Source organism: Mauremys mutica, chromosome 2, assembly GCF_020497125.1.
Source record: "Mauremys mutica isolate MM-2020 ecotype Southern chromosome 2, ASM2049712v1, whole genome shotgun sequence".
Taxonomy (NCBI): domain Eukaryota; kingdom Metazoa; phylum Chordata; order Testudines; family Geoemydidae; genus Mauremys; species Mauremys mutica.
Window position 1 is genome coordinate 240644454 of NC_059073.1, and position 487587 is coordinate 241132040.

Genomic DNA, 487587 nt, shown 5'->3' on the forward strand with positions numbered 1-487587 from the left:
CTCAATTGACCACAGAAAAATGGGTGAGAGAAATAGGGAGTCAGATACTCCTTCAAACTAAGGGCTCTGTTCTTCATCCAGTCCCTCATCTCAAGAGACCCCATCAAATTCATCCTAGTGTTAAATGTATCTTATGGATATTGGAGCAACAGAAAGGTTTCCCTCTGAAGAGTCTTGGGACTATACTCCATTTTCTTTCTTGCCCAGAAACACATGAGTGGGTCAGAGCTGTTCTGGATCTCAAGCAGCTCAACAAATGAATGAAGTAAACAAGATTCCAGATGGAGACCCTACTTTAAATGGTAACATTCATGGTTTAAGAGGACTTCCTTGCTTGTGTGGATCCAGCAGATGCATATCTCCACATTCCCATGTGACTATGCCACTGCATACCACTGAGATTTGCATACTGCACAGTCCACTACCAGTACCAAATGCTCTCTTTTTGGCCTTTTGTCAGCCCCCACGGCTTTACCAATATGCTAGTGGTAAGAAAAGGACTCAGGTCTCCACACACTCACCTATATTCCTTCTTAGATGAGCTCAGAGCTCCAACCCAAGCAGCAGCACACAGTGCCACAATCTGGACAGTGGATCTACTTCAAGCACATGGATTTGTGATAAACTCCAAAAAGAGTTCCTTGACACCCTCCACAAAGATAGTTTACCTGCGAGTGGAAATAGACACTTCTGTGGGAAAGGTCTACCATTACTGGATAGATTCCACACGATCCAGAACCTGATATCCATGCTAATAAAGTGTGCAAGGCCAACCATAGTTCAATGTCTTCTGGTTTTATGTATGGAATCACCCCAGGGGCAAGGTCCCATATCAGGTTCCTCCAGGTCTTTCTCTTGAAAATATGAAGCCAGAATGCATGCAAGATCAGGTATTGGTTCTGAACCAGGTTCTGAACTCTCTCAGATGGTGGACAATCTCACAGAATGTTTGCAAAGGTCTTCTCTTATGTTTTCCAAAAGCACAGGTACTCACAGCCCATGCCAGTTTGACAGGACAGGGAGCACAGGACAGTGTAAAGTGCTTGGAACCCCAGGGAAAGGAATCAAAGCATTAACTTATCGGAGCTTCACAGTTGTCAAGCTAACCCTACTGAGGTTCCAGAATTACCTAGAGGGTGAACATTTTCTGGTCCAGGCATACAATATGACTACTGTGGGATATATCAACAACCAAGGGGGAACAAGGAGTGTAACTTTTTATGAAGAATGAAGATAATGGAATGGGAGAGAGGACAACACATATAAAAGGGGAGTTGCACCAAAAGGCAGACTGGTTCAGCAGATGCACAGTCAACAATTCAGAATAATGCCTAAATCAGGGAGTCGTCACTCTGATTTTGCAGAAAATTTGCCTTCTGTCAGTCAAATGATTTGCCAATTGCAAGAACAAAAATCGAATGAAGACTCCACCAGGGAAGCAGACTCTTAAACTCTGACGATGGACGATTTTTCGCACAGATGACCACAAGGTTTGCTATACCCATTCCTGCCCTTTCCACTTCTAGGAAGGTGATCCAGAAGATAAGGTGACTCCACTGGTTATGGTTCTCTGATATGATAGAATTGAAATTGGAACCACCATTGCAGCTTCAAGTGAGACCAGACATCCTTTACCAAGGCCCATTCCTCCATCCAAACTGCGAACATCTACAGCTGACAGCCTAGCTATTGAGAAGGAAGTGTTAGCCATGCTATCGTCCAAAATGATTGAAACTCTCCTGTCCTCCCAGCAACCTGAGACTCGACTCTCCACCCTTCAATTCTAAAGGACTATGTCTTTGTCTAGGCTACGTTTAGATCATGATGTCAAGAACACAACAAAAATCCCAAGTTTCCTGGCATCCCAATTATCCTGGATTTTCTTGAGGAATGCATAGATGGGGACGTCAGCTCAGCACCATAGTGCATCAGGTATCAACTATAAGAGTGTCATATTTGCAGGATCCTCCATCTCCTTGACAGAGAACCATCAGGATCCAGATTTCTCAGAGTGAACAGACTGGCTAAACCTGTTTCCTAAGTAGGACCAACCACTGGTGTTGAAAACCCTAGCCACTACTCTTTTGAGCCATTGAAATCAATATTTCCATTCTACCTATCCATTAAAACCTGTTTTCTGGTTGCCATAATGTCTGCTAGATGAGTTTCTGAACTGGCTGCTTTATCCAGCAGGAATGCCACTGTGCGTTCCATGATGATAGGGTGGGGCTAAGAATCCCAAAATTGTTCATGCCTAAGTGAATTCATTTTTCCGTGTCTTAAAGGAGATCATCCTCTCTTCACTCTCTCCAAAGCCACAGGTCCCAACAGAAAAGCCATGGCACACTTTAGATGTTCAAAGAGCACTAAGATCTATATCAATCGCACCAGATTAACAAGAAGACTGGGCTTCTTGTTTCCTTTTCTTCTGAAGTGCCAAGCGATCAGGGTATCCAAACTATTGCTACCTATATGGATCAACTATGCATCACAGAGGCATCCAAGGCATCAAGTTCTCCTGTTCCAGACAGCATCAAGGCACATACCACAAGATCTGTGGTGACTTTGTGGGCAGAAGGAGCTTGTGCTTCCACAGCAGAGATCTGCAGGGCAGCCAGGGCTGGCTCTAGTGTTTTTGCCACCCCAAGCAGCGTGCCAAAAAATATATAATATTTTTATCTCATGCAGTAGAGCAGTGATGGGCAACCTGCGCCACCCCACAGCTCTCATTGGCCAGGAATAGTGAACCGCGGCCACTGGGAGCTGTGGGCAGTTTTGCCTGCGGATGGTCAATGTAAACAAACTGTCTCACGGTGCACCAGTGGATTACCCTGATAGGCTGTAGGTTACCCACCACTGCAGTAGAGGCTCATGCATTAAGCTTTAGAGGTCCTAGGTTCATTGCTGCCCGCTGATGACTGGGGTCTGTCAGTGTTTTTAGGCTGGGCTGGGGGGCTTGCTTGTCTGTCTTCTTTTCCCTTTTTTCCAAGGGGTGTTCTGTGACCTGTTGGGTCTTTAGTCAATCGCACTCTGACACCATGTAGCGATTACAGAGACCCAGCATACCATGGTTGGGGGCAAATGCAACTGATTTTATTTTTTGTTTACACAGACTCTTACCTCCTTGCTCCATGACCCCTAGTGATCACTCTAAACATTCACAACTAATACCACAAAAACAGCCTTTTATTTTGCTATGTAAAAACCATCCCTTCACACAGGACAAATGATTTGTTTCAAGATCACAAAAATCAGGTCTAACATTAATATAGAAGTAATGGCTTCTTTGCCTATGGTAGTATATTCTCTGAGTAGTTAGTGCATTGAACATGAGAAATGAGTTATTTTTAGAGAATTATGTGTCTGCAGACATGAGGATAATAAATAATCCTGATCAATTTTTGTTTACAGCTGTACATTCCTGCAGGTAGGGAACAGTTCTTGAGAAATCTCCTTGGTTCGTTCTCGGAGTTCATTCCCTCCAGTACAGCTCAGAATCTTCCTTTTAACCTTTCTTCTCAAACTTGGTTCATGTCTCTTTCCTTCAGAGATAAAAGGCAAAGCAAAAAAAAAATTGTCTCTCTGTCCCATCCATTTGATGGATAAGGATGTCCTCAAGAATGATCATTTCTTAATTTTTGTCTAATTTGGAAATAGCAGAATCCTGTCCCTTCTCTCTGTTTTTGTCCCTCTCTGAAGGCTCCGTATGGTAACATCACAGGTGTCCCTCAGATGCAGCTCTCTCAGCTCCAAACTGAGGGACAACTATTAAGTCGATGCTATTTGATTTTCTTTTTGCAGTTTACTTGGAAGGTTTTATGTCTCAGCTCAAGCTCTGTCTCTAACTCCACTCTTTTCCAATGCTTGGCCTAATGTTCTCAGGTGCAATGGCTTTCTTGCTTGTGAAGTTTTGAGAAATTAGCCCAGTTCATAGTCTTTTATAACACTGCAATCCCATTGCAATCAATAGTCCAGATTTTATCCCAAACTCCAATTGATGTTGTCTCTAATTTTCTAACTCTTGAAAGTCATCGGATGGGAAGGTTTAAGAACCTAAATAGGATATAATACAACCGCATTGCATTGCAATCACAATTCACTTATGCAGAGTGTGAGATCCTGAGGCAGCAAACACTTAACCCTGGGTTTTAACTTAAGCTAGTGCTTAAATGTATCCCTATTCAGAAAGCACTTATTTTTATTTTCATTTATTTTGATTTACTGTAAAATACACCCATCCATTATTCTGGGCAAGTATTGCTAAGTCGTATATAAAAGCATTTTACCACTGCTGCCTACAATCTGATTTTTTTAATACAGATGGAAATCTTGTTCTTTGAATATCCATCTTTAACTATTTTGGGAGATTCCATAGCTAATATGTTAAAAAAGGACCTCTTAAATAATCTTACTTCAGCGGTTCTCACACTTTGGGTCGGGACCCCAAAGTGGGTCGGGACCCCATTTTAATGGGCTCCCCAGGGATTGCTAAGACTTGCTGGGGCTAAAGCCAAACCCCGAGCCCCACCACCTGGGACCAAAGCTGAAGCCCAAGCCCTGCCCAGGACTGAAGCCAAAGCCCAAGGGCTTCAGCCCTGGGTGGTGGGCTCAGGTTACAGCCCCCTTCATGGAGCTGAAGCCCTTGGACTTTGGCTTTGGCCTCTCCACCCAGGATGGTGGGGCTCGGGCTTTGGCCCAGCCACTCAGGGCAGCTGGGTTCAGGCTTCAGTCCACTCTCCTGGGGTTGCGTAATAATTTTTGTTGTCAGAAGGGAGTCACGATGCAATGAAGTTTGAGAAACCCTGAGATTCTACTTTATTTCTCACACTCCTGAGGGATAGTATCAACTGGTTTCTAGTCTCCATTAGTTTTCTTCTTAGCCTCAGTAGGTGAAATTTATTTCTGTGCGTAGGGCCAGAAATAGGCTATGCATCTCTCAAATACCACTTGTGCCATATTTTGAGGATGTAAGTGGTAGATAGACTTCATGGTGGCCCTATAATTGGGGTGATGAATTTCAGTTACTGTGAATACACATCCCATATAGCTGCAGTGATGGTAGTTGCACGACTGTCTTTGCTAGCTTATTCTGCTATTGACTTGATCTTGTTGATATAAAGTACTTCCCACTGTGTTGCTCACTTTCCCCTATATTTTAGTCTATAATTATTCCTTGTATTAACTGATACAAATAATCAATCACCCTGTGCAACTTCTTTTTCACATAAACAGATGAAAATATTTTTCATCAATGGCACCCTCTGTTTTTTAATCCTTTGCAGACACATAGTACATAGTATTTTCTGTACTAGTGATATCAGCTAGTCATGGCTGATGCAGATGTAAATGCATATAAAGTAATATGAGAAACAGTGTAGGCTGTAACATTGTTAAATATATGGAAGATACTTAAGAGTGTCCAGTGGGTTGCCACATGGGAATGATCTCATAACTCCAGTTACAGACATTTTTTTAAAAATGTATGAAAAACTTTTTACTTTGGAATAATCATATTGGCCCACTGAACCTTTTAAAATGTAAAATTAATAAAACAAAGATATGAGTTTTCAGATTTTGCAAAACTGTATAGCAGTTAATATTGCTTCAGCAGTTTGGTTTCAGTGTTGGGAATCTGTGTTATATCCACAAACCCCTTAGGAGAAAAAGAATCTTTTATGAGATTAAGGGAGAAAAAGTCCTCCTCCTCCTCCTCCTCCTCCTCCTAGAGCTGTGCAAAACTCAGTGGTCTCAGCGTTTCAGACGGACCATTTATTTATTTTTGGATTTGGTTCATGTGGGTTTGGACCCCAGAGTTCCTTCAGGAAAATTACTGCTATGGTTTGTGAGCTATGTTTGTTTGAAATGCTAACTTTGAGCCTGATCCTGGAAAGAGCAGAGCATCTGCAACTCCCATTGAAACCAGGGGGATTCTCAGCAACTTTTAGGATCAGACTAATTATTTACTATGTCAGTCTTCATGCTACAGTTTGGTCTTAGTCAGATATCATTTGGGAATGTACAGTCTCTCTGGTCTGTCTGAGTTCCTGCTATGTTGCACCATTGTAAAGATTCATGTAGTTGTGCCTGTGGTATTGTCTGCTGACCAGTATAGTAGACTGTACTAATTAATAGTGTCCCTAACCTGTGGCTGCACACTTTGTCATGTGTATGGACTATGGCCCCAATTCAGCAAAGTCCTTGAACACATGCGTACCTTTAACATTGTAGACTATTCACTTGTTTAATGTTTGAGTTGGGGCATATGTGACTTGTATTGGTATACAGAATTAAGCTTTCATGAGACACAGACAACAGCTTTCCCAATTGGGTAAAAAAGTCAGAGGAACTGCAGCTGCCCTTCACTTTTCTCAAAGAAAAGCTGTTGCACTGGGTATGAGTTGATAGCAAATGCACAAAGCATTAAAATTAAATTAAAAGTCTTTCCTCAAATACACACACACACACACACACACACTATTAAATCTTGGCATAATGGAAACCTCTGTTAGCAGTGTCATCCAATTTTGTGAAATAAAAATGTCCTTTATAATACTGGATATCATTGTTAGCGTGTTCCATTTAAAATGTTAAACGATGCCAAGGCTATGCTTATTAAAAGGAGAAAAGTGGAGGGTGTGGGGAGAGCATGAAGTATTTTCATACTGTTTTCATTTTTTAATACAATGCCCTTGGAAAAAGAGGCAGATGGTGACATCATAAATTTGGAATTCTAAGGTCACAAACAGGAATTCAGACAACAAATGGGAGTGTTTAGGAATGTACGTTGTAAAAATAAATCTATCAAAGTCAAAAGAAGGAAAACTGTAGTATTGAAATGTGGTATTTTCATGTAGATATTTCTGCTGTAGATATTTCCTTCTCAGGTTTACTTTTCCTTGAAGTTTTTTTGTTAAGTCATTACAGTCCTCGGGGCTCAAAAGTTAAGAGCTTTTACATTTGTCCCTTTATCACTCCACTGGAATGCTTAATTCAGTTTTGAAGTTGCATATAATACAGTAGAGTTTACTTCATCTCTCTAGGGAATTATATGTAGCGGTGATAAAACTTTATTGAAAACTACATAACATGAAGTTTTTGTGAATTCTGAGACTTTGCTGGGAGGGGATGTATATTTATATTTTTTTCTCCTTTGTACCTGAGTGCTTCACGGGGTTAGTATTTAGATGATCTATAGCCGCAGCTAGAGCAGCCTCTTCTTTAATGAGGTTTTTTTTTTTCAATCTTATTTTATTGTATTAGACTAAATTTATATAAAAATACACTGCGCACCCTTGTTGCTTTTTTCTCTTTTTTTAAAGTGGACTTTTGCTTTGTAAGCTACTGTACCTATTTGTTCCTGTTTCCTTAATATTGTTTTATCCAGATGTTGGAAGTTAAAACACCCTTGTTTTTTTTCCCCCGGTGTCACTCTTTGCTACTTTCCATAGGCAACATTCACTAAAGCCAGGCAGTGGAGGAAATAACAGATGTCTTAGCCTCAAATGATAGGCATAAAAATAACTTTAATAAAATAGGTATTAAGTGACAGCACTTTACAAAAATCCAGATCTAATTTACTCTAGCCTAGAAAGCAATAACTTAAGGGAACCTCAGCACGCATCTATGGATTCCACATAGTTTGTTGCAGTGTGACAGTAGCTTGGATGATGACAATCCCAGCTTGCTGTCAGCACATTCCAGGAGGGGCTGTCAGGGTGTGTGTTTGCGCTAGCCACTTTGCTGCCTGTAACGCTATTGTTTTGTCACAATTAAAATTCCATTATATATCTGATAATCCATGCTGGAGGAACCCTCCCCTTTAATAATAATAATAAAGAAAGTCAGCCACTCTGACTTTGAATCCAGACAGAATTGTCACCCTGGCTTTGCTCTCCTTTTACCAGGCCTTTGGTTCCTGCTGTTCACAGAATGCTGCAGATGGCTGCCTCAGCAGGAAGCCCTTCCCCCTTCCTTAATGGAGCTCGTGGGAATGCAGGGATCCTGGAACCGAAGCCCTCCTTCCCTTCCAAACCTCCTCTCCAAACCCCTACTGACTAAAAGGAAAAAAATCCCCACATCCCTGGAAACATTTTTGCCAGCCTGTTTTTCAGTAAAAACTTAAATTAACCACTTCACTCCTGATTATAGTAAAGATTTGTTATTGAAACAGCTTCTCTTTAATGTCCTGAATCATTTCCACCCGCTTATTGAAGTCGCCCATTTGGGTTGAATTATAGCATCCCACTTCCATTATGTAATAATTTCAAATAAATGAAAACAGGTTTGAACTCTGCAACAATTAGCAAGTTTTAGCACATTCCCCTTCCCCCTCCCAGGCCTCTTTCCCCCCCACCCCCAATTTAAAAAAATGAATTTAAAATAACTTAGTTTAGTCATTTCATAATTTTATTTTCCTAGTCAAAACATTCTCCCACATTTGCTCTAATGCATCATATGGGTTAAGTTATGGTTTCCCATTTATTTTCAAGTGCAAAATAAAAACAGCTTACGCATTGTGATTTAACATTAGGTATGAAGGAGTTAAATGCCTGAACACAGCACTCCATTTATAATTTTTGTTAGGAGCTCCACACTGCACATTCAAGTGAGGTGTGTCTTATAAAGAGGGTGTTTATATTGGATTTGATATAGTTAAGAGATTCAGCTTACATATAATAGTCTCCTCTAAGAAGGAGCATAAAACAGAATGAGTTCAGTGGGATTTGCTCAAGTATAAAAGCCTAATCTTATAGACTAGTACCAATCACAGATGAAGTCATCTTTAGCTAAACATTCAGTACAGAGGTGAAAAAAAGAAATAGGGGTCAAATCTATACCCCTTACTCACTGGAGTAGTCCTGTTGCTTCCCACATGACCTTCATTGACATGTCTCAGGTGAGTAAGGGTTACTAGAGTAAGGGTTGCAGAATGGGGCCCATAGTTTAAAGAAAGAAATTGGAAAATTTTCTTTGAGAATGAAGGGCCTGATTCAAATGGGAATTTTTCCATCGACCTTAATGGGCTTTGGATCAGGCCCAAGTCTATTTGGGAAACATTACAAAATATAAACCACAGTAGTAGACGTCTCAGACATTACTTTAATCTATCAAGAATGTGGGTCTCTTCTTAAGGCTAGTATTTCATAATAAAGATTTTAAAAATACTTAGGTTCAAATCAGGACATACACAGAAGCTGCTCTGTATAATTGAGAAATAGCTGGAACATTAGAAGAGTCTCTAGACCTGAGCCAGAAGTAGCCAGACTCAAAAGTTTTTAATATGATTTCTATTAAATAAGTTAAAATTGGCTTCAGTAGTCCATCTAACCTTGGACTGCACCTGACCAAGGTGGAATTGGCTTCAGTTCCACTCTTAGCATTGCACTCTGATTTCTTTCACCACCCTTTGAAGAGGTGAAGCCTCTTGACCAAGAATATAATGAACACCACAGCAGAATAAAAAGGAAATAGTTAAAAATCTATGAGTCTATGGAAGCACACTAGAAAAATGGATTCAAATAGAAAGTGCCATATGATGCACACTGGTGGGGATTAAAGCAATGGCTTCATTAGCTTCACAGTAAGAACAGTTTAGAGAGGATTGTAAAGTGGAAAAATAAATATACATCTGCACTTAAACACAAGTTTTTAGAAAAGGAACATATGGTGCCAGTTTTTCTTAATGAAATTTGCAAAGTCTGTTACGCTGGATATAAAGTCTGAACTAAGACACAGTAATAGTACAGAGCTTCTTAGAACTGATGGCATCATACTCTGGAGTTGTTACTTTGAGTTTGTTTGCTGCCAATAGGGCTGTGATTCAAAATACCATCAAAGGTTGAAAGTTTCCAAAACTGCATCTGCCTATGTAATTTTTAAGGAATCTTTAGAAGTATATACTAGGAATGATAGGGTTTAACCAGAGTAATGGGCAACTCTGAAGACATTTGATACATTGTCTGTGTCAGCTGAACAAATTACACTCCTGCAAAGCAGGCACATGTTGTTCTGCGACAGATGACAGATGTCAAGAGGAAAGCAGGAATGAATAGAAAATTGCTAAAAATAGAAATATATTAAAAAGGAAAATAGTAGATATTTTGTTGCCAAATATGAAGCCTCTAATCTACCCAATAATGAGAAATAAGTGGTGAGTGATGTCATCATAGAGTATTCTTGTCAAATGGTCAATGTTTGGGCTTTGTGGTTTTTCAAAGACAGATTTATTGCACACGATGAGGGGAAAGTTCTACAAAATGCACCCCATAAAAAAACCATTTGTGTATGATCTCATTCATTATGACTTTTACTGTATAGCAGAATGAGAAGTGATCATAGCAGAGATACTTGAAAGGTGAAATGTGATTAAAAGTTACTTAAACATAATAGATAAAACATGAATTGCATTTCAAGTGCAGGGGAATAGTCACCCTGGAAATGCTTTAAATGTTTGCATGTGTAATGGTTCTGCAAGACCCAGCATGCTAATGATGGGCCATTGCACTGAGCTAAAAAGGAAATCCATTCCTGTACGCTACCCGTATCCATTAAGGAATAATGGTTATAAGATGAAAGTCGTCTTTCAATGAAAACGTTTGGCACGCTATGACGAAAAGTCAACAATCTGCTTTTAACGAGAGACACTGGAAAAACGTTGGTTAACATACCACTGAAAATATTAATTCTCCTTAATGGCAGGATGCAACACAGCTTTTTATAGTTTTTGATCCATGTCATAAATTTGGCCATGACAAAGGGATACTCCAGCTTTAGCTCACTGGCAGGAACATTAGCTGTTTCCCAGCAGTAAAAGGTTAGTTCTTTGGATTCTTTGTAATGCACTAAAGGGCCAAATTCTTAGCCTGGAAATCAAGTGGGATAGGCTAAAGAGTGAGAGGGGAAAATACTTGTTGTCAATGTGTGGGAGCTATAACTGATTTTGCTTAAGATTTCAGAGCAAGCAAACAGCAACTTTTTTGAATGCCAGTCTCATTGCCAGAGTATCTAAATATAACGCTAATGGGAAGATTTATTTTAGGATTAAATAATGAAGGATAGCAGCCTTAGAAACTTAGATATTCCAACCATTTCCGATTTGTTCTGTGTTGGTGTCTCTAATGAAACCAATGACTGTATGTATTGTTTTCTCTCTATAGTTGCACAAAGTGATACTCCTAGGAGGAAAGTATTGCTTCTATCAGTATGCAGCAATGAAATTTGGCTTCAGACCCCCTTCTATGGAACAATGTATCGTGTTCAAAAGCTTGAGATTGAGTTGCCTCTTTAGTAAAACTGATGTAAAAGTTTGATAATTTATTACTTCAATAGCAAAGGCATATGCCAGTTAATACATCTTCTGGGCCTGGTCCAGCATGATCTGTTTCCCTTACAATAAACAGAAGTGAAAGGTGGAAGTTACAGCACAAAAAGAATTCTTAATCCATCCACTCCTGCAAAGGCAGTATCGCTCGCTATGTCTTAAAATCATGGGGCTCACATCTTGATCCCGTTGGATTTGATACCCCTACTGTTTTTATCTAATAAAGAGAGTAATAATAACTACATATTATTTAGCACTTTTCATACATAGGTGTCAAAACTGTTTTCCAAGGAAGGAATCAGTATCGTTATCTCTGTTGTACAGATGGAGAAACTGAGGTAGCCAGAGGTGAACGTAGTTGGCTAAAATCACCCAGTAGGTTAGTGGCAGAGCCGGAAATAGAAGGTAGATCTCCTGAGTTCCAGTCTAGAGGCTGGTCCACTAGACCATAATAAATCTCACGCTCTAGGTTTGAATCCCAAGTTCTATGTCCTTGTAACAGAGAAGTTGTCCCCTAATGAAGTCAGATCCAGCTCTCCTGTTCTGGTCCAGTTACACCCTAATTTGGTGTAATGAGGAGCCGGGACTGCCCCTGGGAGTTATAAGTGAGAGTAGAAGAGTAGAGAGAACTCAGAGGAAGAGCAGAGGTGGGCTGAGAACTTCAGGCAGGGGGTGCTCCTGAAGGCGGGAGCATTAAGAGTTCCCTGGTTGAGCAGTGGAGCCAACTCAGGCTGGTGAAAATTGAAAGCAGGAAGACAGTTGGGGGGTCACCTACAAACTTTCCCAGACCAGACAGCCATGGCTAGGGAGGGCTGAAAGCGCAAAGCAGCAGAGGGCCTGCTGGCTTTCCGAGCCACAGAGCTGAATCTGGAGGGCCAGAGAGGGCTGAAAGCTGGGATATGATGGAGGAGTAGCCTGCTGGTGTCTCTGGGTCAGAGCTGAAACCATACCCGGGAAGGAAACGAGGCAGAAGTACCCCAGCTCGGGGGACTGGGGTGAGGCATGGTGAAGCCACTGGAGCCGTACCTGAGAGCCTGAGTGTGGTGAGAGAAGCAAGAACTGTGTTAGAAAGCTGGAGCATGGTGAGACCTGTGCTTGTGTTGATGGACTATTGGGGTTTGAAACAGTGAATGTGCTATTTGAACTGTTCTGGAGGTTGCTGGATTATTGTAATTTATTTGTTATAAATTAACCTCACAAAGGACTACATCTATGGCCTTGTCTACACTACAAGACTATTTCGAATCAACTTAGTTCGAATTTGTGGATTCGACCTTATGAAGTCGAATTTGTGTATCCATACTAAATACACTAATTCGAATTTCTGAGTCCACATTCACGGGGCCAGCGTCGACTTTGGAAGCGGTGCACTGTGGGAAGCTATCCCACAGTTCCCGCAGTCCCCGCTGCCCATTGGAATGCTGGGTAGAGCCCCCAATGCCTGCTGGGGGGAGAAATGTGTCGAGGGTGGTTTTGGGTAAGTGTCGTCATTGAACTGTCAATCACAACCTCCCTCCCTCCCTCCTTGAAAGCGCCTGCGGGCAATCTGTTCGTGCACTTTTCTGGTCAGTGACAGCGCGGACGCCACAGCACTGCAAGCATGGAGCCTGCTGCGATCATCGCCGTTTTCTCCTCCTCGCACTTTATCGTCCACGTCTTCCACAGTCAGCTGATGAGAAATTGGGCTACTTTTCAATGGTGCTGCAAGCACTGGGGGACCATAGGGGACGTTTTGCAAACATCAACGTCAGGTGGCCGGGCAAGGTTCATGATGCGTGTGTTTTCAGGAACTGTGGGCTGCTCAGACGCCTGCAGGAAGGTAGTTTCTTCCCGGACCACGAAATAACTGTTGTGGATGTGCAGATGCCTATAGTCATCCTCGGGGACCCAGCCTGCCCGCTAATGCACTTGCTCATGAAGCCCTATACAGGCGCCTGGGACAGCGACAAGGAACTCTTCAAATACCAGCGAGCAGCGTGACCTGTGACTGTTCAGTTTCTTTACAGAGAAGCTGAACCTGCCCCTGTTTCTTTACCCAGTTACTGTTGACTCTCCTCTTCGGTTACATACCCCGTTCACCCCGTTTCCCCCACTTCCAACACACGTGTAAAAATAAAATACATGTCCCATTGTTCCTTAAGAAAGGTTTCTTTATTCATGACTTTGCGTTAAAGGGTTGAAACTGGGAAGCAGACTGTGCTGGGTAGGGTGTGCGGTGATGTAAAGACCGCCTCTAAATTCAAGGAATGACAGGCTCCTGCTCCTAGAGCGGTCCGCAGTGCCGGAATGCTTCTTTCAACGGAGCCTGCCATCCCTCTTTATGGAATTCTGTGTGCGGGCGGATATGTGACCTTGTGGTGGAGGAGGACGGATACAGATTCCTCAGCTGCGTGACTCAGTGGTCCAGGACAAGGACTGCTGTATAAGATCTGTAACTGCCCTCCCCCGCTGCAAAGTCACATCTCCCCCGCCCACACAGATCCTGGAAACCACCTCCCATACCGACCAGGGTGCCTATTGACTGCACTGTGTGTGTGACCCGCTGCTGATCCTGCCCCCGTGTCTGTACCCTGGGAAAGGTGACTGTCCTATGCAATTAACCACCCCCTTCCCCACGCCCCCCATTCAAACACAGTCTTCTTTGAAAAAACATAACGGAAACAGTAATTAACAGCAAAGCATTTTTATTAATTAAGTAGACAGTTAGGGGATGGGACTGGGATTGGGACTACTGTGAGTCTGGAAGTGAAGGACTTCGGCAAATGTAGGGTATGAGAGCTTTTGGGTACTTGAGCACTGTGCTGTGGTGCAGTGACAGTATTCACGTCCCCGGCCGCCTCTCCTCCTGATTATTTTCGGTGAGGGGGGTATGGGACTTTGTGGCGGGGGAGTGCGGTTGCAGATACACTGCAGGGTGTCTCTGTCCTCCTGCGGTCCTGCAGAACATCCACAAGGCGCCTGAGCGTGTCCGTTTGCTCCCTCACTAGTCCAAGCATTGTTTCAGTCGCCTGCTTGTCTTCCTCACGCCACCTCTCCTCCCGTTCGCTGTGTGAGCGCTGCCACAGAGAGACGGTCTCCCTCCACTGGCTCTGCTGGTCCGCCCCTGCTAGGTAGCAGCCCATACATTCCTCGAACATCTTGTCCCTTGTCTTTTTCTTTCGCCGCCTAATCTTTGCAAGCCTCTGCGAGGGGGATGCTGTGGCAGGTCTGGAGACAGTGGAAGCTGTGAGATGGGAAACAGGGAGTGAATTCCTTGCAAATATTCTTTTTTGCGAACAATTAACTGAGTCTAGGCTGTCTGTGTGAATTCTGGGTTGAGACCCCTGTGCCTGCTAGGGCACAAATCATTTTCGCGGTGGATTCTGGGTAAATGTCGCCAGTCATTCCTTCCTCCGGGAAAGCAACAGCAGACAATCATTTTGAGCACGTTGAGCAACAACACCACCTGTTCATTCCGTTCTTACCCCAGCCTTCCTGGGCTACCATACCATTGTCCCCCCACTTGTGTGATGAAGTAATAAAGAATGCAGGAATAAGACACAGTGACTTGTTTGTGAGAAATGAGTGGAAGGAAGCCTCCAGCTGCAATGATAGTCCAGGCAGGACATTAAGGAGTGTGGATGAAGGAGCCCATCATCCCTCTGCTAGTCCAGGGGCAATTGAATCTTTTATTTACAATGAAGGGTGGGGGCTGATGGAGCTCAGCCACCTGTTGCAATGATGAGGACGGTTACCAGCCATATTGCACCATCTGCCATGAAAAATTAGGGACAGGCGCCCTTGATTGACCTTACTGATGCTAGTCGACATGGTTACCAGCCCTTTTGCACTGCCCCATGTGCCAATAGGCTGACGATGACGACGGGTATCAATCGTATTGTACCGTCAGCCACCCATGGCGGTGGGGGGGAGCAAGGATATTGGTGTTGAGTGCTGCAGCATCGCATCTATCTGCAGCATTCAGTAAAGATACGGTGACATGTAAACGAGTCAACAGAGGATTGATTTCCCTTTAACTTCTCGGGTTCGGGGGGGGGGTGCGTAAATTGCAGAGCTGTGCCCTGAACCAACGCGGACACGGTGTTTTACCATAGAAGCATTTGGAGCTCATCCAAGAATGCAAATGATTTTCGGAGACAGCAGGAACTGTGGGATACCTTGCGTCCTCATTCCCCCCTCCCTCCATGAGCGTCCATTTGATTCTTTGGCTTTCCGTTACGCTCGTCACGCAGCTGCGTGCTGAGTCTGTGCTATGCCGTCTGTCCGTGGATTTATTAAAAATACTTTGGACCAGGCGCACCATAACAGTAATTCCACTACTTACATGCATGAGTCTCCTAGCGAGATCACCGTGAGAACGGGCACTGAAGGAGATAGATTTCACGAAGCATGCGCTCTCTATCACGAACCACGGACCGATGCAGCCATGCTCGGGGAGGCAATGCTCCCTGAATACCGCATGAAAGCCTCGCGCGGAAAAGGGTGCTATCACGGAGCACCCAATAAGGCAGCTCTCCCCAGGAACCTCCTGCTGATGCTTATCGATTAACGGAAGGAGAGCTTCGTGGAGATCTCCCAGGAGGATTTCTGTTCTATCACCATATATAGAGAGACCTCCTTCTCACACACTTCAGATTCCTGTTATATTAAGAATAAAAGTTAACATGGTTAAAGCATTTACCGACTGCTCCTTCCCCTGATTCAGGCTCCGGGTTCATGGTCGGGGAAGGTTGGTAGGGGATCTCCGTGACGGTGATCAATAGATCCTGGCTGTCGGGGAAACCAGCGTTGTAAGCGCTCTCGCCTGCCTCGTCCTCCACAAACACTTCCTCATCTTCCTCGTCCGTGAACATCGTCGAGGAACTGTCCGTCGACACTGTCCCATCATCAGAGTCCATGGTCACTGGTGGGGCAGTGGTGGCAGGCTCCGTAGCGTCCGTTTGCCGCTTTGATTTTTTGGTAGCCTTGTCTGGGGTCCTTGGTTTTCACGCGGCGATGCGTTGCATGGCGGCTGTATCCTCTGTCTGGATCATGGCTTTGGAGACCTTCTCGTAGGTCTTTGCATTCCGTTTGTTGGAGCGCAGCTCTGAAAGCACAGACTCCTCGCCCCACACACCGATCAGATCCAAGAGTTCCCGGTCAGTCTATGCCGGGTCCCTCTTTCTATTCAGAGATTACATGAACTCCTCTGCTGGAGAGCTCTGCATTGCTGCCGGTGCTGCTGAGCTCGCCCCGATGTCCAACCACGAAATGAGATTCTAACTGTCCAGAAAGGAAAAGGAATTCAAATTTTCCCGGGTCGTTTCCTGTGTGGCTGCTCAGAGCATCGAAGCTCGGACTGCTGTCCAGAGCGTCAACAGAGTGGTGCAGTGTGGGATAGCTCCCGGAGCTACTAAGTTCGATTTGCATCCACACCTAGCCTAATTCGAGCTAGCCATGTCGAATTTAGCGTTACTCCACCTGTCGGGGTGGAGTACCAAATTCGAACTAAAGAGCCCTCTAGTTCGAATTAAATGGCTTCCTGGTGTGGACGGTTGAGCGGTTAGTTTGAATTAACGCTGCTAAATTCGAATTAAAGTCCTAGTGTAGACCAGGCCTATGTGTCAAGCATGTGTGAAGTTACTGGGGACTCTTTTTTTTTAAAGAGGAAACTGAGGCACTTGCACCTGTCATACCCCAGCCTTTCACTGGAGAGGATCCAGGCAGGGCTGCCTTGTCACAGTCCTCTTTCTTAGAAATTTACCCAAAATTGTTACTTTCTGAATTCTATCCTATTACTCCCACATAAAACCCTATGTACCTCACATAATTCCTCTCTCTAGGCTAGATCATCCCCTCAAGTGGTCACCACCACCACTCCCTCATCCTATAGATAAAGTCATAAAACTTGGCACATCCCTTTGAAGACCAGATCCATCTATGCAGACACCTTGGGAATGTGAATGGGCTCTACACCCAGCATGCCCCTCTCTGTCAGCCCTGGCCCCCTGAAGGAACATTGCCTCAAATTCCCATCACCATAACTGCTGCTGGGCAACCCTGTGGGTAATCCATAGAAAAGATATAATATTTGTGGGGATAAACTCCATGGAGCCTGAGGGGAATAATGTTCTTCCTCACCATAGCTATGACCCTGATTTACCCACTCCTTTCTCAGTCCTTCCACCTCTAACTTGGGATCTGCATGAGTGGGCAGGCAATGCGACGGAGGTGTTTGATCCCCCACTTCTACTCATGAAGTGGAGGTCAATCATTTAACCTGGGGGGGACAATCCGACCCTCAGTTAGTGTTTAGTCATTAAATCTTTGTAGACAGTAATCTTGATTTCCACACTTGTTTTGAATTAACATCTAATTAATTGTATTGTATGGGGATGGCCTCTGGGATTGTATCCCTAGTGTCAAAATATTTCCCTTATTTCCTGAAGTAATATTGTCTCTCAAAAGGTAAAAATCATGTAATACAAATATTGGTTACCTTTTGTTACAAATAACACCTTAGATTATTAGAATTGTTTATGCTGTCTGTTTCCTTTCAGTGTTTGAACTTGGATGATGAAACTGCTTGGCATAGACTGCTCTTAGCCATTTTTATTGCTAGTTAGTTTTCTAGTCGATTTTGCTATTTTGTGCTCATGCAGTACAAAGTTTCGTGTTGCAAACACTGCGAGTTTGTGTTCATGGGAGCGTTTCTAAAGGTTTTAGTTTCTGTAAAAGCCTGTTTGTTTATTTTGCTAAACCTGAGCTTATGTCCAAATCTGAGATCTGGTTGTGTAAAACATCCATGTTGGTCCAGATTTGGTGTCCCATTCAGAAAAACTTACTTTAAAGAAAGTGAGAGGAAAAGGAAAAATTGCAGGGAGTGAGACAAAGAGGTATCATTAAACTATGCCGTAGCTAAGACATCTATTAATGGAAATGTTATCCTGTGCTTTGAACAGAGTAGGGGAATTGACACCTGGTCTGGCTGGTGACCTCCTTCCTGGATGACCCTCTGAGCAGAAGGGTTTTCCAAGACATCCATGCTCCCGGTCTTAAGAGAGTGGGAAGGAGGCATTTAACTCTATGTGAGAAAACAGCATGCAAAATAAATGAATAAAGTGTGTGTGGGCAGTGGGGTGGCAAGAAGGGGAAGGGGCATAACAGGCACACTTCTGCATCTTTCTCAACAGCACTGCTTCTTATACACGTGTTTCCAGGTGTCAGCTCTTGGATCAAGGATTCCAAATTCTATGCCTTCCCATGACATACTGTGATTGTTGTCAAAGATCTATGGCTCATGGGAGTCTGTTACACCTCCATCGTGATTTTTTTCCTTTTAACATTTAAAGAAACAGGGAATTAGATGAGGGGGGAAAAAAACCTGTGTTAAAGTAACCTTAATATTTTCATTGTGGAACTCGCTTAATTTTGCCTAAGTAATACAGTCCATGTGGTATAGTACTTAATACCAAACACTGATTTCAAACCCCTGCAATGCCTAACGGGACCCCGCAGAAGGGTGCCAGTGATGGAAGAAGCCTTAACTCTCAATTTCCTTATTTTGTGGATTTAAGTTAGAACTATAGCATCACTTCCTCATGATTGTTTTGTTTTAATAGAAAATATTTGGAACAAAGGTATTTATGGAAGCATAAAACTGTTTGCTTGTGCCATTTACTATCTCAGAATATTATCATGCCCTCAGTTCTGTCCTGGGTTGGAATGAGAGCACTTGGGGGTCTGGTGTCTTTGGACAGAATCCAAACTATGGTCCAGATTTACTGGAACACTCCAGCAGTGCAAAGGGGCTGGAAGCTGGCTATATCACAACAGCTGAGAATTCCCCAGACTGGGTGGGGTCTGAGCTGGCATAGCCAGCTACTATACACCCCCCCAACTCCACCTCCTCAGCCCTCGCAGAGGACAGCAGTTCAGAGGGGACTAGTGTCAGCTGGTGCTTGGCCCCTAAGGGATAGCCTGGGGCTACTATAAATTAGCATAGCATGAACTTGAAAGTCAGGGAGCCACCACTGGCTTCAATACCAAGTGAAGACTAAACACAGCCTAGAGCCTACTGTTTCTGTGACATAACTTTCTTTCCTTTCAGTGTCCATTGGTTTGCTACTGCATGGACAAAGACATGGATGGTTGACTCAGTAGATCTTGCCATCTCCAGTTTCCATGAATGATGGACTATGTTTAGTGGTTGATGCTGTGGAGGAAACAGGGCTGAGGAGAGGCTGCACAGCGGAAAGAAATCTCAGAGGCATGCTGGCTTCAACCAGAATGACTCCAGGGCCCTGGGTGAGTCATGCTGCACCAGGAGTTTTGTACCACCCTTAAAAAGGAGGCAGCACTTGCTTTTCCCCACCTGGCCCTACTCTGCTGACCACTACAGAAGGATCTCATAGCACTGCCTTGCCTGTGCCTTCCTTCCCCCCATTGAGCAGCCTAGCAGTAGTGCTGCTTCCACACCTCCCGCACAGGGTACCTGAAATCCTTACTGTATTTTAACTCAGTCCTAACGCAGGCAAAACTTCCACTTATGCACTGGAAATTTTTCTTGAATAAAGATTGAGATAAACATGAGGGAAAGACTCAGGATTAGGCCCAGAGTGCACAAGGACTAAGAATGTGGCTGGCCCCCTGGGCAAGTTAGAAAAGATCTGGGGGTTGTAGACCATGGTTCTTTGTGCTGTCTCTCACCTTGTCCATCAATGCGTACTTACGCTATTGACCAGATTTTTCAAAAGAACTCAGTACTCACAGCTGGAGCTAAATGTTCAAAATTGTTCAGCAGATTCGGTGCATATTGGGTGCAGAGCTCTTTTGAAAAATCTGACCGTAAATGTGATACTGGCAGTTGCTGAGTGCAGAGCACTGCTGAAAATCTGGTCCTAATATAGATGCTTAAATGGAAAGAGGAGCTCTTCTGAAAACCAATTTGGATGCCAAGTCTAGTGTATTGACAACAGTGTAAAGATAAGCTATCATTTTAAATTCTTAGAGGTTTTCCAGATCCAGCTTGCAGGGTAGGGAAGCGTGTTATCTTGTCTTCCAACAGTCAATCTGCAAAGAGCCAGCCTAGAGCAAGGTGGAGTGGGTTTTGTCACTCTGCCCTTAGGGAGCAGCCTGCTTTCTCTTTCTCTGTTTTTGGTTCTTCAGTGTTAAGGGTCTGGATTTTAAGAAATAAATTAATGTTACATTGCTACCTTCCAGAAAGAATATTCTATGCTTTTATCTAACTTCTCTGTTTGTATTCTGTGAATGATCCCTTTGAAGTCTGGCCCCACAAGTATATATCCCTGCACCCTACACTGGTGTAGTTCTAAGTCTGCAAATACATATTATCTTATTACAGCAAGACTAATTTTTCTCATGGTAAATAACAGGCATCTATAATAATGCATATCTTATCTCTACCAAGTTTCCATCGTATTAGTGTTAATTAAGACTGTTAATGTAACTGTTTAAACCTCTGCCAGGGATGCCAGTAGTAAAATTTAGTTTTCGTGATTGACAGTATATATGAGGACAAATCAGGGTAAATTGAATATAAACATTTTCTAGAAACAACAATTGGGGTGCTATGTTCAAAATGCAGGAAGTGCTATGTTCAAAATGCTATGTTCTTCTGTGAACTCCAAGTGTGTTATGACCCCCACAGATTGCAAAACTGCTACCTAGGCAATAAAAAGGAAGAGGCTTTTTAGCTATTTTCTTTGATGACTTGGTGTGTTTCATTTGCATTTGTTTTAGGGTGAAAAGCTGGCCCCACTGACATGGGTGGCAAAACTTCCCATTGACTTCACTAGGGCCAGCATTTCATCCATGAAATAGAAGTGCAGTTCAAGACACAAGATTATACATATAGGGTCCCCCATTGCACTTGGGAATATGTTAAAGCTTCCTACATAGGACAGATAAAGCCTAATCTCATTAACAACCTGTGATTTTACTCTCCATCCTACACAGTTTAAAAAAAATCCAGAAAATGTAAAACTTATCTGTGCAACTGGCTATGTCAGACCTTCCCAAGTTGTATGTAGATGTGCAGTCCCTCACATGTGGTACATTTTGTACCAATTACTAGCCCAAGGCCTAGGGTTTGAAGCAATGGGGTTAGAGCAAGAATTTAGAGTTTTGGCAAAACGATGGCAAAACAGGAGGTAACTTAATTTGCTTTGGGTTGTTTTGTAATAAATACCTACTTATTTGTTTTATTTACAGAAGAAGTGATTCTTCAAGGAAGGCAGGGATCTGGTAGACATGAGGGAAGAGGTAAAACAAAAATAAAAATTTAAACTTAGGATAAAATATGCCACAGGGCTAGTTCAGACCAGAGGTGCTGGAACAATTTTAATAGTGTGAGTGCTGTGAACCATTGAACCAAATTGTAAATCCCATATGCAATGGAAACCACTTCAAGCCGGGGAGGGGGGCTGCAGCACCCCTTGCACCCCTAGTTCCAGCACCTATGGTTCAGACAGAAAGCCAAGTCCACAGCTGTCATATGCTTGTATACAAGCACAGAGGCCTGAGAACTGGCTTTGCCAAAGACTTCCTGAGAGCCCTCAATCAAGTCACTTAACCTCTCTGTGACTCAGTATCCTCATCTATAAAATGGAGATACTAATACCTAGCTCACAGAGGTGAGACTAAACTTTGTACTGTTTGTTTATTACCTAGAGATCCTGGACAGCACCTAGAAAGTGCAAGGTAATTGATATAGAATATCAGGGTTGGAAGGGACCTCAGGAGGTCATCTAGTCCAACCCCCTGCTCAAAGCAGGACCCATCCCCAACAGGGTTTTTTTTCCCCTCAGATCCCTAAATGGCCCCTGCAAGGATTGAGCTCATAACCCTAGGTTTAGCAGGCCAATGCTGAAACCAAGCTGCTCTTATGATATTATTCTGCTTTACCTAATTTTAGGCCCCTATCAAAGTAACAGCAGAAGAGAATTTATGCCTTGTCTGAAGGTCAAGTAACTCTAGACACATGACCATTTCTAGCATGCAAATTAAATGGTCTTGCACTGTGCTGCGCCCTCTCTGTACATTGTGTGCCCTCTTTTCCTGTGGCACATGTACAATACCAGCAAGCAGTGAATGTGTTGGGGCTGAAAGGCATGTAGGTAGCTAGATTATTTCCAAATGACCTGCTACAGGCAAAGTAGTTCTATTTATTTATTTATTTATTTAATAATTATGTATTTGTATTACTATATCATCTATGAGCCCTACTCATGAACCAGAATCCCATTGTGATAGGCACTTTAGAAACACGGAACAAAAAAACAGCCCTTGCCCCAAGGGAGCTTACTATGTAAATATAAAATGAAAAAATCCAGTTGGATATAGACAGAGGAATACAAGGAAATAATGTGACAATATTGGCCAGCATGGGAGGCAGTGGTCTCTGCACACTTGCAGCCACATCATTGTTATGTTTTTCGTAAGGTCATGGCAAAGGAGAGTTTTGAGGAGAGATATGAAGGTGGATAATGAGGGGAATGGCTATGGGGAGCTCCTACCCAAGTGTGTGAGACAGCATGGGAGAAAATATGAAGGTGTTTGTTCAAAAATTAGCAAGTGGGCACTGGAGGCTGGCATCATGGGCTGATCAGAGGCAAGTATCAATAGCTCAGTTAGATTAAGAGCTCTCTTTTAGCCATGCTTAGCCGGAGCTGGAGGCTAGATATCCATGAGATGTCAGAGAGACAGGATGAGATTTTAGTTTGGACAGAAGGAGACTCGTACAGAGGGGAGAGAGAGAGAGATCTGTTAGTAGGCCTAGATGTTCTGGGAAAGACTGAGCATTTCTTCAGGTTTGTATTTCATGAACTACAAATGTTCAAAGGTGGATAACCGCTATAGTGAGGAAATATGCAGCTCCACTACCTAGTTTACAGAAGAAGCCAATCCTGTAGTTCAGCTATAAATCTGAGACTGTGTACACATTTATTTTGAGGTTTTGGCAATTGGAGGAAGAAATATAGAATGGTCCTTGAAAATATTCCAGGAAGATCTTACAATCTATTCCACTAATATCTATATATCTTTTATTAAGGTCTGTTGTTATTTCCCAGGGCAACTTGGACTGTATATAATTTATATTATATGTTGCAGTTAGAGTTCCAAAATCATCCAACATGGGGCAGCAGTTGCCAAATCATGGCATAGGAGAGTCACTTATTTTGATCATTACAAAAACATCACATTTTGTATGTAGGTAGAGAGAAATTACTAAAACAGATCAGTGGGAATGTGGAGGGGGAGCTGGTGGGCGGACTTATTTTCCAGCTTGTATTTTATTCCTTGTTTTATTTGTTGGAAGAGTAGACTTGATGTGGAGCTGGAATGTTTTTACTTCCTTGATTATCTTGCAATCTAAATATTAATCTTTTTGGTAGGCTGCAATTTCTGATTATTGGAGGGGTTTTCAACACCTGTGGATTATTTTGTTGGTTGTTTTAATATCCAAATACCATACTGAAATTTCCTTCTAATGAAAACAGATTAAAACTCACTGAATTCATTTGTTTAATGAAAGAAAATGGTGTTTGGTTATATAACTCTCGCATGTTCTGTGTTTTAGTCCCCAAGTTACCTAGATTCCAGGCAAGCTTGGAGACCCCTTAATATTTATTAATAACAATTATTTACATCAGAAATACAAAAGTATATCACTGAGATTATAGGGAGAGTTATTTACACTAAAGGCATGAATCCCAATACATTTTGAATTTCCCGCATGTATACTTTTTTTCTCTCTCTTGTTTTGGACCTTTTCACACATTGTGTCCCACATTTGGGCCCTGGAAGGTCGATAGATATGCTCAAGGTGCACAAACTTTGGAGGTGACTAATACATTTCCTTGAGAGTAACATATAACACTGTTTTTGTACTTATTGGAATACAGTCGAACCCATTTATGTCGACCTCGGTTAACTTGCCAATCCTATTAAGTCGACGGTTTACAAGTGGAACCGCCAAACTCCCTCTTTGTCTTATGGGTTTCTCATCCGTTATGTCGATTCGCCGAACCCTAATATCTCGAGCCCGTCCCCGACCCACCGTGTCCCCAGCCGCCTGCTCCCCGGCTCTCCAGCGGCGCGGTTCCCCAGCCGCCCGCTTCCCGCGTCCCCAGCCGCCCGGCTCCCCGCGTCCCCGACCCACCGTGTCCCCAGCCGCCCGCTCCCCGGCTCCCCAGCCCCGCGGTTCCCCGCGTACCCGCCCGCCGGCTCCGCTTCGCCGCCCGCCCGTCCGCCCGGCTCCGCTTCCCCGCCCGCCCCCGCATACCCGGTCCCTGCCTGTCCCCGCCCGCCCGCCCGGCCCCGCATACCTGGTCCCTGCCCGTCCCCGCCCCACATACCTGGTCCCGGCTTCTCCTGCCGCCCGCCCGCCGGCTCCGCTTCGCCGCCCGCCCGGCTCCGCTTCCCCGCCCGCCCCCGCATACCCGGTCCCTGCCTGTCCCCGCCCGCCCGGCCCCGCATACCTGGTCCCTGCCCGTCCCCGCCCCACATACCTGGTCCCGGCTTCGCCTGCCGCCCGCCCGCCGGCTCCGCGTCCCCGCCCGCCCGTCCGCCCGGCTCCGCTTCCCCGCCCGCCCCCGCATACCCGGTCCCTGCCTGTCCCCGCCCGCCCGCCCGGCCCCGCATACCCGGTCCCTGCCTGTCCCCGCCCACCCGCCCGGCCCCGCATACCTGGTCCCTGCCCGTCCCCGCCCCACATACCTGGTCCCGGCTTCGCCTGCCGCCCGCCCGCCGGCTCCGCTTCGCCGCCCGCCCGTCCGCCCGGCTCCGCTTCCCCACCCGCCCGCCCCCGCATACCCGGTCCCTGCCTGTCCCCGCCCACCCGCCCAGCCCCGCATACCTGGTCCCTGCCCGTCCCTGCCCCACATACCTGGTCCCGGCTTCGCCTGCCGCCCGCCCGCCGGCTCCGCCCCGCCGCCCGCCGGCTCCGCTTCCCCGCCCGCCCGCCCCCGCATACCCGGTCCCTGCCTGTCCCCGCCCGCCCGCCCGGCCCCGCATACCTGGTCCCTGCCCGTCCCCGCCCCACATACCTGGTCCCGGCTTCGCCTGCCGCCCGCCCGGCTCCGCTTCGCCGCCCGCCCGTCCGCCCGGCTCCGCTTTGCCGGATCCAGCCACGTGCAGGCAGCGCGGTAAGGGGTCAGGGAGGGGGTGGGGGGGTGTATAGGGGTTTATCTCGATCATTGGTTATCTCGACGGCTTTTGGCAAACCCCTAGGCCGTCGAGATAACAGGGTTCAACTGTATTAATAAAACAGATAATTATGGCTCATCAAACTTTCTACAGTTTTGACTGGACTTTCTCTACTCTATCAATTGGCTGTTTGCTTCAACCCTCTCCAGCCCCCTCCTTTGCGGTCTATTCACCTCAGCCCCCCTTCCCTTCCCTATCCCCTTTCTCTTCTTTCTATTTAGCTAATCCCCTCCTGATTAAAACCTATTCCCTCAAAAAGAATTGTGGAATATGTTTAGCACCATGACATTGTGCTTGTGTGTTATAGCACTCTTTCCCCACCCTGTGTCTGAAAACATGTTCTTCTATTTTCCATATGCTCATCTTCTATTCTGCACCTATGAAATGCAGAAGATACACTTCCAACACCCAGTTCTGTCAGCCAGCAGTATGTTGCCTGTTACTGTTATTTGTCTACTGAGATCTTTACACTGTGCTCAGCATAGAAGTAAACTATGGCCAGGTTAGAAAGAAAAATGTTACTGAAATATAGTGAGTAACACATATTCAACTCACAACCACAAAGTTAAACTTTATTAAACTTCAGGTGCTTCAGTGTTGCATAAGGAACCTTCTAATATTGGTTTGGATGTGTACCCCTGTGTGTTGAGGGAAGAAGACTAATAAAGAGTTCTATGCCTTGTAAATACACCAACATTTTTTCATTTTGGGGAAGGAATCTGGTATCAACTAGCTCTAAGGGAATGATTCATAGCAAATAAATTAGCTGATTAATTGTTTGCCTATTTTTCTGCATTCAGAATATCCAAAGAGATATCGTGATTTTTTTAATCATTTCATGAAATTTTAAAATCAAATCTGTGTTTTTCTATGTAAAATTGAAGCTACGTGTTGCTTATTTGTGACTGGTAAAAGAGTCACAAAGCATTATAGAGGTGCAGGCATGCCACTATAATTAAGGTTGTATCATGACATATGTTTAAATATCAAAATTTGTAAGTTGTCTAAATTTGACATGCTTAGTTGGATTTCTCCAAAATTTGGTTCTGCCTCATAAGGTGTGCAGAGTAGAGTTAGGGACCCAAATCTGGAGTCATTTGAGTAAGGTTCCAGAGACAGATTCCCCAGAAAAAAAAAGTTTCTAAGGTTTTTTATTTGGTTGGTTGGTTTGGTTTTGCTGTAGTATGGTTTGGTGTTTTTGCTCAGATCTAGAGATCAAACTATTGATGAGTTATGGATCAAAACTGACTCACTCAAGTGTTACCCAAGGTACTAGAAGGGACTCACTAAATCTTTGTGTGATCCAAAGTGAGAACAGTATTTAAGACAAGTGTACATTTTTACACTGCATATGCAGAAAAACAGCTAGAAGGTTTCAATTCCTGCCCTTTTATATGCTTTAAAGCTCAATTTTTGTAAGTGCTCTAAAATCCAAATGGTTAATTGGATTGCTTTGATAAGTCGCGTGGGAGTGTGATCCAAATTTGGGGTCATCCCAATACCATTTCACTGTAACCTAGTTGTCCTTTGCTCCAGGCACCGCATATGAGTCAGATTATAGGAGGAGGAAGTAATGGCAACAGAAACATTTGTATACCAGGGAGTCAAGTCTTCAGGGAGGTGAGTTCCCTGCTTGTGATGGGGAAGCCTAGGTACAGTAATAGGGAGGGGGCTAGGTTTGAAGGGGGAATGCAGTTAATGGTCCAGGTGTTCCAAAGCAGGACTGGGGAGTCTGGTGTCGGGAATGGGCGGAGGGAATGGCTGATTCTGTATGCTAATTGCAGACTACCAAACTGACTACTAACACCTAAAAACATCATATACCTTCCTTTATAAAATTCAGTTGCAAAAAAACTGTTAATCTAGAGTAAAGTTTGTTTTATGGTAGGTCATCCCCTTGCAGAATGCTGAGTTAAGCAAAACTCAATATTCTGAACATCAGGAAATGCAACTTTAACTCTGCCCTCTTACAGCAGTGTCCCCAATACACTCCGTTAACATACACACCTTTAGTCTGCCAACTCCATAGTTGCTGAAATGCACAAGCTCTTTACCTCTTTTTGCGGCCCATTCACTTTCACTGAAAGGATTCCATCTAACACTGTGAAATAAACAAAAAGAGGAAATAAACAAACAAAAAAGATTCCCCAAACCACGTTCCCTCTTCTCCCCGGGAGCTGGCAGTAGCCAATGGGAATTATTTGCATACATTCCAGATGCAGTCAGTGAGAGAGGTTTTAGGTCGTCGGCGATCCCTTGAGGTCAAGGATGATCTCTTTCACGGGCTTTATTTTTCATGGGTCCTTTGGTGACTGAGGCTCATTGGCAGACTTTGCAGGTGGTGTTGGAAGACAAGGTTGGGCCACGATTGCTGCATGACAGTTGTTTTTCCTTTCTTTTCTGGTGTTTTTCTGTGATCAGGGCAAGGCAATTTTCCTCAAAAGTGGACGTTCCCTCTCTGACAAGTCTTTGCCAGTTATCACCATCCTGGGCTGCTGTTTCCCAGTATGTGGTGTCGATGCCACATCTCTTGATGTTTATCTTGAGGGTGTCTTTAAAGCATTTCTTTTGGCCCCCTTGTTTCCTTTCTCCTTTGGTGAGTTGGGCATCCAGCAGTTGTTTTGGTAAGCATACATCAAGCATGCACACACAGTGCCCTCTCCACCTCAGCTGGTGCTGGATCATCGGGGCCGCAACACTGAAGATGTTGGCCTCTGTGAGGACACTGACATCAGTGAGATGATCCTCCCACTCTGTGTTGAGGATCTTCTGAAGAAAGTGCTGGTGCTGGCATTCCAGGTTTTTCAGACGTTTTCTGTAGGTCACCCAAGTCTCACAGCTGTAAAGGAGAGTTGGGATTACCACCGCTTTATAAACTAAAAGTCCAGTATGTCTTCTGATGTTGTGATTGTTGAACAGTCCACCAAAAGCAAGGCTGGCAAAGCGAATTCTGTGCTGAATCTCGATGTCTATGTCTGCCCTCTGTGAGAGATGGTTGGCAAGATAGAGGTGTTAGGTGTAAATGATGGTGGCAGTAATTGGGCCTGCTTGATAAATGTGTGTGATATCAGGAGATATATAGATTACTTTGAAGTGTGTGACAGAATTGACTGATATGAGGAGATCTGTTTTCCACTCTTGTATGTTTTTGAGGAAAGAGAAGAGGTACATATGTGCCTTCAGGATGCAGTAGCCATCATTTTTAATCAGAATTGTGTAGGTTATGTCAACAGCAGGGCGTAGGGCTTTTATTATAAAGGGTATTGTCAGCAGTGAGGTGGAATATGAGAAGATCTAATGCTTTAATGTGGTTAAATGAAAGTGAGATGGTATCCTGTGAGTAAGTGTAAGGAAGCTGTAAAAGGCTGTGAAATGTTTCTTATATTGTACATATGTGGTATTCTTTCTGGAGAGTTGGCTGAGTAGGTGTGTACACCAAAATCTGGAATCTCATGAATCTTACACTGCCAAGGAACAGTGAGAGTATGTGCATGTGCATTGCTCAAAGATGATGGAGGGAAGGTGACACAGGCAATCTTTTTTTCCCCCTCTCTTTTTTGTGTTTTAATAGTGTTAGATTGAATCCTGTGATGGAACAGCAGTCCAGCAGCAGCAGAGGTGCCCCGGTCTGCCTCCCAGCCGAAGCAGCAGTGGGAGGGGCCTTGGGCCGCCCCCCTCCAGCATCAGTGGGGGTGCACTGGAGTTCCCCCTATCCAGAGCAGCTGCAGCAATGTACACTCCCCCCCACTCCAGAGCACTTGCAGCATCCTGCAGCATCTAAAATTTAGTTGGGGTATTTATAGTACAAGTCATGGACAGGTCACAGGTCCATACACTTTTGTGTATTGCTTGTGACCTGTCCATGACTTTTACTAAAAATACCCATGACTAAATCATAGCCTTAGTTAATAACATTTTGCAGATGGGGAAATTGAGGACCAGAGATATTCTGTAACAACTTGCCCAAGATCAGACAGTGAACTGGTAGCAGAGCCAAGAACTGAACACAGGACTCTTACTAATAACTGCACAAATCAGCTGCCATGATGCTAGGGCCAATGATCAGCAAAAGTCATGTCTGGAGACAAGTAAAATTCTTACAATGTTTCATTGTTAAATTAAGAATAAAGCATCGTTCTAGCAGGGAAAATAAAGGAATCAGTGTTTATTTAGGCAAAGTACAAAATATTACAATGCTACCGTAGAAACAGATCATTTGTAAAACTCCAGTGAAATGCTGTTTGCACAAGAATACATAATGAAGAGTGTTTAAACCTTCTATTTGGGTCAGTGCAAATTAACTTCTCCAAAACAATCTAAGTGCAGTAGCAAAACTTAAATACTCATTAAGAGCAATGATAATATTTAAGTAATTAAGTTGTTATTGTATTTAAATAATTAAATGCTTTTGTACAAATGGGGAGATCCAGGAAATATATTTAAAGCTGAAGTTCTGTTCTGAAATCTCAGGATTGTTCCTTTTATTTTTCTCAACAGTTTTAGTTCAGGATGGAGTTGTCAGTCTCAAGTTAGAATTTCCTGTCTTTTTAAAAAAAAATTGGTTTGTGTTTAAACATCAATATTATTTACACATAGTTTTACAAGCAAGTCAACCACATAAGCCCTTTTGTCAAAAGTTGTATTATGCATAATGAATCGTTTATCAGAAAGCGTAGAACAATTTGAAACAAGCCCTTCCAGGCTATTGGTTCCAGACTAACATAATGCAGTCTCTCTCACCAACAGAAGTTGGTTCAGTATAAGATATTACCTCACCCACCTTGTCTCTATAATGCTGTTTTAAGAAGCTCTTTTTCTATTGCCCTTCCAATATTCTTTATTTCCTGTTGATCAAACAGCATTGCCGCTCTGAAAGGGCTCAGAACTGCTTTCTCAGTGCACTCTGGGAGATTCAGCTCCAGGCTGAGAGTTGCAGATAATTTAAGTGAGAGTTAACGAGTTTCTCTTTCGCTGCTACCCATACTCTAACAGTGTGTTGTAGTGGGCCTCACTTTCAGTGACAGAAAGCAGCAACTGTCTCAGGCTATGTCTACACTACGTTTATGTCAATATAACTTATATCGCTCAGGACTGTGAATAACTGACTCCTGGAGCAACATAAGTTAACCGACCTAAGCACCAGTGTGAACAGTACTGTGTCATCGTGAGGGCTCGTTGGGGTGGAGTAATTAAGTAGACAGGAGAGCTGAGTGGCTCTTCCAGAGAGTTTACACCAGTGCAGCTGCAAGCTCCATAGTGTAGCCATAACCATAGTTTCTTTTTGGGTCTGATGTAATCAATAAAACGGGTCAAAAAGATTGTTTGAAACATTTTCCTGGTGGAAAACTGTGTTCTGTCAAAACTGGGAAAGGACTGATTCTGCCAGTATTTTCTATTGGGGAAAATCAAACTGAAATGTTTTTTTGAGAAAAGTTGACCTGACCCATATTAAACATTTGTTTCACCTGAGCCACTGTGCTGCATCATCAGAGCTATAGTTCCATGTCCTTCCTACCTCCAGGTCCACTATGGGCTATCTCCCATGATGTACTAAGTTTTCTCCAGGGCTTAATTTGTAATCACAGAGGTGCTGGTGCTCAAGCGATTTTTCTTAAATTTATTTTCATAACTGATGCAGCAAGCCCAGAGGTACCAGGGTTGTGAACTGCCATGCCTAGACAGGTCAGGGCTCAGCACTGACAAGCCCTGGCACAAATTAAGCACTAACTTTCTCTCTGTGATTGAACCACTATGGTTGCTCATTAGAGTTGTGGATTTTGAATCAACATCCTTGAGAATTTTTCATTCCATGGAAAGTGGCCATCTCAACTTTCCATTCCAAATCGGGACAAATATAAATGTCAAAATATCGGAATTTCCTGTGGAATGGAAATTCTGGGGGTTTTTTAATCGCTTTAGTAATCACCTACAATGACTCAAGATCCAGAAACAAAGCCTCCTTTCCTGGAATTTGGTTTGTTAACATACAAAATATATTCTAACACTTGTACCAGAATCCCCACCTGTCCATGCTTACTCCTTGGACTTCCACAGTCTTCTCCTTTAATCAGGGTTTCTCAACCCATAGGTTGCAGAGAATGTCTGAAGTTTTACAAATACACAGATTAAACAGAAAGGCTGAGATTATTCCCAATTCCCCTTAATTTAAAGAGAAGTAGACACCTACATCCTTTTGGCAGTTTGCAAATCTCAGCCAAAATGGGTCCGTGTTGTAATTTTTTTATGAATGAGAAGACCTGGGCAAGATCCTCATCTGGTATAATTTGGCACAGGTCCATTGACTTCCGTTATGCTGATTTATGCTGACTGATGATCACATCCAGTGCTTAAAGCATAATAAATATATCAAGCATATGATGAAAAAGATATTGGATCATGTGTTTCCTGGACAGCTCAAAATATGGAGGAGAGGGTACTTCAGCTTTGTGAGCAAGGTCAACATTTTAAGTGGTGATTGATGGCAATGGAGCTCTGCTGATTTACACCAGCTAAGCATCTGACCTTGTATAGTAATGAATGCTATTGAGATCATCTGGGTGATTGTTTACTTTTTTTATAACACAAGCAAAGGGACAACTAACAAAATGAAATAGCAGCAAATTTGTAATAGGTAAAAAGGAATACTCTTTTACAGAGCACATAATTAACCCGTGGAACATACTGCCACAAAATATTTTGGATGGAAAGGGAGTTGGATTCAAAAAAGGATTTGACATTTCTCTGGATATTAAAAATAACTTCAGTTATACAGTCTAGGACAGGTGGCCAATCTGAGCCTGAGAAGGAGCCAGAATTTACCAGTGTACATTGCCAAAGAGCCACAGTAATACGTCAGCAGCCCCCATCAGCTCCACACTCTTCCCCTCCCGTCCCACCCCCCCGCTCCCAGGCCTCCGGATCAGCTGTTTCATGGCATGCAAGAGGCTCTGAGGGTGTGGAGGAGGAGCGAGGGCATGGCAGGCTCAGAATAGGGCATGGGAAGGGGTGGAGTGGGGGCAGGGCCTATGGCAGAGCTAGAGGTTGAACAGCGAGCTCCCCCCCAGCACATTGGAAAGTTGGTGCCTGTAGCTCCAGCCCCGGAGTCAGTGCCTATACAAGGAGCCACATATTAACTTCTGAAGAGCCGCATGTGGCTACAGAACCACAGGTTGGCCACCCCTGACCTAGGATAAAAACATACAACTGGCATCATTCCTCATGCTTCAGGACATGAGTTCACACAAACTGCCCCAGGTTTTGTAGAAAGTTTCCTATAGGTTTAGTATTGTTTAATTACCCATTATGCAGCAGGGTGGGGGTGGGAGGAAGAAATTTCCTCTAAAGTATATGACACTGTCCACTGTCAGAGAAAGGATAACTGCCAGCAAGTTAAAGCAGTATGGGCTGGATGAATGGACTGTAAGGTGGATAGAAAGCTGGCTAGATCATCGGGCTCAACGGGTAGTGATCAATGGTTCCATGTCTAGTCGGCAGCCGGTATCAAGCAGAGTGCCCCAAGGGTCAGTCCTGGGGCTGGTTTTGTTCAATATCTTCATTAATGATCTGGAGGATGGCGTGGACTTCACCCTCAGCAAGTTTGCAGATGACACTAAACTGGGAGGAGTGGTAGATACGCTGGAGGGTAGGAATAGGATACAGAGGAACCTAGACAATTTAGAGGACTGGGACAAAAGAAATCTGATGAGGTTCAACAAGGACGAGTGCAGAGTCCTGCACATAGGATGGAAGAATCCCATGCACTGCTACAGACTAGGGGCTGAATGGCTAGGCAGCAGTTCTGAAGAAAAGGACCTAGGGGTTACAGTGGATGAGAAGCTGGATATGAGTCGACAGTGTGCCCTTGTTGCCAAGAAGGCTAATGGCATTTTGGGCTATATAAGTAGGGGCATTGCCAGCAGATCGAGGGATGTGATCATTCCCCTCTATTCGACATTGGTGAGGCCTCAACTGGAGTACTGTACAGTTTTCGGCCCCACACCACAAGAAGGATGTGAAAAAATTAGAAAGTCCAGCGGAGGGTAACAAAAATGATTAGGGGCTGGAGCACATGACTTATGAGGAGAGGCTGAGGGAACTGGGATTGATTAGTCTGCAGAAGAGAAGAATGAGGTGGGATTTGATAGCTGCTTTCAACTACCTGAAAGGGGGTTCCAAAGAGGATGGATCTAGACTGTTCTCAGTGGTACCAGATGACAGAACAAGGAGTAATGGTCTCAAGTTACTGCGGGGGAGGTTTAGTTGGATATTAGGAAAAACTTTTTCACTAGGAGGGTGGTGAAGCACTGAATGGGTTACCTAGGGAGGTGGTGGAATCTCCTTCCTTAGAGGTTTTTAAGGTGAGGCTTGACAAAGCCCTGGCTGAGCTGATTTAGTTGGGGATTGGTCCTGCTTTGAGCAGGGGGTTGGACTAGATGACCTCCTGAGGTCCCTTCCAACCCTGATATTCTATGATTAAATGGCCTATTGGTCTGATCTGAGATACTAGTTCTTAAACTATTATGCCAGATATCAATTCCTAGGCTTTTTAGGCAGTTTAAACAGAGATTTATTTCGATTATTTTCAAATCCTATGTTGTGCCTGAAATTTCAGCCTACAACCTTTCACTCCAGTTCACTGGAGTGCGCCCAGTGATCATTTGATGCTGATGTTTTACTTTGATATTGTGCTTACATGATGTGCTGAGGATGGAGAAAATGTCAGAGTGCAAAAAACTCTTCTGTTGTTTAAAAATATTTGAAACCAAATCTAAACTTTGCTGATAGCTGAATCCTTTCTTTTTGTGATTGTTGGATCAGATAGGCTTTATATCCAAACTATTTATCCTAATCAGCAGTTGAAGGAGAGGAATGTTAAATAAACTATTTTATTCTGATTCTTTCTCTGGATGTTTACCAGGCTGTTGACAAAGACCAGAGGATGTTTAATGACTTGGAGGGGAGAGCAGAAACAGAATTGGGGATCACATTGGATGCCTCTTATTTGCTTTCTTTCACAGTGCAACAAAAGGAAAATTATGACAGACCACCTCTTGATACCCACTTTGATTAAGAAAATTTATCCTGTTCCTTGTCAAGAGTTCAATCTCCCACATTGAATAGTATAAACAGTCTCAAATGAAGCAAAAAAAAAAAGCAGATAAGACTCAGATGTCTCTAACAGGGAATCTTATGCAGTCAAGAGAAGAAACTGACTGAGAAACTGACCTCAAAGTAACTCTCATGTAGATCTGGGAAAGATTTAAAACTTACTTGGAAGCCTTTTCTCTTGCACCAATTTCAAACTCCCCGTTTGGTGAAGGGAGCAGTGTTCTCCACATCTGACCTCTGGAAATGCCTTGAGCTGATGGCTATTAGACAACACAATCAACAGAAACACTTTCTTGGAGCTGTAAGTCTATTTAATTCTGCCAGCTATCAGACAGGAATTCATCACAAAAAGAAACCATAGAGCCAGATGAGATTTTTTTTGGAGAATAGTAAGTTTGCCAAAAAAAAAATCATTTTTCAGGACACAAACTATTTGCGAATTCCTGTCAAATTCAGCAACTAGTTTTAGCTGAAAAAACTTGAAAACACAATATTCAGAAATGTCAGAACACTTCTTTTAGAAAAAAATAGAAATGCATGTTTCAAAAATGTTGAGTTGAAATTAACCATTTTGAAGCAATTTTAATGTACAGTATTTAAATTACAGTATGTTCACTGTAACTTCTTTATCACATTTACACCAGCGATAGCATGGAACTTGCAGCCCAGGGCAAATGGTTAACAAGTATAAGCCACTTTATATCCTCTGAGCTTGGGCTTCCCTGGGGCCCCCAATGTAATTTAAACTGCCCCAGGGGCCTAAATTATGGCAGCCTGGCTGGCCTGACTATGGGCCACAGGGCATTCTGGAATCTCAGGAGGACTGTGTGCTACAGATCTGCCCCAAACTTGTCCTCACCCCCAGCATTACCCCTTCCCCGAAGTTTGTGAGTGAGTCCTCAGAGGACAACCTTATTGGTGTCTTCATCAGTTCCTTCACCAGAGGAATCTTCCCCCAGCTGGATTTGAGGCTTGTAGGTCCCCTAAAGGGCCAACGAACCATAATGCAGGTGTAAAGGGAAGCAGAATGAGTGTGGGGTCTCACCCACGGTCTGCTCATGGATAACTAGTGAAGAGAAAGAAGGGCTAAATACACTGAATAAATTGTTCATTGCAAATAGCTTCCCCTGCTCTAATATGATGGTTTAGTGCACTAGTCTGTTCACCAATTTCTTAGGACCTTAATGTGTTTCCTGAAATTTCAAAGAATGGACATGTTGAGTTTACAGTGAACCCCCCCAGACAGAATTTCCAGCACACTTTTGTTGCTGAGCAGTCTTTATTATAGATGGGTGGTGGAAAAATAACCATTAATTTTATGCAATACATGTGGTGGACATGTGGCTGAAAAATGACAGGGGATTTAAAACACCACAATAGAAAATCAAAGGAATAAGTCAAATGAAGCAGGTGGGCTTATGCTGCTAGTGAGAGAGATGAATCTTTAGGTGGTAGTGATATAATAATTTTGCCTGTTAAATCTGTTCCAAGTCAGGTGTAAGATTTTGTAAGTTCCAAGAAAGGGTGTGAGAGAGGCAAGGTAGGTGAGGTAATATCTTTTATTGGACCAACTTCTGTTATTACCTCACCTACCTCATCTCTCTCATATCCTGGGACCAACACAGCTACAACAATACTGCAAACAATAAAGGATTCCTCTCTTTTTTTTAAACTCCACATCCAGTAAGAAAAATATCAGGCAGTGATTATATAGGTAAAAGGGTAAGAAAGCTAATAGTCTCATCCTGGGAAATATGAATGGCTATTCATATGGGAATATGAATTGAATGAGAGTTATCAGTGCAAAAACTAAGGGGAATGTATTTCCATATGTGCAACAGGGAAGCTGGCTGATTAAATGAAATTGGGTTCAGCACTCCTGTTCCAGTCCAGGTGCTCCCACTTGAGCCAATTAAGAGGGTGAGGCAACATGTAGGGGGCTATCAGAAGCCTGCTACGAAAGGAAGGGTAGGCAGGAAAAGCAGATGATGAGAGATGCTACAGAGAGAAGATTGGTCCTGGGAGAAGACTGATGGCAGGAGAGAAACAAGAGGGGTTTGCTAAGCTAGACAGTGAGGGCTGAAGGTGGAAAGGGAGACACCTGCTGGGTCTGAGCTGCAGCCTAGGGCCAGACAGGGCTGAAAGAAGGCAGAGCAATGGAGGGGCTTACCTGCTAGCATCACCTTACTGGAGAGCTGAACCCTGAGGAACAGTGAGAGGACCAGGGGAAGTGAAGGAAGCTCCCCAGGCAAGGATGCTCCCAGCAGAGTTACTGGGGGAGCCCCTGCTGGGAAGAGCAGGGTTGCACCCCAGAAGCAAAGAGTGTTCTGGCAGAGGGATGGAGGAGGATTGACAAAGAGTTCAGGTGTGGTGGAAGATGCCACAACGTGGTATGTGGCCAAAAGGCGATGATGTTGGTTTTTTTAAGGACTGCTTGCACTGGGGTGATAGAGATTATGCTGAGGGACTTTTGCACTGTGTTTTGTTAACAAACTGTTGATAAACTGCAGGATGAGATTCCATAGAGTTACTGGGGACCTAAGAGGGAAACTGTGAGGTGAGGGGCCACTTGCAGGGCTGTCCTGAGACCATGAGGGGGCGCCCAGGAGGAGGCCACTTGTTTACAATATGTATTGTGGAATTGCTTTCTTTGGAAACTTGTAAAACAGACTATTCAGAACTTTGATCTAGAGGTGAAAGGTCAAACATTATAAATGTGGTTAAAGATAGGATCACTTCAGGCATACTAATAATTCCCATGGGGACACTCTTAATTACCCTATGAATACTATTGCTGAATCCAAGGTGTGTTTGAAATCATTGGGAATTTTGCATGAATCAAGACTTGTTCCATACCCAACAGGGTCTCCTATAGCGTCTCAAAGGCCCAGAATCTGATGACCTTATTTTTGGTGCCAAGATAGTACGCTCTTTGAGACAAGTATCTTGTTATGCTTTGAGACAATGTATCTTGTTATGCTTGTAAAGCAGTGAGCACATTTTTCTATATTCAGCACATAAATGTAATCATAAAAGCTAATTTTCAGGAAAAAAGATTAGGAGGTTTTTGAATTTAGAAAAGACAGATTTAAGGAAACATTACAAGTACTAAGAAATTTTTGATCACGATACAGCAGAAATTTTCCTCCAGAATCAGTTAAACTCATTCAAGAGTCTGTAATGGAAATTCATCCACATTAAATCTAAACATGGAAAAGGGCAATGGAGGCCAATTTAGTTTAGTGGGGATGTAAAGATTAGTGTAGACAACAAGCACAAAATGTTTTAAAAATACAAACAGCCTCTAATAGAGGTGGATTGGGCGACCTCTACAAATAAATAGAAGCAAGTTAGAAGGGTAAACAGAGGAGGAGAAAACCAATGGGACATTGAATTGCAGAGGACATTTCAATTGAAAACTTAGTCCATCCTCCCAAATACACTGTTTGCAACAATAAGTAAAAATGGAAATTAATCCACTTAAAGTAGCAGTGTTAAATAAGAGAGAAATTATGTGAAATGACAAATAGACATTAAACTAAAATGAATAACTTGAAAGAGTGGAAGGATCATAGCTTCTATGATAGTGACCAGAGGACAGTGTAATGGGTTGATTCAGGGTACCCGGTCCTGTGAACATTCATGTAGAGACAGAACAGACTAAATGTTTAAATTGGCGAGGTGGAGGTCTGTGCAATTTCATACAGATTTAGATAGTTGGGTAACTAACTGCCTGTCTGTGTGTGCACAACTACCAGATTTGCCACACAATTGTGACAAATGCATGTTGTACTTAAAAAATGGTGAGTGGGCGAATGCGGCCTTGTTTCTTTAACCATTTATGAAGGTTTAAGGTGTGGCTACAGTCAAGCACAAATCCAAGGCAGTGTTTCAAATTAAATAAAGGATCATGAGCGTGGGTTGTGTTGAGCAAGGTGATCTGAGCGGTTACAGGGTGTCTTACATCAACTGCTTGGGGCTTGTGAGGGGATAGTGAGGAAAAAGCTTTGAGGGAAATATTCAATGGCACAATGGACAATTAGTCCTCCAACTATATTAAAAGTGAATAGGACCTGAGTGCCTAACTACCATTTGTGCTTCCAAAAACTTCTTGCTTTATGCTGAATTGGCTAATTAAATATTATTATATAACTGGTAACAATGGTGTTAAAAGGCATTCCAGTGATATTGAAGTTTACAGTATGTCTTGGCAGATGTTCGCTCTTACAAACATAGCACATTAACCTTCTAATTAGTACAAAAAGTGGAACAGAGCTCCTTTCATTAAAGGCAGTTAATTAAATTTCATAACACCCCTGTGAGGCTCTCCTGTTAGGTAGGCTGTGCTTTGTTGTATCTATTTTAAAGATGAAGAAATTGAGGGCCAGAGAGATTAAATGACTTGTCCAAAGTGACATGGAGAGTCAGTTGCTGAGTAGCAGTAGCTGTGTCAGTCCCCGGATAGGAGAGACAAGGTAGGTGAAGGTAATATCTTTTACTGGACCAATTTATATTAGTGGAAGGTACAATCTTTTGAGCTTCAGAGTTCTTCAGGCCTGGGGAAGGAAACCAGTCAGTCATTATCAGAAGACAGATGTTCCATGGCCTACACAAAATGTCCAGTTCCTACAGACCAGGTGTTTACATCACAACATCCCCTTGAGCAACTTGTACTAATTTGCATTATTCTTGACAGTTTCACTAGAGGGGCCAAACACTGAATGAACGTTGAGCCTGACTCTCCTGCCAATACAGAGGCATTTTGAGGAAGCCTGTATTGTTCTGGTTGTTAGGGTTGTCAACTTCCTAATTGCACAAAGTCAAATACCCTTGCCCCACCCCCTGTCCCACCCCTTCTCTGAAGCCATACCCCCACTCACTTCAGCTCCTGTCCCTCTGTTGCTCACTTTCCCCTACCCTCACTCCAGCTGGGGGTGCAGGCTCCAGGGTGGGGCCAGAAATGAGAGGTTCAGGGTGCGGAAGGGGGCTCCAGACTGAAGCCAAGCGGTTTGGAGTGCAGGAGTGGGCTGAGGGCTGGGACAAGGGGTGAGGGGGTGGGAGGGGGTGTGAGCTCTGGGGTGGGGCCTGGGATGAGGGGTTTGGGGTGCAGGAGGGGACTCTGGGCTAGAGCTAAGATGTTTGGAATGCGGGAAGGGGCTCAGGTCTGGGGCAGGAGGTTGGGAGGGGTGGTGGGCCCCGGGAGGGAGTTTGGGTCCAGGAGGGAGCTCAGGGATTGGGGTATGAGAGGGAGTGTGGACTCTGGGATGGGGGCTCAGGGCTTGGGCAGGGAGCTGGGGTGCGGGCTCCAGGAGGGAGTTAGGGTGTGGGGTGGGGTTCCGACCTGGGGCAGCGGGTTGGAGTGTGGGCTCCAGGAGGGAGTTTGGTTGCAGGAGGCGGGGTCAGGGCTGGGGCAGGGGGTTGGGGTGCAGGCTCTGGGAGGGAGTTAGGGTACAGGAGGGGGTTCCAACCTGCGGCAGGGGGTTCGAGGTGTGGACTCTGGGAAGGAGTTAGGGTACAGGAGGGGGTTCCAACCTGGGGCAGGGGATTTGGAGTGCTTACCTCAGGCGACTCCCAATCGGCAGTGCAGCAGGGCTAAGGCAGACTCCCTGGCTCCGCACTGCTACCAGAAGCAGCCGGTGTGTCAAGCCTCTAGGTGAAGGCGTGGCCAGGCGGCTTTGCACAGTGTGCACTGCCGTGCTCAGAGGCGCCGCCCCCAGGGGAAGCACACGGAGCTTTCCTGACAGCCCCTCTGCGTAGGGGTCGGACATGCCAGCCATTTCCAGGAGCTGCACTGAGCCAGGGCAGGCAGGGAGCCTGCCTTAGCCCCGCTGTGCCGCTAACTGGACTTTTAATGGCCCGGTCAGCAGTGCTGACCGGAGCTGCCAGGGTCCCTTTTTTACTGGTCATTCCGGTTGAAAACCAGAGGTCTGGCAACCCTACTTGTTGTATGAAAAACTAGACGATTTTAACCTTCAGTCTTGTTTGATTAAGCTACATGCATAGTCATTAAATTCATTTTGAATACTAAATAATTTTTAAAAGAATCTGGTTTGATTCCACATCTGTTTAGCTGACTTTTTTTCCTTGACACCCTGGTATGCCTGGATTGGTGCCAATTCTCTGCATTTGATTTTTTGATTTTTTTTAAGCATTATGTCACGATGAAACCAGAGAGATTATGTAATAGATTCACCCCTCTGTTACCTGTGATCTTGCTAGTTCCATAGCTTGCAAATCCTCCAAATTAGATTCACATATCAACACTGCAGTAGTCTTCAAAGTCAGTTTGACACAATATAACAAGCCTTCTGAAACTAAAATTAATAGTGTTCTTCATAACAGCAATGGTACAAACTTTATTTCATTTCTTTAAGATCTGCATAACTTTCCTTCTGAATATTTTAAGGAATTATTCTACTTTTTTTTAAGAATTGGATTGACCTGTATATGGTATGTCAATTTATGGTATGGTATGTCACGCAGGAGAGAATGCATATCAATTTAAGTGTGCGATCAATTCCAGAGCCCCCTTTGAGCTTACTACAGCATATATACCACAGTTTATGTATTGTGTAATTAAAAACTGTATCACAATGTGTACACACAATGTTCTTTTAAAAGAACATTAAGGTTGAATAGGCAACTACTCAAAAGTTAGGAAATGCTAGAATTTAAGTTGCCCATGCAGTCTTGTTCTGCGTACACATTGTGACACCGTCTTTAATTACAATATCACATATTGCTTTTTCCATAGGAACGCAGGAGGGACAGTTCTCAGGGAATGAGGCAGCTGTTGAATATTTCTCTTCATCATTCAGGGTGTGGTCCCGTACTTTATTTACTGCACACCATTCAAACACTGCACTGAATATGGAATTATTAACTTCATTACAGGCTCTTCTACAGCGCTTGTTAGCATACTATATGAGCCTCATAAACAGGAATGAATGAGATTATCTTTTCAACACCTCTGAGGCAGGCAGGGATTTGTATGGATGAGGCGCTGAGGCCCCAAGAGATTAAAGCCAGAATTTCCAAAAATCACCACTAGTTTTGGGTGCCCAACTTGACACTTGTGGCCTGATTTTTCAGAACACTGAAAATGAGACCCAGAGGTCTCAAGTTGGGCACCCAGAAAATGAGAAACACAGTTAGGAGCCACCTGTAAAAATGTTGTGTTAAGTAATTTTCCCAGAATCACATAGGAATTCTGTGGAAGAGGCAAGGATAGATCCAATGCTCTAAGTACCATTTAACTGCCTAAACTATGTGACCACTCTTTCTTTTCTGGCAGTCCCCAGTCTAATTCACTAAGCCAACTGCGACTTCTGCAATGAGTGAGGGTGAGGTTATTCATTATGGAACACTGTTCCATTTCCAGAGCATCTTCCATCCTGAGTACTGAATAAAGCTAAGCATCCTGTGGAAAAAATCATAGGTGATCGAGGAATTAAATACGGTATCATAACACATGCACAGTGGGGTTAAAGTAAGGTTGACCTTAATACTGGCATTTCCTAAATTTTCAGTGCTTGACTTTGAATCCTTAATATTTTTAATGTACATGCATTTTATTGTAAGTTGTGTATGTATATATAAAAACATACATTTTGGGTGCTTATTATTTATATTGACATAGGGTAAACAGTGCTTTTAATTGATGGGTTGGCAGGGATAGTCTAACTTCAAACAAAACTTTCCCCCCCATTTTTTGGTTTTGTTGAAATAGAAATTTTCCATGGGGGGAGAGGAGGAGGAAACTCCACCAAAATAAATCTTTTGGTGTAGGGAAGGGGAAAAAATATTTTATTTCTTTGCATCTCCCCAAGCCACCACATTGCTTCCTGGGAGATGCAGTTATGGATCCTTCATGCCTCTGTTCTCTCCTATGGGCTTTGCTCCCTGTCTGAACTGTATCTCCCATAATGCATCATAGTCTGTCTCTGAAAGATGTAGTCCTCATGGTGCATCTTAGGAGATGGCCTTGCTTGGCAGGACTCCAACAGAATGTTTTCTTATTTCATTTCAAGTTGACAAACATGACACAACCTCTTGATTCAGGAATTCTGAAAATGTATCATTTGGAAATGTTTGTTCTAATTTTTAAACAAATTTTTTTGGTCCCAGTTTCTGATGAAGACAAATGTTGAAATAGCAGCATTTCCTATAAGATGAAAATTCCATTTTTTTTCATCAGCTCTGTCCTATAGAAATGGCAGAGCAACCAACTACATTGAAAGGTCTCCAGGCCACATGTAGACATACCATCTTTTTTTATCGTTATTACTTTTAATTTTTTAATGATTTGTTTTCTAATTCAAGCTCTGTGTGTGGGCTGGACTGGGTCTCAGTAGACAAAGATTTCAAGAGTTGTGCAACATTGTGGTGGTCTGATATGGATTGCTGCTATTCTCTACTTTAACAACTGTTTTCCCTTAGCATTTTAAAGCTGGCAGTTGTTAGTCTTTTTAATTGACCTGCCCATGAAGTGAGAATGCTAGGCACAGTTGATACAAAGGATGCAACAGAATGAACTCATAACATTAATTATATAACTGGAGTCTATTTCATCTACAGAAAATCCTTTCTCTGTGATTAGCCAATTCCCCCTAAATTTGTATGTGTTTTTCCATCCCACCACAAGCCTTGGTCTTTTCTATAGTCTGTTTCCCTTTAAATGCCATTTCAGGCTTGAGCTCACATGTCTTTCCATAGCTCATAGTGTTCTTGTAGTAGAGCCAATTGCCTGACAACACTTTTGAAAAGAATGAATGGGGTAAAGTATGAACAGTAATGGTACAAAATTCAGTTATCAGAGGGGTAGCCGTGTTAGTCTGGATCTGTAAAAGCAGCAAAGAATCCTGTGGCACCTTATAGACTAACAGACGTTTTAGAGCATGAGCTTTCGTGGGTGAATACCCACTTCGAAAGCTCATGCTCTAAAACGTCCGTTAGTCTATAAGGTGCCACAGGATTCTTTGCTGCTTTTACAAAATTCAGTGTTTTTATGGTTCCTCACAATAGGCTTGATTGCTGTGCATTCACCTACCAAAAATGCAGAATAAGCACCAAATGATTTTTTTAGTGTAATTATATTTTAAAACCATATCATTACAACTATACTAGCCTAACAGTTACATATTCTTGTACAATTCTATCATCATAATGTCCTTTTTAAGATGAAGACTCTTACAAGTGCATCCCCAAGAAATCTGAGTTCTCTGCTATGGCTTTGGCATTGCATCGCTGTCTTCCCTCAATGCATTATTTTACTTAGGTTAGACTTGTTTCAATCATACAAATGTGCATACTGAACTTTTCTGTGCATACTAGCATAGAAGCAGGTCTCTGGGTTGGCATGTATGGCAAGAGACTTGGAAACCTGGTCCAGAACAGGCTTTTGGCTCTCATTTTTCAGCCATTTAGAACCCAAATCATTGATGTCACATGTGCAGCAAAGACTGCTCCACAGATAACTATTATGAGATCAACTTTTCTTTAGTTTGGGATGCAGAGCTTGGAATTCAATCTCTTTCTTCATCCACAATAAATAAACATACAGCTCTGCGCACCCTTTACTGTATAACCCTTTTAACCTGCTACCCTTTTAACACCCTGTTTAGCTTCACTGCAATGTTTCTTTTAATCCTCTGTAACCCCATTACAATGTGCTTGATCTATATGAGGAAGGTTATTGGTTCCACTTCGATCTGCTATTGTCCATTCCTACTCACTAGCTCTGATGGTGTTTAGTGTCCCAGGAATATGCTTTCTTTCTCTGTCTTCTTTCTATATAGGTGCCATGATGGGGGTAACACTTGACAGCTCAAGAATGGAAAAGCAATTCTGTATGATCATATACGCAGATGCCTTTTAGGCTTTTATATTTATATTTTATATTAAAGGAAAAATGTTTATTAATAGCATGAAATGAGAAATGAAGCCTTTGAGCAAAAACATGTGACAAGCTAGGACAAGTGTATGAGTTCACGTGGAGCAATTATTTCTACAAACCAACACAAGGTCAGAAGAACCTTTTCTGGGGGGTTTGCAGGGCAGAAATGCTGTTCTTATATATTCTCTAAGCACAGGACCCCTCTTTGAACTTATATTGAAAGACAGGACTTCCAATGGAGGCAAGTTAATATATAAATAATACCCAATATTCATGGCTTGCTCCTGAACCCCAGCTCCACCTTTTGGGATGAGGGAGGAAAAGGTCATAATTTCTTTATTTCATTCCCAAAAACATTGCCACTTGCAAGTATAGATTTCTTAGTGGGCTCCACAGTATACCTACTAGTAAGTGTTTTGGTTGCCATGTGAAAGCAATCCATTACTCTGAGGAGAGTGAGTTTATTCGATAATTTTCATTATGTATAGGGTCATATGCCATGGGATTTATGGCATCCTGAAAGAGTCACTGGATCTGTTATTGAATCTCCTGTGTTTGGCCCCTAGTTTGTTCTCTAGAATAAACACCCTTTGCTGCTTGCAACAACACTTTCTCCCTGAAGGCTTTTTTTTACTGACTCATAACTCCTATTCTTTCTGAACCTGACTCTATGTCCTTTTGACTTTGCCATAAAACTTTTTCAGTTAATGTGTTCTAGGTAGCTTCTTGGACCCTATTTCATGCTGGTTCAATACTGATTGGTGTGGATTCCCTTTCTCTTCTGACCTGTTTACAACCTTCCTGTGCTGTCATGTAAGACTTAGTCCCTGTAGTCTCTGGGACAGGAATCATGTCTTTACTCATTAATTAGGTGCTTAGCACATTTCTGGGTGCTTGAACAATAATAATAATGTGACTCCCCCTGAGGTCAGTTAGCAGCAGTTCCTTTCTAACATTGCTAATTATCCTGCCTGGTGGGAGACTTCCATACCTGTTTCTACTTTTAGGTGTCAGTTGAGTGTTCAGATCCCTTACAGTCCCGTCTTCTCATGCAATGTTCAGAGTGTTTGTTTTTCCTGTGAACAACTCAGCAATTTCACATGGATCATCTCCAGGTCAGTCCCTAGGTCTTGCTGCTTTTCAGCCTCCATTTAACAAAGATTACAAAAAGAGGGTCATTGTTGCCTCTGTTCCCTCTTGTTCAGTTTGGAGGATGTTCTGGCAGGCAGTCAGCTTCAGTGAGTCCTGGTGATTTGGCACTGGTCTGAGTTCTGCTTACTTCCCCTCTGAGGCATACAGGCCAGGAAAATGTTGTAATGCAGTTTCTTCCCTCCAGTTAGTCCTTGGAGATTCCTCCTCTTCAGCTTCAAGTGCAGACATTCAAATATTGCCTTTCTTTGCTGTTTTTTAGCTCTGAGTTCTCGTAACTTCCTGCCTGACTAACAGGTCCATCTCCTCCTCTTCACTCCTTATATGAGCATGAGGTCATGATGAAGTTGTTTACTCATAAGTCTGCTTCCAGAAACCCTTGTCCTTTCAGTTTGTAACCTTTTAAACCCTTGCAGGGCTCTCAAAGTTTTCAGAACAGTTGTTTTTCTTTTGAGTTTTCAGTTTACATTATTAATCTTTTTATTTTTCTATCTGCATACTTGAGTGCTACAGGATTTTTATGCAAACACAAAAGACAGAGAAAACAAATATTATACAGGAGACAAATATACAGGAAAAAGGAGACTAATCTTAATTTAGTTTAACAAAAAATGTAAGTGGATAGGGGTGAGTGGGAAGCTTCCAAAGAGTAGCTATAGTGCCACAAGCTAGTTTTAAGGGCTAAATTTGTAAAAGAGCCTTCAAGTTTGCATGTGCAATTAATAAGTGGTACAAATGATGGCATTTGGAAGCCCATCTACCTTGTTTGCAGTTAGACATGCAAATACTCTCCTTTACATCTGTAAATCTGTGCTCACAACTAACTCTAGGTACAAAATAGCAATTATAAACGTGGAAGTTGTTACAGAATTTGACCCTAAAAATCTCTTTTTGCTCTTTTTTTATATGTTTACATAGATCTGGAACCAAAATGGAAAATCAAAACTCTCTGACTCTAGAAGAGTGGGAATGATGTTGGGACCACATAAACTGAGCTATTGTAATGATCCATGGGTATTTACCTGTGGGCTCTTTGAGAGTCTGCTGTGTGTAGTAGACTGTTCACTCCTCTTGTACTGGGAAGAGAGCAACCAGTATACAGTCCTAGCTTAGTTAGAACACAGAAACCTAGTCTCTCAAGGCATATCCACAGTTCAGAGAGAGCTAACAGTTGTTAGAAATGGAAACGAAATAAAGACAAAAGAGAGAGCTTTTGAATAATATAAGCCAAAACAAAAAGTAATTTCCCTGCGAGTAAACCTGAAGTTTCTTCCAAACCTGTGTGAGACTGAAAAACCTGATAAAGCAAACAGTTTGTTTAAGCTTAAAACCTATAATGAATTTTGCATCCTTTACAGCATGGCATCTGAGGCCTTATTGTCACTACAAAAACAGGTATGTCCCTAACTCAAGTTAGCTAATGCAAATTAACTAACTCCTGGTACAATCCTAATGAAGACAAAGTAGTTTGTACCTTTCATATGAGTTAACAAGTCAAGTTAAATTAGTGGGGGAGCCTTTGAGTTAGGAATGCAACTTTTTTTTTTTAAGTGAAGACAGGGCTTCAGAGCCAATCTGAAGGTCACTACACGTATATCAAAACTTTGGCTACATCTCCAGGCATAGGGTTGTGGAATTTGATTTTTCCCCCTTCAAATGCTACAGGAAAGAAATCAGCTGTGCAAAATTCTGCTCTCAATTTCCTCAGGCAAGTGCAATGAATTTTGATGGCCAAGAAAGATCGCTCTTCATTTTCATCAAACATCATGCTAAAGTCTGGGAGAGTAGGTTTTAGGCTGGCAAATTTTCATGGTAACTTTCACAGTTAAAACCTGTTTTAACTGAAGAATACGTTGAGTAGTTTCACAGACTCTATGAATCTATGGCTTTCCCCCTGCACAGACCTGGGGCATGAAGGGGAGCTGGAAGCGAAGTGTAGCCAGCAGGGCTATCACTGTTATCAGTTATGCCGCTTTCCTGCACCTCAAGTTTAACTTTTTGCTGTCTTTCTGTCTTTTCTGAAATTTTTGGAAAGCATTACACCATCAAAAAGGTGCAAACAAAAGTCCAGTGGCTCCTTACAGCTAACAGCATTCAGTCCTTCAGTTAATGAGTGACTGGCTTTTGTCAGCTTGTGATAAAACCCTATACTAGCAACAGTGACTATTCAAAAATCATGTAAGGCCCCCAAATATTCATGAAATAGTTTTTAAATCTCATGAGTTAAGGCAAATAAATAAGGAGTTCTTTTGATTTACCATCTGGTGTACGCACGTTTAGGGTTCATATTTTTAACCTTTTCCTCTGCAAGTATGAGAGCTTAAAACTTTAGAAAAAATGAAAGCTGAGATTCTCATGTATGCCTAGGACTCCAACAGGCTGGAGCTTTAACAGGACCACTGAGCTCCCAGGACTCAAAATAAAATGGCATGAGTTGGTAATATTGAAAAATACGTAGCCTATAGCCAAAAGTTACAGCTTTTGAGACCCAGTGACACCAACACCTTTCATGAGTTAGGTCTTATTATTCTTCTGTCAAGTCCACTGAGCTCACGATAACTCCTGTATTTGTGACTACAACTGAGGAGAGTACAGTAATACTATCAGAGGGGTAGCCGTGTTAGTCTGGATCTGTAAAAGCAGCAAAGAGTCCTGTGGCACCTTATAGACTAACAGACATATTGGAGCATGAGCTTTCGTGGGTGAATTCGTGCTGCATCCGATGAAGTGGGTATTCACCCACAAAAGCTCATGCTCCAATACATCTGTTAGTCTATAAGGTGCCACAGGACTCTTTGCTGCTTTTACAGATCCAGACTAACACAGCTACCCCTCTGATAGTATTACTGTACTCTCCTCAGTTGTAGTTTCACAGAGGATTTTGAGATTTCATAATATGGCTTTGTTCCGATTCGGAACAAAAATAAAAAAATTAGGCAATTCTCCATGAAATGGAATTACTGTAACCCTTCCAGCTCTGTTGGGAGCCCTGGCTCCAAGGCATCTGCCTAGGCTGCGGGCTTCCTGGAATGTAGACCTGGGCAAAACATGAGGGGACGTCACCTCAGGATGAGATGCAGAGATAAAGTTTCTTAACACCTTCAATAACTGCTTCTTGGAGCAGCTAGTGCTGGAACCCCCAAGGGGAGAGGCAGTTCTTGATTTAGTCCTAAGTGGAGCACAGGATCAGGTCCAAGAGATGAATATAGCTGAACTGCTTAGTAATACTGACCATAACATAATAAAATGTAACACCCTGTCGGGGGGATGGTTCCAAAGTAGCTCACCCCGGTAGCATTTAATTACAGAAAGGGGAACTACACAAATATGAGGATGTTAGTTAAAAGTTAGAAATGAAAAGATACAGTGCCAAAAGTGAAATCCCTCCAAGCTGCATAGAAACTTTTTAAAGACACCATAATAGAGGCTCAATTGAAATGTATACCCGCAAATTAAAACAAAACATAGAGGACCAAAAAAGTTCCGCCATGGCTAAACAACACAGTAAAAGAAGCAGGTAGAGGCAAAAAGGCATCCTTTAAAAAGTGAAAGTTAAATCCTATTTAGGAAAATAGAAAGGAGCACAAACTCTGTCAAGTGACATGTAAAAATATAATTAGGAAGGCCAAAAATGAATTTGAAGAACAGCTAGCCAAAGACTCAAAAAGTAACAGCAAAAACTATTTTAAGTTCATCAGAAGCAGGAAGCCTGCTTAAAAAAAAAAACCAGTGGGGCCACTTGACGATCGACATGTAAAGGAGCACTCAAGGATGATCACACCATTGAGGAGAAAGTAAATGAATTCTTTGCATCAATCGTCACAGGGTCCCAAACCTGAGCCATTCTTTTTAGGTGACAAATCTGAGGAACTGTCCCAGATTGAGGTGTCATTTGAGGAGGTTTTGGAACAAACTGATAGATTAAGCCATAATAAGTCACCAGGACCAGATGGTATTCACCCAAGAATTCTGAAGGAACTCAAATGTGAAATTGCAGAACTTCTAAGTGTGTTATGTAACCCATCACTTAAATCAGCTTCTCTACCAGATGACTGGAAGATAGCTAAGGTGACGCCAATTTGTTAAAAAAGGCTCCAGAGGCGATTGCAGCAATTACAGGCTGGGAAGTCTAACTTCAATACCGGGCAAATTGGTTGAAACTATAGTAAAGAACAGAATTATCCGACACATAAATTAACATGATTTGTTGGGGAAGAATCAACATGGCTTTTGTTAAGGGAAATCATGCTTCACCAGTCTATCAGCATACTTTGAAGTAGTTAAAAAGCATGTGGGCAAGGGTGATCCAGTGTACTTAAATTTTCAGAAAGGTCCCTCGCCAAAGGCTCTTAAGCAAAGTAAGCTGTTATGGGGTAAGAGACAAGGTCCTCTCTGGGGTCAGTAACTGGTTAAAAGATAGGAAACAAAGGGTAGGATAAATGGTCAGTTTTCAGAATGGAAAGATGTAAATATTGGTGTTCCCCCAAGGGTCTGTACTGGGACCACTGCTATTCAACATATTCATAAATGATCTGGGAAACGAGAGAAACAGTGGAAAAATTTGCAGACGATACAAAGCTACTCAAGATAGTTAAGTCCAAAGCAGACTGCAAAAAGTTACAAAGGGATCTCACAAAACTGGGTGACTGGGAACAAAATAGCAGGTTAAATTCAATGTTGATAAATGCAAAGTAATGCACATTGGAAAACATAATCCCAACTATACATATAAAATGATGGGGTCTAAACTAGCTGTTAGCACTCAAGAAAGAGATCTTGGAGTCATTGTGGATAGTTCTCTGGAAACAGCCACTCAATCTGCAGGAGCAGTCAAAAAAGCAAACCATGTTGGGAATCATTAGGAAAGGTATAGCTAATAAGACAGAAAATATCATATTGCCTCTATATAAATCCATGGTAAACCCGCATCTTGAATACTGTGTGCACACCTGGGCACCCTCTCTCAAAAAAGATATATTGGAAATTGAAAAGGTGCAGAAAAGGGCAACAAAGATGATTAGGGATATGGAACAGCTTCCATATGAGGAGAGATTAATAAGACTGGGTCTTTTCATCTTAGAAAAGAGATGACTAAGGTATAATATGATAGAGGTTTATAAAATCCTGACTGGTGTAGAGAAAGTAAATAAGGAAGTGTTATTTACTCCTCATAACACAAGAACTAGGGGTCACCTAATGAAATGCATAGCCATGAGGTTGAAAAGAAATGAAAAGAAGTATTTTTTCACACAATGCTCAGTCAACCTGTGGAACTCTTTGCCAGAGGATGTTGTGAAGGCCAAGACTATAACAGGGTTCAAAAAAGAACTAGATAAGTTCATGGAGGATAGGCTATTAGCCAAGATGGGCATGGATGGAAAACCATGCTCTGAAGTGTCCCTGTCCTCTGTTTCCCAGAAGCAGGGAATGGGTGACAGGAGATGGATCACTTGATGATTACCTCTTCTGTTCATTCCCTCTGGAGCACCATTGACCACTGTTGGAAGACAGGATACTGGGCTAGATGGACCATTGCTCTCACCCCGTATGGCGTTCCCATGTACCATCACAAACTCAGCATTTCCAAAATAAAATTTGTCTCCCTTTGCTGCACCCACCCCGCACTCTCACCTCTTCCCCATTTTCTGTTTCTGGCAACAGCACCAGCAGCCTTCCCGTCTCTGAGGTTTGCAACTGAGTCATCATATATAATGACTTCTCGCCACACATCCAGTAAATACTATTATTTCTCTCACTGCTCCATATCCAAAATGACCCCTGTCCTCTTTTTCCTCCACTGCCAAAATTCTGGTTCTCCTGCCTTGACTATTTGTAATCTCCTTTCCAGTCATCCTCTCAAGTCCATCTGCTGCAAAAATTATCTTGTCCTTTCTCTTGACCACATTTCTATGCTGGCTTCTACTGAGTTCAAGTGAAGTTCAAGTTTTTCTTTTTCCCCTACAGTTTTGCTATTTTTTCTTCTCCCATACCATATCCCAGGGCCTTTTCTCCACTAAAGCTTCTGCTGAGTACCTCTTTTTGGTACTTTGTTTCATTTCAGCATCTTTCATTCTTCCACATCATCCTATATTCACAGACCCACCTCCCTATCAACATACATCAGGCATCCTCTCCTTCCTCTTCACAAATATTCAAAAGATTCACCCATGTAGTCAACCTGAAAAGAGCACTACTTGTTGTTTATCCTGCATGGTATGGTACTGTTCTAACTCAAACCCGAAGGCTGTTAGATCTTCAAGGTGGAAGGTTTGAACTGTGTTTTGCACAGCCAATCCTATCTCTGCCACATATACAGAGTTTTAAATAAATATATAATAAAATGTGTAGTTTTAAAAATTTCAAATCATATCCGTCAAAGTAATGCAACAGAGCGTCATACAACATAAGCCCTTACTGAATAGGAAACAATAGCTCTCCCTCCTTTTACTAAAGGGGTAATAATGTATTAGCTATACTACCTAGGTTTTTTTTAATTGCAATAATATTGTTTTGTAAATATTATACCATCGGTAAAATGACATATTAGACTGTCATTTCATCTCTGCAAAGCGATAATGTTTGCATATGCTCAGATCTGTTATGCTTAGCAGCCCAAATTCCCAAACAGAGCTTCTGGAATCTGCTTACTGAGATTAGCAGTGCCCTCTCCCCTGATTTAAACAAAAATAATTGGAAAGGCACATGTACCAGCTTCCAGTTTATAAGAAATCCCCTGAGCTCCTCCAATTAGAAAACAACTTTTTGACTTAATATCCTTCAATTGTTAAAAACTTGCGTCACTGAGAGATCACAGTGAAACGTAAAGTCCCAGCACATTGGAATTTGATTGTGAGGGGATGTGATTGTTCCACATTTAGACTGGAAAGGGTTAGGAACTCCGCTTCCCAATGTGCTTAATGAATGAAAGGAAAATTGGACCCTTGAGCCAGAGTCAATGACCTAACTGAGTGAAAAATGTTTGCAGGTTAACAAGGGCAACTGTTCCTTGCTATAATTCCCACTGGAGGTGAATGACAAAAAAGACCAATAAACCTCAGACTTGATATTATTTATTAACCTGTTTTCTTCCTAGAAAAAGACCTTACTGTAGATCTTGGAAGACAGCAGAAAAAAGTGTTCTTTGGCAAAGGAAAAAATGACCAAACAAATGCTCACTGTGTAGAAAGATTAAACAATGTATGTAATATTTTGAACTCTTTGTGATTAGTTAGATTACAAGGGATCACCTTTACCAGCATTCTTAGGCTATCATATTAGAAATAAGGTTGTGGGAGAAGTACACTAATTTAAACAATATAAATACAAATGTAAGTGGGTGTGACAGGTTATATTGTTGATGCTCTAAGTCTGGGAAAATACAACCAAGTTGCATGTTTTCATGTTATGTCTTGTTAAAAGCATTGCTGCATGATGTGCTGATGCAGCACATCTGTAGCTTTCTTTCCAAGCACTCAGCTAGTAGAGTATGGTAGGCAGTAAAATGTACTCACATGGATTTGTGCCTATAAGGCATCAGATGATACAATTTGCTTCATGGACCTAAGGAAAAAAATATTATCTATATTTTGTTGTCTAAAAGGGAATAATCTTGACTTACTCTGAGGGCTTGATCATACTTCCATTAAAACCAATAGAAAGATTCCTATTGACTGCAGTGAGCACAGGCCTGGCTTGGGTTTAACAAAAAAAATGAGTTACAACAAAGTAGCAGGGCAAAAACAGAGGATCCAGAAGAAGCATTAATATAAAAGTTCAATAGTATAGCAGTGCTAAAGCTATCTTTTGAAAACTTTCTAGATAAAGTACTATTGCAGAGCTGGAGACAAGGTAGACCAATCAGGAGAGAGTTTAAGATCCTGACCCAAAGCCAATTGACTTCAGTGGGCTTTGCGTTGGGCCCTAGGAGAATAGACAAAGAACATATTACTTCCTGCATTTGAAGTGTCCAAACTGGAGCAGTTGCAGGCATTCTGCAAACCATATGTCAGTAACAGTTGAGGACCTGATATAGGAGAAAGGAAAAGATATTTGCACCCTGAACTCTATATAACATATAGACAAATATGACATGTAATGCACTACTAAGATTCTAGTGATAGTAGTTGCATTGGATTTGTGGTGAAAACACTGATCGATGCCTTCCCTAGCTTGCTGCATAACTAAGTATAAAAAAGAAGAAACACCATGAAGTCACTTTGCATTCTGGGTTAGAGAGTACCACCTTCCTGCTCAGACTCATTCAAGGAAAGGTATAATACCTTTCATGTGGCCAAATTTCTGTCCTTAGTTACATGTGTGCAATTCTCATTGAGTTCGTTGGGAACCAGGCATGTGTATATGAGGACAGAATTTGTCCTTTACCTCTTAGATCAAATAAATAATTGTGATAAAGGTAGAACTCTGCTTTCTAGCTCAGGGAGTATTAATAAATAGGGAACATGAGAATAAGGCAACTTCCTTTAGAATTCTTATCTTCTTTCCTTTTGCACAGTGTAAAAGTTAGAAAAATTATATTTTAAACATTGATGTTGGTGCGCATTATAGTTTAGAGGAATAGTTTAAAACACAGTGAACTGTGGTACTAAAGGTGCTTCAAATTGTTTTTTTGTTTGGTTGGTTTTTTAAACATAAATTGTTTCTCTTGAGCCAATTTTTAAAAGAACCTCAACTCACTCTTCAGTGTTGTTTGTGCAAAGGCTGGCAGTTGGAACCAACATTTTCAAAGGTGTCTGCTACTTATAGGTACCTCTGTTTTTGGCTGCTCACTTGAAACACCTTGAATCTTTGTTTGCACATGCTGAGCACTCCAGGTTTCAATGCCTTCAGCTGAAATCAAGTATGCTCAGCATCTGTGATAATCAAGCCTTAGGAATGTCAAATTGGGCAACCAAAATTAGTGGACACTGGAAAATGTGGCTGTAAATATCTAATTACCTGATCAGAGGGTGCAGAGATAGGCAGTACACCTGGAAAAATATGGAGGAATAAGGGCTGAAAAAATAAACAGGTAAGACTATAAGCATGTCCGGAAAACCAATATTCAGATAGTGGGCTGCAGCATCAGAAAAGGAGAGATGAGTTGGCAGCCATTTCAGGATCTTTGTGGCTATGTTTGGCCCTGAACACCAAAAACTAGTGATTCCACATCTGGTGATGCTTTCTGTCAGCAGACAAAATGAAGTGATGATTATAATAATTCTGTTCTGTCTTGCAAGATTTCACCTACAGCAAAGTGTTGTTTTATTTTCTCTTCTGCTGTATTTTTCTTGTTAGGGAGAATAGAAGTTAATAGCCTCTGTTATAAATACTACAACTTGTCTTAGTACAGTATCTAAGCTTTGTTATATTTAACCTTTAAAAATCAAACTACCAAAAAGTAGATTATAGCAGATTTTGTCATACGTGATAAACATTGTTTTCCTTGCAACATTTTGAGAATTTCTCAAATGATACCAGGTTTCATAGCTTTCCTTCCCACATTAACAGGAACAAATGTGATATACACAACCAAAAATAAAAACACCACCAAAAAAATAGTTTTCTTCATTTCTTCCCTTTATTTGTTTTCAACATCTGTCTGTGTGTCACAAGGTGACTGGTCCCTTTGAGAGGGAGTGGGGTCTAGCACACCACCTGTTTATTGAGTCTGCTGTAGTGTTTAGCTACTCAAACTCAACAATGGGCCAGATGCCCAGGTGCTGTAAGCAGAAATAGTTTCATTGGCCTAGAAGAGCTACACTGATTTACGCTGTGAATCTGGCCCAATATGGCTAGTGTCCAGCTCAGATGCATTTCTCACGTCAAGGGAAAATTAAAAGAAAATGCTCTTAATTCACTTTCACCTGTTTCACACAGAGTTACCATTACCGCTGGATACTAGGTCCCACCTTTACCTCTTCCTTCCATTTTCTTATTGGCAATTAAAATTGACTGTGAATGTATGTGCTCATTTTTGTTTGTTTCCAAATAAAATGAGTGTTAAGATGAACAAGCAATTTAGCAAGAGGATGATGGATAATATGGATAATATGTAAAAGCAGCAAAGAATCCTGTGGCACCTTATAGACTAACAGACGTTTTGGAGCATGAGCTTTCGTGGGTGAATACCCACTTCGTCGGATGATCTGAGGTAGAGAAACACCTCTTTGGGAAAGTATCCTAGTTACTAGCTGTAAAAGGATGGAAAGGATAACTTTTGCTGTGGAGAAAAAATCATAAATAAGTGGGAAGTCAGAGCATCAGCTATTTGTAATTTAGCTGAATTGTTATTAAATCTAATTCTGAATTTGACCTTCCACAGCATCTTTCTAATTTTTGAATGCTGAGAATTAATTACTCAGGGGAACTGACATTTTACCAGTTTTGCTCTGAGTATATAGTGCATGGACTATTGAGACTGCTATTCAGCTTGTTTGTTGATGTGAAAAGCCTGCTGATCTTCTACCGTATGGATTACCATTAGCCTACACAGAGGTTTGTTAACCTACTTGTGGAACACATTCTTTTAAGGTTGTGGTGTTATTATTTCAGAGTTCTAAATATACCCTGTTCTTGTTGGATGTAATTTTAAGGGATCATTGCAATTTTTTTCTTCCGTTAAATTTTGTACCAATACTTCTAGGAGAAAAAGTTAAAAAACAAAAAGTTAGAGAGACAAGGTGGGTGAGGTAATAACTTTTCTTCTGATGGTCAGAGAGAAATGCTTTTGAGCTATACAGAGCTCTTCCTTAGGTCTGGGAAAGTTACTCTGAGTGTCACAGCTTGTCAAAAGCTTGTCTCTTTCACCAACAAAAGTTGGTCCAATACAAGATATTACCTCACCCACCTTATCTAATATCCTGGGACTGACATGGCTTCAACAACACTGCATACAATAATTAAAAAGTTAGTGATTGTGGACATATTTCATTCCTCCATCAATTCAGTTCTGTTTTTAAACTGGATTGTTGTAGGCAACTATTCTATAATTTGAATAATGCCTTTGGATATTTTGGAGGAAAATTAAAATAAAACTGAACAGATAATATAGTTCTGAAACATAATCCATGTGCAGTAAGCATACTCTTTTGTCACGTTTTTTTCCAACAAACGTGCCATCTTACTTTCTAGGACCTGGACAGGGGACTTTTCCCAGGCAAATAGTGTGTAAACTGAAGAGTTCCTGAAAATTCATTGACACAATGTTCCATAAAGTGTTATAATGACTCTAAATATATATTTACACAATAATTGTTAGGTTTCCAAATATCATATGAAACAAATATCACTGCATATGTTTGCATTCATACTGCCATGGATTGTGATATTGTTTCATAAGGGTCTTGTCAGTTCTTGGATAGAAGGCCACTAAGGAAAACCCAAATGCTGTAGGAAAATGTAGTTATTCAGAAGTCAGTATGTGGTATTTTGGAAGGGGGTCTTACTATTATTGTAAGATTTAATCTTGACTACACTGGGTCATTAAAAAAAATCCTATGTCACTTGGCACAAAAATTGAGGTGGGAACCCTAGTTTTCTGGTCAAACTGGAATCAGGTACTTATTAGAGTCGGTCCGAAATATTTTGTTTCCCACTCAAATTTTCAACCAAAACTTTCATCTTGAGTTTTTGGTGTAAACTCGAAACTCACAGATTCTGGCCAGAAAACAAGCGATTTTGGCCGAATATGAGAGTTGCAGTTTGCACCTCGCGTTCCTGATCTCCTATGGGCCAGATCCCTCATTGGACTACATCTCCCATGAAGCACTATGGGTTCCCCTTTGATAAGACACGTTGTACAGTAGGGGGTCCACAGCCATGGTGCATTTTGGGAGAAGTAGTCCAGATCGCAGCCCATAGGGGAAAATGGGAACACAAGGAGCAAACTACAACATGAAACACCAAAACTCCCATATTTTGGTTGAAATCTTTCAGCTTTCATCTGAAATACTTTGACAAAAACTGAAATTTTCCATAGGAAGCAGACACTCATCAGACCTCAATTTCTCCTTGGAAAAACAGTTTTGATGGAAAATTTTCAGCCAGCCCTAGTACTTACCCTACCCCCCACCCCCCTAATTGCCCTTTGGATGGGCTCAAGACAGAAAGTGAAGAAAGCTTTGCATAGTAAAGCTGTGCACTGTGCCATCCACCTCAGGTAGGGTTCCTAGTAGAGTCGTAGACTTTAAGGCCAGAAAGGACCACTAGATCATCCAGTCTGAACTGCTGTACATCACAGTCCACCAACACCACCCAGCTTTCCCACACTAAACCCAGAAATGGAAATGAGACCAAAGTGAATGAGACCCACAGGAGACTAGACTATAAGGTGCCACAGGCAGAGGCTAGGAGAGACTGAGGTGCAGTAGTGCTTGAGGCCCCTGCAATGGCCGGGAAATGATTAAATGAGAAATACCCATTCAGGGATGGGTGAAGGGAGCTTTGTGTGTATGAATATTGCCACACTCTTCCATCCAACGGTATGCTGAACTCAGTGACATAAATGTGAATTTCACATGCAGTCTGACAAGGTATGAACTCTTAACAGTTTCAGAATAATTACCTTCAATATTCATGGGTTGTTTAGTATTCTCCAGTTCGTAGATACCAGAATCTTTCTAGAGGGCACTTGATACATAGGTGTGGCTGTTACAGGGAGTGATACAAACTGCCTCTTATCCTGTTAGCCAACAGTTACTAGCATGCCATGTCAGAGTATATTTTTCATTTTTAAGGATATGTGGGATGGTGCAGTATTTCCAATAGGTTATTTCTGAAATATTGATTGTCCTGAGTAATTTTTGCTGCTTGTAGCTCTTGTGTGTGCAACCTTAATTCAGCCCCCCCTGTGTGCAGGCATTATGATTAGAGCAGGTTGGAAATTTTCTGATGGGATGTTTTTCTGTTGGAAAATTCAGATTCATCAGAAGCAAAACCTTTAAATACAAACATGTAAATTGTGATGACATTTTGTTTTTTTGGGGGGGGGGGGATTTAAAAAGTGTCCAATTATGTCAAAATGAAACTATTTTATTTTTACTTTGAAAGTACTCTTTATTTAAAATTTTCTTTGTTTATTCCATATATTTTAATTACCAAAATTTAAACTAAATGTTTTGATTGTATCAAAACAAAACAGCTTGATTGACCTGAAATGAATGTTTTTCATGTTAAACAGAAAACCCAGTTCCTGCCCAGCTCCACGTACACTTGTGATCATGAAATTAAAGACTTTTTTTTTTCTTTGAAACCACGACCTCATTCAGTGCATAGAATGGACCTCTCTCGGAATGAATCAGCCTTATGAAGAAGATTGTCTCTAGGACTCATGTTTCATTTGTTGCAGAAGTTAGAAGGTGCATAACGAATGAGGCAGGGGACTAGAGGAAGAGAGGGCAGTCTCATAGTTCAGGCAGTTGAATATTGTCCTAGAGAATTTTGTTCTATCCCTGCCTCAGAATTCTTATGTGATCCTAGTCAAATTACTTAAACCAAGCTTTTTAGAGGTATATTCTTCATTTTCTGACTTGAGACCCTAGGGTCTGGTTGGCAGACATACTGAGCATTCACACAGCTACAATTAGAGTCAATGATATGTGCTTTGAGCACATAAAATGCTATATAGTGCTAAGTATTTTGAAAAATCAGGTCCTAGATGTCTAAAATTGGACATCCAAAACTAGTAGCTACTTTTTATCTTAATTTCTCTCTGTCTCAGATCCCCACAGTAAAATGGAGCTAAAACTGATCCCACAGGGGTGCTGAGAAGATAAATTAGTAATCTTTATGAAGCACTAAGACTTAGAGATAGAAAAGTCCATGAGGAAATTAACAATTCTGTCTTCAGAACACAGCTTGAATACAGCATCAAATACAGCACATAGCCACACATTGAACAACAAAGAGAAAACAAAATATTGAATTAAGTGAGCATTGTCCATTCATAGCACTCAATGAGGCAGCAGTCCTGTGGAAAAAATATCATGTGATTATCTAATTAAGGATTGTACCATATGCCCAAGGAGGCTGAATTAAAGTTGCACAGGCAGCTTTAATTCTGGTATTTCCTAACTTTTGAGTGCTTGACTTTACAACTTGAATATTTTTTTAACATAGGGTGCTTTATGTATAATATGTATTATAGGAAGTTATATTAAGAGTTATTTTCTGCATCTTCTGCTTGCTGCTCTTGGTACAACACTTTATTTAAGAATTGGTGCTGGAATATAGTTGGGTTTGGGTTTTTTTGTTTGTTTGTTTTTCCCTTTTGTAGCACTTCCCCCTTTTTCACTACTAGTAAGTTTGTATTTTATACCATAGTCATATAATCTTACTGTGATGGCATTTAAGGCCTGTTGGAGAGAATATTCCATTGCAGAAATTTTGGAATCTATAATCCTAGTAAAATCTTGAGTAATCCTTTGCATAATTTCACTGTCAGTTTCTTCTGTTGCACTGCACGGTGCAGGTGTGTTGCGGCGGGATGTCTTTGGTCCTGACCCAGTTGTGTCAGAGCGTTAGTTTTGATATCAAACCTGCTAGTTACTACATTTTGGGGATTCAAAAAAGGATATGAATGCTGCAGAGCCAGTAATTTCAGGAGAGGCCCTGAATTATTTTTAAATGAGTAATGATTGAGTATTGATTGGGATATGGCCAGAAGCTCTGCTGGATGTGTCTCATGCCTCCATCATGGGCTCCCCAAACCTCTTTCTGTCACCGGAACATAGATAGTGACCAAATTTTTCAAAACTGACTAGTGATTTTGAGTATATTAACTTTTGGGTGCCAATTTGAAATTCCATAAAGGGGCCTGGCTTCCAGAAAGTTCTCAGTGTCCACCCTCTGAAAATCAGGCCTCTCTGAGATGGCACCCCAAGTTACTCGTCAGTTCTGAAAATTCAGATCGGTTTGTTTCCTCTCACAGTAAGGGCCTGTCCACACAGCAAATTAATGTATGGCAAGCTGGTGTGCTGAAGATTCATACTCTGGCTTGCTGCACGCTAACTCGCTGTGTAGACAAGACCTGATTGAAGAAGTGCTGGACAGTATTGCTGTCACTCCTATGGTTTACTAGATGGAGCCTTGGGATTTGGCAAATTGGAGTATTCCCCCACCTCCATTGGACATATGCACATACACGGAGGTGAATGCTAGTGATTAAAACCATCTCAGTTTCCTCTTGCTGGTGAACATAGACATGATTTTAACTGTTCATTGTCAGCTGATTCAGACCAGGCTGAGCTGTACCTCTGAGCACATCCTTTCTTCTCAATTGAATGCTCCCTACTGGCTCCTGTGGTTTCCTTTTTGCAAAAGCACTAGTGCATACTACTGCTGCTATTGTGAACTTACTTGTAGACAGTGCACACCTCTATCATCTGAGGTAGCAGCTACATTGGTCCCCCGTTTATTAAGTTTTCAACTTGTAAAAGGTGAATGATTTCTGTTGCTATAAAAATAAGTGGTGAATATTTAAAGAGTAGGACATCAGGGGCGGCTCTAGACATTTCTCCGCCCCAAGCAGGGCGGCATGCCGTGGGGGGCGCTCTGCCAGTCGCCGGTCCCGCGGCTCCGGTGGACCTCCCGCAGGTGTGCCTGCGGAGGGCCTGCTGGTCCTATGGCTCCACCGGACCCTCCGCAGGCATGCCTGCGGGAGGTCCACCGGAGCCGCGGGACCAGCGGACCCTCCGCAGGCACGTCTGTGGGAGGTCCACCAGAGCCGCCTGCCGCCCTCCCGGTGACCGGCAAAGCGCCCCCCGTGGCATGCTGCCCCAAGCACACGCTTGGCATGCTGGGGTCTGGAGCCGCCCCTGTAGGACATGGATATGGTATTTGCATAAATCTCACTTCCGATCCCCACATCAGTCTTGCCGTACTTATGGGCGTACTAGCCTAACTATCAGTACGAGAAATACTACTTCCAGAAAGTATCAGAGGGGTAGCCGTATTAGTCTGGATCTGTAAAAGCAGCAAAGAGTCCTGTGGCACCTTATAGGCTAACAGATGTATTGGAGCATGCATCCGACGAAGTGGGTATTCACCCACGAAAGCTCATGCTCCAATACGTCTATTAGTCTATAAGGTGCCACAGGACTCTTTGCTACTTCCAGAAAGTAACTCATCGCTTCTGGCAATCACTGTTGTTTGACAGTGATGTGATGCTCAGGAACATACGTTTATTTGTAGGCAGGGTTCTGGGAAATGACACGAAGTTATTGGCCAAGTAGTTTTGAAAGGCACGAGTCGTTTTTTCCCCAGTGAAATACTGCCATGTTCCAGAAGTGTTGACCAGAATCCATTCCATTCTACACATACATGTTCAACTTTACACACAGTATCAAGGCCAAAGCATAGGCCCAGCTGCTGCAAAGACTGAAGCATGTATTTTCTTTAAGTGCATAAAGTTATGCCCAATGTGTGTGTCTTTGCAGGACTGTAGCTTTAGTTTCAGATCCTCATGTGTGTATCCCAGCACTTCAGTTTGTTGCTGCCTTTTTCTTTTCTTTTTTTTTTTGTTCAAAGTTTCATAGTTTTAAATCAATACTTGAAAATAGGTTTGTACACAAGGTTTGAGCTGTTCTTCTGACTTATTAAAAATACAGTAGTACCAGAAAGTATAATGTGACAATAAATACTTAATGTACATTTTTTCAAGTCCTAGAAGGAATAGAATTTAATATTGTTTTATAATGTAGATGGGAAGGAGGCTCAAAATCAAAGTGTTCTCATGGTACATAAATTGCTACTTTTTTGCCGTACATCAGGATGGACATTAAAAACAACTTTATGAGATTTTAATTTACCACAATTATTCTCTCTAGTTCTTAGAGTCTCTGAATAGTATCCTAATGCTAGATCATATTTTTGACAACAGAACACCAGATATACTGTAATGACTTGGCATTCAGCCTTTTGGAACGAAGGCCAAAATTGGCCAAATAAATCATTCCTCACTAGCAAGCAGCACTGATTGTATTGTAAACTTTTCAGAAAGCTGTGATATTACAGAAAGCAACTGTTTTTCAATAAACTGACTTTAAAAAATGTTAAAAATCTATTTTAAAATGTCCCATGCTGGAGAAACACCAGTATGGCCTAATGCTGCCAGACTCTTCTGTATTGTTACAGATTAATGTTTAACAAACTGAGATGACAAATTTTCTCTTCGTTATGATGATGAAGTTAGGGTGAGTATGCCTTATGGCAGGGGTCGGCACCCTCTGACATGTGACTTGCCATGGTAAGCACCCTGGCAGGCTGGGCCAGTTTCTTTACCTGCCATGTCCGCAGGTTCGGCCGATCGCAGCTCCCTCTGGCCGCGGTTCATCGTTCCAGGCCAATGGGGACAGCGGGAAGCTGCAGCCAGCACATCCCTCAGCCTGCCCTGGCGAGCTGCATGCCAGAGGTTGCCGACCCCTGCCTTATGGGTAACGTGTACAGATTTTAATAGGAAATGTTAACGTAAACATTTTAAACATCCAATAGAACATAGTAGGGAGTTCCTGCTGTAGAAATCGATAGGATGGTTCAAAAAAGACACATGCTTTAATAGGTAGCTACGGACGGCTTTGAATATCATGGCTAAACCCTTGAAGCTGGCTCTGTAGTCAACGGGAGACAATAGTTGAATACTAGCTGATATACTTAAATTATTATTTATTTATTTATTTATTTATTTATTTAGTGATCATTTGTATTACTATAGTGCCTAGAGGCCTCATCCAAGATCTGATTCCAATGTGCTAGAAACTGTACATAGATATAGTCTCTGCCCAGAAGAACTTATAGTTTAAATAGACTGCATTCAGTCTTGGGCCTCAAGCCTAAAAATCCAGCTGAGATGCAGTGCTCTCCTAGCGTGATAAACAGCTGCATGTGACAGAATGTGGAATTGTCAACCATCCCTCCACACATGTAGACTCATACTTTCATCTGTTCTTGTGGTGCCTTCAATGTCAATGCAGGAGACACCTGGACCACAGCTAATCTTATATCTTCTTCCCCTTCCTATGAAGTTTTCTCTTAAAGCATAGATGGTGTCCCTTCTAAGCACTATTCTGTGCTATGCTAAATATAAATTCATAAACAATAAACCATGCAACTTGTATGTATTATATTTAATTGAATGTTTGTAAACTCCTTTGAAAGTGAAAAGTGCCCTCTCAATGCTAGATATTTGTAGAGAAGCCATCCTGAAATAATAGCCATTGTTTGCCAGAGGAAAGTAATTACAGTTACTAGAAACTGGCCTTGTTTTGAAGCCTCCCTTGATTTAAAGCCACAATGGAAGTAATTAAATGCTGCAGTGACGGCTGCTGAATTAATGTATATGGTATAGAGCAGCACGGATGTTCTTCACGGAGTGTGTCAGAAAAGAAAAACACGACTTTAAGGGGTCCTAACTGTCCTATGTCAAGAACATACCTCCTCAGAGCACAGCAGATTGTTTTTAATTTTTAAAAACTGATTTTAAATTATTACAATGTAGAAAGATTAGTAAGAGTTGGTGTGGAGGAAGAAGCAGGACCAGAAAAATGCTGGTGGAAGAAACCATTGAGGCAAGAAGCCAACAGACCCCAAGACAATTAGTGACCAACTGATTGGAAACAACTTTGCAGGTGAATAGAAAATAAAGAATCCCTAATATTAGACATAGTAACACTTCCATGACTGGGCAGTTACTGTGCATATTAATTATAACTGGCCTCTGATCAAAACAAAAATAGACAGACTGATTGAATGATGTCACAGACAAAGGGGAATGAGCGAGGGATTTGGTTCCTGTTAAGGGCTGTCCCTTGTCATTTGGATCTTATCAACCACTTACGAAAGCAGTTGCTTTCCTTGTGGGTTTCCTGTCCTGGTACCGTGCATAAGCACGTTGGCATTATTAAGTTCAGAGAAGCTCACTTGCTCCTGTTGAAGGCAGGACATTGCTGTTCTATGCTGGTTGTGCTTGATGCTGTGACTATAGGCAGCGGCGGCTCCAGGCACCAGCGCTCTGTGCATGTGCCTGGGGCAGCAAGCCACGGGAGGTGGCCTGCCGGTCGCTGTGAGGGCAGCAGTCAGGCTGCCTTCGGTGACTTGCCTGCAAGAGGTCCGCTGGTCCTGCGGATTCAGCGGCAATTCAGCGGCGGGTACGCTGAATCCACGGGACCGAGGACCTCTCGCAGGCGCGCCACCGAAGGCAGCCTGCCTGCCGTGCTTCGGGCGGCAAAAAAGCTAGCGCCGCCCCTGACTATAGGATGGTCTAGGTTCAGGATAGAATCTGGAGATTCAGTGTAAGGATTAAAGGTGGGAAACAATGGTGCTGGGGTGGGTCATGGGCTAGTCACTTCGGGGTTGATGAAGGTGTTGATTCAACGAACAATTTGTGGGGGTGGTAGATTCTGGAGGAAAGTGTCATTCCAAACATTAGTGTCTACGGTGGTGTGGGGATGAGTGATGAGGACAGAGGGTTATTTCAATGATCTGGCCTAGCAATTGCCTGACAATGTCCATAAAGCAGAGGTGGGCAAACTATGGCCCGCGGGCCACATCCAGCCCGAGGGCCCATCCTGCCCAGCCCTTGAGCTCCCTTCCAGGGAGGCTAGCCCCCAGCTCCTCCCCTGCTGTCCCTCCTTCCCCGCAGCCTCAGCTCGCTGTGCCGCCAGCGCTCCACAGATGGAGCCCTCAAACCCCCCCCTCCACACCTCACCTTCCCTGCCCCAGCCCAGAGCTCCCTCTCTCACCCTGAACTCCTCATTTCTGGCCCCACCCCAGAGCCTGCATGCCCAGCCAGAGCCCTCACCCCATCCCGCACTACAACCCCAATTTCATGAGCATTCATGGCCCACCATATAATTTCCATACCCAGATGTGGCCCCTTGGGCCAAAAAGTTTGCCCACCCCTGTGTTAGAGGGAGCTAGTATGGACAGGGCACTGGACTAGGACTCAGGAGAGCTAGGTTCTATTTCTGTCTCTGCCACTAGCCTGCTGGGTGACCTTAGGCAAGTCAACACTTCCCCTGCCTCCATTTCCTTACCAGTACAATGGAGGTAATGATACTTGCCCTCCTTTGTAATGTTCTGTGAGGACTATAGTGAAAAATGCTACATAGTAGATATTTGTTATGCTTTGCGATGTTGCTCTGGAAGAGAGTGCATGAAGGAATCGCTCACATGGTCATGCTGCCAACCAAACACAAGCTGCGGCCAGCTTAGACCAGGGTTTGGTTGTGTGTTCCTGGGCCCATATAAAGTACTCCCCTCCCCTTAATATTCCCTTAACACTTCATAAGACAAACAATTCCCTCAATAAATTCACCAAGAGGAGTCTGGTATCCTATGTGCCCCTAAAAATCACCAGATGGAAACTATGCTACAGTAGTGAGGCCTGTGAAGAAGTTCAAGAGTTGTTTTGGCAGAATGGGACTAGGAGTGTGCTTGTACGTGCAGCGGACGGTGCAAGAAAAGAGACAGATTACAAATAAGGAAATGGGTGTCAGGGGGAAAGGAGGCTAACAGCCAAGACAGAGGTGGAGATCAGGTGAGAGATCTCACAGTTGTTGCCTGCAGTGAGGCACGAGGTGATTGGAAAGCTTTTCAGACCTTGCATTAAACACACTGCATTATGCAGCCACCTATTATAGTGGCCAGAAAACTGCAGGCCCTTTGCTAGTACTTAAAAAAACACACACGCCAAGCAGATTTCACTCTCTTTGCATATTCATAATGTGCAGTCTTATTCTCATGTAACATCCTTTCAACTGAATAAGCACACCAGGAACATCCAGCTACAGGATAATCATGTTTACTGGATGTTTCTAATTTGACAATGAGTAGTGAATTGGTTAACTATGTTGGCACTTAATTGTTCATATTTTATGCTTCAAAGCTGACACACTTTTAAGATGAATGGAGGAAGTTAATATCTCTTGATGCTATTGTTTTTAGCCGGTAAGGATGAGGACTCCACAAGATGAAAGTACATTGGTTTATATTGTCAAGGTTATCTTCCCAAACAGAAGCTAGAAACTTCCTTTATTATAAGAAAACAAAGGCATAAATTCTGGGAAATAGAATAGAACCCTTGACTATTCCTCATAAAGATCCTAAATCTTTGGGATTCATAAATTTGCTACCCCTGCAGTTTTTCAATTTCCCAGGTCTGAGATATTTTGACCAGACTACAGCATGATTTCCACTGATTGGCTGATAAAGACATCACATATCCTCCTACGAAAAGAAAAATAAAGTAGGCATTTTTCCTTCTAAGTGTAATCTTCAGAAAAAAGTAGCAGTGGTTATTATTAGTAGCGGTGCTTTTATTGCATGTTATCCTGGTCCAGTGAAGTTGGCACAGGATAGGAAGGAGAGGGCTTTGGTTCTGTTCTTGGATCTGCCTCTTACTTGCTATATAACATAGGATAAATCACTTAACTTAACTGTGCCTCAGTTTGGCCCCTGGAAATGAGGAGGATGAGGCTCACCCAGGGGTGAGCTGCAGCGGGTTCGCACGGGTTCGCGGGAACCCGTTGTTAAATTTAGCAGCCATTTTAGAACCGCTTGTTAAGGGCTGCTAAATTTAACAAAAGTTCCCGCCCACTCCTCTCCTGCTCCGCCCCCTTCTCCTCCCCCTCCCCTGCTTCCCGCGAATCAGATGTTCGCGGGAAGCCTGAACAAGCAACATGGAGGCAGCCAGCAGGTAAGCTGGGGCGCGGAGGGGGAGGGGAGGTGCGGCTGGCTCAGCAGCTCCCGGTCCCAGACCGCGGCTCCCTCCAGCCCAGCGCCGGCCCGGGGAGTCGGGCCCCGCGGCTGCCGCCGAGCGGCCGGGCCCCGGTGCCGGCCGGGGAGTCGGGCCGAGCGGCCGGGCCCCGGTGCCGGCCCGGCCCGGGGAGTCGGGCCGAGCGGCCGGGCCCCGGTGCCGGCCCGGCCCGGGGAGTCGGGCCGAGCGGCCGGGCCCCGGTGCCGGCCCGGCCCGGGGAGTTGGGCCGAGCGGCTCGGGGAGTCGGGCCCCGGTGCCGGCCCAGCCCGGGGAGTCGGGCCCCGCGGCGCCGGTCGTGGTCCTGGCAGAGTGGACCCGGTCCCCAGGCAGTGTGGTAAGGGGGCAGGGAGGGGGTGGGTTGTGGGGGGGTGGATAGGGGTCAGGGCAGTCAGAGGGCAGGGAACAGGGGGATTGAATGGGGGCAAGGGTCCCGGGGAGCAGTCAGGAAAGAGCAGGGTTGGATGAGGTGGTGGGGGCACTCAGGGACAGAGAGAAGGGGTAGTTGTATGGGGTAGGGGTTCTGGGGGGTCATTGAGAATGAGAGGAGGGGTTGGGTGGGGCGGCAAGGGGCAGTCAGGGGACAGGGAAGGGGGGGATGGGTCAGGGGTCTCGGAGTGTGTGTGTTAAGGAACATGAGGGGTTGGATGGGGCACGACCCCCCCCCACGGGGGGGGGGAAGGAGGGAACCCGTTGTTAAAATTTTGGAGGGAGGAGGGAACCCGTTGTTAAAAATTTGGCAGCTCATCACTGGGCTCACCCACTTTTTGTGAAGTGTTCTGAGAGCTAGGCATGAAGCATTGTAATATAATTGCTAACTAAGGACCAAATTCTGGTACCTTTACCCACACTGAATTGTATTGTATTCCCCAAGTTGTCCTATTGAGCTCAAACAAAAAACAAACGTGAACAAATTCCTACATTTCTAGCTTTTACTTTTTTAACAAGACTAAAGTGATCTGAGAATGAATGAACCTGCAGGATAGTAACTATGTCACTGTATTTTGAAGATATCCACAATCTATCTTAATCATCGTATACATCTCTACTTACCTGTATCTCATCTGTAATATTACCTCTGGGATTTCAGAAAAATAGCATGTAATGTCAGCTCTGTACTTAAACTGTAACCAAAAAACCCTGGGGAGCTATCAAGTCATCAGACTTTAGTACTGAAAACATAACACCAGTTTAAGTAGAGCTACTCAAACTAGGTCAAATTACAGTTGGGTAAGGTTTTAGCGAGCCAGAATTCAAAGAGATTTTTTCAGTCAAAATCTGGGTCTGACTTTACAGTCAGGGATGTTTGGATTTGGTGTTTTGAATTCTGTGCACTGTAGAGAGAGAGAGGTTTTGAGCAGCAGCTCTGACTTGTGCCTGGATCTGTGGTACTGGGTCAGATCCATCACCAGTAAAAATCTTTCCTTTCAAAACTGAAACACTCACATTTCAGATTTCAGAGTGGTAGCCGTGTTAGTCTGTATCAGCAAAAACAATGAGGAGTCCTTGTGGCACCTTAGAGACTAACAAATGTATTTGGGCATAAGCTTTCATCCACTTCTAGCCCACGAAAGCTTATGCCCAAATAAATTTGTTAGTCTCTAAGGTGCCACAAGGACTCCACATTGTTTTCACATTTCACAGGTCTCCACAGCTGCAAATTTTTATCCAAGGTACTAATATGGTTCCCATTACTGTAGTTTCTGAGCTGCTCATGGTTTTTAATATATTTATCTTTACAACAGCCCTGTAAAATAGGAAACTTTGATATATGTGGTGCTTTAAAAAAGGACAGTTTCCCAAAACTGTAAACAACTGTATAAAATTGAGTAGGAGGAAACATATAACATAAAAAATTGAATTATAATTGAGAATTGTTTAAGTATGCTTTATTAGATGCCCAAAAAGAAACAATTCCACAATCACAAAAGAAGTTGTCTTTTGGTTAAAAAATATATCCTGACTAAGAAAGTGAAGGCAGCAATAATAAATAACAAAAGGAAAAATGGGGAAGCAGCAGTTAGGAAATGCAGACAATTGATAAGGGAAGCTAAAAGGATCAATGAAAAAAATCTGTGGCCAGTAGGGTTAAGGAGAATAAGAAGGAATTCTCTAAATATACTAGGAATAATCAAAATCCTATCAATGTATAGGTCTGATACTAGACACGGATGGTGAAATTATCAGTCATGATTCAGAAAAGGCAAATATTCAATAAATATTTCTGTTCTGCATTCAGAAAGAAGGAGGAGGATGTATTCATATCTTATAGGGATAATAAAATAATTCCTTTTCATCACTAACTTGGAAGGATACTAAACTGCAACTCCTAAAGTTAAACACTTTCAAATCAGCAGGACCAGATAACTTGGATCCAAGCATGTTAAGAGAATTGTCTGGGGAGTTCCCCTGAACCATTAATGTTGATTTTTTGAATCTTGAAACACTGAAGAAGTTCCAGAGGAACCCTGAGGAAATTCTAGAGGACTGGGGGCGGGGGGGAGGAAAGCCAATGTACTGATATTTGAATAGGGTATATGGGACGGCAAAGGAAATTATAGGAGGATTAGCCTGACATACGTCTCAGGCAAAATCAGGAAAGGCTGCAGTGGTTACTTATTCTAATGTCAATCTGATTAAAAAAACAATCAGCACTATACAAAATCAATACAGTATATCAATGGGTTAAAAGCTAGTTAACTGGCAGATTGGAAAATTAAATCTGTAGATGTGGAATCATCATCCAATGAGGGTGTTTCTAGTGGGGTTCTGCAGGTATCTGTTCTCTGCCCAATGCTATAATGATCTGGAAGAAAATATAAAATTATTGCTAGTAAAATTTTCAGGTGACACAAACATTGGTGGAATGGTAAATAATGATGAAGGCAGGTCCATTATATAGGCTGACCTGGGCTTGGGCTAAAAGGTGCGCTCATTTGAACAACATGCATTTTAATACAGCCAAATGCAAGGCTATACATCTAGGAATACATGTGTAGGTCACATTTATTAGGAGAGGGACTCTATTCTGGAAAGCAGTGACTCTGAAAAGGATTTAACGGGCATAGCAAATAACAAACTTAACATGAATTGTCAATGCAATGCTGTAGCTAAGAGGGCAAATGTAGCTTGATTGTATAAGCAGGGGAATATCAAATGGGATTAGGGAAGTGGTATTACCTCTGTATACATAATTAGCCAGACTATTACTGGAGTACTGTACATGGCCAGTTCCGGCTGCCAAATTGGGAGGGGTTTAGAAAAGAACTAGAAGAATGATTTGAGGTCTGGAAAGCTTGCCTTATACTGAGAGACTGAAAAAGCTCAGACTGTTTTGTTCAGTTTAAAAGGTGACTTGATTATGGTCTACAAGTACCTATATGTGAAAGAATTCTGATAGTACACACCTCTTTAATCTAGCAGAAAAAGTATAGCAAGATCTAGTGGTTGGAAGCTAAACCTAGACATATTCAGACTAGAAATAAAACATAAATTTTAAGTGAGACAACTTACCTAGAGATGTGGTGGATTCTCCATACTAACCATCTGTAACTGGGTGTCTTTCTAAAAGATATGCTATAGCCCAAAGAGAAGTTATGGGCTGATGTCAAAGTTATTGGATGAGTTTCTGTAGCCGATATTGTACTGGCGATCAGATCAGATGATCATAATGACCCCATTTAGCTTTAAAACTGATAAATACTGTTTATGAAAGACATTGTAATGGTGGCCTTTACAGTATAAACTAACACAATCAGAAGGACTAGAATTTTTTTTGTAATGAAAGACAGAAGGAAGGATGGCACTGTGGTTAAGACACAGGACTGACAATGAAAAGATCTCATCTGCTACAGACTTCTTATGCTATCATAGGCCTGGTCTACATTGTGGGGGAGGATCGATCTAAGATACGCAACTTCAGCTACGAGAATAGCGTGGCCGAAGTCGACATATCTTAGATCGACTTAGATTGACTTACTTCATGTCCTCGTGGCGCAGGATCGACGGCCACCACTCCCCTGTCGACTCCGCTTCCGCCTCTCACCCTGGTTGAGTTCCAGAGTCGATGGGGAGCGCATTCAGGGATCGATTTATTGCATCTAGATGAGACACAATACATCGATCCTGATGGATCGCTCACTACCCGCCAATCTGGGTATTGAAAAAATCAGACATGTTTTCACAAAGGTCAAACACCTAACTGGCCACTTGTGTATTCAAATACAGGATTTGCATGTGCAATTGGATTAAATGTATGTGCAAATTAGGCACATATATTATTATAATTTTTCAAGAATCCTAAAATGTCCTGGACCCACTATAGAAACAAATTAATGAATGAACCCAGCTGAGAAGAGTGTCAGAAAATACTATGTAAGTGCAAAGAACATATTTATTCATTAAGAAAACTAAGACTATGTCTACACTGGGAACTGGGGGTGTGGTTCCCAACTTGAGTCGACATACTCATGCTACCTCTCATTGAACTAGTGTCCTAAAAATAGTAGCTTAGCCATGGCAGTAAAGGCAGATGAGAGTGGTGGCACAGGCTAGTCAGCCAAAGTACTTATCAGCTCATGCCACCACCCATGGTACCACAGCTACACTATTTTTAGCACAGTAGTTTGATGAGAACTAGCACAAGTAATGTCTACTCAAGTTGGGAATCACCCCCAGTTCCAAGTGTAAATGTCATGTTAGGTTGTCAGTATCATGTAATAATATTTGGGAATACCTGTTATGAAACTTAGTGTTAATAGTATTTTATGTTCTGTAGAAAGGGGTCAAAAATGCAAACATGAACCCAGACCCCATTACCAGAATGTCAGTGGAAAAACTAGAAACAGATGCAAAAACACATAGATTTGATCTACCTGCAATATAGTGCAGGACTCGCGTCCATCTATAATATAATCTAAAACACGGTTTTCTCATTATTGCAGCCACAGGCAGGCCTCTGCCTTTTTAGTTATAATAGATAGATAAATACATTTAGTTTTATCAGAAAAGAAACCTGTGGCACCTTATAGACTAACAGACGTTTTGACTTGCATCCGACGAAGTGGGTATTCACCCATGAAAGCTCATGCTCCAAAACATCTGTTAGTCTATAAGGTGCCACAGGATTCTTTGCTGCTTTTACAGATCCAGACTAACACGGCTACCCCTCTGATTTAGTTTTATGCTCATCTTTATTATAAGAATATGCCTCTGTTTATATTTCAACCCTTCTTATTAACACATTCTCACCCTCCTAGAGGTTTTTACTAAGAAACTGAACTCTTCAGCTCTCAGGTTACAGATACATAATGCCATCTATTTTTTTATGTCCTTAAGGCTGCTTCTGCAACTAGGTATACCATCTCTCAGGGCTGTTCCTGAAAGCTTTTATTATTTACATCTCTTGATCTCCTCTATGCTTCCTCCCCGTCCTCTCTTGCCAATGCTTGGTGCCTGTCAAATTTTTGCTGGATTTAGGATACTTCTGGAGCTTGGAACTTTTCAGGAAACAATTACTTTCTGTGATCATGGGTTGAACTACCTTTTTCTGCTATGTTAGTTTTATTAGCACGGAAACTGTTTGGTCATTCTAGTGCTTGGTTAGTTGGGAATATGGGGCATATAAACTGCTAATTTAATTGAGAGAATTTGGGTACTTACTTCCAAGTAAACTGCTCCACACTAACCGTGACTATTTCTGAACAGACTGGGCCTAGTGCACAAGGGTCTCTGTGCCCTGTATACCACAGTTTTGAGGGCATTGCAGTCTTGACAATAAATCATCCAAGCAGCTCTCTGTAGTACTGCTCCTCTCCTCCCAATGGGAGGCCTGTGGATGTTATGGAGTTGCCATGAGGGAGCATTTTGCTGGATCTGGATTCTGAACTGACTTCTCTTTCCCCACTCCCAGGGCAAATTTAGTACCTTTTGGGGATCTGGAAGGGGATTGTGGAGAGTGTTCCTGCTTCTCCTGTTCTACACTGGAGGATTCTTTTGTCTATTAGAGCCCTTAATTTTTCCTGGCAACTGGCTCTGTTTCAGAGCTGTCAGACAGCTGTGCAGTTCAAGGGACATGGCCCCCTTTATGGCTGTTACCTATCAAGCAGGAGGAACCTGCACCCTTGCCTCACCAGCAAGGGGATCAGGAAGGTAAGAAGTATCTTGTTCTCACCGACTTTCATATGGTAGATAACCATCTATGCTGAATAATTCATGTGTGTGGCAGGTTCGTGCATAGCTTAGTGAATGAAGATGGCTAGCGGACGCAGCCATATAAATCTTTCAAGTTGTATTCCTTCATTTTAATGGCATACCTCAGCCCATTGGTCCAGTCCAAAGTAAATCTATAACAAGTCAAACAATTGTTTCCTGAAAAGTTCCAAGCTCCAGAAATATCCAAACCTCTGAGATTCTGTTAGCAATCTGTGATGTCATGTTGTTCGAGGTCTCTGACACAGAAGTCCCTTGTTTAAATGACTGTGCTTTATTTGTCCCACGGTGTCAAGGCACAGGGGAGTGTGGCTTCTAACCCACAGATCATGAATATCATTCCAACATACCGTAAATGTTGTTAAACACTGGAATATTGCTTATTATAATGTAGTGAAGATAATTCTGCTCCCGTTTATAGTAATGTAATTAAAAATGAATGCAGGTTTAATTCATAATTTTATTGTGATGAAATTACTCTCTGTTAATGGGTCTTTACCTGTTATTTCCCAGTCCAAAAAGCTAGGATTTTGGGAAGGAATTTGGAAAAGGAGAGGGATGTTTGAAACACAGGGGCAATGTGAAAGAAGTTGCAAGAAAAAAAGATAAAGCCATGGGGTTAGATTCACCCGAAGTGGTAAGTGAAGTGCAAATTGTACTGGTGTCAACTTTCTATGGACAATAGAGTCCCCTCCCACACTACCTGAAATAGACTGGCATGTCCTGCAAATGTTCTAATATTGTATATGGTTATATAGTAGTAGAAAGAGTCCATTGCCTAGGAAGGAAGTAGAGGAGAGTAAGGGCATTTAAGTATTAACATGTGGTCTGAGTACTGTGCACACTTGTTACAGGGAGAGAAGGGATTTTGTTTTCTGGGAGTCCCTAATGAAAGTGGGGCTCATAGAGCAGGGTGGATGGGAACTCCCTCTTCGACTACTTTTCTGTCCCTAGCACTAGTTGGGCCAGTCAAGACTATGTCTCTTAGCATCCTAAACAGGTTGCATGTGACACTTTTCAGTTAAATTATCGTATTTTTCACAATCTAAACTAACCATTTAAGTTATAATTATTGCAATGCCCTCCAATAGCTTTTAGTAGGGTCTCTTGCTTGCAGTTTGTTTAGAATGCAGAGGCACAATTTTCACTGAGTTGGATACTATTTTGATCCAACTTTTATGACCATCATGTGGCCCTTAACCCTGGCTACATATTAAATAGTGAATTGGATTTAACTTGGCACCGCCTGGGCCGTCAGTTGCATCTGAAGCCAATTGTCATTTGGCATGGCATGGCATTAGGATGTGGAGGCTTACTGTACTGTGGAATCCATCTCATTTCCTCTCTTCCACCTTTTTGTAACACTGTAAACCCTTTGTTTTTCCCCAAAGGTGTAAAGTCAGGACTGGGAGAAGGAATTACAAAGCAGCGCACATAGTGAGAAGTGAGAGCAGAGAGGTAAGGGAGGGTGAATTATTGTAGTGTTTCAAAGGTGAGGAGAAGGAACTTCAAAGTAATGCAGTAGGAGAAAGACTAAGCCAATAATGGGACTCCAGGAAGCCGGGGATGGATTGGGACAACATAGAGCAGTGGGACAGAAGAATGCCACCGGTGTAGAGGGATTTTGGATAAACAAGAAGGGGTAGGGTTGACAAACAGGTGGTAAGGATACAGACTCCATTTACAGAAGATAATACATAAAAGTCAGGAATGTAGGCAGGTAGAAAGATTCTTAACCCTCTTTCCATTTATGCTGGTTTTAATGGCACTACTACAAAGTCAAGAAGAAAATTTTGGCTCCTGTTTATTCTTTACAAGAAAAATGGTTAATCAAACAATTTAATCAATGATCCCAGGCAACCTTTATTCACATTATGTACAGCTTCTGCAAAATATACCTTTGAACGTGATAATACAGAGCAAGCCCAGCAGACTTTGGATCTGTGCATCCACAAATGGCAGCCAGCACACTTGGAATACGGCAAAGGTCAGTTGAGCTATTGCTCCAACAATCCAGTATTTAACCATGTTCCCAGCACATTAAGAATTTCTATATGTCCATGTATTGTAGGGGTCAACTGAAGTTGGAGACCCATCCCCGTTGGGCTGGTGTCAGGTGTCTTGCAGCAAATATGGACTAAACTAATAATTTGAGTGTGTGTAAACTCACCATCAGGTATTAAAGCATCCATTTTGCTGACACCTCTTTGAAGACTGTTGATTCCCTTCTCTCCTACACCATTTTTTCATCAGTGTAACTCCATTAAATTAAATGGAGTGTGTCCTAATTTACAGCAATGTAAATAAAAGAAGACTCAGACCCTACTTGTGTCATGTTAATTCCCAACTGTGGATGGGGTTCTGTGTATTCTGCTGATGTAGAATAATTTTACAATGTAAAAGAAAACAGGGATTGTGCTGCAGAATCTTAGGCCTTGTCTACATGCAGGAGTTGCACTGGTTTAACTATAATCAGTTTTTAAACTGCTTTTGGTTAAACCAGTATAAACCCCTTGTCTTGGTAGACAGTTATTTCAGTTTCAGTGGTTTATTTTTGTTTAGCTTAATCTATTGCTGTTTAACTTGGCTTATACTGAAATAAACCTAGTTTGAACCCAAATAAGTGTGTCCAGACAGCCTTTTGCACCAGAGATATTTTGCTTGTTTTGTAAACAAGCCCACAGTTTTCATTTAGGAAAAAAATGTTTCTAGCTTTTATGGTTGTGGAAATAACCTTGAAAATGTGACCTGAGTTCAAATCAATGCAGGAATGTCTGCCTGAGTTTGTAGATAGAGCTATTGTATCTGGCTAAGAGAGATGAATTTATAGTAATTCCATCTAGTTCAGCCAACTTTGCAGCTGGAATGGTCTGCAGTGATTTTAACTTTGTTAGAAGATTCCTTGCCATCTCACAAAACTTATTAACTCTATACCCATATTTTTTCCACAGTAGCATATATTCCCAGGAATATGAGAACTGCCATACCTGATCAGACCAGTAGTCCATCTAGGCTGGGTATCCTGGCTCCAGATGCTTCAGAGGAAGGTGTGAGAAAACTCATCATATCCTGCTGGTAGGGGAAGTTTCATCTTAGTTTCATGCAGTTTTTTGGCTGGCTAATGCACTATGTGTTTATATCCTATCTGTCATCTATCATGTATACCTATTGTTTGAACTATTCTCTACAGGTTCAGCCGTAAAGGTCACAATAGGACATAGGTCATAAGTCAAAACAGATCAAAAGCTATAGTGTGCCAAATGTTGTAATATAATTCATGCTAGTGTAGATGAGTGATAGCTCATGTTAGGACATTGCCTCATATTGCTCTTATAGTGCTACAGCTCCCCTAAGAGTGTTACAATATCCTTTTAACTTTCTCCTGGATTCGCCTAGCTGAGAATTATTTCTGGCCAGTGGAATGTACAGAGTTACCTTTTGGGTATTATTTAAGCAGGCGTTTTGTGATTTTGCCAGAGATCTTTTTTGCAGGAGTCAAGGTGTATATTGTTTCCCTAGTTTAAAAAAGAGAGAGAGAGAGAAGGAAACTGAAGATTTACACTTTGGCGTAAAGACATATTGGGTATATGATCCCTTGGTCACAGCAAGGATATGCAGGAGAAGCCATATTCAATCAACTTTAGGTGCCACAATTTTTTTGTTATCCACCTTAAAACAAAAAATAGACTACTTGCAACCTAATACTTCTATTTCTGGTGTTGAGGGATGTTGGTTTTTATTTTATTTTCTAAATGCTGCCACTCACATTTTTGCTCATTGTTCTGTTACTCTTGGATCAGAAAGAGATAAAGAATGAAATAAAAAAACTCTGAAAATGATCCTTTTCCTATAGACTCTTCACCCCCTCTCGCTCTCTTGACTTTTCCCCCTTTGGGTGCATAGTGGAAAAGTCATTACTTGCGTGTGGAGGAAAAAGCATTTAATGAATCACAAAATCATTCAATTATTCTTAAAAACACTTCACATCACACATCTTTTTCCAAGTAAAGTGTGCATTTTTCACATTTAAATGGTGCATAACTAACTTACACAATGAGTCCCTAGAGTTAGAGACATTTTTACAGAAGGGTTCCAGAAATATACACAGCATTTTGATAGATGTCAGCATTAAAGACCCTATATTTAAGATGCAGAGTTTCCTTCTCTCTCTTCGCTGTCTTTCAACAATATTTACACAAAAGTGTTGTAGTGAAACTACCTAGCTTGTACCATAGTTGGATTCATGTGCTTTGCTTAGCTCAGAGTGCTGCATTACCATATGATAAATTTCTAGTGATCCTTAGCAGCTGATGTGGTAGCCATAGTATTTAGAATTTTTGTAATGAAATATCTATTTGTGGAAGACTGTAGGACTAGAAGTGAGAGACTTCCTCTACAAGTCAAATTATTCTCGGTTGTTTTTTGGTCTCATTCTATTCTCATATCAACTATTCACAAGTTTAATTCCACTGATTCTATAGGAATTACTCTGGGTTTATGCACAGTGTAACTGAGAACAAAATCCGTTCTAATCTGTTTTTATTTTCTGGTACTCTTCTGCCCTTTTTTCACTCTCTTCCCCCACCCTCGAGTTTTTGTATGGACTTCAGCTGAAAAATCTCACTTTCTGAATGTTACGAAAATGTGTGCTCTGTGCACAGCAGGGCCAGAATTTTGCAAAATTCTCAAACTATTGGGTTTGCAAAATTAGTATGAGGGCCAAATCCTCAGCTGGTATAACTGGGCAAAGCTCCATTCACTTCAATAGTGCTATGCTGATTTACACCAGCTGAGGATCTGGCCTTGCATTTGTAAACCTTTTTTCTCCCTGTGATTTAAACACACTTTTTTTTTTCTTGGAGATTCAGCTTTTAAACAATCCTTGTTTTATTAGCAGATTGGAATTATTGGACTATAATAGGGATAGCAGAAAACTGCTACCCTCAGAAAAGGTAGACTGCCATAGTGAGTGCTTTATGTATGGTATGTTTAGATGATACATTTTCTCTTTCCCTTGTACCATTTTTTTTTCAGTCTTTCCTATCCAAAATGTGATTTCAGAAACTTTCATGGTTGCAGTCAAGCTTTCAGACTCATGGTTTTCCTGAAGGTACAAAAATTGGGCAAAATAAATTACCTATCCCTATAATACTCTGTTTCAGTTAAACAGTACAGTGTGTATTAGTGCATAATTTTCTATTTCCTTTCATTTCTCTGGAGTCCAGAGGGTGTTTTAAATTTACTTAGCTGTAAAATTTATAATATTTCACATCACAAGACAAGTCTTTTAAATTCACTCGCATAACACTAGTCTATAATACTTACTAATGCTAGATGGCATGGTGAGACATACGTTCAAACTGTATTAGTTCCCATAGTATAGGAAAAATCCTGGTCATATGCAAGGTGACATTAAAGAGAGACCCCCTTTATGCAGCAAAACCAGGCCCCGCATGCAGTTGATTGATCCTGAACTGGTTGAGTCTGCCCTAGAAGGCAGAAAAGGAGGTCTGCAATTGAAGTCATCATGGATTAGAAGGCCAGAAGGGACCACTGTGATCCTCTAGTCTGTCCTCCTGTGTAACACAGGCCAAAGGACTTCCCTGAATTAGTTTCTCTCTGAACTAGTGAATATTTTAGAGAAAGCATCTAATCTCAATATAAAATGTTCCAGTGATGAAGACTCCACCACAGCTCTTAGTAAGACATTACAATGGTTAATTACCCTCACTTAAAAAAAAAAAGCACCTTATTTCTTTTCTAGTCTGAATTCTGAATGCATCTAGCTTCAACTTCCAGCCATTGCATCTTGTTATACTTTGTCTGCTACACTGAAGTGCCTTCTACCATCGCACATCTATTCCCTGTGTAGGTACTTCTAGAGAGTGATCAAATCACCCCTTAACCTTCTCTTTAATAAATTGAATGGATTGAACTCCTTGAGTCTATCACTATAAAGTATGTTTTCTAATCCTTTAGTCATTTCATCACTCTTCTCTGAACCCTCTCCAATTTACTTCAATTCTGGACACCAGAACTGGACATATTGTTCCAGTAGCAGCTATGCCAGTGCCAAGTAGAGAGGTAATACGATCTGCCTACTACTTGATATTCCCATTTATACATCCAAGGATCACATTAGCCCTTTTGGCTGTAGTGTCGCACTGGGCACTCATGTTCAGCTCACCATCCACCATGATCATTTAATTATTTTTTTTCTAATTTCCTGAGTTCCCGCTTCCCAGGATAGCATCTCCGTCCTGTAAGGATGTCTGGCCTACATTTTTGTTACTAGAGGCATGACTTTACATTTAGCCATATTGAAATGCATATTGTTTTGCATGTGCCCAGTTTACCAAGCAAACCAGATTGCTCTGTATCAGTGACCCGTCCTGTTAATTTTTTACCACTTTCCCCAATGTTTGTGTTATCTGTAATTATTTTATTTTCTTCCAGACCACTGATGAAAATGTTAAATGGAGCAGGGCAAGGACCTAGATCATTTGCTTCTGAGCTGTCAGTGACTCAGAAATTACTATAGCCATTTTAGAGTGTCCTACTTCCCCTCCTCCCCTTTTGCCTCCGTGATCCTTCCTAAATAGGTTCTAGCCATTGATTCTATATTCCAGTTATGCAAATCTTCACAACAGGTTTGAGTAATATCACCTACGTAGAATTTGTGCTCATAAATGGTTGATTCCTTGCCTCTTATTTATTACATTCCTAGCATAGGTGTAAAGACAATTAAATAATTTCTTTTTATGCTCCTTGGTGCTTTGGTTAATTTTGTTCTTTACCTTGACTTTGTTGTCAATGAGTGATAATTTGTTGCCCCTTTCATCCTCACGTTTTTTGTTGGTTTTAAGTCAGTGAAGCTAGGACAATTTACATTAGCTCAGGATCAGTCTTGGCATCTTTCTCTTGATTTTAATAGCAGCTGGATTAGGCCCTAGACATGCAAGTACGTCTTCTTATTGACCTTTAAAGTAAAATGTATAGATCCTTGGATTCATGTGTACAGCATGAGAATATTAAAATATATAAACAGTATTCAGATTTACTGTAATACATTAATGCATTTGCATTTACAGTAGTTAAAATATTTCACAGCAAAATCAGTGAAATCATTAGGGCCAGGATTTGACCTCAAGTATGTTCAAATCTTCAGACATCCAGCAGCTTCTCTGACAAAAGCAAGTCCAATATAGTGACTTTACTCCACACGAGACTCACTAAAAAATTCAGTTCCTGGGCCATGACTCCAAGTTATCCACCCCCTGCATTTAATCATGTCTTTGGAGAGACAGTGAACAGCTGAAAAACTGACTTGAACAAAGGTATTTCACTTAGTGTATTATTTTATATCAATTTTTGTTACAATACTTGACAGAAAATAATCCCTAAATATGGTTTGAAACAGAAAAATATTGAACAAATATTTATTTGCAAGCAAATGATTCCTGTCAAATGATTAAAAAATTAATCATGATTAATTGCACTGTTAGTAATAGAATACCATTTAAATATTTTTGGATGTTTTATACATTTTCAAATATTGATTTCAATTACAACACAGAACACAGTGCTCACTTTATATTTGTTTTATTACAAATATTTGTGCAGTAAAAAAATTAGTATTTTTCAATTCAACTCAGACAAGTACTGTCATGCAATTTCTTTAACATGAAAGTTGAACTTTGCAGGATATAATGCTGCCTGCTTCTTGTTTACAATGTCACCTGAACTTGAGAACAGGCATTCACATGGCACCATTGTAGCCGGCGTTGCAATATATTTACGTGACAGATGTGCTAAGGAGTCATATGTCCCTTCATGCATCAACTACCATTCCAGAGGACATATGTCCATGCTCATGATGGGGTCTGCTCAATAATGATCCAAAGCAGTGCAGACCAATGCATGTTCACTTTCATCACCTGAGTAGAAGTTTGGTTTTCTTTTTTGGTGGTTCGGGTTCTGTAGTTTCCGCATCGGAGTGTAGCTCTTTTAAGACTTCTGAAAGCATCCTCCACACCTCATCCCTCTCAGATTTTGGAAGACAGTTCAGATTCTTAAACCTTGGGTCGAGTGCTGTAGCTATCTTTAGAAATCTCACATTGGTACCTTCTTTGCGTTTTGTCAAATCTGCAGTGAAAGTGTTCTTAAAATGAAAAGCATGTGCTGGGTCATCATCCAAGACTGGTATAATATGAAATACATGACAGAATGTGGGTAAAATAGAGCCAGGGACATACAATTCTCCCCCAAGCAGTTCAGTCAAAATTTAACTAATGTGTTATTTTTTTTAACGAGCGTGTCCTCTGGAATTGTGACCGAAGCATGAAGGGGTATACAAATGTTTAGCATATCTGGCACATAAATACCTTGCAATGCCTGGTACAAAAGTGCCATATGAATACCTGTTCTCACTTTCAGGTGACATTGTAAATAAGAAGCAGGCAGCATTATCTGCTGCAAATGTAAACAAGCTTTTTTTGTCCTAGCGATTGGCTGAAAAAGAAGTAGGACTTAGTGGACTTATAGGCTCTAAAGTTTTTTTTGTTACATAACTACACAAAAACAAAACCATGTAAATCTGCATTTGTAAGTTGCACTTTCATGATAAAGAGAATGCATTACGGTACTTATACACGGTGAATTGAAAAATACGATTTCTTTTGTTTACCATTTTTACAATGCAAATATTTCTAATAAAAATAATATAAAGTGAGCACTGTACACTTTGTATTCTGTGTTGTAATTGAAACAATATATTAGAAAATATAGAAAAACATCCAAAATATTTAATAAATTTCAATTGGTATTATATTGTTTAACATTGTGATTAAAACTGTGATTAATTGCAATTAAATTTTTAATCACAATTCATTTTTTAGTTAATCGCGTGAGTTAACTGTGATTAATCGACAGCCCTATTCTTAATATAATCTGAACTGAATGTTTTGGGGTACGTGAGTATGTTTACCATCTTTATGTACAGTCACATTATAAAATGCATAATGAAAGAGAAAGGACTTTACAGGACAGAGGGTAAAAATATATTTTGACTAAAAGCTCATTGTGGTGGAACTGTCTTACTGTACACACACACAGCACAATTTCAATACTACTGAAATACTACAAATAATAAATATTAAATCTCTAACACTAAAATAAATTAATAAGAATACAGGTGTTAATCTTCCACTGCATGGTATATTGCCCACTTATACTGATCCTATGCCAACAACCTTATTTTTTTTTTTAGTAATAATCAATTGTGAATAAAGCCAGAGGTATGTGTGACACTTTTGAAAGGGAGTAAAGACATGTTGAGACATGAATGAATTATCAATATATTTGGCTTTAAAATGATAAAGTGAGAGGGAGCCTGAGTGAACAGGAACTAGTTGCATTTTGTAAGCAGAAACGTTTCCTACCATTTAATGTGCATGAAACACATTGGTTGCATTTCTTATCGGGTCCTGGGATTACTCAAACTGAAAGAGAGATGGAAAAATCAGCATAATGATGCCTAAATGTAAACAGCAAAAACACTTACAGAGAACATTCATACTACTAGGAACACTTTGAGAAACCCAGGATTGAATGGACATGGGCCCACATCCACAGAGGGATTTAGACACCTAAATCTGAAATTTAGGTGCCTGTGTTCCAGTTTTAGGCACCACTGTGATCCACAAAACCCCCACTAAGCTACCACCTAACCCTGTAGGTGCCTAAACTCACTCAGTGTTTAAATTTCAAAGGTAAGGGTTCCCAAAGCACCTAACTTTCTGCCTCTGGGCATGTGCACTAGTGCCTCACCCTAGGATGATCAGGGGAATGGAGGGTCTTATGAGAGGAGACTGGAAGATCTTGCTTTGTTTAGTCTAGATGAGAGGGGATATGATTGCTCTCTATAAATACATTAGGGGGTGAATACCAGGGAGGGTGAAGAGCTATTTAAGCTCAAGAATAGTGTTGACCCAAGAACAAATGAATATCAACTGGCCATGAACAAATTCAGGCTGGAAATTAGAAGGTTTCTAATCATCAGAGGGGTGTGGTTCTGGAATAGCCTCCCAGTGGGAGTTGTGGGGGTAAACAACTTAATTAGTTTTAAGAGCGCTGGAAAAAAATTGGAGTGCAATTGTATAATGGTTGTTTGTGATGGGAGGGCTCAGCAGCCGTGGGGCTCACTTCTGGCCTATATCCTGGGTTCCTAAAGCTCATGCTTCAGAGTTTCAGCCAGGTACCAGGAGGGATTTTTTTTTCACCCAGTGTATTCGGGAAGGGTTTTCTATCTCTTTCCTCTGATGTATCAGGACATGACTACAGTTGGAGATGGGATATTGGGGATGGAGTGGGCCACGGCTCTGAAGTGGCATTGAGTATTCTCTTGGCTGGCTAGTTCTTGCCAACATGTTTAGTGTCTAACTGATCGCCCTATGTGGAGTCAGGCAGGACTTTTCCCCCCAGGTCAGATTGGCAGTGACCCTGGGAGGGGTTCTTGCCTTCCTTTATAGAGTGTGGGTTTGAGTCACTTGCCAAGATTATCTGGGTGTGTCTCACTTAATCAATTCCCTGCCATTGCGGGGGCCTGGGGCACTGGTACACCTCACTCCCTCCTCTTCTGTGCCCGTGGCACATAATAGTCTAGTCTCCTGTAGATGGGAATACTTTGGTCTCATTTGGATTGTTAGGTTAGTGTACAGGTGCGAGGTGGCGTTGATAGCCTGTGCAATCTGGGAGGATGGAGACTGCCTGATGGGCAGAAAAGATTTGAACAGTGGTCTCCTACCTATCCTACCTAGGTGCCTAATGCCCATGCTATGAATCATTCTCTCTCTTGCTCAATGATTTAATTAAGTATTTATACAGAGTTAAACAGCTTAAACAAGAAAGACTGAGGGAAACCCATATCAGAATATCCCAATATCTCCTGAGAGATGTGAAGAAGGGATTTGAACAGAGGTCTCCTAGCCGGCAGTGGTGGGAACTGAACCCAGGTCTCCCATATTCAAGTGCTCTAGCCACTGGTCTTAATCATTATAAGGTAGGCACCACCTAGGGTGACCAGACAGCAAGTGTGAACAATCAGGACAAGGGGTGGGGGATAATAGGAGCCTATGTAAGAAAAAGACCCAAAAATCAGGACTGTCCCTATAAAATTGGGACATCTGGTCACCCTAGCACCACCACCAGCCTTCTCCCCCCCCCCCCTTTTTGTGTGAGCTGAGATGAGGCGAGGCAGGCACATAACACATTATTGCAAGAAACAGCTTAGGCATCTAAGCTGCCTGACTCCAGGAATAAGGTGCCTAACTCCATGAGAGGGATGGGGCTTAGGACCCATCCCGCTCGTTATTTGCCATTGGTTAGCCATAGGCAGGCAGCCACCTAGGATGCTGTCTTTTGTGGAGCCTATTCTCAGGCATCTATCTTTCTCCATGCATTATATAGGGAACCTAGGTGCCTAATTCAGGTTTTGTGGATCCCAATATTGTTCCAATGATTTTCTAGGGGCGTAAATTTAGCACTGCAGTGCCTAAGTCCCTTTGTGGTTCAGGGCCATGGCTAGTAAAATACCCTCTCACCAGTGAAGACGGTCCTTGAGACATTGACTGAGACATATTGGATCTGTGCTGAACAATTTGGGAATAAATCTTTGTTCTTTCTTTCCTCATGAGCAAACTGAAGGGAAGCAGACTAGGACCCAGAGCCAGCAAAGGACTGAACTACATAAGTTAAAAATGTTCTTAAGTCTTTTTCTGGCTCTAGGCCTTTATCACTACACATTAAGTAGAACAAATCGCAGGCCACAAATTACCTCTCTTGAGAATACTATAGAAAGACTCTTGGCCTGTTCCAATGGCTGACAGATGCAGGAGCGGTGCAGAATGAGGTTGTGGAGTGGCGTCTCTAGGTATACGAGATGAAGATCTCTTGTGATGTGTGTTGATAAGCACTATGACAATGGAGAATTTGGAGAAAAAAATCAGATGCAATCCTAAAAATTAACCTGATCATCTCCTAGCACTGAAAGGTGGACATAGTTGCTTTTGTTCCTAGAAACCTTGGTGATTAAAAAAAAAAAAGCTTTGTTTATTTTTGGAAAGGGGCTGTGGAATGTCTATATGGAGAGCAGTGAACAAAGCCAGTGCACATTTATAGAAGCCATGTCTGATATAAGGAGGGAGACTTTCTAAAAGCAGCAAGGAAAAAGCAAGATATTCAGTATCAGGAGAATAAAATCCTTCTTTTTTCGAGCCTCTCCCCTCTCATGCAAGCCAAGATCTAGTGTTTCCAAAAAAAATATTTTGATAATTCTCACCAAAGCTGCAATATCTAGCCAGAAAAAAAGTAAAGATCCTGCACCGGAAAATACCTTCTAGGACAGAGAATTCTTGGGGTCAGGGTGGAAACAAACAAATTAAAAACCCCAAATCTCCGAAAACGGTAAAGCTAATGGTGACTGAACCCTTTCAAGTCACTCTTTGAAACCTTGGCAACAATCCACACTTTTTGCTAACTCTTTGTTTTCAATCAGAAAGTCTGGAAAATGTTGCTGTAATGTGAATAATAATAATAATAATAATAATAATAATAATAATATTTACAGTACCTGTAATGGGGAAACTACTAGCTCACCATATGATATACTAACCCTTTCATGCAAGCTATTTGTGTTTTGAATGTGGCCACTTGATGAGAATTCTTCAAACTCAAATAGTTTGTATGATTTTTATTTAGTCTAAGATTTTTTTCCTCCAGTATACATCAACATACACACATTGCGAGAACTAGAGAGAAAATTCGACCCTCCAATAATCTTTATAGGTCAACTGTTCCCTTAATAATCCCTCATTCTATAAACACCTAAACAAGAGGACTAGAGAAAAATTACTGGAAATACTAACAGACCCAATACCTTTGAAGATGTTGCTGAGCTGGTTCAATAACAATGGTTAACTAGTTATATAGGAAACCTGGGAATCATGAATACAATTAGTTCCTCTAAAGTTGAAATTTTACCCTTTCCTTTCTTCCCCACCTTCAACCTAAGAGTAAAATGTCCCCCACAAATCTGCTTTGCATGGTAGATCTTGTTTCTGATATTCCATTCTCCCTTCTGTATGTGTGTGGAACTCCCTTTGATACCAAAGAGATATTGGTACATCATGCTCTCTTGGTAGACACTTCAGAAATATTGCTAGATTAAATAGCCAGAGACAGCAGCATTTGAGTTGTGATCCACCAAACAGATCTGAGAGAAGCATATTGCTCTAAGAGAGGATAGACTTTCAAGATACGTGGTGCTATAATGCAGGATGAGAACTTTTCAATTCTAATCCACCCATTCCGGATGAGAGAGACTGAGCTAATACCCTCGTGTATGGTGCATTGCATCTAGCTACGGAAGTAGTGTTAGGGTGGAATTTATGGACTCTAAATTGTTTGCCAGGAAATGTTTGCTAGCTTTACACAATAAATGACTATGAAAGCATATCCCTGAGTTTAATTTGATATGGCTATTTCCTTACATTTGGTATGAAGTATTATGAATACCAATAAAGGAAACTTTTAAAAACAAACAAACAATGCAGGTTCATATTTATGGGACCTAGTCTGGAAAGGTTTGGTTGACTACAGATTGTACAGGGTAAATTTATTGCACTCACCTCTGGATCCATGCCATGCCTCACATATCAGAAATGAGATGTATGACTTATTTTTAGAACCAAATACTCTCAACATCAAGGTATATTTTAAAAAAAGAATCTTGTTACCATAGCTGCAGTGTGTCATATACAATGAAGGACTCTACATGCATAAGAGAAGGCTAGATCTAAACCCCTGAAAACGAGTGCCAAACTCGACATTTAGCAGGTTAAAATGTCAAACAGTTTTGAACTTCTCTTTGTTACAGTCTGGAATCTTGGAAGTTTGTTGCACCTTATCTGTAATCTTTTATCTTCGACAGTTCAGTGCTATGCTAGGAACCAGTGTAGAGTTTTACAGGATGTTACATTAGATAATTTGGATAATGCTTCACAGAGTAAGTGAGAGTTGCTTTTCCTGGGTAACCTGTATACTTACTCTGTGCTTACTCTGACAGTTCCCATACATGAAGGTACAGAGTAACATTTTTAATTTCAGAAGGTTTGTTTTCTGCTGCACAGTGTGCCTATGTAACAACTCATTACTATTAAGAAGAGAATAGACCCAACATAGTTTGTTTTAATCATACAATAGGTTTTGAAGAGAGTGAGATGCTGGCATATTTTTTGTATGTGTGAACACTTGTGTGTGATTTTATATATACAATTTAACAATGTGATTTTCAAAGATTAATTAGGCATTTGCGTTTTCTATAAATAGAAATCAGTAGCATACATGGATACTCCCTTTCCGTAATGCTTTTCTCTATAGGGTCATAGAATTGAGTTGATTAATAAAGGTAAATTTAAAGAAAATGCCAAAATTAGAGATCTGATCCTGCAAACGTTTGCACGTCCATAAATCTGATATCAGCAATAAGACCTCACTGGGATTTTGTGGTGTGCAGGAAATTCAGGATCACTTCTTTAATGTATTAATAAAAGCAGCTTAGCTGCTGGACTTTTTATTAACATTTTCATGTTAAAATGCAGTTTTCAGTATGTGTCTTCAAATCACTCTGAAATAGTAATTATGTTTAATTGATTTTTTTTAAAATTTCTATTACACTTTAACTATGGGGCTGACGCTTTAAAGGGCTGAGGGTCTCCTGTGAAATGAATGTGAGTAGAAATGGCTCAGCACTTTGCAGGGTCAAGTTTAAGACATTTCAGGGCTGAATTATTTTAGATTTTACTCATAGTATACAGTAGGCTAGTAATGGAGATTTAGTAGAATTTTGAGAATAAGTAATTCTAGAACACTGTAGGATCCAAAGAACTTAACCCAATGAAGGATTAGCGAATATACAGCGCAAATTTTATCTGAAAAGTTTTGGTGACAGCAAAAATTATTTGTACACCTGGGAGTTTGTATAAGAATAATGCATCCAATTATTGGACATTTTAATTCAAATTCTTGTTTCAAATTAAAAGAGGTTAGATAAACAAGATTTTACTGTAAATAATAATTTACCACCATATTGCAGCCAGTTCCTGCTGCTTATAACAAGTTTGTTGGTGGGGAAATCCCAAATGCCCTCAAAGCAATTTACTTGACCAGTGTGCTATATTACTTTTATAGAAAGAGCTGCAGTATTTGGTGACATGAAGCAAATGCCACAGCATTCAGTACAACATAGCCAAAATGCTGGTGTTTCTCATGCCTTTTCCTTTCATTAGAGGCATGTTATGCACCACCAGATGCTGCAATCTAGATTTAGGGGCATATACTAATCTTGCACAAACAGGAGTTGCATATGTTATGAGTTAGTTCCTTTTTGTTGTTCTCTCTTGCACATGGCATTTTGAAACAGTTAAATACATGGAAAATATTTTTAGTTTGCTGTATTTTAGTAGCTTATATTGAAATATCCTCTGATTACTTATTAATGAGAAATTAAATCTGTTATATATGTGCTACAACAATATGTATGAATGACCCCATGGACACACAGTGCTCAAGGGAATTGCACAAATCTGGACAATGTCCCTAAGTGTCGGGTTTTGCATTTGAGTCCCAAAGTATCTGAAATTTGTGTAGAATCATGTTATTTGTATTACAGTTGTGCCTAAAGGCCCCAGATAGGATCATTATGCCCTGATGCTGGCACTGTACATATATGTACATCAGCATATATAAACAATGCCTGACCCAAATAGCTTACATAAACCAGAGTCATGCCTGTTGATGTTCCCTCTGAGGATGTCCAAGTGCACTGACTATTAAAGCAAAAGAAGTGATACAGATATCATAGTGTGTCCATTTCAGGTGCTAGTAGAGTATATGCATTACTATCTATTCAAAGTTTTGAGTGAACAATAGTCTATTTAGGGACAATGTGGGAATAATCTAAAAAATACATTTCTGGAGGATATAGGTACTCCTCCAAAGGATCAACAAATTTAGGACTCAAGTCAAGACACAAAAGCACATGCCTAACTTAAATATAAGAACGGCCATACTGGGTCACACCAAAGGTCCATCTAGCCCAGTATCCTGTCTTCTGACCGTGGCCAATGCCAGGTGCACCAGAGGGGATGAACAGAACAGGTAATCATCAAGTGATCCATTCCTTGTTGCCCATTCCCAGCTTCTAGCAAACAGAGGCTAGGGACACCATCCCTGCCCATCCTGGGCATTAATTTATCTGGGTTTTTTTTAAATGATTTATAGTATTGACCTTCACAACATCCTCTGGCAAGGTGTTCCATGGGTTGACTGTGCGTTGTGTGAAAAAAAAATCCTTCCTTTTGTTTTAAAACTGCTGCCTATTAATTTCATTTGGTGACTCCTAGTTCTTGTGTTATGAGAAGGATTAAATAACATGTCCTTATTTACTTTCTCCACACCAGTCATGATTTTATAGACCTCAATCTTATCCCCCCTTAGTCGTCTCTTTTCCTAGCTCAAATGTCCCAGTCTTATTAATCTCTCCTAATATGGCAGCCTTACCATACCACTAATCATTTTTGTTGACCTTTTCTGAACCTTTTCCAATTCCAATATATCTTTTTTTTTTAGATGGGACGACCACATCTGCACACAATGTTCAAGATGTGGGCATACCATGGATTTATACAGAAGCAATATGATATTTTCTATCTTTTTATCTATTTCTTTCTTAATGATTCCCAACATTCTGTTTGCTTTTTTGACTGTCGCTGCACATTGAGTGGATGTTTTCAGAGAACTATCCAAAATGACTCCAAGATTTCTTTCTTGAGTGGTAATAGCTAACTTAGACCCCATCATTTTATATGTATAGTTGGGATTACGTTTTCCAATGCGCATTACTTTACATTTATCAACACTGAATTTTATCTGCCATTTTGTTGCCCAGTCACCCAGTTTTGAGACATCCTTTTCTAGCTTTTTGCAGTCTGCCTGGGACTTAACTATCTTGAGTAGTTTTGTATCATCTGCAAATTTTGCCACCTCACTCTTTACCCCTTTTTCTAGCTCATTTATAAATATGTTTAACAGTACTGGTTCCAGTACAGACCCCAGGGGAAACCTGTATTTACCTCTCTCCATTCTGAAAACTGACCACTTATTCCTACCCTTTGTTTCCTATCTTTTAAACAGTTTCCAGTCCATAAGAAGACCTTCCCTCTTATCCATGACAGCTTACTTTGCTTAAGAGCCTTTGGTGAGGGACCTCCTCAAAGGCTTTCTGAAAATCTAAATACACTATATTCACTGGATCCTCCTTGTCCACATGCTTGTCCACCCCCTCAAAGAATTCTAGTAGATTGGTGAGGCATGATTTCCCTTTACAAAAACCATGTTGACTCTTCTCCAACAAATTACATTCATCCATGTGTCTGACAATTTTGTTCTTTACTATAGTTTCAACCAGTTTGCCCAGTACTGAAGTCAGAACTTACAAAGACTAGTAGTCTATTTGGTTCCAATGGGACACCTCATGTGCTTAAAGAGCTTTGCTGCATCAGAATTTCCAAAATGCAGAGATGATTTAGTATTCTGGCATTTGCAGATTGAGCTCTTTTTGCACACCTCATATTAGATGTCCTAGAAACAGAAGAAAGTTCTGCCATGCATTTCTTAGGGAAATGGCATCCAGCTCTATCTTTTTACCTTACTCTAGTGGTGGTTTGCTATCTAAAAATAACATTAAAAAAAGTAATGTAATGTAATTAAGCTCATATTATTGGTTCCCAAGTTAATGAGACTATGAACAATTAGTGCTCAAGGCAATAAGAATCTTGCATGCAGTTAGGCATAGGCTGTATCTTCAAAAGTTAATGTATATGCTATATGTTTAAACAAACTATTCTTCATAATGTGTTTCCCCCATCCAATGTCTGCAGCTAACATAGAGACATTGGTGTTGGAATAGATGAGGCAGGTATGTGTAAAAACACACATACCCTTGTTCGGAATTTATTCCCTGTAGTGATTATTAGTTAGGTTCCAATCCCACAATTGACTCCACTTAGTAAAAACTCCAGTGGAGCTCCAGGAGGCCCCAGGGATCTGCCCATGCAGAGCAGATTGCAGGATCAGAGCATAAGCTCTTATGGGCAAAAAGTCTTTGTCCTGTGCTTTTACAGCACCTCACACAGTGGGGTACTGGTCCATGACTAGGGCTCAGATGCTACAGTGATACGAATAATAAAATACCCCTGTGGAGCTAGTGATAATTGTATTTTAAGAGTTCACAATCTAACCAATAGCTGGTAACATTTAGGTATTTTACTTATTTATTCTTGGTCCATATTTCTCCTTTCTCAAACTCCTGCAATTAACAGTGTGAATGAACAGGAAGACACAAGGTAGGGGCTATAGTACTTCTCTTTAGCCTGTAAGCAATGTATGAGATTAGTGGCATAAGGTCACTCACACATTGCACTGCTAAATTCCCCTAACTGAGAGAAGCAAATTATGAAATGTGCCCCGGCCTTGGTCCCACAATGCCTGAAAAAAAATCAGCTGAACAACAGCACCAGAAACTTTTAAATACTGATAATGTTCCTCTGTAGTTAAGCTTATATATGTAACTTGGGTAAACTGCATATTTTATCCATTAAAGAGATATATATCTCATGTCAAAATATTTGACATACAAATATTTATCATAACAGCCATCTGTAATTTAGATTTTTGTTAATTTCTTGTGATACAAAATATACACTAAATGCACAATGTACTGGTTCACATACAATGTGTTCAAAATACATTGAGTTATCCACAATGATTCAATATTTTTTTTTAAATGAGGGCTCCAATAAAATGTCTTTTTCAAAAGCTGTAAAAACTGAAATCCCAAACCCAAGCAGACGAATAAAAAAACTGCATAATATACAAAATTACTTTGAGTTCCTCAGTAATATAGTTTCAGCAAAAGCATTAAATGTGTATATACTGTGTCAAAATATGCAGTTATCAAAAATATTGTTTTAATGAATCATTCACTTGCCTATACATGCATATTGAATACATGTCTAAATATTAACAAGGCTGTATAGTATTCAACAAACTAAAATACACAAAATTTACAGACCTGAGATGATGCTAAAGAGAAAATCAAGTAGTATTTAGTAGAAATTAAGTAGAAAATCAAGTAGTAGAAAATCAAGTATCAAGTAGCAAAATCAATTGCAATATAATGTATAGATCTGGAAATAAGAGGATATTGTACAAGACAATAATGTTGGCACCAATAAATTATTCACTTAAAAACCAAAAAAAAATAAAAATAAAATAAAACTCCCCATCCCTGTTTTTAAAAGAATTAGTTTTGAGGTTTGAACATCCGATGTGTGACAAAAGGTGACGATTTAAACTCCAAAGAAATGACAAACTTCAAAGTGAAGATGGGAAGCCTTATATATCATTAACATGTTTTTAAAAAATAGGAAATTTATTTTAAATAAAAATTTATTTTTAAATAAAAAATAAGACATTTTGCTTTACTGAATGGATTGTCCTGTAATAAACTTTAATGATTTAATACAAACTTGTAAATCACTTTCAGTGAGGGCCTTACAGTTTAGCAAAACTTTTATGAAAAATACTAAAGTATTGTCGTAGCGTAACAATTTTAATGCTTGGAGATCATGAAAATTAGAACAAAATTCAAGTCTATTTGGAAGATGGAGTAGTAAATACAGATCCATGCTCCATGGTTTTATAGATATTCTGTAGAGAGTTTTTGTTTGCTTCCCCAAAAAAAATTGTCTGACAAGCATTATACTATGGCACATGCAAATATTAATGGTAATACATCCCAATAATACTCCCCAAAAATACAATGTTTAGGTTGTGTGATATGGTTTATGGAGATGGCATTTTCTTACCAAAAATTGCTTTTACAATTAGCTACAATGAAAATTTTAAAGCATATTCTAGATTTATGAATGCTAAATGGGATCTTTATCCCCTTTTAACTCTACAAGGGGATTCATTGGTTCTCAGGTCAACAAATTATTCATTTTATGGGCAAAGTTTCAGTTATAGGCAACACAGCATCTTTATGTATTAATCAATGGCAATATTACTTCAACCATTATATCTGTTGCTCTTTGTTGCATGACAGGGATCAATATAAGCAAATAAATGTTGCTTCTGGGGGAGTTAAGCAGGACTTCCTCCCTACCCCCCGAAAATAAACATCTGTTGTGAAACATCTGTATTAGCTGCAATGTTAAAATAATGGTGCCTGGTTTGACCAAGCTACTGTGAAAAAATACATTGATGATCATTAAACATATACAGCACAATAAAAAGTCATTTCACTTTGATAACCCTTGGGTACAATGAAATCTATTACTAAAATAAACAAATAATTCTTAAGCTTTACATTTAGACATTAAGGGTCAGATCCTCAGCCGGTGAAAATTGTCATAGCTGCACTGACTTTAATGAAGCCAGGACAAGTTACACCAAGTGAGGATCTGGCCCTATAATGTTTCCATTTATCTGATTTTACTGTAATACAGATGTATGACTAGACTGCAGTCCCACACAATTGTGTAACTTTCCCAATTAACAGCAGAGCTATCATCATTAAAAAAGTTATCAGTGTAGCCTAAATATTCAGGGAGATAATGGATATAACCTCTGATATGAGAGGCTGAACTGCAGTTCAGAAGTTGATGCAAAAGAAATTTTACATTTACTCATTTGGGTCATTTTTCATATCCTCTCTCTTTTTTTTTTTTTTTTTTTTACAATAAATCAAACAAATTAAAAAAACAGATGCAACCATTAACCTACTTTAGAAGAGCATAAATGACATCTAAAATGGTGTTGGGTCCAACTGTTTTATGAGCTAGATGGTTTGCAGTTTTCATATCTCTAAAACATTCTATTTTTTTCCCTGGGCATTAGAAGCTTTGGGCAAATTTGGTTGCACTGACTTAACTCATGATTTTCTCAGATATGTAGATCAGCTAGGTATTATAGAAACTATAACATGGATCCAACCAATAATGTAGAAGTCCAATGACCATGCACATTTTTCTTTGCAGAATTACTTCAATAAAAAGTTTTGTATTAGAATTCTCTTCATTTAAAATGATTTTTTCTTAATTAACTGAAACTGGAAGATTGTGTGAGTGACTGTAATAAATCTATACATTATTTATCATATCTGGTAATGCCTTACTTCTTGTAAATTTCAGTAAATGTTGTAAATTACTAATTTGTTTTAAAGTTGGTTACATATGTTTGCGTTTGCTTTCATTGTTTAAAAGTGAAGCATAATGGCCTCGAAAATATTTTATATTTTCATATGGAGCAAGCACATTCTTGTTTGCTGCCATTAAAAACTTGAAAAAATTGCAACACTTTGTTTTAGAACTCATGTTTTGATTAGGAGAGGTAGAACCAACTAAAGTTTAGTCACCAGTAATCATAATTGATTCTGAAATACAGCAGGAGTAATTGCATGACAACTAAAGAGTGTTCAATTATTCCCTCTTCTTTTCACCTTTTGGATCCTCCTCTTCTTCCCCCCCCCCATGCTATTTGGCTCTGACTTGTGTTTCTTTTGGAAATTTAATCTTCCTTTTTTCCCCCCACTTCCTCTCATTGTGCTTCATTTATTTGCTTTTTATTGTCGAGAAATTGTACCAGTGTCCCTCAAACGTCTAGAATTAAAAAAAGCCATTTTTCTTATTGCATTTGATCTGGAACAATAATTTTTCTAACCCCTTTTCAACTGCTTGGCTATTTTATGGCTCAAACTGTGTCGGTCTCCCTCTCTGCATTTCTATTTTTTCCCCTCCAAGACTCCTTGTTCCACATTTCCAGAGACTGATTGACAGGAACAGGTTGGTAAGAAACTTCAGGATATGTTAACATCTGACACTGTGGAAGAGAACTCAGCCCAATCACTGGGCACTTAAAGGGAAGTTGCACCTATTAGAAATGAAAGGAACTGTGCTTAATCGTTATTTACAAGTTACCTGAAACAAAACTCATCTATCCTCAGCTGTTTATTTCAGGAGAGACCGTTTTAATGTAAAAAACAAAAACTGCCTCTGCGGTTTTTTGTTTTTATCAATAAAGTGCCTATTCTAGCAACTTGGATTTATCTCGCAAAACAACCTAAAACTCAAAGCACAGTACTTTGTAAATAGACTCATTAAATAATAACTGAGATATCTGAGGATATTCCTTATGGACAACACGTCTGTTTTCCCAGCACTGGGAACTAACAAAACAAATAATAGTGCAGCCATTGCATTTTCTTTGTACTCTTCCTTTAATATTAGCGCACACATTGAAACGATAAGCACAATGCAGAGCACAAAATCCTTCATCGGTGTGGTAACTGTGTATTTCTTTTTTTTTCTGAAGAAATAGCAAGTTTTGGATAGTCACAGCCACAGCAACGCTCACGTTCTGGACACCACACGTTTAAAACAGCTTTGTTACAGAGAAAACTGACTTAAGAACAATTTTTAAAACATCAGATTTTTAAAAAGGGGGAGGGGAAAATCTTACCGTTTAAAGACTGCTGCAGGTTCCAGCTCACTCTGAAACTGCAGGGAAAAGTGGAGCAGCTGCTGAACAAAAGTTTTAGGTTTTTTTTTAAAGAAAGTCTGCAAAACTAATTTCCCACAAAATAGGGCTCAATTTCCGTTTAAGAAACTAGGTCTTGCAAATCTCATTCAATTCCTGATTTTTTCCAATAGCAATTGACATTCATTTTATCTTTCACACATGGACCTAAGAATTTAGACTAAAATTGCAGGAACCAAATGGTCTCGGAATTTAGGGGGGGAGAAGAACGAGGGTTTAAGAAAGGGAAATATTTATGGTACTGATCATCACTTGATTGTTGATCAATAACACTTTAATTTAAACCAACTGACTGTCATGTTCGCTGTCACCATTAATTCCATGAGCCATTTCAAAAGCATATTTAAAATTTTCCAGACACCCGAGACAATGAAAACAACAACCAAGTGAAACAAAACAAACTTCCAGATGCAGAGACTAGAAAGTGGTTTGAGATCCTGTTTTGAAATGGCAGAAAGCAGGGAACTGTTGTCTTTCATTGACCTGTTTCTGCAGCTCATTAACTGCCGGTCATTTCATTTTAAAACAAACGCCCTAACCTTTCAGATCTCGTTGCACCAAGCGCAAGTGCAGAAGTATCTATGCTTAATACTTTTAATATTTTAAGACATCATATTTGCAGCTGAAGACGCGCCATGTGAGCGGAACAAGTGAGTGACACGTCTCTTGCTGTAATTTATTAATCAGAGGGAATTGAAGTGCCAGGAGCCAGTGTGGTTATTTGCAGCAGTTTCATTTTATCAATGATAACCCGGCTGCTATTCCCATCTGCGCTTAGTTCCTTGCGGGGGACTGATCATTGCTCTAGTGCCGAAACAAGATACTTTCTGGTCGTTTTAGGGGGGAAAAATCCCGTTTACAGAAGAACGTCCAAAGGAAATCAAGGGGGACGTTTGTTGACAGTACACCTGGGACTGCAGGTGAGGATGCCTGGAGGTTTGGATTTGAAGCTGCCTCCTCCTATACCCCTTGCCGTGCTCCTCTCCCCTCAAACAGCCCCTTCCCCCTGGGGAAAGGGGCCGCTTTATTGTGGAGAAGGACAATCCCCTGCAGGTCCTGAACTCCACCTGCCCTTCCCCATAAACACCACGGCTCGTAAGGAAACACTCATTAAAGAGAGCGCCAGCCCGTGATCAGGACCAGAGGGGGCCAAATCCGGCTGCGAAGTGCAATTGATGGGGAGGAGGAGCTGAGGAAGCATCGGGGCGCCAGCCCTGCATGGAGCCTACATCAGAGGGCGACCCCCTGCCCGTTTGAAACTGGGCCGCGTGTTCACAGATGTACGGAGAAAACAGTGGGGGTGGGGCCTGGGCCGTGCAATGAAGTGTCACTTTTACTTCTCCGGAGCTGCATCTTTTCATGTGCTGCGCGCCCCAGGCCCCGCCGGGAACATCTTCTCCCGCCGCCTGTGTCAGGCAGGGATGAGCTGCCCGTCAGGGCTGCAGCGTCTTGCTGCAAAGGGCTCGGCTCGCTGACTGTGCTGGAGTTTTGGAGGGAGTTTGTGCATGTGGGTCAGTCGCTGTGTTGCTAAGCCAGCCCCCAGCTCACATTACACACTACTGTATTTATAACCTCTCCGAGCCGCTTCCCCCTGCAAGCAGTTCTCTGGGACCACCTTCTATTGGCTTTAACCTCTCCCACTTCTTGACATCTGAGTCGCTCTGAGAAAGCTCATCGAGGTCGAGTGTGTGTGTGTGTGTGTGTGCGTGTGTATGTGTGTGTTTTTAATGCAACGGAGACTGGCCACTAGGGCTAAAGACCTGGATTATCTGAGCTCTGCTGCTGAAAAGTGTGTCGTTGCCGTTTTGGAAAAAAAAAATCCCCAACCAAGCTCTATCTGTTTACAGTGCAAGTTGACAAAGGGTGGTGGAGTTGGATCCTTCCTAAACTCTCCTGCCTGGAACCTGAGACTTGCATGCCATGGATCACACACTCTTTGGCTGCCTGCGCAGCCCTCATGCCACCGCACAGGGCTTGCACCCGTTCTCACAGTCTTCTCTCGCCCTGCATGGAAGAACTGACCATATGTCCTACCCCGAGCTGTCTACTTCTTCCTCCTCGTGCATCATAGCGGGATACCCCAATGAAGAGGGCATGTTTGCCAGCCAGCATCACAGAGGGCACCACCATCACCACCACCACCACCACCATCACCACCAGCAGCAGCAGCAGCACCACCAGGCTTTGCAGACGAACTGGCACATTCCTCAGATGTCTTCTCCCCCCGCCGCTGCCAGGCACAGCCTCTGCCTGCAGCCCGACTCAGGAGGTCCCCCGGAGCTGGGCAGTAGCCCCCCAGTCCTGTGTTCAAACTCCTCCAGCCTGGGCACGAATACCCCGGCGGGGGCTGCCTGTGCTCCCGGGGACTATGGCAGGCAGGCGCTGTCCCCAGTGGAAACAGAGAAGAGGTCCGGCAAAAGGAAAAGCGACAGCTCAGGTAAAGGCTCGTCCTTTGCTATTCGTGCGGGTGCGGGGCGCGCGCGGGTGGCTGCTCCGGGGGAGCGGGGGTCTGGAGAGAAACCCTGGGCTTGGTGGGGGGACTGCGCTTCCCCGCCTTAAGGCCCCTTTCTTCCAAGCCGGTCTCTGAGGACAGCAGGCTTCAGAGAGTCACTAAAGCCTGCGCTCGATGTCTCCATCATAACGCAAGTTTAGCGGGAGCATGGAACAGAGTGAGCACGTGATAGACCGTGAAATCAATTGTGAGCAGTTGCCTACGGTCAGGAGGGGAAACGTTTGTAGGTTTGATTAGTATTTAGCATCTGGTATTGTGGTTCCTCCCTCCTTCCCCTCTGTTTCAAGATAGCCCTGCTCTTTCCCACCCCCATTCCCCTTTTGAGCCAGTGAAACATACTTCTGAACGCTTGCACAATCCTTGGAAACTTTTTCTTAGAACTGGAACTTTTCTCATGAATGCTAAGTATGTGTTGCATTCTAGGGTGCGTGTCCTGTATAGAGCGTGTGTATAATATAGAATATAATTCATTATGGGACATGAGTTGGAATTTATAAATCACCATGCAGTGAATCCCATTTTTACAACGCTTAGTATTTCATTTCATGTGCTTGGGCTTTCAGGAAGATTTTGCTGGACTTTTGATACACTATTTTTGTTTTTTTAAGAAGGGGACCTGGGATATGCGTATATTCAGCCTATACAGAAAGGTGAAGCTTTATTATACTTTGAGTTTTATATCCCACAGCTGAACAGATTTGGGTTCTCAAAGTAGGGAAAGAAACTGTCACAAAATCCCATACTAACAAAAGACAATGATCAAGGGGCAATACGATAGTTGCAATTGATGACATTTTTATTGTACATTCAAAATATTGAAAATGCAAGAGCAGACATACCAACAAAGCTGTTTTCTACTAGTGAAGAGAAAATAAAAGGATTTTCCAGATATTTACTAAAGTTGACAATTGGAACCATGATCTTGATTCACTTGAAATGTCATTAATCAGATTTTTAAAAGTTATAGAAAGTTTGCTCATTTTTAAACTTCTTTTTGCAGTTACATTATATTTTCTTCTTTGCAGTTCTCCATGTCAGTTACACTAGGAAAGTTTTACAATAAATCAAGATAGGTTTGTAGCATTTTACTTATTGTTACTATATAGGCTGAAATAAGTTCTCCGAAATATAAAAATCTGTCATTCACAGACACTTGCAGTTTTATTTGCAATTATACCTTCACTGTGTTTTTAAAGCAAACTTGCATCTTGATCATGTGAGGTCTGAGGAATATTAGATTTTTTTTTTAACCTGAGTTTTTGAAGGGAAGTAATTTTATGCTGGGTTGTCAGGGGAATCAGTAAACTTGTCAGTCATTTACAAATGTAGAAAATTAGAAGAAAGCACATCTGTGCTTCACAATACTAGGAAATGTTGATTTTGCTTTCCGTATTTTGCAATGCAAACACACAAATCCATGGGCATTAGGTGAGACTCTGTTGAAGTCAATGGAATCTTTCCATTGACTTTAATGGGCATTAGGTTGAACCCTTAATCATGATCATGCTGATATAACAACATAGTCTGGAGTTAACTTTCTAAGACAATGTCTGTACACAGCCCCATAATCATAGTACAGCATACAACTTCCCCTCCCCGCCCCCGAAAAAATATCAACTATGTTCATGTATTCTGAATGGCTTGATCTAACAAGCCTCTTTAGACAATGACACAATAGTCACAATATTTTCATTATTTTAGAAGAATATTCAGACCACAATATTTTACAACCCCATTCTTTTGTTTTAATCTGAACTTTTGTGCTGAATATTTGATATCAGTGTAATTTATGGCAGCAAATCTCATTTTTTAGGGCAGTCAGTGTATTTCTGCCGTTACCGGCGGCAATTGCTGTTCGTTTTACTATATTTAACAAGGAATGTATGTCATGGATCATGCTTTTTGTTTCCTGAATCAAATTGCCATATGTTTTTAAAACATAACTGACTTTTTTATTTAATACTGATCATTTAGAGAACTTTTAGCCACCTTCCCCACTTTTAAACTTCTCTAGTAAATGTTTACAGTTAATTATAAATTTAGAGTAAATAGCTAATAAGTAAACAAAGAGGCTGTTCTGGTATAGCATCAGCAGTATCAGAAACTAGCTAATTAAGCACTAGTGCATATTTAGAGAGATACTTTCTTACCTCTATTTACCACTTAAGACAACAGAATATTTTGGAGCTATTCCTTTGCTCTGAACATGTCCCCAGTTTTTGAACTAAATAAGCCTTGGGGCTAATCCAGTTTTGTGGTATCCAGCTTTCATTAATATAAACTGTTGACATCAGAAATGTTAACTCATAAAGTTGAGTTTTGACAATTGTCTATTCTAAAGAAACCAACACATCAATTAAAGCTACATGCATTATTTTTATTTCCCAAAAATGCTATATTTATTCACCCTTATAAAATTGTCATGAAAGTTTCCCAGCGAAGACATGCATTTTTCATGTTTATCTTTACCATGACAATAATGGGGGAAAGAACACTAATGCTATTTTATTGTCCACCAAAAAAATTAGTCTTTAAAGTCTCATACTCTTGTACACAGGTGAATGGAGAGGGGGAATAACTTTTTTTATATATATACTTTGTCATAAGTTTGTTCCTTGCTTAGAAAACAAGGTTAAATGTGCCTTAGAAATTATTTAGGTAGAATGACTGATTTTGGATCACACACTGGGGCCTGAGCAGGCTAGGAAATAACTTCTGAAGATAATGTTCAGTAAACTGCTGCATAAACATGGAGAAACTGTCAACTCCGTATAAAAGATTTGTGAATTATATGATGAGTGGGAAATGCCTCTTAGTCATCTCTTCCTGGATGCAGCAGGTCAACCTGCCTGGGCCCAAATGTGGGACCGTAAACCAGCATGAGGGGATATACACCCAGACCTTTAAACATTGCGAGTTCATTTCTTTCAAATAAACATTTCTGATGTCAACAACAGTAATAAAAATAAGATGCCACGACATTATGATGTATTCTGCAAACAAATTTATTTATTTTAAAATGCAGTAACAGCCAAGATATTTGAGTGTTAATGAGAGAGAGATGAAACCATATTCAATGAATAAGAAAAATATCCCTAAAATGTGTTGTTGCTTTATATGGTATGAGTTCTTTCATGAGGTATAATTTGGATTTTTTTTCCTCTCATAAATTGCCTGTGACTTCTGAAGCCATTTAATTTCACCATTGTAAAATAACAGGTGTTGTTTACAGAGGATATAAAACAAGTAACAAATGCAAAGCTATTATAATGGTTGTCTAAGTCAGCTTAGTCCATGATTTTAGGAAAGATGTGAGCCCAGACGCACCTTGGAGAGACAAAGTGTAATCTGGATTTCATGTGAAAGCAATTAACTTTCTGAGTATTTTAGGAAGTCTGAATTTCAATGGGAAAAATCTGAAAAGCTCCTACTATTCGGGGGAGAACTTCACAGCATAACTATTAGATATGCAACAATCTAAATGGGTTGGGATATCTATTAGGCTAGATGAATATATATTAAAAGTGAATACATGAAGATATGCTACTGTGTATTGAATATAATGCCATTTAAAAATACTACTGCATTAAGTATGAAAAATATTTTTACATCTGACACATAAAGACTATATAGAGTGCAGAGATATGCAGAGAGGTTGATGTATGTAAATATAGCTATATGTCCATTTATATTTTTTAAAATGAACATAAAATGCCATCATACATGTAGTCTGTGATGTGCCTTAAAAGAAACTGCTTTTAAAACCTAAATACTATAAATGTACTGTCTAAAATGATCACTTCAAAGCAAGTCATTTTGATAAATGACTATAAATAGTGTGAATTCATTGGTTTCAATGACTTCTGATTGCTTTCTAAAACATTTCAGTAAGAAAAATGAGCTGCACCCGCATAATCAAAAAGACTGTGTAACTGATTCATCAATATGTCTATACTTTTCAGCGTGGCTATAATGGAAGCAAGAGAAATACATGTTATTGGCTGAAAACTTTCTCTGGAAAGAGTTAATTTGTTAATTATGTTTGGGATGTAATATCAAAACATCACTTATCATGAAGGGAAAATGTCAAAATATGTAGGTTATACAAATCAGAGAGGTATGTACCAAATGTGTTGAAGTCAAATTGAATGATCATGGTATTTTAAAGAGAAATACAATACAGATGATTCCTTATCAGAGACTAGTGTTGCATATTGCATTACTTAGTGGATTGTTTTATTGGACAAAATTTACAGTAATATGTTCATTTTGCTCACAGCAAGTATAATTAACAAAACAGAACTGTATCTTTCATAGATACTAAATTATATTTTAATTTGTACAATATAAAACTCCTTGCTCTTAGCAAAATGACAGGTTTGATATATTTTATCACATATCTTTGCATTAACTATGGATGGAAAATAGCATAGTCATACCATCTAATTTGACTTGCTATCTGTTTAGATGTAATGAGATTCATTTGTAGCTACAAACATTTACGCCCTCCTCAGTCCCCTATTAAAAAAACAAAGATATCAAGGCCTCAATCCAGAAAAACATTTAAGCGTGTGCTTAACTTTCTGAGTTGTTCCATTGCTGCATTGCTGGATCAAGCCCAGTTTTTCTATGATACACCAACAGAACTATGTAATTCTGTCCTACTTTATATTAGCCAGTACCCAGACTTTCAAGTAAAGTCACTGCAAATTTTGTCTACAGAAGGAGTGCAATATTAGGATCCATCGTAGAGGCAGAGAGAGATACACTTACACACAAAGAGATACAGGAAGTGTGAAAATATATGAAGAACTGGAAATTTTACAAAAACCAAACCACTGAAAATTCCATTTAAAAATCACGACAATACATTATTTTTAGGATTTTAAATTTATTGGAAAGTGGGGGAGGGGAGGAAGGGAAGAGTGCCAGTTGCATAACTGAAACACACATTCCAGCAATAGAGTGGCTATCAATTTAGGTATCACCTAATGGTTTGAACAGATGCTAATCTGAAATTACCTAAAATTGTATTTAATGTTGTGGTTTTTAGCACTAGAGAATAAGACCCAAACTAACAGATCCTATTTAGAGTGTAATTCTAATGTTCATAGTTCTTACAATAGCACCTGAGAAGCGAACATATGCCTTAGGATTTTTTCTTTCATATAGTTTTCCTTTTTAGACATAAAATAGCAACTAGTTTGTAATCTCCAGGGTGTTTTAAGTGCACTCGTTCATCTGAATTCAATTAGCCATTTTGGAATCTTCATTTTTTACATTTTTATAATTCATTGGTCTTCATGCACTTGATTCTCCCCCTTTGAAATCAATGGGAGTGGAATCAGGTCCTTCATCTTGAAATTCAAGGCAAGGTGATCACATTCACTTTTATACTGCCCTTTAAGAATCATGCATTTTATACTGTCCTTTATTACTCATGGAACATTCCTCCGTATTATCTCTTATAAACTTAGCAATGGGTCCCAAACAAATTTTTGCTGTGGCTCAAAAGTCATGGTGGCCAGACATAAAGTTCACGATGGTCTCACTTGAGAATCACTGGTTTTGTGTACAGTGTGAGTGTTTCCTATATCGTTTTTTTCTCCTTTGGTAAGATGTCCTGTACAAGCAGTTTTCCATGTCCAAATGTGGCGCTTTAACAGTATGCCTTAGTTTGCTAGAGTGAGCAAAGCTAAAAATTCATCAAAGAGTCATCAACTTAATGAGGGGTTTTTTTGCGGGAAGAGTTCTCCACAGGTCCGCATCTTTGTTCTACTCCTCTAAGTTTTTATTTATTTACGGAAATCAGTGGGACTGCTCCTTACCAGAAAGTTATTGTTGTGCATGTTTGTAGTATTGGGGACCAACACCTCTGATTATTCAAACTGGATGAATTTTTAAAAATCTAATTTATGTGTCTCTTTATATATTGTGGGTGAAATCCTGCCTCCACTAAAGTCAATGACAAAACTCTCATTGACTTCAGTAGGGGCAAGATTTCACCCTATGTGTTTACTTTATACACATGACTCAGGTCAGGCAAGGAAAATAGACTGATTATTCTCTCTTACGGTTATAGCTATGGTCATTTTCTGATTCTTGCATGCTAGCACTAGACACCTTTGACAAATGTTACAGAGGAATGTTTATTTGACAAAAGAAAAACTGGACTGTTTTAATTTTATAGAAACATTTATTTACTTAGAATTTATAAATACATATTACATAATCTACATTTTGGGACAAATTTGACATGATCATATCTCTTTAAAAATATTGCTTTCATAGCCAAGATGTGAATCATTTAGATACTTTTCATTCGTTGCTGGTTTTTTTACAAAACTTATCTACAATGTCACTGGTATTGTGTAGACAGCTGCATAATAGTATATTAAGATTCACAGAGTGATTCAGTAGAATCAAACAATTCAAAATACATACTTTATAATAATGGTGTAAATTACCGTGCTGTTTATCCTTTACTTTTATGAATATAGATTGCTTCTAAATAACTTTGACCATTATGTCAATGTACAAATGTCAAAGTCCTCTTAATTTTAAAGCCAGTACATTATCATAATACTCATTATAGATCAAAGAATAGGACCTGAGGGTAAAATGTTGGCCTCATTACAGTCAACAGCAAAACCCTCATTGACTTTAATAGTCAGGATTTTGCTCTGAGTTTTGGAAGGGCCTCAGACTTTCCACCAGAAAATAATTTTGGATGCATTTTATAGCACTTATACAACCTGATTTGAAGGTGCAAGTGGTATATAATATGCCTGCAATTATGTGCAGGTGCAAAAAACAGGCTGCTTCTGAAAATCAGAAGCTAAATGTTTTAGTTCTTAACAACTGAGTAAACTTAGTGATCCAATCCTACATGCATTGAAGTCAGTGGGACTTGCACTTCAATTCACAGGGAGTAAGTCCAGCTTCGATATCTTATTGATAACTACTTACACATAGGCCTTGGGGTATTGGAAAACGGGACCCTTAAGTATATGAAAAATAACAAGACGCTAAAGATATATTTAAACTCAGTTGAAAGAAAAGTTCGTTTGTAGATTGAACCTACATTACCGTTTACATTTCTCTTTAACTGATGAAACAAAATAGTTGGCCCAACAGAGGACGAAATAAGTCTCAGAGGAATGATTCAAATCATTCAATTACTATGGAAGAGCATCATTTTACTAAACCAATAAAATCCAGTGGATTATGAAACTCCAAAGGAGAGCCAAAGAAGCCTTTTTTTTTTTTTGAAAAGCTGCTTCTTGGACTGGAAGAAAAAATTGGTTCACTAATATTATTTATGGCAAGTAAAGTATGAAAAATTAGATTTGAAACAGATTACTGCAAGTTGTGCTGCAATCTAGGTGCGGTGTTCCTTTTTTCTGTCCCCACTCTCTCTGATCTACAATAGCTATTTTTTATTTTAGCAACTGAGCTTTAACAAATACTGCCATGCAGCATCTCCGTAACACACACTTGGAAATTTATCCATCACCACTGTAGGCCTTCATCCTACGAAGATTTAAGTAGATGCTTAACTTCACACATTGCAAGTGAAATCCTGGCCCCTTTGAATTAAATGGAAGTTTAGCTATTGACTTCAGTGGGACCAGGGTTTCTTCCTGTTAGCAGCTGCACTGACTTCGATAGCTCTACTTACCTGCCTGGAATTAAGCATGTGCTTAAATGTTTTGCTGAATTGGGGCTTTATCTCTGTCTTAAATTTCCAAAAAGAAACTGTTTTATTCTTTGGCCCTGAAAATAAAGTTGGACATGTGATCTGACTATACAGCTGAAAACCTAAAGAAAGTTGAAGAAAAAGTGGTGGGATTTTTGTCCTGCCTTTCAAGTGGGAACCAAAACCAAACCAATCCAAAACAACAACTCTGGAAAGGATCCCTATAGACAGGAAAATTCCATGCGGTTCCCTTAATGTAGATTCTCACAAATGTTTCTTTTGAGGATGGGACTCTAATGGATGCTGTTAGGGAATCCTGTACAACCAGCTGTCTCTTCCCTTAAAGGGGATTCCAGTTCCCTAGCACAGCGGGGCTCCATGCAGAAGACAACATAGCTTGGGGCTCTACTACATTTTCATGCATTCTTTGGGGTGTTTGTATGGAATGAAGCATATTCCCCACCCTCACAAGCGCCAATCCCATGCCCTGCCCACACGTGGATCCCAGATCTCTCAGAAATCTCTGCATAAGGTGTTGGGAGAGGGGACACTGTTGAGGAGGTGGCCGACGTCACTGCTCCTGCCACTTCCCTGTGGGCTAGGAGACTTTCAGTCATGGTGGTACCCCCTTTTCATACAGATCAGGGCGAATAATTGGGCCCGTTTTGTGCAGGCAAAATATCCAAGATGGATACATAATAATCTATGGTTTTGACCCAGCAAAACCCTTAAGCAGATATTTAGATGTGTTTAGACCTGATCCAGTCTGAGTAACTCCTTGTGTTGATTCCTAATTCTTCTGTAAGCTTTGAGCATTTCTCCTATCTGTCTACATAACTATTTGGCCCCATGACGCTAGTGACTGAAAATGTACACATCATTCCTTACACACGTATTAAACATAATTACATTTTTTCTTTTTCAGCTAACATATAGTGCATACTACAAAAATCAAGTTACAAGTGAAGAATTTTTTCTCTTGTCTTTTTCCTTCCTAATGAACAGGCGTTTTAAAAATAAAATTTAGGACAAACTGATTATATTTCTTTAGGTAAAATATATAAAGCTCAAAGTGACTGTTAAATAAGAGTTTGAGAACAACTATACTGAGCTAGCTTCTCAGCTGGTGTAAATTGGCACACCTCCATTGGACTCAGTATTGCTACACTGATTTACCCTAGCTGTGTGACAGTTTCTTAGTGATGAACTGTACAAAATGTTTTCCATTGAAAGAAAATAGCAGTACCACAACTTATAATTAAAATATGTCAGTATGAGCTAAGGGTCCTTAGCTCCTAACCCACTGAAACGTATGTTCTTGTAAATCAATCTTCAAAAAAACCGAATTGAAATTCTGCAAGGTGCTCCGAGCACTCCCCTCTTGCTGAAGTTAATGGGAAGCAAGAGCACTGCAAGCTCTAGTCTATAATTAGTAATAAAGTCTTGCTACTATTACAAAGTTGAAAGTAACATGCTGACGTAGTTATATTGACTATAGTCTTGTTTCAGAAAAAATTTGGATTTGTGCTGCAGCTAAGACCTAATCTTGCAGGAAGTTAATTTAGCCTTCTCAAGGACTTTAGGAATCAGGCCCTTACTGTGTGTTTTCTATTTTTTTTTGTTTGTTTTTAATGTTTGAGGGAGATTGTTTTGGTTTTTTATGCCTTAGAGAATTTAGCACCTTTTTCATCCACTCAGAGAGGGAACATTGCCTTTACATTACAGTTTCTCTTAAAGGGTAATGTTTATGTGATACTGACCTAAAATAAATAAAGAAATGGAGAGACCAAAGACTATGTAGGACTATGTAAATGTGTGTCAATGAATACAAGATGAAACAAAATTAGCTATGTATAGACAGCATAAGTGAGGAAAATAGGAGGATTAATTAGTGCACGCAAAGTTCTTTGAACTCTATAAATACAAAGTATTCTCTTAAAGTTAGCATTTTGTATGCTAGTGATAACGTGGAATTTAGTAATCACGTCTATAATTGGTTTTTAAAAAGACTATATTAAGTCATCCACATTTATGGAATTATTATTTTAAAATGTTGGTAGATCAAATATCTTTAAACGTAATTAAAATATTGGTGTGAAAAAACACAGAAGAAAAGCTGGAAATCATAATTTAAACCAAATCTGAATATTTAGGGATTGAAGGACTAATCTGCCAAACTCCCTTGTATGTTCTGTATTTTGAATTTTACTTCCCTTGTTCCCCCACCCCCAACTCTTTTTATATTTTAATATGTTATTACAGGTTTATAAGAACAAACATCCTTATTGCTTTAATATGTGGGAATGCAGAGAAATCTAATACTATGAAACCTCATATTTCATGGGTTCCAAACTGAAATTTAGACATAAGGAAGGTCTCATTTGAGATAGATATTTTCCATGCCAACAGACTTTGCAGGAATTTAACATTTTTGTTTTTTTGCAAACATATCACCAGGGCTTTGCCAGACATGACACCCAAACAAACACGTCTTTTTGGATGGAGCTAATATGTTTCAAGTACAGTGGCTAAATGTGTTCAACAGCTTGACTATGTTTAGTGAAATATCATTTATAGACAGGCCTGATCCTACACTTGGAGATGGTGGGGCCTTCAAGTCCTACTGAAATCACTCAGCCCCGTGTTGGATTGGGCCTTTTGTAAACTGAACTTCATTCCGGCTCCTGTAAAGCCCTAATCCTGAAAACATTTAACAGTGCCCTTAGCTTTACTGTCATGCATATGTAACCTACATAGAAGGGAGATAAGTCTAAGCTTGTATTGGATGTGATTTACTTACCAATTCTGTGCTATAGAAATCCTCTCTCTGACTTGCAGAGACCATGAATTCATATCCTTGAGAGAGGCTACAGTTGTTTTTTCTATAGGAACCATCTAAAAAGTTGATTCACTTTTTTCTTCTTCTTCTTAGGAATCCAATACCAGTCTTTATCATAAGACACACACACTCACAATTTGCAGTGTCAACTTTTTTCCCTTTTTCTTAATTGAATGACTCTCCAAAAATAAATCATTACTCACAGACTGCTAGATTAACATAATTAACTAGAGATTTGCTATTTTCCTTTAAAATGAAAAATCTGAAGCAGAGCCAACCCCTAAAATATATACATCTAAACCTCACAAAATAAGTAAATGGATTAGGACTTTTGCCAATTGGAGATCTTCTGCTTTCACGTAGGTCATGACAACTAGGTATAGACATTTATTTGTATCACAGAACCAGTTTTTTCAGCATGCATGATACTGAGCACAAACACAACATCAAATATCCACAGCTGCAGCTGTTCGGTTCAGTGGTGTGATATGACTCACAAAGACATTAAGCCTCCAGTCTATGATTTCTACTTTGTGGTGTTTTCCCAGTCTCAATCCCAATGACTTCTATAAAATTACCGGAAACTATATTGAGGTCCAACCTACAGATTCAGTCTGGGTTACCCCCCATAGCTGTATCTTTTCCATGTGCGGCTGGGCTGTATCTGTCTGACTGGTGCGCAAATCAAAATGGCTGCCAGTTATGTACCCCTGACAGAATTCACTACTGACTGGACAGGAGCTTCCAGCTTCTAACTAAGTGTGTAATGTGTGTACTGGAACGTCTGCCTTTATTGAAAACTTCCGTGCAAGTTTTGGAGCATGATTAGCTTCCTGCATTCCCTCTAGTGCTGAAATAGCAACTTTTTGTTTGAAATGACTCAAGCCTCTATACTGCCCTCTTGTCTGGGAATGTTTCCATCTCCACTCAGAGCAAATAGAAACAGCAGCTGTAATTATAGCAATAAGACTTTTGACTAAACACCAGAAAAAGGGTGGAGGCAAAAAGAGATAAGGGGGTTACACATAGACCCAGTGGGACTACTCACAGTAATAAAGTTAAGCACATGCGTAAGTGATTGCAGGATTTGAGCCTGTATCTGTGGCTGTTCTGTTGTTGACTTTAACTTTTTGGCCAAGAAACTTTTCCAATTATACTGCCTATGGGTGGATCTCAGACAAAAATATTCTTTATGCAGGACCTTATTTCATTTTGTGTTTTTCAAGTCTGCCTCAAAAACTAATTTGTAGTCTTAATTCACAAAATATATAAATATGGAGGCTGCATTCATGTTACCACTGAAACATGATTGACTTTCTTATGTACAGAGAAGTGAAAAGCATGCAGCTAAACATGCAATGGGATGTAGCAAGGGTGATAGTTTTAATGCTGCCCATCATGCCTGCCCTGTGCCCATATCTGACAATAGCACCTTGTTTATATACCAATAAGCACCTAAAATGGATTGGGGTGAAATTCATCTGGGTCCAAAAGGCACAGACCCTATGCAGGACTGTATGGGAGTCTGCTGGATGAGTAGTGTCCTGGGACACTTGTGCATTTCCTATGTTCTACAGGAGAGATCTCTCTGCAAAATCTGCATAAGCCCCCATGGATGACCACACTGGGACAGGCCGGGGAGAACCTGCAGTATCTTGTGTAACTGTCATTGGGGAATGCTGCCACTAGTCTGCCTTCGGCCTTGAGTATGAGAGTGTTGAATTTAACCTGCCCAATTTTTCCATCCTCTACGGAGCTCAAATAGTCAGGCTTTATCTGGGTAGAGTGTAATATGAAATGAATACAGCATTTCATCCTTTCCTGTGGAAAAACTTACAGAAGGAGGAAGAAGTACTCACAAAACAATACAAAATGGATGTGTGGGGAAACCTAAAGCATTCTCCTTACAGGGGAAGGAGGAATTAACTGTATGGCGAGGGCATGACTTCATGGTTAGAGGATCTATGCTGATACTGCAGACCTCCTGTCCTCTAGCTCTGTAGCAGCTTTGCCATTGGTTCCCTAGTCCAAGGCTATGTAATACCTCTTACTTTGAGCATGGTTGAAGCTGTGGATTGGAAGATATTATCTGCCACTCAAGTATGCAATGTGGGATCATCTTTGACTTCTCCTCTCCTTCTCCCACACACATCCAGGCTGTTTTGCTGCTTCTTCCTTCATGTGATATCAAAAATCCAACCCTTCTTTTCTGTCATCTTGTCCATGCTCTGGGCATCTCTGTCTTGATTACTATAATTTCCTCCCTGACTCCAGTGTTGCCACCTCCACATAGTAGGAAGTTATCTGAGAAACCCTGAAAAGTTGCTATTTAAGCTTTCAAAATGTGTCAAAAATGTCACTAACCAATTTCCACAAAATTCAACAGCAAATTATATGTATATACACGGGATGGTAAATTTTCATTACAAACACAATACTGAAATAATGCATTATAGAATTTCTATACACACTAATCCCTGAAAATGTTTTTAGACTGTAATTCGTATTCTAATAGGAGTTTGTCATAGAGTTTTTAAGTGCATAACTGGGCATGTCCTTGGAAGGAAGCGCATTCCAGGGCTTGGGCTGAGAGGCTGTGAATGAGAGGAAGGGTTTGATTTGAGCTCCTGGTGGCAGAATAAATGCTTAGCAAGTAACTGGGGTACAGCTTCAATTCCTTGCTGGTGGAGAGGGGGTAAAAAGCCAGAGCTAATGGGGAGGGGAGGTGGAGCAGGGGAGGAAAAGTTATGATCTTCTGCTTAGTAAAAACAGTTAGTGACCAGGGCGCCACTCCCTGGGCGAGGGTGATGCAGGAAAAAAATGTTGACAACAGATCTTTGAACCTTTGGCCACTGAAATGTTAACTGATTAAAATCTCCTCCAAGAAGTAGGGAGCTGGCTTGTCTATCTGGGCGATTCCTTGTGACTCTGCTGAACCTGCCCCCATTACTAGCTTCTGCGCTCACCCTGCCCGAGTGAGAGGACACTCCCAGCTGCTGAACAGAAAGCAGCAGCAATGCTGGGTGCTCCCTCTCCGGCTGGATAGTCTTGGCAGCTGAGTTTATTTTGTTATCGTTTACCAGCTCCATTGGTGTCTCTCAGTTGGTAGGGGGCTGGCAAGGGGTTTCATGGCTATCCTGGTTACATGGGGCAGGGCTGGGGTCCCCCCTACTTCTTTTAATCTGGCATTTGGCTGTACCTCCAGGCCTCCCTTTGCTTTTTGCACATTACTTTCCATAATTGCCACTGCTGCCTACAAGCAACTACAACAGTACACTGTCATCATCAGACGGGTGCCGCTCACGTCGCATCTGGTTAAGGTTGTGTAGATGTAATTACATTGACTTGGTGTACAACAGAATGTGGTAAGAAGAGCGTTGAATGGATTTTATTAACAGTACTGAGCTGCTCATGAATGATTTTGTGACCATACAAATTGGTGACTTCTTTCTCTGAATATCACTATAATTGTCAGTGAAAGTCACTAGTCGCTTTGACGCTTATTTGCTCACTAGGTAAACCAAAAAGTCACTAAATCTAGTGATAAAATTGCTAAGTTATCAACACAGCACTGAATTCCACATTGTTCCTGCTAAAATGATCCTATCCGTTGATCAGACCAGATTACGTCCCCCTTAGAATTCTACTGGCTCTCACTTGCTTAACTAATCAATGGTAAATGTCACATCCTCACCTGTAGGACTCTGCACAACTGCACCTCAGTCTACATCTCTGATATTGTTTCTCATCTAATCCTATCTCACCTTCTTTGCTCCATCTTGTATGCTCACTTCCTTTTCCCACTCCCATTCTTATGCCTTCTTCTGTACTGTCCATATGCGTGAAATGAACTCCCAATTCCAGTATACCATCCTCTCTCATTCAGCCCTTCCTAAATCCTCATATCTTTCATGGGATTTTACAATCCCAGGTTAGTCAAATGTCTCCTGCACCTCAACATTGTATAAGAAAGAGAAAGTAACACACAAAAAAAGTCAACATGTGTACATCTGCCATTTGTGTTGTCTTGTCTCTCTTCTATATTTCAAGCTCTTCATGGTAGAGACAGTTAATCTTGTATAACACTATGGAAGGTGGTGTTTGTGGAAGTAGCTACAGTAGGATTATGAGCTAGAGACAATGATGATGATTAATATTTAGTGTTGTTAATGTGCTTAGAGATGTACAATGTGCAGAAGAAAAATGTTTGCAACTTCTTTTTTCATTCTTCATGGAGCCAGTGGTGCAAACATGGGAGTTATAATCTCCCTGAAATTCAGCCTTTAACTCCAGCCTGTTAGGTGATAATTCCTGCATTCTAGGAGTAGGAAGGGGGAACCTGCATGGAGAAGAATGAAGCTTCACTATAGATGGAATGAGAATTTGTTTAACTAATGGTCTTCTACTCCATTACTCTGTAGGTGGAGTTTCACAACTTGAATAAAGTAAATAATTTCACAGCTCCACTTATGTACTGTGGGGATAGGCACATTACAAATGCACAGATAACTTTGATCAGTCTGTCCACTGTATCTAATTGGGCAATAATCAGGTTCCATTATAGTATTCCATTTTCGTATGCTTGCAGAGCAATTCAGTTTTGGAGAAACTTCCTCATGAAATTTGAATGCTTAGGGTTGTCAATTCAGCATTTGCATTAAATGTTCAGAAAGTTTCATTGCAATATCATAAGAACGGCCGTACTGGGTCACACCAAAGGTCCATCTAGCCCATTATCCTGTCTACCAACAGTGGTCAATGCCAGGTGCCCCAGAGGGAGTGAGAGCCTTTGGTGAGGGACCTTGTCAAAGGCTTTCTGGAAATCTAAGTACACTGGATCCCCCTTGTCCACATGTTTGTTGACCCCTTCAAAGAACTCTAATGGCTTAGTAAGACACAATTTCCCTTTACAGAAACCATGTTGACTTTTGCCCAACAATTTATGTTCTTCTATGTGTCTGACAATTTTATTCTTTACTATTGTTTTGACTAATTTGCCCGATACTGACGTTAGACTTACTGGTCTGTAATTGCTGGGATAACCTCTAGAGCCCCTTTTAAATATTGGCGTTACATTAGCTATCTTCCAGTCGTTGGGTACAGAGGCCGATTTAAAGGACAGGTTACAAACCTTAGTTAAAGCAGCAAAGAGTCCTGTGGCACCTTATAGACTAACAGACGTATTGGAGCATGAGGTTTCGTGGGTGAATACCCACTTCGTCAGATGCACGAAAGCTCAATCTCCAATACGTCTGTTAGTCTATAAGGTGCCACAGGACTCTTTGCTGCTTTTACAGATCCAGACTAACACAGCTACCCCTCTGATACTTGAAACCCTAGTTAGTAGTTCTGCAAACTTCACATTTGAGTTCCTTCAGAACTCTTGGGTGAATGCCATCCGGTCCCTGTGACTTGTTAATGTTAAGTTTATCAATTAATTCCAAAACCTCCTCTAGTGACACTTCAATCTGTGATAGTTCCTCAGATTTGTCACCTACAAAAGCCGGCTCAGGTTTGGGAATCTCCCTAACATCCTCAGCCGTGAAGACTGAAGCAAAGAATCCATTTAGTTTCTCTGCAATGACTTTATCGTCTTTAAGCACTCCTTTTGTATCTTGATCATTGAGGGGCCCCACTGGTTGTTTAGCAAGCTTCTTGCTTCTGATGTACTTAAAAACATTTTATTACCTTTTTGAGTTTTTGGCTAGCCGTTCTTCAAACTCCTCTTTGGCTTTTCTTATTAGATTTTTACACTTAATTTGGCAGCGTTTATGCTCCTTTCTATTTACCTCACTAGGATTTGACTTCCACTTTTTAAAGGAAGTCGTCTTATCTCTCACTGCTTCTTTTACATGCTTGTTAAGCCACGGTGGCTCTTTTTTAGTTATTTTACTCTGTTTCTTAATTTGGGGTATACATTTAAGTTGGGCCTCTATTATGGTGTCTTTAAAAAGCACCCATGCAGCTTGCAGGGATTTCACTTTAGTCACTGTACCTTTTAATTTCTGTTTAACTAACCCCTTATTTTTGCATAGTTCCCCTTTTTGAAATTAAATGCCACAGTGTTGGGCCATTGAGATGTTCTTTCCACCACAGGGATGTTAAATGTTATTATATTATGGTCACTATTTCCAAGCGGTCCTGTTATAGTTACCTCTTGGACCAGCTCCTGCGTTCCACTCAGGACCAAATCTAGAATTGCCTCTCCCCTTGTGGGTTCCTGTACCAGCTGCTCCAAGAAGCAGTCATTTAAAGTATCGAGAAATTTTGTCTCTGCATTTCGTCCTGAGGTGACGTGTTCCCAGTCAATATGGGGATAATTGGAATCCCCCACTATTATTGAGTTCTTAATTTTGATAGCCTCTCTAATTTCCCTTAGCATTTCATCATCACTATCACTGTCCTGGTCAGGTTGTTGATGATCCCTAATGTTATATTCTTATTAGAGCATGAAATTATTATCTATAGAGATTCTATGGAACATGTGGATTCACTTAAGATTTTTACTTCATTTGATTCTACATTTTCTTTCACATATAGTGCCACTCTCCCCCACCCCCGCATGACTTGTTCTGTCCTTCTGATATATTTTGTACCCTGGAATGATTGTGTCCCATTGATTGTCCTCAGTCCATCAGGTTTCTGTGATGCCTATTATATCAATATCCTCTTTTATCATGAGGCACTCTAGTTCACCCATCTTGTTATTTAGACTTCTAGCATTTGTGTACAAGCACTTTAAAAATTTGTCACTGTTTATTTGTCTGCCCATATCACTGAACTGGCTGTAAGGTGGGCTTGTAGATAAAATGTATTAGAATTGAAACTCTGGAGACCTAAATTCTCAGGGGAGTAGATCACAAGAACACAAAATTGGCTGTGGTCCAGCTAGTCCCCAGTGGGCTTTTTTCCAAGTCACAAAACCACCACACAATTTGGTACAACTTTTAGGCTCAGTCAAGAGGATTCTGTTCCAGGACTGAAATAGCTAGTTTGCTGCGTGCCAGGATTGAGATGCATTTGTAGAGCAGTGTGAAGACAGATTTACAGCTTTTGTCTGAACTTTACCTGCCTCTGGCTAATGATGCATGTCTTAATTTTGATGAGTAGTAATTTTAATCTATTTAAAAAGCATAGAAACCAACATCATTGCCTAATTTGATGTCAACACAGCTGCAAAATGAGGATGGAATTAAGCAACAGGTTGCAAGATTTATTAAACCTTAACACAAGGGAGGGGCGCTACCTGCCCATCACTCATACCAGGCATTTAATTGGTTCCAGTATGGCAGTTACAGGGCTCCTTACCATATAACTCACCATGTAGTGTATGATCTCCTCAGTTACCCCCTGGACTCAGCTCTCTCTGAGTCCTAGCACCCTCCCCACTGTAAGGGAGTGGGGACAGAGGGTGCAGCAGGGTGGGGAACTTAGCCTGCGAGGGCCACAAGGTCTGACCTCAGCCCATGAAGGCCACAATCCTATATGCTTAAGGCCCAACACCAAAATCCCAGGTCTTTTACCTCTGGAACTGTTCATTTTATTCTCTTAACCACATTGCAAACCATCCGCAAGTTGCAACAAATAAACAACTCAACCCCGGTACCTCTGTTGGGTACTAAGTGCATTCCTACTTAACCCAAGTGAAGGTTCTGTGAGGAAGGCAAAAAACTCCCTGATTCTCTGCCAATTGGCCTATGGGGGAAAAAATCCTTCCTGACTCCCTAAACAGGTGATTGGCTAGACCTGTAGCATCTGCTAGGCCAGGTTCCCATTCCTAGTTCAGGTGGATAGTGTGGACTGCTAGAATGGAGCCAAATGAGGCTCCACACAGCCCCTGAGCTGGGCTAAATTCTGGGAGCTGAGGAATGCTATCCAATCAGCATCCTCTCCCCCATCTGGCCATACCAGAATGATATCCAAACACCAACCTTCTTCCCCATTCTTTAACTGTAGTCCAAGCAAAGCTTTCTATAAACCAAAAAGGGAGAAGAGCCAGAGCCGCCATGAGGTCCACTAGGGATTTCATTATTTCCAGTCTAATTAACATGGAAGGTACTCAGATATTATAGTGATAGCGGGCAAGAGGACAAAACCTAAGATAGCTAAGTGAAAATAGAACAGGAGAAGAACTCTAGCTACTGTATAAATATGAAGGTCTGGTTTTCATAGTGGGTTTGAGTCAAGTGTCACTGATCAAGGAAAATAGAAAACATTTTAATGAGTACAAAATGGTTTGGAAAAGCCATGGCACCCATTTACACAAGGATTGTAATATTTAACAAACTTGAATAATTCATTTAAATAAGTGACAGGCAGGAATGAAGCAGTAGTTTTAAAGAACAGAGTTCAGGGTGGTTTTCAGTACAGTACTACAGAAAGGCTAATGTATCAGGTTAAACAGTATGGTTCTGATTATGAAATATTCATTTTGATTTTTAAAAATAGCTTGCATTGATGAATATCCATTGGAAACTGTTCCACAGTGTAATAGATCTCGCTTTCAGGAATTTTTTCCTTATGTTAATCTTAAAGTGTTCCTGATTTTATCCCATTGCTGCTAGTTTTATGCTCTAGGACTATCCTAAATAATTACTCCTCTATGTGCACCCTCTAGATATTTGCAGGCAGTTGATATGTGCTCCCTCCCCTAACCTCACTTAGTTAAGCGATGGGCTATTGATTTCTACATTTTTAGTTTTTCCTACTGCATCAGTCATCCAGCTGTCTAATAATTTTTGTTCCTTTTTAACCTAACACTGTCCAATTTATCTGAGCATGAAGCTAAGAAAGGACTTGGCACCAAGGCAATTCAGAAGAAAAAAAATCCTTTAAATAGGTTAATTTATATATGAAACAAAGACCAATAGAAGCTGAAACTGTGAATATTTAAAAAAAATAGACCTGCAACTAGAAGGGAAAAGTACTGCATGGTACAAATGCTAAAAGGATATATAAAGAGCTCTAGGTTGGCTATCTGCCTCTTTCCATCCCCAAAATGTCGCTAAATTACCATATGTGAATTAAAGAATGTTCTGCCAGTAATATTTATACATTTCTCAAAGCAGCTTTCTTTCATTCCAGTCTGAAAATCAGACTTCCACCAGTTGTCTGGGTTCTTGATTTTCACTGATTACTGAACTATAAATCATCTGCAGCTTTATTGGTCTTTAGGCTTTCTGAGATGAAAGTTACGTTATTTTCTTACAGGTTTCTCCAAATTAGTTTGATTTGTCGCTAACCTGCTAGAAGGTGCTTATCCTAGGAGACTTTAATATTCACTTGCATATTTTCCCTGCAGGAATTCTTAACAATTTTGAACTTGTTTCTCTTTCACTACTTGTCCTCTACCCACTTTAGGACACATTGTGCATGGCCCTTGCATAACTACACAAAGGGGTGGATAGCACAAGAAACCTCTATTCTTCTTTGCAGCCCCATGCTGGGTCTAGGCACAGTTACAATCCATGTGTTCTCTTGAGCTCAGGAACTGAGCTCTGTTACTGTCCGCAGGTGTCATAGTCCTGCAACTATACCCAGCTAGAAGGGACCTTCTGCAGCCTTCCAGGGGAAGGAAACACACAGTGCTATTCTATGCACCAGGGAACTCTGGGTCAGCACTGTGTTTCTTTTGGGCACAATGCCTCAAAAAACTCCTGTTAGGGTGGTGTGCCGTCACACCATACTCAACAGTGGTCTGTGTCCTAATGGCAGGATCTGGTTCTAAAGGTTCACATGTTCTTGGTTTCATTTATTCACTTGATGTGCAGTCTTCTTCTTTCTCTGCATTTTCACCGTATGTTGATTTTCAGTCTACTCACTTCATCCTATAATCTGTGAGTATTTGACTTCTTCTTCAGTGCCAAATAAGCTGGATTTATACTTCTTTATATGTTAGCCCAAACATGGTCTGAAAAATTAGTTATTGCTTTTCTTTTTATAATGACTAATTTGTCTTTGTCTGCTAATAATCAAGTGATAGAAAATGTTGTAAATAGTCCCTGAATGAACATTTTGTTTAATTAGTACTTGATTCGCCTTATCATTAGTAGTAGTAGTAGTATTGTTAGTATTTTTTTAAGGATTTGAAAAGCTAGAAAAAGCTGGCAGTAAACTGAAAGCAATGGAAAGTTGGTAGCTGAAATATCATTTAGATTCATATGGAAGGAAAGAATTTGGGCAGATGATCAAAAAAAGCACGACTTTGCAGCAACAGTTGTTCTTCTTTGCAGGTGCCTAAATGGGTACTTCTGGGTGTTGAGCTCTCATGTGCTAAGGCAGCTTTCAGACTCCAATCTTTCTGTTCATGATTATAAGTTTATGATCCATAAGTACTTTCTCATTGTCACAGACTTCTTTCCCAGTTGCCTCACTCCTATATCCTTTATGTATTTGCTCTTGTAATGGCCTGAAATTTTTAATAGACATTCAGTGCAATCCCAACAGCTTGCCTTTGAATTTAAAGCAAGAGCACCTCTTAGGCAGTTTAAAAACACTCCAGTTTGATGCCAGTCCTGGTTAATGAGGACCAACAATTCCATCCTCTAATGTGCCTTCAAAAAGTTACCTTAAGAGTGCAGTGTGGTCAAAAGATTTGACATAGAACATATTTTGCACTAACTACCACACCAAAACACATTAAAGAAAACACTTGCCTATTTATGTGATCTCTGGTATTGCTGATTTTTTTTCTTTGATTTATAAATGACTCCTTCCTATGTCAGTAATGGTTATACTGAGGCCCCTGTCCTCCAAAGACTAAGCACATGCTTAACTTTATGTTCTGTTCTTACTGAGGTCAATACATTGAACTCAATAGGACTACACATAGTGCATAAACCTTAGCATGTGTTAGTGTTTGTAAAATTGGGGTTAAATCAAGATCACATAAATATATAGTACACACTCAAATGACATCTGACTCTTAGTTTTCACATATACTGTTAGATGTGTTAGCATTGCAAACATTTATGTGACAGTAGTGCTAGAGGTCCCAATTGCGATTGGTGTTCCATTGTGCTAAAATGTTGTACAAACACATGGGAAAGCATGGTGCTTGGGCCAAAAAGCTTGCTTATAAGACTGTATTTTCCTTAGGGCTTCATTGTTAAACCACTTTTTAAAAGAAATTCTAATAGTATGGGCAAATTTTCAAGTCAAGTTAATCAAAGATGTAATAGGTGGATTGAAAAGTGACATACTTAAATGAATAAGACATATTGGTATTAAAGACAAAATTAGATGCTCCTGAGTTTAAGGCTGGGGTCTAGGATTCAGAAAATGTGAGTTCAATTCCCAGCTCTGACACAGACTTCTTAGCCAAGGTATTTAGTCACTCTGTGCCTTCCCTATCTGTACAAGGGGATAATACTCACTTACATCTCTTACTGTATGTAGATACAGCACCAAGCACAATAAGGCTCTGATCTGGGTTTGGTCAGCTAGGTGAGGCCATAATATAACTGATGTTAATCATGAAAGATAAATAGTTTCAATTTCTGAATTGTTAGCCACAGTAGTTTTGTGGGGGTGTGACTGTAAGAAATAAACTCTTTCCATTTATTATAAAATAGGCCTATAATTACCTACATATTATCCTTTTGATAATTTTGAGCCCATTATTGGCAGGCTTGGTCTAACCAACCATATGTATAGAGGTGATGCAGAGCTATATTTCTCTGCCTCTACAAATATTACAGTTTCTTTCCAAATGTCAGTTTGTTTGGCTGGTGCACAGTTCCAGCCACACATTTTTTCGAAAATTGAATCCAGATCAAGTAGCATTCCCCATTGATTGGATCTCATTGCCTGGCTTGATCAACATTCTTCACTCCTGTTGTAAGTGGGCAGTTGCCAGTTTGCGCAGGAGCCTGTTTTGAAAATCCCCGATGTTATCCTTAGCTCTTCATTGCCTTTTTCAAGTGATGTAAACATGACTGATCTGTGGTCATTAGAAGATTATAGCAAAATGATACCAGTAGTATCTGGATTTAGAACTGTGGACGTTTTGTCTGATTTTTTTTTTCCGATTTAGAATGTGCAGTTCTGTTTCAATGGGTCTTCATACGTTCAGAGCCTCCCAACTGTTGAAAACTCTGCTGCTTGCCTTCTCATTGGACTAAGTTTGATCAGCCATATTATACAATTTCCATTGGTTCCCACTGAAGTTTAATATTAATATTCATGTTTTATTGCTTCTACATAAAATTCTCCACTGTCTAGTTTCCTAGCTATGGGAACTATTGATGCTTATGCCATATTGTGAAATCTCTCTCCAGGAACTAAGAACCAATCTTGTATCCTGAGATTTAATTGGAAGGGATCAGACACCTAGGTGTCTTTTGTCTTTATCACTGACTGACCCTTTGCCAGGAGATATTCAGCAACTGATTTCTCTTGCTGTGATTTCAAGTCTAGATGTATTAATGTAGCTTGGTACAGTGGTTATTGGATTTCTGTATAGCACGTTGGGAAAATGTGTGAAGAGGCTATATCGGGGTGGCCAAACTATGACTCATGAGCTGCATGCAGCTCTTTTACAGTTAAAGTGTGGTCTCCAAGCTCCTCCCATAATCCCATTCTCTGCCTACCAGACTGAGGAGTGAGGAGCTTGGAGCTTCTGCCCTGCGGGGGGGTGTCGGGGCTAGGGGCTTTTGCGAGAAATGACTGATGCCTGCCGAGAGGGGGGGCACAATTTAAAGGTCCCCCCCATAGCTTGAGTCATCTCTCCCCAATCACACCCCTCCTCTTTCCCTCAGCTGCCCCTCCCTTCAGCTCCCAGGTGTTAGCTCTGCATGGAAAGGTAGCTTGAGCTCCTTGGGGAGAGGCAGCATAAAAAGTAGTGGATCTCCCTGCAGCTCCCAGCTGTTTGTAGCTGCCTCTACCCAAGGCACAGCCCCCATCTTGCTGGCTCCAGCAGCTGATGTGCAGGGAGGGGCCCAACAGCATCATGTGACTGAGTGGGGCCAGCAAACCCTGGCAAAAATCTGGGGGGGGGCATGTGACCCCACGTGTCCCCCTCACACATTGCCTCTGGCTTCAGCCCTGTGGGTCAGGAGGTGCCTGCTAGGGCTTCCAGACAATCTCTGGAACTTCTGGAGATTGTCGTATGCGGCTCGGAGGGTCGGTATGTGGCCACCCCCTGGGCTGTATAAATGTACAGATTAGAGGGGAGTGGATTAAATGGGATTGCATTTCTGGAATGCACAGCATCACCTCGTACTGTGAACTCCTGTACTGTGGTTAGAGCCCAGCCTGTATAGCATGAAAAAAATTTTGTGATGTCCATTTAACCAATAAATCTGTCATCACTGACTGGTCTCCATTTCCTCTGAAATAAACAAATCACTTTTAGGTTCTTTGAAGTAGGAGACTACCAGGAAACCCAAAAGTCACTTTTGCTTCGTCCAGTGAGATAAAGTAGTTAGTAAGTGGAAATGAACTGCAACTGAAGGAGCCTCAGTGTGCTCACACCTGCTACAATGTACAGTGGGTTTCCACACAGCAGGAATTCAAACAAACCTCAGATCATTGCATTCAGTGAAAGTGAGTTTGCCCAGCCAAAAAAGAATTGCTGGGCTCTTGGAAACTACTTTAAAGAGCTAATTTCATAGGAACATAGGAAATTTGAAAACGGAAAGAATCCAGGGAGCTCATCTAGGTCTGTCTCATCTATTGAGTCACCGTATTTCTGTCTTCCAAATATTTCTATGATTCCCATTTTAAACCAAATAGTTGCTCCTATTTCTTCTCTTGGTATTTCCTTCCAAATAGTACTTCTCTGTGTAATAATAATTTCCGTTAGTGGCAGGCACTTTCACATGTAAGTTTGTACAAGCTTTATGAAACTAGCTAAGATAGCTGTATTTCATTTGTATTCTGTGTTCATCAAAAATTTTGTGCAACTAAGGTTTCCTCTTTTTCTCTTCTCTAGTAAAGAATATTGATTTTTGAATGCCTCTTAAGTCCTTATGTCTGGTTTCTCTCTGCTGTACCTTCTTCATTTCTTATAATATCCTTTTGAAAATAAGCTAATCAGACCCTTTCACAATGTTCTCAGAAAGATTCTTATTGCGAGAACTGGGTGATGCATTTTGCAGATTAAGTGAACTTCACCTCTTTCCTGGTTTTGCATAAAAGTGAATGAACGTCTGTGTTGACGTTTCACAAGATTTTCCAATACATGATAGCCAGAGTTTTTTATTAGTGAAAGCTGATGTTTGATTTGTACAAATATCTGTGAACATGAAAAATGACTAGAAATTTCTCCTAGTAAAGGAGAATTTTAAAAACACACGTAAAAATCAGTACTACTAATAAAAGAAAACTAGACTTTCAGTGCAAATGACTTATGAGTGGCAATGAGGCCCAATGAAGTTTTAGCTTGCAAAGGGCCTCTCCCATGAAGCTCCTGACTGGGGGAGATGACCAGCCCCCACCTATTGGCTGGTAAGCTTCTTCTTAAACCAGAAAGAAGCACAGGAAGTTGTCTGAGGAGCTAGAGGAATTTTTGGTTGTTTGCTACCATGTACTCTGCCTACTTGCATGATTCCTGAGCCCCATCTTCCTGTCTGTTCCCAGTTCCTGCTTTCTTGCCTCACTCCAGGTCCCTGTTCTTATGCCCCACTGCTTACTCCTCCTTTCACCCCTGGCTTGGCACCTGTCTCTGGCTCTGGTTCCAGGCTCCTGACTCTAACTATTAGGTTGGACTCCCATGCTTCAGTCCCTAAACACACTTGCCTATTACATGTGCTCATTCCATGTTCTCTAGGTATAAAACTGATGTACTAGTGAAGGGGAAAAAACACATTAGAAGTACAAATAGATCCAGGGTAAGATGATAGAAAACCAACTCATAAGAGTGCTTCAAAAGCTGAGGAATGTTCTACAGTGCTCAGACCAAGCTTGGAAAACTCTTGTAAAAGCTTGAAATAACTTGGGGCTTCAGTCATCAATATATATTGCTTGGCTTTCATTTAACTATCTTTAATAGTGTTTTTCAATAAGAGAACAAAAATGAGAAAGAGCAAGGCATGGCATTTAGTACCTACAGAATATACCACTTGCCCACTGACCAATGAGAATGCTTGGACTACTTCCCAGTTGTAATATTCACCCAAGAATCCTTTCTCAAAATGAATACTCACATGCTTTGAATAAGTGGTGTCGAGGTAATTTTGGAAGTGCAGTGGCTCCAAGCCCACCTGCTGAAATATTTTTAAAAGGACAGTGAGGAGTGACATTGCTTGAGTGGAGGTTCAGGCTTGCGTGGGCCCTAATGGATCCAGAGCCATAACCTGGGCATCGAGTGGGACTAATAATTCAGTTTATACAGTCTGAAAGGGTGGGAGTAAGGAGAGAGAAGAAGACATGAAGATACGAAGCTGAATTTACAGATAGTCTTAAAATCCAGGTGGCTGGAATGTAAGTGGGAAGACTTGAGGAAACGAATGACAACTGGGACAATCTGGTACCACATGATGCCTTTCTCTTGCTGCTTTCTGTTTTGACATTTTATTTTTTATTCTTTTCTTTTTTTCCTACCTTAGGTCAAATGATTCAGCTCTTCTCTATCATATTTGCACTGTCACTGCCTAAACCAGCTCTTTCCATGTAAAACTTTAGCCAGCAATTAATAAATGATCACTGAGTAGTATACCTATGAGCAAGTATGTTTGCTCACTCATGTGAATTTTTCCACCATCTCATTACTTGGCATCTGTGTGGCCTTCTGAATCAATCAGTAGGGTTTTCAGAAGCTATTTTTACTACTTTTAAATGTGCTAAAAATGTGGAAGGAACAAAGAAATCTAAATAAGCACAGGTGTACCTTTCAGGAAGTACGAAAAAAATCTCTTCAGGGATCTTGAGGTATGTTCTTAGATGATTTATTTGTGTAACTGCTAAATCACCTCATTACAGGAAGGAAGAAAATTTGAGGGCTATTAAACACTTAGCCCTACCTTTTTATGAACTTTGTGGGGTTTTAGCCATATGATGACTGTTAGTATATAGGTCTGTTTGTTAGCCTGGGATAGAATTTTGGGTTTGACTTTTTGATACTTTTATATCTTATACTAATATGTGTAAACAAAGGACGAAGACTGTGTATGTTGCTTCTGCCTAGTCAGGTGGATTTATTAGTACAATGGGAACCTATAAGAGTGGTTAAATTGTTACTTTGTAAGATTGCCTCAACCCCTATCTCAAGGCAATGTCAAGCAACCAGTTGGGAGGGGCAAAGGGGGCGAGGAAGGTATAAAACACTAAAAGACCAAATAAATGCCTGTCCCTGACCACAGCACAACCTCACTCCTTACCCCTCCCAGGGGATACAAAAGAGGTGGAATGAAGACCCCAACTCATGACCTTCCCAAATGGAACATGACCGTAAGTTGTAAGGGGTGTGACTAGGGGCATGCATTGCAGGTATATCTGGGTCTGCTAAGAAGGAGGAGGGGGGAATGGGAAATGAGAATAGGGGAATGGGGAATGGAGACATAGGCAAGGCTCTGCAGCGTCAGAGCTGGGAAGGGGGACATGGGGTAAACACTCTGCAGCGTCAGAGCTGGGAAGCGAACACTGGGAAACAGACTCTGCCAGCATGTAGAGCTATGGATATGTTTGTTTCGAACTAACCCCAATAAACATTGCACTGCCTGCACTTGGGACTTCTGGTCTTCTGCTTTCTGTCTGCGTGATAAGAACCAGAGGAGGAGGTGAAGGGCCCTCTAACAATGACTATCAAGAAACTTTCACAGTTTTCAATCTTGCATAACATTGAACATCCAAGGGTTCGTTTTAACCACTGATCGACTTAGCTGAGTAGCTCTAAAGTTGTATGCGGTGTTGTAGCTGTGTTGGTCCCAGGATATTAGAGAGACAGGGTGGGTAAAGTGATATCTTTTATTGGACCAACTTTGGTTGGTGAGAGAGACAAGCTTTCCAGCTTACACTGAAGGAGAGCTTTGTGTAAGCTTGGAAGCTTGTCTTTATCACCAACCAAAGTTGGTCCAATAAAAGTTATTATCTCACCCACCTTGTCTCTGTAAAATTTCTGAATTTATAAACAGTGCACCAGGGGAAAATTCACTTAATTTTCAGATCAAACATCTATCTATGTAGTGTGGTGGACTAGTGCTGAGGAGGGATCAGCAAACCAGTTCAAATAATACTAGAACTTCCATCCTTGTACCTTGAACCGTATTTAGAACCAGTCTGTTTACACAGGTTGTCCAGCCTGGTCTGGAACTAGAGTCTGCAAATACTGTGAGAGAGAGGCTGATCTAACCATATATCCAACAGACAGCATAAATGCTGGAAATCTCATAAGAAAGATGTTTTTGGGGGTAAGGACTAGACCAGCCATGCAGACTTAACGGGCCTGGCTGAGTTAGATAAACTTCAGGTAAACATCTAAGCTTTTCAGATGCTATTTAAAGCAAACCTGGTATCCAGATTTTTTGAGTTTGATTAATTGTTTCTATTAATAGAACTGAACTGAACCGCCATGCACATGGTGGTGACAGTATAACTTCAAAGTTATCTTGTGTAAGCAGGGTTTGAACCGGGTCTCTCAGTGGGCAGGATTGAACCTGCGACCTCTGGAGCTTAGTGCATGAGCTAAAAGCCATATGGCTGTTAGCTAAGTCTCTCTCTCTCTTCTCCCCCCCCCGGGACAGAACACCACACCCAGAAGGTGTGTTGATTACACTTGGAATAAATCAAAAGATGTCATGATCCTTAGTTATATTAGGTATTTATATTGCACTGCTCCTGTACTATTTGAACACTAAGACTATAACAATAACAATCTCTTTCTCTGATTGTGTTCTTTCACAGCCTGCAGGAGAAATGGTTTGACTAGTTTATAAACTCTTTTCTTCTTGTTTGTGGTGTGTGTATAAAACTTACTGAGGGCAAGTTAAGTTGGAGAAATTAGTTTTGCATTTAGTTCGGAAACTGGTGAGCTCTGTGGTTGTCTAAATGCAGTTCTGTCTTCTGCATTCATGAGCCTCATGTGTTATTCAATAGTTTAATTGTTATAATGGAATAGTGTTGTTGTGGGAGGGTATGATCTTGGTGGGAGAGACTATTTGTCAGGTACATAGGGCTACGTCTGTGGAGGGTTTTAAGATACCAGAACAGAAACCTTGAATAGACACACCGGGGAGCCAATTCAGAGAGCAGAATGGTGATATGTTCATGGTGATCTTTGTTGCTAGATGGACTAATTCTGTGCATTGTTCTAGATAGTTTTTTGTGGCTTCATTCCTAGCTACGAGTTGCAGTAAGTCAAACCTAGAGGTCATGAGTATGTGGACTACTAATGCCAGGTCTGTGCCCAATAAAATGGGGAACAATATTCTGGCCAGTCATACATTAGAGTGAGAGTTTACTACCATGGATGTTTGGGCAACCAAGAATACCAAGGAGTCTAGAAGGATCCCAAGGGCTGTACTCTGACTTAACTATCTGAGGGCAGATGCCTTTGATAGTGGGGAAAGTTATAAGGGAGGCAAGTTTTTTAAAGTGCTTCCTTCTTCCTGCCAGCAACATTCACTTGTGCCTAGGCTCAGCTTTCACCAGCTGCTCTTCCTCCAGGTGCTGATTTCTGCTTGGCAGAAAAAGCTGGAAGATGGCACTGCTTGTTTCATGTTGATGAAAGCAGATGAAGAGCTCAGTATTATTTGTGGAGCTCCAGCCTATGTGGTCTCACCAGCTATCCCAATGGCTTCACAGAAATGTTAAATTATATGTGGGAGATGGAGTAGGTCTTGTGGGAATCAACAACTGAGGGATCTGGAGGTGGAGAAACACTTATTTTAAATGACCCACAAGGTTTGGTCTGAGCAGGGGAGGACCTGAGCCATTTCAGAGTGTTTCCCTTTACCCAGCAGCTTCTTGGAGACTGGTCAGGTAAATTTGATCAAGGGTATCAAATGTTACAGAGATGTCCAGCAGGATGAATGTGGATATTTTTTCCCTTGTCAATGGAAAAGAGATTGTTTGTCAGAATAACAAGTGAACTCCCAGTTTGCCCAGAACTGAATCCAGACTGAGAAGGATCCAGGACCCCTGGCAGATAACAGGAGACTGGAGATTGCTTCTTATTAGAAAAGGGAGGTTATGCACTGTGTGGGAGTTCTCTGAGCTCTCCTTGTCCCTCTGTTCTCTTCCTCCTCCCCCTACACAGAGCGAGCAAGTGCTGCAAGGCTGTGCAAGGGCTAGATACAATCTAGCCCAGTGTCTCTCAAACTTTTTTACTGGTGACCCCTTTCACATAGCAAGCCTCTGACTGCAACCCCCCTTATAAATTAAAAACTCTCTTTTATATATTTAACACCATTATAAATGCTGGAGGCAAAGCAGGATTTGGGGTGGAGGTTGACAGCTCGTGACCCCTCATGTAATAACCTTGCGATCCCCTGAGCGGTCCCGACACCCAGTTTGAGAACCCCTGATCTAGCCTATATACGTGGAAAGTATTATTCATTGTAACTAGGTTTTATAAATATGGTTCAAATATATAAAATCCCACTAAAAACAGAAAAATAAGAACATGTTTTAGAAAATACTCACTACAGTTCCTTTTCCACCTCAGTTTTTAAAATGGTTTACTTGCTAAATATCTCCTGTCCACACTGGAGGCTTCAAAAAGGGCCATTTTTTGTATCTACTCCAAGGAAAAGAGTCATCTAAACATTGATAAACAATTGTAATCGTAAAAAAAGAAACATTATTTGTCTAAAAATAAATCCCTAATAATAGCAATTAAATTAATGATCGGTTATAGCCCTGCACTTTCAATTATGCTTATATGATTTGAGAAAGTGTTTCCAGTCTAAGCACCAATTTTTGGTGACTTGGCACTTCCGCCCCTTCCCCCAGTAAATACACTTTTTTTGGTTAATCAAATTTTGAAGTAGGAAAAAGATCTTTTTCACCATTTTTGAATTATCTTTATTAAAATGAGCTGCTATAAATCAGTTCATCACCATTGAATTTAATAGATCTATGCTAATTTGTGCCAACTGAGAGTCTGGACCACTGTTTTCAGATTTTGAAAGAAATGTAAGAAATTTTGGATGATTTTTGCGCTTAATGGGCCTGATCCTCAATTGGTGTCAATTGGTGTTGCACTTCTAAAATCAATGTAGTATCACTGATTTACACCAGTTGAGGATCTGGCCCAATGTGTGTGTGTGTTTTTTTTTGGGGGGGGGGGTCTGTCTTGCCTTTTTCTTCCCCATCTTGTTCCAGCCTACAAATGAAAACACATCTTCTCTCCCCTGCTTATCACTCATACTGCACACAACAGTGACAAGGCAAATGGTAAGCAGTGAACCCAGCACATTTCACTTATTATTTTTGCACTGTCTGTCTCCAGCTCTTGCCTCTCATTTTATTCTTAGAGTGTAAGCTCTCTCAGGCAGGGACCGTCTTTTGTTGTATGTGTATATGTGCCCAGTATAACGGGCTGGGGGCTCTAGGCAATATTGCTATACAAATAAACAATACTGTATTACTAAGTAGCTCAACCACATTCGATTTAAGAAGAGCTGAGTCATTTCAATGGAAGCCTTTATTTTTTATTATTGGGTACAGGCACTAAATGTTGCCTAATTATATATTTTTGTACCCAAGAAGTCAAGCTACTTAGCTACGCAAGGCTGCTTGTCAATAGTCAGCCAATGTAGGTATTTTAGTCCCAGCCTATCTCTAGTTAATATCATGATATAATTATTATTCCTGTTTAGGATAAAAAGAGTATAAGGCCCAATCCTGCTTGCCTTACTCACAGGAGCACTGCCATTGAGTTTAATGGGCCTGTTTGCCTGAGAAGGATGATCAGAACTTGAGCTATAAATTGTATGCTGTATTATTTTATATTTTAGACTCAGTCCTTTCATATCCCTTGATATAGTGTCTTCTAATCTTACTTTATCAGATCAAATGCTTATCCCAGCATTTGTAAAAGGGCACTCTAGAAAACCCAACCATTAGTCCACTAATCTAAATGAACCATTCTGTCCTGAAGTGGGTTAGCACCAGATGTCTTTAAAATAAACAAACCTGCTCCCTCACACAAAAACGCTGCCAAATCCATGATAGTTTTTTATTTCCCTAAGCAATGTGGTGATACACCATGAAGTAAAAATCTTTGCAGATATGAGTGGATGCGGTGTTGGGAAATCTGCATCCTACATAAAGATTAGTGACAAACTGGGAGCAGCTTACAGAACAAGAAGGATTTGTTTCACTTGATATGACATGTTTGTTAAGGAAAAAAAAAATTACAATGTAAAATTTTAGTTTTCAGGAAGTTATGTTCACCAGTTGCATCATGATGAAACAAACGGTATTGGAAGTAAAACAGATGTGACAGAATTAGCTCCATACTAATTTAAATATCAGGGGGTAGCCATGTTAGTCTGTATCCACAAAAACAACAACGAGTCTGGTGGCACCTTAAAGACTGACAGATTTATTTGGGCATAAGCTTTCATGGGTAAAAAACCTCACTTCTTCAGATGCCCAAATAAATATACTAATTTAAAATCATTTTGTGTAAAATATGGTAATTAAATGTACAATAACAAATGTGGACCTTTTCAGTTCCTCAGTCACCTATTCTGATTGACCTGTGTACTCTTGTTGGTGAGCAGTTATTCACACAAATAGTCTTGTTATATTAATGTCTAGGATACAATACCCAGTCAGGTCTTTGGACCTACTTTTCAGCCTCACCTTCCTATTTTGCAAATTTTGCACCTGCAGTTGTTACATGTAGGTTTCTTAGAGCTTTAGATAACTGATTACACCCACAAATTGTCTACTGAGCTTTTTAAGGGCCTGATCTTGCATCATCAAAGTGAATAAGAATCAATCAATTTTTTATTATTTTCATATAAAACATAAGTTTAGAACATTTGCAATTATCAGTGCATAACCCTACAATAATTGTACTCTTTCACTCCAGAGCTAGACAACCAGTGGGCTCAGAGAGTATTGGTGTTTCAACCAATTTTAAGCCCAAAACAGTTCTGCCCACTGACTTGACCAATGACTTCATTCTCAGCATTGGTAGACATGCATCTACCTTGAAAAGAGACACGAGTTAATGTTTGTACACACACACTCACTCTCTTACTTTTTTTTTGTCAATGATGAGAAATAAACTGAGTTCAATATTTGTTTTAAATTGGAGATTTGAGGCTATGGAAAAATCTGTTCTTTCTTTTAAAAAAATGGGGAACACTTCCTTTAACTGATGTTCTCAGTCATAAATGCTATAATACCAGAATAGATTATGTGTTTACTCAGACGCATGTTTATATTTGAAAAAAGAGATGTTGCTACATATTTTCAGTCCCTCAGAGGCCTATAATTCCTGTGAAAAACTCTGTAACAATGTAAAACAACCCAGTACAATCTTTCAACAAGTACCATTTTTGTAGAAAGAGAAAGCTATATCAGAGTCAAACTATGTTCAATCCAAGGTCTAAAAGAAACCTAAACCCCAGTTGCTTTTGTTTTACTTCCTTGAGTGTCTCTGGGGATTGAACAAATGAAAGAAATACATACAGGTTTTGCTAGTTTTACAAATAATATGTCAGGCTTCTAGCATCAAGCAGCTGAATCTAAGGATAATTCTATATTGTTCTTAACTAACATTCCTAATTTTGATCAATACTGGGCACTAGCAGTAATTCATCATCATTTCCACCCTTATCTTTATGTCCATCTCAAGGTGCACTAATAACATTAATGAGGACCATTTCCAGCAGTAGCCTAATGTGATACCACCAGTTAGTCTCAGATTTGGTTTGCACTCATGACTGTTTCATCCTATACCAGTGCAATATGCAAATGTCGTAAGGCTGGACGACCAGGAGAGAGAGTGCACCATTCACAGGTTTATCCCTTAGTACAGCATGAAGGTACTGTAGATTAGAAAGTAGAAAGTACTAGGCCAATGAACTGCATTATTCTTTCATGTTAGCTTTGTTCTTCTGTAGATGAAAATTTTGGGGTGAAGATCTTAAACAGTTCCTAAATTACCACTAAGATAAATCAAAGCCACAAAGCTTAAAAGTAAATAAGACAGACATAAACAGGAAAATATTATATAATCAACTGTTTTAATTGGGTGGAAGCTTCTTTGCTGTGGTGATTTAAAAGTGGGCTGGAAAAAGCTCTATATTGTAAGAAACAATCCTATTAGATCTTTCATCTCTACATATGATTCATTGTGTTTCCAAGATGGTAAGTTGTATACCCCTACCTCCCCAACTACCATGCTGTGGTAGTATTTTCCCATAGTGCTGAATCCTCACGCTTTTGACTTTAAATCTTTAGTTTTGGAACAACTGTATTCTCTGTTTCAAAGCAGGATGCAACTTAAAAGCTAAAGGGCCATAGAGTTGCTGATAATATTTGGTACGTTTTCACAGCAGCCTCAGTGTTATGTCCTTTAGGGAACAATATCCTACATTGTCAACAGATGGGCTGGATGATCTTAGAGGTCTTTGTCTCTAACTTCTCGGATTCTATGTACTAAGGTAAAAAGTCTTCCTTTTTTGCAGAGCAGGGGGGGACCAGATTTTTAAAAAATAAATATAAGATTTTTTTTCCTATATGGAAGAAAGAGCAAAGAAATAAAATACTGTTATTATTTTCTCTCACAGAAAGTCACAAGAGGTGCTGAACTTCTGAGTCAAATTTGAATGCAGACTTGTTCCTAACTTGCCAGCCATCCTTGCAGGGAGCCTCTCAGAAATGAGAATTTTGGGGGTTGAACCGGATTGGTTTTAGTGAAGAATTAAATTCCCCTTGTACTTGTTTCCAATATTATATTAAAATCTAATATGGAGAGAAATCAAAGAATGCCTTCACAACTCATGTCTTACATAATGAAACCTTTCATTTCAGTGGTAGCAGGATATGTACAGAACATTATAGGCAGGAACAGTTTTCTTATACTAACTTCACAACTTACTTCCACTAGACTTCTGAATTTAAAGCAAACACATTTAAAGGAAGAATAGCAAATGCTGTCCAGGATTGTTAAATTATATAAGATTTACTATATTTGACATGTGCTGTCAGGATACATCACTAACACATTACATTACCAGGAAGATTGGCCTTCTTACTGCAGCCTAGATACTGTATGTATGTACTGTATGTAGTACAGAGGAAGTGTCAGACTCTATTACTTAACATTCACATGCCAAATGGAATCTAATGGATAAATAAATATCTTTGGGAAAAGAGAGTTAGATTTTACTTTCATATTAATACTGAGACCATGGAAAGACTTTCTGTTACTGAAAAAAAGCTGGAAATAAAGCTGTGGATGAAACAGCCTTTCAATTTGATTTAAAGACTTCAGATGTAGTCTAATTATTACACATTCTGAGGTTTTTGGTTCCCAAATATGTTCGATATCCAAGTGTCCTTTTGAGGCCTGATCCTGCAAAACTGTTACACAAGTGCCTTTGTGTGTAAAGAATCAGGTCCTTATTACTGTACTTTCTCTTTTATAAATATTTAAAATTAGGAACACATTAAATAGTAATAAAGGTGGAAGTCTGTCCTTCTACCTAGTGACCTATTTTAGATAACTGAAGACAATCTTGGCTCGAGTCAGTTCTTCTGTTAGATGACAGATACTGTGTAAATGCAAATACATATGGTATAAATACTGGACAGAGAGGTGAAATAATTATCAAATTATCACTAGATATACTGGAATTTTTAGTTAGCATGAGCCTTCCCTGTTTGAGATATATTGTGACCATTTTATTGTGTTATATTCTTAAAACAATAGGAAGTACTCTGAACAATTAAACTGTGGCTTTTACTCAGATCAGAGTTGAAAGGGTTTTTTTTAATTGCACGCTGCCGGTGATTTCAGTTATGACAAATTATGACCATTCCTTTTATTACTAATCAAGGAGAAAAATTCACATAAAAATGATCTTCTGATTGTGAAGGTAATAAAGTAGGCTTATTTTAGGAAAATAGAAAATTTAGTTTCTTTTGAATGAGCACTATTAGTTTGAGTTCTCATCTTCAGAATTTCTTTTACCCAAAGTTCTTTAAGAGAACTCCATTTTTTTTAATGCCATAAGCATTTTTTTTCCAACCTACATGTTGTATTTTTCAAACATCTGAAAACTTCTCTGGGTTTCTTTTCTAATGGATTCTGGCATTTAGACTAATCATTAAAGAAAAAGAAAATGTGACCAGTCTTAACGTATCAAGACATGCAACTTAGCGTCAAACAACTGATAATCAGGACACTCTGAAGTATTCATTTGATATCCATCAAATACTAACAGCTATTTTAGTAGTTTTAAGTGTCAAACAAATACCTTAATACTTAATAGTAAAATATTTTTCAGATGTTTAAACTATTGATATTTTATAATCCTTTTTATTTTGGGTTCCCCTAAAAGACGGGTAATTCCATTTATTTACATGTGGGAAAGTACTTTTGACTGTTCCTTTTTTTATTATTATTATTTTTATGGTTAGTGTTACACTTCAGCACGATGCTGTAAAAGTAAACTGTGAATGAAATAGTAGAATATACACATGCGGGCAACCCCCATTGATTTTGAAAAAGAAAAACAGATAACGTCTGGGCATTTACTGAAGTACATTTATGAGCACAGCTGGCCTTTTTGGCTACATTTTATGCCTTCTGAGAGGTAGTAAGATTTACAAAACATGTGAATAAAACACATACACGCACAGACACACATGTGCACAAATCTGGGGCATTCCATGATAAACCAGAGAGGGGTTTCATTTTTGTCTCATGCCAAAATATGCTATTCTAATAGGTAGCCCAAATCTAACAAATGAAATCAGCAAGGCAGAAGATTAACGTGTGCTATTCACAAAGGGGGAAACAAGAGACTCGAGTCTAGACGATGAAACAGAACATGATTTGTGAATGCAGGATTAAGTTAGATACCATATACACTTCTGAGGCAAGTTATGAGCCTTTTAAAAAATGCTTAAAAAAAACTCACTTCAGGCAAACTGCTTACAACAAGAAAGGGGAATGGGCAGGCTAATGTCAAGTAGAAAGGTTGGATTCTAGATTCACTACAACAGCCTTTTTATTCTGTCACATGCTTGGCATATATAAAATTTTCATTACATCATTAAGAAGTTTCAACAAAAATCTATTCCATGATAAGTGGAAAATTTCTTTTTAGCCAGTTTCACACATGGGGCAAATTATATTTAAAAATGTCACAGTGAAATGGTTTCCGGTTTCCTGTGGGTGCAAAGTAATTCTTGGAAAGAGTTAAACAAAGTAGAATTGTTGATACAAATTTTCTGTTGTCCTTTGTGTAATGATATCTCAAGGACAGGCTTTTGCAAGACAGCAAGTTAGGCAATATGGAGCCCTAACAAAACTCTAACCATGTTAAACTTTGTAAGTGTTTCAAATTTTATTGCTAAGTGTAGAAAAATTAAAGCCTGGATTCTTTGGCTTATGTACAAGTTATTTATTTTTTGATCAAATGGGAGCTAATGCATTTACAATAAAAAAATAATAAAAAAGCAAACTTGAAAGTCAACAAGATCTATGCCTGTTAGAAATATGCATTTTTGAGGAAAACGCTGTATAATAAGATTCTAAGAAAATACTTATTTTAATCAATTCAAGACCACACTCATAGTCCTACAGAAAGCAAACCAGGGTTTGTAACAAACAGAAGACCAAATTTTACCTCTTACACTGATGCAATTCAGGAATAGTTTCACTGAAGTTATTGGAGTTGCTCCAGATTTATATCAGTGCAACTGAGAGCGGAATTTGGTCCATTTGCTGGAATTAGCAAAATGATATTGTTTTACGTCTGCTTATTATAGTGTATATGCATTGTGCAGTACAATCTGGTATATGAATGTGATCTAAAATTATTACAACAGGTATTCGCTTTCTTACTATCTTGTTATAGAATGCCACCATACATTTATATACAGCATCTTCCAATAAGAAAGAGAGGACACTACACTTTCAGTCTTGTTCTAAAGCTACTGACAGTCAGCTTAGAATCAAGTTGTTAGAGACCAAACTTCCCCCACAGCTTCCAAAAATAGAAGTCCAATTGTATGTAGAAAAGTGCAACTATGGGTAAATTTGCCACTTTGGCATTTGGAAACTGAATACCGGGGTGAATGCATATATAAAGGATAAGTTACATGCACAGTTACCCAATTTGCACACACAATGGCACTGCAGATGCATGTGTTTTGCATCATGAAAATCCCGCCCATAATATCTGATATTTCCCAACTAACAGGGTTCAGCATGAGAGCTTTATGCCATTGGAAAGTGGATTTTATTATGCTTAAAGCTCCTTTATTTTTCAAGATACCGGAGTTTAAACTCTTGGCCACTTATGTACAGCAAGAGGATAGGTTAGGTAATTTTTAGAGGATTCTAAAGTGGATTGGTTATAACTTCTCCCTTTTTCCACTTGTACTTTGGACTCTTAATAGTAAGGCAACCTGACTTGACAGATAAAACAATATGAAAAATAGTTCCAATAAAACTTTAAAAATGTCAGATTTTTTTAATGTAAAATATATATGAAATACGTGATGGGATGGCAGTGTGTAAATTTTTACTGGCACTCATTTTGAATAACCTACATAATTCACTTATGGTTTCACCATTTATGAGCATAAAATGCCCATCCAAAGTGCATCCTGATAAAATCTTTTCATTTCACTGCACTATGTATTCTGTCTATACCTAATGTCATTCCTGTGCAGCATTTTTTCTTCTACTCCCTGTCTTAAATGCTGTAATTGTTGCTGGCAATATATTAACTAATTGAAGCTACAAGAGACATTCAGATTGCTAGAGTTTAAATAAAATTAAATTATCTGAACTGTGTTTTTGGCTAGAACACAGAAGCTAATCTACCTACTCTTGTGGAAAAAAAAAGTACATTATCGTATACTCACTCACTGAAGTTATAAAATTTATACAATATACTTTCTATTACATGAACAGTTTAGGTCCCTTCCCTATGAAAAGAAAAATATGTGGTCTTTTGTCAAACACAAGTCCCAGACCGTATGTTGCCTGCTCAGTAGGATTTTTATCAGGACAAAGGTCTGTCTGCTGTGTGAGCCCAAAATGGAAAAAAATAAAACCCAGCTTTCCATCAGGGAGATGTGGAATTGCTGAGAGGAAGGAGCGATCATGTAAACAAGTTCTATGCAGCGTACACTTTGTTCTCTTTCTAAACTGGGACCAGACCTCTCCCTAGGGGTCATAGTACCCTAGATTCTCCACGAGCCATGCTGGAGAAAAGTCTGATGCCCTCAATGTACAGAGAGTGAGGCAGGATCCTTAAAGTGCTGGTATGGCTCCTGCAAAAAGAGATCTCATCGGATTTTTTTCCTCTGAAGACTAAAGGAGGACACTCTTTCATCCATCATCATTTCTGCACCCGCAGAATTTGTCTAGTGAGGTGTGGATAATCTTTGGGGTCATTGTACCTCTCTTCATTTCCCATCTCCTTTCAAGGTGGAAGTATCCCCTTTGGATAGGAAACAGTCTCTTGTGTTTCTGCTCAAGTTAGAACAGTCTAATTGTTTCTGCTGTGTGGTGATGGGACTCAGGGGTGCTCCACACCCTCCTGCATGCCATGAAGTTCAGCTTCTTGTCAAAACTCTGCAGGAGCATAGGGTGTGGACAGGCCTGGAGACTAGTCAGTAGGACCATAAACTGGCCACAAACCCTGAGTAGATGGGTGCAGCAGGCTGCAGCCATTGCTATACCTATTCGCTGAAGCAGTAGGGTAGCTGCATGGGTAACCTGTATCCTGCCTCAAGCCCATTTACTAGATCCCAGCTGTCAAAGCGATGCACACACTAGAAGCTTCTGTAAGATATAGTTATTGTGTTTGTACAGTTTACATCTTCCTTTATTCCCTTATGTTTTGGTTCTTTAAATAATTGAAAATTCTATTTTAACTACCAATTTCTCCCTTTAGAAATCTTTTTTGTTTATTCAGAGGAAGCATCAGTAAAATACACCATAATTTTGTTTTTAAGTAGGAAGCTGTTCCTAATAGAAAACGGTAAAGGGTTTGAATACTTAGAATGATTTTTTAAATCTTTCTACTTCATACTGTCTGTATGTTTTGTAGAACTAGGTTATGTTATGTCATGTGTCTGTCTTGTGGAAGCCTTCCATGTGCAGCCTTTCATATGCACCTAAGCAAACCTTTCTAATTTCACATACACTGCTAGACCAATCTTTACTCATTAGGACTTCCTGGTTGTCGGTGGAGAGATGGTTGGTCACATAGTACTAGCTTTCCTTATTTCCAGCTGCTAAATTGACTTTAAAGACAACTAACAATAAAAATAAATATGATCTTAATATCAACAATCTCCACAGAGACTCAGATATTATACAATTGTCAATGGGAAGAATGTTGTCCCCACAATCCCAAATGGCAGTTAGAGGTTCCACTATACAATCTCCCTATTAAGATGCAGTCCACACAGTGTTTAAAAGAGAGGGAGAGAGCAAAGAGAACCTTTATAATCAAACTACATGTGTTTCCATTAATTTACAAGACTTTTCAAATATCAGCGCCAGTCCTCCAAACAGTTAAGCTTGTGTGTAACGTCACTCGTGTGAGTAATCCAATTGACTTCAATGGAGCTCCTCACATGAGTTAAGTCATGTGTAATGCTGACAGACCCTGGTCTTCAGTGGGCTGGATTGAATCTGGGACCTCCGGAGCTAAATGCATGAGCCACATGGCTCTTAGCCAAGGCTGTAGCAGCCTCATCAATCACTAGCTGGGCTAGATGCCACTGGAGGGGGACAGAGTGCCACATCAAGCAGACATGGGTTACACAAGCACAGGCTTCAGTGTTTGCAGGATTGAAGCAATAGATAAAACATATATGTCAGGGGTGGCCAAATTTACTATCCCTCCGATAATAATAATTTTCAGAAGTTCGAGAGACAAAAGACACACACAGTTTGCCCCATGGGTGCAGGGCTAAATCCCCAAGACTTCCCTTCTCCCCGCGTGGCAGAAGCCTCTAACTCCACCATCCTGTCGCAAGGCAGAAACCCCAAGTTCCCCCCGACATGTCTGGTAGGTGAAGAATGGGGAGAGGCGTGGGAGGCTCCACGAGCCACACTATAACTGTAAAAGAGCTGCATGTAGCTCACAAACCACAGTTTGGCCACACCTGATTTATGTGATATATGGATGTAGTTGGATGATAACTTGAACTCACAGAACCATTCCACATAGGTACTGCAGGTACTCCTAAAAGCCTAGACATCACAACAGTAATGAATCGGTGTTTCCAATATTTTAATGTAATTCCTGGACTGCCATTTTCAGGAGGCACTAATAATGAAAAATGTTGGCATCCTTGGAAGGTAGGTAAGGGCAAAGGACAGCTTATAGTATGTTTCCAAATATTCATGTTTTGCTGAGTCGATTTATGGTTTTATTGAGAGGGGATATGAGGCTGTCTTTTAAATTGTAAAGCTGGTTTAGAAAGCATTAGCTCAATAAGCCAATAAGTGTTTGCTTTCATTAGTATGAAAAGAAGATTACATGGAACTTTGATGTCCTACAAATGCTACTGAGCAGATCTGCCCATTTTCACATGCAGGGTTGTGAATTATGGTAATGGAGGAGAAGATGTTTATTCAAATATTTCAAAGAAGAATTCTGTGAACGTATGTGGCAAATTGCTGCTCCAGCAACGTCGTCAGTATTATTGACCAGTTTGAGACTTTATACTTTTTATGATGCTCTCGGATCAGCTAGTCTGTACTGCCTGTACACAGCAATATAAATCAGGGCAACTTCATTAACTTCAGTGAAGCCACACTGATTTACACCAGGTGAAAGTATGAGTTGTTATTTCTATAGAGTGGATGTATTCAAAAGGAATGCAAGTTGCTTGCTCGTTTTTAAATTAGCAAAGAATCCTGTGGCACCTTATAGACTAACAGACATTTTGCAGCATGAGCTTTCGTGGGTGAATGCCCACTTCGTCGGATGCCCGACGAAGATACTAATGTTTTTAAATTAGTATCTCAAGATTCAGAGATATAGTAGGGTTTGGTAAACCTGCTTGCAATAGGAAAGTGGGAAAGTTTGCTGGGAAACTAATGGTTTACCCACCAGCTTTTGCATAGTTTAGCCCTTTATTTAAAACTCATACAAGAACTCAGTCTGCCTCCTATACTTTCCATAAACCTTGTGCGTGGCATCCCATATGGTGTAAATAATGCAACCAGCAACAGTCAGTTTCAAACTGTGGGCCTAGTTCTGCTCCTGTTGTAGTCACTGGTAAATCAATAGGGTCTAAACTGGGACTATATGCCAATGTTTTGCTTGTATGCTGAAAAAATAGAGCATTTCATATTATCATGTAGACAGGAACTGTACAAAGCTAAAATATCAGAAGTGGTCAGGCCACGCAGAGTAAAAAAAAAAAAAGACCTGCCACTAAAATGTGCAGTCCTTTACATTTGTTAGGGGAAGAAAAATGTATTTCCATTTTATTATTTTTTGAATATATTTATCAAGGAGACAAACTAAATTTTCATTGTTTTATGCGGTTAATGTCTTAGAAAAAAGTAATAGGTGTTTGGCACTGCACGACATACCACTGTAGAGTCCTGTTGATGTTTAGAATCTATAAAGCTTTTGTTTACAATATAATGGTTTAAGCGACTGTGGAGGAATTAAGCTAGAAAGAAACACTCCTTCATGCAATGTTAAGTCACAAGATTGTCATGATAAGATATTTGTATAGATTGCTCCATTTTAAAGTAAACAGTGTGTAGTAGTTGCACTCTACAAGCACTTGAAGACCATTATAAGAAAGTATGCAATTAAGAGTATTTGGTTTATACAACATCACAATAAAGTTACAATGAAATATACATGTGAGAATAGATTGTGCAACTTTTGTGTTGGCAAGCGCTTTGTAACACCAGAGAGCCCACAAATTTCACTGAGACTAGTTGCCGGAGTAGATGTTCATCAATATGAGTAAAAGTTACACAATCCAGCCCTTTAAAAAGAAAATTTTAGGGGGAAAATTCTGATGGGCCTTTTTCCTGTTGAATAGTAAGTACATTTCTCCTTGAGTTGTCCCATTGAAATAACATACTACTCAGTGTGAGTATCGGTATCACAATCTGACCCTAGCTGGCCAGGCAACTATCTATGAAACCTCTAATGAAAAACCAGCAGTTTTATTTAGTTTTGATTATTCTTGCATGCAGAATTCTTTGTATTGCAAATACTAACTTCCATCCATAAAGCCAGGGTTTGGCCAGTTGCTGAAAAAAGCCAAGCAAAGGGTGCACACTTTTTAAGTTTTTACATATGATTTTGACTTTGTCCTCTTTAGAGCAGGATCTTTTTACATTACTGCTGGGTTGAGCATGCTGGTGGAGTGCAATAAATAAATAACATGGCACAAAGTAAATATTTGGTCTTTTGTTAGTAGCCTTCTTTCAGTTACGCCTCAAAAGCAAGGATATCAAGGTAGGTGCTATTCATGGAGAAGAAATTGCCAACAGGGAATTCATATGCTTTCTACATACTGTGGGGCAGATTTACCACGACATTACTCCATTTTTACCAAGGTCTAAAGTATATGTGGTATGAGTATTTATTTCACTGATGTAATGCAGCTGGGAAGAGAGACTGGAATTTTGGTAGTACAGTACGAATGAGGTTGACAATAATGTTTCTTTAGAGTAAAATAGAAAGCTAACTTTTGTGTCAGAGTAGCACAGATAGAGATGATCTTTCATAATCTTTTTTCCAGTCTTTGTTAAACAATATACCAATAATTTTAACCATGGTAACATCCCTACCCTCAAGCAAGCCACCGTACAATCAGTCATCCCTTAATGAGATTATTCCAGATAGCACATTCTGCCACCAGTGAACCAACACATCCTACTATACTGGGTGAAATTATAGACCTGGTGTTCTAAAAACCAGACAGGAACAATCCTTAGAGGGTGATTTGTATGTTTCACAATAGTATCAGTATTTGTATTAGCATAGTCCGAAAGAGCAAAAGTTTACAAAAGAAAGACTGTCAACCAACCAGTATCTGAATACTGGCCTACATTTTCTGAAAGTATGCCTGAGCTTGAGGGTGGGGTCGACACATAATATAGATTACTGTATTTTACGTAACGTGTTATGAACCAGATGTAAATATTTTGTGTTTTTAGAGGGAATTTAGGTTCCCACTCGACTTTGTTCTCTGCCTCTATACCTACCATTTGGCATAGGCTCTAGCCAGTAAAAGAAAAATGAGGGTGTTTTTTTTTTTGCCTCAATTGCAACAGCTGCAAAACAGATGGAAGCTGACATGAAATCTGCCAAAAATCATTTCCAAGTTTCCCACCCATTTTCCACCAAAGACAAACCAGTCAGGTGATATGAACATGGTCCTTAAGGTAACAAAAAAGATGGGATCTCCCAATCTTGCCTTTTTAGAGACTGTTAAAAAGAAGCATTCCAGAAAAAAAAACACCCCTAGATTTACTACTATGGAAATTAAAACAACCAAAGTTTATATTAGTAACAAGTCCAAAAAACATTATTCTGAGTAGCCTGAAATTAAAGGGAGAAAAAGAGAGATTTGTGCATAAACCACAATAAAAAGCACTGAAGCAGAGAGAAAATCAAATGTGTATAGGAGTTTATAATTGACATGACACCACCTAAATCCACCACATTTTCAATGCCTGAATTGTTGAGTATTTATTTTTTTGGATGCTTTAAAATGCTACGCAAAACCCCATTGACTGACTCTTTGCCAGCATAATTATTATGCTGTGTAATTATCTTAAACTACTTGTAAACAAACACACTGATATACACCTGGTGGGCGTTTAACTAACCAAATTTCAGAATCAAGCAATACAGTTAGTTGATGTTGGATTTGAAACTTGAGAGATATCCAAACCCTTGTTTCAACACAGTCCCTAGAAGTTTAATCATTCTGTTGTGTAAACGTAGTTACTAAGAGGAGCGTGCTTGGTGTCTAAAGTTTCTATGTACTTTTCCAATTTTAGCATTTAGTTGTATTTGTATTTATCATGTGTTTTTTCTCAAGGTTCTTTGAACATCACATGGTGCTACAGAAGACATAAATGTTTAAAATAAATTAAACACAATTTAACATTTTTCTCATGCCTATGTTTATGAAATCAGATTCATCAGGAAATATACAAAAGATGAAATACTTCAGTCAGATTATTAATAACAAATTATAATTTAGTCTGAGTTCTCTCAGCATTTCCAGTGACATGAAGAGGGTAAATGTTGGCACAATGAAAAGACTAGCAACTAGAAGTTCATGATGGGGTCCTTCCTTGTGTTCACTGAACATTCTTATGGCTACTAGCAATGAGTACAAAGAATTAATTAATCTCTCACCTCTAGAATGTATGATTGTAGCACCTAAAGATTACTGTGAAAAGCACCATAGAAAACCCCAAGCAGCCAAAGCCCTTAGTAACTGTAGTAACTGTGGCAAAAGTGATTTGAATTCTCCCTTAAGATGCAATGTTTTTGCTGCTGGTTCTGCAGCCAAGCAAATTTAATTTAAGCTGCCCTACTGGTAGATAATTATAACTGTCATTATATGTAAACAGGCTTGGCTGTGCTCTATCAATCAGTGTGTGCATGAAGAATCACCAAACAAGGCAGTCCAGACTCTAGAGTGCTGTGCCTAGCCAAAGAAAGAGGCGCATGACAAGCCATGGAAACATATTCATTGATTTGCACGCCATGTTGGATGCTTCCAGTGTGGAGGCCAGTTAAAGCATACCTTGCCAAACACTGAACCCTGATGACATCAGCACTCAGTGAGATGCCAAAAAAAAAAAAAACCCTCACAAAAATGCAGACTTTACCAGTGTGCCAATCTGCCAATGAAAACATACTACTGACAGAATGACTGCTGCCAAAAATGTACAGCGTGACATTTACTAGTATCCAGTAATGGTAGGAACGTCTAAATAACAAGTTGCCCCAGCAATTTTAGTTTCACACAGGCTAATGTTACTGGCTGTCTTAAATCCACCCGTTCAGGCTGCATGCTAGCAAGCATGATTAGGACAAATACTTCTTACATGCTTGTGTTACAGTTACATTTGTCTCTTTGTGCCCCAATATCCCAGGGGCTTGGGATTTAGATTCTGAATTCCTGACTTTCACAAGTTTAAAACCTACTGCTTTGACTTTACCTACAAATACCATTATCCAAAGGATGACTTGTCTCACTGAGATGTATTTTTTATCATTAAGGTTGTACTGCATTCTTAGTTCATTTACTGTTCTCTGTGATGATCCATATGCTTGCAGTGTCTTTCCCAATTGCCACGGCACCAAGAGTTGTTTTCTGCTTAACTATAGGTGGTACTACGAAGCATTCTTCTCGGATAAAAAAAGTCTTAGAGACTTTGGACACATTCTTCATTCTGTCAATCTTAGAGCTCATGCCCTGCAAAAGGGTAGGGATATTTTTTCACAGGAACTCAATGTTATTCAAAGGATTTTAATCAAAACGATTCTTCCTACTTATTAATATGTGTGCACACTAGGGGGTGCTCTTAGAGTTGCCTCCTTTCTCTAGACTCATAATATTCCTTTTACCATAACTGGAAGACATGCTGCATGTATCAAGATGAAAAGACACCTTGTTTATGGCCTTTATGTCCTGAGCATTACCCCTTCTGCAGGAGGTCACTATTAACTGCCTTGAATTAGGGCTTCTCTACATTGGAAATTTTGCCATTTAAACTATACTGGTAGAGTTAAAGTGCCAAAACCCACCTAAGGTGGACATAGTCATACCAGTGTAAAAGTGCATATACCAGTATAACTTATTCTGGTTTAGGTCTGAAATAAGCTATACTGGTATAAGCCCTAGTATCACCACAGTTATACGAATATAAAAGTGCCTTATAACTGCATCAGTAAAAACATGACACCCCACCACTGATATAGTTGTGTCAGTATACATTTTCTAGTGTAGACCAATCCTCAGTGTTTAATACTAAAGCATGAAGCAGTACTGAAATACTCCCCAATCAAACTACCATTGTGGTTATCAGCCTTATGAACAACATTGCTGCTGTTCATGTAGGGTCAATGTATATTCAGAGATATATAAGGAAAGAGTTCATGCTTGTGCAAGATGTCTTCAAGTCAGCAAGGCCTGATGAAATTCATCCTAGAATACTCAAGGAACTGACTGAGAAAGCATCTGAGCTATTAGCGATTATCTTATAAAAGTCATGGAAGATGCGAGAGATTCCAGAGGACTGGAAAAGAGCAAATACTGTGCCAATCTATAAAAAGGGAAATAAGGACAACCTGGTGAATTACAGACCAGTCACCTTAACTTCCATACCTGCAAAGATAATGGAGCAAATAATTAAGCAATCAATTTGCAAATACCTAGATGATGATAAGGTGATAAGTAACAGTCAGCATGGATTTGTCAAGAACAAATCATGTCAAACCAACCCAATAGCTTTCTTTGACAGGGTAACAAGCCTTCTGGATAGAGGGGAAGTGGTAGATGTTGCGTATCTTAACTTCAGTAAGGCTTTTGATACTGCCTCTCATGACTTTCTCATAAACAAACTAGGGAAATACAACCTTGATGGAGCTACTATAAGGTGGGTGCATAACTGGTTGTAAAACTGTTCTCAGAGAGTAGTTATCAGTGATTCAGAATCAAGCTGGAAGGGCATATCAAATGGGGTCTCTCAGGGATCAGTTCTGGGTCTGGTTCTGTTCAATATCTTCATCAATGATTTAGATAGTGGCACAGAGAATACACTTATAAAGTTTGTGGATGATATCAAGCTGGGAGGGGTTGCAAGTGCTTTGGAGGGTAGGATTAAAGTTCAAAGTGATCTGGACAAACTGGAGAAATGGTCTGAAGTAAATAGGATGAAATTCAATAAGGACAAATGAAAAGTACTCCACTTAGGAAGGAACAATCAGCTGCATACATACAAAATGGGAAATGACTACCTAGGAAGGAGCACTGCAGAAAGTGATCTGGGGGGCATAATCAATCACAAGCTAAATATGAGTCAACAGTGTAATTCTGTTGCCAAAAAAAGTGAACATCATTCTGGGATGCATTAGCAGAAGTGTTGTAAGCAAGATATGAGAAGTATCCTTCCACTCTACTCTGCGCTGATTAGGCCTCAACTGGAGTATTGTGTCCAGTTCTGGGTGCCACATTTCAGAAAATTGGAGAAAGTCAAGAGAAGAGCAACAAAAATGATTAAAGGTCTAGAAAATGTGACCTATGAGGGAAGATTGAAAAAAAAATGGGTTTGTTTAGCCTGAAGAAGAGAAGACTGAGAAGGACATAACAGTTTTCAAGTACATAAAAGGTTGTTACAAGGAGGAGGGAGAAAAATTGTTCTCCTTAACCTCTGAGGATAGGACAAGAAACAATGAGCTGAAATTGCAGCTAGAGCAGTTTAGGTTGGATATTAGGAAAAAAATCCTAACTGTCAGGGTGGTAAAGCACTGGAATAAATTGCCCAGGGAGATTGTGGAATCTCCATATTGGAGATTTTTAAGAGCAGGACTGGCAAACACCCGTCAGGGATCGTCTTGATAATACTTAGTCCTGCCATGAGTGCAAGGGACTGGACTAGATGACCTCTTGAGGTCCCTTCCAGTCCTACATTTCTATGATTCTAAGTGTAACTATCACTTATAATCCTCAAAAGATGGTTTAGGTTTCCATCTAAACTGATACATGGAGAATGCTCATATAAGGATTCAAACATATGGAATGAGATTTGTAAATTACACATGGACCTGAATTAGGGTGTGGCAGAGCTGCAGCAGTTGAGGAGCAACTCCAGGAAGGAAATGCAGTGTGTGTGCCAGCATGCTGAAAATTTTGGGGAGAATTATGCTTCCTGGTGGTGCCCCCAATTGGCTGATGCAACACACTCCGCGGGCTAGTACATAAGGAAGAGAGGAACATGACTCAGGTTCCTTCCTGCCATCTTTGAGGTAATTTGCACCCTGGGTAATCAGGAAGGAGCTGTGCTGCTCTGAGAACAGAGACTTAAGTTTTGTCCAGCTCTTTTGCTTGCAATGAAGCTGTGGGAGAAGGGTGTTTTTTACCTCTCTCCACTCTACTCTCACCTTCTCAACTGCACAGGGACAGGACACAGTCTCATCCATCATGATGTACTGGAAATTTATGTTTTGCATCAAATAAAAACATTTTCCCCTATTCAGTTTACATTCTTATATCCTGGCCTTCACCATGGTATCACTGATTTGGGGTTTTGTTTTGTTCTTTAAATTACTCCATTGGGATTTGAACCTATCACCTTTGGCAGCATAAACCTGTGACTGTAGCATTGAATCATTCATTAAGATTTCTCATTAATTTGCATAAAAGCCACTGTTTTTTTTTTCAAGCAACAGGGTAATAATGACCCCAAACCCACCTCATTCCACTCTTATAAACCTGCATAATTGTTAGTAGTTTTGTTATTGGGTTCAGTGGTCTGGTAGGCTATTTCAAGCATGCTGATGACTCATCTGACATAGAACATCATAGAGAGACTGCTTATGCGTCTGTCCATTTGGAAATTGATGCAGGTTTCTATTTAAATCAGCAGCTGAAGTGTGAATGTATCTGTGACATTTTTGAGATGGTTCATGAGGCCAGGAGTTGACCAATGATTCTCATGCTGCATGCCTACTAAAGTTGAACTTGCAGGTATTGTGACATGCCCAGATTTGAAAAAAATCTAGAGCAAAAGACATTTTATGGGACAAAACTTTAGGACTGTTGACAATCAGATCATAGTATTTATTCAAATAGGGCCTGGTCCAAAGCCCATTGATGACAATGGAAAGACTCATTGACTTAGTAGCTTTGCATCAGACCCCTGATACTTTGCTGTGAGAGTAACTGAAACTATGAGGGTTGTGAGAGGATTTTCACTGTTGTGATAATGGCAGAGATGATAATTTACCTGCATCTGCAGCAAGAATAGTTTAAGGTATAGGCTATGGTGGCAGCACTACTTTCTATTGCATATCTAAAAGTTTAGGGGTTCATGGAATGTCTACTTCTGGGCATGCTAGGGGGCAGCACCCTATGATTCTGCAGTCAGTGCTCATCCATTTCATCATCATGCTGTTGGCTGGATTTCACATGTTCTTCTCTTATTTATTTTATTTCTGTCAAGCTGTAATTGGATAAAATTGAAAATGTCCCCTCTGATAGGGATAGCTTTATTTGACATGTTAGTGAAATAATAGAATAGCAGAATAGAATAGCCTTGACATGCCATCCAGTAGGTGACTAGCCAGAAGATTCATCCTATTCAGTGCTAGTTCTTTAGTTACATTCAGGATTCTTGGGAAAACACCTGCTACTCTGCTCTGTGGCAGTGGGGGGTCCATTAGTATCAAAGCCAGCATGCTTCTGCTATTCCAGGGCAGGGCAGTTTTTGAGTTACTCATGTAGGGGATGAGCACAACCTTAATCTGTGGGGTTTAGTTCCTAATAAATCACACCCTTGTCATAACTTTCACTTGTATCTCTCCTTTGTTTCAGATTCCCAGGAAGGAAATTACAAATCAGAGGTCAACAGTAAGCCTAGGAAGGAAAGGACAGCCTTTACCAAGGAGCAAATCAGAGAGCTAGAAGCAGAATTTGCCCATCATAACTACCTGACCAGGCTGAGGAGATATGAGATAGCAGTAAATCTGGACCTCACTGAAAGACAGGTACTGATGGAAAGTAATGGATTTTAAAGTGTTTGTTTAATATTTAAAACTACCAGCAGCAGGCACTCACCCCAGCTGATTTGCCCATAGATATGCTAATGGGTAAAATTATACTGAATGACAGTGTTGCTGTGAAATAGATATTTATAAATTCAGTTAGCCCATTGAAACAGGCGTTTAATATCAATGAGTCAAGTAGTGTATCTGCCAGAATGGAATAAATGGGTTTTCAGGTTGCCCAATGCATCTCTACTTAAAATACATCCAGTCTTCTATTCTGTGGTTGTGGCTAAATATTTACAGGCATTGTGACAGCTGTCTACCAACTATCTGCTCTCTGAATTGTGAAAAACCACAGAACAATCTACTAGAGTGGGAAGGAAGACATCACAGAATGGCCAAACCATAACTAAGGCTTCCATTTGAAGCATAGTAAGCAGTGTGTGACTTTTCACACCGGCAATGTTTTGATGACAGCTCTGCTCTCTTCAAGCTATACACTTTTAACACAGTTATTCATGAAAAGAAAAAATGACATTTAAAAAAAAACCTTTAAAAAGTTGTTTAAAAGAGAGCAAAACCTCTTTATTGTCAGTCTCTGAGGCAGGGATGAGAGGTTTGAGAAGGAAACAGAATCAGTGGGAATTGCATCTTAACTCCCAGAAAAGGTGCTTTGATACTCCTGAAACACAAAGCTTCATTTATTCCCTTTTTGCTTAAAAGCTCAACTCCATCAACTCAACTGGAAGTTTACCCAACTATTCACCACATTCTGGCTGTATCTATGCTAAACTTCTGGGGGGAAATTTTCTATTCTCACATTACCAGTAGTGCAGTTCCAAATGTGACAGCACCCGTGGGCGCACCAGAATGGACAGAGTACAAACTTTTATCACCCTGTCATCTTACCCTGTTCTGTGAAGTAGGAGGAGACAGTGGAATTTCTCATCACTCTTCTCAGTTTCCTGCTCTCCAAGCCCTCATTCTGCAAATACCTAAGCACCTACTTAACTTTTTTGTCTGTAGCCACATTGACTTCAATGGAATTAGTCATGTGTTTTAGTTAAGCATGCACTTAAGTTTTTGCAGAATCCAGGCCCAACATATTAATGTTTAAATGTGTACATTTTCAGAAACATCCAGAAGTTCTGACACAACTAAATCTAATCTTCCATACAATAATATTGTTAGCTGAAAACCTTTTATCCTGGCCTGATTACATACCCGAGTTTGTAGTAATCTTCCTCTCCTGAGGAATAATTTAAATTATATCTGAAATTAAAATCAATAGGTACTCAGATAGCATGCTGATGTGTGCAGTATAAGAACTTAAAGCTATTAGCAGGCTGACCCAATCCTATGCAAAATGTCTGATCACTAGCTGGAATGCATTAGACAGTGGGTACAGGGATGTTATATAATTATATATATATACACATTTTACAATATGTAACATTCATGCTAACTAATTTTGGTGGTCTGCCCAGAAATAAGACCATGCTTCATGAAACTCTAAGCATGAGAGGCTAATAAAGACTGGTCAGTTATTCAAAACTTAATTTACATTTTCTATAAATAGTACCTCTCCATTTAAACTAGACCCATTTTATACATGCATGCGCATACATGCAAGTGAAACAGGATTTTCTTTGGGCACTTCAAAGACATGTACATAAAATAGCATTCTAAGTTAACCTCTCCGTCTTTATTATGCATACCTTTCCGTCTTTATTATGCATATGTATTTCATCACATCAGCTAGAAGTCAGTAATTTGTTTATAACATGAAGATAATAATGCCAGATAGCATTAATTTTGCTAAATATAATAGCATGCACTTAAAAAAAAACATTGTCATTCCAGTGGAGTTACTTTCTGTTATTTAAATATGTTTGTTAGATTTATAACTTGTGTCCTTTAGTATCAAATGCAAAGGGAAATTTATTATGGTGGGGAAAAATAAATAGGAATATTGATCTCTAAAGGCTCAATCTTACCATCCTTTCTCAAGCAAAACACCCATTGAACTCAATAGACTTGATTTCAATTATAGTCTTTAGTAAGAACTGTAGCAAAGTGTTCCCTACTTGTCTTCTGACAGATCCATAATTTGTGTTTGTTATGTAATGTGATCATCCAAAGATCCAGCATTATCCGCTTTCCTTAATTCCTTATCTCTTAGGAATTTAAAAGAATATACTTTACAAGAAATTGCCTTTCATCCAGCCAGGGACTGGACTAATTGAGACTAGGAATACTGAGTTGATTGCACAGAAAGAATCAGTGGAATCTAAATCTGAATTCTACTTGAATGTCTTAAAATTAAAAATCATAGCTGGATTCCATTGACTAGTATGAAACAAATGCCAGTGTATTTATTTTTGTTAGACTAATACAATACCAAGTACATGTTTATTACTTCCCCATGACACTTCCCTTTGTATTTAATCCTTTTTTTGTATTCACACCATAGTTTGGAGGTCTGGATGAAGGAGATGCAGGGTGTTTCCTGAGGATTAATGATCAGATGGGAGAAATCTCAACTAGTAACTAATCCCCAGGAAGTAGCCTGAGCTGAGTTCATAATTGCTATTATCAGCTGGAAAATGGAAACAAATAAATAAAATAATAGATGTATGTTTTTTCTTAATGGTTGATACAGTTTAAAATGCTATGTGCAGAGCATGGCTAGACATTTAACCACCTGTACAATAGCAAGTCAGATTGCTTCAATAATCTCAAGGTTCCATTTTGTTTACAGAATAAAATATTGTGCCAACTCCTCTCCCTCTTGCCCTCTGCTGCACACAGGTGCGGGTAAATGTCCTGAGGTTGGGAGCCTCAACCTATTCCTTTTCAGGGTCAGACTTGGATTTTTCACACCCATGAGTGACATAAGTTGGGTCGACCTAACTTTTTAGTGTAGACAGTTACAGTGGATTTTTCCTTGTAAGTAACAACAAATAAAATATTGAATAATAATAATTCATGATGACCTTTAACTGGTTTACCACTGGCAGGGTAAACCAACTGACTTCAATTAAGTTGTGCCTACGACAGCAGTGGAATTAGCCCAGCATTATAGGTTGGAGTGACACAACCATATGATGAGATGATTCTGTGTTCCAAAGGAAATTTAGTTTTTATTTCAACATACTGTACAGGGAAAGCTAGATCTGAACATATGTCTTTGGAAGTTCATTGGGAGAAAAAGCAGTCTTTCGAGACAGCTAGGTCAAAGAAAAACCTCAGACTTCCTTTGCTACACAGTCATGGAGGGGAATGTGAGGGGATACTTTGTAGCAGATGTGTAATGTCAGTACTAGGTATTGATATTTGTGATCACCTCTAGGTAATTATAATGAACCCATCCACATAACATCTGAGCATAACCCTTCTTGTTAATCACATGTGACACCTGGGCTGCTGGGAATGCTGGTGCTTCCCTAGCATTTTAGCACAAAGGCCTGGATAGTTTCAATCAGGAAGGGAAAGCTTTTAAAGATTCTGCATGAAGGAAATACACAGCAGCACCGTGACTTATAGCTTTATGCATTTCAGTCAGAAAGAAAGAGGGGGCCATATACTGCACTGAAGATGTCCTCTGTTGTCCACAACAAAAAGATGATTGGCAAGTGGATGAAAACCTAGCAGCACACTCCAGTATCCATTTGCTTTCTGAAAATTGCATATATTGGGGCAAATTTTGCTGTCACTGCCCCTGTTGTACATTGGGAACATCTTCATGGAAATCAGATGAATTACCCTGGTGTAAAACTGGTGTGAATAAGACCAGAATCAGGCCTTCTACTTCCAAATTGTATGAAAGCCTCCAAGAGTGGAATTCAGGGAGTCAACAGACCTGATTTTCCCATCATACCGACTTCAGTGAACGTACTCCAGGATTACACTGCTGTGAGATCAATATTCACTTCTTCCATGCAGAATCAGAATGTTTCTTAAATACATTCCATTGTTAACTGAATGAATGTTAACACCATACTAGCATCCACACACTAGCATATTATTGTTGTTATTATTACCTCAGTAGCACCTAGTAGTCCCAACTGAGATCCGGGGCCTATTGTGCTGAGTGCTTTACACACACACTAGGAAATAAGCTCTTCAGAGAAAGGGCTCCAATCTAAATAAAAAGCTAGACATTCTCATGTAGCCCAGCTCATTTGGCCTGGTTTCCAGAAGTAATCTTGGCATAGAGCAGTACTTCTGAGAATGATGTGACCGTGCTGGAGCATTGGCATTTGTGGCATAAACTATCATTTCCCAAAACTTCTGCCAAAGGCTGTTTTTACCAAGAATGGTGTTCAATGTCTGGTAGTCACTCTCTCTGACCAGGTTATAATATGGGTTATAAAATGTGGGTTATAATCCTATGCCAACCCCAGCTGTAGACTCATCTATATCTGAAAGGTCTTCAGACCTTGGAGGAATGACATTCTTTCTGCAAATAGAGAATCAAATGTTAATGTTGGATAATACAGCAAAGAAAAAAAGCAGAGGGTATTAGCTGTATTAAACATCTCCACCAAGAAGTTATGTTTGTGAACAGAATTAACCACTGATGGAATTAATTACTTTACATATGTTGTTTTTACTAAGATTCTGTAAAAAAGCAAACATCAAATTATTGTACTGCATCAGAGAGGCAAAAATAAACAGCGGAAAGATATTGTCAGTCATCCTAAAGTTACCTCTTTCAGTTAGTTCCCAATATGTGGCAGATGTGAGATAAATTATGGGACCCATTATCTTAGGAAAGCTCAATCTTCCTCTTGACCATGATGATAATTTCTACCATACGTTACAGCTTAAACAGGACATCACCACCCAACACTTCATAATTACCTTTCTGGCACTTAAAACAAACAATAGAAAAACATATGTTTTACCGTATTTAAGAGCCCACGTAAAAGTGGCCAAGTTTCCTACTAGCATCAAAGCGAGGCTCAAATTGAATTTCCAAACAACTTCTAAGGTCAGCACAAATATAAATTCCTGGTGGAAGGACATGTTCAGAAAAAAAATGTGTGAAGGAGCCAAGTCCTGATTTTTGTTGTTTGCATGTTAGGCTAGGTTATTCAGAATGTCAACATGGAACAGGAGTGAGCATGATTTATATGGCACCCTAACAAAAAAAAAAATCATTGAGGATTACAAGAGAGGAGTATCAAAGAAAATTACTTAGACATCTCAAAGTCCCAGATATTAAGAGTGCACTTCAAGAGCATTTCAAACACATATGGTGGCTCTATCATCACACTGTAAAAATTCCAGCAATATAGGTGCCTACAATTCCTGCTCCATCGCCTATAGAGTGCACTCCCAACCCCTACTCAGCCAGCAGCTAATAATTTTCAGCTGGCAGGACTCTAAGTATTCTGAAGAGCCTGTTAGTATAAAAATCTCTTAGGTCCCTAGATATTTGTAACCTTGACAAGCGCATTCTTGGCTTTTTTGTCCATCCAGATAAACTTGGAGAAGGCGCCATCCAAACTTTTAATATCTCACTGTGGGATGAGGAGAGGAAGCAGCTGCAGTGGGGTATAAGAGGTGTGGCAAAATGGACATTTTTATAGGGTTGATCCTGCCAAATGTAGAAAGAGTGGGAGATCTTTCCACCTCACAAGATCTTTTTTGCACAGAGCTAATCAAAGGAGCAACATTGCAATTCTTCAAGCTAGCTAAGGTTACCGGAATAAACAGTTCAAATATGTAATGCTTCTATTTGCCAATGTAAACAGAAAATCCCACCTAGTCAGATTAAATTCCACTGAGGAGGGCTTATTTTTTGCTAGTTAACCTTAAGTCCCAATATCTGCCCAAAATCCATCAATCACTTACAAAATACCCAGAATCAGTGTTTCTTGGTAGGTGATGAGGAAAATAGTTTGTTGTAATAAAGAAAGGTTTTATGCTCCCTTGTCTGAGTTCTACATAATGAAAGTCTCTAGTCTGTCAGTTTATGAAGTGGTGCCAGTAGTTCCATGAGTAGATAAATAGGAATGTCAAAAGAGGTGCCTTTTTAATGTTTAATTCTACAGGAAAGGTGGGTGAACAATGCATTATTATATAAATGGGGGCAGTATATGAACAGTATCTAGCATAGTGGGGCTGTCGTCCTGATTCATGCTTTTTTGGTGCTACTGCAATACAAATAATAAACAATAATAGAAAATCCCCATTACAGAGGTGTCCTCCAAACAAAGGTCACCTCACTCTGTAGTCACAAATGGCTGTTTATACTTGGTTAAAATTCTTTTCAGCATCTCAAGACTGAGTGATGAATCCTGCAGTCCTTACTCAGGCCAAACAACCTTTCCAAACAAAGTCAGTGGTTGATTTGCTGGAGTACGGACCACCTTAACATAGTTAATCAATATCAGTCTGATATACCGTATTGTCGAATCTTGTCTGGAAGTCAACTGCTCATTCCAAACTTCCACTTATTCAGCAATGTTCACATATGCTATAAAATTTAAGTCTATGGGTAAGTCTATGTGGTGAGCAGCAGCCCATGCCAGTGAGTCTCCGAGCCCAGGTCGACAGACTTGGGCTTGCAGGGCTCATGCTACGGCACTTACAAATAGCTGTATAGACATTATGACTTGGTTCTGGAGCCTGGGCTCTGAAGTTTAGGAACGGGGTTGGCCTGTATTCCTCTGGATTGTTCATTTTATTTAAAATAATACCCTTAAAATAAAATAAAATCTAGTGATACTGTTATGTTTGTCTAAAGTAAAATAATTACAGAAGAGCATTGCTACAGTAATTCCATAGTTTCTTTTTTTCTGTAGAAAGAAATGCTCCTGGAAACCTAAAATATATCTAATGGGTAATTTAATACATCATTTTGACTTGAGTAATTATTTACTTTTTAAACAAAAGTTGATGTTAAAACTTCAAATGATGAATCTACTTTTGCTTTATAAATTGGGAGTGGAGTTACTGGTTATAATTCATTCACAATGGGAGACCTTATGTTAAAAGATTCCAGTGCTTCAGTGGAGCTCAAAGGTTCCAACTGCTAGCCATGGACAGACTCTTACGTATGTGCGGCAACCAATTGAATTCAGTGGGGTTCTGGACAAGCAGAGTGATCTGCCTGTGCCAATCAGGTTATGATGGGATTTGGCCCAAAGTTCAAGGATTGTTCGGCCAATGTTTCTGTTAAAGCTAGCTTTAACAAAATTGTGCACACATGTTGGGGAAGAGGTAGGACCTTGGGAGTCCTCCCACCTAATCCCATGTCTCTCAGTAGAGTTGGCCAGGACCAAAAGGAAGGACAAACTGTACTTTTTTTTGAGGTTGGCATAGAAGCTACATTCCGTAGGAGTTCCAGCTGGAGAGGTGATTGCTCTGTATTGCACCTTTGGAAAGTGATGACTTAACATCACAGTTGAGTTCTAAGAAAAGTGACACATTTTGTCAGTCTAAAAATCAAACAGAACAAAAACTGAAACAACACATTTCTGAAACTTTGTTTTAAGTATCTTTGTAGATTCACTCATGGGTTCTTGTTATGCTAGGTACTTATAAAATGTAGCATCCATTTAGAGGGTCATTTGTATTCTTTGGACCTGGTCCAGTTGAAAATAGCTGCAGCTTTTTGAGCCACGCCAGCTGTAAAAGACCGGATGTTGGCTCTGCAGCCAATTTACTATCAAAGATACAAGATTGGCCTGCTTTGGAAGTCAAGAAAATTCTAGTTTTGAAGGCATGAGCTGAGCTGTGGAGATGGTTAAACTGAATGAAAATTAGGGTTCTTCTTTCGTGGCCTATGCGAAGGCTTCTGAAGCTATGGAGCCTAAGAGGTCTGCAAAGTTGTCAAGTTTCTTGGAGCTTCCCTCCTTTAGTACTAAACTGTCGTCATAGAGCGAAGTGAGCATATTCCTCCACTGAGTCCTAATTCCCCATTGCCTTGGATTTATGAGTCATTTGCACCTGTGCTAACTGGCTGTGAAATACTAGCAAACCGGAATTCTCCACTTACACCTGTAGAAGCGCTTTATTGTACACTTACTCCATTCAGGTGTAAATGTCTGCACAAGACAAATCAGTGCCATCTTGGCTAAAATGATTCTGTCCCACCAACACATTTTCCATATTATGTGTAAGCAATTTTGACATAGTATGAACAATAGTAACTTCAGAAAACCAAACTTGCAACTTCAACTAATGTAACAAATCCTGATATAGTGTAGTGACAGTACTGTACATACAGAAGTACAGTATACAGACTGCATTGTGACAGACCATGATGAAAATGCATGATGGCAGGGACAGCTGTCTTGTGGCAACACCTGCAGCCAACATCCCCAAGATTGCAAACAACAAAAAAGGAACTCAATGTAAAACCCACACCACAACGTCTGCATGTGAATGCAAACAATAGCGCATGAACTGCCCCATTCTGTTCAGTGTGGGTAATGCTGAAGTCTAACTAGGACATTTTAAAAAGTCAAGATTAACTATTTTGCTGATGATCATTTTAGCAAAGCTATGAAATTAATTGTTGCAGATCATTGCTGGATGAAGTGGCATTTATCAGGGTGGAGTGCAGTGGGGTAGATGGTTGCTGTCAAGGATTGCTGGCATTGGGAATGAAGTAGTCAAATCTCTGCTATCCTCTGAAATGTTAAGTCCCCTCCATCCCTGCCGAAACGTAGGAGGGAAGGATCAGAATGTGTCACCTTTCCAGTACCCAAAGCTGCCTTTGAGTAACAAAAACCAAAACCAACTCCCACACTTTCCTGGGAGCCAAAAGTCCCACCTGTCCATTATTCATCTGCCAAAACCTCCAACTTTTTCTCAACAGTTGCTGCTATGCACTTCTGAATATTCAGTACAAAAATCTAAAGTGTAAAATAAACTGAATTATCCATCAAAATAAATAAATTGAAGGGACACAGAGAGGGCTAATGACAAGAGAAAGGACTATACTGTGTAAGTCTGGGGTTCTTGCTATGTAAGTTAGGTATAATGCTTCGCACAGAATTTGGGGCTCTGAGAGATGTGCATTTGTGTTGTATGTGTACAAGAAATGATGAGGCAGTGTGGCATAATGGTTTTATTGGTATGTGTTTGGGATGGGTGCGTTATTCATGAGTCTCAAAGCCATTCACAAGTTATGCAGGTCATCTCAAACAAATGCCAGTAAAACCTTTAGCTCACTTATCATGTAGTTTGTATACATCACATATTTTGCAGAAACCTGTTTTTAAAATGTTTAACATTTTAATATTGTGACTACTTTCTATGTCTCTGCACCAGTAAAGCCTTAGCTACCATGAGTCTAACTGTGCAAGACTTTGAGGGAAAGGAAAAATCCTAACTAATATATTATAGACAGATTCAGAATTGCTTTTCTATACATAAAAATGTCCCAACTTTAAAATCCAATATTGTGGCACCTAGCAGGGTTGGGCATCCCAGTGAGAAGCTAGCATTTTTTTTAAAGAAAAAGTTGCTATGTGCTGGAGACATATGGGTGGGCTGAGTACAGGTAAGGCAGTCATACAGTTTAATCACAGGCAGAGTCACATACTATTTTTCAGAAACTAAGATAAAATATTATTTTTCTGCCAAGTTCATTTTTTAAAGGAAAGACCATCAGTTAGACTTCTCTGTGTCAACACAGAATGTTCAAGCCCCAGTTCAGCCATCCATCCTGATTAAGCAAAGCATTTAAGCATGTGCTTAAGACCTACTGATGTCAATAGAACTTAGGCACCTGCTTAAAGTAAGCATATACAAATGCTTTGCTGAATTGGGGTGGTCTTAAGCATATGTTCAAATGCTTTGCTGAACTAGGGCCTAAAAGCCATGCCAATTTCACATCACGTAATCCTATTGAAGTTGTGTGGGTGGAAGACAGCAGAGAATTTGGCCCTTGGTAGTAGGTAAAACTCTGGCCTGTCACAAGTATTTGCTATTAACAAATAGTGCCTACACCACTGAAACAATAAATCGATTTCCAGCCCCTCATATTGCATCCTGCCTCCTGATTACTGTAGAGTATTCCTTAAAATAAATCAGCCATAGCAAAACATTTCTCTTTGGTGTCTGCTCAGCACACGGTCATATGGTCCTCAACCTGTTTAAGCAACAGCTTAATCATCAGTCTGGGAGACGTAAATGCTAAACAACTTGTCGACTAATGGAAAGGCTTTCATGCCAATGAGCAGATGTGCCTAATAGACTGGCCCATAATTGCTGATTTAGAAATAGTTACTAATGCTATTACTAATCATAGAATTCATTTCCCTTCATATATACACACACACACTACACATGAAATTGTGCTATATACACTATATACTATTGTGGAAGCAGGGAAAGAATTAACAAGGATTTGAAGGGATCTTAATGTGTGTGTTGTATATTATATATGTTGTTTGCAGTTATGTTATATATAAAGAAAGATAGAGAGGGGAAAAGTACACACAAAATATCTTGTCTTATATTTTTAAGCACATGTTCCTGGGTGGTACTAATTACCCTCAACTCCCTCTAAAGTCACCAGGAGTCGAGGGCACCTCACAGGAATACTCAGCAACCTATAGGATCAAGCTTCACAATAGTAGGTATTAATAATTATATTTGGACACACTGCAGTTAATAGGCTATTTCAAACATACAGACTGAATGCTGTAGCTTTAAATTATTGCAGTTCTATCCAATTTCTCCCTTCCCCCCCACCAAGGTTTACTTCAGCTTGCTCTGACTGCCTGCATCCCCCTCCTTCCTTTTCAGTATACCCAGTATGACATTTCAAGCAAGACACTTAACACTTTCGAAGGTGCTGTATGTTTGAAAAGCATTGGCTTCCATGAATTACAATGAATTGACACTCAAAATTCTTCACACTTCCTGCCTAGTACTAAAATGTAGTTGGATCATGTATCAGTACCTATTTCCCTCCCATTATTTATTGTTCACAGAATCCAAAGGAAGTTCAGATTTCAGATATCTGAATTTGATCTCTAGAGGAAATAGCATGTGAAAAGCCCATCTCATATTATTATTAGCACATGAGCATTAAAGGGCTGATCTATAACCTGTTGAAGGACTATTTAGAAAAGCTCGATGAGCACAAGTCCATGGGGCCGGATGCGCTGCATCGAGGGTACTAAAGGAGCTGGCGGATGAGATTGCAGAGCCATTGACCATTATCTTTGAAAACTCATGGCGATCGGGGGAGGTCCCAGATGACTGGAAAAAGGCTAATGTAGTGCCCATCTTTAAAAAAGGGAAGGAGGAGGATCTGGGAAACTACAGGCCAGTCAGCCTCACCTCAGTCCCTGGAAAAATCATCTAGCAGGTCCTCAAGGAATCAATTCTGAAGCACTTAGAGGAAAGGAAAGTGATCAGGAACAGTCAGCATGGATTTACCAAGGGCAAGTCATGTCTGACTAACCTAATTGCCTTCTATGACGAGATAACTGGCCTTGTAGATGAGGGGAAAGCAGAGGATGTGTTATTCCTTGACTTTAGAAAAGCTTTTGATATGGTCTCCCATGGTATTCTTGCTGGCAAGTTGAAGTATGGGCTGGATAAATGGACTATAAGGTGGATAGAAAGCTGGCTAGATTAGTGGGCTCAACGGGTAGTGATCAAACGGGTAGCTCCATGTCTAGTTGGCAGTCGGGTATCAAGCAGAGTGCCCCAAGGGTCAGTCCTGGGGCCAGTTTTGTTCAATATCTTCATTAATGATCTGGAGGATGGTGTGGACTGCACCCTCAGCAAGTTTGCAGATGACACTAAATTAGGAGGTGTGGTAGATACGCTGGAGGGTAGGGATAGGATACAGAGGGACCTAGACAAATTAGGTGATTGGGCCAAAAGAAATCTGATGAGGTTCAAGAAGGACAAGTGCACTTCCTGCACTTAGGACGGAAGAATCCCATGCACTGCTACAGACTAGGGACCGAGCGGCTAGGCAGCAGTTCTGCAGAAAAGAACGAAGGAGGGATCGAGGGACGTAATCATTCCCCTCAATTCGACATTGGTGAGGTCTAATCTGGAGTACTGTGTCCAGTTTTGGGTCCCACATTACAAGAAGGATGTGGAAAAATTGGAAAGAGTCCAGCAGAGGGCAACAAAAATTATTAGGGGGCTGGAGCACATGACTTATGAGGAGAGGCTGAGGGAACTGGGATTGTTTAGTCTGCAGAAGAGAAGTAGGGGGATTTGATAGCTGCTTTCAACTGCCTGAAAGGGAGTTCCAAAGAGGATGGATCTAGACTTTTCTCAGTGGTGGCAGATGACAGAACAAGGAGCAATGGTCTCAAGTTGCAGTGAGGGAGGTTTAGGTTGGATATTAGGAAAAAACTTTTTCACTAGGAGGGTGGTGAAGCACTGGAATGGGTTACCTAGGGATGTGGTGGAATCTCCTTTCTTAGAGGTTTTTAAGGTCAGGCTTGACAAAGCCCTGGCTGGGCTGATTTAGTTGGGGTTTGGTCCTGCTTTGAGCAGGGGGTTGGACTAGATGACCTCCTGAGGTCCCTTCCAACCCTGATTTTCTATGATTCTGTGAAGTCAATGGAAAGACTCTCATTGTCCTCACTGGGCTTTGGATCAGGTCTTAAAGGCCTTTCAATAGTATATGTATTTTCTGTGTCTGAATGTCTTCAGTTATAAAGTGTTCTCTCATTTTGCAAAGCAAGTGAGATCAATGGAACTTTGTGTAGTAAATAGATTGAGAAAATCAAAATCAAAATGAATTGCAATTTTTTTTAGTTCTGTATCTCAATACACTTTGTTTTAGCATATATATATTACTATTTTTTACCAAATAAGAAAAATATTTCTACATTTGAAGTTATCTGGGTTAATCATTTAACAAGGTAAATTTGCCTCAGAGATGCAGATTATTTATTATCATCATTAATGAAACATTAACACAGTTATTGCAGTTTTAAATAGTTACAAATCTGTTGTTTTTTTAAAGCTGACTGCCTTTAATAGTAGAGATTTGGCACCAGATGTTAAACTCGGCCTGTAAAATGGAGCAAGTAATACATATTCACCTCACAGGAGCACTGGGGATTAAATTCACCCCTGTAAAGAGGACCAGCACCACTTAAACTGCATTTTGAGGGCTTACATAGGATAATAAGTGGTGAATAGACTTTTGCTGTACCACTTGCTAGTGTTCACTAGTTATTGGGCCTAGTGCTCTCCCATGGAAGTCAACAGTCCAGATCAGAATTGGGCCAGATCTCACTCAGTTGAGAAGCTTGAAGAAGAGGTGTAATTATACTGCCTCAATTGTACTTTAACTTCCACTTTCTTCCAGCTGCTTGGTGTTAAATTGCAGCTTCTTAGTCTCTTCTCACTGCTGGAACAGATATAAAGTAGGTCTAAGTGAACGTCCACACTACCCACCGGATCCGCGGGTAGTGATCGATCTATCTCGTCTAGTCGCGATAAATCGATCCCCGAACACTCTGCCATCGACTCCGGAACTCCACCAGAGCGAGAGGCGGAAGCGGAGTCGACAGGGGAGCCGCGGCCGTCAATCCCGTGCCGTGAGGACGGGAGGTAAGTCGATCTAAGATACGTCGACTTCAGCTACGCTATTCTCGTAGCTGAAGTTCCGTATCTTAGATCAATTCTCCCCTCCCCCGCCCCCCCAGTGTAGACCAGGCCTAAGGGAAATTAACTGAATAGACGGGGTAGGGGCAATTTACATGACTTTATATATCAACTCTGAATTTTTCCCTTAAGGCAGATAAAGAGGGCAGCCTCAATTGGTTTAATTTGCACTTTCTTCCAGTCCTCTGTATGTGTATGTTACACTCATGTAGACTCCCTCAGGAATATTTATTTCCTTAGTCTTACAGCCACTTACCAATTTACACCTCAACTTAAACACAACCTCCAAATTTGGTCCTAATATGTTTGAAGGTATTTGCCTTTCCATTGTTTGCCCTTCACTTTCAGAATAAAATTCTAACAAAAGAACGGCCGTACCGGGTCAGACCAAAGGTCCATCTAGCCCAGTATACTGTCTACCGACAGTAGCCAATGCCAGGTGCCCCAGAGGGAGTGAACCTAACAGGCAATGATCAAGTGATCTTTCTCCTGCAATCCATCTCCATCCTCTGACAAACAGAGGCTAGGGACACCATTCCTTTCCCATCCTGGCTAATAGCCATTTATGGACTTAACCACCATGAATTTATCCAGTTCTCTTTTAAATGCTGTTATAGTCCTAGCCTTCACAACCTCCTCAGGTAAGGAGTTCCACAAGTTGACTGTGCACTGTGTGAAGAAGAACTTCCTTTTATTTGCTTTAAACCTGCTGCCTATTAATTTCATTTGGTGACCCCTAGTTCTTGTATTATGGGAATAAGTAAATAACTTTTCCTTACCCACTTTCTCCACATCACTCATGATTTTATATACCTCTATCATATCCCCCCTTAGTCTCCTCTTTTCCAAGCTGAAGAGTCCTAGCCTCTTTAATCTCTCCTCATATGGGACCCTCTCCAAACCCTTAATCATTTTGGTTGCCCTTTTCTGAACCTTTTCTAGTGCCAGTATATCTTTTTTGAGATGTGGGCCTACCATGGATTTATATAAGGGCAATAATATATTCTCAGTCTTATTCTCTATCCCCTTTTTAATGATTCCTAACATCCTGTTTGCTTTTTTACCGCCTCTGCACACTGCGTGGACATCTTCAGAGAACTATCCACGATGACTCCAAGATCTTTTTCTTGACTCGTTGTAGCTAAATTAGCCCCCATCATATTGTATGTGGGTTATTTTTTCCCATGTGCATTACCTTACATTTATCCACATTAAATTTCATTTGCCATTTTGTTGCCCAATCACTTAGTTTTGTGAGATCTTTTTGAAGTTCTTCACAGTCTGCTTTGGTCTTACCTATCTTGTTTAGTATCATCTGCAAACTTTGCCACCTCACTGTTTACCCCTTTCTCCAGATCATTTATGAATAAGTTGCAGGATAGCTCCCTACAGTACATTTACTAACGGTTTGTCCAGTCAAATTTTCGTTTCCCACAAGACAGGGCTTTCCACCACTTAGCTTAGATGTCACAGCTATTTAGACTTTCTTAATTTCATCATCTTATTCCTAGTTATACTTCCTCAGACTCTCCTAAATAATTCTTCTCATATCTTGCTGTGAATAGGCTTCAGATATTTGTAGAATTGTATATGTATGTTTTCCCCTCTCTGCCTACTCCAAGACATTGTTTAGCCAAGCGTAGCTATTTGGCTTTTTTTTAATCTGTTTTCATAAATCAGTCTTTCCACACTCCTTATCACTGATTGGTGAACGTCTGTAAACAGCTTCAAATTTCTCTGTTTTTCTGGAAACAAAGTGCCCCAATATGAATGCATTATCTCAAAGTCTGACAGAACAGAGCTATAATTTCTCTACTTAGTGACATAGTTGCCTATCTATGCTTTTTTTTCCCTTAACTGCTACATCTTATGACAACCTCATCTCTAATTTGCTGTCCACTATCACTCCTAGGTCTCTTTCAGCATTACTTCTTCCCATGTTTCTGTGTTGTGAAGTGTTTTTCCCCAGAAGTTTTAGCTTGAGTTTTTCCAAGTTCAGTTTCATTTATTTATATCCTGCATTTATCTCCTTCTAAATCTGTTTGAATTTTTCTGTTATTAGTAGTTTTCCCAACACCTCCCACTCATCTTTGATTCTTGTTAATGTGGCATTCTCTTGCTCTGCAAGAACATTATTGAGAATATTAAAGAAGACAGGATCTAACACTTTGTGATACCCTATTAGACACCTGCTCCCAGCTTGATATATTGATGTTTATTAGTACTTTAGTTTATTTTATTCTGCTTCTGCTCATTTTAAGTTCATATGACTGTATTAATATCTGAATCTATTTGAATTAATTTTCACAGACTGATTTTTATTATACAAAATCTCTCTTGTATGTTTTCTTCTAAGTTGACAATGCTAAGTGTTCTTTCCTCTTAATATGTGTCCTGGGATGTTAGCAATGGAAGTTAGACTTGTGGAGTGGCAATTGCCAGGATCACTCTCAAGTGAAGATAGGTTTAGTTCTTTTCTGAAGATAGGTTTAGTTCTTCACTTGCTTTTCTTCAGTTTTCTGGTTCTTTCCAAGTTTTCAATCACTCTTCATTTAAAAAAAATTGTCAGTGACTCCAGAAATTGGTTAATTTTGTAAGTGCATATGATCTGGTATGGATCAAGTCATTCTAAGTATTCCTTTACCTGCTCTTTATCACTAGCTATGTTTACAATGTCTTCATTGGTCCTAAGAACCAAATCCTGGTTCCATACATACTACTAAAACTGCTACATGTAGAGGAACATCATGAGTGGTGGAAAGTTAGTGGCAATATGCTCCACACATTCAATGGGGAACAACTGAAAAGGAACAATCTGTCCACACACATTTTCCCCCTCCTTAATGACTGCTCCTGATCTCAGCATATTGCAAGAGTAGCTGGGGGTCTTGTCGAACCCTCAGCTTCACTGATTATTTTCCCCCTAGGACTTTGGGCCTCTCAAATTGCACTAGGATTTTCAAAAGGGCAATGGTCTACGTGCAACAATTTTTTACACACATACACCCTGAACTGTGCAGGATAGTAAATGATTTTGCCCAAAGCAGATAGATAAGATATTATGCAAAGAGTGGTTTCTGCAAAATAAGGTGACAAGTGATTACTGTGATACACTTTTGACACTATAGCATATTCCTTGATCTCTCCAAACTGCAAAAATACCCTGAGAGCCAGGGGCGGCTCTAGCTTTTTTGCCGCCCCAAGCACGGCAGTCAGGCAGCCTTTGGCGGCTTGCCTGCAGGAGGTCCTCCGGTCCCGCGGCTTTGGCATACTCGCCACCGAATTGCCACCGAATCCGCGGGACCGGCAGACCTCCCACAGGCAAGCCTCCAAAGGCTGCCTGACTGCTGCCCTCACAGGGACCGGCAGGGCACCTCCTGCAGCTTGCCGCCCTAGGCATGCGCTTGGAGTGCTGGTGCCTGGAACCACCGCTGCTGAGAGCATCTTTTTTTATATCTCAATGGGAAGATTCCCATTGACTTCAATGAGCTTTGGATCAGCTCCATAGCTCCAAACACTACAGGTTTATTACAGTGTTTGGCACCAGTGCTGTAGTGTCTTTTAAAAGGGGAACTTCACTGTAAAAAATTGACATCTGTAACTTCCCATAAAGAGCTGTAAGTATAGTACAAATATTGTGTTTTTATGAAGACACTGCTTTCATGGAAGTCTCTGATATATGGCCTAAGTATGATAATTCCCAACATCATAGCAGCCAGTCATAAATACCTTCCCTTTACGCTCATTTGATTTTACTAGCCAGATTCTTTTGGCTTTGATGAGTAGTCTAAAGGAAAGGATGTGCATAGATTTGAGGCTGTTAACCAACCTAGAATCATTTTGCTATATTCCCAAATGATTGGCTTTAAGAGCTCCGATTAGTTTTAACAGCAACTGTGAGTACAGTAAATAAATACCAAAAAAGTGACTTTAAACATCAATTCTGTTGCTGTAAAATTCTAACGTATCATTCAAAATAATGTTAAAGGTTAAAGCCTGTAAGATTTCCTGGACATACAACATAAATTCCTCAAAAGATCCATTTGTGGCTCTATTACTGATGTTGTACAATGAGTCCTGCTGTGACAACTCCTTGGCATTTCTTTTAAAGCTCTAAAATATATTCCACTTAGCACTGCAGAGGACACATCAGCATTCCAAGCTCTCAGTTCCTTTCCAAGTGAGAAGTTACCTCATGCTGTAGAATTTTCTGTAGAACTTTCATGTTAAAAGAGACACAAAGATACATTTGGGACACTCCATTACAGCAGTAACTCTGAGGGCGTTAAAATAACTATTTTTTCTCTTCTTCCATTTTGACAAAATAAATTTACTTTCAATGTCAACGGCATATGCTGATTTAGAATCAGCTGAGGATCTGGTATATGTATAAGAGTTCCAATGTCTCTTTTAGTATTTGGGCAATTGGAAAAGTAGCTTGCCTGCAGTTTGCAGTGCTTAGTAGCACACCAAATTTGCAGGAGACAAGAATTGTCTCGTACCAAAAAGGAGACCAACAACAGGAATTATAGTAATACATATTTGAGCCAAAAAGGGAAGTCATTATAAATATTTACTATAAAAAAATTTCTAACATGGCCTTGCATATATCAGGAAAAGGTTTGAGCGGGGGCATTTAAATTGGAATTGACCTGTAAAAAAATTGTACAATTGTTTCTTATTCTTATTCTTCCATTCTTGTTTTTGAATGAAAATTTTTTGTTTCATTGTACATTTTCCAAGTACTTAGCATATTCTGAAAAACTACTTAGAAAAAGACTAAAAAAAAAAAATAAGAAGGAGAAGCATGGTTCAGTGTTAAGGCACAAGACTGTAAATTAGATAGAAGAAAAAGGTTATTTTCTGAGCTCTCTATTAATGTGTGCATGTCATTGCCCTGACCAAATACCTCAGTTTCCTTATCTGCAAAATGGGGATAATACGTGTCTCACAAGAGTGTTAATTTATAAATGTTTCTAAGGATCTTTGAAATCCTCCACTGGAAGGCATTTTAGTAGTGCTAAGTATTTCATATAACCGTATTAACTTATTACTGTAACTCTTGCATTTCATCATCTTATTCCAGGGGTTCTCAAACTTCATTGCACCGCAACCCCCTTCTGACAACAAAAATTACTACATGACTCCAAGAAGGGGGACTGAAGCCTAAGTCCTCCTAATTCACTGCCCTGGGTAGGGGGAAGCTGGAGCCAAAGCCAAAGCCCAGGCCCCACTGCCCTGGGTGGGGAAGGGGTCAAAGCTGAAGCCCAGGGGCTTCAGCCCCAGGCAGGGGCCGGTAACCTGAGCCCTGCCGCCCAGGGCTGAATCCCTCAGGCTTTGGTTAGGCGGCGGGGCTTGGGCTTCAATCCGAGCCACAGCAAGTCTAAGCAAGCCCTGGCGACCCCATTAAAACCGCTGTCCTGTTCCTCCCCCTATTGTTCCTTACCCTCACATATTACTTCAAGTCTAAAATTAGACTGTCAGGTCATTGGTGAAGGCAAGTTGCCTTTGTATTTGTTCTGTAAAGAAACTAGCATCCTGTTGGGTGCTACACAAATAACACATGATGCTATTATTTATTAGTGTTACAGATAACATCATTCGCCCTCAGTCACCATGTCTTTGTTCTTATTTTTAAGGTAAAAGTTTGGTTCCAGAACAGACGAATGAAATGGAAGCGGGTAAAAGGGGGCCAGCAAGGGGCAGCAGCCCGGGAAAAGGAACTGGTGAACGTGAAAAAGGGCACACTGCTTCCCTCAGAGCTTTCTGGAATTGGTGCAGCTGGCCTCCAGCACACCGGGGACTCACTAGCAAACGATGACAGCCATGATAGTGATCACAGCTCTGAGCACGCACACTTATGATACACAAAGAGGATCCCAGCTCCGTTCTCAGGAAAGAAATGCTATGATGGCATGCCTTCCACGGGCATCGTTTACGTATGCAAATGACTCTGGCAGTGATTTTTTTTAAAATGGTTATTAAAAATTCAAGCTTATTGTGTCTGCTTTTCTTGATTTTTAGATGGTTTACAGTAAGTGCCATGTCTTAGAGGTGCCTCAAGAGTGGGAAGCGGAAGATGAACTTGCTTTGAACATTCCAGATTTGTTTGTCATGTTTATTGACAGCGGGCAGGTATTTTTGCTTTAGCTTGCACTGAAAATTACATTGCTTTCAACAGAGGTTATATTCTGAAAAAACCACAGTGCCACAAAATCACTGTCTAGTGGATAAGAAATGTATTTTAACTCTGTAAATATTTATCTTACAGCATTTTCCTGTCTTCACTAATTTTAGTAATGCATTAATATTAGCTGATGGCAATAATCACTCATGATGATAAACGGCTTCTTGTCTCTTTATTTTTGTTTTGTTGTCCCCAAAACAGACAATACATGTAGACAATTATGTTCAAGTAAAGAACAATACTGTAGTGTCTGATAGGGCACGTCCTTGTACCACAGACAAAACAAACATTATGTTGCATTTACTTTCAACTGCTGCTAATAGGGTATTATTAAACTTACCTTGCTCCTCAATTCTTCTTATCTTATAACTGCCAGAATGATTTTTAGGATCATAAGGATAGTCCGGTGACCTGCCAGAAATAACATCATGTTCCACTCGTGTTAGGAATTTATTTCCACCACCCCTACCCCTAAAAATGTACACGTTACTTCTACATCCTAGTTGAGTACATTGGGAAGCACTCAGCAGAAGTATTGTTTTTTCATCTTCTGATTTTAAAACCAGCGGATAAGTTGAGTTGGCTGCTTATGTTGGTAGAAATCAAAATTATGATGATAACTCTGATACTATGTCCCAAGTGTAAATTCAAGACACATTTTCTGTTACAGACTTGTGTGTAAATACAGGCAAACACCAAAAATCAAATTTACCAAAACACTGATTGTACTTTGTAAAGAAAAAATGTTTAATAAATGATCCTTTTTAAATAATTCTGCTCTGCCTATAGTGATTTAATGGGAAACTTGAAAGTGTTCCTTAAAAGTCCTAAGCAGCTCTAGCTTCACAAATCCTTCTAAACCTTTGTTTTGCATTGGGCAACATAAATCTATGATTTCAAACTTACACTTGATCTTGGATAAACCTTCTACCTTGATCCATTTGGGAAACTCCTTCCTTTAGCAGGAAAAAGCAACCCTCAGCTAATGATGGCTTCAGCCAAGAACAACAAGGGCAATTCAACCATTTTTCAAGATCTAAGGCAAATATTAAAGGGATATTTTGTCATGTGTTGTGGAAATGGAGAAAAAATGGTAACTGACCAGGAAGGTGATGTAAACTTGCCTTTATAAAATAAAGTTGTCCAAGACATAAAGTTATTGGCCAACATTCCTCTTCACCAAATGCAGAGCTTGATACCCTTGCACAGAAGGTACAAAAAGATAGGGAAGGTTCCTTGCACCCTCCTCCAGTCCAGGGCCGGCTCCAGACCCCAGCGCGCCAAGCGCGCGCTTGGGGCAGCATGCCGTGGGGGGCACTCTGCCTGTCTCCGGGAGGGCGGCAGGCGGCTCCGGTGGACCTCCCGCAAGCGTGCCTGCAGAGGGTCCGCTGGTCCCGCGGCTTGGGTGGACCTCCCTCAGGCATGCCTGCGGATGCTCCACTGGAGCCGCGGGACCGGCGACCGCCAGAGCGCCCCCCACGGCGTGCTGCCGTGCTTGGGGCGGCGAAATAGCTAGAGCCGCCCCTGCTCCAGTCACACCTGCCCAAGGGCCAGGCATATTCTGGCTAAAACCTCTGTAATAACCTATTTCCCAATTCACAGAGTTCACCACAATGACTGAAGCACATCACTGGCAACAACTGGAAAACCCACAGAAATGTACTTCTAGCCATGCTACATTTGTCCATACAACTTAGATTACTACAATGTCATAGCCGCCATTTCAAAACTGCGCCATGCCAGCTATCATTAATTATTGTGAATGATTCACCAGCGCTTCCAAGTATCCAATAATGACAACAGAAGGAGAAGAGTTGGGAAAAGAGAAGACTAAAAGGCACACTTCCCCATGATCATAGGGAGCAACAAACAAAAGAACCTGCATTGTATGTTTTAAAAACAATTGAACAGATACACTGCCATTACTCAGTACTTTCAATTCAAGGATTAAGGTACTCCTTGAGCCCCAGCATAGAAGGGGTTACAAGGAGAATCCAAACTTCCCTCCCTATCACATTGATCTGGAGTGGTGCTGTAAAAACACAAGGCTTGTGGTTGTGACAACTCCCAGGAAAGGGGTTGCTGAAGGTCGGCAAGGCCTCTGCTGGCTGCGAACAAGTGTACTGAGTTGCTTTGCTCTTTCTTTGAATCCCCTGGTTTTGCAAAGATGTGGTCATTGAAGTGAGTGGGGTTACAAACAGTATGTAAAGTTAACTATGTATGTAAATCTTAGCAGGAATGGAGCTCTTTTGTGTTAATTAAGCCAGCCCTGAGACCAGGGCTTTGGTTTGAACTTAATTTGAGGTTTTATTTTACCTTCCCTAGCTGGAGTATCTGCCCACTGGTTTACAGGTGGGGAATAAGTACATTTAGCATTTTAACCATGTATGTGCAGGGGTGAAAGTAAGTTAAAGGACTTACCAGTACGACAGAGTCCTGAGCAGGGGCGTGGCCTCAACCGGAAGAGGCGGGGCCTTTAAATCAAGATTTAAAGGCCCCGGGGCTCTGGCTGTGGCTGGGATCCCCAGGGCCTTTAAATCACCCCCAGAACTACCCAAGGGCTCAGGGGTGATTTAAAGGGCCCAGGGCTCTGGCCACTGCTACCTTTAAATCGCCAATGGAGCCCTGTTGCCACTACCCTGGGGCTCAAGCAGAGGGACTCGGGAGGCTATTTAAAGGGCCCTGGGCTCCAGCTGCTGTGTGAGAGGTAAGTCTTTATTTTACAGATGGACAAGATGAAGCACATAGAGATTGTGACTTTTCCAAGATCACACAGCCATTCAATGGCAGAATCAGGAATGGAACCCAGCAGAACTGGCTTTCTGTCCCTGGCTCTACCCACTAACTAATCAGCTTTCCTGAATCTGAAGACATTGCACTCTTATAGTTTGTGGGAGATGCCATGATATGAGTTAAGGTCAAAATGTCAGCTTGAGCCTCCTTTCAAATTTCTTGGCTTTAGGCAACTTGTGTCTCTTGAGTGAACATGTATTTAAGCTGGCATAAATAGAGTACATGCAGTGTTTAAGATATAAGATTCAGGAAATTTTTAAGAGTGATATTTAACCAGGTATGTGCTATATGGCTTGAAAGGAAGAATTTTGTACACATTTGGTATATGTGCTATTGTGTGTGTATAGATAGATATATACACACACACACTGTACTAGCTTGTGTAGGGCTTTAGTGATGATGCATATTATTAGCTCAGAGAAATAAGAGATTGCTCAATATCTTGGTTAGCATTCATTTGCTTTATGGTATATTTATTTAAATTCACTTTGTGTTTAGGCCACATAGGGTTTTTTCATGCTTTGAGGGCATTTACTGGTGAAGGCTGCACAGTGGGGGATAGATATAATAGTAATTTGAATCTTCTGGCTGTTAATCGGGGTTATTGGACAGCACAATGAGACCTTATCAGCATCACCTGTACAACAAAAATATTCAAGGAATGTTAGTCTCCTATTACATTATTTTAAAAAACCCACATCAATGTATTAAGGAAAATAATGGTATCTTCTCCCATCAAATTTATACCACACTACTAACTCGCCATTCCTTCTCAGAATATTGGTAAATGCCCAAAAATACTCAGAAATAATCTGTGCTACATTCAGGGTGGATGAAAATTGATTATTCTAAGTATGTGTGTATGTATGTGTGTGTATATATATAAAACTTTTTTTTAATTTAAATTAAATTTGAAATGTACAGGTTATGTTAAGGTGTACATTTATTAGTTATTAAAATCACTTAAATTAAATGCAAAATATATGAAGTGGTACATGTTTGCTGCCAAGTTTAAAAAAAAATCAGACCACTGAACTGGAGCAAGTCACTTGCTAAGCATCTGGAACTGACATGCTAAACCAGCTTTTGAGCAGTAGCCTCTTCAGCAGTTGCAAGGAGATTTTTTCTTCTTTTTAATTTATTCAACTAGCTCTGTTCAATGGATAGTTCATTCAAAGTTGAAAAAACAGCTGGGAGTTGAAAAAAAAGGAAAGCCTGGTATTACTCTTCCAATCTGTGAATTAGGTATGAGAGGACCAGATCTACTAATTCTAAAATCGTGAAGGACATGGTGACCAGAAACTATAGATAACATTTCCTTTGTTTAATAAATCAGTTAGTTTTAAATGCAAAAGATGTTTTGGAAACTTTTTTTCTCTTATGCATCCAGCACATTTAAGGTAGTTATATTTAATAATCATTTAAAACAATTAGAACACTGGTTTTATGCATTTTAATTGACTGTGGATTTCTGTCCAAATAGAGTTTCACACAAATGACAAGTAAAAAATTAATCACCTAGTAAATAAGAAGTGCATCATTCACTATTTTCTAACATAGTAAAAAAATGTTAAAATTAAGACTATGAATGCAAATTAAACTACATGTGTGTTTAAATAAATATAGTATACCCCCCTGGTAAGCAAAAAGAAGTACCAAATGTAGTGTGAAGGCTATATTTAGTTGCAAATCAACAAGTTTTAATGGTTACTAACCAATAAGAATCACCCTTTTTTAAGGAAAATAGCTAAAAAGTACACATTTCAAAACACAATTAAAATTGAAGATTTAAATCAAATTTCCTGCTGGCTGATTTAAATCATGATTAAAATCAGTGATTTAAATTATTTTGATGTAAATCAATCCACTCTGGTCACATTTATTCCAGAAATCTGCAACCCACTTTGACACAATTGTCTGTCTGTGTCGAGAGACCCAGTATTAAATTAATCAGGGGTATTGCAAGTGAGAATGTAAGTGTGCTGGCAGGGTTATGCTGTGACACACACACACACACACACACACCCTATTCAGTTTTTCCTCAGAAGGGTCCAAAACAGTATCTAAAAGTTTAGATCCAGATTTTCAAACACACCTATCAACTCTGCTGATTCTCCGTGGGAGAGTTTTAGGATGTGTGCAATTTTATAAAGCTTGCCCCGATGTGACAGAAAAACACAGAATTTTTCCTAATGTCACAGAATAAATTACTAATTATTATTTCTATTCCAGTAGCACCCCCAATGCATTAAGCACTGTCTACATCAGTAAGAAGACATCCCTGCCCTGATATCTGAAATACCATAACATAATTTTCATCTTTGGAAATTTTATGAAACGGTTGCTTTTTTTAAAAATGATATTGCACATGTTTTGTTTAATAGCTACATGTATGGAAAGTCCAATTGAATGACCCAAGTAAAGAACTTATGTTGTACAGGGAAATAATAATCATTAGCTTTTGTACAGTGCTTTTCTTCTACAGATCCCAAAGTACTTTTAAAAAGAAAGGTAAGTATCATTAGCCTCCTTTTACAGATGGGGAATTGAGGGTTAGAGAGGTAAATTGATTTGCCGAAGGCAACAGAGGTAGTACCTGGCAACAGAGGCAGTACTCTCCTGGCTCTCAGTCTAGTGCCCTATTAACTGGCCCACACTGACTCGGTTTTGATGTACCATTTGCAGAGATTATTGAGACCCAGCACACCATGGCTGAGGTGAATGCAAGACTCTCTTTATTTTCAATTTACACAGATGCTTACCTCCTTACTATATGCGTCCTGGTGGCTACCATCGATAGTGGCTCTAAACATTCTCATACCCACACCACACCCATGAACACCCTTGGACCTTGATGATAGCCTGCTTAGGTCACATCTTTCTGGGCAGCATCCATCCTTCCCTTGGAGAGCACTTGGGATTCACACAAGAGCAGAGTGAGGGAAATGAGTGGAGTGCACGGGAGGATGCACATCACCCCCACTCTCATACATGCTATGGCCCTGCAGGCTCAGGGTGTAAGATAGTAATGCTGAGCTGTGCAATCTTTCCACCAGATTACTTGAGTGATGGGGTTCATCCTGTAAAGATAGGTCCTCAGGTTAGCCACTGCTTATAGAGCCCTTACAGCAAGATTCAAATGGGAACCAAGCTGTGAGGGAGAAATGGGGAGGGGGAGAGGAGGAGTGTTCTGGGGCCCGGAGCCTGTGCATGCATGGCCTGACCCTGCCACTGATTCCTCAATATTCATATGGCTCTTAGGGCTTGTCTACCCAGGAAAACTATACCAGTCTAAGATTGGGAGTCAATTTAAAGTGTGGTAGTTATACCAGTATAGCTCACTGTGGAGACAGTCTTGTTTTGGGATAAGGCGGCCTTTTGCCAGTTTAGATTAGAGTGCTTTGGAAACAGTTTAAGCTAAGCCAAAAGAAAGCCACTCTTATCCAAGAATAGGAGTGTCCACAAAGGAAAGTTATAATGACATAACAATAGTGGTTTAACTATACCTGTATAACTGGAAATGTCACCTGTGTAGACAAGTCCATATGCATCCACTGCATTTGTGGACAAACACCACATATCCGATGAAAATATTAGTGATAAGCCTCCACAAGGAGAACCTCATGGTGAAACTCATTCCAGCAGGTTTACCCATGAAGGAAGGTGATGAGGCCCTTTTTAATTTACAGGAAATCCCACCTGGTGAAAAAATTACTGGCCTGTTGGCATGTTAGAAAGTGATTTATGATCACTCCTTGCTTGTCATTATATTAGAGATTAAGCAACCCAGCAATGTTTTTCCTTATTCTTAAACAAATACAACATGATCTTATGTTAAAAATAAAGTATTTGCTTTACTAACAATATAGAAATGTATTAGCCACAGAAGTTTCACTAATATAAATGTTGTGTTGTAAAAGTGAATTATAAAATGGTATTTTAATATCCTTTGCTGCTAAACAGTAGAAAATGGTATTTCTTTTAAAAAAATGAAGGCTAATTATAGAGACTATTTTGATATTATATTGCACCATACCTGCTTATCTTGTTCAATTATGGTAGCATCGCATGCAACATAATTATTTTCATATATAATGTATTGTATATTATAGGTTTGCATTTTTTAAAATATAAAAGTATACAGTATTATGGCTAACAAAATAAAAGGGCATTCTTAGCCATGATATAAGCAGGCATGACACCATACATTTACACCTGGGCTAGAGTTTGGCCCTAAGTATTTTTATAACAGTTTTTTCAAGAGCAAAATTTGCAGATCCAATAGAAGATATTTAAGTTCTATTTTTACATTGTAGTGTGATATATTGTTAGCGAGTTGTCTAAGTGATTTCAAATGCTATGAACTCAATTCTCCAGTCCTCTAGCAGGCCTGATTGATTACTATGGGAGTTTTGCCTGCCTTGTGACTGCCTGACTGGTTTCTGTGTCTTTTTTGTGTTCACTGTATAAACTCATTCACATGGTAGCTATCAGATCAAAAAATGTTTTGAGTAATATGCAGGGCAAATATCCATTAACCATAGGTAATTTTTAATATCTGTAGACATTTAATTTCTCTGGATATTTTTATACCTACCCATGTCCAATATTGATTTTTTTTTGGTATTGCCAGAAAATATAGTTGAACATACAGACACAATTTACTACAGTATACACTATTTTTGTTTGCTTATGGATAGCAGTTTTTTAAAAGTGTGCCTGTTATGAACATTTACCAAATTATTTGCCAAGCAAGTCACACATGCAGCTGAAAAAATATCTAAATGTGTACTTGCCAAGGTAAAAGTTTATCTTGAATAGTACCCTTACAAAAAATTGCATATCACTACCATAGAAATATATAATCCATCAAGAAGAAAAAATGCCAAATATAACTATGACCCATAAAGAATAATTTTTTATGTGTATTTCTGTGATTCTTATACATGCTTGCACATAAACATTGTGGAGAGAAAATGTTTGCACACTCTTTTAGCTCATAAAGCATGCCAACTGCAATTTAGAGTTGCTTCTCCATATAGTATATTCGCTTAAAATGTTTGATTTCTGATGGTTGAATACTGACAACAGTATTAAAGACTCCTTTTATAAGTAACGCTTTTGCAATAAGCAAGGAAGAACTATTTCTTCTAAGAAAAAAGTGGGCCTGATGCAAAGCCTATTGAAGTCAATGGAAAGATTCACAAAATACATAACCAGTTTCTACTCAGTGAACAGTACAGAATTAAGAACACAGACAAAGAGTTTCAGAAGTGCCTCCTGCCTTCGGGTGCCTTAATTGAGGGTCCTGGTTTTCAGAACGTTCTGAGCACCCATCCTCTGAAAAATCAGAGCCCCTTTATGGCACCTTAAAATGGGCACCCAATATCACTAGTCATGTTTGAAAAAACTTGCTCAGAAGCTATTTTATTGCTCTTGGTTATGATGAGAGTCTTATAATATTAGGTTCCTATAGCTGGCAAGTCATCCTTTATTATTGAAATTTTGATGTCAAAATCAAAATAAAATAAATGTGCTATGGTGCTTAGAGTTTCCTTCAGCAATAATCTAGTGTATTATTAGATAAGAAATAGTAAAGCACATTATATAGGGGCAGTTTTAACAGATGTTCATATATGGGTAGGAAAAAAAACTTTCCTTCCACTCAGATGTCTGTCTTGAATTTCTCACAGTTTTTGCAGACAGTTTGGCTGGCTTCCAACATACAGCGTTGCCTGTCTGGTATGAAAAATGCCATCTGTGGTGTATGAAGGTCCTTCCTTTAAAAGTGGACAGCTAATTATGTTCTGGGCAGGTGGTACCAAAGTGAAGTGAGGTGTCAAGCATGGTATAACCTTGGAATTGTCTAAAATTACCATATTCTGTTGGGAAAATACAGCATACCAGAAATTGAAAGGAATTTAAATGTAGGTCAGCATAGCGCTTTCATGGGATTCAGATGACAGTATACACTGTGGTGACATTCAAAAACCTGTAATAAGGTTAAAGTATGTGAGTTGAATCACACGTAAATTTCCTAAAACAAATGTTCTCCGTGGCTCTTATATCCTCGATTGCAGTTCTGTTAAGTGTACACTGTAACCTTAAGAAAATTCCTGATGTTCTCACATTTTTCAGACAGGGCAAAAGATGGGGGTGGGGGGAGAATTTCTGTCTGAGCTTTAATGGCCTGGGAAAACTGTTTGTTGAAGAAGGAAGAGAAGATGCAAACGTATAATTGTGTGAATTATGTGCATTGTGTGAATGACCTCTGTAAATTCAGCCTCACAAATGCTCACCCTGCAAACACCCACACTTTAAAGCATTTTTGAGGATGAATAAGATTTTTGGTGGGCCAGAATCAACACCCCCCCCCATACTCGCTTCAGGGAGGAGATGAAGCTCGCTGCTTCCCCACTCAGCTGATCTACAAGAGCCCCAACACCCAGGACAACCAACCTTGCTGCCTCTGAAATTACAACAGCTAGTCCGGTTCCTCCGACTCCCTCGCTTAGCATCAGCCCTTCCTACAGGAGATGAGGCCTCGTTACCCAGATGTTACAACACTTGCTCCTCCCCAGAGGATGAGTGTTATATCAAGGGTTAAATGTTTACCGGCATAAGCACAAAGTCTCAGAGCTTACAGTTAATGGTGGTGGTATACATTTTAAAATAATTAAACTAGGTGGAGTTTGGGGCCCATTCACCAAATGTTTATCCTGATGTTTGGTAGTGAGATTTCAGGTTGTTTTGTCTTCCTTCAATAATTTGATTCACTTTCTGCACAATCTCTTATGGAACACTCAACGTGATACTTACAATAGCCTGGTACAGTGGTATGGTAAGGAAGCAGTGATGGTGAACTACTGTACAAACAGTACTGTTCAGTTTTTGCCTAGTCTTAATCCATATGGAGGATTTTGAATTACCAACCTTCAACACTGAAGAGCAGTTTTACTTTGATAAAGGACTGCCCCTGGTGTTTTCAATATCATGCTTAGCCTCTGACTTTCTTTGCATCTTGCGATAATGAGCTGTACACTGGTATGCTGCGTTATTATAGGTTTCCTTTCTGGCTGAGCCAAACTCCTGTTAAATGTTACTGTGGAATCTTGAAAGACTAGCAAAAGAAGAATTAAAGACCCAACAACTGCACTAAGACAACCTTGATGAGGCTGGAGCCAGGATCTACTAGAATTAAAACCAGACTTCTCAAGGCAAAATTTGTCAAAATACCTCAGTGATGTTACATTAAACAAACCAAAAAAAAAAAAAAGTCCAGAAACATCACTTTGCTTCCAAGTTTTATACCTATTGAAGGCCCTAATCCTGCAAACACTTGAACATGTGAATTAGACGATAGCGTTCAATAGAGCAATTCTTATGAGTAAAGTTAGGCTACATCTACACTACGCACTTTTAACAACAGAGCTGTGCTGCTACAGTCATGCCACTAAAAGACGTGCAGTGTAGCTCTCCTGACAACAAAAAACTCCCACCCTGAACGAGCGGGGTTGGTCTCTGACAAAACACGGTTCACGCCGGTGCTTTTCATCAGCAAAAATTTTTGTCGTTTGGGGGGGTAAGTGTGTGTGTGTTTTTTTCATACCCCTGAACGTCAAAAGTTTTCCCGACAAAAGTCCAGTGTAGCCTTTGTCACTCATAACATAATTGTTAAGCAGACGTGGAAACAAGGGGTGGGGAAATGAATTTAAATCAAAACTATTATGATGTTGGAAGGTGTTAATGTCTTCCATCAATCACAGATTTGGGTGCAGTCAATGGGTATACTCAGCACACTTCACTCAGGCTAAATGAATGGACGGTAAGGTGGATAGAAAACTGGCTAGATGGTCGGGCTCAACGGGTAGTGATCAATGGTTCCATGTCTAGTTGGCAGCCGGTATCAAGTGGGGTGCCCCAAGGGTCGGTGCTGGGGCCAGTTTTATTCAATATCTTCATTAACGATCTGGAGGATGGTGTGGACTGCACCCTTAGCAAGTTTGCAGATGACACTAAACTGGGAGGAGTGGTTGATACGTAGGAGGGTAGGGATAGGATACAGAGGGACCTAGACAAATTAGAGGATTGGGCCAAAAGAAATATGATGAGGTTCAACAAGGACAAGTGCAGAGTCCTGCACTTAGGACGGAAGAATCCCATGCACTGCTACAGACTAGGGACCGAATGGCTGGGCAGCAGTTCTGCAGAAAAGGACCTAGGGGTTACGGTGGACGAAAAGCTGAATATGAGTCAACAGTGTGCCCTTGTTGCCAAGAAGGCTAATGGCATTTTGGGTTGTATAAGTAGGGGGCATTTCCAGCAGATCGAGGGATGTGATCATTCCCCTCTATTCAGCACTGGTGAGGCCTCATCTGGAGTACTGTGTCCAGTTTTGGGCCCCACACTACAAGAAGGATGTGGTTAAATTGGAAAGAGTCCAGCGGAGGGCAACAAAAATTATTAGGGGGCTGGAACACATGACTTATGAGGAGAGGCTGAGGGAACTGGGATTGTTTAGCCTGCAGAAGAGAAGAATGAGGGGGGATTTGATAGCTGCTTTCAACTACCTGAAAGGGGGTTCCAAAGAAGATGGATCTAGACTGTTCTCAGTGGTAGAAGATGACAGAACAAGGAGTAATGGTCTCAAGTTGCAGAGGGGGAGGTTTAGGTTGGATATTAGGAAAAACTTTTTCACTAGTAGGGTGGTGAAGAACTGGAATGGGTTACCTAGGGAGGTGGTGGAATCTCCTTCCTTAGAGGTTTTTAAGGTCAGGCTTGACAAAGCCCTGGCTGGGATGATTTAGTTGGGTTTGGTCCTGCTTTGAGCAGGGGGTTGGACTAGATGACCTCCTGAGGTCCCTTCTAACCCTGAGATTCTACGATTCTAAGGAGCAATTTAATGCCCTTTTGTTAAGTGAGAGCTGAAACAATATATACCTCTGCCCAAGACACTGGCCAACATGACCAGGCCTAAGCAAAAACTAAGCTATGGGTGCTGCGGGATTTCCCTGAGGCCTAATTGCTAATGTAGAAACTGGGGCATTGATTTGTTGCATGTGTGTATTTTTGTGTGTGTCAGATGCAGAAAGAGGTGCAAAGGCAGAGAAGCAGTGGTGAGTATGAATGATCCTGAGAAGGGGCAAAGACAGAGCTCGTTGGGATACAGAACTGGTTGGAAAGGCAGGCTTGGCGATTGTGAACAAGGAAACTACCTCCTGTTGTTTGTTCCTACAGTGTTCAGGTAAATACACAGGATTGCACCAAATAAATACCTGACTCCTGTAATCAATTTCTCATCCTAAGAGAAACAACCTGGCAAGGCCAGGAATATTGGCTAGCCATTTGGGTCAAGGGGCAAGACTACTATAACATGAACAATACAAATATTTATACTATACTGTTATAAAAAGTATCCTTCCATCAACTGTATTTTTAGGAGATATCTTGAGCTACAAATACTGTTAAGTCTGTTTAAAAGAAAAGCTTCTGTTAGGCTTTGTCTATATACAATGGTTGTGCTGGTTTAGCTAGTACAACTGTGTCTGTTCTTAAATGGGTTTAAACATAAACTAATACAAACCAGTTTAAATTGGAGATTATGCACCGAGTTTTGAAACCAGTTTAGTGAAACCAATGCAACTTCAATGTTCCTTAGTGACACTGATTGTGCCCAGAAAGTAGCAAAATGGAAGACCACAGATTTTATGGAAAATAAGTCACTATAAAGAAAATAGCTTTAAATTGTCCACCAAATTTGGAATAAACCAAGTGAGCAACTCAGCAGATTACACTGATATGGCTGAATTGTGCTGTTATATATTTACATCTCTGGGAAAGGATAGAGGACGTTAAGTTCATTTTTTGTTTTTCCCCATTTGTTTTTTTTTTATTTAGGGCATATTGTTTCCATTTTGTAATAGATCCTGCATGATTTTATCAGGCTTGAGGTAGTGCATGTTTTAATTTTGGTGTTCCTTTTAAAGTTTCCAGTGCTTTGCTGTATATATATTCTCTTATATGAATTACTGTATTGAACCTTGAAAATTTAATTTAAAAAAAAAAGAAAAGAAAAGACAGAATTTAATTATGATCAGGATATATTTTTAGAGTCAGACATGCAATGATAGGACCAATAATTCTGTGACTATTGCTGGTTTTCCCATGCAGATATTTTTCTTAACTGCACCAGTTTATAGTGGGCTGAAGCCTGATTAGTTAAATGTGTAGAATGTGGGCAGGGATCTAGAAATTCGATTGCTTCCCATTGTAAACAGCACCCTAGAAACATCAGGGAAATCACATGCTACAGTTCAAAGAGTAAAATTTAAAACAGTCATAAACAAAATAGTCACTCTAGAGACAATTTAAGAAAAATGTTGATAACTTGGAGAAGGTTCAGAGAAGAGCCTTGAGAATGATTGAAAGGATTAGAAAACAAGCCTTAGAGTGAAAGACTCAATCTGTTTAGCTTAACAAAGATGAGGGTAAGGGGAGACTTGGTAAATCTAAGTAGGGAACAGAAATTTGGGGAATAGCTATCTTATCATAAGGGCTCTTCAATCTAGCAAACAAAGGTATGGCAAGATCCACTGGCTAGAAATTGAATCTAGACAAATTCAGTCTAGAAATAAGGAGACATTTTTTAAAGAGAGGATAATTAATCATTGTAACACTTTATCAAGGGTAATAATGGATTCTCCATTGTTAGAATCTTTTGAAAATCAAGATGGATATTTAACAGGAAATAATTCTGGGAAATTCTATCACCTGTGTTATACAGGAAGTCAGATTAGATGATCACAATGATCCCTTCTGGCCTAATCTATCAATCAATGACATCCTCTTCTTTAGGAGATTTAGGAAATTTGGTGGGCTGTGATTGGTTAATTGAGCAGCTATACAAAACAAGTTCTGTCTATAATTGTAGGTGATGGTATCATCCCAAATGTGTAAATCAGCATTTAAGAAATAGTTTTGTATGACATATGTTAACATCCTTTGAGAAATTCCCGGAACTTTAGCAACTAGCATAGGCAAGACATTCAGCGGATATCAGAAGGTCACCACATATGGTATGAAAGGATAGTGTCAGTTCTTAAAAATTGACCCAGGAATAGAGTTACAATAAACAGCAGTAAAAAATCAGTGAGAAGTGCAGTAATGTTTTTGATACTTTTTATATAACTTAAATCTAAATTAATCCCAAATTCTTATAAAAATGATTACACAAATATTCTATAAATAACATTGCCCAATACTGAAGTGCAGTCATCTCAAGGATGAAACACAGTAACTGTTCAACAGTTCGCAGAGTAAGTTCAAATGTGTTTAGGACAGTGGTCCCCAACCTTTTTGTGGCCAGTAGCACATTCATGTTTTCAGAAGAGTGTGGCGGGTGCCAACAATTTTTCAAGGCTTATTTTGTATTTGTACATTAAATAATAATTAAAAAATCATATTTACTATTACATAATATATGAATCCATAAGATAAAAAGGGTAATTTTACATGTAAAAAGGTATTAATTAAATTATTTGGCAATTACTTTCACCTTACCATGTGAATTTGCTCTTTTTTATCTACCTGTAAGAAAAATTAAGGAGTTTTTACAAAATAAATATCATAAACAGTTTTCATCTTATTTATTTTAAAAAAGTAAAACATTGTTGAAATGCTGGTCCAAATATATTTATTATTCTTACTTTAACATAGAATGAAGCCTGCAGCCCTGGAGTTCTCTGTCCCCGGCAGGCGCGGGGCCACGGCTTCGCGCCGGAGAGAAGCCGCGGCCCGGCGCCTGCCGGGGACAGAGAACGCCGGCGCCCACAGCCTGCAGCCCCGGGGAAGCCAGAGAGAAACTGCAACCACGCGCCTGCCAGGGACAGAGAACACCGGCGCCCGCAGTCTGCAGCCCCAGAGTTCTCTGTCCCCGGCAGGCGCGGGGCCACGGCTTCTCTCCTCTGCTGGGCACTAGGCAGGTGCACATAAATGCCCCAGCGGGTGCCATGGCGCCCATGGGCACTGCGTTGAGGACCACTGGTTTAGGAGAAGAATGTAAATAATAATCAAACAAAATTACATTCTGCATACTTAAATACTCCTGTAATTATTGTAACTACCCAACTACCCTTGGAATTTGATCAAGTCATTGGGATTAATACTATCGTAAAAAGTTTGGGACTTCATTGAGTACAAATTGTCAGGCCTTCTGTTGTACACCTCCTTTGAGAGATGGCATGTCACCAGTACAGTACTCATAACATCATGCTTCAGTAGATCAATATTGACTCACTCAAAGGTAGTAGTGCCAGCTTCCGAATCACCAACATGATGCATAGTAATAGCTAGGGCAGGGGTCGGCAACCTCTGGCACATGACTCGCCAGGGTAAGCACCCTGGCGGGCCAGGCCAGTTTGTTTACCTGCCGCGTCTGCAGGGTTGGCCGATTGCGGCTCCCACTGGCCAGTTTGCTGTCCCAGGCCAATGGGGGCTGCGGGAAGCGGCGAGGGCGAGGGATGAGCTGGCCGCGGCTTCCTGCCTCCCCCATTGACCTGGAGTGGTGAACTGCAGCCAGTGGGAGCCATGATCAGCTGAACCTGCCGATGCGGCAGGTAAACAAACTGGCCTGGCCTGGCAGGGTGCTTACCCTGGCGAGTTGCGTGACAGAGGTTGTCTACCCTTGAGCTAGAGTTTCCCCAGTGGTCTCCTTCCATTCAAATACTGGCATGGTCTGACCCTGCATGACATATGAAGCGAGTGCAGTTCCCTCATCTTGCTCTAGACCAGTGGGACTCACAATGCCCAGGTCCTGGCCAGGTCCTGGTCCGGAAGGCTCTCCATTTTAAAATTTTTAAGAAGCTTCATTTAAAATTAAATTAAAAACCTTATTTACTTTACATACAACAAGTTTAGTTATATATTATATACTTATAGAAAGAGACCTTCTAAAAACGTTAAAATGTATTACTGGCAAGCGAAACCTTAAATTAGAGTGAATAAATGAAGACTCGGCACACCACTTCTGAAAGGTTGCCGACCCCTGGTCTAGACCTAGCTATCTTTACTAATATTAAGTAGTATGTTATTCTGCTAATAGTCCCTTTGGGCATGTCTACACTGCAATAAAAACACCGCTGGCACCAAGTCTCAGAGCCCGGGTCATCAGATTTGGGTTTGCAGGGCTCGGGCTGTGGGGCTAAATATAACAGTGTATCTATTGGGGCTTGGGCTGGAGTCTGGGCTCTGAGTCCCTCTCCTGTTGTGAGGTCTCAGAGAACTGGGCTCCACTGTAAACATCTACACTGCAGTTTTATAGCCCTGCAGCCTCAATCATCTGACCTGGGCCAGCTGCAGCCATACCATGCTTCTTTTATTGCAGCACAGACATACATACCTTCTGAAATTAGTTTATTCAGTTCAACCAGCCTACTTACAGAGTAAAGCACTACTCAGTATGAGTAAGAATAAGCAGCCATAGATCTTTATTAGTCCCAGTTTGAGATGTTTGGAAAATGGAATTTTTATCCTGCAGAAAATTTTGATATTTCAAAATTAGTTTTTGTTCCAAATCAGCAAAAAGATATTGAAAAATTTTGTAAAGCAAAAAATATCCAATTCTAAATGTCAAAATAAAATGTTGACTGAAATGAAAAGTGTAATTTCAAATTGACATTTTGACATAGCTTGTTTCATTGTGTTTTGTTTTTTAAACTAAGAAACAAAAAATGACATTGAATATCAGAATGAAATGAAAACTGTGGTTTTGAAATGTCAATCTGAAATGAAACTTTTCATTTAGACACTTCATGCCAGAAAACCCAGATGTTTCATTAGAACTAATATTTTCCCATTAAAATTTTTGGTTTAGATTACACTGTTTTTCAGTGGGAACACTTTTCACACACAAAGTTTCAACCAGCTCTAGACCCAATGCATTGCTATGTTTGCTTAGTTTTCTGAAGTACTTCTTTTGCTGTAGTAGATTTTAAAAAATTGAGCTGCATTTCTAGCATGGGATTGAGATATTTCAGCTCACCTTATTTTCCAATCAGAGCATGCATTCTCGCAGTGTCATAATAGGTGCCAGAGCTGAAGGAAATTGGCAGCTGGTTTAGAATGCTACAGCCAATATTACTGTAATATTGCATTATAATTTTTGAAACCTTAATTTTATTTTAGCAATAGTGACTACAGCAGTCCACTGTTCTTTTTGATAAGATTCTGATCCAATGGGACTCTTTTCATTGATTTAAGTGGCTTTGGATCAGGCCCTACAACTGGCAACACTCTGCATTTGTGTATATTTCATCTTCCAGAACCAATGCTTAGGAAGAAAGCTCATATGTCACAGTTAACACTAGCCTATTAAAAACATCTTATATGTCTGTGATGCACCTGGAAGGATGATTTATGGGTAGCCGATACAAAGACATATTTCATAATCACAGTAAGAAATAGTGCAGGCAACATTGCTGTGGCAACATATATCAACAATGCTGATTACAGCAGAATCTCAAACACCAAAGTTACGAACTGACCAGTCAATCACACACCTTATTTGGAACCAGAAGTATGCAATCAGGCAGCAGCAGAGACCAAAAAAATAAAAATAAAAAAGCAAATACAGTACAGTACTGTGTTAAACATAAACTACTAAAAATAAAGGGAAAACAGCATTTTTCTTCTGCATAATAAAGTTTCAAAGCTGTATTAAATCAATGTTCAGCTGTAAACTTTTGAAAAAACAACCATAACGTTTTGTTCAACATTACGAACATTTCAGAGTTACGAACAACCTCCATTCCCGAGATGTTCATAACTCTGACATTCTACTGTATATTATTTGCACGTCTTTTTAGGGCCCAACCATGACATCTTTTTATAGGCAAAACTCCTATGTAACTAGATTCTGATTGGTTACACTGGTATATCCAAAGTTAGTGGAGTTACCACAGATTTGTATAGTAACCCTGCGGCTTGATTGCCACCTGCTGCAGGAGGAGCAAAAGGGGAGGAAGTCCCTGTGAGGTTTTCCTCACAGAGACTTCTCCCTGACCATTTCCTCAAAGGAAGCACGGTTTGCTCTGCTGAGAGTTGGCTACAGGGCGGTACCCCAAACTGCATGGCTCCTGGGGGCTCAGCAGAAGGCAAGGGGCATCACAAAGAGGTGGTCTTCACTGGTGAGTGTATATTGATTAATATTAAAAGGCTTAACCCAAAGCCCACAGAAGCAAACTGAAAGATTTAATAGGTTTTGGATCAGGCGCTAAATCAGTAAGCATTGTGGAACAGGTAAATAAAATCACACAGAGAAATGTACAGACATCTTGATCACAGCTGCTGTAAAAGTTATTCTACAGCATTAGAAGAATTCTTCACAACTAAATATCACTGACTACATTCCATACTTATGACATTCCATTATGAAAGTCTCCATGCTTCACAAACATAAAACAAGATTAGAAACATTCATGAATAGATGGAATCCTGTTAATGACTTTTGGAACTAAAATGAAGAATAAAAATATGTATTTCATAACAAGTATGTTTTTTAATATTTAATTCTCTTACTTAAGCATGTGTGTTTATACAGTTGTGATTTCTATTATCCTTTCATTTTGTTAATAATAATAAACAAAAAAAATCTTACCCATTGTTAATGTGAGACATAAAGTGTATTTGCAACTTGCATCAGACATATTCAGTTAAGTCATTTATAACTATAAGGCTGTGGTGGTCTCTTTTCTATTACGTCCCCCAAAAAAACCTATGTTAAAGGAATATTAAGGTTGCAAAGTCAAACATTCAAAAGTTAGGAAATGCCAGAATTCAGGTTGCTTGTACAACTTTAATTTGTCCCTTTTGTGTGTGTTCATTACAATAAAGTCTTGATTACTTTATCACATGCTTTTTCTTTTCTTAGGACCCTGGCCAGGTGTCTATATTACAGTCTGATTTCAGAGTAGCAGCCGTGTTAGTCTGTATCCGCAAAAAGAACAGGAGTACTTGTGGCACCTTAGAGACTAACAAATTTATTTCAGCATAAGCTTTCGTGGGCTACAGCTCACTTCTTCGGATGCATAGAATGGAGCACACAGACAGGAGATATTTATACATACAGAGACCATGAAAAGGTGGAAGTATGCATACCAACTGGAAGAGTCCAATCAATTGAGATGAGCTGATGATAGCTCATCTCAATTGATTGGACTCTTCCAGTTGGTATGCATACTTCCACCTTTTCATGTTCTCTGTATGTATAAATATCTCCTGTCTGTGTGCTCCATTCTATGCATCCGAAGAAGTGAGCTGTAGCCCACGAAAGCTTATGCTGAAATAAATTTATTAGTCTCTAAGGTGCCACAAGTACTCCTGTTCTTTTTTATATTCCAGTCTGTTGTTCCATTTCATGTCTGTATTTATTTGGGTTTCTTTGTAATCAATTCATAATAGTTTTTAAATGATTTCATGTTTGGTAAAACCTTATTTTCTTTTTTTGTCTAAACATCAGCCTTCTGTGAGGGACTATGTCAAAGGCTTTCTGAAACTCCACGTACAGTATATCCATTGGATCATCCTTGTCCACATGTTTGTTGATTCCCTCAATGAATTCTAATAGATTGGTGAGGCATGATTTCCCTTTACAAAAGCTGTGTTGACCCTTCCCGAACAAATCATGTTCATCTATGTGTCTAGTAATTCTGTTCTTTACTCGGTTTCAACCAATTTGCCTGGTACAGAAATTAGGCTTACTGCTCTGTATTTGCCATGATCACTTCTGGCGCCTTTTTTAAAAATTGGAGTCATATTCACTCTCCTCCAGTCATCTGGTACAGAAGCTGATTTAAGTGATAGGTTACATACCACACTTAGTAGTTCTGCAATTTCATACCTGAGGTTTTTTCAAAACTTTTGGGTGAATACTATCTGGTCCTCATGACTTACTACTGTTTAATTTATCAATTTGTTCCAAAACCTACTCTACTTACACCTAAGTCCGGGACAGTTCCTCAGATTTATCACCTAAAAAGAATGGATCAGGTGTGAGAATCTCCCTTATATCCTCTGAAGTGAAGATCGATGCAGAGAATTCATTTAGTTTCTCTGCAATGGCCTTCCTTGTCTTCATTGAGTGATCCTTTAGGACCTCGATCATCCAGTAGCCCCACTGATTGTTTGGCAGGCTTCCTGTTTCTGATGCACTTAAAAAAAATGTTGCTGTTAGTTTTTGAGTCTTTTGCAAGTTCCTCTTCATGTTCTTCTTTGTCCTGCCTAATTATACTTTTACACTTGACTTGCCAGAGTTTATGATCCTTTCTATTTTCCTCAGTAGGATCTGACTTCCAATTTTTAAAGGATGCATTTTTGCTTTTAACCTCTTCTTTTACTCTATTGTTTTGCCATGGTGGCATTTTTTTGGTTCTCTTATTATTCTTTTTTATTGGGGTATATGTTTAATATGAACATCTATTATGGTGTTTGCAAGCTTCACGGAAACTTTTTAAAGACAGTTCATTCTTGTAACTGTTCCCCTTGTTTTCTGTTTAACTAGGTTCCTCATTTTTGTGTAGTTCCCTTTTCAGATGTTAAATGCTTCTGTGGTGGGCTTCTTTGATATTCTCCCTCCCCCTCACAAGGATATTAAATTTCAGTATATTACAGTCACTATTACCGAGCAGTTCAGCCAGATCCAGTGCTCCGCTTAAGACTACATCAAGAATTGCCTTTCCACTTGTGGGTTCCAGACTAAGTGCTCTAAAAAGCACCCATTAAACTAAAGGTATCTAGAAACTTGATTTCTGCATCCCATCCTAAGGTGACATGTACCCAGTCAATATTAGGATAGATCCCCCATTATTACTGTAAAAGCAGCAAAGAGTCCTGTGGCACCTTATAGACTAACAGACATTTTGGAGCATGAGCTTTCGTGGGTGTTCACCCATGAAAGCTCATGCTCCAAAACGTGTTAGTCTATAAGGTGCCACAGGACTCTTTGCTGCTTTTACAGATCCAGACTAACACGGCTACCCCTCTGATACTTGACCCCATTATTACTGAGTTTTCTATTTTTATAGCCTCTTTAATCTCCCAGAGCAGTTCACAGTCACCACCACCATCCTGGTCAGGTGACTGGTAGTATATTCCTAGTGATATTCTCTTATTATTCAAGCAAGGAATTTCTATCCATAGAGATTCTATGGTACAGTTTGATTCATTTAAAATTTTTACTATATTTGACTCTATGCTTTCTTTCACATATAGTGCCACTCTCCCATCAGCATGATCTTTTCTTTCATTTCTATATATCTTGTGCCCTGGTATTACAGTGTCCCATTGATTGTCATCATTCCACCAAGATTCTGAGGAGCCTATTATATCAATATCCTCATTTAATATCAGGCACTCTAGTTCACCCATCTTAGTATTTAGACTTCTAGCATTTGTATACAAGCACTTATAAAATCTGTCAATATTTAGTTGTCTGACTTCATGTGATGTAATTGAGCGGAACTCTTTTTAATTTGACTGTTTCTCTTCAGTTCCTACCTGTACTTTATCAACTTGTATACTCTCATTTTTACTAGGTTATAGAGAATCTCCTTTAATTAGTCCCCCATTATGGGATGTCTCTGTCTGAACTGTGTGCTCCCTCATACCTGTCATCTTTCCCCAGCTTTAGTTTAAAAACTCCTCTACAACCTTTTTATTTCTACATGCCAGAAATCTGGTTCTGTTCTGGTTTGGGTGGAGCCCATCCTTCCTCCTAATAAACCTAAAACCGCATGCTCTGTGTGTCCTAATCCTCTGACTGCTCAGTGCTGGGACTGGACGACAGGGAATAGATCACTTCATGATTGCCCTGTTCTGTTCATTCCCTTTGAACCATCTGGCATTGGCCATTGCTGGAAGACAGGATACTGGGCTAGAAGGACCATTGTCTGACCCAGTATGGCTGTTCATATGTTCGTTCAAAGATGGAAAAGACCCAGAGGGTAACTAAACCATCCCCCTAACTTTCCAGGATTGTTCTTTACAGTAAATTTTCAAGTGCTTTGCTCTGTCTAGTTTTAAAAATGCCCCAATTCAGTAGTCCATTCCTATTCAGCAAAGTGCATAAGATTGTACTTATAGTTAAGTATGTCTTTAAACATTTTGTTGAATTAGAGTCTATCTGAATACAGAATTCCACATATGAGTAACATAACCATGTGGATACCAATTTGTGAAACATATTGTTTTGGTTATAACAACATAAATTGTCACAATCATCAGTTAATTAGCTGTGTCCATCTTCTCTAACTATTTCATAATGTAAATTACTTTGATGTGCCAGATAGCTTCCTTTTTCTTGAAGAATGTGCTAGCATGTTCTATACAATACTCACAAAAATATAGTTACAGAGTACAACACCTCAAACCTTGGCATTCCTAGTAAATTAAACTGAAGAAAAGCCTAAGGAAACTCAAATCCAGGAAATAAAGTGGCCCAGACAACATATCAAATGAGATGCTGAAACACAACACTAAGCATACAAAGTATCCTCTTCTAAAACTATTTAATAGAACCGGATGAAAAATGAAATTTCCCTCCTATGAAAAAAATTGAATTAAAAAAAATTGTTCTGAATCAGGACAAAAAGTCAAATATTCAAATCTTTTTGTGGAGAAAAATTCTGAAAAAAATCCATTTTGGGAGCACAAAACCTGAATTTTTCAGCTTGTTTCCCAGGCTACCTGGTGGACTGACAGCAAACCACTGTTACATTAAATTGAATGGAATAATAAATGAGCCCAGAGAATCAAAAGGTATTAATGTGACCCTATCACTGAACAACACCAAACAGTTAAACATGGTTTGGTGTTTCAAGTACAGCCTGCTTAGTTCAATAGCAAAAGCCACCACTGAAAAACTTATCAATCTTTTATTAAAGATACAAAAAAGAAAGGAAAAACTGTTAAAACATTTGAAATGTAAAATATTAAGTAAGCATTTAATTTTAACGATATCATTTATTCCCTTTCCCTTTAACAGCAGAGTTGTTATGGGGGGGAAATCCCTGTCTGACAGTCTCTTAGATGCTATTAAAGGTGGTATTAACTGTGCTTTTTGGGGAAAAGAGAAGTTAATTGAGATGAGTTGCAGCTGCTGTTGCTAAAGTCTGATCCTACTTTCTTGAAGACAACCAAGATAAACACACAAAAGGGCAGGGAAAGACTAGCAAAGACAGAAAATGGAGCTTCTGTCTCTGACGCCTACTTCTAACCTCACTGCTGGAGACACATAGGCATGGTATATGGTCTTATCAGCCACTCTGAGACCTGGCAAACTTGTAGCAATGTTAGGCATTGCTTTTAGCTGCCTTTCTGGCAACAAGCTCACAATAACTGTATTGCAATAGATGCAGTCTTGGCTGAAGAAGCCAGACTCATATTAAACAAAATACAAAATCAGAGAGATAGGAAAGAGAATAAATAAGGTGGTGGAAAGAAAAGGACGCATGAAGGAGCAGATAATACCAGGTCTTATATCCCAGGATTTAGCCAGAGCCGGTGGAAGTGGCAATGTGTCATGGTGGACTCCAGAGTCCCAGAGACGGTGGGAGTGGCAATGTGTCATGGTGGACTCCAGAGTCCCAGAGACGGTGGGAGTGGCAGCCATGATTTTGAAAGGTCACCCCTTTCAATACACCCATCTCCCCATCACCAGCATTTTGATCCTAATCCCAACTCTCCTTTTTAAGGACTTACAAAAGTGGGTGAGGGATGCAAAAGCCCATCCCTTCATTATTTTTTCCACCAGTTAGGCTTAGTTTCCAATACACCAATTTTGGTCCATTAATATCAAGTTTCTTTCTCTTCTTGTTTACCAGTTATAATCTGCAGAAAAGGATCTAGGGGTTACGGTGGACGAAAAGCTGAATATGAGTCAACAGTGTGCCCTTGTTGCCAAGAAGGCTAATGGCATTTTGGGTTGTATAAGTAGGGGCATTTCCAGCAAATCGAGGGACGTGATCATTCCCCTCTATTCAGCACTGGTGAGGCCTCATTGGGAGTACTGTGTCCAGTTTTGGGCCCCACACTACAAGAAGGATGTGGATAAATTGGAGAGAGTCCAGCGGAGGGCAACAAAAATGATTAGGGGGCTGGAGCACATGACTTATGAGGAGAGGCTGAGGGAACTGGGATTGTTTAGCCTGCAGAAGAGAAGAATGAGGGGGGATTTGATAGCTGCTTTCAACTACCTGAAAGGGGGTTCCAAAGAGGATGGACCTAGACTGTTCTCAGTGGTACCAGATGACAGAACAAGGAGCAATGGTCTCAAGTTGCAGAGGGGGAGGTTTAGGTTGGACATTAGGAAAAACTTTTTCACTAGTAGGGTGGTGAAGAACTGGAATGGGTTACCTAGGGAGGTGGTGGAATCTCCTTCCTTAGAGGTTTTTAAGGTCAGGCTTGACAAAGCCCTGGCTGGGATGATTTAGTTGGGTTTGGTCCTGCTTTGAGCAGGGGGTTGGACTAGATGACCTCCTGAGGTCCCTTCCAACCCTGAGATTCTATGATTCTATGACTCTAAAAAAGCTTTTGACTTAATCTTAGTCTAAACCAGGGTTTCTCAAACAGGGGTTGCTGCTTGTGTAGGGATAGCCCCTGGTGGGCCAGGCCGGTGTGTTTACCTGCCCTGTCCGCAGGTCCAGCCGATCGCTGCTCCCATTCACCGCGGATCGCTGCTCTGGGCCAATGGGAGCTGCTGGAAGCGGCAGCCAGTAAGTCCCTTGGTCAGAAAGGAGAGACTGCACCGCCATCAAAATAGAGGAGAAACTGAGACAGATACACACTTTCTACACCAAGGTCCCAAGTACAAGAAGCATGAGAGAGATTTCCCCAAAGAATCAAAAATTGTAAAATATGTAATCAAAGATCAATGAGGAAAAACTGTGTCTGACCCTCAGCGAAAGGACAGAACTCGCAGACATAGCATCACACTATGTAGCAACTTGCCACCAGATCAGGAATGGACAGTAATGATAAATGGGCACAGTGAAGACAACCCCAAATATCCTCTATTCTGGATAGGTCATACCAAATCCTGACAGACACCTGAGTGGTCCTATCTTTTTTTATTTTAAACACTTTAGCAACATGCAAATAATGTCTCATTGAATTGATAACCTATGAAAAGTCGTACCTGAACATCATTCTATGGTAACTAGTCACAGGCAGAACAAAGAGATGAAACTAGATCTTGGATTTGCAACAACTTCGATGCATTACTGGCCACTTGGTCAAAGATGACTGACGAATATCAAGCATATTCCTAGTCTCCAGGTGCCAGTGCTGAAATAGTAATAATAGTAAAGCAGGTGCTGACCAAAATGGAGCTTTTCATTGGCAAAGGGAGATTCTAAATTACTTTGCAATACCTGGCCAATAACAAATGTCATGCTATATAACACTTTAAAACTATATATTGAATAGCTGGTATAACAATGTATAAAAAATCTTTTCCCTCCACTATTCATCATTTACTGATTTAAAGCTTGTTTCCATATTCAAGAATAGTATTAAATAATTAAAGCAAACTAGCCCCAGCTCAGGGCTGGATACAATTCGGTCCAAGGCAGACTGTAGAACTCACTTTCCACCAGTCTGAATTCTCTTTAAGAGTTTATTATTTAGTGCTGGTGCAGTACTGTAAAGAGACCCAATCAGGAACTGGCTGGGGCTGCTCTGTTCATAGAATGGGTGGAACAAAGTTCTTCAGAGAAAAGAAAAATATGATCTGCCTACAGATAATCTTGGGCCAGTTCCCTAATTTCTTCTAAGTAGACCAAAAGCTTTAGTTACCTTGGTTCCTGGAATGATCTATTAGTCAACAATAGAATCCCAGTCTTTAGACACAACATACTTTTATGTTTTTGATGGTAACATAAGGATAGAAAACATCTAGTTTCCTATTTTAGTTTTTTGTAGAGTCACTGTTTGAGGTGAGCTTTACTTGTCATTGTTTGGGAGGAGAGTTAGGCCCTCTCCTATAGCAATATTATTAGATTCCCCTCCCCCACCATTCCTCTCTTTTACACGTAAATCACTGGAAATTCTTGCTCCAAGGTTTCGAATCTTCAGCAGTGAGCATTCAGCTACATTCATAGAGCAGTGCTTGCCCATAGCCCAGGCCTTACCCAGAGATTCTCCATGATGATCTGGAGAATGGAATCTTCCTTCATTTCCTTGTCCATTGGAGTCCACCAGAGCTACTCCATGACCACTACTGGAGTATAGGAAACTCCAGATAGAACGAAAATGTTCTGTCCTCCCACCAGAGGAAGATGGTGGCTATAGTGGTACCACCACCTGCCCATCCTCAAGGAGTGAATTCTTAGTCACAAGTGGGTTATAAAACACAACGTGTCTCCTTTGCCACTAAGGGTATGTCTACACTACAAGAGTAGTTCGATTGAACTTAACTCGAATTTGTGGAATCGACCTTACAAAGTCGAATTTGTGTATCCACACTAAGGACACTAATTCGACTTTGTGAGTCCACACTAACGGGGCAAGCGTTGACATTGGAAGCGGTGCACTGTGGGCAGCTATCCCACAGTTCCCACAGTCCCCGCTGCCCATTGGAATTCTGGGTAGAGCCCCCAATGCCTGCTGGGGGAAAAATGTGTCAAGGGTGGTCTTGGGTAACTGTCGTCATTCAACCATCACTCCCGCCGGTGGGCAATCAGTTCGCGCACTTTTCCGGTGAGTGACAGCGCGGATGCCACAGCACTGCGAGCATGGAGCCCGCTGCGATCATCGCTGCACTTATGGCCGTTGTCAACTCCTCGCACCTTATCGTCCACCTCTTCCACAGTCAGATGCTGAGAAATCGGGCAAGGAGGCTCCGGCAGCACGGTGAGGACATGAAGTGTCAGAGTGGCACAGACCTCTCACAAAGCACGGGATCCCGCGCCGTGGAGATCATGGTGGCAATGGGTCATGTTCATGCTGTGGAACGGAGATTCTGGGCCCGGGAAACAAGCACGGACTGGTGGGACCGCATAGTGCTGCAGGTCTGGGATGAATCACAGTGGCTGCGAAACTTTTGCATGCATAAGGGCACTTTCCTTGAACTGTGTGACTTGCTGTCCCCTGCCCTGAAGTGCAAGGACACCCAGATGCGAGCAGCCCTGAGTGTGCAGAAGTGAGTGGCCATAGCCCTCTGGAAACTTGCAACGCCAGACAGCTACCGGTCAGTAGCGAACCACTTTGGCGTGGGCAAATCTACCGTGGGGGTTGCTGTGATGCAAGTAGCCCACGCAATTGTTGAGCTACTGCTCTCAAAGGTAGTGACCCTGGGAAATGTCCAGGTCGTCATAGATGGCTTCGCCGCGATGGGATTCCCAAACTGCGGTGGGGCTATAGATGGAACTCACATCCCTATCCTGGGACAGGCCCACCAGGCCAGCCAATATATTAACAGAAAGGGCTACTTTTCAATGGTGCTGCAAGCACTGGTGGACCATAGGGGACGCTTTACCAACATCAACGTCGGGTGGCTGGGCAAGGTTCATGACGCGCGTGTTTTTCGGAACTCTGGTCTGTTTAGACGCCTGCAGGAAGGTAGTTTCTTTCCGGACCACAAAATAACTGTTGGGGATGTGCAGATGCCTATAGTGATCCTCAGGGACCCAGCCTACCCGCTAATGCCCTGCCTCATGAAGCCTTATACAGGCGCCTTGGACAGTGACAAGGAACCCTTCAACTACCAGCTGAGCAAGTGCAGAATGGTGGTGGAGTGTGCTTTCGGACGTCTCAAGGGGAGATGGAGGAGCTTACTGACTCGCTTGGATCTCAGTGAAACCAATATCCCCATTGTTATTGCAGCTTGCTGTGTGCTCCACAATGTCTGTGAGAGCAAGGGGGAGACCTTTATGGCGGGATGGGAGGTTGAGGCAAATCGCCTGGCTACTGATTACGCTCAGCCAGACAGCCGTGCGATTAGAAGAGCCCAGCAGGAAGCACTGTGCATCCGGGAGGCTTTGAAAGCTAGGTTCCTCAACGAGCAGCGTGACCTGTGACTATTCAGTTTCTTTACAGAGAAGCTGAACCTGCCCCTGTTTCTTTACCCAGTTACTGTTGACTATCCTCTGCAGTTACATACCCCGTTCACCCCGTTTCCCCCCTTCCAACACACGTGTAAAAATAAAATACATGTTCCATTGTTACTTAACAACGGTTTCTTTATTAATGACTTTGCGTTAAAGGGTTGAAACTGGGACGCAGACTGTGTTGGGTAGGGCGTGTAGTGATGTAAAGACCGCTTCCAAACTCGAGGAATGACAGGCTCCTGCTCCTAGAGCGGTCTGCAGTGCCGGACTGGTTGTTTCAACGGAGCCTGCCATCCCTCCTTTTTGGGACTCTGTGTGCGGGGGCTATGTGACCTTGTGGCAGGGGAGGATGGTTACAGATTCCCCTGCTGCGTGGCTCTGTGGTCCAGAACAAGGACTGCTGCATAAGATCTGTAACCGCCCTCCCCCGCTACAAAGTCACGTACCCCCCACCCACACAGAACATGGTAACCACCTCCCATACCGACCAGGGTGCCTACTGACTGCACTGTGTGTGTGACCTGCTGCTGATCCTGTCCCCGTGTCTGTACTCTGGTAAAGGTGACTGTCCTATGCAATTACCAACCCCCTTCCCCACCCCCCCCTTCAAACACAGTCTTCTGTACAAAAACATGACGGAAACAGTAATTAACAGCAAAGTATTTTTAATAATCAACTAGACAATTAGGGGATGAAACTGGGATTGGGGCTTGGGTGAGTCAGGAAGGGAAGGACTTCTCAAAATTTAGGGAATGAGAGCTTTTGGGTAATTGAACACTCTGCTGGGGTGGAGTGACAGTTTTCACGGCCCCTGGCGCCCCTCCTTCTTGTTATTTTGGGTGAGGGGGGTATGGGACTTTGTGGCGGGGGAGAGCGGTTGCAGATACACTGCAGGGGGGCTCTGTCCTCCTGCCTGCGGTCCTGCAGAACATCCACAAGGCGCCGGAGCGTGTCCATTTGCTCCCTCATTAGTCCAAGCAGCGTTTGAGTCGCCTGCTTGTCTTCCTCACGCCACCTCTCCTCCCGTTCGCTGTGTGAGCGCTGGTACTGAGAGAGGTTCTCCCTCCACTGGCTCTGCTGGGCCGCCTCGGCTCGGGAGCAGCCCATAAGTTCAGCGAACATCTCGTCCCGTGTCTTTTTCTTTCGCCGCCTAATCTGCGCCTCTGTGAGGGGGATGCTGGGGCAGGTCTGGAGACAGTCGCAGCTGTGTGATGGAAAAAAGGGAGTAAATTCCTTGCAAAGATACATTTTTGCGAACACTGAACACAGTCTAGTCTGTCTCTGTGAACAAGACCATACACGGCACCTATCTCATGCACACTCAGGACAAGTTCGAATTTTCGGCCTTCGCTTTCATTGCCTGGGGTCTTGCACTGGAGATCAGACAAGCGGGGCAGGACAGCAGAATCCGTGGAGCAGCCAGGCATGGTAATCCATAGACTTTAGGCTGCTTAAAACTTAATGTATAGCAGTGCCCTCCTGCTGCAGGCAATCCGGAAAGCATAAACTCTGCCCCTGTTCCACCCCCTCGCGGCTGTCCCCAGGAAAGATCCCTGTATGCTGCCCCTCTGCAGCCTCCGCCACGTGGCTGTAAACCAACGCTTATTGTTATGCAAAGGAAAAGTGAAGCACTCCCAATACTAACATTACACTAATTCCACTAATTAAATGCAGGAGTCGCCGAGCGAGATCACCCTGAGGATGGTCACTGAGAGAGATAGAGAGCACATGCTGCGTGAAAGCCAGCACAAACCAGGGGCCTATGCTGCCATGCTCGTGGAGGCAATGCTCCCAGAGTACCTGATGATAGCCTGGCGCGGAAAAGTGTGCTACCACGGAGCACCCAATAAGGCAGCTCTCCCCAGGAACCTCCTGCGGAGGCTTTTCCATTACCTCCAGGAGAGCTTCGTGGAAATCTCCCAAGAGGATTTCTGTTTTATCCCCATATATATTGACCTTCTTTTCACATAGTTAATATTCCTGTTCTTTCAAAAATAAATGTTTACATGTTTATAGCACTTACCGACTGATCCTTCCCCTGATTCAGAGTCCGGGTTAACGGCCAGGGAGGGTTGGTAGGGGATCTCTGTGAGGGTGATGAAGAGATCCTGGCTGTCGGGGAAATCAGCATTGTAAGCGCTGTCACCTGCCTCGTCCTCCTCAAACCCTTCCTCATCTTCCCCGTCGCGAATATCGCTGAGGAACTGCCCGTCGACACTATCCCATCGTCATAATCCACGGTCACTGGTGGGGCAGTGGTGGCAGACCCACCGAGAATGGCATGCAGTGCCTCATAGAAGCGGCATGTCTGGGGCTGGGATCCGGAGCGCTCGTTGGCCGCTTTGATTTTTTGGTAGCCTTGTCTCAGGTACTTGATTTTCACGCGGCACTGCGTTGTATCCCGGCTGTATCCTCTGAGTGCCATTGCTTTGGAGACCTTTGCATTCCGTTTTTTGGAGTGCAGCTCCGAAAGCACAGACTCATTGCTCCACACAGCGATCAGATCCAAGACTTGCCGGTCAGTCCATGCTGGGGCCTTCTTTCTATTCTGAGATTGCATGGACTCCTCTGCTGGAGAGCTCTGCATCGCTGCCAGTGCTGCTGAGCTTGCCACGATGCCCAAACAGGAAATGAGATTCAAACTGGCCAGACAGGAAAAGGAATTCAAATTTCCCCGAGGCTTTTCCTGTGTGGCTGGTCAGAGCATCCGAGCTCAGACTGCTGTCCAGAGCGTCAACACAGTAGTGCACTGTGGGATAGCTCCCGGAGCTACTAGCGTTGAATTCCATCCACACCTAGCCTAATTCGACATGGCCATGTCGAATTTAGCGCTACTCCCCTCGTCGGGGAGGAGTACAGAAATCGAACTAAAGAGACCTCTAGGTCGAACTAAATAGCTTCGTTGTGTGGACGGGTGCAGGGTTAATTCGAATTAATGCTGCTAAATTCGACATAAACTCCTACTGTAGACCAGGCCACAGGGAGAGTCAAGTCATAATTCTTTCCCTTAGGCCTGATCTACAATACAAAGTTAGGTCACTGTAAGCCATCTTGTATCAACTTAGTTGTGCATGTGTCTATACACAAATTTGTCTCCTGCCAATGAAAATGTCTCCTGTTATAGCAATGCAGTAAAACCACCTCCCTGAATGGTAGTGAGCTCTGGTCAACTTACTGTGGTTGACACAGTGTTAGTGTAGATACTCTGTGACTTATGTTGACCCTAACAGTCCTCCAGCAGCTGTTCCAGAATGCCTGACATGGACTGCTCTGGTCATAATTGTGAACGCCACTGCCCAGGAATCATGGAGACCAGAAGCCATCCAGCCCTTTAAAAACTCTGCATATTTTTGAAATGGCTTTTTCTAATTGCCCACTTGGTGAACACCTAGCAGCTCTCTCTTGTTGCAGGAAACTGCCCAATCGCACGGGCGGCCAGTGACCCGACCATTGGGGGAGGCTAACCCCCGGCCCCTCTCTTTGTGTCCAGGCCCCTGCCCCCCCTCCCTTGGCGTGACCAGATGTTCCGATTTTATAGGGACATACCCAATATTTGGGGCTTTTTCTTACATAGGCTCCTATTACCCGTCACCCCCTGTCCCGTTTTTTCACACTTGCTATCTGGTCACCCTACTCTACCTCTCCTCTTCTGCCCCCCTCCCCTGCAGGAGCCCAGAGCACCCTCCCCACAGCCCCTGGCCCCAGTCCTGGTGCCCCCAGTAGTGCAGCCAGGCCCAGAGCGCCAGGCAGCGTGGCTGTACCGCCACCAGCCCTGAGTCCTTGAGGGAGGCAGGGCAGTCAGCCCCAGCCAGCCTGGGCTAGCCAGGGCAGAGTGCTGGGAACAACAGAAGGGGGCTTGTCCTGGGGGTGGAGCATGGGCGGGGCAATGCTAGGCTGTTTGAGGAGGCAGAGCCTCCCCTTGCCTACGATACCCATCGCCCATGCTCAACTGACAGTGCCACCTACACACTCCAGACACATTCCTGCCTGGAGTAGACAGAAAGTATTGGATCTTCTGGGCCTGTGGGTAGAAGAGGCTGTGCAGACCACGCAGTCATAGAAACATGGACATCTACCAGCAGATTGCATGGGGGATGCAGGTGAAGGGGTATGACAGGTATCAGCAGCAGTGCTGCGTGAAAGTGAAGGAAATGCGGCAGGCAAATCAGAATGCCAAGGTGACAAATAGTTGATCTGGTGCTGAGTCACAGTCCTGCCACTTTTACTAGGAGATGCAGGCCATACTTGGTAGAGACCACACCAACACCCTGCAGTTCACTCTGAGAAGCCCGAGGACTCTGCTGTGAACAGTGAAGAGGAGGAGGATGGGGACTTACAATTTGGGGTTCCAGCTGTGCTGCAAACCGGGATCTGTTTGAGATTCCATCCCAGTCCAGTCAGCCCTGGTAGCTGAGCTCGGGTAAGCCTGATGTAGGGGAAGGAGCCTTCAGTAAAGTGTGTGAATGCATTTCGCGCTACTCTGTTTAAATGTACAGATGGTGCCCGACCCCAACGGAACAGGACACATGTATCGACTTTTCATTAAGTTACTCATTCTAGAAGAGATATCGGTATAACAAAGAGGTAGAGTTGTTATTGTTCCTCACGAGAGTTAGGCAGGGAAGCAGGGAGTGGGTGTGGAGTTTATTTATGTACACAGGGATGTCCCTTGAATCCTCCTGAGAGATCTCAATGAAACTTTCATGGAGGCATTGTGCTGTCCTCTCCCAAAGGTTTCTAGGGATGGCAGAGTTATTCTTCCCTCTATGGAAGGATACTTTCCCACGCTGTCCACGATGATCCTGGCAGGCACCATTACAGTAAATGGGCTACAGGTAAATGGGCTCTGGGTGGATTTGAAATGTCAGCAGCAGCTGTGCTGCTTTATTCTAGCCCATACCTGGTTTTACTACTTCCTGATATTTTTCTGATTTTAAGGAATTCCTTTCTAAATGACAACATAATGGCTAGCCCTTCTAATCCTCCTTAGTGACTGACATGCCTTGCCTGAGTTTCATCAAGTGGGGCTGTGATAAACCTTCCTCACACTTCAAAAGCAAAAATGAAAAATCAAAAAGTAAGCATGTGACTGGTAAATACAGCCAAGCTCAGAAACAAAAAAGCAAAATATGTCCAGAGATTAGAGATAGTAAAAAAATGACATTTTTTATAAAAAAAAAATTCATTGACATTTTTTGATTTTCCAGATATGTTGTCCACACTATAAGCAGATCAACCCCCTGCAAATTAGTGTGATTTATTTTCTTTAAAAGTAGCCGAAAGCTCAAAAATGTAGACACGGGGGAAGTGGACCTGTACTGTCCGTGACTTTTTGAGACACGAGTGGGCCCGGAGGCTCATTTAGTAAGCCGCGTTGTGTTGGGCTCTCTCTGATATCCAGAAGCCAGAGGAAGGGAAGTGGCTTAGTGTAGCTATAAAAAGTGCCCCAAACTTGCAACGACAGAAAAAGCTGCAGCTAAACACTAAACTGAGCAATTAAAGGCCTGTCATTAAAAGGGGGCGCTAAGATAAACAACAAATCCGAGCGGAAGGAGAAACCGGAGAAACTAAACTTTGCCTTGTCTCTTCTCTTTTATATCCGAGCCCTTGGGGAACGTGCCCGGCGTGCTCCCCAGGGCAGGCCGCCGGCTGTGTGCTGGCCTGAAGGAAAGGGGAGGGATGCGGGAACCGCAGGCTCGGGCTCAAGCGGAGGGGGAAGGGAGCGGGCTGCGGTGTTCACCTGCTTAGCGGGTTGGCTTCCGCCTCTTCCCCGCAGACGAACTTTCGCCCTGGGATTGTCTCCCCTCCCTGTGGCGGGGCAGGCAGCCGCGGCAGCCGGAGCCATGGACGGCCCCGCAGCTCCGCAGGGAGGCCTCTCGGTGTCCCAGCGGGTCCGCGTGATGTTCTACGTCCTGCAGCCCAATGAAAGCTCCTTCGCCAGCCTCGAGGAGGTGCCCGATTATGTGAATAAGGTGAGAGCATGGCGGGGAGCTGGGCTAGGGACAGGAGATTTCGCGCTGGCTGTCGTCTCCCTGCCCGCCCCTCACTTCTCTGCCTCTGTGCCCCTTGCCTGCCCCTGGCTCTGTGCCCCTTACACCCCCTGCCGCCTGCCCTTCTCTCTGTGCCCTTTGCACCCCCGTGCCTGTCCCCGGCCCCCCTGCCTGGCCTCACTTCCCAATCTCTGTGCCCTTTACACCCCCATGCCTGTCCCTGTCTCTGGGCCCCCGGCCTCTCCTTCCTTCCGTGTCCCTCTCTCTGTGTTCCTTCGCCTGTCTGCCTCTCACACACCAGCTGTGCTTTACAACCCTTCACGCTTTTCTCTGCTTGTCCCTCTCTGCCCGGCTTTCACCTGCACCTCAGTATTACCAGCCTCAAGCGGAGTTTACAAAATGAGTCTACCTCCCTTCCCCCAATGAGTTTGCCATAAAAATCATGAGATTTTAAAATGCTGCCTTTTTATTTGCCTTCTAGTTCCTGAGCCTTTAGGGTGCACTAGCTTCCGGTTTTCAAGCTTTCTGCAACCATGGGGACTAGGAACTTTTATTGTAAATGAAATCTGAGATTTCCATGCTATCTCTCGGTACTAGCAGCTGAGGTTTTAAGAGAAACCTCAAATATTGTGAGACTGTTGATAACATCACAAGGGTTGACAATCTGCTGGATATAATGGATGAAGAATTGAAATGGATAGCTTTAATAAAAGGGGAACAGATATTATTTTCCCTTAAGGAGCTTGAGATAGTACTGTACCCTGCTTCCCAGAATATGCAGATAGAAAATGCTGCCTTGAAGAGCTTGCCACCTGACTGGGACAAAGAAGAAAGAATGTGACTATTTCCATTTAAAATAATGGTAGTTAAAATGAAGGAGAAAAAGACGTTTTGGGAGAGTCAGCTCAGATTTTGTGCCATGCACACCCCAGCTTTGGTTAACTTTCAGATGTTCTGTTCTACCCCTAGAATCAGTCAAAGACTTGCTGTACTAGATGCTAGGGATGGATTCTTTATTATTTTGTTATTGCTATCTGTAAGGCAGGAGCACCTAGGAGCCTCAATTCGAATGGGGCCCCATTGTGCAAGACATTACAAATATGTAGGCCATGAATACTCTAGAAAAAGTTTACCCATATAGCTCTACCATTAAACCCTCTTACTATAGGCCTGGGCTACACTAGCAGGGGGGAAGGGAGCTCGATAGTGTAGCTGAAGTAAAAGTATCTTAGTTCAACTTACCTGTCCATCCTCACGGCGGCGAGTCGATTACCGCGGCTCCCTCATTGACTCCGCTTACTCCTCCTGCAGAGGTGGAGTATTGGCGTCGATTAGCGGATCGATTTATCGTGTCCAGACGAGATGCAATAAATCGATCCCCGATACATCGAACACTACCTGCCGATCCAGCGGGTAGTATAGACGTACCCATGGACACAGTTTATGCTGGCAAAATAATCTATACTGGCAAAAGCATTTTTATGATGTTAAAACTGCAGCTAAACTAGGGCTTTTGCCAGTATTTTTTGCAAAAAAAATTACACCCTGCAACCAATACTGGCAAAAGTTTATATTCTGGATATAATAATGACAAGGCCTTTCCTTAAAGAGCTTACAATTTAAAGGACAATATAACAGGTGGATGAGACAGCAAGCGATTAAGCGAATGGATTTTTGGGGGAGTGAGTGCAAAATGAAGTACTTTAATACAAGCAAGCTATATGCAAGGATTTGGAAAATTTATCAGACCAACTTAAGTGTTTCTGGGGGAGGGACTCATCCAGTTGGCAGTGCCTTCTAAATCACTTGAGTATCTCCAGTGCTACTGCTGCTATTGATGAATAGAGAGGGAGAACTGCACAACTGAGTGCTGGGTTCCTTATAGAACATGAAGCCTAATCCTATTAGCTACCCCTACCTTTAATATCAGCCTCTGGCTATAGTGGAGAAGCCAGCCCCTGTTTCTCACCAAAATTTCAGGCAAAAGGAGGGGTGTTTGGATTCCATTTTGGATGCTGGCCCTCGACCATACTCAGGGATCCATTTTTCCATATCAGTTTGTAGCTAGCTGAATTTGGAAATCCCTCTTCTTAATTACCAGAAGGAAAAGGGAAAATTCTCTGCACCTTTCTTCCCTCATTTCAGAGTATCTGGGATGTTGCAATATGGAGTGGTGGTTCCTTTCTCCCTCTCTGAAGCTTCCTGTCTAATGTGAGTGTAAGAAGATGGAGTAGACTCTGCTACTCAATGCTTCTTCCCAGACTCTATTTCTTGGGTCCTCCTCAGATTCCACAAATGGGCAGTTCTAAAGCTTGACTCTGCTTCTGCTCATAGCTTTCACAGCAGGCAGCAGCAGTTTCACTCTACTTCTGCTACTTTGAAAAGGTATGAGCAGCGGCAGAGACACTGAATGTCTGGGTCCAGTCTCCGGAATACATAGTATTGCTAGTCTCAAGTGTTCAAAAACCATGAGTCGCCCCCCCATTCCCCCCAAAATCATGAAATTGGCTTGAAAAATCATGAGGGTTTTTTTTGAAAAGTGGTTTTCTTTTTATGGTTTGTGTGTCTGTTGAATGCACTCAGTTCATGTTTTCAGGCTTTTCTGCTCTACCATGAGAGCTAGAAACTTGTATTTCATTTTGAGTGAAAGCTGGAATTTTCATGTAATAAACTTACAGGAGCTGAGACTAAAAAAACACCAAATATGGTGAGACTCTCTCAGTAATATCACGAGAGTTTGCACGGTCAAAATAATATTGCATCGGTTTACTTTTGGTTCATATTGAGAATATTATTTTGCATCCGGAAGGAGTAGACACTTTTTTAAAATGACACTTTACAATCTGCAGAAATTGATGATTTAAGCGCTCACTCAACAAAGATAGCTTCCTCTTCACTGCTGAGAGTGGGCTGTTCAGGCTACAGATTAAGGCTAAATGGAGTTTTTATCAATCCCAAACACCATCTCAAACCCACTTAAAGTATTTCTGGTGGTGTGGTGGGCAAAAATGTGGGAATTGGAAATGGAGGGGGAGGAAAGCACTTCTAGAGTTTGAAACCTAGATTAGTTGATCTCTTCAAATTGCTTTTTGACAACAAGGTTTGTGGGAGAGGAACAGCAGTTGACTTGGATTCAGACACTCAGATCCATAAATGAGAACTGTTTCACTGGCAAGCTGCTTGATTGGCAAGTGGGTAAGACAATATGAATGATGCCCCCTCTGCCTGTCTGACATAGCACTCTCTGTTTCACAACCAGGGAACACTGTCAGATGGCTGCGTGTGACACAGTCACACAATGGGAAATAGATTCTAAAAGCAGTTGGTTGTAAAGGAATTGCAGTAGTGACAAGAGTGTACAAAAGTCAAATATTTTAAGCAGCATAGTTATTGGCAGGTAAAGCAAATAGCCATGCACAATATAACCATATGTTTCCTATTCACCATTTTCCTTTCATCCTTAAAGGGCCCCAAACTGGTGTCCTCCTCTGGGTCTATACAATTTGCAGTGCCGCGCTTGCTGCTCCATAGCTCAGTCCCATGCTGTAGTATGAAGGCCCAGATCTGGCTCCCAGTATTGAGGTCAATGATCCCTTACAAGGCCTGGGCCTTTAATGAGCCAATTTATCTCCCTACTGTCTACATACCCATTTTTGTAACTTGTCATTGAGCTTTGGTTGAGAGGACGGGAAATGTTTGATATAGCTATTTTTCTAACAAAATGCTGTATTTTTAATCATATCTCAGAAAAAAAATCATGTTTCCTATTTAGTATTGAAGCAGGTGATGGGGGGGGGGAAAGGGGGGGATATGGTTTTATTGAGAACTGTCTAGGATTGTTATATTTCAAACCAAAAACATTTATATTTATGTATTTATGGCTTATTGGTCCCAAATTATCAATATTGTATATACCTGTTTAGTTTTGTTCCAGGAAGGAGACCTTTTGAGGCATTCTTTTGGCTTTAAGTCATTGGGTCTCCATTCCTTCCAAAAGGTTTCACATAATAATTTAGAGTCCAGTCCTGCAAACACTCATTGCTGGACATAGTGCTTTTAAAACTTCATTGCAACAACTCAGGTGATAGTCGAGATCTGTATATTCCACTACTGTGGAATTTGTCACAGAATTCATCTTTCTCTCAAATTTGGGAAGATAATATTAAAACTGGGACCAACGTGTTGCGTTGCCTTTTTGAGACTTCCCACAGCAGGAAACAATATTTCTGAGTGGCTTAAGCCACCTACATTCATCTCGGCTGGCGGTTAATTCTGTATCCTAATAAGGGAAGTGTAAAGGTCTGTCTTGTTATCTATTTGACACCAGATCCTTTGGGCAGAGACACCCATCTACTGTGCTTATCCCACAATCCCTGCCTGCCTCTTGTGCCTCCCCAGTGCCGAAAGCCTCAAATGTCCCTTCCCCAGCTGTGCAAACCTCCAGTTTCCTTCCTGACAGCGTCAGTAATGGAGATATACATTTTGTACAGCAGTACAAAAATCTGCTGTGCATTGAAAACTGGAAATGAGGGGAGAATATAAAACAAATTGAATTCACTATAAACATAAATAACGGGTGCTGTGAATTAAACTCTGCCTTAACAGTAGCAAATATTGTGTTTCATTTAAATGTTTGCAGGATTAAGTCTTTTAACCGGGGCAGAAATAGCTGATGGTACCAGATCTGATTTTTTTCATACCCTTGAACTCAAACGTTGACTACAGAAACATAAGCAAGCATAATCATAAGTTTATCTTAAAATTCAAGTTAAAATCAATGGAACTATGCCAGTGTAAATTTTTAGTTCTTCAGTGTTTGATGTCTTGAGGTCATTATTTTTTCCCCAGTGAATCATAGTACATAAAATGCCCATTTATTCACTTATAATCTGAAGATGCCGCTGGTATGATTGGAAAAGTGTTTTGTACAGCCGAAATCATCTATGGAAAAGTTCCTGTAGCCAAAGTCAGCACTATTCTCCCACCTCCATTCATAAAGACTAAATGAGAAACCATGTCCTATATGGAAATGCCATCCAGAATGAGACCACCTGGAAAATTTGTGACAATGGGTACGTCTACACTACGGGATTATTCCGAATTTGCATAAACCGGTTTTGTAAAACAGAATTTATAAAATCGGGTGGAGCGCGGCCATACTAAGCACATTAAATCGGTGGTGTGCGTCCATGGTCCGTGGCTAGCGTCGATTTCTGGAGCGTTGCACTGTGGGTAGCTATTCCCTAGCTATCCCATAGTTCCCGCAGCCTCCCCCGCCCCTTGGAACTTCCGGGTTGAGATCCCAGTGCCTGATGGGGCAAAAATCATTGTCGCGGGTGGTTCTGGGTAAATGTCGTCAGTCACTCCTTCGTCTGGGAAAGCAACGGCAGACAAGCATTTCGCGCCTTTTTCCCCTGGATTGCCCTGGCAGATGCCATAGCATGGCAATCATGGAGCTTGTTTTGCCGTTTGTGACTCTCACCGTATGTGTACTAGATGCCGCTCACAGAGGCGATTCAGCAGCGCTACACAGAAGCATGCTTTTGCTTTTGCATGACAGCAGAGATGGTTACTAGCCATATTGCACCATCCAAACCCTTCCATAAATTGGAACTGAGGATGATCATGGCTACCAGTCTTTTTGTACCATTTGCTGCTAGTGCCCCTGGCCAATCAGCCAGGGGCGCAAAAGCCAAGATTGGTTACTAGCCATATTGCACCTTCCATCGTTTTGTACCATTAGCTGCTGTCATAAGTGCCCCTGGCCGATCAGCCAGGGGCGCAAAAGCAAAAATTGGGAATGACTCCCTGAGTCAATCCCTTCTTTTTGGTATCTAAAAATAGAATCAGTGCTGCCTAATATAGGCAAGTGTGCTAGAGAACCACCGTATCATAGAACCAGAGAGCACAGCTGCTCTGTGTCAGAGCCTGCAGAAATTATTATCTGTATGCTATTCACAGGGGGTGCTCCTGTAACAACCCCACCTGTTGATTCCGTTCTTCCCCCAGCCTTTCTTGGCTACCGTAGCATTGTCCCCCCACTTGTGTGATGAATTAATAAAGAATGCAGGAATAAGACACACTGACTTGTTAGTGAGAAATGAGTGGAAGGCAGCCTCCAGCTGCTATGATAGTCCAGACAGGACATTAAGCAGTGTGTAGGAGAGAAGCCCAGCATCCCACTGCTAGTCCAGGGGCAACTGAATCTTTTCTTTACACATGAAGGATGGGGGCTGATGGAGCTCAGCCCCCTGTTGCTATGATGAGGATGGTTACCAGCCATATTGCACCATCCATCCACCAGAAAAAATTAGGGCCAATAGGCTGATGACGAGGATGGTTACCAGTCCTTTTGTACCATCAGCTGAGGCTGATGATGAGGATGGATTTCCATCTTTTTGTACGATCAGCCGCCCATGGCGGGGGGGGGGGAGCAAGGATGTTGGTGTTGAGTGCTGCACTATCGCGTCTATCTGCAGCATTCAGTAAAGATAGGGTGACATGTAAAAGAGTCAGAGGATTGTTTTACCTTTCGCTTCTGGGGGTGGGTGGGGGGTGGGTGAGTAGATTGCCAAGCTATGCCCTGACCCGCGGACACTGTGTTTGACCCTAGAAGCATTTGGAGCTCAGCCAAGAATGCAAATAATTTTCGGAGGCTGCAGGAACTGTGGGATAGCTTCAGTCCTCCAGTCCATGCGCATCCATTTGATTCTTTGGCTTTCCGTTACGCTTGTCACGCTGCAGTGCGCTGAGTCCCTGCTATGGCGTCTGTCTGGAGATTTTTAAAAAAGGATTCTGAATTTCATCTTCTGTAACGGAGCGCTGATAGAACGGATTTGCCTGCCCTTACAGCGATCACATCCGCATGGTCCATGCGGGAGCTCTTTTTTTATTTTGATTTCGGAGTGCATCGCCACCCGTGCTGATCGGAGCTCCACGCTGGGCAAACAGGAAATATTCAAAAGTTCGCGGGGCTTTTCCTGTTTACCTGACCACTGCATCCGAGTTCAGATTGCGGTCCAGAGCGGTCACTGGTGCACTGTGGGATAGCTCCCGGAGGCCAATACCGTCGATCAGCGTCCACACTAACCCTAATCCGATATGTTAATACCGATACTAGCGTTACTCCTCTCGTTAGGGAGGAGTACAGAAACCGGTTTAAAGAGCCATTAAAATCGATATAAGGTGCCTCCTAGTGTGGACGGTTTTGGCGTTAAATCGGTTTTACGCTCCTAAAACCGATTTAAACGCCTAGTGTAGACCAGGCTTAAGTATATCAAGTGTTCATATGTACATGATGACATGCAATAATCAACTCAAATTTGTTTACAAATGAAATCAATATATATTTATTAAACTTTTCCCAGGTATAATTCATTTTTTTTATTCTTCATATCCATTGTTGCCATGAGTGTAGTTAAGATTTTTCGCACTGTAGCCCTTTATGTCCTCTAGACCAGTGCTTCTCAAAGCCGGTCTGCCGCTTGTTCAGGGAAAGCCCCCGGTGGTCCGGGCCGGTTTGTTTACCTGCCGCATCCGCAGGTTCGGCCGATCGCGGCTCCCACTGGCTGCGGTTCCCTGCTGCAAGCCAGTGGGGGCTGTGGGAAGTGGCATGGGCTGAGGGATGTGCTGGCCGCCCTTCCCGCAGCCACCATTGGCCTGGAGCAGCGAACCGTGGCCAGTGGGAGCTGCGATCGGCCGAACCTGCAGATGCGGCAGGTAAACAAACCAGCCCGGACTGCCAGGGGCTTTGCCTGAACAAGTGGCGGCCCAACTTTGAGAAGCACTGCTCTAGACACAACAATAATACAAATAATAAATAAAAGAAAAGGCTTGGGGAGGACCATTCTAAAATGTCATTGTGGTATCTTCTAACATATGACGCTATTCTGAGTATCCTGCTTGCTTTAGTGTTCAGAAATTTATGCAGAATTCAGTTTGTGTTGTAACTGCTCTTCTCCTCAAATCCCTTTTCAGGCGACGCCGCTTTTCGTTGTCTTGATGCTGTTGGAGTTTGTTGTCAGTTGGGTTTGGAGGCATGAGGCACCAGGGAGGATCAATGATAGCATAACTTCTCTCTCTGCAGGAGTCCTGTCTCGACTTCCAGAGTAAGTGTGATTGTTGTATTGGCTTGATTCATTCCTTATTTGGAGGGAAGGGGAAGAATCACCTTATAAATATTAAAAAGTTATAGTTAACCCAAATGAATTAGTCAAGAGGTAGATGCAGCTTTGCCAAAAATTGATTTTGCATTAACAAGATGTAAATTTCTTTCTGAAATGTAACACTGTAGCAGGGTGGACCCTGCTCCTGCCCAGAGGGGCTTGAAAAGCTGCCTGCCAGGGCTTGAGAGGGGTGGCTCTGGAAGCTGGGCTGAGTAAGGAAGTGGCCGCAGCTGGGGCCACGCCCCAAACTGAAGCCCTGGGGCTTATAAGAAGGCAGGGAAGCCAGAGCCCAAACAGTCTCTCTCTGCCTTCAGAGAGGGATGGGCCTGGCTGCTTATGAGCAGAGCTAAAGTACCTGGGTGAAGCAGGGCTGGGAACAGGCTAGGGAGCTGGGGAGCTCGAGCCAGAAAAACCCCAGGCTGCAGCCTAGCGGTAGGCCACAGGTACTGGGGGTTGCAAGGGGCGACCCAGGGGTAGGAAGAGCACCAGGTCCAAACCCCTTTGCCTGTGATGAGAAGGCGGATACTGCAGTCTGTCCCAGGAGCTGGGGCTAGAGCACGACTGGGCAGTAGCCATTCTGAGGCGAAGCGGGGAAAGCAGGGTGGGGGTTCCCCGGGGAGGGGGAAACCCAGTTAAAGGGGCGCCGGGATCCTGGGAGGGACACGGGGCCGAGAGCAAAACAGGCGGACCACCGGCCAGCAGAGGGCGCTCCGGGCTGAAAAAGAGCTAATTCCCCGGAAAAACCAGCGGGAGGCGCCGCGGCGGTGAGTAGCCCGTTTACAAACACGTAAAGGTAAATTAAATGTAAAAAATTAAATGTAAATTTAATATTTAAAGGATATTAACCAAATCCAACTCCATCTTGAAATCTGTGGGGCTTCAGTTATTGAGGAATCTGTGACTTTGGTTAGGTAGATTGCTTCTTGTGTTACAATACAATGTATATTTAAATCTGTTTTCTTCTGTTAGCTCTCAGACAAGAGCAAAAAGAAAAACATATCTTGTTTCCAGTGATCTTTTTAAAAAGAAACTTATGTTGAAGTAATAAGGATAGATGATAGATTTTTCAACATGGACCTGATCCAGTGACCACTGAAATCAGTGGGAGTCTTTTGTTTAACTCCAGTGTGTTTTTCATAGGTTTTTAAGGCCAGAAAAGACCACTGTGATAGGCTAATCCGACCTCCTACATAACTCAGGCCATAGGACTTCCTTTTATTAATTCCTGCTTTAAATTCAATAGCCATGATTGAACTACACCCTATCTTTTAGAAAAACATCCAATCTTGATTTAAAAATTCCCAATATTGGAGAATCTCCAGTATCCATATTCAAGTTGTTTCCTATGATTGATTACCCTCATTGTTAAAAATTTGCACCTTAGTTCTAGTCTGAATTTGCCTAGCTTCAACTTCCAGCCGTTGCACCTTGTTATATCTTTGTCTTCTAGACTGAAACTATCTCTATTATCTAATTTCTGTTCCTTATGTAAGTACTTGTAGACAGTGATGAGTTGCCAAAATATTAACAACAGGTTCCCTCCTCCTCACCCCATGAGGGGGTCGTGGCCCCCCCCGGGACTCCTGCCCCATCCAACCCCCCACGTTCCTTGACACCCCCCCGGGACCCCTGTCCCCTGACTACCCCATGCCGCCCATCCAACCCCTCCTCTCCTTCCTGATTGCCCCCCGGGATCCCTGCCCCATCCAACCACCCCTTCTCCCTGTCCCCTGACCGCCCCTGAAATCCCTGCCCCGACTGCCCCCCGCCACCCCATCCAACCCCTGCTCCTTCCTGATTGCCCCCCCAGGACCCTTGCCACCATTCAATCCCCCTGTTCCCTGCCCTCTGACCGCCCCACCCCATCGGCGCCGCGGGGGCCGGGCCGGGCCCAGCATCGGCGCCGCGGGGGCCGGGCCGGGCCCAGCATCGGCGCCGCGGGCCGGCCGGGCCCAGCATCGGCGCCGCGGGGGCCGGGCCGGGCCCAGCATCGGCGCCGCGGGGGCCGGGCCGGGCCCAGCATCGGCGCCGCGGGGGCCGGGCCGGGCCCAGCATCGGCGCCGCGGGGGCCGGGCCGGGCCCAGCATCGGCGCCGCGGGGGCCGGGCCCAGTATCGGTGTTGGTACCGGCGCCGTGGGGGCCGGGCAGGAGCTGCGAGGGCTGGGCCAGAGCTGCGGGGCCGAAGCTGGGAGCGCTCGGCTGGGGCCAGGACAGGACGGGGCTAGGGGCACTCGGCCCGGACCGGGCTGGAGCTGCTCGGCCAGTACCAGGAGCCGGGCCGGAGGTATCCACTGGGCCAGAGCCAGGGGCACTCGGCTGGGGCTGGAGGCGCTCGGCCCTGGGTGCCAGGCTGGTGGGAGCCGCTAAGCCGGCCGCATCTCCCCTCCCCTTGCGGCCCAGCTTACCTGCCCGCTGCTTGTTTCAGGCTTCCCGCGAACATCTGATTCATGAGAGGAGGGGTCAGTGAGCTGGGGCCCGGGCGGAGTGCCAGAGATTTTGTTAAATAAAGCCCTTATAGAACTGGTTGTCCTGGAACAACTGGTTCTAAAAGGACTTCTAAATTTAACAACCGGTTCCTGCGACGCAGTGCGAACCGGCTCCAGCTCACCACTGCTTGTAGACTGTGCTTAAGTCACTCTTAGCTTCTCTTTGATAAACTAAATAGATTGAGTCCTTCAGTCTTTCTCTTTGTGGCTTATTTTCAATTCGTTAACCACTCTCATGTCTTCTCTGAACCCTCTGATATTTCAACATCCTTGTGGTGATGACACCAGACCTGGATACAGTGTTTCAGTAATACCACTAACATCAGTGTCAAGTACGGAGTTGATTTAACCTCTTCTCCTGCTTGATATTTCTCTATTTATACATCCAAGGACAGCATTAGCCCTTTTGGCCTCACTGGGCACTCGCATTCAGCTGACTGGGGGGAAGGATAGCTCAGTGGTTTGAGCATCGGCCTACTAAACCCAGGGTTATGAGTTCAGCCTTTGAGGGGGCCACTTAGGGATCTGGGGCAAAATCAGTAGTTGGTCCTGCTAGTGAAGGCAGGGGGCTGGACTCAATGACCTTTCAGGGTCCCTTCCAGTTCTGTGAGATAAGTATATCTCCATATATTATCCACCATGACCCCAAGTCATTTCTTCCCACAGTAGTTTCTCCATCCTGCCAGTATGGCCTACATTCTTTGTTCCTAGATCAGGGTTTCTCAAACTTCATTGCACTGTAACTCCCTTCTGACAACAAAAATTACTACATGCCCCCAGGAGAGGGGACCGAAGCCTCACTGCCCCGGGTTGGGGGGCGCAAAGCCAAAGTCCAAGGGCTTCAGTCCCGGGTGAGGGACCTGTAACCTGGCCCTGCTGCCCAAGGCTGAAGCTGAAGCCTGAGCCACACTTGGCCCCAGGCAGTGGGGCTCAGACTTTGGCTTCAGCCCTAGGCCCCAGCAAGTCTACCCCAGCCCCGGCAACTCCATTAAAACAGGATCACAACCCACTTTGGGGTCACAACCCACAGTTTGAGAACCGCTGTCCTAGATGTACGAGTTACATTTGGCTGTATGGAAGCACATGGGCCAAGCAGTCCAGATCATTCTGTATCAGTGACCTGTCCTCTTCATTATTTATAACTCCCCCTTTTTTGTGTCATCTGCCAACTTAATTAGTATTGAGTTTGTTTTCTTCCCACATGTTGATAAAGATGTTAAATAGCGTAGGGCCAAGAACTGATTTCTAGGTGATCCCACTAGAAACACAGCTGCTCAGTGAAGATTCCCTGTTGGCAGTTACATTGTTAGACAGTTTTAATCCCTTCAATGTGTGCCATGTTGATGTCATATTGTTTTAATTTCTTAATCAAAATGCCGTGCAGTACCAAGTCAAATACCTTACAGAAGTCTAAATATACTTTATCAACACTATTAGCTTTATAAACCAAATTTGTAGTTTCATTAAAAAAACCCTATCTGGTTAGTTTGACAAGATTTATGGCTATGGTTTTGGATCAGGCCTCCAGAAAGTATGGACTACATATGATGGTTTATTTCAGTTTTCAGGAGCAATAGCCTTAAAAGTTACCATTTAAAGAATTAAGCAGATACATAAAAGATATCAGCTAGCTCTTTTCCAACGCTGCCTACACAAATAAGAGATGTGAACTGTCAACATCAGAAATATTCAAAAGAAGTTTGCTTAATTCATTGATAATTATTTGGTTATTTCATATTACTATTTTTGAAGATGCTAATTATATCCAACCTGCTTTGTGTATCAGTTTTTATATAAACAAGAAATTCTTTCAGTAATTGATGAGCAGTGAAAATGACTGTACAACCGAGAAACCTCAATCAGATCTTATTTATCATGCTATATTTTCAATTGGAATTAATGTTGTTTTCTAGAAATTCATACACATCAGAGATTTACCATATCAAGTAACCGTCTTTCTGATCTGGAGAGGCCAGGTCAGATTGTGATGAAGGTCAGGATGTATAAGGAAGTTAGCAGTTTTGGCACCATGGTATAAGGAAGTTAGCAGTTTTGGTACTATGTCTCATTTTTATTTTAAGAGTACTAAAATTCACCAGATTCATACATCCTTGCAAAAATATTTATCAAGAAAAATTGCATTGTATGCATATAGCTCAATTTTGCAAGGTGCTGAGTGCTTTCCTCATAGTGGCACTCAACATTTTGCAAGATTTGGCTCTGTGAATGCTATGAACGTATTATTTTGTAAGGATGGGAGAATTTGGTGAAGTGAATGATCACTGAGGACACTCATTACTTTTCAGGATCTGGCCCTTGGTGCTGGCACTGAAATGAATGAGCATACTGTACTAACCTTCTCATCTAGCTCACCACTATTTTAATACTAGTATGTGAGATCTGGGAACACTTTAGCTCTTTTCAAGCAAGAACTGTGAAAGGCTTTTAGCTTTCTGAGAGTACATTCACAAAGCAGTTACAAATCATAGAATTTAAGTGTTAATTGTCAGTTTCTAATGACGAATGCTTGGCCTAACACTGTTTTTTATCAGTTAAAGGAGCTATGGACACTAGATAGACTAAACAGGACAGCACTGAAAAAGAGAACATTCTCTCCCCCTCCCCATCTGCCTTTTGGTGGTGTAAAAGAATTGGGATTAAAAAAAAAAAAGAAAGCACAAATTTGTTGCTGAGCTTTCTCCTTCAGTCAGTCCCTTTTCAGCAAGAAAAGGGTAGGGAAATCTCACAGAAACTGCTAAAACAATATTTCAGCAGAACCCACAGAGTCAGGGGAAATCCTAGTGCAAATCATTAACAGCTGAGGGTTAGATTAACACACCATTGATTGTATCCTCTCCCAGGGACTAATTTTCATTTTCTCAACTAGCTGAAATGGTTTGCCACTTCCTTAAAAAAATCTGTGGTTGAAACTAAAATGGTGTGCTTCAGCCTATTAATCCATTAGTTAGAATGAAGCTTCAGATGCGTCATCACAAAGAGGTTTTTGGATTATGGGGAAAATGAGAAGTCATGAAAACCAAATTCAGTCTCTGAGCATAGTTTTCCATTCCACAATCTGGGTAACAGAAGTGTAGCAGACCTGAGGGAAAACAGTTTTTATTCCGTGTTTTGTACTTCATTGGTAGAGAAAATGAAAAACATAGATTGTGGGTATTAGTATGCCATATACAGGCTATATATCTATATTTATAGATATAGATATAGATATAGATATATATAGAGAGAGATATGAAATTTGTGTATAAGGGAAAAATCTTATCAAACATGGGAGTGCATCTTGCTTATAAGCCCCCCCAGACTGTGCCGCATGTAATAGAAATGCTTGTCGTGGATACACCACTACTTCCAAAAAACCTGTACACTTTTAAAAAAAACCCAATTGTTTCCTTGTACTAAGTATGATATTTGATGGAGAGTAGTTTTTTGTGGGTAAACTGGATGGACTTATTGAACTTGATTTCAGTGAGAATAGAAGATGCAAAATGTTGTCATTAACTTACAAGTTGTTGGGTAAAAAATATTTTGAGAACTTTTATTATAAATAATTATTTCCCCCAACAAACTGTTGCCAGGATGCCTGAAATGTTGCTGGTTTTTTTTTAAATATATTTTCCCAAGAGAAGTCTTATTCCAGATATAAATATCTACTGAACAAGTATGTGTATTATTTCTTACTGGTCCATTTCTTCTGTTAAAGCAGCAGAATATAAATCAATTCAAAATGTGTTTGGGGGATAAGTTAGGTAGGTACCTTTTCAAACTAGTTGGAGAACTCTCCATTTGCTGTGCACGCACGCACGCACATACACACACACACACACACGTTTTGGTGGTCATGTCTGCAATGGAATTTTCCATTCCAATGAGAGAGCTACGGTTTATCAGACTCTTTTTTTAAACAGAGGAAATTAAAGTTATTTGAAATATTGTTGACGTCCAGAAAAAAGAAGGAAAAATGCCTTCTGGATTTTTCATACCATTATGTGTTTCATAAGATTTTTGCACCTTATTTGTGGCAGTAATATCCATGGTATAGTAGGGCTATATTTCCTAAAGTTCTTCATATATCATAACCAATGCAATTAATTGAGTTTGTTTACCAAAATTGTGCACATTCCTTTTCTCATGTAAAATTTAAAATCTAGCAAGCATAATTTCCAGACTTTTACGTGTCATGTGGGGTTTCTACTCCAGTCTTTCAACAGTGGTGATTGATGTCATCTGAAAGTGTGAATAAGTGAAACTCCATGCCATAATGGTCAAAATGGAGTAGACAATTTGTGCCCTGAGAAGCTTCCACTAATTTAGAGGCAGAGAGGGTGTGTACATACATGTACACATGCAAAAGCATGTCCTGGTTTTAGAGGGTACCTTAAACAGAATTTGGTTTCTAAAACATTTGTAACTCCTAACTTATTGATCACTCCGACTAGAGGAAAATGTGCAATTGGCAGTTCCTTAATATCTTTGTTTCCATTTCTCTACTTACTGGCTTTACCCTGATTCCACACAAAAGTTACATCTGTTTAACTAAAGACCTATTTCTAAACTGATCTAGTTAAACTGATGTGTAGCAAGCTTAATTTGATTTAACTCTGGCTTTTACTAGTCTAGTTTAAGTCAGCAAGGAGTCGACTTGAGCTAAATTGATACAAGCTAGAATTAAAAGGACCTGCAAAAGTTTACATCAGTTTAACTAAATCAATTTAGAAATACACCCTTAGCTAAACCAGTGGAACGTTTTGCAGAGACCATGTCTTAGAACATCAATCGTTGTGAGTAACTGCATGGTTAGCCCAGTTCTGTACCCATTGAACTCGATCCCATTCTTTCCATTGACCTTGGCAGTTGCTAGTTGGCCCTCGTGTTTGAAAGAAAGCCATTATACTGGTTTGTTCACACACATGGGTGTGTAGGAACATAGATTGTGAGGAACATAGATATATTTACTGGGATTTGAGATGGGTTTTTATTTGTTTAATAACCTTTTACCGCTCAAAAATTCCAGCCCTCCTCCCCAAATCCGGTTCCCAAACCAGGTTATATCACACTGAATTATATTACATGTTTTCTTGTTCTTCATTAAGATAAATTGGCTCAGTTTGTGTATTCTGCAAAGATGTAATGTAATATCTATATTTTGTACCAGTGTGTCGAGTACTTAATTGTGTAAGACACAATATATTTACTAGATAATGTATTAAGCACAGTCAGTATTCCACTAGATGGAGTACAGGAGCAGCAGTTTTAAAAGAGGCCAGCCTAATTTGCTGAGTCAACATCCTGAAATTCTGGAAACTAGAAAAAATGATTCCTTAATTATTTCTAAAATCAAACAGTACAATTTTAAAATAATAGACTTCCAGAGCTGCATATAATAGTGTGAAAAAAAGTGAACTGTGGCTTTTTAAGACTCAGGAGCCTGACCCAAGCTGTTGATTTAGAAAATCCACATGAATATGTAAATATTTTTTCCTGATTTCACCATATGACATAAAATAATGATTCAATACAGTTATTTCTTTACATTTTTAAAGGGCTGTTACTCCTTTCTATGTTCTCGGAAAATTCACATGAATTTATTCTGGGCTGAATGGTACATGTCCATTCCTCATTCCCAACTGGTATAAGTATACGATACTGGCGAATGCCATGTGCCTGATTCTGGTCTCACCTACAAAGCACTGGAAGCCCATTGGGCTCAGTGGGAATCACTACTTATTTACAATAGTGAGAGATCAAAATCAGGCCCCATGTTGAAAGAGATACTGAATGAACATTGCTATTTCTATAGCATCATATATGTATATGGAGCTCATATAAATACAATTATTAAGATAATTCTCGGTGGGGGATTGTAGTCTAAGAACCCATCCTGCAAATCCTAAAGCCTTTTCTAAACATACGAGTTGTGCCAGTTACACCAGTATAGTTAAAGCAGTGCAACCTCCCTAGGCCTACACAGTTTTGTCAACAAAAGTCATCTTTCGTCGACAAAACAGTGGAGATTTACACACTGAAAAGCCCCTCCTGCCTATGTAACTCCCCTGCTAGGCTGACATAATAAAACCATCTCGAGAAGTGGCATAGAGATTTTTGTGATGTAGTTAAAGCAAGTGTAGATACTGCACTTGGTTATGTCACCCTGTAGGGAGCCAGGGTGGCTTCCCTCCGAACCTGAGGGTAAAGAGCTGCTCTTTCAGAGTGGGCAGGGCCAGGACAAGCTTACTCCAGGCCCCGGAAGGGGAGGGGTGGAACAGGAAGTACAAAGGGCGAGGCCCTTAGCTCAGTCAGGGCAGCCCCAGAGAGGGAGGCAGACACAGACTGCCGGCTGTTCCCTCCAGACCTTACTGCCACGCCAGGGGAGGCCCTGGACCAGGAGAAACCTGACCTGGAGGAAGGACTGGGGCTATCAGGACTGCCCGCCGCCGAGTACCCGGAGGAACTGAAGGACCTGATGAGGAGGGGGAGCTGGAGCTGACAGCAGCTGAGTACCCGGACGAGCTGGAGGGAACGGAGGGACTTGCTCGAGCAACTGGGTAGGAAGTAGTCCAGGGACAGACCTGCACAGTGTGGTGAGTCTATTTGGTCAGCGTGTTGCGGAAGGATCCCCGCTGACCCAGTGGTGGGACCCTCACCCCGCCACTGTCAGGGCCCTTGCCGGCACTCTCCTGCCTGAGGGGCGCACTACGGACTCTTGCCGGCGCTCTCCTGCCTGAGGGGCGTGCTACGGACTCTTGCCGGCGCTCCCCTGCCTGAGGGGCATGCTATGGACTCTTGCCGGCGCTCCTCCCTCCGCTAATTCCCCAGTGACAGAGGCCGGTGGGCCAACTGACACAGATCACACACCCTAATAGGCCTCCAGGAGGTGTCCCACAATGCCCATCTTGACCGCTCTGGTCAACAGTTTGAACTCCACTGCCTGGAAGGTACACAGGTATGCACCCCTCCCACATTTAAAGCCCCAGGAATTTTTGAAATTCCTCTTCCTGTTTGCTTGGTGCGCACAGTGCACACAGCATCTTCCCAACTGACCATGCCACTTTTCCGCAGCCAACACTGCTCTCCCACTTGGAACACACTGGAGCTATTGGATCTGCTGAGTCTATGGGGAGAGGAAGCTGTGCAGTCACAGGTTCGTTCCAGTTATTGGAACTTTGATACCTGTAGTGGATTATAGTGGATGAAGGAGAAGAGTCACGAGAGGGACATGCAGCAGTGCCATGCTAAGATCAAGGAGCTGGGGCAGGCACACCAGCAGGCAAGGGAGGCTGCACGCCATCCTCAGCGGTGACCCCACCTCCACTGCCAAGAGCCCCGTGGATACTCTGGGGGGACTGGAGGCAGCGGCCAGTGGACTCAACCCCAATGATGAAGTGGTGGATGAGGAAATGGAACTGGAAGACGACATGGGGCATGTGGCTGGATCGTCCGATGGTGTGGCAAGTCAGGACCTCCTTTTCACTTCAGAGGGGTCTAACCAGTCTCCGCACTCTGGCTCTGGCACATAGGATACAGGAGATGGGAGTCTGGAAAGTGCTCATTTTGCTTTGATACTGCATGGTGAGAGGAGATTGAGCTCTGATGTACTTTGTTATATGGTAGAGGAGGGATAAGGGACAGAAAGTAACAACAGAGCCTGTCCATCTTCGCAGTGGGGCCACGGTGGAAGTTTGTTAATGTACACGGGGATGTCCCGGGAATTCTCCATAGAGATCTCTAGGGAACTTTCCTGTGGGTACTCAGCAATCCTCTGCCGAAGGTTCTTTGGAAGAGCTGCCTTATTTCTCACCCCAACATAGGAAACTTTGCCATGCCACCTGGCAATTATTTCTGCAGGGATCAAAGCACCACACACATGAGCAGCGTATGGAGCTTGTCTGAAGCCACACTCTTGCAGAAGATGCACCCTTGCATCCTGGGTTACCCTTAGGAGTGAAATACTGGGTTTGATTACCCTAGCCTGTGGAAAAGGGTACCAATATTCAGAATAGTTTCCCTAGCTGCTTGTAGTATCTGCCTTAGCAAACCACCCTTTGTCCTTTCTTGCCCATTCCCCCTTGCCAATACTCCCGCCCAAAACTCATCATATTTGGGACTCACGCCAACCTGTGTGCTAGTCAAGAGACAGTGAGAAAGAGGTGTGTGTAACTGTCTCTGTTGATTGTTTCATTGTCTTCTGCAGCTGTGCCCTTGAGGACCCACTCCTCCACATCAGTGGAGCGCCTTTGTCAGATAAGGTGGCGAACCAGGAGGAGTAAGCAGGATATGTTTTGTGAAGTGCTGCAGTCAACTGATACAGCACATACCGAGACAAGAGAGTGGAGGGAGACAATTGATGAAAGACTGAGGCTGGCTGTCCTGAAAAGGACACAGGGGCAGGAGTGGATGATAAAGCTCCTGGAGGGCCAGACAGAGATGATGAAGTCCCTTATTACCCTGCATTCTTAACACATCCGTGCACAACTCTCCTTGCAGCTACTACAGAACTCCGCACCATGCCCTCCCCAAACTCCCTCACTGCATTCCTCATGTGTTCCCGGTTCCTCTCATTACCTATGCACTCCACGGCTATGGACTGGTTTCCCAATGAAAGCTGGAGTACACACCATTGTGAGAGCTGTAATCATGAGACTGTTCCTCATTGTCACATCCCCAGTTTGACCAAAAATTTGTGTTTTGTCCTGTTATTAAAAACTTAAGTCTTTGAAATAAAATGAATCTTTATTTGTGACATACACACATCAGTCATTGCTAACATTGAAACACGGTGGCTAGAGGTAGGGATATTTACGTAGTACAACTAACGCTCAGAAAGCAAGCACTATGGGATAATTCAAGATGGCAAGTAAACGTTGCGTGGCCGAATGCATCACATAAAGACACGTTACTGAGAATCATTGTCAAAATACTCCTTCAAAACCTCTCTGATTCAAATAGTTTTCTACTGCACCCCTCTAATTGCCCTTGTATCTGGCTGCTCAAAATCAACAGCCAAGCTATCAGCCTCAGTGGTCCACCCCTGGGGAAATATTTCCCCCTTTGCTTCGCAAATATTATGCAGAGCACAGCAGGTCACAATGACCGTTGGCATATTTTCCTTATTGAGGTCCAACCAGCCACCTTTTAATCAACCAATTCAGTGGTCATTCGGCATGTGCTGAGCCTGTTGTTGAAGTGCTCTTTGCTGTTGTCAGGGTTCCCAGTGTAAGGCTTCATGAGCCACAGGAGCCATAGGTAGGCAGGGTCTCCCAAAATCACTATGGCATTTCTACATCCGCCACTGGAATCTTCTGTTCCAGAAAGAAAATTCCAGTGTACAGCTTTCTATACAGACCAGTGTTCTGAAAGGTGCGTACATCATGCCCGTTCCCTAACCGCCCCACGCTGATGTCAGTGAAAGACCATGTGCCTGCAAGACCATGAAGAAGTAACTCTTTCGGATGATATACTTCATCAAAAGATAGTCGGGGGCCAAAATTGGGATATGCGTTCCATCTGTTGCTCCTCCTCAGTTAGGGAATCCTATTGCCTCAAAGCCAATGATTATGTCCTGCACATTACCCAGAGTCACATTCCTTCATAGCAGAAGGCGATTAATGGCCCTGCATACTTGCATCATCACAACCCCCATGATGGCCTTCCCAACTCCAAACTGATTTGTGACTGACCGGTAGCAGTCTGGAGTTGCCAGCTTCCACACATCGATCGCTACTCACTTTTCCACTGTGAGGGCAGCTTTTGTTGTGGTGTCCTTGCGCCGTAGGGCAGGGGTAAGCTCTGCACACAGTTCCAGGAAGTTGGATTTGTGCATCCAAAAGTTCTGCAGCCACTGCTCGTCATCCCATATGTGCATCATGATGTGATCCCACCACTCGGTGCTCGTTTCCCAAGCCCAGTACCGACAGTCCACCATGTGCAGCTGCTCTGTGAATGCCAGCAGTAATCTTGAATTATTTGTTTCCATGGCAGACAGCAGGCATCACCGATTCACTCTCTGTTTCACAGCTCATGGAATACCGCAGGACCAGCCATGTTGTGTTCATAACACTCATTACCAGGCTGGTGAGCAGCTCAGGTCCATGCTGTCAGGCAGAGGTGGTGGGTGCACAGTTTGCAAGAGCATGAAATGTAGTAGGAAGCCGAGGGAATGATGAGACAGAAAGAACTGCATCATGGGATGGTGATCTGTTCCCAGAGCTCCCAGCGGCAGAGGTTGACAGAGGTGGGCGACTTGCACAGTGGGATAGCTACACATGATGAAACGCTCTCTGTCAATGCAAGAGCAATGGCTGTGGACACGGTCTGCCGACACAAGGAGTGTTGCATGGACATGCACAACTGATGTTATTAAAGCGACTTATGATTGTCAACGTAACTTAAGTTGACTTAATTCTGTAGTATATGGTATAGTATGGTAATGGTCCTATTGTGGGCACAGAAATATTGGTAAAAATAAGCTTATACTGGTAGAGCTTACTCAGTACAGGAAGGGGAATAAGCTATACTTGTATAACTCTGTGTGTGTGTGTGTATATATATAATTGTGATATAATTGTGTCTACACTAGGGCGCCTGTACTAGCATAACTGAATTGGTAAAGAGTGAGACAGTAATACCAGTACAAAGACTGTGTGTAGACTTATGTCAGTAAGCTTTGCTCACATGAATAACAACACTGAAGTCAGTGGGACTATTTGTGAGGATAAAGATGATTTGCAGGAATAAGGTTTTTAAGAGTTAGGTATTAAGTTATACATGGGATAGCAAGAGATGACAGAGGTGTGTGGAAAGAATGAATTTTATAAGAGATCATGAGAACCTTTTATTTCTTATTCCCCCAAAGTTTATATCCTATTGGTTTTTATTCCTTCTTTCTCTAAAATAAATTAATATTAATATATTAATATTAAACAGTTTTATAGAGTGAAGTCTGACAGGAATAGGTATGGTGGAATGGAGGTCAGTGCTGGAAGAAAACAAAATAGAAGATCTGTATGAGTACTCAGACTTGCCACATATTTTACTTAGTTTCGCTTTGTTATAAAAATTTTTTCCCTTTGAGGAGAATTGGGAATTTGGATTATTTAGGCTAAAATTCCAGGGAATAAAATCATATTGGAGAAGAGGCTTTGGTTCAGATTCAGGGTCTAGTGGGAATATTTTTTTGAAAATGTAGGGTGCTATTTCCTGTAATCAAGGGCTTTCCAGATTCTGATGGTGATTTCCCAGCTGTATCGTTTTGGTGAATTGTTTTAAGCCTTGGGTTATTTCATGACTGGTTTTCGCATATTAAGAATGGGAGAGAATCATATTAATCTTGCTGATAGAAAACAGGGAATAGAACTCCCATAACTCCCTCTCCCCTTCCCTCCACCTTGCAAAAAGTTTGGCTTTGTGCTAAAGTGTGAAAAAAGCCTTGACTGTAGTATGTCAGGCATATTTCAGCTCGATTTGTGTCAACCCTAATAAGTCAGTTGACAGGGTAATAAATTGGGTGTCTGTTCAAGCCCTGGCACCTGTACAGGAAATAAAAGGGGATTTCAGTTGCAGGCGGGTTCACTTTGTTTTGCAAATGGAAGTTTTCACAAGGCTTCTCCCTCTCCCTCCCTTTTAGTGAAGTCATATTATTAAAATGTTTATTCCAATTTGAACTGGAGCCAGTTTTTCATCTGGAAAAGAAAGCTCCATACTGTCTTTTGAAATGTAAAGCCCTAACCTTTCCACTCCAAAACAAAGGCTTAGTGGGCTTTTAATTATTCATGCATCCTGATGCATAATACGTCTCTGAGTAATTGCAGTTTATTTAAAAGAAATTGTCTTTGTCCTGCATTTTGAAATTCTGCAATGCCGTGGCTTTGTTTCTTCCTGTAATTGAGTTGCATGGTTGATCTTCACAACAGAAGCACAGAAATCCTAACAAAGCCCCACAAATATTAATACAGCCTCCATGATTGATTTCAAAATTGCTTGTTTCATGATATAATAAACTAGTAGTTATTGAGGGATATCTTGCAAGATAAGGGATGACCATGCTAGTTAAACAATACTGATAAGTCCTCCTTCCCTGGAATAACGTACACAGGGTTTTTTTTTACCTTCACTTCTAGTGGTTCTCAAACTGGGGGTTGGGACCTCCCTTTTAATGGGGTTGCCTGGGTTGGCATTAGATTTGCTGGAACCTGGGACTGAAGTCTGAGTCCCACTGTCCTGGGGCCGAAGCCCAAGCGCTTCAGCCCTGGGTGGCAGGGCTCAGGCTTCAGTCTGGGACAGCAGGGCTTCGGCTTCAGCCCCCCACGTCTAGGGCGGCGGGGCTTGGGTTTCAGCCCCTCTCCCCTGGGATCATGTAGTAATTGTTGTCAGAAGGGGGTTGTGGTGCAATGATGTTTGAGAACCACTGACTTAAAAAAAATGGACCAAATAGTTAGGAAAAGTTCATAAAAGGGAAAGGAAAAGGGGAACTGGAGAATGCATAGGTAATTTAGTAATTGAGTAAGCCTTGCGAAACAAGATATTCACAATAAATTTATTTATAATGCTAATAGAACTTATGGCCAGTGTGTGTTGTCACCTTCTGTGCCCAATGCTGAGAGGCTATGGATCTGTTGCTACTCTTAGCTTGAGAGCCTCGCTTTTTAGTTCAAGCAATAAAGTCTCTGAAGGTCCCGTGTTCAATACCTACCACCAACCAAGATGGTAGCTGTCCCTCTGGATTTTCCTAGATTGTCCCCTTGAGATGTGCACTGGGAAGGGGATATCTGTGCATGGATTTCCCTCTTCAGCTCAGATGGTATGCTGCTTCTACTCTCCACACACACCCTGCTGCTTCAGGCCCCACACAGGTTGTTCCACCTGGCCCATGATAAGGGGAGGGGGGCAGAGGGTGCACATTATCCTCTCCCCTGGTCCTATAGTGCTTGCTTGACCTTCTTGAAAGGAGCCAACTGACTGTCTTTCCACTGAATAATACAGGGATATCATTATGAGGGGATCTGCATATCAGCATTGTGACTTTATTCCCCAGAATTTTCTCCCATGTTGCTTTTGTTATCTAGCCCAATGGGGACACAGTGGTTTAGTGGACACTAGTATTAAAACAAGTAGCAGTAGCTTAAAGTAAAGGACAAATGGAATTTAAAATAAAACAACAACAACAACGAAATCTCTCTGATGATTCGGGTAATTGGATAACAGTTTGTCTATAATGGTAAATTAAGCAGAGGTGCTCAAAATGAGAATAGATAAATCTATGGAATATACAGGTGAGGAAAGACTCTCTCTCTCTCAGGGTTTCATGCTGCCTGATGCAGAAGGCTAGACAAGATGACCCAAAATGCCTGGCCTTCAGTTCCAACTGTATTTATAATTAAAAACTGTAATATAACTAAGAGAACTAAACTGTCTTCAGTGATTTTAAGAAGTGAACTTAGGCTTCAGAAAAAAGGAATTAAATCTTAAAAACTCTGAGCGAGCTTTGGAAGTGAATGCTAGGTCTGGACTTTTCTTTTATCACACTGTAAAAGAACAAATCAAAAATATTTAGCTAAGCAATTTCTGATTCTTCTGAATTATATACTGATATGATGGATTACTCTTCATTAATTACAGTAATCAAGTAGTGTCATGTGCTATAGATTTGTGATTTGAGCATAAAGGAAAAATAAACAGATTCTGACTTGTGCTGAGAGTTGTATATTAAAAAAATGTGTTGCAAGGTTAGCTTGAGTTTTTACACCTTGGCCTCAGCTCATGGAACAAAAGGACTCAAGGGGAAATGCTGAAAGTTGATCAAAATGGAGGAAATGTATCAGTTCACATATCTTTGGATGTATTGCAGAAGCATTATATGTTAATAAAAGCCAAAGAATCAAGTGAGAAAACAGTATGTAATAACCGATACGGAATGTTGCAAGAGGTGTTTTAAATTTCCTGGTCACTTAAAAGATGTTAAGAAATACCTTTTGTGTGTGTGTTTGAATAGCATCAGTTCCCTTCTGACCTGTTGTGGAGGTGATTAAAGTTTATACTAAAGCTTGCATATGCCTCATGAGGTGAATTGCAAAAATCTGGTTGAGACATAAAATCATCTTTAGAAATATTTGTTACATGGCTCTTATGAAAGTGAAACACGTTCCAGGTGCATCTGTTGCTACTTCTGGGCACAGCTAAAATGTTTTGGAAAGTGGCAGGTACACCTGCCATTGCTGCTTCCAGTGAAATTCTCAATCTACCAGCTGCCAAAGTGAGAGTGAGCAGACTTTTTGAAGTGAGAAAACAGGACACTTGTTGCAGGGATAGAGGTGAAGTGCAGGTGTGTTTTGGCAGCTGATGATTATAATTAGGGCCCTACCAAATTCACGGTCCATTTTGATCAATTTCACAGGCATAGGATTTTAAAAATAGTAAATTTCATGATTTCAGCTATTGAAATCTGAACACGGTGTTGTAATTGTAGGGGTCCGGACCCATAAAGGAGTTGTGGGCAGGTTGCAAGGTTATTGTGGGGGAGTTGCAGTACTGCTACCCTTACTTCTGTGCTGCTGTTGGCCATGGCACTAAAGGTTTTCCCAGGTATAAAGCCTGGGAACTGAGGGAGGAAAAATGAACTATGTGTTAGGCAGGGGAGATTCCAGGAGAGACCTAGGTCCAAGACAGCTGTTGCTTTGTGACAGAGTAATAGTGCTTTTACTGAGATTTCTGCAAGAGGGAGTTGCCTATGTGACCCCACCTCTGTTCAAGGAAACAGAAAATGTGTAGATTTTGTAAATTAATTACACCAAAAATACCCTGGTTTTGCATCACTGATTTCTTCTCTAGCTAAGAAACTGACCTATAAGGTCCAAAAGTCTGGTACCACTTGGCAAAGGTGTAACAATATATTCACAAGTCCTGATTGCTTTGAACAAAAATGAGAAAGACAGCAGCAAAGTTTCACAGAGACAGTTTCAGCTACAACACACAGTCTTGGGCCCTTTTAGCCACTAGTTTCTTTTCCTGTAACCTTGTGTCTGACTCCCAATACCTGAACCATGGCCTAGAAACCGCTGAGCCCAAAACTCTGCTTTCTTCAACCACACCAACTCTTTTGTACTCAGAACTGAGTGAGGGTTAGGCCAGGAATGTCTGAGAGTTTAATTAGCCATTGTCCAGCAACACAAAAGAACTCTTCAGCCAATTTTTGTCACATTTTTCCTTTTCCCTCACTTTCTCCTTTGCACTTTCACCCTCCTTTCTCTCTATCCCTAACCTTCAGTCCTACAATACTTCTCCTTCCATCAGTCTTTCTAGCATTTCCCCTCCTACTCTCTTCTTGCCACACACATTCTTTCTTATTCATCCTCAGTCCTTCATCTGGCTATGTTAAATTTATAATGAAAATATTCGGTGTGTTCAGATTTGCCGTGGTATTATTCAAATAATAATAATAATTATTTCTACAAGTATTTCTAACTTGTAGATTAAAAATGAGTTTCTCCCAGTCACGTGAATACCTTGACATCTCTGTACAATAAATGAGGTCAAAGAAACTGTCTAAAAGGCTTTAGATAATTTGAAGCCAAGAAGGGACTGGAGATCTTCTAAGAAATAAAAAACACAAGAAGACCTCAGGTTGCAGTGGAAAAAGGGTTAAACAGGATGGGACTGTGCTATTTTTTCACTCTTGGCTCACAGCCCTTAGTCCATAGTGGCATGGCAGTCAATGGTAATATTGCCAGAATAGGGCTGCAGGATTGGCCAAATGGCTTTATATGTTAGAAAAAAAAGCTGCAGACTGAAAAGTACAAATATGTAATACAACAAATCTATTACCTAATTCAAAAGGTTCTTGAGAAAACTGTTTTGTTGTATATTTCAGTGTTGTGTCCAGAAGCCTCGAGTTGACTACCTACATCTATGTGTGGGATAACTACAGACTCTTTGAACTGCTGTGGGACTCACCATGGACATGGTATTTGACATTCCTAGGAGTAGACTTTGGATACTACTGGTTCCATCGCATGGCCCATGGTAGGACTTGAACAGATTTTTCATTTTATTTGCTTGTATACATATTCCATTTATATATTCTCAGGGGTCCACAAAGATTCACTTGAACTTTAAGGGGGAAAACCGATTTTGTAGTTTGTTTTTTATAATATAGATGTGAATGTAATAAAATGTAAGACCTAGAATTTTAAAAATATTGCTCCTATGCTCATAGAATACCACAGAAGGAAACGTTTGGGAGGAAATATAGATGGGACGTGAATCCTACATGTATTGCTCTAATTTGTGCTTCCGGGATTACTTTAATATTCTGAATAGAGTGGTATAATGGGTTGACTATAAAAGTGTATCAGCATACTTCATTATACTTTTTTATTACAGTAATTCCCACATCAGGGCCAGATTCCTTGTGTTAATCACTGTACAGTAAATCAGAGCCTTTGCTTATAATTTCAAAAGACACATACACACTCACAAAAAGGGTGGGGGAATGAGAAGCAACATGTAAACAAAGTACTGGTAGGCACACAGCTTGTTAGTTTAATCTTTTAAAAATATATTCAGTTTGTACCTAGTTTTTAGGAAAGGGCAAAGGTTAAAATATTTTATGCCCATTTTAAAAAAATGTTTTGTTTATAGTAAACTCTTAAATGTATAGTTATTTTAATTTAAGCCTTGCCTATTTCTATTTTTTTAAAATTTATACTTAATCCGAGATTCCCTCTCTCTTATAAAAGAGAAGGTAAGGTTTAAAAAGGATAAAGCTATTTTTTACTCTCATGATGGGGACCATATAAATACATAGGAAAATTGGATAGAAAGGTATTTCTGTACATATATTTTATGGAAATGTAGTACATATAGACATATCTATCTATCCAGCTATCTACTTATGAGAGTCCAATAACCACAGTATTTTTGTCCTGACCTTTTCTGTTTCTACATTTGAAAATGTTTTATAGAAATCCTAACATATGGTCTGATCCAAATCCCACTGAAGTCAAAGGAGAAGCAGTCTATTGTCTAAAGGACTTTGAACTGTGCTCTGTAAGGCACAGTCCCCTCAGTACATAAAAGCATTGATGCATCTGGTGTTAGTTTTCTAGAATGCAGAGAAAGCACACTGGTGCAAATAGATCAGTGGAAAATATGGAAGCAGGTAGGAAATTAATCTGAGTGGCTGAACTGAGTGAGAGTGAAGAATGGTCTCCAATCAGGATGGGGAACATGCTAATGGAGTGGGGGAATGGGGTCCAATCAGGATTAGCACAATGCTGGGTGGGTGCTTAATTAGGAAGGGAAGAAGATAATCAGACAACAGTGATATGGGGAGGAACTCAGGAGTTCATTGGGGAGAGAAGTAAGTGAGGAAGTGGATGGGAGTTGGAACAATGCTAGGGGAAAGAAGAATTTGCTTCTTCGTGAGTAGCTTGGTATGTGGGAAGCTGGGAATATGCGTCACAAAAAATGACATCAACAGTACCTGGAGCATTAGCTCATAGTGCTGAAGACTGGAAAAACTCAAAGGACACTCCCATTTCTTTTTAAATAAAATTTTTATTTAGTGAAAAGTATTACTAGAAAAATCATATGAATGGATCTGAATTTGCTCCCATTGAAGTTGGTAGCAAAACGCCCAGTGACAGAAAAGAGGAAAGGATCAGCCCCTAAATCTCTAAACAAATTTCATTAATTTCTTTTTGAGCCTAGCTGTGAAGGTCATCCAGCTTCTGTTTATGCAGAGAGGGAGAAAGGTTTTGTGTTAATATCTGCTTGTGATTCCACATTTTTAGGATTTGTCTATATAGCCCCACAGTTCAGAGTATCAAGGATCACAGAGCGCACTACATGTTACACTGCAACTCTCCCATGTGGGCACTGTGGGCACAAACTAAAAGGTACATAATTCACATGAACATAGTCCGGCTTGAAAGAAAACTACATTAATGTGAACTAGGTACCTTTTTAGTTCGCACCAGCAACATGTGCATGGGGGAGTTACACCACAGCACACTATTGCGCGCTGCAGTTCAGACCCCCATAATCCAAACTGCAGGGCCATGTAGATGTAGCCACAAAATGGATCACACCTGTAATTAAAATGTAAAAATCCAGTTCATACATAATAGTCCATAAATGTAGTTCAGAAAGTTGTTCTGTTGCAAAACACCGGTCTAGTCCAAAGCATGTTGGTGTCATAGAACCATGCTATATAAGTAAGTTCATTGTCCTTGAAGGTACTGTAAACTGGCTCAATATCAGCTCTGTGCTACAAATCACATAACGGACACCACATTCTTATAGAAACCCACTTTACATATAGACAATGGATTAAACAACACTGCTCTACTGTCAAAGAGTGTTTGAAAAAACTCAATATCATAATGGCAAGATTGCTAAACAATGTATTACTTCAGAACTGGCTAAGCAAAATCTAATGAAAGAGGCACTTTTTAAAAATAAAGAAACCCTTCTAGAAAAACACTCACCACCTTGATATATTTGGGCACTGAAGTGTAATTGTGAGTTCAAAAGCTCTTATTGCTTGTAATAGAACTGTAGCCAGAGACCCCATGGAATTCAGGAATGGACCCTAAAATGGCGATAACAGTTGTCGGAAGTGTATTCCCAAGGCAAAGTGTATGAATTTTAAAAGATATGAATGATGGCACTAAAGGACTATGAGTTGCCTACATTTTAAAGTTGTTTCATTATTGATGTTTAAGATAAGACAGTTGCACCTAGAATTAAGATTTAAATTAATTCTGTTAGGATTCATACTATTTGGGCAAAGAATCCAAACAATTAGAAATTCAGATATTTCTCTTGTAAAAAAACAACCCAGCCTTTGAAATAAAATCAAGCTTTGACTTAGTGTTTCAGAAGCTGTTTTCCTCTTTCCTATGTATGTGTAATAACCATTATCACAAACTGAATTTACATGTGTTCTGCAAGGACAGGATGCATTTCTTTGATGTGATCTTAGTTTTCAAAGGATGGTGTTCCTCTAAGTGTGCTTATGTGTATGTGTTTCATTGTTTGCAGTACTCACCAAGGAGCTTGAAAATAATCTTTTTTACTACTTAATTGACCTCTTCTGGGGCCTGATTCAAAGCCCACTGAAGTCAATGGGAATAATTTCCTAACTGTGGATGTTTTTTTCTTCTTTTGTTTTTAATGGATTTATGAATCAATTTGACCTGTTTTGTTTGTGCAATAACCTTACTGATTATGGCCTAGAAACCAGGTTTGCTAGATTTTCTGCTTCAGTTTTCAGGGAAGGATAGGTGTGGGATTGTATTACTAGATATTTTTTAAATCCCCACCAAATTATACACTTTTGTGGTAGTTCAGATATAGATCTGATTTACTAATATGCTGGATGATTCAGACATTCAGAGCGGTTTCTGATCTCAAAGCCTGGAACAGGCTTAACCTTAAAGTTTCTTTCAAACTTAAATTGTAAATTGACCTTTGGTAGCTTTCTGCTTTTGATTTTGCTTTTCCAGGTAAAGGACCCAGGGCCAGATTGTCCCCGCCGTATAAAAAGGGGTTGGGGGAGTGTTATGTGAGGAATCCTATGTAGGGATTCCCCAAAATTGACTGGTCATAAAGGGGCGGAGGTTTGCCCTTCTCCTACCTCTTCAGAAAAGGCCATCAGGCCTGCCCCACACTTGGAGCTTTCACCAAGGATCTGTGGGAGAGCCAGAGACACTACAAAACCTTTGGTTTTCAGAGGGCCTGCTGCTTCTGCTCTCTGAGGGATTAAGCTCTCTGGCAGTATGTCTCCATAGAACATCATACTAACAGGGACTTTATACTGGCCACGGAGCACCCCGTGGATCCTAAGAGGGATGATGGTTACATGGAAGGGGTAGTACAGCTGCTGCAGTATTAACTTTTCTGGTTTAGTTCCACAGGGCTGGAGAAAGAATGATGTGCATTCCCTGTGGCCCTGGCTTGTCTGTTTAGCCCACAATTTTCACCCACTCCCCCAGCAAGGATGTTAGGTCACGTGGAGAGGACTTGACTGGGGTGGGCGAAGGGACAGTGCTGTTGCAGCCTTCTTTGAAAAAGAGGAGTTACCCGTGTGTGGATTGAAGGAGGTAGTATGTCACAGTCTGTCCCAGGGAGAGAATTGGGGATTCTGAATGGATAACCGTGAAAGCTGGACCAGTGCCCTTTTGGGGTTCGTCTTTCTCTTATTGTATAAATAATATTCCACAATAACAGTCGCTAATAAATAGTCAACAGAGGATACCAAGTCTAGTACTAAGTTCATTAAAGGATATTTTCTTTTATGCATCAATGAGGACTGCAAATTTTTGATAGAAAAGTGCAACACTTAACAGAATGCGTTTGCCACTTCTGTTGCTTTGGAATTTATAGACCCATCCTATGGCATTTATTTATCAGACCCTTTCTTGCCTTTATGTGCTGCCTCTTATCTGTGGCTTCTCACATTCTCTGAAGTCAGCATAATGTGAATGGCTTGTGAGGCAAGTCCTGATATAAAAATTAATGGACTATTGGAAGAATAGTAAATTTAAAGGATTCATTGCGATTTGTGAGACTGTTAATTTGATAAACAGCAATGTAAAGTGGTATGTGACTTTTGTGATTGGAAATGTGGTCAGAAAAAAGAATATTTTCTCCTCAGGAGAGAATTGCATTCCTCTCGAAAACCAAAAACATGCCAACTTTCTTGTATATAGCAGTAACTCCAGATTTTAAACATTGTCTGTTTTTTATACCGTATGATAACATGAAACTGACCACATGAATGAACACCAGTTTAATGCAGTTGAGTTTAGGAGTGATACTTGAGATAATGCAGATTGAGAAAGGTGTTATCATAGCCAAAGAAAAATAGAAAACATGGTGAGGTGTAAAGTATCTGGGTAACATTCTGCTCTCCTTCTTCTGGGCACAGTGGGAACAACTTCTGATTGCAATGGCAACTGATCCCCAATGATAAAGGGAAATATATGTGCATTTTAGCAATTCTTTACCTTTTCAGAAATCTCCCTGCATAGACAAATATGAATTTCAAAGCAAATGTGCTTGAAATATTTTAACTTATAAAGGATCATGTTCAGTATTAACAGGCCAAAATATTACCCTGTCAGCATTCCAACACAGAGGATAGAACTGTAATGCTATGTACTTGCAGTTATAATGTTTGTCCAATATATTTCACTGTGCTGAGACTTCCAGAAAGGGAGTGATGACATAAAAAGATAAAAGTCCAGCTTGTTTTGTTTGTAGCTTGTTAGTGTTCTTCCTAGTATATGCCTGTTGCTTAAGAAGGACTGTGGCTCCCTATATTGTGTCAGTAACAGTGTTAAAGTCTCTGCTCTGAGAGTGGTTGACTCACCTAAGATGCTGAGTTTGTTGTGATAGACCATGATATCACTATCCACTACTTTTTCCTAACATGGTGGTGTGAGTGGAGTGGCTCCCCTGTGAAAATTATTGCCCACCCCGATCTATAATAACTTCTTCTGATGTGCTTATAACTATCTATAACAGGTACTACTTGGGTCTGTCACATGCTTATAATATCTATTAATCATTTATTAACATTTTATAAACAATTTATAAATGAAAATTTAATACAAAATATGACCGAGATTTCCTTCTAGTCCTCTCCTCACTGGCTAATCTGCCTCCTCTGCCCTGCCTACTTCATTAGCTATCTTTCCCTGCATCACAGGGTGCGCTACCTACTATGGAGTGGTGAGAAACAACATATTTGGGTAAAAACATGCCCTGGCTAATGTGTTGCTCTCTCCAAAGTGCGCCTGGCTTTACCAAAGTATTTAATTAGCCCCCACAAAGTTCTTTTCCTCGCCTGCAGATTATAGTGATCTCAGCCCAAGAAACCCTGGAATGTGATTCCTTCTGAGGACATGCTCAATTGAGAGGTAATGACATTGACTTGGTGTGCAACAGAAAGAAGAGCATGGAATGGATTTTATTAACACTATTGAGCTGCTTCTGAATGATTTGGTGACTATAGATATTGGTGACTTCTTTCTCTGAAATTGGCAGTGAAAGTCACTAGATTTGTCAGTCGTCACTTTGACACTTATTTTCTTGCTAGGGAAACCAAAAAGTCACTAAAGCTAGTGACAAAGTCGCTAAGTTGGCAACACTGGAAGGGAGCCATTGAAACGCTGTCTCGCAAATGCAAATGCCCACTAATAGGGTTCCGAGGGGGTCCAGTTTTCGACTGGGAAGTCCGGTTGAAGGGAGACTGATATAGTGTCTGGTCAGATATGCTGAACAGACCACCAAAAGTCTGGTTATCATGATTGGGGGAGGCTCCGGGTAATCAACCCATGCCAGACCCTGCTGGGAGAGGGAGCTCAGCTTGGTGGGGGGGGGGAGAGAAGGGTGGAGAGGAAGTGGGAGGGGGAGAGCAATGGGGCAGGTCCTTGAGGGAAGAGGCGGGGCAGAGGTGGGGCCTCAGGGGAAGAGGTTGGGGAGGGAGAGGTTCCAGTGCTCCTGCTATAGTATCCAGTTTTCAGAAATTAGGAAGTTGGCAACCCTACCCACAAAACTCCTGATCATGGAAAACATCCAGCAACATTGATTGGCTGGGAAGCTCTGTTTAAACCAGAAAGGCACAGGAAGTTGTCCAAGTAACCAGAGAGATCCCTAGCTGGCTGCTACTAATATGGACCCTTACTTGACTGCCAAGCCCTGCCTTCCTGCCTGTTCCTGCTTCCCTGTCTGTTCCCAGTTCCTGCTTAACTCCAGGTCCCTGCTCCTGTGCCCTATCCCTGCCTCTGTCTCCAGCTCCAGCTTTTGACTTGGCACCTGATGCGGTCTTCTGCTTGACATCTCACACTGTCTTTGGCTGTGACCTTTGGCCTGACATCTGACTCTAACCATTAGTCCTATCTGCCCAGGTCTCTATAGTGGGTTACGTATTTGAAATTACTTCTGACTTATAAAAATCCAAAACTTTAGCTAGTGCTGCCCTCTAGTCTGCTTGGAAATTTAAAAAAGAAAAAAAAAAGTTGTTCTGGGAATGGGGACATGGGTTTGAAAGCATCTAACTTACTGTGCATAGAAACAGTTCATTTGACATACTTTTCCAAGTATGCTTTTGAAAACCTATGTAAGTGGTGCCTAACACGTGTAGGGCTTGAATTATTAATGTACTTGAGCAAAAAACTGAATTATTCTGGATTTGAGAGTTATGCTTTTTACAATTTCGGGTTTTTGTTTTTTTGTTTTTCGCTTGTGTAGGGTTTTTAAAAATGAATCCATTACATTATACAAGTCTGTAAATGTTATCCAGCTGGGATATGATGCCTATAACATTCTTTCAAACAGGCAATATCAGAAAACTATACTGGAGAGTTTGTATTTTGGAATTTCAGCTAATTACCCAGTTGAAGGTATCACAGCCACATTGCTCTTCTTTTCTGTCTGTCTGTATCTTTGAATGCATATTTCTGCAAAAGTGTGTGGGAAAGATTGGTGTATGAAACCAAAGTGGGAGTGTGTGTAAAGCCTTGATTTCCTTGATCCCATTTAAACCTATGTTTAAGCTGTGTTGCTTATTTCAGTTCAGGATATTTCATCTCTATATATTTACCTAAAAATGAATTGCCCAATAATACCTGTCCATTGAACAAAAAGTGTTCAAGTCTCAGGATTCCAAGCCTTATTTTAAGTAACTGTACTTCTCAAGACAGATGTGAAAGGCCTGGGGTTATTTATTTATATATATATATATATATAGAGAGAGAGAGAGAGAGAGAGAGAGAGACACCTATGTCATAGAACTGGAAGGGACCTTGAAAGGTCATTGAGTCCAGTCCCCTGCCTTCAGTAGCAGGACCAAGTACTGTCCCTGACAGTTTTTTTCCCCCCAGATCCCTAAGTGGCCCCTTCAAGGAATGAACCTTGGGTTTAGCAGGCTAATGCTCAAACCACTGAGCTAGTTGCAGGGCCAGCTTTACTACACCAGCCTCTCTCCTGACCTGGAGACATGCTTGAGACAGCTAGATGTGCTGCATGCCCTTTTCATGCTTTACCTTTCTGCTGAAACTTCCAAAAAGGTAGTGGTGGTTTGGTAATTTAGAAGAATTAGACTGAGAAGAAACCCCTCTGGTTTAAACAAATCTCAAGTAGGACTGGTGACCTCGAGAAGTGAAAGGGTCTGTCTTTATCACAGCTGATGGTCTTTTGAGGAACTCAAGCTTTCTGTAATGATAAATGAGTAAATGCTGTCTTTCTCCTGTTGCACTAGCAAAACTGCTCTGTTTCTCTGTCTGTATAGCTGCAGCAGCACCAGTTTGCATGGAAAATACACAGTAATGAAGCCTTACCTTGGTTAGCCCCACTGCTCTGTGGCAGCAGTTAGTTAACATATGGTATGATGATAAACGATGCTTTTGCACTTCTGAAATTTCAATAAACGTGCTTTACAAACATTGCTGAATTTAGCCTCGCAGCATTCTTGTGAGATAAGTAGGAATGTATTAATATTCCTGGTTAACAGATTGGATGTGTATTGCCTCTTTTACATCATTCTCAAAGGTTCTAGGGGGTAGAGTCATGGACTCTGGTGAGGAGTTGGGCTGTTGTAGAAGGCTCAAAATTCCTCCCTCAGGAAGGCTCTGAGGGCTTGTCTACACTGACACTTTACAACGCTGCAACTTTCTTGCTTAGGGGTGTGAAAAACACCCTCCTGAGCGCAGCAAGTTTCAGCGCTGTAAAGAGCCAGTAAAGGCAGTGGTTTAGCGTTGCCGGTGTAGACTAGCCCTTACTCTGTGTCTTATTTTGTATTAGAACATAAGAACATAAGAATGGCCGTACTGGGTCAGACCAAAGGTCCATCCAGCCCAGTAGTCTGTTTGCCAACAGTGGCCAATGCCAGGTGCCAACAATGTATGTTCTGTGTGTCTGACAATTTTATTCTTTACTATTGTTTCAACTAATTTGCTCAGTACTGACATTAGACTTACCGGTCTGTAATTGCTGGGATCACCTCTAGAGCCCTTTTTAAATATTGATGTTACATTAGCTATCTTCCAGTCATTGGGTACAGAAGCTGATTTAAAGGACAGGTTACAAACCATAGTTAGTAGTTCCACAACTTCACATTTGAGTTCTTTCAGAACTCTTGGGTGAATGCCATCTGGTCCCAGTGACTTGTTACTGTTAAGTTTATCCTCCTCTAGTGACACCTCAAACTGTGACAATTCCTCAGATTTGTCACCTACAAAAGCTGGCTCAGGTTTGGGAATCTCCCTAACATCTTCAACCGTGAAGACTGAAGCGTAATACACCTCTACCTCGATATAACGCTGTCCTCGGGAGCCAAAAAATCTTACTGCATTATAGGTGAAACCGCATTGTATCGAATTTGCTTTCATTCACCAGAGTGCGCAGCCCGCCCCCCCCCCTCCCCGGAGCACTGCTTTACCGCGTAATATCCAAATTCGTGTTATATCGGGGTAGAGGTGTACAAGTAGAAATTCCCATCTCTGCAGCACCAGAGCCAAGGATTTATCCATAAATTAGAAACATCCTTATGTTTAATGCCAGTGAGCAGATGTGATAAACTAGAAACAAAATTGGACATATTGTGTTCCTTTCTTTCAGCTACTCTGAAAACTTGAATCTGAAATTTACTCTGATTTCAGATAGTTTTTCAGTGTTGCTAGATATTTATAGAATTGGAAGTTACTGTGACCTTTTTTTGGTATAAAAATTGTTTGAATAACTGAAATCTTTTCAAGAGGCTGTACGAACCCAAATCACATTAGAATTACCTAAAACATGATTTGGCCTGGCTGTGGCTTGAACCTCATGCTAATAACTTACTTGTCTACATTACAGTTATAAATATAAAGGGCAAGAGTAATAATAAAACCTTAATGAGTGCCTTTGTAAATATAAAAAACGTGTGCTTGTTACTATGAATAAGCATCATAGAATGAGCTTTGTGACTGAATACACGCACAATTTGTTTTATTTTAAAATGGCAAGCAATTCCTTTCAGCATATTACTCAGATTTTTAGAAGTTGGGCGACTGTGAAGGTTTCATTTCTTCGATAAAATTCTAGCGAGACCATCGGCACTTAGAATCTTTTGTTATGCATTTTAAGATTGACAATTAATATTTAAAATGTGTATGGAGCAAAGAAAATATTGCTGCTTCTTGGCCATGTTTTTTGCATGTATGTTTCTTCCAATGCTTCTTTATTGCCTTAATTACAAATATTTAAAGCTGCCAAAAATGCTTTTTGAGCACAGGAAAGGCAGTCTTTTCCCCAGGACACACTGTATAAACTGAAAGTATATTGTTGGAAGATGTAACCTGAAAAAATGACTTAACCAGATTTTTTCCTTTTTTCTGTATGTTTAATAGCAAGGAATATGATTAGACTTGTTTTGATGTCACTTTAAGGTTTTACAGTCTGTTTTTTCAATCCCAGTCCAACTACACAGGAAATTTAAGTAATCTATATTAATTCTCAGTTACATTTCTAAGGGTCAGTAATTCATCAAGGCAACTGTTGAATGGTTTAAAAGTGAAATTGTTTGTTTAGCCTTTATAATCAAATCACATGCTTAAAACATAACAGAACACAGGCAGGCTATTATGAGAAGATATTCCTGATGCGAACTTTCATATGCAGTAATACAAAGCTGTATTAGGAGATTAGCATGTGAAACTTCAGGTGAATTGGCTTATCTTTAGTGAAGTTAGTTAAAAAAATAAACTTGAATTTGGAAGATGGCTTAAATTTTGACTATGAAATAATTGACTAGCACTCTTCTCTAGTTAATGTACTTTTTAAATAATACAATGAAAACAATTCTTAGTTCTAATGTAGCCCTTCTCATCATTAGGTCTCAAAGTGCTTTACAAAGGAAGTCAGTATCATTATCACCATTTTACAGATGGGAAAACTGACACACAAGGAGGTGAAGTAATTTGCCCAAAGCCAGTGGCAAACCTGAGAATAGAACCCAGATTTGCTGAGTTCAAGTTTAGGGTTCTTTTCTGTAGGCCACACTGTCTTCTCCCAAATTCTATCAATTAAAAAGTAATCTAGATTACAACACATGCTGTGGAACCAAGTTAATGTTTTTGTGGTGATTTTAGTATTTGAATTTTTTGTTTTGTGTGTTTGAAATCTTAATATTTCATTAATGTAGGATTTTGCAAATATATTAATAAAGTACAGAAATTAGTCTTTCTTGTTGTCTAGGAGCTGAGGAGTTTATTCTTGAATTTACTGTCTATATTTATTTTTAATCCATAATGTGTTTTTTTTTTATAAAAAGGCCTATTTTAGGATCTAGGAACTTTTGCCATATATTGTAAATACAATCACATAATAAATACAATCACATATGTATACACTCTGTGGCTGCAGAAGTACATATTCACAGACTGAAAACCACAGTCAAAGGAATCCAGACTGCTTATTTTTATACTTACTGGTATCCTAGGGAAAAAGGTAAAGATCAGTTTATAAAACCTGGACAAAAGAAGGATGTAACTTTTTCTGTTCTCCCTTGGGATGAATCTCAGCTGAAATAACTGACAGTTTTTGGACTTACAGAAGGAAATGATGAGCTAAGATAAATATCCAGATGTTTGCTGGCCAGATGTATAAGCTTACATTTTGGAAGACATGAATGCTATACCTGTGTCTTCTGAGAGGAAGTTGTAAATAGTAAACATACAAACTCTTCATCTTTTCAGTCCTGAAAAATTTGAGTTTCAAAGTAAAACTTCAAGTTATATCTTTTTCTTTTACTTACAATATAGCTTCATGAGAACAGATCTTGTAACCAGCTTCCAAATATAAATCCATACAGTACAAGAGTTGTGGGTTTGTTTTTTTGTTGTTGTTGTTTTTAAATAATCATTATGTCTGTAAGGCTAATTTGACACCCTTGGTGCATTGTTTTTAATGCAGGGAATATCTAGCTTACAAAAGTGTCTTGGTTTTCCAGGACAAGGAAATAGGTGTGCCATCTACGTTCTGTTCCCATGTTTCAAGCCATTTATTTACCAAAAATTCAAAGTTTGACATTTACCACTCTTTCACCTGCTTACACTGATTCTCTCCCTCTCCCACCTAACACACAGATCTGTTTCTTTTCAAGTAAATTGTTAGAAGTGGTTCCCTGCACATGCAGCAGTAAAGCTCATCTCTGTCTGTGCTTGCTTTCAGACTCAGGGAAAGAGGAAAGAACAGTCTCATGTAAGTCATGTAAATAAGTTAGCTACTAGGACTTATGAACCAGATGTAGTAGCTCCATGAAAAATATTAGATTTGAGGAATATTTTTCCCATATGGGAAGAAATATCTTAAAATTGGCAAAGAAAAACAACTCCGTAAAAACTTCCAGAGATAAATTTTGAAAAGTGTCCTCTAAATGTACACCTATAATGGTTGCTCAGGCATTTTTGGTAGTTAATAACGTGGAGGAGACTTCTCTGTAGGTGATCAGGAACAAGAGGCCTTTGTCATGATTGTAAGACTGAGGTGAAAGTGACCCCTTCTAGAATGCAGGCAAGCTGTTATTGCCCAAACCTCCCTCCTAGGGCTGGAATAACTCCCATGACCTGCATGGCCCAAGAGAAGGGTGAATATCAGAGCCTGGTTAGGAACTGACAGTTTAGGGGACGTGATGAACTCATTTATACAAAGTTCCCACTCCCAGAGAAGCTCCAAAACAAGTATGTGCAAATCTGTATCTTTTTTTTTTCTCTTTTTTCTCTTTTTGGGCTTATGCCATGGGTTGATCATTCTCTGGGCTAGGTGGTCCCACCAGGGGCGGCTCCAGGCACCAGCACCCCAAGCCGTGGGGAGGGGGTTGGGGTTGGGGTTGCTGTAAGGGCGGCAGTCAGGCCGCCTTTGGTGGCATGCCTGCGGGAGGTCCGCCGGTCCCGCGAATTCGGCGGCAGGTACGCTGAAGGCGCGGGACCGGCGGACCTCCCACAGGCATGCTGCCGAAGGCTGCCTGACTGCCGTGCTTGGGGCAGCAAAATACATGGAGCCACCTCTAGGTCCCACTGCAACTGCCAGAACATGCAAACTTCCATGGCTTGCATAGGGCCCACAATTTCAGGTGGACACAGCCCTTAGTTTTGTAATTTATTTTATTTATTTATATGTGAAAATGTGCCCAGCCTATGCTGTGTACATACATTATAAAAATATTAAAACTTCAGTTAAAATAAGGACTCAGTCTCCCCCTCAAAACAGACCTTCCAAAATTCCACAGCTCAAAACCACAGACTCTTCCAACCAAAATCTCTCACCAGCTTATTCCTCTCCAGAGCCTTGGGAGAACAGATAGCATGACCTAAAGGCCACCAATTCCAGCCTCTGTAAGCATATAAAAATAGCGTGCCTCAGTTTCAGTATAATCCTGTGTAATGCTGCTACGAAGAATATTATACACAGACAAAGGGCGAGAGAAAGGGATACAATGTACAAGTAAGGTGATCAGGGTAATACCAGGCACACACCTTACTAGTTCCATGTCTTTATATAGAGACAAGAAAAAGGAGAGGAAAACTGAGAGATAAGGAGAGAGGACAGTGGACGGGAAGAGTGAGGACAGTCACTGAGAAGCTGCAATGGTAGAAGTGGGGTGGGATGAAAAGGTAACAACCACCAATAGCAATACAGTGAATGAGAGAAAACATAACCCACAGTCCAATTTTCAGAGTTGTATGGAGAACTGAAGGCTGGCTGTAATGGTTCTTCCCAGTGCCAGGGGGAGTTGCAGCTGCTATCTTCCATGTCGGGGAGGAGAGAAGAGTCTGCTGGGCCGAGTGCTCCATGTGGGTCCTTCACGGTTTGGTGGTAAGCAATACAGGAGGGTTGAAGGCCCAGCCCTACCCTCTGCACTCTTGGTTGTAGCTGGCATTGAGAAGGATTCCCAAGGATATGGGGATTTCCAGAGTCTGCCCCTGGCAAACTCCTCCCATTTGCTGCTGTTTCCTCTTGTGCAGGGGCATGGAAAGAGTGGAGAATGAAACGTGAAATGACACATATATTACTTTGTTTGGACAACATCGGTGAGGATGGTGAAATGCCGATTGCAGTTGAACTGTGATATTAGTCATCTATTGTTTTATTTTTCAATCATTCTCAATAACGTGTGAGGCAGCTCACAAAGCTAGTATATAATGACAGTATCACCAGCTCCGTCATTTGCAATTTTATCATTTGGAGGTTTTTAAACCTTCAAGTGATCTCCCTACTCCTGTCTCCCACCTTGCTGATTTTCAAAATGGCCACCGTTTCCCATTACTTTCACTAGGGTTGAGGCCAGGCAAAATGGCTTTTGGTCCCTATGGTCTCTGCATATGGAGTGAGGCTGATCCTAGTGAAGATGACTGTCAACTCCTTTGGTTTTCAAAGAGACTGAAGCCAGACTGCCCTTAGGGAAAATCAGTGTCAGTATACAGTTAAGCTGCTAGACAGGACATTGAGGAGACAATGTGGTGAAGGGCAGAAGAGAAGTGCAAGAGGACAGTGAGGCCTTCACAGGGCAACATGTGGGGGAAGTAAGAGAGACTCAGGAGAGTATGGGGGGAATGTTTGTGGCAGAAGCACAATGTTACCAACTTGAAGTGCTCAAAAATCCTGAGTTGGCTTAAAAATTAGATTGATTTTTTTAATGGGGAATTTTTCCTTTGCTTTCCGCTGTCTGAGCCATTAGAGTACACTCACTTCCTGTTTTGAAAAATGAAAGCTGAGAATCTCACGCAACTGTTGATTCCAGGAATTGTGCAATGCCAAAATATCATGAGACTCATGATAAAATTGCAAGGGTTGGTAGCTTTGGAAGCAGGAGTAAAGACTGAGAGAGTTGGGGGAAGCAGGAGGAGACTAAAAGAAGCCCAGGGAAATGTGTCTAGTGGTGGAGCAGAAGAGGGCTGAAGGTGAAAAGGAATGTGGGAATCAAGAGGCGACTGAGGGTGTGAGGAGGAGCAGGAGACAGAGCAGGGGAATGATGGGGCCTAGGAGGAAGTCTAAGGGCAATGGCAGAATGTGAGGAGTGGGAGGGAGGTGCAGGAGGAGGGCGCGGATAGTGATAACAACAGGAGATGGGGATGGATAGAATCACAGCTCCTGTACTCTAGAGATTAATGGTGAAATCCCAGCCTGTTTCAGTCAATAGGAGTCAAGGAAGCCGGGATTTTGATATGCCAGTATTGGGAAGTGGAGTCCTCCTGAATGCAACCTCATGATTTTAAGCCAGTTGAATTATTTTTGAATGTGTGCAGTTGGCACTCCTGGGTATCTGCCTAGAAGATCAAGCAAATTTATCCTCCACTTTGCTTCTCATAGGTGACATGGCAATAGAGTGTGTTCAGGAAGGAGTTCAATGTAGTGTTTTCTTATTTGCAGTGCATCCGTTCAGAAATATTTAACTTTTTTAGCTTCATTTAGACATCCCTGAACAGATGCACTATTGATTATTAATATACTGCTCTGAGGAGAATCATGCATTTTTCTATAGGAATAACATATAGCACTTAGTTTCTTTCACGCAGAAAGATACCTCAATGTTTTACAAATGTACCAAACTTATACAGAAACTACGTGCAGAGATCATTTCATCTACCTTTGTAGCAGAGCACAGTTACAACACAAACTTTAGGACAGGAAGTGAAGAATAATACTGTAATCAGTTGAAATTGCAGGGGAATTTATGTAGTCAGAATGTAATTATGGAAGGCAGAACTTGGTCAGGAAGCAGGATTAACTTTCCTGCTCTTTTGAAAAGTGCCAGAGGATTGTTAATAGCTATAAATGGTCAGGATGTTGGTTTTACGTATCAACCAAATGATGGCACTTGCAACAGAAGGGTGCGCTTTAATGTTATGCTGAGGAATTGATTAATTTCTGACTCAGTGATAAAGATATATCCTACGGAAACAGGATCTAAACTTCCTTATGCAGTTTAACTTACTTGAAAGCCTCTTGTCCAAATATCGACCCAATCCTTATTAGCTTGTCAGATCTAACACGATCACAGCACAGTTGTTACGTAGCTGCAGGTTGAATAAGGTAAATAGGAAATTACTTCACCAAATTTGGATCCTCTGATGTAAGCAGAACACTTTTAACTATGTCTCCATGGCAGAAAGACATGCTGACAGCTGTTTGGCTGCAGGGTTTCTTTCAGTCTTTGCCTGTTTTGCTACTCAGACCAAATTTGCTGAATTTTTAATTCAGTGCTGTAAGGTAGGACCAAATTTTTCCCTTTGATATGTTGTATATTTGGGTCTATATGCCAATCACTGAATCCAATAGTGAGATAAATGTTTGTCCCCTAATGTTTCAAAATAGTATCTGACTCACCCTAACATTGGTGTAATTATGTGGCCGTTACTCTGCACATTATGTTGAAAATGTACACTTTAAAGTTTCAAGAAATAATACAATAGAGATCTAACTTCTGACAAAGAAATAACAAGCATGACTAGCTACTAAATATTGACTGTCAAAATCCGGATGCAGGGAATAAGGCCTACTCCAGGCAGAAATTTGCTGTATCTGTGTTTTGTTCTAAGGAAACTTAGCTCATTTTAACTTTGGAATGTTAATTGAAATCAAAATATTGCAATCTACAAGTCTGACTCAGGTAAATGCTATATTGGTAGCTCCTTTGAATATTTAACACTAACAAGGTCAAAATGAACCACGGTGCAGCCCTATTGTATAATAGTTATTTCCATACATCAGCCACCTAGTATTTAAACATTAATTTTAAGCCCGATGTTCTTCTTCAGGCAAGTCAAATTTAACCAGTGACTTGCCAAATTTAAAATAATTTTGTGCCTCTAGTTTTTAATCTTGTAGATTGCAATGAGATTAGATTTTTTAAAGTTCATTAGCCCACTCATATGTTAATATTTTGGATAGATTATCTTATCTGGCAATTTTGAGATTTGGATTTTTTTTAAAAAGTCCATATTAGATTCCTTTTTTCTCCAGGTTATTGTTTTAATCATAATCTAAATATATTCCCTTAATACTATGATCTGCCAGGTTAATAAAGTACTTTTGAAAATGTAGATCATTCAAAAGATTAAAAAAAATAACAATATATGTGAAATTTATTGATTCATGCAGTTTAATGTAAAATTAGTACTGTAAATACTTGTTTGAATCTGCTACTTAAAAAACCATGACTAGTTAAATTGATTGATGGTACTTCAACTGACCTTACTATATTGGTACATTTTGTAATATAGGGTGAAATAACAATCAATACTCTGCCTATTTAATGATCTTTTAAGGGTTAATATAGCTTTTAACATGTACATCAGCATGGATTCCAGTAAGCAATGTTGTTTACATCAGATGTCCATTGGCCAGTCCTTCTGATCAAATAGCATATTGAATTAGAGTAAGAGTGTGACAGACCCATATCCTGTTTTAAAGAAATATAACAGAAAGCTAACATCTGCCTGCTTGGCTTCATGTGGTGGACAAAAGTTTAGCAGCAAGTTACAAAATGTTAATCCTTTATGCTCACTAAAGTATGCCTGACATCATGAGCACAATTCTATGGTATTTCTTAAAGTAAGACTTGCCAAGCCTGTAAAGAAAATGTTTTTGCAAGGAGCCTTGCTTTGTCCTGACATTTGAATGAGGACACAATTCACCATGAACCTTTTACTCTTCCTCTTCCCTTGGAGAATAATGAAAGGAGTCCATTCATTGCAGTCTCTTGGTGTTTTCACGGAAAAATCATACATAACAGTCCATCAGCACAGGCCCACTCCTCATCTGAAACATGAGTAAAGCTTGGAACTAGAGCACTTTATGCCGACTGCATATTTCTACCAGTGGGCTGGACTTTTGCCATTGTTAATAACCTTGAAACTAGAACTGACATCCCAAAATAAAAGAAACAGATTGTGGGGAAAAAAATATTTAAAGAGCAATCCTGAAGGCACTTGCTTATCAGGTAAACATACCACACGTCTGACGAAGTGGGTATTCACCCACGAAAGCTCATGCTCCAAAATGTCTGTTAGTCTATAAGGTGCCACAAGACTCTTTGCTGCTTTTACAGATCCAGACCAACATGGCTACCCCTCTGATACTTGATACCACACTGTTACACTGGAAAATGTGTAGTTGTTTGATTATTATGCAAAACTTTTAAAAAAGAAAAGATGACACTAGAAAATGGCCTCTTTTCAGTTTGCAGGTTGAGAACATTCCTTAGGGAGCGGTGACAGGATGTTTTCTGTTAACCTCATTTTTTATTTTTTTTTAACTAGACAAGGAAAGACATTTCTTACCGATCATTGTTTTCGTATATGTCTAGGTAATAAAGGTGTATCTAAGAAAGCAGTTGCTAGAAAGTTCTGTTATCTATTTTGAACTTATGGAAACTGTATTTACCTGATGCTGAATTACTGAAGAATTCCTCCAGAAGAACATGTCACAGCTATGCTAGTGCCAAATAAATCTAGTGGTGTGACATGGATAGTAAAAGACTTCATAACAAGTGGAATCTAGCTCTAAGGGCTATACTTGCGACGCATAATGTGGGATCTGAGCTGCGTGACTCCCATTACGTGCAGCGAGAGGGGTGAGGCTGTAATCCCATTTAAACATTTTAAAATATTACCTGAATGTAAAGTGCTAGTATACCTACTGTATCTTAGGGTATGTCTACACTGCAGTTAAACCCATGGAACTCGAGCCCACTGGCTCAGCGTTTGCAAGCCTGCATTTAAGCTTCCACAGTGAATATTGACCCTAGGTTTAGAATTTCTGAACTTGGATCTCAGGCATCTAATGTTGCATTTCGCAATCCCTAGTCAGACAAGCCTCTCACTAGGCTTTCTAGCACCCTCCCCAGCTGTAGCCACTCTTGCCCTTTGTTCGTAGTGCAGTGTGGGAAAACCTGACTAGCCAGCCTTCACATTACAGGAAGTAGTCTCAGCCTGCCTACACTCAGCCTGCTGAGCTATCTTTTGGATCTGCATGCAACTGGCACCAGAAGCATGGAGGATTCACCATTTGAAGAACTTGTCCTGCTTGAGCATTCACTCCTATTTCAGGAAACAGAGCATCCATAAGACAGTGGACATTATGGCAGCATTTTTGACCTATCAGAGGAGGAGAAGAGGGATGATACACACTAGGAGACTCAGATTAGCTGATGCTGATCATGACTCTCTTATATAGCTGCTGATAATCCTACATAGACCAGCGCATCTGGAGCAGGGCCACAACCATAGACTGGTGGGATCACATTGTCATGCGGATGTGGGATGACTAGTAGTGGGTCCAAAATTTCTGCATGAAGAAAGCTACGTTCCTGGCGCTTTGTGAGCAGCTCGTTCCAATCCTGCAGACTCTCAACATATGCATGAGGGCAGCCTTGTTGGTTCAGAAGCCAGTTCCTTTAGCCCTGGAAGCTGGCTACCCCAGACCGCTACAGATCCATTGTTAACTACTTTGATGTTGGAAAGCCAACTGTAGATAGAGTGCCTCAGAAACCTTCACCACCGATGAGGCATGCGATTTACCCGACTGTGGTGGATATGAAAAATATCCCTGAAGTAATTTCTAGTTTTGAGAGAATGGGGTTTCCAAACTGTGGTGGGGTCATTGATGGGACTCATATTCCCATAGTTTGCCCTCCTCAAGGAGCACATGAGTACATAAACCAAGGAAATAGTCCATTGTTATGCAGACCCTTGTGGACCACAGAGGCCAATTTATGGATTCTGATATTGGCTGTACTGAAAATTGGAAGTCTACCTTCATGGTCAGACAAGGATAATATTCCCAGCAAATGACATTGTCATAAATGGAGTTACTGTCCCCACTGTTATACTAGGGGACCCATGTACACCCTTTCACCTTGGCTTATGAAGCCATATTCTGATTTCAGAGGGCCTGGCAAAGACTCACAGCAGATGTAGAATGGTGGTTGAATGTGTGTTTGGCAGATTGAAATCCCGCTGGTGCTGTTTATAGAACCATTTGGATTCCAGTGTCATCAATGCTGTTCACATTATCGTGGCTTGCTGTGCTCTTCACGATGTTTGTGAAGCCAAAGGTGAGCCATTTGCCCCTGAATGGACCTATGACAGTGATGGATTGCTGAAAATGCTCTGATCACAACTGGAGCAGGATACACCTGGGTGACAGAAAACAGGGATGCTCTATGTTCCTACATTATGGACTTGCATGGACAAATGGAAGAGGGAAAATAGTATGTTTATGAATGTGTTTGTGCAGCAGAGTTAACTGTAGATGAGGAACTGTCACTGTACGCAGTGAATGTGGGGAGGATTGATTGTTATAATGTTTAATTATGGATGAGATGACTTCTTATGATATGGGAGGTGCACTGTGTGGCAAGAACTGTGGATTTTCATTATGGATTGATGTACATAGATGTATTGAGAAATTGTGTTTGCAAACAACTTCTCAGTTGTGCTGTGTCGTGTTTATCTTTATTATTTGAAATACACATTATATGATGTGATGGAATGATGGTAATAAACTTTTTTGATAAAATAAAAGTCGTTATTTGTGAACATGGCTGTATTACAAAAAATAACATAAAAGTATTGCCAGGCAGGCCAGTGCCATTAGAACACCAAAACATCCATAATAAATCAATAACAAAACAAGTAATAAAACAAACATTGAACAGTGCAAAAAGTGAAACCTGGTGCCAACAAATAAATCCTCAGGCTCTCCATTCTCCTTTCACTTTCCTGGGAATTTAGTACACACTTGGGGCTGCTGCTGCAGGAGGGTGAGGCCTGCAGGAGGGGTGAAGGACTGCAGGGAGTACATTTGGCCAGTCCTGCTACAGTTAAGTCACAGTTGCATGGGCCACTCCAAAGTGGAATTGTCCAAATTTTTCCTGGTCTGCAGCACGTGATACCATGGAGGGGACTCAGGACACGGTGTGAATCCAGCAGGATCCTGTTCTCTTTCAGCCAGTAGCACACATGGCCTTTCAAACAGGCCTTTCTGCTGTGCTCTATCTTCTTCCCTCAACTGACATTCCTACTCCAGAAACTGTGCTACCCATCTCTCCTTGCCTGTGGCAATTCTGTCTTCATGCACTGTGCCTTTCCACTTGCTGTGAGTCCTTTCCCCTTTGGTATTGCAGCTAGTCCAGGCTTCCTCTTGGATTGGCACATGACAGTTAGAAATCCCAGGCTCCTGCTGTAATGTGGCCGAGCAGCCATGGTACAAGGGATTGCAGAGGGATCAGAAGGGACCTGAGAGCAGACATCAAACAGTGCAGTAATGTCTCATTATTTCACAAAGGGCTCAATGATCTTTAGAGAAAAGTGCCTTGTGCAATTTCAAGGTCAAAAAATTATACACAAGGACATAAGTACGGCCATATTGGGTCAGGTACGTTAATCCCAGGTACTTCAGTTGGAATGAACAGAACAGGTAAACATCAAGTGATCCATCCCCTGTCGCCCATTCCCAGCTTCTGGCAAACAAAGGGCAGGAACACCACCCTGGCTAATAACAATTGATGGACCTATCCTCCATGGATTTATCTAGTTCTTTTTTTTAACCTAGTTAGATTTTTGGCCTTCACAACATCCTCTGGCAAAGAGTTCCACAGGTTGACTGTGTGTTATATGAAGAAATACTTTCTTTTGTTTGTTTTAAACCTGCTGCCTATTAGTTTTTGTGTTCTGAGAAGGAATAAATAACACTTCCTTATTTACTTTCTCCACACTGTAATACGAATACTCTGTAAAACTGTGCTTCAGTATATTGTAAGAGGAACACTTCAGTAGACATTGAGGCTTAGGTCTTGAACCCCCTGGCATAGTAGTAGGAGAGGGGGGACAGTGACTGAGAGATTCCCTCTATACCACTTGCACAAGAGGGAAAAAAGACAGACCTAGTTCTCCCTCCTTCTATATTTTCATATCTTGTCCTTTATTTCATCTGTTAACTATCAAGATATAGATTTTCAACCTCTTTCATGTCATTGCTGCAGCTGTTATCACCTAAAACTTGTCCTCTTTAGATGCCCACCAGAATTGTCTTCTATGGCTACCAAGCTGCTTCAGAGGTCTTACCTTAAAAGGCCCTACCCTGGCAGGAATTGGCACAGTATAATGTTGAAATCCTTATCAATTACAGTGGCTAAGGAGCATGGTTGGTAGCTTTACTCCTGAGGCAACTTTAGAAACAAATCTCCGCCTCTCCCTTCACCCTGTGTGCCCCATTATGTTGAGAGGGGAAAAGGGTGATGTGGAGATGTGTCTCAGCAACCAAGCTACTAACCTGACTCCTCAGACAACTGCACTAGGAGAGAGTCTCATTCTCATATGCCAAATGAGGCTCATCAGATGAGCACTGCTGGTAGACTGGTTGCACAGGCACCTTTAAGACCTCCCTTGGGTCAATTCTGCATCTCCTCCTCTGCCTTGGGGAGGATTCCCATGTATTTCCTGGCCTCTGCAGAAAGATTTAGCACACAACCCGCTACCAAGGTTGGGTTCTGGATCCCTTGATTTGGCCCCAGTGTATAAATCAATGGCAATATCAAACTCAGTATAGCTATTAGAATAAGGCAAAAACATTTTAATAAAGTCCAGTAAAAGCAAGAATATTAAAGACAGAGATAGAGAAGGAAAAATAAAAGGAATATTTAAAATTGGAATGTTATTAGATAAAACCTTCTCACTGTAGGCAGTCTCCAGGTGGATGAATGTAACGAATACTGCGCAAGTGGCAACGTCACACTGAGCAGAAATTTGCTACTGTGTGTTTGTATGAATCCACTGAAGAAACAATAAAACCTTTAGAACCAAACAGAAATGTCCTCAGCCCATTACACTGAGGCACGTCTGCAACAAGTGTTTATCCTTCATCTGCAAATGACCTCATTAAAACATAAAATAGTGCAAGGTACATTTCATTTTGAAATGTGCTGATTTGTTCTTGTAATTCTTAAACAAACAAAAACCCCACATTTATTTAGCAAAAGCTTTAACTACACATATCTTATGGTAGCATTTAATACATTTATATCAGTGTGAAGACTCTTTCATATTTGTTAATATATTCATTATTAAATGTTAAACTAGAGATATGGGAAGAATTTGTTTTAAAGCTCTCTTTCATGTTGGGGTCTAGGTTAAAAATATTCAAACCATCATATGCATTGCTGTAAAAATGTATGGTAGATGTCTTCAGAAAATCTGTTCCTCGTTTATAATCTGCCAGCACAGTGGATCAGGAACCAAAGTTCATTTCACTGTTTCAAATCTCTGATTTTTTTAAATGAATAAATAAGAAACTAAATTGCTGTTGGAACTGCAAATTTTTAGAGGGAGAAAGTAGCACGTTTTAATTTAATGAGTGTATTAGTATATTTAATTTTCCAAATGACTAGAGAGATGCAGTAATATCTTGTACAAACATGGTTTGCTATCTTCTGACCTCCACACAGTGCATATGAATTGAAACTGTTTTTCATCTTTAACAAACTGCGAAACTAAAGTATGGAAAATTCATTCTGTGGTTCGTCAGTGACTGCAAGTGACTGAAGTAGCATAAATAAGCAAGCTTGTTTCATAAGTCACTCATCAGTAGGTTGTTGGAAACATTAATCTCACATCAGAACATGGTGAGTAATTACTATAGTGAATTATTTTTGTGACATCCTGAACATTCTGTAGTCATTGACATTTATTTTTACAGCATAATGTGTAAAAAATAATTCGGTAAGTAATTTTTGTTAATTTATAATTTCTATAATGTTGAAATCCCCCTTTTTAAAAAAAAATAATGTCCAATAATTATTTTATAGTGATACAGTAGCAAGACTTCATGCCATGTTCATGTTCTTAATGCAATCACATAACTAAAGCTTTTCCAAAGGTTGAGTAGCACAGTAAAACAAATAATTGTGAACAACTTTTTAATTTGAAAAATATTAAGAACCTGAGACAAATGTAAACAAAAACAAAGACTGTCATGATTAATACTTAAACACAATGGGAGATTTAACACTTTCAGTTCTAGCAGACTATATGCGTATGCATTGGCAAAAGTTTGAAAGACTGCGTTCAAAAGTTTGGCGTATAGGACAAATATTTTATTGTACATCTGTCCATATTAGAAGAGAATACCTGGCAAGTCATTGAGACCTTCAATGGATTAATCCTTTTATGTGGCATATTTTCAATTTTAAAATGTGTACAATAGTCAAATAAAATCCTGTATAATTTTGGAGGTCTGAAGCCAGTAGAGTTCCATAGGAAGCTTATCATTGTCCACAGATGTGTCTTTAAAAGCTAAAGTATAAATCACGTATATGATTACATCAACCTACACTAAAACCCCTTCTGCCAGGCAACTAGCCATTTGTAGTGAACACTTCACGCTATCACCAATGTTTTCAATACGTATTTGTTAATTTGTTCAACTTTTAGTTAGAGTGATAGTTCAAGATACATTAACTATCAGGGATTTGCATAAAGACTTTGTTAGAAAATATATTTCTATCTCATTCTCAAACCTATTTTGTAATTAGTAATGAAGCAATTTGTATAATTACCTTAGTGATATCTTCAGCATGAAGACACTGGTTGAAAACAAAACCAAACACTTTTTTTTCCTTTTTTTAACCCTGAAGATAAATTATATTTGAGTCTGGGGTATATCTTGGATACCTGTGGATTTCTGAGCTGGTCATTCTGTGAAAGGCTGAAGACAAAAGACGCTCTGGTTCTAACCTATCCAGAAGACAGGCCAGTCCATTGAGTTAGGCCAGAAAGAAGTCCCCATCACTCTTTAATCCCTGTGCTTAATCCCATGCAGCCTAGTAGAATTAAGGTACTAAAGGAAGATTCATGGACCTGGGTACAGCCTGAGGGCCCATTTTCTATGTGAAAGTTTTTTTTTGAAGTGGATTTAGGGGAGCTTCACCTTCTCAGCTCTGATAACTGGAACAGTGTATGTGACAGTGTACCCCATAAGGCTTTATAAATGTATGTATGATATAAATGGAATAGGGTTTTGCTACATATGCCATGTAACACATCTATATAAAGGTTATGATCTACTGGTTATGGTCATCCTAGTTTTATGCAGGTACCATTTGTGTGTTCAAAGTTATGAACATTGGCTGTATACTTGCTTGATTTCTAAGTAGCCTTAGTTAGAACATTTGGTCACTTCTTGGGGAAGGAATGTGCAAGTTAAGTGCTCAATCAGGAAGCATTTAACAGACAAGAGAGTTTGGAAGACTCCAATCCACATAAGAAGTCTACCTGAGGACGTTCAAAGTAGCATGTGGGTAATGGCTGCTACCTGCAAGTCCTGAGTCATGCATGGGCATGTGACTTGCCCATGTGATTCCGAATCTCCATTTTGTGACTGGATTCTACATAGGGGGAGCGTGTCTACCCAAAAGAGAGAGTCTATTTAAACCCTTGGGAGACCCCTCCATTTGGTCTTCAGCAGGCTAAAGAGAGAGCCTCTCCACCCACACCGGGATACTGAAAGAAACTGGAACGACGGACAGAGACTGCAAGGGGTGTGAGTGATTGCTGGACCCAGGCTGAAAGGAGATTAGTCTGTAAAAGGGAGCATTCTGGAACTGGTGAGATTATCTGTATTCAGTTTGATTAGACATAGATTTGCTCATTTTATTTTATTTTGCTTGGTGACTTATTTTGTTCTGTCTGTTACTACTTGGAACCACATAAATCCTACTTTCTGTATTTAATAAAATCACTTTTTACTTATAAATTAACTCAGAGTATGTATTAATACTTGGGGGAGCAAACAACTGTGCATATCTCTCTATCAGTGCTATAGAGGGCGAACAATTTATGAGTTTACCCTTTATAAGCTTCATACAGGGAAAATGGATTTATTTGTGTTTAGACCCCATTGGGAGTTGGGCATCTGAGTGTTAAAGACAGGAACACTTCTGTTAGATGCTTTCAGGTAAACCTGCAGCTTTGGGGCAAGTAATTCAGACCCTGGGTCTTTGTTGGCGCAGACTGGTGTGTCTGGCTCAGCAAGACAGGGTGCTGGGGTCCCGAATTGGCAGGGAAAGCAGAAGGCAGAAGCAGTCTTGGCACATCAGGTGTCGGCTCCCAAGGGGGGGTTCTGTGATCTAACCCGTCACAGGAGGGATGCTCCTGCTCTTGACTCTGGAGGATAGGCGAGCACCATCTTTTCACAGCACCTCTTATTTGGGGATGCAGGTAGGAAAATCTTCAGTCTGATGGCTCTTACTTCGTCTTGGTCTGGTTGCTAGAAATTAGTCTGTCAGCTAGGAAAATATAGATGCCTTTGGAAAGCACAGCCCCTTTAAAAACCATACCCAGTGACTGATATTTTGTCAGCTATGGAAGAAACCCAGCCTCATGTTAGGACAAGCACATTTTTCAATGTCATTGTTCAAGCGTTTGGACAGAATCCTGATTGTGCCTCTAGGAATGTGATAATTTAAGGTAGGTGGCTGTCTAATTCCCAATGGTCTGTTATAAATGTGACCATATTTCTAAAATAAACCACTAGATACTGCAGTGGCAGCTTATTTTTGTGCAGTGAATTACTTGTATACTTTTTTTAAACAATGAGCACTTGTGTTGCTACTACCAGCTTCTGTCTCAACAGCAACATGTACATACATCTCAGAATGGAAGACTTTTCCCAGTAACTTGTATGTTTACACTGAAGCTGGGAGTGAGCGTCCCAGCCTGAGTAGACAGACTTGTGCTAGCAGGGCTTGTGCTAGTGACTCAAAATAGCTGTGTGGACATTACAGCTCTGGCAGAGGCTTGGGATAGCCACCCAAGCTTGGACCCAGGGTGCAGGGAGGTCCGAGCTCAAGCTCAATGTCCACACAATTTTTTGTGCACTAGTGCAAGCCCTGCTAACACAAGTCTGTCTACCCTGGCTGGCAGGCTTGCTCGCAGCTGCAGTCTAGACATGCCATTGGTGTTCAGAATTAGTTCACTGTGAAATGTTCAGGCATCCTTACCATTCTCTTTAAGCTAGAGAATAGCTGTGATAAATTATATGCGCATCTTATTTTTCCCCACAACATTGTTTATTACAGTGAGCACTGGTTCCGTTGGACTGTTTTGTTCCTGGTAAGTGGAGCTAATTCTGCTTAGTGCGGCAATAAGTCTCAAACGAACATTTTGTAGTTATAAAATATATGGAACAACTTTTCAGCTCCTAGTCCTCAGGCAGTTCTGAGCTGAATAAGGGCCCCTTTAAAAAAATTGCAAGGGGCATCCATATAAGGCCAAACTATGGGACAGATTGCACATTAGCACCTTGATATAAGGGAAGTAACCTCCCCTCAAATACCTGCATGGCCTCTCTACTCCTCCTGACACCCACCAGGGGGGCAGAGAGTGGTGGAGCCTTAGTTCCTTCAGTCAGTTTTTATCTGGGTCATAGGAGATAACTTTCTATTTAATAAATGAGAAGCTGTTGCCCTATCATGCTGTTGGATCTGTGCAGGTGGACACTCACTCCCACATGGAGCCCCATTGAAATTGATGGTCCTCTGTATGTGCATAAGGTTCACCTATGAGGATATGATGGTAGAGTCAGGGCCAACATGTTTGATATAATGAATACAACCTAATACTTAAACTGATGTGTCAGAAAAAATAAATAATTTTGATAAGTTTTGATACGAGAGCACACTACAGACTTCTGTTTACCATATAGAACGTTTTGCATTATGAAGTGCTTGTTTTCTTTTTTAAATTTTTTAATGCTGTTGATTTCTATATTCACTTTATTAAAACTTGATTTAAATTCCTTATGCCTTTTTGCTTTTAGAACTGTGCCTTACCATTAAATGTTCCTCGCAGATTGTTCAGTTTATAGCACAGAATATTACTTTTTTATTAGTAATTGCACTGCAGATTATGATGTGGTGGAAAAAAAATCTATTCTTTTCTTAAGGCATAAAACCAAGTTCCTGTCTGTTTTGCGGATGTTAAAAATCCCTTGACACTCAAGGAAGAAGAGTGGGAGTATTAACTCTCAGGAACCCTTGGCTAAATACCCATGAAAAGACTCTTTCTCCTCCCAACACAGGGGACTAAACTTGTTAAGAATGCTCACTGTGAGAGGAACAGTTTAATAAATAAAATAAATTTAAGAGCATATTCTTTGGATCAGGAGGAGAGTAATGGGAATCAAATCTAGCCTTTTATCTCTCTTAAGAGTGATTACAAAGTAGGACAGCTTATTTGAGGATTTGCCTGAATCTCTAAGCATGAACTGCTAGGGAAATGATGACTGCATAGAATTTTTTTTCTTACTTATTTTTACATTTTACACCTTTGGGGAGAAGTCTTGTATGTATTTTTTTCTCCAGAAGTGGTGTGTGTTTTTTTTACTAAAACACTAAATCAAAGGCAGTATCAAAAAATCAAAAAAGTCTTGGATCAGATGTAGACCACTTTAAAGAAAAGTAGCTTGCATTATTTGAAATTGTGAGAACTTTTAGTCAAGTTCATTGTGCTAAGTAGTTATTTAAAATTATTAATATCTCTCAAAAATAAAAAGGTCTTGTAGTGAAATTTCACTTGTTACAGCCTGTGAAATGGTTTAATATGTCTGTGCTGTAGGTTTTTTAGGAACTTTGTCAGACTGACGGTTTTCCTGCATGAGATCTTCTGAGGTTAAAGCATCTCTAAATCTTAGTATACCTTCTCAGGATGCAATTTGCTCCCCTTTAAAAGTCTGTAGCGGCACTTTGAAAATATCAGTTATCTTAGATGACATAGGGCTGACAGATAGCAGGAGTTAGAGCTACTGTGCCTAACAGAATTGATGGACACCCCTCACTGGAACTGGGGGCTTTTGTGTGCTCCGGTTGTTAAGACAAACACAAAATGCTTCTGCCAAGAGAGGCCGCCCTACAGAGCTGTGGATAGATGTTGTTGTTTTTAAGAAGAAGCCCTCTGGTGATATAACAGGGCTGACCCTGTTAGTGGGGGCTTCATAAATCTTCCTCAACTGAAAGTTCCTGGCCGTGCAGGTTGGAGGGTGGACAAAAGAATCAAAAGAGCCAGGATGTGAAGTCTCTGTACTGTACATGTGAGGATTGCCTATGGGACTTTGCAATAATATAACAATAGCCAAGATTGCAAAGCACAGCTTCAGTTTGCTGCTTGCTTTCAACTGCTTCTAATAACAGCTTTAATTTTACATTCCTCATGTTATTCTACATAAAATCTCAACGTTATATTGGTTCTTTTCAAAGTTTTAAAGAAAACCCCAGAAATCTTTTATAGCCTCTCTGACTTAGTAAGAAACTCTATTAAGAAGTGGTGGCCAGAATATAAAAAGAGGTAATGGCTGGAATATAAATGATGGTGACATGTATGATTCTCCATATTTTAGGCGATTCCCACTATCCCATGTTGAAAAGAATTCCATAAAATGTAACATCAGTCTGTCTACAGTGGATGTTTTATCATCCCCATGTTAATGTTTGTTAATCATTTATTTGGAGATTTACAGTACAGTAGCTACTGAAATGTGAATGGTGAAGCCCTTTTTTGGAGGAAGCTGATGAAATACCATCCTTATAGCCCAGAATCAAGTTGTGTAACCTATCTAGTGATCCCAGAACAAATATACTCTCTCTTAGTCCATCTAATGACGCCACGGGCAGGCAGAATCATTTGCCAGCTGCAAACAGGTGACATCACAAACAGAACTTACAATTTTTAGTTCCAAATACAGGACTTTGGCCATTCAGTTAACTCACAGAGGTGGGTGGGGTTTTTGCCTTGCTGCAGGCACCAGCTAGAGGCCGACATAGTCCCTAATTCTGAACTGTAGTCCATCCCCATTACACCTTTCCGTATGGGACATAGGAGTGGGAACCCAGGTGTGTCCTCCTAGTTACCAAATACCTCTGGTGCCAGGGGGGTTTTCTGTGTGGCATAGGGCTGTTGAATTAGTTCTACACTGCCTCCTCCAGACATGACATAGGGATGTGCCTGGAATTCTCTGTGCTCTGGCTAATCTGAATCACAAATGGCCCCAGAGATGTCAATGCAGACAGTACTAGATAGAATAAGCCTTCTCTAACTTACATTAGGGGCTGTTCTGGTCCCTGGGTAAGCCCAGAATTTTGGAAATACAAAGGTGTTATAAAGTCACCTTGGCTACCTTCCTAACGGGCTATGCCTCCTGCAAGGCATGGTGCAGAATCTGCTCCTATGTCCAATCTCTTTTTCATCCCCCAGCTCTGGCCCCCCCATTTGCTGTATATTCCTTACTATTAGGAGAAGTGCTTGGATGAGGATAATTAGAGCAGCTCTTAATGGAATGCATTTGATATCTCAGCACCTCTCAAGAAATGATTCAGAACGCTACAACAAATATAAAGTTGTTGATGATATTGTATCATATCTGTAAATAAATAGGAGAGCTCTCATTAATAAAGTGCTGAGTTTGGAGGAAGTGAAGTCGGTTGGTTTCATTTGGTTCAAACAGGCTCTCTGAATTTCAGATAACAACCTCCCACTGCAGCTTACAGCTTCTTGGTGGGACTTATCACACAGAGGGGCTTGCCCACAACAATTTTACCCTGGTGTATTTCCACTGATTTCATCTGAATTACTCCTCATTTACACACTGGTGTCATTGAAATTAGAATCGAGCCTCTTGTGACGGCAAGTCTGGGAAAAGACCCTAGAAGTCCTTCACCACCTTTAACCGTTAGAAAATGCTACCACTTGATGCAGAATCTAAATGCAGTTTAAAAATGAAATGGCTTTATTTACGGTGCGCATGTAGGCCCAGATCCTCTAAGGTATTTAGGTGCCTTTGAGGAGCTGGGCCATAGAGCCTGCTTTAAGGGCATTTAAAGTGAATGGTAAGACTCCCATTGTTTTCAGCCGGCGTTGGGTTGGACCCATGAAGCATGTGGGGGGACATTTTGTATGATAGCTGTGCTATGGCTAGTTCTTCTTTCCATTTTAACGTTTCAGCACACAATCAGTCCACGAGTGCAGAACTTACATGTTTTGCCTTCATGTAAATCATAGTGAAAACAAACAAGCAGCTCTTGTTTGGAATTTAATTAGAGTTCTTGCAAGAGTTTTGCTCAAGAATGCAAATGCACACAGGGCTAATAAAAAATAAAATAAAATTGATATAAAACTTCATTAGGATTCCCTTTCAGAAAGCCAATTGTCAGTGAGATCTTGTTCTGTGTCTTATATCTCAATGGTCGGAGGAGGGGGAGGAAAGGAAAACATAACAGGAACCTTTGGAAAGAAATAGTGTTGAAAACACCCTAATTAGCTAATATCTACTTATGATCTGCATTATGGCACTAACAATATTTTGCCACAAATACAGTATTTAGAAGCGAAAGACTGAGACAAAACTGATACCCCTGACACTACTATCGCCTCATATTATAGCCGGAACTATTTCAGTCATCCTTTTAAGGGCGGACTGCCACAGAAGAAGAAATAAGTAGTGTAAATACCTACTATGTATGCGGCAGAACATACTATAGCTCTAAACAGAAACATTAACAGTTCATAGCCGCAGTATTTACAAACATGGACATGTCTTATTTCACACATTAACATTTGCCAAACCATCTTAGAAAAAGGACAAGAAAAGATTGTTTTGGTGAAATAGGCTTATTTTTAGGTGTGAGTTGCCCTTTCTCAGCATTTCAGTTATTCTTTGTATGCTGTTTGTCATTGATATATTTTCTAGAGATATCATCCATATCCATCCATTAACTTGGATGTCAATCCACATTTGTTTCCACAAAGTAACAAATGCTGTTGTTACATGTCAGAAAAAATGTGGAGATAAATTTGTTAAAGCCCTACATGGAAGTAATGGAACAGAATGGAACCAATAAAATGAAGTGAGTAGAATCTTGCTAATTTTATTGAAAGAACTGCATTCATGATTTAGAGAATCACTGTAGATTACAAGTTTTGCAAATTAACAAGTGATTGAACAAATGCAATTTTTTTTTAAATAAGGGTAATGCATTAGATAAAATGCTTCATTTGTTTCACAAGTAAAGTTTTAATTTTTTCTTGATTATTAATAATGTACTAGTAAATATTCTCCATGAATTCTGTAGCATATTTTGCAAAGCAGCGGGGACAATTTTTTTTTCCAATTTATACCTGTGCCACCACCTTCACATCAAAGTTCATAGAGGATACATGGGAAAAGAATTTGACCCACTAATTTTTAGCAATAAGAGGAATCACTACAGCCCTGTGCTGTTCAGTCTGTACCAAGAAACTCACTATCTGTATGTGCACAGTGCAAGCTAAGTGACATGCAAAATTAAATGAGGTTACTGTACTCACACTAACTGGTTCTTTAAGACAGAAGACAAGAACAAGAATACCAGAGTGTTGTTACGTTAGTAACATGCAAGGCATTTGGCGAAATTCTGATCTCTCTTACACTGGCATGAATACGAAATAACTCCTTTGACTCGAATGGACTTATTTTGGATTTACACTGGTGTATCTGAGCACAGATTTTTGCCCCTGTGGAGTTACTCTGGATTTGCACCAATGTAACAATGATTGGAATTTGCCTACTGTGTGATCCTGTGTGTCATCCAACTCTCTGTCACCTGCTAGCATGTGTGGTACTCTCATGCTGCAGGTAGGATTTTCTTGTTTAAGAAGCTGGGGACCTTTCATAAGATGGGTAATAATCAATAAATCATGTGGTAGTTGTGGCTGTTCCTCATATCAAGTCATATTTCTATGTGTCAATGCCCAGACTGTTATAGGGTGTTTACGTGTTTTTGTTGCTATACCTTTTCAGGTTCTTGGGGCCAGTTTGAGTTGCGTTTTGGTTCATAGTAACTTAGAAAAATCAATTTCTCTTTCCTTCTGCCAAAAGAAGGAAATGGAATGAGGAATTCAACAGAAAACATCACTTAGCAAACACCCGTGGTTTCACGGTATCTGTGTCTTTGTTAAGGCATCATTGCAGCAAATTGTGCAAGTTACACAAACTGCATTCCTCATAAGAAATATTCATTACCTGTGAGTCAGATGACAGTTAGCCACACAGGCCCAGATTTTTAAAGTTATTTAGGCATTTCAGTGCTCAGCATTGCAATGCCAAACTGATTTAGGGACCAAATCTCATTTTCAAGAGGGATTTAGGCACTTGAGTCTAAATCCCATCAACTGTCTATCTTTAGATGGACTTCTGGGGACTTACATTTTTAAATATAAGAATTAAATGTACAAGAACTAATTTTCAAGGTACCCTGGAGAGAATGGCCAGCAGTTTTGTTTCTTCCACCTTTATACATTGCATATTTGATTGAGGTTTTATATAAAATAAATTAACCCCTTAAACAGAGATGTTAGCATCAGTTTTCAAGGACGCATATGTTCAGTAAATGAAGTGCTCAGGAAATACCAAATAAGTCAGGCTGCACTTCAGGATCAAATTTCCTGGACCCACCCGATACATTGTTCAGGAATAAAGTAACTAAGTAGGGAGGAGGAACCATAATAGATGTAAGATAAAGATGATTTTTGTATACTTTATATCTAATGATTAGGTAGTGAACTTAAAAGAGAGACCATTGTGATTTAATCAAAACAATTGCTTGAAATTTAAATGCTGTTACACAGAAGTAATTTTTTATTAAAATTGATTTGAGAGTCTGCATTTAATATAAAAAAAACAGCCTCTTTTTCTGGCGTAGGAGTGAGAACAGCATTGTGATCAGTGATGACAGCTCATGACATGTCCAGTGTCATAGGATCCGATGGTTGTTTTGGTTGGCCGGCTTAGTGCAGCAAATTCCACAGGATTTTGTACCCATTGACTACTGGTGAAGATCTGAGGTTAATCAGCAGAAAGAAAATGAACAGTTATTCGGCATATTACTTGCATGTGCTGGGCTCTACCGTTTTTTGTAAAGTTTATTAGCTGCTTTCATTTTTCACAGTAAATATTTACTGCCTAATCCAGAACAAGTTCAGAAACCAATTTTAAAAGATTTGTATGTTGCATTTAAAATTTTTAGCTGAGTATATAAGTAGAAGCATGTGAAAGTTTATTGAGCTGCATTGATTTTAATGATTTATCAATAGCTTATCTTAGAGTTAAAAACAAAATTGGTTTCACTGAGATATGAAATTTCCTTCTTTAGAGGCCACTCGTTTAGTTGTTCATATTACACTATAAAATAAGAGGTTTCCTTTTTTCTTTGCCGCTAAGCATTGGCACAAAGTTTGTTTCTGAAGGTTTAGAAAATGGTCTAATGCACACTTTAAATCCTAGGACACTTGATACTCACAAAGAATTCTCAGTTGCATAAGAGTTACTGTATATAAACTTATAAAAAGGAGAGTACTAAATCTAGAACGGAATTCACTTGGTTAGTTCAGGAAATGGCTAAATTCTATAGAAGTAAGATTGCTGGCTAACTGTAATTGTAGTCTTAATCCTAATCTCTTTGTATGAACCTCTCCACTGCAGTATCTCAGCACCTCACAAACAACATTAAAAATATTCTTAAGTTCCTGTGGACACACTGTAGACAAGAAGAAATAGCATTATTGTAAATATATCTTTTAGTGGAATATTTTGTTAAAATATAACCCATAACTTTTTTTTTCGAGTAAATAGAAGTCTACGCAAACTCCTTAAATATGCAGGTTTCAAAGTAGCAGCCATGTTAGTCTGTATCCGCAAAAAGAACAGGAGTACTTGTGGCACCTTGGAGACTAACACGTTTATTTCAGCATGAGCTTTCGTGAGCTACAGCTCACTTCTTCGGATGCATAGAATGGAACACACAGACAGGAGATATTTATACATACACAGACATAAATATATCCTGTCTGCGTGTTCCATTCTGTGCATCCGAAGAAGTGAGCTGTAGCTCACGAAAGCTCATGCTGAAATAAATTTGTTAGTCTCTAAGGTGCCACAAGTACTCCTGTTCTTTTTTCTTAAATATGCAGTATATCTGATTGTACATTGCTGCGCCAAAAAATCCTGTATTGTAAAAAGTATTCAAATAGTAGTGGTTCTCTTCTGCAATACAATTTTATATAAGATATTTAAACTTCCTATACAGTCTGTACTTTTTAAACGTTTGCTATAGAAAAAGATCACCCTCTTAAGCTAAAATTTGGTGGATTGTAGAACGGTAAGATTAGGGCAATTTTTGTGTGTGAAAATTAGTGAGCATACAGAGTGTGCACCAAAGTTGTTCTCTCAATAATCACCAAAAGCTATACTCAGGACCAGAGAATGTTCTTAAATTGATCAGTTTCATTGTTTGGATTTTACAAGAAACGTCATCCCTTGGACATAGGTGGTGTGTGTATAGATCGTGTTCCAACAGCATATTGTTGTCACATTCTGATCTTGCTGAGCTGTTTTAAATGGCACTGGTAATTGACTTTGTTGGTTGCAAGGAATCTTTGGCTTTGTGTGGGTGCATAAAATAGTATTAATTGGTATCTCTACAGTGTGGCCAAAGGAAAGTGTGGGAGAGTGGGTGGGTTTTTAGGCGTGGTAAGATGGCTCAAGGAAGCTGCCACATTGCTCAAATGGCAAATGAGCTGATTATTATCACTAAAACACCTGCACATATGTGCTCACACAAATAATTTGAAAAGAAAACAAAACAAAGTGCCAGACAGTACAAACACTTTAACATGGGCACAAATGCATGGCTCTGACAAACTCCTTTTTTAATGACAGGTTTCAGAGTAGCAGCCGTGTTAGTCTGTATCCGCAAAAAGAACAGGAGTACTTGTGGCACCTTAGAGACTGACAAATTTATTTGAGCATAAGCTTTAGTGGGCTATAGCCCACTTTATCAGATGCATGTAGTGGAAAATACAGTATCTACATGCATCCGATGAAGTGGGCTGTAGCCCACGAAAGCTTATGCTCAAATAAATTTGTTAGTCTCTAAGGTGCCACAAGTACTCCTGTTCTTTTTTCTTTTTTAATGTGCTTCAAATAAGTTACCTTTTTCCATTACTTTCAAAATGGTGCCTGGAGTTTTAACTGCACAACTCCAGTTGACACTGGGAGGCTTCCTCAGTGATGAATTTTAAGAGGACTTCTATCTTACTGGTATTATTTATGTTATTTCACAAGTATTTCTTCAAGCGTGTATAGGCACAATACCAAAGTTACTAGCTGTTCTGTAGCAACACACAATTAAAGACATATATGGACTACTAATGTGTATATTTATTCTATACAGATTGAAATAGGATCATTTGTCTTCCAAGAGGTGCTGGACACTGTTTCGAGGGGGACTTCTGAATTACCGAAGGTTTCAGCTTGGTATTGCTGACTTTCATGTTAGAGATGGGTAACTCTGAGATGCAGTTTAATATTGACAATGTAAAGTGATCTGGTGTTAGTGAGGTCTGCAGAAAAAGTAAGAAAAACAGGATCTGAGCCAACAAACCTCTCTGGATTTAGTGAATAATATTTTCAGAAAATCACCAGATCTGATCTCCAGAAGTCAGTGTGTATAATTTGCAATTACCCTATTTCAAAGGAAGCAAAATAAGAATGATACCAACTTTTTAATGTAAATTTTTTTGGCTTAATCTATAAAATATATCCTTTTTTATGGTTGCAATAGGAGAAACTGCATTTATTTCCTTTGTCTCAGGAAAATGATATACTACAGACTTTCTCGGCATCCGAGGCTTTACAAATGAATCAATACAATTAAGAAAACAAAACATTCTCCAAACATTCCAGGATACCAGTCCAGCAGACAGCAGGTAGTATGACCTGCCAGCAGATGGAGACAGGAAACACACAAAATCAGTCAAACCTTTTCTGGAATGATGCCATGCTACACTCAGAGACCATTTATTCATTTATACAATTATTTTCATATATACAGCATGACTTAATTTATAGTTATCTTGGATTATAACATTTAAAAATTATATGGCCCAATAGAATACAGTTTATACTGTCCTATATCCGTGGGTGCTTCAGTTTTTGGTTGCCCAGAACTTTCTGAAAATGAGGCACCCGAAATCACTAGTCAAACATATAGGTCACTGTCTCTAAGCAACTGAATCACATAGTTAGAATTCTGAGATTCCACAGAAAACCCATTAGCCATTAAGCAATAGGCAGCAATGCAGTTTTGATCATGAGCTAGAGTGGGGACAGCTTCCACATGTTCTCTTCATAACATTATTATATTACGGTATTAGCTAACATTAAATATTTACTGTGAAACCTGTTGAGTACAAATGTGGGAAGGCGGGGGGCAGGGATTGAGCTTGTAACAGCTTCTACTCATGAGAAAAATTGCACAAGGCCAGAGCCTGATATCTCAAAGAGGAATTAAGAGACTTACAAACTTGGGCAAAGTAATCTGCAGAAGGGAAAGGGAGATTTTCCTGCTCTCAACAGGGAAGGGTTTTTCTTAATAGTCTACAGATAAAAATATGGGGAAAAAGTCTTCAGAGCCATTCAGCCAAGACCAGCTGCAATCCAATAATAGAAGTAGCTCTTACAGCAATATCACATCAATAGTCTGGGGTTAGAACTTGACAATCTACTGAGAGTCAGTTCCCCTGTTCTGCCTCTACCTTCCCCTTGAGCGTACCTGTAAAGGAGTGCTCCTATAGAAGACTCAGTTTAGTACCTCTCAGCGCAGCTTTGTATGGCCCTCTGCAAATCCAGATACCTCCTCGTTTGTAGGGAAACTGCACTAGTTACACTGCCAGAGAGACCTGGAGGGGTGCAGAGCAAGGGTCTGGATTTTCCTCTATTGTAAGAGCATAGTATTATGGTCAGTGAGGAGGAGAGGTAGAAGTATAATTTCATGTCTCCCACTTCATGTGGGAACGAATGGTACGTCTAGATTCTCGCTGGAACGTATCAAGGGAGACTATGCCAGGCTAGGGAAGACACTTAAGGAAATTGAGGCTCAGGTGATCTTCAGTGGGATTCTGTCTGTTCCTAGAGAAGGGCAACAAAGGTGTGACAAGATTATGGCGATCAACAGATGGCTCAGGCAGTGGTGCTATAAGGAGGGCTTTGGGATGTATGGCCACTGGGAGGTATTCATGGACAGAGGACTGTTCTCTCGGGATGGACTTCACCTGAGTAGGGAAATAGTCTAATAGGATGGAAGCTGGCACAACTGATTAAGAGAGCTTTAAACTAGGAATTGGGGGGAGATGGTTGGGAGATGTTCAGGTAATCTCCATGCCAGATTTTAACATTGAGAGGGAAGAAAACAAAGCAAGAAAGGATACTGTCATGGGTAGGAGAATGGACATACGAAGGAAGGGTACTGTAGATACAATTCTAATAGGTGATACCGGCAGTAGAACTTCTGGGCCTAATTAGGTAAAGAATGTGAGTGAAGCCAAACAGCGAGAATTAAGATGTTTGTACATCAATGCGAGGAGCCTAGGTAACAAAATGGAGGAACTAGAGTTACTGGTGCAGGAAGTGAAACCGGATATTATAGGGATAACAGAAACATGGTGGAATAGTAGTCATGACTGAAGTACAGGTATTGAAGGCTATGTGCTGTTTAGGAAAGACAGAAATAAAGGCAAAGGTGGTGGAGTAGCATTGTATATCAATGATGAAGTAGACTATAAAGAAATAAGAAGGGGTGGAATGGATAAGACAGAGTCTGTCTGGGCAAAAATCACATTGGGGAAGAAAGCTACCAGAGCCCTCCCCGAGATAGTGCTTGGGGTGTGCTAGAGACCGCCAGGATTTGATTTGGCTATGGATATAGACCTTTTAAATGTTTTTAATAAAGTAAATACTAATGGGAATTGTGTGATCATGGGAGACTTTAACTTCCCAGATATAGACTGGAGGACAAGTGCTAGTAATAATAATAGGGCTCATATTTTCCTAGATGTGATAGCTGTTGGATTACTTCACCAAGTAGTTGCTGAACCAACAAGAGGGGATGCCATTTTACATTTGGTTTTGGTGAGTAGTGAGGACCTCATAGAAGAAATGGTTATAGGGGACAACCTTGGTTTGAGCGATCATGAGCTAATTCAGTTTAAACTAAATGGAAGGATAAACAAAAACAGATCTGTGACTAGGGTTTTTGATTTCAAAAGGGCTAAATTTAAAGAATTAAGGAAATTAGGGAAGTGGATTGGACTGAAGAACTTGTGGATCTAAAGGTGGAGGAAGCCTGGAATTACTTCAAGTCAAAGTTGCAGAAACTATCAGAAGCCTGCATCCCAAGAAAGGGGAAAAAACTCATAGGCAGGAATTGTAGACCAAGCTGGATGAGCAAGCATCTTCAAGAGGTGATTAAGAAAAAACAGAAAGCCTACAAGGACTGGAAGATGGGAGTGATCAGCAAGGAAAGCTACCTTATTGAGATCAGAACATGTAGGGATAAAGATAGAAAGGCCAAAAGCCATGTAGAGTTTTCCCTTGCAAAGGGAATTAAAACCAATAGTAAAAGGTTCTGTAGCCATATAAATAAGAAGAAAACAAAGAAAGAAGTGGGACTGCTAAACACTGAGGATGGAGTGGAGGTTAAGGATAATCTAGGCATGGCCCAATATCTAAACAAATACTTTGCCTCAGTCTTTAATGAGGCTAATGAGGAGCTTAGGGATAATGGTAGGATGACAAATAGGAATGAGGATATGGAAGTAGATATTACCATATCCGAGGTAGAAGCCAAACTCGAACAGCTTAATGGGACGAGATCAGGGGGCCCAGATAATCTTCATCCAAGAATATTAAAGGAACTGGCACATGAAATTGCAAGCCCATTAGCAAGAATTTTTAATGAATCTGTAAACTCAGGCGTTGTACCGTATGAGTGGAGAATTGCTAACATAGTTCCTATGTCTAAGAAAGGGGAAAAATGTGATCCGGGCAACTACAGGCCTGTCAGTTTGACATCTGTAGTATGCAAGGTCTTGGGAAAAATTTTGAAGGAAAAAGTAGTCAAGGACATTGAGGTAATGGTAATTGGGACAAAATACAACATGGTTTTACAAAAGGTAGATCATGCCAAACCAACCTGATCTCCTTCTTTGAGAAGGTAACAGATTTTTTAGACAAAGGAAATGCAGTGGATCTAATTTACCTCGATTTCAGTAAGGCATTTGACACGGTTCCACATGGGGAATTATTAGTTAAATTAGAAAAGATGGGGAGCAATATGAAAATTGAAAGGTGGATAAGGAACTGGTTAAAGGGGAGACTACAGCGGGTCGTACTGAAAGGTGAATTGTTAGGCTGGAGGGAGGTTACTAGTGGAGTTCCTCAGGGATCGGTTTTGGGACCAATCTTATTTAATCTTTTTATTACTGACCTTGGCACAAAAAGTGGGAATGTGCTAATAAAGTTTGTGGATGACACAAAGCTGGAGGTATTGCTAATACAGAGAAGGACTGGGATGTCATACAGGAAGATCTGGATGACCTTGTAAACTGGAGTAATAGTAATAGGATGAAATTTAATAGTGAAAAGTGCAAGGTCATGCATTTAGGGATTAATAACAAGAACTATTGTTATAAGCTGGGGAGGCATCAGTTGGAAGTAACAGAGGAGGAGAAGGACCTCGGAGTATTGGTTGATCACAGAATGACTATGAGCCGCCAATGTGATATGGCTGTGAAAAAAGCTAATGCGGTCTTGGGATGCATCAGGCGAGGTATTTCCAGTAGAGATAAGGAGGTGTTAATACCGTTGTACAAGGCACTGGTGAGACCTCATCTAGAATACTGTGTGCAGTTCTGGTCTCCCATGTTTAAAAAGGATGAATTCAGACTGGAACAGGTTCAGAGAAGGGCTACTAGGATGATCCGAGGAATGGAAAACCTGTCGTATGAAAGGAGACTCAAAGAGCTTGGCTTGTTTAGCCTAACCAAAAGAAGGCTGAGGGGAGATATGATTGATCTCTATAAATATATCAGAGGAATAAATACCAGGGAGGGAGAGGAATTATTTAAGCTCAGTACCAATGTGGACACAAGAACAAATGGATATAAACTAGCTATCAGGAAGTTTAGACTTGAAATTAGACGAAGGTTTCTAACCATTAGAGGAGTGAAGTTCTGGAACAGCCTTCCAAGGGGAGTAGTGGGGGCAAAAGACATATCTGGCTTCGAGACTAAGCTTGATAAGTTTATGGAGGGGATGGTATAATGGGATAGCCTAATTTTGGCAATTAATTCGTCTTTGACTACTAGCGGTAAATATTCCCAATGGCTTGTGATGGGATGTTAGGTGGGGTGGGATCTGAGTTACTACAGAGAATTCTTTCCTGAGTGTCTGGCTGGTGAGTCTTGCCCACATGCTCAGGGTTTAGCTGATCACAGTATTTGGAGTCGGGAAGGAATTTTTCTCCAGGGTAGATTGGCAGAAGCCCTGGGGGAATTTCGCCTTCCTCTTTAGCCTTGGGCATGGGTCACTTTCTGGAAGGTTCTCTGCACCTTGAAGTCTTTAAACCATGATTTGAGGACTTCAGTGGCTCAGACACAGGTTTGATACAGGAGTGGGTGAGTGAGATTCTGTGGCCTGCATTGTGCAGGAGGTCAGACTAGATGATCATAATGGTCCCTTCTGACCTTATAGTCGATGATTCTATGATTCTAAGTATAATTTCATGTCTCCCACTTCTGTTATTAATCCACAAGACTTGTGTTTTTAGCATCCCCAACACAACTTCTTTCTGTTACTTTTTTGAAAATGTGAATTTTTGCACAAGTAGCTTTTTTCCCCACACTTTGCTGCAAATAATCTTCAGTCCTTGAAATGGTGTGAAATTCCCAGGTTCAAGGAGGTAATGGATGCAACATTATGCAAATGAAACTGTTGAAAATATTTGCAGTAATTTTTTGAAGATATTTCCGTCAATATTGTCCCATTCTATTTTGGATATGAACATTTTCTACACAGCTTCAACTAAAATCTGGGATTTGTGGGGTTTTTATGTTTTTGTGTTTGTTCAGCTGGTTTTTTTTTTTTTGAGAGTGAACAGGAGACAGAGAACTTAAATTAGTTTTCTGTTATTCTGTTTAAAAAGTGTCACTGAGCTTTAACTCTCATCATTTGGTTACCTACCAGAGATACGCAGAAAGGATTTCAGATTAATATCGCTTCTGAAAAATGGCATCTCGGAACATACATTCCTTCCTCCTTTGTACTGTGCTGCAGGATCAACATTTTGAAAGTTATTTCAACATTTGAAAAAGTATATTTAGAAAAGTGTTTTGTACTGCAAAGTATTGCAAATTAACATGAAACATTTGAGCAACCAGCTCTGTAATATATCAGCTACATAGAACAATGTCCAAGTAATATTTCTGGTCTGACTTAAACCCAACAAAGCAAGGAAATTCAGAGCTGCTTCTGAAAATCCAAACTGGGGGCCTGATTCACCCCCTATTAAGGGGTTACACTGGTGTAAAATTGGAGCAATTCAATGGGGAATTAGGCCTAGGGACTCCAAATTTTTAACTCTCAAATAAATAGTAACAACACAAAAATAATCCCCATCCCCACCCCCTAATAAATAAGTCATCTTTGTGAAGACTGTTTAAGACTACACTGTTTGTCTGTGTCTGTCTTAAACAGAATTCTTGCAGCTGAAGCAACATACCTTCCTTTGTCCAAAGCCAGCAAAGCAGGTAAGCCTGTGTGTAACTTTAAGCACATGCATAGTTCCATTTATTTGTGAGTTTGTCTTTGTTTAATTATGTTTGAGGTTTTTTAAAAGAGCAAAGGTAGTTAGCCTGCATTATGATCTATTTACTTGCAAATTTTTATTTAAAAGAAATGAGTAGTCCCACATGGGCCTATGTAAAATAAAGCACATGCTTGGGGCCTCAAACAGCATTCCTTCCTATAATACAAGTAGCTGAAAAGATTTCCCCCTCCCCATGTCTTCCAAAAAGTAGTTTGAGCCCAGGTTGAAATGCCATATTCCAAATGTCAACTGTAAGATGTTTGGAACAGGAATTTTTGGCTTCTCTACTTCAGTCCAGCAGCCGGGAGAAAAGGGCACCAATCCTGATTTGGGTTTTCTTGGTACTCCCATAAATATGAAAAAACAAACAAACAATGGACATTTTAAAAGTAATGCAAATAGAAGTGTGACATTGCACTCCATGTATTTTATGGAAATATGCTTATGAATGTAAATATGATGTAACTGGAATATGCTTTATACAAAAAGGTCTCTTGTAAGGTATCATAACAAAGGTTATAATCTATTGCAGTGGTCTCCAACCTTTTCTGAGTGGCGGGCGCTGGACGACGAGCCACTGAGGACCGTGGCCAGCGGACAAGCATCCGCTGAAATACCGCTGAGAAGCGGCAATGTCGAGAGGCATCACCGCCGAAATGCCGCCGAAAATCAGCGGCATTTCGGCGGCAACGCCTCTTGGTGATGTCGCTTTTTGGCGGCATTTGGGCAGATTCTTGTCCGCCGGCCAGTACGGGAGTGCACATAGATGCCCCAGCAGGCGCCATTGCACCAGCAGGCATCACATTGGGGACTACTGATCTATTGAATATATTCCTCCTATTTGTATGCATGTATCATTCTTGTATCTGAAGCTAGAAATATGATGTATAACTCTGAGGTCCTATTATAATTATGCAAAGTGGGGACCATTAATGGTGGTTTAGAATCTTGATGGCTCCCATTGACTAGGACAAATGGTTGTAAATGGCTTGTTTACCTGCAAGCCTTCCTGTGTATGTGTAGGCCAGCCCATGGGTAATGAAGAATGAGGTCTTATGATGACATGTCACCTGATACTGGAATCCATTTTAAACCTGGTGCTTTTCCATTTAGAAGGAGGAGTGGGGACCAAGAGAGATAAAGGATTCCCGCCCTTGTGCCAAAGCTATTAAAGGGGGTAGAGCAGGACAGTGGGGTATCGCAGCCATGTGAAAACCCCTGCTTGCCACCTAGAGGTCTGCTGGAACTAACAAGGGCTGTACCAGGGGAAAGGATTGGGCCCAGACTAGGAAGGAGTCTAGTCTGTGAAAGAAGCTTATTGGAACATCTCTGAGGGTGAGATGTTACCAGTAATCAGTTTCTTAATGTATTAGGCTTAGACTTCCGTGTTTTGTTTTATTTTGCTTGGTGACTTACTTTGTTCTGTCTATTATTACTTGAAACCCACTTAAATCCTACTTTTTATACTTAATAAAATCACTTGTGTTTATTAGTAAACCCAGAGTAAGTGATTACCTGGGGGAGAAAACAGCTGTGCATGTCTCTCTATCAGTGTTATAGAGGGTGGACAATTTGAGTTTACTCTGTATAAGCTTTACTCTGTATAAGCAGATACCTGTATAGGTATCTGCTGAGCTGTTTTGAGTTAAGTCTGCAGCTTTGGAGGCGTGGACCAGACCCTGGGTCTGGGTTGCAGCAGGCTGGTGTGTCTGGCTCAACAAGACAGGGTTCTGGAGTCCCAAGCTGGCAGGGAAAATGGGCTCAGAGGTGATTTCAGCACATCAGGTGACAGTCCCAAGGGGATCTCTGTGACCGAACCTGTCACAAGGAGATTATATTACTGGTAGATGATTAACTCTAGAGTTCCAAGTTGTGCTGTTATAATATTCCTTTTAGTAGTAAGAGAAATGCCACATTAGAAAATTACAGTGCTCACCTCTACTGGACCTGTGGGATCTGCTTTTTGTTAGTAATTCATCTACTAACTGAGTAAAAAATTTCAAATAGGGGGAAAATACTTCTATTATTATTATTTATTATTTTATTTTATTATTTATTTAAGGCTGAAAAGAAACTTGCAACCTCTTTTTCAGAAAAAGAAAACTGCATTATTATTTTTTTTCAAATTTCCTAGCTGATGCTGCTGATTCTTTTGCATTAATCAGGCCACTCTGTATTTTAACAGTTCTTCTAATATGTAAGATATCATAGCCAGAGGATTAAAATGACTAGTTACAGGCAAATATTGCAGACCTCCAAGGTACAAGGGCAAAATCCTGATGAAAAGACCAGCCCTGGTCTGCTAATTAAGAGTGCTGGTAAATGCTGGAATTCTTACAAGGGTGCTGACCCTGGACTCTGATCAGATCAGATCTTTGCTAGTAGGTGTCTGATAAATTTGAACCACTCCCTGGTTAATGGAAGGAAGAAAGCGCATTTTCTCTTGCAACAGTTCTCCAGCATCACCACCTGCAACCTTCTGTATGCTGGAGTGGATCTGTTACTCTACTCCTCCTAGATTGTCTTGGCTGTTGATGGGGATTCTCTGCTATTTTAGATCTTTTCAAGACAGGAATGCCTTTCCCCATCAATAGGTACAGTGTGCCTGCCTCTGTTGCTTCTTGTAACCTTTCTGAGCAACAGAAAAATCTGATTACATGCTAGTAATTAGGAGGACACAATTAGAATTCAAAATGACCTTGACAAATTGGAGAATTTGTCTGAAATCAACAAGATGAAATTCAGTAAAGATAAGTGCAAAGTACTTCACATAGGAAGAAAATATGCCTAGATTTTTTAACCTTTCCTCATAGGTTTGCTAAACCTTTTATCATTTTTGTTGCTCTCCTTTTGACCCTCTTCAATTTGTCCACATCTTTTGTAAAAGTATGGTGCTCAGAACTAGACACAGTACTCCGGCTAAGACCTCACCAGTGCTGAGTAGAGCGGGACAACCTGCAGGGAGAGAGGAAACTCTGGCTGCATTAATTTTTTTGCAGATCCTTCCCTTATGGAATGTAGGGGAAGGACAATGCATGGCCCTAGTCCCATTCCTCATGTGTGTAACCCTGGACCGTCAGAAGAGGGCCTGGGGGTTTTCGCCTTCCTCTGCAGTGTGGGACACGGGTCACTTGCTGGAGGATTCTCTGCACCTTGAAGTCTTTAAACCACAAGTTGAGGACTTCAATAGCTCAGACATAGGTCAGGGGTTTGTTACAGGAGTGGGTGGGTGAGATTCTGTGGCCTGTGTTGTGCAAGAGGTCAGACTAGAAGATCATAATGGTCCCTTCTGACCAGGGCCGGCTCCAGGCACCAGCGTAGGAAGCTGGTGCTTGGGGCGGCCAATTTAAAGGGGTAGCACTCTGTCCGCAATTGGAGTGGCACGTCCGGGTCTTCGGCGGGAATTCGGTGGCGGTTCCCTCATTCCCTCTTTTCCTCTTTGAGCTGCCACTGAATTCCTGCCGAAGAGGAAGAGAGGGAGGACCCACCGCCGAATTGCTGCAGGAGAAGTGGCGCAATTGAGCTGCCGCCAAAGTGCCGCCGCTCATCTTTTTCTTTTTTTCTTTGCCGCTTGGGGCAGCAGAAAACATGGAGCCAGCCCTGCTTCTGACCTTAAAGTCTACGAGACTGTGATTCTCAGTAAAAACATCGAGAGGCCCCAGGCGCACAGTACTGCTGAAAATCAAGCATCTTTTATATAGATACTCAATGGCAGCTTTAGGATCCTAACTTTAGGTTGCCAGGTTTGAAAGGTTTATATGTCTAGATATAGTATAAAGTTTTCAATGCATCTTTGCATAGAAACCACATTAAGAAAAGAAATCACATCTGGCAAGTTAAAGCAGCCCAGATAAGCATACCTCAGTATAGACCCCATGAACTTTGAACTCCATTACCTCCTAAACCCCTGTTGGTGGAACTTCCAAGGAAAGCTCCCAGGGCAATATTTCTAATAAAAGAAGATCTTCCCCAGATTTTCCCCTGAGTTTTGAAATAGCTGTATGACCTATAGTCACCAGGTTCCAAAGTTAATGGACAGACAATAAAAAATAAAGTTTTTAATGCTTGTTTGTAATTTGAAAATGTTGGCCCTAACGTTAATAGCAGTCTTTTTTTATTGTTCATAGATATAGATGCAGAAAAATTTCTTAATGAGAATAGAATTTTTAAGACATGAAAAAAGCCCAAACCTGAATTCCACATTGTGATTTTCCTATCACCTCACATCTGGAATGTGTAACTTGCTCAACCATAACTCCTGTTCTGGTGGAATGTGCAAGTGAAAAAGTGTGCATTTGTCAGGAAGGGGGAGTAGAGTTGGCACTAATACAGGCATTTCTGGTGCTTTAGTTCAACTTAGGCTTTTTCTTAAAGAAAAAACAAAGAAAACGATCAGTTGTTTACCAAAATCCATGAGAGCTCAAGCGCACACAGCTGGCCTGTAATAAGGATTGACTGCACTCTATGTTGTCCAGTATACTTACACAGTTTTTTTCTTTTAAACAATCCAAGTACATCATACACCATGATTTTGGGCACTGAATAGCATTTTTGTAGTTCTGGATAAATTAACAAAGGTGCTATTGAGTCAAGAGTCTCCATTTGCAGTCCATTATACAAAACTCAGCATTTCAGTAATAGTACTTGAATGCTAAATTGACACTACATTACATGGAATAAAACAAAAACTAAAGGTAAAACAGTATACATCGCCTTGCGACAATATTAAAGCTTAAAATAATTATATTGTACAGTACATTAGAAAACAGACATGCACTAGAAAGCTAAATGCAAACTTCACAGACAGAATTATATGTATCCCTGGTGCAGCTCCATTGAAATCAGTTAAGTTATACTGAGGATGACTTTGGCCCTGTGTTATTTCCAGCCAGCAAGATAAAAATTAATACATTTATGGAAGTCTTTGCAAATGTACTCTATCTGAAATCCTGATTTATCTGCAGATATTGTGCCGGTGAACAAGTCCTAGTCAGTTACAGTGGTTTGCGTGAATATACCCCTATAAAAAGCAAACATTAATCTGAGAGCAGATTAGAAATAGCCAGGAAAAGATCAGTCTAGCACTTGAGTGGACAACCTCAACTTCTCCCAATAGGAAATAGGAAATGCCTCAAAATGTGATTCTGCTCCTTGTCTTTGTCATAGTTATTCAAGAAGTATATCAGTGCCCTTATGGGTCAGTTTAACAGCACTATCAACACTAGTTCTTATATACCAACTGTCTCTGCTAGATGACCAGGGTTGATATCAAGTTGTGTTTTGAAAATTCTTGGTCTGAACAGAGGTTATGTTTATCTTCTCAGAGTTTCTATGGTTTGTGCCAGGCCAGCACAATGCCAAAGCAAGTGCTAATGGGTTACACATGGTTTTCCTTTTTCTTTCTGGATCAGATATGGTAAAATGCTTATATAGTACTCACTGTATTAAAAGCACTGTATGACAATGGCTGCTATCTGCTGGCTTCATGCAGTTTCTGAGGCTCTATTTTGCTCGTCTGAACAGAAATGCACTACGTGTTGTTGCTTATGATGTAGTTGTAGTCATTTCATATTCACATCCACAGGAAAGTGCTTAATGTAATTGTCTCTGTAAGCAGTAAGTGACTTGACTTTACTTTTATCTATTGCTTCTCTTCACATAATATGGTTGAAGGGATGGTAATATTTTCTAAAGTCACTAACATGTCTTGTGGAGAGAGGTGGCTGTAAAGGAGATTGCATGAGCCCTGACATCTCAGTGGTCACACCTGAGTACCATACAGAGGAGATTACTATTCGGGTTCCTACTATTCCTAGTTTTCCTCAGCAGTTGCACAGATTAGCTTATATCTGGGTGGACAACATTTAGTATTCCCTATTTGCTTTCATTTTCAGTCACTCCTCAGGTCTTTACTTGGGTCAGTGTTTAATTCACCCATTAGCCTAACAATATTCTGCTGTAATTACCAAGTCAGTATTAAGGAAAAAATTCCTCTTAAAAGCCATCAGTGAGGACTACAGGATTTGGCCCATAAAGTGCACAGACATGAGATTTTAGAGAAAGATTTCTGAATCCCAACCCCAGATAGGGTGATCAGTTAGACACTGAGCAGATGGGCAAGACACTTGGGAAATAATTCTCTGTAGTAACGTAGAGCCCTCCCCATCTACTGTCCCATTTCCAGCCATTGGAAATATTTGCTAGTAGCAGAGGCGGATGGGCCATATGCCACTGTAAGCAACCTAATCATAGCATCCCCTCCAAAAAATTACCAGGCTCAGTCTTCTAACAAGTTAGGTTTTGCCCCCACTACTCCTCTTGGAAGCCTGTTTCACAACCTTACTCCTCTGATGGTTAGAAACCTTTGTCTAATTTCAAATGTAAACTTGTTGATGGCCAGTTTATATCCATTTGTTTTTGTGCCAGCACTGGTCCTTAACTTAAATAATCTCCCTCCTTGGTGTTCATCCCTCTGATATAGAGAGCAATCATATTTCCTCTCAGCCTTTGTTTTGTTAGGTTAAACAAGCCAAGCTCATTAAGTCTCCTCTCATAAGGCAGGTTCTCCATTCCTCTGATCACTCTAGTAATCCTTCTCTGTACCTGTTGCAGTTTAAATTAATCTTTCTTATATGTGGGAAACCAGAAGTGCACACAGAAGGGATAGTTCATAAATTAAGCCAAATTTTCCTTTCAAAATTTTAAAACAAATAAACTAGCAATTCTCAAAGGGGGAAAATAATAGGGATTCAGTTATGCAGGCTTGGGAGTACACTATACTCTGATCGCTAGTCAAAATGGTGACATTATAACATTGAATTAAAAGAAAAAATATTGAAGAAAAATAATCATGAACAGAAGAGGTCAGATTCTCCAGTGCACCAGATTTCTGCCACACTGGCAACATAATCTAGCCCTAAAGACGTTTTAACCAGCTCAGGGAGATCCTTCAATAACAAGTAGCCTTTGTAGCTGGAAGCAAGGGGGCATGGCTAGGATGTGTTGTCCATTGGGAGCTAAAATTTAGGATGTGGCTGAAGGCTGATGCAGCTGAATCTGAAGAGGATCCTAACGGGAGCGGGACAGAATCCACTGATTGTCCATCATGTGAGAACTACATTCATACTGGAACACATCAAGGAAGACTACACCTGGATGGGAAAAATGCTTAAAGAAATGGAGGCTCAGGTGATCTTCAGTGGAGGAGAGCAAAGGTGAGACAAGACTATAATGAATAACAGATGGCTCAGGCATTCCTTTCTGGAATTTTTGGAAACCTTGAATCCCAGTCAAGATCCCCATTCACAGTTGGATCATTACCTGTTAATCTCTTCATTAATGCTGAAGTTTTGTCTGAGAACAGAATTGCAAAAATACACTCCCCAAAAGCCATAGACCAAAAACCTACACTGGGTTTTATGTGGAAATAGATATTCTTCATCCATCACTTCATTGTTCAAAAAGTTATATATTAGGAACAGTGGTGCTTTATTGTTGGATAATATCTATCTTTAGCTAGTAAAACAATATTCAAGATTCCAAATTCTAGTGCAAGCCATGCCAAGGATAGTAGAGAGTTTGTGTCATTGTGTCTGATGAGAAAAGACTCAAGTAAAATCTAATATGATGTTCTCATTGCTGCAACTACCTACAGAGAATTAAGCCTATAAGACGCCTCTTTGATGCCTATAAGAAGCACAAGTAATGGTATGTTTGTATTGTGGTGTTACGTTGATGTGATATTTTTGTTGTAGCATTAAAAGGTACCATAATGCATGATGGAAATGCTGTGTCTAGCGTCCCCTTTGGAGTGCAGGGATCAGATTAATTAATTGTTAATTAAAGCAAAGTTCTCCTCCTGCCATTTTTCTGTTTATAGTCAGTCAAGCTCACTATGGTCATTTAGGATTGGATTCAGAATTCTAACACTAATAATTTTTGTTTAGGGAAAGGAGGATTTTTGAGAAAACAGAACTCTTCCAAAATATTTTGTTGTAGCTTTAAGAAGCAAGAAGCTTAATATTAAAACACCTTAATTACTTGGGTATTTTTTTTTAATAAAAAATACCCAAAAGGAGGAATCTTCACAAAGAAAAACAAAAATTTTGATTAGATAGAGTCAGGATTTTTTAAAGTAGAGTTGGAAAATAACTGATACAGAGAAACTTTATTGGAAACAGTGTGGTTTAATTTACTGTTGTCATGGGCTCAAGAAGAAAAACCTAAAGGTAGGGCACAGGGCAAAATCCCTTAGCTTTTTCCATTCATGCTTAATATAGCACTAGTATCTGAACAGCAGTCTGATCTCTGAAATTAAAATTGGGTTAAGAACATAAGAACAGCCACACTGGGTCAGACCAAAGGTCCATCTAGCTCAGTATCCTGTCTTCCGACAGTGGCCAATGCCAGGTGCCCCAGAGAGAATGAACAGAACAGATAATCATCAAGGATCCATCCCCTGTCACCCATTCCCAGCTTCTGGCAAACAGAGGCTAGGGACATCATCCCAAAAAGCCATTGATGGAGCTATCATCCATGAACTTATTTAGTTCTTTTTTGAACCCTGTTTATAGTCTTGGCCTTCACAACATCCTCTGGCAAAGAGTTCCACAGGTTGACTGCATTGTGTGAAGAAATACTTCCTTTTGTTTGTTTTAAACCTGCTGCCTATTAATTTCATTTGGTGATCCCCCAGTTATTGTTTTATGAGATAACATTTCCTTATTTACTTTCTCCACACCAGTCATGATTATATAGATCTCTATCATATCCCACCCTTAGTCATCTCTTTTCCAAACTGAAAAGTCCCAGTCTTATTAATCTCTCCTCATACAGAAGCTGTTCTATACCCCTAATCATTTTTGTTGCCTTTTTCTGAGCCTTTTCCAATTCCAATATATCTTTTTTGAGATGGGGCGACCACATCTGCACACAATATTCAAGATGTGGGTGTACCATGGATTTATATAGAGACAATATGATATTTTCTGTCTTATTATCTATCCCTTTCTTGATGATTCCCTCCCAACATTCTGTTTGCTTTTTTGACTGCTGCTGCACATTGAGTGGATGTTTCCAGGGAACTATCTCTTTCTTGAGTGGTAACAGCTAATTTAGACCCCATCATTTTATTTATACGTGTGGTTGGGATTATGTTTTCCAGTGTTCATTACCTTTCAGTTATCAGTTGAATATGGTAAATTGAGGCCTTTAAAAATGGGAATATAAACAGCTGTTGGGTCTACAACACAATAATAAGAAAATGACACTTTTGTAAGGTTGACTAAAGAAAAGCACAGAAACTTGGAAGTAGCTAAGGCAATGACAGGATCTGCAACCATATACAGTAGGACAGTCATATACTAACAGTTAAATTCTAAAATCCTGATCCTGCACCTGGTTCTGTGCATGTAGACCCCAGCTTCTGCACAGAGGCCCAATTTTATATCAGTGGGACTCTGAGCCAATTTCAAGATCAGAGTCTAATTAAATGTACTACCATACTAAACTCATTACCTCTAACTTTTTAGAAAAATACCAAAGACATTTTGATGTGGGAAGAAGGAGCATAGTTGAAGTGTATATGTATGTATGTATGGGAATAATGATACTTCCTTTATCTATTTTGTTTCACTTTAACCCTGTGAATGGGACTACTCACAGGATGTAAAGTCTTCTTAGAATCAGATTCTTAGTATGTAACTTCTTTAAGATGTGGACTTGCTCTTTGTATAGAATTGTAGAAATGTAAGGCTGGAAGGGAGCTCGAGAAGTCATCAAGTCCAGCCCCCTGTGATGTGAGAGGACCAAGTAAACCTAGACATCCCTGTTTGTCCAACTAGTTCCTAAAAACCTCCAATGATGGCGATTCCACAACCTCCCTTGGAAGCTTATTTCAGAGCTTAACTAACCTTATAGTTAGACAGTTTTTCCTAATATCTAACCTAAATCTCCCTGGTAGCATATTAAATCCATTACTTCTTGTCTTACCTTCAGTGGACATGGAGAAGAATTGATCACTATGCTCTTTATAACAGCCCTTAACGTAGTTGAAGACTTATCACGTCTCACTCAGTCTTCTTTTCTCAAGACTAAACATGCTCAGTTTTTTTAAGCTTTCCTCACAGATCAGGTTTGCTAAATCTTTTATCATTTTTGTTGCTCTCCTCTTGACTCTCTCTAGTTTGTCCATATCTTTCATAAAGTGCGACACTCAGAACTGGACACGGTACTCCAGCTGAGACTTCACCAGTGCTGAATAGAGCAGGACAGTCACCTCTTGTGTCTTACATGATACTACTGCTAATACACTTCAGAATATTATACTTTTTTGCAACTGCATCTCATTGTTGACTCAAATTCAATATGTGATCCACTATAGCCCCCAGATCCTTTTCAACAATACTACGACCTAGCCAGTTATTCCCCATTTTATAGTTGTGCATTTGATTTTTCCTTCCTGAGTGAAGTGCTTTGTGCTCGTCTTTATTGAATTTCATCTTGTTGCTTTCAGACCAATTCTTCAATTGTCAAGGTCACGTTGAATTGTAATTCTGTCCTCCAGAGTGCTTGTGACCCCTCCCAGCATGGTGTCATCTGAAAATTTAAAAGCATACTCTCTACTCCAATATCCAAGTAATTAATAAAAATATTGAATAGTATCACATCCAGGACTGATCCCTACGGAACCTTCTGTATACGCCCTTCCGCAGTCCACTGATAACTGTTCTTTGAGTACAATCTTTCAACCAGTTGTGCACCCGCCTTATAGTAATTTTATCTAGACCACATTTCCATATATGTACATAAAGATTAGCACTTGGAGCATTAATCTCAGTTGGGACCTGTAGGCACTACTGTGATACCAATAAATAAAAAGAAGTTTAGAAGAGAAGAACATATTCCCATGGCTTTGATTTATGTGATAAATGTGTTATCAATTGTCTGATTTGGACAAAGGTTCATACATGTTTCTGTGGAATTTTCCCACACTTGACTTAGAAAACCAAGATACAGTATTCTCTGAGTAAATGAGCCTTTTTGGAATTCCTTTGCTTTCTACTTCCTGCTTCACAAATTGAGTTTTCTCCATTACTGTCCTAGAACAGCAGACTTTTTTTCTTTTTTCTTTTTTAATGCATGTACTTTGTTACCATGGATAAAATTTAAAGTATATTTATTATTTTTATTTGCAAACAAAATTTATCACAGAAGGGGGCGTATAAGTAAATATTCCTAAGGAAGAACACATTTGTGATCTTCCTTTGATTCAGAATCCACAGAGCCATGAAATATATTCTTCAGCTACAGACGGTATTATAGTTGCCATGCATGATTAATCATATTCAGCCAAAAAATACAGATTTTAAGACTGGAAGTTCTGTCTGGTAGCCCACCCTTACTTATGCTAAAGCTGCAAGGTCAATGCAGATTTTCAGCCTTACCTTTTGAATTCCATTGCTTCTGTATGGTCCTGTCTATATGAGTCATTCTATCCTGCACTGGCCTGCTGCATGCTAACTATCCATGTGGACCCTGCTGCTGTGCTCTAAAAGTTCCCTAGTACACTTGATCTACCCCACTTTGAAATGGAACTAGATTAAAGTGCCTTTTAGTGTGCAGAAGCAGGATCCACATGGACAGTTAGTGAGTGGCGGGCTAGTGGAGGGTAAATTTATGTCCCAGCTTACCATGAACTAAGTATCAATATAGAAAAGCCCTGTGTGTTCATGAGTACCAGGCTAAGCATACTATGCATGCTCTCAGAAACTAATAAATAATGTTAGATCTTTTGTGTTACTGAACTATAGGACATATTGCACCATTCATTTCTCATTCATTTCAATGTGGCTGAATTTACAGTATGTATTTATAGTATGTATTTTTAAAATTTCACAATCCAGGCCACATACAGTAGAATTAATTTTACTAGGCATTGTCTAACTTAGTTCCCTTGCATCACACTGATTATTTATCTCCAAATATTTAACTGAGATCATCATACTTCCTTCAGATAAAAAGAAAACAAAGAAGTTTTGAACCCAGTAACTGAATGTTTTAAGTAAATAATATAAGACATTATAAAAATTGACTTTTAACATGATAACCAGTTAATATTTCCTTTGATTTTTGGTATTAATATGTCCTTTGTTCTGGTCTATTGGATTAAATCTTTAGGCTCTGATCTTGCAAATTTTTCTGCATGGGCATAGGGATCCACCCATATGGATCTTTTTGCAGTGTTGGGGCCACACATACACAATTTGTGTGTGTTCATGTTTATATGTAAAGCATTTGGCTTAATCCTCACTTCAGATGGCCCACTGCAACTTCTCCGTGATGGCTCATCACAACCTGTCCATTTCGCTCACAACGTACCCCTCAATCCAGCCTTATAAAATTCTGCTTGTGTGGGGGAAGTACTGTGTGTGTGTGTGTGTGTGTGTGTGTGTGTGTGTGTTCCCGATTGTCATAATAAGGGTGGGTGCATAGATGTTGTGCTTGGTTTGAAGGTGTTTCATGACAGTTGTGAAAGGCTGCCTTAATCTTAACAGGCTATCTCAGCCATCCCCTTCCTGTGACCCTTCCCCTTTCAGCTCCCCTACTCTAAAAATGTTTCCTAGCAGAACCCAGCAGGTCTTTTATATGATAAATTGAAATTTTGTATTGCAGCTGGTGTTCTCATCAGATGTGCAGTAGGCTCTGGGGGTCATTCATTAATCCGATAGAGTGGCTGTTGGCAAATCCCTACACATACGTTTGAAGTTTTAAAGTGAAGTTGTACTCTGAAGAGTGACTTTGTAAAAATGGGATTTTGGGGATATATGTTCATTGTAGCTCATTGATTTCTGTATAAAATACACTTGCTTTACAAGTAAAATGGGAATCAGTTTTCATAGAATACAAAAAAATAAAATTTGACATATGTACAGAAGTAGGATTCCACTGGGGGAAGAAAAAATTATCAGATGATGGTTCATAGCCATTATAACATATTTTTGCATACAGGAGATCATTCATATGGACTAAAATAGACATGAGGCTGAGTTCACTTACACTGCTTTCACATTAGTGTGACTTCATTGACTTCAAAGGAGCAACTTCTGATTTACACTGTTGTGGGATCAAAATCACCCAAAGCATCTGCCCAGTTTGTTGCCTATTGCCTGTCTGTCTTCTGTGTGCCAGATTCTGCCACCTATTGTAGTTTTGTGCTATGCATCTGGCATAAAGCATCTGCTAAGTCATCTTTTCTGGCTACCAACAGATTCTTCTGGCACGAGTGAATCCCTGAACGACATGGAGCTGGAATAGTGGCCTCTTTATCAACCCCTTTTCCTGTCAGTATAAAGGGCCATGGAGATGCTATTTCTGTCCAGTCCCTAACTACCATAATGGCCCTTTGTGGGATCATTACCAGCACTCATAATTTACAGCTCTGGCAGGCTATAAAAGGGCCAGGCTTGGAGATCTGTCCCTAAGCCTTCATATTCAAAAATGGATTTGTAGATGTGTTGGCTCAGTTACTGGAGTGCTTTTTGTTAGAAAACTCAATAACGGGAAGTTGTATTTCCAAACTATCTTTTATCTTTTTTGATGTGTCCATCTTTGATATATTAACTTTTCCCATCCAGGGCCGGCTCCAAGCACCAGCCCAGTAAGCAGCTGCTGGGGGCGGCCAACTGTGAGGGGCGGCACATCTGGGTCTTTGGTGGCGGGTCCCTCACTCCCTCTCGGAGCGAAGGACCAGCCGCTGAATTGCCGCTGAAGACTGAAGCAGTGGCGGTAGAGCTGCAGATCGCGATCACGGCTTTTTTATTTTATTTTTTTTTGCCGCTTGGGGTGGCAAAAACCCTGGAGCCGGCCTGTTCCCATCATGACTCCTCCAACATTTTGCTGTACCAGAAAGAGTTGGGGGAAAGGGCATTCCTTTTCTTTTCATTGGTATGCTATAAGGGATCCAGCTTCTGCTAGAAAATGTTAAATTAATATGTCATGTATTTTGAAAGATGACCTTTCTAGTGGGAGGTCAAGGATCAGTCCTAGTGATTCTTTGGCCAAATCACAGCCCTTGATATGCTGGATATGTGTGAACATTGCTTGAAAAAAATCCTGTATGCAAAGAAGCTTTTACATCTTTTTAAAGCTTAATTTTCAAGTGTGTCATACTTGGTGCACAATCAGGGCAACAGGAAACCTTTGTGTGTGAAAATTCCATGGAACATGAGGACATGTCCTTAGGGTCATGCAGTTGACAATCTGTGGACAAGGTCCAAACAACCAAACACCATAGGATACCCAAAGCTGTGAAATCAATACAACATTTTAGTTTAAGAAAGTTTGCTAGCGGTGTTTGGGGTTCCCAGAGAGACCCATTATTTTACTGGCTCTATTACCTCATGTTACCATAGTCTAGCTATGCATTACAAAAAAAGTTCAGAGTAAGGTTCAAATGTTGTCCTTGATACACCCTGGTGTGCTTAGGTTCTTGGAGAGCATACCGTGTTTGCACAATAGCTATGCAGAACAGCATGAGCTAATGATCCAATTTTAGCCATATTTTTGCACAATTCCTGGATTTCTTCCCTTTTAAAATCTAAAAGTCAATGTCACTGTCATGCACTTTTATGTTAAATTTTGTCTTTTTAAATATCAAAATGGGGGGAAAAACTATGAAAGGGGAGTCCACACTGACACAATATAGATTCTGGTATAAGTTTAGACATTTTCTAGAATTGGCATTCTTTTTCTGATTAAGCATAATGATTCTACATGGGCTTTGTATTCCATGGAAACCTTTGGTAAATGGAAGCTTTCCCAGAGTAAGTCCTTAAATATCTACCCTTGTGTTTAAAATAGTACACGTAGCTAGTCTGTCTTTTAAAAATCCTAATATAAAATAATAACTGGATGTCAATGTAAATGCTGTTTATAAACACCCAGTTTGTGTTAAACTTATGTCCACGTTCATTTGAAAAAAATGAAAAAAAGCCAGGTCGTCTTATTTGTCATGGGCGTAGTCCCTAAGTGCTTTGCTGCTTTGGAGCCAGAGTGCTCAGCGCCTTGCAGGATCAAGTCCCGTCTGAAGAACAGCTTGGGAGACGGGGGAGGAAATAGTTCCTGAGTTTACCTCCTAGACCAGCTCCCAGCTGAGAGCAGATTCCTAATGCTAGATTGAAGAAACAGTTTGTGACGGAAATGCTGAAGCAACCTCAAAACAATGGTGAAATATAGGGCAATAATATAGTGCAGAAATACAGAATAAAATAATGAAAAAGATACCCCCTTATCTGAATTTAAAGAAGGCTGACATCAAAGTTTGTTAGAAAAAATTTCACACAAGGAAAATGAAAATTGTTCAGTGCAAACTGAGATCTCATCATGCACAAACAGACTCCCGACCGCCATACTGAGCTAACTTCACTGTAGTGGGGACCTGCATGGCTCGAGGGAGGGGTCTGCCTGTGACAGTTACAGGATTAAATTTGCTTTTGATACTATTGATCTGATTCCTTTGCAGTTCTTAATGCAAAAAGTGAGTTGAGTTTAAGAGCAAACAGTACAATAAGATCTTGAAGTCGACCAGTCTTAACTGAGAGTATTATGAGAAAATGTTTCTGTTATGTCATTTCCCTTTCACACACAAACTAAACCTACACATTCATCCATTGGCATATTAAAGGCAAATGAAATATTTGCAGCCCTGTACATGTATGTTAAACGGGCCATATTTACTTCTTCCTTCAGAAGACCACACAGAAAGAAAGCGGAACCCTGCATAGAATCTTTTCAGAGCCTCATGATCCTCTCCATTTTCCTCTTTTATTCATCTCTCCCTCCCAATATTCTGAGCCTCCTCCACATCATGCGATACTTTCTGGTCCTGTATGCTGTGTGCAAGCGAGAGAAGCAAGTGGCCAAGAATAAATAGCACTGTTAAAACATGCAAAGGCAGACTCAAATCAGCATAAGACAACATATACAGGATACTAACATAATATTTAGTCAGGTGATCACATACTGATTATAAATGTAGCCTTTAAGAAAAATGTTCAAAAATTACCTTTCTGCATATTTTGCTACATAATGAAATTTGCAACTGGATTTCTCACATTTAAATGTTTGGTGGTGTTTTGTTGTGGTACCAAGATATAAATTATTTGATATAATGTGCATAAAGCAGATAAATGGTAACCCATTTGTGAGCTGTGAGATTAAGAAATGCTACAGTTAATATATGTGCAAAAGCTAGCATCAGTGCACAGTGTGAGAGAATAATGAAAACACTTTTAATTTGTATGGCCCTGACTCAGCAGAGCACTTAAGCATATGCTTAAAATTAAGCAAATGCATAAGTACATTCTCATACACTAAAGCACTTAAGCACATGCTTAAGTCCTGCTTAAATCAATGATGAGTCAAAGTTAAGCACTTCCTTAGGAGCTTTGCTGAGTTATGGTTTATAATGGCAGTGGTGGTATATCCAGAAATTTTTTTAGGTAAATATTTAAATATTTCCATTATATAGTAACAATGAAAATGATGTGGCATACAGTAACAGAATAATATTAGTTGAAGGCACTTCTTTGCCTCATACCTCACTAATAAGCAGGAGCTGGAAGTAGGCATGTACCACTTAGAGTCTGGGATGTGAGATGGTGTTACTTCCTGTCTGTTTTTGGAGTGTTTGAAGCACCCACATGTAGACATCAAAGTCATGTTTTGTGTAGTCTCTTTTGTTGCTACCAGTGCATATCGGTGGGAACTTGGCAATTATAGAAACAGGGCCTCATGTTCCTATACCTGGAATAACTACTTCTGGGAATGCTGAATGCAGGTAATAGCCCATTAGCTACAGCATCTAATCTGCTCAGTAGATACTCGTTAATGAATATATAGAGCATTGAAGAGCATTTTATAAGGGGTAGGATGGAATAGTTTCCTGTACCCTATTTATTACTGCTGATAATGTAAAAATTATGGGGGAATATTCAAAGGCACAAATGGGAGCAAACAGCTACCTAGTGCAGTCAGTAATACTATTAGTATGCACATTGCCCTGACTCCCAACTTTTTCCTCAGACTTTTTGCTACCCTTGCTCATTGCATCATATCTAATTGTAGATTATAAGATCTTCAGAGCATTAGACTAAGCTTTGTATTGGTTCTTTAAAGCATCACATACTTGTGGGACTGTATGAATTATAATATAGATCCCCTAGGCATCTTTTTCAGTGTAAAATTATTTTACTGCTTCAGAACTCTTAAATATGCTTTGTTTTCATATAGGAGAGAGTGACTGTGTAGTCTTTTGAAAGAAGTTCATGCAAATTGGGAGTTTCAAGATGTTAAATTTCTTCTTGCACCTGTGAAATGCCTTCTTGAAGGTGAATTTATAGACTCTTTAGTCAGTGACCCATGTAAAATGAGGGACAGATTTAAGACATGGTTGGCACAATTGTAGAGTAGTTATGTGTCATGCAATCTGTGTGACTGTAGATTAATCATGCCCGTTTGCTTTACTTCTAGAGTTTAGGAGACAAAATTAATTTGTTTGATACAGGAAGTATGGTTTAACTTTAGATGTTCCTTTGTATCTAGTGGCACTTAATCCAGTAGATTAATGTTTTTTTTTCCCTTTCTTTTTCAATGATTTATGTTATAAAACACAGGACTTCTTCTGTTACACCTAGAGATTTCTCCTCTGGGTAAGCAGCATTGTAAATTTATTAAATACAGCTACAGTGTCATGATAACTTTTAGTATGATGGTGAAGTGAGAACATTGATCTTATGTAATTTGAGTCAGAAAAATCTGAACAGATAAACTATTTGTAACTTTTTGCAGCTGAATAAGAACATAAGTAATATTAGTAACAGAAAAAGGCCATCTGGTGCAATTTTCCTGCCATTTTTTGATTCATTATAATCTTAACCACCTGCACTGTAACTGTGCCCTCTCCCCAGTCCCATCCTATTCCAGAAACAAATATATCTATCTCTTGAAAACTTTTATACTATTTGCTTCACTAGCTCACTCTTTCCTTATAACTTTGCATAAAATCTGAATAATATGTATTATTATTTCTAGCACAGTAATCCCCAAAGGTTCCAATCATATCAGGCTCCAGTTATATTAAGTGCTCTACAAAGTGTAGAAACATAACAAGAGACATCCCTGCCCAAAGAATTTATCCTCTAGGTTAAGAGAGATGCAACAAGTGAGTGTAACAGATAAACAGAAGGCATGGAGGATTAAGATTGAGTCATATGATTGAATAGACTAGCCATGTGCACAGTATACAGGCACAAAGTTTTCTTGGGGTGCCCAGGATTGTGAGTCACTGTGTTCCCCCTGCCTTAGCATGAGAGAGAATGGATGTCATGAACATGGATGTCAGCTCCCTGACACTCCCAGTGGGTTAGCCACCCAATATCCTTACAGGTTTCAGAGTAGCAGCCGTGTTAGTCTGTATCCGTAAAAGAACATGAGTACTTGTGGCACCTTACAGACTAACTTGTGGCACCTTATAGACTAAAATGTATTTGAACATATGCTTTTGTGGGCTACAGCCCACTTCATTGGATTCTATGCATCTGTTCTTTTTACCAATATCTTTAGTGCTCTTCCAGCCCCTATTTTCCTTGCAGGTTAACACTTGGTGTACTCCAGTCCCTGAGCTCCTCTGAAAGGTCCCCCTGTAGAGTCCAGCGCTTCTCACTGGACACTCACAGTAATTGCCAGGTTTGTTGTTCCTAAGGGAACAGTATACACACAACTTGATTAGTACAATTCAGGATCAGGTCTTTTATATAACTACAGCATGGAGATGTATTTATAGTGAAACAATTGTAAGTTTATTATTAAAGACTGAGATTTAAGAGATACTGAGTAAGGATAATGGAAACAAAAAATGGTTACAACTATAAAAAAAAAGTCAAACACAGTTCTTAGAGTCTAAATTTAATTTTAACAAGCTAAAACCCTTATCTACAGCAGTTTTGCCCTAAGGCTTCCTTGCAGCATTTCTCCAACCAGGACAGCTTAGGATCCTGTTTTCATGAATATAATTGCACTGCCTGATCAGTTCCTCAAATAGAGGATAAAAATGGTGTTCTTTTTGCACTCCTCTGAAAGTCCACTCTTTTTGCCCCTGAAGTCAGGATGACCTCTGTGATTCCTTTCCTAGGGTTCTGGCTCCAAGGTGTTGTCCTATACTCCTGTGTGTCCCATATGCAAATATGCTTCCATTGTATTGATTTATAATGCTTAATTTATATGGGGAAGAGAGATACATATCTTATCTCCTCTGTGGAAGAAACCTGTTTGTCAACTCCGCCTGGGACATTGGTTTTAACATGCAAGTTTATTACCTCTACGCAACTTCTTAAATATCACCCACACATACATCTCACAATGATGATAAAGATCAGGATGGTATGAGCTTTTATTAGACACCTTACCTGACTCTTTTTGGATAAGCAGCATGTTGGGTGCTGAGAGTCTTTTTCCACTATTGGGGTCCTCTGCCAGCATACGCTAGGCTTGATCCTGTGATGAATGTGGACAAGTTGTTTAACTTTTATTATAAATCTTGATAGCTCCCATGCTCTGTACACAGACAACATATACTGCCATCCAGAGAAAGACATTTTAAAACATTGTAAAACTTTCTACAAATATATTTTCTATTAACCACCCTGCCCCACAACCCCCACCCTCTTCATTTTCAGTAAAAGACAAAGATTTGGTGCTTGTTTTTTTCTTCAACTGTGGGAGGAGATTAATGGCTGTAGAATAACAGACTATGTCTTGTGTATACTGGAGTTTTAATTGGCACAGTCCACCTAAGGAGGGCAACAACAGATTCTGCTGGACAGTTCTGAGCCAGCTGTCTCAGAGCAACAAAACAGCTATTTTAGCATTTATTATAAAGTGTCATACACTAGCGATATAATAATACAACTATGATACTTGATAAAATAAAGAGCTGTTTTCCTCAAGAAGATCTGCTTAGTATAAACATTGTTTAGGTTAAGACCTCCCCACATTTTGTATGTTGCATTTCATAGCTTTAATGTTAAGTTTCTTCTTATTCAATATATAGCCAGTGTAACAGTCCATCCCTGCTCTGAAACACTAATCTCAGGTTATGTTTGAGGAAAAAATCTGTAATTTAAATATGAAACATTGGAAGTTTGTACTCAACTGGTTCACAAAAAGCCCCTTTTCCACACTTGATTAAGGTTGCCAACCCTGCAGGATTAGCCTGGAGTCTCCAGGAATTAAAGATTAATTTTTAATTAAAGATTATGTCATGTGATGAAATCTCCAGGAATACGTGCAACCAAAATTGGCAGCACTACTTGACACCCCTCATTCCCCTTCCCCCCACCCAAAATACCTTCTGGCTCAGAAACCCAGCTCCATCCTGCCCATTGCACCCACCATTCACTCTCCAGTCACCAGTTACTAGGCCTACAGAAACTAGGGGATGGGGCTAGAGGTGCAAGCAGTTTGGCATATGTAAGGGAAGCTCCATCCCCTTTCTCTGAGTGGTTAATCTGAATTAGTCCCACAGAAGTTTGTATGTATTTCCTGCTCTGCACCACTCCCGTTCCCTCTACTGCCTGAACAATCCTGTGCGTTCCAGTGTTTCCAGGATTCCCTGGACTCCCCCAGTGGCAGCAAGTGGTACTGAACCTGGAAATATAGTGGCCAAACTGCAGTCTGTCTATATCTCTGGTGCAAGACCCATCTGGCGAGTAAGTCAGGGTAGAATTTGCCCCTGAGACTTCTCTGCATGATTGTTTACCCACTCTACCTACAGTACCTTCCTAACTATGTTTTTAGGAAAATAGACTATTAACCACTCCCCACTTTTTCATGATTGAAGTGCGAAACCAGATAATATCAGCAGTCATAGCACTCCAGTAAAAGGTTTTGGGCCAAGCCCTCTAGTGTGGTGTGCCAATTTATGCCCCGTTGCCAGCTGATCTTAATGCTGGTGTACCTTACTGCGGGCTCTTACGCCCCTAGTGCAGACTTAGGGGATGTGGTTTGAGAAAAGGGATGTGGCTTGAATGGCCCCAAAACTTTACTGATCCTTAGCCACCACTTCAACCATTTGGGATCATTAAATTAGGGCGGCCCCTCAGGCTGTTCTAATTTACATCTGGGACTAACCCAATGCAGCAGATCTAGGATTGGGGAAGTACAGAGGTGAGCTTTACACTGCCCTGGCAGCTTTACTCACTTGGGCTGTGTACTCCATGGCAGGAGCTGAAGATCTGGTGCATTTATCTAGCCCTTCTGTCAATACGGTTTTCATCACCATGTTGTCTGAGTGATAATCTCAGCTGCACTGCAATTGATACTGGCTGGAGTCCGTGTGTTGCCTGAAGGATGCAGCAGTCAGTAGTTTAATGAATGACACAGAAAATCTGGTGTTGCGTATGTGGTTTTGGGAATGGGGGTAGAGTATAGGGATTGACAGTAACAGTAAAGAAAGCGATATCTCTGGTGCAAGTTCATTTGTACATGAAATATACTGTAAATGGGCTATGCGTGACTACCAAACTGTATAATGCAGGAATAATTGTTGTTTGCATTCATGTTCTCTCTTGGAAGAATAATTTATGGGACATTTGCACAGTGCCGCCTTAAATATTTTTGGGTGACTTAGGACCTTGCAGTATATCTGATTAAATGACTGAATGTCACATTTGAGTTCAGAAGGTTAAAGTCCTGTTGTTTTGGTTGGTGTTGTGTATATTGAGCTTGTTCCAAAGCCCATTGCAGTCAGTGGGAGTCTTTATGTTGAATTAAATGGGCTTTGGATAAGGCGCATATAGTACAAAACTCAGAATTTGTGATGCTCCACTTAAGAGTCTGTCTAACTTTTCTAGGGTTTACCAATCTAAAAGCTCCAGGAGGCCTGATATTGAACATAAATGGATTTATCTGAAGTAATTAAAAAGTCCATTTAATAGGAGAAAAAAGAGAGAAAATAATACATTTTTGATTATTTAAAGTATTTTGTGCTAATTATTTTTTAAATGTGCCACCTGCCTTATTAATTATCAGACCACTGAACTATTTTAGCGGGTGGGGGGAATGTAAAGGTAGAAAATTAGTTTATTTTTAAAAAATGGAAGGGAATTTTAAATCCATCCAAAACGCTGTAAGCCTTTAATGCCTATGATCAGAGCATAAGAACCATTAGTGGATGTGATATGTTGACAAAGGCCCAAATCCAGAAGTCCATTGAAGTCACTGGATGATATTGGCAGTTCGGAATATATTTGAAAAATATTTATATATGAATGGCACAGGGTTTGCACTAACTGAAACTAGTGCAGGATGTGGATTTCAACTCTGTACTATGTTTCCGTTTACCTGAAATGTATGCTAATCAAGCTATTTTTTGTCCACGTAGGATTCACTGTACTGTGGGTCATGTATAAATCATGAGTTATTAAAAGTAAATATTAAAGATTATTATGAGATTCCCAAAGGATCTCTAGAGTCTGCGCTTGAAGTGAAAGTTTGAAGGAACAGGTGAAATTTTGGCTAAGGAAAATGAGGCCAACACCTACTTTTACAAAAACTGCCTTGGAATCTTAGGGCTTGGAAGGGATTTAAGCACCCAAACTCCAGTAAATTTCAATGGGCTCCTTTGAAAATTCTGTCTTTATGTTGATATATAGGAGACAGGAACTTGGTTTAATAAGACATGCAAAATACTCCCAAAGAGGAAATTGTATAGAATCCATGGCTCTGATTCTCTTCTCACTTACACTGGTTTTACACATTGTAACTCCATTGACTGATTTTTCAATGTTAAGTCTCAATTTATCTATTCTGGAAAGACGAAGAGCTGAGTAAATTCTGCTATATGAATGACCCATATAAATTTCCCCTGATTGACGCCCCTCATTGTGTCTCGATATTGGCAGACTATTATTCACTACAATTTGTCATTTTTTGCAATATCTCCTAACATTCCTTGAATGTGGTGCTTTGGGGGGGACAAATAAGAAACATGAATGTTACTTGAGTTAATATCAGTCATTGTTTCCTTCTTAATATCCTGTAAGTTTATGTTGCTTTAAATGTATGCACATTCAGAGGTTTAAACATTGTGGGAAAAGGATTCACTGGCATCCATTCCTGCCATTAAAGTGCTTCCCATCTGAATATCGGCTGCCAAAGTATGTGGTATCCTGCAGAGCAAGAGGATGAGGACATAGATTGCAATGAAGCTGAACAGTTTGCACTTCCTAGCAGTGACACCAGACATCAATCTTTCATAGAGACAGCCTAGAATACAGGAAAATAAGAACCCTCAGAAAAGAACAAAAGGAGAATTATCTTCTCTTTTTCCATTTCATTCCAGCAGTTTCCTTCTAAGATCCTTCAGGATGAATATGTTCTCAAATTCCATATGCTGACATTTCAGTGGCTCAGTTTTTTAATGCAACTTGAAGAGATAGAAAAGTAGGCATGCTGAAATACCCAATTATTTGATTTTTAAAATCCATTTAATTTAGTTTCAGGTCTTCATATCATTGGGCTATGGAGCAAAGTGCTAATTTGGTCACAGTTAATGTTTCTCACATTTATACCACAGAGTTTGACATTAGTATTCAGTAACACCAAGTTATATTATGCAGCTTGGCGATACTCCAAAATTCAGAGTTGCCAGTATAGTAATCAGCAGCCATATTTGGAAAAGCTTTGAATCAGATTTTCAGTTGGAGAAAAAATGGTGTTGCTCCCTTGATTTCACTGGAGCTATGTTTGTTTATTCCAATTTTCACTAGCTAGGAATTTTATCCTTTACTCTGAAACTTCTTGCAGGCATTTATTTTAATATATAAATCTGGCTTCACCAGCGAAATTGATTTATGGGCATGCAATTAATGAGCCATATGCTCGTCTTTGTAGTAAAAAGGTGTGGAAAGAGCTAAGAGCTAAAAAAATTGCTACATAAATGAGCTGCATGAGTTAATATGTACCAAATCACTCCTTCAAAGGGGAAAAAATAAACTTTGCAATAACCAGCAGTGGGTGTGGCTAGAAATTCCCACTGAAGAGAGAAGTAACTGAAGATTTTGGGCCAGATCCTGGGTTGCAACTGTGGAATGCTCAAAATAGATCAGAGTGTTGGCAAAAATGAAGTATTAAGGCACTATTAAGTCAGTCTTGAAGCTGCCCTGGCACTAGTCCATTCCCTGGTATAAATCAAAGCAGACTTCAGACTGTTGTGGCCAAAGGGGCCCTGGGCTGTTATGACAACCAGGGATTGCTGGAGTGCAGGGATAACCTAACCATACCCCGTACATGCAGTTGGGATAGGGAGTGGCATAGGCTGCTATGGTGGCTCCTCACCGTCCGAAGATCCATCCTTATGCTGAGGAGATCCTCTAGGTCTAGGGGTTCACATAAGCCAGCATTTGGACACACTTATTCTCCTGGGATGGTATAAAGCTGTTTCAAGGTACCAGAGAATCAGGTCTACTATCTTGGGGAGATTTGAAATATTGCACTTCCAGCATATGGGAGAATTTGTAGTAGGGGATCATAGTATACCGAAATAGGCAGCAAGCTTTTCTGAGTCTCTCAAAATCTGAGATGAAGCATATGAAGCTTCAATACTGTGCACATGGCCTCTGCATGCTTTACCATCCTCTAAAACTTCTGTATTTTTCCTAACTGAAATATGGATTTCTGACAATAGCAAGTTAATGCTGCTTTGGAATATTTATCCTTTGAATTTCTTCCTCATAGAGGGGGAAATCTGTTCATTTAGCCTTGGAAGTAGTGGAGATTGAGCCAATGTTGAGTGACTTTACTGAACATCTGCTGTGGTTTGTGGAGTTGATAGCATGGCAGGGTGGGGAGTTACTATGGCATAGCTGCAGTCTGCAGCATTATCCTCCAGCAGCCACATGGAGACTTCCATACAGTATAAGTTAATATTGACCCTGTCATAATTGACTTATGCAGACTTCCACTTCTTGCCTTCAGCTATTTGGGACCAGACATAGGTAGATTGACCATGGCAGCCTGGCTCCTGAGGAGGATGACACAGACCTCCTGAGGGAGCTACGCTGCATTGGAGAGACAGTGGGCCCTGAGAAGTATTGTAGATTTGCATGAATAGCCTAAACCTATAAGGATGGCAGGAATTCCCCACAGATCTTATGATATGGTGGGCCACTGCTTCTAAGTGTTTTGCAGCTGGCCAGAGTCTGCTCCCCTGATCTCATTATACTTCAGAAATTTTGCAGGTTTAAACTATATCTGAGTTTTCTGAATATATCTTGTAGTCCCCTGAGATTTTGCTGTAGGGGGACATGATCTGCCCCTTTTCCCCTTGGGTAGTATATGTAATACTTTGGCTTTCCCTGAGTCTTCCCACATTTCCTCAGCCCATTCTTTCTGGTTTGAGTTTTGCAAATCTTTTGTGTGGGAGTGGTTTTGTGTTTTCAACTGGTATGGCAGCAGATCAAGCAAGAGGTTTTGGCTGGTGCACAGCTTTTGGAGACAGGTTTTGTACTAGGTTGCTACAGCTTTTGGCGTGTAAACCATGGGAGCATATAGCCCAATGTACTACTTGATTATAAGTTAGCCCACTCACTGAATATTTTACTGACCACATATAGTAATTTAAGAAGAGGGGAAAAAAGCAGAGATAGTTAGGGAAAAAAGGGCAGAAAAAACACCTCTTTTCTCATCACAAAAGAATCATGCATTTGATTGCCTTATGAAACTTGCTTATTACATTGGTGACAAAAGTTAATTGCAGAATTACTTCGTGCTGCTCTATCATGACATCATACAGTAACTTTACTATTGAATGTCTACGAGTTATTGTGTGATATAGCATGCGGTAACCTGGACATTAATTTGTGTCACCACTGCACTCTGTCAGAGAAGAATATTGCTTTGCACATATACGTGTAAAGCACCTTTCATCTCAGTATTACAAAATGCTGTAAATACAATGAAGGCTAAATTGTGCCTGTGGCGAGAGGGGGCGGGGGTATGAAGGTTCCCCACCTCACCTCCCTTCGCAGGCACAATTCTTCTGGGAGTGCAAGCCAGTGCAGCCTCTGCTACATGCTCTCCCAGAGTGCAGCGTGCACTTCCCTCTCATCAAGCCGTGCAGGCTCAGCTTTGCTAACTGTTGCCATCTTCTACTGAGAGGAGCATCACCCTCAGTACTAGCCTGTAACAAGTCTGCCTTCTTTCAACATGCAAGGACTGGGATTGTGTCTGGCCCTGTTCAGGAGAACAAGGTGAATGGGACACTCCTTGCATTCTCTTTTTTTCACCCATGCAGGACCATATGCAAGTGCTGGGTCTAATTAATTTATCCTCATAAAGTTCCTATGAGGCACTGTCAACTGCTCTTGGTGCACTCTTTCTAGGGGTTCCAGCTTTTTCCCAACTGGTCCTCTTCAGTTTGTTTGTAACTAGATCAGTCCATAAACTAATTAATTAAATTGTTTAAATTACTTTAATTGTTTTTAATTAGATCAGTCCATAAACTCTTACTTTACATTGAATCTGTCAGCCCTTAAACTCCAGGGCTTGCAGTCTCCTTGTTGCCCCTCTGCTATCCCAGGCCTTCTGCCTCCCTTTCCCTCTCTGTTCCCCCTCCTTTATAGCTGGGTTTGTTTTCTTTATCGGTCCCAGTTGTGGGTGCATGTCTCCATGATTAGTAGTTCTGGCGGCTCTGAGGGGTGTGATCAGCCTGATTGCCGGTAAGCAGGGAAGACTCTCCTCTCCCTTCTGCCTGTGCTCAGTATGGGGTTTGTAAACTCTATTACGGGTACATAAACTGAGAGAGGTTAAATGACTTGCTTGAGGCCACACAGTGATTCAGTGGAAAAGCAAGGATTAGAACTTGAGTCTTTACTCTTAGTCTTTGAGTTAAACACAATATTAATGTTAAATGACTTAAACATAAAAATGTTGAGGACATTAAACCCATCAAACTAAACTTGTGAGTAGGGGAAAAAAGTATCTGATTTAACATAAAGAGAAATAATCAGGTTAAAATGCCATGTACCTCACATCTCTCCATCCCCCGGATTAATGTAGTGCTGTACAGGCTGGGATACACTGGGGAGATATATAATACATATACTCCTTTGGGTGCGGGATATAGTACACTCTTCCACATAAATTCCTTGGGTCAAATCCTGCTCTCATTTAAACCTGTGCAGCCCTTTGGTGGTAGTGGTGTAGCTGAGGTAAGAATTTGACCTCATGGGAATAAAATTTGTGGTAGGAATGATGTGGAGGCTCTCAGTAAATAATGTATTTTAGCATTGTTATTTATTTAACAATTTACAAGACACAAATACTGTGAAACAGTTCCAGCCCAGGGAAACTAAGGGTATGTCTACACTACATTTTAAAGCCCACAGCAGCGAATCTCAGAGCTTGGGTCTACAGACTCAGGCTATGGCTACACTTGCACCTCAAAGCGCTGCCGCGGCAGCGCTTTGAAGCGCTAAGTGTAGTCAAAGTGCCAGCGCTGGGAGAGAGCTCTCCCAGCGCTGTCCGTACTCCACCTCCCTGTGGGGAATAACGTACAGCGCTGGGAGCTGTGCTCCCAGCGCTGGGGCTTTGACCACACTGGCGCTTTGCAGCGCCGCAATTTACAGCGCTGGAGAGGGTGTGTTTTCACACCCTGCTGCAGCGCTGCAAATTTGCAAGTGTAGCCATGGCCTCAGACTTGCGGGGCTCACGCTGTGGTGCTAAAAACAGATGTTTGGGTTTATGTTGGAGCTTGGGCTCCGAAGTCCAAGGAGTGGGCCAGGCTGCAGCATCAACACTGCTGTTTTTAGCACTGTAGTGTGAGCCCCGCAAGCCCGAGTCTGTAGAACCAGGCTCTGAGACTCACTGCCACAGGTTTTAAAATGCAATGTAGATGCATTCTGAGAGTCTTAGAGCAGCAGTTTTCAAACTGGGGGTTGGGACCCCTCGGGGTCATGAGGTTATTACATGGGGGTCTTGAGGTGTCAGCCTCCACCCCAAACGCTGCTTTGCCTCCAGCATTTATAATGGTGTTAAATATATTAAAAAAGTGTATTTAATTTATATGGGGGGTCGCACTCAGGCTTGCTATGTGAAAGGGGTAACCAGTACCAAAGTTTGAGAACCACTGTCTTAGAGATAGGTAAAGACAGACAAGACAAACAGGGAGATCGATAGGGATGTTGATTTAGAGCACTGACTCTCTCTCTCCCCTCCTCACCCTCCCCCGCACCAATCTAATGTTGATGTGGAAATGGTAGTTGACTAATGCAGGTTACTGTGTGTTGGTAGGGCAGAAGAAATGAGCCTTCAGGAGGGTTTTGATTTCAGAGCAGTTGGGAGCCTCCCTCCACTCCATACCCATCTTTTGTTGTTATAAGATAACTGTCTCTCTATAAGGTATAAGCTATAAGGTAAAGCTCAAATGTGTTCTATCTGTGTGCTTCTTCATTCAGCTCTTATGCAAATATGGCACTCAGCAGGGAGCATGGATCTCTGAAAAAGTCTGCAGGTTTATTCATAAAGCAAAGCAGCAGAGTAGATCAGTTGTAATTGGGCAGGTAGATAGTGGATCAAACCCATCTTGTTTTTCCAGTGGAATAAGTATTTGATAAACAAAAGCTAATAGCTAGATACTAAGATTTTTCCTGTTTACCAAAGTCATCTTAAACCCGTTAGCTATAGGGAATGCAGAAGACAGATGGGAGTCCCTAACAAATTGTAATTGCTCTGTTTGGACCTTTTTGCTTTTCCTTTGCAGAAGGGTCTAAATCCCACAGAGGAGGGGCTCACAAATGGAAGAGGTGGCTGCAAAGTTTGCTCCCCCACCACCTTCCTCTTCAACAACCAGTATTGGGGCTCTGCTTAGCAAGGCCCTGGGAGAGGGTGGAGTCAGGAGACCAGCCATTTTATCGACCTGTTCCCTTGTAATTGCAATGCAATATATTGAATGATACCCAAAGCATTGTAGGTTACTGCTCCTCATTAGGTACTGGTGACTCTCAGAGACCACACTAGGTGGTGGAGGAAGGGAAATATCTCACCACTGACCTGGGCAGTCATTAGCTAAAGCCATTTATCATGTGGTACCTTTGTGATGTAGTACACATAATTGTAAATATTCTCAATGTATGTACTGTTAGATAAGTCATATGTTTCTGTTTCTGACTGAATAACGTATGCACCTTACCCAGACAAAACATAACAAAAATAGCTAGATTAAAATTAGGTTTTGAATTCAAATACCCCCCCCCCCATTCACTTGGCCATAGCCATGACTTCTGAAAAAAGAATCAAAAGCCATGCTTCGGAGTGTATTTCATTATGTGGTAATACAAATATGTTCCACATTGTCTGCACACTTTTTTTTTTAAATTCTAAAGCCTATGGTTGAGCCCTCTGAGTGAAAAAACTTGAAAAGAAATTGTTCATCTGTTCAACAGAACTGACACATTTTTACCTTGCTGCTGTTCTTGGGGTGTTGTGAAAATTTCTGTTTTCACTGACATAGCTTCTTGAACAGTTTTTATTGGCAAATGCATTTTCTCCTGTTGTTAAACAAAATATGGTGAGTTATGTATCATGGTGAAAGGAGAAGGAAATTAAGAACAAAGGGTAATTTGAACTTACTGTGTTTTGTATTTTGAAGAGAAATCTTATGCCTGAGATGAGCAGTTTCTACCATGACATGGGAAATTGATTTGAATTTGAAACAGGTAGCAAAAGTGTTGAATCTGATTTTGGGCTATTACAATGGGGTTCCAGCATCAACTACCACCTCTAAAACAGCCTACTTGCTGATTGATGCCAAAAAGTAAAACTTGTGCAAGGAGAAATTCAAAGTGGAGAAGAATCAGCTATAATGCCAGCACTGTAGAAAGTGTGTGTTTATATATCAGTATTAATGACAGTGGTTTATTTGGGGTGCATACCCTTATTTGGGGCAAGATTTTCCCCCTCCCATAGTAAAACCCAGGGAAGAAGATAAAGATGTAGGGAAGTTCTGAGAGATTGTCTTAGTGTTCCTTTGGATTGTACTGTTGGGCGAGTGTCATTTATCTGCAGAGAACAGGCTGTAGCTGCAAACCTAATATCCACGTGGCCCTGGGGAGAAATCCATAAACTAAATTCCTGCCAACTACCAGGGCCTTCTGTGGGTTTGGATTACCCCAGGGTCATTTAATAAGGTGGGACTTTGTGGAGTTGTTTCCTGATGTTGAAGAGTAGGACAGCTCCAGGGTATTACCTTACTGAAGTAATTTCAGTAGGGCCAATGGGGAGACAATGTGTGCATCTTCTATACCATCAGCCCCATGTAGATCCTAACCCCAGACACAGCCCTCCATGGGGTCCCAAGAAGGGGTTATGGTGTTATGTAGATGGCTGACCACCTCCCATCCCCAAGGAAGAGAGGTGAAATCTGTACTGTGAAGAACCCTTCTGTGGACTGGGGAGGGAGAGGAATGTTGTGATCTGACCCTCAATTTTTATTTAGTTTTCACTTAGTTCCCACAATAATTCATCATGAAGTTACATGGGAGTTAGAGCCACTGAATTCAGTGGGAGTTTTCCTGAGCAGACCTCTGGATTTGGCCTTTCATAAGTAGATTTTAGGAGGAAAATTAGGGTTTTTTTGAGACATTATCCATCATCTGTTGCATATAATAATTCAAATCATAACCGTTGTTCTGATACCTATTCCTAATTTTGTTGTGTTCTGCTCAATTAAATTTTTCAGTTCACTTGTTAATCATGCATGACTAAGAAAAAATGACACTGTGGGTTTTTTTGAAGCTTTATATAACTAGCACCTCAAATTCCATAAGTGCCTACTTTCCTTGGTTCTTTTGGGGAATGGGGATGGAGAGGAAAAGGGTACAGATTTTGGGAATCTTTTTAATTATATTATCTGTTTTTTAAAAATAGGCATTGGGTGCACTTCTACTTTCTAAGGAAGGGGGAAAGACAATGTTTTACAATTATATTTTCATCAGTAATTTGTCTTCTCTTTGATTCATGGAAATTTAAAAATATTGGCACCTAAGCTTTCTTGAGACACTTCAATTTCTGATGCTGCTGATTAGTGAACAATATGTTATTTTCCTTGGTCAGTCTGCTTTTTTACCTTTGAGACATATTTTGTATTTTACAGCATATTATTTGTAGCTGGATATTGTACAATAGATTGATGCCTAGATTCAGGCTTCTTAGTCACAGTTATAAACTATTGTTAGTGTAAGTGCTGCTATTTATTCTTTTCTTACTGGTCTTTCCTGCTGTATTACAGAAGATGCAATTCTGCAGTCCAGAGCAGGATAAAAACTTCAGTTGAATTCAAGGGGAGTTTCACGGCCTTGGCTACCATTTATCAGTTCAGACGAGACAGAAAATATTGATAATTTTGTTCCTTTTTTTCTTCTTCAATTTTGAGGCCAAATCCTGAAGTCCTTAGGCAAAACTCCCTTTTATCAGGCCTATACTCAAGCAATATAAGTTGTTTGGCACTATTTCCCAAAATGAAAACAGATTGCAAAACCATAATAAATGTTGCAAAAATATGACAGAACTAATAATTTCCATGAAATCGCATCTCCTCCAATTTCACTGTAATAGTTTGGGAAAGTATAAATGACAGATTTTGACTCTTATGTAGGTAAAAGCTAATAAATGCTGTTAAAGGTGACATTTGAAAAATAAGAAAAAATACTGTTAAAATGCTGATAATTTCAAGTTTGATCTTTTGGATGATTTTATAAACCCAGATCTGTTGCAGTACACACAGGGACAGTAATGTTAAACTGCTTCAGATTAAAAAATAGCATGAATATTAATGGTGGTCAGTTTATTCAGCTAAAACAGGATCAAATTAATTTCAAATTACTGACTCTGCCCTTTGCTATGGTGACTAGATAGTAAGTGTTAAAAATAATGACACTTTTTTTTCAGGGGTAAGATGGGTGGGAATACTTGCGTACATAAAACAAAGCCCCTAATATTGGGGTGATCCCGATATTGTCAGGACATCTAGTCATGGTAGCTCTTGCTCCCAGTGAATTCCAGGTGAGTTTTTCCATTAACTTCAGTGAGAGCAGGATTAAAGCTTTAATGGAGTACAACATAAGGATCAGAAAATATTCTTAGACTGAGTTACTCATGGCAGTATTGTTTGTTTTTTTCTAATACTGCTCTACTATATTTTCAACTTACTGATCTTCCAAATTGATTCTCACATTTGAGAAGATTTTTAACATGCAGTTAGCCTGCTCATTTGATTAAGAAGCTTTTTAATTTTAAACTCTGTTAATAAAATGTCATTTTATTAATTAGTTTTGAAAACCATTTGACCGTAACCAGAATGAATGTAGACTGTAAAAATCATCACAGATTCCCTTCCTTGAACTTTTCACAATGCTGAAAAATGACTGAGGGAAATAAGGAAGATCCAGTTACTGTACCTTGTTTGTACAGCTGTACTTCATTGAGTGAAGGCTTGTGTTACACACAGTTTGTGATAGGAAGTAAATGCTTTTAAAACAACTAAGATGACAGGTTTTTAACCTCCACCTTTTTAGATTCTTTGTTCACTCATTTAGCTTCTGTCGAGGTCTTGGAAAGCATTTCAAATACAAATTTTTACACAGTATTGAAGCTCACCTGAATAATTCATCTCCTAGTGAGCTCATTAAGGCAGCATGCATTAAGATGTCCACCCCCTGCCCCCCGATGACAAAGATAGAGTGCACACTTGTTACTTCAGGAGAAGAGACATTTAAGGAATAAAGGTTTCTCAGATTGAGTGTTAAATATTTTTTGTGATAGGTAGTTTAAATTGTAGTTTCAAGACAACTATCATAAGGATTTTCAAAGGCTTAGAGGACAGTCAGAAATGATGAAGTTGCCTCATAAATTACTAACTTGTCACAGTTCATTAGATACAGAAATTCTAATTTCTAGCATACAGGCACTCTGTTATTTCTCTAGTCCCTTGAAATGATGAAGACACCTTGAGATTCATTAAGGTGTTTGATTTGGCATCCGTTTACTTTACAACTATGTGTAATCGTCAGTCCTGAACCATTTAACATAGTTTTGGCACTAGATAATTTCAAGGCATTTGAATACACATTTGTAAGATCACTCTTGTGGATGGGATCCGAATATCTGCCAAAGGCAGTTTCCTAATTGTTCCGGTGAAACATTGCCATTAGTGGGGAGGGTTTAACTGGCTGTCAGCCAATCAGTTTTCAAGTTCTGTATCAGCTGAGACTTTATGTAAATTTCATCCCTTTAAACATATGTGACCTTTAATTTAGTTGCAAGCTGAAAAGGCACCTTATGGGGCTACATAAACCACCCACCTTCTCATTATAGTGTAATTAAGACCTTCCTCACAGCCTCTTGCAATACATCTGATGGCCATGAAAGATTTTTGGCTTTTCTTTCTGCTTGATAACCTCCCACTTAAGACTGTCCAAACATCTTTAGATTTTCAAAGTTTCATAGCAACAAGGCCACCCAGAGTGGTACTTAAAGAAAAACATGCCTTGGTAAACAGTTAATGTTTCTCTGTTTTGCTCTGAAACATTCAGCAAATCAAAAGTGTCATGCCTTTGGGGCGTGTGACCTACACCAGCCTCGCTCAAACCTCACCCATAAAACGGTGCCCCAGTCACTATATTTTGACTGAATCCAAAGTTCCCAGACAGTAATACCTGAATGCTTTGTTTTTCCATTTCTTGTTAATTGGCAGACAATGGTCATGTCCTTGTGGTGTCCCAGAAAGCTACTATTTAAATTTTTTCTTTACTCATCAAGCACTAAAACATTTTCAGTATCCAAGTCTGAAGGAAACCTGAAGTATGATACTGGAATCCACACCAAATTCTGGTCCCCTTGAAGTCAATGACAAAATGCCTGATGAAAATATAATTTAACCAAGGCTGCCTTCCCCTGACCCTTCATCTCACATTTTCTTAAAGCCTTCTACTTTCTTTTGTAACCCCATTCTTCTCTCCCTCAGCAAGTAAATTACACCCACTTGTGTCCACTTACCAATGTTTAACCTATGCCATTCTCTTCATCATCTCTAAATTCAGATCTGAAGGTTAGTTTTTATTACCTGCCATATTATGATAAAATAGCAAAATGTAAATTTTGGAATCATTTGCTTTTAGGTTAAAAAAAAGTCATGGGAGACGAATGTGGCTTTGTTCTTTCTTTCTTTCTTTCTTTCATGCCTCATTAGAAATTATGTGTTTTGCAGAGGTTAATATATTGTGGGCAGCACACCAAGTACATCATAGTTCTGAAGCTTATAACTTATCCACAGCACTGAGACAATCTGTACTGCAGAGATATACTTCTTGGGTAAGTTGTGCAAAATGCAATAATATAATTTAACTTTATTAAAAATCACTGCTATATAAAATGACAGCTATTTAATTTTGTCTGAGGGAAAACAAAATGTAAGTCAAGAAAATGTTAGACACAGAAAAGCACAGTGCAGAAAGGTAATTTGAGGCATCCTGAGAATTGAAAATAGGTACGCTTACACTCTCATTGGGATGTGTGAAAAGGAGAAATAAAGTCAACGTTGAGAAGGCCAGTTATAGTCCCAGGCTTTCACACAATCATAACTTTCTAAACCTAATGCAACATATTCTTCTTCATAATGCCAGCATAGACACAGACTAACAGATAATGGAGTTACTCTGGATCTATGCTAGGGTAAATGAAGGCATGGGGAAAGCCGACAGGTATGGAGAAGCACATGGTTCGGACAGAGACATCCCTTAGAGGAGGATCTGCTAATGGAGATTCTCTATGTCCTAGTAAGGAGGAGCGTATGGAGATAAAATACAGGTAGGATCTGATGAGAAACAGTCAAATGAAAAAAAGTCTCATTCAATTACATCATGTAATGGGAGACCACTAAAAAGTGACACGTTTTTAAAGTGCTTATATACCAATGCTAGAAGTCTAAATAATAAGATGGGTGAACTAGAGTGCCTCGTATGAGGATATTGATATTATCGGCATCACAGAAACTTGGTGGGATGAGGATAATCAATGGTACTCAATAATACTAGGGTACAAAATATAATGGAAGCACAGAACAGGTCGTGCTGGTGGGGAGTGGCACTATATGTGAAAGAAAACATAGAATCAAATGAAGTAAAAATCTTAAATGAACCAAACTGTACCATAGAATCTCTGTGGATAGTAATTCCATGCTCGAATAAGAAGAATATAGTAGTAGGGATATATTACCGACCACCTGACCAGGATGGTGATAGTGACTGTGAAATGCTATTAGATTTCACAGGGAGATTAGAGAGGCTATTAAAATAAAAACTCAATAATAATGGGGGATTTCAACTATCCCCATGTTGACTGGGTACATATCACCTCAGGATGAGATGTCGATACAAAGTTTCTTAACTGCTTCTTGGGGCAGCTAGTCCTGTAATCCACAAGAGGAAAGGCAATTCTTGATTTAGTTCTAAGTGGAGCACAGGATCATGACCAAGAGGTGAATATAGCTGGACCGCTTGGTAATAGTGACCATAATATTAAATTTAACATTGCTGTGGCGGGGAAAACACCAAAGCAGCCTAACACTGTAGCATTGGAACAGCTGCTGTACCAGGAGAGATTAATAAAACTTGGACTTTTTAATTTGGAAAAGAGACAACTAAGGGGGGATATGCTAGAGGTCTATAAAATCATGACGGGTGTGGAGAGAGTAAATAAGGAAGTGTTATTTACAGCTTCTCATAACATAAGAACTAGGCGTCACCAAATGAAATTAATAGGCAGCAGGTTTAAAACAAACAAAAGGAAGTATTTCTTCACACAACACACAGTCAACCTGTGATCCCTTGATGATTACCTGTTCTGTTTGTTCCCTCTGGGGCACCTGACATTGACCACTGTAGGAAGACATGATACTGGGCTAGATGGACCTTTGGTCTGACTCAGTATGGCTGTTGTTATGTTCTTAACTGGAACCAGGAGGAGAATTACCTGTGAAAGTACTGGATGGGATGCCCATGTGTGTATTTGTTTCTCTCCAGTGGCTGCTCTTAACCAAATGCTGTTGGTAAGCGTTACCTTAGTGTCTGCAGTACTCCGTAAAGTGGTTAAAGGAAATTGCAATTTTTGAAGGATCACTGTGCCTGTCAAATATCAATTGCTAAGAGGGCTCACCTATGGATTTTGTGAATGAATTTCATAGAATCAAAGAAATCTAGGACTTGGAGGGACCTTGATAGGTCAACTGGTCCAGTCCCCTGCAGTGAGGCAATTACCTCCCTAGGTAATTTGTTCCAGTGTTTAACTACCCTTATAGTTAGGAAGTTTTTCCTAATGTCTAACCTAAATCTTCCTGGCTGCAATTTAAGCCCATTACTTCTTGCCCTGTCCTCAGTGGTTAAAGATCAGTAATTTATTACCCTCCTCTTTGTAACAACCATTTATGTACATGAAGACTGTTATCATGTACCCCCTCAGTCTTCTCATCTCCAGACTAAACAAACCCTTTTTTTCCTCAGTCTTTCCTTGTAGGTCATGTGTTCTAGACCTTTAATCTTTTTTGTTGCTCTCCTTTGAACTTTCTCCAGTTCGTCCATATCTTTCCTGAAGTGTGGTACCCAGAACTGGATATATTACTCCAGTTGAGGTCTTATCTGTGCTGAGTAGAGTGGAAGAATTACTTCTCATGTCTTGCTTACAATACCCCTGCTAATATGTCCCAGACAATGACTGCTTTTTTTTGCAACAGTGTTACATTTTTTATCATACTTAGTTTGTGATCCACTATAACCCCAGATGCTTTTCTGTAGTACTGCTTCCTAGGCAGTCATTTCCCATTCTGTATTTGTACAACTGATTATTGCTTCCTAAATGTAGCACTTTGCATTTGTCCTTATTGAATTTCATCCTATATATTTCAGACTCTTTCTCTAGTTTGTCCAGATCATTTTGAATTCTAATCCTGTCCTCCATAGTGCTTGCTCTCACAGCTTTATAAGTGAAATCTTTATGACATTATATAAATCATTTATGAAGATATTGAATAGAACCGAACCCAGAATAGATTCCAGCAGGACACCACATTTCCTTACAATTCCATTGTGAACTATCGATGACTACTCTCTGGGTATGGTTTTCCAGCCACCTTATAGTAGATTCCTCTAGGCTATATTTCCCTGGCTGTTTATGAGAAAGTCATGTGAGACTGAATCAAAAGCCTTACTAAAGTCAAGATATATCACATCTACTACTTTCTCTCTGTCCACAAGCCTTGTTATCCTGTCAAGAAGGATATTAGGTTGGTTTGACATAGTTTGTTCTTAAGAAATCCATGTTGCCTGTTACTTACCATCTTATTATCAGCTAGGTGCTTACAAATTGATTGATTGATTAGCTCCATTATCTTTATAGGTACTGACGTTAAGCTGACTGGTCTATAATTCCCTGGTTGTCCTTATTCCGCTTTTTATAGAGAGGTACTATGTTTGCCCTTTTTCTAGTCCTCTGGTATTTTTTCCATCCTCCACAAGTTCTCAAAGATAATTGCTAATGGCTCAGAGATCTCTTCAGCCAGCTGCTTAAGTATTCTAGGATCTACCATTTAAAGTGATGTTCACTTTGTTAGTCATCCAATCACTGCTAACTTTTTTGGAGAAAACTGAAGCAAAAAAGGCATTTAACACTTTGGCTATTACTGCATTTTTCTGTTATAGTCTTTTCATCCTCATCGAGTAATGGGCCTACCCTGTCCATGGTCTTCCTCTTGCTTCTTGTGTATTTGTAAAATGCTTTTTTGTTACCCTTTATATCCCTAGCTAGTTTAATCTCATTTTGTGCCTTGTCCTTTATAATTTTGTTCCTACATTCTTGTGTGTTTTTTATATTCATCCTTTATAATTTGACCTAGTTTCCACTTTTTGCATGATTCTTATTTCTACAAGTCACAATTTTAATATATTTTGTTGTGTCCCAGAGCTCGGCCCAAAGTAATTATTGCCTCTCACAGTTATCCTCCAAGGTTCTTCTGTTACCCAATATTTTTTATTTGAAATACATCATCAGTTTTTCTAAAAGTTATAAATTTTAAACATAAAAGATAAGAACGCCATAAGAAATTGCTTATTTAAATGTTTAATTTTTATAATTATTTTAAAAAAATAATGTACTCAGTGTCTTAAAAAACATGTAGTTTAAGAAAAGTTTGTTTCTTAAACTACATGTTTATTAAGGAAAAATCACATGACATTTAGATTCAATATCTATATATCGGTGAATGTTTTTTATTTCTAGAGCCAGTCAGAATTCTGTCTAGGAAATTCTGACATTTTGAAATGTCTTTTCCTTCTGAACTGGAATGAAAAGTCTAAATTTTTATAGAGTGGAAATTTGGAAAAATTATATTGTATTGCAGCATTTTTATATACACATAAAGAAAACCACTGCATTGCGAACCAGATTTCACAGGTTGGTAAAACATGTATATACACACACACAGAGTATTAAAACAAACAAAAATGTCAAGTATACTGAATACATTAATAAACATAAATACAGATTCCCATAATATACAGAGGAAAAGCAATGTAAAATATTCTACTACAGTTAGATGTAGAACAAATCCATAGCTCTTTGTTGAGTCAGCAACTGACCTGTGAGTTAAGTACTTCTGGCCATTAACTTCAATGAAGTTAGTCTGGATTTACACTGATGTAATTGAGACCAAATCTGGCCTTTTGTTAATAATAAATCTTCCAAACATATTAAATTCAGATAAATCAATGGAATGCATTTCCACAACTTGATCAGGTCTTCTGGACACTCTTGTATTGGCACCACTTCATAGTTTTGTTTATTATAGGCACCCATTCTCGTTCTTTAATTGTCATGGTGTTGATTCATAAAGTACCCCTCACAGCCTTGTAAGGGGGCACAAGATTTAGATGGACATTAGTACCAGGTGACTTTTTTTGTGAGGAGTCCCTCTTCCATGCAAATACTGCCATGTTAAAGATTTAAGTTTCTATATGCTTGTTCACCCGTGGGTATGCTGTTTTCTAAAAAGAACACTTGGATAGGGGAGAGAAGAAAAGGACAGATGTGAACACTTTGTTCTGGCTGAATAAGCATGTTATATCCAAACAGTTACTGTGGAAAGCCATAATGATGATAACTCAGGGAGGCTAGGGGGTTTGTAAGAGGACAATAATGCTTGCAAGCACTCTGTAGACTAGTGGCGGGCAACCAGTGGCACATCAGGGCAAGCCACTGCCGGGCCGCCAGACCGTTTGTTTACATTTGCACGGCCGTCTGCAGCTCTCAGTGGCCACGGTTCACCATTCCTGGCCAATGGGAGCTGTGGGAAGCTGCACAGGCCTGTAAACAAACGGTTTGGCAACCCGCCAGCGGCTTGCCCTGTGTGGCCTGTGGGCTGTAGGTTGCCCACTACTGCTGTAGACAGTCCCAAGGTTGATGCTAGTACCAGCTTTCAAACCAAATTACAAGGTATATTAGCCTGGAGCCATGGGAAACCAAGCTAAGAAATAATGATACTAGCTTGCCTTCTTTTACATAAACACATAGCAACAGGTATATTTATATTAAAAAACAAAACAAACCCCTACACCTACAAAAACAAGACACTCCGCTACTGTGCAGGCTTCTCCCTCTGGGGAGAGGATGGGAGAACAAATAATAAGTGACAAATGCATTGTCAAGTTGCTTAATGCACTACTGGCAGGTAGTCAGATACGATGGTGATACACGTGATATAAAAAGCTATAAAGACTAGAATAGAACTAGTTAACATCATGGTGTGCATTGCTCTTTCACATCTGAGAAAGGCAAATAGAAATTTAATGTTTGTCTTGTAGGTGAAATTGTCTAGACTGTGTAAAAGCAAGGGTGAAAATGATCTCTTTCTGAAGCATAGCCATCACTTGAGCACAAGTTTTGTAAATACCCATGCTCCAGGAACCCCATGCTAATTCTTAAAGAACTACCATTTTCTCAACTGCCTGCATGACAAAGAATCGTGTGTGCGTTTGCCTTTTAACATAATCTAGTGAAGAGTTATTGTCAATCTCTGAGTGATATCTGATGTCTCTGAGCATATGCAGTTGAAGGCAGTTTGACATCTCATTTTGTTGAGGCATATGAAGAGGCGTGTGAGAATGTTGTGGTGGTTAATGTGAGATTGTGGGACTGTTCTGCTGCCAGCTCTGTATGTGTTTTAAGTTAAACATTATAAGATAAATCTGTAAATTAATCTGAGTTGAGAGTGTTGTGTGGGTTGTGTGCAGGCTGATTGAAAAGATATGAAGGGAAAGAGAGGAGAAAGACATACTTTAAGTGCAAGCAGTGGTGTGAAACATATTCTTGAACTTTGAATCAAATGCCTATAACTTTGTAATGTGTGTAGAAAACATTTGTGTTAGTCCAGTGGGTTCGAAGTAAAGAAGCAGATCTCTTCTTAGGCTGAGAGGATGGTCTTGAGGCTTGCCCCGAGAAGAAGACATGGAAGAAGGACAGATTTTAGGAACAAAATCCTCTGTTTCTTCTGTATGGGAGGAGTTTTCACCCATCCCCACATCAGTCGTTTCTGCAGGTGACCCTTACAAAAACATTTTTTACTGGATACAGCTGAAATGTCAAAGAAGCATAAGAAACGTGCTGTGTTGTCAATCTTAAATATACCCATAGATTTATATAAAGATTTTTCCTAGCTCACTACTTGCAACACAAATCCATATACTCATCATAGAGGGAGTTCAGAGTAGACTCATAAATATGAAGATGATCCTTAATTTCTCTCCACATCATCTATAAATACACTAAATTACCCAGGCTATCTTCAGGCAAAAGGAGATAATGAAACATCATTAGAATGATACAGTTGATTGCACCAGTGTCATGGCACTGGGCTCACCTAAACCTTGCCTGGATGCTGCTCCTCTCGTGACCTTTGCATAAGGTGTCTTTCGAGAAGTTGCATATATAAAAGGCCATAATTCTGTACTGAATTATACCATGTGTAACCTCTTGCATGGAGTGTGAAATATTACAGAACATGTCCCAAAGAATCCAACTCCTCTGTAAAAATGCCACCTCTAGCCCCCTTTTATTTATTTTTAAGGAAATGGGTTCTTAAAAGTGCATGAAGTAAACAGTTCAGAGAAATCAGTGAAAGAGAGTTCTCTAGCATTTTCAACCAAGCCTGGTTGAGACCCTTTTTCATGAAGCAAATTCACTGTCCTTTTACTTCCTCAGTGGAAGGTGCTAGGTTGACTCCTCTGTCCCCCAAAATATACTCTAACAAGCCTGTGATGTACATCATAGGGTTCTCCACTACTCCCTCCTTCTACTTTTCTCTTTCTGTTAGTTTCTTTCTGAAGTCTTCAAACCCTTTATTTGCATTAATTTCAGACTAGTGATAGGAGACCCACTGTGAATGAGACAGTACTCAATTAACATGTAAGCAGTTAAATGGCTAAACATCTCTTTTCTGACAGAAAACCTGTTTTTCACCTTTCCTGGTGACTAGTACCTTGACAGAGACTTTAAGAACATATTTTCAGAATATACGCATAATTCCTTACACAACATGCGTACATGCATTTCACAATGATTTTTATGACGAGTGTGACACTGGCTTTCATATGAGATCTCACGTGACACTCTTTGATGAATTAGAATGTACGTATCAAACTCAGGAGTAACTCCTCTGCCCCCCCCTGCCAGTTAGCATTAAGAGGTTCTTACGTCACAGATATGCTCTAGGAATTATTTCAGGGAAGTTCTGTGGTCTTATTCAGGATGTTAAACTAGATGATCACAATGGTCCCTTTTGACTTTGGAATCTATGCTTAGGGAGCCTTTCTGTCTTGCCACCAAAAGTCTCTCACCTATGCACTTATCCATTCCCCCATTTTTTCTGAGATACATCTCCTGGATTTTATTTTGTCTAGAAAAACTTCTCTCCCTAGGGAGGATTGATTACTCCATGTGGCTGTTTCATCCTATGTCAAGTGAAAAAAACAGCGAGGTAAACCCTATTTGCAAGGAAGGAAGACTATGAACATTTTTTGGGTGTGAGGGTCCCAGAGTTGTCATTTGATGACATTATTTAAAGAGCCATTTGAACACCTAATTGTGAAAACTAACATGAGATTATTCTCCATGTATGATAGTAGTATATTTCCTAGGTAGGAAAGTTAAGTTCATGGCAGTATGACAAAGAGAGTGGGATATTTAAAATCAGCAAATACTAAAAGCATGACAGCTGTTTTAGTTATAGCACATCTTTATCATCGTTAGAGTCAGGAATATATAGTACTTAATGTCAAATAAGTGCTTATAGGAGTACTGTCTAGTGATCAGAATAAAAATTTAGAAATCAGAATTCCTGGATTCTCTTACTGCCACTTGCTCGTTGTATGACCTTTGACAAGTCATTTATGTAAAGTTTTTGTGTCTCACTTTACTACTGTTAATAGTAATATAATAATAATAATTACTATCTATTATTTTTCTATTATGTATATCACACAGAGGTGTTGTAAGGTTCAATTAATGTTTGTAAAGTCCTTTGAGATCTCAGATGATATATAATTGAAAGTATTCATAATATATGAAAAATTTTGAATCATAAACATATGTATATTTTCTCTCTCATATTTCAGGTTTTCTACTTGCCTATGGCTCTTTTTATTCCTCCATCAGTATATGCTGTTCATCTCCAGTTTAATCTCCTTTACCAGTTTTGGATACATACAGAGGTAAATCAGGTTTTTAAGCCATACCTAAACAGTTTGCCTGGAGCAGTGTCCTGGAAATCCACTAGCAGCTGATTTATTGTGTAAGAAAAATCTTTGTCTGACTTCTTTAAGGAGAAACATCTGTTCATTTTTATTTCTTTTTCAGAATATATATTGCAAAGTTTATAAGAAGCAATGAGGCCAGTTGGTCCCAATTAGATTAAAAAAAAATTAACTGTAAAGAATCAAAACTTTTTACTATTTTAATACTATATTTTCCTATCTCACAGCTTATTAAATATATCTGGCTGATATTGAAACTGATTTCATTTCTAAGATACATATTTCAGTAAAAACAGTTAGAAAAACAATACTGCTTAAATATTTAGTTTTGACTTGAAGTCAGATACTGCCTTTCTCAGATCGCATCTAAATTCTCAAATAAAAACACATTCTGCGATTGTCTGATCACCATATTTGTGTCAGTGTACTTGCCTGTATAAACACATGCACATGTTCATGTGAACTATAGCTATGTTTTAACATACTTAGAAAAGGAATAATCCACTGTAATTAGTAAGTAGATTCGCACACATCTCAGGTAGTTGAAAAGGTCTTGGCTTTAAGCCTTCTCCATCACACTACACCCTAGATGTCTATGACTATCCTGTGTCACATATGTGTAGCACGCTGCCCTGTTGAGCTGTTGATTGTCTCTGCCATCACTAACTTCACTTCTTTGGTTATGCTGGCTTTTGTTGTGCCGTTGTCACTCAGCTTTGGCAATGTTTCACGATCATGTGTAGGATTAACATTAGACTATGTTTACTTGAAGTGCATGAGATGGGTCACTGGTAACTTGTTGCTGTTACATTGTCAGTGAAAAAATATGATATACTATTTCCCTGCTGATGTCTGCCATCATTTCTGTGTGGCAGAAGCATTCTGTGAAGTGCCAGCATTCCATAGACCGGTATTAGTCACATGGCTCAGTACTTGTGGTGCATTTTGTTTCTTAAGCACTTAAAATGAAATTGAGAGGTCTGTGCATCACTTAAATCCCACTAAGCCCTTAAACCCTTAATAAGATTTAAGAGGGATTTATATGGTACATTGGCTTTGTGTTGGCGCTCCGCACAGGAGTGAATTTCACTCTTAATTAATAATTAGACCCCTTATTAGTAGATTATTGAGACACTAGACAATTAGTTAGTCCTTTGGAATAGTCACAGTTCTTTGTTTAAATACTTGGATCTGTTTAATGTATATATTATTGATACTATTAATAACAACAATAATTAATAATAATTAATAACTTGTATTACATTTAGTTTCAGCTTTGTTCACAGCCCTGTTATGCTAGGCAATAGACAAACACAGTCCCTGGCCTGAAGACCTTAACAGACAAGACAGAAAAAGGGAGGGGAAAAATGCAGTAACCAATGGACTATTGTCTCCTTCATTTATAACTATGACGATATTGTCAGGGGCGGCTCTAGATATTTTGCCGCCCCAAGCACGGCGGCATGCCGCGGGGGGCGCTCTGCCGGTCGCCGGTCCCATGGCTTCGGTGGACCTCCTGCAGGCGTGCCTGCGGAGGGTCCGCTGGTCCCGCGGCTCCATTGAAGCTGCGGGACCAGCGGACCCTCCGCAGGCTAGCCACCGAAGGCAGCCTGCCTGCCACCCTCCTGGTGACCGGCAGAGCGCCCCCCTGCGGCTTGCTGCCCCAAGCACGCGCTTGGCGTGCTGGGGCCTGGAGCCGCCCCTGGATATTGTTAAGATGTTGCTGTAATTGCTGTGAACACACACTATGGGCATGGTCCTGCAAGGTGCTATTTCTGTGAGGCTTGGAGTGCTCTGAATTCTCCCTGACATTGGCCAGAGCTGAGGGAGCTCTATATGTCTACGCTTGTCTGTGCTAGAGAACTTTGGTCTTGCAAAACACTTATGATGCCAGTTACACCCACAGAATTATTACCAAATGTGCAGAGGTTCAGCCATTGTTGGTACTGCACTGAGCAAAGCTAAACACGATGTCAGCCACTGCTGTGTCAGTCTGCACCATTGCAGTGCTAGTTTAGAGAACAAGGACAAGGGTTGCAGCTGAAACATTTCAGTTGGTTCTCCCGTTGCTATATTATAATGCCGTGCCTGTCTCTGGATCCTCGTGAAGAAACAGAAATAGAAAAGTATTTTTTGTATTTTGAAAAACAAGAAACTTCACAGGAAAAACATTTAACAAACCATCCCCTAAAATAGAGAACAATTTGCTCTCTTTCTCAAGCACTGACACCCACATGTGTAATATGCTCCTGGGTGGCAGGACAACATTTGATTGGAGGAAGAGGACTGATCTAGGAAGCCTCTGCAGAGACAATATGAAGGTGTGACAGCCACCTTTGTGTCTGACAAACTGTGGGTTGAACCAGGGATCTCCAGAGCTGAAAACATGAGCTTCTATGGCTTGAACTAAAAGTCCATGGCTCTCCAGATGAGAGCAGATTTATATCCTCTGAGGATCAGACATGGAGTGGGGGGATCTGAAACACCCACCCACCAGTGGCTTACAAAGGCAGAGTACTTGGGGCTACATGCACATATCTTCAACCAGAGCAGATACAACTGGAAGGAAATTGTAGCCAATAATTTTTTAAACTATTTGTATTTTACCTGCTATATTGAATTATGTGACAACTGTTATAATAGACTTAACTAGTGATAAATAGTAACTATTAGAGCTGATTTATTTTTATATTTTTAAATTTTAAATTGTTGTTTTTTACCCATTGTAATTATCTTACATAGAATATAATTATATGAGAAGATTTATTATATAGTATGAATTTAGGTCCCGATACTGCAATAAGAACTCTATGAACAGACAGGTGTGTCCTTGCAGAGCCCCATCTCATGGTTTTGCATCTGAATGGTTTTGCATCTGAATGCAGAGCCTGATGATAATACAGGCCTCTCATTACAAAGTCGGGGCCTAATATTGTTGTCAGCTATGGTTCTATAAAGCACCTGCTGCAAGTAGCTGTACTGGAAACTGTGGGGTAAGTAATCCCCATGCAATTCTTCTGCAGTGGTTGGAAGGAGTCCGGTGTGTAGTCACCTGTACACATGAAAGTACTCTTAATACACCAATCCTGTTCCACCAGTGCAAATTGTAACAGTTCAGTCAGTTCAATTCTCCAGTGTAGAGCACTTCCCTATCAAGTAGGGTGACCAGACAGCAAATGTGAAAAATCGGTGGGGGATAATAGAAAAAAAACAAAAATCGTGACTGTCCCTATAAAATCGGGACAACTGGTCACCCTACTATCAAGTCCAAAGTTTGCTTTTAGAGACATTATGCATAAATGTCTGCAAAGGCAGGATTAGGTCCTAAGTGTGACATGGACAAAAATACTATGAAATCTTAATTTTAAAATTCTTGTTCATGCATATTAGCTGTTTCTCCTTAAGAAAAACAAAATATGTCCAATCAGTTGATACTGTTTTGTTCCACAACATTGAAAGATTAGTTTAGGTTATGCACTAAATTTTAGTACAGGTTGTGCACTAAAGACAAACAATTTCATCTTTAGTCAAACAAACAAAACTGAAATGATTTTTGAGTAATAGGAGAGAGGAAGGAAACTGACTTCTGATGGGAAGTTTTTTTAATAACTTTCAAAGAATTAAATGTCTATTTTCAAATTCAGTTATTTAAAAAAATAATAGAGAAGAGATCCTTCTGCACTGAGACTTTGTATGCCACGTTTCAGTCTGGAGCAAATGTTTATAGCTGAAGTATAAACTCCAACGCTTCCCCAAACTTGAACTTAGTGTTTCCATTATTACATCACCTGATAAATGAGGTTTCTGTCAACATCATAACTTTCAACTTTCTCCTTATCTGTAGTACTAGTTTCTGTCCAGCTTTCCCACCAGAAGAGCAAACAGGATCTATTTTATTTTAAATCACGCAGATCATGTATTTCTGTGAAAACAACATATAAAGTCCCGAGGGTTAAAAGTGTCCACTCTTTGCATCCCAATTGGACTAGCTCAGCCCTCCGATTTCCTGTCCATATTCCTCCAACCTAGTAGGTAGGCACTTACATTTGGCCTTTTATGTAAAATACCTACAGTTTTTTAAGCATTATAAATCTGAAGACTATACTAAACTGTTCAGCTAGTTACAATAAAAAAAACCCCTCGTACCAAAATCATAATAGGCTGTTACAAGGAATAAAGGATTCTTGCTGTTTATAAAGAAAGGGTGCGGGTGTTACAGTGGCAGAAATGGAGGTAATTTTATTCAGCTGTTGTTCTGTGACAGTTGTGAACTATATATTTGTATTCAATTGTGTAATTCCATTACAAGAATCTCTTTTCAGAGGGTTATCTCTATTGCAAGGTTAAATCACATATGCATGCTTGTCTGAAATGCTATCAGAATGTCCCTAAAGAAGGCCTTTGTAAATAGATAGATGGCACTCACATTCCTAGGATTCTCAATAAATCTCATAATAGTGTGTTTAAACCAGTATTCATTAACAGATGTTAAAGACAAATGCTGAAAGAATGAAAATACATTTTTGTAATGTTGCACAAGAATAGGTAAAATGAGTCAAGAAAAAAGAGGGCCCAATCTAGCTCCTTTTAAGTCAATGGAGAAACTCATTCAGTAGGATTAAGATTAATTCCTTAATGAATTGGTAGAGATGCCTATCCAATTAAACCATTCTCTCCTGAAATGAAGAGAGTAAAATGAAATTACCTTGGTCCAAAAGCATTAAAATATAACTTTTCAATAGCCATAAAATGTTTGTCCAGCTACTAAGAGACATAAATACTTTATTTCAGTTTATTTTCACAGGTGATTCAGAAGGTTCACATTAAACTATATCCTTCCATTATGCCTTTAATTGAGCCAATAAATTAGTCCTGTTTATAACCTGACTGGAATGCAGAAGCTAGTTTCTGTGGGTTTAGCTGTAACTCCATGGATGTCAAATGGTATTTGGAAAGCAGCAACTGAACTAATCCCTGTTAATAGTAATTGTGGTGACACATTATTCTTTGCCTGTTTGATCTTTGACATGCATTAGTTTCTGCTTAATTTGCTAATTTGGGGAAAGATTGTGAGTTGCTCCACACAGCCTAGCATGGAAGTAAAATTACCTAAGGCGTCTCTTAGTCCTCTGTGCTGTCTTCTTGCATCATTGGTCTGCATGAGGGGGAAATGAAAACTTATAGGGCCATTGCTACTAGCTTCAGGTGGGTGGGGAGAGGCCCATGCATGGCAAGGGTCTAGACTCTGCCCTGTGCAAGTTGCCATGGAAGGGATGCAATCTGTTACTGGTATTTGCCAGTTGTAAATTAACAGAGAGAATGTTAAGGGGTAACTTGATTACAGTCTGCAAGTATCTACATGGGGAACAAATATTTAATAATGGGCTCATCAGTCTAGCAAAGAAAGGTCTAACACAATCCAATGGCTGGAAGTTGAAGCTAGACATATTCAGAATGCAAATAACAGTAAGAGTAATTAACCATTGGAACAATTTACCAAGGGTAGTGGTGGATTCTCCATCACTGACAATTTTTAAATCAAGATTGGATGTTTTTGTAAATGATGTGATGTAGGAATTCTTTTGAGGAAGTTCTATGGCTTGTGTTATACAGGAGGCCAGAGAAGATGATCACAGTAGTCCCTTCTGGCCATGGAATCTGTGAATCGATTAATGACTTCCTGCCTTGGAGCTGAGATGATTAAAAATGTAATCATAGACTGATAGAAATTAGAACTGGATTTATCAGTTGAAAATGTTCTGTCAAAACGGTTTTTCAAAGGAAAATTGACTAAATTGATTAAACAATTTTATTTTGGCAAAAGTATTTGCTTTCTGCACAAAATTTTCCCTTTTGTTGAAAATGAATACCTGAAAATTGAACTCTTTCAGCCCCAAACTGAAATATTTAGGTCAAAAAAATGTTTTGATTGGAAATGCTGCTGCAGTGCCTCATGGGAGTTGTAGTTGAGGTACCTCATGTCCCCATTGTCCCTGAAGGGCCACACCACCCAACTGGACTATATCTCCTATAATGCACCATTGCCAGGGACTCCCATGAAGCACGACCTCTCCTTTCCAAGAGGGGAGACCATGGTGCTTTACAGAAAATGCAGTTCAGCCAGGGCTTGTAGAGGAGAATTGGAGCATGAAGCACCTAAATTATAGCTCCCATAAAGCATCATGGCGCATTTCCAAATTGAAATATTTTGTATTTTGCTGATATTTTCCAGTATGCAAATTTGTGCTGTAAAACTGATTTTTTTTTTTCAGGTCATCTAGGCCAGTGGTTCTCAAAGCCGGTCCACCGCTTGGTCAGGGAAAGCCCCTGCCGGGCCGGGCCAGTTTGTTTATCTGCCGCGTCCGCAGGTTCGGCCAATCGCGGCTCCCACTGGGTGCGGTTTGCTGCTCCAGGCCAATGGGGGCTGCAGGAAGGGCGACCAGCACATCCCTCAGCCCGCACCGCTTCCTGTAGTCCCCATTGGCTGGAGTGGCGAACCGCAGCCAGTGGGAGCTGCGATCGGCCGAACCTGCGGACGTGGCAGGTAAACAAACCGGCCCAGCCTGGCAGGGGCTTTCCCTGAACAAGCGGTGGACCGGCTTTGAGAACCACTGATCTAGGCCACCTGCCTGGCACTGTAGCATTTTTCTCTACAGTATGTCTTCTAGTGCTTTTCTAGTCTCTAGGGGCCAAATTGTAGCTGGTGTTTGAACCTATGAATACACTAAAAGAAGTACAGCCAGAGGGAATAGTTATGGCTCCCTTAAAATGTGCAATAGACTATTCCATAGAATTTCTGCATGTGCTCTATTTGGGCAGAGAGGAGATGGTGTGCTAAAGCAGGGCCTGTAGGCATGTTCTGCATGTGCTAAAGTGTATGCCTCCTGAGTAACTCGAGCCCCATGTCCCATGCTGATTATCCTAGCTCTGAATAGTACATAACTTGTTTGAGTTCAGGTGCACAGCTGTGGCGAAATCCTGAAGTTCTTGCATGGGTAAACTCTCATTTGAGTCTGAAATGAAAAGAAACTAGGGCCAGATTCAGAAATACACCTCTACCTCGATATAACGCTGTCCTTGGGAGCCAAAAAATCTTACCGCGTTATAGGTGAAACCATGTTATATTGAACTTGCTTTGATCCACCGGAGTGCGCAGCCTGCCCCCCCTGGAGCACTGCTTTACCGTGTTATATCCAAATTCTTGTTATATCGGGTGGCCTTATATCGAGGTAGCTGTGTACTTTCTTACAGTTCTAAATTCAAAATAAATTACAATATATGGTCAACAACCCCCCCACCCCAGATCATAGAGTAAAATACACACTGCTAGATAAAGGAAATACAATCTTACACCAAACAACCCAGTAGTTATCATGTAATTGCTGAAAGTTTGTGTGTGTGTGTGTGTGTGAGAGAGAGAGAGAGAGAGAGAGGTGTATGTTTAAGGCAAGCAGACATTGGTTATGATATCTCAGGAAACCTATTTGGGACACAGATCTAATGGTCAACACATAAAAGAATCATAACATCTGACTTGAAAGTCAGCAATAGCATATGGAAAAACAGTAACAAAACATCGGATATTAGAAAAATTACTCATTTATTGATCCCTAGATCCCAGTCAATGCGATCACTTAAAAATTTCTTTGTGAATTTTATTTTTCATATGTATACATTCTTTATCCACTGTGTCTGTGATACTCCCACTGAAGTCAATGGAAATTTTATATGCAGAATGATTGCATGAACAGACATGTATATAACTAATAATTCATATCTGAAGGATTGTTTTAAGTAATCAGTTTCTTAAAGGAATACTGTCAGATCAAATTGATCCAGAAATGCATTTGCTAAATAAATAAATAAAAACAGAAATTGCTTTGACAAAACATTAGGCTAACACAAATGTTTCAATTTAAAAAAACTATTTCCTATGAAATAATAATAAAAATTTCCCAGTCATGTTTGCAATCCCAAAACTGAAGTTCCATGCTAATAGGTAAGAATCTGAGGGCATGAACTTGCAAAGGCTTATGCATGTGCCTTAGGGCTTGTCCACACATGGAGCTAGTCAGGAATGGCTATCACACTTTTTATTCACACCCTTCCTTAATCCAAACTAACTTTCAAGTGTAGACAAGTCTTAACTCTATGCACTGTGGTTTATCTCAGTGAAGTTAATGGTACTGCTGACAGTGAGTAAAGTTAAACGTGCAAAAACCTTCACAGGTTCATGGCCTTCAAGTGATATTGAATGAAACTGACTAAAAACAAAAGTGAAATTGACTAGGCTGTTTTATTGTGTAAGTTGAGAAATATGCAAAAAGTAAGTACGACATAAACAGTGAAAAATAGTCTAAAGTAACAATGTGGCTGAGGTAATATCTGTGTAGCTTGAAAGCTTCTCTCTCTCAACAGCTGAAGTTGGTCCAGTAAAAGATACTACCTCAATCACCTTGTCTTTTTAATATCCTGGGACCAACATAGTTACAACAACACTGCATAAAATAATCTAAAGTGTTATTTGTAAGGACATTTTAGATATCATTGTTAACTTGATAGTTTCCCACTGTCACCTGAAAAGGCCACACATTTTAGTATTAGTAAAGAGAATGATAAATTCCAAGGATCAATCTGATAATTTTTGTGTAATTAAGATTGTATAAGAATAAAATTTAGCTACTAATGGGAAATATGGAACTCACGTGGTGAACAGTTAGTAAAGAGAGCTCTCCTTCTTGTCTGGTCTCAATAAGTTAGTTCCTTTAGCATGGGGGAAAGTCCCTGTTTCCCCACAATTCAAGACGTGGGACAAGAAAGTCCTGCAAATAGTGTGCCTAGTTCTGTTTGGTATGCCCAACAGAAACCAGATATAGGCAAAGAATGTCACTAAGACTGGAATAATTTAATAGTATCTGTCATTTAGAGCCTGAAAACATTGACATTATTATAGTTTGATGTTTAAAGTTGTACCTCTCTCACCCTTATTGATCCAAATGATTTAACTGGGCCTCTTATAAACAGGCCACATCACGCTGTAGTTGCTGTATATATTTTGGAATTGTATTGTTTTGTGCAATCTTTTAAAACATCAGGAAATTAGTTTAACAAACAAGTGCACATTAAACTAATTACCATTGTGACCTTGGTGCATGGATGAACCACACTGAGAATGCCACACTCAGGGCAGACTGCAAGAAATAGTGCAGACAATCCCCCAGACTGGTGGTTTATTCTATAATTAGATTCACCAAGCCAGTAACAAAAGAGATTCTGTAATATTACAGTGGTTAACAAGAAGCCAAACACAGTCTCCTTTAGGCATTCCAGCCATTGGCTCCCATCTAGGCAACCAAGTCTAACATAGTAAGAAGTTATTAAAACCCTGTTCACCGTAAATCAAGTTTTCCCAATCCCGAAGTATCAAGCACATTACTCCCCAGGTCATGAATATTTCAGATCTTACCCAAATACACGCTTACAGCCAGTCCTTAATAACTAAATCTAAGATTTATGAATAAAAGGAAAAAGAAAGAAGAGAGTTATAAATGGTTAAAAGATCTATCTATCTATCTATCTATCTATCTATCTATCTATCTATCTATCTATCTATCTATCTATCTATCTATCTATGACTTTCATTGTTCATAGATCAGGGTTATAGCAATGATGTTATATCTGCTGGCTTGTAAAGTCTCTCTGGAATCAGTTCAATTGGTTATATTACAATAGGCAGTTCCGGTGTAGAGTCTGTTAGAGTTTTTCCATAAGAGTTCCAGGATAGCCTGGGTAACTACCTGAAGACCTCGGTCCTATGAGATCTTCCCTGTTAAAATTTAAGCGGACCTAAGATGAAAGGCTCAAGCCTGAGGCTTCTCTTTTACAGTTGAAGCAGACTGGGCTCTGACAGGCCCCTCTACTACATGGGCTTTGATGAAAGTGAGCGGACAGTTTGTGATCTCTTTTCAATGGGCCATTCAAGCTACCAGGATAGTTCACAGGTGGTTTACTATGTGGAAGTACAAGTTTTGAGGAGAGATGAGGACAATAATATTATTATGCCACAAGTCCCATCTAAATGATAATTTCCCCTTTTGATCTCCGAGTCTATAGAATCAATGAAGCATTATAAGACGGGAACAGGATTTAGCATCCACAAACTAATTAGATCACATTCTTAGATTTCTAATAGGATGCAGGTAAGCATAGATGCATTTAGCACTTACTCCTTGATTCTCTACCAATACTGGCAAATGGGTTAAAGATTCTAGGCTACTTAACATGGCTTTGATAACTATCTGCAAGAAATGGCTCTGTTTACCACTGTAATACCCTTTTGATATGTCCTTAAGAATTGCTTACAAGTCACCCAGCTTGCTGATTTTTTTAATCCTTGCTGGCCCAGCATCAAATTGCATAAAGAAATGCTAAGCTCACAGAATTAAACTCCAATCCCACTGACATTTTACAATTTTATATTTAGAGACCCCAGCCACATCACACAGTCACAGCAAATCGACAGCTTATATTTTTAATATGGAAAAAAAGAATTAAAAAACAAAAAAAAACATTTTATGTAAAATATAATTGTCTGTGTAGGTCCAGACAACACAGACAGGACACTGATGCCTAGGCAAACAGGATAAAAAATGATTGCTAGGATATATCAACAACCAACATTTCAAGAAGCATTTTGGTCTAACTGCTTCAATACAGTAAATCCATCCAAACTAGATGAAAATCCTTGCAACCATTGCTCTTGCCAGCAGGCTGAAAAGAGCAATACTGGCAAAGTGTGTATCACTAAACAGAAATCTTTGGGAATGGGTGGAGAAGGTTGTACCAGGTCCTGTTGCTACTTGGGGGTACGGTGGGAGCTATATGAACATAATTTAAAATAGAACAGCATAACAAGAGATTACAAAAATAAAATGTCCATAAGAAAGTACAATATGTCTCTATTGTAGGAGGCTGCATCTGAACACACTGTTACACCACAAAAAATCTATATTAACTCTAGTGAATTATGACTCTGGACTACATCAGTATAATTGAGAGCAGAATTTGGCCCAAAGTCCCTGATTCTTCACTTCACCTTGCAATTCAATAGCACTTTTAACCCATTTTGCGTACGTGTAAATGGCTGTACAAGATGCAAAGTGATGAAGACTCAGTCCCCTCAAATGACAGATGTCTCTGCTGTCAGTTGTGGGGCCTAAGGCTAGGTCTACACTGGGGGGAGGGGAGGGTCGACATAAAATATGCAGCTTCCGCTACGCGAATAGTGTAGCTGAAGTCGGCGTATCTTAGGTTGAGTTACCTGGCCATGAGGATGGTGGCGAGACGACCGCTGCCGCTCCCCCGTCGACTCTGCTTCTGCCTCTCGCCACGGTGGAGTTCTGGAGTCAACGGCAGAGCGATCGGGGATCAATTTTATCGTATCTATGCTAGACACGATAAATCGATCCCCGATAGATCGATCCTTACCTGCTGATCCGGCAGGTAGTGTAGACGTACCCTAAGTCTCCCCTTGTTTACTCCTGTTTTACAGCAATGAAGCTCCATTCCTGGAGAGGGAAACATTGTATTTATCAAAATGACATTCAATCATGGCCTCTTTTGAAAACAGTGAAACAGGCAGAATTTCTCTGCCTAATTGACCTTTGTTGGTTTTCTTTATTCTTTTTCTGCTGGAAAAGAGAGATCCTTAACTGTAAGCTAGAATGGGTGAAAATTTTCCATTTTAAATATTTTGGAGAAAAAAAATAGTCATTTTTCATATATAAAAAAATAATTTTATTTGAATTTTTGTGATTTTTCAACAAACTGGAAAATGATAAAAATGGAAATGTATCATTTTTCAAACTACGAACATTTATCAAGAACTGGTGGGTTTTTTTAGTTTTATTTATTTATTTCTTACTTTTCTCCTGTCCTCCCTGCTTCTCTCCCTTTTTGCTTTATCCAATTTGCTGTTGGGAAAAAAAGTAGGAAAAAAAGGAAAAGAGGGGAAGTTAAAGGGGCAAAAAAGCCAGAGGAAGAAAAACTAAAACTACAATTTATTTGGTTTTCAAAAAAGCTTTTTTTTTAAATTTGCAGTTTATGGTAGAAAAAAACAAAAACAAAAACAAAAACAAAAACAAAAACAAAAAAAAATCAGAAAACTAAAAAAGTTCCAATGTTCTCATGGCAAAACAACTGGAAATGTCCAACCAACTCTAATGAATGCCTTTTTTCGAAAACCGACTCTCATTAGCTGAATGAGAATAAAGTTAGATTGACAATGTACAATGCAATTAATATGGGAACATATTTTCTTTTACCAGGGTTTGGAGTTTGGTCTCTTGAATTCAATACTTTTTTTTTTAATGACAGCAATAACCAGTGTAAGAGATAAGAGGGACAGCAACAGGCTCTTTGTAGAAATCCTTACATCAATATACAAAAAATTCTGCACTATGTTATATTAATTTTCCATAGAGAGACCTCTGTGAAGTGGAGGGGCCCCATTAACATCTGGGTGCTTTTCATCTTCCTTTTGGTTACTGTACTATCAGGTGATTCGGGGGAATGAAGCCTGTGTCATTGAGAGTAGTAAAATGTGATTTTGGTGCTCTCAGTTTTCAGGTGCCCAACTTGAGAAACCTTAGAGGGCCCTGACTTTCAGAGGGAAGTACTCAACATTTTCTGAAAATCCAGTTTCTTTACGGTGTCTCCAACTGGTCACCCAAAAACTGAGACCCCCAAAATCATTAGTGACTTTCAAAAAGCTTTCCCATGGTGTCCATCTCCAAAAGGCGTTTTAGATGCCTGGCCAAATATAACTAACACCATTACTTAATGAAAATGGCAACACATCTCAATAGATCCTGGATGCAACAAAACAAATCCCCAGTATCCCATTTCCCAGGATATGATAAATAAAACAACCATCTGTCCACATAAAACTTGAAAGTAACTAAAAAAACATTGCTTTTCCACTGTACTATATAAAGATTTACTGCTGTCGTAGCTACGACAAATACAGCATTGGAGAGAAAGGTAGAGGGCCAAGTCCTTGCCAGAAAAAACTCCACCTTCTGTCCTCTTGATATAGTTTAATGAGACAATCTTAGTTCTTGCCATGAGACACAAGATAGCAGATAGTCCTTCAAGGAGACTGTGCTTATATTAGTTAGGGTTTTAAGTCCAAATAGGGAACTTAAAGGCACGCCCTTTATAATGGGCTGCCAGTGCAAGTCCCAGGTTATCCTGTGCCACACAGAAATACAAAGTGCAAAGGACTGCACTTTAGTTAGGTTGGAACCTTAGTCTGATGTGGGTGTTTTTAAACTGTGTCAGAGGTGTCTAGAGCACCCAGTCATATTGGAAGGCAACACTTTCTTGAGTGTACATAAAGCCAATAAGTCAGATCAAGTACATCTTTCACATTTCATGTGATGTGTTCATTAAGCTGAGGAGGGGTAATCAAGCTGCCTAGCACAAGTTCTCATGGAGTTTGTTTGAAACATTTAACTTCAAATAGTAGTACTGAAAAAAGTGACTGTTCTCATGTGCTCGCTCTCTCCCTTAGTTGCTCCACTTAAAATGACCAATTAATGTAGGTTTTCTGTCATTTTAGTTGGTTATATTAATTGAAATAACACACACACACTTACATGCTCATCTGCCCTTAAGAGAAGGCTAGATTAGTCATTTTTTCCAAAGAGAAGTAGAATCCCCTATTGAAAGTGTTAACTGAAATATTCACATCAGATGCCAACTTGATTCAAACCTTGACCTCCTGGTTGAGAGGTAAAACAACTATGAGTGACAACAATCTGCCTTCAAGATAATTTATTATAAACACATTTCTGAAGCCTGTGTGTTTATTATATAAACATACCCTAAGCCTGACTATCCATTAAAGCTAGGCTTTCACCTCCTTCTACAATACAGATTTATCAGAAATTCACCCCCCTATGAAACTCTTTATGATCCCAACAGGCCTGATTCCTTCAGCTTGTTTTATTTCCAAACTATAAATATTGTTTTTTCACTCCTCAGTGTGGAAATTTGGCTACCTCCATATTACATGCTTACTGGAGTAGAAAACTGCCTAATCAGATAGGAAAACAGTTGGTGGTGTATAAATCAGGGTTTGCCGAGGATTTCAAAGTGTGAAACTGGGCAGACGAGCGCATATCCTAGGAGTTCTGCCTTTCCCTAGCTTCCCTGTAGAGATTTCACATGGCAGATATGGTCACGAAGGCCATCTGTATAAATACATGGGTGTGTTGTCTTGAATTAACACAACAGTGTTAGTGGAGAATGCAATTATTTTTTTTATTTTAACGTTTCCTCACCAGATGGTCTCAAATGTAAATTCATCTACAAATAATAATAATAATCCTGATCATCTTGATTTTGGTGAGGAAATTGCTAGTAATAAGTGCCTGAGTACCAGTTAGCCCAGCAAATGAGCTAATCCTAGGTTCAAATTCATCCATGGTGTAATTTCTCTGACAGCAGTGGCATTGAACCAAAGATGAATTTGACCCTTGCTGTCTGTAGGTCAGTAATGCTGGGATAATTGAACCATCACTGAGTTATAAGCACTCTCTCCTAGACTTACGGTGAAAAATTCCCTTTTTTCACAAATGGTTTTACTGTAACATTGCCTGTTTTACTCAGTCTACATTCTTTTCTAACATTCATGTCGAAATAGAGCTGAAATAAAGATTCATGTTGTAGTGGTGACAGGAGGAGTTGTTACACAAGATGTAAAGTTTCCCTTGGATTTCATGTCACGATTTTTTCTCATTATTTAAACAAGAACTGCATTGAAGTGGTGCAGGTACCAGGCAATAAAGATTTCCCTTGGTGCTGACAAACCTTGAGACCGCAAATGGAGGTGCTTACATGCCACAAGAGAGGTTGCTGCATTTATGTTCTTTTCCTCCACTCTAGGTTTTGCTGTCACAAAGGAAACATCTTTATATAAATATGTTCCTATATAAAAATTATATATTTCCAGTTATGTACGATAGCTTTATTTCATTGCCAAAACATTTTGATTAATAATATGTGGAAGGAGTTTCTGAGGATACAACTTGGAACCTGTCAAGTGTATTAAACTGGCATTGGGGAATTACTTTAAAATATTTTAATTGTAATTCTGTTACATTGTGTAGCAATAGCTAAGCACAATAATGGAGAGGTAGTCTGTTTGTTAAAAAGAAATCAGATGCAGAATACATGTTTTGTGAAGAATTCTGAATGGAGCTTTTGTAAGTGGCACATTTAAGATGCCTGTGCATTTGGCTCATAAGCAGTTTATTTCTAAAGTCCATTTGCAAGAGGACTGTCAAACGAGACTTTTCTGTGGCTGTGGGTTTTTAAAAAACAAAGTAACAAGCAAAATGGACTTTTATTGGAATCGTGCAGTTCATCTATGGGTCGCTGATAGGGGAATTGAGATGCACATGGTGTGCTAATTCAGGGAGGAAAAATTGTAGACAGGACTTGATTTAGAACAGTAGGTGGTTGTGCATAGAAGGAAAACACAGGCATAAGAAAACAGCCATTTTGTTCAAAATAGAGATGAGGTCACAGTTGGACAACATATTGGACTTTATTTAACATATTAGTAGCTATTGTTTTGCTGCATTTCCAAAGTAGCTGCAAAAGGATGTTGCAGAGAACAGGCTTGCTTTATATATACACCCTTATGTGAGAACTGGCATGTTTTATATAAACTCACTCACACTTAGATACACTCTCTCACACACATGCGTGTGCACACACACTTTCTCTCCCCCATATCCTACATCCTTAAGTTTCTTTTTAGTACCAGCTAATCTTTTGACGCTTAGAAATTATGAATTTTCAAAGACAGAGATCAAAAACCAAAAAAATTGCTTGTGCGGCATCCATCCGTTTTCCTTACAAATATTTTTTTTTAAAAGTTCTTTCATGGAAAAACATTTTTCTCTTACATAAAATGAAATTTTGGGGAAAATTCTGGTTGTCTCATTTATGACTGATAGAGCAAATTGAAAAATGAAAATCTATTTTCACAAAAAAATTCCAAATTTGAATTAAAAGAGTTTGAAACCGACCATTTAAAAAAAGTAAGTTTTTAAATGAAAAACTTAAATGTTATTGAAATCTTTTAGAGAGACAAGGTGGATGAGGTCATATATTTTATTGGACTAACTTTTGTTGGTGAGAGAGACAAGCTTTAGAGTTTACACACAGCTCTTCTTCAGCTCTGTGTAAGCTTGAAAGCTTGTCTCTCTCACCAACGGAAGGTGGTTCAATAAAAGGTATTACCTCACCCACCTTGTCTGCCTAATAGCCTGGGACCAACATGGCTACAACAATATTGAAATCTTTTGTTTACTGAAAATCCTATTTATGGTAAATAAAAAAAAATTGATAACCATTACGGTAACACTTTAAATTAAAAAAAAATTGAACATGAATGATGTTTTTTGTGAAAAAACAAGATTGTGGCAATTTTTTTTGTGAAAAAAAAACTTTAAAAGGCCATTTTTGAAAATAAAAATATTTTATTTAAAGTTTCAGCCAACTCTAGTGATTGGGATAGAGCAACAGTTTTACCTTTACAGCAGGGTAGAGCTATAACACGAGTGCAAGGGATTATTGCCACTGATATTACCAATAGCAATCAATGTCTTACAAGGGGCATAACTGTACAGAATCAAGATGTGGCAATATGTCCATGCTAGAAGCTGAAGGTTTTGCTAAAGAGACATTACGCTACCCCTGTTGTACAGGTGAAGTAACTGCTACTAGTTCACATACTCCTCCTCTCCTGTTTGTCGCCTGCTTCATTTTCGAGGAGATCGTTATAACTTGATGTGTTCATGTTTAAGACTATTGCACGTTTATTCATGTAAAGTTAAATCCTTTTATCCTTACTGAAGTGAAACTCCCCTTGATCTCATTTGATGAAGCGGGAAGCAGATCCTCAGACTGTGTAAATTATCAAAGCTCCATAACTAAACAGTTTACTCCACCCAAGGATCTTCCCCTGAGAGTTTTTCCTAAAGTAAGGATGGCAAGATTTCACTCTTAGAGTCCGATTCAGCAAAAATGTCTGCCTTCTTTGCCATGCACGACTGCAGGAACCTTGAAAAATGAGCTTTCCAGATGTGTGTTTTTCCGCTGGAATAGAGCCCTGTATAGTGTACATGAGGATAATATTTATAAAGTAATTGTCATTTTATTATTTAGTAAGAATTCACAAAAAAGTAGAAATATCACTTAAAGCAAATTAAGTTTCTAAAATGAGTGTAGTTTTGCTTCTAGATATTAAGTGAAAATGTATTTTTTGTTGTATCTTGGCAGAAACTTGGGTTTATGTTTTGCTACTTTCAACATGTCAGGCATTTGTTAGGTCGGGGTCTGCAAATCTTCAAGAGCTTTTCAGGGTGAAAATAGAACCCTTGTGATTGCAATCTTAGAGAATATTTTCATCAGTGTGTCACTACTGTTTCTCTGCAGTATAGGTGAGTGTGGTTGAGTAATAAATTGAAGAATGGTACTCTAAAGCATTAATCATTAACAATGCAAACTTGCAAATGTCATTGCTCAAGAAAGACTGTTCTACAGCTTAGGGTTATTATCATGAGAGATTGCATTTTCCAAAGAAAATACTCTCATTAACATTAGTCAAATGTATTTATTTAAAATGTTACTCATATTCCTGAGATTCCCTGGGAGGGAGAAGACACGGAGTGTTACTTCAGCACACTTAGGTACAGTTCAGCCTTTCGGAGGATAAATTTTATTAGCAATTTTTGTGTACAGATTTAATCAATTGGACATTAAAAACTGTGAAGGTATCTGTGTTGTCAATGACTTATTATAACCTACCTGTAGACTGAGAGTTGAAACCACTAACCCATTGCATTGTGCTCCCCACTACGGTACTCTGAAGTTTGGCTTAAAAAAATGTATCTTTAAATATTTAGTTAAAATCATATTGAAACTAAGTGGGTCATAGTTAGGTGTGGTCTAGTAGATAAATCACTTATCTTTCAGGTGTTGGACTGAAGTGCAAGCCAGTTCTTTGACTCAGATTATATTAATTTAGTGGTCAGATCTCACATAGTTTGAAACAGTGGGATTTGCTGCTTGAGAGAGTATGGAAACAGAGCTAGCCTGAATGATTAATTGTTTCTCACCCTTAGGTGGTCTTTTCAGGCTTGAAATTATTTGGAGACAGCATTTGGAAATTCAAATGTGCTTGCTTATATTGTCCTTGGCTTGTGAATATAAAATATAAAATAATAAAAAACCCTTTAGTATTCCAGCCTTCATATGCAGAACTTCCCCTCACAACTGCGGGGGGAAGGGCGAGGCTGTGACAGATAAAAAAAACAGTAAAGTTAGAGTGTTCTTCACCTGAACCAATCTGCCAATATCCACACTGCTTTAATTTTGGCTGTATACCAATCTATTCATTGGCCAACAGCAGTTTTTGTTGGTGTTTATTTTTACACCACATATTCAGCCAGGGAGAGACAAATAAGTATAAAATTATTCTCTTCTTCCCATGTTGACAGTCTCCTGATGGAGGATGAAATCTGTCCGCAAAAGCTTCAGTTAATGCATTTTGAGCAGAATTTTATCTTAACTTACACAGGTGCAGTGGCTGTAAGCAGAATTGGGGTGCTTTCAAGTTTAAGGGGCTGATCCTGTAACCTTACATGCAAACCTTACCCAGTTAGACCTATTGAAATGAGGGTATCTACTCTCATGGGCAATGACTGCCTGCCTCCCTATCTTATCTGGATTCTGTCATCTCCATCATTATGAAAATATTACAGAGCACCGATCGTTGTAGTATTTAAGCATGAAATACAGTAATTAGGTTCACGCAGAAAACATCCGTAGATGATGACATGACAGATTCTGCTCTTCACATTTCCTAGGTTCTAGGAAGCTTTACTTGGTGGGTTTGGTTTTTTTTGCTAATGGCGAGTAATCACAATGTCAAATGATCCGTCATGGAAAATGGGTATTATTTTGGAATGTGCTCTGAAGATTGATACATTCTCCTTAGACGATGAGTAGGTTTACTTATGGGAGTGAGCATTTCTGGAACGGGCTCTAATGGAGGTGATTTTGCAGCCTAGACTAGAATTACGTTTAATCTCTGAGGGGTTCGGGTGACAAAGGCTACATGAACAGGTAGCAAATGTATGAATAGAGCCCTATGGAATTATGAGCAATGTAATAAAATTTAAATAGGCCAGCAATTTATTTTATATATTAAATGATTAAGCATAGAAAACAATTCCAATTGTAGTTTGCATTACGGTGATTTTACTATACACAAGTTTCATAAAAATTCCTATTACGTAGTCGTTGACAATAGAATATAACAGTTTTAGTAAGTTATGTTAACTTGTACACTGTTCCTTTATGTAAGAACCTTCCCAGATGCAGTTCTCTTTGTAAGGGAAAATTAGCTTCCTTATGTGTGTCCCCTCTGCCAACTTTTCCTCCTCTTTTTGCTTGATTTTACACAGTCCATGCCAATTCATTTACAAGATAATTTTGTTTAAAGGTAGTTAACACCCTTGGACCGCTGGAGCTGATTCTTAATACTCCCAGTCACCACAGAGTTCACCATGGTAAGCAATACCATGTTGTCTGATTTTCCATTGTTTGTTTTCTAACTGTCATTATTTATATTATATTTAAAATGTACAGAAAAGAGGAAATGTGACTGGTGTTTTTTAAAAAAACATAGGGAGAACAGTAATAATCACTCTAAGGTTTCGTAAGGACTTTTATTAAAACCTTTTATCAGTGAGTTATAACTTCAAAATATTTACGTGTCAAACTGAAATTTTTCAGATTGGTTTCTTTCCAAATGTGAATTACTGTGGACAGTTTGTGCAAAACAATTCAGCATTTGTGAATATGAGAAATGTGATGGGAATAGCAAATCCTTCTCTATTGTTAAAAATAAATAAATATGGTAACCCATTTTCAACTGTTCTTGCACCTTAAAGTCAAACACTCAATATCAGCATAGCATTGGCCCTGTTTTAGAAGAACTGCATTTAGCTGTTCCAGTTTTCATTCTACTGCATTATTGAAAAGCCCATTTTGCACATGTGCAATACAACTGATATTACTTTTTTTCATAATTTTCAGCGATATTCAGACTAAGGGTAGGCTGTAGTGTACATATGTGATTGGTTAATTTAATGGCATAATGAAGAGTGTTGGGAAATCTGAACTGAATAAGTGGGGGCTCCAGAGGTGCCCCTGGCTCATCCACTGGGCAACTTGCAAGGCTCATTCACTGAGTATCTTGTAAAGGGCAGAGATAATAAGTAGAACAATAACAGGGAGATGGAGAAACTTAATTTACTAATTTGAATCACGCTCAAATATAACTAAATGTACCGTGGATGTGTAGCTATTTATTATAGCTATGTGTTAAGTGTTTATGGCACTATGCAGATATTTAAAAGAGTGGGTTCTGTAAGTGTCCAATCTTGCAAATTTGCATAAGTATTGACAGTCCAAATTGTGGTCTCATTTTCACTGCTATAAATCCAGAGTGAGCCTATCCACCCTGAATCTAATCAGGTTTACACAAGTGATGCACAGGTTTAATCCATTGACTTCACCAGAGTAATCCAGTTGGGGTAACTGAGGCAGAATTTAGCTCATTGACTTTAATGGGACTACTTGCACATGAGGAAAACTTAAAGATGTGGAGCGCTGTACTAGATAGAGAGATTGATCCTGCTCGCAATTAAGTCATTAGCAGAGCTCCTCGTAATTTAAGTGGGGGGCGAGATCAGGTCTATAATATAGGAGGTGTACAGGAGGCAACAGGAAGTCATTCATGAGATCACTGTACATATTTTGTGCATATTTGGCATATATCTTGTTAGTTACAGTTTGGATAATTTTTGGTGATTTTTCTGTTTGTTTGTTTGTTTTTTAACTTTTGTTTGTACATACATGTTGGGGTAAATCCACCCCAGGCATAATTACATTGACTTCAGGTAAATTGCAATAATGATGAATATGTTTTTACCCTGAGCTATATTTTAGTAGTCAGATGTAAGGCATAAGAAAAGTTATAGCTGGTTAACTATGAAAGGTTAGCCATCTCTTATCTCGGTTAGTAGGTAAGAAAATCAGACTTACAAACGAGATTCACTACTTCTGTTGAAGTTTGTAGAATTCACAGATTTTTCATAATTGCACTGAATATTTTTTTATAGGCAGAAATCCTTACTGCATTGACAAAAATTATGGTGGTACCCTCATTATTTGGGACAGAATTTTTGGTAAGTGGAATAAATTGCTGTTGCTAATGTTAATGTTGCAAACAGGAAGTTTTATGCTCTTAAAATGGATTATTTTTCCTCCTTCCAGGAACATTTGTGGCAGAAAATGATAAAGTTATATATGGCCTAACACACCCAATAAATACATTTGAACCTGTCAAGGTCCAGGTAATGTATTTTTTCTTATTGAACTTGTATATTTTAACATTAACTTATTTTCAAAAGAAATGTACGTTTTTGAAAGACTGGAGGCAAACTATACTGTGCTATAGATTGTTTTGTAATTATTTGAAGTGTTTACTGTAACACTGGCACACGTTAGTGGTTTAAACATTTCATATAAACCACATATAAAATATTTCTGCAAATCTCAATTATTATCTTATCATTTCTCGCTGTAGTATATTTCAGTGTTCTCATAAGGATGAAGGGTTCAGCTGTACACACTGGTGGTGAAAATGCAGTGAGTGAAAATTATTCATGTTGTGACGCCACTGAAATCAGTGGATTTACAAAAGGGATGAGTTACGTTCATGTAATGATTAGTCTTTTGCCCTGCTAAGTTAGGATAACCTTCTTTATGAGCAGGTGGTAGAGATACAAAGTGTATTTTATTTGTTACATATATCTGCTATAAATATTGCTCTTTTAGAAGCAATTCCCAATCTAATGTCTTATATAATTTGTTTTTAACACATCTATTTATTACCTTTGATATTCAGGATGTCCCAGAATAATTTATTAAACAATGAATTAATGATACTGTTGGCAGTAAATGCAGCAGCCAACATGTGCTCAATAAAAGCTGAGATACAGTTTGAACATTAGAATCTATTTAATTGAGGAAGATTGTTGGCTAAGGGATGACAATTATCCTTGCCTCTTTTCACAAAACCCAAAAGGTTGTTTACCTTCCACTTGTTTCAAATCTCATTTAAAAGATAATGGGGATGCACAGGATGAGAATCAGAACAGAATCTGGTCCAGTGTCTCTAACACTGCAGTTCCCCTTATGACTGTATGGCAATCTGATCCCTGAGCCTGGGTCCTGCTGTGGAACTTAAACCCACGTCCTGGCCCAGAAAACAGTGTTCTACCAATAAATTATTCTGATATTTGATGTGAAACATGGGGGTTTGTGAGTGGCATTTAGACCTAGAAATAGTTACACGTAGAAGATTCCATTCAGAACTGTTAATGAAACATTTCTGCATTTTTACTGGAATTTTGAGTTCTCAGAACCTCTGAATATCTGTCCCTTGGTAAAGCAGGGTAAAGTACATGTTTTGCTAAATTACTGTTTTTACTAATAAATATGGACAATTACTTATGTCTTCACAGTTATGTCACTTGGCTTATATATGGAGCACATTTTGGGCCACACCTGGATTCAGTAATAAGCTCTCTGTAATATTCAAAGGCCCAGGTTGGGGACCAGGAAAACCTAGACTCGGCCTTCCTGAGGAAATCCCAGTGGTAATTGAATATATAGAAGGCTTTCAGTTGCATATAATTCACTTGCCCTATTAGTGCTATTGGATCAAGGTTAAAAACTCTACTTGTACCATCTTAAATTAGCAGTATTAAAGAAGAGGGAAACAGAGACTTAAGGAAATGGAACTTTTAGCTGTGTTTTCCCTTTATATTTGAATAAAAGAGTAGACACATACAGACTTTTATACGTCAAAGATCTTTTCATCATTCATTTGAGAGATATTTTCAAATGTTTTTCATAAAGTAGCATTTAAAAAAATCTTTATCTTAATCTAGTTCTTACAATAGATTATGTATATATTTTGATAACCGCACTTTTACCTTTCTTCCCCATATTCCTAAGTGACTAGTCACGTGCCATTAAATATGACCCTTAATCACTTGGTATTTGCAATTAACCTAGGTATTAAAGGATAACATGATGAAATAGATTACTAATGAAGACTATTATCTGTTTTGATGCATCTAGATCACTGGAAAAGAGGTTCCATTCAATCCCAGATTGCCAATATATCTTTCTGTCTATGCAGTAGTACATTTTGCCTTGATGCTGGGCTTTTATGTGGACCTGTTTGAGACCCAGGCTGTAAGTAATTCACACTTTTAGTGAAATGAAGTGTTTGATGTTAGCAAAAAAATTTCTGTTTTAATGTTAAAATTGAAGTAATAAAACAGACTCTGTAAGGGCCTGATTCTATTCTCACTTATGTTGCTATAGTTGGGGTAACTCTACTGAAGGGGGAGGGATAGCTCAGTGGTTTGAGCATTGGCCTGCTAAACCCAGGGTTGTGAGTTCAGTCCTTGATCTGGGGCAGATCAGTTCAGTTCACTTATTGATCTGGGGCAAAAAATCAGTACTTTGTCCTGCTAGTGAAGGCAGGGGGCTGGACTGGATGACCTTTCAGGGTCCCTTCCAGTTCTATGAGATAGGTATATCTCTGTATATTATTTTTATTTTTTAAGTTAATAGAATTGTACCAGTTTAAAACCAGTGCAACAGAGATTGGAATCATGCCTAAGAAATGTGTCTATAATGATGAAACTAAAATATACTCTGTGGCAAGGCACCGTCTCGGTCTCACCAGCCTCAGCAGTTTTTAGCCTTGGCAAGACGGGCTTGGGGTAAAACAGCCCCTCTTGGCTGCACAGGGGCAGTCCATCCTTTTCTCAGCCAGTCTTTTAGGCTTGTTTTTCTCCCTTATGGGAGGGAATGTAGTTTCCCCTCCTGGTGAGGCTTGCTGTCTTGCTGCTTCTCACCTACTGGCAGCTTGACTCCCCCTCTTCCCCCTCCCTGGGGAGGGTTTAAGAAGGTCTCAGGCAGCCCTTAGTTGGAATCAGCTGATCCTAATTGACCTCAGGTAACTCTCTCTCAGCTGATCCTAATTGATCTCTGGTAACCCCTTTTCAGCTAAACCTGATTGACCTGTAGCCACTCCTCCCCAGTTGATAGGGAAGAGGGCCTTTTACCTTCTGGGTCTGTTTTCTACCCCGCCCTTACAGCTGTCTGTCCTGAGTTTATCACAACTCTATAATATGAATGATATTTTTCCCCTTCACAAACAAATTAGGGATTACGTTTTTTCTGCAATACCAAGAATTTTCTTTTTTCCCCCTTTAATTCAGATATTTATCAGCCTGCTCTTCAGATTTTAGCATTGTTACATAGCTATATAAACGCATAAAGTTTAGCATAATTCAAGTAAAAAGGTAGAATGAAGCCAACTTATTGGAATTACAGATAAAAGAATTAATATCAACATTTTCAAAAATGAATTTGGGTGCTTGAGTTTCTGGTTGCCCAATGGTAGAAACATAGAGGCCTGATTTTTTAGAGGATAAGTGCTGGGCACTTTCTAAAAATCAGTCCTTATTGAAATGTCTGAAGTTGGGCACCCAAAAATGTAGGCTTCAAAATCGGTAGTCATTTTTCAAAAAATCTTGGTCAAAATATTTGTGTTGGTTCTCTGGTTCGAATGCTCCTTCTCCAGTACATGACATGTAGGGCAGGAAGATGGTCTGAAACTGCAACGATGAGCTGGGGCCTGCATGGTGGCAAGCTACAAGGTATGATCCCATGGCACCATATAGACTCCCAAAGCCATTCAGTACCAAATAGGTAAAGTCTGAATAGCACACAAAATAGAGATTGTACCATTCTGGTGGAGAGAAGTTAAAGAACAACTATTTTACAGAGCATCCCTACATAATTTAAGTGAAAAAAGTTAACTCTGCTTGAACTAATATCAACTTATTCTGCATACCTTGTGACCTCACCAGAAGGTCACGTGTGTCTCCATGGTTTGGGGATCCAAAGGTAATATGGTGCATGGCTGTGGTGCCATTTCTGAAGGCATGGACTAGAGCTACAGTGCATATGAGAGAGAGATCAGTTTCTGGTGTCATGTATTGTGGCTCTCCAGACTATGAATGATTTTCAGGCCATGTCCCCTGCCACCAGTAAATCTGATTGACCTAGGTGTGCATACAGTGGGACTTTGCAGCAGCAAGAGCTATAGTGTATTGCACATGAATTTCTCCCTGGTTTTGTTTTTTTTCCCCTCAGGATGGGGGAATATGTGGCCCCAACTATTTTTTGTACTATCATTTACAACTGCAGCTGTTTAAGAAGTGCTGTCAAAGGCTTAAAGGAAGTTTAAATAAAACCCCAAGCCCTTTAACATTATTCTTTCAAATTCTCCACAGTTTCACAAATGAACCATCCTGAAGGTTCACTGTTGTAAATTTAAAGTTGCAAAATGAGCAGAAAATGACCTGCATAAAACATGAGGTAATGGGGTAATAGAGAAAACAGGAAGAGAAGTGCCCATACTTCAGGAAATAAATGCCAAAGAAGGTGAAGAAAGCAGTGCTGGACAGAAGACCAAGTTCCTGGATCTTTTTAAAAATACAGAGGGGAAACTGTCCCAAGAAGAGAGCACATATATGAATAACGTAACTTGGCAAATTCTTCATTTAGTATCAGTTTTCCTGTACATTGAGTTATGGAATGGTTGTAGACAAAACTGGAACTTTCTGCTTGGCTACAAATTATGCCATAACCATGGCATAGCTCCATAAATGGAAAGAGCTAACTGTTTTCCTAATTTTGGGGGAATAAGTTCCATTTCATAATAGCAATAAGACACTGGAGCAGCACACAGTTATTACATTCCTCATGTGATTATAGTCACTCAGTCTTTGGTTTCATGTCCTTTAAAAGTGTTAAGTTTTTCCATACACGAAGAGCAGCCATATACCTTCAGTGACCTTTAATTTAACTTAAGAAAACAGCAAAAGAAGAAAGAACAAATTATAAATTTTCTGCAAGAGAGAGAGCACATTGTCTTTCTTTTCTCCGTAGCAGTCTGCGCAACATTCTGAGAATAAAAATTACTGCTGAGCTCTGCACACCAAGATCTGAGCGAAAGTTCACTGAAGACAATGGGCTTTGGATCAGTCCCAGAGAAAATGCTGGAAATGTAAAACTGAAGTACATTAAAAACAAAAGTCATCAGTTTCATAACTGCATCTACTACAAAAATCACTCAAAGTGTATCTTAATCAACACTTTCTGGAGTGTCTTATTGCTGATTGATACTATAGCACATGATAATATGTGTACTTTCGTTAGATTGTTAGTACGTGAGCAGTTTTGATAAGATAAGAACATGTCTCTCAAAGGCTGAGAACACAGTCGTAATCTAATGCAACAGGACATCATTGGGTGGTGTACATTATCCTGTATTTTTAAGCACTCAGAAGTTTTAAGGGTTTTCAGATAAAAGCCTCTAAATAGAGAAACTTAACAAAGCTACCTCCTTAACCCTGAAACTGAATTCTGCATTAGTGCTGCTAGATGAGGAAACATAAAATGTGGTACAGATTGTTAGCATTTGGTAAATTCTGAAAAGTGCCAGCACCTTTCATAGGAGCTGAAGCTCTGCAACATGCCAGGATGAGAAATACTTTTGTGGGACACTTCACAAAAATAAAATAATCTAAAATCCTTTGAAACGAAAAGTAAATTTGGAAACTGACTCTTATCTAAATACACATTCATTTTGAATGGTGTATTTACTTGGTTTGAGTAAATTATTTCTTCTTTACTAAAAAATAGTCTGTTGATTAAAAAATAGTCTGTTGATTAGGAAGCAGTGTAAATTTCTTCCCCAAATTCCATAACTCCTTTTCTTAAACTTTGTGACATTTTGAAAGCTTGCAATGAAATCAAAATCCAACAGAAATATTTTTTTCTGTTTGATTGCAGCCAATAACCACATTGCAAAAGTTGTGGCTGACTTGTAATTGGGGACCCTGCTGTGGTCCCACAGGCTTCTCTGTTTATTCAAATACTGTAGTATATAAATACTCATTTATTTTATCTAGCTATGCATACATATAATTTTTGGAGTGGAAAGAGGATGCTAGCAGTAATGCTAAGCTGTAAAAGGCACATTCCTTTCTCACTGCAACTTGTAATGCACACATTTAATATATAATGCTTGGTTTAGTGAAATAATCTACTGACTTTTTTGTTGGTCTTGATAGATTAATGCTTAGGAAACTGATGCTCAGATGCCATGGTCCACTTTATGAGGTGATACTGTGAAACAAATTTGAAATGTAAATTGAGGAACCATGCTAGGGAGTAACTACAGTGTTAGAACTGTAAAAAGAAAGCTATAGTAGTTAAATAATAAACACATTTACACTATGGGCTGATGTTTTCAATGTTTCCTGTTACCACAATATATTATCTGTTATTATATTACAATATATTTGAATGCAGATTACTTTGTTTATTGTACGTTTAAAAGACAGCCCACAGCAACAGCCTACAAATGTGGGAACGCATTTTTGCTATGCGAAATGGCTTGAATGTGGCACTTTCCCCATCTGCTATGACATATTGTACATAATTTACACATACTGCACCTGTACCTGCCAACAAAGTCACATAGTTCACCCTTCACCATTTCAGAAAGTAGAGCGCTTTGAGAGTGGGAGACAAGTGATGCAGTATATATTCTTCCTTTCAGCGTGTCTACATAGCATAAGAGGGTCAGAATAGGTTTGACTTGTAAATAATGGTGATCTACAGGCCCTCCGTCTGTCAAGTGTAGGACCTGCATCAGGTTTGACAAAGGATACAGGTGCCACTACAAATTATACTTCCCAATTGACAGAGTTGCTACTAAGAACTAAAAAGTGGTCCAAGAAGCAGAAACTGTGAAGTAGACAGTTTGCACCCAAGGGCGGCTCTAGGTATTTTGCCGCCCCAAGCACAGCAGGCAGGCTGCCTTCGGCGGCTTGCCTGCGGGAGGTCCCTGGTCCCGCGGATTCGGCGGCACGCCTGTGGGAGGTCCGCCGAAGTCGCAGGACCAGCGGACCCTCCACAGGCATGCCGCCGAAGGCAACCTGCCTGCCGCCCTCGCGGCCACTGGCAGAGCGCCCCCCGTGGCTTGCCACCCCAGCACGCGCTTGGCGTGCTGGTGCCTGGAGCCGCCCCTGTTTGCACCTATTTTTCCCCTGCTTTCTCATTGTATATGAGCAAGGCTTTATATGTGTGAACTTCATATCATTGTAATCCAGCTGCTAAAAGCTTAGTTACCTTTGAGTCTATATAAAGACTGCCTCTGTTCTTTTTCTTGCTTTTATGTTTTTACATTAGAAATATATCTATACTCCCTTCTCTTTGCTGGAACGTAACAGTCACAGAGGTTTAAAGTTAAACTGCATTTCATTCTCCCTTTGCAAACTGAGATTAGGGAGAACAGAAGGATAATTCTTGGATGACTGAGTCCCAATCCTGCAAAGATTTACACACACAGTGTAGAAGACTATTTGCATGAGTGAGATTATGCATGTGTATAAACCTTCACAAGATGCCATCTGAATTTCAGTATTTTCTCCTTCCCCAGTGGTGGGGAGCAAAATCTGAAGTTTAGTTTACAAGCTTGGGTGACACCTTTATTTAGGTCCTCTCTATCTCATGTCAGGTCCATCAAACAGAGGCAAGTGAGGACTAGAACTAGTCAGAATTTTTCAAGTGAAAAGTGGTTTCATGGAAACTGTTAACATCTTTAAAATTTTATTTTTTTCCAAAATATTTTCCCTTTGCCTATTGAAAACTATGTGTTGGTAAACAAACAATGTTGATAATAATTTTGATAAAGAAGTCACACATTTTTTTTTAAATGCCTCCATTTTGAGCCCTCTGAATTGCAATTAAAAAAAAATCAACCAGCTCTCATGTGGACACCCTCATATGGTATTCCTGACATTTCAGATCCATAAACAGGGTGGAACTTATTTTTTTCTCTTTTGCGGAAGCAAAAGTGTATACATCTTTATACATCAGAAAGGAGAAGTAAACACACAAATATATTGACTCTTGATTCTCAGTGTGCTAACAATTCTATTCTTCTTCGAGTGCTTGCTCATATCCATTCCATGCTGCATGCACAGTTCTCAGAGATTTTTCCTTCGGTGGTATCTGTTGGGCCGTTTCTAGCGCCCACTGGAGTCACACACATATGTGCCGGTATAAAGGGTACCGCGAGCCCCACGCCCTCTCAGTTCCTCCTTACCACCTGTGACAGTTGCTGGAACATCGCCTCTTGCTGTAGCAAGTCTTCTTTCCCAGTGGTTTGGACTTTCTCTGTTCATATTTATATAGTTATTGTAGTTGGTGTATAAAGTTCTTAGTTAGAGTTACTATATATTATAGTGTTGCTGTCCCTGTCGTCAAGGGACTTTTTGCCCCAGGGGCTGGGCATGCCCCTTTCCCCGGACTTCAACCATGTGCCTTGTGTGGCAAGCCGATGTCAATTAGTGACCTGCACACTAGCTGTCTAAAGTGTCTGGACGAGCCTGCATTAAAGAGAAGTGCCAGATCTGCAGGGACTTCAAACCCTGCATGAGAAAGGATAGAGATATTCGGCCAAAGGCCATTCTTTTTTATGGCAGCGGCCTGATTCTGAGCTATGTTCGACCTGATTTCCAAGGTCATGATCCACCCAATAATGACTGCTCGGGTCTGCGTCAAACTATTGGGTCATGTGGCAATATGTACCTACATGGTGCAGTATGCAAGGCTATGCCTCAGACTCCTATAGATGTGACTGGCATCAGTCTACTCCCCAAGCAGACATCACCTGGACTCAATACTTATGATCCTGCCTCCAGTCCTTGCTTCGCTGACCTGGTGGAGAGACCCAGGATCCGTAATGGGGTACTGTTTGCTGCCCCTCAACCATCAATAAACCTAGTCTTGGATGTGTCAGACCTGGGATGGGGAGCCCACCTCAGCAATCTCAGGGCCTGTGGTCCCAAGAAAACTCTCCCTGTATATAAACTTCAGGGAACTGAGGGCAACACAGTTGGCTTGGTAGATGTTCCTTCCCCAGGTCTCAGGCAAAGGGGTGCAGGTCTTGAAGACAATGCTGCATCAATGTTTTACATCAACAAGCAGGAAAGGGCTTGATCTTCAGCCCTGTGCTAGGAGGCCCTCTGGCTGTGGGACTTTTGCATGAAACATGCCATTCACCTCGAGATGTCACATTTCTTGGGAGCCTGAAACCTCTCACCATGGGTGGTCCCTTCACCGGAGGTCGTCAGTGTCATCTTCCAGAAGTGGGGGCCTCCCCAGGTGGACCTGTTCACCACCACACAGAACAGGAAATGCTATCAGTTCTGTTCATTGCTCAGGCACAGCGTGGGTTCCCTCTCCAATGCCTTCCTGGTCTTATGAACAGACCACCTGCTGTACATCTTCCCACCTATCTCCTTGGTTTACAAGGTCCTCCTAAAAATCAAATGGATTTGATATCCTGATAGCACTAGTGTGGCAACACCAGCATTGGTTTGGTGTTTTTCTGGACCTCTTGGTGGCAGCTCCACTTGCGCTCCCGCTCCAACGGCTGGTTGCTTCACCCAAACCTCACCTCCCTGCACTTGACTGCATGGTTGCTGCATGGCTTACCCCTGAAGAGCAGGACATTTTTCTGTCTATCTTCTTTCCAAAACCTCACAAGACCACTGAAGAACATCAGCATCATATATTGGATGTTAGGCGGGCCCAGGCCTTTTAGATTGAGAGAATTAAGCCCTTCCGCAGCTCGACGCAACTCTTTTTAGCAGTAGCAGAAAGGATGAGAGGGCTACCTGTGTCATCTGAAAAAATCTAGTTCTGGATAACCGCCTGTATCCAAGCTTGCTACAAGCAGGTGAAGGTTCCACCTCTGGTTATCATGACCGCTCATACCACAAGAGTCCACGCTTCATCAGCAGTGTTCCTCATGCAGGTACAATCCACGACATCCACAGAGCTGCAAACTGGTCGTCGTTTCATACCTTCGCTTCTCACTATGCCATCGCCCAACAGGCCTGTGACGATTTGGGAAAACAGTGTTGCAGTCAGCATGTGCATGATCTCCGAGCCCACCTCCAGCGGTACTGCTTGTGAGTCACCTAGCATGGAATGGACATGAGCAAGCACTTGAAGAAGAAAAAATGGTTACTAACCTTCTTCATTTTTTTTTTAAGCAATATTGTTTTCAACTGCCTGTACCCTCTGGGGAACCCTTGCAAAGCTGAAATGACATTATGAACAGGAAAAAGAGCAGGCTGGGCTTTCATATTTATTTAGAAAAAATAGCTGTTTGCTTTTGGGTACCAGTATGAAGGGTTCAAATAATTTCAGGGGAAAAACAGTAATGAACATTTTAAAAAAATATTTTGAAGACTAATCCTATGATAAGAATTATTTTTGGAAAAATCTGATTCTTGTAGCTTCCAAGAAGCAAAAAGAAAAACATTTACGGAGTGGGCTGGAGAATCTGGCATGGGTTTTTTAGATATAAAGTTCAAAATATCAAACTACTTTAAAAGGAGACACTAATGTATAATTGAGAGTGAAAGTTCGGGCTGCTCCAGTGTCATGTTTAGAACCCAATATCCCTTCAGAGAGCTACCCTAAATGAGTAATTTGTTCTTTGTTGTTTTAACAGACATTATCACAGGTAACTCTTCTCCTGAGGATTGGCTACATTATCCTGACATTGACCTCCATTGGATTCCTTATGGAGCAAAGGCAAGACATGAAACATTTTCTTTCTTTTCTTGTTTCCTGACTGTGAAAAAAAAAAAAAGTCCATTGGCTACCACAATTACTTATAAAGTATGGCAACCATTAAAGTATCAAACGACTATAATGTTAATCAAATGTGTGGACTTCCTACTTGCACGTTGCAATGTATGGACCAAATTGTGATGCACTTATAAATAGTACCCAACTGTAGGGCTACTCAACATGAGTAAGGACCTAAGAAATAATGGAAAACAACCGTAGAGAGAAATGGAATCAGCCTGCCTGAAGATGATGCAGAAGAAATTATTTATATTTAATTAATGGTTATGTCTTCATTTAACATTCCAGTGACAATCCTACTCTGTTTGACATTCATTATTCAGACAGAGGTAAATACCTTTGATCTTTACACGCTAAATTGTTTATTTCAGCATAGGGAAAGAATTTGGCAATGTACAGGAGCAGTTTATAATTTATGCCGCGAAAAATGTGGATGGGTGTAAATAAAGGAAAATTAGAATTGTGTAAAGAGAGGCTCAAATTATTCATTAGGAATTTTTCATAATTTTGCCTTGCCCCATTCTTACCCTCACCTCTTGTATAATAAATAATTTACTCCACCAATAGTTACAGCTTTATTCAGAGTTTTCCAGGCAAAAACTACATTAAAATAGAATTAAGATTGAGAGTATATATATATCAGTAATTTAAGGTAGAACACATTACCCAGATTTCAAAATGATTCCCAAATCAAGCTTACTAATCCAGGAAATTCAGAGCTAAGGTTTTAAATTGTAAACTTTAAATCAGATTTATAGTGAAAACTCAGTTGCAACTGCATATTACTACAGGATATCATCAGTTCCTTGTTCTGTGTTCCTATTTGTCACTGAAGTACTCAACAGATTACATGCAAAGGAGAAAAGACTGAACATTAATTTTAATTCTTATTCTAGGCCCAAAGCAGCTAGTTTGGAAGCTGTCCGCTGCTCAGTCTTTCTAGCTCTGCACAAACTTAGTTACCTGAAAATATACATTGCTTCTTTGGCATTTACTTACGAGGTAAGATATTTATTTTTAAGAATACTGCATGCAATTTGCAGACCCTAGGGACTCTAGATTCCCCCCACCCCCTTTTCAGAAAATGAGTCATTTTGCCAATTTAAGATTATGGGTTGCCTTTAGAGGTATATATTTCTGATACATATTTTTGACTGTACAATTGATCAGAATTTGGGAATTTTTTTCGTAGCCTTTTATCCTATTTCTCACACGTTTTGAGGCTTTACTGTAGGAGAAATTGTTAATTGTGGGTGGTACCTAATGTATCAAATCAAAAAAAGTCAGAGACAGCGATGTGTGTTATCCTGCTAATCAAAAATAATATATTGCTGGCCATAAACTTTGAAAGAAATACCCTCACGTGCTGCCCAACCTCCAGATTTAATTTATTCCCGGATCTTAATTATTCTGCAGGACTTGACAACAGCCCAAAGAGGCATGCTCAGTTATCATTGTGTTGAGATTGACTTTGTGTTGCCTGATTTCACACCCTCATTATGACGTGTTTGTGTTTACTGTGTGTGACTTTTGGTTTCTCTGCACCTGAGTTTCCCAAAATCTAGGTGTGTATTTTACATTAAAATGATACTTTTCATATGACTCCAAACTGTACCACATTCTTAAGGAATCTATGGTTAGTTTCCAGATGAGGATTAGGGTTGTGCAAGTCTGGTTTTATGAATGGCTCACTGCACTATTGAGAGATTGGTTAACAAATAAAGTTTACTTTTGGGTTTGGCCGGATGATGATCTGAAGGGTCCAATGCAATCATTTGACTGTATGTTAGCTTTATGAAGTGCCAAGTGAACATGAAGCAAGCTATTTAGCATAAGTGAGTTATTTAAGAAGAATGCATTAAACATAGTAACTTAGTGTTTTTAGTATAGTGGGGGTTTTAAGAATAACAGTTTCAAATGTCTTTCCCTGAGCAAAAGACTAGGACATATATGTATCTTTTGGTTTAGAAACAGAAAGATCAAAGGCCAGATCCTGAAGTTCTCTAAATTGGCATAGCTGTCAGCTTCAGTGGAGTTACACCAATTTACCTCAATTAAAGATCTGACACCCCCCCCCCCGCAAGACGTTGTTAATTGGGTGTTTCTGAAAATGGTACCAATTCTATTGCCTTTTCCTTGACAGCAGGCAATATCACCATGGATAAATTCTAGTGTTCCCCCCACCAGGACAGGAAACAATAATTGTTAGACAAAATGTAAAGCTGGTTAGCAAAGCGCCACTATTTACAAATTATTTTGAACTTTTTGGTAATTGTTATATTAGTGTCATAACCTTGATTTTAAAATCAACAAGTGTCTTATTTTCTTTTAATCAGTGTGTGTCCGAGTTAAAGCCCACATTTTATGGATTTCATGATAGCTTTTGTTTTAAGTATGAAGGGCCTAGTATTTGGAAAAAAAAATTAGTGTACATTGAGTAAACTAGTGTAATAGATATATTTTAAACATAGAATTAATTGTCCTGTGTTTATTTTGCTTCCCAAGGTGTGATAGGGCACTCTTAGCAGCTATAAATAGAGCTTTCTGGAAGCCAGGACTCTGGTCACTTAGAGCACTCAGGGTTAGAGTAGGAGGGAATTAGGTAGTGAACTGGCTTCGAAAATTAGAAGGGATCACTGGCTCGTGTGGAGAAGGGGATGAGATAATTAGCTTACCAGCTGGATAACTGGGAGAAGGCGGCAAGTAGGTAAAAGGCTGAACAAGGCAGCAGGAGGGGTCTCCTGCTAGCTGTTGCTGCTATAGTGGTGTTGTACCTGGAGCACAAAGGTGAAACAATCATAAAAATACTTGGTGAAGGTTGTCTGGTTGACTGTTTATGCTGTTTAGTCACCAGGGGGACATACCAGCCTGGATAGAAAGCTGACTAGATCATCAGGCTCAACGGCTAGTGATCAATGGCTCCATGTCTAGTTGGCAGCTGGTATCAGGCGGAGTGCCCCAAGAGTAGGTCATGGGGCCAGGTTTTTTCAATATCTTCATTAATGATCTGGCGTGGATTGCACTCTCAGCAAGTTTGCAGATGACACTAAACTGGGAGGAGTGCTAGATAAGCTGGAGGGTAGGGATAGGATACAGGACCTAGACAAATTGGACGATTGGGCCAAAAGAAATCTGATGAGGTTCAACAAGGACAAGTGCAGAGTCCTGCACTTAGGATGGAAGAATCCCATGCACTGCTACAGACTAGGGACTGAACGGCTAGCAGCAGTTCTGCAGAAAAGGACCTAGGGGTTACCGTGGACAAGAAGCTGGATATAAGTCAACAGTGTGCCCTTGTTGCCAAGAAGGCTAACGGCGTTTTGGGCTGTACAAGTAGGAGCATTGCCAGCAGATCGAGGGATGTGATCATTCCCCTCTATTCGGCATTGGTGAGGCCTCATCTGGAGTAGTGTGTCCAGTTTTGGGCCCCACACTACAAGAAGGATGTGGAAAAATTGGAAGGAGTCCAGTGGAGGGCAACAAAAATGATTAGGGGGCTGAGAGAACTGGGATTGTTTAGTCTGCAGAAGAAAAGAATGATGGGGAATTTGATAGCTGCTTTCAACTACCTGAAAGGGGGTTCCAAAGAGGATGGATCTAGACTGTTCTCAGTGGTGGCAGATGACAGAACAAGGAGTAATGGTCTCAAGTTGAAGTGGGAGAGGTTTAGGTTGGATATTAGGAAAAACTTTTTCACTAGGAGGATGGTGAAGCACTGGAATGGGTTGCCTAGGGAGGTGGTGGAATCTCCTTCCTTAGAAGTTTTTAAGGTCAGGCTTGACAAAACCCTAGCTGGGATGATTTAGTTGGGGATTAGGTTCTGCTTTGAGCAGATGTCTCCATCTTCTAGTGCCCAAATAGTAACATCAGACTCTCTCCCTGCAGCCCCCTCTGCTATAAACTTCCTTGCTTTATGCTAACCAGCTTGTTCCTGCTCAGCTGGGCTTCATGATCAGTTAAGCCTGTCTATCCCTCCAGGTGCAGTTAGGTAACAAAATTGGCCTCTTAGGCGCACATTAATCCATTCAGGGCCTTAGTGGGGTAGACGTCCTATCACACAAGGGTTATCAACTGATTTGAAATACACATGCAACTCAATGGGAGATATATGAATATAGCCTTGACTTATGTGAATATTTCACTTATCATTCTTGCAGGCGTGTGTGTGTGTGCGTGCGTGTGTGTGTGTGTAAAAATATAAGTAAGATAAGGTTCAGGGAAAACAACAAAATATTAATTGTCTTTGTTTCCAGGACATTGTCCTAATTAGTTCTGGAGTAATCGTATGGTTTCCTACTTCATTGTATAAAAATATGCAATAAATAAAATGCAATTATTTTCTCTTAATATTATTTTTTTTTAAAAATCCATTTTGTTTCTTATTCTTTTCTTAATCTGTTTTCTTCGTTAAAGTATTGACCCCCTTCAGTCTCTGAGTGCTTCTGTAACTCTTTTTCCCTTCCTTTCTTTCTTCCCTCTTTTCTTTTTGGTTATTTCTTTCTTCTTTCTTCAGTCTTTTTCTCTCTTTTCCTCATATTGGCCTTCCCATTTGATTGCTTCTCTGGCCCTTTTTCTTTTTGTCTCCCTTCTTATTTTGCACTGGCTGGCTAGTCATCATTGGTGGTATCATTGGTAGTTTTCTTTGAAAATATCGCAAGAGCAAGTGTCATCCAAGTAATTTGCCAGCGGACAGACCAGAATATGAAACAGCAGATGTAGTTTCTTAAAGTTAATATAGGGCTTGTAAATTGCCAAGCTGATAGCACTGGACACATCAAGTCCTCGGTTTACTACAGAACAGGTACACTATGGGTATGTCTACACTGCAATTAAACACTCAAGGCTGGCCTCTGTCAGCTGACTCAGGCTCCTGGGGCTTGGCTGCAAGTCTGTAAAATTGCAGAGTAGACATTAGGCTCAGGTGGAAGCCTGGGATCTGGAGCCCTCCCCCATTGTGGGGTCCCAGAGCTTGGGCTCCAGCCCAAGCCTGAGCATCTATACTACAGTTTTCTAGTCCCTCAGCCCAAGCACCACAAGTCCGAGTCAGCTGACGTGGGCCAGCCATGAGTGTTTTATTTCAGTGTAGACACCCCAAAGATATAGCACAGTTCCTCATGTTGCCCTTCAGGGGTGCCATGATCTAGGAGGTTTACCTTCATGGGTAAGAAGATATTTTATTCTACCTTCACATTCAGTTTCTGGACTCCTTGCTGGGACTGTTAACAAAGGATGGTAATTTGTGATAGTGGGTTTTAGAATGCAGACAATCACCCAAAAAGAAGGACTGAGCTCACCAACTCATGCAAAAAAGCTGTCAAAAAGATTTCAGATGGTAATAGTTTCTGGTTGTTACTAATCTGGGTGAATTTGAAACCGGTGACCCAAAGGTGAAAAATTTAGACAATTTTTCCCAGAATTCCTCAGATCCTGAGATTAGAGCTAAGGGAGATCAATCAAAACTACTCACTTAACCTGGTTATACATGTACAATGATATATAGTGACACACGCAAACATTAATCTGTCTAGTATGTGAAATGATTATCTTTACTTCTGCCACCTTTGTCCTTGCAATTTTTCATCTGCTCATCCACACATCCCTTTTTCCCTTGCTCTCCCGCACACAGACACCAGTCTTATTCACCATTCAAGACAGACATTAGTTCAATCATTTTCATTCACTCTTTTTAATCTGAAGTACACATACACACACACACTCTTTCTCATTCTCTACTTTCCCACATCTAATATAACCATTGCAAAATGTATTTGTGTGTCAGTTATAGATTTTTGTGGTGGTAGTTTAAATTTCTCTTACTCCAACTTGTATTAACTCACTTTGTCGATATATATATGTATGTTGTCTTTTTGGACACTGATTTAGGAAAATAAAGAAAGCTAGTGTAAATTGCAATATCTATGATGACAATATTCTGTGCACCTAGAATGTAGTGGCTAATTCTGACCCAGAGTTTATAAGTTTATGGTGCTCATTGGACCAGTTCTGTGGCAGATTCTGTTTGCCATGCACTATCCTGAATCATTTGAAATGTGCTTGGGTAAGTATAAACCTTATTCATATTTATTCTCTTGTAGTCAAATATGCATTACACAAAAACTATGAGTTTCTGCTTGAAATGTGTCAGATTTGTGAGATTTTAGAGTGGTCAAGAGGTGGATCACAAACTGGAACAAGTATCAATTCCTCATTGCCAAATTGTTCTCTTCTGCTTTATCATTACAACTTCATGTTTGTTGTCCTTTATTTATATATATATATATATATATATATATATATATAAATAAATAAAGGACAACAAACATGAAGTTGTAATGATAAATATATGCCTACAAGACAATCATATATATATGATGTTGTAATGATAAAGCAGAAGAGAACAATCCGGCAATGAGGAATTGGTACCTGTTCCTTGATATCCTTTATGATTAAACACACATCCCCACTCCTAGGCTCCCCTTGTGCCCTTGTTAGAGACTGATTGTGTCTTGTAGGCATATACCTGTTCTGGGGTGGTGCAGAACCATTCTGCCTCAGAGATAGACTAGATGGTCACTTATTGGCAGGCACTTTGCCTTCTGGCATTCTCAAGTGTGCAGTAGGTGAACGCATCTTCTGGGTGATCAACCAGCTCTTCTGGCCATTGCATGGGGGAGAAGAATCATAGAATCATAGGACTGGAAGGGACCTTGAGAGGTCATCTAGTCCAGTCCCCTGCACTCATGGCAGGACTAAGTATTATATATACCATTCCTGACAGGTGTTGTCTAATCTTCTCTTAAAAATCTCCAATGATGGAGGTTCCACAACCTCCCTAAGCAATTTATTCCAGTGCTTAACCACCTTGACAGTTAGAAAGTTTTTCCTAATGTCCAACCTAAACCTCCCTTGCTGCAATTTAAGCCCATTGCTTCTGGTCCTATTCTCAGAGGTTAAGAAAAACAGTTTTTCTCCCTCTTCCTTGTAACAACCTTTACATACTTGACAACTGTTATCATGTCCCCTTCTCAGTCTTCTCCTTTCCAGACTAAACAAACCCATTTTTTTTCAATCTTCCCTCATAGGTTCATGTTTTCTAGACCTTTAATCATTTTTGTGGTTCTTCTCACGACTCTCTCCAGTTTGTCCACATCCTTCCTGAACTGTGATGCCCAGAACTGGACACACTACTCCAGTTGAGGCGTACTTAGGGCAGAGTAGATCAGAAGAATTACTTCTCGTGTCTTGCTTACAGCACTCCTGCTAATACATCTCAGAATGATGTTCACTTTTTTTTTGCAACAGAAACATGTCCCATCCTTTCCATCACTCTCCACTGCCTTCGGGAAGCAGTGTGTATCTGGCGGAGCAGGAAGGAAGCATCCCTTGTTCTTCCCAGAGAGTAAGAGCTACAGTTCTGGCAGGCCCTTATACGGACTGAGTAAGGGAGGTTTCTTTATGAATGTCATCAGCCTACCTGCATAAGAGCAAAACAGAATCTGACCCTAGTATTTTCTAAATTCATATTCTATATTCATTTGGGCTGAATAAAACACTATGGAGGCTATGGCTTTTTTCTCAAGGTAATTTTAAATCAACATTGTTGACTTGAACCTGTGTGTTAATTCTAGTGTAACTGAAAGGTTAAATAAAGTATAGATTTGCTTTGATCCATGCAATTAAATAAAACAGGAAGATTATCTGATGAAAATTGTTGAACAATTGAAGATCAGTTCTCAGAAAAAAGTATCTTCTCCATATTACGAGCAGGGCATTTTGGCTAGTAAAATTGGGTGCACTGAGTTCTAAGGTAGTGATTTTAAATAAACCATTATAAATGTAAATGAATGATGTTTGGTATTGGCACTGCTCCCAGAGTATTTCAAGGAGTTATTGCAGTAATATTTCAATGATTAGACATTGTTGAAGTTATAATGGACGCTAATTTAATTTGGGTTAGGGACCTAAAAGAACATATTGAAAAACTTAGGCAAGTTTTTCTGTGAACAAGATACACCTAATAGAAATTAAAGTCAAAAGTCAACTGAAGCTGTCTGTATTAGACTTGAGCTGAGAGGTCTTAAATGATCTACATTAAATTAAAGTAATACTGAAATGCTCACTCCACATTTTAAGGTAGCCTGACTGTGTTTTATTGGGATCATTTGAGCCATTGATGCAAAACTTGCCCGTTAATAGCTGTGTAAAACCTCTGACCATGCCCAGTGTGAATGGAATGTTTTCAGAAGGCTGAACATACTGACTCATGTAAGTGCTCATATAATTAATGATGAGCTCTATGCTTCCTTGCAAACAATCTGACTATGGAGGGCTTTATTAGCTCTTATAGATACAGAATATTGGTAACAAAACCTTGAGATAGGAGGCCAGGCTTTTAAATTTTAAGAAACTCTGGCTATGTCTACCCTGTGAATTGCACACCACACCAGAGAGTTGCGCTTTAACTGCTCAGTGTGGGTGCTGCTGGCACAAGCTAAAAGGTGCCTAATTCACATCCCGGGTCAATTTCTGTTGGTGAAAGAGACTTGCTTTTGAGCTCCACAGAGATCTTCTTCCTTGTCTCTTTAACCAACAGAAGTTGAGCCAATAAAAGATATTACCTCACCCACCTTGTCTGTCTCATATCTTGGGGCCAACATGGCTACAACAATATTGCAAATAACACTTTTAAAATAAAGTATTTTTCTTTTCTTTTCAATTTGACTCTGGCATGGGTTGTATAAGGATTAAAGAGAAATAAGAGTTTTGGAAGGTATGTAAAACCTCATGTTTCAGGGCATAAGCCAGCTTCTAACTAATGAAGCTAGAGAGAAACTTCCTTGTGGTCAGCTTATTCCACAACTAACCTCTGCAGCATCTTTCTAGCATCTTCTTTAGAAGCAGCTGGTGCAGAATGCTGTTGGAGACAGCATTCTGAACTAGATGGACCACTACTCTGATCTAGTGTGCAATTCCTACGTTTCTAACTAGTATGTTAACTAATTTGTCTGGATAAAAATATAGAATGGATATATACTTTAAAGTACTGCTTTGCACTGTACTCCTTACCTCATACCAATCCCTCTGAATGTGATGTATTACCATGCTGCTGACTTGCGACTTCTTACATCATGCAGAGACTTGCTGTTACCTCACTTGTTTGTTAATGCAATTTACTAGCCTTAGAACAGAGACTTATGACCATTGACTTAAAACAAACCTTTACTCACAAGGAATTATTTCCACATCAACCTTAGCTTTCTGCTCTGCAGAATTTTTGCTCTGCCCCTCATTATGATCATCTGTGCCACATTTCAAAATGCAGTACATCTCATATTTGGCTTCCATTAGGTTGAATGCTCCATACCCCAGGCTGTGATTTATGACTTCAGCATTTATGCAGTCTCCATGCACTAACAAGGTAGGCTGGTGCATATGAAATATATTTTTAAAACGAAGGTGGAAGGAGGAGGGATGGGAGGAAACCCTACAGCCTCATGATAAAAAGCCTTGTCAACACATATGGAGCTAAACAAACACAAGTTGTAATCTTTATTTTATATGTTAGCTTTGCTCATAAAAGTCTACCATAGTGTGTCGTGAGCATTCAGTGGACTGAACTTTTAATATTCTTGACAACTGCCCTAAGAGGAATAATGTCCCTTAGAAAAAGTCACAGTTAAACCTGGCAGTAGATTAAGTTAGTTTCCATTTAGGTGTGACAGCAGAGTCATTACTGGTTTTAGCCTGAGCCAATGTGTGAGTCGGCTTCACCACCGTCAACTAAAGACTATGATATATGGTTCCAGATGCTCTGGCCAATTGACCATAAAATTGCTCCGCATTTCTGGCAGAGCAGCCAAGCTGGAGCTTTTTAAAATCTCCACTCCCCAAGCTCAACACCCTCCCTCCTTCCCCCCTCTGCTTAAAAGCTCCTCATTATTCTTCCTCTGCCCCCTGATCTTAGCAAAAAGAAAAACTTCTGGAACCAATTAGAAATGTCTGCACTTGATGAGATTTGCACGTGAGTTTGGAATTGCGAGGCTTTGATAGTGTCAGCCAACAGCTGCAGTTTCAGGTGGTAAAATCTTGGAAGGAATTTTCCAGGGTTTATTTACAATCGTCAAATAAAATAAAAATCAAGACAAGTTGGAGACCATCTAATGTGCCATTAAAATGAGGTTGAAATTGGATTATATATTTATTTCATCTGAAAAAAGTAAACCAGTGGTTTATTATCAGGATCTTTTCAATTACCTTAAAATCAAGATTGTGTCAAGTGGTTGTAATAAACTGCAAAATATGACCTGCCTGCCATAGGTTTAGCTATAAAAGAAGCATCTGCTATTACTTTTGTCACTTTAATTGCTTGACAAGTTAAGGAGATAGTCAGGGCTAATAGAAATCAGAAACTTAGTGTAAAAATTGAAAAAAAAAGTAGATTCTTCCCTGTTGTCAAATATAATGGGGGGAGGGGGGCAAGAGAAACATTTGAAGATATAAATGCTATCAACATACATTTAAAAATGTATTTCACTTTTAATTACTCTAATATATGTGAAAACCATTATTAGTAAGGTTGATGGTACCTTTCTATTTGTGAGCTGGATTTTGTGGCCCTTCTTTAGCCCAAGACAGTTAGTGGTTGACTGATGGCCTTACGTACAGTTAAGTTTACAAAGTCAACAACCATGGAAAAGGGGGTTATTGAAGTACAGGTATCCTCTTAAAAAGTGTCTCTCAAAAAATGACATTATGGAGTTTCACCATTTATTCTCTTGATAATTTATCTTTCAGATTTGCTTGGTTTATAAATCAAAGAATGATTGTTCTAATTGTTGGCCAGCTCTGAAAGTCAAGCAGTATTTCCTTTCTCCCTCTTAAAACACACAAGTAATAAAGATTTGGCAGTCAGCACTTAGACCACAGTTGTACTACTGCCCCTACACAGGTGGAGCCTTGCACCTGTACAGATACACTGGCAAGACTGAAGCCTTGGCGGACAATTTTGCTGTGGATGCACAAATCCATTTTGTCCTTCCACAGCTGTATTGATTCTGAAGCCCTGGAGCTAGTAGATAAATGCCAGGACATGTTTTTAAGTTTTCTGTTTTTGTTTTTTGTTGTCCAATTTCCCAATATTTTTTTAAATGAAAACTTGACTACTGATGTTTTTCTGTTCTATGAAAACTATTTTGGGTAAAAAAAATTGCCAAATACAAAATAAATTGCAGAATTTTTTTTATTTTTTATTAAAAAAAATTTAACCAAAATGTTTGTTTTGGTTGAAAAGCTATTCTTAATCAAACCTCCACAAATTATTTCAACCAGCTCTATTGTGCATTAGCAGTACTTCTTTGAGTCAGTAAAGGAAGCATTTGTTTCTCACATTGGGAGCAGATATGCTGAAGTAAGAAGTTGCCTGTTTTATTTCATTTAAATATGTAAACATAAAAAGATTGCCTCTCTCAGGCTTTAGCTGCCTATGACAGGTACTTTAAAAATACAGTCCAATTAAGACTAAAATAGCAATAGCAAAACAACAACCTTTCTGAAAGTGAGTCCACCATCAGAGACAGCATAGGTGGGTTGGGGAGGGGGTTGTTTGCAGGGACTATAGTCATCCCCAAATTTGCTTTAGCCACCCCGTAGCAGCTACTGCTGCTCTTCAGCCCCCCATCTCTGCAGCAGCAGAGAAGTAAGCTTGGGTGGGAGGTCTGAGGTGCCCGAAAGCAGCCCCCGGCATGTGTCCCTGCCTGGTGTCCAGGGCAAGTGAAGGATCCAGGACTCCCCACAGTGGCCCGGAGTGAGCTGCTCCAGCCTGGGCTTCTGCCCACCACCCTTCACAGTTGCTGCTCCCCAAGGACTCTGCCATGCCGGGTCCCCCATCCCAGGCACCTTTCACCAGCTGCAAGCAGCCCGCACCCCGCAGTGCCTGGCTCTGGTTTCTGGTCTCCAACCTGGCCACAGAAGGGGGAAGGACAATGGAGGAGATGGGGCCTCGTGGTGAGTGCAGGCACAACTGCCCCAATTTTCTGGCTGGCCCACCTCAGCTCCCCACCAGGAAGAGGCTGGTGTCGCCCAAACTGAAATTTCCTTATCTCAGTTTCCCAAAACCATCGTTTTCTCCAAGTGAAAACCTATACTTGAAACCCCACAAAGCATGAACTCACATCCCCAAAGGTCCTTTGTGTCATGCCCAAAAAGCATGGTCTGTTTTGGGCCCATCAGGAGTGCATTTCAAAATCAAGGCCCTCTCAAAGGGTGCCCTACCAACAGCATCTTCTCTCGTGTGCAAATGGAGCTCCATATCACATGCTGTGGCAGACCTCACCAGGGTTCCAGAGTCATTTGGGGAGCAGGGCAGTCTCTCAAGTAGGCAGATTGCAGGCCATTGTGGACTCCATAGGTCAGAACCAACAGATAGTCAGTGAAGATTCAGGGGCATTGGTGTCATACTCACACTGAGACACTGCTTAATGATCACGCTATTGCCCTCTGCATCTTCTTCAGTTTTAGAGTAGATTTAAACTGCAATGCTACGTAAAGAATTTTGCAGTACTCTAATCTGTAAGTGACAAAGTCATTAATGCGAATGAAATATATTTACCCCAAAAAGGGGTCACTGCTGCTATCTGATTCTCTTACTGCCAACCTGCCATCCTGCTCTGGATTGTGTCTCAGCTAGCTCACACTCATTCACACCCCAGTCACACCTGTAATGGAGGGAGACACCTGACTGTAATTCCTGGGTTGGACAAAATAGACCTGAGTGTCATCAGCATAGATATTTATTTAAATATTGAAAGTACTGCCCTAAGGCCTCTTCACTGCCTCTTCTAACAGCAGCATACACAAATTAAATGGGAAGAATGATCTCGGGAGCAATCTTATAGCACTCTACAAGAGCTCTGAGGCAGAAAAGCAATTACCCTCTTGGTGACTTTCCAAGACAAAAATAACAAAGCCATTGCAAAGTAGCTCCATTTACTCCCACATAGGTCCTCAAGCAAGTTAACAGAATTTCCTGTTCAGCGGTATGAAAGGCAGCCAATAGAGCTATCAGTATCAGTCTAGACCCTTAGCTAGCACCTCGGTAAGATTATCAATCAGTATAGTCTCCGTGCCATAACCAGGTCTGAACCTGGCCAAGGGGTTCTGAGGCATCTAGATATGCTGAAAGTTGTCATATATTAACCTTGTACATAATTTTAGCCAAAAATGGAAGGTTGGAAGCAGTTGACCAGATTGTCAGCATCAAGTCATAGTTTCTTTATCAAATATGCTACATGTGCTTCCTTAAGAGTGCTTAGCACTCTGCCATCATTAAAGGAGACATTGAAAACCTCTATCATCAAAGGAGCCAACACTTCCCCACTGGCCTTTCCAAGTTCATCTGTAGAACAAAGTTCTCCCAATATATCCAGAGCCCTCAGTGAAGAACACTGGGTTTAAACTCAAGCAGATTAGACTTTCCCCTGTCCTCTCAAGATCATGTTCTGCCATCATAGATGTAGCTAACTTGATCTGAATTTTCTCCTCAAAACAACAAGATGTTTCCTCACAATGGAATGTTTGAATCACCCCCCAGGAGAAGACAGCCTGGATTCAGCTGACTGTTCTCCACATATAATAAAGCAAGATTTTGCTGATGCTGGACACCATGAATCATGACAGTTTTGAGATACTTTAGATGTCCTTTCCTCATGATTAGATGAAAAAAACTTGAGTGTGAAAGGGAGAGATGCAAATTTAGGTTACTTCAGTGTATCTGGCTCTTGCAAAGATGTGTAAGGGGAGAGGGTGGGGCAAGAAGCCTCCTGCCACCCTGTGACACAAGGATCTCTTAATGCCAACTGGCAAGAGTGTGCAGAGACCTTATAAGAATCTCATGATCTTAGTGTGTACATTTGGGTTCACAAAGAATGTCATGGGCATCAATATCATTGCAAATATATGTACAGATACTATTTAAGGAGTTTGTATATACACCAAAAATATGTTCTTACAGGCTGTATGAAAGCATTAGTCAGCAGCAAAGGTGGAAAATAGATTTTCTGTCAGACAAGAGATGTTTAGCCATCTATCTATTTACATGTAAATTGAGAATTGTCTCGTTCAGAGTGGGTCTCCTAGCACCTATCTGAACTGAATGCACATGAAGGATTGTAAGAAAGAAGCTAATAGGAAGAGAAACAAAATGTGGGGAGAGGAACTTATCTTGAAGTACAAATCAAACATTTGCTTGAGTATATTTGGGAGGGATAAAGAGGATGCCCAGGAACCCTCCATGAAGGAATAAAAAGGACAGTGTTTTGGCTTCATGAAAAAGGGGGCTCAAGCAGGCATGGTTAAAAATGCTGGAGAGAACTTTGGGTGAGATAAACTTCTTTAGACAAGAGACTAAAGAGAGTAACTTGTTTGTTAAGTTCAGTCTTTAGAAAGCATGTTATTTTGTTTTATATATAATCATTTGTTTCAAGGATTCTTACTATTACTTGAATCTCTGTTCTTTGATAATAAACTTATGCATGTTTTAACTATATACACCTCTACCCCAATATAACGCTGTTCTAAGGAGCCAAAAGAATCTGACCGTGTTATAGTGAAACTGCGTTATATTGAACTTGCTTTGATCCGCCAGTGTGCAGCTCCTCCCCTCCCCGAGTGCTGCTTTACCGCGTTATATCCGAATTCGTGTTATATCAGGCCGCATTATATTGGGGTAGTGGTGAATATCTAAGTGCTATGGAATTAGGCAAAGTGCTTATTTTGAGTTGAATCTTAGATGGTGATATGTACTGTTTCTTTGGGAACCACAGGCCTGGTACTTCTGTGGGTGTTCAGTGGATAAAGGGGCTGAACACTGCAGGGTACATTCTGAGTATTTGGGGGTTGGTGTATGCTTGTCGCTACCTGTACAGAGAGCAAGGTAGTACTTGTGCTGCCAGAGGTTGTTAGTTACAAGGAGATGATCTACAGCAGGCATGGACAAGACTGCTTCACGCTAAGGGCAGGTAGTGGTGAGATGCCTCACAACCCTGGGAAGCATCACACTCCCATGCGAAATTCTCCTTTTACAGCAACCAGCAAATCTGCGTGGCCACCTTAGGTGTGTTCCCTGTATGTCAGGTTCCCTGACCTTCTAGGCTAGTGTGGCTCTTCACATGGCAACAAGCCACAGCAGAGCACTTATATAGTATCAACACCCAAGTTTAGAAGAAGATTGTTGTTGGTGTTTTTTTTGGGGGGGAGGGGTGAGTTTAAAATACTTCCACAACATAGTGTATATTTTAACTACAAAGATAACGTTTGATAGTTGCTAGTAATTACATTCTTCTAATCAAAAGGGATATGTCCATTAGGTTGTTACTGAAAATGCAGATGACATCTTAGACACAATGGGAATGACTCCTCTTTAAAATTATTTGCCTAAGAGCAGCACCTGAAATAACCATTGAGTATGAAAGCTGTTTCATGACATCTGGTCAGCTGCATACTGATTTCTAACCAGCTAAATGCCTCTTGTCTAAAGTGGGCAATGGATCGATCAGCTAGAATCAAGCTGTTGTAGTTTCTGTGATTAATTTTATGTATTGCCTTGCCATGTTTGTTATTCCTTTCCTGGAGATCTGTTTGATATGATGTTTAGAATCAGGAAACATAAAGAAAACAACAATGCTGTATTTATTTTTGTGTTTTGAATATTACGCAAGGAAGAAAGAATGTTTAAAAGAGTTTCCTTTTCTTGCCAGTGCCAAATAAAAATTGCCTGATGAAAGAAGATTAGCAAATGTTGTGTTTAACAACTGGTTCCCAAGCACAGAATACATAAAACACTTTGTATGTTTAAAAGTTGGAAATAGGTGTTTTGAGGGGGAAAGAATATACAAAGCCCTAGTTATTTACTAATACCTCACTTGAGACAGGCAAAACAATGGAATCACCCTCCATGGAGTTTGAGAATGATCCCATCTGTCCTGACAGAATTGGTTTGGTTTATCTTCATGTGGAGCCTGTGTAATGCTTAGATTAGATTGTTTATTTTGCTGATTGAGTGCTAATATACAGTTGGAAATGCTCGGTTCTAGATTGGAAATTTTAGGTTTTATGGAGAAGAGGATGCTATATTTTATCTTTAGCTATTACCTGAATTTGCTGCACATCTGCATATGACTATAAATCCCTGGCATGGATTCGTTTTTTCCCCACTGTTGGCTTCAAAATGTTGGCTACAGAAAACAGGAAGAGATTAAGTAACAATAAAAAATGGCAGTTAAATGTGTGATTTAATAATAAATAGAAAAGAAAAGAAAGGATACATTTTTCTTTCTCTCTCCCTTTTCTCCTTTGCCTACAAATAATCTAGTTAGATTATAAAACCTTTGGGGCAGAATTGTGTCTTCTTGCATGTATGAAAAATGCCTAGCACACTTGCAGTGCTATATAAATAATGAGCAGTAATCATCATCATAATTAAATTCCACAAACTGCTTGTCTTTTTAATTTATTTTATTATTACCTTGCGTGGGTGAATACCCACTTCGTCAGAGCATGCCTCTGACGGAGTGGGTAGTCACCCACGAAAGCTCATGCTCCAATACGTCTGTTAGTCTATAAGGTGCCACAGGACTTTGTCGCTTTTTACAGATCCAGACTAACACGGCTGCCTCTCTGATTATTACACTCAAATGTGGCCCACCAAATGATTGCCAGGTTTAGAAAGACTTGACCTCCTTTTATCCACATGGATGGTTTTATTTATTTATTTTAATTTTCTGTGGGTTTTAACTAAGTACACTATAACATAGAAGGCGAGATTTGGTCCTGGATCTACCTCCACCTCTGACATAGACTTGTTAGGTCAAATTCACTACAGGTGTTAATGGGTTCCCCAGTGACATTTCCAATTATAGACAATTAATTGATTCATTTGTGTTATTAGTGCATGTTATAGAGTCTTGCCTCAGAGCAAACCCCACATGCACAGAAGCGGTGTTGCAGAGGTTAGTGATCTGCAGTGCCCTCTTTTCCATCCCAGTTCCATGATGGTCTGCCATTTCCGTGGCTTGCCTTCTGGCATGGTCATCTCTCAGTCCATTCCCCTTCTAGGGTTAACAGAAAAGTCCCAAAATAAGAAAACCCAAAGTCTAGTGACCTCTACACTCAGCCCTCAAACTCCACTCTTGATACCTGTACCTCCTCTCTTGCTCTGGGGAAGAAGTAGGGGAACCTGGGCTCACCCTCTCTTCTGTGTTCTAGCCAGCGACCTTGGTTTACATGGCTAAGGACTGTGCCTTCAGTCCCTCCACCCTGGACTGCTCTGTCCTTTGTCCTGCCGGTAGATGTCTTCACTGGGTCTGCAAACTCTGCTAGCCTTGAATTGCATTTGTGGTTCCTCACCGTTTTGTTTTTTTTTTTGCCAGCTATGGAGTGGGTGGCACTTCCTGCCCCTCTTGAAGCATCTGGGAAATAGTAACTGATTTTCTCCCAAACACTACTTATTCCCAGGCCCATTTTCCCATCTTCGAATATCTCTTCCATCTTTGTAGATGAGACCTACCAAAAACTCAAAGGAGCCACGTCATGTGACAGGGATGGGCTGACCTAGGTTGCACTACTCTTCAGGGGGCAGGTTGCCCCTTCACTGTGTCACTTAAAGCCAAATTTACAAAGAGCCAGTTGTTTAATTGGATCTGCTAAATCATGAATCTATTCTACCTGATAGATTAATCACATACCATAGATTAATCTATCAGGTAGAATAATATCTTGGCAGGGAATTATTGACAGGCTACAGTTTCAAATACTTAAGGATTATGGAATAAACAGATAGATTCCTGGATTCTAAAGCTAGCAGGGACCTTTGTGATCATCTAGTCTGACCTCCCAATAACAGAGGGTGTAGAACGTCCCCAAAAATATTTTCTATAGCGTATCTTTTAGAAAAAAACATTGTCTTGATTGAAAAATTGCCAGTGATGGAAAATCAACTACCCCTTGGTAAATTGTTCTAATGGTTAATTATTCTCACCATTAAAAGTTTATGCCTTACTTCCAGTCTGAATTTATCTAGCTTCAACTTCCACCAGTTGGATCACGTGATACCTTTTTCTGCTAGATTTGAGAGCCTGTTATTAAATATTTGTTTCCCTTGTAGATACTTATAGACTGTTGTCAAGTTACCCCTTAACCTCTCTTATTAAGGTAAATACATTGAGCTCCTTGAGTTTGTCACTCTGAGATAGATATTGCTGCAACTAGTGAATAAAATCTCCCCAAATTCTTAAATTCACAAGGATTGCAGAGTCTAGAGCTGGGAAAAAAATAGAAAGTATTTTTTTGGTAAGTTTAAATGTATAAAAATCATTTTTAAAAAACCCACAAGTTTTTGAAGTATTTCATTTTTTCCACTTTCTCTTACCTTTTCCTCCCTTTTTTGTATTTCCCTCCCCCGCCCCTCCCCCCCCACCAAACACACTTTTCTTTCATGTTACCTCTGGAAAAGGAATTTAAAAAGAGAGAAAAAGTGGCAGAGAGGACTGAATTTTTCAGTCTTCATTGAAAAACTGGAAAAGTTCAAAACCCATAACTTTAAATTTGAAAAATAGGCCATTTTAACTGAAAAACTTTTGAACGGAAATGTTCAATCATTTGTAGTAGAGACAGAGAGGTTCACCTGCAAGTATATGCTGGCCAAAGCACCTCCAACATACTATGATCCACTGAGTTATTGTTACCCTCTTGGGGCCTCTGTCGGAAGCAGCAGAGTCATGGCAGTACATTGTCTTACTCATATGTCAATGGTCTGAATTGGCCAAGTCAAGATCCACACCCTGTCATGGTCAAGTTCTAATGCTCTGTGCACCCTTCCTATTTGACTTTGGTAACTAGGAGAAAGATCCCACTGAATATTTGCCCTCATTGTCAGCAAGTGATATAATGGCCTGACCAAGAGAACCAAGAATGTTCCCATTAGTAGTGAGGAAATAGGTCTAGTAATATCTTTCTTATGTTAAAATCATGGTAGTTATGTAAAAAAATCTTTTCAAGCTGACCGACAACCCTCAGCCTTGGCAAGACTTCAGAGACTGAAATTCTAATCAGTTTTTCTCAGTTGGTGATTGCCAGCATACTTGGCATGTTACTGAGCACCAGGAGAAGTAATACATTGATATTAAAAGGTATGTGCAGGGAGGGGTAAAACCTTCTACACTTGACTTTCTTGGAAACAGATTTGGAAGGAGATAGCCAAGATTCCCTGATCCATAGTTCCACCACTTACTCTTGGAGTTTTTAATACATCTTATACTGCATGACTAATCCAGGTAGAACTGTCAATTTTGCCCTGAAAACTAGAGTCTAATTTATAGCTCTATTTAAAAAATTGGTTCTTCTTTAAGAGTAGTGTACTTCGCTACTGTCAGAAAGGAATGGTTGATTGCCTGGTCTTCCTAAGGTTACAAAGTACCATGGCATATTGGAGGTCATGAGTTATCCATGGTCACATAAACACCATCCTATACCGGAAACCCACTGACCGCTATACTTACCTACATGCCTCCAGCTTCCATCCAGGACACACCACACGATCCATTGTCTACAGCCAAGCTCTAAGATACAACCGTATTTGCTCCAATCCCTCAGACAGAGATAAACACCGACAAGATCTCTGTCAAGCATTCTTAAAACTACAATACCCACCTGCTGAAGTGAAAAAACAGATTGACAGAGCCAGAAGAGTACCCAGAAGCCACCTACTACAGGACAGGCCCAATAAAGAAAATAACGCCACTAGCCATCACCTACAGCCCCCAACTAAAACCTCTCCAGCGCATCATCAAAGATCTACAACCTATCCTGAAAGATGATCCCTCACTCTCTCAGATCTTGGGAGACAGGCCAGTCCTCGCTTACAGACAGCCTCCCAACCTGAAGCAAATACTCACCAGCAACCGCACACCATACAACATAACTTAACTTATCCTTGCAACAAAGCCCGATGCCAGTTCTGTCCACATATCTATTCAAGTGACATCATCACAGGACCTAATCACATCAGCCACGCCATCAGGGGCTCGTTCACCTGCACATCTACCAACGTGATATATGCCATCATGTGCCAGCAATGCCCCTCTGCCATGTACATTGGCCAAACCGGACAGTTTCTACGTAAAAGAATAAATGGACACAAATCTGACATCAGGAATCATAACATTCAAAAACCAGCGGGAGAACACTTCAACCTCTCTAACCACTCAGTGACAGACTTGAAGGTGGCAATTTTGCAACAAAAAAACTTCTAAAACAGACTCCAAAGAGAGACTGCTGAACTCGAATTAATATGCAAATTAGATACAATTAACTTAGGTCTAAACAGAGACTGGGAATGGTTGGGTCATTACACTAATTGAATCTATTTCCCTATGTTAAGTTCTCCTCACACCTCTCAATTATCACTTCAAAGGTTTTTTTCTCCTGCTGATGATAGCTCATCTCAATTGACTGGACTTTTCCAGTTGGTATGCGTACTTCCACCTTTTCATGTTCTCTGTATGTATAAATGTCTCCTGTCTGTGTGTTCCATTCTATGCATCCGAAGAAGTAAGCTGTAGCCCATGAAAGCTTATGCTGAAATAAATTTGTTAGTCTCTAAGGTGCCACAAGTACTCCTGTTCTGTTCTTTTTGCGGAGACAGACTAACACGGCTGCTACTCTGAAACCTATCTTCCTTTTTATAACTCACTGTAAAATGAATATCCCCATGTCTCCAATCTCTCTCTGCTTTCAAGATCACCCAATTATTATTTGTTTGGTTAATTTTGGGCCTTATAATATCGGCCCTACTAATGTCTAGTAAAATTTTACTCATGAAGTAATCCCCTTGAAATCAGTGGGCTGACTCGTACAGTTAAGCACTTCTCTATGTAAGCCTGAACCAACTCCTATTAAAGACCATGGAAAGACTCTCACTAATTTGAACAGGAGGTGGATGAAACCCTATGACGGAATCAGGCTCTGTGTATTTGGTGCACTACCACCAGTGAATTCTGCAAAAAAACAACCAGAAAAGCAAACAATAACATGATATATTTTCGTAAAATATTTTTTTCCATGCTATCATTCCCTTAACCTGTGGTGTTCTACTTTAGCCCCCTTAGAGGAAGATAGTTTTGTCTTCAATTTTCTTATATAATCTTATGCAATCTTAATGAGGTTTTCAAGTGTCTTGCTGTAGTAATTATAGCCTACTCTGTATTTAAGCATTTACTAATTTCCAAGTTCTTATAATAATTACAATTAAATTATTCCTATAAAATGCACCCCTATATGACTCACATCTGTTCCTCCTAGGGACGATTATAATAACTAGCCATTATATACTATTTTTCATCAGTAGATCTAACACTAAAGGCCAGCAGGCCCAACTCCTGGCTAAAGGAGATTTAGGAAAGTGAAAAACAGAATCTTTAGTGGATCCAGGTTTATTTTTTTGGCTTTGTAAAATATCTCCAGCTTTCAGGACCTATTAGCATCAAATAAAAATCAAAAGCATCAGATTGCAAAACTAACAAAAATTATAGCTGTGAAAACAGCATGCAACCAAAACTGGTCTGCTTTCTTGGCTTGTCCACATGAACCCTCCCCAATCAGTTACTTCACCCTCTGCTGTTATATTTTGATCCCTGTATGGATGAAATTACATGGTCTTCATGATTTTAGTTTGCTTTCTGCTGTGCAGTAATCTGTACCATAAAACCCCATACAAAAGCAAACTACAGCTGAAAAAACTGCATTTATTAGACAGTGTTTCTTAAAAGGCAGAGTGGAGGCATATTTACTAGTCTGTGCTGATAGCATAGGTTATAACTGGCAGTCAGGCAATGGAGATATTTTAATGTTCTGAGATTTTCATTTGGGGACAAATTCAGGCTTCAGGCTGCATGTAGTCTTATGCTTGAAAGAGTGTCATATTATTATTTTATTTGTAAAGTGCTGCTGATATGCTTAGTACTTGACAAAAGACAAAAAAAAAGACAATGAAAATATTGGGCCAAAGGTGTTAACACAGTCACCATCCAACATTAAAGAATGTTAAATAAGGTCCAGAGTTTGGTATATGGAGACCTCTGCCTGCTCAATACATTGGCAAACACCATTAAAATCATTTTAACCTTTTATTAAAGATACAGAAAAGAAGGAAAAACAGATAAGCATTTGAAATGTAAACTATGAAGTAAGGCTTTCATTTTAACAACATTTCTTGTTCCCTTTCCCTTTAGCTGCTGTTTTAGAAGGGGGGAAACTCACCTTGTTTGACAGTGTCTTACATAGTATCAAAGACATTATAATAACTGTCTTTTTGAGGAAAAGAGAAGACGTTACCTGAGATGGACAGGAGCTATTATTGTTGCTGCTGTCGTTAAAGTCCAATCCTGTTTCATCTCAGGTGATGGATGGGATTCTGCTGGAGTTGGTAGGAGTGGCAATGTCATCTGGATCCCTCTCTCTGGCCCAAGCTGGTCAGGACATCCTCCAGGATTAGGATAAAGAAGGTCCAGGGTCCCAGGAGATAGTGGGGGTGGTAGTCACAATGGTGAAGCTCACTTCAGTAGCCTCCATCTGTTCTTCTCTTCCATCTGTTCTTCTGTTAAGGACCCACAAAGGGAACAGTGGGCGGAATAGCCCATCCCCTCATTATTTTGTCCCCAGTTAGGTCTAATATCCAACATACCAACTTGGGTTCATTAATTTCTGGTTCCACATCTTCTGTCTTTATGATTTCAACATAGTCCTTGAACTATATCAAGGTGGCCTTTTAGTTTGGACTAATTTAGTCTCTGTCTGGTTCTTTTGCAGATGTTTATAACTGCCTTACTAAAAGCAACTTGACTTACTTTCTATTGACATTTGTTATTGGTTATTGTAACATTTTATGATCTTTCATGTACTGTTTACAGTTGATCACAATTAGGGTAAATTTGTTTGCTCAGTTATCATAACGCCACCCAGAAGCATCTTGCTATTTAAAAGAAAGATGCAGATAAGACAGGGCAACACACTTGGACATTCAGGAAAAAATGTTAGCAGGTTTTTTTTATAGAAAGTTGGGTGGAGAATGCATTTGACTGACATAGTTTTAGTGTTTATTCCCCTTGAGGAAGAAGTGAGTCATGGGGAAAAGGTGTAGTGGGGTTGAGAAGTCATTCCATTTGCAGGACAGTGTGGTCAATTTTGTGCATGGCAAAAGGTTTACAGTGCGTTGGCTCAGGGATGCATAGTGAGACTGTTTAATATATTCATTAATAATCTGGAAAAAGGATGTCTAATGAAATGGCAAAATTTTGCTGGTGAAACTTTTAATTCAGGTTAGTCAAAACCTGAAGAAATGAAGAACTCCAGAAGGCTTTAACAAAGCTAGGTAAATGAACAGCATGATGGGAAGTGAAATTTACTATTAACGAATACACGGCAAATCACATTGGAGGGACTAACTAATTGTACAAGCTGGGGTTTCTAAATTTAACTGTAATCACTCAAAACCAGAAAAGATACAGGCTTTATTATGAACAACTCATTGCACACTGGCGATTAAAAGAACAGGAGTACTTGTGGCACCTTAAAGACTAACAAATTTATTTTAGCATGAGATTAAAATAAATTTGTTAGTCTTTAAGGTGCCACAAGTACTCCTGTTCTTTTTACAGATACAGACTAACACGGCTGCTACTCTGAAACCTGGCGATTAAAAGAAGGTCTGTGCTGCTGTCTGGTAGAGGGCCGCATGGATGGAGAGCCAATCAGGCCCATTATTAGGAGTGGGGGCATACAAGGCATGTGCATCCCAGTAAGCCCTTACTGCTATCACTTTTTCTGAGTGGGAGAGGCGCAATGAGATGCTACCTCTGTGATCCGCTCCCTGAAATCCTGGAAAGTTAACACCTTGCAGCCATCTCCACAAAGGAGGCATTCGAGATGTGTCTTGGATTTGGAGAGCATTGTCTGCATCGTGTACATCACTTACTTTCCTCCTGGTTGCCCCACACCGCAAACCGATTACTCGCGTCCTTGTAGAAACAACACACTTGGAGCTGGGGGGCAGTGTGATGGACCATGGCTGGTCTTACTCTAAGCCCATTCTAACATTACTTTTGCTGTCTTGCTATGTTTCTGTGGTCTGTGCTTTGAACAGTTAGAACCTGAATTGGGTCCTTGGTTTGCAGTTTGTCTAATAAGCATTTGTTTTTGTCCCAGCTTGATGACAACGCTATTAAGTATTATTAGTATTATTATTTTATTATATTATATTAATTAGCAATAAGGTTTTTCCTCAAAATTTGTTTGGAGCATCCAAAACTACAGTTTCTCTTAATCATAGAATCTCAGGGTTGGAAGGGACCTCAGGAGGTCATCTAGTCCAACCCCCTGCTCAAAGCAGGACCAAACCCAACTAAATCATCCCAGCCAGGGCTTTGTCAAGCCTGACCTTAAAAACCTCTAAGGAAGGAGATTCCACTACCTCCCTAGGTAACCCATTCCAGTTCTTCACCACCCTACTAGTGAAAAAGTTTTTCCTAATATCCAACCTAAACCTCCCCCTCTGCAACTTGAGACCATTACTCCTTGTTCTGTCATCTTCTACCACTAAGAACAGTCTAGATCCATCCTCTTTGGAACCCCCTTTCAGGTAGTTGAAAGCAGCTATCAAATCCCCCCTCATTCTTCTCTTCTGCAGACTAAACAATCCCAGTTCCCTCAGCCTCTCCTCATAAGTCATGTGCTCCAGCCCCCTAATCATTTTTGTTGCTGGACTCTCTCCAATTTATCCACATCCTTCTTGTAGTGTGGGGCCCAAAACTGGACACAGTACTCCAAATGAGGCCTCACCAGTGCTGAGTAGAGGGGAATGATCACATCCCTTGATCTGCTGGAAATGCCCCTACTTATACAACCCAAAATGCCATTAGCCTTCTTGGCAACAAGGGCACACTGTTGACTCATATTCAGCTTTTTGTCCACCGTAACCCCTAGGTCCTTTTCTGCAGAACTGCTGCCCAGCCATTCGGTCCCTAATCTGTAGCAGTGCATGGGATTCTTCCGTCCTAAGTGCAGGACTCTGCACTTGTCCTTGTTGAACCTCATCATATTTCTTTTGGCCCAATCCTCTAATTTGTCTAGGTCCCTCTGTATCCTATCCCTACCCTCCAGCGTATCAACCACTCCTCCCAGTTTAGTGTCATCTGCAAACTTGCTAAGGGTGCAGTCCACACCATCCTCCAGATCGTTAATGAAGATATTGAACAAAACCGGCCCCAGCACCGACCCTTGGGGCACTCCACTTGATACCGGCTGCCAACTAGACATGGAACCATTGATCACTACCCGTTGAGCCCGACCATCTAGCCAGTTTTCTATCCACCTTACCGTCCATTCATCCAGCCCAGACTTCTTTAACTTGCTGGCAAGAATACTGTGGGAGACTGTATCAAAAGCTTTGCTAAAGTCCAGAAATAGTACATCCACTGCTTTCCCCTCATCCACAGAGCCGGTTATCTCGTCATAGAAGGCAATTAGGTTAGTCAGGCATGACTTGCCCTTGGTGAATCCATGCTGACTGTTCCTCATCACTTTCCCCTCCTTTAAGTGGTTCAGGATTGATTCCTTGAGGACCTGTTCCATGATTTTTCCAGGGACTGAGGTGAGACTGACTGGCCTGTAGTTCCCTGGATCTTCCTTCTTCCCTTTTTTAAAGATGGGCACTACATTAGCTTTTTTCCAGTCATCCGGGACCTCCCCCGATTGCCATGATTTTTCAAAGATAATGGCCAATGGCTCTGCAATCTCATTGGCCAACTCCTTTAGCACCCTCGGATGCAGCGCATCCGGCCCCATGGACTTGTGCTCGTCCAGCTTTCCTAAATAGCCCCGAACTACTTCTTTCTCCACAGAGAGCTGGTCACCTCCTCCCCATACCGTGCTGCAGAGTGCAGCTGTCTGGGAGCTGACCTTGTCTGTGAAGACAGAGGCAAAAAAAGCATTGAGTACACTAGCTTTCTCCACATCCTCTGTCACTAGGTTCCCTCCCTCATTCAGCAAGGGGCCCACACTTTCCTTGACTTTCTTCCTGTTGCTAACATACCTAAAGAAACCCTTCTTGTTACTCCTAACATCTCCGGCTAGCTGCAACTCCAAGTGTGATTTGGCCTTCCTGATTTCACACCTGCATGCCTGAACAATACTTTTATACTCCTCCCTGGTTATTTGTCCAATCTTCCACTTCTTGTAAGCTGTTCTTTTGTGTTTAAGACGAGCAAGGATTTCACTGTTAAGCCAAGCTGGTCGCCTGCCATATTTACTTTTCTTCCTACACATCGGGATGGTTTGTTCCTGCAACCTCAATAAGGTTTCTTTAAAATACAGCCAGCTTTCCTCGACTCCTTTCCCAGTCATGTTATTCTCCCAGGGGACCTTGCCCATCAGTTCCCTGAGGGAGTCGAAGTCTGCTTTTCTGAAATCCAGGGTCTCTGTTCTACTGCTTTCCCTTTTTTCTTGTGTCAGGATCCTGAACTTGACCATCTCATGGTCACTGCCTCCCAGGTTCCCATCCACTATTGCTTCCTCTACTATTTCTTCCCTGTTTGTGAGCAGCAGGTCAAGAAGAGCTTTGCCCCTAGTTGGTTCCTCCAGCACTTGCACCAGGAAATTGTCCCCTACACTTTCCAGAAACTTCCTAGATTGTCTGTGCACTGCTGTATTGCTCTCCCAGCAGATATCAGGGTGATTAAAGTCACCCATGAGAACCAGGGCCTGTGATCTAGCAACTTCTGTTAGTTGCTGGAAGAAAGCCTCGTCCACCTCATCACCCTGGTCCGGTGGTCTGTAGCAGACTCCCACCACGACATCACCCTTATTGTTCATACTTCTAAATTTAATCCAGAGACACTCAGGTTTTTCTGCAGTTTCATACTGGAGCTCTGAGCAGTCATACTGCTCTCTTACGTACAACGCAACTCCCCCACCTTTTCTGCCCTGCCTGTCCTTCCTGAACAGTTTATATCCATCCATGACAGTACTCCAATCATGTGAGTTATCCCACCAAGTCTCTGTTATTCCAATTACATCATAATTCCCTGACTGTGCCAGGACTTCTAGTTCTCCCTGCTTGTTCCCCAGGCTTCTTGCATTTGTGTATAGGCACTTAAGATAACCCGCTGATTGTCCCGCTTTCTCGATCTGAGACAGGAGTCCTCCCCTCTTGTAGTCTCCTGCTTGTGCTTCCTCCCGGTATCCCACTTCCCCACTTACCTCGGGGCTTTGGTCTCCTTCCCCCGGTGAACCTAGTTTAAAGCCCTCCTCACTAGGTTAGCCAGCCTGCTTGCAAAGATGCTCTTCCCTCTCTTCGTGAGGTGGAGCCCATCTCTGCCTAGCAATCCTTCTTCTTGGAAGACCGTCCCATTGTCAAAGAATCCAAACCCTTCTCTCCGACACCATCTACGTAGCCATTTGTTGATTTCCACGATTCGACGGTCTCTACCCTGGCCTTTTCCTGCCACAGGGAGGATAGACGAGAACACCACTTGCGCCTCAAACTCAAACTTCCCAGAGCCACGTAGTCTGCAGTGATACGCTCAAGGTCACTGCAGACTAATGTTTGACTAATGCCAGTTTACAGTGTTTTCGTCTCTGGCATTTCTCTGTTACAGTTCTGAGGCCTTACTGAAGTCCATTTTATGAAACAAAATGGGTATTGCTAGTCTATCTCTTTAATTGTTCTCAAACTGCCAGCTGTACCATTAGACTTCGATCCTTTCTTTCATAGTAATTGTCACCATGAAATGTATAATTAAAGTATATTCTGCACTCAAGTACCTTTTGGCTTTTGTAAAAAAAAATTTAGAAGGAAACCCACCCTGTGTGAGATTTGTGCAGCTTGCATACACTATTAGTAGTCTTCACTATGTGCTTTGCTGCCATCAAGTGTAATTATATAATTATGCAAGTGTGACTGTTCACATACTGCTGTTTTGAAGGTGGTGCCAACTTTCTAGAGCTCATTCTTGCAGGCAAGATCCCAGAGGACTGCAAAAAAAGGGGCAGATATATTGTCTATTTATAAAAAGGGGAATAAGAACAACCCAGGGAATTATAAACCAGTCAGCTTAATTTTGGGACCCAGAAAGATAATGGAGCAAATAAATAAAACAAACCAAAAATGTATAAGCAACTAGAAGATCATAAGGTGATAAGTAACTGTCAACCTGTTTTTGTCAAGAACAAATTGTGTCAAACCAACCTAATAGCCTTCTTTGACAAGGTAACAAGCCTTGTGGATAGGGGGAAAGCAGTAGATGTGATATATCTTGACTTAGGCTTTTGATACAGTTTTGCATGACCTTCTCATAAATAAACTAGGGAAATGTAACCTAAACAAACCTACCATAAGGTGAGTGAACCACTGGCTGGAAAACCATGCTCAGAAAGTAGTTATTAATGTTTCACAGTCAAGCTGGAAGGGCATATCGAGTGAGGTCCCACAGGGACCTGTTCGGGTCTGGTTCTAGTCAGTATCTTCATAAATGATTTGGATAATGGCACAGAAAGTACATTTATGAAGTTTGCGGACAAAACCAAGAAGGAAGAGGTTGCAAGCACCTTGGAGGACAGGATTAGAATTCAAAATGATCTTGACAAACTGGAGAAATGGTCTGAAATAAATACAATAAAATTCAATAAAGACAAATGCAAAGTACTACACTTAGGAAGGAATAATCAATTGCACAAATATAGGATGGGAAATGACTACCTAGAGAGGAGTACTGCAGAATAGCATCTGGGGGTTATAGTGGATTGCAAACTGAATCAACAATGTAATATTATTACAAAAATTGATAATCATTTTGGAATATATTAGCAGGAGTGTTGTAAGCAAGACATAAGAAATCATTCTTCCACTCAGCATTGATAAGGCCTCAACTGGAGTATTGTGTCCAGTTCTGGGCACCACACTTCAGGAAAGATGTGAACAAATTGAATAAAGTCCAGAGGAAAGCAACAAAAATAATTAAAGGTCTAGAAAACACGATCCATTTGGAAAAATTGAAAAACCTGGGTTTATTTAGTCTAGGGAAGGGTAGACTGAAGGGGGGGCGGGGCATGATAACAGTCTTCAAGCACATAAAAGCTTGTTATAAAGAGGAGGGTGATACATTATTGATCCTTAACTACTGAGGACAGGACAAGAAGTAACAGGCTTAAATTGCAGCCAGGGAGATTTAGGTTAGACATTAGGAAAAACTTCCTAACTGTAAGTGTAGTTAAACACTGGAACAAATTACGTGGGGAGGTTGTGGAATTTTCGTCACTGGAGGTTTTTAAGAACTGGTTAGACAAACTCCTGTCTGGGAGAGTCTAGATAATACTTACTCCTGCCTCATTGCAGGGGACTGGACTTGGTGATCTATCAAGGTCCCTTCCAGTTCTCCATTACTAGGACTTCTGTGATTTTTCAGCCAGCATTTTCAGACTGCTCAACTTTGAAAGAAAGCTATGTATTGCATGAAACACATCATTTTACATTAATGAGAGATGTACCTTTTAGAAAAACTTTGGTTTCATATATTCATTGAAGAGTGTTTGCCTTGTTAATTAAGTGATTCCTCTGAAGTTTATTAACCATTTTTTCCTGTTGTTTTTTGGCTAGTAAAGCAACCTGATGACTTTACCATTTTTTCTTGCTGTAAATAAATCCATCTATAATCCAAACAGTGTTGTTAACCTTCTAGTTAGTGTAATCAACCTAGATGTCAAGAAAAAACAGTTTTGCAAAATACTTGTCACCAGTGGTGGAAAATATCTCATGTATTGAGTAAGAAATATTTAGTGGGGAAAATTATCATTTTCTTTTATTTATTTTTCTTTGATGCCTTAGGGGCCTGATCCTTATTGTTATTAGGGGTGTGATGCTAGGAGGTTATAAGTAACCTCAGCGTCCAGTGGCTACATGCTGACAAGTCACTACTGAACCTCAGTGCGAAATGAGGTTGATGGGCATTTTGGAGGACTGGGCCACAAATGAGAAGATAGTTAGAGAGATATACCTTGTACAATGGCACTACAACATGCTGCTTAAAATAATTTTGTTTCCTTTATCAATTAAAAGCTTCAAAAGTTCATTAACTGAAGACTTCAGTTCAGCAGTTAATTTAAACAAAAAATTAAATAAAACGAGCAAGAATCTTCTGAGGGAAAGAAAAAAAAATTATTTTTTGAAAAGGATGATGTTCTTTTCTATAAAGAGAAATTGCCAGATCCACAGCTGGGTTAAATATACATATACGTATTGACTTTGCTGGAGCTATGTTGATTTGTGTTTGCTGAGTATTTGTACAAAAGTATAGATATGAGGCGTTCTGGAGACTAGGCCAGAACCTGGCCTATGCTAAAATCCCATTTTGCTGCTTTGTCAGTACAAAGGAACTTTAATATAGTTCTAAAGAGTCAACTGAGGATTTCTGTGGTACTCTGCTCTGCAGATTCTTCAGATAGCATAATGACTCTTTGTGGGGAGTGTGCTACATGCAGGCAGAAGTTGGAGCAGCCCTGAGGCTGCTCTAATTAATGCTGGGGGAAAACCAGCTGCTCTAGAGAGCAGGATACTGCAAAGATGACTTTGCTTCTCCATGCACCTCCAACTCCTTAGCAGTCCTGAATGGAGTGCTGATGCAGCTGAGGATCAGGACATGTGCCTTTAATCATTACAATATCAATTTATTTTGAAAAAGATTTTTCACACCAATGGTATCCCAAAATACTTGCAAGAATATGTACAGAGATAACAAACAAAAAGTACCAACTACAAAGAAATTAGGAGGAAGAATATAGCCACAGAAGAAAAGTTTTCAGATGAGATTGAAAATGGATGCAATGTTGATGAAGCAGAGGGGTACAAGAAGACTAGTCCCGATGGCAACAGATGAGGAAGAGGAAAAATGATAAAATTGTGAAAAGGGACATAGTACAGGGAGAGGAAAGGGGAGAAGACAACATCCTAGTTTGTGAGGTAGGTTGGAAAATGTCTAGGGAGGTTTGTAGAAACAAGTGAAATATTGCTAGTCAGAAAGAGAGGGTAAACAAGTAGTCTTTCAGGAATTCGATAACAATGGATACCCACAGGATTTCTAGCATGCAGTTTTTCTGATAAATGAAGACAGCATTAAGATTAAGATGAATACTGAAACAACACAGAAATGATTCGAGTATTTTTAAATAGGCAAGTTTGGTGTGATTTTGATAACGTAAAGTGCCATTTTAAGCTTGACTCAGCTGGCTTGCTATTTCTTAAATAAGGGAGAGAACTAGGTGGACATTTATTTATGATGAGAGCACCATGTGCCAACTCTTTTCTAGGGTGCGGTATGCTCTTCATGCTGTCGCATCTGAAGGGGAAGATGAGCTACAAGCCATTCAGAAATTACTGTGCCTGAAGAATCAACTATAAACTCTCACGATTAAGAAATTAGGTGTGGTGTAATTTTTACATAATTGATATTATATGCAAAAATTTACATAGGTAGACGAGAATAGTAGTTGATTAAAATTGGGATGGAATATTTAAAAAAGCCAGCTAAAATTATTAGCTGTTTGTAGAGCGGTGCAGCACCAACAGACATTTGGATTACTTGTTACATTTATTATGATGTTTTTCTTATGATGTGAACCTGTTAAAATAGCTGTAGTAGTTTCTCCATGAATTAGTTAAAAAAAGTATTTTGGAAATTCTTGCATTTGGTGTGGAGGGATCTATTTTAAGTAAAGAGAAAAATATTACTAAGTTACTAAGGAGAAGTGTGAATGTTGTGATTGGCTACTGCACCTAAACCTGTAGACAGGTAATATGTGGAGTGCAAATGAATTGCTACTGTATAATTTTAAAATTGTAGATGTGAAAGCTAAAAAAAATATTTACCTATACATGGTATAATGAATCTTTATTGGCAACTGTTATTCACAGACTATTTGAAAGGCTGTGTTGGCCAGACACAAGTTATTTGGCAGAGATCTAGCCTAAAATATATTTCCAGAGCCTGTCTGAATAAGGATGCTGGCAGGTTTACCCTGATTTCTATTCCAGGTGACAAATTTTGGTCCAAGCATATGAGTGACCAAATATTTTCCAGTGGAATCTGGGCACTGTAAAATTTCTGAAGCTGAATAGAAAGAATTGCAGGACTTACTTAAACTATAATAGCCTCTGCATACCAGCGTGACGGCAAAATATTTCCACTTAGACAACACCAGGGCTAAATGCAGTGAATTAAAAAGAACATTTCTGTTGAATGCTGATGGCATTTTATTATCACTTGTCAATGGTGTGTTCTCTTAGACAGCAGGTCACGATCACTTAATTATCTTCTCCTTCAGTTAATTTCCAAAAGAAAATCAAGATGCCGCAACTGAAGGCACTGGTAACCTATTATCAGTTGCCACCAAAGCAAAGAACCCCAGGCCAAACCAAATGAAAGCCATACCATAACCACATTAGCCGATTTGTTTTTTTTCTGTGCAAAACCAATTAAGAAATAGAGCAGTTTCCATTAGTTTATTTGCCTTTCCTGGAGCAATTACAGTTGAATATGCTTTCCCAAACTACATAAATGTGGAGTCTCCCCTTGTGACAGGTTGTTTAAATTTATAACATAACGATAGTGTTTCCATCTCCAATAAGAGCCAAACAGACATTTAATTATGGTGCGTGACATTTCTGACTAAAATAGAGCCAGCAGGGCCTGTCAGACAGCTCTCATTGTTCATGAATTTTGAAGAAATTGGGGATCTGTGAATTTATAGCCAGGGTTTTCTCTACTATTGTTTAAAATAGCACACATGGAAAACACACCATGGGTGTGTTGTAATTCAGCTTTAATGATGTAACACTTGGTTCCAGTCAATAGTTGGAGGATTGCAGTAACATTGGTTCAGTGGTTCAGACATTGCATGTTCCTTAGCAATTATAGTCCAGATTTCAATAATGGCTGTTGGCGGGATATCCACAAGTGAAGTCATAGCAATTTTGAAAAAGAGCTAATAAAAATACACCTGCCTTGTAGTGGAAAATGACCCTTTAACATCACTGCTTTGAAGTGGGGTGAAGCCCACAGCGCTAACTAACAGATACCTCAATGTATTATGATACATTAATCCACTCCCCTAAAGAAGGGCAGGAACTGAAGTATGTAAAGGCTGCAATTTTCTGGTCACGTATTTTTTAGGCACTATGACTTCATAAGGAAAGAATGGGAATAATGAGGTGATAAAAACTGGAAGGGATATTAGCTGTAATGCTAGTAATATATGAAAATTAACTATCACAAATTGTAACTTGACAGTGCTAGATTTTAAGTCAACTATGTACAAGGAGTCAATCATTAATTTTAAAATAATTTCTCGTTTAAATAAATGAAATTCACTTTTGTTCGCTCAGTATATATAGTTTTATAAGGAATCTTAAGAAAAACATTTAAGTAATATTTGTCAAAGAATGTTTCAGTTTATTTTGTTAGGGGATCATTTTGACTTTAACAAAATTCTAGCTCAGCTACTGAATATTTGCATTCTAGTAATCCTCATGGTTATTTAGCTAGACAGGCAGATCTAGCATAGATACTTGGTGCTCTTCTGTTGGGTGCTTGGTGAATATGCTTTCCTGCCGTATTTCATATGCTTTGACTTATTTTTCATTTTAAGAAATATGAGTAGGTTTATCCTTTGGCATATAAGGATGTCATATCTTTTTAGGTCAGTCCATACTCCACTAGTTATAAGTAGAGCTAGTTGAAATATTTTTATCAAAAAATATTTTCAGTGAAAATGGGGGGAAATTTTCCCAGAATGTTTTTTAACAGCTCTAGAGATGGGGCTGGTAATAAGGACTTGGGGGGTTCTATTTCTGGTTCTACTACTAACTCGTTTAGTGACTGTTTTGGAAAGTCATCTTACCTTTTTTTACTTCAGTTTAACTACCTGTGAAATGAGTATGATAATGCCTACCTTGTGGTGAGTTTATTATGCTTAATTAATGACTGTTTAAAAAACTTCTAGATTCTTACATGACAGGCACCAATATGTGTAAGACATGGTGCGTTAGGAAAAAATTTCCAATGCTCATATTTGTGTTCAACACAAATCTTCATGTTCCCTTTGGCATATATATCCCACCACAGAGATTATTGCATACTACCTTAGTCGTGCAGTGAAAATTCCCCAGGAAGCTTTTAAATCAGGCTTATATGATTAGGCCCTAAATGTAGGTCTTCAACTATTCCCTATAACTTGATTTTATACAACTGCTTTGTAATCACTTGGTTTCTTATTGGTGAATCTTAAATGCAACAAGGGTTGTTGGCATTCAACACCAATCTACAAATAAATCAAAGCTAATCTACAGAAAGCATACCCGGTACCTCTTCTTCATCTTGATTAGAAGGGTATCAGAAATTAAAATGAATATGTAAGGCTTGGTGTGTTATACACACTACAACATACATTTGGAAATCAATACAGGGACATTCACCGAATTAATCAGTACATTTTGTTGAAGAGGTAGAAAAAATTGTGTAAACCAAAAACTTCTTGGAGACTAAACTTAAAGCCAGCCCCCAAATCCCTGACATACATATGCTACCATTGGATCTGCAATGATATATATAAGAACATAAGATATATTGTAGGCTGGTTGGTTTTCCTAAAGACAACTTCAATTGGATTGCCACTGAATAATCCTAAATCTCCTCCAACCCATTTGGAGGCAGAGACTGCTGGGTTCTCCTTACCCACAATCTCTCCCACACAGGAGTATGTTCTGGGTGGGGAGGTGAAAGATAAGGGGCACTTCACCACATGCTGGTCTGATCAAACACTATCCCCTGCTAAGACAGGAAGGGACATTCATCCAAAGGGCATCAAGTGACTGTGGGCTAGATTAACAAAGGCACTTAGATTTTGTAATGCTGAGCACTTTTAGGCACCTAGAAATTCTAGAAACAACCTAGGAACTTTTAGGCAACTAGAAATTCACAGGAATGCACTGTGATTCACAATGCCTGAGTTAGGTGCCTAGACTCCTACACAATGAATTTTGAGGGATAGATGCCTTAGAATGTGATCCACAAAAGCCAGCATGTTAGGCAGAGGGACTCGTCCTTAGCATCTAATTCCAGGCTGCAGGGAGACACCTATCTCTATTTGCAATTCTCAGCTGTAAACCTTCTTTGGAGTTAGGAGCCCAAGCTGTTTTCTTCAAGACGGGGGAGTAGAGGAAGGAGGAGTTCCCTTATACGTTTTAGCCCAGTGATTAGGGTACTGTTGTATTAATTTAGGTGGGAATAAATGGGCCAAAGATGTTAACATAACCCAGTCACTGTCCAATGTTAAACTGTGTTAAAAAGGTTTGGGATTTGGTATACTGAATTTCAGCCTGCTTAGTACCATGGCAACCACACCATTAAATATCCTTTTAACTTTTTATTAAAGATACAGAAAAAATGGAAAAAACAGTTGAAGCATTTGAAATGTAAAATAAATAAGATTTTTGTTTTTATGACATTTTTTTGGTTCCCTTTCTATGATGGGGTTCCCGGACAGTTCCTTGACTATGGGACCACTGAGCCCTCTGTCCCACCAGCATGGGGTATCCTTCTCATTCTGTGATGCTGTTACTAAGCTACAAACCTCTGACAGGTGCTGCACTTACTCAGACATCCACAGACAGGGACACACCCAACTGAGTTAGCTGAATGTTTTCCCCAGCCACTCATGAACCAACAATAGAGAGGCTCCAGTCAATTCCCCCCAGTTCCCCAGCTTTGCACCCCAGAACTGTACTGTTTTGCACTCTTGATATGGAGAGGAGACACACTAGCCTTTGTAAATTGAGCTGAGATTTTGCAAGCACTTCAACCAAAACACACTGTTTTAGGTAAAATATAAAACAGGTTTATTAACTACAGAAAGATTGATTTTAAGTGATTATAAGTAGCAAGCGTAGAGATCAAAGTTAGTTACCTAAGAAATAAAAGTAACTTTGCAGTCTGAGTTCTACAAACTAAACAGGATTTGAATCAAGCAGCATCTCACCCTGACGGATGGTATAGTTCCTCAGTACACAGGCTGGGACTCTTTTCCAGCCTGGGACCACCCTCCCCAGTTCAAAGTCTTTGTCCTCCAGACATGTGGGGGGGATTGAGGCCAAGTGATGATGTTATTTCCCCTCTTTTATTGTTTCTTCCAGCTTGCTGAAAAGGTCTTTGCTGTGAGGTGGATCAGTCAATTCCCACTGGTCAAGGAATCTCCATTGTGTACAGTTACTGGGACAGTGGATTCTTTCCTTGATGGGTATTGATGAGCCATCAGTGCATCTGGCTACTTCATTGTTGTACCTGAAAGGCTGTCTGTGAGTGTTCCCAACCTCACACACACAGAGCAATTATTCATAACCTCACATATAATGATAGCACATGCAATCAATAGGATATTAATGTTCAACAGATCAAGACTTTTAAAATGATTTCCCACGAGGCATACTTTGTACAAAACGTATCATAATGATATAACAGTGGTGAATGTGGGGGTTCCAGGGTGCTGCTTAAAGGTACAGGTGTCACACTTTCCCTTTAGCTGGAGAGTGTTTCAGAAAGAAAAAATCCCTTGTCTGACAGCCTATTACATAGTATCAAAGATGGTGTTAACTGTACGTTGGGGAAAAAGAAAAGTTGGTTGAAATGAGCTGGAACTGTTATTGTTGGTGCTTTTGTTAAAGTCTGATCCTGTTTCATCTCGGGTGTTTGTTGGGATTCAGCTAGAGTTGGTAGGGGTGACAATGTTATCTCGATCCCGCTCTCTGTCCCGAGCTGAGCAGGACGTCCCTCAGGACTAGGATGTCGAATGCCCAGGTTCCCAGAAGATGGTGGGGATGGCAACGAGGATGATGATGCTTGTTTCAGTAGCTTCTGTCTGTTCTTCACTATTTTCTTCCCAATGTCTCTTTTTTTAAGGACCCACAAAGAGGTCTCATCCCCTCATTAGCCAGTTAGGGCTAATATGTGACACCTCAACTTTGGTTCATTGATTTCCAGTTTCACATCTTCTGTCTTTATGGTTTCAACATAGTCTTTGAGTTATATCAATGTGGCTTTTTTGTTTGACTAGTTTAGTCTCTCTTTGGTTCTTTTGCACGTGTTTGTAACATTCACTACTTTCCATGAACATTCCTTATTATAGTTTATTGTAACATCTTTGATATACTTTTTTACACTTGATCTTACAATTAGGTTAAATTTGTAGGCCCAATTAGCACAATAGTACTCACCCAGGCTGTGGGAGACCCCCAGTTCAAGTCCCTCCCCCCCATCTGATGAGCAGAAGGGATTTGAACAAGGAGTTACCACCTTTCAGGTGAATGCCCTGACCACTGGGCTGTGGGAGGTAGGGCTTACTCAGTCTCTCCCATCGAAGCTCTTCCACAGTGAATAAATATTTAAAGCAGTCGTCTCCAAACTTTTTCTGTCATGCCCCCACAACACGTAATGTAATCTGTCCATCCTCCTTACCCCCCGGAGGCCATGAGCCGGCCTGGGGGCAGAGATGGGTCTGGGGCTGTAGCCAGGAGCAGAGCTGCAGCCGGAGCTGGGGCCAGGAACTGCAGCCAGGAGCTGGGTCACAGTCAGGGGCCAGGCTGCAGTCAGGGCCAGGAGCTGGGGCTGGAACCGGAGAGGAGCTGGGTAGTGCTCCCTCCCTGCTCCCCTATGGTGGCTGGCCAGGGCCAGGAACCACAGCCAGAGTTGGGCCAGAAGCCGGGAGCCATGTCTGGGAACATGACCGGGAACTGGGCCGCAGTCGGGGCCAGACCCAGAATGGAGCTGGGTGGCACTCCCTCCCCACCCCTCAGTGGGGGCCAAGGCTGGGGCCGGAGCTGAACTGGAGGCAGAGCAGGGCTGGGAGGTGCCCCCTCCCTGCCAGCAGCTGGCCCAGGCCCTGTTGCACCCCCACCCCCCAAACATTCCTCCGTGTCCCCATAGGCAGGCACACCCACAGTTTGAGGACCACTGATTCGAAGAGTCATTTGGGCCACAGAGAGTGTACAAGCATGAGAATGACGCTGTGGCCTGATTATTAGAGTCAGGGCCAGCTTTAGGAAGTGCGGGGCCCAATTCGAACATTTTCAGTGGGGCCCCGGCAGGGATGACTTAAAAAAAAAATGTAAAATAAGCCTTTAATTTCTTACCAACGGGTTCCCTATAAAAAGTTCTGATTTAAGGGATGTGCCACATATGTATTTTTTGTACCAATAGGATTACCATACGTCCGTATTTTCCTCCCAGATGGCGATTTAAGAACCAAAAAGCCTGACATGTCTGGGAAAATACGGATATATGTTAACCATACCTAAAGTTCTTTTTTAAAAAGATGGGGCTGAACTAGCAATGAGCTCCTTTTTACATGTGTGGGTCCCTGCCACTCCCTGGGGGTGTGCTAGGGTGACCAGATGTCCCGATTTTATAGGGACAGTCCCGATTTTTGGGTCTTTTTCTTATATAGGATCCTATTACCCCCACCCCTTGTCCCAATTTTTCACACTTGCTGTCTGGTCACCCTAGGGTGTGCACATGTGTGGGTCCCAGTTGCTCCCTGCCCCCCTCATTGAAGCAGGTGTGCAGGGTTACTGCCCTGGGAACTGCAGGGCACCAGTGGACGTGGGGCTGACTGGAGGCAGGGCAGGGGCTGACTGGAGGTAGGATCTGACTGCAGGCAGGGCAAGGGGTGCAGGGCTGGCTGGAGACGGGTGTGTGGGGTGGGCTGGCTGGCTTCAGGCAGGGCCACAGGGGGGTGCAGCATGGGTTGGCAGGGCTGGAGACAGAGGAGTGCGGGACTGGCTGGCTTCAGGCAGGGGGGGTGCGGCAGGGGTTGGCTGGAGACAGGGCACAGGGTGTGGGGCTGGCTGCAGGCAGGGCAGGAGGTGCAGGGCTGGCTGGAGACAGGGGCTGGCTGTGGGCAGGGCAGGGGGTGCAGCAGGGGCTGGCTGCGGGCAGGGGGTGCGGGGTTGGCTGCAGACGGGCTGGTGCGGGCAGGGCAGGGGGTGCGGGGCTGGTGCAGGCAGGGGGTGCAGCAGGGGCTGGCTGCGGGCAGGGGGTTCAGGTACAGGCGGTACAGCCCACCCTGTACGGTAAGTACCCCCTCCCCCACCGGGATAGCAACAGCAGCCTGGGGCTTGGGTGCTATTTAAAGGGCCCAGGGCTCCCCTGCTTCTTCCGCCCCGGCCCTTTAAATAGTCGCGGGAGCCCTGGGGAAGCAGCAGGGCTCTGGGGGCTGTTTAAAGTACCGGGGCGGCAGAGGCAGCTGGAGCCCCCCCCGCTACCCTAGGGCTCTGGGGGCTATTTAAAGGGCCTGGGACTCTCCTGCTTCCACCATCCCGGCCCTTTAAATAGCTGTGGGAGTCCTGGGGAAGCGGTGGGGCTTCCGTGGCTATTTAAAGGCCGGGGCGGTAGAAGCAACGGGAGCCCCGGACTTTTTAAATATCACCCAGAGCCCCGCAGCCCTACTCCAGGGCTCAAGCAGTGTGGCTCTGGTGGCAATTTAAAAGGCCTGGGGCTCCAGCCCCTGCTGGGAGCCCCAGGCCCTTTAAATTGTCCCCTGGGGAAGCCAGGCCACCTTGGTACAGTGCACCGGCTCTTGCTGGTATGCACTACCAGGGCTTGGGCGTGGAGCCCCCTTTGGGGCGGGGCTCGATTCAGGGGAGTTGGTTGAATTGGCCTAAAGCCGGCCCTGGTTAGAGTACTCATACAGGATGTGGTAGACTCGGAATCCACTCATACTGCTCTAGTGACTCTTTCTCCTCCGCTTCCTGAGCACGCCAACTAGTGCAGGCCCCACACACAGCATAGGCATTTGGATGCCTGTCTTCCCCTGGTTTGCGAATTGCTCTGAGACAGCGTTCGTGCCTGAGGCAGAAACATAAGCACCTAAGAAAATTTTACAGCAAAAACATAGGTGCCTACAGGGTTCAGCAGAAATTTCCTAAATAGCAGTGGAGCCTAAAACTGGGATTTAGTCACCTACCCCCAAGTTTTGGCACCTACATCTGGGGTTTACGAGCCTAAGAACCTTTGTAAATCTAGCACTTCAGAAACTTACAGATGTGCTTAACTTCACATCAAAAGGACTATACAGATATACATGTTTAGCCTTATGTAAGTCCTTGCACGATCAGGCCGTATATTATCCTCTCCTCTAATCTTAATCGTAAATCCTCCTTTTTCATATTGGCTTGTGTGATGGGGCTTAACCCCCATCACCTGCAAAGCAAGGGAAAGAATCCCAGTTAGTCATGATCCTTCTTCTGGGGGTGATTAACTAATTGTCTCCCAGACACGCTTTATAAGTAGACTGAGGCACCCCAGTGGGAGAGGGGGTGTGTATATGTGCAGAGGACACATGTCTTGTTGGTGGAGAGAAGCCCTGGGATAGGTTTAACAGAGAGGAAGCAATGGAGGACGAATACTACAGGCGCAGGTTAGGCTCCTGTTGTAAGGCCAACAAGGGAACTACAGTGAAGCCAGGGGTCTATTACTTCGAATGATTGTTTGGGCTGTTTTTTAGACTTTTATGCAAAGCCACAGAACATCCAGAGGTGGAGTAGGTGCAGGTTGAGACAGGCCATTGCAGGTCCAAGGGAGAGCCCAGTAGGGGATGACAAAGTCAAGGACCCCATGCAAGGCTGCCAGCAGATCTGAGAGGCACCCATGAGGAGATGATGTGCTTATAGCCTGAAGAACTGAAAATTCTCTGAGGTGGCTTGTATGTTCAAGCTCATCTCTTGTATCTTCTCTAAGCTTTGATCTTTGCCCTCGGTTTCTTAATTGTTTATAGTTAATAATACATTTGTATTCATTCTATAAAATTGACAAAGTAGTTAAAAAATAAAAACCTATGTTGTCTTTTATTTCATCAAAGCCCCTACCATACTAACTTTTATACTAGTCTTTCTTTCTTTAACAAGGCAATAAAATAAGGAATTGCATATGAATGTTCATTTGTACTGTGGTTTTTTTAGGATTGGGCATGGGTTTTCCCATTTCTATTACAGGAGAAAAAATTATATTAATCTGTATTTAATATGTGAATGTGAATAACAAAGGGACTTTATTCAAATCCTGATGTAGGTGAAGGGAAATTGAAATTTCCCTAGTCACAAGATAACTTTGAAGTTACTAGGTAAGTTACTAAGGCCTGGTCTACACTAGGATCTTAAATCGAATTTAGCAGCGTTAATTCGAACTAATCGCTCAACCGTCCACACCAGGAAGCCATTTAATTCGAACTAGGGGGCTCCTTAGTTCGAATTTGGTACTCCACCCCGACAGGTGGAGTAACGCTAAATTCGCACTTGCTAGCTCGAATTAGGCTAGGTGTGGATGCAAATCGAACTTAGTAGCTCCGGGAGCTATCCCACAGTGCACCACTCTGTTGACGCTCTGGACAGCAGTCGGAGCTTGGATTCTCTGACCAGCCACACAGGAAATGACCCGGGAAAATTTGAATTCATTTTCCTGTCTGGGCACTTTGAATCTGACGTCCTGGCTGGACATCGGGGCGAGCTCCGCAGCACCTGCAACGATGCAGAGCTCTCCAGCAGAGGAGTCAGCCCAATGCAAGAATAGAAAGAGATCCCCAGCATGGACAGACCGGGAAGTCCAGGATCTGATCGCTGTGTGGGGCGAGGAGTCTGTGCTGTCGGAGCTGCGCTCCAACAAGCGTAATGCAAAGACCTTCGAGAAGGTCTCCCAAGCCATGACACAGAAAGGATACAGCCGGGATGCGATGCAGTGCCGCGTGAAAGTCAAGGACCTGAGGCAAGGCTATCAAAAAGTCAGAGCGGCAAACGGACGCTCCGGAGCACAGCCCCAGACATGCCGCTTCTACGAGGCACTGCATGCCATTCTCGGTGGGTCTGCCACCACTGTCCCACCACTGACCGTGGACTCAGTGGATGGCATAGTGAGCCAGGACAGTTCCTACTCGATGTTCGCCGATGGGCAAGACGACGAAGGGTCCGTGGAGGAAGGCGCAGGCGACAGCGAACACAATGCCGCTTTCCCTGACAGCCAGGATCTGTTCCTCACCCTCACAGAGATCCCCTACCAACCCTCACCGGCCGTGAACCCGGACTCAGAGTCAGGGGAAGGATCAGGCGGTAAGTCGTATAAACAAGAAAATATTTATTTGCTCGAAAACATGTATACCAAAAATATAAATTCTATCTATAAATACTATATCTAAAACTTTTTAAAGGGAAACTAAACGAACAGTAGGTCTACACAGATTGGGATGGAACAATAGTCCTCCATGGACAATTCCACAAATGCTTCAAACAGTTCCTCAAATACCCTCCGCAGGAGGTTTCGAGGAAGAGGTGCCCTATTTGGTCCTCCGGTGAAGCTCACTCTTCCACGCCACGACATCCTCAGATACAGGGGAACCATCGCCTCTACCAGCATGGCCGCGTAGGGTCCCGGTCGGTGAAGTGCTTCCCTTAACATCCTTTCTTTCTGCACTCGAGAGACACGCCTCAGGGTAATCTCGTTACTGAAGTGCTGCATCTAATTAGGGCAATTAGCGAATAGTTACTGTTCTTAATGGTTTACTTATACTTTGCATAACAAAGCCCCGCGCTTAGCAGCCACGTGCTGTAGGCCACACAGGAAAAGCATACATTGATCTTTCCCCTGCAGTGTCGGGAGTGGCTGCAAAAGGGTCATAGTATCTGATTTCCAGATTGCCGTTAGCACGACGGCACAGCTATCCGTTAACTGATAAGCATAATGTACTGTAAGGCTTACCAGGACTCTCTGCTAGAGGGATTCTGCTCTCTCTCCCGACTTCTCCGCTCTCCTGTGCAATGGCGCAGCCAATCAGAGCGTAGGCCAAAATGTTGTGCTTCTCTGGAGACCACGTGACACTTGTTGTCCGGTACGGTCTTCTTCATGGAAATTGACTAGACGGTGTTCACTGTTCGCGAAAATGTATCTGTACAAGGAAATCACTAACTTTCCCCATCACACAGCTTCGGGTCCTTCCCGGACTGCCCAGGCATCCCCCTCGCAGAGACTGGCAATGATTAGACGGCGAAAGAAGAAGACTAGGGACGACATGTTCGCTGAACTGATGGTCTGCTCCCGAGCAGAGGCTGCAGAGCAGAAACACTGGAGGGAGACCCTATGTGAGCAGCATCGCACACTCATGGAACGTGAGGATAGGTGGCGGCAGGAAGACCAGCAGACCACCCAAACGCTACTTGGTCTCATGAAGGAACAAACGGACACGCTTCGTCGCCTTGTTGATGTCCTGCAGGACCACAGGCTGGAGGACAGGGCCCCCCTGCAGTGTCTCTGCAATCGCCCTCACCAGCCAAGAAGTCCTGGCCCCCCCTCACCCAAAAGTACAAGACGGAGGGGTGGTAGAGGACGTGAGAACTGTCACTGAACCAGAGCAGAGCGGCCGTGTACCCCGCACTTCTCACGTTAGAAATTTGTAGAAGTGCTTCCCTTATAGGCTCAGCCAGTCCCAAATCCAAGGTTCATCCCCCCACTGTTTATTAGATTAATAAAAGCTGTTTGCTGTTAATCACTGTTTCCGTCATGTCTTTCCTGTCAGAGGATTTTTCGGTGTATGGGGTGGACAGGGGTTTCATACTTGCACGGTATAGCCTACAGTACCAGGGTACAGACTTGGGGAAAGGATCAACTGCGGGGCACACACACACTGCAGTCAGTAGGCACCAGGGTCATTCTGTGTTGTGTATGCTGCCCCTGTTCATTTCGTAATGTGTATAATTGTCCAGGGTCCTAGCGCCTGTCACGCCATTACTGTGAAGGCAGGCTGCCCTTACGATGCACTTGCAACGGATCCACGAGCCTATCCGCTGCCCTGAGCCCCAACAAGAGCCCTCATCCACGGACAGTCACCCTTCTCCCACACCCATCACCCCTTCCCACGCAGAAACCCGCAGCCCACTGCCGTCATCCAAACCCCTATGCAAAGAAGGCACCACTCGCCCCTTCCTGCAAACCCTCCCCTTCATGCAGAACCACTGTCATCCGTCCCCCACCCCAGAGACCTATGTAGGAGCAGGAGGATGTCAGTCCTCTATGGAGGAAGCGGTCTGTACGTCAGTGCACACCGTGCCCAGCACAGTATGCGTCCATGTCTCAACACCAGAACAGAAATGCAAAGTAAAAGAAAGATTTATTAATAATGAGTGTAACAATTACTTTGGTTAAAAACGTGCTTTGGAAGTGGGGGAAACTTGGAGAACAAGGCATGTAGCCGCAGATCCAAATCGACACAAACTGACACAGGCCCAGGGTCAGTTTCTCTTGAAAGCAAGTGGAGAGTCATAGGTTACCCTGATCTCCGAGGAAACTTGCTTTCAAAGCCTCCCGGATACAGAGCGCTTCCCGCTGGGATATTCTCTCGGCACGGGTGTCTGGCTGAGCGTAAACTGCAGCCAGGCGATTTGCCTCAACCTCCCATCCGGACAAAAAGGCCTCGCCCTTGCTCTCACACAGATTGTGCAGCACACAGCAAGCAGCAATAACTACGGGGATATTCTTTTCGCTGATGTCCGAGCGAGTGAGTAAGCTCCGCCATCTCCCCTTGAGACGTCCGAAAGCACACTCCACCACCATTCTGCACTTGCTTAGCCGGTAGTTGAAGAGTTCCTTCTCACTGTCCAGGGCGCCTGTATAGGGCTTCATGAGCCAGGGCATTAGCGGGTAGGCTGGGTCCCCGAGGATCACTGTAGGCATCTGCACATCCCCAACCGTTATTTTGTGGTCCGGGAAGAAAGTACCTGCCTGGAGGAGTCTAAAGAGACCAGAGCTCCTGAACACACGCGCGTCATGAACCTTGCCCGCCCACCCGACGTTGATGTTGGTAAAACGTCCCCTATGGTCCACTAGTCCTTGCAGCACCATGGAAAAGTAGCCCTTTCGGTTAATGTACTCGCTGGCCTGGTGGGCCGGTGCCAGGATAGGGATGTGAGTCCCATCTATAGCCCCACCGCAGTTTGGGAATCCCATCGCGGCGAAGCCGTCTATGATGACCTGAACGTTTCCCAGGTTCACTACCTTTGAGAGCAGTTGCTCAACGATTGCGTGGGCTACTTGCATCACAGCAACCCCCACGGTAGATTTGCCCACGCCAAAGTGGTTCGCTACTGACCGGTAGCTGTCTGGCGTGGCAAGTTTCCAGAGGGCTATGGCCACTCGCTTCTGCACACTCAGGGCTGCTCGCATCCGGGTGTCCTGGCGCTTCAGGGCAGGGGCCAGCAAGTCACAGAGTTCAAGGAAAGTGCCCTTACGCATCCTGAAGTTTCGCAGCCACTGTGATTCATCCCAGACCTGCAGCACTATGCGGTCCCACCAGTCCGTGCTTGTTTCCCGGGCCCAGAATCGCCGTTCCACACCATGAACTTGACCCATTGCCACCATGATCTCCACTGCCCGGCGTACCCTGCTTTCTGAGAGGTCTGCGCCACTCTCCTCACCGCGCTGCCGGAGCCTCCTCGCCCGATTTCTCAGTAGCTGACTGTTGCACAGGTGGACGATAAGGTGCGAGGAGTTGACAACGGCCATAAGTGCAGCGATGATCGCAGTGGGCTCCATGCTCGCAGTGCTGTGGCGTCCGCGCTGTAACCGACCAGAAAAGTGCGCGAACAGATTTCCCGCCGGCGCTTTCAGGGAGGGAGGGCGTTTGTGAGTGACGGTTGAATGATGACAGTTACCCAAAACCACCCTCGACACATTTTTCCCCCAGCAGGCATTGCGAGCTCTACCCAGCATTCCAATGGGCAGCGGGGAGTGCGGGAACTGTGGGATAGCTTCCCACAGTGCACCGCTTCCAAAGTCGACGCTGGCCCCGTGAATGTGGACTCAGAAATTCGAATTAGTGTATTTAGTATGGATACACAAATTCGACTTCATAAGGTCGAATCCACAAATTCGAACTAAGTTGATTCGAAATAGTCTTGTAGTGTAGACAAGGCCTAAGTAAACTAGGGAAGTTTCTAAACCACTATAAGAATCAAGATTATTTTTAATTTGTCAACTGCATCACTGTTGTCTCCCTCTTTAAACTGAAGAAAGTATACTTTGTGTTCCTGTCAGTCACAAGGGCTTTGTTATTCTGGGTAAACCTGATATTTCAGGAAGTTGATCTAACAAACTACAGAGTGGAGTCATTACATATTTCACAGCTGAGGGGGTTTTCTTTGTAGGATTTAAGCGTGTAATTTGCATCATGACTTCCAAAGTGAATTGCTATTGAGTCTTGACGCCTGCCAGCAGTGGTTTTCATTTCAGGTTGTAAAGCACTACTGTGAAACAAATATTGGGGAGCGCACTAAATTTTGTCAGCTGTATCATCTACATTAGTACAGAATATTATGATAAAATATTTCTGGATTTATTTTTCCTATTACGCATAGAACCTAACTCTTTCCCTCTAAACCATTTTTGTACACTTTATGGGCATTTTCTATCTTTAAAATTTTCCATACTACACATCACATATACAAAATCTGTCATATACCAGAATAATGGATGCTTTTGGTTTTTATAGTTATAAATATTAATATCCAGTTGAAGGATCATTTGGGTCCAGTGTAACATGTACTCTGCCTCTGGAACTTTCATAGGTTCTGTAACTCCAACTGTAATGGCACATTGGGCCAAAATTAGAGAAAGGGGAGTACAGAACAATATTTATAAAGAAAAACATTTTAAATATTTATCTCATCTTCAAGGGTAGAAGTTACTAGCATCTAAATTCTGACCATAGATATGCACTGTTAACTCCTGTTGACTTCAGAGAGAGTTAATTGCATGTATCTGAGGAAACAATTTAGCCTTAAATGTAGGAATTGTGTTATTGCACATGATCACTGCTTTACTCGTTTCCAACAGGAATCTCACCTGGAAACTGAACCACATTTGTCTGTTCCATGTGTAGGTAAATCATGCTTTTAAACTGGGTTTAGAGAAAGTTGAACTGGAATATGTTGTAATTAAAAGTATCCCTATGACTACACTATATCAAAAGAAACATGTTTGTAATTACATAAATCCATCAGAAGAGATGAGCTGGAAAATATGTATAATTTAATATTTCCCTTTCCTGCTGAAAGTGGATATATACTTGTTTTTCAGCTGTGCATGAGGAAACTGGAAAGGCAGGAATACTTATGATGATGATGATGATGATGATATGTTCCCTGCATGGTTGCATTCCTGTAAAACAGAAAAAAGCCCAAAACCTGGTTCCAGAAAAGATTTTGAAATATTAACTTTTTCTAAGGAAACTAGTTGTAACCTACTGATCCATACCAGTGAAAGTGACCATATCATTCTTATCCTGTGTATTTCCTCTGACTCCCTAGTTCTGCTGTATCGTTAAAATTTCTTGTCTTAATCTACAAATCCTTTCAAAACGAATCCCCTCCCTATTTATCCTCTCTTGTCTCTTACTGCATCACTCCTGCTTCTTCTGCTCCATCAACAGGCCTTCAGTATCTGCTTGAATGCTCCTTCCACAAATGTCTTTGTGCTTTCCTTCCCACATCACTACTTATGCACTGAATTGTCAGGATTGAGATGTGGACAGTCTGACCTAGCGGATGGAGCAGGGGTGGTTATGTCTAGTGGTGAGAGGCAGCGTCCAAGCCAGGGAGCAGAGTCCAGGAACCAAGCCAAGGTCTGATCTAGTGCAGCAATCACTCAGGAAGTTGCTCAGACAATTTCCTGTGCCTCCTTAAATAGTATGGTTTAAATAGTGTGATCTGGCCAGTTGGTGGGAACGGTCAGCATCCTCAGTCAGGATCCTTGTGAGCAGTGCCTCTAGGAGGGGTCAGAGGCGTGCTAGCTCCTCACTTCCAGTAGTTCTAAGTGAGCTGCCTAGAACTGGTGGCCAGTGTGTGATGGCTGTTTGGGAGCCCATGGATGCATGTTTGATGCCCTTACAGGAATGCTGACACTGATCTAATCCCAAAAGCTACTCCTCCAAATCCTTTTTCAAGACCCACTTTGGTCATGATGCCTAAAAGATATCAGCTAGTGTAGAAAGGCTAGGCTGAGGGAAAGTTGATAACCATTTATCTGATTACAAACCTTATACATAAAAATTATCTGTCTTTTGGGCATGTTGTTTGGCATTTTAGGTTATAAACTCTCAGGTGGTGAGAACCATATTTACCTCAATGTTTGTATAATACCTACCACAAGGGAGCCTGATCCTGCTCATGGCCTCTAGGAGCTACCGTTATATAAGTATATAATATATAATAGTGTATATTTATAATATAAAATTATATCCATGATGTTATTAATGGTAATATAATAATTATATTTTAATAGTATATTACAATTCTGTAGCAGTAGGCTCATCCCTGTGGCCCTGATCATTCCACAGTTAATGACACGGAGATGTCTTGAGAATGTCTCCGAAGGGAATTGCAGTCTCTGTGCCACTGAACCTGATCCTATTGGCCATGCAGAGAATGCTTCATTGGGGCTGGAAGAGGATGCGGGTAATGGGTGCACAGTGTGTGTTGTTCCTGTCGTTCTCCCCAGGAAATCAGCAGGGAATCAGCTCAAAAGTTATTGCTGCCTATGGCTATATCAACATTTCTGTGGAGATCTTTTGTATTACGGAACCTTCACTTTAGGGAGGGTACTGAAGGCAGTTGCAGGTAGGGGAGGTGCTGATTGGATTTGTTCTGAGAAGGATAAGAGAGAGGCACAGGAGGCAGAACAGGGTTTCCATGTGGATGGCATTGGCCTCTGGCACCTGAAATATATGTTATTGGCCTGAACTCCCTTTCTAGTCCCTGGGGCCAAATTCAGCCTTCCTCGTGGAATGATCTGGTGGAGGCTTTGACCAAGGAATCATGCGGAGATCATTTTCTCCTACACAGGCTTTTCTGTATGGGCAGGAATCTGATGATATACACTTATTACTTCTATTTTTCTGGGTGTAGTGCAGTTCTGTAGTTCTGGGTGTAGTGTGCTTTGTAAGCTGATACACAAATGGAAACTGGTATGGCACTTATACAATAAGATGTCTAATTACAAAATACTGTATCATAACATTAGGGATACAGTAGGCCATCTAGACCAGTGTCTGACTGACAGTAGCTAGTACCAGACACATCAGAGGAGCAAAAGAGAGTGTAAGTTCTTGTATTTAACTACGTGTTTATAACCATATATCAGATAGATAATTCAATATTAGAATTTCCTCCTGTAATTATTGTGCCTGCAATTTTGTATCTATAACTAATTTCAAGTGGAGACCCATGGCTATGGAACTGGAGACCGGATCAAGCCCCTTTCAATGCGCTATATTTTCCTAGATATGCATAATAAAATCGTTGCTATCTTATTATATGGGCCAGTTATAAGTCCAAGTCGGTGAGTTTTAGGTATAGGTCCATGGAAAAACACCTCCATATTGGTGTCATTTCAATTGTAAATCAGATGTATATTTAACTTTTTTTTGTTTTAAATGTCTTATAAGCATGATGCTATGGGTTTCAATGTTGTATCTTTTATATATATACCATAGCATAAACCTGGCTGTCTGACAAGGAGGTGCCAAAACAAATGGCTGGAATTAATTACCTTTCAAATGGAGTAAAAGTTAAATTGGGATGCAGAGCCCTAAGGAGCTTAAGATTGTAATGTGCTCTTTTACAGCTCTCCAAGTTATGGTTCATTAGGTGTATAAATAAATCTTTGAAATACACTTTGGCAGAGTGGAAATAAATTGTCATTTTAAATTAAACTCTCATTAGAAAGAGAATAAAAAAATTTCAGTAACTTAAATATGTTTATTTTTGTTCTGGTACCATTTCATTAAGTTAACCATCAGCTTTCTGTGGTCACCTAAAAAACAACAACAAAATCTGAAATGATTATATTCATTTTGGATTTTGAACTTTCTTATACATCTTCCCACTGTTGCAAACTCAAGGGAAAATAATTCCTTTATTAAATCTGAGGCCTAAAATTCCACTGCCTCAGCTCTTAAGAGGATTTTAGAGAATGAAGAACTCCTCCTACAAGGGAGGCTGAAGAAGGGAAAAGTAGACAGTTTACAGGCCCTGTGGGATTAATAAATCTTCTCATATTCCTTGGAATCTCACTAAACTAAAGTTACAGAGTGGCCATGGAGACCAAGGTCTTAATGGCTCTTGCTTTCCTGATTGCATGGTCAAAGTGGAAAATGTAATTTTTTGGAGAGTAAATAGTGCCTTTCTCTTTTATCTTTCAATATTGTTAGTCCATCTGTTTACTGTTGTTAGTGTCAAAATCAGTACAGATCTACAGCCATGGGTTAATATATTTATTTACCAGAGCAGAAGCTCAGTAATATGAATGATATATGTTGCAAAGTGTTTAAAATCTTTAAAGTGTTTCTGTGTTTGTGGAAGAAAATTGTGGAAAAATGTCCATAATCAATCACAAATGCATGACATCTCTCCATGCCAGTAACAGTGAAAGATCAAGTATGAAGGAATTTTCTGTACTCAGACTTTTAATTTGTCGAAGACTTTAAACAAAAGAAAACAAGTGACCTTTAGAGTACAGCGGAAGGGTTGGGTGAAATGTAACGAACCCAGCTGGGACGGAAAGGGGAAAGGGAGTGGTCAGTTCAGACTGCGTGCAAAAGGGAGAGAGAGACTGTGGGGAAAGAGGAACCAATGAAGGAGCACTTTCCAGGGCAGCCCTATGTTGGAGGGAGCTAGGAAAGGGTGGGGAATAGAATACCAAGCCAGAGAAAGAAAAGAGAGAGAGACAGAGAGAGGAGAAAACATCCAGGGGGGAGGACCATATTTGTATCCTAGGCGTGTTTTAACAATAAGTAACATTGAACTTGGAGAGAGGAGGAGGCAAATAACAAAATGGCAGAGCATACAATGGCATGGGGTAGAAACTACTCTAAGTGACAAGGGTGACAGAAAGTAAAGGGGCATGAAGAGGGAAAATTCCTAAGGGTGAAGAAATGGGAGAAAATTATGTCCCCTGGTTATTCAACCTAGATATGTGACCCTCTTAAAACAGGCAATATGGCACTCAAAAAGGACAAAATTTGATACTTTGCCCCTGGAAAAAGGGCCTATTTTTGGACCTGCAAACTTAGCCTTATTCTGCTGCTGAGAGGAGGGACTCCAGATAGGGGGGCGCTCTCTTTGGCTGAGTAATCTGGGAGATTTGTAGTAGTACTCTGGACTGAAGAGCGCCCAATACTTACAAATGTTAAGGAAAGCATTACAGATGTTTATACTACACTAAATTGTGGGTCCCGATTCTTTCCTTGCACCTTGTGTAGCTATTTACACCTGTGTGACGTGGGTATAGACTACTACCATTCCAGTTTAGTAACATTTCATAGATTCATAGATTACAAGACAGAGGGGGCATTGTGATCATCTAGTCTATCTTATGTATAACACAGGGCATAATAATTCCCAGAGCAGATCTTTTAGAAAAACATCCAATCTTGATTTAAAAGTTGTTAGTGATGGAGAATCCACCACAACCTGTGGTAAGTTGTTCCAATGTTTAATTACTCTCACCATTAAAAATGATGCCTTATTTCTAGTCTGAATTTGTGTAGCTTCAGCTTCCAGCCATTGAGTCATATTACATCTTCCTCTGCTATACTGAAGAGCCCATTATTCAATATTTGTTCCCCATGTAGGTACTTACAGACTGTAATCAAATCACCCCTTAACATCATCTTTGTTAAACTAAATAGATTGAGCTCCTGGAGTCTATCACTATAAGTCAAGTTTTCTAATCCTTTAATCATTCTCATTGCTCTCCTCTGAACTCCCTCCAATTTATCAATATCTTTCTTGAATTGCAGGCATCAGAACTGGACACTGTATTCCAACAGTGGTCCCACTGGTGCCAAATACAGTAGTACAATCACCTATCTACTCCTACTTGAGATTCCCGTTTGTGTAACCAAAGATCATATTGGCAATTTTGGCCACAGTGTCACACTGTGAACTAGTTCATTTTCAGCTGATAATCCACCATGACCCTCAGATCTTTTTCAGAATCATTGCTTCCCAGGATGGAGCCTCCATTCTTTAAGTGTGGCCTACATTCTTTGTTCCTTGATGCATACACTTACATTTAGCCATATTAAAATACATATTATTTGCTTGTGCCCAGCACTAGAAACACATCCATTTGATAATTCTCCATTTATAATTAAATTTTGAGATGTATCAGCCTGTTTTTATCTATTTAATATGTCATGTTAATTTTGTATTTTTCTAGGGTTTTTTTAACAAAATGTCATGCAGTCCCAAGTCAAATGCCTACAGTAATCTAAGTATATTACATCAACACTTTTACAGTTATTAGCCACACATGTAATCTCCTCAAAAAAAGATATCAAGTTAGTTTGACAGGATCTACTTACCACAAGCCCATGTTAATTGGCATTATTTATATTACCCTTCTATGATTCTTCATTAATCGAAGCCCATATCAGCTGCTCCACTATCCTGATGTTAGACTGACTTGCCTATACTTACCCTTTTAAAATATTGGCACAACATTAGCATTCTTCCAGTCTTCTGGAACTTCCCCAGTGCTCTAAGACTCATTGAAAATATCAGCATTAATGGTCCAGCAAGCTCCTCAGCCAGCTCTTTTTATGCAAGTTATCTGGATATGATGATTTAAAAGTGTCTAACTTTAGTAGCTGCTGTTTAACATCCTCCAGAGATACTAGTGGAATGGAAAAAGTGATATTATCTAAGATGACTGCATCATCTGTTTTTTTCCAAATACAGAACAGAAATATTTATTAACACATCTGAGTTTTCTGTTTGATAAATTCTAACATTTCCAGCCAGTAATTAGGATTTTTGTTCCTAATATATTTAGAAACACCTCCTTATTGTCCTTAACAATGCTAGCTGTAGATTTCTGTTTGTCCTTTTGCTTCTCTTATCAGTTTTCTACTGTTCCTAGCCTCTGAGATATATATATATAGCTGTCTTCACTTTCCCTCTAAACCAGGTTGTTTTTTAATCAGTATGGCCTTCTTCCTCAGTTTTGGCTTTTTGGGCACCTAATAAAGTATTCTTAAATAATTCCCAATTATCATTCAATTTTTTCAGATTGATTACATTCTTCCTCCCAGATGATTTGGCTCATAATTGTTTTCAGCTTTATGGGCTGTTTTAAAGCACCAAGTATATATATCATAGGTCTGGACTGCATTCTGACTGTACATTATAAATGTGATCAAGTCAAGATTACTTGTACCTAAGCTGCCATTAATTTTTAGTTCTGTAATCAGTTCCTCTTTACCTGTCAAGACAAGATCTAGTATAGAATTCCACTATGTTGGCTGCAACACTGTTTGAATTAGGAAATTGTCATCTTACCTCCATCTGTTGGCACTCAGTTTGCACATGTGTAACTGACTAAATAAGGTGTAAGGTGGGCACCTCTGAAAAGAAGTTCTCTATTTGGAAAGGCAGAAAATGCAGTAGAGAATGTAATACATTTCTATATGTAAAGAAGAATTCAATGTCAGTTTTCAAACTTGCACACTCTAATAGGTATTTATGTGTACTTAGCATACTAATACTTACAATACTACAAAACTCCAATGTTTATTCTGGTAACATAGCAATTTCACAGGAAATCCTCTATTTATTTATTTAGCTGGAGATGCCTGAGTTGACGTATGGGAAGTTGAGAAATGTTAAAGATACTGATGCCAAATGGCAGAAGAGTGAAAGTGGTTTTAAGTCAAAATGAAAAAAAAAATGCCGAAAAATACTATTCTTCTATGGTTACGGCATTGTTTGACATTACTAGAATAAACCTATTTTGTATGTTATCCCAAAATCAGAAGCCTAGATCACTAGGAAAAGACTTACCTATGCTTTTAAATGTGACACATAGTCACTGACACACAGTGTAAATATACACAAAAAAGAAACAGGTACAGTCATGGCATAATTCAAATAGTTCCATTCATCAACAGTTAATAAACTGCGCATGCATGTATTTTGGTTGTGGAACCCAGCACTGGAACGTGCTGTCATTGCTTATTCTTGCTATTAGAAAGAAGGTCATCTGCCTTTCGGTCAAAGTACATCAATGAGGAACAGCCTCTTTCTTCTTGTGTATTTGCACTGCACAAACATTACATAATTTTCCTAACAACCCTATAATGTACGTAGTTAAGTGTATCTCTATATATGGCATGCAGGTGAAAGAAAGACTAATACTTGAATGTATTTTAAGCATCAGGCCACAACTTTTATTCACTTAATACTGGGTAGAGGCAGTATACGCTCACCCTTCTCGCTTAAGTGGGTCCAGTGCAGGGTTACCACCAAATAACCAAGAACCCAAAGTAGACCTCTCAGCCTACTACTCAGGACTCAGCTCACTTCTGAGTCCCTTTAACCCTCTCCCTACCCATGAAGGGAGTAGACAGTACCAAGAAGATACTTCAGTCTACAAAGTCTCCAGGCCTTCCCATCTCCTTAGTGTCTCATTTGCCTCTGTGAACTGGCCCTTTTAGCCTTTATCCATACTGGGGGAACCAGTGATTACTTTGGTTGCACCTCCACTTCCATCCATACTGCCTAGTCTCTATTTCCCACTTAATCCAGTCCCTAAGCTCCCAACACCAAATATCACCCCTTGCATCTGACAAGTGCCCTCCATCATCCTTAAAAAGCTATAGATCATTGATTATCCCTGTGTGTATTATCACCAAATCACCGGCATCTGAAAAGACTCTGGCAGCATTCCAGTTCACATTATTTTGGGTAGAGCTGGTCAAAAGTGGGAATTCCATTCAATAGGAGGTGCCAAAGTTCTTGAAAAAAAATTCTGTTTCAGAACAAAAAAGTAGAATTTTCTAATTTCCCACAGAAGGGAAAATCTGAAGGGGGAAAAAACGTTCTGTAAATAATTGACACATTTTTGTTTTGAACATTTCCAAAAGACATTGTGCCTGGGAACCCAAGTCACGAGGTCTCCCAGCTCAGGCTGCACTTCCAAGGCTTCCAGGCCCCTGGCTCCCTGTCATTCTGGGAGTCTAGAAGCCCTGGGTGTTGCAGCTGAGCCACATGCCTCACAACTTGGGAGCCAGGCCCCATCTCCTTTCAGAGTGGTGGGGCTGCCCCAGATCTGCAGACCCTAAAGCCTGTACTCCCAGAAGCATTTCAGGCAAGCTGGCAGGGAACCAGGCAGGTTTCCAGTGGAAACCTGGCTGTGTTTTATTGGGAGTTTGATGAAACTGATACATTTCTGTGAAACATTTAGGTTTAGGAAAAAATGGCTCTTTCTGACAAAACCTTTGTTTTGCTGGAAAATTCCTGACCAGCTCTAGTTCCAAGCCCTGTCCATACAAGCTGGTTTGTTGGCTCCCCGCCAGACTCGCCTCATAAGCATTTCAGACCAAGCCAATCTTGTGTTCGCCCATAATTGCCTTATTCTTCCCATGTTCCTCTGAATTCTAGCTCTCAAATTTACTCCAGTGCAGGCTCTGAGGTCATTTGCCCCAAGATTAATAACCAGGACATTAGGTGTTTGTGTTCACCCATCAGTGAGAACAGAAAAGGCATGAGCTGATAACACCATTTGCCCCTTCTTCCGAGCCATTGAAGACAGATGGCTTCAACCTTGAAGCTCAGGTGCGATCCTCCTTCCAGTCTGGCTGATCCTTGTGGTCCCAATGCATTATAGGGTTCCAGTAGGTCCAGGCATCAGCCTTGCTTCTGTCATCTACTGTAAACACAGACAGACAAGGTTAGTTCACACTGTTAGCCTGCCCCAGTAACCCATCAGTGGGTCAAACATCAGTCCTGTAACAGTCCAGTTTCCACTGGCCAAGTTCCTGGACCCTCTGAGGGTCAACCCTTCCAATGCTGTTGATATCATTTCCCCAGTCTTACAGGAATACGTACCAAAATTGGCTGGATTAAGACCTAAGTAGGCCAATGCCTTTTTCTTTATAGCAGCAAATTGATACCTGCTCAGGTAGTGGCCACCACCATGTACAGGTAGGTTCCTATCTCCTGGTTTGGTATGGCTTAAAAGGCTTTGACTGCTTTCACAAGACATACTCATTCATCTGAGCATTCCCTTAGCTCCACCAAGGCACCTCTCCTGGTTTGATCAGTTCTGGAATACTTTGGTTTCCAAGAAATTGCTCCTTGCGGAAACACATGCCTGGAGCTGTGTCCTCTCACCTGTTGCACAAGCTCACTAACCATGAAAGCATGAAAAAAGTCAACATTAAATGCGTCTTTAAATAGCACCGCCTCCATCTCACAACTGCACACCTTAATTAAATCTTCTAATAACACTAAAAAATCCTCTATGTTTATGGGCATTGTCCTTGCATCTATTAATTCTGGATCATCCCTCCAAAGGTTCCTTAAAAGAATCCTATACAAAGAGCTGCAAATCCTGCCGGCCTGCAGCAAAATAGCAGCCCAGCAAGGGGATCAGATACTATGGACAAAGCCAATCCATAGTGCACCAGAGACACCACATATCACAGGAAGATCAGGAATCCTTTCTTAATTCTAAATCCTATGAATTTGACAGGACCAGTTTTGTAAACCCTGAATGTACTTGTGACAATGGAGTTTCCTACCTATCCTAAAGCTGTCAGGAGCCATGTTTCCACAATTGGTCAGGTGTTGCCTGCAGCACTCAGCTAGTGAACATCATAGGCACTGGGAATCTGTTGCCCTCAAATTGGCAGTCTCGGCAATGCCACTGTCTATGCCAGGAATGACAGGTTTCAGAGTAGCAGCCGGGTTATGCCAGGAATGTGTACTGCACAGAAAAGAATGTTAAACAGATGGCAGTGTAACACAAATGGCCTTCCCAGTCTCATTATCCATGCCAACTTTGCTGTCAATTAATAAGGTGAATCATTGCCTGATTGTGACACCAAGCACCAAAGCAATTATTCCTGAATTCCTTACCCCAAATAGTGATTTTCACCAATATAGGGGAAAAAAATCAAGAAAAATAATATTCCTGAATGACTTTGTTCCTGGGAACCCAAGTCGTGAGGTCTCCCAACTCAACCTGAGCTCCTAGGGTGTCCAGGTTACCAGTTCACTGTCATTCTGGGAGTCTAGAAGCCCTGAGTGTTGCAGCTGAGACAGGTGCCTCAGAACTGAGGAGCCAGGTCCCTATCTCCTTTCCACATGGTGGGGCTTCCCCAGAGCTACAGACCCTAAAAGCCTGAACTCCCAGAAGCATGCCCTGTGCTGTCCACTCTTCAGGTCAATTCCCTTGGTATTGCTCTCTAAAAACAAGACCTGCAGAGGTATTTGACTGAGCATAATGCTCTGTTCCCAGCATCCAATCAAATTACTAGATTGAAACCCCATTAAACTGCTCAATAATTGTTTCCCAACACTCCTGTAAAGTAGGTAGTTATGTATTATTATCCCCAATTTATAGCTAAAAAAATAAACACCAAGTGACTTACTCAAGGCTTGCCCAGATCATTTCTTATTATATATCATGTTCTAGTTGTAAAAGGGTGTGCAACCAGTGGTTGATTGATTAAGGCAAAATGGGACCTGGATCTAATCCAATTGAAACCAGAGGGTCCTCCCATAACAAATGAAAGATCCACCTTCCCCAGAGAAATGTATGTCCATTGTTTGCATTTGCTTATCTGATTCTCACAAACTATTTTCTAGTATCAGAGGGGTAGCCGTGTTAGTCTGGATCTGTAAAAGCAGCAAAGAATCCTGTGGCACCTTATAGACTAACAGACGTTTTGGAGTATGAGCTTTCGTGGGTGAATACCCACTTCGTCGGATGCAAGTCATCCCTTGCATCCGACGAAGTGGGTATTCACCCACGAAAGCTCATGCTCCAAAACGTCTGTTAAACTATTTTCTGAATTTAATGAGTATAGTTTTAATTAATGGCTAGGAACTGCTCGTTCTGCTGATAAACAATTTTCTATTTAAACTTCTTGTTATTAAATTTTATATGAATGTTGCAACATAACGCATACAGTAAACATTTGAGAGTTATTGCATCCAGACTAAATCCAAGGCTAAATCCAAATTCTTTTCAAATGTGTTCTATTACAGTTTTTCCATGGAAAACAAATGAGCTCCTTTTGGTATGAATTCTGTTTCTCTTCTTACATGATTTGGCCAGGAAGGTTTAACAATACTTGGGGCTAGCAATTAAAAGTGCACATACTGAATAAAACTATAAACTAATTCACAGGAATACACATTATTCAGATATCTTCTTTCAGCATGTAGTGACAACAAAAATCATCAGTCAAATCACATCTCCTTCTCCTTCAGTTGGTGTGTGTGGTGGGAGTCATCTGTTAAATCACCAAGAATCATTTTAAAAATCAAATATATGGACAAGAGGGTCCAATGCAGCAGCTTTCTACTGGAGTGAGTAGTCCTTAATGACATCTGTCACTAATACACATTCGCAAAATAAATTGTTACCACAGAAGGAAAAGAAAAACAACAAACATAAAACACACACAACCCAAGCAATGACATTAAAAATGCATATGCTACACATCAAAACTTATATAATATGTGACAAAACAGCTTCAACTTCCCTTCCAAAATCTCATATATAAAACACACGAGAAAACTGAATCAACATTCTCCTCTCTCTCCATCTTCACCCCATGCCAAGATCTTCACACTACTCTTCCCTGTCTTTGGACCCTCAGATTTCTGGAGGCCTGTCTTCCTCCTTCATTGTCCCCATCGGAAACCCTGAAGAGCCCATCAGATTCTAAGTACTCTTTCAAACCCTCTGAGCCCTTCCTTTTCCATCTCTCCTTGTTCCTTTGAGCCCCTACACAAACTTTCTTCTCCTGAGCCTTTTCAGAACTTTCCTTTTGCTGTTCTGGGCTGCAGTTGAGATTTGGACTGTGTGGACAGATGGCTGTTACGCCTTGTGATTGTAGAGAATAGAGACCAGCAGGCGCAGAGAAAGTCTCTGCATACGCTTTGACTGACACACCCAGATTTGTCATCTTGTGGGCTGAGCTGTCTGCCATCTGATGCATGCCCCACTTCTTTGGGTCACCTGCGTCACATGAGGTAACTACTGAAATATTGTTTGAGGCTGGAGGAAATCAAACTTTACCCTAGGTTAAAACCTTTTTCTTCTGGTGTGACTGGCCAGCAGAAATAAGGGATATGCTCCACTAGGCTGGGAAAGGTGGGGGATTCCTGTAGGTGCTCTGTCTGTGTGCTGGCACCCAGTCTAACAATGGCAGCTTAGGTCAGGCAGGATCAGAGTCATCAAACAGTTAAGCTGTGAAGCAGGAGTGGAACCAACAAGCAACAGTGTAGTAGCACTCATGGTAGCACACACTCTTTTCTGCCAGTGCTCCCTCCTATTCCTTGGTCCCTCGGGTAGACACCAGCTCTCTCTGACTTTGCGCCCCCATCATGTGTTCTTGGATCCAAACATTGAGGACAGCATGGGACTTGATTCTGTGGATGTATGGATCCCGCTTTAATCCACCCAAGAGGGAATTTGCATAAGTGTTAAATGCAGATACATAAAGCAAATTGTTGGTAAATCTAATTGATTTTCTAATTTTGCCAACACACAATGTTGCCATGTGCTATATTTATTGACTGCAGTAAGTTTAATAAATACCAGAGTAATGTTCAGATAGGAAATAAACTTGAGCCTTCATCTCTTATTCTAAAATTACTTCTCAAGAAACATTCTGCCATACAGTTCATTTGAACAGATTTTATTCAGTAATATCTGAGATACTGTAAATGCATCCTTAATCACCTTTAACCTAGCTGTTGACAGACGTGTAGAAGTACAGATGGAACCATATGCTTGCATTTAGTGATGGGGCAAACAAACTACAATAAATCAAAATAGGAAAATAATAAGCGATGGGGAAAAATTAATTTCAGGTTTGTTTTCTGACCAAAATTCTCCTGTTTTCAAGTTTATAAACCTGGAGCAATGTTGTAAAATTTTGAAAATTTACAGTGACGTTTGGTGCATCATATTTTACAATACTTGGATGTTTGTAACAAATCAGAATGTCATTTTTGCACAAATAGTCACACTTGTCAATTTTGAAAAGGCTACTGAAGGAAGAGCTTCCTCCTAAAAGTTACAGGACCCAATGGATTAGGTATAGGGCTGGGAAATCCTGAGTAATATGCCCATATTTTCTTAGATCTCTAAGCCCAAAAGGGACCACTATGATAAACTATTCTGATCTCCTGTATACACCATAACATTTTTCCCAGAAGTTCGATTAAATATTGTATTTTAGAAACATATCTAATCTTGTTTCAAAGACTCCAAGCAATACTGAGTCCACCATCTCCCCGATAAACTGTCCCAATATTTAATTATGTATCCTGCAAGGAAATGGTGTTTTAGTTCAAAGTTGAATTTATCCAACTTCAACTTCCAGCCATTGGATCTTGTTATGCCTGTCTGCAAGACTGAAAAGCTCTTCACTGTCTATATCTTTTCCATATGTATGTTGGTCGACACAGTGAGCAAGTCACCTCTCCATGTGCTTCTCAATAAACTTAATAGATTTAAGTCCTTAAGCCTCACATAGTAAAGTTTGTTTTCCAACCGCTTGGTCATTTTTGCAGCCATCTTTTGAACAATCTTCAGCATTTCCATAACCTTCTTCAAGTGTGGACACAGCATTCTAGTGACAGTTGTACCAATGTTCTATACAGATGCAAAAGCACTTCCCTACTTCCTCTTGATATTCCCCTTTTTATACATCCAAGGATCCCCTTTTTATACATCCAAGCCTTTTTAGCCTCAATATTACACTGAGAACTCACATTGAGGTGGTTATCTAAGATAAGCTCTAACTCCTTCTCTGAGTCATTGCTGGCCACTGAGAGTTAGGCCATGAGGGACCAAGTCCATCAACTCCATCCAGAAAATGGTGTCTTTGGGGCCATCCAGCTGCACTGTCACCCAAGCAGGGAGTCTCCTACTCTCTTTCAGCCCCTTCTTATGTAGTTCACTCCCACCATCTTGTATCAGACACAGAATGGAATGAGGTGGCCCAGTTATAACAGTTTTGATGGGGCTTGTGGGACAAGGCTAAGGATGAACTGGTCTGAGTCAAGACCCAAACAGGTCTCAATGCCTTCATAGACCTTGTTTTCTGTATTGACAATTGTCAACATGAGTGATGGACAGAAAGAAGAAGGGCTTCACAACTGTGCCCCCCACTGTCAGATTGTACCCAACCAGTTGAGCTGATGCAGATAGACCTAACCTGCCGGCAACTTGAGAGAGCTGGTGCCATATTAACTTGTGTTACTACTGTGGCGAGCTGGGCCATGCTATCTCCACTTGCCCCACAAGGAACCCAGTCCTGAAGAATCTGGGAAACGAGCCAGTCCAGGCGTGGTGAAGGGGGATAGCTTGGGTGTCCTGACAGAGCATCACCCTGAAACTCCAACTGAGGTCTTGATGGAGACATGCGCCAGCTCCCATTTACCAAAACCACACCTACAAGTTACAAATCCTGGAGCATTCCCACCACTCCCTCCACAGCAGGTTATTATTGACTCAGGCTCAGCAGACTTTATCAATGTAGAGGTAGCCCGGGCACTAAAGATTCCTCTGCAGCCCAAGCCCATTTCAAACCTAGTAGCAATGATCGATGTGTCCCTCCTATAATCCAGGCCAGTGATCATGGAAACTATTCCTTTCAAAGTTACTATCCAAGGGCATCGAGAGACTCTACGTTTCAGTGTCATCCATTCCCTGCACTTCCTTCTGATCCAGGGTATCTCATGGCTCGCCCTCCGCAAACCCCCTATCTGCAGGCGTGAACAAAAATTTGGATTCCTGTCTGAATTCTGCCAGCAGCACTGCTTGACCCCAGGAAATGGGCAGCATGCAGTAGTTTTCCAACAGTTGTATGCTAGGGTAGCTGGCCCAGCAAAGCCACCTGCTGATTCCAGTCCTCGACTTCCATCCAAATACAATGACTACAAAGAAATCTTAGGAAAAAAAGCACGGCACCTTGCCCCCACACAGAGTCTGTGATTGCCCAATTGAGCTATAACCAAGGGAAAATGTTCCAGTCAGGTGTATATACACCATTTCAGAGCCTGAACTAGCCATGCTGCACTCCTGTCTTCAGGAAAACCTAGCCAAAGACTTTATTTTTAAATCCACTTTGCTTTCCGGGGCACCAGTCTCCTTTATTTATGAAAAGTCTCCTACTGTGTGTTGCGTATTGAGCCCTAAATTAGGTCACCATTAGAAACCAATGCATATTATCACTAATCCCAGAGCGAATGGACCATGTGAGCACTGCCCAGCTCTACTCAAATTTAGACCTCCAGGGTGCATACAACATAGTACATGTTATAGCTGGGGACAAATGGAAAACCACCTTTTGAACATGTGATGGTCACTTCAAATATCTAATAGTGCCCTTTGGGTTGGCAAATGCACCTGTGACATTCCAGCATTTTATTAATGATGTACTCTAGGACACCCTGGACCAATATGTGATAGCATATCTGTAAAACATACTTATTGTTTTGGACAATGCCCAACAAAACACCATGCATGTCTATTCCATTTTGAAGAGGCTATGCCAACATGGCATCTATGCTAAACTAGAAAAATGTGCTTTCGATCAGTCCTCCATATAATTCCTAGGGTTCATCCCATCTCTTGCTGGTATTACAATGGACCCATGCAAGGTAAAGGCAGTCTTCAAGTGTGCGGCACCATGGAATGTTTGTGAACTACACACTTCATGGGTTCACAAACTTCAGTTGACTTAATCCTGAAGTTCTCTGAGCAGATTACCCCTCTTGTTGCCCTACTCTGCAAAAACACCATCTTCTTCTTCTTCAAATGCTTGCTCCTGTCCATTCCACGTTAGGTGTGTGTGTTCGCCACATGCACTGGTGCCAGAAGTTTTCCCCTCATCAGTATCTGTAGGGGAGCAGCTCTGGTGCCCTCTGGAGTGGCACCCGCATGGCACGTATAAGGGGCGCCACCAGCTCCCCCCACCCTCAGTTCCTTCTTGTCGCAAGTGACGGTGCATGGAGTGTTGCTTAGGCTTTGTTTGTACAAACTAGAGTTCTTGTGAAGTTAGTGTACATAGTTAGTAGTTTAGTTAGTTAGCCCTTAGCAGTAGTTCAAGTTTTGTTAGTCCCATCAGGGACTTTGCGGGTGGATGGGGTATGTCCCAGTCCCCAGGCTTTAAGCCCTGCAATCGCTGCAAATGGCCTATGCCCATGAGGGATCCGCATAGTAGCTGTCTCAGGGGCCTTGGTGAAGGGCACATAAGTGATAAGTGATGAATCTGAAAGTCCTTTAAACCCAGGACTAAGAAAGCGTGTGAGATCAGACTCAAAGCGCTCCTAATGGAGTCAGTGCTCACTCCGGCCCCAGAGCAAAGGTGCAACTTGGCACACAGCATCGTGGCATCAGTGCGTAGCGCCCCGCCAGCGCCGTTGACGAGCCGGCACTAATCCCCAGCCCCAGTCAAAAAGTTGAAGAAGGCCAGTAGGGAACGGTCTCCTACTCCCCACAAGGGAAAGGACTGGGCTGGGGGCGAGCTAAGACCCTGTGCCAGGCAGCTTATCTCCCCTATTGGGAAGTTGGGCCTCAGCTCATGTTGAGCGATGCAGCCAACCTCATTCCTTGCCTGGAAGTCCGGACACAGAGGCAGGCCTTCATCAGCTTCAGGTACCGCCAATGCCTGAAGCGCTCCAGGCTGCACAGGAGATCCTGACGCTCCCAGTGCCACCCGCACCGGCCCCAATAGTGCCCAGACCTTGGGACCTTTCCATCTGCCCTCGCCCCAAAGGTACCGCTCCCCATTGCGGGGGACGTCCTGCCACCATTCACTTGCTCAAAGCTGTCATGCCTCAGAGTTAGGGAGGCAGATGCATTGGAGCCCTCTACAGTCACTGGATCTTGGGCACCGGAAGTGGGATTTGAGGCAGACCTCGCCGGTTACCTGGCGCAGATTCACGGAGGCATGCGCTCCCCAGTAGGAACGTTGGGACCAGCCCTTCGCATCACAGGAATGCCGTTACACATCCCGGGAATGATTGGCGGCCCAGAGCCATGTGCCTTGCTGATGATTCCCAAGATGGGTATCACCATATTCAGGGAGATCGCCTGTCCCACGATACCTCCAGGTCCTGCTCCTCATCCCGGTACTGGTCTTGAAGCACGAGGCATGGATCGCCAATCTCCCACTGCGGATCCTCCAACTGCTGCTGGTCATTGAGGTCCCCACAGAGGCACATGTCCTGCTCAGACTAGTCCTCCTCTAGACACGACCACGTTTATCGCCAGGCACAGAGTCTCCACTCCAATTGATCTGGGTCACCAAGTAGCAATCGCTCTGGATATGGCTCCAGTACGGAGCAAGGCTCCACATCAGCGGGGCAACCTCCCAGATCCTTGGTGCCGCCTGCATTGTTGGTGCCAAAACCTGCTCTGTGGCTGGGCCTGTGGTACCCCTGGAACCGGTGGGGGTTCACCCAGTCCTCCCAGCCTGCCCGCTTGGTGTCAGGAGGACTGGGCCTCGACAACGCAACTCCCTCGGGTGCCTGAGGCCCCAGGGGATAAGACCCTGCAAGTCCATGTGGACCAAGGGGAACAGCCTGCTGGACAGCCCATGGGTGCCGTGGAACCCGCGGTACTGGCCTCCTCCTCCTCGTCACTGGACAAGGCCATCACAGAGCCCCCTCACCTGGTTCCTCAGGATGATGCTAAGGTGCACCAGGAGTTGTTGAAGAAGGTCACGTCCAACCTTGGCCTGCAGGCGGAGGAGTTGGACGAGCAAGCAGACTCCCTGTTCAACGTCCTCTCCTCCACAGCCCCTGCTAGGGTGGCCCTTCCCCTTCACGAAGGGGTATTGAAGGTATCCAGCGCCTTGTGGCAAACCCCCTTCTCTCTGCCCCCCATTTCCAAATGGGCAGAGCATAAGTACTTTGTCCTGGGGCATGAATACCTTTACTCCCATCATTTCCCAAATTCCCCAGTGGTTGAGGCAGTTAACGACAGGGAACTCCAGGGGCAACCTGGAGCTACCCCCAAAAATAAAGACTCCAGGAGACTGGACTTGTTTGGAGGAAAAAAATTATTCCTGGTCTAGCTTACAATTGAGGGTGACCAACCACCAGGCCTTCCTTGGCCGCTACGACTTTAATATGTGGTAGTCCGCAGCCAAGTTCGAGAATGCCCTCCCGTAAGGTTCCTGTAAAGAATTCCGGGTGATCCTCAACAAGGGCACAGCTGCTGCCAGTGCAGCCCTTCAAGCAGCATCTGACGCAGCAGACTCTGCCGCCGGTACCATGTTGTCCGCCATCTCCATGCAGTGAGCATCTTCGCTGCTCTTCTCTGGGTTGACCTCTGAGGCTCAGCAGTCGATTCATAACCTCCCCTCCGATGGCCAGGCCCTGTTTGCTTAGCAGACAGACAAAAAATTACATTGGCTGAAGGACTCCCAAACCACCCTAAAAATGCTGGGGCTCTACATTCCGGGCCCAGCATGTAAGTGGTTCAAACTGCAACTTCGCCAGTGGCAAGGGAGCTAACCCTGGCAGGATCCACTGCACAAAAAGCCCAAGGACTATAGACAGTGCACGAACCACCTGTCCCCACCCTCTGCCCCATTGGGCTCGACCTGCTCAAAGCAAGGAGCTAAAAACTCATTTTGAGGATACGTCCGAGGGCAATCTACCAGTCTATTTCCTAGATCTGATTTTCTCAATTTTTTGCAACCGCCTTTCCTTTTTCCTCCCGGCATGGTCAGCAATAACTTCGGACTGTTGAGTCCTCAGTACGGTGCACATGACTACACCCTCTAATTTATTTTCACACACCCCCCACCCTCCCTTCCCATCCCTCTTCAGGGACCCTTCTCACGAGAGTCTTCTCAAGCAGGAGGTTCAGGGGCTCTTACAGCTAGGGGTGGTGGAGGAGATCCTGCCTCCTTACCAGAACAATGCTTTCTATTCCCGGTATTTTCTGATCCCAAAAGCCAAGGGTGCTCTGCGTCCCATCCTGGACCTGCGAGACCTCAACAGATACCTAAAGAAGCTAACGTTTCGCATGGTCTCCTTGGCCTCCCTGGATCTGGGAGACTGTTATGCCACTCTCGACCTGAAAGATCCATACTTTCACATAGCGATCTTCCCAGGACACAGATGCTTTCTCCGTTTTATAATTGATTCGGCCCACTACCAGTTTGCGGTCCTTCCATTTGGCCTGGCTATAGCACTAAGGGTGTTTACCAAGTGCATGGCAGTAGTCATGGCCTACCTCAGGTGTCGAGGTATCCAGATTTACCCGTACCTCAATGACTGACTGGTCAAAGGCAACTCCAAGGCTCAGGTCCAATGTGATGTCATTGTACTACAAGCCACATGCCACTCCTTGGGACTACTGGTCAACCACAAAAAGTCCATGTTAGTTCCAGTTCAAAGTATAGAATTCATTGGGGCTGTGCTCGACTCGACCCGGGCGAGAGTGTTCCTGCCATTAGACAGGTTTCAGACCCTGATGGACCTCATCGCACAAGTGTCTGCGTTTACCCTAACAACGGCCAGGGTGTGCCTGCGCCTGCTAGGCCACATGGCAGCTTGCACATACGTGGTCCGCCATGCCAGTTTCTGCATGAGGCTCCTGCAGCAATGGCTGGCATCGACCTATTCTCAATCCAGCGACCACCTGGAAAAGATAGTCCTCCAGCAGTTCTCACCTCACTGTGGTGGTGGACGAATGATGAGAAGGTCCTGAAAGGAGTCCCATTGGACAGTCTCTCCATCTGTCAAGCTAGTATTGGATGCTTTGGACCTCAGCTGGGGTGCGCACTTTGGACATCTCTGGACCCAGGGGATGTGGACCCTGGAGGAGACAACGTTACACATAAATGTCAAGGAGCTCAGAGTGGCTGGCCTGTGGGATCTTCCTGCTGCACCTGTTGGGAAAAGTGGTGAGAGTCCTGACAGACAATATGGCCTTGATGTTCTACATCAACAGGCAAGGAGGAGCACACTCATCTGCCAAGAGGCTCTCCATCTCTGGGACTTCTGCACTGGCCACGGCATCCATCTGGAAGCTGGTCACCTCCCCAGCATCAGGATTGCCCTAGCAGATCACCTCAGCAGGGACTTCTCCTCTTACCACGAGTGGTCGTTCCACATGGAGGTGGCCTGCATAATCTTCCAGAGGTGGGGAACTCCCCAAGTAGATCTGTTTGCCACCAGGCAAAACAGAAAGTGCCATCAGTTTTGCTCCCAGCAGGGCCTGAGCCAGGGCTCCCTCGCCGATGCCTTCCTCCTGTCGTGGGTCAAGGGTCTGATATACGCATTCCCTCTGGTCAGCCAGGTCCTAGTAAAAATCAAGAGGGACAAGGCACAGGCCATTGTGATCACCCCTGCATGGCCTCACCAGCACTGGTTTGGCATGCTCATGAACATGGCGGTGGCCCCTCCCTGGCCCCTTCTCTACCAGCCGGACCTGCTGTCACAGGATCATGATTGACTCCTACACCCCAACTTTGAGTGTCTACACCTCTAGGCGTGGATGTTCCATGCTCCAGGTCCTCCTGGGAAGTAGGAAGCCATCCACGAGACTAACTTACTTGTCCAAGTGGACGAGGTTTTTCCACTGGGCGTCGGATCATGGCATTTCTCCCTCATGTTCTTCAGTGCAGTCCATCTTGGACTACTTACCGCAGCTCAGGAACCAGGGTCTGGTGCATTCTTCCATCAGAGTGCACTTTGTGGCCATCTCTACATTCCACCAGCCAATCCAAGGTCAGACAGTCTTTTCTCATGATATGACTGTCAGGTTTCTGAGGGGCCTCGAGAGGCTTTACCCACAGGTACGGGCCCCTATCCCATAGTGGGACCCTAACCTGGTCCTCTCCAGGCTCACTGGCCCGCTGTTGGAGCCGCTGGGCTCCTGCTCCCTTTCCTACGTGTCCTGGAAGGTCGCTTTCCTGGTGGTGGTGACGTCAGTGAGTTGAGTCTCAGAGAATAAGGCCATGACCACGGAACTGCCTTATGCAGTGTTTTATAAGGACAAGGTCCAGCTGCGGCCCCACCCAGCCTTCCTGCCGAAGGCTGTATCTTCCTTCCACATGAGCCAGGATGTATTCCTGCCTGTGTTCTGTCCTAAGCCGCACAAGACTGCTGAGGAGAGGCAGCCACACGCGCTGGATGTCTGGAGAGCCTTGACTTTTTACTTGGAGCGTACCAAGCCTTTCTGTAAATCGACCCAGCTCTTCATCACTACGGTGGATAGGATGAAGGGCCTTCCAGTTTCTTCAAAGAAGATTTGCAACTGGATCACCTCTTGCATAGAGACCTATTATGAGCTATCAAAGGTCCTGCCGCTGCCGATCATCAGGGCCTATTCGACTAGAGTGCAGGCGTCTTTGGCAGCCTTCCTGGCACACATTCCAATCCAGGACATCTGTAGAGCCTCAATATGGTCCTTGGTCCACAACGTTCACATCTCATTATGACATCACTCAGCAGGCCAGAGATGATGCTGTGTTCAGCAGAGCTGTATTACAATCTGCTCAGCTGTGAAATCCAACCCACCTCCATGGGAACTGCTGGGAGTCACCTAATGTGGAATGGACATGAGCAAGCACTCTAAGAAGGAAAGACAGTTACCTTTCCGTAACTGGTGTTCTTCAAGATGTGTTGCCCATGTCCATTCCACAACCCATCCTCCTTCCCCATTGTCGGAGTTTTTGGCAAGAAGGAACTGAGGGTGGGGGGAAGCTAGCAGCGCCCCTTATACCATGCCATGTGGTGCCACTCCAGAGGGCACCAGAGCCACTCCCCTATGGATACTGCTGAGGGAAAAACTTCCGGCACTAGTGCATGTGGCAAGCCCACACACCTAATGTGGAATGGACATGAGCAGCACTTCACAAAGAACATCGGTTATGGAACAGGTAACTGTCTTTTCCTCTGGTCTCCTAAGGCAATGTATGTGCCTACTCCAAGGTGCCTCACAATAAATCCCTTAGACCCCTCAAGATTCCACTTGGCCCCTGGACAGCCATTGCCTCAGATTTTGTAGTAGAACTACCCAAGTCCAATGGGTTCACACCCATTCTGACAGTAGTGGACCGCCTCACAAAGATGGCACATCTCATCCCCTACACTGGCCTGCCCACCTCCCAGGAAATCAGCTGGGTCTGAGTGGACCAAGATGTCCACCACCATGGCTCCAATAACACATCATCTTCAGTGGTGGTGCACAATTTATCTCCCGCTTCTGGTGAGAAGCTTTCCAGATTTTGAGCATCTGCTCCTCCTTCTCCTCTACCTACCACCTCGAATTAATGGTCAAGCAGAGAGAACCTTCCAGATCCCAGAGCAGTATCTTCAGTGCTACATAATCTTCCACTAGAACGATTGGTCCTTACTTCTGCCCCATGCTGAGTTTGTATACAATAATGCAGAACATGAGTCAGTGGGGCAGAGCCCCCCCCCTTTTTTTTTAATTATGGGCTCCACTTTCGATTCTACCCATAGCAACCCACAACTTTCCACAACCCAGCAGCCCTGGACCAGTCAAACCCAATATGACATAAACGTTCACCTGAAGGACACAGATAATAGATACCAACAATATGCAGACTGCTGACAACAGGAGGGGCCCACCCTTTCAGTAGGCCAGAAGGTATGTCTCTCGATAAAAAGCCTATACATGAACAGGCCATCTCGCAAATTGGACTATCAGATCCGTGGTACCTACCAAGTTCACTGCCAAATTAATCCAGTTACCTTTCAATTTGACTTGCTCTCCAAATACACCCAGTTTTCTACATATCACTCCTGAAGCCCCAGCTTCTAGACCCATTCTTTCACTGCTCCTAACCACCCACCTCACTGGTACATATTCAAGATCACAACGTGTCCATCATCCATGAGATCCTTGGTACCAAAATCAGATGAAGTAGACTCCAGTATTTTGTGGATTGGGAAAGCTATGGTGCTGAAGAGCACTGCTGGGAACTGGTGGAGAATATCTATGCTCCTTACCTGATAAACGCCTTTCACCAAAACCACCCTGGAAAACGTGGCCCACACCTGCCTTGAGGGCGCACTAGGAGAGGGAGTTATGTGAAGGATCACAGGCCTCAAATCCAGCTACCCAGGCTGTGCTCAGACCAGAGCTGCCACCCAGCAGCTCCACTGAACAACTGGAGAAGGGAGCCAGCAAAGTACTACCTCACAAAGGGCCCTATCCATGAATGTCCAGCACCGCCAATTGGCTGGGAAGCTCTGTTTGAACCAGAAAGAGGCACAGGAAGTTGTCTGAGCAACTAGAGGAATCCCTGGCTGGCTGATACTGTGTACCTGACCTGCTTATCTGACTCCTGAACCCTGCCTCCCCTTCTATTCCTGTCCTCCTTATCCAACACTCTCATATGTTCCCAGTTCGTGTTCCTGCCTCACTCCAGTTCCCTGCTCATATGCCCTCCCCCTGGAGCTGTCTCTGGATCTGACCTTTGGCTCCGCAGCTGACACTGGCTCTGACTTTCGGCTCAGTGCCTGACCACCCACACCCCACTCGCTACACACTTTCCTTTATCAATCAGACCTGGAATCTTGTTAAAAAAAGATAATAGGTTTATTTGACAAGACCTACTTTCTGTTAGAATCATGTTGACTGGCATTAATTATATTTTTAGTTTTTAATTCTGTGTTGATATCCCAAATTAACCATTCCATTCGTTTGCCTAGTTTTGACATCAGTCTAACCAGTCTATAATTTATTGTCATTCCTTTGCTCTTTTTAAATATTGAAATTACATTGCAGTCCTCAGATCCTTTGGAATTTCCCCAGATTTGTTCAAAATTAACATTAGTGGTTCAGAGAGCAACTTAGCTAGTTCCTTTATGTAAGTTATTTGGACCGGTGTCTTATTTGAACATGCTTCATTTTAGCAGATGCTGCCTCATGTCCTCCTTTGTTACAGATGGTAAACTTTGTTTTCCATTCACAAAATCATATGGAATGCATAGATCTTCCTGCTTTGTTCCAAATACAGAACAGAAATATCCATTGAACATTTTTGCCTTTTCTGCACCACTATTTATGATTTTACTATCTGCATCTAGCAATGGATCTGTGCCAGACCTAGGGTTCGTTTTGTTCCTAATGTGCTTTTAAAATGTCATCTTATTGTCTTTAATCCTATTGACCATTGATATTTCATTAATTTCTTTCATTCCCTTATCAGTTGCCTACATTTTTTTAATTTGTAATTTATATTCATTGCCATTAACTTTCCCTTTTTTCCATTCTTTATATATTGATTTTCTATGTATTTTAACTGCTTTCACAGCTCCTTTTGGTAAGGATGTTTTTTTGTCCATTGTCCCCTTTTCATGTTTGTGGAATCATGGCTTTTTGGGCATCCAGTAGGATGTCTTTGAACAATTGACCATTTTCATTAACACTTCCAACTTTAAATTTTATGTTCCCAATCAGTTAGGTCAACAATTGCTTTAAGCCATTTGTCACTGACTGCCCATAATGTTTTGCACTTATGTATCTCTTTAGAAACATTAAATAATTATTCCAAATTAAAAAAAAATACACTAAGAGGAGTTAGTCACTTTTAAGTCAGGGAATGAGAAATACAAGGTTGCACACAGAACTTTATCCCCATCTGTGTATGTATTATAATTACACAGTCTTTAATTACATGATCATATCTAGGAGTATTTCTCAACTAGCATACTATATCACACAGTTATATAGCTTTAGAGACATGTGTAGCATCTTGTAATTATTTTTGGCATTGTTTACTTGTCATAACAATAATTTTATTAATTTACACTTTAGATCAAAATTATGCAATTAAGTATGTATTTAATTTCATGTCGTACTGTATACTTTGTTTTCAACCAACAACCCAACATGATTTAAAATAATACTGTGCCTATAATTAAAATAGTATAATTAAAACACCGTGGCACGATACTGTTAATTATCAAGCTATTTTAGTTGCACACACATTGATACCGTAGTCATCCTTAGGTCCAGTTTGGGAGATGAATCACTTAATCTAACTAAAAAGGTGCCATAGTTACTGTGCACAAAACACAATTTAATAGTAAATTATCTTTTATTAATATTGTGCTAATGAGATGGAAGTTAGACATCGTAATCCTGGTTTAGAGAAGTGAATGATTTTTCATTGTAAATATAAATTTTCCAGAGAACACTCGACATGGTCAAAAGTGCTGTGGTTAATCTCTAGCAGACATGAAATGGTCTGCAAGATTGACCTCCCTCTTTAGCTATGGACAGCAGCAGTATTCAATGGAAACCATCTACTAGCTTCTCTCAGTTAGAGGAAGGGAGCTTGGAAATGACTGGCTAATGGCTGATTTAGAAGAAAATCTATTATGTGGGAATAAAAAAATTAAATTGCTCTCTAAGCTATGTTTTAGGGGGGGGTTGTTTTAGCTGAAAAATAGATTCTGACTTTCACACTGGTGCAGAAGGTTGAGGAAACCACAGAAAAAAAATATTTTAAAAAATTTTAGGCCAAAATTTTCAAGAAATAGGAGTCTAAAGTTAGATCTCTAAAACCATTTTTAGGCTCCCTAGGGTGAAAATTTCTAAAGCATCTACATGATTTAGGAGCACTGAAGTTATTGGGCTTGGACTGAGCCCCTTATGCACTGACATACAATGAATGCTATGTGGCCTGTGTCACTAACCCTGTGCCTATATGCATAAAATAATATAATTTAAAAAAATCTTGCAGGCACTTAATCCTTTTTTAAGAACTGCACTCATATCAACCCTAAGTTTCTGAAATATTCAGATACTTTTAAAAAAATAAATAATATCTCCAAATTCTGGCATGGAATGGAAGTGCTAAACCAGCATAAGAAAGCATCCGACTAAGTGGGTTTTCACCCACGAAAGCTCATGCTCCAATACATCTGTTAGTCTGTAAGGTGCCACAAGACTCTTTGCTGCTTTTACAGATCCAGATTAACATGGCTACCCTTATGATACATAAGAAAGCTGTCATTCTTGTGACATTTTTAGCTCAGTTTTGCAAATTGATAGCTTAATTCCCACCCATAGAAGTTCTGGTTGTGCAATCAGTACAGAATGAGATCCATTATTCATGTAATTTGGATAGACTTTGGATATCTAAAGATTCTAATATCTTGAGGATTGTTCATCACTTATATTGTGCTATCCTAAAGCATGAAAGCTTAAATGATCATGCCAATACATTTGGCTTTTTTCCCTTAGAGAGCTTTCCCAAATCAGATTTTCATTAAAATGATTTAGAAATAGAAAATATCACATTTCCGCTCTACATGATGAAATCAAGACATTCACACGCTTCTTGTGCCTGCTGAAAGTCCAATAACTGTTTTAAATTAGAAATCAACAGACAGGAGTCAGTACCAATATATCTGGAAAGTTAGAAACAAGCACATTTTTTGATGTGAGGTTAACCCTCTAGAACCTTGATTTTCTTTCCTCTCCACAGAAAGTGCCTTTCACATGTGAAAGTTCTAAAGACCACTCAACATTCCATTAAACTTTAAGAGCACTTATTTTTATTTGTTACCATGTACATCATTCTGAAATCAACTGCAGTTATCCCTGCTTCAGGCCTGAATTTGGCCCATGGTTCATTAATGTAGCCCTCAAATTTCAAAAGTGTACCAAGTAGGCATACTGACATTATAATTGATATATCTGACATTTGGCTATAATTGATTTCCTAGTTTTCCCATTAACTGAGAACAACTGGGAAGTCTAGATGCCTCTAGCTTCTATGTGGTAGCCAGTAAAAAATAAGTTGTTTCCATTAGCTACAGACATAATGATACTTTTTTAAAATTAATATTATTATTTATTTTAAGGGAACATTCAACTTGAGAGGTTTGGGGTTTTTTTGTAATTGATAAATTAAAAAAAATAATTTCTGATGAGTACCCTTGAAATAGCATGCCCGGCATTTTAATAGAACTTCCTTTTAAAAACATTTTATTTCTTGTTTATCTTTAAAAGGGGCTGTTCAGCAAGGGAGAAACTAAATGGCTAAGCCCTGGAAACAGTGCAACTGACAATTCTCCAGATGATGTCAATTGTACAACGAAAACAAAGCAGAAAAGATAGACACCAATATATTTTTTCATTAACTTCTTTATTACCATTATTGTTGTTTTTTGTAAGTTCAGTAAGTACCTGATTTTTCAGACAGAAAAGTGATTTTTAGTTTAACTGTTTGCTTATTAGGAATATTTACCAGTAAGTGCACAATTGAATATGAATATTAAATACATCTGCAAGTTCAAACATGTTTGACATTTCTGGGTCAACAAAGCATATGGCATTGGGAAACTGACACAGTTTTAGAAGCAGAGTCAAAAGCATATAAATTGAGTATTCCTAAAGCAAGGAACTCCAGAAAGTTTTATATAAATAGGAAGCTTCCCAATGAACTTATTCGGACTTGTAAAAGGGTGTTGAGAATCTGAAAAAAAGTTCAGAAAATTGCTATTAGAATGATTCAAGATTTGGAAAGCCTTTCTTAAAGTCAGAGACTAAAGATCAGTCTATTTATTGTAATAAATGGAAGATTAGTAGATAACTTGATCATGGTCTAGATGTACCTACATACAAGATCCATAACAGAAGCAGAAAGTAGACAAATTCAGACAAGAAATAATAAATTGTTAAAAGTTTACCAAAGGATGTGGTGGATTCTCTACCACTTGAAGTCTTTAAATCAAGATTGGATGTCTTTTGAAAATTATCCTCTAATTCAATCAGTATTCATGGACTCGATGAGGAATCACTGGTAAAATTTTCTGGTGTGTGTTATGCAGGAGGTCAGACTAGATGAACATAATAGTTAAGGCTACGTTTTAGTCATGGGTATTTTTAGCAAAAGGCACAAACAGGTCACGGGCAGTGAACAAAAATTCAAGGCCCATTACCTGTCCATGACTTGTACTATCTACCCCTAACAAAAACTTGGGCTGGGGGGCCATGGGTGCTCGGGGGCGGGGGGGGGGAGGCTGAGGGCACCGCAGGTGCTGGGGGGGGAGGTGGGTGGCAGCGTGTAGCACAGGACCTTCGCTGTTGCTGGGACAGGGGAGGGCTGGCAGGCATGGCAGGTTCCTTACCCGGTTCTGCATATCTGTGCAGCTCCTAGGGGGAGGGAAGATCAGGGGGCTCCATGCGTTGCCCCCGCCACGAGCTCCGGCTCCACAGCTCCAATTGGCCAGGAACTGCAGCCAATGGGAGCTGCGGGGTGGCACCTGTGGGGTGGCACCTGTGGGCAGTGGCAGCACACAGATCCCCCTGGCCCCTCTGCCTAAGAGCTGCAGGGACATGCCAGCCGCTTCGGGGGAGCCCCCCTGAAGTAAGCGCCACCCCACACCCCAGCTCTGCCCCAGCCCATAGCTCCAGAGCCAGCCGCGTTGGCCGCCACAGAAATCACAGAGGTCATGGAAAGTCATAGAATCCGTGACCTCAGCGACAGACATGCAGCATTAATAATAGTCCCTTCTGGTCTCAAAAATCTATGAATCCCCAGGTGTCAAATGATCCCTTAGGGGTTCTGTTGCCAGCTGACACAAATTAAAGGAGTCCTTTGGTTGCTCTAATGGGCACTGGGGATGGAGTAGAGAATCAGGGATCTACAAACAGCTCCATTTCTGGCTTTCTGTGTCTGTTGCGTCTAGCAGAAAATGAACAGAGAATCTGTTTTGGCCAGCTGAACTCTTCTGAGATCTGAAAGAGTCCTGGAAATCATTGTGATTAGACATAGTTTTTTAATGAGCGCCCATTAACTTTTTTATTTATTGTCCCCCAGGATTCTGGTGCTTTTCCAAGATAGTCACTATTGACAATAGTCCATACTGGCAAACTTTACAGCCATTTAAACTTTCTACCACTTCTTATTGCTACAGTCATCTCTATTGTCTTCTGAAAAGCCTTACAAAACTAACATAGCCTTAATTTCTCCATGGCTTATTACATCCTAGAACAAATTTAAAAATATCCCCTCCTCAGAAAAAATCCCCAATATTGAAAGCAAGGATTGGACTACTACACAGCAAGTGAGGGAAGAGTGTACTGTCTTTTAATACTAATTTATGATCAGATTACTTTAAAAAATAAAAATCAAAGATGAACTTTCCAAAATTGCAGTCAAGTCAGAAAATCTGTTTATACTTTTTAAAAATCCTAAAAAGCACAGTTACTATAGTGGGTGAGTGAGGATTACAAGCAACACATTGCATTCTCCCCTGCCATTTTTTTTAGTAAGACAGCAGAGCTTTTGAGTATAGGTTGTATGACCTGGGCTTGGTTTTGTCAAGTCTCATAAGCTAAACTGGATTGGAAAGGAAATACAGAATATTTATGAAGATGTGGTGTCACCAAGCACCTTTTTCAAGATTTCTTGAGCATGGCAGTGATTTTTAACATGTCCCAAATATTCATAAATAATTTATGTTTATTACAGTAGACATAACTTATATCTACATATTAAACTACAGTAATTAAAATATCACTCATTACACCTTAGTTGCCATCTGATTTTGAACTTAAGTTTGAATGACAAATTATAAGCAATAAGGACTAACTCACATGAGAATCAATTAATTGGCATTTGTCAGAAAGGTCATAGAAAGTAATTATTAAGCCAGAAGGCAACATTTCTTGGAGATTCTTAAGTATTGTGCTACCTGGAACACAAACAGCAGGCAGCAGAAATTCTGTTAACCAAGAATTTTGCCAGACCTTCTAAGGCAGAAGTCAAAATCATTTTTTTTATCTAGCTAGATTTTTTCCATATTGAATCAAACAAATTGCAACCCAGTAGAATTGCATAACCTTTGCCTTCGTTTCATTAAAAATGAATCTCTCTCTGTTTATGAGACTACACTGGGTACAAACAAAATAGTGTGATAGCATTCTGAAAGAAACTGTGATTTAATACTAGAAACAATTAAGACTTGAATATTGCAATTTGCTATATGTGATATACATAGTAGCAAACTGTGGCCCAGATCCTGCAAAGACATACACATTTTTTTTAAGTTATGCATGTGAGTAATTCCTAAAGGCCCAATCCTGCTAGGTATTTCTGTGATATAAATGTAGTGTACTGAGGATAATTTCATTGTGTATACTTGTCATCATACCACAAAGAAATCTTCTGTACTTGACTATCTCATCTCTGGAGCAACAAACATATTGTAGGTCAATTTAAGGGGCATACAGTGTTGTCTCCTTCAGTGTGCAAGGTAATTCATAAGCACTTCAGTTTCATGCCACAAAATTCATAAACTTCACTGGCATACTTTTATCCACTGAACTGAAATGATTTTTGCAACACAAAAACAGCCACCATGCCAGAAGCTCTCCACAATACATCACTAGTCTGGAATATATTTTGCAGCAGCCAGGCTAATAATCACTTGCTTTCATAACCACTAACATTCAAGAACTCTGCCCCTCCCTGAACAAAAGGAATAAAACATTATACGGTACCAGATGCAGTAAGTAATGGCAGAAATGTATTTTCTTTTATTTTGTATTTTTAAACTATTCCTTCTAAATAAAAATTACTTGGGTGCAAAATAAATAAATAAATAATGCATAGTTAATTACGGTAAATATTAAGTGGGGCCAGAAACTATCTCTGGGATTTGCCAAAGTGACCCCTTCATTTTGCACAACTGCTTTTGTCGGTGCATCATTTCTGCTCAGGGTTATACATAACCTTTTCTTGAATATCCCCAAAGACTTTCCACTCTGTATGTGAGATGACTTTCAGTCACACTCCATGAGAGCATAAACCTCAAATATGATTCGGTGGCCTTGTTGCGTGATGAGCACTACCGTTTTGTAGAAATCCCAGTTAATCTATCCCCAACTCTATCTGTCCCAAGATATATTGCAAAAGTAATTCTCTCTGTACGTGGAAGAACAGAGTACAGTATGTTTCAGAATTTAAACCCAGAAACAAAAACTTTTTTGAAACTATCTTTCAGGTTCACCAAGTTAGGTTCAGTGATTAAGTCTGGTGAAAAGGAGCAAGGTCTAGTGGGTAGTGGAGAGACATGTAAGGGCATAGTAAAAGGGAAGATCTGAGAGAAGACCCTCTATACCATGCTGGCTAAAATCAAGCAATTACTGCCCTGAGGGGATACGTGGGCAAAGGAAAGCTTCGTCTGCCATGACTGCTGGGGCAGAGGTGAGCTCACTCTTTAATTACTGGGGCTGTGCCATAAAATTATAACAAAAGAATGGAAACCTTTGCTAACATACTTGTAAAATTCCAATAAAATAAGGAGCCTAAATACCCACAACTTCGATCACTTACTACAGCTGAATCCTTTTGAAAGCTTTTAATGTTTGTTTAAATAAAATTGAGTTAAAATATTCTTTAAATGAAAACCAAACCTGATTCATTAGTTGTGAGCCAAGTTGCTCACATGGCTACATATCTGCTCTCAGCAGCTGCTGCTCCTGAAAGAATTACCCAGAGAGAGTGGGAAGATAGAGTTTGGTATGACATTTATTGTTGAGTGATGACTTATTTCACTGCAGTACATGATTTATGTTTTTGACTATAAACGGTGCATATGGTTGTCTATGTTGGAGGCACTCACACACCCAAGACATGTGAGTGTTCAGTATAACCACACCCCCAAGCATGACTCCAGCGGGAGTTATTCTTAGCTTGTGGTGGGAGTATAGAGCTCTTTATGGGTGTATTTTTTTGTATTGCTTACCAGTGCAAATTCTCTCTGTCACTAGCACTTTCCTTTTGTCACGTGTGTGTGTGTGTGTGTGTGTGCACATACAGAAAATATATAGCTATACAGAATGATAAACAGCTTAGAAAACATGTGCTGTTATATATTATATTGGTTATCCACACTTTTTGGGTGCATGATTGCTTTCACATGCCCGAGTTATGCAGTCATCTTACATAACTACACTCCCTGAGGTGTCAGAGCTTTAGTAAAGCAAATTCATTGATGTTCGCTAAATGGAGGGGGGGGAAATACAATGGGCCAGATTCTCAGTTGTGTGGCACAAAAGGAGTGGGAACCTTCTGCAAGTCCCCTGCTGGGGACACTTGCAATCTGGAGCTCCCCAGAAGGCCTAAAGTAATTCCTGTGCCTCTCTCTTGCAGCCCCCAGTGCAAGGGACACATCAAGGCTGGCAATCCCCAGATGATTATGGTTATGAGGCCATTAGGCCTGGTACATTTTAGAGCAACCCTTAAGCTATGATAGCTTGTGCATGAGGTTAGGGACAACATTAGGGAGCCATGACCAGCTCCTTCACCGTGGCTCTCTCTACAATACTCAAGCTTTTTCTTCATGCAGAAGTAGCAATGGTTTAACTCAGATTGGTGCAAATCCCTGTGCAGACATGCTCCAGTTTAAGAATGGCTTATTGCAGGTTAGCTTAAACTTGTTCCCACTTGACTTAAAGTAAAATGAAATAAACCTGTTTAAACCAAAATAAGAATGTTCACATGGTTGTCCATGCCATTTTAACTGAACCAGTTTTAAATCACACCATAAGTTAAACAGTGCAACTTTGTCATGTAGACAAGCTCTTGACATTTTTGTTTTGTTTTTGTTTTTAGTTGCAAAACTTTATTTCTCACAATTAGTCTGTTTCAAAATTCAGGAACTTGTTGAAGGATAAAGCTATCAGTTTTGTTGGAGAAGCACCACACACAGGCCACCTCACCATCTGCAACATAAGAGTTTCGATAATGCAGTTTGCTAGATGCGCCTCATGTTGCCATGGAAACAGCTGTTGGCTTGTCTCAAGAGGGTAGGGTGAGGTTTCTGAAAGGGTGACTAGTTAAAGCCCATTTGTTCTTTTGTACTTTCTTTGCAACTGTGATTAGCTTAAAGCAAGTGGTCCTGTTTTCTGTGCTACACTGTGAGTTTCCATGGGAATAGGAGCAGCACCCAACAGCAGAGCGGTCAGAACTCTTAAATTGCGCGGGCTGGAGCAGAGCACTGCAAATGATTCTCCAGCAACTCTACAGAAACAATTGACAGTGAAATCTATTAGCTTGTGAAATAGTCTCTCTTGAGTAGCAGTAGAAGCTCCATCCCTTAGGACATTTAAAACATAACTGTACAAGGCACTAAGAAATGTAGCATAGAAAACTTCTCTTCACTGACAGAGAGATGAGACTTTTTCATCTCATAACTCATAATTTCATGACTCTGATTCTTCTGGTTTTAACAATGGACTACTCCTGTGTGTAAAGATACCCAGGGTCATAAGTGTTTGCAGGATAGGGACCTAAGAGTGAGAGGGGGAAGATAATGACATTATAGTTCCATTAACCCTGACATTTTCCCTGGAGTGAAGGTAATTTTATAATTAATAAAATATATGAAGTATATATATCATTATATATGTTTTCTGCTTAATTGAAATGTGCTTCTCCTAAATCTTTTGCTTTAAAATATTTAATACAGAATGTTCAATGGGATTATTAATGTGTATAACTGTTGCAAGATCTGGGCCTGAGTTCATAGAATCATAGAATATCAGGGTTGGAAGGGACCTCAGGAGGTCATCTAGTCCAACCTCCTGCTCAAAGCAGGACCAATCCCCAACTAAATCATCCCAGCCAGGGCTTTGTCAAGCCGGACCTTAAAAACCTCTAAGGAAGGAGATTTTACCACCTCCCTAGGTAACCCATTCCAGTGCTTCATCACCCTCCTAGTGAAAAAGTGTTTCCTAATATTCAGCCTAAACCTCCCCCACTGCAACTTGAAACCATTACTCCTTGTTCTGTCATCTCTCTTTCTCCTTTTGAAGTCTCGTGAATAGCCCATGTGAACACAGAGTGATGAGACAGTGGTGTTGAGATTGTGAATTTGTTACTGTTGTTATTTATTCTTTGCATTAGGGCAGTGCCCAGAGTCTGACTATGATAGTCACCATAAAAACATCTAACAAAGAGATGGTCCCTGCCCCAAAGAGTCTGCAATCTAAGGCTGAGATGCTATAAATAAGGAGCATGATGGATCAGGAGAGAATCTAAGCAGGACCCATTTTTTTCAAAGTTACATATATTATTGAGTCATTACTTTTAAGAGATTATGGCACCCTTTCAGGGGGTTGACTTTTACAGAGCAGATGTGGAACCCTGATTCGGGCTTCTATTGGAAGAAGACTAGAGGATGTCGTCATGTTTGTTGTTTCTGTTTGGTTATTACAGGAAAGCTTTTACCAGTTTCTAATTGAGTCTTTGATTGCTGGGGGCAAAATCCTCTTCCCAATGAAATTTTGCCACTTACTTCAATGAAGCCAGGCTTTCACTCTTGGAGTATACTTTTCTCATAGCTGTAAAGGTTTGTGGGGCATAGCTGATGGTTTGTGTAACTTCTATGGATGTGGAATGGTTCCAGGTTGGCTGGGTCTTTAAAAAACAACAACAAAAACAAAGAAAACACTTTTAAATGTGGGGGGGTACATAAATGTACCAGAGTTTTTCCCCCTCATATTCAAGTATATATTGGATTTTGATCTGCATACAAAAAAAAAACAAACCAACAAAATAACCCCACTAAATCAGAGCCTAACTTGTGTTTCTTTATACTGAAGGGTTCTGTTGCCAAACTGAAAGCTGCCAGTATGTTTCCAGGTGGAATGCAAGGTGTTTATTTTATCCTATAAAACCTTCAGGGGTGGATTTTCAAAAATACTTGATGTCAGTGGAAAAACTCTCATTGATGTCAATGGGAGCAGAGTTTAAGACCATGCTGACTACCCTAAATGGTTTGAGACCTGGTTAAGTAAAAGAACACCCCCTCCACCCCACTGCCACAGTGCCACAGATCAGATAATTTGAGGCACTTGAGGTGGAGTTCACATCATAAATGGGTAAGACATTTTTGAAAGAAGTCCTCAGCTGAGTAATTTGCTCTCCTAATAATGGTCTGCTAGAGTCTGGCCTGTGAATATCCAGGATGTGCTGCAAGGCCCATCTTTTCTTCAATCTTATGGGCTGGTATGTATTTATTTTAAGTGGTGAGTGATAATGCATTGTGTTGAAATATTTTTCTGCAATTAAGTGATGTCAGGACCCCCAGAGCTTTGAATACATATCCTAATTATGTTTTTATTAATAAAAATAAACTGTCACCATTTAAATAATTTTCAAGATTATTAGAATGAGTTATCCCAACCTTGTTGTAATAAAAAGAATCCTACTGATTATCAGTCTAATCTATAACAGAGTTGTGCTTATGCTCTTTTTTATTTTACTAAGTTAATTGTCTCTTATATCCACTAAGCCTGCTTTTACATCTAGTATAATAAAATAATTGTCACTTTAACTTGGGGAATTAAGGTGATTATACGAAAATGAACATTTTTGTGATTCTCAGCGTGAGAAGCTGACCTTTAAAAACCCTTTAAACAATGTTTAATGTTGTCATGAATCTTCTCAAATCTTTAGTGTTGCAGTTGTTTGTTGCATATAGTATAATAGTTCCTTCACAAGTCATCTTTTGTTATACGGAAATTTGGCTTGGGACATAAGAACATAAGAAAGGCCGTACCGGGTCAGACCAAAGTTCCATCTAGCCCAGTATCTGTCTACCGACAGTGGCCAATGCCAGGTGCCCCAGAGGGAGTGAACCTAACAGGCAATGATCAAGTGATCTCTCTCCTGCCATCCATCTCCATCCTCTGACGAACAGAGGCTAGGGACACCATTCTTACCCATCCTAGCTAATAGCCATTTATGGACTTAGCCACCATGAATTTATCCAGTCCCCTTTTAAACATTGTTATAGTCCTAGCCTTCACAACCTCCTCAGGTAAGGAGTTCCACAAGTTGACTGTGCGCTGCGTGAAGAAGAACTTCCTTTTATTTGTTTTAAACCTGCTGCCTATTAATTTCATTTGGTGACCCCTAGTTCTTGTATTTTGGGAATAAGTAAATAACTTTTCCTTATCCACTTTCTCAACATCACTCATGATTTTATATACCTCTATCATGTCCCCCCTTAGTCTTCTCTTTTCCAAACTGAAGAGTCCTAGCCTCTTTAATCTTTCCTCATATGGGACCCTCTCTAAACCCCTAATCATTTTAGTTGCTCTTTTCTGAACCTTTTCTAGTGCTAGAATATCTTTTTTGAGGTGAGGAGACCACATCTGTACACAGTATTCGAGATGTGGGCGTACCATGGATTTATATAAGGGCAATAATATATTCTCAGTCTTATTCTCTATCCCCTTTTTAATGATTCCTAACATCCTGTTTGCTTTTTTGACCGCCTCTGCACACTGCTTGGACATCTTCAGAGAACTATCCACGATAACTCCAAGATCTTTTTCCTGACTCGTTGTAGCTAAATTAGCCCCCATCATGTTGTATGTATAGTTGGGGTTATTTTTTCCAATGTGCATTACTTTACATTTATCCACATTAAATTTCATTTGCCATTTTGTTGCCCAATCACTTAGTTTTGTGAGATCTTTTTGAAGTTCTTCACAATCTGCTTTGGTCTTAACTATCTTGAGTAGTTTAGTATCATCTGCAAACTTTGCCACCTCACTGTTTACCTCTTTCTCCAGATCATTTATGAATAAATTGAATAGGATTGGTCCTAGGACTGACCCTTGGGGAACACCACTAGTTACCCCTCTCCATTCTGAGAATTTACCATTAATTCCTACCCTTTGTTCCCTGTCCTTTAACCAGTTCTCAATCCATGAAAGGACCTTTCCTTTTATCCCATGACAGCTTAATTTACGTAAGAGCCTTTGGTGAGGGACCTTGTCAAAGGCTTTCTGGAAATCTAAGTACACTATGTCCACCGGATCCCCCTTGTCCACATGTTTGTTGACCCCTTCAAAGAACTCTAATAGATTAGTAAGACACGATTTCCCTTTACAGAAACCATGTTGACTATTGCTCAAGAGTTTATGTTTTTCTATGTGTCTGACAATTTTATTCTTTACTATTGTTTCAACTAATTTGCCCGGTACCGACGTTAGACTTACCGGTCTGTAATTGCCGGGATCACCCCTAGAGCCCTTTTTAAATATTGGCGTTACATTAGCTAACTTCCAGTCATTGGGTACCGAAGCCGATTTAAAGGACAGGTTACAAACCTTAGTTAATAGTTCCGCAACTTCACATTTGAGTTCTTTCAGAACTCTTGGGTGAATGCCATCTGGTCCCGGTGACTTGTTAATGTTGAGTTTATCAATTAATTCCAAAACCTCCTCTAGTGATACTTCAATCTGTGACAGTTCCTCAGATTTGTCACCTACAAAAGCCAGCTCAGGTTTGGGAATCTCCCTAACATCCTCAGCCGTGAAGACTGAAGCAAAGAATCCATTTAGTTTCTCCGCAATGACTTTATCGTCTTTAAGCGCTCCTTTTGTATTTTCATCGTCAAGGGGCCCCACTGGTTGTTTAGCAGGCTTCCTGCTTCTGATGTACTTAAAAAACATTTTGTTATTACCTTTGGAGTTTTTGGCTAGCCATTCTTCAAACTCCTCTTTGGCTTTTCTTATTACACTCTTGCACTTAAGTTGGCAGTGTTTGTGCTCCTTTCTATTTGCCTCACTAGGATTTGACTTCCACTTTTTAAAGGAAGTCTTTTTATCTCTCACTGCTTCTTTTACATGGTTATTAAGCCACGGTGTCTCTTTTTTAGTTCTTTTACTGTTTTTCTTAATTTGGGGTATATATTGAAGTTGGGCCTCTATTATGGTGTCTTTAAAAAGGGCCCACGCAACTTGCAGGGATTTCACTTTAGTCACTGTGCCTTTTAACTTTTGTCTAACTAACCCCCTCATTTTTGTATAGTTCCCCCTTTTGAAATTAAAGGCCACAGTGTTGGGCAGTTGAGATGTTCTTCCCACCACAGGGATGTTGAATGCTATTGTATTATGGTCACTATTTCCAAGCGGTCCTGCTATAGTTACCTCTTGGACCAGCTCCTGCGCTCCACTCAGGATTAAATCTAGAGTCGCCTCTCCCCTTGTGGGTTCCCGTACCAGCTGCTCCATGAAGCAGTCATTTAAAGTATCGAGAAATTTTATCTCTGCATTTCGTCCTGAAGTGAAATGTTCCCAGTCAATATGGGGATAATTGAAATCCCCCACTATTATTGGGTTCTTAATTTTGATAGCCTCTCTAATTTCCCTTAGCATTTCATCATCACTATTACTGTCCTGGTCAGGTGGTTGATAATAGATCCCTACTGCTATATTTTTACTAGAGCATGAAATTTCTATCCATAGAGACTCTATGGAACCTGTGGATTCGCTTAAGATTTTTACTTCATTTGAATCTACACTTTCTTTAACATATAGTGCCACTCCTCCCCCTGCACGGCCTGTTCTGTCCTTCTGATATATTTTGTACCCCGGAATGATTGTGTCCCATTGATTGCTCTCAGTCCACCAGGTTTCTGTGATGCCTATTATATCTATATCCTCCTTTATCACAAGGCACTCTAGTTCACCCATCTTATTATTTAGACTTCTGGCATTTGTGTACAAGCACTTTAAAAACTTGTCCCTGTTTATTAGCCTGCCTTTTTCTGATGTGCCAGTTTCTTTTTTATGTGACTGTTTTTCATCTGATCCGGCCCTTACATTATACTTCTCATATAATGGTATTGTGGCTTCAAGATTAATCTCTCTGAAGCACCAGACTGAGATATCAGAGAAATAGTAAAATTTCTAGGAAACATTTCTGGATCCATTGGGGAAAAAGTAAGTGGTAGGGTTTTATTATTATATTCAGGTAGAGTGGATTCAGTACAATGCATATACAGACTTCATATAAGACATGCAGAATGAGCAGTGGGCCTTAAACCTGGATTTTCAGTTTCAAGTGCTGCATTCAAAATTGTTACACTTGGAAAAGATAAGTCAAGCCATGAAAATAGTAGTAGTATTACTTTATATTATTGTTATGCTTCAGTCATGGCTCCATTGTACTAGCTCTTTTTATACACATAATAAGACACAGTTCCTGCTCTGAAGAGTTTACAATCCAAACAGACAAAGTGGGGAAGAAAGGAAGGCTTAGTATCTCCTTTTTACAGATGGATAACTGAGTCACACAGAGAATAAGTGATCTGCCTAATGCAACAAGAGGAGTCGGTGTCAGTCCTAGGAATTGAATCAAAGTATCCTAAATCCCAGCCAGTAGTTTAACCACAGGATTATACTTCCTCTTGAGTGCTAAACTCAAACGAGAAGCATAGGCTTGTGACTTCTGACTGGATTAAATTTAACTTCAGCTTTTCAATTTATGAATTAATCATAGTTGACAGAAGGCCTAGATACATGTTATATTTATAATTATTACTGCTTCTGAGATCCACATAGAGAGTGAAGACAATATTTTATGATGTAGAATCAGGGCTGGCTTTGAATCTGTGAGTTTCCCACACTGCTGGTAAAAACATTGCCTGTAAACTGCAGGTATGCACCTCATTGAGCAGGTGAAGTTAAGATGACTGTGTGGAAGAGCTGACAGTTCAAAATCCATTATACACTCATCTCCAAGGAGCACTAGGTTGGTCTGGATTTTTTAAACAGGTATCTTTGGAAAAACTGAAGCAGCCAAAGGTCAGATGGAATAGATGGCTACTGGGGAAGGATGGTTAATCATGCTCTCGTGAATACATGCTAATACATATGGTAGAATTCATTATTCTAAGAGATTCAGAATGTTGGTGTTTAACATCAGACTGAGTGTCCTCACAGAGAAGTATAAGCCAACAGTAATTTTTAAAATGTCTCAATTATGGAAAAGAAGGTGTAAGTGAGCACTTTGGTAGTCACACCATTATCTGGGGCAAAAATAGGATAATCCACTATATTTCCATTAGCTCTTCTAATTTGTTTATTGAAGAAAGAAATTTTTGTGTGAGAAGAAAAAGGTTACTCTTAATTACTTCTTAGTTCCTACAGTAGAAATAAGGAAACTGATGAAGAAAAGCTTCAGGTTTTGTTTTATTTTGTTTTCTTTGTTTTTACCTCCATTTACCCTTCTTCCTCCTTTCTTAAACCTCTTCCATATAGCCAGCCAAACACCCTTTCACTCATCAGACATTCACTTACACAAGCTATATTTCATTCTTCTGACTTTCAGCACCATTCATATCCTTCACATTCTTTTATGGCAGTGCACCTCTGGCTCACTCTTTCTAACAAGAAACACACATAACGGTTAAACAGCAGAGGTCAGCACCATGTTTGCATCACAGGTCAAGCAAGATCACTTGCATTCTTTATGGGGGTCATTTCTTCTCTCTGGGTGGGATGTGACCTTTTATTTTTCATAAAGAGGAAACAACCCCAGATGCTCACCACTCCTTGTGCAGAGAGGTTGCTAGTTGGTACTTCTTCATCTTTCCTATAAACTTGCAAAATAACCAAAGACGTGTTTGCAAAACTAGTCCTACTAGTTACTTTCACTGTTTTGATACTAATCCAAACATTTCACTTAAACATCATTACACCTGATGTTCGCAAAAACTTGAAAGATCCATTGTGAAAATATTCTCTTCTGTTTTTAATAGAATTGTGTTAATTGCAGAATGTTTTGGTTTGGTTCTGTGGCATTTCACAGGATATATTTCTTTTGATGTTTCAGGTCATTTGTCACTCCCCTACATAGTTTTATTTACAACTTTTAAAATTAAACGGCTATTCATTTTTAAATGTTGCATGGCTTTAATATATAAAAGCTATATTTGCCCAATAAAGTGATACTCAAGCTAAATCATTTCTGGAGGGGGGGCGGAATTGTATCCATCACAATTTTCCATTATCCATTATCCAAAAAATGAGCTAGTTTTTCAATTGTGCAAAAACATTGTTACAAATATTTCCACTGTTGTAATTCTCAAGATTATTTTAAAAAATAATTGTTAATATGGACCTGATGTCACATTAATGAATTCGCTGGTCAAGCTTTAAGAAGAGGAGCATCACTGCAAACCTATGACTTTCCCTCAGGGAAGTAAAGATAAGAATGATGTATTTCTTGTCCTAGTCCACCCGTACAGTGGATGAAAGGTACACTTACGTGATAGGGCACCCAGAGCTTGCTTAGGAGCCTGCTTCTGTTTTGTTCAGATATGCTTTAGTCAAACCCAAGTTGTTGGCCTCAGTGCAGGGGTAACTGGGTGAAATGTAAGGGCCTATTATGGACAGGAATTAGACTAGATGATACAATGGTTCCTTCTGACCTTAGACTCTGAATCTGTTACTAATGTTCCTTTTCATGACTGATTTTATAACATTACATAGTGTTATAGCTAATGGACAGTCTCCTTTAGTTCAAGTAATAGTTTTTGTTGTAGAAACAGGCAGGTTCAGATGCTGTGTATGTGATGACTATACCATATGTATGCAGCATGCTGATCTGTTACAGGTGAATTCCTTTTGAAAGCATATCTCTGTGGCTTTTGCATGGGCCTCTCTCATGTCTTAGCATTTTCATGGCTTGTCCTGAAGCCATGTTTTGTTGTTACATTGGAGTTAAATTTGAGCATTGTCACTTTCTTTCAGTGTAATTTCATACTCAATAGATACTCAGGTCTGACCAACTAAAATTAGCATTTCCGCTTAGAAAACACTATTTTTAAAATGCCAAAGATTCAACTTCCAACACACAGCATTCTCTCAATCTCCTCTAACATGGCCAGAGCCTGTTCTCATTTTCAGTGGTGCATATTCAGAGTAACTCCATTAACTTTGATTGAGTTATTTAAACTTAGATTGGTGTAACTGAGAGAGGATTCTGATTCACCGATTTTAACATTGTGTTGTATATATCAGTGTTGCCAACTCTCATGACTTTATTGCAAGTCTCACAATATTTTTTTTGTTTTTCCTTAAAACCCGGTCCCTGGAGTCATGTTGTTACGTGAGAATCTCAGCTTTTGTTTAAAAAAACAAGGTTTCTAGCCCTCGTGGTTGCAGAAAGGAAGCTGAGTGAGTCTGATGCTGGGCAATGAGAAGTACAACAGAATTGCTATACTTTGATCCAAACCAAACAGCAAGCCACTTTCACAGAAGCCTGAGAACAGGCATATGCAAGTGAACTATTTCAATACTCTGAGACAAACATTCAAAAGAGCCTCTGAAACGGTGTATAGGATGTGAGTACTCAAAAGTGCATATGCCGACAGACACACCCATTTTTCTGTTTTCTGTGAGGTTTTTTGTGTATGTGAAATAAGAGTTTTGGAAACTCTTATACCAATCTGTCCCTTTTAAATTAAGCCACTTTTCTGAGTGGGAAGAGCCATAAATTCAGCACAGATGAGCATGCTGTATCCTGATAAGAGGTCCCAGACAGCAGCTTGTTATACATAATGTTCAAATGTACACCTGCAGAATATCATACAAGATGTTATTTCCTAAGTGCCAAGTTATGCTTACCTCTGCATTGGTTACAAGGAGTGGGTAGGGAGTAGCATTGTCTGCAGCAATATTGAATAGTATGTCTGAGGGGGCAGGTTCATGGCCCCAGTTCTGTTGCACCTGTATCTGTAGCAAGAGGCACTGCATGTGCATGCCCCTTGGGCCCCTGGCGGCATTACATTAATTCCTGCATTACACTGCTGTAGAGCACAGGTTGCTCATCTTCTCCCTGTTCTTCACAGTGCACATATCCATAATTTCTCTGTAACCACACCAGAGACTAAGTCTCACAAATCACATTCACCCATGTTTAATTCTGAAAATCTGCCATGTTAGAATAAAATGCATTATCTTAAACCAAAATTGTTTGGTGGTATTATAGGTTTGTTAAATAATAATTGGTGCACGGGTAAGTTGGCAAATAGTTCAATTTAATAAAAATGTAAGTAGTACAGGAGATTGTGCACATCTGTAAATTGAACAACTGTGTGCAACTTTTGAGTGTGAAGAAATGAAATGCAGATACCTAGAGAAGCAACAGAGACATCATCACGTTGTCCCCACACTTGTATCACATTGTAATCCTGAAAGAGCCTGTTCTTCTTCGCGTGATTGTTCACGTCGATTCCAATCAGGTGTGCGCGTGCCATGTGCACGGTCATCGGAAACTTTTTCCCTCAGCAGCTCCCATCGAGTTGGCTAGGGAGCCCCATGGAGTGGAGCCCTCATGGCGCTCAATATAGAACCCGGCCAACCCAACCCCGCTTCAGTTCCTTACCGTCCATGACGGCATTGGAACTGTGTTTCACTTGCTTGCAAGTGTTCGCTTAGCCCAGTGTTTCCCAAACTTGGGACGCCGCCTGTGTAGAGAAAGCCCCTGGCAGGTCGGTTTGTTTACCTGCCACGTCCTCAGGTTCAGCTGATTGCAGCTCCCACTGGCTGCGGTTCGCTGCTCCAGGCCAATGGGAGCTGCTGGAAGTGACACGGGCCGAGGGACATATTGGGGCTTTCCCTACACAAGCGGCGTCCTAAGTTTGGGAAACACTGCCGTAGCCTATTACTTAGTCCTATCCAGGTTTTTTTTTGTAGTTAGTTTATTGTTATCTGTAGTTAGGATAAACTTGGTGAGTGGGTCATTCTCTGCCCTCCCCGCCTTGGGCTTCGGGGCATGCCTCAAGCCCAAGGATTTAAATATTGCGGTGGATGCAAGAAGCCTATGCCCAGTAGTGACAACTCGTGCCTGAGGTGTCTACAGAAGGCACATCAGTCTGAGTAAGATTTGTAAGGCTTTCAAGCCCAGGACTAGGAAGGAACGTGGCTTCTGTTTGAAGCAGCTGTTAATGAAGTCGCACTCCATCCAGTGGCACATGACCGCCAAGTCCCGGGCCCGAGCTCAGTGCGGAGTGCCCCAGCGTTGGTCTGCAAATCGGTACTGAGGAAGGACTCTAGTGCTAGAGACCCTCGGTACCAGAGATCCCTGGCACCGCAGCACAGAGTGGCGACCCAGCACCAGTCAACATCCCCTGTGCCCCACAAGTGCCATAAGAAGGGGGACAGAGGGCACTCCACCCGGGAGAGTCGGGGCGCTCAGTGTTCGCCAACCCTATGGTGGGCCGTTTCCTTAAGGGCATGGAATGGCTATATCCACAGTCTCGCCCACCGGTACTGCCCTGGGACCTCAACGTAATCCAAGCTAGACTAATGGGAGCCCCATTCGAGCCACTGGCTACATGTTCCCTTCTGTATCTCTCATGGAAGGTGGCCTTTCTGGTTGCCATCACATCACCCAGGAGGGTGTCAGAGTTAAAAGCGCTAACCTCCGACCCCCCCCACTACACAGTCTTCCACAAGGACAAGGTACAGCTCAGGCCACACCCAGCCTTCTGCCCAGCTGTTTGTAATAGTGGCAGACCAGATGAAGGGGCTTCCGGTCTCCTCACAATGCATTTCTTCCTGTATTATGGACTGCATCCGTACCTGTTATGACCTCGCCAAGGTCCCAGCCCACTCGATAAGAACTCAAGCCTCATCCACCACTTTCCTCACCCAGATGCCCATCCAGGAGATCTGCAGAGTGGTGACCTGGTCCTCAGTGCATACATTTTCCACCACTATGCCATCACCCAGCATGCTAGAGACAACGCAGCTTTTGGCAGAGCGATGCTTCTGTCAGTGATTCCTTAACTCCAACCCCACCCCCATGGAAGAGCTTGGGAGTAACCTGATTGGAATCGATGTGAACAATCACTCAAAGAAGAAAATATGGTTACTCACCTTCTTGTAACTGTTCTTCTTCGAGATGTGTTGTTCACGTCCATTCCAATATCCACCCTACTTCCCCTCTGTTGGAGAAGCCAGCAAGAAGGAACTGAAGTGGGGTCAGGTTGGCAGGGTCACATATTGAGTGCCATGAAGGCACCACTCTAGGGGACTTCCTAGCTGACCCAATGGGAGCTGCTTAGGGGAAAAGTTTCAACGACCGTGCACATGGCGAACGCACACTTGATTGGAATGGCCGTGAACAACAGATCTTGAAGAACAACAGTTACAAGAAGGTGAGTAATTGTCTTATCCTCAATTTCCACTAATTCAGTAACTTTGTTTTGCTGTTGCATTGTCCAAATCAAGCAAAGATCCACTGCATTTCATTTCCAAATTTATATGCTCTGAAAAAATGTGTAAGACAAGAAATATTCGTTGATTTTTATACTGTACCTCAGAATTTCATTTTTACAGCTTCCAGCAGCTTTGGCAAAGTAGAGATTAGTTTGATCCAACTTCTGAAGCTGGGAGTTAGTCCAAAACACTGGTAGTCAGAAATCTGCTAAGTGTGTTGGTGCTATATTACCTGACACTTTTGGCCCTATTTTGAACATTTTTATATACTTTTTATATTTTCTTGTGTGCGTAGGTTTTTTCCCCTAAGGTTAGAGTCAAGGAGCATTTTCACTTAGCGTCTTTTCCACATAATTAAATGCATTGTGCACTAGTTCCCCGACCATAGCCATACCCCTCTGGGTGTATTCAACCAAACAAATGCGTGGAGTTGGCTCTAATGTGGACATTCCCAACTCTATTGAGCATTTCATCTTAATTAATAAAACAAACCTGAACATTTCCAAAATGTTTATGCTTACAAGGCCTTTGTTTCACCTCATCAATTTTCTAGACACCTGAAAACTGATTCTGGGTGGAAAAAGTGAGTCACCGAATCTGCAGACACACAGAGGCATTAATAACACAAGTATAATCTGTCAAAAGTAGAAATGGTCAAATTATTTTATTAATAACGTTCACCACATATTTTGAAATGTTTTCATTGAATTATTATTTGTGAGCGAAGTTTGTCATTTAACCAACTCCGTCCAAGTTTTCAAATACGATGTATAGTCAACAAGCATATAGTCAATGAATAACTCTGGTTCTCTTAACAGAAAAACATTTGCCGTGCATATTTATACATAAACTGATTTATCAAGATAATACAGTTAGATTCTAGTTTTAAATTTGAAATTTGGGGAACTTAGTTCCTATTTACACATTTCTTGAAGTTCTGTAGATGTCATCTTAATTTTACAGTGTGTCAGACATTGTGTTGGGGAATATGCTCACCTGTGTGTGCTGAGTACAGAAGTTCTTGAGCTATTTAATATGTCATGCTCATGTTAGATGAGCTCACGATCCAGCCCTTGGAATCCTTTAAGAAGGAATAAAGTTGTCAGTCCTCAAAGGCATGAGGGCAGGTTTTAAATAAGAGGACAACCTGCACAAAATACACAGATTTAAAAAAAAAAAAAAAGTCAAGCTTTCCATGTAAATGCAGTAGTCAAAAATGAGGCCCAAATCCTTGACTATTTCCAAACATGTCTGATCAAAAAGTGGGCAAATAAAGAAATGAATAGCTATGGGATAGAATGCCATCTGTCTAAGAAGGCTCATACATACATTGAAACATAAGGCACACACAAGCCTCAATTAATGCTTCATTTCAGGTCCCTCAGCAATGATAAAGCACTTAAAATAAATTCAAAACTTTTCAAATATTACTTTTCTATGTATGCAATTTCACTAGTTGCAATTTCACTAGTGATGTTATGTGGACCATCCCGTCAGACTTGCAGTCTTTCCGGAAAGCTGTAGTCCACCCTTGGAAAAAAGTTTGAAAACCCCTGAGCTAACCAATAAATAAATAAATTGATTACATCAAAATGGAAGGAAAACTTTTCTTAACTAGCAAAAATACTTAATAGAAATATCATTACCTTCAGGGTCAGATAAGAAAACTTGCATTAGTCTTTAATATCCCAGTTGTATATTATTTTGTTTTATCTATGTCCCTTTGATGCCAGAATGGTCATGAATGTGGATCTTTATATGCAATACAAGATGTGAGGGGTTTGTCAATATTTCTGTGAATTGAGAGTTGTCACTATATTTTATGCAGTAGTCTTTGTCGTGCAAAGACAGTGGAGAAATGGAAGAGAAAACTCTAATACAGTGACAATATAGAGAAGGGTGGGACCCACTGGTGGTAAGGCTTAGGGTACCCAGAAAAAAAATCCCCCAAAATCTCCTATGAAAGACCTCAAACCTATCAGGAGGTAGGTTCTGTGCATCAGGACTCAGTTCTCCTATTCAAAATGAAAGGAAAACTAGCTCAATAGATCTTGCTACTTATAATGTTCCATATAGTACAGTTCACCAAATGCATGAGGGTAGATAGTGGAGAAGTCTGATGCCATTATTTTGCCTCTGATCCTGCATGACTGAAGTCAATGGGAACTTCGTCATTGACTTCAATGAGCATAGGATCAAGGGCTTAGAGAGGAAACTACCGTACAATAGTTTCAGGTTTGACTCGTTGGAATAAGTTTCTTTTCTCTGAATTATCATCCATATTTTTGCTTTGTTTGTTTTTTGTGATTAGATGAATTTCTCCATCTTCAGAATAAAAACATTTTTCTCTCAGCCAAGAACATTGGAGTTGGGGTGGTGGAAACTTTTAAACCACTTTTTTAAAAGCACAATAATGAGAAATAAATCTAACTCAGATGACTTTGCCAATTGATTACAAAAGTTTTCAGCTAATTCTCTAAGGTTTTCCTCTTGACACCAGCACAACCTCCCACCTACTCTAGGCTTTCCCCATTGTCAATGAGCACTCTATATTACATGCATAAGCAAGGCTTTCACCTCCAGCTGCCCCTCCATTCAGTTTCCTCTGAGCAACATTGGTTTTCTGTAGCTAAAAACTGCTTTTCACATTTCATGAAATTCACAAGTGCATTGAAGGAAATGTGATTTTTCTGCCCCCACAGTTTCAATAGCAGACTACTCCTTTAAAAGGCAAATTACAGAAGGGAATAACTTTGAACACAAACTGGAAATATAAAGACAGGAAATGAGTCTGTTACCATATAACTGAGTTCATAAATGGTCCCTTATTTTGGAATGAAATTAGGCTTTTACAGTAGAAAAATACCTATTTAACAAAACCATTCCCTGTTTCATCACTGCAGAAGCATGTTTCTTTCTAATATATCATTTAGTCTATCAAACTGTTTCCAAACAACTGAAGTGCTATTGGTGCTGCTTGAGGTTCCATACCTTTGTCAAGATACTGAGATTCTACATAAAATCATCTTAATCCTAATCCACTGGGTACTAGAAAGATGTCTATAAAGTAAGCATTTAAAATCAATATGTGATGGTAATATATTCTTTCACAAATGGTAAATAGCAGGTATCCTCAATTTTATCAGTGACCTCTCTGGTTTGCATTCCTTTAGCCATAGTTTTCCTTTACAATTATTACAAGGACTTCTGCATTTAACAACTGCTTTGATGCATGCAAGAATATTGTTCTGTTCAAATCACAGAGTAGCCCGATATGTTACAATCCATTTAATTGTTGTCTAGAACAAACACAGCATTATCCACCAGGTACAATTTTTGCAGGCATGACCACAAAATCCATGTCTCCCCAGTGCTGCACTGTGACGTCAGCTATCATTTTTTAAGCTTCCATATCACTCCCATCTTAGAAAAAATAATCCCTGCCAACATTGATGAGGGAAGCCATACTAGAACTATGATAGCAACTGTCCTACTTGAGTATAGTTGCTTGCTAGCATGGTTCCAATGGTAAAATGGAAAAGTTTAGTTCACGTGTTGCCTTTTGGTTGACTTTTTTTTAATTAATTAATCTTACACATATAAATGAAAGATCTAGAAGAAACATGGGGCTCAGATTGATTCCAGTAAAGAACCCTTTCCTTGAGGTCTCCAGATCTTTGTCTTGCTGGGCAGTAAAATGCCTCTCCCAAACTCACTGCTTCAGCTCAGTTTCTTACTCCTTTAGGGAAACACCTTCCCCTTGACCTCAATCTCAAGCTTTGAAGAAGAGGAGTTGTGCCCAACTGTGCCTCTACTAGACTCTCCAATTTAAAATCCCACTAGAGAGTTAACATGCCTTCAAAATGGAGGTTCTGGATGCCACATATTCTCTTTAAAGGAAGAGGAGATCCAAAGGCCAGAATCACTGGGAAGTGGGGGTCCAAAATCCTGGGAGGAAGGGGTGATGGTGGAGAGAGATATAGGCAATGACTACCTTGAAAAGGTAGTTCAATTTGGAAGGTTACATCTAGTAGGCTTGATGAATGGGTAGGACCTCTGTAGATTCAGAGAATCAAAGTTCCAATAAACAACCAGACTAAACCAGACTAAACCTCTGAGCCTTAGGAAATTTGTTTATAGCTGCTAAAAAATACCTCCCCTCCCCCATAGTACAAAAATATTTTATTACTGTCAGACTAGTGGTATTATGACAAATACTCAGCACTGCCAGGTGTGAGACAAGGGGCAATGAGACATCATTGATTCTACAACAGAGGGAGCAGCCTAAGTTTGTGGAGAACGTGTTGTGATATAAATCTCATTAGCAAGCCTTTATTCCATTTCTAGCTCTCACAAGGTTCAGAAGTGACAGGAGCAGAGAAAAATGAAAGTTAAGATAGTAACATTATAATGGTCGGATAAAAAAAGGAGCATGAAAACCATAAAGGCCAACATAATATACTCAACTTTCAAGTTGTGGTTAGCTGCAGAGAAAGAAGCTATAGAAAAAAATGTTGTGTGGGTGACTGGGCAGAGGAGGGTGTTAAATGGAAGCTTTGCGTTTTACTTTAGATAATGGAATGAGCAGTACACTCCTGATTCATATTCTTACTATGCACTTGAACATGGCAGATCAAAAAGCCACTGGTTGTATTCAATTGACATTTTTTTATCATCAATATCACAGGCAGTATGGTCTATGAAGTGATCATATTTCTTCTTCATTTAATGTTAGTTTAAAAAATGGTTTTGTCTGCATATCATGCTAGAATAATTTTTCTTTTTTGATATCTCAGATCTGAATGGTATTTTAGTTACTCTTACTGAATGAATCTTTGAGAAACATAAATATATGCATGGAAAGATGAATTACACTTTTTCTGGAGGAAAATAGACTAGCCTGGATAACATCTTAAATTTATTTAAATATGGTTCTCCTTTACTATGTTTTTAGAGGAAATAAATGTCTCCTTGAAGAAAATATAATAGACTGAAAACATCTTAAACTTATTTAAATATGCTTCTTCTTTTGTGTATTTTATAGATAGGGCTTCTTTTATGAACTCTGAGCCAAATTCTACCAAGTGATATGCATGCAGCTCCCATTGATTTTATGCATGCAAAATATAATATAACATCCCTTGTGTGAAATGTTAGGGTCTACTATAGATCTATTCCAACCCCAACACTGTAGTAACCAACCAATGCAACTGTTTAAAAGATTTTAAAACTGTTTATGTGGTTTTCAGATAATTAAAAACCAGTGACATCTTTTCATTATACAAGAAATACTCTGTTATTCATATTCCAATCACTTCCTATTTCTCAAGTAACCATGAGAACTTAATTTCAGAGATGTCAAACTCCAAATTGTCAGTACTGGAAGTACTTTCTTTCAGAATTTCTTTTATTGCTGGATTAATTTTCCCTGAGATATATTTGAAGGGTATAATCTTAACTTTCAGTGAATATTGCAATAATTTGTTCATTTTGGGCATAACAACGATAATTATAAGTAGTGCGACTGAATAAATACTAAAGGTTCAATTTTCCACTTAATGACAGCATCTTATTTCAGGCTAGTATAGTTCCTCCACAAAAGACTTTGGAACAGATTTTTGAAGGTATTTAGATGCATATATGTCTAAGCACTTTTGAAAATCCCATTAGGTGCCTATGTGCATCTTTAGGTGCCTAAATACTATTAAAATATCTGCCCCTTTGTTTAACTTTGTTAAAGTTACTCAAGTGCATTTCCTATCAATGCAATCCCTAGAAGTCCAGGGTCTCATCAGTTAACCTAGTATCTACCTCTGTTGTTTTTTTCTTTGGAGGGCATCACCTCTAGGGTATCCTCTTCATTGGTTGTGGAACAGTGCTGTGAAGTAAAATACAATTGCAGAAACAGCAATACTACTTCATTACATGATTTGATTTGATTTGATTTGGGTGGCCTATGTGAATGGGTTCAAATCATGGTAAAACAATATTTAAGACTAGATCATAGTTTTAAATAAAAGAACAGGAGTACTTGTAGGACCTTAGACACTAACAAACTTATTTGAGCATAAGCTTTCGTGGACTACAGCCCACTTCATCGGATGCATGCAGTGGAAAATACAGTAGGAAGTATATATATCTATACATAGAGAACATGAAACAATGGGTGTTACCATACACACTCTAACGCAGGGGTTCTCAAACTGGGGGTCGGAACCCCTCGGGGGTAGCAAGGTTATTACATGGGGGGTCACGAACTGTCAACCTCCATCCTAAACCTCGCTTTGTCTCCAGCATTTATAATGGTGTTAAATATATAAAAAAGTGGTTTTAATTTATAAGGTGGGGGGGTTGCACTCAGAGACTTGCTATGTGAAAGGGGTCACCAGTAAAAAAAAGTTTGAGAACCACTGCTCTAACGAGAGTGATCAGTTAAGGTGAGCTATTACCAGCAGGAGAGAAAAAAACTTTTTGTAGTGGTAATCAAAATGGTCCATTTGCAGCAGTTGACAAGAAGTTGTGAGGAACAGTGTATGTGGGGAGGGGGGGAATAAACATGGGGAAATAGTTTTACTTTGTGTAATGACCCATCCACTCCCAGTCTTTATTCAAGCCTAATTTAATGGTGTCCATTTTGCAAATTAATTCCAAATCAGCAGTCTCTCATTGGAGTCTGTTTTTGAAGTTTTTGTTGTTGTAATATTGTGACTTTTAGGTCTGTAATCGAGTGATCAGGGAGATTGAAGTGTTCTCCGACTGGTTTGTGAATGTTATAATTCTTGACGTCTGATTTGTGTCCATTATTTTTTTTATGTAGAGACTGTCCGGTTTGGCCAATGTACATGGCAGAGGGGCATTGCTGGCACATGATGGCATATATTACATTGGTAGATGTGCAGGTGAACGAGCCTCTGATAGTGTGGCTGATGTGATTAGGTCCTATGATGGTGTCCCCTGAATAGATATGTGGACAGAGTTGGCAATGGGCTTTGTTGCAAGGATAGGTTCCTGGGTTAGTGTTTTTGTTGTGTGGTCTGTGGTTGCTGGTGAGTATTTGCTTCAGGTTGCGGGGCTGTCTGTAAGCAAGGACTGGCCTGTCTCCCAGGATCTGTGAGAGTGAGGGATCGTTCTTCAGGATAGGTTGTAGATCCTTGATGATGCACTGGGGAGGTTTTAGTTGGGGGCTGAAGGTGATGGCGAGTGGTGTTCTGTTACTTTCTTTGTTGGGTCTGTCATGTAGTAGGTGACTTATGGGTACTCTTCTGGCTGTGTTAATCTGTTTCTTCACTTCAGCAGGTGGGTATTGTAGGTGTAAGAATGCTTGATAGAGGTCTTGTAGGTATTTGTCTCTGTCTGAGGGGTTGGAGCAAATGCGATTGTATCATAGAGCTTAGCTGTAGACAATGGATTGTGTGGTGTGGTTTGGATGAATGCTGGAGGCATGTAGGTAAGTATAGTGGTCAGTAGGTGCCACAAGTACTCCTCTGCTACAAGTACACGGCTGCTACTCTGAAGCAGTTTTAAATAAGTTTTTCACAGTTTGTCCCCATCTACAATGACCAATTAAATGATGTTATAATCTGGTTTATCACAACCAGGTTTGAACACTATTTTGCAACACAGTTCCACTGAACAGTGGTGCAAAAAGTGTCTGTGCTTGCATTTGACCTCTTTGCAGATCAGTAGGAAAAGGCTCTTTTGTCATGTAGATGCCAAATAACGTCTGTACGTTTTCTTCTCTGCTAACTTAAAAACTCACTGCAGCGGTTATCTTAGTAGTTTCATACATCCTGTGTCCTTAAAACCTTTAAAGTGCTCTGAGATTCAGAAGAAGGGTATACTCACCCCTTCCCATAAACCCCTCTGCCTCATACCAGGACAACCCTCTCAATGACCAAACCCATTAGCAAGTTTCAAAACTAGCCTCAATTCTAACCCAAACCCATTGCTCTAAAACTTTCTTGATGTTAAATGTATGATCCCCCTACCAGTTGCCAGCTGCTTCCTTCTGACCTTTCTGCCCTAGCCCACCCTTAAGCAAGACTCCAGATCTTCCCACAGATCTCCTCTCCAGGAAAGCGTCATGCTACCTCTGTTCTCCCAGCTCCTGATTCCTCCCACTAACCCAGCCATTAATACACATTTCTGTTTCTGTGTGTCATCCTGCTGGAATTTAGATAGTGTTTGCAGGGTTATATTGTTATGGTGGTATACTTAAGTTGAGGGGGTGAGCAGCATTACTATGTTCACTCTTTATAAGGAGGAATTTCCTAGTGATCCACTCGGATGCTCACAGTTTCAGTCACAATAACCCAGTGAGAGAATCCCCACGTTGAGAGAGAAAAAGGATACAGAAAAAGAGAAGAACACCAGGGAATTAGGCTATGATGATGGCCTATAATTGATGGAGTTGAAGACTTGGGGCTAGATCCTTGGCCCCATTAAGGCTTCTTTATATTGCTCCAGCAGGGCAAAGCAGTCTGAAGAACAGCCTAACTTGGGAATTCCGGCATAGGGCTGATGTATCTGATACCCAACATGCTCCTCTCCATCACCTAGATATTGGCGGTGTGGTCAGAGAAAAGGGGCCATTGCCAAGATGCCCTGGACCTTAGCGATCCCTGACTGGCAGGATAACCCTGCGGGTGATTTTATAATTGATCTAATTTACAGCAATGCTGACACTGCCATAAATTGCTCTTCAGAATGGGCGGGGCAGCCCAAAGACTAGTAGGGGAACGGCATAAAGGTGGACATCTCGTTTGTGGACGTCTGTGCCTTGCTCCCGAAGTTCGTAAGATGCCAAACAACTAATTATGAAATTTTGGTTCAAAGAATGCGTCAAGGACAGAAATTATCACTAAATCTTTCTCTGCCCTAAAGAAAAACTAAGAATGATGTCTTTTTGAAAAAATAATAATTTTCTCTAAGGGTAAAAAATGATGGAAGGTTAGCAAGGAACATTTCAATGATCAGCGCAGGCTGTACAAGACAAGAATAGAATTCTTCAAATTAGCTAGCTCTTTCTACATAAATCCATTGTACCAGAGTTTCTGTTAATGCTGATGCAGTTAAGTGATCAGATTGCTTTCTCTAGAGCGTCATTATCCCAGGATAAGGATACATTAAATTCCTTCACTCCATTTGGTTTCTTGCTATTCCTTTTGAATGCCTTCCTACATTCCAAGCAATGCTCATATGCTTAATTTGCATATGCTTAAGTGCATGACTCTATTTGGGCCTTAAAGGATTGCAGATGTGTATATACCTCATAGAGATTATCACAGATCTGTCATTCCTCCTTTAGTTGCATGATCTTTCAAGTATTGTATAGGTACAAATAATCTTATTGTCTTCACTGAAAATCTTCCTGCCTCTGGATAATCCACTTTCCTTCGCTCAGGGTAAAACAATTACAGCACTGGAAATGCAAAGCTAAATCATTCTTACAACATGGAAAATGCCTTTGTTTGTGCAAACTCTCTCTGATGTACTCTTGTTTGGGAATGATATCTTACCTTTGCAGGAGGATTGGATTGATTATATATATATTTTTTCCCGATCTCTAACTAGTTGATTATTAAGTCAGCGGTTGACTTTCTTCTGAGTCACAGATTTTTTCCAGTTCTGTTGAACTTCTCACCTTTTCCCTAGTTCTGTCAGAAATTGTGTTTTGGTGAGCTGAATACTTGCCTTTACTAACACCTTAGATGTTATATACACTCCTCCACTTGCCTGGCCTCTCTGACATTAAACACTTTTAGAAATGCCCTTACTTGTTCTTTTGTTATCTCTGGCTGCTGTATTCCATATTTTCTCTGTATTTCATTCAGAGGCCCTCAGTCAGGAGTGATAGTACAAACATGCTGACAGTAAAAAGCAAAACAGATGGAGAAAAGAAGTAGTAGTCAGGGTGGTGGGGAGAGGAGGAACAGGCTTATAAATGCCATTATCTTACAAGTGAAAAAGTACTGAGAAAATAAAAAAGCTACACTCTGAAATACTGTGTGATCAGAGAACCAGCCCCACTCTAATGTATTATAATGAACCCTCCTGTTGAAAACGCAAAAAAATTTGTCTGATACTAGGGTCCGTTCTCCATATTTGGATCTGAACACAACCTCGATCTCTTTTTTTTTCCAGATTTGACGAGAAAATATTTGTATTTTGACCTGAAGAAAAAGCAAATCTGAATGTAGAGCAGGAAGCTGTAGTTTTCACTATGGCAGTTGTAAAGTAAGAGTGAGATGGAGAAGAATGAGGGTCCCCAGGGACCTATTCATTTGTTGGGAATGCTGCAGGAGCTTCTTAAACTGGCAGCAGAGCATTGGGAGTCTTCAGAAGCCTAATGGACTTCTGGCAGGTGGCATGAAATTCCACACAGCTGTCTGGGCTGCATGCAAGACCCACCTAGGCCTGCACCCAGGGGCGGCTCTGTGTTTTTTGCCGCCCTAATCACGGCAGTCAGGCAGCCTTTGGCGGTGTTTCTGCGGGAGGTCCTCCGGTCACGCAGATTTGGTGGCGGCTCTGCGGGTGATCTTCCGGTCCCGCGCCTTTGGCGTACCCGCTGCCGAATTGCTGGTGCCTGGAGCCGCCCCTGCCTGCACCTCATGTAAACCCAGATTGTCCTCTACGCTTCTGCAAGCAAACCAAGCCCAGATCTCGTGGAGCTAGCTTAGGGGAAGTACTGGAAAGAGGAGATGTACTCCCTTTCTGGAATCATTATCCCCTCACCTATCACATACACCCGTTGCTTCAATCCAGCTAAATTTTCTCTTTGGAATTCTGTGGAGATTTGTGGGGCAGATACAGAACAAAGGAACTACCTCCTACATGGTTATGACATAAGATATTAAAAAAAATTGATCAGCCACAATCGATTTCCATCACTTAAGTCTCTAGCTCAAGGGTGTGGCCTAGCTAGACAAACTGAGCCAACTAGTACCTGAGATTGTCCCATGGTCATTATAGTTGGCATGAAATTCTGCACTGATTCAGAAGGCTTGACATCCACTTGGATTTTAAAGTAATTGAGCACTATCATCCACTGTCATACCACACTCATAAAAAGATCTGCTCATTGAGGGGGCTTCACAGTGCAACAGAGTGACTAATATACCATAACAAGTCCCCATTTAATTCCATTCTAGGACTCGCATGGTAATCCATGCTGGCTTTAGATAATAACTATGTCAGTTTTCTGAAGTATTGGAACTTGGTAATGATCACTAGAATTACTAGTGTCATTTATTTACTTCTGAATTTTAACTAATAGAAATGGCATTTATTTAACACTAAGTTATTAAAAGTAACATTTTGGTAAATCTAGTTTGTCTTTCAGCAGGATACTTTGCTTGCATACAAGAGCTATACTAAATTCAGGTCTGAGATATGTCCAGACTTTTATGACTTTTGAGATAATAGAATGTCCAATTTGAATTCAAACTATTTAAATGATGGTTTAGTCATGAACGATGATTGATCTGACATATGACAAACAATATTTTTTAAAATGGCAAACCATTTAATTGTAGTAAACCCTGTTGATTAGACCACCACATAAACAGTAATAAAAATCTCTGCAACAGTTTATGGTCATTCTGAAAATAACTCTTCTGGAACACATGCTGTATGATTCAGCATAGTGTGATCTTTTTTAAATAACACTTCATCATTAGGAGTACACCTCTTCAGCTGATGAGCAGATAGTGTAAGTGTGTGGGAGGGAAACAACTTAAAAGAAAAGTAATTACAACTGTTTTACAAAAACCTTATCTGGGCTTTCATCTGTGGGTTTGGTTTTTTTCCAATCACTTGAGTCCCAAAGATGATATTAGTAAAGGCTAAATATTGTCAAGCTGACTCACTTCTTATGACAGTGTAGTAATCATAGATAGTACAAATTGTACCTTTTGTTATGGTAAAGTTTGAATAACAACAAGCCTTAGAAGAGGTGTGGCTTGTATTTGTAAACAATAATTAGAAACCTGTAAAGCTCAAATGAAAAGCCAGGGGTCAAATTTATCCCCAGTGTAACTCAGCTAGAGTTACACAAGGAACAAATATGACCCAATCTGTCAAACATATCCTGGGAGGTTTGCTGTGTAAAGCAATACTAATTAACACCACTAGCAGCTAATTTATTCATCATTCAAAACATCACCATTGAGTATACAACACCAGCAACACTCACTCTTGCAATGTTAGTGAATTTGGATACAGAAAGTTACCTTACTAAAAACTGGCATTGTGAAAGTGTTAAGGCTGGTCTTCATTATGGGGAGATGGATGCTGCTGCAATCGATGCAGAGTGGTCTCCGGTCAACCCTGGTACTCCAGCTCCCCGAGAAGATTACGGTAACGTGATGGGAGAGTGTCTCCCGTCGACGCAGTGCAGTGAAGACACCGCAGTCAGTCAACCTAAGCTACATTATTCACGTAGCTGGAGTACTGTAACTTAGGTCAACTTACCACTATAGTGAAGAGAAGCCCTTAGTGTTGAAATTTTTAATTAATTTGATGAAGGCATTTTTTCATAGAACATGTGTATATGTGTTCAAGTTATAGAACCAGATTTTCAGAAATATGCATATGTATAACTTTCTTGGGCTTAGTAATTGCATATGCAAATCACCAGTTAACGATTTAACTGGCTGTTTACATGTGCAGTTAGCACATTTGCACATGACTTTGAGGTAACTGTCTACATAATTAAACACATTTAGGTTTTTATCTCCAATTAGTATATTTTCTAGTGCTGTTGATCCTGTTTTGTGCCATTGGTTGCTACCATGGTATAACTAAATAGGGAGGGTCAAAAATGGTGAGAAAGATTGTCACCAAAAAATCCATTGAAATTTCAAAACTATTGACTAGCTCTATGAAGGTCTAGCAGTAGTAAGACCAAAGTTAAGGTTACAGATTGAATTTACAGAGTCTGAGCCAGAGTCAGTGTCTAATCTTTTTTCAGAACATGTTTTTTGTAAACATGCCATGGAGAATCTGAGAAATAATAACATCCAAAACATACTGGTTGACAGTCTATCCTGTGCTTCTTGGGGCATGTCTACACTGTAGTTAAAAACCTGTGGCCGACCTGTGCCAGCTGACTCGGGCTTGTGGGTTGGGCTATGGGCTGTTTAATTGCAGTGTAGAAGTTCAGGCTTGTGCTGGAGCATGGGCTTTAGGACCACGCAAGGTGGGAAGATCCACCTCTGGCTGCAGCCAGAGACCGAACATCTACATTGAAGTTAAGCATCCTCTCAGCCCAAGTAGGCATGAATCAGCTGGCCCAGTGGCAGGTTTTTAATTACAGTGTAGACATACCCTTAGAGTCACATCTGAGGCTGGGCAGATGAAGGACTAAGGTTGCTTTAAGTCACCCTTAGCCCTTCTGGTTCTAGGCTGTCCAGAACAGCCCCTAGTGCAATTTATACAGTCCTGAGAGGTGATCTAAATTACAGCAGCCTATCTCTGCCTACTTCTGGGCAGCAGCATAGCCCAGAATCTCTGCCCTGCTACCTACTACAGCCTTGCCCTCGATACACTCCCCCCACCTCCCCAGACATTCCATTGGTATGCCCCATATGCCAGGTTTCCCAGGGAGTCTTGGGGTCCTGAGCTGGGGAAATTCTACTCCAGCTGAAACTGAATTCTTTGCTTCAGTCTTCACAGCTGAGGATGTTGGGGAGATTCCCAAACCTGAGCCGTCCTTTGTAGGTGACAAATCTAAGGAATTGTCACAGATTGAAGTGTCATTAGAGGAGGTTTTGGAATTAATTGATAAATTTAACAGTAACAAGTCACCAGGACCAGATGGCATTCACCCAAGAGTTCTGAAAGAACTCAGATGTGAAATTGAGGAACTACTAACTATGGTTTGTAACCTGTCCTTTAAATCAGCTTCTGTACCCATGATTGGAAGATAGCTAATGTAATGCCAATATTTAAAAAGGGCTCTAGAGGTGATCCCAGCAATTACAGACTGGTAAGTCTAACATCAGTACAGGGCAAATTAGTTGAAACAATAGTAAAGAATAAAATTGTCAGACATATAGAAGAATATAAATTGTTGGGCAAAAGTCAGCATAGTGTCTGTAAAGGGAAATCATGTCTTACTAATCTATTAGAGTTCTTTGAAAGGGTCAATAAACATGTGGACAATGGGGATTCAGTGGACATGGTGTACTTAGATTTCCAGAAAGCCTTTGACAAAGTCCCTCACCAAAGGCTCTTACGTAAAATTAAATTAAGTTGTGATGGATAAGAGGGAAGATCCTTTAATGGATTGAGAACTGGTTAAAAGACAGGGAACAAAGTGTAGGAATAAATAGTAAATTTTCAGAATGGAGAGGGGTAACTAGAGGTATTCCCCAAGGGTCAGTCCTAGGACCAATCCTATTCAACTTATTCATAAATGATCTAGAGCAGGGGTAGGCAACCTATGGCATGTGTGCTGAAGACAGCACGCAAGCTGATTTTCTGTGGCACTCACAATGCCTGGGTCCTGGCCACCGGTCCGGGGGGCTCTGCATTTTAATTTAATTTTAAGTGAAGTTTCTTAAACATTTTATTTACTTTACATACAACAATAGTTTAGTTATATATTATAGACTTATAGAAAGAGACCTTCTAAAAACGTTAAAATGTATTACTGGCACACGAAACCTTAAATCAGAGTGAATAAATGAAGACTCGGCACACCACTTCTGAAAGGTTGCCGACCTCTGATCTAGAGAAAGGGATAAACAGTGAGGTGGCAGAGTTTGCAGATAATACTAAACTGCTCAAGATAAGTAAGACCAAAGCAGACTGTGAAGAACTTCAAAAAGATCTCACAAAACTAAGTGATCGGGCAACAAAATGGTAAATGAAATTTAATATGGATAAATGTAAACTAATGCACATTGGCAAAAAATAACCCCAACTACACATACAATATGATGGGGGCTAATTTAGCTACAAGTAATCAGGAAATAGATCTTGGAGTCATCGTGGATAGTTCTCTGAAGACATCCACGCAGTGTGCAGCGGCAGTCAAAAAAGCAAACTGGATATTAGGAATCATTAATAAAGGAATAGAGAATAAGATGGAGAATATCTTATTGCCCTTATATAAATCCATGGTATGCCCAGATCTTGAATACTGCACACAGATGTGGTCTCCTCATCTCAGAAAAGATATACTGGCATTAGAAAAGGTTCAGAGAAGAGCAACTAAAATGATTAGGGGTTTGGAACGGGTCCCATATGAGGAAAGATTAAAGAGGCTAGGACTTTTCAGCTTGGAAAAGAGGATGCTAAGGGGGGATATGATAGAGGTATATAAAATCATGAGTGGTGTGTAGAAAGTGAATAAGGAAAAGTTATTTACTTGTTCCTATAATATAAGAACTAGGGGCCACCAAATGAAATTAATGAGCAGCAGGTTTAAAACAAATAAAAGGAAGTTCTTCTTCACACAATGCACAGTCAACCTGTGGAACTCCTTGCCTGAGGAGGTTGTGAAGCTAGGATTATAACAGGGTTTAAAAGAGAACTAGATAAATTCATGGAGGTTAAGTCCATTAATAGCTATTAGCCAGGATGGGTAAGGAATGATGTCCCTAGCCTCTGTTTGTCAGAGGGTGAAGATGGATGGCAGGAGAGAGAGATCACTTGATCATTACCTGTTAGGTTCACTCCCTCTGGGGCACCTGGCATTGGCCACTGTCAGTAGACAGGATACTGGGCTGAGTGGACCTTTGGTCTGACCCAGTATGGCCGTTCTTATGTGGTTTTGAGAGTTCCTTTACACTTCTCTCATATTTTTTGCATAGAATGGGGGGGGGGTTGTCTCGCTATGATTTTTGTCATTATGCTAGTGCAGATGGATAATATAAATCTACTAAAGAGATGGAAGTGTCATGAGACAAGTTCTTAATTTTGTACTGTAAAATATCTGTCTACCTAATCATGTTGGCTTATATGAAATAATGGAATTAAGTACTAATATTATGTTATGCGGGAGACATCCATATGCAAGCTACTGTCTCATTGTTTAATAATATTATTGTGATTAAATTCTCCCCACAATGCACATTCTCTCTCTGTGTGTCGTTCTTTGTCTCTTGTTATAATTCTGAGAAAAGAAGGAGCATTTTGTCAGTTTATTACTTTAAAATGTGTCACACTTCAGCTGTTTGGTTTGTAACTCATATTCATAGTACACCAGACAAAAACAAACCATGTTTGTGGTGGGGTGGCTACCCCATACCGGCAGGAGAAGGATTGAGGCAGCCTTGGAGAGGCTGCGCAGAATCCAGCCAATCAGGAAAGAGTTTATTGGGAAAGCCAATCAGGAGAAGACTTGCTAGAGCAGCCGATATATAAAGGACTGCTCAGCAGTGAAAGGGGCAGTCTTTTCCTGGAGGGCAAAGGGGAGGGACTGTCTGCCAAGGAGCACTGGAGATACTGCAGTGCTGGGCAGGGTAGCAGACCAGTAGGGGAGCTCTTGGCTGACAATGGCCAGACTAGGCAGGGAAGGTGCTAGGGCTATGGGGGAAGTGGCCTAAGGAAAATAGGCAGTGGGTATAGGAGGAGGAGCAGTAAGTGGCTGCCAGCTATAGGATCCCTGGACCGGGACCCAGAGTAGCGTGTGGGCCTGGTCCATCTCCTCCCCCAGCCCCCGCCACTTTACCCCTACTTGCCAGTGAGGAGAGTAGCTTAAGTCCAGACTGCAGTTTGCCCCTGAAGCCAGGGGCTAGACTAGAGACAGCAGTTGGCCACTGAGACAAGTGGAAGGACTGAGGACTACCTGTCCCCCGAGAGGTGGGAGACAGCAGGTTAGGGCACAGTTGGAAATATATATATATATACATACACACACCAGTGCCCTGATTCAGCAAAGCATAATGCTTTGGTAAATTGCTGGACCTGGAAGGTCCCAGCACAGAAGTGGCTCAGTTGGCGTTTGTCAGCTTTGTCTAGTCTCTAAATCCATCCTTGGAGAAGTGCTTGTGTCATTGTCTAAACTGTGCATGTTTCAAATAAGTGTCCATTCTGTTTTAGATTCTCTTTTAGATTCTTTAGCATTCCTAAAGAATTTTGCTACAGTTTGATCTGAATTCCTTATCGTCAGAATGTATTGGTTTTGATTTCAACATCCAGAGATAAATGTCTGTTGTTACTTTCCTGTCAGTGAACACATTTTTTTGGAGGGAGAAAATCCTCTAAAATTAGACAACAAAGGAGACAGATGAAATCAACTTGAAATTCAGTCCTCACAAGAGAGGGACTTGTTCTATTTTGTTTTCAAATTCAGTTAATATAATCTTGTCTGAAATCTGAACTTTATCAACTGCAAGTAGTCTGTGTGGGGGGAGGAGGGTGAAAGAAATGTGTGTGGAGAAATATCTTTTTGAATGTGTTTCATTTTCCCATAACTCCAGTTAGAGCCCATGATAAAATTATCAATGAAATGTCCTAATTTGATCCTTAAGCAAAGAGATGTTGTCCTATGAATCATTTGGGTTTGTGGGAGGTAACAATAGAGCTAACAGAACAGGAATGGGACCCAGATGTTTTTGGGGAAGCTGGTTGCACTGTAGGCTGTGTGCATTACCTAACGTAGGCGACCATATGGAAGAAGAGGTTGGAAACATCCCATTACAAGTCATATATCACTGAGTTGACAGCACGGATTCCAGCTTGTTTTTATTTAAATCATGAAAGCAGCTGCTCAGCTGTCCAGCTGTATTAAATTTAACCCTTTTTTGAGCAAATGAATGTAGTTTGATGCAATAGCAGCCAAACAGTTTGGTGGGCTCACAGCAAAAGCAGCGTTAGAGGGGATCACATTTATTTTTGGCCCATAATTCACTCTCATGACTACAATTGGCTAAGCCTATTGCTGAGTTACAGTGACAATGAATAAACCCTAATAAGCCTCTCATACTGGGGAGGACACAGAGAAATGGTAAATATCAAAGCTGGTATTGAGCAAGGGTCAGCAATTGTAATGCTAGTTTTTATGTGCATGTGAGTTGTCTTTAAATTATTTTTCTTTTTCATTTTTGGCCACCTTTTATTATAAGCCCATAGAAATCCTTCATATTACTATTTTATCCCCTTCCATCTATTCCCTTTTTCTTGGCTCTACTATTATTGTTTCCCTCTTTCCTAACTTTTCCCTCCTCCTATCTTTCTGTGATTCTCTGTTTTCATCCCATTCCATCTCTTATCTACTCTCTTCCTCACACTTTTAAAATCAAGATTAGATGTTTTTGTAACAGATATGCTCTAGGAATTATTTCAGGGAAATTCTGTGGTCTGTTTTATACAGGAGGTCAGATTAAATTATCACAGTGGTCCCTTCTGGCCTTGGAATCTATGAATCTCTCCTCTTCTCCTCCTCCTCCTCTTTGTATCTGACTTTTCTCTTTTCTCTCTCTCTCTCTCTCTCTCTCTCTCTTCTGACTTTATTTCATTCTTTCTATCTGATATGTATGTCTCCCCTCTTGGCTCCTCCCTTCCCTGCTGCTCCTTCTTTTCCTTTACACTTGTCTTTACTTTCCCTCCTCACTGTAGCTTATCTTTCCAAAGGATTCCTGCTCTCTAACCACAAGGATTGTGACCAAAACATAAGACTTCCAGGATGGAAGATGTAGAAGTTGAATACAGACCCTTTCCATCCCTTCTATCCAGGGCCCAAGCCAGTGGCCTGTTCTTCTTTTGTATGGCTTGGGTAGGTAGCAACAATTACAAATTTGTATCTAGATTTGATAGCTAGAACATCGCTGCAGCAGTGAGCTGGTGAATGTCTTTCGGGCCCCCAGCGAAAGAATGAAGGGAACACTAAGATTTGATGTGCTCCATTGTTTGAGCCTGGTGACCACAGTTGCATACAGGCATTTGCCTCATTTTCCATTTAAAGAGGGTTTGTCCACATCTCCCATGAGATGTCCTGATGCAAATGAATCTGCACCAATCTTTCCGACATAAACAAAACCTGGTGGTTCCTCGGCAGGATCAACAACGAGCTGTTTGTTTTGAGCGGTCAAAACGCTCCATGTGGGTCTCCATTGAGTCTCAGCATTGAAGTTGAGTGTAAGGGTTTTCATGTGGTTCTGTAGGGTTTTTGGTGGTGGGGGGGGAGGAGCTGGGTTGGGGGAGCAGCAGAGGCACAGCTGGAAGGTTTCCTCCTCCTCCCTTTCTCAGTGTCTGGCTTGCAGGTGGCAGAGAGGAGGGTGGTTGCTATTTTGCAGTGAGGAGTGTTGTCAGATGTTGGCTGAGTGTGAGTGTTCTCTCAGTAAGCTGTTCTAGTTCTGTGCAGATAGCTGACACAGCAGACCTCGATCGAACTGCCCAATGAGACCTCCAGATGTGGTTTAGTATCGAAGGCACCCAGCCTGGTTTATTGGTGATGAAGCATGGTACTGATATCCACAGACTCTACTGGACCACTAATACATGTATGCCCATAATAATGGATCAGCTCAGTGAAAGGGAGGACTTGTCATTCCCCCCTTGGCCACACAAAGACACTTTCTGACACCCCTCTTTATGCACCGATATGAACAAGATACATATTGCCCCTCTGACGTGGTAAGTTACCACTCTTTACCTCGTACATCTCTATCCATCACACTGTCATTGTAACTTTCTCTGTAAGAGAGGTCAACATGTTCCTATTATCTTTGGGGAGTGTGTTTGTACCATACTTGATCTCGGGGAGTTCTGGTACCACCCTTCTGAAATGTGCTTGCATTAGTACTAGTGCTAGTACTAGCTTGCATTGGCTAGTACTTCTTAGGAATGTGTATTTTTGCAATACCAGCCCTATTCTTGCCAAGTTCTGTGAACTGCAAGCAGGCATGTTTTACAACAGGGCCTGACTTCTGCTCACAGCCTGACTTTTGCTCACTTTGCTTTATATTAGTAAGACTTGACCACTACTTTAGTTTAGGCCTCAGGCATCATGCCGGGCCCCTCATACCATAGGACCTCAGGCTCTCTCTTTCTATTACAGGGAGTATCATGGTAACCTATGACATCCCCTTCTCAGTGTTATAACCTAGTGATTTTTTTTCTTACTTTGTGAAGTGAGACGGAAGCCCTTTCTGTTTTACAAATATTTCCTATGCTATTTTTTTTCAAACCATCCTGCCTGTCCTTTATTCCAAAATGTTTTTCCTCTAATGCTGTCTTTACAATATCTGTAACAAATCCCTTCAGAGATGAACCACTCTTGTCCATCAATAATTGAGAATAATTCCCTTATCAATCATTAGAGGACACAGAGGTCATGCTCTGAACTGATTGTAATACTCTCTCCTCAGATTCAATCATCATCTGTTATCACTATGTTACCACTATTATTGCTATAAAGTATTATATAAGATTACCTTCCTAACCAAAGCAGACTGGCCTGTCGCTTTCCCCCCCTCCCATCTCCGCTCTCTGTGCTAAGAGTCATCCCCATCCATTGCAGGCTGTGCATGGTGCCCACCCCAGCCACCTATCCCTCACCAGGGTGGAGTATGAAGCTGCCAGCAGGCGCATCCTCAGCCTGTCCCCAGCAGCCAGGCTCGCACAGCCATTTTGCCCACTGGGGGCTCCCCTGCCAAACCCAGGGTCTCCCTGCCCTATTCCCCCAAAACTTGGGATTCCCCCACCCCCCAACTCCCTCCCCACAACAAGGCTGCCCCACCCCTTCCAAAACACCCTTAACTCTTCATAAGCCACAGCCCACCCCACCTCCTTCATCTTCCCATGAGCCATCTGTCATCAGTGTCCTCCATCTTGGACCAAACTGGTGTTGGTGTCGACCCCTCACTCCTCTGCCTCAGGGCCAGGCTGGAGTTCTCTGGGGAAGAACTCCTGCTCTGACTGGGGTAATAGGTTCTGTCTCCTTTCTCTGCCCCCCGTCTCTACCCAGCTGGAGGGGGTGCTCTCCCACCTGCTGCATGAGAACTGGGCCCTGAGGGCTCAGCTGGTGCTGTGGCAGTCCCAGGAGGAATGTGTAACACCTGCCACTGGTGACATGCAACACAAAGGGATCTCAACCACCACCACCCCCTGCCACCAGCTCCCCCTGTTGTATGGGGTCCCTTGCTGACTCCAGCCCTTGAGCCCCGACAACTTTTCCTATGCAGGCTCTGTCAGGCAGGGCAAGTGAATGGGCTGTGTGCTCTGGAGCGTCACTGAAGGGCCAGGGTCAGGAGGGGAGGGGAAAGATGCACCTCATGCATACTGGTCTGCTTCCCCCTCTCCGATATAGAAGTCAATCTATGCCTATGGGCAGAGGGGCCGTCTTGAACTGGGGTTTTCCACATCCCATATGACTGCTCTAACCACTCGGCTAAAGGTTATAAGGGAAAGCCCCCCAGCTGTTGGTGTGGAGTTAGGTGGCCTCCAAGCCCACCTACTGGATCAGGCCCCACATGTGACATCGGCAGCTGATCACCTGTCTTTTCCTGGCTTATGGATCAGTCTGGGGCTGAGGTGCAATATAGACACCTGGATGCCAAGAGCGAGGCAACAGTGCACATGCCCAGAGGCAGAAACTTAAATGGCTAGGGGACTTTTACTGAAAAAAATGTAGGTGCTGAACAGGTGTAGGCACCTACTGGCTTAGGCAGCAGCCAAGGTGAAGTTTTGTAAATTGCAGTGAAGCCTAAAAAGGGGATTTAGATGCTGTCCCTTCGTTAATCTAGCCCCTTTCCTCTGACCACAGGTGCCGACTTTTCCTTTTCCCCAGGGATTCTTAACCCCCATTTCACCCTGAGGCCCCACTCTGCCCCTTCCCCCCAAGGCCCTGCCCTCGCTCCACCTCTTCCCATCCCCACTACGCCACCTCCCCTATCAGCTGTTTGGTGGCACCTCCACTCCCATCAGTTGGGCGGTGGCAGCAGCCCCCCATCAGCTGATGAGCAGTGTGGGGAACAGGTGTGGCTATTTTTTTTCTGTGAGTGCTCCAGCCCCAGAACACCCCTGAAGTTGGGGCCTATGCCTGTGACACTGAGAGTGGAGGTAGTCAGAGCAGTTATGGTGCTCTGTACATTTGTTAGTTATATACGTACACATTGTGCTCATGCTTCTGCACTCTCATTATAGTACTTCTGTTCAGAGTGCAAGTGAGGTCAGGCCATAGTCCAAAGTGGGTGTTTTTTAATTATTTGGGTGGTTGTTTTTTATTGGAAATTTTAGCAAGATCATATTGGTTGATAAAACAAGGCAATCCTTGCTACTGCAATGACAAAAGGTTGGTTTAAATATACTACAGCTGTTGCAAAACACTGATAGGCAAAGCCTTGATGTATGATGTTACCATTTTTGTTTAGGTTTAGTAATTGTTGCTTGATATTATTTTAATATAGAAAATATATAGCTCACAGAGATGCTGTACTGTTGGATAGAGTTGGGTGATTAATGCAAAAAGTTTTCCAGGAATATTCTAAATTTTTAATGAACTCACTTGGACTGCATTTATGTCCCTTTTGTGCAAATGAATTTTAAAAGCAAAAATGCTTATAAAAAGCAAATTGTAAACTCAAATTTCCCAACAGTAATTTCAAATGATATAATGAACGTAACTGACGTTAGGAATTTTGTAGCTGAATTCACAATTTAAAATTAAGTATTATTGTTTGCTGCTTTCTTAGATTATCCAATCTGTAAATGAAACAGTAACACATGACTCAAATAACTAAGTGATGACAGGAGAGATTTTGACTTTCAGATGATACATCTGGTCCAGTAACCCACTGTACAGTCACTGTACAGTAGAAAGTGGCCCCAATCACTAGATCTCACATGCTTCTAAGCCCCCTGGGTGTGGGTAGAGTCTTGTCACTGTTTCCAGCTCTCGGACTACATCCCAGGTAAATCTAGGGTTGCCAGGTGTCTGGTTTTCGACCAGAACACCCTGTCAAAAAGGGACCCTGGCGGCTCCAGACAGCACTGCTGACTGGGCCGTTAAAAGTCCAGTTGGTGGCACAGCAGGGCTAAGGCAGACTCCCTGCCCTGCCCTGGCACCTCGCGGCTCCCAGAAGCAGCCAACATGTCCAGCTTCTAGATGCAGAGGCGGCCACGGGGGCTCCGCGCACTACCCCTGCCCCGAGTGCCAGCTCTGCAGCTCCCATTGGCTGGGAACCATGGCCTATGGGAGCAGCACCTGCGGGAGCCGTGCCTGTGGGAACAGGCAGGGCGTAGGGTCCCCTGGCACTTCCACCTAGGAGCTGGACATACCAGCCACTTCCAGGAGCCACCTGAGGTAAGCACCGCCCAGCCAGAGCCCGCATCTCAAACTCCCTCCTGCACCCCAACCACTTGCCCCAGATCGGAACCCCTCTCCGCACCCTAACTTCCTCCCAGAGCCTGCATTCCACATCCCTTCCCACACCCAACCCTGAGCCCCCTCCTGCATCCCAAACCCCTCATCCCCAGCCCGACCCCAGGGCCCACACCCCTACCCCCTCCCCAGCATGGAGCCCCCTCCTGCACTCCGAACCCCTCAGCCCCAGGTTGGAGCCCTCTCCTGCACTCTAAACTCCTCATCCCCAGCCCCACCCCATAGTCTACACCCTCAGCTGGAGCCCTCCCGCACACCAACCCCCTGCCCAGCCCGGAGCCTCCTCCCGCACCCCCACTTGCCCCAGCCTGGAGCCCCCTCCCGCACCCTGAACACCTCATTTCTGACCCCACCCTGGAGCCCACACTGGCAGCTGGAGCTGTCACTCCCTCTCACATCCCAGCCCAGTGAAAGTGAGTGAGGGTGGGGGAGAGTGAGTAATGGAGGGAGTGGGGGATGAAGTGAGTGGGGTCATGGCCTCGGAGAAGGGGCAGAGCAGTGGTGGGGCCTCAGGGAAGGGGCAGGGCAAGTGTGTTCGGTTTTGTGCGATTAGAAGTTGGTAACTGTAGGTAAATCTGAGGTTTGTCAGTGTTTGAGGTTAAGCACAGTCCTTTCTGCCCTCTCTCCCACCACATGGCCGTGATATTGGCCCACTGCACAGAACAGAAACCTGCTCTTAAATAGTATCTCTTTTCTCTCCCCCCACTTCCTCGCCCCCTTCTGTAGAAAGTTCCTTGTTCCATGGGGTGGGCTTCCTTGTAGTTGAGAGACAACCAGTAGTTGAGGCCCTAGACTGCTGTGTTGATGGCTTCGTAGTGATAGTGCCTTCAACAAGGTATCAAGCATCCTCCTGAGAAGGGCAGCTATCTGGAATACAATAGGCTGCCCTCAGACAAGTTTAGACATGTTCAATATATAATTTAAAATGCAGTTCATAATTTGATACAGACAACCCCCACTCTGGCACATCAAATATTTGCAATGAACAGTTTGATTTGCAAGCCAAGAATTATTCACTAAAGAGATTCACGAGTAATTTTGAACAATGAATAAGTTTGAGAGCTCAATTTGTTCCCAGAAAAAGAGGAAAATTGTTGTATAAAGTATTCCTTCTGAATATAATTGTAAATATATGTAATAGAGATGCTATAAACTATCCCATAGAGGTACAACATTTTCAAAGAATTTATGCAGAAAAAAGTGGAAAGCAAAATCAGAGCCTACAGTTTTATTATCTTTTGTGTTTATAAATCCTCATTACTACGTGTAATAAGGCTCCTGTCATATCAGGCCCACACAGGAACCCCAAAGTACATTTTTGACAGAATAATGATAGATGCACATGCATTCACCTAAATCCCACATATACAGATTTATAATAGGTGTCATAATACACAATTTATTTTCTTTTTAATCCAGCACTCGCTCCTCACGACTCTCAAGTTTAATTTCCACAGCATCATGATGAAACTCCCACACGATTTGCTTTTTTAATGAATACAGCCTAGTGCAATTCTTCATAAACAAAAAAATTACAGTGGTGGAGGAAAATCTTTATTATAATTTCTAAATTGCTTGCGTAATAGGCTTGAGGAAATCACTATGCTAATGTTAGGCATGATATTTCTTTCCCCTTTGCTGTACCTCAGCTTATATCTCTGTTGGTGTACAGACCATAGTTTAGCTTTTTCAGGACTTAGATATCTGTCCTTCTGTCTATATTATTCCAAATTAAATCTCTAAGAGAACAAAAGTGACACAAATCTCTAAAGGAAAAAGTTTACTAAATGTATATATCTGTATGTATGTGTGTGTGTGTGTGTTGTGAATATTGTCAATAACAACTTTTTAAAGATAATACTTTCAAGGGGAAAAGTTTTAGTATTTGTTACTACCACAAGTTCAAATGCAAAATATAATTATGCACAGACACGTACATATGCTCCCCAAGGTCTCTTCTCTGTCCCTTCTCAGGATACGTTTACACTGACGCTTTCCCGGCTTGGGCAGACATACATGTCCTACCTCTGCTTGAGCTACCATGCCAAAAACAGCAATGTGGCCGTGGCAGCATGCGCAGCAGCTTGGTCTAGGCATTCGAGTATATTCCTAGGATCTCGGATGGGGTTGTATTCAGGTGAGCGGTTAGCTCGAGCCACTGTGCGTGCCACGACATGACACTGTTCTTATACGCTAGCTCAAGCAGAGTTAGTGTGTCCACATCTACCCATCGGGGGAATTATATCTCCCAGGTGCAGTATGGACATAGCCATGGTCTCTGTGGAATGGTATCCAACCCCCTCTTCAGGGCATGCTGGATTCTTAAATTTGGGAAAGGAGTGCTAGTCCCATGGTCTCCTTCAAACTCCCCTTGAGTCTTTGCAACATTAGTCTGCAATTTTCACAGCCTGCAGCAAATTCTAGTTGTCGTCATCTTCTATAGTGTGGTGAGAGCCTGCAATCTAAATCCAACAAATAGATAAAGTCCCTGGAACATAATCCTTACAGCAGACCCTTCTGGTCCTTGAGCTACTCCACCACTAAGTTCTTTAGTCTAGCTTTGACTTCTCTCCTATATATAAATTTCTCAGCCTCTTCTTGAGTTCCTACTAGTTCCACTCTTGGAGAGTAACTTTGGGTATGTCCTGCCGGGCTGTTTTGCCCACAGTGGAAATCACCAAAGTAGCTTCAAATTGTTAATGAGCACACTGAGTGCCCACCACACCCAATTTCTGGATGATTCTGACTTCTCCAGCAGTCACCTTGCCCAGCTTCAGGCACGGGGCAAGGAGGGAGGACAGAAGCCATTTCCAGGAGGAGCAATGCCCTGAGACTGGAGTAGAAGAAACTTTTATCGAGGCAATCTGGCTGTGATTCTTCCCCCACCCCACTTGGAGACATTACACAGAGATAGGGAGAATTACGTGTGGTGGCACCAGAGGGTTGCCTACACCAACCCTGAGACTTTGGGGTTTTGGAGAAAAGGACTATAGTCATACAGCAGCCACTCCCCGAACTAAGACATCAGGTGGGGTAAGAGGAAGATGAACAGGAGCTAGGCCAAGTGTAGGCCAGCCCGCACTGTCATACTTTCAGGACACTGGGCCAGGACCCAGAGAAGAGGGAGGGCCCAGGTCCTCCTACCCATCCTAGATTCCCCCACACCTAGCCCTGCGACAGACTGGACCAGGTCTTTATCGACAAGGAAGCCAGCCCAGCTGTCCGGGGATTCTGGACATGTAGGATGAAAAGAGATTGGGACAGCAGGCCCTGACCACTGGGCCTGCTGATCAAACTGACAGTCCCACTACACAGTCTAGAACTGTTTCAAAAACGGATTTGATTATCCATATGAAAGACAATAAACAAATGCTTATTAGTTTTGAATTTTCTCTCTCTATATATATATATAGACACACACACACATATAATTTGTAATTTACCCATCATTATAGAACTGAATCAAGGTATCCAGAGAGTCTTCAGGTTGTTTCATCTGAAGGAACCAACCAACCATTGTATCCACAGGTGAGGCCTAATCCAAAGGCAGTTGAATCCAAAGGAAGTACTTCAGTTCATTTTAAAGGCCTATGTCAAATGTCTGTGCAAGAATAAATCATTATTTTGTATTATTCATTACGGGACTGGGACTGTTCCTTCTGTGGTAGGAGAATCTTACCAAGATCCTTCCTGCTCAGTTTTGCACCCTTTGCAAGGGCCTCTCCCAGTCACAGCCCTTCTTCTGGGGAAGTGCAGGAAAGACTCCCATTGACTTCAGTGGGATCATGATTAGTCCCATAATAAGACATAAAAATTAAGAATTCAAACCCATAGTGTTGCAGCTCAAAATCCTGTGTATAATCTCTTGAAACATGTACAAGTTAATGTGTACATTTAAGTAATAAAAAAATCACTTTCACTAATAAACCAAAACAATTTAACAACTACCATTTGTGACCAACCTTTTCTATAGTATGTCTTTATCTTCATCATCCATTCTCCCTTAATTTACATATATATCATGGTAACCTATGACATCCCCTTCTCAGTGTTATAACCTAGTGATTTTTTTTCTTACTTTGTGAAGTGAGACGGAAGCCATTTCTGTTTTACAAATATTTCCTATGCTATTTTTTTTCAACCCATCCTGCCTGTCCTTTATTCCAAAATGTTTTTCCTCTAATGCTGTCTTTACAATATCTGTAACAAATCCCTTCAGAGATGAACCACTCTTGTCCATCAATAATTGAGAATAATTCCCTTAACAATTCCCTTAACAAATTAGAGGACACAGAGGTCATGCTCTGAACTGATTGTAATACTCTCTCCTCAGATTCAATCATCATCTGTTATCACTATGTTACCACTATTATTGCTATAAAGTATTATATAAGATTAGCTTCCTGCCAAGCCATTTTACCCATCTGGACATAATTTGGTTTCTGATGCAATATTCATTTTTTTCATTTTTAAATGGCTGGGTTCTGATCCTGTATATCCTTTAGGTCAGTACTTCCATAGACTTCAGTGGGTCCTCGTCTCAGTAAGGCCTACAGTATCAGGCCCTACTTTACAAATATACTATTTTTGTCAGAGGTGTGTGTATATCCTCATCGCCCCCAAAGTCGATGGTATGTATGATACCACTGTGATGCTTCGGGGAACTTGGGTGTTTGCGTTCATTGTTTGTTACTTGCAAGGCAAGGTTTGGACTGGAAGAGTCCTGAAGAGTTTGCTGGCAGGACAGCCAAGCTGATGTGTCAAGGAGCAGCACACATCTTAGCAGAAGCAAAAATCTTACTTGCTGACGCCGAGAGGGGTAACACAGAAACTCATAATTCTGGGAACCTCAGCAGATTGTCACAACCAAATTCATTTCCAAGGTTTCTTTGTGATTCAAGATTTAAATATGCAGGCTTTCAGGGGGAAAAAAGTAATGTTATGAAACTTCTAAAAATATGCTTTGGCTGACATATATGTATAACTGTAGAAGGTCCCCACACTGATATTGCACAAAAGACCTAAAAATAAGTGTAGCTTTAAAAGACTTACTGATCCGATAAGTTTTAGTAGAAGACAGCTAGAAGATAAAAGGAATTAATACTGGAGAGTATTTTTAAATAAGTGAAACTAGAGAGAGGCATAATACTATGCCTGTTAATTAGATGTCAGCAAAACCATTTTGAAGCTTAATAAATGAATATTGGTAATAGATGAAAATTGTGGCACGGTAATTTAAATTTGAAGAAGAAAGATTTTGGGCCTTATTCTCATTTACACTAGGCTGCTTTACACCATAGGCCTCTTTACACTGTGAGAGTGGTGTAACGGAGCCGTAGTTTAAATGAAACTTTAGGTCTTAATTTAAGCACATTCTGTTATCACAATGCACACCAAAATGCAGAAACACGAAACACCAAATTAACACATCACAGTCACCTCTTGCTTCCCTGCCATTGGTCTAACAGCAACATGATCAACCGCTTTGCCTCCTCTAGATCATTGCCTATTACAATGAAAATTACTACAAGCTCCATCCCTACATCCTTTTCCCCCCAAAAACGTACCCTTCCCAGCCCAGATTCACTCACTCCTAGGGGTTCTGTCCAGAGTGACGGCAGCCTTTCCCTAATGCTCTATTCCTACAGTAACAATTCTGTGCTTCGTCTACTTGATTTCTTCTGTCTGTGAGGGTGTGGTGCCAGGCTGCATAGCTCAGCCAGGAGAAGTTGAGCCAAATTGGTCCCAGTTCTGTTCCTCACATTTGGCTGTCCTGTGGTCTAGAAATACCACTCTAGGTATGACCGCAATAGCTGCAAAACTCCCCTGGACATCCCCCAGAGTAGACCATCCAGACAAATTCTCAGAGGACATCTGCAAGGAAGTCATCAAAATTGTAATTCTGGCAGCTGAATCTTGACAAGGCTCTGGGACTAGGGTACCAGCTTGGGAAAGCAGCAGCAAAGCTGTAAGTGTAAGTACCCTGGTATCCTTTTCCAGCCTTGGAGTCAGCTAGACGTGGAGAAGGTGTCTCTCTCTTGGTCTTGGTTGGCAGTAGCAGGAGTTTCATTGCACAACAGCCTATTTGAACAAAATGTCTTCATGAGCTGTGGAGAAGGAAGGACAAACTGCTCCGTGGCTGTTTAAATAGCCGGTTGCAGACCTCCCTGAGACATGAGCATGAGACATCTTGCCTGGAGGGTGCCTTGTCTGGCTCACAGCTAGCACTTTGACACTAACCAGTAGTCTCACAGGACCAATATCCAGGAGGGAGCACCATCAGACTTTATCCCTTCACTTGAAGGAAGGATCCCTTCACTTGAAGAAGAATCTTTTGGTCCCTTCCCTGTGGCCCCAGTAAAGTGTGCTTCAGCCCATGCAATGGGAGAGCTCTGATCAAACACCCCTTTCATTGATCAGTGTTGTTACAGTAAGCCATGACTGCTTGGTGTGGCATGCTGTCCCCCTCTAGTGATAAGCCAGATAGAGATTGCTGAGCCTGCTACAGCTATGGCTAACAGAGAGGTGTCTTTTAGCTCAGGAAGTAGCAGCTCATGCATTAAGAGCAAAAGGTCCCATGTTTGATCCTCGCTGCCGATGACCTACCCAAGGGCATTGGTGTTATATTATTTTACATTTTCTGTTGCACCGCTGGTGCTGAATCACATCATCTTGCTTTGCAACTAACTCTTCTGGAAGCACTGCACGTGAAATGCCTGGATCAGTGCATTCTGATGGTGGAACTTTCATGGAACTTTTTGTACTCAAAGCATTTTTCAAGCATTAACTAGCCCTCACAGTACGCCTGTGAGTCGGTAGATAGGTGTTTTTTCCATTTTATGTATGGGGAAACTGAGGCAGCAAGGTAAAAGTTGACTAAATGAACATTTCAGGATGGCAGCCAGGTGCAACAGAGGAGCAGTTTTTAAAAAATCTTTAAGGTGAGTTGCAAGCTTAAGTGGGTGATAAAGTCCTGCTTTTTGCAAATGTTGCCCTACAGCATATATATTTTCAGCCAGGGTGATCTCTGTTGGTTCACAAATTGATATAGAAATCTGAAATCAATTAATTTTCATTATTCACATTCTATCCTGCTATATGCACATAAGATATAACTATAATCTGTCCGATCTTGGCTGACCTTTCATGAATTATCAATGCATTGCTTTAATTTGTTTAATTAAATCTAATATTGAAAATACTTTAGATGTCAAATAACACTATTTGGGGAGGAGGAATTTAAAAGTGTGTGGAGGAAAGTTAGAATAAAATTACCTGAGAACGTTGTAAATTGTCCAGATCAGGGAGTCTGCTGATATTTGTGTCTTGTACAGCTCCCATCTGATTCTCAGCTCTTAATAAATAAATGACAATAATAACCAAGTAAGTGCAGTAAAATATTACAGCCAAATTCATAGCTTGTGTAACTCCATTGAAATCAGTGATGTAGCTAGTGCTGTAAAATATAATGGGCCAAATTCATAGCTGGTGTATCTATCAGTGTATCTTCATTGTCTTCACTGAGCTAGATTAGGAATAAATAAGGCTCAATATTTCAAATTTAAATGCACATTTTGACCTTCATCCTGCAATTTAACATAAACTAATCTTCTGTATGCAAAGTGGATAGGATATATATGTAAAATAATTTTCTGTATAAGTTTGAGATCTTTTCCAGTAATATGTACTATCATTTTTCTTGGAATAACCTCTGCTTTCATAATGAAGGGCTTTATCCTGGTCATTAAATTTCTGCTCAAGATGGGGAGTGTTAGGGCATGCTCACACCTTTTTTTTATATATATATAGTCTGAAAGCCAGAAAAAATTCTTTTGAATTTCAATGTTTATGTAATCAGTACCCGTGTTGCCAAGGCTTACTTAAAACAGCTGGATGCCTGCTGCTTTCCTCCCCCTTTGTTGGAACTGCCGCCAGAACAGGTAGTCAAAAACGGAAAGTAGGGAAAAATTCAGGCATCTGTGCTCTCTCTCAGGAAAACAGCTGTGGCTTCCATAGGAAGCACTCATTTTTTCCCATCAGCCAAGACTCTGTATACCCTTGGGTCCTCTTTTGGCATGGCTAGCCAAGTAGGATGCAGTTTATGGCTTAGAACTTATGAGAGAAACCATTTGGGCAGTCCCATCCCTGGCAGAATGCTGAGAGAAATTCTCCAAGCTGCAAGCCACATGTGAGCCTCTGACCTCTTATTAGCACACCATGGGAGAGGTTAACAATTGTTGAGACTTCAGGCATCCCTTTGACATTCAAATAAAACAATACCAAGTAACCTTTCCAAAGCATAAGAATATTCCAGATATAGTGTCCTTTCAAATCTAGGATTCAATTTGGAAAAAAATCTTGCGATAGGAAAGATAATATATTTCTCCAAAAATAGAACCTGGATTTTTTTTGTTAAGCTTTTTACATTCATTAATGATATAGTGGTGTAACTTTTTTAAAAACAAAATTAATCATGAGATACCAACAGATTCTCACACCATTCTTAGGTCTTGCATGATTTAGTGGGAGTGGTATTCTTAAATGGCTGGAGTAATGTAAGAAATACATAAGATCAGCTTGCTGGTAAAGATGTGACTGATTGATCATGTAATTAGAAACTGTATTATAGTATATTAGCATGGGAAAATTGATAATGAAAAGCTGGTCAAGAATTATTTATATGAAGCTCTTCATAGAATGGGTTAAATGTAGAGAGCCAGATCTATCTATCTTAGGTACATCAATGCCGTTCATTACTGTAGTATATGAGCACCTCACAATCTTCAATGTATTTATCCTCACAACAACACCCCTGTGAAGTAAGGAAGTGCTGCTATCCCCATTCTACAAATCAGGAACTGAGGCACAGGGAGATTAAGGCTGTGTTTACACTTGAGCAGGGGATGTGATTCCCAGCTTGAGCACACATATTCACTCTTGCTCTCATCAAACTAGCATGCAAACAATAGAAGTTTAGCCACGGTAGCATGGGCAGCAGTGGGGCAAGCTAGCCACCTGGCACACAAACCCATCTGCACCCTCTGAGTACATACTCAATGTAGCTAGCCGTGCTAGCTTGCCATGGCCCAGGCTACCACAGCAAAGCTACTATTTTTAGCTAGCTTAATGAGAGGTAGGGCAGGTATGGCTATGTGAGCTGGGAATCACACATACACCCCCAGCTCAAAGCTCAACACATAGACCTAACCTAAGTGACTTGCCAGTGGTCACACAGAAAGTCCGTGGCAGAACAGGAAATTGAACCTAGGTCTGGCAACTCCCAGAGTACCATTTAAAGGGGCAGCTGCGGATTCTCGTGGCCTAGTGTAATCTGGGGGTGGTAGATAGCTGTCTGTTCACCACCCACTCCCTTCTTACTGATGTAGAGTACATGTCAGAGGCATGACAAGGGAGGGGCTGAAACACTAGCCGCTCTAACTTGTGACAGGGGCTGGTTCAACCTTGACCATCCCCAGGGGAAGGAGAAAAAATAGATTAGAGCCAGATTGTCTCCCCATCTCAGCTATGCTAAATACACCATAGACCCTTGCCCAAAGCACCCCACAAAGGCTGGCTACAGCAACCAAACCCAGATAGTCACTATGAGATGTCTAGGGTAACTATTCTTATTTCTCTCGACAGGGACTCATGAACAAGCCGACCCCAGGGGCCAGTTGTTAGAGTTGAGGACTTCCTTTCAGACTATGTCTACACTATAAACACTAGCATTTGTAGTGTGGACATTTCCTATGTCAATGGAAGGAGCTTTTACATCAATGTAGTTGTTAATCCACCTCTCCGAAAGGCAGTCAGTGGAAGAATGCTTTTGTTGACCTAGTTGCATCTACACTAGGGGTTAGGTCAATCTAACTAAGGTGCTCATGGTACAACATTTTTCACAGCCCTGAGCAACATAGTTAGGTGATCTAATTTCTGAGTGTTGATCAGGCCTCATTTCAAAGCAGCTGATCAAAAGAAGGGTTAGTAGCTTTGCCCATCTGAATGTAGTATGCTCAATAATGAGAACAGGGGTGTGGTCAAGAAGAGGTGACTTTTGGTCTGAGAAGTTTCCCAAATGAGAGTTACAAGGGCCATGACAGGACATGAGAACAAACAATGTGCTGAGAGTAGGACAGAAAGCGAGACCCAAAGCCAAAAATGGAGCTGCTTTTCCAACAGCAGGGCTGGACTAACCCAAACACATTTTCTCTGCCTTGGAACTAAAAATTACTCACAATTTACTGTTCTTGGCCTTGAAAGGGGTTTAGCCTGCAGGCTGGGATGTGTCTTGTCTGTCTAAAATGTGGATGGCAAAATTCTCCCTTTAGACCATCAGTGAATATTAGCATGTTTGTCTTTCCTTTGCCTGTCCAAAAGGCTTTTTTATGCAATGTAGACAACTTTGGCTAATCTTTTCCATTTTTCAATGAAATGTTTAACTTCTTCCTGTGGCATTTTGGATTTAAGAACAATTATGGTCTCACATGAACTTCTCTCCTGGCTTCGTTTCCCCTAATCTTTTTTTAAAGCTTTTCTGGTGTTCACTCAGTGTGCTGAAACTCCCTTCAACTTGTCACTCAGGCCTGGTCCACACTAAAAAGGGGGTTCGAATTAGGGTACGCAAATTCAGCTACGGGAATAGCGTAGCTGAATTCGAAGTACCCTAATTCGAACTACTCACCCGTCCAGACACAGCGGGGTCGAACTCCGCGGCTCCCCCGTCAACTCCACCACCGCCGTTTGCAGTGGTGGAGTACCGGAATCGACCGCGGCGCTTCCGGAGTTCGCACTATCGCGTCTAGATCAGACGCGATAGTTCGAACTCCGAGAAGTCGAACTCACCGCGTCGACCTGCGTGGTGAGTTTGGACCTGCCCTTAGTTGCTTTATCCCTTTCTTCACATTCTATCCCTAGGTCACATTTTGCCTTGGTCACTGTAGCCAGATCTTTTCCACCATTTCTCTTTGACATATGCAGCAAAGTTTTCCTGTCAGAGATCAAATGTCTCGGAGCAATTATCTGGGGTTGGGAACTCTTTTCCACCCAGGAATAACCTTGTTTTGGGACTTGAGGCATACAACCTTTTCTCAACAGGGTAATTAAGTGAGTAGAGATATTTTGCTTTGTAGGCATCTTGGGTCATTCTCCCTCCCCTCTCCTCCCCATCCCATTCCAAATAGCTAGTTCTTGGTCTTGTCCACCAGCTTTACTTTGCGTTTCCATCTCATGTACTGTCACAATGGCACCACTCTGAAATGAAAATACATTTACATAAATATTATTACGGCTAATACTGCAACCTTTCATTGTGAGATTGGACACTTACACCATTCTCTTTTCTAATGGTTCCTCTTCTTCATATATTATTAGGGAAATATTGTAGTAGCTGGAAAGAGAAACAAGGGGATTTATTTACTCCTAGGTCTTTAGCTGTTGCTAAGTAAATATTAAGTATTCACAGAGTAGAACCCAATCCATAATTCTGTAATTTTACAAGTTCAGACACTTGAACGGAGTATGCTATCTGCAAGTCATTTCATTGTATGAGTTATATGATGTGATCATTGCAACAATAGATATATGGACGGATTCATCCTTTGTGCCAATCCATTGAAGTGAATTTGTCCCATCATTCCAATAAAAGTTCATTCCCTAGAAAAGGAGGATTAAGAAATGTAGTGTTTAAACTTTTTTTTAACCCATAAACCTAACTGGCCAATAGCCCTAACTCTGTCCCTGGCAATGTACATATTCAGCACTTCCTGTATATAGTCTTGCACAAAAAACAATTCTGAACTTGATTAACTATCAAAACTCTGCAATAAACTATTGATTAAACTAAAATTAACTCCATGTGTCTTCATTTAAGGTGAAAAACTGCTCTTCATACATAATTTAGTTAATATTTTATTAAATGACTTAGTTCTTCTCAGGTGTGTCTGTTTTACCCTCTCTCTTGTGTTTGAGTTATAAGTGATACAGTGATGTGTATATAATTATGCTTCATCTGCTGACAGACATAAAAGTAAATGAGATGTTGCTTCTCAATGGGTGCATTTCCTGTAAAAAATATTTAAGAAAATAAACTCCACAGTCTTTGTAGTCAAAATGGAATGGGGCTATTTCAAGTATTACATTTCTGCAATGAACAGCTTCTAATAAAACTTTCGATCTCACTTGGCCTGTTGATGTACAGCAGATTAAACCAGTATGATTACTAACTGAGACTATTTAAGGTTTTACCTAATTGGCGTCTATGAAAGCTTTATATTTTAATTTTACAATATTTTAAATCAAGTCAGATTTGTGAGAACTAGCAGCAGTCATCCATTCCTTTACTTCTTAATCTTAGAATTTTAAGTGAAACTGAAAAATAGAAGATTTTAAAACAGAAATGAGATATGACGTTCAGCCTTTGCTACCTTTGCTGAGCTGTGATTATAAATAGAAACCCCTATAAGTTTCTCAGAGTTGCTTACCAGTAATGGTTTGTTAGTATATTAAAAGCACTCATTCAGTACTTTTCATCTCCAGTGAGCATGAACTAGTTTATGTTCCCAACAATCCTATGTGATGAATCTGCTAAGCAGTAATAGGTCAGTTGAGGGCAGTAGGATGAATCTGCCGCTGCTGCTCATCTTTTCTGCCCACTAGGGATATTAGTGTCAGTAAAGGATGATGGCAGCAGGTGAAAAATGTATGTTCTTGCCAACTCTTGGGATTTTTATTGCAAGTCTCTTAATGTTTGGTGTTTTCTCTTAAAGCCTCAGCTCTGGGAGTGATGTGGCTACATCAGAATCTCAGCTTTCATTTTTAAAAAGTAAATTTCTAGCCCTCATGGCTGTGGAGGCAAACTTGAAAATGTAAACAGTTCAAAAACCAGAAGGCAGATAAAATGACCCCACGAATTAATGAATGAAGAATAAACATGATTTTTGAACTACTCTCCTGATTTTTGGGAGCTTTCTCATGGTTTTTGAAAGCTTGGAGTTGGTAATACTTATGGGACCCACCAGGTGTTAGGGCATGGTGCACAAAGCAGGCTACCAGGGTCTGTTTCAGGGCAAAGACTGCTGTACTATACGTTCTAGTAAAGGTATAGTAAGTCATATATACTATCTCCCTTGTATAGACAGGAAATTTTAGACAGACCATTCCAGTGAGTTAGCAAGGTCAAGGAGTATATTTTTGCAGTACACTTTTTACCTGCATGTTAAAATAAAGGATCAAAGCTGCTCCAGTGGGAGTTTCGCCAGTGACTACAATCAGAGCAGGATCTCTAGTTAGTTTGTTTACCAGAATTAAACATTCAGAAAGGTGAGAGGAATATAAGATGAGACAACTTTGTGATATAAATCATTGTCCAACAGCAGAATTATAGACTAGTGTCTAAAGTTACAGGGTTGGGCTCCACCCTGTTTTTCTAGAAAAAAAGACAGTAGCAAGGCCTGATAGAAAAAAATTCGATGATAATACTGTAATCCAAGATGAAATGCTTGTGGGTGGATGAATCCGTGTGTGTGTGTGTGGCTGGGATTTGTAAGTTATAATGATGGCTGACAATTTACAGCTACAAAAGAGATCGGGTTCTTGGAATGAATTAGCACAACCGTAAAGCATAAGCTTGGACCATGTACTGAAGTTATTTTTAATAGGTTTTATAAATGTCTTAGCCCTTCAGGACGCTGAGCATTCCTGTGAGCTGCCTTAGTTCTTACTGAAATCGGTGGGAGCTGAAGGCACTTAGCACCATGCAGGAGTGTGCAGCACTTTACAGGATTAACCCCTCATTCTCTAGAAATGCCCAGTCTGTACGATCGGAGTTATACTGTCTTTCTAAGAATTGCAAGGGAAATACAACTTTAAAGAAATCAAAGTGCCAGTGAAAACTGAATGCATGGTCTACCAAAAGAAAGAAAGAAAAGAAACTTCTACTTCCTTTCCCACCCCATACACTTCCAAACCCCGTAGCCAGCACATAGCCTGAGAAATCAGGCTGGGCATTGAGGAGATGAAGCGTAAGGGTGGAAGGAATTCCCCTCCTCCCCCCGGTTGGTCTACAGGCACTATTATAGCTTTTTAGTCACAGCAGTGTCTGAGGCCTCTGCACTCCACCTCCACATGGGAAGTGGCTGTTCAATCTGCATTGTTGCTGATTTACTAGTGCTGGGCTGCTTCTCTGCTGCCCTGATGCTGCCCAGCCCCAAAAGAGCACACAGGAAGTACCGACCCATGCACATTCTTTCCAAATCCTGATTTCCAGCAGAGCTGCAGCAGGTCTCCTGCATCCCTTCTCTCTCTTCTAGCTAACTCTGCCCCCTCCAACTGATTTATATGTAAAAACAGGAAGATCTCTGTAAAACTACAAAAACAACAAGGAGTCCGGTGGCACCTTAAAGATTAACAGATTTATTTGGGCATAAGCTTTTGTGGGTAAAAAAAAAAACACTTCTTCAGATGCATCTGAGGTTTTTTACCTACGAAAGCTTATGCCCAAATAAATTGGTTAGTCTTTAAGGTGCCACTGGACACCTTGTTGTTTTTGTGGATACAGACTAACACGGCTACCCCCCGATACTGTAAAACTAGTGATCAGTGATAGTATCACAACCAATAAGCTCATGTATTTGAGGAATCTGGAGTACTGTGCACAAACACTCTCTTATCAATGTGGAACACTTGTACCACCACTTAGGTATTTATTCGAAAATTTACACTCATGTTTATAAGCAACTGGCCCCCTTGAAAAAGATGCTAATAATGGCTTTATTACTAGTGTAGACAGAACAAAGCCATTTTCAACATCTTGGCAGAAAGCATTTTGAGACCTGTTAGAAGCAAATCTGAAGGATTCTTTCTTTAATGATTTTTAGAAAACTTTTATCTTGTCTACTGTAGCTGTTAAACCATTGCCAGCACCAGCTCAAGTGGAACCTAATGCTGATAACTGTCTTCAGCATCAAGTCAATTGCCTAATGTGGATAGGTCATTAGTATCATACCAAACATACCTGTGCATGTGCAGTGAAGATTATTTCAGCACGAAGCAATGAGATATTTACTGAGAATATATGCTGTGATTATAGACATAGACCTAATCCAGAACGAAACAGTATACGATCTAGCAATTGTAAAACAAGTATGGTGCACATCTTCAGACACAGACTATGCAGCGCCAGTGTGATCAAACGCTAAAAAGGAAATAAAAACCCTAGGGAGGATATGAGACTACAGTTATCCCATCCAAAAAGCTCAAACTCCACCTTTTATACATTGTCTGGATCCCTGCAAACATAGTTATAACATAATTAATGATAACTAATCCTGAAAATGCATAGCAGAAACAGAAACATTGCTAAATATGGGACTGTGGTTTTAAAACCATTCTGGTAAGAGGCCTTGGAGAGACATAATATATACAGGGTTTTTTTTGTTTTTGTTACTATTGTTGTGATTCAGCTGCCATGCAAACCACATCTATTTATATTAAATAAGTTTTCCTCATTCATCAGTGTAAACAAGAGGCAATATGATGGACTATTTAAAGCATCAGTTGTCAGCAACAAAATTATAGTACAAAAGGGGAAACTTGACTTCCACTAAGGATTTTAGAGCAGTTTACAATCTTGCAAGTTTAAGCCTTAATCCTGCATTGAGATTTAACAGTAGCATCCCAAGATTTCATGTGCACTAAGAGCCCAAATCTGCAATGCCCTAGTCAAATGAGCAGTCCTTATCTGCATAAATAGTTCTATTTAGACTAAAGTGGACAATTTAAATACATGAGAGTTTATATGAAAAGAACCTAATGAAAATATGGACGTGTTTGAAAGAGTGTGTCCCCCGTCCATCAGGATAAATAACAGATATGAAGTTTAATTTCATAGTTAGCTGGGTAATAATACTACCGCAGTCACTGGTAGCAACTGCTAAAATTAAGATTGTAAAACAGTTTCCATTATAAATCTGTTTTCACTGGCTAGAGCATTCTGAAAAATTCATCTTTTGGGCTAAAATATACCAGGCACGATTGCTGCCCACAGTACTTTTTTTTTTATTTGGTGAAACTATCAGCTGTTCTAGGAGGGGGGGGGAAGTACTTTCCCATTGCTTAAAAAAAAAATTAACCATGCTTTTTTTTTCTATTCTTTTAATCAAACTATGACAAAAATGGTTGAACTTTGAAAATTGACATGTAAATAATTTTTAGTGAGGGGCAAGGAATAAAGAGTCTAGACAGGGAATGGGAATTTCCAGGTGAATAGTCTGGAAAGTAGATATTGAATTTATACAGCAGAAAATGTCAGTAAGCTGCAAGGGGGTTACTATGTGGGAGGCACACTATGCATGCCTGCACAGTTTAGGAAGTGCACATTTTTCCAAAACATGTTCAAAGGTAGAGTCAGGTACATTTATGCTCCGTCCTGTTGTCCACATCCTTTATTCTACCCAAACTTCTCTAGTGTTATTTTAGTGTGATCATTAGATCACACAATCCGTTCAAAATTCTCAGGCTTTGTTGCACAGAATGTACTGGAGGATCCAGAGAAAATTAAGATCTATGATTACGCAGCAGGCTTCTGCTCAGTTTCTCAATTGGCTTTAGGTCAGCTTTGTGGCAGTGGAGCAGCACAGAACTGTTGTGATGCAGGGATGGATTTGGCCCCTTTATATTTATATTCTCTGCAGTTTTTTCCCACTGATTCAGCCTTATTGTTTCATGAATGCAGTACTTTGCATTTAATATTAGCAACCCTGAACTTAGTAGGCATTGAATCAATAATTTTATAGAACTCTGAAGCCAAACTAATTCTGCAGAGTGTGATTTCTCATTCTGGATATAGTAACTATAATATGAAATACTCCCCCACGAGCATACGTTGCATTCTTTAACAAACTCACAATAAAGAGTTTAATTTAAAAAAAGAGAAAAAGGAACTGCATCACCCCATTTAAAAAATACGCCCGTGATTTTTTTCCCAACTTATAATAGTAATAACAATCTCAGCTGAGGACATTTCCTGGGGCTTAATGACCCGTGGCTGTGCTTCAGGTGCTTCAGGTGATCATCATCTACCAGCCGGTCATTAATCCCCTAGAAATGCCCTGTTCCTCAGTCATTATTGCTTAAATATGTTTCTTCTCTAAGTAAAATGTTTCTATATTTAACGGATCTTCCAGGGAGAGATGTGTTCTTTCAGTGGTGGGGACTGAAAGAAGTTTAGTAACAAGTCAAGGAAGTGGTAACTATGAGAAAGGGAGAAAAACTCTTTCCATAGAATTCCTAAAGCCTACATCTATTTTTTCATAATTTAACAATATGCCTGGAATTCTTATATAGATGTGTCTCTTGGGAGAGTTCTGCTTTTTATCCATTTACCATAATTACTATATAATTTTTTATTAAGAAAGCTTCTATAATGTTTTTCACTCTGTGCTTTATATTGTAGGTTTTATTTTCACTCTGCATTGCATTCTGGGGAGTACAAATTATGAAGCCACTGATCTCAAATACAGCAAAATATCACTGAATTATGGAAAGAGCCCTTTGGAATATGCTTCGAAGTTTCTTGGAATAAGTTGACGGTGTCTCTTTCTGAAATACAAGCATTTCACATGTTTTATGAAGGTTTGAAAGATGCATTAAAAATAGTAATCTGTTTTTATTTGACCTTTTAAATATTTATTCTCCTGCCTACCCAAGTTAAATTAAGGATCCCTCTATTTTTTTTCTTGTGCTTTCACGGCATTTTTTTTTTTAACATTCAAGGGATCACATTCTTAAAAAGCATAGCATTTTTCAATCACTTTATTAGCATGTAACCATATGTGGAAAGCATTCTTTACAATAGAAATAATTAAAATCATATTTGTTGCAACGTGGTAATCTCCATAGAGACTAAATCTAAAAGAATGTGAATGTAAATTTTTCCATACTGATTGAATTACAGTAGAATCTCAACGCCATGCCCAATTGTGTGTTCATAACATACAGTTACATAAGGATGAGTAGTTGAGACAGGAAAATTATTACAAACAACAAGATAAAATAACTCTGACTTGCATTAATTGAAATGTTTTCAATTAACTAGATGATATATGTGTTGTGTAATGCAGGCTTGCAGTTTATGTTAATTTGTTTAAGGAGTATACCTGCATTTGCCAACAACTTTAGGACTGATCTCACCAACACCGACATTGCTCCATTGACTGAAGAAACTCCTGTCACAAAGTGTTTGCAGAATCAGGTTGTTAATTTCTAGTAATCCCCCCACTCCTCCCGTCAAAGTAATCCTGAGGGAGATGGATCTATTGTCCTGTCTGAGGTGCTATTTTGATTATTTCTATTGATATAGGAAAACTGGGGGAAAAAAGAAGAGAAGGGAGGCGCCGAACAGCAAGATTAGCAAAAATAGAGGAGCTGGGTTGCTTTTCTTTCCTTATGTTCTTCCAACTTTTAGTGGGTCCAAGACTAAAAAAAGAAAATACTTAAAATCAAGTAGCTAAAAAACTTTAGGATGCCTTGCAAGCTTCAAACTGGTAAAAATACCTGGATTAAAATGTAGTTGTATTGTTTTTTGTTTTTTTCATTTTCTCTACAGTACTAAGATATATTAATAGAGAGCTTAGATATGCATAAATATCCTGATTTTAGTCAACCCACAGTTTTAGACTTAGCTGTAGCAGAGAATTGACGCCAGCATTTACAAGTTGGATGCCTCCAATTGGCCACCTAACTCCATATTTAAATAAAATTGGCTTGATTTTCAGTGGTGTTGAGCATCAGGCCTATTTTTTTTTTTTGGTGCCTCCCTTGAGGCAACCAAATTTGAGGCCAAAATTTTCAGTCAATTAGAAAGTCAAATTGCCTGTGTCTATCACTTAGGGCTATGCTAAATCCCTCAAATATGTTTAATTGGGAAAGCAGATGTCAGTATGAGTAGAGATGAGTCTAAGATGCAATGTCTGGTTCAGACCTTTCATAAAGTATGGGAATGTTTGAATCCAGGGTTTTGATTCAGACCCTTTTCTAATTTGTATAATTAAAAGATGAACAAATTGTCCCTTAGAAATGTTAGAAGTATTCATATTACAAATATTTTGCTTAAATCTTTAATTCATAAATTTATTCATACTTTGGTAGAATTCTTATATCTGATTAAGAGATTAGATAAATGAAATCATATATTTCTAACTCAGATTGTGGAAATGTGATCTAGTTGTTAAAACACAGGCATAGTAGCCAACAAATCTAGATTTTAGTCCCAGTTTGTGACCTTGGGCACATAATTTAGTTGCTCTCTGCCTCGGTTTCCCCATCTTTGAAATTGAGATAAAAGTACCTACCTCACAAGAGTGTTGCAAGGTTTGATTTAAATGATGTGGATAGGTACCATGGAGATGAGTGTGCTTTGTTATTGCTAAATAACACACATTTTATATTTAAATGTATTCACCCATCAGTAGCAATCTTTCAAAGATCCATAAACAGAATAATCTCATTGGGGTACCACCGGAAGGAAAAGAAAAAAATGGCCGATTGAGCGAAAACTCCGCAGGTTGCATCCGATCTTCAGGTTCCCATGTTTCCGAATGCATTGTGTGCACTAGAAATCTGTATTTGATATGTATAATATTGAAATAGCCAAATGGATATTTTATTCTGATTATAATTTATTAAATTAATTTTAAAATTATCCTAACCAGTGTCATTTATTTATATATAATAGTGAAAAGAACATGATGCCTAAGGTAAGTACAGGTTAAGACTTTGGACTGTCAAATTATTTCACATTCTACATGAAAATCTTCAGAATTCATAGGTAGAGTCCAAAAATAAATTCAGTCATGCAAAGAAAAGAAAGTCAGAAATATAAAAAAGTAAAGTAATTTATGGTGGAATACCAGGGCCGAATTCTGTGCTGTGCCTCCTGGATAATTCATCCTTGGTGGAGGGGCAAAGGTGGTTTCATGCAAAACACTCCAGCAATTGCCTACACCACCTCTTCCAACTTGCAGCCATTCCCAGAGCATGTCCAAATACTGGAGTCTGAGAGGTGGTTGCTGTAGGGCTGCCTGCTCTAAATCACCATAAGAGGGTGGCAGCAGAGCCCAGAATCAGGCCCCTACTTCCTAAATAAAGCTGAGTTTGAGAGTTGAGGTCAAATGATTAGATGTCTACCATTCCCCCATTCCTCTTTAAATTGCAGTGTGTTGTAGTTATTTGGAAACATTTAAATATTCTTTTATTACTCTAAGTGAATTTTTTTCTCCAGGTATGGACTAATAGCACTGAGCAGAACAAGACCCATTCAAACGCTGAAAATGAATCAGCCAGCCAGGGAAAACCACTCTCACACATTAGAAAGGGAAACAGTAGCTTTGCGTGGTCACATAATACCTCGTTAGATTGGGGCTGGCACAAACTGGCCCACAGAACTGTCTCCCAGTACCTCTGACCTCCCAGATCTCAGCACAGGAGAGAATCTGAGCCATAATATGTTGTATTATCTGTTATATCACGTCTCTATAGTCTGGCACTTTCTGCTCATCTGGATGCCTGTAGGCTTCTGCATTCTAAGTTTCTACATGGGAAGCAGGTGTAGAAATATTGAAAATTAAACTGCAGATAAAAGCACGAAGGTAAAGCCGAAATAAGACATCTTGTATAGTGGATCAGCACTTCTATAAAGTCAGGGCCAACGGAAAGCTTGGCTCAGACCTTTGTCATCCTTGCCCCACCTATGGAAAACAGCAGAAAAATATGGAAACATTGACTAAGTATGATCTGCTGAGTGTCCTTGTGTTTATGGTTTGGCATTGAAAAATAATACAAAATTAATCCTTTTTTTCCCCTACCTCTTGCTATTTTTAAATACTTCCTTCTCTATTCCTTCTCGTCTTCTCCTCTAATCTAATCTATCTATCTATCTATGTGTATTGTGTGTATATATTTACATATTTATATAAAATCTTCTGCCTGTTATGATTTCCCGTGTGTGAAAACACATGAGAACGTGTTTCATATCCATAGATGTTATTTTTTGTATATGTGTTACATATGTGAGCTTACTACAACAATAAAGATGGCCCCTTTCACAATAGTGCATATAAGTCTATATATACTCTAATATGTCCAATATTCAAAACACAGAGTAAGCTACTTGTAGTGTTCACATATGTTGCATACAATTTCGCTTCACATGTGCCTGCCTTTTTTCATCATATGATTCCTCCTTTATTTCCATCTAAGTATTATAGCACTGTTCCTTTCCCTATTCATCCTATCCTTCTCCCTTCCCTATTACCTCTGTTTTCGCTATGCCTCAGGATGTACTGCTACATACTTCCCATGCTACTTTTGAACATGCTGAATTAGTGCAGGGAAGGCAGGCAACCCAGTTGCAATAGTGTCTGATTAAATTTCAAACTCTATAGAATTTGTGGTTTTATGACTTAGATTTTTCCACAGTCCTTGAATGTGAGCACTTTATCAGCACATAAATTGCAATTTCAAAAAAGTTTGCCAGAAATGGAAAAAACTATATAAAGAGAGTTAAAGTTCAATTTTTAGATTCAAGAACTGTCTGTTAGCATATTGCATGTGATCATGTTTCTCTCTGGCATCTGCCATGCATGGAGGCTAAAAGCCTGCCCTTTGTAGATAATGAATTAACTTTAGCTCAAGTAATAGGAGCTTATGGTTTTGGTTTTGCGGGTGCTGGATTCTCTGTCCACTCCTAACTGGGGTCGCTATTTATGTGGCCATGGACTCGTTACAGCTATTCATTCTAAAAGAACAAATTTGTTTCATTTCTGATTGTACCCACGATGGGGGAAAGTATTTTTTTTGTGATGGGATGTTATGCAGAGCAGCAGCTTAGATGTTTATTAAAGCTCTTAATTTTGGAAAACAAGTTTGCCAAGTCTTGTGCCTTTTTTCTACCCACCATTGTAAAATGGCTTGCTCTATGGTGTCTGAATGAAGGACTGAAAGATGATGAGGTGTGGGTGGGAGAATTGGAAGTAGTATTTTTGAGGTGCTGGGTGCGAAGATGACTGAAACTAGGTTGGCTTTTTCCTGCAACTCCTTTAAGTAAAGCATGTGGTCTTAACTTGAGTTAAGAACTTCAGATTGGTGCACAGAGAAGGGGAAACATATCCAGGACTTGCCTATCAAAGCAATGTTTCTACCAATATTCCCAGTGGATGGATAAGTAGCTTTCAAACTGGGACCAGCTTTCAGAATGGCAAAAATGAAGTGGGCCCACTGTACCACTGGCATTTCCAATCCACCACTCAACATAGTAACTAGGCAGCAGGTGACCACTAGTAGAGCTAATCTTTCCTCACACCTTGCCCTCAAGGGGAAAAAACCACCAGGTGCCGAGGGCCAGCAGAAGGTCTAGGGACCACTTCTCCCACTCAAGACCTATTTTGAGTACTTAAGTGATGGAGAGCCTTTGTGCAGGCCCTCTGCATAGGGATGAATTTCACCCAAAGAGAACAAGAACTGGATCCTGGCTCGCCCTTGTTGAGGTGAATAATCGAGTGTCTTGAGGCAGTGTCCATTCCCTGCCACCCCAGAGAGGGATGAGCCTCTCTGGACACCAAAGTGGGCGAAGCCAGTGAATCCTGTGCCCGCCTTCTAGAAGTCAACATGCAGGACAGGATGTAGAAAAGCCCAGCCCCAGAACTCACTAGAAGAACAGCCGCCGGAGAGGCCAGACGCCTGTGGCCTAGCTCCCGGTTGGGAGACGCCAGCAATCGGCAGCCAACCTGAAGACTGGTCGATGCCTGATACTGACCAGAGCCCGGAGAAGCTGCCAAGCCTGCCCCTTGCCAGTTACCCTGAGGAGCTGCCAAGCCTGCCCCTCGCCAGTTACCCTGAGGAGCTGCCAAGCCTAACCCTCGCCAGTTACCCTGAGGAGCCCATGGTGCTTGACCCCTTGGAGGACACCGTCTGGACCCAGGTACCTCCAGAGGGGGAGTTAGGAAGTAGCCCAGGGGCAGCCGACCCTAGTCTGGCTGCAAGACCGCCACAACCTATGTCAGTGTGTTGCGGCCAGGATCCCCACTGACACAGCAGCAGGCCTTCTACCGCTGCTAGGGCCCCGGACTGGGACGCAGTGGAGTGGATGGGCCTGCATCCCCCCTGCCACCCAACTGGTGGGTGGCAGTCTCCCCCTTTTCCAGGCCCTTCAGAGCCAGAAGTCTGGACTTGCTGTTTACCTGTTTACTCAGCCCCTGCCTGAGGGCCTGAGCCACTGACTCTTTGTTGCCCCACCCCAACCCAGGGTCAGGGCCTGCTCATTATATAACAGTTGCTCAGCTCCTGTCTAAGGACCTGAGCCCATGACTCACTACTGCCCACCGACCGGGTTTGAATAACTGTTATGTTTTGCCTCTAGTGCTGCCACGGCGAGAGACCCCCCCACAGCCAGGCTAATTCCTCGTCACAACTGAAAGGAAGTAGCGAGGCGGTGTGGTTCCCCGCCGCCCCAGAGAGGGACACGCCCCGGCCAAACCCCTCTACAGGGAGGTCAGAGGGTTAATTAGACATTTTCTATCCTTCCTACCTTTGCACACTTCTGGAGGGGCAGCCAGAATCTTCATCATAACGTACAAAGATTTTATTATTTGCATGCATATGTTCTTAACAATAAAGAACAATGGAGTAAATATAACAGCCTATCATACAGAAGCAGAATTATTTCTCAATAGTGGATTTTTAAAAACTTTGTGTTGCAAGAGGCTTTCTATCTGTGCAAATAATTAGGAAATAGATAAGGTGCCAGCATATGGTGCCGAAGAATACATAACTAGTTTTGGATTTTTTAGGTCCAATAAAACTTCTTGTGCACTGCAAATTGCTCCGTCTCTGCAGCTCTTTCTATCAGCTGTTCATATTTTCCATGAAGAGTTAGGAGGTCTTAAAGAACCAGCTTGAGACATTGCCCATGCAAATGCACAAAATGGTTTAGTTGATAGGCTTAAATTTTGCTGATTTATTTGCTATCATTCTAAACAGCCTAAATAAAATGAAATGTCAAGTCTTCTCCCCCACACTTCCACACATGGCAACTGGCAGGTGGGGTTTGGAAGCATGCAGAGACAGGGGATTTTTGCATAGTGTGGGAAAAACAGCTGCATAGTGTGCAGCAGACCACCAGCAGTGCCCTAGGGGAGAGAGGATTGTCTGGAGGAAAGGAGTAGGAGGATGACCACTACATCAGTAGGACTGGGAGTAGACAGAGAAAGGCAGAAAAGTGAATAGCATAAACTTCAGTTTACCTTTTCACTGAACATCTAGGCTATGTCAACAGTATGCACCTTTTAGTGACACAGCCGTGCCACTAAAAGGTGCACAGTGTAGCTGCTCTTTGTCTGCAGGAGAGAGTTCTCTTGCCAACAAAATCCACTCCCAAGGAGAGACAGAAGCTTTGTCAGCCTTTTCATTGGTAAAACTTTTGTCATTCAGGGGATTTTTTTCACACCCCTGAATGACAAAAGTTATACCAACAAAAGTGTAGCGTAGACAAAGCCTGTGTCTTCAAACTAAAGGTAGCATTAGCAGAGGAAAGTAATGTAAAAAGAGCAGGCACTGCAGGAAGAATAGCACTTGAGCAAATTGCTCATGTCAGATAAGACTTGCGGTCATTAAAAATCCCCTGGTGCTTTTTCATCAGCACACAACTATTTAACCCTGGTGCTCTTTCCAAATCTGGGTT

The 487587-nt window shown here is 40.9% G+C and overlaps 2 protein-coding genes across 4 annotated transcripts; both read left to right on the top strand.

Annotated features, from left to right (window-relative positions):
- Positions 1–97080: 97080 nt before the first annotated feature.
- MEOX2 (mesenchyme homeobox 2) lies at positions 97081–169825 on the top strand. Its single transcript, XM_045003090.1, has 3 exons — positions 97081–98788; positions 149101–149273; positions 168530–169825. Exons 1-3 carry the CDS (start codon positions 98272–98274, stop codon positions 168752–168754), a joined length of 915 nt encoding a protein of 304 aa, XP_044859025.1. The 5' UTR covers positions 97081–98271; the 3' UTR covers positions 168755–169825.
- Positions 169826–202358: 32533 nt separating this feature from the next.
- On the top strand, positions 202359–482553 carry AGMO (alkylglycerol monooxygenase). Of its 3 annotated transcripts, XM_045007247.1 has the most exons (15): positions 202359–202939; positions 210935–211065; positions 229486–229637; positions 306710–306813; positions 315159–315254; positions 334879–334945; positions 336563–336628; positions 336717–336796; positions 337970–338104; positions 338592–338708; positions 347134–347216; positions 348170–348275; positions 354576–354672; positions 356622–356691; positions 480307–480374. In XM_045007247.1, exons 1-14 carry the CDS (start codon positions 202811–202813, stop codon positions 356624–356626), a joined length of 1368 nt encoding a protein of 455 aa, XP_044863182.1. In that variant the 5' UTR covers positions 202359–202810; the 3' UTR covers positions 356627–356691; positions 480307–480374. The 3 variants fall into 3 exon arrangements, with proteins under 3 accessions (XP_044863182.1, XP_044863184.1, XP_044863183.1); XM_045007249.1 differs by lacking the exons at positions 354576–354672; positions 356622–356691; positions 480307–480374 and adding an exon at positions 466313–466360 and having other exon boundaries at positions 202360–202939; XM_045007248.1 differs by lacking the exons at positions 354576–354672; positions 356622–356691 and having other exon boundaries at positions 202361–202939; positions 480307–482553.
- Positions 482554–487587: the final 5034 nt, after the last annotated feature.

Coding starts and splice junctions, on each gene's coding strand:
- MEOX2 (XM_045003090.1), top strand. CDS start 98,272: ATGGATCACACACTCTTTGGCTGCCTGCGCAGCCCTCATGCCACCGCA. Junction 98,789..149,100: donor AAGGAAAAGCGACAGCTCAG/GTAAAGGCTCGT, acceptor CCTTTGTTTCAG/ATTCCCAGGAAGGAAATTAC. Junction 149,274..168,529: donor TGGACCTCACTGAAAGACAG/GTACTGATGGAA, acceptor CTTATTTTTAAG/GTAAAAGTTTGGTTCCAGAA.
- AGMO (XM_045007247.1), top strand. CDS start 202,811: ATGGACGGCCCCGCAGCTCCGCAGGGAGGCCTCTCGGTGTCCCAGCGG. Junction 347,217..348,169: donor GGATTCCTTATGGAGCAAAG/GCAAGACATGAA, acceptor TTCTTATTCTAG/GCCCAAAGCAGCTAGTTTGG. Junction 348,276..354,575: donor CTTTGGCATTTACTTACGAG/GTAAGATATTTA, acceptor TTTTTGCAACAG/AAACATGTCCCATCCTTTCC.